Source organism: Homo sapiens, chromosome 2 (assembly GCF_000001405.40).
Source record: "Homo sapiens chromosome 2, GRCh38.p14 Primary Assembly".
Taxonomy (NCBI): domain Eukaryota; kingdom Metazoa; phylum Chordata; class Mammalia; order Primates; family Hominidae; genus Homo; species Homo sapiens.
In genome coordinates, this window is record NC_000002.12 from 174,707,077 (window position 1) to 175,283,792 (window position 576,716).

Consider the following 576,716-nt stretch of genomic DNA (forward strand, 5'->3'; position numbering starts at 1 on the left):
CAAGGTGGGGTGTACAGTCCCTGTGACATTAGGAGTAATGTCATCCTGTACCCCACTGGATATTAGGAACGATATCATGGGGGGGGTGTCCACCCCCTCCTATATTGGATGTAACAAAATCTTTTCCCCCTCTGCATATTAGGAACAATATTTCAGGAAGGTGTACACCCCCTGCGATATTGGGAGTAATATCCTCTTGCGTTCTGGATATTAGGAACAATATAACAGAGGGGGTGTACATACTTAGCGATACTGGGAGTAACATCATCCTCTCCCTCCTTGGATATTAAAAAAAATTAAAGGGGATGTACACCTGCTGCAATATTGGGAGTAATATCAACCTTTTGCCCCCTGGATATAGCAACAATATCATAGGGTGAGTACACGCCCCTTGCAATATTGGGAGTAATATCCTTTTCTCCCCCCTGAATACTAGGAACAATATTACAGAGGAAGTATACACTGCCAGCGATATTGGAAGTAATATAGTCTTTGCTCCTTCTTGATATTACGAAAAATATCACAGGGAGAATGTACACCAACTGCGATATTGGTAGCAATATTATCCTCTTTCCCTCTGGATATTATGAACAATATCACATGGGGTGTGTACACACCCTTCAATATTGGGAGTAGCATCAGCCTCTCCCTTTTTTGGATATTAGGAACAATATCACATGGGGGTGTACACCCCCTGCCATATTGGGAGTAATATAAGCCTCTCCCTTTTTGGTTATAAGGAAAAATATCACAGCGGTAGTGTACAGCCCCTGCAATAGTGCAAGTAATATCATGCTTTTTGCCCCTGGATATTAGGAAGAATAACATGGGCGGGGGCGGGGGGGCGGACATCCCATCCAATATTGAAAGTAATATAGTCCTTTCACCTTCTGGATATTAGAAACAATATCACGGGGGGGGTTGTACACCCCCTGCAATATTGGGAGCAAGATGATCCTCTTCCCCCTGGATATTAGGGACAATACCTCAGTGGATGTGCATGCCTTGTGCGATATTGGGAGTAATATCATCATTTCCCTCCCTAAATACTAGGAACGATATCAGAGGGAGGGGTGTACACCCTGCACGATATTGGGAGTAATATCTTCTCACTCCCTGGATTTAGAAGCAATATTATATGGGGGGGTGTACACCTGCAGCGGTATTGGGAGTAATATCATCCTTTCCCCACCTTGAAATTAGGAACAATAAAAAAAAGAAGAAATTAAGAACATCATCACAGTGGGGGTGTAAACACCCCATGATATTGGGAGTAATATCCTATTTACCTGTTTATTAGAAATTGTATCACAGTAGGAGTTACACCCCCTGCGATATTGGGAATATCATATCCTCCCCCCCAGATATTAGGAACAATATCACAGTGACGGTGTACACCCCCTGTGATATTGGGAGTAACATCATCTTCTCATCCCCTGGATTTTGAAACAATATCACAGGGGGTTGTACAACTCCTACATATTGGGAGTAATGTTGTCTCCAGAATTGGCGGGTTCTTGGTCTCACTGATTTCAAGAATGAAGCCGTGGACCCTCGCGGTGAGCGTCACAGTTCGTAAAAGCAGTGTGTTCAGAGTTTGTTGCTTCTGATGTTCGGATGTGTTCGGAGTTTCTTCCTTCTGGTGGGTTCGTGGTCTCGGTGGCTCAGGAGTGAAGCTGCAGACCTTCCCAGTGAGTGTTACAGCTCTTAATGGGGCTCGTCTGGAGTTGTTCCTTCCTCCCGGCGGGTTCGTGGTCTCGCTGACTTCAAGAGTGAAACTGCAGACTTTTCAGTTAGTGTTACAGCTCATACAGACAGTGTGGACCCAAAGAGTGACCAGCAGCAAGATTTACTGCAAACACCAAAACAGCAGTGTGCAAAGGAACCTGAGCAGTTTGCCACTGCTAGCTGGGGCAGCCTGCTTTTATTCCCTTATCTGGACCCACCCACATCCTGCTGATTGGTCTATTTTACAGAGAGCCGATCGGTCTGTTTTACAGAGAGCTGATTGGTCCATTTTACAGAGAGCTGATTGGTCCGTTTACAATCCCTGAGCTAGACACAAAAGTTCTCCATGTCCCCACTAGATTAGTTAGATACAGAGTGTCGATTGGTGTATTTACAAACCTTGAGCTAGATACAGAGTGCTGTTTGGTGCATTTACAAACCTTGAGCTAGATACAGAGTGCCAATTGGTATATGCATAATCCCTTAGCTAGACATAAAGGTTCTCCAAGTCCCCACCAGATCAGCTAGACACAGAGTGCCCATTGGTGCATCCACAAACCCTGAGCTAGATACAGAGTACTGATTGGTGTGTTTACAAACCTTGAGCTAGATACAGAGTGCTGATTGGTGTATTTACAATCCCTTAGCTAGACATAAAAGTTCTCCAAGTTCCCACTAGACTGAGGAGCCCAGCTGGCTTCACCCAGTGAATCTCGCACCGGGGCCGCAGGTGGAGCTGCCTGCCAGTCCCGCGCCCTGCGCCCGCACTCCTCAGCCCTTGGGCAGTTGATGGGACCGGGCAGAGCAGGGGGCGGCGCTTGTCGGGGAGGCTCAGGCCACATAGGAGCCCATGGTGGGCGGGGAGGGGGGACACTCAAGCATGGCGGGCTGCAGGTCCCGAGCCCTGCCCTGCAGGGAGGCAGCTAAGGCCCTGCGAGAAATCGAAATCGAGCGCAGCGCTGGTGGGCCAGGGCTGCTGGGGGACCCAGGGCACCCTCCGCAGGGGCTGGCCCAGGTGCTAAGCCCCTCACTGCCCGGGGCTGGCTGGCTGCTCCAACTGCGGGTCCCGTCAAGCCCACGCCCGCCCAGAACTCCAGCTGGCCCGCAAGCGCGGGGTGCAGCCCCGGTTCCCACTCGTGCCTCTCCCTCCACACCTCCCTGCAAGCCGAGGGAGCCGGCTCTGGCCTCAGCCAGCCCAGAGAAGGGCTCCCAGGGTGCAGCGGCAGGCTGAAGGGCTCCTCAAGCTCGGCCAGAATGGGCCCCAAGGCCGAGGAGGCACCGAGAGCAAGCGAGGGCTGCCAGCACGCTGTCATCTCTCAATATCATCCTCTTCCCCTCTGGATATTAGGAACAATGTCACGGGGGAGGTGTACACCTTCAGCGATATTGAGAGTACTATCATCCTCTCCCTCCCTTGATATTAGGAACAATATCACAGCGGGGGTGTACATCCCCTGCACTATTGGGAGTAATATCATCCTCTCTCCCCTTGGATATTAGGAACAATTTCACAGGAGGGGTATACAGCCTCTACGATATTGGGAGTAATATCATCCCATCATTCCTGGATATTAGGAACAATATCATAGGGTGGGTGAACCCCCACTGCGATATTAGGAGTAAGATCATCCTCTCACCCCCTGGATATTAGGAATAATATCCCAGGAATGTTATACACCCCCTGTGATATTGGGAGTAATGTCACTTCCCCCTGCTTAGATATTTGAAACAATATCACAGAAGAGGTGTACACCCGCTGCGATATTGGGGGTGATATCATCCTCTCCCCCCCGGATATTAGGAACAATATCATAAGGGGGATGTACACCTTCTGCAATATTAAAAATAATGTTATCTTCCCCCCTCCTTGTGGGGACAGTTTTTCTTCCATGCCCCCAGGCTTGGGCTCCTCCTTCATGCCACTGGGGCAGCGTGTGCCATTTTCCTGGAAGAACGCTTTTCGTATTAGTAGAAACAGGCCTTGTTTGTGGAGGAGGAGGTTGCATGGGGCATGGGATTCCAAGTAGTATTTCAGGGCCCGGGTTTAAGTCTCAGTTCTGCCATGTCCTAGGGCTATGACCTTAGGCAAAGACTTCTGCGACTCAGTTACTCATCCATAAAGTGAAGATAACAAGACTACCTTCTGCATGGGGCAGTAAAGGTTAAAGGAGGTATTGCCTTAGATGCTTGGCCTTATCCCTGGCTAAACTTTGTTGGATTCAGAAGAGTGAAATATAAGACTTTGAAGAAATTGGGGCCAGGTGAGGTGGCTCACACCTGTAATCCTAGCGTTTTGGGAAGCCAAGGCGGGTGGATCACTTGAGGCTAGGAGTTGGAGACCAGCCTGGCCAACATGGCCAAACCCCATCTTTACTAAAAATACAAAAATTAGCCAGGCGTGGTGGCTCGTGCCTGTAATCCCGACTACTCAGGAGGCTGAGTCAGGAGAATTGCTTGAACTCGGGAGGCAGAGGTGGCAGTGAGGTGAGATCAGCCTGGGTGACAGAGCAAGACTGTGCCAAAAAATAAAAAAGAGGGCGCTCATCACAGGCCTGGGCCTCTGTGAGAACTGGTTCTCAGGCATTTTTCAGCCATTAGAGGTCTGGTTTTCCCAGCCCTGTGAGTAATCTCTGTTTATCAGCCCCTCAGCTGCTGGTTTGGAGTTGGCGAGCTCTGGGGGTGGAAGAGCAGCCAGGCTCATAAGCCTCCGTTCCCTACTAGAAGTGGGTCTTGGCTATTTACTTCTCCCTACCTTAGGAGTGCCCTGATCCCCTTACACAGATTTAAATGTACAGCAGGTACTTGAATAATGTCATCTTGCTATAACGTTGATGAGAAAAAACTAATTGATTTCTGATGGGGGCCACTGTCTGTGTGGAGTTTGCATGTTCCCCTTGTCTATGTGGGTTTTCTCTGTATACATCAGCTTCCTCCCACATCCCAAAGATGGACATGTCCACATGGTCACCGCCTGAGTGTGTGTGTGGGTGTGTGCGAGTGTGCCCTGTGATGGGTTGGCATCTGGTCCAGGGCTGGTTCTCATCTTGCGACCTGAGCTGCTGGGATGGTGTCTTAGTCTGTGTTGCTATAAAGAAATGCCTGAGGCTGGGTAATTTATAAAGAAAGGGTTAATTGGCTCATGGTTCTGCAGACTGTACAAGAAGTGTGGTGGTGCCAGCTTCTGCTTCTGGTGAGGGCCTCAGGTGGCTTTCACTTATGGCGGAAGGGGAGCTGGTGTGTGCAGATCATGTGGAGAGAAAGCAAGTTGGGGAGGCATCAGGCTCTTTTTAAAAACCAGCCTTTGGTGGTGGGGGGTGGAATTATCGTGGGAACTAATAGAGTGAGAATTCACTCATTACCATGCGGACAGCACCAAGCCATTCATGAGGGATCTACCACCATGACCAGACACCTCCCACCAGGCCCCACCTCCAGCACTGGGGATCAAATTCTAACATGAGATTTGGTGGGGACAAACCATAGCCAACCATACCTGCTGGGCTCTGCTGCCTGAGGCCCTTAACTGAAACAAGTGGTCAATAGTCCTCTTGTTTGTTTTTATTAATCTTTCTTAAATGGATGTGCAGCTCCCATTTATCTCAGTGTTTAATATTAGAAGTGTTTTGGTCTTTATTTAGAAGTTTGGTGATGTTTTTGTGACCAGAAATAGGCCATAGGAACTTAACTGTTGTTTACATCAATTAGCCTGTAGCAAAATTGGTTTTGTTATACAGTGGACAGTTGCAGTTTCCAAGAACCTATTGACAATGTTAAGTGCAGATTTACTATATATGTATTTATTAATTTATTTTGTAATTGTTTTCAGCAGCAGCCTTTATCTAAAGCTCACTGGCCTACCATTGCCAGACACGGCATTGCTAGCCATATTTTTTCCACTTTATTCTTTTATCCACTTGGAATATGTTTATGTGATGAATCTTTGCTCTACTTCAAATCCTCTCCAGACATGACCTTTTTTGCACAGTCCAGCCATATCTTATTGCTTCATAATAGCACTGTGGACTCTTCCTTAAAGTGGGGGCTGTGTTGGAGCTTGTCACTGAGAAGGGCTGGGCTGGCAGGTCACCCAGCGTCTCTCTACCCTACAATTTAGTAATTTGAAACAACATTTATCACCTCAGATTCTGTCAGTTAGGAGGCTGGGTCCCCAGCCAGGAGCCTGTCACAGGCTGCAGGGAGGGTGTCAGCTGGGATGTGTTCACCTCAGATACCACCAGGCAGGGCCCCTTTTTCTCACTGGCCTGGTTCCTGGGGGTATTTGGTCTCTCATGGGCTGTTGGCTGGAGCTGCCCCAGGTCCTCGCTGCAAGGGCCTTTCCATAGGGCAGCTTGTGAGACATAGGGCAGCTTGTGAGAACCAGGGGTTGGGGGTAGGGGCGAGAGACAGAGAGAGAGAGAAAATTTCTATTTTCACAGTCTCTCACGACCTAATCTCACCTTTAGCAGACTCTGGGGGTTAGTCGCAAGTCAGTAAGACACAAGGAGGGGTCAGGCAAGGCCATGAGCTCATGAAGGCAGGATGCTTGGGGCCATCTTGGAGGTCGGCCCACCTTACCTCTCGGGGCTGGCCTTGTTTTCAAGCATGCTCTCCTGAGGTGCCAAGAGGGCTACTGGCAACTCCAGGCTGGGGCACCACAGCCCAGCACCCACAGCAACTCTGTCCCAAGGTGCCTCTCACTGGGCCTGCTTGAGTTCAGTGCTCATCCTGTGGTCAGGTGGAAGGAAGGTGCCAGTAGCCTGTGGTCCTCATTCATCCTGGAGTCTGAGGGAGGGCTATCCAGAAGCCGAGAGGATGGAACAAGTAAGGAGAGTTCTCAGAAGGAGAATCTCATTGCCAGGAGGGCCATGGGTTCCAGACAGGCAGAAACAACCTAGCCATCTCCACCAGGTTCCTGTCGGTCGGGCTGTTGTTTAGGACTGGCCTCTTTCTTACCCAGGCCTCTTCAAAATGCTCTTATTTTTCAGCTCCTAAATATCATGACCAAAACTTGTGACTGATTAAAATTGCATTTATGATGCAGTTTAATTTGCAATGTTAATTGTTTCTGCCCCATAACATGGCATGCATTTATTCCAGTCATCATATGTATCCCTCAGTGAAGTTAGGTCACTTTCTTCTTGGCTGTACATACTTTTTAGGTTAGGATTGTTCCTGGGTATTTTATGTTTTTATGGCTCCTGTGAAAGGGACTTAATTTTTATCTTTTCTGCCCAGTTATTGATATAAAGGGAAGCTATTTGATATCATAATAGTTTTTCTAATAATTTTCATGAAGGCAAATAAGGATGAATTTATGTCTTTTTGTTTCCTTGTCTAATGCAGGTCCCATCCGGTAACATTAACACTCTTCAGCACCCCTGTCTGGTCCACAGAGCGCATCCAGCCTTTAACTCATAGTCACGATGCTGGTTATAGAGCTGAGATGTATGTGTGTGTGTCTCTTGTTCAGTTGGAGTGGATGTTGACTTTATTAAGTGTGGTCCTGAGGCACTGAGGTCAGTCGTACATGCAGATTTCTAAGGTTTACACTGTGGCCTTGTCTCCACTTGGCCATTGTAACTGTTCCCGCGTGCCTGGTAAATATCCACACGGGAGATGGATTGTAGTTTTCTTATTCTGTGGCATCATTCTCAGGTTTCTGTGCATACTTTAAAAAGTCTGTACTCCTCCGTCCTTTTATTCGGCCCCCTCTCCTGGTGTTTTCTAACTTTTCTACTTGAATGTCACCTGCATTTCAGTGGGCAAACAATTGCCTGTGGGCCAAATCCCATCCACTGCCTGCTTTTGTAATAAAGTTGTGCTGGGACATAGGCCTGATCATTTGGTTACAGATCATCTGTGGCTGCTTTCTTGCTACAGTGGCAGAGTTGAGTAGCTGTGACAGACTGGGTGACCCTCAACCCTGAATTATGTATGGGGTGGACCCCTGCATTCTTCTCTTTGACTGCCCCCCGCCTCACCTCTTCTGGGCCTGGCCTATGAGCCTCTTCAATCTCAACGGCAGGACCCTTGCTTCAGCAGTTTTCTTACCAGGCAAAATTCCTGCCCTTACAGGGTGTGCACTCTAATGGGGAGAGAAAGGCAGTGGAAAACAAGTTAGTAAATTGTACAGTAAATGAGAAGTGGGGAGAGAAGAGTCCAGCAAGGAGGGCTGAGAGGAGGCAGGAGGGTGCACAGGCCTCACTGAGTTTCCTCTGGGTTTGTGCCCAGCCTGGCAGCTCCTCCTCCTGTGTGCTGGCCCCTATCCCTTCCTCACGGGGACTGGACTCTCTGCACCCCTCCTTCCTTTGTCTCCCTAGCTAGAACTGGTGCCTGACTTGGTCTCCATGACCCTGGGGGCTCCAGGGGAAGAGTCAACCTGGACTGAGTCTTAGGAGGTGCAACTGGAGGTGGGACAGGGCTGTGTGGCTGGGGGTGTTGAGGGGCTGGGACGGGAAGCTGGAAGGAAAGTGGTGTGAGGTGGGCCAGGGGGTGATGTCTCCTTCCTGAGCCATCTCTGTCTAGTCTAGGAGTTTGCACTTGATCTGTGGGTGATGCAGACAACTGCAGAATCCTGAGAATCGTGGTCACTTGTGCATTTTAAAAAATGATGGGGTGGGTGTGGTGACTCACGCCTGTAATCCCAGCACTTTGGGAGGCTAAGCTGGGAGGATCACTTGAGCCCAGGAGTCCAAGATCAGCCTGAGCAACATAGTGAGACCCCATCTCTAAAAAAAAAAAAAAAAAATAGCCAAGCGTGGTGGCATGCACCTGTAGTCCTAGCTGCTTGGGAGGATCACTTGAGTCCAGGAGATTGAGGCTGCAGTGAGCTATGATCCTGCCACTGCACTCCAGCCTGGCTGACACAGCAAGAGCTTGTCTAAAAAAAAAAAAAAGAAAGAAAGGAAAAAAAGATGGCAGTAATAGGACCCCTCTTAGAGCTGCTAAGGAACTTATATCAGTTGCGTTTGTAAAACCTGGTACATGGTGAGCACTAGTAAGGATTGCTAAATGTAGTAATATCATTCTATTCAATTTTATAGTCCTCATTTTTAATTAGTTCAGCTTTGTCTAGCAGCACGATGTGTTTTGGAAACTTGTTTTACTGTTATTGCTGCTACTAATAGTACAGTTTTATCTAATATAAGACGGAAAAGAATAATCAATTTTTATTTCCATTAACTACAGAGCCAAATGGTTGGATATAGTTTTTCTAAGAAAAATTAAGTTTAGCTGTAGCAAGGAGTATGTTTGCTATTGGTTTATATGTCAATGTACTTAGCAATTTGACATTTCCTTACTGGGAGATAAGTTTGTATCTTGAGTATAAAGACTTCACAGGTAAATAAGTCCAGTGCACTCATTTTAAAATTAATAGTAACTTCAGTAATTAATACATTTGAAAAAATAAAAGTTTGCATTTTAATGCCTGTCATCAGGTTCCTCTAGGTTATACTCTACATGCTATGAAATATAAAAAAGAAAGACTCGTGAATGGCGTGTTTCAGATGGTATAACTGTAATAATGTTTTCAAGTCAATATTTGTGTTGGTATGATTGAGGTTTTTTGTTTGTTTGTTTTTGAGACAGGGTCTTGCTCTGTTACCCAGGCTGGAGTGCAGTGGCATGACCATGGCTCATTGCAGCCTTGACCTCCCAGGCCCAAGAGATCTGCTTACCTCAGCCTTCCAAGTAGCTGGGACCAAGCGTGTGCCACCATGCCCGGCTAATTTTTTTTTTTAATTCTTTTAGTATAGACAAGGTCTCACTAGGTTGCCAAGGCTGGTCTTGAACTCTTGGCCTCAAGCAATTCTCCCAGCCTCAGCCTCTCAAGGTGCTGGGGTTACAGGTGTGAGCCACTGTGCCTGGCTGAGGTTTTATAGCATTCACTAAATATTAACCTTTAAGAATGTCTTTATATTTAAAAACACAAGATTTTTAGGGGTTATAACTGAATCTGTGTTTGTATATTATTGTACAGATAATTGTGTTTGATGATGTAATTTGTTGCATGAACTTGGACTGCCTTAACATCTTAAGTGTTAGAGGAGACCCAAACTTACACAGGGCAGGATGTGGGGGAAGTTACAGACAGGGGTGGTTCTTGAGATGAGAACTAGCAAGGTCCCTCGAGTGAAGACTGGCATGTTGGCCTTTTGCCTGGGAGAGCAGGGACTTGGATCCTGAGGCTTTGCTGCAGGAAGCTTGAACACACAGGGAGGAGGCAGTTCCCAGTGGGCCGATATGCACCCCTTGTACACAGTGTTGACACTGACGCTTGCATTAGCAGACAGATCCTGGATGGTGTTACTATTAACAGCTTCCATTGACCAACCTGCACTTTACAGGTAGCCTGGGACTTGCCTGATTTGAGCCCTGGAATTTCAGCAACCTAGGAGCCCTTCTTTGTCCCCAGAAGTCCCGACCCAGATGGTTGGTCACCCCATGTACAGGGTTTTAAATGTTTAAACATTGCACCTTAATTTTCACGGGGCGGGGGCTAGTGTGCTATCCCATTCTTCAGGCGGAAATGGAAGCCTAGGGTCCCCACGTTACTGCCCTGCTTGGGCTCCACCTTGGGAAGGAGGTGGAGCAGTTAATGGTTCTTTTCAAAGGTGGACAGCAGCGAGCATGGAATGACAAGCAAGTGCTACGTTTTAGATTGGGGCAAGGCTGACTAAACTGCACTGTGGTTGTACAGAACTTCAGTGGAGTGTTGTGGTTGACCACAAATTGAAATTAAATCAGCAACATAGTGATTTTCTTTTTCAAGGAAGACTAAAATAACTTCCTGCTAACTTAGTTGGTTCTTGCTGTACTTCACCATTGTAAGCCAGTGAGGTCTTTATATTAAAGTATTTCATTGTCCTTTGGGATTAGCTTCCAGGAGGTGGGGAGAAGTTTAGGAAAGCGAGCACAATTACGAGGAGGCTGGAGGGGCACTGCTTTAGGGGTGGAGGGTAGGATTATAGGTGACAATGCCAATGATCTTTCCATATGGAACTAAATTAATTTATGTAGGATTCATGATCCCTTCAAAAACATATTCATGACTAACCTGGTTCATGAAAAGAGGCAATTTTTTTAATGTTCTAGAAAAAATTCTAACTACTGTATTAGCTATCTATTGCTATGAATTAAACAACCTCAAAACTTAGTGGCTTACAATGACGATAAATATGTATTATCCCACACAGTTTCCATGGGTCAGGAATTTGGAAGTGGCTTGGTTTGGGTACATCTGTCCCAGGATGGCTCATGTGGTTGCAGTCAGGATGTTGCCCAGATCTGCAGTCATCAGAAAGCTTGATAGGGGCTGGAGGGTCTGCTTCCAAGATGAGTCACCCACGTGGCCGCAGGCAGGAGGCCTCCATTTCTCACCATCAGGGCCTCTCCACAGGGCTGTTTGAGTGTCCTCACATCATGGCTGCCAGCTTTCCATGGAATGAGTGATCCAAGAGAACAGGAACTATCCTAGCTTCAAAAGCCACACTCCATCACTTCCAGTTTCCTAAGGGCTACAGATGTCAGTTCAGTGAGGAGAGGATGACACAGGTGCAAATATCAAGTAGGCCTTACCCACCTGGCCTCACTCATCTGGCATTAAACTTCTGTTTTTAATATCCTGGCATTACCAACCTGGCTTACCCACCTGGCCTTAATTCCTTGGTTTTACTTACCTGGACTCATTAAACTCTTGGCCTGAACCTCTTGGGTTCACCCACCCAATGTTATCTACGTGGCTTTATTCACCAGGCCTTAACACACTGTGTAACCTCCTGGCCTTACTCATTTGTCCTTACCCAATTGGCTTATCCAGCTGGTCTTACACACCTAGCCTTAACCTTTTGACCTTACTCACCTGATGTTGACTACCTAGCTTTATTCAGCTGGCCTTAATCTCCTGACCTTAGTCTTAACTTCATGTTTTTCTCCACCTGGCCACATTCACCTGGTTTTACTCATCTGGAATTAACCTCCTGGACTTAACTTTTGGTATGTTACCCCCTAACCACCACCATAACCCTCCTGGCCATATCCCCCCTGCAAGCTGTATCACCACCTTTCCCCCGTCGTGGCCTCTCTGGGGGGTTCAGTGCATGAGTAACCAGCATGACCGGCATGTTGCTGCCTCTGTCGGAGACAATGCTCTGCATTGCTCCTGAGACTAAGCCAGGCCCAGGATTGGGTTCCCGCCTCATCCCTCCTCTAGTGTTCCTGTGAAACTCGGTCTTCCTGTGCTCCTGCCATGAGCCTGGGCTGCTGTTGCCCCATCAGGGTCCTGGTCCTGATTCTCCTAATTCTATTCCACCTCACGCCTCCTAGCACTGCAGGTGGCTCTGGGCCACTTGTTTCACCTCCTCCTCCTCCTCCTGCTACTGTGGATTTCCAGATTTCCCCCATATCTATCAGAGTTCTCCAGAGAAGCAGAGCCAGTGGGCGATATGTAATGCATGTCAAAGAGATTCATCTCTAGGAATTGGCCTACATGATTGTGAAAGCTGGCAAGTCTGAAATCTGTAAGGCAGGCTGGAAACAGGTAGGAATTGATGCTGAGGTCTTGAAGCAGAATTCCTCTATCAGGAAACGTCAGTTTTTGCTCTTAGAGCCTTCAGCTGGTTAGATGAGTCTCACTCACACCATCAAGAGTAATCTCCTTTACTTACTTAAAGTCAACTAACTATAGGTATTAACCTCATCTACAAAAGAGCTCCATAGCCACTCTGAGACTAATGTTTAGTTGAATAATTAGGCAATAGAGCCTCATCAAATTGACACATAAAACTGACCACCATACTCTTTGAGACTCAAAAAGCTCCTTGTTCCCCAGAAAAATGCACCAAACTTAATATTTTGCATCCACAGACGCCACAGGGACAAGAGCCCGTGATGTAGAGTTTCAGACAATACATTTCCACATGGGTCATTTTACTTGTGGTAGCCATTTGGGTTGCTTCTGATTTTTTTTTTTACTAGTAGAAAATGTTGGTATAGGTTCGCAGCCGCCGCCGCGCCGCCGTCGCTCTCCAACGCCAGCGCCGCCTCTCGCTCGCCGAGCTCCAGCCGAAGGAGAAGGGGGGTAAGTAAGGAGGTCTCTGTACCATGGCTCGTACAAAGCAGACTGCCCGCAAATCGACCGGTGGTAAAGCACCCAGGAAGCAACTGGCTACAAAAGCCGCTCGCAAGAGTGCGCCCTCTACTGGAGGGGTGAAGAAACCTCATCGTTACAGGCCTGGTACTGTGGCGCTCCGTGAAATTAGACGTTATCAGAAGTCCACTGAACTTCTGATTCGCAAACTTCCCTTCCAGCGTCTGGTGCGAGAAATTGCTCAGGACTTTAAAACAGATCTGCGCTTCCAGAGCGCAGCTATCGGTGCTTTGCAGGAGGCAAGTGAGGCCTATCTGGTTGGCCTTTTTGAAGACACCAACCTGTGTGCTATCCATGCCAAACGTGTAACAATTATGCCAAAAGACATCCAGCTAGCACGCCGCATACGTGGAGAACGTGCTTAAGAATCCACTATGATGGGAAACATTTCATTCTCAAAAAAAAAAAAAAAATTTCTCTTCTTCCTGTTATTGGTAGTTCTGAACGTTAGATATTTTTTTTCCATGGGGTCAAAAGGTACCTAAGTATATGATTGCGAGTGGAAAAATAGGGGACAGAAATCAGGTATTGGCAGTTTTTCCATTTTCATTTGTGTGTGAATTTTTAATATAAATGCGGAGACGTAAAGCATTAATGCAAGTTAAAATGTTTCAGTGAACAAGTTTCAGCGGTTCAACTTTATAATAATTATAAATAAACCTGTTAAATTTTTCTGGACAATGCCAGCATTTGGATTTTTTTAAAACAAGTAAATTTCTTATTGATGGCAACTAAATGGTGTTTGTAGCATTTTTATCATACAGTAGATTCCATCCATTCACTATACTTTTCTAACTGAGTTGTCCTACATGCAAGTACATGTTTTTAATGTTGTCTGTCTTCTGTGCTGTTCCTGTAAGTTTGCTATTAAAATACATTAAACTATAAAAAAAAAAAAAAGAAAATGTTGGTATAAATATATGCATACACATTTGTGTGTGGGCATGTGTGTTTGTTGCTTTGGGGCAGATACTTAGGTTTGGAATTGCCGGGTCATACAGCCAACATCAGTGGCTGTACAATTTCACATTCTTATCCAGCAACATATGAATGAGAGTTCCAGTTGCTCCACATTTTCACCAATGCTTGGTATCGTCAGTTTTTTAGATTTTCTTTCTTTCTGTTCCTCAATTGGTCCCTTTCTCTTACTCGTATCACTTCTGTGGCCCTGCAGTATTGATAGGATTCTGTGCAGATTGCTTTGCCTGTCCTTGAAGTTCCTGCCTGGCCCTCTCCCACACCCCCACTCCAGGGTGAGTTCCTTGTCCCATGCTGCTTTCTCCGACCTGCTCAGAGTGCTCTACCATCTTTCCTGATAGGTCTAATCCTTCCTATCCCTTGGCCCCATGTCCCCAAGGACACCAATCTTGGAGACTACAGCTGGAAGTATGCTCATCTTTCTCTGATCTCAGTGCTATCTCTCTGCCAGCACTTAATGATACTTAAAAATAATACATGCTCACTGAAAAACAACCTGAACTGTATCTAAGAATACAAATAGAAGTATGGACACATACTGTAATGTGAATTCAGTATTTTGGTGAATCTTTTTCTAACACAAGTGCATGTACGTGTAATGTTTTTGTGACATGCAATAACCATTTCTATACTGTATGGTGACTTCAGTTTTCCAGTCGTTGAGGTCCTTCCTGTCCTAGTTTTTAATGGCTATATGATGTTATTTGCTACCTTTTGTTATTTGACATGTGTCTGTAGATCTCTAATTTCTCTTGGTTGATTATTAATATAAATCCGTCTTTTTCCTGGAAAGCTCTAAGGCACCAAGGCCAGGGGTTGTGAGTTGTGTAGTGTGGGTTGCCCAGTCTGCAAGAGGGAAGAGCTTGGGTCCGTCCTGTGGTTCCCCGCTAATTCTAGGAGTGTCCTGCACATGTGGTCACTTGATTTTCTTTTCTCCATGCACTATTGATTTAACCCAGAATCATTGTTTCCTATGTTGTCCTCATCTAACTTATGAAAGAGCATCCTCCTTTGTTATGTTTTTATTTTCCTTCTGCTTCAGTATTGTGTCTTTCACCTTTAGAATAGGATTCTAAGAAAAAGAGAGGAAAATTTAGCAATGATGTGTCATAGAAAACTTAGTGTTGTTTACATAATTCTTGACATGTGGTAACTGCTGCTTGTGAACTGCACCCTCCCAAACACACATATACACACACAGCCTGGGCAACATAGTGAGACACCATCACTACACAAAATTTTTCAAAATATTAGCCAGGCATGGTGGCATGCACCTGAATTTGATTGAGAATTACCTGTGAAGTCCATTTCTCCTAAGTTTCCTAATGGCTGTATGATGCTATTTGCTACCTTTTGTTATTGGACATCTTTTTCCTGAGCAGCTGAAATCACCTTTGCAAAAACTATCATAGCAAGGGAAATCTGACATTCCCAGCTACTCAGGAGGCTGAGGATTGCTTTAGCCACGAGTTTGAGCCTGCAGTGAGCTGTGATTGCACCACTGCACTCCAGCCTGGGTGACAGAGCAAGACCCTGTCATAAAAAAATGAAAAAAAACAAAACACATACACGTCACATGGATTGTGGGTGAATTCAGTCTGGTCTTTCTGCAACAGTTAGGCAGAGGCACCCCTGTTGCAGGAGGAAGGGGCATAACTTTCAGTTGACCCCTTCAAATGGCTAACCACCTAGGGAACTTTCAGGAGTGGCCATCAACTTTTTCTCTCTTCCTATCCTTTTATTTTTAACCTAAAATCATTTAAAAATTCAGTGTAGTTTTTAGCTCAGTAATGACATTTATGTAGCTGTAAACCTTGTTCCTAGGCATGACATGATGACTCTTTGATGAAATGCTGTTCCAAGGAGGTAAAGGGCTGCAAACAGAGCTCTGCAGAGTTCACCTGGAGAGGTTTGTGGAAGTGGTCCGAGATGTGCTGTGAACTTGGATAAGCATATGCAGGTTCTCAGGAGGATATCCTACCAGTGGGGCCCAGCCGTACCTGGGCACAGTGGAGATATGGTTTATGCAGTTGATGAGTTCTGACGCTGCCAGAGGACAGCTATTGGATCATGGTTGCCTCAGCTTGAATTCAATTGAGAATTGTCTGTGAAGCCCATTTTTCCTAAGTCTAAGCAGCTGAAATCACCTTTGCAAAAACTATAGTAGCAAGGGAAATCTGACATAACTGACTCCATCTTGCTCCTAGCATGCTAAATTGCTTTTGCTCATTCATGCACAGAGGCTATACTAGTACTTTCCTTGAATGGATCCCTTCCTTGTTCAAAAATTGAAACCATGTTTGTAAAGACTAACAGAAGGTCACAAGGTTAGCATTATGGGAGGGGCTTGAAATTTGCTAAAATATAGGCATAGTTAAACAACCTGCCATGGCTTCACTTGCTTTTCCATAATTTGCTTACTGCCCTGAGTCAAGTAAGCAGTCACAAGATTTATAACTTCCTCAATTACTCCTGTAGACAGCATTGCTATTGTGAAACCTAAAGAACTAGGGCCAGGCACAGTGGCTCATGCCTGTGATCCCAGCACTTTGGGAGGCTGAGGTGAGAGGATCACTTGAGGCCAAGAGTTTGAGACCAGCCTGGGCAACATGGCAAAACCCCATTGATATGGCTGATATTTGTCCCCACTCAAATCTCATCTTGAATTGTAGCTCCCATGTGTCATGGGAGGGACCCAGTGACAGGTAATTGAATCATGAGGGTGGGTTTTTCCTGTGTTTTTCTCATGATAGTGAATAAGTCTCCTGAGATCTAATGGTTTTATAAAGGAGAGCTCCCCTGTACATGCTCGCTTGCCTGCTGTCATGTAAGATATGCCTTTGCTTCTCCTTTGCTTTCCACTGTAATTGTGAGGCCTCCCCAGCCATGTGGAACTGTGAGTCAATGCATTAGTCTGTTTTCACGCTGATAAAGACATACACGAGACTGGGTAATTTACAAAAGAAAGAAGTTTATGGGACTTACAGTTCCATGTGGCTGGGGAGGCCTCACAATCATGGTGGAAGGCAAAGAGGCGGAAGTCACATCTTACATGGATGGAAGCAGGCAAAGAGAGAGCTTGTGCAGAGAAACTCCCATTTTTAAAAGCATCAGATCTCATGAGACTTATTCACTATCACAAGAACAGCACAGGAAAGACCCACCCCCATGATTCAATTACCTCCCACTAGGTTCCTCCCATGACATGTGGGAATTGTGGGAGTTACAATTCAAGATGAGATTTGGGTGGGGACACAGCCAAACCATATCATTCTGCCCCTGGGCCCTCCCAAATCTCATGTCTTCACATTTCAAAACCAATAATGCCCTCCCAACAGTCCCCCAAAGTCTCAACTCATTTTGGCATTAACTCAAAAGTTCACAGTCCAAAGACTCATCGGAGACAAGGCAAGTCCCTTCCGCCTATGAGCATGTAAAATCAAAAGCAAGTTAGTTACTTTCTAGATACAGTGGGGGTATAGGCATTGGGTAAATACAGCCATTCCAAATGGGAGAAATTGGTCAAAACAAAGGGCCTACAGGCCCCATGCAAGTCCAAAATCCAGTGGGGCAGTCAAATCTTAAAACTCCAAAATGATGTCCTTTGACTCCATGTCTCACATCCAGGTCACACTGATGCAAGAGGTGGGTTCCCATAGTCTTGGGCAGCTCCACCCCTGTGGCTTTGCAGGGTACAGCCCCTTCTGGCTGCTTTCATGGGCTGGCGTTGAGTGTCTGTGGCTTTTCCAGGTGCACGGTGCAAGCTGTTAATGGATCTACCATTCTGGGGTCTGGAGGACAGTGGCCCCCTCTTCTAACAGCTCTACTAGGCAGTGTCCCAGTAGGGACTCTGTGTGGGGGCTCCCACTCCACATTTCCCTTCTGCACTGCCCTAGCAGAGGTTCTCCATGAGAGCCCTGCTCCTGCAGCAAACTTCTACCTGGGCATCCAGGTGTTTCCATATATCCTCTGAAATTTAGACGGAGGTTCCCAAACCTCAATTCTTGACTTCTGTGCACCTGCAGGCTCAACACCACATGGAAGCTGCCAAGGCACAAGCCTGTAGTCCCAGCTACTCGGGAGACTGAGGCAGAAGGATCACTTGAGCCCAGGAGGTGGAGGCTGCAGTGAACCGTGATTGTGCCACTCTCTCTCTCTTACTGTGTTGCTCTCTGGGCAACAGAGTAAGACCTTGTCTCAAAAAAAAATAAAAATAAAAAAATTGTAGAACATATAAAATGTATATATTTTTTCTAAATTTTAAAGGCACAAAAACAATCCTTATATTGTTCTTGGGTTCATTTTCATGCCTAGAAAAATATTTAAAATGGACTAAGCATGTCCATCAAGGCCCTGATCATTGCAAGGGATGCAGAGTGGAAGACAGGGGTGGGGCTGGGCCTGAGGATGTTTGGGACTGTACTTTTAGCTCTAGTCCTTGTTGTTTTTTTTTTCTTTAGTAAAATTGAAGCAAATATGATATAATGATAATAATTAATTTTAGGTGTACTGGAATAAGACTCTTTGTAATATTATTCTTTGTATTTCTTCTTACTCAGTAGAAACAAAAGGCTCACCAAGCACCCAGTATCTAGAAGTCAGCAGCCCAACCTAGCCTGCACTCCTGGGGTGTGGCCTGAGGTGTCCTGTGTCCAAAGGAGAAAGGGGCATTGTTATAACCTGGTGGGTGGGCTGGTGTGCCCTGGGAGCTTCCCATCTGAAATGCTGGTGAGGGGTTTGCACCCTGAAAGAGACTAGTTTCTTTTTCCTCTTTGTCACTAATGCATGTACCCTCTGTCCTGTGCAAATGCCCCACCCTGTGTCTTGTGCAGAGTTTGTATGGTCACACAGTGACATTTCTGGATTGTGCTGGATTGGATTTTGGCATGTGCTCAGAGGTCTTAGTTCTCATCTAGACTTAGAGGGCCACTCTGTGCTTGGCAAGTCCTCAGTGGTTGAAAAACTCCTTACCTACAGCTAATTTGGGGCTTGTCTAGGTGGCTGGTGGAGACAGGTGGGGAAGCTTAGGGAACCTTGGAGTTTCTGTGGGGATTGACTCATTCTGCCCTGAGTACCATGGATAGACCTTTTCCTTCTGCTTTTTTTCTCTCTCTTTTCTAGCTGGGAAAACCCTTGGAAATACATTCTTGAGCCTTATTGTGTTGGGCTCAGAGGCTAAGAGGGAGACCCTGGATGGAGTGACAGGTGACTTAGAGGCCAACTGGCCAGCCTGTGGGCAGAGCAGATGGGAAGACAGGGGCAGAGATTCAGCCAGCCCTCTCTGGGGGTCTCAACTCCACTTCTGCCTCACAGATCTGCTGGTCACCTGACACCTCCAGTTCTCCTCACTCCTGCTGCTGGGGCAGAAAATGAGAACCCCAGATTGGGATTCCAGGTGCATTGTTTTGTACCCGTGGCTCTGGGGTGCTGCTGCTGTTGTCCTGTGTGGTGGGTGGCTGTTGTGGCTGCCCTACAGGTCTAGCCATACAGGATGTTGCCTGGTTCCTGTGGAACAAGATGTTCTGACTTCCAAGTACTTGACATAGAAAATAAGCTTTAAAGCCTGGGCAACATGGAGAAACCTCATCTCTGAACCAAAAAAATACAAAAATTAGCTAGGCGTGGTGGCACATATCTGTAGTCCCAGCTACTCGGGAGGCTGTAGTGGGAGGATCGCTTGAGCCTGGGAAGTTGAAGCTGCAATGAGATGAGATCATGCCACTGCACTCCAGCCTGTGTGACAGAGCCAGACTCTGTCTCAAAACAACAACAACAACAACAACAACAACAAAAATAAGCTTTGAAATATGACAGTGTCATGGTGAGAACTGCCTGAGCTGCTGATGTTGACAGTGATGATTCCCTCCACAAGCTTCTGTGAACTCAGAGGGTTCTGTTTCCTTCTTCAAATTCATTGAAATGAAGAAGTCATTTGCAAATTGAAAAAAAAGGTTATATTTCTTTTTTATTAATCAATTTAGTATTGTTGGAAACTTACTATTTACTCATCTGTACATGAATCTGAATGTGAAGTCTATTTGACTAACTGTATTTTAAATTGCTCACTGCAAAGTAACTTTACGTTTGTTTTTAAAAATGGCTTTCACTAGTAATCATTATGTCAGGGGCTTTCGAACCAGAGCGACTCCATTTTGAGTGAGGGCTAGGAAAATGAGGCTGAGATTGGCTGGGCTGCATTCCCAGAAAATCAGGCATTCCTGGCCTCTGGATGTTTACAGTAAAGGGAACAGATTAATAATGTTTACTAAAACAGACCCAGACTTGGGAGTGTCCAGATATCCCGATATCTGGAGAACAAAGGCATTCTTAATTTTGCCTTAAAGATAATAATATTGATTCTTACAAAAGGTAGTAATTACGAAAATTAATCCTTTATCACAAACCCTCGTAGCAGAGCACATCTCCCCAAGATCTATTTTTATCCTATATATATAGCAGCACTGTACATAGGGTGCATGCGTTCCTCCTCTTACTTTCGGGAAGGCCCTACTCTGTCTAAGGAGTAGCTGTCCTTTCACCATTTTACTTTCTTAATAAACTTGCTTTTACTTTGCACTGCGGACTTGCTCTGAATTCTTTGTTGCTCGAGATCCAAGAACTCTCTCTTGAGGTCTGGATCCGGACCTCTGTGCTGTAACAATTACACAATATATGTGTTTAAATGTATATCATCATGTTGTATACCTTAAATATATACAATCGTTGTCAATTAAATGTTCTAAAATCAAAAAGTCTTCACATATATGAAACAATTAAAAAGTAAATACTTATTTTTCTTAAGATACAGATCTTTATTTTTTTGGAAGAAAATAAAAATCCCAAAGCAGATAATCTTATTTTAGTTATAGAAAATAATCTTATTTTAGTTATAGAAAATAATTTAAATATATTTTGGTATTCGATGGTAAAAATATTGATATTTACTTAGTTGAATTAAAAAGTGAATATCTTTCTAGTAACTTCTTATCTTTCTTGGTCAACTGAGGTTATTATTATTTTTTTTCTGAAAATATGTCAGGTTCATACAACTGAGGTTATTAAGAAAAATTATTCAGTGTTCCTGTGTAGCAGCTAAATTCATTATTTAATGCATTTTAAAGAAGCCTATTGCTTAAAAAATGCATAAAAAGCAATAGACTTCTTTAAAATGCATGGGTTGCAAAGGGCCCCAATATGAAAGTTCAGATTGAGCTAAATTGAAGATAATGTATTTGAATGTCTTATTATTTGGAAGTTATTATGATGGAATTGGTGGAAATGAAGGAAAATGTTGTCCTGGTGTTAACCTTTGTGGGAGGAAGCCTTGAGAACCATCCTCCCCCGCAGCAACAGGTGGGTGTTCCTGGAAAAGGCTGGTTTGTTGGTGGTGGTGGTGGTGTGTGTGTGCGTGCGTGTGTGTGTTTTGAGATGGAGTTTCGCTCTTGTTACCCAGGCTGGAATGCAATGGCGCCATCTCGGCTCACTGCAACCTCCACCTCTTGGGTTCAAGCGATTCTCCTGCCTCAGCCTCCGAAAGTAGCTGGAATTACAGGCGCCTGCCACCACACCCGGCTAATTTTTGTATTTTTAGTAGAGACAGGGTTTCACCATGTTAGCCAGGCCGGTCTCGAACTCCTGACCTCAGGTTATCCACCTGCCTTGGCCTCCCAAAGTGCTAGGATTACAGGTGTGAGGCACCGCGCCCGGCCAGGGCTGGTCTTGTGTAGAGAGATCAGAGTGGTTCGGAAGCTTGACAGGAACAGGGATTTCTCCTTTCCTGGTGTTGTAATGACCTGAAAATCTGTCTTGTTCTTCAGTCTACCTTGTTCTCCACCCAAGGGTGTCGGGCATTTCCCAGCTTCACTGGCCTCCCGGTCTGTGCCTGCTGCTAGACTCCATCCGGGTTCCACTCACAGTTCTCCTCCCAGGGCTTTTCCCAACCACCCTGCCTCCTGCCTCATTATCCAAGGTGCCACAACCTATTTTACAGATTTCCTTGTTTATTTCCTCTCTGCCCTCTAATGCCATTTAAAAAATTTTATCATTTCTACTTCAGTTTATTATCTATTATGTAAAATAAAATATTTCCTGATTTTGATTTATCGTTATATCCCAAGGACCAAGAATGGCGCCGGGTACGGAGAACACTCAGCATCCTTCCATTTGTGGAAGGAATAAATATTTGTGTATCTATGTAGATCTGTTTTCCCACTTGCTTTGTGATCTGTGTATTTAAAGAGGGGGCAGCTTCTTCACAAGGCATTCTTTCTGGAAACAGAAATGCAATTCTTCTTAAGGAAAAGTGGATCATTAAGATTTCTGAACTAGTTTTGCAACTATATAGAGAAATGTTGGAGTAAAAGTTAATTCCAATGTTAAAATTCTATTCTGTAATTATCATAAAAACATAGACTTTTAAGAGCGTTATTTCTGGATCACACAGTTCCACCAGCACTCTCCCTAGTAGACAGCCTCAGAGGGGCTCAGAGCAGTCGGTGATATGCCGGGGACACCCGAGTCCCAGCCAGGAAGTGCCCAGGGAGGAATGAACCAGACCTATGGGAAGGAACAAGTGAGTCCTGCCAATGCAACCCCTGTCCTCCCTTTAAAAAAAAATGACAATTAAGCTTAATGAAGGTATTTGCAATTGAACCATGGATCTAAAAAGGTAAAAGTGGGGGAAAGTTAAGAGTTTCTAATTATAAGCATCATCTTCCTGAAACTCTCACTTTTACCCTTAATTCAGAAAAGACACGTGGCTCTTAACCTCCTATGTACTTGTGTTGCAGGTGGTGTCTTTGGTGGCTGTTCACCCTTCCACAGTAAACATGCTTGGGAAGCAACTTTGCCAAAAGCCTTCGGACAGTCCAGCGTCAACACCGCAAGCCAAGTGGTAAGGCCCGCGGGGACAGAACCGTCGGACCCTGGTGGCGAATCTGGGATGGATGAATTCGTTGCTGTTGCGGCGGGCGGTGTTGGCAGGAGCGCTAGATTTGCTCGGGTTGGAGTGTGAGATGTTCCCTTCCGCCGAAGGAGCCCATGCAGACAGGGCTAGATGTACCTTCTGCAGCTTCTGCAGCGACTTGAGGCGCGTCGCTGCTAGAGGGTCCTGGTGCCCTCGGCGTGCGTGAGGTGCTGTGTGTCCCTCCCCACCCCCCGTACAATCCTCCCCGTAACTGGGCAGTGGAATCGGTGGGCACTGGAAGGACCCGACGCAGGTGATGGGATGCAGCGCTTCCAGGTGGTGACCCCGGCTGGACGTGCGTGGGTGCGAACTGCCACCCGGGCTGGGGCCAGCTTGCTGCGCCGCTGCCTCCGCAAGCCCTCCCAGCCCGGAGCTGAGTCTGACGAGGATTTCTTACGCGTTCAAGCGAGTGTGGAGCGGCGAGGCAGTGCACTTGCCCCATAGCTCCCGCGCTGGGAAACCCGGAGGGGAGGGGCTGTGGAGGGCGGGAGCCCCGGGCAGTAGGTCTGTGCTTCTTCCTTGGTCCCATTACACGGGAAGGGCAAGGTGACGCCACTCAGCCACGCAGGCCTCGCATTGGTGCCTTCCCTTCCCTAGCCAGGACGCGGCTATTAAACGCTGCTTTTAGCCGATTGTATTTCCTGTCTTTGAATCCGTTTTCTTTCTCCTCTCTGGTTGGTTGGTTCTAGCTCTAAGCCCATCAAAGACTTTAAGGATCCTACACAGAGTGCTGCAGGCTCCCTTTGTCAGAATTGGGGCCCCTAGGAGCTGAGTGCGGCAGGTTTCGCCTGTTCCTGGAGCTCGTAGTCAGGGTCGCTAGTGCACTGCCACTCTGAGGACTGGACGGAGTTCCAGACCTGCCTCCGGGGACCTCCTGCGTGAGGGCGGAGGCCCTTTCATGACCGTGAGATGCTCCGGGCCTTCCTGGTCAGCATGAGCTGCAGCCTCCACGCTGGGGCCTCCTGCCAAGTCCCGGGCTTTGGTGACTTAAGTGCCTTTTGCAGTCTCACCACCCAGGGAAAATTTATAGCGGTGTGGATTGAATTTTTGTTTTAAGTCTGATTGTGTTCTTTAATCTTGCTAAGGGAATCGCTAAGGGTAGCCATTAAATTATTTTGTGTCGTTTAATTTGATTTTCCCATAGGTACCCAATAGGACAGCTTAGGATGAGAGCACTCTTTAAAAACAAACAACTGGCTGGGCGCGGTGGCTCACGCCTGTAGTCCCAGCACTTTGGGAGGCCAAGGCGGGTGGATCGCCCGAGATCAGGAGTTCCAGACCAGCCTGGAACAACATATAGTGAAACCCCGTCTCTACTAAAAAATACAAAAATTAGCTGGGCTTGGTGGCGCATGCCTGTAGTCCCAGCTACTTGGGACACTGAGGCAGGAGAATCGCTTGAACCCGGGAGGTGGAGGTTGCAGTAAGCCAAGATAGTGCCACTCTACTCCAGCCTGGGCAACAGAGCGAGATTCCGTCTCTCAAAAAAAAAAAAAAAAAAAAAAAAAACAACAACAACAATAAAACCCTTTTAGATACAAAAGTCCAAATTTTTAGAAGTATACCTATTTCAATTGTGACTCAAAACCAACAAGCCTTTTCATGGCTTAAAACCAAGAAGCCTTTTATCACTTAACCATGGGCTCAAGAAGTGCCTCCAAGAGAGGGTGCAAAAGCACACTGTCCGCCTTGGCATCCAAATTGCTCCGAATATCCTAAGAACGGCCAGACCTTTTTAAAAACAAGGCAATGAAGTTGAGACAATTAAGACAAACTCCCCTAAGAGCTGGCACAGTGGGACAAAGAGATACTTTGGTTCTGGACTCCTAGCCAGTTGGCTAGCCGCCTGAAGCAAGCCTGACAACGTGCGACTTCTGCTGGCAAAGACCACAGAGAATATCCTCACTGGTTCCCGAGCTAAGCTCTCAAGACATAAAACAAGATGAAGGCCAAATCTTATGATTTTCCTCCTTATGACAAACTACACAAAAGACAGAGACAAGGAAAACAAGGACCATTCCTGGGAGGCTGTGATCTATAACCAATGGGTACTCAGAACCAAATTCACAAGAGTCACAATTTGAAAAATTAATTCTTATAAATGTTTTCTCCTACCAATCTGAATTGGAAAGGAAAAGACGACGAACAATGTTTACCTCCCTTTCTCGAATGGCCACTACAGACAGAGATCTAAGAGCTGACTGGGTGAGATTTCCTACTTTCTACCATCTTTTGTCAGTCTTCCCAGTCCCATCTCCAAGCTGCAGAGCTAGTGGGCATCCCTGCCTTTTAGGGTCCCTCCCTTGTCACCAGAAACTGTAGGGGAGGCAGAACTGCACCTCCATCCCCTTGGGGTCCTGGCTGGACTCAAGAATTAAATTGATATAAGATAGATCAACAGAAGAAAAACATACAAATTCACTTAATACAAGTTTTATGTGGCACAGGAGCCCTCATACGGAAATGAAATCCCAAAGAAGCCGTTAGAATCTGTTACTTATGTACTGAATTGGACAAAGCATAGTAAGTTGTGAAAATGAGGAAAGACAAAGGGACTTGGGCGAGGGAGCTAATTGGGTAGACATGTGTTCGGGAAGATGGTATAACAAGGTTTGTTTGTAAAGAATTTCTCCAGCCTCAGTTTTCCGTCCTTGATGATAGGAAGGTTGCGTCTGGCAGCAGAATCTTTGTCTGGGGGGAGCTGCTGTGCAAACCACCCCCTACCGAATTTCTCCTCTCCCGCTTTCTTATTGCAGGTAGTACTCCGTTCACGCCCAGCTGTCCTGTAGAATGGCAGCCTAAATGTGAACAAAAGCTATACCCCCTTCCTTTGATGCCTTTAGTCCAACTAAAAGAGGCTACAAGTTTCCAAATGAACTTTGCATTACAAACATGAAGATGTGAAAGTGAACAGAGGGAAGATGAGGGCAGGCCAACCCCAAGGGCCAAGGCTGCTGCTTATCTTCTCCTGAAGCCCCTTCCTCTCCTGACCTCTATGGAGAAGCCCCCCTAAAGTTCCTTTCTCTACCCCCAGGGCTAGGTTACAGCCACCTCCTAGGTAGACAGTGGGAGACTACAGAACCACAGGCCCCTCCAAATACCCTTGGCCTTGACAGGACTGCGACTGCCTGCCCACTGTCACTCCACCTGAAGTCGGGGATCACCCCCGTCTTCCCTCTGGGTTCCATGCCCTGCCCTGTTCCCGTTCTTGCCGCATCAGCACTGTTCCTTAGTTGACAAAAACCTCCCTATGCTTCTGGACACCTCCTGCCCCCAGTTAAGCCAGGATAAGCTCTGCCCAACTCTGGCCTGAAGTGTCTCTCCCCATCCTGCAGCCTCTCGTGAAAATGTCTATTACTCCCCAGACCGCACTCAGCACAAGCACGAACCTTCCCGTTTATTCCCACAAGTGCTGTGCCTGCTGGTGGAAGCATTTCTCTCCCTTTCTCAGACAGTTTAGGGCAGAACCATCCTTGCACAATCTCCTTCTAGTCTCCATTTTGGTTGTATCTTACAAAATCATAGCTCAGCTTCTTTTTTATTTAACATTAAAGCGGAAGAGTAAGTCTGGTGTCACTTTACACATCCTCGGGGCAGGGAGAGTTGTTGGGTCCCCTTCTGTCACTAGGAGCATGGAATCCCCAGAAAGGTGACCTGCTATCAAACCTGGACAAAATTACCTTGAGGAAAAAGATAAAATAGACTTAATTTTCCAGACAGATAAGGATAAAAATTTTTCCAACTGGCAACAAGATTACCAATGAACCCTTCTCTCAGAAACTATGTAAGGAAGACAAATTAGAGAAACAAATTTGCTACTCGTCTGTCCAAATATATGTTGCACTCTGTACAAACCTCACCATGGAAGAAATCAAGTGTGTGAAAGCCTGCAGCGCCAGCCAATCTGAGACAGGAGGGCCCTGGGGCCTGGACATATCTCAGCTCTAATTTTTAAAGAAAACATGTAGGTTTTTTTTTTTCTGATCAATAAGCTCTGGAAGTTTTTTCTGATATAACTTTTCCCCCTTTAACAGTTTTATTGAGATATAATTCACGTACCATACATTTTAAAATATACAACTCAATGGTTTTTAGCATCCATCACAAAATCAACTTCAGAACATTTTCACCCCCACCCTTCACATTTCTGTATCCTTTAGCTATCACCAACAACATTCCCAAGCCTAGATAACCAATAGTCTCCTTGCCACTTTGATATATTTGCCTATTCTGGACATCCTACATAAAGGGAATTACACAATATGTGGCCTTTCGTGTCTGCCTTTTTTCACTTAGGATAATATTTTCAGAGTTCAGCCATGTTGTAGCATGGATCAACACTTCATTCGTTTTCATGGCTGAATAATATTTCACTGTACAGTGTTATGAGTTGAATTTTGTCCCCAAGAAATTCATATGTTGATGTCCTAAACTCCAGCACCTCAAAATGTGGCCTTATGTGATGACCGGATCTTTCAAGATAATCATGCTAAAATGAGGTAAGTAGGGCAGGTCCTAATCCAGTAACTGGTGTCCTTATAGAGAGGGAAAATTTCAACACAGTGGTGCATACAGGGAGACAGCTGTTCGAACACAAAGACAGAGATTTATAAGCCAAAGAAAGAGGGCTGGAACAGAGGAACCAACCACCGTGACGCCTTGACCTCACCTCAGACTTCCAGCCTCCAGGGCTGTGAGACAACACATTTCTGTTGTTTAGGTTGTTGTACACTTTGTTACAGCAGCCCTAGCAAACTAGTACATATGGGTACACCACATTTTGTTTCTCTGTCTGTCACTTAGACTTTTGGCTCATTTCCATTTTTTTGGCTATTACGAGTAATGCTGCTCTGAGCATCCACACACAGGTGTTTGTTTTCATTTCTCCTGGGTATGTACATAGGAGTGGAATGGCCAGGTCAAATGGTAACTCTGTTGAACTGTTTGTGGACTGCCAAACTCTTTTCCAGTGTGGCACTGCCCTTTCACATTCCCTGCAGGAACATATGAGGGTTCTCATTTCTCCACATTCTTGTTGACACTTGTTACGATCCTTCTTTTTTACTGTAGCCATCTTAGTGGGCGACGGTGGTGTCTCACTGTGGTTTTGATTTGTATTTCCCTGAAATGATATTGAGCATCTTTTCATGTGCTTATTGGCTGTTTGTACATTCTTTGGAGATTAAATTTTTTAATCCAAAGGTTCTGGGTAATCCAGGCCCTGTGCATCTCTGCAGACACATGTTGGCTATGCCACCCTTCCCCTCACTCTGATTCCAGTTATCTGACTTTCTTTGGTCTTTGGAGGCAAGTTCTGTACATTTTACTATATCAGGACCCTTATACTCTCAAGTCACTTGAACAAAGACAATTCTCTTCCTCATCTTTGCCCTGTTAACCTCAACTCATTTTTCAGAGTTCAGTTCAAGCATCACTGCCTCAGGTAAGCCTCCTTCGGCTACCCCAGCCAAGGGTCCATCAACTGGCTGAGCTCACAGAGAGCCCCATATCAGGTAAATGTGTTCAGTCTAGAAAATGGCCTAATCGCCCCACCCAAATAAGTCCTCAGTTCCACTAGGTACAGCTTTATCACCAAATTTTAATCTTTTCACTAGGCTAGGTAATCATACAACTTTAGAACTGAGTTAACTCTTTCAAGTAGGAAGATGAATATCCCTACCTTTCACTTAGATTTTCTGAACTAAAATAAAAATTACACTATAATTTATCTTGGTATGAATTGGTTATTTTCTGAAGTTTCATTTGGGCATTTAACAATCAAACCCATATCTGAGCTAGAATCCTTTGAAGTATCCAGATTAGGGTTGGGGCACTTTAAAGTTTGAGAAAGAAATAACGTTTAAGAGTGACCAGGCACAGTGGCTTATGCCTGTAATCCCGGCACTTTGGGAGGCTGAGGCGGGTAGATCACCTGAGGTCGGGAGTTCAATACCAGCCTGACCAGCATGGGGAAACCCCGTCTCTACTAAAAATACAAAGTTAGCCGGGTGTGGTGGCACATGCCTGTAACCCCTGCTACTTGGGAGGCTGAGGCAGGAGAATCGTTTGAACCCAGGAGGTGGAGGTTGCAGTGAGCTGAGATCATGCTGTTGCACTCTAGCCTGAGCAACAAGAGCGAAACTCCGTCTCAAAAAAAAAGAAAGAAAAGAAAAAGAAATAAAGTTTAAGAATATCAAGAATAAAGTAAGGCATTATGTTCATTTTCTTAGAAAGCCACTAAGCCAATATAAGAGAAGCACCATCTGCTGTGAATTGAATCACCTCTCTAGACCCAAGGCAGCCTTCCATGTCAAACACATGCCCAGCTACAAATGACAAAGGGTGCCATGTCTTCAGGGAAAAAAAGATTTAGACCAAGACCAAGAAAGCTTTTTTTTTGAGACGGATTCTCACTCTGTCACCAGGCTGGAGTGCAGTGGCGTGATCTTGGCTCACTGCAACCTTCACCTCCCAGGTTCAAGTGATTCTCCTGCCCCAGCCTCCCAAGTAGCTGGGACTACAGGTGCGCACCGTCATGCCCAGCTAATTTTTGTATTTTTAGTAGAGCGGGGTTTCATCATGTTGGCCAGGATGGTCTTGATCTGTTGACCTCGTGACCCGTCTGCCTCAGCCTCCCAAAGTGCTAGGATTACAGGCATGAGCCACTGTCCCCGGCCTAGACCAAGAAACCTTAAGTGTTTCCCACTAAAGGGAGAACAGAAGCCCAACCAATTTTATGATTACATTTGGTTTGCTTTCCTTGTCATCCCTCCATTTTGTGCCAGGGGAGCTGTATGGTTTCTTTGCTCCATCAGCTTGGCAACACCCTAAAAACTTCTGGGACAAATAAGTCACTTGACACTGGAAAAGAAAAGGGCACCTGGTTTTAGATTTGTTTTGTAATGAAAAGGCAGATAATGGTGCCTTATTATCCTGGGGAAGGAATTACTGTCCTTCCCCAGTTAATAGTCATGCAGGCAAACAATTGTCAGCTGATTTATTTAATAAAATGACACAAATGATTTGAACATAAGGAGCTGAAGTTGGCCAGAAAATGTGGGATCAGAGCAGAGAAGACCTTGAATGCAACCAGGAAGAACTGGTATCAGGCAGTGATTCTCTCCCACAAGGAATGATGTGGAGTCACACGATTACCTAAGAGCTTCAAACTGGAATGGGCTTTGCTGTTTCCCCAGATGTTGGGGGATTTTGGTGAATGTCAATGTTCAGGATAGGAGAGATTGACACTGACACTACTGCAGGGGTTCAGATATGAAGCAGTGACAATGTAGGCCAGTACAGGTAGCCATGGGAATGACGAGGAGAAGGCAGATTTGAAAAATAGGAAGTAGGCTCAGAAAAAAGGCGGACTAGCATAAATAAAGGAGATGAAGGGGGCTTCCAGAAGTTAATGACAATGTTAAATCAAGCAAAAGCATTCCTATCTAAGGAGGATTGCCTCTCAGTGTAGCATGTCCCTTGTCTATGTTTACGCCACCCCAATTAGATCGCAGCAGAGAACAGAGCCTAGCACTCTTCTATTTTCTTTATATCTGGAACATCTACCCATAGAATGGGCTGGTGAACAACAGGGGCTCAATTACTGGTTGACCAATTCCCTTGTGCTTGGGCAGAGACTGTTGTCTCTTCAATTTAATGAACATTGACTTTGCGTCCACTGAGTGATGGGTGCTCTGCAGAAATTAGGAGAAAATCCATGCCATAGAAAACAGCTTATGGGTTAATGCAACTGTGAGGACAGGGAGTTTTTGTGTATTAGACAAATAAGTCACTAAAATACAAGACAAAATAAGACCAGTGCTTTGCTGGCCCAAGAGAGAAACTTAGACCTGTGAAGGTGAGGGATTCAGCATGAGTTTATGAATTTGGATGAGCTGAAACAAGTCTTGGAGGTTAAAGGTGGGAGTAGGGAGAGGCATCTCAGAAACAGAAGCAAAAGCAATGAAAGGGATGTGCTGACTGCAGCTGAGAGGTTCGCATTAGCACTGTGAGTAGAGAAGCCTACCCAACGTAGCCACACTCTTGACAGGTATGCTATAGCCAAGCATTTAGAACCTTTATTAGATTTTAATCATGATGCTTTTATTGGATATGCTATCACCATTAAAATTATTTTGTGTTGGAAAAATGAACTACAAATGGGATCAGAGACTTGCAAAAGTAAGACAGTGGCCCAACCATGAGCTCAGTCTGCAGTCAAGTGACACAGGTGAATGCCTAATGTGGCCTTGGAACCATCCTCCAGGACTCTCAGGCATGTAGAGTGGGATAAAGAGCAGCGGGCCAAAACAAATGCACACAGACACATGCTTTCTGTACTTGAATAACAAGTCACACAGGCCAAAAGAGGACCCTACCCTCAGCAATCACCACACCAGACCCACACCTAGTTTGTGCCTGTAAAAAAAGAAAGAGTTTTTATTTATCCCAGCTTCAGGGATAGAAGGATGTGTTGCTATTTTCATTAGATATATAAAATTGACAATAACACTCCAGTGTTAAAGAAAACACCTAGTTATTGTGTGCTCAAAATTTATACAAGTCAGTTGATGCTTCTGTAATCTTACTTTATTGAATTTAAAATAAGGCTAAAACAACATTAGTCCTAGAGCTGAATTAGATATAAGAACATTTATCTTCTGTTCTCAAGGTTTAAAAAGTTGCAAAGACCCAGATTCTTCACATTTCACTTTTATAGATATTTGTTGACAATAGTCTTATAGAAAATTCTGAAAAAATGTCATTATCCCATCATTCTAACCTAATGATTATTTCAATACTTTTTTTAAGTCTATGAATGCATGAATGTGACAATCAATTCTAGCCATTAAGGTAAATAAGTAAATAATTTTCTAAAAATGCAAATATTTTATAAGTATAGTTTAAATTTTGATAATTCAGCTTTCCTTAGATCATCATACCTTTTTATTCTAAGAGGCACCATGTGACCATTACTAGAACACGGACAGCAAAACTGGATTATAAACTGATACTAATTTTGTACAAAAGGATTATGAAAATCTTCAAAAAGATCATTGTATTATGATAATTTCCCCAAATGTTGCAGATTTGAGAGCTTTCTCCCTCCTCAATAGTAGAGAGAAATAGGAAGTAGGAAAAATAGGAAGTAGGCTCTGCCCCGCATCATGTCCTGACTTCAAACTGCACAGACAAATAGCGTTATTGAGTGTGAACCTGAGCTCCTCTTGCACACACCTGACATGCCCCAGGACCCCTCATAGGCCCATGGCACCATCCTCTCCCTGGCCAGCCAGACAGCCTCCCTCTACCAGGTCTCCCGTGTATGCAATCCTAATGCCCTTTTTGTTTTGTTCCCCGCCCCCCTCCATCTTTCTTGAAGTGTGATTGACAAACAATTTTACATATTTAAGATGTGCAACGTGATGATTTGGTACACTGCAATCACAGTAATTAATATATCCATCTCCTCATGCAGTCACTCTTTGTGTGCATGTGAGGACACTTAAGATCTACACTCTTCCCAAATTTCAAGTATCTGATTCAGTATGATTAACTATAGTCATCATGCTGTACATTAGATCCCAGCATGTATTCATCTAGTAACTGAAGGTTTGTACCCTTTGACCAATATCTTTGATTTCCCCTGTGCTTCCCAATCCCTGGTAACTACTATTCTATTCTCTGTTTCTGTGAGGTCTACATTTTTAGATGCCACAGATAAGTGAGATCATGCAGATTTTTCTTTCTCTGTCTGGCTTATTTTACTAAGAGTAATATCCTCCAGGTTCATCCATGTTGTCACAAATGACAGGATTCCTTTTTTTTTTTTTTGAGACTGAGTCTTGCTCTGTCACTCAGGCTGGAGTGCAGGGGCTCCATCTTGGCTCACTGCAACTTCCATCTCCCGAGTTCAAGTGATTCTCCTGCCTCAGCCTCCCAAGTAGCTGAGATTACAGGCATGCACCACCACACCTGGCTAATTTTTGTATTTTTAGTGGAGATGAGGTTTGGCCAGGCTTGGACTTCAGGTGATCCGCCCACCTCAGCCACCTGAAGTGCTGGGATTACAGGTGTGAGCCACCGCATCCAGCCAGGATTCCTTCTTAAGGCTAAATAATATTCGTGTGTGTGTGTGTGTGTGTGTGTGTGTGTGCGCGCGCATACGCATCACATTTTCTTTACCCATTTACCCACAATAGGCACTAGGTTGACTCCATATCTTGGTTATTGGGAATAATGCTGCAATGAATATGAGTGCAGACAGCTCTTTGAAATGCTGATTCATTTACTTTGGTGCTTATTTTACTGAGCATAATGTCCTTCAGGTTCATCCATGTTGTCACAAATGACAGGATTACAGGCTTGCGCCACCATGCCCAGCTAGTTACAGGCTTGCACCACCACAGCCAGATAATTTTTTGTATTTTTAGTAGAGATGGGATTTCAGTATGTTGGCTAGGCTGATCTCGGACAGCTGACCTCAGGTGATCCACCCGTCTCAGCCTCCCAAAGTGCTGGGATTACAGGCATGAGCCATTGTGCCCGGCCAGGATTCCTTCTTAAGGCTAAATAATATTCCTGTGTGTGTGTGTGTGTGTGTGTGTGTGTGTGCACCCGCACAGTGTGAGGCAGTGTGAGGAGTGGGAAGAGGAGGATGTGCTAATGTGATTCCAGATCACATCAATCCCAGGAGCCAGGAGATGGAGCAGGCCAAGGGAGGCGAGGTGGGAGGTGGAGAGAGGATGTGGAAACCATGGAGGACCTTCCCATCTACAGTGTACAGGGATTCCGCTTCTCCACATCCTCGCCAACCCTTGCTAGAAGTTGACTGTTTGAGAACAGCCATTCTAACAGGTGGGCCTACATCCCATTCTGCATTGGCCTCTAGCCCTTCCATCCAGTCCCCTCGGAATCACTCCCTTTCTCCAGTTCTTTTCACTATACTTTTCTGGCTTCTTGCCTCAGCTAGAACACACCTGAGAAATGAACAGCTTGAAGAGCTCCCATTCAATTAAAAGGCCCTTCCTGTAACCTTATACTCCATGCTCACTCTTGCCTGAACTCTCACTGCCTGTCTCACTCAAGAACTCCTGACTGGGCACAGTTGCTCATTCCTGTAATTCCCTCATTTTGGGAGGCCGAGGCGGGAGGATTGCTTGAGCCCAGGAGGTTGAGGTTGCAGTTAGCTGTGATCCACTATGGCACTCCAACCTAGGCAACAAGACCCTGTCTCAAGAAAAAATAAAGAGCTCCTGGTCTTCATTTTCTCACTCCCCATTTCCTCTTTAACACAGAGCCACCTGGCTTCTGCCCTGCATGTTACCAAACCCCTTTAGCTGAAGCTGATGACTTTGGCCAGTGACTCCTGTGCAACAGACCCTGAGCCCCCCTTTCAGTGCTTAGTGACAGCGCTCTCAGATGATACAGTTGACAGGGTCCTCCATGGTTTCCACATCCCCTCTTTCCCCCTCCCACTCCTCCTCCCTCGGCCTGCTCCATCTCCTGGCTCCTGGGATTGATGTGATCAGGAATCACATTAGCACATCCTCCTCTTCCCACTCCTCACACTACCTTAGCAGTCACCTCAAGCCAAGACTGTAGATCAAAATATTTACCTCCTTCCCAGGCCTGTCCTCTGAGTTCTAGATGCCTGGGGACCAGAACCTGGATGTCACATGAGAATTTTACATTAAATATGATCAGCCCTTAACTAATCACTGATTTCCCATTCCACAAACACCTGCTCTTCCCGACCTGCCTTCGCAAAGAATCACATGCTGGGTCCCCTGACTGGACCCTCCTGGTCATCTCAGCACCTGCCTCCTCTTCCCCATCCAGCAACCAATCCACACCCTCCTCCTGGACATCTCTCAAGTCTGTGCTCTGCTCAACACATACTCTGCTTTGGGCTCAGTTCAGCTCTCTCACTGGCTCTCACCTGGCTTGTTTAGAACCCTCAATGACTGTCCCTGCCTGCAGACCTACCCTCTCAGCTCACCTCTCATGTGGCCATCCATGCATCTGGTCCCATCTTTGCTAATATCCTTCTGTGGATTCTCACTGCTTCCAGGTAAAGCAGGGCTTCCGGGACATGACACCCAAGGACCTCCCGACCTGCTCCCTTGTCTCCTACCCTATGTGCTCCCCAAAAATCTTCAGTGTCCCCAACATACCCTGCATCACACTATGCAGACACACATCACACAGACATGCCCCACCCCTCCCCACGGCACTCTCTGCCTGAAACATCCTCCCTCTGCCTCCTTCCCCAGGGCCACTGCCTATGGTCTTGCAGGTCATGCACCCCACCTCTGGGTGGACCATGGGCATGTAGTATGATGTAGTATGATGTTGTGGTACCCCTTGCATGTGCATGACCTCAAGAACTCTGTGACAGCCCACACTCCCCTTGGTGCCCAAACTCCTGGTCATCCTTCAAGAATAATACTTCTCAAGGGTGGTCTGAGGACCCCAGCAAGAGAACTATTTAAGGTGCCTTCTAAAAACAGTGCTTCCTGCCAGGCACATTGGCTCACACCTGTAATCTCAGCACTTTGGGAGGCCAAGATGGGAGGGTTGCTTGAGCCCAGGAGTTCAAGACCAGCCTGGGCAACATAGTGAGACCCAGTCTCTCCAAAAAAAAAAAAAAAAAAAAAAAAGAAACAAAACAAACCCGTGTTTCTGGACCCACAGAATCAGAATAGTTGATGAATGAATGAAAAGGCAGGAAGAAAACAGCAATGGTGTTGTTTGTGATTATGGGTGCTGAAAATCTCCATGTCCTCATGTAATCATTACAAGAAGTCAATGAAAGTCCTTTAACAAATGCAGAGACTGAGGCTCAGAAAGGTTAATTAACTTTCTTCAAGGTCAAACAGGTAGCAAATAGAAAATGTAGCATTTGATTCTAGGCCATTAAAACTTTAAAGTCCAGCTACCTGCCTACACCCTGCTGTGATGGTTAATTTTAGGTGTCAACTTGACTGGATAAGGAATACCTAGAGGCCTGGTGAAGCACCACTTCTGGGTGTGGCTATGAGGGGGTTTCCAGAGGAGATTGGTGTCTGAGTTTGGTTTGATCTACTCCACCTTAGGAGTAGATCCATTATGTTTATGGCATTATGCTGCTTGGACCTAATGAGCGTGAAGTAGCAACTACTATGGACTTGTTGGTAAGTAATTTGCATGTCAGAGGGTGGAAAATAAATCCAATCAAAATTTAAGGGCCTTCTACCTCTGAAATTTCTAGGAATCCAGTGATATGGAGCCTGTTGATGTATCCCTTGTAAGGTGAAGGTTAAGTTGTTGCACCTGGCCCCTTCCACAGCCAAGAAAAAGGCACACCGCCTAGTGGGCCTACTTGGATTTTGGAGTCAACATATTCCTCATTTGGGTGTGTTACTCAGGCTCATCCACCAAGTGACTAAAAAAGCTGCTAGTTTTGAATAGAACCTAGAACAGGAGAAGGCTCTGCAACAGGTCCAGGCTGCTGTGAAAGCTGCTCTGACACTTGGGGCCATACGATCCAGCAGATCCAATGGTGCTTGAGGAGTCAGTGGCAGATAGGGAGGGTACAGAAGAATCACAGCAGAGGCCCTTAGGATTTTGGAGCAAGGCCCTGCCATCATCTGCAGATAAGTACTCTCCTTTTGACAGATAGCTCTTAGCCTTAGTAGAAACTGAATGCTTGACCATGGGCCACCAAGTTACCACGCAACCTGATCTGGCTATCATGAACTGGGTATTATCTGATCTACCAACCCATAAAGTTGGGTGTGCACAGCAGTGTTCCATCATTAAATAGAAGTAGTATACACATGATCAGGCCCAAGCAGGCCCTGCAGACACAAGTAAGTTACATGAAGTGGCCCAAATGTCCATGGTTTCTCTCTCCCCACCTGCACCCATGGCCTCATGGGAAGTACCCTATGATCAACTGAAGAGGAAGAGGAGACCAGGTCCTGATTCACAGATGGTTCTGCACAATATGCAGGCAACATCTGAAAGTGGGCAGCTGCAGCACTTTGGCCCCTTTCTGGGATATCCCTGAAGGACACTGGTGAAGGGAAATCTTCTCAGTGGGCAGAACTTCAGGCAGTGCACCTGGCCATGCACTTTGCATAGAAGGAGAATGGTCAGACGTGTGATTATATACTGATCCATGGGCTGTATCCCATGGTTTGGCTAGACAGTCAGAGATTTGGAAGGCACATGATTGGAAAATTGGTGACCAAGAAATCCTGGAAGAGGTATGTGGATAGACCTCTCGTGTGGACAAAGGATGTGAAGATATTTTTGTCCCATGTAAATGCTCACCAAAATGATCTCAGCAGAGGAAGGCTTCAATAATCAGGTGGATAGGATGACTTGTTCTGTGGGTATTAGTCAGCCTCTTTCCCCAGACACCCCTGACATGGTCCAATGCACTCATGAGCAATGTGGCCATGGTGGCAGGGATGGAGGTTATGCATGGGCTCAGCAACATGGACTTCCACTCACCGAGGTCAACCTGATTACAGTCACCCACTGAACACCCAATCTACCAGCATCAGAGACCAACAATGAGCCCCAGTATGGCACTATTTTCTGGGTGATCAGCCAGCTACCTGGGGACAACTTGACTACATTGGGCCTCTTCCATCATAGAAAGGGTAGCATTTTGTCTTTACTGGAATAGACACTTACTGAGTACTACAATACTGACACTTACTGGAATAGACATAAGTATATGGATTTGCCTTTCCTGCATGCAATGCTTCTGCCAAAACTACCATCTGTGGACTTATAGATGCCTTATCCATCATCATGATATTCCATACAGCATTGACTCTGACCAGGGAACTCACTTCGTAGCCAAAGACATGTGGCCATGGGCTCATGCTCATTGAAATCACTGGTCTTACCATCTTCTCCATTATCCTGAATCAGCTGGCTTTATAGAACAATGGAATGGCCTTTTGACATTGCAGTTACAGCACCAGCTAAGTGACAGCATTTTGCAGGGCTGAGGCAAGATTCTCCAGAAGGCTGTATATGCTCTGAATCAGTGTCTAGTATATGGTCCTGTTTCTCCCATAACCAGGATTCATGGGCTCAGGAATCAAGGGGTGAAAATGGGAGTGACACCACTCATCATTATCCCTGCTGATCCACTAGTAAAATTTTTGCTTCCCGTTTGCACAACTTTATGCTCTGCTGGCCTAAAGTTCTCAGTTTCAGAGGGAGGAATGCTTCCACCAGGAGACGCAACAACGATTCCATTGAACTGGGAGTTAAGACTGCCACCTGGCCACTTCGAGCTCCTCATGCCCTGAGTTGACAGGCTAAGAAGGCAGTTATGGTATAGGCTGGGATGATTAACCAGACTTCCAAAAGGAAATCGGGCTACTACTCCACAATGCAGGTAAGGAAAAGTATGTCTGGAATACAGGAGATCCCTTGGGGCATCTTTCAGCATTAGCATACCCTGTGATTAAGGTCAATGGGAAATTGCAACCCAATTCAGGCAGGACTGACTGCAAATGGCCCAGACCCTTCAGGAATGAAAGCGTGGGTTACCCCACAAGGTGCCATGACCAGCTGAGGTGCTTGCTGGAGGCAAAGGAAATACAGAATAGGTAGTGGAAGGAGGTAGTTACAAATACCAGCTATGACCACATAACCAGTTACAGAAATGAGGACCGTAATTGTCATGAGTGTTTCCTCCCATTTGTTAAAAATACATTTGTATGTATATATACATATATTAAGCAAATATCTTTGTTTTCATTCCTCTCTCTTATGTAACATAAGATACTGACTTTATATCCGTATTGACGTATTGTTAATTTTACATCATAGTATTTAAATTACGGGATCTCATGGGAAGAGTAAACATCAGTCAAGGACTTGACCTCCTTTCTGGGGCAGGGGTTAATGCATTTTTGGTTGAATGCAGGATAGCTGCATCACGCTGGGTGAACTATTACCTTGTTATTGTCTTTAATTGGAGACCAAGTATGGTTTAAGGAGATGGGTATGGGTGCCAAGTTGACAAGGGGTGGGTTTGTGATGGTTAATTTTAGGTGTTGACTTGACAGGATTAAGGCATAGCTAGAGAACTGGTAAAACATCATCTCTGGGTGTATTTGTTTCCACAGGAGTCTGATGTGTCAGTCAGACTGAGTGGGGGAGATCTGTCCTCAGTGTGGGTGGGCACCATCCATTTGGCTGGGGGCCCAGATAGAACACAAAAAGGCAGGGGAAAGGCAAACTCATATCTCTCTTCTTGGAGATGGGACACCCTCCTCCTCTTGCCCTTGGACATCAGAACTCCAGGCTCTCTGGCTTTTGGACTCCAGGACTTAGACTGATGTTCCCTCTGGGTTCTTGGGCCTTCAGCCTTGGACTGAGAATTATACCATGGGCTTTTTTGGTTCTGAAGCCTTCAGATTTGGACTGAGCCATGCTACTGGAATCCCAGCTTGCAGACAACCTGTTGTGGGACTTCTCAGCCTCATAGATATATTTATGATTTCTCATATATATTATTTCTTTTCATCTTGTAAATTGTAATCCATAATATAGTTTACCCAACAACTAGAAACTGTGATACACACACATATCTTATTGGTTGTGTGTTTCTGGAGAACCCTGACAAATACAGTTGGGTTATGGTGATTTGGAGGCCATCAACTAAGCCTGGCCCGTAGCTGCACAGTTTCTAGTTCTTGGGCAAACTATACTGTGGATTAAAGTTTACAATGTGAAAAGAAATCAATTTCTCTTCTACTTACTTCTTCAGAATTTTAGAAATGGTGATGATGCGTAATACATTTCTGGTTTCATTTATAGGACTTGAACCTCAAACATGATTGGAATAAGGGCTGGTGGTGGGTGGAAGGCACAAATTTTAATTGGGAAGACAGAAAGATGGTTTTTTGCTAAGACTGAAATTCTTGACAACACTGAGCAGAGTTACAGGATGGCCTAGATGGAGCCAGGGGTGGCTGGGAGAGCCAGTGAACAGATGAACTGACCCAGCCTGGAGTTGCTTTGGAATCTCAAAGTCTGGATTCAAATCCCAGTTCTTCTAGTTTGAGCAAAGAACTTAACCTCCCTGAAATTCAATTTTCTCATTTGGAAAATAGGGACATTACAGGATTTCCCTGAAATTTAATTTTCTCATTTGTAAAATAGGGACATTCTAGGATTTTATGAAGGGGATGATGATGAAGTAAACCCATACAGGCAAGACAATTTCCGTAGTGCCTAGGCCCTATTGTTTGGACTTGTTTCCTTTCAGACCCTTATCAAGCCCAGGTGCCATATGAGACTGGTAAACCTTCTCTGACTTCTCAGGTCTAGAAAGCTGCTTTAAAACATGGATTTTTTTTGTCAAGGGCAGTGGCTCACAGCTGTAATCCCAGCACTTCGGGAGGCCAAGATGGGTGGATCACTTGAGCCCAGGAGTTCAAGACCAGCCTGGGCAACGTGGCAAAACCCTGTCTCTGCAAAAAATACAAAAGTTAGTTGGGTGTGGTGACATGCACCTGTAGTCTCAGCTACCCCGGGAGGCTGAGGTAGAAGAATCACCTGAGTCTGGCAAGTGGAGGCTGCAGTGAGACGAGATCGGGCCACTGCACTCTAGCCTGGGTGATAAGAGTAAGACCCTGTCTCAAAAAACAATCAAACAAACAAAAAAACCCATGGATTTTTGATGCAGTTTGCATTTTAGTTTATTTCATTTCTACTGCTTCCTCTCTCTCCAAATCAAATGCCTTATCTCTTTAGGACTGGTAGATGGGGTTTTCTTAGTAGGTACAAAACTGACTCTTAAGCAAAGAATACACTTCATTTAGAACATCAGCAACTCCCTAGTGGTCTCGTGGTTAGACAAAATAAGTAAATATATAAATATAACAGCAATGACAATGCAACAGAAAACCTCGGTTATCCTGGCAAAAACTCTTCCAGACACTGGAAATGAACACTTTTTTTAGTGATTAGTTTCATTTACTAAAGAGGGTTCACTCTTCAGGGAGACAGCAGAACTAAAGGGAGAAGCAATATGAAAACACTTCAAGGCCATAAACTTACATAAAGGTAAATCTTATCATCAATAATAAGTATGGAATATAACACGTTTGATAAGTGCGAGTGGAGCAAGTAGACAAATCTTCCTCTCCTGCCCTTCTCTGCTCTGGTAGGTTCCAGGGCAGAGCTAAGCTCAGCTCATTTTCTGCTCATCCTTGCTGATTTAATTCAATGAGTCGACCTGCAAACACGGCTAGGGTTCCGATGATGCAAACAAGCATGAAGACTCCGAGGAGTATGTGGTCCATCACCATTGCAACGTACTTCCACTCTGCCGCCGCCTGGGAGAGAGGAAAATGTTAGACAGAGTCTCCCTAAGGTGGTTTCTGGACTCACAACGTTTGTGCTTTGCATCAACTATGGGCCCTTCAATTTGTAGATCTCAAAGTCCTCCCATCCCTTGGCTGGCATCGTCTTTATTTTTTGAATAGATTATTTACAAAGTGATAACTTACTAAGGTGGTCTAGAGGCGGTCACCAGGGTTCATCTTAGGTCAGTAGCTGCCTGTTGTATGCCACCTACTTGTTAAGTCAGACTCACCACCTGTGCTCATACATTTGACCATTTAAACCCAGAGGCATGAATTTCAAGCCACGAAGCTTACATTGTTAGACTCCTGGTCTGACTTCATGGTCTCTGCGATGTACTTGATGCCCTCGATGGCACTTTTCACCTCGGGGTGTTTGATCAGGGGAGAGTGGAAGCCCATGGGTGGAGGCCCTGGCTTTCCAGAAATGTCAGAGATATCAATGTCTTCTGTAAAAATCTTTTTGTCTTGCTTTTCTCTGGATGGTCTTTTCATTGTGGAGAAAAACATGATATTTGGGATAGTGTCGATAAAAACCTAACATAAAAAAGAAATCCATGCATGAGAATTATTGTCCAGGAGGCAAGCATAAAACTCTGTCTTTGAATTATCAATGTGATTTGGGGTAAGTCATTCAGTTTTTCTGGGCTTCAGCCTCCTTGTCCTTAAAACAAAAGAACTATACTAGATTTTTTCAAAGATCCCTCTGTATCCCGGGTCCTGTGAAATGACTATGGTTAACAGTGATGATTCTGTAATGTGAGAAGTTCGCCACTGGAGGGAGCCCATGTGCAGTCATCGACCTGGGGCCACCAATGAGCTTAAAAGCGTCAGGATCCCCTACAGGTATGGAAAATGCCTTAGCAATGTGTCACCAGGATCAAATGGTTAAAGAAGGGGCCCCTCCACTTCAAATATATCCCACAAAACAGCTAGATTGTTTTCTTCTGTTTCCTGTTCCTGAAGAAACTGCAGTACAGGTATTGCCAGCAGTCATCTATCAGCCTTTACAGAAACAGGGACTCTTACTCTCCTCTTAAAAGAGTACATTGTGAGCAGTAGCTTCTTTTGTCAATTCCTGACAAATATTTTACATTCTGGACAAAAGATCCTGGACTTCAGTGTCTCTGTAAAGTTTTGTCAAAGAAAGACATATTTGAAATGTTAAATTTTTAAATTCAATAACGTAACTATTTCAGACCTAGTCCTTCACTAAAACTCACTTTTTGACCCTCTCTCATCAGGAACCCTCCCATCTCTAGCCCTCATTCTATTCATTCTATTCTCAACAGATGATTTCACCAGCAAAAAATAAGCCAGTCTGTTCACAGATTGGAAAACATACAAAAGAAATCGCGAGAATTTCACGGCATTTCAATAAAAAGCAGCCGTTTGTTCATCTTCTCTGATCAAAGAGATTCTTTAAACTTGAATTTGGAATGAGCTTTGTTAATTCTGTTTTTCTTTTCTCTCTGGGAAGGCTACAGGAGTTATTTATTCCTAAAAAGAGGCCAAAGAAAGTTCCTTCCAAAAATTCCCTAAAGCCCAAAGAGAACTTAGTTCCTAAATAGCCCCAAGTATTAGCTAGAAACCCACTGGCTCCTCGAAGGGGAGGCCTGTAGATGTGCCTCCGTGTGAAGTCTGCAGGGGCCTCCCCACTCACCTTCCGCACCCAGTTGGGCATGACATGGGTGCTGGGTGAGCGGTGGTGTGTGTTGATGACGATGACAGTGATGATGATGGAGGCAATGACGAACACCATGGTGAACAGCATGTATTTTCCAATCAAGGGCACAGCACTGGACGTGGAGGGGATCAGCTCCACGATGACCAGAAGGAACACAGTCAAAGACAGTAAGACAGAGATGCTCAGAGTCATCTTCTCCCCTGAAAAGACCAAAAAAAAAAAAAAAAATCCCACAACTACCCATCTGGGTTGGGCTGCAGTGTTCCTCCCACCCCACCATTTATATGTGGAAGTCCTGAGTCCTGGGACCTAAGAATGTGACTGTATTTGAAGACAGGGACTTTAAGGAGGTAATTAAATGAAAACGAGGTGATATGGGGTAGTGAGTAATCAAGTATGACTAGTGTCCTTATAAGGAGAGGAATTAGGACACAGATGCATAGACGGAAGGCCATGGGACACAGGAAGAAGATGGCCATTACAAACCGAGAGAGGCCTCACAAGAAACCAACTCTACTGGCACCTTGATCTTGGAATTCCAGTCTCCAGAACTGTGAGAAATTACATTTCTGTTATCTAAGCCTCACAGCCTATGGTGTTTTGTGTGGCAGCCCAAGCAAACTAATTCACCACTGAAACCCAAGGGTAAGAGGAATGTGACTGACATGTTCTCAAAGCATTATTCTGGGAAATCTCAAAGCATTTTTTTCTGCAGAATTTCCTATGTAACCACCATACCTTAACTTTTCTGACAGCAGCCAGTGGCAAGCATTTCCATTAGAGGCTGCCAAGCAGAAAACGGAACAATATTTCATCTCATGCTCCAGATTTCTGATTCTTGGTGGAACCCAGGGAACTGAAAGGAGTTCTGGGTGGACAAGCTGGACTCGGTGTGGCATTTCCCTTCTGCAGCAGGATGCATTAAACCTCATAAAACGGAACCACCCCTGGCCTATTTCTTACCCAGCAGATGAATGGGCAGCCCAGAAGTACACATATCTTTCTGTTATTGAGGGAGCAAGCTGTAAGACCAAAACCCAAGAAAAGGACAAAATCCGGAAGGCTAAGGAGTTCTCCTTGACGTCCTGAGTGATCTTCTGATACAGTGGTTTCACACCACTCGCTGTCTCATTTTCATATAAGAGGAAGTTTGTCTTCTCACTTATTTCTTGTTTTGTTTTTTTTGCATACTAAGGGAGCAGGGATTTCCCCAGCCCCCACCTCTTTTCTGCAGGCCCTTTGATCTCAGGAGAGTTTTGGCTGGGCAAACTTGGCAGCAGGAAGGTCAGGGGCCGAATGGCACTGAGGTAGTTTTGTGAGGCTTGACCACCTTAGGTGCAGCAGAGAAGCTCTGGGAGGGACTTTCCCTGGGCTGGCCTTGCTGTTGGTGCTGCTGGAAACCCTTGTGTTACCCTGCTTTCAATGATGAAGCTGTCCCCTACTGGCTGCTTCCGGATGCTAGAATATATATAGAATATGTATGTATGTATACGATAAAGAGTGGAAACAAACAAGAAATTGTCAATTCTACCTGGTGGGTAGGAAAACCTTTCAAAGTGAAAAAGAATACAATTACAAATACAAAATATTTGTCCACTTATATAAAATTTGTTGATTAATAATAATGATAATAATAATAGCCAACATTTATCAAGCATAATTTTTGTGCTAAGTGCTTTTCTTTTTTCTTTCTTTCTTTTCTTTCTTTTTTTCTTCTTTTTTTTTTTGTGAGGGAGTCTCACTCTGTTGCCCAGGCTGGAGTTCAGTGGTGCCATCTCAGCTCACTGCAACCTCCGCCTCCAGGGTTCAAGCGATTCTCCTGCCTCAGCCTCCCAAGTAATTGGGATTACAGGCACGTGCCACCACACCTGGCTAATTTTTTGTATTTTTAATAGAGATGGGGTTTCACCATGTTGGCCAGGCTGGTCTCAAACTCCTGACCTCAAGTGATCCATCCGCCTTGGCCTCCGAAAGTGCTGGGATTACAGGTGTGAGCCACTGCATCTGGCCCCTAAGCACTTTTCAAGCACAAATCATTTAACGTTTATAGAGACTCTTGTTAGTTCCCATAATGCCCCGACAGTGTTTTTATTTTAAAAAGTTTCATTTGAGGGCCTGGTGCGGTGGATCATGCCTGTAATCCTAACACCCCGGGAGGCCAAGGCAGGGGGATCACTTGAGGCCAGGAGTCTGAGACTAGCCTGGGCAACATAGCAAGACTCCATCTCTATTTATTTATTTTTTTAATGTAAAAAAGTTTCATTTGATTAGAAAGTTGAAAGAATTGTGTTTGTGATTATTTGTTTAAAAACAAGTGCAGGGCAGGCACAGTGGCTCACACCTGTAATCCCAGCACTTTGGGAGGCCGAGGTAGGCAGATCTTTGAGCCCAGGAGTTCGAGACTGGCCTCGGCAACATGGTGCAACCCCGTTTCTACAAAAAATACAAAAATTAGCCGAGTGTGGTGGCACATGCCTGTAGTCCCAGCTACTCAGGAGGCTGAGGTGAAAGGGTCACTTGAGCTCAGGAGGTTGAGGCTGCAGTGAGCCGTGATCATGCCACTGTACTGCAGCCTGGGCAACAGAGTGAGACCCGGTCTCAAAACAAAAACAAAAATGAAACCCCAAATGCAGTCACTGGAACATGCACTCTGAGGGGTGAGGCACTTTCTGTCTTATTCTCTGCGGTCTATCTACCACATCATATTTGTTCAACAAATATTCACTGAATGAGTAAATGAATAATCTTTTTTCCTAGTTGGCAAGTTGGATTTAAGATTTTGTGGTTTTTTTTTTTTTAAAGTCATTTTGATAAAAATTGCTACCTGTCATAAGCTTGAGGTCTGTCTGTAGCATCTTTCTTTTTTTCAAACTTGTCTGCCATAAGTTGTTTATGAATAGTGACTTGCTGGCAGGCAGATGGGTACCCTTTCCTCCTTTCTGGTGGATTGTTATTGTTTGATAAAATTATGTCACAGATAGGATTACTCAGTAGGAGGTAAGTAAGTTGTCTAGGCTGATATGTGAGAAAGAACAGCCACTTGGGAAGTAGGGTCTTGTGTGTGAAGATGCCACCATCTGGAAAAAAAGATATGCAAAATCTATTTTCAAGTGGTGAGCAGTGGGTAAAGGGGCAAGACCAGGATTAGTCAGTACATAGAAAGTGACTTCATCGTGGAAGTGGCATGAGAAGTGTCTGGGATCACATGCCTTACCCAGTACACTTCTGGGCACACAGTTGGTATTCAGCAAATAGGTATTGGTGGTTAATGTACTTTAACCAGCCTAAGCTACACTGTGCATCTCTAGGGTCATGTTCAACTCCCTGCCGCTCGGGGTGTCTGCCCCAGCTGTGAGCTCCACTCACAGTGACTCTCACCACTGCGCACGCCCACTCAGCAAATGCACCCTCCTAATGATGATGGTTCGGGTCGATCTGCCTGTTTGTTAGCACATGATTATTTCTGGCTTCCCCAAAATAGCAGCACGAGACCCATCAGCGTCAGCAGCAGCAGTCATGGCAACCACACCCACCTGAGTCTGTGGGCAGGTAGAATACCAGGCCAGTTAAGAAGGAGAAGAGCAGGCAGGGGATGATGACGTTGACGATGAAGTAGAGGGGCAGGCGCTGCATGACGAAGTGGTAGGTGATGTCCAGGTAGGGGGTGTCGGGGCAGCAGGAATAGGTCACGGAGTGCTTCCAGCCCCGGGACTCCTTGATCACCCACTCCCCGCTCTCCATGAAGTTGCTCAGGTCTGGCTGGTCGCTTTCCTGAGAAAGGAAGTGAGGTTTGGAAATCCCAGGCAGGTCACCCTGATGAGGGGCAGCGTTTTGTAATCAGCAGTGACAAGGCCACAGATTCCAGCTCTGTGGGTCACACACCCAGGAGGGACTGTGGGACACTACTGCTTTGGGGTCTTAGATGCCTTTCCTATGACATAAGGGGGTTTGGACTAGTAGCATTCTCCATTTTGGCTACACATTCAAGTCACCTGGGAGCTTTAAAACATATTGATGCCCTACCGCCACCCCAGGCCCATTACATCAGAATTCTTGAGACTGAGCCTGGGTGTAGCAAATTAATTTAAGCTCCCATTTAGTTCTCCCTTCCCAATCAACTTGAACCATCAAACTAGATGATTCCTAAGTTCTAACTGGTACTGAGAGCCTATGATTGTCCAAGGAAAAGTTGGAGACCCGAATCACAATTTTCCTGAAACCACCCTTATCATATGTGGCCACCACCTACCGGGTTGATGGCCACGACAGAGCCGTCGTAGGTCCAGGTGCCCAGCTTCATGCTGCAGTTCTGTTCATCAAAGGGAAAGTGGGTGACGATGATCTCACAGTAGCTTTTAAAGATGGCTGGAGGTGTCCACGTGATGTGGCCAGTGTACTGCAGGAGCACTTTGGTGAACTTGACAATAGCAAAGTCACCATCTGCACTACAATTGGGATAAAAGAGGAAAATGGCTCCAAGTGACAGATGAGCCTTCCATTCTGCTTGGGGACGTTAACAGGAGACAGCTGTTAATTATTCAGGTGCTAATTATAGAAGCTCTGTTTCGGGCAGCGTCACTTTTTATCTATTGCAATGTTCCCCATATTTGATAATAAGAATCACTGGGGTGCTTGTTAAAAATACAGAGTTCTGCACACCCTCTAAGTAAACCCTGAATCTGAGTATCTGGGAAAGAATGTGGGAACCCACAGTTTTAAAGAAATAACAGGTAACATGGGTCCACTGCATCCCAGATTATTTTTCCAGCCCTCACAAGTATTTGTAATGTTAATCTTCATCTATCACCTCCCTGATGTACTATGTTGGGGAAAAAAAACACAGGAATTTTACATAAAACACCTCCAGCGACTCATTACTGCGACAAGCAGGTTAGGGAAGGGGCCTACTACTCTTTTTTTTTTTTTTTTTTTTTGAGATGGAATCTCGCTTTGTCACCCAGGCTGGAGTGCAATGGTGCAATCTTGGCTCACAGCAACCTCCACCTCCCGGGCTCAAGCAATTCTCCTGCCTCAGCCTCCCAGGTAGCTGAGATTACAGGCACCCACCAAACACCCAGCTAATTTTTGTATTTTTAATAGAAACTAGGTTTCACCATGTTGACCAGGCTGGCCCTGAATTCCTGACCTCAAGTGATCCGCCTGCCTTGGCCTCTCAAAGTGCTAGGATTACAGGAGTGAGCCACCGTGCCTGACTGGCCTACTACTTTTTAAAGAACGATTTAGAACTCATTGGGGTGGACTCACAAACTCAGATATCTCCAGGGCCAGGCAGGTGAGGAATGAGTGCAGGCTGACACTGCTGAACAGAGCGCCCCTCTCTCCTGTCAGGAAGGTGCCACCTTGCAGTGTCCCCTGAGGCGCCCATGTGGGAATGAAGGCCCAATCTTGCCAGATTTGGATTCTTCCTCGGAAGCTGGAAACTTAGATTTTTTTTCTTTTTTTTTTTTGAGATGGAGTCTCCCTCTGTTGCCCAGGCTGGAGTGCAGTGGCGTGATATCGGCTCACTGCAAGCTCTGTCTCCTGGGTTCCCACCATTCTCCTGCCTCAGCTCCCGAGTAGCTGGGACTACAGGCGCCCACCACCACGCCCAGCTAATTTTTTGTATTTTTAGTAGAGACGGGGTTTCACCATGTTAGCCAGGATGGTCTTGATCTCCTGACCTTGTGATCTGCCCGCCTCAGCCTCCCAAAGTGCTGGGATTACAGGCGTGAGCATTGCGCCCAGTGAAACGTAGATTTTTTTAAATCAAAAATTGCCAGACTTTGCCAGGTACAGTGGCTCATGCCTGTAATCCCAGCACTTTGGAAGACTAAGGCAGGAAGATCGCTTGAGTCCATGAGTTTGAGACCAGCCTGGCCAACAGCGAGACCTCATCTCTACTAAATTTTCTTTAAAAATTAGCGAGGCATGGTGGTACACACCAGTAGTACCAGCTACCTGGGAGGTTGAGGCAGAGGATTGCTCAAGCCCCAGAGTTCAAGGTTGCAATGAGCTATGATCACACCACAACACTCCAGCCTGAGCAATGGAGCAGAGACCTTGTCTCAAAAAAAAAAAAAAAAATCTGGAAGTTTAAATGTTGGATTTTTCTAGAGAGGCTAAAAAATAGATTTTAATGTGATGTTTCTTGGTTTTCAAATGTTGGCAATGATTTATTATTTTTAAAAAGACAGAAACCATGGGAGGTTCTAAAAAAACAAAATAAGCCATTTCTGCCGGCCTTATTCAGTGGACTACTTACTCTTCCCGTAAACAGCAGTCTGTTCAAGGGATTTAGCAGAGGGCAGGGTGTTAGAATAAGTGTTGAATGGGCAGGATGAGGTCTGTCTCAGTGGGATTTCAGGGACATCATGGCATATGTTGGTCCCTCATGTCATAAATCAAGAGGTTTTCTTCCCATTGATTTTTCCTTGGGCCTGAAGTGGGCTCTTTACCTGGAAAACTATGTGGCATTGGACCCACCCAAAGCAGCCCCAAAGGGCAGAGAGTCATAGGGTTGTCTTAGTCTCTCCCAATAAGCAACAAAACAGTGTTCTCTCCTCACCAGGGTGATCCTGAGTGAGTTTGGCAAAAGAACCAAAGGATTTTAATTGCTCTTCTCAGATTCCTACTGGAAGAGAAACTGAAAGATACTTCATCAGCCCATTTGTCCAAAAAGATTACACAAATGATCGGATAATTTGGCTCAAGCTTGAACCCCAGGTATAATTGGATGACGTGTGGCAGAAAATCAAAGCTTGAAAAGGCCCGCCTTAAAAGGTATCGTTTTCATCCACTAGCCCTGTCACCTTCCCTAAGTCTGCTAGGACACACAGCTTGTGGACCCCCGACACATGTTGTATAATGTCAGACCATAAATCCTCCCGGCCGGTGTTGCATGCTCCTGCCTGGGAAGGATGCTTTTTGAAACGAGCATTTCCTGACAAATGAAGGGCGTATGCTAATGAACGTGTCATTAGACCAGAACGTCTTGAATAATATTATAATTTCACAACATGCAGTCTGTCGTGGGGCCCAGTGGATGGGCAGTGAAGGCATCCCAGGCCAACAGCAGCAGTGGATGTCGAGAAGGTGTTCAGGATGTGATGAGTGACAACCCTAGGAGGCTCAGAAATATTTGGTAGGGAAGACACTAGATTGCAAGGAATTCAGCGATAGGACGTTTGGGTGCCTTGGAAAGTTGCCACACATGCTTCAGGGGCTCTCAGGGATCAAATGTCCCCCACCCTCAGCCTGGATTCAATTTGGCCGCAGTAATCCCTTCTCTTTAAGTCATGAGACACCATATGGCACCCCTAGCCCGTCAACTTGGCTCTTGGTTTAGAGTGATTTTTTTTTTTAATTTTGTAGAGATGTTGTCTTGCTATGTTGCCCAGGCTGATCTCAAACTCCTGGCCTCAAGCAATCCTCCCACCTTGGCCTCCCAAAGTGCTGAGTTTACAGGTGTGAGCCACCATCCTGGGTGATTTAACATTAGCAGTGGTGAGAAGCATTCCGAGCGCGCAGCCCTTCTATTAGGGCACTTTATTCCACCTGCCCCAGGAGCACCCTCCGCCACCCATGCAGTTTGCTCACTTGTTATAGAGAACAAGGTCTGGGCGCCAGATCTTTTCTGAAGGAATGTGAATTTTTTTCACACCGCCATAGTCATCTGGATTCCATTTTAGGTTGTAATCCACCCATTGCTAGAAACAAAGACATACAGCTAATTAAAAAGCCAAAAACACTTTCTAAAATCTAAGGTTATCAAGAGCCCTGATGTGCATGGGAATTCAGTATTGACAGAAATTGTGCTTCCATAAGAAAAGTTGGATTCAGAATTTAGCTTTCACTTCAGTAAATAAGAACAGCAAATATATAGCACTGACGACGTGCTCACACTGTTTCAAACAACTTACCTATATTAACTCATTTAGTCCTCACAACAATCCCGTGAGGGGAGGGTGATTACTGACCTCATTCTGCAGATGAGAAAACAAAGGAACTCCCAAAGTCACGCAGCTGGGGCGTGGCAGATCTACCATGTCACCCTGTCCACCCACAGAAAAGGAGAAAGACCTAGTGTGAACGTTTTTCTCAAGCAGGCAACATCATTTTTAAAAAGTACCATATATTTTTCTACATTATAAAAGTAAAGTCTGGGCATGGTGGCTCATGCCTGTAATCCCAGCACTTTGGGAGGCTGAGGTGGGTGGATCACCTGAGGTCAGGAGTTCGAGACCAGCCTGGCTAACATAGTGAAACCTCGTCTCTATTAAAAACACAAAAATTAGCCGGGCGTGGTGGTAGGCGCCTGTAGTCCCAGCTACTTGGGAGGCTGAGGCAGGAGAATCGCTTGAACCTGGGAGGCAGAGGTTGCAGTGAGCCGAGATCGCGCCATTGCACTCCAGCCTGGGCGACAGAGTGAGACTCTGTCTCAAAAGAAAAGTAATACAGGTTGAGGATCCCAAATCTGAAATCCAAAATGCTCCGAAATCCAAAATGCTCCAAAATCCAAAACTTTTTGAGCACCAACATGACACTCAGGAAATGTTCACTGGAGAATTTTGAATTTCAGATTTTCAGATTTGGGAAGTTTAACTGGTAAGTATATGCAAATATTTCAAAATAAAAACCAAAATCTGAAACACTTCTGGTCCCAAGCATTTTGGGAAAGGAGTACTCCACCTGTATGTGCCCATTGCAGTAAAGCTGGAAAGCACAATGCTATGGGTTCAATTGTGTCCCCCTAAAATTCATGCTGAAGCGCTAACTCCCAGTATTTCAGAACGTGACCTAATTTGGAGATAGGTTCTTTACAGAGGTAATTATGTTAAAATGAAGTCATTAAAATAGACTGTCATTCAATATGACTGGTGTCTTCATAAAAAGGGGGAATTTAAAGATATATATGTATTTAAATATACATATATATTCATATATATCATATGTATATGTATCACATACACAAGAAGAACGCCATCTGAACATAAAGACAGTCATCTACAAGCTGAAGAGAGAGTCCTAGGACAGATTCTTCCTCACAGCCCTCAGAAGGAACCAACCCTACCAATACCTAGACTTTGGACTTCTATCTTCCAGAGCTATGAGATGATAAATTTCTGTTGTTTAAGCCACACAGTTATGGCAGCCCTAGCAAACTAACACACACAGAAAAAGCCCTAAAGTTTAAAAAAAAGCAAAACCAAAACCAAACAGGATCCATGCTTTCACCATCTCAAAATATCTACTTTCAACATTTTGGTATATATCCCTGTTACCCATATTGATTTCCTCTGGGCCCAGGTTTAATTTCAGTGTGAATGAAAACGACACACATGCAATTATCTGGCTAAGTTACCTGTTTCAGACGCACATTGGTTGTCACGATCTGATTTACTTCATCCTGGAAAAAAAAATAAGGATCATTTTTATGGGGGAGAGAGGGGACCCAGGGGAGGAAACCCAGGGGTGAGAGGTGTGGGTGTGTGGGCAGGCCCCCAGTGCTCTTGTCTCACCACATTGATGAGCTGTATCAGCTGCAGGCCCACGGTGACCTCCACGACCTGGCGGTGGTCTTCCACTGGCCGCACCACGCTGCTGTAGTCTTTAAATAGCTTTGCCACCAGACGGGTCTCATGTTCGGAGCCCAGGACGAGGCCAGCTGAGACAGCAGATGACACCAACACTGTCAGATTCTTCTCCCCACCCTCCAAACACATGAACATGAGGAACTGAGGAACTGAGGCATAAGCCTCAGTTCCTTCTAACAGAAGGCACACAGGCCTCCTTGTTGAAAGGCTCCCAAATGCAGCAGTTATTGCCTTGTGTTTTTCCAATTACAGTTGCTGGTGTGGTCCCTTACCCGGTGACAGTGGGGTGTGCCAGGTAATCACAACGCTTGTACTTTGGACAGGTGACATTCCTTCATACAGCCTGGCTGAATCAAGTTTGCCAGGTACACACACACACACACACACACACACACACGAAAAAAAAGCCCACAAAAAAGCCAATCTCAGTGTTTCAGAGCAGTGTAATGAAATCTTGGACTGGCTGCATCAGATCTCAAGATGCCATGAACAGCCAAAATTGATGCTGGTTCAAACCCACTAGAGTGGCCATAACTAACAAGTGGAAAATAACAAGGGTTGGGGAGGTTGCAGAGAAACTGGAACCTCATATGTTGCTGGTGGGAATGTAAAATGGCAGTTCCTCAACAAGTTAAACACAGGTACCATACGATCCAGCAATTCCACTCCTAGGTCCACACCCAAAAGAAGAGCAGCATTATTTACCATAGCCAAAGGGTGGAAACAACTCAAGTGTCCATCAACAGGTAAATGGATGGACAAATTATGGTATACCCCTACGATGAACTATTATTCAGACATGAAAAAGGAATAAAGGAATGATGTACTGACACATGGTACAACATGGATGGAGCTTGGAAACATTTTACTAAGTGAAAGAAGCCAGACACAATGGGGCAAATATTGTATGATTTCATCTACATGAAGCATCCAGAATAGGTAAATCTATACAGACAGAAAGCAGAGCAGGAGTTACCAGGGACTGGGGGGGAGAGAGGGATCGGGTGGGACTCCTTAATGTGCTTGATGTTTCCCTTTGGGATGATGAAAACGTTCTGGAAATAGATAGTGGTGATGGTCTTATAACATGTGAATGTACTTAATGCCACTGAATTGTATACTTTAAAGTGGTTAAAATGGTAAATTTTATGAAATGGGTATTTTACCACGATTTTTTAAAATATCACTGCTGGCAGGTCCATGTCCCAGTTAAGTTGTTAAAATAGAGTGAAAACTGTGCTTTGTTGACCTGGGTTTGGGGCTCCTAGTTGGAACATAAGCGATTCCAAGGAATCTTTACTACATTTTCCTTCAGTATAGAGAGCAATATCATCTAATACTCTCAGAACCCACGGCCCCCTTTTCTATCTACACCCCTTTTCAATCTTCATCAGCCACAGATGAAGCAGGAGGGCAGACATTCTTACCTGAGATTCAGGGAGGTTGGACCACTTGTCCAAGGTCATGTGACCAGTAAGGGCAAAGCTCAGATTGGAATCCTGTCATTTTGTGCTGAGCTTCTGGGCTAATTCTTGGTACTAACAGTGTGTTGTGAGCTGTCCTGGAAACTCAGAACTGCAAGTGCCACTATTCCTATGAGAAAATGTGTTCCAAATCCCAAGTGTCTTATGAAGGATCTTTGTAATTCAAGCCTTCCGTGGGTTGGGGACTGTGTGTTCAGAGCTGGGAGAGGAAGTAGACACATGATACATTTGCCTTCATTCACGTAACCAGATCTCCCCTTTCCGCAGGTTATTGCTGAGGCTGCAGTGCAGTAGCTCAATTACAGCTCACTGCAGCCTTGACCTCCCAGGCTCAAGCAATCCTCCCACCTTAGCCTCCCCCAACCAAGCAGCTGGGACCACATCTCTATAAAAAATACAAAAATTACCTGGGTGCGCACCACCACACCCAGCTAATTTTTGTATTTTTTGTACAGATGGGGTTTTGCCACATTGTTCAGGCTGGTCTCAAACTCCTGAGCTCAAGCCATCCACCCACCTCATCCTCCCAAAGTGCTGGGATTACAGGCAAGAGCCACCTCACCCGGCTAGTTTCACACGTTTTCTGAACCCAAAATGTTCCAAGGGCACTCAGTGCCCAACCACGCAGAGATTTCACATGACATTTCCCTAAAGCCACCTGCATTTGAGGACTCTTGAAGGGAATATGTTGTTTGAATATTCCGTTTTTGCAACCACCCCATTGAGCCCCTGGGACTTGATAATCCTTCTGTCCTCTATGCATTTTCTATCCTGGGCCTCATCCATCCCATGGTGGAGTTGCAGACTGGAATGGATTACTGAGCACCTTGGCCATTGAATTTGAAGCTGTTGCTTTGGCCTTGCCTTGGGCTGCTTATTTTTAAATGACTGTTCACTCCAGTTTGACAGGAAGAACATATTAGAAAGCAGAGGGCAGAGCAGATGGTCAGCATTATGTAGCAGGAGAACTATGCAGACCAACCCTATGGCCCACTAAGAGGAAGGGGAGGATGACAGAAGCAGACATAATCAGCATTTCAGAGACAGTCACCTCCTCCTTTCCCACCCTAGCCAATAACAAGGTGCCTGTTCCTTCCATAAGGAATTTCTAAGGAAGGAGGGCTTCATTTCTTAGATTGGTTCACTGGTATTCTTTTCTTTTTTCCTCCCCAGCACAGGGTAGAGTGATAGAAAACTCACAGGGCTCAAAGTCAGAACTCTATGATTCTCTTCCCAACTCCCATATGGCCTGGAGAGTTGGATTAGTTCTTCATGGATTCAACGAATCACAGTAAATACTTTTGTAAAAAGGTAGGGTGTAAATAAACAAATATGCAAATAAAAAATTAAATAATGTCAAATTCCCCTTTTTAGCAAGATTATATTTGTAATCTTTATTCAGATGATGGTAACATTAATTTATTCATGAAATATTTGTTGAGCATTTACTGTAAGCAAAGCATTGTTTTGGGAGCTTCGAGATATTCAAAACTGAATCCTTCTTCCTACCCTCATGGAGATTGACATTTGTCATTTACGTAAATAACTGTGAACAAGTTGGAAAGTGATATGCCGTAAGAAAGACGGCAATGAAGTGCTTGAGATTCCAGAGGCAAAGAAAAGAAAAAGTTGAAATGAAAAGTGCTGTATAAATAGAACAGAGATCACGCTGTGTTAAGCTAACACAGGAAAAGAGTCCCTGATATAAATGACAATTTTGTCTACAAAGGACTGATTCTAAGAAGGGAAACTCAACCACAGTTTCAAAGTGTTCCTTTTGTACCACACTGGTTCCATTTGTATTTGTATGTAGGAAATAGCTCCCTGGGCTGGGCAAAAGAAATTTTGAACTGTTACTAGTCCCATGGATCATTATTATCTTAACCTGATTCTGTATCTCTTGCTACCTTTGGCTAGTTCAGGCTGTGTTTTCTGACTGTGCATGTAATAAACCAAGTCTCCAACTGACCACATTCCAAAATGTATAAATTAAGTGACCTTGGGCAGGTCAGCTTTAGTTTCCTTGTAATAAAAAATTGAGGATGTTGGACTGCCTGATCTAGCTCTAAATTTCTATAAAACACCCATGGAAATCAATGCCAGCAAACTCGAGATTTGACCTAAATACATATCACATACTTCTTTAATAGCTAATCATGCATTTTTGGTTAGCAATAACCAAAATCCTAAGAGATCTCTTAAGGATGTTTACATTAAAGCATATCATTTAAGAATTTTCCTGTGACTGTGGTTTTGCGTGCACGCATGTGTGTGCACGCGCGCGCACACACACACACACACACACACACACATCAGGCCAGCTTTGGCTGGACAGAGTCCAAATCCCACATGATATAATTTATCTGAGTTTAGGCTCTTTCACTCAACTCTGATATTGAAAAAAATTAATAATAAAGCTTTTTGCCTCTTGACCAGAAGGCCTGTGTTTTTCAGAGCAATATTGGAAATGAAAAATCACAGGATGTCAGCCACCTTGTTTCTCAGTTGGGATGATATCACCAGTAAACTTTTATGTGAAGCAATCAGCAAACATCTCCTGTTTCCCTCTAGCGGAAGTCTGGGATTCAGGATGGTGTTTCAGCTGCTGTGTTAGGACACATTCCAGAGTAGAATGCAGGTCAAATGCTGTGCAAGGTTTTATAGTTTCAATTCAAACCCAAACCTATATATAGTAACATCTTAAAAAAAAAAAGTAGGTAGGAATGTATTCATATGGAATTTTTTTTAACTTCAGAAATTTTGAAAAAATTAAAAAATATTTGTCTCTGTGGAGAGAGTTTAGTTATGATTATTAACTGGTTTCTATCTCCAGCACATGTAGCTGTCAATCAGTCCTCTTTATTATTAGAATTCTCCTGGAGCAGTAAAGGGACTTGTTAACTCCATTGTATGTGATTATAAGGCACTGTTCTAAGTATCCATAGTTGTTTAAATATGAACCCCCGGACACTACCATGATCCACAAGTGGTCCAGGTCCTACAAATGGTGCCGAGTGTTCAGAGGGATGAGTCGGCTGCCAGGCATGATGGAGGGAGAGACATGCGTGTCTATCTTGAAGTCTTTGACCAGGCAGTTTCTATTTTAATTAGATAAGGCAAACTAAAAATCTTTATCCAAAAACTCAATCAAGCTAACATCAGGAAGAAACTGACAGAGCAGCCCCTGGTTGGGGAGGCTCTGCCATTCTGTGGTCTCATCAAAGAAGCAAGACTTTGATTTGGGGGCCTCCAGCACTTTAGCCTCAAAGGAGAGCCCTCTCCCCACCCCTGACCCCAGCACTTACCTGAGCAAAGGCTAAAGAGCAGGAGGAGAGGCCAGGGCTCCATGGGCTACCGGAGCTTGTGTGGACCAGGGCAGAGTGGTGGCCTGTGCTTCTCACTGGCACTCTGGCTGGGTGCTTGTCTGCTGGAGGGTTTGGAAAGCGAGTCGGCTCACTAGAGCTATTGTTTTACACCACCTGTTTGTGGGAGCGACAGCTGGGCTGCCCTCAGCCCTGGAGCCCAGGGAGTTACTGGGACTGTACACCATTACAGATATGCCTCACTTTACACAATTGCTTACCCTTGACAAGCTGAGTATGAACTGCATTATATTTTAAATGCACCAGTAGTCAGATCTTAATGAAAAAAAAATGTATAGGAAGGAAGGAATTATTTTAAATGGTGAGCAAACTGCCTCTCTTTTGTGTAAACCAGAACCTCATCTCTGTGGGTTGACTTGATTAGGGTCATTTGGTCTGAGTAGATAGTCAGCTGTTTGTCCTAAACCACAAAAATCCACATTCTGCAAACATGGCTTCAGTTTCATTTCCTCTGCTTCAGTGTTAGGCTGAGGGTGCCGGGGGCTTTTCTGACTGCCTGGATTTCAGAAAAGTGTAGCTGGTGTTGAGTCTGCTGCTGGGAAGCCCCCACGTTGATTGGGTTTGGTTTTTAACAAAGACAGCTTCTTCCATAAAACTGGCTTTACTGGCCCCCAGAGTGGCTGTTCCAACCCCTGCCTCTGTATCAGGCAATACCTATCCCACACGAACCATTAGCTGGAGCAAATTGCCCACGTCCTATGCACTGTGATTCAAGCGAAGAGTAATTATTGGGAAAAAGTGTCCCACCGCATCAGCAGTCGTTCCGGGTTCCTGCCTCCTTCCATCCGTCCCTCTGCCTACTCTCACTCAGGGAAGCAAAGAGCAGAGTGGTTCAGCTTTTCAATTATCTTGCTTGAAAAACATCCTAAAAACCAGCAGTTAGTAATTTCTCAGTCTGAGAAGTATTGTTACCCTAGCTGTGCTTCTTTGCAGGGTGTGAGGTGAGTTCCCAGAAGGAGACAGTTACTTAAAGGTACCCTGCCTGTTCCTTCCAGGCCTCCTTCCCACATGGAACTAGGTGAGAAAGGTCCTCTCACCTCAAGCCCACAACAACATCCTGACAGATCCTCTCATTCCAGTGGATCCAAACAAATCATTAGAGAAGGGGCTTGGAGGGTAGAGGAGAGAGCTGCAAGCTCATACTATTTATATTTTTTGTTTAAACTGTGGGAGATCAGTTAACTGTTTGCTAAAAAAAAATTTGGTTCTCTCCCTTCCATGGAATAGCCCCGTGGCAGAAATACAACCCCCACCCTCTGACCAGCCCCTTCCATCTAAATGGAGCCATGGGACTGACCTCTGGCCAGTGGCATGAGTGGAAAAATGTTCTCAGACTCACAAACCTACCAGAGCTCAGCCCCGCCCTTCTAGTCTTCTGACCGGCTAGAATGGACATGGTCCCAAAGTTAACCTTAGAAACCATGTTCTGAAGGTGGTGTTGCTTTTGACATTCTGAATCCTTGAATGACTGCATGGAGGGGGACCCCCTATCCACCTGCTCACCACCCAGCACTATTTCAATGAAAACAAAACATGCATCGTGCTGAGCCATCAAAATCCTTGGGTTTATTTGTACAGCAGCTAGTGTTCCGTAATTAATAAAATATGTAATCCTTTGCACTAGTATCCTGAGGTTAAAAATAAATTCTAAAATATGTAGCACTGCAGCAGAAGGCAAGAAAATTGATACTGGAGGCTGAAAATATGAAGACCCATGTTATATGGTATCAAATCATTTCATAAACTGTTGTCCTCAATTACTTGGTGAACAATGTGTCTACTGAGCCTGTAGCTCCCAGAATAGAGGCTGGTAAACCCAAAGTTAGTGCACCATGGCTCTTTCTGGCTTTGTTTAGCAAGTCAGTACAAGGAAGAGCTGAGCTCAGGCAAAAATGTGCTGGTTCAAGAGCAGAAATGAAAAGAAATAGAATGAGTCCAGAAATGTGGAGTCTTCTGTTTTGAACTTCAAAAGAGTAAGTGAAAACATGGAATAAAGGCTTTGAGCAACCAAAGCCCGTTAAGACTTCTCTTTAAACAGGCAGTTTCATCACCACAGCAAAGATCACTTTAAGGGTGCTTTCTTCACAGCCAAATCTATTTTTTTTTTCAGATGGCTTCAAGATGGCTGCTATTAAGTTGAAGGAGAGAGGTATAGTGGTTAGGATGCAAAGAAATTAATCAGATTAAAGAATTGTGACCATGTGTGTATATAGGCACATGGGAATGATGGAAACAAATATTGCAGAAGCTTACTCAGTATTTGAAGGAATTATATTGCCAAAGAGTTCATTAACCCAGGCTACAAAAGTTTTGGTTGTTCAAGGCTTAAAGCAGTCCTTGAGTTCCCAAACACACACGGCCAGAAAGCAGGCTCCAAGATCTGCACAGTCTTCCAAAAAGGGTGCTTTCTCCATCCCCTCCTTCAATTGTGGCCGTGAGGGAAAGTGGGCAAGGAAGAACCTCCCCGGGGCATAGCCAGGAACCTCAAACAGCAACGGACAAGGGAGTTCCACCCACAGAGCAGAATCGGGTCGAATCGAGGAATCTGTTGAGACCTTCTCTGTGCCTACCCTGGCTTTCTGCTTACTGCCAATGCCTGCAACCCTGTAACCGAGGGATTTTTTTTTCTTTTTTTTTGGCCATGGGAACACATGAAACAAGCCTGAGATGCTAAAGTGTTACTGCCTCCAGAAACAGGCCTCAACCAATGTTGGAGGATAAATATCCCCGCCCCATCTCCCCTTGGACTGGGTAACCCCCAAGCGTGCCCTACACTCTATGTCTGTGGGAGTGAGTTCCTGTTGCCCATGATGGAAATGGCTCAATAACCCTCCCTTTATTGGCTTCCTCTCCTTCTCTGTCTCTTCTCCCCAATCTGCCACCTCTCAAGTCAACTCAATACAGGGTCAGGGGGACCTCAACTCAAGACAGAATTTCTCCCACTGCCTGGCATGGGGTCTTCACAGTGATATCATTGGAGGCTTTCCCCCTTTATTGCCACAGTTTAAACAAACTGTGATCTCCCACAATTTAAACAAAAAAATCTCTTCTAAAGGTGAACAGTTGAAACCATAGACTAAAAAAAATTACTAAAACTACTATTAATATTATCCTCAGGAGTAAACTGTTTTTTTCATTTAAAAGTTTATTATTCAAGTAATTTGAATTTATTTTAGAGAAATTAGAGAACAGATGAATGAAAAGACCTGCTATCCTTCTACCCAGAATATTTATTTTGATGTTTTAGTTTGTGTCTGTTCAGACCCTGTTTCCATGCATTCCATTCATTCATTCACTAAAAATTTTTTCACTGGGTTTTGCTATGTGCCAAGCAGTGTTCTAGGCATTTGGAATACATCAATAAACACAGCAGACAAAGATTCCTGGTTCTCAGGAAAAATGCATTCTAATTGGAGGAGATGGATGATTAAAAAAATATATATTTTTTACAATTTATTTTTATATATATTACATATGTTATATATTACATAAATAAGATATATATCCTTTTAACAATTTATTTTTATATCATATGTTATATAATATATGGTTATATATTATATATATACATATATGTTTGACTGTATATGTTTACATATATGTTTACATGTATTATATGTTTACATATATTATATATAAACATATATTATATATACATATACATATATTATAAATAAAATATATATAAATGTATATATAAATATATTTATATATTTATATATGAAATACATATATTATATATAAACATACATAATATATAAACATTATATATTATATATAATATACAAACATATACAATAAATTATATATGTAAACATATACAATAAATTATATATGTAAACATATACAATAAATTATACATGTAAACATATATAATATATAAATTGTAAAAAGATGTATATTTTTTATTTATATAAAATATATATTTTTATATATTTTTTCTTATATGTTATATAAATAAGATATATATAATTTATATAAGTAAATTGTTATAACTAATAAGTAAATTGTTTAATGTGTCATCAGGTAAAAATTGCTATAGGAAAAAGAAAAAGCAGAGCAGGATAAAAGGGGACCAGGACAGCTGGAAGGGGATTGCAATTTTAAACACAGCAGGTAGGGTGGGTTTCACTGAGGAGGTGGCGTTTGAAGGAGATGCAGACAGATATCTGTGCAGGAGCATTGCAGGCAGAGTGAGCAGCAACGCAGTCCCTGAGGGGAATGGGACTGGTGATCTCGGGCATAGCCAGGAAGCTGGCAGGCTGGAGCAGGGCGAGAGATGGGGAAACTGCTAGGAGATGAGGTCAGGGAGCAGCCCAGGGAAGGGGGACGCAACACGCATCCTCGACTTTCATTCTCTGTGAGATGAGGAGCCTCTGCAGCATTTTGAGCCGAAGGGTGACACCATCTGACATATGCTGTCAAAGGTCGACTCTGGCTGCTTTGGGGACACCAGGCTGTGGGGGTGTAAATTAGGAGCTACTACTGCAGTAATCCCTGAGGTAGATGGTGATGAATTGGACCAGAGTGGTTGCAGTGAAGGTGGTAAGAAGTCGTTAGATTTGGGAAATGTATTTTGACGTGAGGGTTAATGGGATTTCCTGAAGGATTTGATCTAGAATGCAAGAAAAAGGGAGGCATTTAAGATGATTTGCAGGGTTTTGGCTTGAGCATAAGGAAGGATTTAAATGCCAACAAGTGGATTAAGGAAGACCGTGGATGAGCAGGTTTAAAGGGGGGAAAATTCAAGGGTTCTGCCTGGGGTGTGATCAACTGGAGGTGTCCATTAGAAATGTGAGCAGGCAGTTGGATTTTTGAGTCAGTAGTTTGGGAAATCTAGAGTAGATGTTGTTTAAAGCCACAACAGGATAAGGTCAAAGGAATCAGTATGGGCAGAAAAGAGAAGAGAACTAACATTAAGTTGGAGGCTGGGCGTGGTGGCTCACGCCTGTAATCCCAGCACTTTGGGAGGCCAAGGTGGGTGGATCACCTGATGTCAGGAGTTCAAGACCAGCCTGGCCAGCATGGTAAAACCCCATCTCTACAAAAATACAGAAGTTAGCCAGGCATGATGGCGGGTACATATAATCCCAGCTACTTGGGAGGCTGAGGCGGGAGAATCACTTGAACCCGGGAGGTGGAGGTTGCAGTGAGCCAAGATCACACCATTTCACTCCAGCCTGGGCAACAGAGTGAGACACCATCTCAAAAACAAAAAGAAAAAAAAAAAAAACAGTTGGGAAATAACTTGGGAGGCTGAGGCAGGAGGATCACTTGAGGCCAGGAGTTTGAGCCCAACCTGGGCAACATAGTGAGACTCCATCTCTATGAAAAATAAAAAAAAAAATTAGCCAAGAATTGTGGTGTGTGCCATGGTCCCAGCTACTTGAGAGGCTGAGGTGGGAGGATCCCTTGAGCTCAAGAGGTTTAGGCTACGGTGAGCCATGATCATGCCACTGCACTCCAGGCTGAGCAACAGAGTGAGACTCTGTGTCATTAAAAAAAAAAAAAGTTGAGAAGAAGAGGAGGGTGCAGCGAAGAAGACTGAGAAGGAGGACACAGTGAGGCAGGAGGAGATCCACAAGAGGGTAGAGTTCTGGAAGCCTGGTAAAGGCCAGTGCAGGAGGTGGGGTGGGGGTGAGCCCATGAGATGAGGACAGAAATGGCTACGGGGCTTAGCACTATGGAGGCAGGCCACTGGCAACCTCACATGTGTGAAACCTGACTGAAATAGGTTTAAGGGGGCAGAATTGGAGGTTTTACTGAAAAAGGTAACAAAGAAATTAGGTGGGAGCTGGTGGGAGCAGAGTGAAAAGAATTTTGTTGTTGTTGTTTTGTGCCTTTTTCTGAATAGAAAAAAATAACAGCATACAGCATATTTGCATGATAATATTCAACAATAATAGAGATATAATGTTTTGATCCAATCAACAACATTACAAATGTTCCAGAGGGGGCTGGGCCCAGTGGCTCATGCCTATAATCCCAGTGCTTTGGGAGGCCAAGGGAGAAGGATCGCTTAAGGCCAGGAGTTGGAAGTTACAGTGAACTGTGATAGCTTAACCAGTGCATTCCAGCCTGAGCAACAGAGTGAGACTCGGTCTCAGAAAAACAATTTCAAATGGGATTTACTATATATGCTTTTCTTTTCTTTTTCTTTTTTTCTTAATTGAGGCAGGGTCTTGCTCTGTCGCCCAGGCTGGAGTGCAGTGGCATGATCTCAGCTCACTGCACCTCTGCCTCCCAGGCTCAAGCGATTCTCCTGCCTCACCCTCCTGAGTAGCTGGGATTACAAGTGTATGCCGTTATGCCTGGCTAAATTTTTGTATTTTCAGTAGAGACGAGGTTTCACCATGTTGGCCAGACTGGTCTCGAACTCCTAACCTCAGGTGATCCGCCCACCTTGGCCTCCCAAAGTGCCGAGATTACAGGCGCGAGCCACCGCGCCCGGTCCATTTTCATTTTCAATGCCTGAGAATGTTCTCTTTTTTGAATGTATCATAATTCATTTAACCAATTTCTTACCATTGGATGTTTTCATTTTTTATTTTTAATTTTTGCTTTTATAAATAATCATGCAGTGGACATCCTTATACATATAAATCAGCCCAATTTTCTAACTATTGCCTTAGGATGAGTTTCTAAGAGTAGAAGTGCTGGGTCAGAAAATGAAAACATGTTAAATAATTTTAACGCATATCAAATAGCTAAATCTCCATTTTAGAATCAACCAAAGTCACTTAGACCTGCTCTTCTCACGGTTATATTTTTCTATTATACCTGTCAGGGTGCATATGTTACATTTATTTGTGTGATTATCTGATTAACGTCTGTTTCTCCCACTAGACTGCAACCCAGTGAGTGCAGAGATGGCACCTGTTTCTGCTCACCGCTGTATCCTTAGCTTTTGGCTGACAGCTTGTCATCCAGTAGGCAGTCAGTAAATAACTGCTGATGAGGGAATGAATGGATGTAAAGCTTAATTCAATGAATAGGGTAGAAGATCATACTAGATAATGTCATTTGGGGATAAAATAAAATGTGACTATCAGTCACCCCCAGTGCCATGCAGGGTACCTGCATGTAGCTCCAAAAGTGTTTGCAGTTGACTAATTAATGCATGAATGAAGTATATCTCTTTTATAAAATCCACCTTCTTGTGTGGCTTAATGAATGGAATAATTGTGGATCCTCCCAAGGTCACTTCTTTGGAGAAAACACAGGCTGTCTGCATTTGGGTGCAGCTCCCTGGGGCCTGGCTAACTCTTAGCCAAACTCCTGTTTCCAGCATGGAGTGCCTTGGTCCAGTGGCCAGCAGGTGGCAACAAATGGTTATTAAAGCGGTGGCCGAGCGCTAGAGGCTCTCTCCGGATGAGGTGTCTCTCCTGCTGTGCCCCCAGGGCCTGTGTTTTGGAAACTCCAGCAAGCCAGCCCAGCAGGCCCTTTCGGGTGAGGAAGGCACCCCAGGAACTACAGGTGCTCCTCAGAAGAGTCAAGAAAGAGGGGTCAACTCTAAGCCCCTGAAAGAGCCCGACTTTGCATTTCTATTTCACAAGCTTACAGTTCTGAGTAATTGTACTGGAGGGCTGTAGAGCCAAAGGCAATTCATGTGCAAATCTAGGCTTCTTCAGGCGTGAGATTTCATCCGGTTTACACCAGATGACCTGCCTCTGTCATGTCTCACTCTGTCTGCAATGGTCAGTTTCTTCTGTTTTTTTTTTCAGCCAGGCTCAGTGCTATGCAATCACGCTGACAGTCTGTAGTAATGATTGGGTTTGTTACCACTGGATTACACAAAGGCTTCTAACTACATACAAAGAGGTTGCTGACCACTCATCATGGGTTCCCCCGACCTTGGTGTTGTTTCTTCCAGGGGCAGGGATGGATTTGCCCCCGTCCTGCTTCACAATCTCCCTTTTTCTCTGGGTCTAACGGTAGAGGGGAAATCACCCTGTACTGCAATCCTGTTAGCTACCACCTCATTCTTGCAGCAGCTCAGCTGTGCACGTGACATACGTCATGTGTCTGAGCTCACTTAGATCCAAGTACCAGGAGGGGAATCTGATATTTCTGACCCCAAACACGGTGCTCTGTCCACTACACTCATGGTTCAAACTGTGCTCCAGGAAGCTCTCCTGAGGTGGCCATGAGAGAAGGAAAGGAGGAGAGATCGTGGACAGGGAGGAGTGGCCAAAAGGGTGGTGCTCCCTGCTTCCCACCCTTCCTTCATCTAGAACAGCTGTGCTTTGATTTTTAAAATATACGTGTGCGTACATTAAATTATAAATGTAATCTTTCTCTTAACTTTCCTTTCAGAAGGAGGAGAAAAATCTGCGCCTCTTTCTCTCAAGGGATACTTTGTCTCTGGGGTACTTTCTGACCCAGTGGACCCCTGGCAGAAGTAAGCGTGGACTGTGGCTGCAGGACCACGCAGAGTCAACACGAACCGAAGCCAGGCCTTGGCCACGGCAGCTCTGGGGTCCAACCACTTGATCAATGCAGGAAATGCTTTGATGGCAGAATTCTTCCATGGCCAGCTTCTCATATTCTCTGGGACAGACACAAACCAAGAAAAATGAGTGTGGCGCAGAATCTGATGTGTCCTTCCTTACCCCGTGCTGGTAGCAAAAAGTATGTCTTGAACTTTTCTTTGTTACACACAGTCTGGGTAATAACAGACTGAAGGAAAACTAAAGAAGCTTGGGAGGCTAAGTTCAATGACAAATGAAGAACTAAGGCAGAGAAAAAAGAGAATTGAGAAAGTGTCTGGGTGTCTGGAGAGGTTGGGGGAATAGAGAGGGAGGAGATATAATTGGCCAGATAACTTGAGAGTGGGAGAGGAGTGCAAACATTATTTTTGAGGCGCTTTGTTGGATATTTAAAATGCACTCCTACCTTTGGCATTTTCTCAAAAGGCAAGAAAGATTTGTTTTCAATTCTATTTTTCTGCTGGACTGAACCAGTGCCAAGACTGGACCATGTAGGATCCTGGGTTTATTTCAGTTACATAAGCAAACGTTGCTGTGATTTGGAATAGTCAAAGTCATGAATGTTTCTCAACTTCCATTTTGTCAGCTGCTTGAGTTTCTATTCTGAGAGGTGCTAACTGTGAACATTGTTATTCACTTGTGTTCCCTAAATCACTTTTAATTAGTTTTAATTTGAACCAAGAATGTTCTACTGTTGAAACTATGTCAAGAATGATCAAAAATGAAATTAATAAAGAATTCGCGTCAAAAAAAATTTGCACTAATATTACAGTATTTTATAATGTCTATCTCAGCAGAGTCACAGATAATTTAGAATTTTTAATTTTGTTTTTAAGTGATTTTCCTCAAAGCTATAATAGCCTTGGTAAAGAGTTTAGTTAAACATTATTTTTCACCTCTCACGCATTTTGTGTAATGAAATTTTTCTATCATCTTCCAGTGGAATTAATTGCATTGGTGCAAAAAATGCAATCAAATCGATGACTGAATTTAGCCTTTGAAACCTCACGTCTAGCTGGGATAGTTACTATATTCATTACATACTGAAAAATGATAAGCAGTAAGCTTTTCTGCTAAAAAACTGCCAAAGATAAGTTTTTCAAGGCTCTCAAAATATCCTAAAGCTGACAATACAAGAAATGTTAAAATATTGTTGGAATTTTTAACGGAATCTTCCTTCTCTTCTTTTCCTGTTTAAGACAATAGTAGTTAGTTGTCCACTAATCGTTAATACACGATTTTCTAACAAAGACTTGCATATCCTTTTGGCTAAAAAGTGGCCAAATATCAGAGAGCTAGAAGTTTGGGAGACAGCCTTTAGTCTTTTCCAAAGCATGTAAGCCCTTTTGAATCATTTTGGGTAAATGGCGAAGATTAAACAGAATTCATAAAGGGTTTCTGATACATAAGTGGAATGTGCCTGTGAGGACACTACACATGACAATAATCTAAGCATGCTCTCTTTTAGTCCCAAAACGTGTAGAGTAATGTCACATGAAATTTACAGGAGGCCATTGACTTGGACTGAGCTCCTGCACCAGGCCTAACAGACCAAACCAAAATGGAGTCACTCATGCTGAAGTTCACACCACCAAGCCAAAACTGAGTTGTTTATCCGATCTTCCAAGAAATCAAGAAAGACAGGGAGATAACAGCCCAATCCCCAAACAGGCCAGTTTTTGCTGGCATGATAGGAAGGCCCCTCTGCTTCAAACTTTCCAAAGAAAGTAACTTGGAAACAACCAATCTGCTTTTTGTTCTCCGTTTCTGCTTTCCTCAACCATTTTCTGACCATAAAACCAACATCCTTTGCTCGGCTCATGGGAACATTCATTCTATTTTGTAGAATGAGGTGTTGCCCGATATTCTAGATTTGCAAATAAAAGCCAATTAAGATCTTTAAATTAAATCTGTTGTAACTTTGTCTTTTGACACTAATAAATGCACGAACAGGTTTCTTTAGAGAAAGCCCGTGATATGCAGGGTATGTTTGACAAGTGCTGTGGTCAAATGTGATACTGTTTACATTCTCATTTTCATAATTTTCTTAAGTACTATGTAATTTGGTCTTGGGAATGCTTCGCTAATTACGGGTGAGGAGGATGGGCCTTGTATGTGACAGAATGATTTAGTGTTCTGTAGTTCAGTGGAAAGAGTGTAGATGTGTTGAATATTTATGACGTTTTACCTTCTCTCTTTGTTACAGAGGCCTTACAACAAATTAAAACATGTGTGTCAGCTCCCTAATTATCTAGCTAGACTTTTAAAGATTGGCTAGTTAAGGCTGAATTTTATTCAAGCACTACTTCATCTGTCATACTATTTTAAGTACATTAGCCTTGTTAGCCTATTATATGGCCATGATCAGTACTGTTTAAATTGCCAACTTCTACAAGTCCCTTCTGTGTGCTCTGGCTCAATCAATGCATTAGTGGTACTAGCTTAGTTTTGTCACAGTTCTGGGCACATTGGCAGTCCCCGGGTGGGAGGCCTGGAGCTCCTGAGTAAACATAGTGCATCTGCCTGGAGCTTCAATTTTACTTGAGGATTTGGAAAAATATAAATTAATCGATTTAACCATTTATTTAATGTGCTCCAATTCTTTATTTAATTGGCTGCAAAGCAAACAAAATTATGCATTAGCTATGTTATGACTAAAACCCAAATGTTGTTGAATACTTTCAGTGATAGAATAACAGCGTGTAAACCCAGAAGTATGACTGCTTAGCTGTCAGATTTCCAGCCAGAAACCGGCTGAGAAAAAAATGTGATGACACTCATCCTGAGAAGTGTTGGGACGGAGCCTCACCTGGCTTCTGGGTGAGGCAGTCCAAAGCCTACTCCCATCTCATGTCAAAGTCCCCTGTCATTGCATAGGAACTCCAGGGACTGTTCAAGAAGGAACAGGAAGCCTCCAACCCAAGGGAAGGGGACTCATCCTGTTGTCAGGTGAGATCCTGAGAAGCATGGGTGAGCTCAGCATGGGCGGGGCCATTGAGGAAGTTCCTCTTTCCTCAGCTAAGCCGCACTGGCCAGGAGGTCCCTGAGTCCTGAGAGCATCCTCCCAGAGCTGTCCAGGTTACTCTCCAGACCTGGTCGTGGCACCTCTCAGCTCCTGGTGCCTGAGTCCCTGCCTTTGACTAGGATCACCATTTATCACCCCCCACTGCACCCATTGCCCCTCACCTGCCCAGTGTGGTGACACAGTCTTGCTCAGGTCCAGTCCTAGTCCTGTGAGAGAGTTTCTGCCCTTGACTTTGGTCCACATTTCCAGTTCCTGTCTTTATGTGGTCCACTGCCAGGACTATAGACGAGTTCAACCAATGAACAATATAAAGTTTGATCTTTCTGTGAAAATAAATATGAATGCAAAATTCACATGAATGCTTAAAATATCAGACCTCAAAGATGAGTGCTGTCTATCTGTGGCCCCTTTGAGCAATCCCTGTGCCCCTGGAGGATGCATTCATCCGCTGCTGTTACAGCGCCACCAGCAGTCACTTTTGAGGAGTGCAGCTCCAAGGGATGACGGTATAAGGGGAAGAATTCAGCCAAAGTGAGATGTCCTCCAGCAAAATCAGAGACAGTGCCCTTCAGAGGGCTCGTGTCCTGCTGGAATTGGGAAATTCCATAAGGCTGCAGATATTCAGCCTCCTAACTGAACTCTATGCAATGCCTTTATCCCCTCCTCCCGATCTGTGCAAAATATCAAAGGAATAAAACCTGTTTTCTTTCTTAGTGGTTGCACCAATTTTGTGCAGTCTGGTTCTTTTCTGTTTTTCTGTAAAATTGTTTTCAGAAGTACTTAAAGTTGTTGTGGTGAAAGTTAACTTTATGATGCTTGTTTTTCGTTTCAAAAACAATAAAGGCAGCTTTGGCTCATGCTGAGAACCTGAGCCAAGATAGCAGGAGATAGGATTCCAGGGCCCTTTCAGCTTCCTTGTGATGACTTGTAAAACAGCACACACAGCCTTGGCTCTATCCTCTTCCCACCCCGCACCCCCTTTCTTAGAAACATGAGGAGCCCAGGCAGTCATGAGAAACCTTTCTGAGCATGAGAGTCTCACTGAACTGAAGGGTCAGAGGATGACTAGGCCCCCCCTTGTCCTGGACAAACGGCTGCTGTCCCAGTGTTTTCCTCCTTGCTCCTAGGATGGGGGCTTTCAGGATACGTTTTGGGTGGGAAGAGATGCACCAGAAGGCATCCCTAATTTGAGGTGGGGCTGTGATAGTCTTTGCTTTAGCCAGGCCAGTTCCAGACCTGATGCAATTAATCCTGCATTAAGGTCGAAGCTGCTGACCCCTCTCAGAGGGCCCCTCAAGTTCTACCTCTTCAAAATATAAATATCAGTCCCAGAGCCTGATCTTTGGCTCATATTTCCTAGAGAAAAATACTTGAAAAATTTGCAGGCATGTACTTCTGTGCTCATTTCAATTCTGAAGGTGAATTGGCATGGTGTTGGTTAAGGAGGACCCTGTCGTTGATTAGAATGGTCACCTTAAGTAAGGACTTGTTCCTAGTGCCTGGCTCTGTGACAAGCATCCCCAGCCTGCCAGTGACACAGCATTTGTGTATCCCTTTTTGTCCTAAACCAGAGCTCATTCTTGTACCATATGTATAAAGACTGATACTTTGCAGATGGAAATTCCTCCCTGAGACAGAGACAGATCATCTGCCCCCCTCCCATATGGCTTAGGAAGGGCAAAGAAAGAGCCAGAGGAAGCAAGCTTAGAAAGTGAGAGCAAGGGAATCGGGAGAGAACAATTCAAAGACAGAACTGGGAAGCAGGTTTTAGAAATAGGAGGTTGTTGTCAGAGACCCAAGGGAGACATATGAGGGAGCTTCCTGGGTGTTGATGTGGCCTGAATCTTTACACTGGGCCTGGTGTCTGGGAGAAAGAGCCGTCCGTGCCTTCAGGGATGAGAGGCTGAAGGAAAAGCCTGGCTGCCTGCTGTGCGGATGCAGTGAAGATGTGGGGTAGGGTGGGGGCTAGAGAGAGAAAGCAAACTGGGATTAAGGAGAACATTCAGCAAGCCAGGCAATGCTGGGCTCTGCAAAGATCTGGGACCATCTCTGTATTTGGTGTCTGAATGTTCTCACAGTTTAATAAGGCAGTTCTTCCACCTGGATTGGAATAGGGTAAGTGCACACCCTTTCCTTCTTCCCTGCCATCCCCAAGGAGATGCCACAAGGATACCCCACTTTGGGACATAAATTCTAACATACTTGATTTTTTAAAGATCAGTGTCATCACCCAAAAGTTATGCTTGCTGTGTTCATGGTCTGCATTTATGCTCTCTGAATTTGCCTTGTCAAAGCCCGGCTTTTCTCCAGAATCCCACTATGGCAGGAGATCAAGGGAGGGCCTCATGCTCTCCAGCAAATGATAAAATTCCACAGCGAAGCTTTCCCAGCATCATCCAGAAAGAACCCAGAATTAGCTGGGTTCTGACAACCATAGCACATGTCCCCACACAGGCTGTGCACCTTGACTGAGCAACACCCCTGTCCTCGGCCAGCAGAAGACTCGCTTGGCCTGGTGTGGGCAGAAAACATGCCCCAGGCTTTTCTCTTGGCACAGCTTGCTTGGAGCCCTCTCTGCTCCCCCAGAGCCACAGCCCTGCCCCTCGCCCCAGTGATGGTGCTGTGGTTTGCTTATTTTGACATATTCGTTCCTAACACGCTGAAGATGAAAGGCAGGAAATGTGCAGTTCCAGTTCCCATAGCAGCAGTGGTTGGACCACGTTGCGTCACATTTACAGAAGGGTCATGGGATCCTGAAGGCAAACACAGCATAGGCTGACCTCAGGCCCAGGGGCTGGCCTGGCACAGCACATGCTGGGCGCTGCCCGCCCCTAGATGGAATCCCTCCTCACCACGGACTGACCACAGCCTGGCTCACTCCCACCACTGTCTGTGACTGAAGCCACCTCCTCACAAGGTCACTCCTCTTGGGGCTCCCCACTGTCCCAGAGAGAGCCCACTTCCTCCCAGACCACTCCCAGTCCTGGCAGTGTGACTGCTGCTGAGTGACGAATATGGAACTCTCCCTGCCTTTCCAGTTCTCTTCGAGCAGGAAGTGCCTCCAGATCTTTGGGGCAGAGATTGGAAACCCCCAGTATTCTAAAAAAGTGGCAGAACTTGACCCATCAAGACCCAAAGGGAAAAAAAAGCCAAGGCCTTGCTGTTTTCCCTCAGTGACCATCGGCCCTTCCTGCAGTCCCCAGCCAGCTAGATGATTCTTCTCTAAAACACGCCATCTTTCCCATAAGATATAACTAAGCATCACTTCCACCCACACTCAGGATGTTAAGACATTTGAAGAATAATTTGTTCTAGACCCGAAAAAAACCTTGCAGGAAGAATTCCACTTCCCTTCCTCCAGGTGTGTGCCATGTGGCTTGGTTATGGGGGCAGTGGGGGCTGTAACTGGCTTCGTATGTGGCCATTTCCTGCCTTTGGTGCAGTTAAACCAAGCCCTGGGTCATTAGGCTGCAGGAATACCATTTGTGCATTTCATTTCCTTGGGGATGATTTTTTAAAGTGGCTCTAATGCACCTGATCACACTCAGATGTGTTCCCAGGGAAGTAGGCGATTTGAGAGTGCAGTAAAGCCAGCTCGCATGTGCCCAGATCCAGCTCAGTTTCCTGTTCAACAGAAGCCACTAAAGACAGGTACTCAGGGTTGATAATGTCCTTTTGTGCCTTTGTCTGGGGCAGCTCATTAAGGTAGAGACACCTCAGCGCTGACAGGACAACCCCTTCCTGTGTGTTCCAGGGAAACCTAATTGACTACAAAACCTTTTTTTTTTTTTTTGATGTTACCACTGCCAGATACAAATCCAATTAGCAGCAGAGTTAACTCAGATGAATCCTGGAAACACGGAAATACCACATTCTACAGCTAATCAGACCCGTGGAATGATGACACATCTGGATGTCATCAGGAAGGTGGGATTCTGAGGACAATAGGAGACTGGATGCTCTCAGAGCCCACATGTTCCACTGATTTCAGAGCCCCCTTCTGTGGGTGAATTACAAGGACTTCGAGGATTAACAGTCGGAGGCCAGCTTCTGTCTGCTCAAGGCCTCTGGGTCTAGGAACATCATCGCTTTATTCTGAGGCCAAGAGATATTCAAAAGAAGTCACTAAGGTCTTATTTCCAGTAGAGCCCCTTGGTCCCTCCACAAATCCCTCCCTACAAATCTGGATGGATTTAAGAAACCCTTTGTTTCTTGTTATGTGACCCTTCTCCCAGAGACTTGGGAATCCTGTATTCTGACTCTCCTGAGAGTAGAAGCAAACTAGTAATTTCAAGGCACAGAGGGATGCTCTGGCCCTCCCTGACCTCCCTTTAAATAATTAATGTTGCCAGGCAGGTGCTAAAAGACTAGGCAGAGAGAAAAATGCCAATGCAAAAGGGCAAGTGCAAAAGGAAATACCTGCCTGGCCTTTGAGTGATCATGATGGTGACTATTCACCATTGCAATGTGGATTGTAATGTTGGAAGACACTCCAGGCTCTGGGAACCTTGCTTTTAGTAATAAAAGCCCCATTTAGAAGTAACCAGGTAGCTAGAACAGCAGGGCTAGAATCAAACCGATCAGAAGCCACGCAGGAGGCTTGTGTGGGGGCTTCTCAGGACATCAAGTTTCATCCTGATTGGTGGCCTTGTTGTTTCAGAAGTCCTCACTTGCCCACAGAACAGGTTTCTCCTCAACCTACTCGCCTGATTGGTGGGAAAACCCCCACTGGTAGAAGTGGCGGCTGTCAGGGTAGGAGGGCAGAGGCTGGTGCAAGATTTGGAGGCTTTTATCCTTCTTATGTGATGTGTGATATGCTTGGTTCATCTAAGTGTAGTGGGTCTACTCTGGCCTCAGACAGGCGGAAAGCATATGGAGATAAGCAGGGTGGAAGTCTCTGGAATCAAAGCCCAGGGGTCTGGGAAATCAGCTGGAGCTCTCAGATGTAAGCAGCAGAAACGAACAAGGGCTGTTTTCAGCAGGCAGTATCCATCACAATTACCTTAGGTATTTACTTTACCCTTCTACAAGCCTCAGAATATTTCAAGGCCCCCTTTACTATCTCTGGTGGATTCAATGGCTCAGCATTCTTCATAGCCACAGGCTTTCATGGACTTCATGTTATTATTGGATCAACGTTTCTCACTATCTGCCTTTTCAGTGGAAAAGGAGTGTATTGAATGGCTATGGGGTGGCTCAGAGTCAGCGAGGGCTGCAGCGTGAGCTTGGAAAACAGCAGGAGGGCTCTGGCGCAGCCAGGCTCATGGGCAGAACCACACCAGAAGCCTAGGGCCGGGAGGGCTCTGGGACGCCTGCTGTGGGTTCCTGGACATCACAGTCCCCTATGGGTACCGCTGGTGCTGGGCCTGGCCACCGTAGGGGAACAGCTACCTCCAAGGCCACTGAGGACACAGGGTTCCACCCCCTGCAGCCCCCTGCCATGGTGGTCCCTCGTTGTTCCTGCCACTCTCAGCTCTGGCATCTCACTTAAGTCTGTGTGTCTCTAATTGGCCCAGCTCAACCATGTGCCTGTGCCCCACGGCAAGGTGTAAATATCCACGATGCCTGAATTCCGATGCAGAGCCCACACTCTCCAGGAGGAAAGCTACTGATTGCTCTCTTTATCACCAGCGGACTACAATGAAGACTAAACGAGACAACAGCCTGGCCCTCATGAGGCTGTCCTTTCCTGCCCCTACCGCCCAGCTCCTTTGGTCCAAGCACCAAATTCCGCTTGGTGGATATCCAGGCCCTTCACTTCACTTCTCTTTCTTCCTCAGGCTGTTGTTCCTTCTGTATCTCTCCTTAGGGCCTCCATAGGGAGGGAAGGGGGCATGAGGTAAAGTCCTGTGCCATTGCTCTCCAGTTTACAGCGAGGCAGGTGCAGCTAGTGGCCAACTGATGGCCACAGCAAGGGTGTTAACTGGTTAGAAAATGCCAAGCACCTGCCTCGGAGCTCAGTCCCCACCTGTGAAATAAAGCTGCAGCCAGGGTCTGGGGCTCACACGGAGGAGGAGGGTCTCCAGCAAGGAGGTCACCCTTCAGATGCAGGACAGAGCAGCAGAAGCCAGGCGGAGTTCCACCCTAAGCAAGGTAGGAAGAAAACGGAGTGGGCTGCAGAGCACTGGGAGTTTTTTGAAAAATTATAACAAGACTTCTTTGTTTATCTTCTCCCTGGCTTCCGCAGCCGGTCTGAGTCGGGATAAATTCAGCACAGGAGGAAAATGCAGCATTTCCTCCCCCTCTCCTCCCATTTTAGGTGAGAGGAGGAGGTGGCATGGGGGATAGAGAAAGATCTGGCAAGCTCGCCAGCTGGCACTGCGGCTGGGCTGAACACAGCGAGCTTGCTCTGCGCCCCCACAGAGCGGGGCCCAGAGCAGAAATGCGGAGGTATCCTCTCTCTTTGCTCCCCTTCCACCATCTCCTTAGAAGTCAGGTTGGTCTCAGGCATAGAGGGGGTAGGTAGCCCCTTGCTCAGTATGATCCAAGCGTCCACACACCTGCAGGCCCCTGCAGAGCCCCAACAATCAGGCTCATGGCACGCAGCTTCTGGGGGGAGCCATGTTTTTAAGAGTACACCGTTGCTTTCAGAAAGACCCATTTAAAATGCAAACCGGTAGCTTGGGAACAGCAATATATGACAAGCTCAATCCCCTCACGGAGTTGACCATCATATTACTAAGGGATGGCTCACGCGACAGTTCTAAGGATGGGAGCTGGAGATATTTTGATGCAAGTGAGGACATGCAGTGGTGGGTGCCCTGGGTGTAGGGATCACATGAGGGGCTTGGATAAGAAGGGGCACCAGGAAGATTAGTAGGAATAAGGAATGAGGTTGGAGACAGGGATTGTGAGCACGAGGCCTCTTCACCCCCTTAGGCTTACACTTACAGAGCCTCGCCTCTCCCTAGCATAGGGAAGAAGTTGGAAAGCTTTGGATACTGCTGTCCAAAACCCAAAGACCTTTCACAAGAGCCTGGGTCTGGACAACATGTCTGGTCTCCTCCCGATCCCTGTGTTGATGGCGGAGAAGGTGGTGTGATGACAGAGGCCAATGCATTCTGTAGGGGAGAAGGGACTCCCCTAGGAGCTGGATCTAGGGACAGACTTAAGCAGCATTTTATTTTTTGTATCAATTTCATGCATGGTTTGTTTGTTTTAAAATCTGGTTCAAGGCATTGTAGCTATGAAGACTCAGTTATTACTGAGCCTACACTGGGTGGGAGGATGGGGAGGCCTGCGGGGCTGCTGTTGCCCTTTTGAGTAGTTCCATTCTGGTGCCCAGAGGCTGGCATCACAGGGAGTCCTTGGCCCTTGGCCACTGAACAGAATAAAGACTGAAAAAGGGACCATGGAGGTAGGTGACAGAGGTGCATTGCTAAATATTACATTGTATTTTGTTTGAGTCTGTTTGGGCTGCCATAAAGTAATACAGGCTGGATGGATCACACAACAGATACTTATTTTCTCACAGTTTTGGAGGCTGGAAGTCTAAGATCAGAGTGCCAACAGGGTTGGTTTCTGGTGAGGGCTCTCTTCCTTACTTGCAGACGGCCACCTTCTCACTGTGTCCTCACATGACCTTTTCTCTGTACACACATGGAGAGAGAGAGAGAGAGATCTCTGGTGTCTCTTCCTCCTCTTATAAGGATATCAGCCCTACTGGATTAGGGGCCTTATGACCTCATTTAACCTTAATTACTTCTTTAAAGGCCTTGTCTCCAAATACAGTCACATTGAAGATTAGGGCTTTGACACGTGAATTATGGGGTGATATCATTCAGTCCATAACATACCTATATACATACGTATGCATATATGTTAACAGTAATCTTCTGGTGGTGGAATATGAGTGCATTTTTTAGTTTGTGTTCTATGATCTCCAGGTTTCTGCATTAAGAATATCTTACTCCTGTACTTACAGGAAGAAAGCAACAGGTAATAGTTTCTAAAGAGAAGGAACACATTTTCAGTTCAAAATAACATGTACTGTAGGATTATTTCTAGAATTACATCTATAACTTGTGTGCCCATCTACGGACTCACCTGCCTACCCATCTATCTGTCCATCTGTCCATCCTTCCACCCATCCATCCATTCTTCAGTTCTTCCTTCCATTCTTTTTTCCATCTGTGTATTTGCATTGAGAGATATATGGAATGAAAATGAACAAAATGTTTGTGATGGTTGTTTCCGTATGGTGGAGTTTTAAGTGATTTTGTATTCTTCGTACTTATCTCTTCTGCTTGAAATTTGTAATAAGGAGGTACGTAAATTTTTTCTCAATTCACAACATTGAACTTTTTATTTGCTTACACACATGATCCGAATCACTTGATTCTGGAACAGTAGTTGGTCTAACACAGCATCTCTGCTCTATTCATAGGGTGGGTTCTAATCACCAAGCCTAACTGAGCGTTCCTAGCTGGCAAGACTGAGAGCAACTCTGACCCCACAGCCTTGGTCGTGCTGAGGTTGCCAAGCTCAGCGTGTAAAGTGGAGGTGTAGCTCAGTGGGGGAGAAGAGAGGGAGTTTGCAGGCTACACCTGGGCTCCATTTAAACCCACAGCCGGGCATCTCGAGCCTTTGATGTATGCTGTGCAACTGGCTGGCGGGTCTGTAGCTGGCGAGGCTCTGCCATTTACAACTCCAGGGTGACTGCTAAGTGCCCTCAGGGCCTTCCTGCCCAGCTGCAATTGTCATCTCTGTTCCAGTCTCCCCTGACTCCCACTATTCTGAAACTGGGGCAGGAGATCCTGTGGAAAGATCTCCAAGGGCCTCTGAGCTTAGAGATCTCCAAGGTCAAGGATGTGGCTGTTGAACATTTTTAGCTCCAGTGAAATAGATAAGCAGCCTTCTGTGTTCATGGATTTGCAGAGCATTTTCTGAGTGTTGGAGAGCAAAGGAGTAGTAGGCACTTTCTCACCTAGGGTGGGAGTGAGAATGACACAACAGTTTAGGAAAACAGGCTAGCATTCGTTATTTAGGAGAGGCGAAGATACATTGGCACCATGACCTAGCAACCCTGCTCCTAGGCACATGCTTTGCATCTGGAGATGTATACGGATGATCATGAGAGTGTTTTTTCTAATAGCCCCATGCTGGAAGCAACCCAATGCCCATCAACAGTTATAGATGGCCTGCATAAATTGAGCTATATTTGTACAGTGGAATGCTATCCATCTGTAAAGATGAACTGATTACAGCTAGGGCAACAACATGGTCATAACCCACAAACATAAAGTCGAGTGAACAAAGAAAATCGAAAAAGAATATATACAGCATTATATTGTTCATGTGAAGTTCAGAAACAAAGCCATATTTTTTTTAGGGATGCATACAAAAGTAGCAAAAATATGGAAAAAAATTTATAAAACACAAGATACGGATACCCAGGGGAAGGAAAGGAATCAGAATCAGCCAGACTTTCTTTCCCAGGGTGGACAGGGACTTCTGGGGTGCCTGGCAATGTTTTTCTTCTTAACCTGGGTGGTGGTGACAAAGATGTTTGCTTTATAAATTATTCATTAAACTCTTCAGTTACATGTCTTTCTTTGAATATTTTATATTCACTATGAGAATATGCAAAAGAGAAAAGCAAAATCCAGTCTCCATGTCTAGAAATGGCTGCTTCCTTTACCCCAGGCTTCCTTACTTCTGGGACCTCCAAGCAGCATTTGTCCAAGTCTATGACCAGGGTCGTGAGTCAGTGTGCTCTTACTTTCCAAGTTCTATGATGAGCTTAGCCTTATATCTGGGACTGTTGTATGTGTGGAAGTGGGAGGGGTGGGAATATGCTGCCCCAAGAAGACAAAACATTAGGAATAACAGTGAAAACACGAGACAACGCTGTAGAGACTTCCAGTGTGGTGGAAGTTTGGAGAATGAGTCCAGGGAAGGAACACTCCATTGGTCCTGAGGATGGACTGGGGGAGACAGAAGCTGGGAGTGGGGAGGGTGAGAGAGGATGTTGTGATGAAGGTCCCTGTGAATGACCGGTGGAAGCCAAGTATTGCTGGATCCACAGGAGGGTTTGGAAAAGCAGGAGAATGTTTGCTTCACCCCACCTTGTTGCCAGTTTTTGTCCACCAATCAATCAATTATCAATTCAGTGATGCCCCCAGATATGTTATATCTAACAGTCAATAGGAGAATCTTGAACAAAGAAGACATACAGAAACCTTCAGAGAAAAATAGAAAGTGAATAAGAGAATTAAAAAATAGATGCCATTGTTCTCATTGCCAAACTCTATTGGAAAACAATCCTCAGCTGCTCCAGGAAACGCATTAATCAGAAGTCTCCCGGGCTTGCTGTGGAAAATAGTTTGGTAGTTCCTTACAAAGTGAATCATAGAATTACCTTACAATCCAGCGATTCTACTTCGGTTATATATCCAAGAGAATTGAAAGCAGGGACTCAAACAGACCCTTGTGCACCATAGCCTTATTCACCATAGCCAGAGGTGGAAAAACCCAAGTGCCCATCCACAGATGAATGGATAAACAAAATGCAGCACATCTATATAATGGAATATGATTCAGCCTTAAAAAGAATGAAGCATTGAGACTGCTACAACATGGATGCACCTTGAACCCGTGCCAAGGGAAATAAGCCAGTCGCCAAGGGACAATATTATAGAATTATTCCATTTCTATCAGGTACCTAGAATAAGCAAATTCACAGAGACTGAAAATAGAACAGTAGTTAGCGGGGGCTAGGAAAAGAAGGGCATAGTTATTGTGTGTGTGTCGTTGGTTTGCTTCTTTGAGACAGAATCTCACTCTATTACCCAGACTGCAGTGCAGTGGCACAATCTCTGCTCACTGCGGTCTTGACCTCCTGGGCTAGGGTGATTCTCCCACTTCAGCCTCCCGAATAGCTGGGACTACAGGCATGCACCACCATACCTGGCTAATCTTTGTAATTTTTGTAAAGACTGGGTTTTGCCAAGCTTCCCAGGCTGGTCTTGAACTCCTGAGCTCAAGCGGTGATCTGCCTGGCTCAGCCTCCCAAAGTGCTGGGTCTGCAGGTAGCTATCATGCCCCTTGAGAGTTTTTTTTTTTTTTTTTGAGACAGAGTCTTGCTCTGTCACTTATCCTGGAGGGCAGTGGCACGATCTCAGCTCACTGCGACCTCCGCCCCCCGGGTTCAAGCAATTCTCCTGCCTCAGCCTGAGTAGCTGGGATTACAGGCGTGTGTGGCCACCCCCAGCTAATTTTTGTATTTTTAGTAGAGACGGGTTTTACCATGTTGGCCATGGCTGGTCTTGAACTCCTGACTTCAAGTAATCCACCCGCCTCATCCTCCCAAACTGCTGGGATTAGGGGCATGAGCCACCACGCCCAGCTGAGAGTTATTGTTTCACAGGTACAGTTTCTATTTGTCATGATGATAAAGTTCTGTAGATGGATGGCACAACACTGTAAATATAATTAATACCACTGAATTGTACATTTAAAAATGGCTACAATGGTAATTTTATGTATATTTTACCATATTCCAAAAAGAAGTCCACAGAAGCTCAAAAAATTGTTCCTGTGTGTTGAGATAGAGGAGAGAGGCCTGGGCTGTGGAATCATTTACTGAATACCAAGAAAGAAAACAAGGTAAACTTTCCTTGTTGAAGGTTGAAGAAGAAAAAAATGCTTTCTTTGGCCTATCCCTGGAGCTTCTGCTACTGTTGGGCCAGCCTCTGGCAGCAGCACAGAGATAGATGTTAAACAGCGCGGGTAGACCTGGGTGCTTTCAGAAAAGTGGCCCCTGCCCCTTCTTCCTATCCTCATCCCTCAACAAAGGCTGAACCCTGGTTACCCTCCAAAAGCCTGTTTTCTGGGAAATTGCCTTTTAGAATTTTTCTTTAAATGTATGAATCCACCCTGAATGCTATTTGAAAAAGAAAAGGAATTTAAAGATGTTGAAGTATGCTTACATATACACAATGGAAAAATTTGCTTCTCAAACAGCCTGAGTAGAAAACCTCGCATCCCCATGGCAACCAGATTCCACTGTGACCACACATCAAATGGGTGGGTGACCTGGCAATGTAGGCCTGGGCTCTTCAGCCCCTCCCTGCGAACATATGGGGCCCAGATGTACCACCCACTGCAGTAGGGTGCTTGAAGCTCCAGGATGGCTGGCTGAGGGCTCTGTTCTAGTCACTAAGGGATATTCCTGGAGACCCATCTAACCTGGGACAGGGAATCAGTTCTTCCTGAAAATCATAGAGGGGCAGGAGACTCTCCCTCAAGCCATTGCCCCGGGGAAATGCAAGACCCCTGTGGCTACTCAGGGGCTTGGATTACTAGGATGAGTGGTTGGGATTTAAAACAATTGTGTGCTGCTGACCAGAAAACCAGGCCCTTGGTAACACAAGAACTGCAAGTCCTGATCAGTTAAAAACCTAAAGAATAATCAGATCCTTAATGCTTCATTTCCTTGAACAGACATCTGACCCTTTTATAGAGTTTGTGTCATCTTCCCCTTTGATCATCTTCCCCTTTGATCATTCAGAACAAGTACTTCTTTCCAAACTACGGTCTCAGTCCCATTTTCAAATAGTATTTTGGAATGGCTAGCCTATGATAACCCCACCTCCCTTCCTGTTGAGCTTCCTAATGATACCGAAGGGAAGAGCGTGGTCCCTTTAAGTGATACGGAAGCGGGGGCGGGGGGGGGGGGGGAGGGAAGGGCGTGGCCCCTGGCTAGGGCTCCACCCCTACGAGCCTAGATGAGGACAGGCATTTTTGTTTTCCTGCTCAAATGCTGCATTTCCCAAGACCACCCTGGCCTGCCACGCCCCCATCCTGTGCCTATAAAAATCCTGAGGCCCTAGCAGGCAGACACACAGATGGCAGGACGTGGAGAGGAGCACAATGGCGGAGGAACTAGGCCACTGACCGGCAGAAGCAGAATGATGCTGTGGCAGTCGGATGAGAGCCCAGGCCGCTGAGCTGTCGACTCCAGGGGGGAAGCCTTCCCACTCCATCACCTTCTGACTTCCCCCATCTGCTGAGAGCTGCCTTTACTCAAAATCTTGCACTCATTCTCCAAGCCCAGGTGTGATCCGATTCTTCAGTTACAGCAAAGCAAGCACCCAGGATACAGAAAGCCCCCTGTTGTTGCAACAAGGCAGAGGGTCTAATTGAGCTGGTTAATACAAGCTGCCTATAGACGACAAAACTAAAAGAGCGCAGGGTAGCACACGCCCACTGGGGCTTCAGGAGCTGTAAACATCCACCCCTCGACACTGCCGTGGGGTTGGAGCCCGGTAGCCTTCGCGTCTGTATGCTCCCTAGAGGCCTGAGTAATGGGGCACTGAAGAAGCAAGCCGGTCCCCGTGTCGCACGCCCTGCAAGGGCGACAAGTGAACTTTTCCCATTTCACTAAGGTCTTTCTTTTACGAAATTGATGTATAATAGTTGTACATGTATATGGGGGTACGTATAATATCTTGATACCTGTATACAATTTGTAATTATCAAGTCAGCTGATTGGGAAATCTATCACTTCAAACATTTTTGAGTTGGGAGAGTCACAATTCTTCTAGCTATTTTGACATAGACAATAAATGATTAACTATAACTTCCCTGCTATACTATCGAATACTACAACTTACTCCTTCTATCTAACAGTATTTTTGTCCCCATTAACCAACGTCTCGTCATCCTCCATCCCTTCCCAGCCTCTGGTAACCACCATTCTCTCTCTATTTCTATGAGATTCACGGTTTTTTTTAGCTCCCACACATGAGTAACATGTTATTTTACTTAACATAATGTCCTCCAGTTTCATCCATGTTGCTGCAAATGACAGGAGTTTTTTATTTTTATTTTTATTTTTTTTTTTTTGAGACAGAGTCTCGCTCTGTCGCCCAGGCTGGAGTGCAGTGACGCGATCTCGGCTCACTGCAAGCTCCGCCTCCCGGGTTCACGCCATTCTCCTGCCTCAGCCTCCCGAGTGGCTGGGACTACAGGCGCCCACCACCACGCCCGGCTAATTTTTTGTATTTTTAGTAGAGACCGGGTTTCACTGTGTTAGCCAGGATGCCCTCGATCTCCTGACATCTTGATCCGCCCGCCTCCGCCTCCCAAAGTGCTGGGATTACAGGCGTGAGCCACCACGCCTGGCCCGGATTTCATTCTTATGGCTGAATAATATTCTATTTTGGATACACCACATTTTATTTATCCATTCATCTGTTGATGGACACTTAGGTTGATTCGCTGTCTTAGCTATTGTGAGTAGTGCTGTGATAAACATGCAAGTGTCTTTGGCATACTAATTTCATTTCCTTTGGATGTATATCCAGCGGTGGGATTGCTGGATCATACTGTAGTTCTAGTTTAGGTTCTTGAGGAATCTCCGTACTGGTTTCCATAATGGTAATACTACTTTACATTTTCACCAACAGTGTGCGAGTGTTCCCCTCTCTATCCTTGCCAGCATTTGTTATTTTTTGTCCTTTTGTCTACCACCATACCATGCTGAACACGGGGATCCCATCTGAGGTCTTTCCTGTGGGAGTGGCCGGAAGGCCATCATCCTTGTAGTCACCCTCCCCTGCTGACCCCAAGGAAAGCTTTGCAGGGCTTGTAGATATCAAAGCAAGCCCTCGATTTTGATATTTCGGGGGCCCCAGCCCCAGACTGGCCAGCTTTCTCATTTCTCCCACAATGCAGTTTTTATAATTGGCAAGCCTTGTTTTTACGTTCCAAGCCTGGAGTCTTTTTCCACAACATTATAGAAGACCTTGGGCATTCTGAGAACTAAGTAGCTTGCTCTTGGCATTGTCTTTGATTGGGCCAGGCTTTCAATGAAGGAAAACACATCAGGAAGAAAGTTGCTCCCAGGGTTGCTGACTGATCGCAGAGATTTTTTTTTTTCTTTACCACTTTTCTTTGTGTTTGGCCAGGTATAGAGTGAGGGTGGGGGGTGGGGAGGCCTCTCCTAGCAGACTGAGCTTTTCTGCACCTTAGGCTAAGGCTGAGTGGGGCCAGTCCTCTCCTGGCCATCTCTGAGACTTGACTCCCCACTACAGAGGAGTACAGGGGCACTGGGCATTTCTTCCTTGTGAGAAATTTTCAGCTCCCGTCAGAATGACCTTCCACCAAACCCTTTGCTTCTTCCCGTCATAAAGTTGGAAGAAGAAAAAAGAAAAGCGGTTCGTGGTATGTGGGCAGGTAAAATGTTAACAACTTTGCTATAATCCATGTTCAGTTCAGTAGACTTGGAACAGCATGAATTTCGCAAAGTGAAAAACTCTGGCTTCCTCTGTAGACGCATTGCTCTGCAATCTGAAAACTAGCAGCAAGCCAGAGTAATAAGAGCAAGGAAGGGGGAGAGGGAGGAAAAAGGGAGAGGGCAGACAAAATCAGTGTCCTAGGGCCTAGCCTGAACGGTTTAAGTTAATGCCTATCTATTAATATCTTTTCTTTCTCCTTCCTTTTTTTCGCCTTTCTCCCTCCCTCCTTCTTGCTGCCTCCCTTCCTAGAGACATGATGATGATGCTTCCCTCTGGCAGCTCTGTCTTATTTGGCTATACCCAGCCAGAGCTATAAGAATTCAAGCCTGTCTTCACAGATGTTTCCTTTTAATCACTATAATTAATATTAGTGATTGTTAATGGGGACATACTAAGAAACACACTTGCAAAATGCTCACTGGCAATTGGAATAACCTTGATTTTGTGAGCCACGCATCCTCTTTGCTTGGCCACCGGTTCCACAGACAATGCATCAGATCCTAGAATTATCTGATCATTTATTAATTTCTTCTCCCAGACCTGGGACAAAACCAGGGGGTTTCCAGAGTGGAAACAACAGGGAAGTTAGCTGTCCTGACTGAGAGACTGTGAAGGTTCTCAGTGTGGATTTCCTCTGATCTCCTGGCATCACCATCTGGAGTGGGAATGGGTATCGGGTGGGTGTTCACTGAATGCTGGTTCTGGGCTGGGCCTGTGTTAGTGGGCAGGCTGCTCAAGTGGCTTTGGGACTCTGGGGCAAGAAGGCATCCTGGCTCCTCCTACTCTGAAAAAGTGGATGGGTGCCTTGCTGGGGGTGCCTCAGCGAAAGGCTGTATGTTGACAGATCCGGGGATTCCAGTCTACTCAAACTCATTAAGCACATGGGAACTCCCGGCATAGGGCAGGCCCAGCAGAGGCTATGCTGGTGGACTGGGGACATTCTCAGCGTGGGGAGCCTGGGCGTCTTGTCACTTCCCATTAGCTGCAGGATGCCAGGATCCTTCATTTCTGATAAATCATTCATCCATCGACCTAAAGTAATGTTTTTAAAACTGATGTTAAGAAAAAAAAATGTTTTTAGATAAGTTAGTAAGTTTGCAGGAACAACAAGGCTTCCCATACACAAGTTGCCAGTTTGTATAATCTCCTCAACTTTTTAAAATGCAGAACTTCTCAGAAGCTTTATTATGCTAACATGATTCTAATTTCCACACAGGTGGAATTGGTATACAGTATTTCCCAAGCTCGTTTAACTGTCGTTCTCTTTGCTCTTGGGATACCTGTTGAACTATCTAATGCATCACCAAACCTGCTGATAAAGCAAAACTAAGCTAGCAGAACTCAAGGCGGAAAGGGAGAGAGCCACAGCATATAAGTCGTGTCTCGGGATGAGGAAGACAGGAGGATTTTGTAGGGTTCTGGGGGGACTCGGCTCAAGTTGGTTAAGGTGGTTTTTTAAGGCAGGGCATATAGTAGTTAAGACTAGCCAACCCAGCAGGGTCTGGCAGGGACTTTTGATAGATAAGCTATTGTTTGGTAAGCAAGCTGTTTGCTCAGGTGAGCAGTGTGCTGTCTCAAGTAGATTGCTCTATAGGGAGTTTCTGAAGCAAAAGTGAAATTATTGCTTCATAGTCTTATCTGCCTTGGGCAAAGATTTCCTGGACAAAACAACTAAGTCATGTTGACACAGGTGGTCTCAGTTCTTAGGACCTATAGCTGTGTTCGGTTGATGGAGGTTGTCATAGTTCTCATAACAATTCATATTTCTCACATGTACAAGAGACTAGTACATGGGATGCTAGTCTTTTCAAATGCACTCTGAGAAATACAGAATCTTTGAAGTTAACATTTCCAACAGAAAGTCCTTGAGTTTAGTGCCTATTGCATAAAAATGACTTCCTGTGTTTCTCGGGAACCTCCCTGGTCTTCCTAATTAAGGATTTTAGTTAATAAGTGTTCATCTGATTCATTCTCCTTGTGATTTGTGATTTTTATAAAATTTGATAAAGTCCCATTTCCTTTCTCTAAGAACATCTAATTTAGGTTAAGTTATGCAATTTAGAATAAAATTTGAATAAGAAAAGAAAGTATTGAGGACAGTCAGATTTGAGTCAGAAACTGGGAGGTGACTTTGAAGGGAAGTAGGAGCAATCAACTGTATGGAATATAGTTTCCGATTTTTGTTTTCTTGATGCTCTGGCATTTGATGCATTGATGGTAGAGAGCCTGCTCCTCCCAGGGCTAGCTAAGTCCTACAGAGCAAAGAATTCCCCTTTGAGGACACCTTTGACATATAAACCAACCCATCCAGAGCTCACATCCCCAATCATCTCCTTTGTCAAACTCACATACCAGACAACATTCTCCCTGCTCTAAATCACCCCAGGACCAGGTACCCAACAAATGGAGACCACTCCTATAGCCCAGAGCCTGCTGAAATTATTCAAACTAGCCAATCCTAGCTCACTCAGCTACCTACCCTGCCTCATGCATCCTTCCCTGGAGATCCCAATAAAGGTTCTGGGCCATGTTCTGCCTCCTTCTTCTGCCTCCTGAGTGACTGTGGTTCTTGCCATGTAATCCTGCATAGTCTACCGTGCCTCCTGTTTCTGGGGTCTCTATGAACTTCTTCCTTCATGACAGTCATTTCTGTGTCTGCTCTCTTACTATCCCTGAATAAAACAAATCCCAGGAACATTTTAACACACTAACAGGAAATGAAGCATAATTTAGTCGGTACAATGGCGACCCATCAGAATCACCTGGAGTGCCGTCTGCCCGGGCCTTGCCCAAAGAGCATTTGATTTAATTGGCCTGCAGTAGGGACTCAGGTGGTCCTAATGGACAGCCAGGGGCAAGAAACACGTAGCCAGTGGTCCCCAAAGTGTGATCCTGGGACTAGCAGTGTCAGCATCACCTGGGAGCTCGTTAGAAATGCAAATGTTTGGCCCCAGCCCAGACCTCCCAATTCAGAAATTCTGGAGGCAGGGCCTGGCAAGCCGCTTTATCAAGTTCTTCAGGTGATTCTGAAAGATCTAAAGTTTGAAAACCATGGCACTGACCTAAAGCAGAGTAGAGTCAGAGAAGCAGAAGCAGGCCACTAATGGATTGAGGGCCTGGAGCTTCATGGCTACAGTTTCTGCTCTCTCCTAGTGCTGATCAATGGCTTCTTCCGGTTCTAGAGTCTTAGGACAGAAATGCTGCTGATGTAGCTAAACTTAACATTATTATTGTTATTTTTGAGACAGGATCTCTGTGGCCCAGGCTGGAGTGTAGTAGTGTGATCTTGGCTTACTGCAGCTCTGCCCCCCAGGCTCAAGCGATCCTCCCACCTCAGTCTCCTGAGTAGCTGGGATTACAGGTGTGCATCACCATACTTGGCTAATTTTTGTATTTTTTGTAGAGATGGGGTCTCGCCATATTGCCCAGGCTGGTCTTGAGCTCCTGAGCTCAAGAGATTTGCCTGCCTTGGCCTCCCAGAGTGTTGGGAGGCATGAGCCACCACACCTGACCTGAACTTAATCTTTTTTATATGCCCACGTCATCACCTTCTCACAGTTTGGATACCGTTTTTAAAGAACTTGAACAAAATATTCCTGCCTACTATGTATATTCATTGGTAAGAAAAAAAAACTGTCTTAGGAAAATGTTCACTCATATAGAGAGGCTTCCAACATCAGGCTGGATATTTTTTGCATGGACAAGCCTAGGACTGTGCTCCAGTTACACCTATACACACATCAGAGGAAACCAACTGGTCGAAGCTTGAGGTAATGGCAAGCAAAGACTGGTGTGTTTTAAGAACATTCCAAATTTATGGTATTTTACCTCTAGAAGGCCCTTTTTGCTCATTTCCTTTCCTGAGTCATTTTAATCACTAAAACATGACCTCCTCTGCTTTTTGTGTCTTACCACAGTGGCATGGGCAGCTAGGTGGTTATGCTTCAGAATTAGAAAAAACAATCCTAAGATTTCTAGCTTCACATGCTCATGTTTCCTGCTACAATGTAATTGAGTGGATCTGAAAAACTGTAAAACCCCCAAAACTTCCAAGGGTTCACTAGAGCTCCAAAAACTAGGTCAGCCACGTGGCGCTTATACTTAACTCTTGGTGGTGTTTTGTGCTATTGAGTTGAATAAGCAATAGAGGAAAACATTTACATTGTGAAATATGCTATGACTGTATGAAAATATAATCTCTTCAGTAGAGAACAATGAAACTCATAAACCAGGATTTTCCTTGCAATATGTAGTGATGAATTATAATTTTTTAGCTTAGCTCTCTCTTGATTTGGTTTCAATATGTATAAATATCAATTGAGTCGTATCCTTGTATGAGATACAAAACTAGTGAAATATACTTTAAAAATTATTTAAGCATTTGCTGAGAGACCTAATGACTTTAATAAGGCAGAACAGTGATGAAACCAACAAATGTTTGAATTTGTAATGAAAGTATTAATACAACCTTCATTAAAATTGCTAAAGGATTAATTCCCTGATTATATAAAACCAAGAGAAAACAGCAACTTAAGTTTTTTTCCTTCATTACTATTTGGGAAATGTGAAGATGATCACAGCCTGTTTTAGATAAATGGTGAGTGGGATATTTTTACTCAGAACTTCTGAAACCAGATGTGTGGGTTTTTTCCACACCAAATTCTCTAACTCTCCAGACGCCAGCTAGGTGTCCTACAATTCAATTCAGTTCTGACACTCTCTACCTCAAGTTAGTGTCAGATCCTACAAGTTAAAAAACTCAGTTCCACAAAACTGCCCCAATTCAGATGCCAGTTGCAAGTCCCAGGGAACCACCCATACTTGTGCTGAGCTATGAATGAGGGGTTCCTATAACCTCCTCCCCTGGTTTGTTAATTGGCTAGAACAGTTCACAGAACTCAGGAAAATACTTTGCTTATGTTTACCAGTTGATTATGAAAGATACTACAGAACAGCCCAATAGAAGAGACGCACAGGACAAGGTATGGAAAGAGGGGTTGGGGGCTTCTATGCCCTCTGGGTGTGCCCCCTCCTGACACTTCCATGTGTTCACCCACCAGAAAGCTCACCAAATCTAGTTGTTTGTTACAGAGCTTAATCTCTGGGCCTCTCCCTCCCCTTTCTGGTGGTCAATGGAGAGAAAGTTCCAAGCCCCTAATCACTTGGTCTTTCCTATGGCCAGCCCAGAGATAACCTTTGTGAGGCTATCAAAGGGCCCCAGCCTAAGCCACCTCATTAGCATATAGTCTGGTGTACTTACAAAGGATCATTATAAATAACAAAAGACTCTCCTATCACCCTGGAAATTCCAGGGGTTTTAGGAGCTCTAGGCCAGGAGCCAGGACAGAGACCAAATATATATATGCCACAGGGAGATTTTGAGCTGTCAGGTTGAGACCATCCCTTGTTTCAGAATGAGCATCAACTGCATGGGATTGGTTAAAATGAGGTAAGTATGCCAGAATGCAATGGAACTGATAGCATCATCATCTATCCTCATCTGATGCCAGGAAGTTAGGAACTAGTGAGTCCATGGCAGAGGATACTGTAGCTCTTTCATGTGGTGGTGTCCCATTCCAGATGACACTCGCCCAAAGGCACAGGCAGCTAAACATTAGGCTTTTGATTTTTCCAAACAGACTTACACCGGCTCTGTGTGATGTCATTTTATTTGTGTTTTCCTTATCGGTTAAATGAATGTTTAAGGTCAACTTCAAAGTATCAAATGGAATTGTAAGGGTATGACTTGTGAACTCATATTTTTCCCAAAGAAACGCAAAACCATCCACGCTGTCTGGTAGCTTTCTATTGACATCTAGCACTGAGGCATACAGTACTTTAAACTGTGACTAGTCCAAATGGATCCCATGAGTTCCTCAAGAATCAGAACCAATCTTGTTCCAAGTTCTAGCACAGTGCTTGGCACACAGGATCTGTGTACGGAATGAGTAGCAGAGATGCTACAAGGGATGCAGATTTTTTTTTTTTTTTTTAAGATATAATGCAAGTGAGAACTAGATCTCTAAAAATTAGGCTGACAGATCCTTGCTGATGCCAGACTTCTTTGCATTCCCCTCTACCACAATGCATGCTAGCTAAGGGGCAGAACCAACCTGGATGTTCAGTGGGCATGTGATGCATGGTGATGAGATACACGAAGGGCACTACCAGTTCGGCTCAGCTCTAATGGACAAATGTGAGTGTCTTGCAGTTGTTATGGGCAAATCAAGCTATAAAAACACTTTGTGATCTTTTAGTGGACTTGACCATAATCTATAATCAGCTTTGGGGCAGTGCCTGTGAGTTATTTTATTTAAAATGATCAGAACTCAAAACAAAAGATATAAAAGACAAAAAACTAACAAAAAGAAATTAAAAAAAAAAAGAATGATCGGAACCCTGAACCTAATTTATTCAGCAGGCCTCTATTTGAGCTCATCAAGTAACCAGAAACATCTTGATAAATATCCATTCTTCCAATTACAGAAACGTTTTAAATCTCAATTCAGCGAAGGACTACTTCTTCTGGTCAGCTGGTATAACTGGCATTTAAAGACAAAATAATGTAAAAGGGAAGTCTTTGGTTTTGCAATAATTAAATGACATATAGAAAACTGAGAAGATGTAGACACTTAGCATTCAGGGCAGAGTATCTGTAGTGCTGCCAAATCCGTGGGTGATGGTGGAGAGGTTTATTGGTTCCCTCTCTCACTCCTGATTGTGTTAGAAATAGAAACATCTGCCTCATCATAAAAAGTCATGATTTAAGAAATCTCCCACTGGTCATAGAAAGATATGTGTAGAAGATTCTGGTTAATTATTGAGCAAAACCCTCCTTGGGCAACTGGGAATTGTTTCTTCAAGGAAGTGTCACCCAACAGTCCAAGCATGTTCACAGATGAAGTGGCTGTTATTTCTATCTATACATCCTGAGGGTATGAACCACACATCCTTCTGTGTAAAAACATGCCAAGCACATTCTTCAGAGCCAGTAAGCAATAACTTTGTCTGAAGACTTGCTCAGAACTTTCTCTGAACATCTGCTTCCTATTTACTATGACCTTCTGCTCCAAATATACCTCTAATTCTAGTAAGTGCCTGCTCTAAAGTTGAATATCTCTCTTCTCAGGAAAAAATAGTGAATCCATTCTAATAAAGCATACTCCTTTATAACTGAATTTCTCTTTTAAAAAAGTAAAACTCTGTAGAAAACTGACTTCAGCAATGAGCACATAGTAGTCCAATTGGTTTACTTAACCCAGGGACAGATTTCTTTGATCAGATTTCTCAGAAATACGAACTGTGTTTGATGTGTCCAAAGCACTGCCTTGGTGTTTAGTGCCTTTTGGTGGCCTCCATTAAAAAAAAAAACATTCTATGCTATATAAATCTCTGTGCATTATCAATCTATGTACCTGATGTTGCTCAGTGCAGTGGTGTTCTTCACAGGAGACTGGTTGACAGGAGAGCTGAGATGGAATATCTACTGAATAAACCATACTTTTCTCAATATCAAGACTGATGAAAGCATACTATGAATTTCCTACTATAGCCTAGGGGCAAAAATATGAAAACACTCCATATTTTCATTGGTTCCCATTATTTTTGGAATAATCTTCAAAGTTTGAACATGTGTCTTTTATTGTTAAAAATTTGAAAACAGGATGGAACTTTCGTTCTAGAAAGGTGTTCATCTGATAGGCACAGAAACAGACTCTGGAGGGTTGTTGGCTCCAAGCCACACAGGTGGCCAGTGGTAGTACCAGGCCCAGAATCTGGGCTCCTGGCCCCTAGCTGCAGACCCCTTCTCCAGCCACCAGGTTGGCCTCTGGGGCTCATCTCTCAGGCAGCATTGTCAGCTCAATGCATGTTGATGTCATATATTTTTGACAAATCAAATGTTTAGAAGAAGTTACTCTTTTTAGTTAGCCTCTTTCTTCTTCTGAGAGCTCTGGTAGGAACTCCTGCCCAACCTCTCATTAAAAAGTATGTCAAGAAAATATTTTCTAGATTTCTGCCAGAGTAATATAAGAAGAAAAATAAATGGAATTAATGGTTGTTCTAACTGTAAGCAGTTTTAAATGATTATTTTAGAAGCTTATCACTTTTAACAGTAAACAAAAGAGGTCAGAAGAAGTACTCAGTATTTAATAAATGGCCAAACACATTTTCCCGAATATTCTTATGAGAAAAAAGTAAGCTATCAATATTTTTTATTTCTAAAAGCCAATTTAATAAATTAATAAACGCATGCCAGAAAAAATACCAAATTACAACTGAAAACCAATAATAATTTAACAGAAAATGCTGTGTTGTACACTTTTTATTGGTATGGATAACCTTTATTAAAGTAACAAATCTGAAAACACATTTTGCTTTTGCTGGAAAGAAAGTACTATGTTAGAGAAGAACTAAGAGAAACCAGAAATCATTTGTAAAATGTAGGCATGTGATATGGTTTATGGTAATGTAACAGCCAGAGGTGCTGTTTTATCCATTTGTGTGTGCGTGTTTGTACAAGCATCAGAAACCAATGACATAGACCCCAAAAGCAAAGTCACAACAGGCTTACTCTGTGAAACATGCTGGATTACAAGCACAGACTACCCAGGACGCAGAGGCGGTGCAGGCGCAGGTTTGTTGTTTCTTCTGTATGGGGTTTCCTTGCCAGATAGGGGGCTAATCATGCAATAGCTTGAGTTTCTCTGAACGTGATAAACACCCAGGATTACTAGAACCAGAAAGCGTGTGTTCACTGTTTTACAAGACAGCTGAGCGGTGCTACAAAAACAACAGAAAGTTCCTTCACTTTAATCTGGTTATATGCCCAAACCTCTAATCAAGAAATAATGCAGCTACAGGAGCAAATTAAATTACTATAAAACATTCCTTCATCTGTAAAACATTTCTTTTCCCCTCAAATTAAAAATTTAAAATAAAATGTCTTCGTTTTTGATAAGCAGCTCCACCACCAGTCTCTGATACCGTATATCATTCAATGCAGCCATGGCGTCTAGTTCTGGAGATCTCATAAGGGTGGGTCCAAAGACGATTCCAAGGTTCTCTGCATTCATAAGATTCTCCTTTTCGTGGAGGGTCACTCTGAAAAATGCAAGTACAGGAATAAATGACTTTGTGTAAGCCATATGTTCTTCATTGTGCTTGAACACTAAAACAACAAGATTCACAATAAAAGTTTGCGTCCGCTTATCAACTCTTCCACTAGGTTATTTCTCTGTAATTTCAAAGTACTGACTTTCCTTAAAGTAAATTATGTCAAGAGATAATTTAAACTTGTGGTAATCACTGAGGCTCAAGCCTGAGTTAATGTGCTGCACTGTATGGATTCAGTTCTATCTATGGATCCTCCTGCCACAGCCCACCTACAGCCTATAGTTCTAAACCTACATTTGCAAATAGCTGAGAAGGAACTGGGTCACCTTGATTTAATCCACCCACCCTCCCTTCACTCTGGCTGTCTTTGCTATGGAGTAGTTTTGCAAGTAGACAGTTGAGTAAGTGTCTAGGAAGAGAACAGCAGCGACAGTAATAAGCAATGGGTAGGCACCATCGTCAGGGAGGGTATGTGTTTATATGCTTTTTACCACTGCACAGTAACACAGAAAATATGATTTGAGAGTTAGTCCTCTGTTTTAGTGTGGAACACTTAAATACATCCCAACAGGAAGCAATCCTGAGTTTATAAGCGAAGTTGTAAGCACATTAAACAAAGGTTTTAACTCATGGTGCTCTTAAAGAGGAAAAATGTAAACATTCATGAGTGACTAAAATATCATTTTTATATAACTCATGCCTTTGGCCACATACGTATTTTTGTTTCTGATTGGTTTTATACTTTGAAAACCTAAAACCACTAAAACTTGGTCGTGTAATTTGGAAATCTTTGCTTCAACTGATAGAGATCGAGGGTGACCAAGTAGGGAGTAAAGCTGCATGACTATCGCCTGAAAACATCAAACCACAATTAACTGAAATACTTCGTTTTCCATTCCTCCCTTTATCCCTTACTTCTTTACTCCACCACTTTTTACATCAGTTTGCAGTGTTGGCAACAATAATTCAATAATCGAAAATCCTGTCACCAAGTTTGAAGTGCTTTTTTTGGAGCAAGAAGATAGGAAAAGTGAGCTGCCTTGCAAGTTGCAAGTTGCAAGTTGCTTTCTTCTTGCTTTATTATGCAAGTGTCTTTACAGCCACAACTCTATCTTTCCACAAAAATTAGTGCATGTCCTTGGCAGAATATTGGTATTTCTAGCATATCTGAAAACATATACTGGAACTGCAAATCCATTTATAACACAATCAAGTCTGCACTCAGTATTATAGTGTAAAATATTTTTAGCATTCCTTCTCAACTAGTGCAATTTCACAAAAGACAATATAGCTATGCATTTATTTATTCATTCAATAGATTATTTGTCCTTTCTTTCACCCTTCATTTCATTTTGTCCTTAAAATTTGGATGCAATACAAGTGTAAGACTCAAAGTCTATAGCTTGCCTCTTTAGATGTGCCATGAGGTACCGGAGGGTTTCGCAGTGAGCAGGTGGCAGTAGTTTCAGTGCTTCATGAAGGGTTTCCAATTGCTCATCCGGATCCATAATTTCTAAAATAGCAAGTCGAATACCAAGAAGAAAAGAAATAACACAAAACTGATACAAATGGTTCACTGAATTCTATTCTTGTGATAATGCTCTGAAACTGGTAAGAAATGCTTTCTCGTAATTCCTTGTCCACAGCTTTGGAAATTATTTTTAAGGTTCAAGTCCAGATTTCCAAAGGCTCTTAGTTTCAATGTGGCAACACTATTTACTTGGACTTTTGGGGATGGAGGGAACATCCAGTTTTGTCACTTGAGTATCTTGGAGTCTGACAACTTTCGAAATTGGACATGGAATACAGGATGTAACTACAAAAAATTCAGACGTGTCGACACAGATAAAAACTTATACATTCAAATGAAGTGACCTTAGAATAATACTTATAGAATGGTACATTGCTTAAAATATTTTGAAAATCCCTTTTCAGCAATGGTATACTAACCATGTCACTCCATTACCCACTATGACCCCAAGAAAGTCTTATTAATTGATATTCATACTTTTTTCTTTTTAAACCAAAACATGTACCATCCAACATTTACTTGCTTGATTCATTACACTGTTTTAAATTACTTTGTTTTATATAAAAAAATCAAATCTACCTTCAAAATGCACACATTTTCTATGACTCAGACATTCAGAAGAATGCACGGCAGACTTTGAAGGCACTTCCAAATGTTTTGCCTGATGGCGAGAGCCCTGAAATAAATGTGACTCTTCCAAGGGTGTAAATTTTGAAGGGAACCATCTTAATTTGAATGTTTTAGTTCCAAATGAACAAAAACCCAGCACATTCCTTTGAGATCAGACTGCATTCAATTCATTAGTCATTTGTATAACTGAAAACAATTAACATATTTGGAATTCTGCGATCTCAAAAAAGAGCACCACAGTACATTCCTGCTTCTACTCAAAGGTCAAAAGATGGGGTGCTTTTAAAAGTTGGGTTAGGCCAGATGCAGTGGCTCACACCCGTAATCCCAGCACTTTGGGAGGCCGAGGGGGGTGGGTCATGAGGTCAGGAGTTTGAGACCAGCCTGGCCAACATGGTGAAACCCCGTCTCTACTAAAAATACAAAAATTAGCCAGGTGTGGTGGCGGGTGCCTGTAATCCCAGCTACTTGGGAAGCTGAGGCAGGAGAATTACTTGAACCCAGGAGGTGGAGGTTGCAGTGAGCCAGGATTGCATCACTGTGCTCTAAGCCTGGGTGACAGAGCAAGAATCCATCTTGGGGGGGAATTAAAAAAAGGTGGGTTTCAAGGTAATTTCAATGAGACTCCATGCTGCTGAGTCCTAATCAGGGTGGTGGCCTTGAAATGCTAGGAAGACTACATCTGACCAGAATGCACAAGATAAAAAATCCTAGTGTTTCTAACTTATAAAACAAACCAACTCAATAGTAATGAATTGAAGTCAGGTAAAAATTGGCGTGAGATGAATGTAAAAATTTCCTAGCACTGGTAAAGCAGATTTGATAAATTTCAGAAACTGAACAATGACTGAAGCTTTTTAATTCAAACAAATTTTGACCATTTTACAATCTCTACCCCAAATTTCTTCACAGTTCCTGGCTCATTTCTTTGAATGAAGAATGTATTTGCTTTTTGCCATGATAAAAAATGTATGGTCTCTGAACTTTGGGGCCTTTAAAAAGTGCCAATTTATAACAGTAGTGCCAGCTCAGATACTGAAATTTAATCATTGAATTTCTAGAATAAAAGACGAATACTCCACTTACTATAAAAACCACTAGTTAGGGTTTTTGTTCTTTGAGACAGCTCTGTCACCCAGGCTGAAGTGCAGGGGCATGATGATGGCTCACTGCAGCCTCGACTTCCTGGGCTCAGGTGATCCTCCTGCCTCAGCCTTCCAAGTAGCTGGGACTGTGGGTGTGTACCACCATGTCCAGCTAAATGTTAATTTTTTATGGAGACAAGGTCTCACTATGTTGCCCAGGCTGGTCTCAAACTCCTGGGCTCAAGCGATCCTCCTGCCTCAGCTTCTCAAAGTGCTGGGATTACAGGTGTAAACCACTGCACGCAGCTCTAGTTTTTACTACAGGATAAATTAATTTGAAGCTACACAAATCTGGAAATTAAAAAAAGAACCCAGTTTCCTTTTAATTTCCACAGTTAATCTCTGTAGGGAGAACTGTGAGATAGTGTTGTCGGGTGAGCAAAAAACATCTCCTGCACATGGGGAGCTTACTTGCTACTGAGGGTGACTGACAATAAACCATGAATATGATATATTATAGTTACACTCTATTAGAATGAGGCAAGTGCAATGGGAAAAACAGCAGCATAAGCATTGGAAGTGTTGGGGGCGTTGCAATTTTAAGTGGGGTGGTCAGGATAGACCTCAATGGGAATGAGCCATGTGGAGATCTGGAGAAAGACAGTGCTGGTGGAGGAGGAGCCATGCAGAGATCCTGAGGGGAGAGTACGCCTATAATGTTTGAGGAAAAGTGGGGAGCCAATTGTGGCTGCAGTAGAGTGAGTGAAGAGGGGGATATTAGCAGGTGTGGTCAGAAGGGCAACAGGGCACTCAATCATGTCAAGGGATGTAGGCTATTTTAAGGATTTAGTGTTTACTAAGAGAAATGGGAAGGTTATCAACAAGGAAAGGTCATGATGTGACATGTATTTTTCAGTTATCTGTACTCTGGCTGCCTAGTGGAAAACAGACTGTGGAAGGCAAAGAATAAAAGCAGAGAGACCATTCCAGTAATTATTAAAAACATCCAGGTGAAGAATGACAGTAGCTTGGACCAGGGGGTAGCAATGAAGGTAATAAGAATTTGTTGGATTCTGGGTATATTTTGAAGGTTGAGTTCATTGGATTCCTGATGAAGGATGCATGAGAAACAGAAGAATCATGAATGATCCAGGTTTTTGGCTTCAGCAGCAGCGAGGACGAGGCCTCTATTAACTGAGATTGGAAAGACTGTGGGTGGAGGAGGTTTGGTGGAGAAAAGTTCCATTTGAGATGCCTGTCAGGCATTCAAATGAACATGCTGACTGTGGATTAATCTGGTGTTCAGGTAGAGGACATTTACATCTCCAGGCTGGAGATATACATTTGGAAACAAATGACAAAATGCACTGAATATACTGAGATCAAATTGGCAGACATTCTTCTCCAGAACTCATTTCTCCTTTTCTTCCACTTACAAAAGTATTACCCATTACCATTTTTTATAGAACACAACTCTTTAGCTATAAGAAGCATAATTTAAGAGAGAAATAGACAAAATGGAATGTATTCAGAGATGAATGACCATCATCAGTTGTCAAATATACAAAATACACATGGAATAAGGGTGATGTCAAGAACACTGCCAATGGGAGAGAGTTATGAAATAAAAACAGGCAGATTTCTATTGTACACAGAAGGGCTTCATAACTGTTACATCTGTCCACCAGTGGACTGGCTGCCTCTGGAAGCAGTGAGTGAGCCTTGCAGCAACTAAATATTTCAAAAAGAATGTTTTATAGAAGACAGTCTAGCTGCATGACCCCTTAGAATATGTGCAAACTCTAACATCCTACCGTTCTCAATATAAAATTATAAGTTGACTTATTCAACAAATATTTATTATACCTATTACGTAAGTAAGGGACTATCACAGGTACTGTGGGAAAAGGAACATGAGCAAGAACTCCTCCCTTTAAAAGGGATTCCGGTGAAGTAGGAAGACAAAACGTAATTACAACCTTCCAGCATGAAGGAAGGAGGCAGTAAAGATGTCCAAGTAGAGGTGATGGGAATCAGAGGAGAAAGATGGTCTGCAGCTGAGAGGTCCAGGGAAGAGCAGATGGCATTAGAGGAGGGCCTGGAAGGATCTGGAAAATGTGAACATTGTCCGAGAAGGAAATAAAGACTCTAAGCCCATAAAGATCTAATTAAAAGCTCTTCTACAGTATGTCTAGTTAATTTTACACAGAGAAACTTGAATACAAGAAGATTAAAACTTAGCAAAAGGGGCAGCTCAGTGGCAGAGCTGAGGAAATACTAACAAGTTCTCCTTCCCAGGCTTCTCTTCCAGAGATTTCAAGTTGCTTGGGACCAAGAACCCTGGGCTTTGAGTTGATCTCAAGGTTACACACTGAGACATGTAGCTTTTTGAAGCTGCTCTGGGAACAGAGTTCTCAGAATCCTTGGCCAGAGGAAGATTTCTCCCCTCATTACCACAGGGAGCTCAACTTTGGCAGTGCTGTTTCCATCGTGACCAGGAAGCATCCATAATGTTGGGTTACTGGAGGCTCTGTGACAAGCACCTGTCCTTTTATTCTAGGGCAGCAATGTCTTAACTGCAGGGGGAGGGAGTAAGGAAGGTGGGGGTGAGTGAACACAGACTTCAGGTGGGTTCATCAGGGAGTTTCCAGGGGCTTTGGAAGAACTTCCAGCTGTAGCATGGGATGACCTGGCCTTCTCCACCCTTGCTTTCCTTTTTCATTTCTTGCAGTCACCCCCTTCCAGCTTTTAAGCTACAGGTTCCTCCAAGAAAGCTGCAAAAGCAGAGCTCAAACAGCTTTTGTAGAAGAAAGGTTTAATGTAAATTCTGATATTTTGTTGGCAAAGGATGCTAATAAATGCCAGAGACATTTTTAGGAGCTGAGAGAGAAAAAAAATTTTGGAGAATATATCCGCATTAGGAAGGATCATTTAACCCTGTCCCTCGTTTGAAAGGGGTTCTTCCTTCTTCCCTTGTGTAAGTCTCATTCCCTGTTCTATCAAGTGAGCCAGGCAGTGTGACAGAGTGGGTAAAGCAAGGGCTCTGACCTTAGAGGTGTGTGTGAATGCCATTGCCGCCGCCCCTAGTGAGCAATGTGATCTTACACAATTTACTGATACTCCATCACATCTCCTTTCTAAAATTACATCATGGATGTAAAGTGCTCGGCAGGATTCATGGCACCTCGTCTATGCTCTATAAATGTTAATTTCTCTCATCTTCCTTGTCTGCCTTTTAAGAGAATGGCCGTATCTGCACATCTAAAGAATGAAACAGACTCTACTGCCAGAAGAGAGTGTACAAGGACACAATATTCCACAAACAAGATATCGCTATTAAACATGTACAACAAACGTTTATATTATATATTGGTATTATGCCAGGGTTTTTGGTGTCATTCATAAATCAGACATCCAAATAACTGAAATTATAAGGAGAAATTTCTACCTTGATTTCCGAAAGTTTCTTTCTTATGATGTGGTTTCCAGAGTTCTCTGAGGGGTGAGATAAGGGGGCTTGCTAATTTTGGACAGGAAGGCTGTTTCAGAAACTCCATAACGATGACAAATGATTTGGAAGGATAATAAAAAGGAGAGATTTTCTTCAGCAGCTAAGGTGGGTGTGGGGAAGGAAGGAGAGGTCATTTGGAATTGTGGGGACAAAGGCCTCGAAGTCCAAGAGGAGGCTTGGCTTTTACTTCTTCCTAGATATGGCGGTGTGTGGAGTTCAGAACCTGGGTTTGCATCACTGCTTTGTCCTCTGCTGATTGTGTGCCCCAGAGTTAGGCATAGAGCCAAGCTTCAGTTTTACTTCCAGAGTGGAAGCTTACCCACTTTCAGTGGGATCGGAGTCCTCGGGATCAGAGCATACTGTGGACTAGGCAGCTTTTCACGGGCTATCTGTGTGTGTGTGTGTGTGTGTGTGTGTGTGTGTGTGTGTGTGTGTGTGTGTGTGTGTGTGTGTGTGTTGCTTTCTAGATGAGTGGCAATCAGACTTAACTGGAGAGGAAATGTCTGCCCCATGAGACAAGGACATGTGAGATCCCTCATACAAATTTTCATGATCAGCACTGCGTCCATAAGAGACCTAGAATTTTTCATGCTTTCTAACCTAATGCTTTGAAAGAAATCAGTGTAATTCTCACAGCTGTTCTCTACATGGGAGCTTGAGCTGACCCACAAGAAATCAGACCTCCATGGAACTAACCACAAAAATCCTCTACAAAAGCCCTGAGAGGGAAACTAAAATTTAGAACAAAGAAAGATTGTACTTCATGAAATTCCCAAGTCAAAAAGCAAATTAGTGTTACTAAGGAAGTGATGTTATCATCTAAAGATGAAGACAACATATGGTTTTAAAGAGAGAAAAGCAAAATGACAGAAATAGCCTATCTTTTCCAAAAAAACCAGTAATGCTAATACTTAAAACCAATAAGAATTCCCTTCTTTAAAAAATGAAGTGTGAATTACAAGTATGATTTTTACAGCATAAATGAACTTTGACAAATAAACCTTTGCTTTTTCTCATTTTCATTTCAACTAGAATTTACAAAAACTTCTTGATATAAAATAGTGCTTTTTAAAGTACAATGTGTGGGCCAGTGCCAGTTTGCTGTTAATAGTCTGAGTGAACTTATACAAGCACAGAAACTGAGAATAAGAATTTAGAAACATATAGTAATCTGATAGAAATTTTATGTTTGCTGAATTTAATAAAAGATAGTTGGTTTTTTGTTTGTTTTTGTTTTATTTCTTGAGACGTAGTTTTGCTCTTGTTGCCCAGGCTGGAATGCAATGGCACAATCTCAGCTCACTGCAACCTCTGCCTCCCGGGTTCAAGCAATTCTCCTGCCTCAGCCTCCTGAGTAGCTGGGACTACAGGCGCGTGCCACCACGCCCAGCTAATTTTTTGTATTTTTAGTAGAGATGGGGTTTCACCATGTTGGCCAGGCTGGTCTTGCACTCCTGACTTCAGGTGATCTGCCCACCTCAGCCTCCCAAAGTGCTGGGATTACAGGCGTGAGCCACTGCCAGCCTGGTTTTGTTTTTTTAATTTACTTTTCCAGTTATTCATTTTTATTTTATTTTACAAAAGCATTGGCTTACATCTAAAGAGCACTGGTATAAGCCTTATTTTGGAAAATGAGGTTTAGCACATTACAAAGAAGCTTCTGATGGTATTAAGTCATAAAATAATCTACGTTAGAGAACAATGCAAAATTCTTGTAAGTACATTAACCATAGAGAGAGGCAAAGGGGAAACATTTCATAAAATGCATTCAAGTTAGCCAGAAAACCAGGAAGGTGATTACCAAGAGGACGTTGTCAGGTTATTTGAAATACATGCATTCATACTTACTGGCAGATTCTATAAACTTAGGGTAGGCATCATATGTAATGAGTGGAATTGGCAAATCCCTGAAGTACAGTTTAAGTGCACCAGTGATAATGTTGATATCTTCATACATGTTCACAGAAATATCTGCCTTCTCACCATCTTTTAAGGATGTTGAAAGAAATAAAAGTAAATATCTGGATTCACAGCACTGTTTTAATGAATGACATATCTGTATACAAATCAGATTTTAAAGATTAGCAATTCTTCAGTTTTTAACGTAAAATTTAGTGTGCTACGTTACATATTAATGATTAATTTTCTGTGAAAGAGCCTCTTCTGATCTCCAGCATGCCTTACCTGCCCTACTAGACAGGTTAAACTCCCCAGTTATTAATATTTTCCTTTATAGCCCTTATTAAAATAAAATCAATAGCCACTGTGTGATTATTATTTAATGTGAGCCCTCCATGAGTGCAAGGACCAAGCGTACATGGTTAACCATCATATCTAAAGTGCTCGGCAGGATTCATGGCACCTCGTCTATGCTCTATAAATGTTCTAAAGAACATGGTGCCTGGCATATAGTAGCTGCTTAATATTTTTGAGTTAACCAATCAATGGAAAATAGATTTAAACAAGCTAGGGGCCTAAAAGAGTAACATGCCGGGGCTTACTATGTACGTTGTTATTAAACTGGTTCTTTTAAAACCTGCTTTTTAGTAAGTATACACAAATACACAAATATATTCTTCCATCTGTATTATCTATTTACTTATTTTCTGTTTTAAAATAATGTAAACAAATCCTGGAATCTGATATCCACATACTACATTCTAAGTAGGGCTATACCATATCAGCAAGACGTCTATAACATCTCTGTTTCCTGATTGTTTCTTTACTTTCTGCTCTTGCCTCCAGCAGACTAGGATTCTTCTGGGGTAAAGCTGATGAGATTTTATTTGTTTTGACCATGGATCTCTCACTGTACCTGTCACATAAATATCTGTGATTCCACCAAAGGACAAAATGTAGCAGAGGTATAATGGCAACTGCTGACCTCAGAATAGTCAGCTTTCCATTCAGTCACTATTTCCTAAGCTGGGGAAGATTTCCCCAAACTTGCCTTTTCACCTTGGCTCTTAAATGAGTTCATTCCAGCATCCTATGGATATTGTCTTCTTTCTTGGATCTCATTACTTGAGGTTTATGCCTCTCAGAAGTGATCATCCTTAATTACTCCAAATTATTTTGCTCTGTTTATTCAAAGGTATAGGATTATTCCTTTGAACATGCATGGAATTGGGCAGCATTTATATATAGAACTGATTTTAATGATCCGAGTCACTGGTTTCCTGTAATCCATGTTAAAATCCTTTGCATCATTACTATAGATCTTGCAGATGAGTGCTGGTACACATCCTTGGGAGGCCAAAGACTGGCCCCCAGCAGTGTGGCTACAGGGAGCCAAGGTGAGCTCTTCATGAATTTTAAAATCTGTTACTGGTGTTTTCAGGTCACAAAATGGTTGTCTCATATTTTCTATACAGGAAACTGTGTCATTTCTTTGCTCTCTGGGGTCCATAGGAACATTCAGTTTCTTTGTCAGTGTGAATTTATTTTTGAGACTCATAGCCAGAGGCTGGGAATGGACATGCTCAGTTGCAGAGCTTCCAGAGTAAAGAGATGCTTCTTCCCATTCAATCTGGCAGGGATTCAGGACTGCTCTTCCTGATGCTTATTTGGAGTGAATACACCATTAATTCACCTCCCTTTCTTTGCTCTTATCACATACATGGGCTGGCCTAGTTTCCCTCAGGTTGGTAATGAATATTTAATTACTTTTGCTTTCTGCCTCTGTTGCCTACAAGAGGTCTGTGAATGGGAGAGGTTTGTGTGATAGAACTAGAATACGTACTTGCAAAGGAAAGTGGTTCTTTAAAAGATCACTAACTCTTACTCCTTTACTTCCTGTATTCAAGGCTACAGGTCTTCTTTGGAACCACCTTGTTCTAGTCCTTGAAGCAAAGACAAATTGGAGAGCCATGGAAGCAAATCTTAATTTAAATGTTAGCTAAGAAAATTAAGCTCCACTGAGCTTTTCTTTGACTGGGCCCCTTCTCCTACAGTGGCTGATGGGTCCCCCACAGAAGGCCCCTAAAGCTTCTTTCAGCTTTCTGGCCCCAAAACTTGAGTCCGGGCTTGGGTCTCACTCAGCTAATCGAAGATGGTGATGAGGATGCCAGCGGGGCATGGATGACAGGCAGGGTAAGGTGGGTTAACTCAAGCCTGAGAAGCCTGAAATCTGTAATGGTATAGATCCTACTCTTTTCTCTATCATTTTTGGTGAATGTAATTGCTCTGTATGTATTTTGGTGAACATGGACCAGCCTTGGATACTCAAATATTGGTAACATAGTTTAATTTTATACTTCTTTCATATTCTGAAATTTGACTGTTTAATACTTACAACTCAGAAAAAAGAAGAAATTATAAGCTAAGTTTTTTAATTTGGTATAATAATCATCAATGATTTAGAAAAATAATGCAAAAAATACCTCACAAGAAATTGTGCCTTTTTAGAAAAGAGTATTATTGTCCTAAGTTATGGAACATTGTGAAAAACATACCTCTGTCGAAAGCCATCTTGACATCTTCAATTAGGTCACTAAATCCTGATACTCGGTATAGTCCTTCAGAATTAAGACCTGAAAAATAAAACTAGTTAGTTTCTTTGAATTATGCCTTTTCTTCAGATTTTAACTCCTCACACTTTAAGCTGGGAGGTAATGTGTCAGAAGAAATAAAATATACATGTTTAGAAATCTTTTCACACTCTTCTCCTAGAATAAAACGATTTCACACACAGTTCTTTAACTCTTACCTATTGTCACCTGAATATCATCTGGCTCATCATTTGGTCTAATTAAGTGAAATATGTTAAGTCTTAAGGGAAATAATTCATCACCCCAATTACATCATAAATTCTTTTACATAACAGAAGACTAAGATAAAATATAGGCCTGTTTTTCTCAAGTGGGAAAGAATAATTAGGATGCAGCTCTGTTTTTGGCTTTATAGATAGTTTTAGTAGAGCATTTATACTTTTGCTTTTTGAACCAAAGAAAAATTTAAAAACTGAAAAATGAATTTGTCTTTACCTGTCAACTTTTGCAGACTGGAAGCATCATCTATAAATATATTTTTATACAAGCACATTGGCTACACTTAGTTAAATGTACCTTGAAATCAAGCTATTTAATTGTTAAATTAATTCATTTCAGTCTTTGAGATCATTTGACATATGAAACCATTCCCCTCCAAATTACAGAAGACAACCGTATTGTGCAATGAGGTACCCAAAAGGCATCAGGATTGGTACTGGTAGTGAACGGAGACCACTGCAACCCGCACTGCAAATGGCTCACCTCTAGACTCAATCTCCCTGATGCACATGTCTACCACCATTGGCCGCTTAGTGGTATGTGCTTTCACGAGCGTCGTAAGGTCACAGCTGTACACCTTTTTGACATGCTTCAAGTCTGGCTTACAGTCATTTGGGACCATCTTGGAACACTGCTTATGAACATTCAAACCACAATCTAAGAAAAGAATAAAGAAAGGAAACATTCAATATTATTTTCAGAGTTTTGAGCATTCTGGAGTGTTAATTTTAGCAAAAGGCACTCCAGCTTGAATTAGGTTTTAAAGTGGACTAGACTCCAGCAGTTCTTTCTTGGTGGAAAAACAATAATTTTCATCTTTTCTCTTGGAACAATTTGATTATAAGCCAGGAGACCAGAATTCTAGCTCACGCTTCATCGTTTAATTGCTGTATGATCTCAGGAGAATACAACAAAAAAATCAAAATTAATGTTTTTAATTCAATGTCCACAAAATATGTCAAATAGCCAAAAAAAAAACCCATTTCTTTAAAGTTACATAAAATGTTTATTTAATGTGGGGTATAATTGCATTTTAAGTATATTTGATATAAAGCGGAATTGGACCTCCAAAAGTAGGAATATCCAGGGCCCTCTTAAAATGGTGCTGCTCATGTTTATATCTATCTGTAATCCTTTCTATATATATGATAACTAATATATAATTCCTCTAGTAGCTGGAAATAGCTGTAACTATTATTTATTGCTATACTATTACCGGCTAACATTTATTGAGGGCTTACTAGTGCCAGGCACTATTCTAAGTGCTTTACATTTATTATTTCACTTAAACTCACAAAGCTCTATGAAACGGGTACTTTTTTCCCTCATATTATATCTGAGAAAACCAAACACAGAAGTAATAAGTAATTTACCCAAGGCCATGCATTTAGTACACAGTGGAACAGAACTCAAGCCTATGGATGATTCTAGAGTCCACATTTTAAAAATGTTTACTGTTTAATTACAAAGGATATAGCTGAAGAGACGTATAGGATGAGGTATGGGGAAAGGGGTGTGGAGGTTCCAGCCCTCCCTGGGTGTATCACCCTCTAGGAACCGCCACATGTTCAGTTATCTGGAAGCCCCTAGAGTCAGTCCCCAATTTTAACACCTAGACACATACTGCCTCTACTGAAGTTACTCATTTGCTTTGTAATTTTACTTGGTTATAACTTCTAAGATGCCAGAAATGAAACATTTTCTGGTTAATATTGTGAGACACTTTATTTTCAACAAGAAAAGTACAAAGAAATTTTAGATGGGGTAGAGAGGAATACAAATATTTTGTTAAATTAGACTGCAGAGTAAACCATACCTAAATAATTCAACTAAAATAAATGTCATCTTTTTAAAAAAAATAACCCATTTGTTTTTAAGTTCATAAAAACTTTATGTTGACCTCTTGTAAATCTAGTCCAAGTGGTGCATATATGATTTATAGCCAGGTCTTAGTGAAGCCAATTTGAAAATCATACAACGCCATTCAGTTTTGCTTGCTGTTTCTGGCAGAAAGACGATCCTAATATTCACCTCACAAAATTGTTTTGAGAATTAATGAGCCAATGCATTCAGGTGCTTTGAATGTTGTAAAATGCTAGACAAATGCTGGTGATCATTATCATGACTTTTGGTAAAAGTTATTAGCTGTGATCTAGTTATATATAGTGGTAACAGTTAACAGAGACAAGGAAAATTAGCCAAAACTTACAAACAACATCATTGTTTCATTAAATGTGTAGACACTGCCAACTTGAAATAAGAACTTAAGGCCTGTGGCAACTCTCGGGAAAGAATTCATATGAACTGAGCACCTCCATGTACAAAGACAGGCTAGGTGTCAAGGGAAGCTGGGTCTCTGCATACATGTGGAAGATGGGATCACCAGTGCTAATAGTGCCAAAAGTTATCACCCCTAAGGAATGTCAGCTTGTGAATACAGAATGGCTTCCAGGACAAAGAGCTCAATCTACACTATCTGAACAAATGACCCAACACTATTCTGTATCATTAATGTCCAAATGACTTCAGAACCAAATCCCAAATTCTTCTTTATCTCTGTATTAGAGAATACATAAGAGATCTGACTCAATCATAAGGCAACCAACTGTCCACTTAAAAGATCTCCTGTCTCCTGAATATTTTAATGTTTTGGGTAACTTTTATATCTTAGAGTTCAGTCTAGAATTTATTAGCTGTGTGATTTTGAGTGAGTTGCTCAAATTTCCTGTACCTCAGTTGTGTAAAATGGGAACAATAATAGTGTTTATTAGTGTTCATGTGAGGCTTCAATGTTAATATAGGTAAAATGCATACATGTAGTAAACTGTGTTCACCATGACTATGTTGTTGTTATTTAGAAAAATGAAATAACACTTTGAAAGGCCTTTTCTATGTCGTACCTCAAGGTTGTCAATCAGCTTAAGGTCAGAAGCTAAGTTGAACTCAAGGCTAAAAATTTCATATTTGTCAGATGTGGAGGCCAGGTCCCGAAAAGGAATTGGATAACTGGGGATACAGATGCTTCCATATCTACACTGTTCTTAATGTATTTCATTTAAATAAAAGGACCCGAAGTAAGTAATGCATCATTTCTCTCTTGACTGCTTTCACCATATTTGGGGAGTTTTCAGCTATTTTTTTTTTCAAATATTTTTTCAGCCTCTCATTCTTTATCTTCTTTTGGGATTCCAACAACACAAATGCTAAAACCTTTGTTATGGTCCCACTGGTCTCTGAGGCTCAGTTCACTTTTTAAAATCTATTTTCTAAGCCAAGCATAGTGGCTCACACCTATAATCCCAGCACTTTGAAAGGCTAAAGTGGGAGAATTGCTTAAGGCCAGGAGTTTGAGACAAGCCTAGGCAACATAGTGAGACCCTGCCTCTACAAAAATTTTTAAAAATTGGTGGTTGTGGTGGTGTGCGCCTGTAGTTCCAGCTACTCAGCGGGCTTGTGGTGGGAGGATTGCCTGAGCCCAGGTGGTCAAGGCTGCAGTGAGCTATGATCACACCACTGCACCCCAGCCTGAATGACACAGCGAGACCCTGTCTCTAAAAAAAAATAAATTAAAAAATACATATTTTCTCTTTGTTGTTTAACTTGGATAATTTCTACTTATCTTCACTTCAAGTTCATCTTCACTCTGTCATGTCTATTCTGCTATTAAGCCCATAATCCGGTGAGTTCCTTTTAGTTATTATATTTTTCAGTTCTAAAATTTCCATTTGGTTCTTCCTAATATCTATTTCTTTTCGGATATTTCCTTTTTTTTTTTTTTTCATTTGTTTCAAGAGTGTTCATAATTGCTTGTTGGGGGCATTTTTATGATAGCTGCTTTTCTTGTCTGATAATTACAACATCTGTGTCATCTTGACGTTGCTGTTGGTGTCTGCCAATTGTCCTTTTTTATTTTTTTCCTGGTTATTTCCAGAGTAACTTTTGATGAGTAATTCTGAATGGTATCTTTGATATTTGAGTATTATTTGACTCTGGTTCCTACTAAATCTTTAAAATTGTAACCTGTAGTCAATTTGTTTAGATTTAGAATGCTCTTTTGTAGACTGTGATCCAAATGTCAACCTAGTTTACAAAGTTTTTTTTAAATGCTACTGCAGTGCTATTGTGCCTGCCCCACTTGTATATTACCCAAATGGCAGGACTCTGCTCCACATTCTCTGTGGCACTGGGTGGGAGGGAGAGGTATTGCAGGTAGGGTGGAAGTCAAAGCTGTGCCCACAAACTGGGTTGGGGAATAGTACTATTTTACATGTAGCTGTAGGATGGGCATAGATGATAGAGTTCTCACCAGTCTCAGCTGCCTCATTACTGCAGGTCAGGGATGAAGATACAGCTCTCCCCATAGACTTGGGCTGAGAGGTTGCTGCTTCTACTATAGGGTGGAGAAGAAAGTCAGGATCCCACTCACAAGCTCAGCAAAGGAGGGATACCAGTTTCTGCAAGGCAGGAATGGAAGGAAGCTAGAGTTCCACTCACAGGTTTGCAGCAGAGTGCACCACTGCTATTGCAAGGTGGTGGTGGAAAACTGGCTTGTACCTAGACTCTGCTGCTGCAGCATCCACTGAGAAGGTGTAGCAGAAGGGTCTCTGTTTACCTAGAGAATGGAAGGTATGACTGAAAGGTTTCTGTGCTGCTGGGCTGCCCTTTTCCCACTGCGTTAGCTAGAAAGAGCAGCCTTTTTTGGGGATTATTTTTAATCTCTGCCAGGTGGCATTTATGGTTCGTGGGCTTCTCTGGTGCCCAGGCTGGGATAATATTGGAGGTTAAAACAGACAAAATTAGCCACCAGGGAACTCGCTGCTAGGTTGTTTCTGGAATCCTGAGGTGCTTAGTCTGCCTTCCAACTTTTCAGAGTCTTCTGATAGTTGATGTATATGTTTTGTCCAGGGCCTTTTGTTATAATTATTGGGAGTAATAAAAGCATATTTATCCATCTTGTCCAGAACTGGAAGAACTCTTATAACAACGTTTTAGAAGCATGAAATTCAACAACCTTCATAATCTAATAATAGTGTTGATATACCTCATACTTTAAGTGTAATACACACAGGTCACAGATTGAGTCAGAAAGGGCTCTTGGTAAAAAGCTATCCCAATATCTTCATTTCAAGCTGAAGACAATGAGGTTGAGAGAGGCTAAATGACTTGTTCAGGTTACTCAGCCAGAAAGTGCTAGAACTGACTTTGAAATCTTAGATTGCTGATTCCCAGCCTGTCCTCTTCCCACTGGGTCACACATACCACTTTTCCCCATGTATACCATACACTACATCATGTACTCAAAGTTATATTTTCCATTATTGAAGATGTATTTGCTATTTTCAACCTCTTATTCAAAAATGTATATTGTACCCATTATTCATTGTATAGACTTGAGTTTAAAAAACATTGCTATATTTTACCCAAATGAGTCCCCTTATAGATATCTATATATATAATTGATCTGGCAGGGTTTTTAAAATGCAGTGATAAAACTTGTTTTGTCATATTCTTTCCCTATGTATAAAAATCCAGTAGAAAGCAAAAAAGTAAAATTGTGATGCATGCACATAAAACATCTGAATGGCAGTAATGGTTTGGTATTGACTTTTTTCCTTTGAATGTTTGGAGTCATCCCCCAATTTTTTTTTTTTTTTTTTAAAACAGGGTCTCGCTCTGTCACCCAGGCTGGAGTCAATGGCGCAATCTTGGCTCACTGCAACCTCTGCCTCCCAGTTCAAGTAATTCTCATGCCTCAGCCTCCAAGTAGCTGGGACTACAGACACGCGTCGCTACGCCCAGCTGATTTTTTTTTCTTTTTTTTTTTTTTTTTGAGACGGAGTCTCGCTCTGTCGCCCAGGCTGGAGTGCAGTGGCGCGATCTCGGCTCACTGCAAGCTCCGCCTCCCAGGTTCATGCCATTCTTCTGCCTCAGTCTCCCGAGTTGCTGGGACTACAGGCGCCCGCCACCACGCCTGGCTAATTTTTTATATTTTTAGTAGAGACGGAGTTTCACCGTGTTAGCCAGGATGGTCTCGATCTCCTGACCTCGTGATCCTCCCGCCTTGGCCTCCCAAAGTGCTGGGATTACAGGCATGAGCCATCGCGCCCGGCCAATTTTTTGTATTTTTAGTAGAGATGGGGTTTCACCATATTGGCCAGGCTGGTATTGAACTCCTGACCTCAGATGGTCCACCTGTCTTGGCCTCCCAAAGTGCTGGGATTATAGGCGTGAGTTACCACATCCAGTATTCATCTCCCATTTTAAACATCAGCAGGTTCCTAAGCTTATTTGGGACTCAGTGAAGACTGGATAAAGTGATGAGTGAGCTCAGATTTAGGTATTTAAGGAAGAGGGAAATGTTTTCTAAACTGATGTTCTCTCTTTTATTTAAATAAGATAAAACTATGGGAAAACATTAATATGTTATACTCAATTTTAAAAATGTATCTGATAAGGCTAAATTCTTGGCAGGACTGGATATGAAGTCTTTGCCAAAGACAGGGCAAAGTCATTAAAATAAAGCTGATTTTTATACACTTACATTCACAGTGCAATTCACTAGCCCTGAGCTTGCTCTGAAAACTGCTGCCTCAGGGACTAACGGTATATCAATATTTCAGTTTGCTATTAAGGCTTTATTTGGTTTTCATACTTATTTATTAAAGTCATATAACTCTTATATAGTTCCATTTCTCTCAGGGAAGCGCTATACTACAAATAATAATAATAATAAAAGGTCCATAAATGATTTCATTTGTTGAATCTCTTGGTTTGGTAGGTTATTTTTATGTTACTATTAAACCACATTTTTTTTTATGTTACTATTAAACCACATTTCTCCCTTCCAATTTCTCAAGTTAATAAGCATAGAATAAACATATGAAAGGAGGAATAAAAAATTCAAGTCACATTTTATTCTATACTTTCTTAATAAAATATTTCTATTACTTAGACTACCAACTTTAAATTACTTTCAGACTTTCTGGGGCTTGATTTTGCTAAAACACAGGTTTTATATCTAGAAAGCACAGAAATCAATTTTTTGAAAGGAATAGCTGATACTGACATTCTATTGACAGGATTAAAGGATAACTTTATGTTAATAAGATTTGAAATTATAATCATTATTCTCTCTGAATGTTCATATTTTAAATAATGGCAAATAAAAACTTGTTTTGAAACATATCTCGTTTTTTTTCCCCCAGGAAAGTGGAATAGCTTGAATTTTAATATGCATCAGAAGTAATTATTTTTATAAGCAAAATTAAGAAGAATGCTTTGTTCTTTGGAATATTGATGAAAATATTGTTTCCAACTAAAAGGGGCTCCATGAAACTTTTAAGCAAGTCTTACCAATTTCTCACTGGCTTACAAGGACAAACGCAACTCTTTAGGTACGATCAATCAAAACAGTAGTTAAAATAAAAAACATTACTTCCACTTATTTTCTGCAACCTAAAAGGGCTTGTATACCTGAAGTAATAAATACTTACAGTTTATTATTAGGAGAACTGCTGCCATTTCCTTTTGGAGGCAGCAATGATAATGATACACTGAAAACATGAAGTCACTTTCATAAATAACCAACATTAAACTGATATGTCTGATTTGAAATAATTATCCTTCTTAATTTCTTAGATTATTCTGGTAAGGCTAAGATGAAAACAATTCAGGAATGCTGCTGGAATAATGGTCTTTTTTTAAAGACGAATGTTTGACAGTCTCCATGATTACATAATAATAGATTACTTTAACCTATAAGCTTACTTTTCATAAAGAAAAATACTATTCAAGGGAACTATTCTAAATGAACAACGACCATCCTTTGAACTTGATTTTTTTATTATTATTATTATACTTTAAGTTTTAGGGTACATGTGCACAATGTGCAGGTTAGTTACATATGTATACATGTGCCATGCTGGTGTGCTGCACCTATTAACTCGTCATTTAGCATTAGGTATATCTCCTAATGCTATCCCTCCCCCCTCCCCCCACCCCACAACAGTCCCCAGAGTGTGATGTTCCCCTTCCTGTGTCCATGTGTTCTCATTGTTCAATTCCCATCTATGAGTGAGAACATGCAGTGTTTGGTTTTTTGTCCTTGCGATAGTTTACTGAGAATGATGATTTCCAATTTCATCCATGTCCCTACAAAGGACATGAACTCATTATTTTTTATGGCTGCATAGTATTCCATGGTGTATATGTGCCACATTTTCTTAATCCAGTCTATCAATCATTGTTGGACATTTGGGTTGGTTCCAACTCTTTGCTATTGTGAATAGTGCCACAATAAACATACGTGTGCATGTGTCTTTATAGCAGCATGATTTATAATCCTTTGGGTATATACCCAGTAATGGGATGGCTGGGTCAAATGGTATTTCTAGTTCTAGATCCCTAAGGAATCACCACACTGACTTCTACAATGGTTGAACTAGTTTACAGTCCCACCAACAGTGTAAAAGTGTTCCTATTTCTCCACATCCTCTCCAGCACCTGTTGTTTCCTGACTTTTTACTGATTGCCATTCTAACTGGTATGAGATGGTATCTCATTGTGGTTTTGATTTGCATTTCTCTGATGGCCAGTGATGATGAGCATTTTTTCATGTGATTTTTAAAGGTTACCTACTTGGGTCATAAATATTCTAGCCGGAGGAGCACCATTCCCAATCTGCAGTTAGCTATGCCCTTGCAACATCACTTTCTTCACTTCAAAGGAGGCTAGAGGAAGGGTGACTTTGGTGGGTGAGACTTTGCAATGCCTGCAATGTCACCTTGCACTGCGTGGTTTTGAATAGCCCGTGTAATGTAATGATTAGCATTCTCAGGATGGTCCCTGCTGCTCCCTCAGTTGTCCTCATCGCTGCGGTGTGCTTAGCAGCAAGCCAGCACTTTCAGTCCTGAAGGGACGGCTTGCCTGGTATTAGCTGGATTTAGTCCGACTCCTACAGCAACTTTGCCAGCCTGGTGGTTGGAACATCACCCAATACCTTTACATGATGTTTAAAAAAGGGCTGTGGCGAGGGACACAAAATTGCTGCTTTTGGCATTTAAAGCAGCTTTAAACATTTAAACATTCCTGACAAGCTCTCTTTTGCCTCGGTGGATTTTGAAAAAAGAAGGCAGAACAAAGCAAGCTGTCTCAGGAATCAAAGGCAGATAAATACATTTCTTTTCTGACAGCCCACCATTTTTCTTTGGAAAGAATACCTTTAGTGTTTAGTGGTTAGTGCATTAGTTTACAATTGCTGCTATAACAAATTATTAATACCACAAACTCCTGGCTTGAAACATCAAGCATATATTATCTTAAATTCTGGAGGTCAGAAGTTCAAAATCACTTTCACTGGGCTAAAATCAGGTGTTAGCGGGTCTGCATTTCTTCTGGAGGCTTAGGGGAGAATCCACTTCTTTCCTTGCCTTTTCCAGTTTCCAAAGACCACCTGCATTCCTTGGCTTCTGGCTCCTTCCTCTGTCTTCAAAGCCAGCAGCATAGCATCTTCTCTTCCCTCTGACCTCTGCTTCTGTCCTTATATCATCTTTCTCTATCAACCTCTCGCCTCCCTTTTATAAGGGCCATTATGATTGTGATTATACTAGGCCTCCCTTGACAATCTAGGGTACTTTCCCTGCTGTGGTTTGAAAGTGTCCCCTCAAAAATTCAGGTGTTGCTAATGTGAGAGTATTAAGAGAAGGGACCTTTCAGAGATGATTAGCTTATGAGGGCGCCTCCCCTGTGAATGGGATTAGGCGCTCTTATAAAGGGGCTTGACAGAGGGAGTTGGCCCCTTTTATACTCTTCTGCCAAATCATGAGGACACTGCATTGTAGGCACCTCCCCTCTGGAGGACATAGCTTTCCAGGCGCCATCTTGGAAGCAGAGTTGGACCCTTACCAGACACTGAACCTGCTGCCAGCTTGATCTTGGACTTCCTGGCCTCCAGAACTGTGAGAAATAAATTTCTGTTATTTACAAATTACCCAGTCTGTGGTATTTTGTCATAGCAACCCAAAACTCCCCATCTCAATATCCTTAATTTAAATGACATCTGCAACATTCTTCGTGCCATGAAAGGAACAAGGAATGTTGTTCTGGGAATTAGAAGCGGACATCTCTGGGGAGCTATTTTTCAGCTTATCACAGCTAGTGTGCACTCTCTCTTTAAATTCTCAATTCTTTGCGTTTGGATTTAGATAGTCAAAGGCCAGATGAGCCTCAAAGCCACTTCAGACCTAAGAATCTCACTGTCAATCCAAATATAATTAGTTGTCATAGAAAACAGAATGAATTCAAATTCCAACCCTCCGTGTTTTCAAAATGAGTTGACTTGTGCTTGTATTACACATTAATATGGTTCAAATCACACTGAATATAATGCTTTTAAGGACAAGATATAACATAAAATGAAAAATCTCCTCAAGGCTTTTCTTTCAATTCCTGACCTTTACTCACAATAAGAGGTAGAGGCTATTAATGTGGGTGGCTGTGGAGATGGGGATGAATTCTTTCTCCTTTCCCCCATATTATTGACATGATAAATGTTCCAAAACATTTCTTTCCAACATGATTGGGGTTGTAGCGTATTCCCAAAGATTATTCATAGGTGCTGTACCTATTCTCTATTAATAGTTAAGAATTCTTATGTAGATGGGCTTCACTTTTTCAAAATGGAAACAATATACACCCTTACTCATGAAAGAAAAGCTTTTAAGTTTGTGACAGTCATAAAACATTTAAAAAACTATTGCAGAGTATCAGCTGGACAAGACTGTCTCATAAAGGCAAACTGGGCTCATTGAGACCATTGTTCTCGAGCAGGCAATTTGTGCTTTGGAAAGAGTATTCCATCTGCCTTTGTGAAACTGCAATGCACACTGCCTCAATACCTCCACTTTATCAACACTTTCCATTCTACTGTTTCCCTCCAGTGCAAAGGCACAACCATGGCCTTCTTCATCCCAACTCTGGATAACCACCAGCCACAGCAAGGCTTTCCTCATTCACTCTGAGCTTCGACTCTGAGCTGAGGCGCTCCCTGACGAACACCTTTGCACAGCTCCAAGTCCACACGTGTAGGATTCTTATCCCACTTCCTGTGGCAGGAAGGTCCTTGAATGGTGATATATGCCTGGAACCTTATTACATTTTAGTGATACTAAGGGAATAATAACTGAAAGAAGAGCGACTTGGAACATTTCCATGCAATACATACTATATCTTGCTATTCAAAGGAAATGCAATTTAGAAATAAGAATCAGACCCCAGAAATTTCTGCACATAATGGACAACAAAAATATTCCATTTAAAAATCATGCCACAAAAGAAATGATGTTTATAGCGATAAATCTGACAGTTACTATAGTTACCATTTTGAAATACTTTACTTAGTATATTTTTTAGTGTAAAGCTTCATGCTAAAAGACATGTAAGAAGATATTTTTTAGTTTTACAAATTAAATGGCAGAAGGAAACTTTTATGACCAAATAATAGACATTTAAAATTTACATGATTATTTTTAAGCCTATGTCAGAATTTAGAGTAGTTTGGGCTGGGTGCGGTGGCTCACGCCTGTAATCCCAGCACTTTGGGAGGCTGAGGCGGGTGGATCACGAGGTCAGGAGATCGAGACCATCCTGGCTAACATGGTGAAACCCCGTCTCTACTAAAAATACAAAAAATTAGCTGGGTGTGGTGGCGGGCACCTGTAGTCCCAGCTACTCGGGAGGCTGAGGCAGGAGAATGGCCTGAACCTGGGAGGCGGAGCTTGCAGTGAGCCGAGATCGCGCTACTGCACTCCAGCCTGGGAGACAGAGTGAGACTCTGTCTCAGAAAAAAAAAAAAAGAATTTAAAGTAGTTTGGATAAATGGCCAGTATTCAGTATAGTTGCTCTATACAAATGGATTTCACGTGATATACATAAGTACTTTATTTCACAAAGTATCTCAAATACATCCTTGTGTTGGCTATTTCTGTATGTGTAAATCTTTTGGTTTCTAAATTTGTATCTAAATATTCATGGTCATATTTTACAAAAAGTATTTGATGTATTTGATTTCAAAACATCACACAGAAAATATTAGTGACTAAGTGGTTTTTCAGAATTTGGTAACCATCTTTGAAGATGAATTCACAGATTTTTAAAGCTTCAATTTGATTTCACAAAAATTTAGTAAGGACAATCCAGCTTAACAAGTTATCTTTAAAATTCAGTTTCCAAGGCAACAATCATAGGTCCCTGTACATTGCTTTAAAAAAATCATTTTTATAAATTTAGTTACTGCAACATCAAAGGCAAGTATTAAATATAACTGCCTTACTTTTATCTCCTTTTATCAGACTTTTTGAACAAGCTGACTTCTCTCTTTTCAGTGGACTAATGCCAGATCCCTAGTGTGCTGTCCATCAAGTGCCAGAAGGTTAAGAGCAGATAAAATATCAAATTTCCAAAGTGGCTGCCTGAGAATCTGGCCTACTGCATGTGCATAAGACCAAACCAGGATCCAGCCTACTGGATATGCATAACAACAAGTCTCCTTCTACCTCACCTCTTATAACTTCACAACTGACTCAATCCAGAGACAAGACAAGAGCTCTTACCTGCACATTTCACTCCCTGAGCAATGAGACCCCACATAAAGTTGGCACAGTATTCACACCAGTGTGGCCCTCTGAATGTATGCACCTGAAAAAAAAAAAGAGGGGCAAAGTCAGGAAAGGGGAAACACACGGATGAGAAGACTGCTTCATATCAAAGCACTAATATACAAGCCACATATTCTATATATATATATATATGAGAGAAAGAGAAATGGGGTCTCACTGTTGCCCAGGCTGGAGTGCAGTGGTGTATCACAGCTCACTGAGGCCTCCCTCAAGTGATCCTCCCACCTCAGCCTCCTGAGTAGCTGGGACTACAGGCACACACGACCACACCCAGATAATTTTTGTATTTTTTGTAGAGACAGGGTTTTACCATGTTGCTCAGGCTAGTCTTGAACTTCTGAGCTCAAGCATCTGCCTGCCTTGGCCTCCCAAAGTGCTGGGATTACAGGTGTGAGCCACTGCACCCAGCCCATGGTTAGTAATGAAGCGCCAACATGGCTGCATTTAAAAGAACCTTGGTTGAGTGAAACTGACAAGCAGTTAACATTTTTTTCAGAGCTTGATTTCTTCTTTGTTTTAGGAATGATAAATCAGACCAATATTCTGTAACTTACTTTCGAAAACTATATAATGGAGTTTTCCAATGTCCCCTCAGGTGCAGGCACCCTAATCTATACAAATACTGGCATTTCTATGTACTATGCTATTTCTACAGTACTATGACATGAAAAGGCATGAGTGCCCATATAGAGTATGTCTTGGGTCCTGTTAGGAATTTTGCAGATAATTTACCTTCTGTGACTATGAGTAGGATCACAGACATTAAAGGAGATACTTATTGATGGGTCACATCAGAATCATCAAAAAGGCCCAATTTCTGTTTAAAACATTTGATATTTATTATGTTAGCAAGGAGAATAAATGTATTTTAGAAACTGCAGAAACTACAGTTTATCAGGAACCTCGTTTGAGTACAGTAATTATTCACTAACCATTCCAGCTCATAAAGGTTCTTTCTACTGTATTTGATTTCTTTTCCTTAAAAAGAAAGGAATCCCCAAAGAAGAAAGGATTCAAATGTTAAGATACCTATCCCTTTTACAAACAGGAAAGAGAAGGCATTCTAGGTTAACTCAGACAAAAAAATATTGGTAGAATATTTTGCAGAAGCAATGAATCCAAACTCTGAACATTAAAAAATAATAAAAATTTCAATATTATCAGTACATTACAATTGATTCCAACATATCTGCCAAAACCACTACCATACATAATAAAATTCACAGCTAAGATTGTCATTTTTACAATTGCTGTACTAACGTATTGACTAAGTCTTAGAAACCAAGTAAGTGATTTTTAAGATATGAAACTTATTTCTTCAAATGAAAATACCATAAATGTAAGACATACCATTATGTGTTCAATTTAGAAAAACCATGCCAATTAAATCATGACAAGCCATTGGTTGTCTGACAAATCCCAAATTCAGAGACATTAAAATGGAAAATAAAATATGCATATAAGAATCAATGAAACAGAATATCAGAATTCAAAATACTACATTGGCCCAAATATCCATATAAAGCTGCAAGGGATAACCCTGGGTTCATTCAAAGCAGGTATGTGCTTGTAACTCTTTGCTGTTGCCAACTGAGTCTGAGTACAAAATTTTATGTTGATTTTGAAAAGGAGGCCATAATCCCTTCTATGTGTTTTATGGAGGAGGGTCAGGAATGCAGGCACGGTAGCCTCTGGATTGTTAATGATGTTCAGAGCCTGTAAACTCAAAGTATTTCCTGGAGTTGCTGAAGTAGAGCCCAAGATCAACATCCAGATACTCTGTAATGTCCCTGTGTTCTTCAGAGTGAATAAAACTGGATAAAGCATGCAATCGTGCTTTATTCTTATGGGAATGAGTGAAGTAGGCAGTGCTGATTCAGAAAGAGAGTTATATAATCATGAAACAGCAACAGAATTGTGAAGCTACTTTTAGAGAAAGTCTTTGGGATGCAAACTCACTTATAGGTTGCCAAACCTCAGGATAATCAGTATCATTTACTTGGTAAGGTGACTAAAGATGCAATGAAAGTATGAAGGAAGTCTCAGGAATTATTTTGTGCCGATCAGTTATCTCATGGTAAAGCATCTGAAAGTTAAACAGGGAGAGCAAAAAGAGTAGAAGGTGTTTTGTTTGCTGTTAAACAAATAGGCATTTGGGAAACAGCACTGGCTACTGAGCTGTTTTAATAGAACCAATCCTTTCCCCACCTTCCTGAAAGTAGCAGTGAATGTGGCATTTCAAAAAGCCTGGGATATTTCTTTATATTAGATATGCTGAAGAGAGGATTTTAACTGTCCGAGCAGACCCCATGTTCTCCAATTAAAGGGTTACACATGTATCTCAGAAAGCAATCTTTAGGATATTGTTATTTATTTACAGTTCATTCTTGGGCAGCTTTTTTAATGAAGGCATCCTGAGCCATTTGAGGCTGGGTTGTTTTTTTTTGTTTTTTAAATCGTTTAGAAGGTAGCTTATGTAGCTCTCCATGAAAATGTTCTAGAAATAGGCCTTGCAGAACCAGCAGCTTACAAAACTATTTGTCTAACAGGGTTTAACTGGATTCCCTTTTGAATTTTTATATCTAAAACTCACTTGAATTTTTATATCTAAAATCCATATATCTCAAGTTTCCTTTGTTCTGTAACCTCTATGACTCTATGACACTTTATTATATTTGTAAAAGGTTGATTACTGTAGCCTTTGAGTCTTTTATTCCTCTAAAGGTCATCAAAACAAATACTGATTTTCATTAATTAGTCATTTTTATTCATTCATAAACATTTATTAAATGATGATCTATACAAAAATAAAAAGGGGTTTCTCCTACTAAACACAGTGTGAAAATATTCTAATCAAAATATTTGCAAAGTGTGAGAGAAGCTGGGAAGAGACGCAACCCATGAGCTAAGTCCTGAGTTGAAAATCAAAGACACGAGGCATGAGAGAAACAATGTGGTGTTTAGAGAACTGCAAGGAAGTTCAGTCTGGGTGGAGTGGAAACGACTGGCCTGGCAGGAGATAGGAGAGGCAGACAGGGCCTTTTCAATGCCTACAAATTTGTATTCTGTCCAGTGAACAATGCAGAGCCACTGAGGATTGTTAAGGGGAGTGACACGGTCAAGGGGGCAAGGCTGAAGGAAGACAGACTAGGTAGGGTGGTGCTATGGCAGTCACCCAGACAACAGACGATATGGAGCTGAACTCGGGCAGTGGTGACTGAGAAAAAGGGACAAACTGGAGTTATTTAGGAGGCAGAATCAACAGCGCTTGGTAACTAATTGAAACAGAGGCAACGGAGAGGGAAAGAAACTGGTCTGTTAAGGGTTTAAGGTCTGGTGACTGGGGAAGAATGACATTAACAGAGGTACAAAAGTAGAGAAACTGGTTTAGAAGTGAGGTGGGGAGGACTGTGGAAGGGAAGGGGAAGGCTGACTCATAAGAAAGAGAGGGTCACTGATGGAGCAAGGCTCTGGAGAAGTCAAATGTTGGAGACAGAATCCAGGGCAGAGCAATTAGCTCTGAATACAAGGAAAATCACTTTCCCCTTCCCTGAGTTGGGAGGGAAGAGGGTAAGAGGAGAGAGGCTGGCTGTGCAGGACTGGTGGTGGGACCTAGGGTCAGAAAGTTACAGGAATTCATGCCTGGCAGTCTATAGTCTCTGAGCATCAGGAAGGAAGTTCAGTTATGGAGCAAATGAGGAGTTTTGGCAAAGTGGGGAATAGGAACTGGAGCTAAAACTGGCCAGGAATTCAGAGAAGGGCCACTGGACTTGAAAGCAAGTTTCCTTTTTGGGTGACACATTATAAAATCGTACTATACCAGCCAGTGTCAAGCACATTAAACAAAAAGTGATGAATATTTTCTTTTTACGTGCGTCGTTATGCTTTATCTAAATGTTTCACTTTATATGCAGTTTTACATTATCGGTGATGTTTACGTCACATACTTTGCCAACTCAGAAAAAGGTATCTTTAAAAAATCAATTGCACAAATTGTACAACTTAGAATAGCTTTTCAGTTGTGCTGCTCCATCTAGCACAATACTAATAGGTGCTGTTTCCTATAGATAATTCTACAGGCACTGACATCTGCAGACAATTTTGTTTACTAGACGTTGTTGTATTTTAATTACCTGTTTTAAAAATGATGAAATCTGAATACAATGAACATTCAAAATATAATTAAAAAGCCATAAGTTGCATCTTGAAGACTATTTGTGTGTTGCAGGATGCTAAGGAAGAACTAGGTGGGATATGCGGGAAAGGAGGCCTGGAAGGGTTCACAAGGGGTGCAAGGGCTTGGGCCTGAAGCTCTAGATCACAACAGAGAGTGACTTTTGCCTAGAATTGCCACACCCCCTAGAAATCTGCAACCCATTCCTCTGGGTATGGTTCCTGATAAGACATAATTCAAAAGAACAATCAGCTTCACCCTATTACATTATTAGCGAAGTCAAAAATGGTCCCAAGAAAAGCAACCTTGTAAGTGGGCCACAGATATTTTTTCTAGGCCACCTCCAAAGCTTTTGGTCCATCTCGACAAATGAAAGTGACAGAGTATAAGGCATGAATTACACTTTAATGAATAAAGGGCAAAACGAACTAGTTTCAAAGCCCTCTTGTGCAACTGGAAAAAAAAGACCATTTTATTACCATGACATTTGTGATTGCTTTTAACCTGTGAACAACTCCTTTCACATTAACTTCTCTGTTAAAACAGAGATGAAAGACTGGATTAATTAACGGATCCCCAGTACAGTCTTATCAGTGAAGGCATTGGTCAGAAGCAGGCTGCAAAGGACAGGGTGGGAAAGGGTGGGCTATTGAGGGGCCCATATGGCACAGGCCAAGTGTCATGTGTCTCCTGGGCAATGACTTAGATAAAAACTGAAGTCATTCTCAGTTGGGCCTGCCATTATTCAGACTAAAATCCTGGCTTATAAAAGGAAACAAACACCCTGCTTCTCATCATGTTTACAGCATTCATATCTCCAGTTTGAAAGCCAGTAACAGAAACTGAAAAAGAAATCCATGATATAGGAAGATAAAGAAAAATTCACCATTAATCTTCATTGTTCCTTTCAAGTCAAAACATTCCCTTTAGAAATAAGCATGAATGCAAATAGCCAAGGAGCATGCCTGCAAAGCTTGCTGCAAATGTAAGCCACGTTGGAGATGATATGAACATTACGGGAAATAAAATTTTGCTTGGGAAGGTGGCAATGACATTTCAGCTGCAGCTTCTCATTTGGGACTGTGATGAGTCAGTTCTCCAGCACAGTGTTGGGTGATGAGGGGAGAGAACAGATGAACAAAATCAAAACGAAAGGAATGTAGGTAGGCAGGCAGCTGGTCAGGAAAGTTTTTTCTTCCCTCATTTTTATGTTTAGGGTAACTAGAATGCACTCTTTTAGGTGACCAATGTTTGTCTCACCAAGATGGTCTTAAACTTTTTGGTCCATATGATATGGAATTTAGAAATCAAACCCTAATTTGGCCGGGCGCGGTGGCTCACGAGGTCAAGAGATCGAGACTATCTTGGCTAACAACGGTGAAACCCCATCTCTACTAAAAATACAAAAGAATAGCCAGGTGTGGTGGCGGGCACCTGTAGTCCCAGCTACTCGGGAGGCTGAGGCAGGAGAATGGCATGAACCCAGGAGGCGGAGCTTGCAGTGAGCCGAGATCGTGCCACTGCACTCCAGCCTGGGCTACAGAGCAAGACTCTGTCTCAAAAAAAAATAAAAAATAAAAAAATCATACCCTAATTTTACCACTTCAGTTTAAAGTACTTTGATTTATATTATTATGCCGTGAAAAGAGAATACATAACACTGGCTATGATCATTAGCAAGAAATACATACAAGAGTACTTAAATTAGGAGGAATACTTACTATAGGAGTATCTTTAGTATCAAGGCAATACCTTCTTGCCTTGTTGTTAAGTTACGTCTAGTCAAAACTACTAACCACCCTATAACTCTGGAGTAATAATGTATTAACAAAGAGCGAGGTTTTGGTTCAGTTAAGCACCACGATAATGTCAGTTAAGCACTGACACTATGCTGGCCATTCCTAGTCTTCTTGTCCTGATCAAATGGATGTGTAATTGATGACCATGGCAGGAAAGGCAGAAGAAATGCACCAGGCACTTGCTGAAACATAGCTTTAAGCACTGGCCAAGGCTAAGTACCTGGAATAGAAAGGCATGCCCACTGGCCAGCAGCAGACAGGAGTGAGGGAGGCACTAGGCGGCTGGGGAAGGGGCGCAGGTGCTAATGGCCTGTATAACCAGCTGCTATAGAGGTGGCCACACGGGAGAATTTGCAGGGTCTTTCTGCGCCACATACTTAACCACACAAGTAGTTAACACGGAAGCACCGCTTCAAAGAGAATGACAAATGACAGAAAATTGGTGACCTAATTTTAAGAGTAAGAAAACTGTTCAAAATTGAGAGAAATACCATAAAAGCCTACTAGACATACATTGACCATACCACAAATAAATGATGTAACTTTAACTGTGAGCAATAACTACAGGGAAAAGCTGGTAAAATATGATCATACTATAACAATATGACTATTAGGACAGTCACCAGGGCAATACAGTAATTTAGTTCTGCTCCCATATGAATATTATAAAAATGGTTTATGTTAATTGGTATACAAAACAATATTTTAAATATGTGCAGAAAAAATAAATTATTCTCATAAAAATACATTTACCACAATTCAATATTGGCCTTATTAACAGAGCTTAAATTCTTTTATGGTTTCCTTTATGATCCATACATTCCCAATCACCGCTATGTTTTTGAGGGAGAAGTATATCTAAAATTACAAAATGAATGCAAAGGTTGCACAGAACTTGCTTAGAATCATAAACAACCATATTAATGCTAGAACACAAACACAATTTCTGGTGTTGATGTTCTGTGCTGAGCTGAAATAGTGGCCCCTTACACAGAACCATCAATCTGAAACCCAAGAATCTGGATGTGGAAATATCAAAGTTCTCAAAGCAATCCTTTGATTATTATATGCTACAAGGTACAGATTGTATAATAATGATGAAACAATAAATATAACCATTAATTCAAAGACATTTTCCATTTCAAAATATGAGTATTTAGAGTATTATAAAATATATAATTTTAATGTTTAGGCTTCTTTTAAGTTTCAGAAGACAATTTCTTTTTGATTTCTTTTCCCCTGATAGTTTTGCCTCCAAACTGAATCATGCTCAAGGTTCAAAAATGTTAAATGCCATCACCTAAAACACTTCTACTTAGAAAGTAAGCTTCATTACTGAGATGAATGAGTTCGTATTCAAATATTAGTAAAAATCAACACTTTGAAATACCAGTCCCCTAAGGTTATATTATGTAGGTACAATAGGAAAATAAATAAGTAAATGGTTGTGCAATAAAAACCACTTACATTCCATAGCTGAGTGACAGAAAATCTCTATACCTACATTATAGATAGGTAACTGAACACTGACATACGGAAAACCCTCAGACCAGTCTACAATGTCTTGTGATCCACAATTCTTTGAAGCTAAGTCTGCATTAATATATTATTTCCACACAACCAGGTTTCAATTTCTTTTTGACTTGGTTATAAAAGTGTCATCTGAAGAAGTACTGTTAACATATATTACAATATGAATGCAAGTATTCCTATACTAAGAAAAAGATCTGACTAAAATGCACAGGAAGTTATTAAAAGTATGTAGTTAAAACCCTTTTTAAAATCCCAGTAAATTCTGGGATTTAAAAAATTCTGTTTTTCTTCTTTTTCACTGATTGCTGCTCTTACCTTTAATACTGCCTTTCCTTAAGTACTTGGTTTAATTGATTCTTCTTTTTCTAGTTTCTTAAGATGGAAGCTTAGCTCTTTGACTTAAGACCTTTTTTCTCCCTTTCTAAATATAAGCATTTAATGATATAAATTTCCTGATAAGTACTACTTTAGCCACATTCTATGAATTTTGATATGTTTTATTTTTCTTTTCAATCAGTTCAAAATATTTTCTAATGTATCTTGTGATTTCTTCTTCAACCCATGAGTTATTTAGCAGTATGTTATTTAATTTATAAGTATGTGGGAAATTTTTCAGATATCTGTTAGTGATTTCAAATTTAATTCTGTTGTGGTTGGAGGATATGCTTTGTATGACTTTAACCCTTCTACATTTATTGATACAGTCATGTGTCACTTAATGATAGGGACACTCTCTGAGAAATGCTTCATTAGGTGAACATTATAGAGTGTACTTACACAAAATCTACATGGTAAAACCTATTATGTACTAGACCTAATGGTCTAGCCTATAGATCCTAGGCTACAAACCTGTACAGCATGTTACTGTACTGAATATGTAACATTAACACCATGGTATTTGTGTATCTAAATGTATCTAAACATAGAAAAGACAGGGTAAAAATAAGGTATTATACTCTTATGGGACCACTGTCATAACTGTGGTCAGTTGTTGACTGAAACAGTTATATGACACATGGTTATATTTGTCTTATGGTCCAGAATATTATGTATCTTGGTGAATCTTCCAGTTCACTTGAAAAGTATGTGTATCCTGCTGTTGTTGAGTGGAGTACTCTATAAATATCAGTTAGGTCAAATTGGTTGATACTGTTCTTCAAGTCTTCTATACTCTTACTAATTTTCTGTATATTCTGTCTATTTCACCCTCACCTCAGTTGCTGCTTTATGTATTTTGCACCTGTTATTAGGTACATATAAATTTTAAACTGTTATATCTTCTTGATTAATTTTACATTCTTCATTCCCAATAATATTCCTTGTTCAAAAATTGTGTTTAAAAAAGTACAGTCACTCCAATTTTCTTTGAATTATTGTCTACATATACATATTATTTGCTAGATATAGAATTCTAGGTTAATGTTTCTTTTCCTTCAGTTCTTTGAAGATGTCGCTCCACTGTCTTGCATAATTTCTGATGAGAATTTTGCTTTTTCTTTCACTTCTCTCTGTGCCCTTTATATTTAATGTGGGTTTCCTGTACACAGCATATCACTGGATCTTGCTTTTTTGTCCAACCTGACAATCTCTGCCTTTTAATGGTGTGTTTGAGTCATTTTCATTTAATGTAACTATCAACCTGTTTTCTATGCATTCCATTTGTCCTTTATTCCTTTTTTTATGTTTTATACTCTGAATTAACTGCATATTTCTTATGACTCCATTTATCTCCACTGTTAGTTTAACTATGTCAATTTTAGTTTTATTCTAAGGTCTAGAACATACACATCTTTTTTTTTTTTTTTTGACAGGGTCTCACTCTGTCACCCAGGTTGGAGTGCAGTGGCACAATCATAGCTCACTGCAGCCTCACACTCCTGGACTCAAGTGATCCTCTCACCTCAGCCTCTTACGCAGTGGGAACCACAGGCATGTGCCACCACACCCAGCTAATTTTGTCTCTTTCTCTTTTCTTTTCTAAATAGAGATGGAGTCTTGCCACGTGCCTCAGGCTAGTCTCAAACCCCAGGGCTCAAACTGTCCTCCTGCCTCAGCCTTCCAGAGTGCTGGAATTACAGGCGTGAGCCACCATGCCCAGTCTACAATATACACCTTTAACTTACAGTCTACCTCCAAATAGTATACCACTTTATGTAATGCCCAAGAATCCTATACATGAATATACTTCCACTTCCCCCATCCTCTACTCTACATTACTGTTGTCATACATTTTGCTTGTATAAACTACATAATATATTACCATTTTTGCCTTAAAGAGTCAACTATCTTTTAAAGATACTAAGTCAGGAAAAATATCTTTTAAAGTTACCCATGCTTACTATTACTTCTAGTGTTCTTTATTCCTTTGTGTAGTTCTAAATTTCCACCTGGTATCATTTTCTTTCTTAAAAAGTTACTGTAATATTCTTGTAGTACCAGTCTCCTAGGGATGAATTCACTCAGCTTTTGTTTGTTTAAAAAAATAAATATTTTCTCTTCATCTCTGAAAGATATATTTGCTAAATATAGGATTCAAGGTTAATAGATTTCTTTTCCTTCAGTCCTTTGAAGATGTCACTCCATTGTCTTGCATAGTTTTTGATGAGAATTTTGCTGCCATTCTTTATTCATTTTTATGTAATGTGCATCCCCCCAACTGCTTTTAAAAAAAACTTTGTAAGATGTGTGAGTACCAGTGAAAAAGGAAAATAATTTGTTTCCTCAAAGTTGACATATCTGTCCTAACTAAAATAATCCTCGAAGATATTAACAGAGAAGATAGTAGTATAAAAATAATTTATATTCTTTTAAACAAATGTGCATTGTATTCTTGAGTGTGAGTATGCACATTTAAGATTCTATAAAACCACAAAACTATAAACACATTATGAAGCTGAAATGTGAAAATAAAACTTAAGAGAAACCAAACGTATGTATAATTTCTAGATCTGAGAGACATCCTCTGTACATTACGTGTGGGATGAACAACCTCAATTCTTAGGCTGAGGCAAAGTATGGATTCTCCTTGACTTATGATGGGGTTACATGTCAATAAACCCACCATAAGTTGAAAATATCATAAGTTGAGAGTGGGGTTTCTACTTTTGATATTTTCAATTTATGATGAATTTATCCAGATGTAATCCAATCCTAAATCCAGGACTGTACTGAATGAATATTGCTTTCAGACCATCATAAGGTCAAAAATCATAAGCTGAGCCATTGTAAGCCAGGGGCCTTCGGTATCACTTTACAGTGAAAACTGTTCTTTCCCCAAATTTTCTCACTCTCTCTGGCTGCTTTTACAATTTTCTCCTTAACACTGGTTTTCAGCAATTTATGATATGCCTTGATGTTGCTTTCACCATATTTTTTTCTGTTTAGTGTTTAGTGTTCACTGCATTTTTGGATCTGTGACTTTTCATCAAATTTATACAATTTTTGGTCACTATAGCTTTAAATAATTGCTCTGTCTCCTGGTTTCCCATCACTGTTCCTTCTGTGACCCAAATTACACTTATGTTAAGACTGCTTGCTATTGTCCCACTGGTCACTGATGTTGTGTTCATTTTTTTTTTTTTTTTAATTCTCTGTTCTTCATCTTGGATATTTTGTATTGTATTTTCTGGTTTACCAATCTTTTCTTCTGTGGTATCTAATATGCTGTTAATATAATCCAGTGTATTTTTCATTTCAGATATACTTTTCACCTCTAGAGATTCAATTTGGATTTTTAAAGACAGCTTCCATTTCTTTCCTCACTACAACCTTTAGTCTACTGTTAATTTTGGTCACAGTACTAAGATGATACCCTCTTGAAGAGTCTTAACCAATGCTCCATGTGTTGTGACTTCTTTCTGTTTCTACTAGTGGGCAGAATGAGTCTTCAGTGAGTTTCAGCCATTGTTTAGCCTATTGCTTTCTGGTGGTTTCCCAATAGTTTCTTCCCACATATATGCAGATAAGTCATCAGTAAAAGACTCAAGAAGGCTCCTCGGCAGATCTCCAGAATGCCTTTTGTGTGCAGCTCTGTCTCCTCAGGCAGTCTCTGCCCCATACATTTGAGCTGCTTTGCACCTCCCCCACGACCCCACCCTAATCTCTTTGTCCTTCACTGGGGTAGACCACAAGACTCTGCTTGGACTCCCCCTCCATGTGCTGTGGCCTGGAAACTGCCTCCAAGCAGTAAGAGTGATCTTAAGAATCATTTTGTTTGTGTTCCTTCTTTCAGTTGTCACAGTTCTATACTACCTATTGATCAATGTCTGGCTGTGGTTTTTATATACTTTTTCTGGTTTGCTAGTTGTTTAAGATGGGAAGGTAAATGTAGTTCTTCCATCATGACCAAAAGTAGAAATTTAGTTTATATTATTGGTTCTACTGATTCGTTCATGTGAACGCCAACCAGTGACTTTAATAGGCTTCAGTTTCTACACATGTAAAATAAGATTAACTTAATCAGTAATTTTCAACCCCCTTTATACAGACTGAACTGCTTCAGGATTCTTTTGTCATCCATGTTTCATGAGCACATCTCACCCAGCAAAGTGTTACATTAACACTGTCATATTCAGTAGGCTGTTCACTAAGATCTTGCAATAGGTGATTTCATTTGACATTTAATCTTGTAGAGGGCACTGCTTATTTTTCAGTACACAGAACAAGTTCTTATTTTTCATAAAAGCTCCCAATCCATGTGAATCGTATAGAGCTGACCTCTTCCCCAGCTCCAGGGGAAGACCTGGATCTAAGCCAGTACATTCCCTTCTCCTGACTGGAGCTACTGGTGCAGAGATGAGCATATGATATAATTGGTCAATGACTGCCATGCCCAGAACCTTTTTTCAAACAGTCTGTCTTTGAGGCTGACTAGAATCTGGGAGGATACAGAGCTGAAGACTTTGACAGTCATCTTGTCACCAGAGGGAGCCTAAAAATGAAGAAAGAGTTGGGAAACAGGGTTCTGGTGGCATTTTAAGCCCCTAAGTCAAAGGATACCTTCAATTAATGCTGGACTTTTTCTACTATGTGACACAACAAATTCCCTTTTTTCTTAGTCCAGTGTGGGCTGGGTTTTCTGACACTTGCAGTAAAAGTCTCTCAACTGTTCCATCAAATAGTAAATATATTCATGGTAACAGATTAAGAAAAACACACTGAAGTAATACAATTGCGGAGTAATGAGCTGTAACAGCAACCATCAAAGCAAATTAGCACACCCCCTAGAGATGGACTTCTCTTTAAGAACAAGGGCATGTGTACCAGGCAGAGCACAAGCAGAGATCAGGGTTGTGTCACATGCAAGAGGTGAAGCTCCAAACAAAGGTAGTTCTAAAAAGAGAAACAGAGAATATGATATTTTAGGCCTGATTTGGGCAAATCCATTCACATGGATAGCCAAAACGTCACCTCTAATACAAAAGACTGGAGGATATCACCTAATGTGACAACAAGCCTCTGACTACCATGACCTAAAAATAGATGTGTTCTTTTAATTTTTAAGTCTGGATAATACCTTACAAAACACGCCAGTTCTATTTTTGCTCCCCAAAGAACATAAAAATATAGAAAATAAGCAGCTGATGATATGGTGGTTCTTCAACTGTTGGGCTACTGGCCTTTTCCTTTATAGTTTTCCTATTTTGTAACCAGAAGAATCTCAAGATAATTTAAGAAGAGGGATTAGAAAACTGGAAAAAAAAATCTATTAGTATGTTGCTTGTCAAAAAAATAATTTACAGTGGTTTTCAGCTACCAGAAGTTTTTGTGTAGTAAAAATATTTAAAAAGAAAAACCATTGCTTGTCACGTTTTCATTTATTTTTTAACCTATATTCCACTTCCTTTGGTGTATATACACATCTCTTTTTCTACTTTCTATCCTTTGGGCTATTTGATGGAGGCAACAATATTTTTGTGTCATGCACTATTACATAACAAATGATGAACACCAACTAATGATACTAAGTTTACTGAGATATGGAGTACTTGACAACATAGACAATAATTGAAGCAAGATGATAAGACATGTACGTATTCTTTAGGTACATGCTTTAACCGTCCTACTAACAGTCATGGTAAACCTCACTCTTTTTTTTTTCTTTTTTGAGATGGAGTTTGCTCTTGTTGCCCAGGCTGGAGTGCAATGGCACGATCTTGGCTCATTGCAACCTCCGCCTCCCAGGTTTAAGCAATTCTTCTGCCTCAGCCTCCCAAGTAGCTGGGATTACAGGCATGCACCATCACGCCCGGCTAATTTTGTATTTTTAGTAGAGACAAGGTTTCTCCATGTTGGTCAGGCTGGTCTTGAACTCCTGACCTCAGGTGATCCACCCACCTCGGCCTCCCAAAGTGCTGGGATTACAGGAATGAGCCACTGCGCCCAGCCAAACCTCACTCTTAATAAGACTTTGTCCTATAGGGAATGTTGACACAGTGGGTCACAAAAAAGATGAAGTATGATAGCACATTTTGTCAGTTAAACAAGGCTTGAAACACAGAGACATGAAATATTACATATGGTATTTCTCCTATTAACTTACAAAATAAGCAAAAGAGAATTAAGACCCAATCCTCAGTTAAATCTGGAAGGGGTGAGTGAATATAAGATAGAAGAGATTACGAGAAGGGGCTTTAGAGTACCAACATGTCTCAAACGGGGGAAAAACCAACTCCTGAAGGTTGGACTGTTGTATGAACATGTAAACTGAAATATTAAGAATTTTACAGGCCAGGTGCAGTGGTTCATGCCTGTAATCCCAGCACTTTGGGAGGCTGAGGTGGGCAGATCACCTGAGGTCAGGAGTTCAAGACCAGCCTGACCAACATGGCGAAACCCCATCTCTATTAAAAACACAAAAATGTGGTGTGTGTTTGGTGGTGGGCACCTGTAATCCCAGCTACTAGGGAGGCTGAGACAGGAGAATAGCTTGAACCCAGGAGGCGGAAGTTGCAGTGAGCTGAGATTGTGCCACTGCACTCCAGCCTCGGCGACAGAGTGAGACTCTGTCTTAAAAAAAAAAAAAAATTTAGAAGAAGTGACAATTATTTCATTTTTAATTGATAAATAAAAATTATATTTACTGTGTACAACATGTTTTGAAATGCAAATACATTGTGAAATGGCTAAATTGAGCTAATTAATGTAAGCATTACCTCACATATTTTTTGTAGTGAGAACACTTAAAATCTACTCTCAGAGAGATTTTATTCTCAATGTATTCTTATACATTGTTATTAACTGTAAGAGGTGACTTTTAAAAATTGCGTGTTTTTCCTATGCGTTTATATCCTTAAAGAAAGTATGGTATATATATACAATAGAATATTTATTCAGCCTTAATAAAGGAAATCCTGCCGTATATGACACCATGAGATGAACCTGGAGGACATGATGTTAAGTGAAATAAGTCAGTCACAGAAGGACAAATATTGCATGATTCCACTTATATGAGGTATCTATAATAATCAAACTCAGAATAGAAGAGTGGCTGCTGTTCAATGCATATAAAGTTTCAGTTATAATAGATTGAGTATCTTCTAGAAACTTGTGAGCAACACGATGCCTTTACTTAACAATACTGTGTTGTGCACTTAAAGATTTTTTTTTTTTTTTTTGACATAGGGTCTTGCTCTATCGTCCAGGCCATATTGCAGTGGCACAATCACAGCTCACAGCAGCCTCGATTTCCTGGGCCCCAGTGATCCTCTCACCTCAGCCTTTTGAGTAGCTAGGACTACAGGCATGTGCCACCACGCCCAGCTAAGTTTTGTATTTTTGATAGAAACAGAGTTTTGCCATGTTGCCTAAGCTGGTCTCAAACTCCTAGGCTCAAGTGATCTGCCTATCTCAGCCTCTCAAAGTGCTGGGATTATAGGCATAAGCCACTGCACCTGGCCTTACTTAAATATTTAAGAGGGTAGATCTCATGTGACATGTTCTTATCACACACAAAAAAAAATCTCTCTCCAAAGTTTAAACTACCCTCTGTCGAATTTTACTCTGCATACTCACTTCTGACTGTCATTCTGTTTCAGGCAGAGATGTCATTTGTATTTGTATATGAAATATTGAACCATGAGGAATATGGCATTATTATACATATGTGGCACATAAAATTAAAGGTATTTTGCCAGTGTTTATGCATAAAACCATTCTTTTTTTTTTTTTTTTTTTTTTTTTGAGATGGGGTCCTGCTCTGTCTCCCAGGCTGGAGTGCAGTGGTGTGTTCACAGCTCACTGCAACCTCTATCTCCTGGCTCAAGTGATCTCACCTCAGCCTCCTAAGTAGCTGAAACCACAGGTGCACAATATCATACCCAGCTAATGTTTTAAATTTTTTGTAAAGACAAGGTCTCTCTATGTTGCCCAGGCTGGTCTTAAACTCCTGGGCTCAAGCAATCCTCCTGACTTGGCCTCCCAAAGTGTAGGGATTACAGGCATGAGCCACTGTGCCTGGCCCCAAACCCTTCCTATGACCTTCTCATCATTCTCATTATATTGACATTTGCTTTCTTTTCAGTCAGTTTGCATATATCCAGCAGTCAAGGACCGTACATTACATATTACTGTGTCTCCTCCCATGTCTAACAGAGTGGTCTGCACACAACAGCTGCTTGATAAATACTTGAGGGATGAGCAAGGAGGAAACGGAGCTAGGAAAGCCTGGAGAGTTTTATTTTAGGTTAGAGAATACTGTGGGCAAGATGTTTCGACACTGTTAAGGGATTTTTCTTTGAAAAGATTGAGTTAGTATGTTCAACAGCAATTTTTCATACATATATTGAAAGAGCCAATCTTTTCAGGGGCCCACATGGACATGGAACAAGAGGCTAGAAAGGAATGAGGAAGACAAAACATGTCTTCCTCATTTAAAACATTTAAAAAAGATATAGTAGAAAGCTTGAATGGAAGAGACAAAAAACATACTGATAAGTAATTTGTGTCAGCGAGGCAGTATAATACAGAGATGCCAAATTTGGAACTTGGGGAATAAAGACAGATTATAAAACATCTCCAGAATAAAGGGCCATGGTCTGTGAGAATAATATGGGTTTCTCTGAAGTATAGCAATTTAAATTCTCTAGTCCCATAAGATAGCTACAAAGAAGTATATGCAACTATGTGCAAACCAACAAGAACTTTGTGAAATGTTTCTTTTCGGATTATTAGTGGCAGGTAGTAACCTTTCTGATAACCTTAAGGATCTGAATGACTTGTACTCGGGGTGTCATACCAGTTCCCCAGCCAGCATGACAAACCATAAGGCCAGGCAGGGTGAGGTTGAGAGGGCCACCGTGCTGAGGGGCAGTGCACAGGTTCTGTGGTCCTCCTCACCAGCAGCATTGGCAGAAGTGGAAAGCAGAGCAGTGGCTGTCATTTTTGGCTTCTGCAGCATCAGATATGTACTATAATAGGCAGCAACAGAAATACAATGTTTACAGGGACTTTAAAGATGATTCTGACCAATTTCCTAGTTTCTCTTCATCAGTCCTCTACATGTCCGATTGCCTTAGGCAGACAGAACCTATGCTACATACTGATCTGCGCTATTTTTGTCTTCTCTTGCAAGTGGCCCACATTGAGAACTGGGGAAAGAGTGTGTGTGTGTGCATGTGTACAACAGAAATACATATAATTCCACTTAATTTCTTTCTTGGAGAAATTCCAAGTAAGAAATTATTTAAAATTATTTAAATTTCCAAGTAAAATTATTTAAAGGAATAATTCACATTATTCCTTTAAAATGTTTATGTTGGACACTCCTTGTTCATATCCACAGAAGAGGCAATGATGAGAGACATTATTGCAGAAGCATAATGAAGCATTCTAGATTGTCATTTCCCTTTTGTAATATTGCATTTACCTTCATTTACAATACCATTAATTCAAAACACTATTCAAATTCCTGAGCATTTAAAATATGTACACAGATTCTCTAGTCAATATCAGATAACATGATGGTATCTTGGGTTTTATTTCATTTTGAAAACTCACATAAATCTAATTAAAAGAAAACATTGTAACAATACAGATCTTAAGACCAATAGAAGACTCTATTTTTGTGTTAATTTCCTGCTGTCATGAGAAGAGGTTTTCAAGTAACAACAACCAAAGGTCCCCCGCATGTCACACTGTGTACTCATTTAGTCATTTATCAAATGCTTCTTGAGCATCTGCTAGTTACAGGCATTTTACTAGACATCGGGAAAGGGCAAGGAAGAATGGAGGGAGGCAAGGTGGTGGTGTGAGGGTTGGTGGGGATAATATGAAAGAGGTGATAGACACTGTTTCTGAATACGACATTTCACTGCTGTTAATATAAAGTTTTAAATATTCTTTCATATATAGTTAATTTTAGTTCCTTTTCAAATCAACGTATTGAAAATTTGTCTCCATAGGAACTTCAATAAAATTTTAATGAAAAATGGAATACTTGTAATAAATCTAATGGTTCACAATACACTATAATTAAGTCCGAGAATTTTAGAGCTGTAAGAGAACCCTTAGACCATGTGGTTTAAAACTTCACAGTTTATATTAAAATTATTATTTGTTCATTCATTTTGTATTAATTTTATTATAAATGTGAACCAAATGAAGACCAAAGGGGGCTTGGATTTGCCCACGTCCTCGGGAGGAAAGGAAAGACTACCCTCAGCAAGAGTGTCGGCCACTGCCGCCCTTCAGTTCACCAGACAGCACAGTGTCCAGTCTGTTGGCTAGGATTGCTGGGTTCAGTATGATCTCTTTTTCCTAGTAGGTCTTGAATCAGTAATTTTATTAACTATTATAAGGTTCATGTTACAGTGTTATTTTAATTGCAATATCAATTCACATTTCAGGATTCACTGTTTGCCTGTTATCTTGGCAACACTAAATCTATTAATACAATATCTTATATCTTTCATTTACATGCAGACTGCAAGTACCTGAAATGAAAATCAACAACTAATTCAAGACTACCTTAAAAAATTAAACTCATATTTTTAGTATCTACTCCCTATAATTCTTAATGTTGTTTTCTTTTAATTACTTAATTTGCCTAAGTAGCCTAGCTTCTGTCGTTATTATAATATTGTATCTGCTCTTGATTTTATTTTATAGAGCTATCTGAATTAAGCAACAAACCAGATGAAACATTTAACAGTTTAATTTGAAAAGAGTAAAATAAATATAGAGGATTTCACTGCATTCTGTAGTGCATGAAAAATGTAGCTTTTATTATTTATTTATTTATTTATTTATTTTTGAGACGGAGTTTTGCTGTTGTTGCCCAGGCTGGAGTTCAGTGATGTGATCTCGGCTCACTGCAACCTCTGCCTCCTGGGTTCAAGCGATTGTCCTGCCTCAGCCTCCAGAGGAGCTGGGACTACAGTCACGTGCCACCACACCCGGCTAATTTTGTATTTTTAGTAGAGACAGGGTTTCCCCATATTGGCTAAGATGTTCTCAATCTCCTGACCTTTCGATCTGCCCACCTCGGCCTCCCAAAGTGCTGGGATTACAGGCATGAGCCACTGTGCCTGGCCAAATGTAGCTATTCTTATGCAACATCTAACTCTGCCTGACAACTAGGCACAGTCCCCACGATCATGCTAAGGTTTTCAATCACATCATAATCTCTGCAACTGGACAGGAATAAGAGGATTCAGATGAACCCTTAAGTATAAATAAATGTCAGTATAGATTCAGAAAAAAAAAAAAACCCACTTAGGGGTATTTGTAGTAACAAAAATAGTGGCTACCATGTATCTACATGTACTGGGAACTCAATTTTTCCGATGTAGAGAGAGATTAAGCAATTGACCCAAGGTGGTGCATATAATAAGCAAGCTCCTGAGGGCAAAGGCTGGATCTTATTTATCATTTTACCCAGAAAGCCTCAGAATGCATGGCACAATCATTGCTGGAAGGGTGCCTGAGTTTTATTTTTAATGTTAGAGTTTGTTTTGTTCTCTCTCTTTCTCTGTGTGTGTGTGTGTGTGTTGTATGTTGTATTAGGATGAGGTAGCTCTTAAAATAAGAGGTTGATCCAGGGGACAATTACAATTATTTTCTAATTGATTTAGATAACTTATAGTGTAATAGTTTTTAGAGGATTTGGTGCATTTATCTGTAAAATAACCTCCCTAAGGGATATAACTATCCTTCTTGTGATAGATGCTTTCTCAAATCCTTATAAGTAACAATAGAAAAAAAAAAAAAGAGACCATGTTACATAACATAGCAAAAGGGAAGCCTTCCTGTTTTATTCTACTAAAAAAACCCCAAACCCCAAAAACAAACGCCTGTCTGTAGGCTGAAGTTAGGTCCAGTTGGTTTATTTGGCTTTCACCTCAGTGAGTGCTTTCACCAAAGGTAGAAGGCATTCTTGGCTTCACTCCCTGAAATAAGGTTTGACAGCTGTTCGATTCCACAGAGCAGTATTACATAACAAGGCAGTTCAAGAAGCAAAAAAGAAAACCACCTTGAAATGAGGCTTTGGTGAGTGGGCCCGTGGTTATACAGAATACACTTTTACCACCATAATGACAAGGATACATGAATGATTATCGTCATGGAAATGCTACGGTTTTTCCCCACACAAATTTCTGAACTGTACATACATAGATGTGTATATCACAATCAGTGACCTTCTAAGCGAGCGTCTGTGTGGGAGAGAACTGCACCTGCCACAGAGTCTGGGATGTTCTTGGAAGTCAAGTATGACTTTCCTCCTTTCTTATTTTTTATAGTGCCACCCCACAGAAACATTTTTAAATAACAGAGAGTAACTTCAATGGAAAGAGTCAATTCCGAGATTTCTGACCTTATTAGCAACTCTAAATAATATGTAATGCAACTCATTGTCTAAAATGAACTCTTTCTTGAGCATAAATACTCTAAGAACAAGTCCAAGCTGGTTTTCATTATTTTTCAGCTCCAGAGAAGGAAGAAGCTTTCCATTTTTTAAGGCTTAAAAAAAACACCCAAGTATCTTTAAAGCAGTTTAGATACCAAGGTAAGAGTTACAGTTGATGGCAGAGTCAGAACTTTCCAGCTGTGTAGAATTTATTCATTAAAGCCATGTGTTAAAATTGAGAAACAACTGGAAGATACAAACACAAAAAGAGTTTGTTTATGCAAATTCTTGAATAGACCTCCTAGTTGCTCTTAATCAATATTGATAAAAAGCATGTATAATGAACTTGACCTAGCACTCAAATGGCATTCTTAGTAGGTTTTTGCTGTTTTTGCTGAACAAATCAGAGTACATCTTTGGAGATATATTTAAGATCTCAGCTATTTCTAAACAGTGTACATACAATTTCCTCTTTATTAGTAACCCAAAGACTTCTTTTTTGACATAACTTCATATTGGCAAAAGGATTTATTTGGGGTCATTTTCCTGATAAAAATCCTGTTAGATCAGGTTGTATATCATGCAAAAAGAAACTGAGGCCTAGAAGCCTGAATGTATTGCTTAGGTTCCTAAATGAAAGATGTAGTGAATGCTAGATACACATATGATACCTCTTTTCTATCCGGTATTTAATCTACTAAGTTGCCTCTATTTCATTTTAAATCAAGATATTGGTTGAAAGGTAAGGTCCTTAATATGTTTAAAGAGGAAGAAGAAAACGTTATTTAGTTTATTTTAAAATATTAGCAATTTTTACATAGCCCACATATTTAAGAAACATAATTTTATTAGGTAATTTCTCCTTCATCCCAAAATGATCTGAAGATCACAAAAACCTATTCCTCACTATGGAAAATGCAGAGCATATGGGTGGGGGGGGGGGTGTTGGTATTTAGTGTTTGAGTAAAATAAATACTGGTGTTAAAAATCAGAATAAATTGCAAATGTGGAATGAAATTATCTATTTCAGAGCCTGGTGCATTATAGGTGCTGAATAAATGTTGAATAAATAAATAAATGAAAGATCATGATTTCCAGCTTTATCACATTTTGAAACCAAATTATTCCCTTTCTAAAATAAAACCTAATGATACTTTGTCTAAACTAAGAACATTCATGTCTCAAGAACCGCATCACAAAGTTGTCTAACTATTGGGAAGTTACTATAGAAATGCCAGTGCATCTACCTATTAAATGTAACTGGGTCTACTTATGCACCACCTCACGTTGTTTAATCTCTGAATTAGATTGCAAAGGACAGAAATTCAAGGCCTTATATCATGCTATAAATACAGACTAGATCTACATACAGCTTGAATCAACACACATATCACCTTGAAAGAAAATTCAAGTACAGTTGATAAACCACATTAACACAATAATTAAAAACTACACATACGCATACATGGTGAAAGCAAATACTCAAAAAGTGAGGAGAAGCTGCTAGTGTCAGCAGCATCAACAGTCCCATGGTAGCCATCCTCCTTTCATCATGGTCAATTCATTAACAGGGGAGAAAAGACAGAAACTATGAGAAATGCAAACCATCTGCTCAATCCAGATGCAACAGCACATGCCTCTTATATCCAAAGCTTTTTACCAGAAACACAGATCTAATCCTCTCATAAAATCTCCAACAGAGGTATTCAGACACATTTGTATCACAAATAAAAACAATGCCAAAATCATCATTAACTGAGACCTTTTAAATATCAGTCAAGACTTTTACCAGTGAGTACACATTGATAAAACAATATTAGAACAGCATTAGAGAAAAACAGGGTTGGATTTCTATTAGCCTTATTCAGCTATTCCTCAAGTAAAATCAGGCTGAAAACATCTCACTCCTTAAATAGCAAGAACATTTTAGTCAAGTCATCCTAGTTTTAAAAAGACATAAGATATTCCTTTAATATTATATATTTCAAGTAATATGCATTTCTTAAAAGACTAAAAGCAAATATTCTTACCTTGAAATTGTGAATCTTTTCATATTTTGGAATTTGCTCGTTTTCTTTCAGAGTTGCTCTTCTAACAAGTGATGTCAACTGCGAATAAGCAAAGAGTTTCAGAGGTTGCCAGATTGTCACAGACGACTTTGGAGAACCCAGTTTCATTCCCAAGGCTGCTATCAATAAATCTTGCTGACGGCCCTCTTGTTTTGATTTGTGAACTGCAGCCCTATTAGTTTTCCTCCCTGACCAAGACTCTTTGGATGGCATTTTGGAATTCACAAGGAAAGAAAACCTATAGTGGTCTATGTCTGTCGATGATATCTATTCAGCTAACACATGAGCATTCTGCCAGGCAGCACAGAACCCTAACCTACAGAGAGCTGCAGAGAAACACCACGGAGAGGTGGAGGAGGAGGATGAAGCACTTCTTAAACAGAGGTCGACTAACCAGCAAATTCTTCTTTCTTCCTTTTTTTTTCTTAAAGGGATCTATATTCTAGCTTCTAAAAACTTGAGTCTGAACAGAAATAAAAAGAAAGAGTCGATGCTAACATACAAAACACTCAGCATCTCTCTTTATCATTTTTTAAAAGGCATGCAATTTTGACAAATGATACATTTCTAAAAGCTTTCTTCTCTATTCAAGATATTAATGTCCATTCTGAATGAAAGATGCCTACATACTGCCTGCAATCAGTTTCTAGCAACAGACACCCTATGAAGCCCCTAGCAGGGAAGGTGGGGGGAAGGGAGGGATTTCACAAGGAAGGCTGCATTAGATTGGCCACCGTAAGAAAGGAGATAACCAATGAAAATCAAGCAACAGTATTTAAGTACTGTATTCCTAAACTCACTCTGTCTCTGTTTCTCCCTCCTCTCATGTAAGTAAGTTTCTTGCTGGCTCAAGGCAAAAAAAAAAAAAAAAAAAAAAAAAAAATCAGTGGGAAGGTAATGAGAAATGAATGAGTCATGCATTATTGCAAAATGGAATTTTTTTAACCTATTAAAAGCAGAGGAAAATTAACATACATACAGCACTAGGTTTTAAAAATAATGCAGCACCACTGCCAGGTAAATTATGAAAGGCTAATCTGTATCCTTTGCTCATTATGGACTGAGGTTAGCTAACCAAAACCCAATTTTATTAAAGACAAGGAAAAACTGGTGAGTATTTTGATGAAAGATAAAAGAAGTTTAACTAGGTATCATACTATTTTCATGCAGAACAAGGAGCATGCACATCACATTGCTAACAGCTTGCAGTGGTCAGTTTTGTCTTTGTATTATGAGTAGTTTTGTTGTGGGCTACACTTACATAGAAGAAACCATTATTTTAATTCTCTAGTCTCAACATTTTTTTTATTCAGAGAGCTTGAGGCCAGGTCATAGTGGAAGCCAGTTGGGAATAATTCCTTATTTGCACAGATCTCAATTATAGTGTAACTACTTATAGGACCCATATACTTTTTGTTTGCTGGTGTAGAAACGGGGTGGCTAGGTGAGAGACTTAGCACAACTTGACTTAGGAGCAATACCTACATTTTTTCACTAAGGTGCTACAGGATGCTTACATTTCCCATTTTGGTTCCCTAAGTACGTCCTATCATCTGTTTCTCATGCTATAATAATTAAGTTAAACCAATTATGCCAATGTTACACTGTATTTAAAGCATCTAAAATTCTATGTATTTAAATGGATTCAGTATATTTGTAGTGTAAATACTTTAATCTCAGATTTCATAATCTACAGGAGGTATGTGCCCAGTGCATATTCTACTTTAATTAGGGCATGAAGTGGTTCTTAAGCTATGCTAGACATTAAAAATAACAAATGACTGATTTTCTAAACATCCCTAAATTATTTTTGTTTACTTCAGTCTTTAGTCCCTTTTATTTTTCTAAAATTATGTCTAAGTAAATAAAAGGCAAAATTTATTTACATAGGAGTTTCAATTTCATGAGTTTATATACTTAGATAATTAATATGAGACATAAAATGCTCCCACTGCAAGAAGAAATGCAATGGAAAAAGTCTCCTTGCCTAGCCTAAATTGCTTTTCAGATTGGACCTATTTTGTCACATGATGACTAAAAATATAACGGCCAACCGACTCTTTAGACATGTACAGCCTAAAGTGAAGTTTAACCAATTCTCAGTAGGAACCAGAAAAAAACAGCTCCAAACACAAGTTGAACAGTAAAATTTTTTCTTCAACAATATTTGATATCAAGTTACTAAGTTAAAACAATCACACATGTAACCAAAGTAGCATCTTTTTCTTGAGTATTTTTGATCAACATCCTATTTTATAGATCATTCCTGGTTCTACAGCTATAGTTACTAAAATTCAAGCATAAAAATATTCATGATAGTTACCCAGAAAATTTATAGCTAGGTAAAAGTAAACATTTTGTCATTCAGAGGTAAGGTCTACTGTAGACTCTGCAGATTGTACTGTATTTCCTGAGTAATGTTCTATTTAGTCAAGAAATTCTGGATTAACTGCAATCTGAGCAGCTACCTAGGGCAGTAAGGAGATAGAAAACAACAGCTTAGGATGAAAACAGCGTTGGCTACTCTCAAATGGCTAAGGGTTTGGTCACTATTATGCCTTCAACATGGCAGTAACTGCACTTCTGCATTAATTTTGGTGAAGAACTTGTAAATAACAAAAATTGATAACTCTAAAATTCAGAACCAATATAATCAATAGTCTGACATTCTAGACAAATGTGTATCACTCATGCTTACAATATCTAGTAGATAGCCATCTACTCATATATAGAATCTATTAATTACGGTTATCACTTATTAGTTATTGAGTACATATATTCCAGACACCCAACTAAGCACTTTATACATAGAATCCCACTGAATCCACAGATAAACCCTATGAGGCATAAATTATCTTAATTTTATAGTTGAGAGGGCTGAGGCCTACAGTTTACTTCCCAAAGTTGCACAGCTAGTAGGTGGGGGGGCTGGGCTCATAAACACTACACTATATCCACCCAGGTGAGAAAATGAGAGGAAACCATGGAGTCTTCTCTCTGATTCTATTCAAGGTGGTTTCTCTAGTTACCTTCTTTCAATTTTGAGGAGTAGGAATAGATGGTAAGACAGACTAGCAGTAATTATCAATGGATGGTAAGAAAAATGTAGTAACCAAGATCTTATGATCTCAAGTTTAGCATGTAGTAGGAAATGCAGACTTCAAGGCTCAATTCAAACACCCCCTCCTACGTGATGGCTTTGATAATCTGCACCAATTAGAAGTGATATCATCCACTTGTGAACCTCACAGTCTTTCACTGGTTCATTAGTTATGGGACTGCCACATGCTACCTCATATCAGTTATCTGTGTAGCTGTTTAAATAGAATTAGGCTTTATGTGTATTTCTACACACCTTGAATCTAGCATAGCAGCTTACACAAAAAAAGGTTCAATATATATTTGGTTAAAAAATAAAACCAAATGAAGGCAGCTATTTTTATTGGGGGGCAGTGTGGTATAATGAAGAAAATATGATTTAAAATCAGAGAAACTGAAGTTTGAATACTGACCTTGGGAGTTCTGCTTTGTTTCTTGGTTACCTCATCTACATAATATGAATAATAATACCTGTCTCACAGGTTACTGGGAAGTTTAAAGAAATGACATACAAAAAAGATTATCTGCAGGGAGTAACCAATAAATGACAGGATTACAGGGGTGCTGAGCCCAATATTAGCTGTAGGTATATAGTGTAAGTATAAGACACAGGTCCCTGCCCTCAAGGAGTCTGTAATCTGCTTTAGGTCTATACCACATAAGCATGCCTGGAAACACTGCCCTTCCCATTGTGTTTTGTCTCTACCCAATTACCCATACTCTGGATCTAATCCTAATTTTTAAAAGGCATATAATGGCATATAATGACATGTATGCCAGCTGAGGAAGCAGATTAGGAGAGAAGTGGAAAGTGGCAAGAAAAGGAGATACTCAGTATTGTTAAGGATCCAGGAACACTGCTTGATGCTTCCCAAGGCTGTCTTATCTATTGTACCCACAGCCATCCTGGGAAGCATGTTGCATAATGGTCACTTTATAGATGAGGAAACTGGGGCTCACAGAGTGAGTTGCTCAAGGTCACACAGTCAGGATGTGGAGGTCTGAGCTCAGAATCCCCATCTTTTGTCTTCAAAGCCTGACAGCTCTTTCTGCTACCTTATGAGAGTAGTATATAAACATAAGGTGTTAAGCATATAGCACCTCTCATATTCTGGCTCTATAAAACAGAAGAAATAGTTTAACTGGGTGGGAGCCTAAACTGGTTGGGCACATATCTTACAAGGTCATTCTTGATAGAAACATTAACAGTATCTACCTTGTTATTTTGACTGGGAATCCTTGACCTGTTGTGGGACCTGATCCTGCCCATCCTTTTTTTTGAGACAAGGTCTCACTCTATTGCCCAGACTGGAGTGCAGTGGTGTGACCAGAGCTCACTGCAGCCTCAACCTCCTGGGCTCCATTGATCCTCCCACCTCAGCCTCCTGAGTAGCAGGGACTAGAGGCACATGCCACTACACCCAGATAATTCTTGTATTTTTTTTCTAGAGATGGAGTTTCTCCATGTTGCCCAGGCTGGTCTGGAACTCCTGGGCTCAAGTGATTCACTGGCCTCAGCCTCCCAAAGTGCTGGGATTATAGGCGTGAGCCATCGCACCCAGTGATCCTGCCCATCTTGACACAGATATCAATTCTGTAGGTTCATCTGAATGAGGCCTGGAAAATGGGATGGGGAACGGGCAGATTCCACAATCCTCTGTTTCTACCTTTGTCCATACTATCTGCAATATAGAGAGGAGGACTATAAAAACGGTAAGGAGGAAGTCCTAGCCAGAACAATCAGACAAGAGAAATAAAAGGAATCCAAATAGGAAAAGAAGAAGTCAAACTATTTCTCTTCATTGACAATATGATTCTATACTTAGGAAACCTTAAATTAGACTCTGGCAAAAGGCTACCAGAACTGATAAATGATTTTACGAAGGTTTCAGTTTACAAAATCAATGTACAAAAATCAGTAGCATTTCTATACACCAATAATGTCCATGCTGAGAGTCAAATCAAGAACATAATCCCATCTGGGCACAGTGGCTCACACCTGTAATCCCAGCACTTTGGAAGGCTGAGGTGGGAGGATCACTTGAGGTCAGGAGTTTGAGACCAGCCTGGCCAACATGATGAAACCCCTTTTTTTCCTCTATTAAAAAAAAAAATACAAAAATTAGCCGGGTGTGGTGGCAGGCACCTGTAACCTCAGCTACTTAGGAGGCTGAGGCAGGAGAATCACGTGAACCTGGGAGGCAGTGGTTGCAGTGAGCCGAGATTGCACCACAGGACTCCAGCTTGGGTGACAGAGATTCTGTCTCAAAAAAACAAACAAAACCGGTAACGAAAACATAATCCCATTTAAAGTAGCCACAAAGAAAATAAAATACCTGGGGATATGGCTAACCAAGGAGGTGAAAGATCTCTACAAGGAGAACTACAAAACATTGCTGAAAGAAATCAAAGATGACACAAATAAATGGAAAAATATCACATGCTCATAGATTGGAAGAATCAATTCATAAAAATGGCCATAATGCCCAAAGCAATTTATAGATTCAACACTATTCCTGTCAGATTACCAACATCATTCTTTACAGAATTAGAAAAACCTATTCTAAAATTCATATGAAACCAAAAAAAGAGCCTGGCTAGACAAAGCAATCCTAAGCAAAAAGAACAAAGCTGGAGGTATCACACTACCTGACTTCAAACTAAGTTATAACGTTATAGTAACCAAGACAGCAAGGTACTGGTACAAAAACAGACACACAGACCAATGGAAGAGAGCAGAATACCAAGAAATAAAGCCTCACACTTAAAACAATCTGATCTTCGACAAGGCTGACAAAAATAAGTAATGGAGAAAGGACTCCCTAAGAAACAAGTAATGGGAAAAGGATTCAATAAATAGTGCTGGGATAACTGGCTAGTCATATGCAGAAGAATGAAAATTGGATCCTTACCTTTCACCATATACAAAACTTAACATGGATTAAAGATTTAAAGATCTCAAACTATAAAAATCCTAGAGGAGAACCTAGGAAATACCCTTTTTCGTATCAACTTTGGGAAAGAATTTTTGTGTAATCCCTAAAAGCAACTGCAACAAAAACAAAAATGGACAAGTGGGCCTAATTCAACCGAAGAGCTTGTGCACAGCAAAAGAAACTATCAATAGAGTAAGCAGACAATTTACAGAATGGGAAAAATATTTGCAAACTATGCACCCGGCAAAGGTCGAATAACTGAAGTCTATAACAATCTATAACAAACTTAAATCAACAAGCAAAAAACAACCCCAATAAAAAATGGGCAAAGGACATGAACAAACACTTCTCAAAGGAAGACATATAAATGGCTGACAAACATATGAAAAAATGCTTATCATCACTAATCATCAGAGAAATGCAAATCAGAACCAAAATGAGATACCATCTCACACCAGTCAGAAATGCTATTATTTAAAAAGTCAGAAAACAACAGATGCTGATGAGGCTGTGGAGAAAAGAGAACACTTATACAATGTTGGTGGGAATATAAATTAGCTCAGCCACTGTGGAAAGCAGTTTGGGGATTTCCCAAATAATTTAAAACAGAACTACCATTCGACCCAGCAATCCCACTACTAGGTATATACCCAAAGGAAAACAGATCATTATACCAAAAAGACACATGCACTTCCATGTTCATCACAACACTATTCACAATAGAAAAGAGACGGAATCAACCCAGGTGCCCATCAATGGTGGACTGGATAAAGAAAATGTGGTACATACACACTATGGTATACTATGCAGCCATTAAAAAACATCATGTCCTTTGCAGCAACATGGACAGAGCTGGAGGCCATAATCCTAAACAGATGAATGCAGGAACAGAAACCCAAATAATGCATGTTCTCACTTACATGCAGAAGTTAAATGCTGAGCATGCACGAACATAAACTTGGGAACAATAGATACTGTGAGCTACTAGAAGGGAGAGGGTGGGATGCATCTAAAAACTACCTATTGGGTACTATGTTCGCTACCTGAGTGCAATATACCCATGTCACAAACCTGCACATGTACGCCCTGTATCCACAATTAAAGTTGAGTGAAAAAATAAATAAAAATGTAAAGTACTATGTTAATACTTCAAAAAATATGATCAAATTTTCATAGCAGATCTTTGCATTTTACAATAAAGTGTTTAAAATACTATATTCTATTTTTCTCATTTTAATACTGTTTTGTTATTATAATTACTATGATCAATTTTACTCAGTGCCAAACTGAGAACCACTTTTCACCTGTTTGTGAAGAGACATGGATTTTAAGCCACAATGTACATTGCCTATGTCACTGAAAAGAAAAAAAAAAGGTAAGGGGTGGGGTAGAGGAGCAGTGTGAGGAATAAGAAATAGAAGGTGAAATAGGTGACCTTGAATAGGAACACATTCACTGTTTTTCAAATAAATTCCCACTGATCTTACTACCCTGTCATTTTTCCAATAAGCAAAAATCCACAAATACTGGATTTGCATTGAGCTAGCGTCTCATTTTCACCAAGTGTGGTAAAATAGGAAACTCAAGGGCTCTGGGGCCAGACAAAAGTGCTAACCTTAACTCTGTCATTTATTGGCTATGGCACCTCCTTGGTCAAGTAACTGATTTATTTCTGTCTTTGTTTCTTTATATGTAAAATGAATTGAAAATACTTATGGTATAGAATTATTAGGAATCAAATGAGATACTATGTGGGAAGCATTTTTGCATTACTTCTGGCACAGAAAGGAAATCAATAAATGGAAGTTTGCCTCTCTTTCCTTGTGTCAAAGGACCTACATTTCCAAGATCAGAGTTAGCATAATTTGTGACTATGATATGGATTAAAGACCTACGGCCATTGTTCTATGCAATGTGAGCTCAGGTCAAATTATAACCAATAATTTAGGGACACATTATAAGCATCACTGTTATGCAATTTTTACTTTACCTTATTTCTGGCAATTTTATAATTAAAAGAACATCCATGCTCATACTCAGTAATCCCATCAAATCCTGCTTATAGGAAAGGGTCTTATCAATTCACACTAAAGTACAAATGACCAATTATACTCTTTTCCACAAATACCTAGTTTTTAATGTGGGATTGAGACTTAAGCCAAAGAAATAATTCTCTAACTAATAAATGTCAGGACTTATTTATAGTCAGAATGTTCTCTAGGACACTGGAAGGACCTCATGTAACATAAAAAGCCACCTCCTTTGTAACATCAAGGTGATACCATAGAATCATTAGCACAATGCTCCAGTTATCAAAGCTAAGTCAACAATCCATCCAAAAAGCACCACAGAGGAATGTTCTAGCTGGCAGGACCCTTACGATTGGGAAGGTGCTGAGTAACTGGATTAACTCTTGGGTAATATGAGTTTCTCATTCAGGTTTAGTGAAATCCTGCAATTTCTATAAAATGTTAAAATTGAGGCACAAACAACACAGCTTTCCTGAAACCTCCAAAATCAAGTTATAACATAAACATTTATGGATTCAAGCAAATTCAACTCAACTTAGATACACAGATTATTCTTACTTGCATACCCTGAATTATAATATGTAACCTATTTTTTCTCCATTAGAGCCAAGAGTGGAATATATTCCAAGGTACTTAACAATAATATGTCAGCTTCCATTAATTAACTGACAATTGCATAACACGGTACTAGTAAATGCTTTACATGTATGATAAAGTTTAGTTGTCAAACAACCAGTAAGGTAGTTATTACAATTCTCATTTTATAGATGAGAATTGTATACTTAGACTTAAAGACTTTTAAGAATTGTATACTTTAAAGACTTAAAGAAACACTATTATAGATGAAGAAACAAAAGCTCTGATAAATTAAGTATCTTGCTGAAGGTCACCTAACTAGTACATGATGAAAGTAAGACTTGAATCCATGTCTATTTGACTTCAAATTGTCTCTCCTCTAGACTATCCTGCCTCTCATATTATCTGTTATTAACATGCCATTTTGAAAGGTTGCCATTTGAATAAATTTCTGGAGCATTTATATTCCAGTGCCGCTCAGATCACTAGGCCTTTTACTACTGCTGTATTTGAATTTGAATACTGCTGTATTTGAATCTGGTGACTACCAGATTCAACAATCAAGCAAAATTTTCAAATGTATTTTAAGTCTAACATTAGAGACTTCTGTATCAGAACTCTATAAATTCCTTAAATTATGTTGGGATAAATAAATTTTTATATTACACAGAAAACTCAACATTATGCTAGGACTCAATTTTTATGCTACTGGCAGCAATCACATCATAATTCCTAACTCAGTCTTCATTACATAGCTCCTCTAGCATTAACATAATATCCATCTAAACAGATAACAATAAGGCACATCAGTGCATCCATCTCCGTATATAATAAATTTAAATCACACTATACTAACACTGCCACTACCAAATGTTGTATACTCTGACCAATTCACCTGCTCCCTGATCGATTCACATGCAATAATATTTAAACATAAGACATCTGAAAACAATGCAAACAAAAAAGGATAGCCCTTGCATTCCTCTTTCAAGAAACAATAGAAATATGAGAAATTCTCCAAGCACCAGCTGTGAAGGGAGCTTTTTCACACTACGTGAAGAACACTATGCCCAAGGAGGAGGGGGTGGAATGGCACACAGCCTGGCTTCCAAGCCTTGTTCTTACTGCTATTCGACAAGCCACTTAGCTTTTCTAAGTCTCAGGCCTGGGGACTAAATGAGCTCTATGGTCTTCTCTATATTTTTAATAGAAATGCAAAAGGAAAGAAAAGGTTCATACTCATTTAGCACACAAGTATGTGCTGAAAGATTTGGGGATGTTTATGAGGGAAAGGCCTGCTGGCTGTATCAAGTGGGTCTTCAGAAGGTAGCTCTGGCAAATTTACAATGGGCTTTTGGCTGGTACCCAATCAAGTAGGCTCAGAAATGGAGTTTGTCAGCACTATTCCTTAAGCGGAGACAAAAAATACCAAGCTCATGAAACTCATAGGTAAATCAGAATGGCACTTGTCTAGTTTATAACAAAATATAATGAGATACAGTTATTAATATCATAAAGTAGTGACCAACATGCTCTTTTTGGTAGCACACCTACACTGCAAACAAAAAATAATTAGGAAGTTGGTGGGAATGGAATTGGAGCAAGTAGAGTGAGATAAATTGAATACTTAATGTGTAGAGTTAGAACAACCTTTACAATTAGGATGGCCTTGCTGATGGACTAGAATACTCAGCGTCCATTTCGTGGGTCTCCCCTCACTTTAGGTCTGTGCTTGAATTGGCATAATCAACTTCTACCTATTTCAGTCCCCTCTTTAAGTTATTTCTTTATGATTTTACATATCATTGCTCAGATATCTTAGGTGATCTTAAAGTTAATTCATAAGATACAGTCTTATTTTTTCACTTATAAATTCTTGGAGGGTGGCAGATTGTGGTCCTGATGTATTGGTAACAACCTATACTATAAACGGAACATGTCCTTATTCTGAATTATGCAACAATATATAAATATAAACGAAATTATATAAGAATAAAATGTTCTAATCTAACACTATCTAATGTTTGGTTACCAGGAATGATGGTTGTATAACAACATTCTTCCTAGGCTCTTCCTAATCAAAAGCTGAAACTGGGCTTCATGAGAAGGTCCTCTTGATCTTCCCCCCAACCCCCATGAATCTGAGGGGATACTTGGGGAAATGTGCCATTACATTTTTATTTTTGTCAATTTTTACCCAATTTTTGACACCTATTACCTGCAAGACTTAAAGAAACACTATTATTGTTCTGTGGCAATAGAGAAGGTGAAATCAGAGAAGGTCTAACACTTTGTCAACAATAAGGAACTTTAAATCTAGTGCAAAATTCTTGAATCATAAACATTTTCACTTTTTCAAAAAGCTTTTGGATATAATATACATATAAAAAATACAACTAAAAGGCAGACTCAGATTGATATTATTAGGAGTGTTTTCAGATTTTAAACTGCTATATGAGGTTATTTCAAGTTATTGCATCTCAGCAAACACTCTATACTCACTAATTTAATGGAGGCAATCTAGTATATCAAAACAAAAGCTAAAGGTTGTATTTTTAGTTTTCTCATTCCTTTAGTGACTTCTGTTGATTAGGCTGGGATGAAGCCTAAGTGATTTGGTTATTTTAAAAAGGGCCTGTTACAGACTTCTTTAAACTTCAGTTAGAAAAGCTAATTTCCTTTCTATGGCAAAAATAAACCACAGTTTGATTAGAATATATCAATTGTAATTTATTTAAAATATTCATTTTAAGCCTCAATAGAGATATATATTGATTCATGGTATAAAGCAGATTTGTGATCTTCAAACATACTTTTGAAAATTTGCTTTTATTTTGAAAATGGCAACAGTGGCCTGAAGACAAAAGATTTAACGTTTATAAACAATTACCCTGGGAAGAAGTACAAGCATGGGCATAAATCACAGATGTGTTAATTGTCCACTGTCCTGCCATACATTTAATTTTCTTTGTAATGACTCTGCTATACTTATTGCACGTTTTATAAGATAATGATGTTTGAAAAGTAAAAGTAGCTTGCTTTTGGGCATTTTCTAAAACAAACTTTTTATATCATGTCCATAGCATTTCATTTATGAAATTCCTGTTAGTTCAAAGGATCCTAATAAAACTAATAGAAAACTTAACAACCCCTAACTTATATGCTCTTCATATAAGAGATAGTCATTAGGTTCTTATTTTTATACAGACTGTGTCCCATATGGAACTCAGTATCTTAAGAGTGATTTGAGGCATCTGTACAAGGTCCACATGTGGTCAGTATGTTAGAAAGGAAGACACAGAAAGTCAGACTGCAACAAGTGGCACTTGTGAGGAAGAAGAAAAGATTAAAGGATGATTAATATCTTTCAGTGACATTTTAATGGACTGAGAAAAATCTACCATGCTGATTTCCTCCTCTACACACACACACACACACACACACACACACACACAAAACCAAACAAACAAAAACAAAGGTTAAAGTAAGATAGCAATTGAAGATTTTAGGTTGATAAGCTCAAATGTTATTTGAGGCTATCTGGCCAGCTGAGACTGGTACATTACTACCTTGTCCACTAAAATGCCCCTAATAGCAACCAACAGTGACTAGGGATGTGCATAGATCCAGGAGTGGCTCTCCAAGCTCCTCAGAATGTACCTAAGCTTATTTAATACAAAAATATTTTCAGTCCATTACTACTGAGTAAAACTAACGCTCTAGGAAGATATGTCATATTCACCTTTAGGTTTAGCATATCCTTGACAACTAGCAGGGAAAACATAGTTTCAGGAGAACAGGCTTGGGTGCCCAAGGGAGGACTCAGAAACCTCTTCCAGGCCTAGGCCTGATTCTATAACCAGGTGGCATATCAAGAAGTAATCTGTGAGGTAACTGGTTTAATAATCCGGTACTAATTCTACTTCACAATAATTTTAATTACTGTAGTCTTCTGCCAACCCGGCTAAAAAGAAATCCAGGCACACTTTTACACTGTCCCCAAATCAGTAGCACTTAGAGCTTTACATTCCACAAAGTGATATGTCATATATACTATTTCATTGTAACTTCCTATTCTTGTTTTTCAAAAGGCAAATTCACTGATGTTAAGGTGTTTGTTCAGGGCAGATAGTAAGCAAAGCAGCCAAGATGGAAACCAGGCCTTCTGACTTCCCTATCCTCTCTCTACTCTACTGTGCTTGCCTGAGACCTAGGGATATAACAGGCTGACTCTTAACCCTAAGTAAGGCTCAGCTGTCACAAAGACCCAGAATCATCAGCAAACAGAAACACTCACAACTGAAAATGACCACTCTTAATTCAGTTCTAAGCCTGACAATTGGTTTACAACATACAGAGAAGTAAGGTCAGCCTTGGTGATTAACCTCGGCATTAAAAAAAAACTTTTCCATTATTTTGATGGTGGGGGATAGGAGGTAAAGTGATATGTTGATCTCATTTAGATACATGCAGTTTTTTGTCAGATAATATATCAGGGCTTCAAACAGAGTTACTGAGTAGCATGCCTTTTTGTTTTTGTTAATTTTGCACTGGCTTTTCCTGATCTTTAAATAAAAACAAATCAATAAAACTACCTCCAAACCAATGAAATGAGAGCGTAGTCTCTTGAGCAACTAATTAAACTGTTTTTAGAAATAGCTAATTAAGCTTTCCATTAAAATCCACCAAATAGACATACATAATTTACAAGGTGGAAAGCCATTTCAATCTCATGGGTAAAACAATTAAACAAGTCTTAAATTTATAACAGAGACTGCAGATTGGTAATTCAGTGAGTAATTATATAATTAGGATGTATTTTATCTTTAAAAGAATATAATGTAAAAAAATAAATTTTTGGGTGCTAGACATATGGCCAAAGTGTAAAAACTTCATAAAACCCACAAATTCATTTAATGAAACTACTGAAATGCTCAAAGTATATATGTACAATACTAAGTGCTCATAAATAGTTTTCACTCAGCATACATTTTATTGAGTATCTATTATATGCTAGGCACTAATGAAACTGTAGCTTCATACCAGAGACTAGGGTGGTATACTATTTTACAAGGACCAAATATTAAATACATATTTAATAAATAAATTGTAATTGAGATAAGTGCTGCATGAATAATGTATTTTTGCACCGTATTTTTGTCCCATAATCACATTTTCTAACAAAAGTTGAATTTGTCCGTGAAATCTATGACCATGCCCTCCTTCCAAACTGCTCCCTCCCCTCATGGGCTTTCTGACACTCTCACAGATGACTTCTACACCTCTCTCCATCCCAGATTTCTCGCTCTTTCCAATATGGATGTGCTTTTAAAGCCCTCTGAAGTCCAAACCACAGGGTAGTTTGTGACCATCTCATACGGTCCTTTTATCAGAAATAATACAGACAGGGAGCTGCAGTTTATAAACTCTCCTCCTCAATCTGCCTAATCCCTCCTTCCATAAAGCATTTAAAAAATTAAATTGTTTTAAATTTAAAAATTTAAAATTTTTAAAATTCAGTGTTAAGTGGTTAAAAGCTTGGCTCTTGAGTAAAAACTAGCTGTAAAAGAATCTTAGCTCCATTTACTAGTTATGGGATCTTAGATAAGTCTCAGTTTATTTGTAAAACTGGAATGAAGATAGTACCTATACTTCATGGGGACTGGAAGGATGAGATAATATAGGTAGAATGTATGGAATATACATAAGGCATATATTTTTAGTACCCAGCATGCAGAGAGCTCTCAAAACTCTCAAAGACTATGTGGTGATGCTGATATTGATACTGTTATCATCATTAGCATCAGTCTTATAGCTTAACACAAGGCTTGGGACAAAGTAGATGCTAAATAAATGTTAAAAGAATGAGCAAAATTCATGGCACATTCGTAAGCCTCTCTGAATTCTTCAGACTCATAGACGAGTGCCTGTCTGAATGATTTCAGTCTCCTGCCCTTATACTGTCAGAATAGATTTAATACAAAGAAATGTATAAATGTTTTGTCTTTTATCTAGGTTATTCAAAAAGTAATGGCAGGTCAGAGGTGCTAACAAGAATAGCATTTTAAATATTGTTTCTTCATTTGGCAGTCAAAATGTATGCAGAATATGAACTAAAAACATGTTAGAGAGAAAATTTTGATAACATAGGTATCTTAGCAACATAGCTGACTAAAGGAGACATTGAATTGAAAACAATTGTTGTGCTGAGAGAACATGTGCCACCTGAAATAAGAAGGATGTTTAGGATTCATGAACTGTAGTTTTCTATTCCACAGGTTGTTGAATCACTGTGGTTTAAACTAATCTGCAGGACCAAAACAACTATTACTGGAGGAATAATGTAAAGTGCCATGAACATTTTTGGATAAATAAAAACCCTCTGCAATAAATTCCAAGAAAATATTAGAAGGAAAAGGGAATTTAGGCAGTATCTATCATTAGTAAGCCTAAAGTCTGATCACTTTTCCTCCTATGAACTCAAACCCATAACTTGCTATAAAATTACAAAATTATTTTCATTATTTTAAAATGCATGTCTTACTAATAGAGACATGAAAATAAGAAGTATATTGTTTTAAAAAAAACTTGCCTAAAATATCTCCTCCTGCAGGATCAGCTGTAGAAAGGTTCTTAAAGGGTATGCCTTTGTTGTTTTCACTGCCAAAATATCAAACCATGTCCTCAGTTGAATAATGTTTCTTTGTTGGTTTCATTTTTCAGGGTTTTTGAGATACTAGGTATAGAATTTAATACATTACGTTATACCAACGATACTTTTTTTTTTTTTTTGAGACGGAGTCTTGCTCTGTCGCCAGGCTGGAGTACAGTGGCGCAATCTTGGCTCACTGCAACCTCCGCCTCCCGGGTTCAAGCAATTCTCCTGCCTCAGCTTCCCGAGTAGCTGGGACTGCAGGCACACGCCACCACACCCAGCTAATTTTTGTATTTTTAGTAGAGATGGGGTTTTACCATGTTGGTCAGGATGGTCTCAATCTCCTAACCTCGTGATCCACCTGCCTCGGCCTCCCAAAGTGCTGGGATTACTGGCGTGAGCCACTGCGCCTGGCCATGATACTGTTTTTAATGAACAATAGCATATTAAATTAGTTACTGTAGGCTTTTTGTTTGTTTTCATTGTCTCTTCTCCTGTAGCTTACATTAAATTTAGAGTTTTACACTTCCACATTTGAAAACCTCTCCAAAAGAGAAAGTTAGGTTCACATCACAAGATATGAAAGGTATTTCTGGGTTCCCTTTAGAGATGGTTGTCTTGAGGAAAAGTATTCTTTGTTTTAGTAGTAAGCTGAGCTAGCACTCTTCCCCACAGAAGTACCATTTTTTTACATGAAAGAATGAGTAAAACAAATTTTGGTTGTTCAGCCTTGGGTGTTTGGCATTTTCTATAAAATGAATGAAGTGCTCTGGCTACCTCAAGGAAACAACTGACAGTCAATGATAAAATTAAAACTTTCAGGTAAAATTAGAATTTTGGAAAATTTGTATCTGCCACCCTAAACTTGACAGCTTCCTACTACTTCAATGAGTTATCTGGTAAGATCAATGATGATACTAACAAATGTGACTTTTTGATATTGTATAAAATATGTCAACATTTGGAAGACCTACGTAACTCAGTGAACCAATATTTTACAAGTGATCAATGCATGATGTTTCAAAATCATGCACAGTTGAAAGATCCATTTGAAGTTCAATAGACCAATGGGTTTCAGTGTAACAGAGTAAAAAATGGCTATTAATAAGGTTTCAGACTCCACATTGCAAGTAACCTTTAAGAAATTACTACTTGTCCAGTTTGGTATCACCACAGACTGAACACAGAAGCATTTATGAGAACCCAGTTTCATTTCCTTAAAATTAAGCCATACATTTAAGAGATTCACAGAAATGTAAAACACTGCTACTCTTCTAAATTTTTTTGTTTCAAAAATTGGTTATTTAATAATATTGTTAACATGTAATTTTTATTGTTTCTTAAAGATATTTTATAAAATATATTTTAATTTCCAATATAGTAAATATCAACAGATATAACCCACATAAACAAAAGCTCTTCAAAGTCTGCAGTAATTTTTAAAGTGTAAAGGGGTCCTGACTCCAAAAAGCTTCAGAACCGCATATCTAATCTATCAGTTGTAACTTTTACTGAGCAACAGAATCACACATGTGATATAGATGTGTAGATAGAAAGATAAATACATTAATACAGATGTTTAGGCTCCATGTTGATTATACTGAATCAAAATTTCTGCAGATATCTCAATTTTATAGAAAGCTTCATTGGTGAGAACACTGATCGTCAGCACTTTAATAAAAAATTATTTATCACTGCATGTTTCAGAACTTCCCCCAAATTTAAAGTTTTATTCTACTTATTTTATTTCTCATAAGTACTAGCATTAGTAAGACCATCTTTAATTTTTTTCTTATAGTTATGAAATGCTAATCTTTCAGTGTTACTGATTTCTCTTCTTCTGAGAGATAACATAGAAAATGATAAACTGACAAACTGTGTTAAAGACCTGAGAGGGTTTCTGTTTGTTTGCTTCTGTTTTCTTTTTCTTTTTTTTAACTTCTAAATAATAATAAACTCTCTACAGTAAGTGTTACATATAGACTCTAGAGTATTGATTTGGAAAGCACTTCAACTATCTTAAAAATCTTGTTTATTTGGGAGGTGACTGTCAACTCAGAGGTCTTTTGTCAGTTTCAAAGAGCTAGGGATGCTTCAACTTTGACAATGAAATGCTAATAAGCACTTTGAAGACTGAAATGATGAAAACCTAAAACTGTCAAACTGAGTTTAAGTCAACTGTTGAAGACGTAAATGTATGCTGATTTATCTAAAATATAATAAATGCAATATGCCTTATATTATAAATCTTAGTTATCAGATTTCATTAATATGCAAATAAATTAGGTTAATCATTTAATATGGCTCAATTATTTAAAAATTTACCTGTATCTCATTCTACTAAGTATACTGCTATTTAAAATTCACATGTTCTGGCTGGGCACAGTGGCTCATGCTTGTAATCCCAGCACTTTGGGAGGCTGAGGCGGGCAGACTGCTTGAGCCCAGAAGTTCGAGACCAGCCTGGGCACTATGGCAAAACCCCATCGCTACAAAAAAATTAGCTAGGCATGGTGGTGCATGCCTGTAGTACCAGTACTTCAGAGGCTCAGGTAGGAGGATTGCTTTAGTCCAGGAGTTATTGAGGCTACAGTGAGCCAAGGTCGCACTACTGTAGTCCAGCCTGGGTTGACAGATGGAGACCCTGTCTCTAAATAAATAAATAAAAATAAAATAAAATGCACTTGTTGAATTAGTGCAATCTTATGTGTAATTTACACAACCACTAAGTCTAAATCCTTTATTTATTTATTGTTGTTGTTCCTATGAAAGGAACAAGATTATTTGAATTTGTACATCTGTGTGATACTTCATGAAGAGAGGACAGCATTTGACATAAGCAACTAAGAGAGAACTAAGCTACACTTTAAGAAAGGATATTTTATTTTTCTACATTAAAAATTCGATATCATAGGTTTTCTTATTCAATGAATTGGAATCTTCGTTCCTTCAGCATTTGGTAAGAGTTTATTTAAAAAACGGAACATAAGAGTTGCAATTCTAGAGTGACATTCTTTAATGGCCCATCTGAACCATGCTTCAACTTCCTTTGGGCAGCTCTAGAGGTACTACTCCCTTTTGGTAAACTAACTACTTAAAAGATAGTGATCTACTTAGTCTTTATTCAGTCCAACATTAAGTCTCTACAATGATACTAAGGGGCATTGTGTGGAAGGGTCTGGCTGTCCTCTATGATGTCACTCCCAAAAATAGAGGATGCACTATTAAGACAGCCCCCTAGAATATCTTGATAATTCACCATAAACCTATCACCCCCAAAGATCTCCATGTTAATACCTATCCCTAAAAGACTGCATTAAAGATTAAAGGAGATAACCTGGTGAAGTACTTCGCACAGCTTCTGAAACACCATGCTCAATAAATGTTAGTTATTTCTGTTATAATTCTAAGCTTTACAATCCTTAGAAATGTATAGTAGGGAGCTAGAACAGACTTTCAATGTTCTAAGGCCAAAGGGAATGGTTTGATTGGCTCAAAGATTTATAATCCTAGTCAGTAGCAGATTTAAGTATTCACGTCTATACTTAAACCTGTATGTGTTCAGCCTATTCTACCTCTTGGAATAAGTTGTCAGAAGTACAGAATCTTTAATCGGAAAAACCTCTTAAAGGTTAACAAAAAGAACATATGGGTAGAAAATTATGGCAGCTAGAAGGGACCTTGTGGTCATCTATGAAGCTGAGTCCTTCATTTTACTATTGAGGCCCAGAGAGGTTATTAAGACATGCTCAAAGCAAAAATCATTAGCTAAAGTGACAGACTAGGATCCAGATCTCTTCTTCAAAGTAGATGCCCCATTAAAAAGTTGGTTATTTTTCTGTGTGTGAGGGAATTGCTGGATAAACAGGACATAACATGTGATAAAGCTGCTTTTGAAGTGTTTCTATTTAAAGAGTAAATGTGGATCTTTATGTAAAACAAATCTCAAAAAGTTAAGAAATTAAGGGAGGAAAAGAATAGCAGAAAAAGAACCAGATACTGTGGATCACTCCAAGCTATGACCAAACACTTAGCATATAGGACTATAGAAATTCTTTTAGGAATCTTAACACCAGATAAAACATTAAAGATCCATTACTGTTTAAGTACCTTTTTCTAAAGAAAAATAAATGAGCTTAAAAGTTTAAAATATTTTTGTATAAAATCAAAAGTGATGTAATATTAAAAACATTTATAATCAATGTCTGTATGATTTTTAAAAATAAAACACAGAAAAAACCCATCCCCTTGCAGTAACACTGCTTCCAAAAAAAAGCATTTTCATATTCATTAGTTAGGGAAAGGCATTTTGTGGGGGTTTTTTCTGTAAGGTGACAAAGGGAATTCACTATTCACATTGAAATACTTGGTAATTAGAATGCTATAGCCACAAGATAGCAAAATAGTTCTGGTTTAAATAACAATTTCAGCTAAGCCCTTCTATGCACACTGCAGATGGAAATTATGGAAATCCTTTCCTCTCAAAATACTTTGTGAATTTAGAACTGGGCAACTCTAAAGTGTAGACAAGCTTGACTATGATTACATATGAAGCTAAAGTACAAACTTTCTATATTCAGCAAATTCAGAAAAATGTTTCTCTCATATAGTTTTATAATTTTAAAGATACAGACTATTCCAAGAAAAACAATTTGCACGTTTTTAATTATCTCCGAAAGAAATTAATTTATAAATTTAAATTTTTATTAGTTATCCTTATTTATAAATAAATGCTGCTTTTTAGCGCATTAAATATTCTGGAAACAAATGAAAAAGCCATTTTGCAAGACTAAACAAAATTCTAAACTTACAAAGACTGTTAAAATGACAACTTTTTTTTACTTAATTTTTTTTTTTTTTTTTAAAGATTACTTAAGGGCCAGGAGCAGTGGCTCATGCCTGTAATCCTAGCACTTTGGGAGGCCAAGGCAGGCGGATCAGTTGAACTCAGGAGTTGGAGACCAGCCTGGGCAACGTGGTGAAACTCTATCTTTACTAAAAATACAAAAAAATTAGCTGAGCGTGGTGGTGCACGCCTATAGTCCCAGCTATTCGGGAGGCTTGAGGCATGAGAATCACCTGAACTCGGGAGATGGAGGTTGCAGTGAGCCGAGATTGTGTCAAACTGCACTCCCGCACAGGTGACAGAGCGAGACTCTGTCTCAAAAAAAAAAAAAGATTACTTCAGGAAGATTTATTGTTAAACATAGACAGTATAGGGAAAAAGAGTACTGGTTACCAATCACTAAATAACAAAATGTCCTGGCAAGAAGAGTTTCTCTCTTTCTACTCCAATTTCCTCATCTTTAAAAATGATGCAAATAATATTTAAGTTTCTTTTTTTGTATTCTGGGTGTGAATGACAAAAATTAACTTTATGAACAGAGCCATGATGGTCTTGTTCATTACATAATGAATATTGAAAGAATGAATGAATAAAAAAATTAAAGGACTAGCTAAATTCCCTGCTTATAAAGTAATATAATATAGACATTTAAAACATAAAGCAGATATATATATACATTCACATGGAAAGATTGTTCATAGCCTAATGGTCGATAAAGCAAATTACAAAGTAGTTTATATAGAAGAAACATTCCTTGCCCCCAACTCTGGAAGGACAAACAGCAGAATATTATTAGTTATATTATCTGTCAATAGTGTGACCTGGGTTAATTTTTATATTCTTATTGTTTCTCATAGTTTTATTATTTGTGTAAGCAATGAACATGGGTTACTTAAAATAAAAATATAAAAGTGTACATTAATCTATGCGTAGGAAGACAGACTAAAAGGAAACTCATCAAAATGTTAACATAAAGTTGGCTTTGAATGGTGGAGCTATAAGTAAGCCCCTTCCTTCTTTCTTTGTTTTTCATATCTTTCTAATTTTTTATGAAGAGCTTGTATTTCTTTAATACTTGGAAAAATATCTTAAATTTATTAATTAGATATATCAACATGATTTGTTTTGAAAGTTAAGAACAGTTTTAGATAATATAATTGGACTTGCTCACAAATATCACCTACACATGTTGGCATAACATGATGAGTTAGTCAGTGCAAATGAAATATTTCTACAATTTTCTACTACTTTGGTACTCTGGTACCCTCCTCTCTGCAATAGATTCCCGGTGCTCCCAGCCTTAAGAAACACTACACCTCTAGAATATGGCCAATAAACCATGCAGAGTTCTAAAGATAGGTCACAAGAAGAGACTGCTGAGCCCCTAATGGCTGCTTCCTTAGAGAGCAAGTCCAGATCACTGGAGGGCCCACTCCAGTCAACGTGCATTGAAATCAGTTACTAAACTAATATGCAAATAATTTAATCTTTTTAAAAGAAATTAGAATGAAGTCAAGGTTCTGCCTATAGTAACATTCCTCAAACAATTACATTCCAATAGGTTTTCCTAAAGGCAACAGGAGAAAAGTTATAATCATTTCTCCAGGAATTTTACACAACCCGCAATCCACCCATGGGAGGCTGCTACACAAGAGAATGTCATTCTTCACCTGGGAATGGGTAAAGGAGAACTCCATTCTACAGGACAGTTGAGTGGGCTGCACCTACATAGTTTCAAGGAGCATAAGGAGAGAAATCTAAATGTTGTAGTGGTGTTCCATAGGAAACTCTGAAATCATACAACTGCCATAATTTTCCCATTTGAGTTAGACTGTGAGAGGGAAATGCAGAAATGATAGTTTTTCTCACTGTGGTACCTGGTACCATGAGGTAGAGTTCACACTCAGAGAGCAGGGGATGCTCTACTTTCCCATCAACTGTGATCATGAGTATCACCTGCTGGGGGACCTGTTCAGGCCAGAGAGGAAGAGCAAAGGTATAGTCAATGATTAAAGGAGGGCTGGCTGAGTGAATCTGGCTCAGGTCCAAGATCCCAACAGAGCAGAGGCTCTTCTCCCTGCACCCAGGAATCCTCCCTTGTTGTGTACTCAAATTTACTGAAGCATTTATTACTGATTAAAAGGTGAAGACTCCCTAATGATACGACTGAACTTCAACAAGTTACACTGCCTTGTAATCACTACTATACACCTCTAATTCCTTTGCTGCTCATATTTCCCTAAGAAAAATGACCTGAGAAAGTTTACATTCCAAAATTGGAGTTAAGGAAGGTAGATATTAAAGATAATTAGATGATATGCTTATAATAAATAAAAAGAGGAAAAACAAAGAAAGGAGTACTTCAAATATAAGAAACTAAAAATAAGATGTCACCTGTTAGGTCAACAATTTAAAATTTTTCTTGTCCTAATAGAAATCCTGGGGTCTGGGTGGGGGTAAGATTTTCTACAAGAGGGCATGAGAGAATTTTCTGGAGTTTCTATATATTGATTGTAGGGTTGGTTATACAGGTGCATACAGTTGTCAAAACTCATCAAACTGTACATGGAACTGTGCACATTTTACTGTATGTAAATTATACCTTAAAAAGTTATCTTTTTAAAAATTCTTGGAAACATGGAGACATGGGCTCATTTGTAGAGTTTCCACATTATAAATAAAAACAGAACTTTCTCAAGGGATGAGGACTACAGCTTTTTTCTCACTATGAACTTAGGCAGCAGCCCAAAGCCATTCTAAAGTTAATAAGCAAACTATACCCAGAACAGAGATCCCTTCCTGTTTAGTGGGTGAAAGGAACAGGGGTGTAAAATCTCTTAAGAAGGTGCTAAACAATCTGCAGCTTGCATAAAAGCCCCTGTTTTTGGAGGGAAATTTTACAGTAAAGATGACCTTTCACTAAACACTGTTAGTAAATAAGTATAAGATGAAGTAATGTAGATATTATTAACTAAAATGTTTACACTGGATAAGATGTAAAATTTAAGAATGTAAACGAAGCCATCAGCAAACCTACAGCATTTAGTGAATGTTCACTGAATGGTGTTAGAAGCTAACGAAATGAAGGATAATAAGGCTGATTCCTTCAAGTTACTGACAAACCACAGTGAAAATAATGCAGCATACTTTAAAAGGGACATAAAGACAAGGATAAGATTAGTAGCCATTATAGCTGCCTATAATTTCCTGTTGAAAGAATCCCGTTACTGCAATATAATGTCTACGTTTAAGCATTTTTGACCAGTTGTAGTAATTTGAAAGAGGCCCCCAAAGAGTTAGGGACTAATTTATGAGGCCATATTAAAAACATGTGTTTTCATAACTTAAGTAAAGGCTCAGAGGCATGGCTATTGTTTTCCAATCTCTGAGAGGTGCAAATACTAGGAGAAAGGAGAAATGATTCCAAATAAAAAAGGAAAATACGATGGAGCAAAACGCATAAGATGAAAATTACAGATCCAGAGTATGTGGTCTAAAGTGAGGATTTACAACTGGAAAGCAGATTCTTTTAGAACTGCCCGCAAAGTTAGGGTGTGAGCAACATGGCCAAGACCAGATTAACTGCTTGATAGTCTCATCTTGCTTTGTACCCCAAATGGTGTTACTCTTCTATAAGCTACCAGAGTTGATTCCTTTTGAAAAGTTTGATGAATAAAGATTTTGACATCAATGATTATTTCCTCACCAAAATAAAGACTTTGAAGTAGCAATCGTGAAAGAATTTCTAATAGCTTTCTTTTCTAACCCTTAAATCAGTAATTTAAGTGATTTTATTTGTTTAGTTGGCCCAGATACAGAAACCTTCCAAAACTGCAGCTGGCTTGGAAAATTACAATTTGGTCTTCTGTTGGCCTGGTTCTTTGGAACTGGGGAACTGATGTTTATCTTCCATCTTCCTCTTTCCATCTGGTTTTCCCTAATGGCCTTCAATTACTGATCTTTTCTGTGGGTGATAAGATGGAAGGATGGATGAGATTCACACAAATAATTTCCTGGGCCCCATTTGAGTTTTCTTTAATCATTACAGCATGGGATTCTCTGGTAAGGTGTAGATGGTCCCAACACAAAATTGATGGCCATGAGCTTGGTCACTTACCATCTTGGCTGCTTTGAACATAGCCCTAAAGAGGAGCATCTAGCCACCACCCTCACGAACTATTTCATGTCACAAAAGACAATTGTTTTCTACCTCTGATGCTTTAACCATAGAATGAAGAATGACCCTCTCCACCTCCCAAGGATATTCTAAGGATTCTGAATTCTTTAAGGGAAAAATACGTAGTAGCAAATCAAACTGAATGACTGTTTTTCTTTCTCAGTCTCAGGAGTGATTTCCATTAGGACCTTGGATTTGGCTGAACTCATTTTTAAAAAGTCATTTATGTAGTCAGTCAACAACTGTTCATATAAAACTCAAGGTGTCGAGTCACAAATGAAACAATACTGGGGGAAAAAAGCCTTGAAACTGCGGTGGAATGCCAGAATCTCATATTAATTTCTTATTCGTGATTCTGAAAAATCAGTTTTCTCATCTACAAAGGTGTTTTCTGTGGTCTGCTGGGCTATGATAAAGGCAAACTCAAATCAAAGTGAGTCCAACTTAGTATTTATTTAATGCCTGTGATAATATACAGATGATAAAGGAAGCTTGTCTCCTGCTTTCAAGATGCCTAAGTGTTATTAAATAGGGAGAAATAATGAAACATTAAAATGTAAGTTCTTTGAGACAGGGCTTAAATCTTCAACATCTTTTATTTCCTCCAGACCCTAGCCTGTTTCCTTGCAAATGGGAGGCATACAATAAATGCTGAATTAAGTGCAATTAATTTTGATAGGAGATAAGTTAGTTCAGGAGACTGAAGAAGAAATGGAGATAATATTCCTGCCTTGCTCTTAACTTGTTTAAATTCCAACATAAGGCCAGGCACTGTGGCTCACGTCTGTAATCCCAGCACTTCAGGAGGCGGAGGTGGGTAGATCACTTGAGCTCAAGAGTTTGAGACCAGCTTGGGCAACATGGAGAAACCTCATCTCTACAAAAAAATACAAAAATTAGCCAGGTATGGTAATGCACAGCTTGTAGTCCCAGCTATTTGGGAGGCTAAGGCAGGAGGATCGCTTGAGCCCAGGAGGTCAAGGCTGCAGTGAGCCATGTTTGCATCAATGCACTCCTGTCTGGGTGATGAAGTGAGACCCCACCTCAAACAAAAAAGGATCCAACATAACTTCTGAATATCAAGAAGAAATTGTGTAGATGGCTCATGAAAGACTATTTAGAAAATGAAATGTAAAGATATTAAACAGACTTACAGAAAATCTGAAAGATCTTAATGGGCTCAAGATGGAGTGCAGGTTTAATAAAAGTTCACTGAGAGGCATAGAAGCAGAAAGCTTGACTTGTCTTACATTCAGGCAAAGGAGAGTTAAAATACTGTTCGATACTAAAATGCAAATACCACAGGAAAATAATATATTTTGGCCTTAAAAGTCATTAGAGAATTATTGGACAAAGGCATACGTTTCCTGATTAGAGATAGAGCTATCACCATATTATTAAAAGAGAAACTGCTTTCTTCATAAAGCAATTAGGAGCCCTTTGCTCCTAACACAAGATAACAATCTTGTGAACTTAAAGAGCAGTTCAAGCACTCAAAAGATGGATCTTAAAGAGAAATCTGAACATGCTATTCCTAGCAAAAGCTAGGGGGACAGTACTAAGACCCAGGAATGGGCACCTGGTTGGGGACTACTCTGATCCCAGAAAGCAATAATTCTTCATGCAATGCTTCACATTTACTAGGAAGGCCACATTACAAAATCTTTGCAATACTCCTGTTCACCAGAGTAATGGTATCCATAATCCCCATTTTAGAGACTGGGGCAACTTGAGACTTAAGGAGGTTAAGGACTTGTTCAAGACCACACAGACTAATATATACTTTTTTTTTTTTTGACTTTACTTGATTTCTTAAGGAGGCTGTTTATACAGGATAAACACACTATGAGAAGTTCTGTGCAGAAATTGTAGTCTTCCTCATAAATTACTAAACTGGCTTTTTAATGCAAATCAGTAACCCTGGGCATAACTGGCAATCTCTAAGAGCCTGTTCATCCCAGAACAACTGATCTTAACCTTGAACAAGCCACATTGGAGACTTAGGCATGTAAACTTGGGGGAGAGCGAGAAGTGGATTTTAAAAGGCAGGGTTAAGAGGGAGAAGAACAAAAACAGAAGCATAGCTTGAGCATGAACAAGGAATGACAAAAAAGGCCCAAAAGACTGGGAAGGCACAAAATTAAGAAATCAACAGTTTTCTGCAAACTTCTTTGTGCCATGCACTCCTCTGGTACTGTTACCTTTATTCGTGATTAAGTATCACCTTACTGCTGATTTCTACACTGAGATTACATGGATACAGGTAATGGCCTATATTTGAAGCAAAGTAAAAACATTTAGAAGACTTGCCTTGTGAGAGACTAAGCCAATTAACAAAGCAGACTGACCATGCCCCTTTTGCTATTCCAGGGAACAAAGACTCCTATCATTCTGTGGAGGTATCCAAAGAATTCAAGTAGTTATGGCAGTTTTGGGCAAGGACCCAATTACATTTCAACTTAAAATTTCACAAGGCTTTTCAATACAACACACAGTCTGGAGATCCCAAAAGAATTCTTCAAAAATGGAACTTAAATGTTAAAGAAATTCCTTAAAAATAAATTAATATGACAATGTGCCAAGCACTGCATTCATTCCAAGCTTAGAGGGGAAGAAAAAAAATACACACACAGACACACATAGGTTATTTAGTGTGTCAAAGTTCCATAAAATAAAAAAATTCATTTTGTACACCCTTGATGTCTCAGGCATCCTTACATGTGGGACAGATTTAGATCTTAGATAACAAAATCCCAAAGTAAAGACATCCTGCCTAGATTCAGAGATCTGGCTCACAGTATGGCTTCAGAAATGCAAATTATATCATTTGTTTGATAGCTTATATTATTAACAATTATGTGAGACATTTCGAAAGTATGGTTTGGGGAAATTGAAATTATATTATTAAGTGTAAAATTATCATTAAAACTATTGCATTCAGCCATTGGTCCAGTATCTGTTGACATAAACATATTGTATTCACTACTTGGAATACCAAACTATTCAAATACAGTTCCAAGATAAATAGAAAGAAGTAACTAATAAAAGTTGGGCTCTTGGCCAGTCTGGACTGCTAACTTAAGCCATTTTAGAAGGGAAGAAAGTCTGGCTTCTCAAGATGCTGCAATTTCATGATTAAATATTTTTATCTATTTCAGTGTTTTCCAATTGATATTTCAGGCTGAGGAAGCAACTGAAATAGTTAATGAGAAAAATGACATAGCTATCACTTGGAAAAAAAATATTTTTCACACCAGATCCTAGGGACAAGTAAGAATCTTCAGGATTCACTCCTCATGGTAAAAACCTTCATGGCCATGAAACCATCCTGCCAAGCCTTTCCCGAAAGCTCAGATGCACAACTTACACCTTTAGGACTGCAACAAAAAAATAAAAACACTTGGAATTCTCATCTTTCTATTTTAAAACAAAGAAAGACCTTAGGAAATTATCTGGTTCAAAATTTCCCGAAGTGGGTTTCATGAAACATTATTTTTCAAAAATGTTCTTAATAATGGCAGGGTGATCAAATAAGTATGAGAGCACTCTTATAGAGTCATAATCATATTAAGTCATGAATAACGCAGAGAAGGCCTATAGAAAGGATCAGACTTTTATTTATTTTTTATTTATTCTTTTTTTTTTTTTTTTTTGAGACGAAGTTTCACTCTTGTTGCCCAGGCTGGTGTGCAGTGGCACGACTTCTGCTCATTGCAACCTCCGCCTCCTGGGTTCAGGTGATTCTCCTGCCTCAGCCTTCCTAGTAGCTGGGATTTCAAGCAAGTGCCACCACGCCCGGCTAATTTTTGTATTTTTAGTAGAGACGAGGTTTCACCATGTTGGCCAGGCAGGTCTTGAATGCCTGACCTCAGGTGATCCGCCCCACCTTGGCCTCCCAATGTGCTGGGATTACAGGCGTGAGCCACCATGCCCGGCCAGGATCAAACTTTTAAAAAAACTTAAATTTTCATCAAACCTATTTGAGCATAGAACCCTTTCTGCAGTATTTATTAAAATCCTGTATAATTATTGTTTTGTAGAAAATGCCTTATCTCATATGAAGAAACTGAAGTCCAGACAGGTGAGATGACTGTCCCAAGGTCATACAATTAGTTGGTGAATAAACTAAAAGCAGACCTCACTTCTCAGGACCATATCAGGTATTCCTTTTGGTACTATTGTTGTCCTTCTTCTACAATACCTACACTCCTTAAAGGATCACAGACTAGAAGAACCACATCTTGGAGACCACCTAGTCCAAAGCCTTCCCAGAAAGCTAGGGAAATACAGTTTCAGAAAAGTAAAGCAGTTTGCCCAAAGTGACATATAAAATTCATTCTTGTAGAACTAGAACATAGCTCTTAATTCCAACACTAGTATCTTTCCACAACAGCATGCTAATTCCTGCAAAGCCAACACTTTTGGCCTCTGAGGTAAAGAATTCACAGACAAGAGGGGTTTTAGCTATTAAGGGCCCATTAAATATTTATTAAACCATACTAGTGTCAATAGATACCTTAAATCAATTAAACATGATTGTCTTTACTTACAAATGTCATCCATTGTGACAGGGAATCAACGTTTCAAGCTGTTGAACAGGTCATCAACCCTGTCCTGTTGGATGACACCTGTAAATAAAATAAATCTATTTTTGAGTGAGTAGATTTTAAGCCAGCTAGATTTAAGATGCATGCGGTTTAAAGCAAAGAGTAATTTTAAAAATGATTCTTAATTATGTACTGCCGCAGAGAGATACTTCCCAGTGCCAGCAATTTCACTCTCAGTAGCTATCGCTGTCCACCAGCACAAAACAAGACCAGGGAATTCAGTACAGAAAGTTGCTAGAATACACAGGGAATCATGACTCCTGGAGCTACAAGGGTGTTCTAGGTATCTACCTCAGCTTACTATCTCTGTGAATATCAGTTCCACTTTGACTGGGGGACAACCAAGGCCTGGTGAAGTCAAATGACTTGCCTAATGTTAAACAGCTAAGTGTCTTTAGCTAAAGTCCCTTGGTGTTGGAAAGCACGTTCAGAATGCATTAACAAAGGTTTTCACTAGGCTGATCAATTTTGAAAGACTCACATGTACACATTTTTAAACATTTCACAAATGCTGACTTAGAATGTTCTAGCAAATCTGCAAAGAATATAATGTCAGTATTATTCAAATACAAGCATTACTAAAAAATGCCATAAATGGAAAATCAACCAATAGTCAGAAAATGGGAACTAGACCATGAAAAGAATATTAAATACAGCAGGTATTAAGGATTTTAAGTTCTGGCTACTTCCAAACAAGATTTGTGGTTCCTAACAATATGAATATATAAAAAAACAATTTTTATACATTTTCTACAGCTTATCCTTTTAAATGTTGTTTTCTCCGTAGCAACAAAATGCCAATGTAAGATCTGCCAAAAACTAAAATTTGAGCTGGACACAAACTTTCTTATTTCCATTCTGTACCCAAATACTCTAAGGTAATGGGAAGTTATTTGAGGATGCTGCCTTGAGGTCAGATGGCTGCTATATAATAACATTACCACCAAACTACATTGAGTGTCTACATGTGCCAAGTGCTGATGGAGCATTTTACGCTTGCTATCTCACTCACTCCTCACAGCAATTTGACCATTATTACAATTTTACAAATAAGACAATCAAAAGCACAGACAAATTAGGTATTACAACTTGCACACAAATCTTGCATAGAATCCGAGCTCAAGACCTATTGCATTTCTTTGGTTTAGCAATTGAAGATTCTTAAAAACATAAAAATGAATTGACACAGTTCCAATTACAATACCTAAAATGCCCCCAACTAAATGTCACACACTATAAAACATCAGGAAAATCTCTTACTTTTTTCTTGGGGGTGAGGAGGAGGCTGGTGGCAATTTTCAAAAGTAAAATAATCTTAATGCCAAGAAATTAAAACTTTTATGTTAACCTGAAATATATCACAACTAAAATATGACAGCTAAAAAACTTAAATTGTCTTTTAGAATTAATTGTCTTTTATAATTAAGGAAAAGTAAAAGTGAATCTTACTCATTCAATTACTTCTTAACAGATTATAAAGAGATAAATCCTCCTCCTATTCAAGAATGACTGACTCCCAAAATGTGTGTGTATACATACACACACACATAATATACACACACACATAAAATCTTGCTAAGAACACAACTATTTATAAAGTAAATTATCTTTAAGGAAAACAAAAAAGTAATTTTGAGAGATAATGCAACCCCCTCAATTACTTACGTAATAGTAGCTATCTTTTCTTGACCAGGAGTTATGCTTCTGACCAATCCCCTGAACTATTTTTTATTAGGGGCCATTTTTCCAACATAGTTTTAAAATTGTGAAACTGATAAAACAGAAAACAACCAGGAATATAAAAATTTACCTAACATATTTTAATAGAACAAGAATTAGTTATATGCAAAGCTCAGCATCACAGAAACTAGACATTAAGAAAAATGAATATACTTTCCAAAGCACTGTGGATAAATCAATCTCTTCTGGCAATAATGGCTTTCTTAAAAGAACCCCAAACAGAAAAAGATAAAGTGTGGTTTCATAGTAGCTTACCCTTTTCTCTGACACCCCATCCTGGCCTGTAGAATCTCTCTCATCATGTGTCTCTTTCAGGACTGGCATATGTTTTTTGTATGCTGGCTCTCTGTTTAAGGTTGTGTATCCTACGTGCTCATAAATTGGGTTTATCGTCATCTTGGCAATGTATTCTGCTGCCTTGGTTTCAATATAGAGAGTAATCAAGCCATCAGTCACCAGATCGTGGATGGACTCAAAGCGTTTCTCCCCAACAAAGTGCTTGCCATCGTAGTAGAGCCTGAAGTTTCTGGTTTGACTTCCAAATCTGCCTCAATGAAATGGGAAAGATGTTTTTAAGAAAAGTAAGCAACTGAATTCTTTCTGAAAAAAAAACAAAAACAAAAAAAAACTATCGCTTTGTTTTGTGTGTGTCTTCTTTGTTTAAATAAGCTGTGGCTAATCTCTCTGAATCGTCTGGAATATATAAAATTAAACCTTTGAACACAAAGAATGAGCTTGCAATAATTAGGGACAACTAGTCAAAAGCATGCCTACCATAGAAATAATTTTTTTTATTTATCTTTTTAAACCACTTTATTATACCTGTGGAAAAAATGGGAGAAAATAAACCTCACACCACATTAAAACATAGTCAATATTCAATTGGCCAACTCCATAATAGATGACATTTCTATACTAACATTTTTTCTTCAAGTTGATCAATAAGAATATTCAATGTACTTTAGACCTCAGCAGTCATGTATTTTAATAGGAAAGCTCCATTTAGGGCTAACCAGAATATGATGCCAGCAATCACTTAAAGTAGAGCTGACTCCAGAAACCTGAGCCATGCAGGGCAGGATGGCACAGAAACACACTTTCGCTACTTCTGGCCACAGGCCAAGGACTTATTCTTTCGTTTTTAAAGAGTCATTATTCTGTCTGCTGGTTAGGTCTGTGCAAGAAATGTTTGAAATACATACGGCACAAAAGTCATAAGCTATTGGACTATAGAAATTCTGTTTTCAATTTTATGTTCTGATGATGTGCTCTAACAACTGAAGAATAATGGTTTACTTTTATGATAATTTCAGTATTTTGCTTCCTGCAGCAGACCTCAGAAATGGATCCAATTTGGCATGATTAACATCAGTGTCCTTGCAGGAAGACACAGGCAAGAAAATGCACTGACTTTAATGAAAGCAGATGTCAAAAGGCAACAAGGCAACAAGAGCTGCCAGTGTAATGGTCTCCTGAAGGTAACCCCGAGTGAGACTAATTAAAAACTAAACAAGTCACAAAGGATATATTTAATTTCATTGTTAAAAGTACAACAGAACAGGGATGAACTAAAATACTAAAATAAACGCTGTTTAAGTAAAGCGTTAAATGGGACTATAAACTTGTTATATAACAAAATTGTTCTGGTATAGGTTATATTCCAAATGAATAGGAGTTAGGAACATCTTAATGTGGAAATAAAGTATGGAAAGGAAATAAAATATTTTTTAAAATAATAGCCAGACGATGTCTGTTTCTGTAGTTCAAATTAGACTTTAATAACAATTTAATCTAGAATCCAACGTACTATCCATGTTGGCCCTTCTAAAGCATAATTTATCCATCCTTTAGTAACAATCAAATTTTGATTTACACTTAAGTGAACTATCCATATAATTACACTTTCTTGTTCTCCATTTTCCTCTAATGTTAAAGACACATTTCTCCCAAGTATATTTTCATTATAAAGCCTAAAAAATTAGACAGGTGAAATTTCTACACCAAAGTTAAATATAAAAGTTTTTCAGTTTAATATACTGCTTTCATCATTTCCTTTTTTTCTAATATACATTATCTGCAACATGGAAAGCAACTCCATAGCTTTTATAAGACTCCTACAATAATAAACACACATAGCATTGAGTCCCTTTATATTTCGGTTGTATCAGACACATTTCAATGAGGGCTCAGACCATTTTACTCCTGCTGGGACTTACGATTTTACAGTGGGCATTTCTACAGTGGATACAGAACTTAAAAACAATCCAAGCAATGGTGTCAGTCATTTAGTACTCAATTGCCTTTTGAAATCTGAGAAGTATGGGGGGCACAGGGCATGAAGGGAAGATGGCTGCACTGGGAATGGTTTGATTGACTAGGAACTAGGAAGTCTAGAGTTAACTTCCTAGTTCTTTCCAATGGACGATGCCTAATTCATCCAAGAAGAGGCCTGGCTACCTGTAAGGAGCTGTGCAAAAAACCCTATTTATCCTTTTCTCTTTCTCAACTCAGTGATTTCAGGAGACCCTGCCCACAATTTCCAATTCCTGCTCCGCCTGTACTTCAGCTCCAGGCTTCCAATCCAATAAAACTTTCAGTCTAAAGGGAGATGATCACATAACCAAAAAACTTATAACATGGTTTGATTAAAACTTTGCTTCAAAGGGTAAAAATAAAAAATTTCCATTTTGGAATTATGATTGATCTTTTTAAAGAAAAACTGCATTATATTTTACTAAGAGAACTGCCAAGCTTTCCTGGCCTACTCTGAACTACTCTCTTTTACTTGGGAAGTTACCTAGGAACAGCACCACAGCACAGACTGTCAAAGATTTCTCCACTTTCTTTATCTGAAAGGCATATTGTGCTTTGTGGGATTAGAAGAAGAGAAAGAAGACAGAAAATCTTTGAGAAAGGTGGGAATGGATGTGCCCATTCTACATAAGAAGAGCCATAAAGGGGGAGATTCCAAATCTAAGGTCAAAGAAAGACTCTTTCCTTGAAGTTCACTGCTTGCAGACTGTCATTTATTCAACAAATAGTTAACAAAACATCCAGGTACTTTACTGTCAAGTATTAGGTGGTTCACAATAGAGTTCCTATCGCTTGGTAACCCCAGTGGTAAAAAGATAAAACAGGTCAATACAAATACACAAAGTGCTAAATTTAAAAAAGTCTATCTTGCCGGGTGCGGTGGCTCACGCCTGTAATAACAGCACTTTGGGAGGCTGAGGCGGGCGGATCACCTGAGGTCGGGAGTTTGAGACCAGCCTAACCAACATGGAGAAACCTGTCTCTACTAAAAATACAAAATTAGCTGGGCGTGGTAGCGCATGCCTGTAATCCTAGCTACTCCGGAGGCTGAGGCAGGAGAATTGCTTGAATCTGGGAGGTGGAGGTTGTGGTGAGCCAAGATTGCACCATTGCACTCCAGCCTGGGCAACAAGAGTGAAACTCCATCTCAAAAAAAAAAAAAAAAGTCCGTCTTCAGATTGATCTATTTTAATAACTATATACATATAGAATCTTGCTCTTATGTAGAAAGATTCTGTAAAGTGATTCACAAAACCAAGTGAATCCAGTATCTCCCTCATACCATAAAACCAAGAAACTCACTGCCTAGTAAAACAGAGCACAACAATTAGGCTTACATAAGATCTCAGAGCTACTGCTTATGTCCAAGTACAAAAGCATCCTTGCAGTCTTCTCCTGTAGTCTTGAAATATGGTTTGGCCAAGGGAAGGCAAATGTGGGTCCTATATGTTTAAGAGAAAACCTTAGGCTTTGGCATCAGACAGTTGTAAGTTTAAATCCTGGATCTGCCACTTCCTAGCTGGGTGACTTTGGGGAAATCATTCGTCAGATTCTGCATCTAAAAAATAGGAATAACATCACCCTACCCCAGATGGCTGTGAGGATTACATGAAGATATTTAAGTCAAAGCTAAATATATATAGTAGGCTCGAGTGGTAGTTCCCTTTCTCCTTCTCTGTTAGCTTAGGCCCCTGCAGAGAATGACAGAATGAGTTACCAACACTAAAGTAAAACAGCAAAAATATTCAATAGATATGCATGGAAGATGGCTAAATAAATAACTGGCAACACTGGCTGTACAGGAACATCTCTGCACTGATTTACTTTACAGTTAACAAAAGGCAAGGAGGAGCTCTTTGTGAAATTTTCTCCTGGATGTCTCTGAATAAGTTTGTATTTGCCACTTGGTTAAATAGAGTGGGAAGACAACAGAGTGCAAATCGGGTAGGAGGAGCAAGCAAAGAAGGTCTTTCCACTGTGTCCTGGGAATGAGGCCTCTGAATTCAAAGGAGAAAGCTGAGAGATTTACATATATTGAAAGCGGGACATATTAAGTGGACCTAGTGACAGCTACTGAACCCTAGACTACAGAGCATTGATTTGTAAAAACTGTTGAGGCTAAATCATTTCCCTTTGACTTTTATAAGATAATTTTCTTTTCATCTTTTCCTTTTATTATCTGACTCTGCCCTTGCTTAATAGCTGTTTATTCCTTGGTGAACATACTTGAAGCTGCATAGGCCCAACTCTCACCTAGGTAGAGTTCAGCAAGATGAAAATTCATTTTCTCCAGAGTGTTACTATAGTAAACAAATAGAAAAGAAAGGCTTTTAACTGCTACTGTTGTACATAATGCCACTTTCTAGAAAGAATATCTTTCTCCAGTGATTCCAGGTTTCGGGTTTCCTATTTTAAAAAGCTGTTTAATGCTGTGCCCAGATGCATTCAGATGCATTTCAAGATATACAATTCTAACATCTTTTTAAAAATAAACAAAATCCTTAATATACCATCTTTTCTATTTTTCAGCAAATAAATCATATCGACAAAAAATTCAGTCTAGAAGAAAAAATGATGACAAAATATATACAGAATAGCTTTCGGAATTTTACTTTACTTTATGCAAAACCAAGAATTAATTCTAATTTGAGGCCAAAGTGATTTGAAAGGATCTCTTCAAAGGAAAGCTCCAAGCTAACAGATGTTTTGTGTTAACAAACAGAAAACAAAACATATACAACACACTCGTCTAAGCTTACAATAAAATGTTAGAAGTATTTCCAGCAACCAACATACAAAAACAGTTTTATTTATCATAAATATATATTTGTCTGTTGTTTACCAGAGTCAAAAAAGCTAATCTAATGGTGAAATATAAATATACATTCATTCAATCATAAGATACTCTTGGAAGAAAATTTAAAACAGAAATAAAATATGATGATGCATTCGATTAAGTACTACAAAATAAATTTAGATGAATTCTATGAACTAAGGAAGGCTATGGAAGAGAGAGCATAGTTATATACAACATTAAAATGATATCCCATCCAAAACTTTGTCAGGCTATGACTTTTGTCTATCTTGCTATACAATTTTGGATTATGGAGAAAAGTATTAAATTATGTCAACACATAATGATATTTCCTTGGCCAAATAAATCATTTTCAGTGAAGAAGAAATCCAATTTGCCTAACTAAACTTCCAAAGAAGCCATCTTCTGAACAGTGGAACTCACATAGCTCTGGAAGGTAGAACTGATATAGAAGGATTAACTCGAAGTCCGTTTAAAAAGCAGTTAGATATTCCTCCTGCCCTCCCTAATCCTGTCCCTATTGTTATCCCTTCACCACCATGGCAGAAGACTTAAGTTCTGTTTTCTAGGCAGGATAAAACAGGGAGATAGTGAACTGAGGGAATACAAGCAGAGGTATCATCTTGAAAACTAAGTGAAAGTTTTAAATACCCAAAATTTAAATACTAAAGAAACTGATACCTCCATTTCTCTTCACCATGAGGCTATCGGAAGGCTTGTACCTTTCCTGATAGGAGACTGAAAGATTCTACTCTTGGAAATCTGATCAACTCAACAAAAAAAGACTTAAGAGTAGAGACCATCATCCTATAATTGTCAGGCTTCCTCCAAGCTCTCAGAACTACTAGCCAGCCTTTTAGGGTCCCATATGCTTCAATATGAGCAGTCAGCCAAGGGCCACCTGACATCTGAGGAAAACTCCCCTCATGAAAGACAAAGACTATGATAAACAAACAGAATCAAAGCAAGTTAGAGGAAACAAAATCATGCATGGGAATGAAAATATGCTCAAAAAACCCAAAATAAGATGTTTCCTGTTCCTATTCTTGAATAGAATTTAACCAAAAAACATTAGAATCCTGTAAAAAAAAGGAATATAGAATATATAGAAAAATAAGTAGAAAAAGGAATATAGCATAAATGAAAGTTTTTTTAAAAAAGTTGAGAAAATTTTAAAGAACAAAAAGACAAAAAGATAAAAAAAAGGAGAGAAAATAATTAAGATAGAGAATCAATCCAGAAAGTCTAACTTCTTTTTTTTTTTTTTTTTTTTTAGACGTAGTCTCGCTCTGTCGCCCAGGCTGGGGTGCAGTGGTGCAATCTCAGCTCACTGCAAGCTCCGCCTCCCAGGTTCACGCCATTCTCCTGCCTCAGCCTCCCGAGTAGCTGGGAGCTACAGGCACCCGCCACCATGCCTGCCTAATTTTTTTGTATTTTTTTAGTAGAGACGGGGTTTCACCATGTTAACCAGGATGGTCTCGATCTCCTGACCTCGTGATCCACCCACCTCGGTCTCCCAAAGTGCTGGGATTACAGGCGTGAGCCACCGAGCCCGGCCTGAAAGTCTAACATTTATAGAAAGAGAGAAGAGACAAAATGGAAGGGAAAGGAATCAAAGCGATAACTCAAAAAATTTTATTATAATGGAAGAACACACATTTACACAATGGATGAAAACAGACCTACACCAAGAACTGGTGCTCACAAAATAGTCCAGTAATTGCAAATAAATCCTCAGACTGGCAAAATTTAACAAGCCTAACAATACTAAGTACCAGCAAGGATACAGAGCAGTTAATATAACCAGTACCTGCAATATTGTTTAACAAAGGGGTTTTGTATTATTTACTAAAGTTGAATATATACATACCCTACAACATATAAATCCTACTCCTAGGTAATATCCTAGACAATGTGTGTGATTATATGTACCAGCATATATATACATCTGGCAGCAACATCCATAAATGGCCAAACCCACATTAAGTATCCAGTAAAACAGAAAAAATTACGGGACACATACTGTGATAATTAATATTATGCATTTGAGGGATCCTATCACATGATTTTTCCCTCTTGAAAATTGTTAATGGTTCACTATTGCCTATGAGTCCTTAAGAATCGGTTATTAGTTTTACTTACTTTAAAGCACCAGAGACTGGCATAGTACTTGGCATATATCATGCCTCCTAAGTAAGTGGAATAGAATTAGTAAAGACTTCATAAATAGTTTCCCCTAAGTTAGCTAGCTATATGTAACAATAAAAAGAATTTTTGAAAATACACAGAAATTAGCCGGGCGCGGTGGCTCATGCCTGTAATCCCAGCACTTTGGGAGGCCAAGGTGGGCGGATCACGAGGTCAGGAGATCAAGACCATCCTGGCTAACATGGTGAAACCCCATCTCTACTAAAAAAAAAAAAAATCAGCCAGGCGCCCGTAGTCCCAGCTACTCAGGAGGACGAGACAGGAGAATCGCTTGAACCCGGGAGGCAGAGGTTGCAGTGAGTCAAGATCACGCCACTGCACTCCAGCTTGGGCGACAGAGCGAGACTCGGTCTCAAAAAAAAGAAAAAAAAATATATATATATAGAGAGAGAGAAATTACATATAACTGCCAAAATATAATCAGGTTACCGTAGTTTTGCTGGACATAATTTAAAAAGTGATAATTACCATGATAGAGTGTTTGCCATTTACAGAGCCATAATGGTCTTAGTGTGATGACCTATATAATATGAAGCTGCTTTTTCTATTGACATTTGGGAGTAAATAAGTGATATACAATTTTTCTTTTTTTTCTGAGACAGAGTCTCCCTGACCTCAGGCTGGAGTGCAGTGGCATAATCTTGGCTCACTGCAACCTCCACCTCCCTGATTCAAGTAATCCCGAGTAGCTGGGATTACAGACGTGCACCACCAAGCCCAGCTAATATTTAGTAGAGTTGGGGTTTTGCCATGTTGGCCAGGCTGGTCTTGAACTCCTGGCTTCGTGTGACCTGCCTGCCTCAGCCTCCAAAAGTGCTGGGATTACATTCGTGAGCCTGGCCTACAAACAACTTTTCTAATTTAGTGAGCCAATTATAGTAACTTGTGCTACCTACTATGTTTCATTTTACTACTAAACCACAGGACCAATACTAAATACTGTGTCCCACTACTACATAAATTTATATTTGTACTTACAGAAAAGTATTTTACATGCATTCCAATCATTTAAAAACTAGAGTAGGCCTAGAAATAATCAACATGTTTGAATAATAGACTTGGCATATTCAAGAGTTGGTGATCAGTCCCATTAAAAGCTAATTGAAATCTTATTATAAATGAGGTTACTACTATGTCAGGATAAAAAGTCACACCATGACAGAAGTCTACAAAAGCACAGAGTAAAACATGAGTGTGAGTGCTTATAGAGTTCTATACATGTATAAGTGTGAGTGTGTGTATAAACACAAACCCACAAATTCATATGCAGGTTTTTCAGATCCCTATTTAATTCTGTTAAACAATACAATGCTTTTATTTAATCATTTCCATATAAATTACACCATCCTAAGTATCATATGTGGAATACAATTTAACATTTTTCTTGGTGACTCAAGTTTATTAACATATTAGTGTTTGAATACAGAAATATCCCAAAGACTATTGTAGTGTATTGAGTTGCCTTTCTCTTACCTAAATTGACCCCAATTATTAAACTTCTAGTTCTTAGATCTAGTTTTATATTTCTAAATCCTCCTTGCAGGTTATTAACTGTGTTCTCCTTCCAATTCGCTTTTTATCCACTGTAAGCTTGGAAACAAGACAAAAGGATTTATTAAGTTTTATATAAAACTGTCTTAAATAGACTCTGATTGGGATTATTGAGCACTCTTTTGCAATAAAGGCATGGGTTTTGTGATGGGTATTTAGGCATTTCCCATTTATTTCCAGCTTCAGGACCATGTTTTGGAGGTCTGATGCTGCCAACAGTCTGGTTTCCATATGGGCAGGATGCTACTATAAATGAGCAGACACAGGCCTAAATTTGGTCAAGTACATGCCTTAGGTTTAGGACTTAGTGTTCATTAACAATCAGCAAAGTATCACATTTTTCTCAGAAAAAAATGTCTTACTAAAAAAATCAGTTTATTAATGTATAATTTACATAGAATAAACTGCTTCCATTGCAAGTGCACAATTCAATGAGTTTTGGCATATATTATTATCATGGTCAAGATGCAGAACATTTCCAATACCTCCAATGGCTTCCTCATGCCCTTTTGCAGTTTGGCGTTGTCCTATTTAACCACTTAATCTGTTTTCTGTTACTTCTGTTACTATAATTTTCTATTTTATATAAATGGAATTACATAACATGTATTCTTTTGTGCTTGGATAGCTAAGTTTTTAAGATAAAAAATTACATTAAGCTGATGGCGATTCTTCTTATCAGACTTTAAATACAACTAGACTAGGATTTCTGACTATGGAAAAGCAATAAACCATATTTGTATTTGCTACTTAGTTTCTGGGGTTAATTAGCTTTTTCTCTCTAATGAAGATATTAGGCATCAGATATAATCAACCTATTAGATGAAAAAAAGAATTATCAACATAACAATAGTTACCACTTGTTGATTTGTAATGGCTAATAAGCAAAAGGCTTAAAATGTAATACAGAATGTATTTCTGTGTTTATTTTAATAATACTATCTAATACTTTTTGAGTGTTATATCCTAGGCACTATGTATGTATTAACTCAAATAATCCCTCCAGTGTCTCTAGGAGGTATTACTATTATTACATCCTCATCTTATAGATAAGGAAACTGAAACTTAGGGAGATAAAGTAACTTGCCTAAAGTCATATAGAAAATGTAAAAAAGAATTTGCATCCAGGACTGTCTGACTGCAAGGCATTTTCTGAATAATCAACCACCTATATTTATTTAAAATCACAGGGCCAAAAAGATTATCAAAAGCCCCATAATTAGGCTATGTATCTTTTAGAGCAACATAACAAAGAAATCATGAATATCTGTCTACTTAAGAGATCCTAAGACAAGAGTCGTAAACGGAATGAAAAATAGATTTCTGCAGTTTCCTATTTATGCAAAGAACTGTATCACAGAAAAGCGTTCTAAGTCTGACAATTTATTATTCAATGCAATTCTACTAAATAAGCCCAGTATATGCCAACCACTGCAAAAGGTTTAAGGAAACCAAGATGTACAAGACTTCATTTCTGCCCTGGAGGACCTTAGTTCATTTTTAAAGACAGATAGACTTATAAATATTTACTATAGGTAGTGCCTGCACTTAGGTATATTTATAGAATATGTGAAGATATTTTCAGAAAATAAATTAATAACTATATGATCAAAAGCACCAGGAAAAAAACATGTTCAATAGAGACTCAAATATATAACCTTGTACATTAGGTACCATCTCTAAAAATCAAAACACTTGAGTCATAAATACATTTTTTCTTTTTCTAGTGAACCTAAAAACCTGGCAGCAAACAGTTATTGGAACCCTTGGCAAAATTTTGAAAGTCCTAGCAGGAAAGGTCAATCTGCATCTTGGAGAATGACCACAATTGAGAGCAGAAGCTGAGCCAAAACCTACACAATTGTCTGAAATAAGAGCAGATGGGGAACAAGAGGAGGGAGAAACACTCACTCGGAAGGATGACAAGAACCATAAGGCGGCGATTGTAGCCTGGGGATAACATGAAGCATTCATAGATCTGTTCTACTATACTCAAGGAAGAAAGGGCAATATGGGGTTTTGAGGGGAGACAAATCAAAACAAACATTCAGTGCATTTAATAAGATAAGGGTAATATATCAACAAATCAAAATACCTTTAAGAGAACTTCAGAAACCAGTTAAGAAGTTGCAGTACTCCAGGTAAATGCAAAGCCCAGAAGGAGGTGCATTGAAAGGTAAGAAGAGCCATTTCACTTTATCCACAATAACCTCTTCCCCAAGCTGCACAGCTAAGCTCTTCTTGCAGCTTCTGGGTGATGGGGGAGAGCAGTGGGGAGAAGAGTGGAACATGCATGCAATGTTGGCTTTTTAGAGGGTTTCTTGAAGGATTGTTTTTCCTCTTGCCTCAGGGCACTCACTCAAAGCACTAATGGAACTGGTAATGTAAGGATGGTTTGCAGCAGCAAAAGAGGTCTTATGGTGCCACAGAGAAGCCAGTGCAGCCCGGTGTGAATCCACAAAAGGTGGGAGGGAGAAGAGTGGAGTATGAATATGGTGTTCCAACTTTTCAGGAAGCTATTCAAGGGACTAACGTCTCACTTGATTCAGGGGAGAGTGGGACAGCTTGCTGCTGTAGACCAAGAACCTGCAAAACTACTCACAGATACCAGAGGGAGCAAGAGATTAAAAGCTCCTGAAAAAGAAACCAGCAAATCTCTCTAACTGGGAAATTACACACACAAGCCCAGAGAAAACACATCTCCCCTAAAAGGTTTTAGAGGCCCCTAGAATCTCTACACAGGTTAATTCATAAAGGTTTTCTCCTGTATGAAACCAGTCCATAAAGGCTGGAAAAGGTGGTTTTTTTTTCAAACACACTCAGCTAAAAACAAGAATGAACTTATAAGCATATGAAGAAACAAGGAAATAGCACAATCAATGGAACAAAATTAATCTCCTGAAACTAAACCCAAATAAATGGATATCTATGAAATATCTGAAAAAGAATTCAAAATAAGTGTCTAAAAGAAATTCAATGATCTACAAGACAGCACAGATAAGCAACTGAACAATATCAAGGAAAAAAATGCATGACAAAATAAAATCAACAAAGACACAGAAACTATAAAAAAGAAACCAATAAATTCTATAGCTGAAGAATACAATAAATGGATTAAAAAGGGATTCAACAGCAGACTTTATAAAGCAGAAGAAAGAATCAGCAAACTTAAAGACAGGTCATTTGAAATTATTGACCTCAAAGAATAAAGAGAAAAATGAACCAAAAAAAGTGAAGAAATCCTAAGGGACTTATGGGATACTACAAAGTGTATCAATATATGCATTATGGGAATTCCAGAAAGAGAAAAAGCAGCAGAGCTAATTTGAAGAAATATCCCAAGTTTGAGGAAATGAAATAGAAATCCAAATTTAAGAAGCTTGAAGAATTCTAACCAGAATAAATAAATATGTGTGTGTGTGTGTGTGTGCACGCGTGTGTGTATGTATATATATGAAATACACAAAAGAAAATGAGAAGGGAATCAAACCATATCAATAAAAAAACAATGAAACAAAAATGAAAGCAACCAGAGAAGAGAGACAATAGCTATAAGATAAGCAAAAAACAATTAACAAAATGGCAATAGTAAGTCCTCCATTATCCATAATTAGTTTAAATGTAAATGGATTAAACTCTCCAGTTGAAAGATAGAGAGTGGCTGAATAAATATACAAGCAAAATGCAACTATACACTGTCTACAAAAGACTCACCTTAGATGTAAAAACACACAAGCCAAGAGTGAAAGGGTGGACAAAGATACACCATGCAAATGGTAACCAAAGGAAGGCAGGTGACCATACTTGTATCATGGAAAATAGACTTTTACTAAGTAAAAAGCTGTTACAAGAGGCAAAGAAGGACATTACATGATAATAAAAGGGTCAATTCACCAGGAAGATATAGTAAGTATAAATATAAGGCTATAGGCACTTAGCCAGCTACAGTAGCATGTACCTGCCCTAGTCCCAGCTACTCAAGAGGCTGAGGCAGAAGCATCATTTAAGCCCAGAAGTTCGGGACCAGCATGGGCAATACAGCAAGACCATCTTTAAAAAGAAGAAGAAGAAGAAAAAATATATACGCACCTATTAGAGCACCCAAATATACAAAGCTAACACTGACAGAATTGAAAGGAGAAATTCATAGTAACATAATAGCAGGAAATTTCAATACCCTACTTTAATAATGAGTAGAAAAACCAGATAGACAATCAACAAGGAATAGGAGGACTTAAACAGCATTATACCCCAACTGAACCTAATAGGCACATACAGAACACTCCACCAAACAGCAGAAGAATGCACATTCTTCTCACATATACATGGAATATTCTCCAGGTTAGATCATGTGTTAGGCCTCAAAACAAGTCTTAAAAAATTTAAGAAGGCTTAAATCATACCAAGTATCTTTTCTGATCACAATGAAGTGAAACCAGATATCAATAGCAGTAGAAAAACTAACACGGTAGGGCTAACACGGTGAAACCCTGTCTCTACTAAAAATACAAAAAAAAAAATTAGCCGGGTGTGGTAGTGGGCGCCTGTGGTCCCAGCTACTTGGGAGGCTGAGGCAGGAGAATGGTGCGAACCTGGGAGGCAGAGCTTGCAGTGAGCCGAGATAGTGCCACTGCACTCCAGCTTGGGCGACAGAGCAAGACTCCATCTCAAAAAAAAAAAAAAAAAAAAAAAAAGAAAAAAGAAAAACTAAAAAATTCACAAATATGTGGAAATCAAATAATATACTCTTGGAAAAACTATGGGTCAAAGAAGAAATCACAAGGAAAACTAGAAAATATCTTGAGACAAATGAAAATAGGCCGGGAGCGGTGGCTCATGCCTGTAATCCCAGCACTTTGGGAGGCTGAGATGGGTGGATCATGAGGTCCGGAGTTCAAGACCAGCCTGGCCAAGATGGTGAAACCCTGTCTCTACTAAAAATACAAAAATTAGCTGGGCTTGGTGGTGGGCACTTGTAATCCCAGCTACTCAGGAGGCTGAGGTACAGAATTGCTCAAACCCGGGAGGTGGAAGTTGCAGTGAGCCGAGATCATGCCATTGCATTCCAGCCTGGGTGACAGAGCGAGACTCCATCTCAAAAAAAAAAAAAGAAAAAAAAGAAAAGAAAAACACAACGTACTTTTGGGATGCAGCAAGAGCAGAACTAAGAGGCAGTTTATAGTGGTAAATACCTACATGAAAAAAGAAAGATCTCAATCAAATAATTTTGCACCTCAAGGAACTAGGGGAAAAAAAGGACCAATAAAACTCAAAGTTAGCAAAAGGAAGGTAATAGCAGTGATTAGAGCTGAAATAAACAAAATAGACACTAGAAAAACAACAGAGGAAAAAAAACCAACTATGAGTTAGTTTTTTAAAAAGATCAACAAAATTGACAAGCCATTAAGAAAAATATAGCAAAGACTAAAATCAGAAGTGAAACAAGAAATATTACAACTGATGCCACAAAAATAAAAAGTAAAAGAAATTACTATGAATAATTATATGTCAACAAACTGGATAACCTAAAAATGAATTAATTCACATAAACATATAACCTACCAAGACTGAATTATAAAGAAACAGAAAATCTGAACAGACCTGTAACTAGCAAGGACATCGAATCAGCAGTCAACAGCTTCCCAATAAAGAAAAGGACAGGACCAGATGGCTTCAGTGAAAAACTCTACCAAACATTTAAAAAAGAATAATTGCCATTCCTTCTCAAACTCTTCTAAAAATTTGAAGAGGAAGTGTTATTATTTGAATGTTTGTGTCCCCTGCAAAATTAATGTTGAAACTTAATCTCCAATGCAGTGGTATTAAGAGGTGGGGCCTTTATGAAACAATCACTTTGTAAATGGAATTAAAGCCTTTATAAAAGAGGCTTCACCCAGGGTTTGGCCCTTTTTCCCTTCTGTTCCTTTCACAATGTGAGAACACAGTGTTCAGACTGCCATCTTGGAAGCACAGTCTGGGCCCTCACCAGACACTAAATGTGCTAACACCGTGGTCTTGGATTTACCAGATGCCAGTAGTATGAGAAATAAACATCAATTGTCTATATATTACCCAGTCTGCTGTATTTTGTTACAGCAGCACAAACAGACTAAGACAGGAAGGAATATTTCCAAACTCATTTTATGATGCTAGCATTACTGTGATACCAAAGCCAGACAAAGATTACTACAAGAAAACTATAGACCAATATCCTTGATGAATATTGAAACAGAAATCCTCACCAACCTAGTGAACCAAATTAAACAGCACATTAAAAGAATTACATACATAACATGACCACGTGAAATTTACCCCGGGGATGCAAGAATGAGTCACTATACAAAATATAAATGTAATACACTACATTGACAAAATGAAGGGCAAAAACCACATGATCACCTCAATTGATGCAGGAAAAGTATCTAACTAAATTCAGCACCCTTGCATTTAAAAAACAAAAAACACCACTCAACAAACTGGGAATAGAAGGAAATTACCTCAGTATAAAAGGGTTATAGATAAAAAGCCCTCACCTTATATCAAATTTAATGCTGAAAAACTGAAAGCTCTTCCTCTAAGATCAGGAACAAGGCAAGGATGGCCACTCTCACCACTTCTGTTCAACCTAGTACTGGAAGTTCTTGGCAGAGCAATTAGGCAAGAAAAAGAAATTAAAAGCATCCAAATTGCAAAGGAACAAGTAAAATTACCTCTGTTCACAGATGACATCATCTCTTATGTAGAAAACCTTAAAGACTCCACAAGAAAACTATCAGAACCAATAAATGAATTTAGTAAAACTGCAGGATACAAACATCAACATGGAAAAATCAGCTATATTTCTATGTAGTAACAATGAACAATCCGAAAGGGTAACTAAGAAGACAACTCCATTTACAAGAGTATCAAAAAGAATAAAATACTTAGAAATAAACTTAAAAGGCAAAAGACTTGTATACTAAAAACTACAAAACATTACTGAAAGAAATTGAAGAAGACACAAATAAATGCGAAGATACTCATGTTTACAGGTTAGAAAACTTAATACTGTTAAAAATGTCCATACTATCCAAAGCAATCTAGACACTAAAGCAATCTAGACACTAAAGCAATCCCTACTAAAACCTCCATAGAATTTTTGCAGAAGTAGAAAAAAGATTCTGAAATTCATATGAAATCTCAAAAGACCACAAATGGCCAAAACGATCTTGGGAAAGACAAACAAGGCTGGATGCCTCAAATATCCTCATTTCAAAGCATATAACAAAGCTACAAAGCTACAGTAATCAAAGTTGTATGGTTTTGGACATAGACCAATGAAAGAGAACAGAGAGCTCAGATATAAACTGTCATGTGTATGGTCAAATGATCTTTAACAAGAGTACCAAGACTACACAACAGGAAAAGGATAGTCTCTTCAACAAACAGTGTTGGGAAATCTAGATATCTATATGCAAAGGAATCATCTGTATACACCATGTACAAACATCAACTCAAAATGGATTAAAGACCTAAATAGAAGACCTGAAACAACACAACTCCTAGAAGAAAACATAGGGGAAAAACATCATGACATTGGAATGGGCAGTAATTTCTTGGATATGACACCAAAAGCACAAGTAACAAGAGCAAAAACAGACAAATGGCACGACAGCACAAAAAACTTCTGCACAATGAAGGCAACAATCAACAGAGTGAAAAGGTAACCTAGGGAATGGGAGGAAATATTTATAAGCCATATTATCAGATATGGGGCTAATATCCAGAATATATAAAATATATAAAGAACCCCTATAACTCAATAACCAAAAAGTAGTAATAACCCAATTAAAAACTGGCCAAAGGAACAGACATTTCTCCAAAGAAGATATACAAATGACAAACAAGCATATGAAAAGATGTCCAACATCACTAATCATCAGGGAAATGCAAATCAAAACCATAATGAGATATCACTCCATGCCCATTAAAATGACCACTACCAAAAAAACCAGAAAATAACAAATGGTGAGGATGTGGAACAAATGGAATGCTTGTGTACAGTTGGTGAGACTGGAAAACGGTGAAAAACACTATGAAAAACAGTATGGAGGTTCCTCACAAAATTAAAAATAGAACTATTATTATGACCCAGCAATCCGACTTCCGCATATCTATTCAAAAGGATAGAAAACAGGATCTTGAAGATACTTGCACACCCATATTCGCTGCAGCATTGTTCACAATAGCCAAGATGTGAAAGCAACCAAGACGTCTATTGATGGATGAGTGGATAAAGAAAATGTGGTACAGTAGTCCACCTCATACATGGTTTCGTTTTCTGTGGTTTCAGTTACCTATGGTCAACCACGGTCTGAAAATATTAAATGGAAAATTTAGAAATAAATAATACACGTCTTACATTGCGTGCCATTCTGAATAGCGTGATGAAATCTTGCCCCTTCACTCTCTGTCTCTCCCAGGACATGAACTGTCCCTTTATCCAGCATATCCATTTTGTATAAGCTACCCACCTGTTAGTCACTTAGTAGCTCATTATCAGCTGGAAAAACATAGTATATACACACACACACGCGCGCACACACACACACACACACACAAAGGGTTTAGTACTATCCACAGTTTCAGGTATCCACTGGGGTCTTGAATGTATACACTGCAGATAAGAGAGGACTACTGTGTATACATATGTGGTTATATATAGGAGTATATATATGTGTGTGTGTGTATATATATATATATACACACACACACACACACACACACACAATGGAGTATTATTCAGCTTTTAAAATGAAGGAAATCCTTTCATATGCTACAACACGGATGAACCGTGAGGACATTATGTTAAGCAAAATAAGCCAATCATAAAAAGGATCCACTTATACGGATATCTAGAGCAGTCAAAATCATGCAAACAAAAAGTAGAATGGTGGCTGCTATGGGGTAGGAGGAAGGGAAATGGGGAGTTGTTCAATGGGTACAGATTTTCAGTCACACAAGAGGAAAAAGTTCTGGAGAGCTGTTGTACAACAATGTGCATAGAGTTAACAATACTGTAATTGCACTTAAAAATTATTAAGTTAAAAAAGATAAATAAGCAAGTTCAGAAAAACAGGGGTACAGAACCAAAAAGATAATCCATTGAGACAAGTTAATAACTGCCCTTCCCTCTGTAAATCCAAACATATCTCTTCATGCAAGACAACAGAAGTAATTATTACCCTTAATCTAAAAACTGAATGGGCCATCCGAAAAATTATGCTATTCATAGCAAAGTAGGTTTCTGAAATCTCAATCCCTTCAGATTCTACTATAAGTATTAATTATACATGGAAAGTTTCCATTTTCTCCTCAGCTCAACTCACAAAAAACTGTTCACAGAGAGTTGAAGGTTCATCAGCAGTTTCAGTGAGCAGAGGAGAGAAATGAATGTGATTAAAATCAAGACATTGAAACATTTCTGATAAAAGAGGAAAGTGACTTTGGACCAATTAATTAAGAACACCCAAAACACCTATACTGACTCTAAATCCACATCTATGTTTGCTTATATGACATTTATAAAGTTCTTAATAATTTTGGGCTTCAATTTTTTTAAATTATAGGAGTTGGAAAATGAGAAGTCACAAAGGCCAAATCTAAAATTAAAAAAAAAACTCCTTTATATATAAGATCTACATATGTTCATTATAAGCCCCAGTATAGTATAAAGAGCCTGGTTTGTATTCCTGAGGTAGAACTGAATACTGCTACATAACGCATTAACTTCTCTATGTATTAGATATGCTAAAGATTACACTTATAAAAGAGAAAACACAAACCTCTTTGCTTCACATCTTTATCTGTATTCTCCTCCCTCTTCTTAATCAAGTTCCTATTTTATCTCATACTGTTTTCAAGGCATGTTACCAGCCTGTCACTGCTTCCTGAGCTTTGCTAATTTCTTAAAATCTAAACACAATTAAATCACGGTTTTCTAAAAAGCATATGGTGACATTTGGCTGGGATAGAGAGGACAGTTTAATTGGGTAGATAACTATATGAACTTAATATATATCTTTCAATGAAAGTATTTTAGTAACCAATACATGTATTTGTGCTGAAAATCATGATGTCAGTCCAACTCAGTTTGTCACATCATGCTTTTACACAATTTTTAGAAAGACACACAGACAGCACTACACAGAAGCCCACATTTTGTATATATCATATTCATCCTCTTAATCTGCAAAGTAAATGAGTAAATTCAGTTAATGACTACATTTAACATTTAACCTTCAATGGTTATGGGTGTTGGTGCTTCTAGTTTTCCTGTTTCCAACACCACTGTACTTAATTCTGTTTATCAACAAATCCTCAAAATTTGTATTTGTTGGTTAATGAATATCACCACCATATGTATATAATATACATCTATTATCTAATGATATAAATTACCTTTTTACCTATACTGTAAATATATCAACACTCAAATCATATATATAAATTTAGTGAAATAGCTTATAATTAAATGTGAAAGAGCACAGAGAGGAGGGAAGCAAAGGAAGAAAGGGATTTCCCCTCCCACCTTCTATTGATAGATTCTGGCAAATTCTAAAATTGGTGTATTCTCTGTGTGTTCTGGCAAAATTTGGGTATAAAATGCTGGATAACCATTTGCAACCTTATGCTCTTTCTTATTCAAAATGGATGTTCCAGTTTCTGAAATGTACTGATTTTAAAGACTGAAAAGATGATTATTCCTGAATTAAGCAATATCTTATTGTGTACACTTACTGAATTTTTATTGTTTGGCACATTATAATGTAAGAGAAATGCATTTATTCTTTTGTATTTTGGCAGAGCAGAAGCCTGTCCTTGAACGGCTGTCAGCATAAACGACAAAAGATCAACATTTGCCTTAAGATCACAACAGAATTATCAACAGATAAAATAAATCTCTGTGTGCTTGTGTGTGTGTGTGTGTGTGTATATACGTATATATAAACATATATATTTTCAGATAGGTCTTAGACGTGTTTGTTCTATTGGCAGGATAGTTAAAAAAAAAAAAAATCAAAATACCCCAAAGTTTAGCTCCATGTAATAAAGTATTCCCCCCGCCTCCTGTAGTAGATCAAAAAAACAGTGTAGAGTTTCATCAGCCCGTCTAGTAGCTAGTTAAGCTACCCATATATGTATGTACTTTTATTTTGAAAACAAGCAAACTCATAACTTGATAGAAAACACAAAAATAAACACAATGAAAATGAAAGCTGGCTAAGCAAGACAGTTCAGACAACACAGAAAGAATAGGTTCCTTAGAACTGATTTACAATCTATTCTCTTCTGGGACTATTAATAAAAAAAGGCCTGTGGTGAAAAAAAGAGGCAGGGAGAAGGAAAGAACCCACTTAAAGTATTTCTCCAACTGAGTGACTTGCTCCTAAATCTGACAGAAATCTTTTATTTCTGCCGCAGAGACTGCTGACAGCCTCCCAATATCCATTTCTCTCTTTTTCCTCAGTGATAGCATCCTGATTTTCAGGTATGAACATGGCTCCCTAGACTAACTACTACATTTCTCAGCTTCTTTTACCTTACTGGTAGGAGTGACAAATGAGAATAAATCCAAATGGTATCTTCACCCCTCTGCCGTCTCATTAGCTGGAATGTGCATATAAAGTCTGGTGCCTTGCAGCTACCACGAGATAAATTTGGGTGCCACACACAGGAAAAGCAACAAAATGGAACTAGTCAGGGCCTCTCACCTTGTGGAGAGCCACACCAGCCTTGAAGTCACTCCCAATACTTTGAACATGGGAGAAAAACAAACAACTATTTTGGGTAAGAAATTGTCACTTCTGGCCAGGCGCAGTGGCTCACGCCTGTAATCCCAGAACTTTGGGAAGCCAAGGCGGGCGGATCACGAGGTCAGGAGATTGAGACCATCCTGGCCAACATGGTGAAATCCCGTCTCTACTGAAAAAAAAAAAAAAAAATAGCTGGGCTTGGTGGCGCACACCTGTAGTCCCAGCTACTTAGGAGGCTGAGGCAGGAGAATCACTTGAACCCGGGAAGCAGAGGTTCCAGTGACCCAAGATCGCGCCACTGCACTCCAGCCTGGGCGACAGAGCGAGACTCCGTCTCAAAAAAACAAAGAAATTGTCGCTTCTTATCCGGTTACTTGTAGTCAAACCTAATTCCAGTTCTCATTCCCTACTGCAAAGATAGAATAATTTCATTATTTTAAGATTTTTTTTCTACAAGATCATGTCTATCTGGGCACAATACTATAAATTTTTTAAAAGGTGATCCTATGTTAACTTTCTCCCCAACAGTGGCAGAAAATTCTTGTCTAAGAATTCTACCATAATAACAAAATTAATAAACTAAAAAAATGTATAAACAGGAAGTCCCTAAAATATTCCCGATTACCTAGTATTGCCACCCCAAAATATGCTTTTGTTTGTCTGTTACAATGATATAGGAAAAATAAAGAGTACAATTTTAGTTATTTTTATGGAGATTGGGCTTGCTTAGAAAATTCCAAGAAAATCCTGAGGGAGTCACAGAGCTTTAAAACTCCTTGGCTGTCAGTAGGACGGGCTCCTTTGGTTCCTAGACCCCCACACAGCCTTGTTACCTTCTCAGTTCCTTTTTTATATACATTTATACCAGTAGATTCTTTTTGAATGAAAAAGTGCTGTAAGAAGCCTAGTCTAAGAAAAACTTTGGTAACTGAAAAGGAGGGCACTCAGGAGAAGACAGACACGATACATATGAATTAGAAAGAGTCACAGTATAGGTAAGTTTAAAAATCAGCAATAAAAATAGTAGCAATTACATGTGAACAACAAAAGCAAAGTGAAAATAAAAACACTTACATCCTGTGAATATCTTCTTGTCCCTGTGTCTGTGACTCAGTATATATGTCAACTCTAGATTGTGTAAAGAGGTCAAAGATTTGCCAAAGATGGTAGCAGTAACAGACAGGGGTTGCCAAACTTTAGCTCTAGAGCCAAATCTAGGCCACTGCCTATTATTGTATCACCAACAAGCTAAACATTGGTTTTAAATTTTTCAGTGGTTACCTTTTAAATGGCTACACAAGCATCTATATAACATAATATTCTCAATTGGCCTGCAATGCCTAAAATATTTACTATAGGATCCTTTACAGAAAAAGTTTGCCAACACCTGATCTATGTGCTTAGCCATGTCTTTTTGACTAAAATTAAGGACAGGAAAAATAAATGTAACCTCAATTTTGAGGAGCTTGTCAAATTCCAAAGTAGAGTTGACATCAATAAGATGTTAAGAATAATTCCCCAAAATTGGGAAGAGGGGTGGAAAGGTCACCCAGATTGAATTGGAACCACTGCTTAGCCATTAGCAAACAAATCTTAAGAATTATACCATATGGTATTCTGTGAGGCATTAGTGTTATCTGTTTTCAAAAAAGTTAGGGAAATAACAAACTGTCAGTTTTTATGTGTATATGTATGTTCATTTTGTTTCACTGCAGAACTTCTCAGAGTCTTTAGAAATATCACCAGGACAGGGATACAGTATGCAACAATCCCCAAATATATTCTACTTTACTTCTGTGTACCTATTAATATTTTGAAGAAAGTATTAAATACAATACAGTTGGGAAAATATTTATCGAATATCAAAATAAATTATTGGTGGATAAACAAGTTACATGTTAACACACCATGAAATCTAGAAGAAAGTAAATGTAACTACCAAGGCCAGGGGCAGTGACTCACAACTACAATCACAGCACTCTGGGACCCGGAGAAGGGAGGATTGCTTCTCGGGCCAGGAGTTCAGGAGAAGGCTAGGAGTTCAAGACCAGCCTGGTGGCACCCTGTCTCTACATAAAAATGAAAAAATTAGCCAGGTGCGGTGATATGTGCCTGTAGGCCTAGCTACTTGGGAGGCTGAGGCAGGAGGATCACTTCAGCTGAGGAGTTCCAGGCTACAGTGAGCTATGATCATACTCCAGGCTAGACAACAGAGCAAGACCCTGTCTCATAAAAATTTTTAAAACGTAACCATCAAGGCCAGGCGCAGTGGCTCACGCCTGTAATCCCAGTACTTTGGGAGGCCAAGGCGGGTGGATCACCTGAGGTCAGGAGTTCGAGACCAACCTGGCCAACATGGTGAAACTGCGTCTCTACTAAAAATACAAAATTAGCCGGGCGTGGTGACAGGTGCCTGTATGCCCAGCTACACGGGAGGGTGAGGCAGGAGAATCGCTTGAACCCAGGAAGCAGAGGTTGCAGTGAGCTGAGATTGCGCCATTGCACCCCAGCCTGGGCAAAAAGAGCGAAACTCCATCTCAAAAAAAAAAAAAGTAACTATCAAATATCTTGTGGAGGTGTGCTATCTAGGGCAAAGAAAAATGGAATAAATTTTATAAAATAAAATTTTCACTTAGAAAAAGATTCACTGAAGTGTAACCAGGAAAAATTAAATTATGTCAAAGACCAACAAAAATAGAGAAAGCTTGCATGGTAAATATAATAAATGGTTGCATAAATACTATACACAAAATATATAGGGCAATGGACATGAAGAGGTTACTAAGAGAAAAGGTAACAAGTAACTTTCTTGTGTGCATCCACTATTGATCTACTTCAGCTGTTTATTCTTCAGAAACCAAAAGGAAATTCAAGCTTGGGTTATGTCACAGCCCAGCTCTTAGAATAAAGAGCAAAATTCTTAACCGGGCCTACAAGAAGCAGATGTGCAGCCTCACTTCTTCCCTCTCCAACTCACTGTGCTCCCGGCCACCCTCTTCTTTCAGTTCAGAGATGTGCACTGCAGCCCTTGCATGGACATGCTGGTCGGGCTTCTAGGTTCTTTCTCTTTGCCCTCTCACTCACTCTCTTTCCTTAGATCACTCTCACAACGCTTCAGTTCTCAAATCAGACTTTCCTTTCTCAGAAAAGCCTTCCCTGATTGCAATTTAGATTTAGAGTGAGACTCTGGGTTTAGATCAGATCCTCCTTTATGCACTCGTATCTCCCTTGCTTTCCTTCCACAGCATTTGCCTCAGTTTTTAGCTTGGCATTTGTGGGACAATTCATTAAAGTCTAATCCTCTCTCTACCTAATAAACTGTTAAGCTCCATAAGGCCAGGGATCTTGACTGTTTTGTTTTTCCTTGTATCTCCAGCACCTAGAAGGATATTGCAATTTTCTAAAAACAAAGCAACAGGGAGAACAACAAAAATACATTTAATAAATGCCAAAAAATAATGTTTGTCTTTGAGGGCCATGAGATTATAGGTAATATTTTCCTTTTCCTACTTTTCTGCATTTTATATATAGTACACGTGGTAATAAAAACAAAGTTACTGATAGACCTACATTTAAATAAGTAAATGTAAGTGAAAATCAGAATTTTTAAAAAGGGGAGGTGAAACTTAACCTTACGAAGAATTAATTCAAATAGCAAACTTCTCATATATTTATCAACATGGAAAATATTCATAATACACAGCTAACTGAAAAAAAGCATACCATAATATAGTGTACCTTGTATAAAGTCATTTCTGTATAACTCGGGAAAATGCTAGAATTTCATACAACACAGTTTTAACAGTGATTATTTCTGGATAGTAGAATTGGGGTGCTTTTTGCCTTTGTGTTTTCCTACATTTTAAAATATTTTTTGTATTGTATATTTGTCAGGGAAAAAATGCTAATCTTTTTGAACAGCTATCTCCTCTTGTGCTTTTACAATACAGTTCAATTTGCAACACATTTTCAGGAACACATCAATTTTTTCAAGTAAGGGATGCCTTATGTTAAACTAGCCATTTCCTACTGTGTCACATCAATTACTTTCTATGGTTTGTTTTATTAAAGAACACCTGAGCAAGGGTACCTCACATAAACTGGAATTATTATATCAATGTTTTTAAAAAGCTTTTTAGCACTGATAATATATTATATTTTAAATAAATTGTGCTATCCCCTTCATCAATATTAATTTTCTAATACTGCAGAACTAAATGTTACTGTCATCATGTGTTATCACTTACTCTTATATCTTAAAATTTTCCCATAAAATGATTCATAATCTAAACTAAGAGGAGAAAAACAGTTTTGAAAAATGTTCTACAGAACATTATTTTTCACTTATTCCAAATAGCACAACAAGAAGGTTTGCAGGAAATGGAATGAAACCATGGTAACCAACTGAACCTATCATGAGCTATCAGATCAAAAGAACACACAGTACATTACACGTCAACGCCTACTAGCAGCATAATCCTTCCCCAGTTCCTTTTGATCCTTCTTCTTTAACATGAAAAATGCTTTCAACCAATTTTCATATTTTAAAACTGCAAAAGCCCCTTTATCAGTATCTACTATGATTCTCTGGCTTTACTCAGGAACTCTTTGGCCAAGCTCACTTTATAAGTCAACCTAATGTTTTGAGATTCAATTAGGAATTGTTGGGTGTTTTCAATCATTAGCAAAATTACATTTTTTACTTCAGTGCATTTTATCATTTTCTAAGATAGCAGCAATAGTTTCTTCACACAAAATCTTCAGAACTGTAAAGATTGTATTACCCTCTCACAGAAATCCCTTGCTTAATAGAATTTTATCAGTATTCTAAACTCAAAGCCACAATAAATTAAATAACAACTACATTTACAGAACACAGATGAGTCCTTTTTGACTATCTCGTTGTCCATTCTATCACTGATCATCAACCTCCTCATAGGCACTGAAGCTAAACTCACAGAATCTGGCTCAACATGATCTTAAACTACCAATTAGCTAAAACTAAATACACAAGGTAATGATGGCTTTTGTCAGGCATTAGCTGTTTATTGCACAACTATATAGTCAGGCAGACAATAGGGCAAACCTCTGCAAAGACTAGAGATCATCTTTGCTGTTACAGTTAGCCACTCCTTAATGATTTTCATTTAAAATAAAACACAATATGCACATATGCCATAAAAACAGAAGTATATTTTATGCATGACCAGTTTCTGGAAGGATAGAAAGTAATTGTGAATGGTGTTATCTCTAGGGAGTGGAACTAGAAGTATGTCACGGTGGGAAAGTACTATAATTTATCATTCTAAACACTTTTATTTCAAAATTTTTTAACCATATCTATGTGCTGCTTTTATAACAGAAATATAATAAATTACACAGATGCAAATACGCTTATTTTTATAAAGAATTATTGCTGTTTTACTTTGATAAGTTATACAAGGTTACTATAAAATTATTTTTATAAGTACAAATAATTACCAAGTGATCGTATAATGGGATTTTTGTTTAAATTATTAAACTTCAAATGCACTTAATTTGGCTTTTTTCTTTTGAGACTACGGGGGTGGAAAGTTAACCCTTGAGAATAAGTTGGAATAAACCTTATCTTTAAAGGCTTTAAACAAAGGTATATCTGTTTATAAAAATAGTAATGTGTTGATAACTTTAAAATCTTAATTACTAAAATGGCATTGATTTAAAAACTAAGAGTAGGCTGGGCACGGTGGCTCATGCCTGTAATCCCGGCACTTTTGGAGGCTGAGGCAGGTGGATCACCTGTGGTTGGGAGTTCGAGACCAGCCTGACCAACATGGAGAAACCCCGTCTCTACTAAAAAATACAAAATTAGCTGGGCATGGTGGTGCATGCCTGTAGTCCCAGCTACTCGGGAGGCTGAGGCAGGAGAATCGCTTGAACCCGGGAGGTGGAGGTTGTGGCACGAGATTGTGCCATTGCACTCCAGCCTGAGCAACAAGAGCAAAACTCCGTCTCAAAAAATAAATAAATAAATAATAAAAAATAAATTAAAAAAATAAAAACTAAGAGTTTACTCCTGTGTCATACCTCTTGTCAACTTAGATAAAGTGCTGCATGTTTTATGACTGTTTTTGAATTTTTTGTTTGTTTGTTTGTTTGTTTGAGATGGAGTTTCACTCATTGCCCAGGCTTGAGTGCAATGGTGCGATCTCGGCTCACCACAACCTCCACCTCCCAGGTTCAAGTGATTCTCCTGCCTCAGCCTCCCAAGTAGCTGGGATTACAGGCATGCACCACCACACCTGGCTAATTTTGTACTTTTAGTAGAGACGGGGTTTCTCCATGTCAGTCGGGCTGGTCTCAAACTCCCAACCTCAGGTGATCTGCCCACCTTGGCCTCCTAAAGTGCTGCGATTACAGGCATGAGCCACCGTGCCCAGCCAGATATTGTTTTTAAACAAGTTATATTTCTCAGTTTTATTGCTGTTTGTTCTTGAGCAAGTTAAGCCTTGGTTTTCTCTTCTGTAAAATGGGGGAAAAATAGTATCTACCACATGGTCTTATTTTATAGATAAAACTTAATTTTCCAACCTGTTGCCAAGAACAGAGGTTACGGGTTACAAGACAGCAAACCTGCCCAGCCCTTTCAGAGGCCAAAGAGTGTCTGATACATTGAAGTCCTTGAGCCAGTCACACTGGGCCATGATCAATCTCATGCATTTACCTTAACGTACCACACATTATCACCTTGTATGGGTGCCAGAAAAAGTTTGGGTTATCTAAAAGATAATTCACATATTTACCATAATGCCTGGAAGAGTAAAGATTTGGAAATGTTAGCTAATATTATATTTATAAAACTGTTAAGTCCATTAAAAAAAATTTGGTGACTCCAAATCATTCACAGAAAAGGAATCACATTATCAACATAGGCTAGGACTGTATCTAGTTACTAAAAAACAGATCTTAAAGAGAATCTAGCATGTCTTCCACTGTACCTTAAAGCAGATACACACCTGAGATTCTAGTTCTTCTTTGCAAAGTAGATAACTAGAGAGACAGTCATCCTCTTTATGTACAAGTTTCTATTAGCCCCAAAATGTACTTGAAACTCAACTCTACCCTTAAATGAAATAATAAAATTTGCTTTATACAATGCCTTAAAAATACAAAAGCCAAAAATATCTTGAAATCAGCTTTTTGGCTTTCTCTACCTTCTACTTTAAATCCACTGTTATGTATGCATACTTTTGAGAGAGAATTGAAGTTTGAATAGACAGAATACTAGTGAATAAAAACCATGCTGAGGATAAAAAAAAATTTTTTTTTTTTTCTCTGAGACGGAGTCTCGCTCTGTTGCCCAGGCTGGAGTGCAGTGGCGAAATCTAGGCTCACTGCAAACTCCACCTCCCGGGTTCATGCCATTCTCCTGCCTCAGCCTCCTGAGAAGCTGGGACTACAGCTACCATGCCCGGCTAATTTTTGTATTTTTTTAGTAGAGACAGGGTTTCACCGTGTTAGCCAGGATGGTCTCGATCTCCTGACCTCGTGATCTACCCGCTTCGGCCTCCCAAAGTGCTGGGATTACAGGTGTGAGCCACCGCGCCCAGCCAGATAAAAATGTTTTTAAATGAAATACCATTCAAGAGTAAGGTGCAAATCAATCTTTAATGAGATAGCACTTCACATATACTAGGATGTCTATATTCAAAGAGATATAACAAGTGTTGAAAAGGATGTGAAGAAACTGGAAACTTCATACACTGCTGGTGGGACTATAATGATATAACCACTTTGGAAAACCATTCCATGATTCCTCAAAAGGTTACTTTTGAGTTACAATACGACCCAGCAACTTCACTCCTAGGTATATACCCAAAAGAAATAAAAACATATGTTTATACAAAAACTTGCACACAATTTTATTCATAATAACATTATTTACAGCAGTATTATTCATAATAGCCAAAAAGTAGAAACAACTCAAATGTCCATCAACTACTGGAATATTTTTCTAATATTATTCATTAGTAAAAAGGAACAAAGTACTTATACATGCCACAACATGGATAAACCTTGAAAACATTATGCTAAGGGAAAAATGTCAGTCACGAACATATATAATGTCATTTATATGAAATGTCTAGGTTGTTTACATCAATAGAGACAAAAGTAGATTAGTGGTTGCCTAGGGCTGGGAGAGCTGAGAAACAGAAAGTGAGGGCAAATAGATGTAGAGGTTCTTTTCAGGGGCATTAAATGTTCTAAAATTGATTATGTCATAATTTTGTGAATGTACCAAAAACCACTGAACTGTACACTTGAAACAGGTGAATTGCTATGCTATATAACTGAAGAAACAGTTTTAAAAAAGTAAGATATGAGAACATGCAAAAGCCATGCTTGCAAACAGAGTAAGAAAAAAAAGATGCAATTTTATAATACATAGAAACAGTGCTTGGTTGCCTTCAGTAGATGTTTCATAACACTGTTTGAATAGAAGGCAGTCTTTTTTGGTCCAGGAAAAAAATGAGAAAACAGGAAGAAAAAGAATCGGTGAGGCAATTAACCCTTAACATTTTTTTCTCTATCAAGTTAACACTTTAGCAAGCAGTCATTTTAGGTTCATTGATCAAAAACGGGTGTCTTTTTAAAAGGGGGGAAAAAATGAGGACTGGGGAGTGCATGTTTATCTGAATTTACCAAACAGAAGAAACCTTGTAGATTTTCTTCCGTCTTTTCCTCCTGGTAGTCCCAGCATTTAATCTTAATTTGTTAATTGAAAATGAGAAATAATAACTCAAAGGCTCTGAACACTCAGCCTATATATTTTAAGTTTTCTCACTCTGTAGACAGACAACACGGGAAGACATTAATCAGAAGGCTGCTTGGTGAGCATGAGGTCCAGAGCAAGAGGAAATGAGGGATCAATTGTTGAATGGAACATTTCTCAAAGTGTGTTCCACTGAGAAAGTCCATGAAAAGGGGGTCTCATGATCAAATGAGTTTGTTATTAACAATACTCATAGGCTCTGGGAACTACTGCTGGAAAAAAAATTCAATTGATTATGTTTAATGGCAGACAGACCCATGTGGCTCCTTTCTCCTCTCCATGCCAGAGACAGCACTGCCAATGCTGGTCAAGACTCCCCTCCCGTATAGACCTTGGATGGAACAGAGGCCTCTATGACTTTTCTTTCTATTGCCCCAGGGCTGACCAATCCTTCTTCCAAGGAATTATTTAAATAAATTGTTACATTCTGTTTAGTGTCAAATCTTTGGAGATTTAGGAGGTATTATCTTTTGTTTTGACCCAACATTGCAACTAATGTCTTCATTTCTTCTCAAAATAAAAATAGCTCTTTTGGTTTTTTTTTTTTTTTTCTGTTTGTAAAATGATACATGTGCACTGTAAAAAAAAAATCAGGTAACTCAAAAAATACAAAGAAGTAACAATCATGTTTAAGTTAGTCACTAAGAGATAAACACCAAACATTTTGGTGATCATTCTTTTAGACACCTTTCTATTTAAGTACCCATAGGTACGAAATTTTATATAAGTAGTATGATACTATACATACTATTCTGTATAATAAATTTTATTTTTCAGATTGATAAAAGTTTTATGTTTCTGAATTTATGAAATGTGACATATTTTTAAAAGAAAATATAATTTTCCCAAACATCATGTTTTTTCAGTGTTTATCATTTGTTCTCAATTACTAAAATTTTTCCAAATAGTTCTTACGTTATTGTCAGCATAAAATCAACAGGAAAGTGCCAAGTATTGTAGGTATAAGGCATTCTCTGGAATATGTCCAAATATGCCCTGAAATATCCAGATACAGGGTTTGGGGATTATCAAGACTCTTGCACATGTCACTTTGTTCTTCTCCCAATTTAGAGAAGCTAAAATGAGTCAGATTAACAGAAATGTCTCTGGAGTTGCCAAATTTGGAGTTAACAAGTTCTCTTCAAAGTGAACCCTTTAAAATCTGTAAGGATACAGAAGCCCTTTTAAATATCAGTTCTCCATAGTCAAAGAAAAACTGCTTACTAAATTAATTATCCAAATAATTCTGGTAAAACATAGTTCCTACCACCCTTTCCACTCAGCATTCTAATTCCTCCAGCAATGATCTTTCTAAATCATAAATGTAACCCTATTGTCTTCTACTAAAAGCCTTCAATGACTCCCATTTCCTACAGATAAAGCCCAAATTCTTAAGCATGAAATTCTAGGCTCTCCTGGCACACTAAGTGCTAAAATTTCCCATACTCCCAGTCCCTCAGCAGACTGCCATACACGAAATGCTCCATGCTGTTCTACATTCCGGCACCATTTCTTCTTCGCAAAATACTTGTTTTTCATCATATTCTACCCTTTTACTTGGTAAGCCAGTCTACCTTTAAGAGCTAGCTTCAATGTCTTCTTTCTTGACCCACTTGAATAGTATCTGGCACGATATAGAAGCTCAATAAATGCTGCTCTTTTTAATAATTCAGAATCTGGAGAATTATTTCAATTGTCCAATTTAACAGTGAAGAGCAAGCCCCTCCAATTTCCATGAAAATGCCTTGACACATATTAGTGACATACCAGGGATAAATATTTTTGGATATTAATAAAAAATCTATGGGTTTCATTATGCTAAAATTATTAATATAATTAGGTTTTCCATATCACCTTTAAAATGCTGACCTAAAGTCAGTTTGGAAAACATTTCAAATCAAATTTCTACAATATTATAGGCAAAAGAACATTATCAAAACATATTTTACAAAACTCTTTGACACCTGCCCTCACACAAAACTGTCTTTGGAACTCACACCTGGTTTTCTTACTACAGTATTTACTAAAGCTAAAATTAGACATACAACTTTAGTAAGAGATTGACCAGAGCTAAAATATTTGAAAAATTACACCATGGGTTGATCTGCCTAATAAAGAAACTGCTTTCTAAGTACAGCCTGTACTTAGCTATAGTTAACTATCTAACTGGTATACACGTTCCCTCCCTTCCTCCAACCTTCTTCCTTCACTTAAAACAAGAAAAGAAAACCAGATTTTGTTTGGTCATTCATTCTTCCTTCCAAAGCCTTACCTTCCAGAACAAGCTGACCCATTTCCCTGTTCTAGGAGCAGATGCTAGGTTAGACAAGCAATCAGTACATGCATTTCCCCGAGATGTTACTGGTCCAAGAATGGGAAAGGCAGACTCATGTTAGCCCTATCAACCTGAAGGAAAGGATGCATACTGCAAGAGAGAAGAGAGGTTCCCTTACACTCTCCTGCTGGGCATAAACAAGAAATCTTACAATTCTGATTGCACTGGCAGCCATCTTTTGACACAAGGAAAACCAACCTTAGACTGAAGCTGATGCTGTGACTAGCCATGAATACAAATAGAAAGATCACAAGTCCTTCATAACATCACTAGAATACTGACCATCCATGCTATTATTACATTTCTGAACTTAGTATGTGAGATATTACCTTAAATAACTTATGTCTAAGTGAGTAGAGTTTGCTTATTTTGAATGTCAGGTAATACTTGTGGCTGAAAGCATCTCAATGGATAAAGAATATGATTCTTGAAAGTGGGATGCTGCTAATAACAGAATTTTAAAGGGTCCCTTTTGCGATATACTGGGATTATTATCCCTGTTTTATAAATAGGAAACTAAAGCTTGAAAAGGTTAAATATACAAAATAAGGCAGGAAACTAGAACTCAGGTTTGTCTAATTCTAAAGTCTATACTACAACTTCATTTCCAAAGTTCTAACAGTGAGAATGGGTAACTGCAATTATTTTCTGAGAGTTTTCTTTTTAAATCTTAATTCCTTATTCTCTCTGATTTTCCTCTATTCTTTCAATCTATACATTACATAGAAAGTGTTCCTGTTTAAGTTGTTAACATTTTAAATGTTTCTTTTTCCAGTTTTCTTCTATAGTTTTAGTGAAATACATACAATGTTTATTTTTCTTAGTAAAAGTGAACAAATTTAGCAGGTTAAGTCATTGTGAAAAAGAAGTATTTTATGTCAAAGGGAACCAACATTGACAGACAGCCCACTAATAAGTCAAAGTTAATGCATAACTTTAGTCTTATGCCATATTAAATGTCCAACGTTGATAAAGAATTTTTTTTTTTTAATTTCCAAGAAAACTCTTGGACAGAGTCTAAACAAATGTACTCTGCAATACATGGATGACTTAGGAGAAATAATAGTAAGATCCTAATTTTAGGCTATAGTTCACCTATTTGCATTATTTTTGTTAAGGCAGGAAAAGTAAACAGCCATTAGGATAAAAATGATACAAATTTGTTGAGTTAGTAAAGGCCTTTTGGCATTTATGGCAATCCCCCCAAAAATAAAATGTTTAGATAAAAATAGCAAGAAAAAAATTAGTTCTGAATGGGTTATGATTGCATTTATACCCATAAATTGTTTGGGTTTTTATCCAGGACAGTGGTGACAATGAGAAAGTAGATATCAAAATTAGCCGGGCGCAGTGGCGGGCGCCTGTAGTCCCAGCTACTCGGGAGGCTGAGGCAGGAGAATGGTGTGAACCCAGGAGGCGGAGCTTGCAGTGAGCGGAGATCGCGCCACAGCACTCCCGCCTGGGCGACAGAACGAGACTCCGTCTCAAAAAAAAAAAAAAAAAAAAAAAAAGAGAAAGTAGATATCAAATATTTAAAAGATCATTTCATATATTCACTCATATTAGCTCTCCACAAGGTTTTTCACCTTCTTAAATTTCACTATTTCCAAAAATCAAATGAAAATTTTGGAACTAAATAACATAGTATTTGACATTAAAAACTCAACGAATGGGTCTAACAGCAGATCACAAACAGCAGAAGTCAGGAATAGTAAACCAGAAAAATGGCCCATAGAAAATGTCCAAACTCAACCTAGTATTTTTTTCTTTTAGTGAGAAAAACTAGAGTGTCTTATAAAACATATCTTTTAAATAATTAGTTCTAAAATGATGAAAGCCATGTGTTTTCAATCAAACCTCTTAAATTATTTTAGGTTACTTGTAACTGATATTCGCCATATCTCATTAAACTACAACGAATACAAATGTTGTCAAAATCAGCATACAGAAAATCCGAGAATCACTTTGAAACACTTCATGAGTCATAACCAAGTGCCTGGCTAGCATCTTCTTTTCAACTACACACTCTGAACACGCAAATGTCTGTCTATATGCTTCCCTTGTGTGACAAACTTTCACTGAGTAAAAATCATTTTTCCTAAGTCAAGAGATGGAGCATAGGTAGAAAAGCCAGACAAGGCTCAGCCTAAAATTTAGGCTGAGATGGGGCATGGAAGAAGATGCAAATGAAGAGCAAAAAATATCTCACCCATAGAAAACCTGTCATGCCACATGGTGAAAACTTCTTTTCTGACTGCAGAAAGTTGGTAGTGTGACAGCACACATACAATACACACTCCCCTAAACAGCACCTCATAGCATTCATTAGGATCCTCAGTGGAGGGCTAGTCTCCTTTAAGTGCAGGAGAGATGCCAATGCATGAGGGAGGCGTGTTCTTTGAAACTCTGTGCCCTACTTAAACCTTACAACCTTGCTGATCACACCATCAGATTTTCAGGCAGATCATTTATAGTACTGGGAAGGATAAGGCTGGACCCACAGACATTTCTTAGGCAGTTACTTAACTAGTCCAGAAAGTGGCTTAGAGTTGAAAAGGAGAGGTAATTTTGAGAAATACTTAAGAAATAAGATCGTTGGTTTCGGCTGTGTGAGATGAGCAACAAAGAAAAAGTCCTCTTAATCATTATCATACAGGTACAGCACCCAGGGCTTGCCAGGGTCCAAGAAAAGTGAAAAATACGGAAATATAAAAAATACGAAATATGAAAAGAAAGGTATGGCTCCAAAACACAAAAAAAGAAAATTATAAAACTAAAGTTAATTTCAAAAGCAATTTACATAAAATCCTTACACAATTTTCACAGCAGAAAATATGTATTTGATACGAAGTATAGTGTGTAGTATAATGTAAGGTAGGGGCCTCTGGATGAATAGTGCCAGGCCTTACAAATACAATAAAATACACCTAAAAGAAAAACTGAAAATAATTTCTTAGTTTCTGTCTTATGGAATTGACTGAATAATAATGTGACCAGCTAATAAAGGAAATATAGATATCACAGCACATTTGGGAGAAAAGTGTTGAGTTCAGTTTGAGATATACTGAGATTGAGGTGCCTATGAGGAATCAAGTTCAAGGACTTATTCCTAATTTTAGAGCCCCTAGTTGACACAGTAAATGCATAAATAACACTGATGGGTATAAAATAGACAAACTGGCTACCCCTTAATGGATTACGTGTATGTTAAAAACAAATTGATGTGAACTGGGAGAATCACCAGTTGAAATGGGAGTATCAGATAAGAATAATACATATATCGGTGCAACTTCTATTTCAGACTTTGCTTAACACTTCCTAGCCATACATCAAGTTTAAAACAAGGAAAATGTCAATCATATTTGGGCACATAAATTACTCAATGTATATTGTGAGTAAAATTCCTCTATCTATGACCATTACAGCCCCTTTTTACTCACTATTTTTTCTTTTCCAAGTAATGATTTTATGGCAATTTTCAGTAACAAAAGAAAGACTGTAAGTTACCCCAGAGATATTAATTTGAAACATTTCCATCAAGATTTACTGGGCCAAAGTGGATGGGAAGTGATTATAAATGTAAAGCCATGAGTAGAATGGGAGAGTGCAAGAAGGCAGGAATGAGAAAGAGATATGAAGGTCTGGGTGCTACTTTTCTCCAAACTAAATCCTTAGCCTTCAAGTATTTGCTGGTATCAGCTGGTGAAAACTGTGTGACAGATATAAGATGACAGGCAATGTGGTAATGTGGTGAAAGTACTTGAATTTTGTAGTTAGGAAAAACTGAGTTCAAATTAAAGTTTTATAACTTCCAAGTGATCCTGGAGAAATGCAGGGGAAATGGCAACCAAAAGGAAAGAAAGAGAGGCTTCTGTTTCTCATTTTACCTCACCTTCTTCCTTCCTTATTCTGGACCATTTACATCAAGGCTGTTTACCATAGATAATCAGATGACCAGACTATTTGGAAATAAGGTGGTGAAGAATTCTAGAATTATAATATGTTAGGAGTAGAAAGATGAAGAAACCAACTTCAAGAAATTCTGTGATTTGCCCCAAATCAGTCTTCTAATTCAATTAATGGTAAATTGAATAGGTATTTGAATTGCCATACCAGAATTTTTTTCCTGTATACCACAATTTAAACCTGAAAAAAACAGTATAATTAAGTAATTGAAGTGGAATTTACACTTTATAATTTACCATAAAAAGCAAATTTCCATGAACTCCTGTGACAAGCTCTATTCTCCAAGTATTCAATTATTTCAGCATTCAGTATGAAATAATACTGAATTGTATTCATTCTATTTAATAGAAAGATTAATATCAAATCTTGTGGACAGGAATCAGAGCAGGCCCTGCTCGCTCACACAGGTATAAGTGATTGGAGAAGGAATTAGACATGTTAGTCCTAAACATTAACATCAACTTTCTATCCTCTATTTGTGACTACCAAAAGAAATTTCATATATTTGACCTCTGTCTTCAGAAGTCTCTGCTTTTAAGTCTTTTCCAAATAGATGAATGTATATATGAATGAACAAATAAAGGGATGAACAAAGACAACGGATAAATATTCCAAGCCTTTGGTGAGGCAGCAATGTAGAATGATTAAGAGCAAAGACTCCGAAGTCAGACAATCTGGGTTCAAATAGCAGCAGCACAAGTTATTAAATGTGTGACCTTCATCAAGTTACTCAATCTCCATCCAGGTCTTCTGTTTCCTCATCTGTAAAATGGGGGTAATAACAATACATAGAGTTGTTGCGAGGATTAAATGAGGTTAGAGGCCTGGCATAAGGTAAGTCCAGTGGATAAGTATGCTCTTGTATTATTGTTCTTACAAGTTGGGTTATTATTGCAGGGTTAGCAGGAGTATTTGTTTCTGGGCACTGTACTGTAAGCCAAAACACTAAGTGAAGCTCAGCTGATAGGGAAGAGCCAAGAGCTCCCAAGAAAAACTGTTCCAACCAAAAGCCAACCTAAGAGAAATGGCACTGACTTTAGCTTTATGAGTTATGAATATCTTTTCTCTTGATCTCTTTCCTTATTCAAGAAATTGACGGAAGCCGACAAGCTAGACAAACAGGAAAGAAGGGGTAAGATGGAATGGAAGGAAGCAGCTACCGCAAAATGCTTTAAAAGCTTTTCAGGCCGGGTGTGGTGGTTCACGCCTATAATCCCAGCACTTTGGGAGGCCAAAGTGGGTGACACGAAGTCAAGAGATCGAGACCATCCTGGCCAACATGGTGAAACCCCGTCTCTACTAAAAATGCAAAAATTAGCTGGGCGTAGTGGCACACGTCTATAATCCCAGCTACTCGGGAGGCTGAGGCAGGAGAATAGCTTGAACCCGGAAGCAGAGGGGGTTGCAGTGAGCCGAGATCGTGCCACTGCACTCCAGCCTGGCAACACAGTGAGATTCCATTCAAAAAAAAAAAAAAAAAAAGTTTTTCTATTCTTAATTACTGAGTGTTACCATTCACGAGGAATTTTTAAAGGGTCTCAAAGCTATTAAAATGGTAATTAGATCCCAAGAAAACAAGAACCAATTCAATTACATGCTGAATGCTTTTAAAATTTAAAGCCCTATATTAAGAGAGTTTTAAATAAAGCACAGTAGTAATTGCAGGCCCATGACCAACCTTAAAGCCAAAGTGTAGGTCCCTGGCTGCCGCTGGCTCTCCCGGATGAGGTAGCTCCCCTCAGCCACAATCAAGAGCTGGTCGGCTGCTTCTCTGGAGATCATGCCATGAAACCTAAGAAACAAAGTCTATTCAGAAACTGTGCTTTCTACATTTTTCAATAAAACAAGATAAAACAACGTCCCACCACCACCACCTTCTCTTGTTGTTTTCAAGACAAAGTACTGCCACATAATGGAAGGGAAGCACTTGGGTTTAACTATGCTTGTGTTTCTCTGGACCTGGCCCCCAGCCAGCTTCTCTGTGGTGATAAGAACAGCACCAAAGTACTACCCAATCCAGTTAACAACCATGGAATCAAAATTCACATCCATCTAAGGGAAGATCAACCACCTCTCTCAAGAGGACAATTCCTTTCTTACGTATCCATTTAACCATATGGCTTGCTAAAGAAAAGAAAAAAAAAAAAACGCAGAAAATGTATCCTATTTTCCTTTCTTCCCATTAGTAGCACTGCTCCAAAATTTTGGCTGAGTCTATGTTGGCAATTTTCCAGGACCCTGGGTTGTCCTTAATTGGCATGATTGCCCAATAATGTGCATAATCTGCATTACTGAACACTCAAGTCCAAAGCAAACAACTATAATACTTGTTTTCATTCCCTGCTAAAACCTTATCTTTGATTAACATAGAAAAATAGAGAAAAAATAAACACAAATAACATGCTCTTTACACAAACACAGATGAACCTATAACAATCTGGCATAAAACACTGAAAAAAATGTCAGTTGTGACACATATTAAAAATAAAAAGCCACCTTACACATTTTTATAGCGATTTACAATTTACAAAGAACCTATATGTCCTTCTATAACTCAAAGATAATGAAGGAATTCAGGACATGTCACCCCAAAATATGCCACTTTGCTGTATCGAGTATTTTGAGCTAAAGGCACTTCAAAAACATCAAATGCAGACACAGGCTTTCTCTGACTCTCCCTATCTACCTAAAGATAGATCATCCAAAAGGAACTCAACTGTTACCAATGTCCTCCCATGAGTTTCAGCAACCGGGGAAGACTGACTCTTACGGAGGAGAGAAGACTAAAAGTCGACAACACATTCATACAAACTCTTTCACAAACTATCATTTACCTTCCCGTAAATGGCCAGAAACTTCCCTCCCATTCCCCTGTTATGATGGTATACAAACTCTCAAATCTCACTTTTTGGAGTGGGATTCACTTTATTTTTTTCTGTGATGCCCCTGTGCAAGTAGTATTAAAAATTAACAAATTTGTATACCTTCTCTCCTGTTAATCTGCCTATTGTTTATTTCATAGACCCAGCTCTCAAACATAGGAGGGTAGAGGGAAAGTCTTTCCTCCCCTACAATAACTGCAATGACTCATTGCTCAAAAGAAATTTTGCAGCTTTTACTGGTACTAAAGAAACAATAGTCACTTGAATTTGGAATGATACATTTAAAAGGCGTTGAAATGGCACCTTAATAATTCAGGAACATTACTAGGGGCAAGAGGAAATTTTCTGGAGTTTTTCCTGATAGGGATGGTTCAGTCTCTCAATTTAACTCTTCAAACAGTTCACAGTAGGCATGTTCAAATCATGACAGCTAGGTTTACAATGGGCTCCTGAATTTCTTATCTCCATAAATTTCCCAGTCTTTGAGAACTAGGTCCAAAGGCTAATGCTTTGAATCTGCTGCAGGCAAGGAGATGGTAACCTATCCCTTGCTATTTAGCACGTTGGTATATATTTTAACTTTACATAATATCAAATAATACAGTTGGTAAAATATAGTTATCTATCTGTTTAAAAATTCAATTAACTGGCTGGGCGCAGTAGCTCACGCCTGTAATGCCAGCACTTTGGAAAGCCGAGGTGGGTGGATCAACTGAGGTCAGGAGTTAGAGACTAGCCTGGCCAACATGGTGAAACCCCATCTCCACTAAAAACACAAAGAATTAGCTGGATGTGGTGGCAGTTGCCTGTAGTCCCAGCTACTCGGGAGGCTGAGGTGGGAGAACTGCCTGAACCCAGGAGGTTTTGTAATTTTTAAAACCTCATTGCAGTCCAGGTGCGGTGGCTCACGCCTATAATCCCAACACTTTGGGAAGCTGAGACGGGTGGATCACCTGAGGTCAAGAGTTCAAGACCAGCCTGACCAACATGGTGAAACCCCGTCTGTCCTAAAAATACAAAAAATTAACGAGGCATAGTGGCGGGCACCTGTAATCCCAGTTACCTGGGAGGCTGAGGCAGGAGAATCGCTTGAACCCGGGAGGTGGAGGTTATAGTGAACCGAGATCGCACCATTGCACTCCAGCCTGGGCGACAAAAGCGAAACTCCATCTTAAAAAAAAAAAATTCAATTAACTTAAAAGAAAATCAAACTAAAGAAAACAAATTCTGAAACAAAACTTGACAATATATTTAAAGAATTTTAAAATTATTTGCACAAGTTGATCAAAAATTTCTAACCCCCAAGACCGCACGTACTGAGATGTTTCATATGATATGGTGTTACTTCCAATAGTATGGTTTAAAAGCAATCTATTATACCAAAAGCAGAATGACTATATAAATTACAATACAACCTTAACTTTGAAATCACCCTTTCCTCAACTCATAGGTGTGCATCTGTAATCCATTTCTAAGTCTTGAAAACATAAAGAATTTTAAATAATTTAAAAATATTTATAATGTATACTTTTATCTGATATGATCTCCAGTCAGAAAAAACAAACAATTTTGAGGAATGATGAGATTATGAGTGATTTTTATTCTTTTCCCCAAAGTGCTACATTTCTGTTTTTCAATAACCTGAAAAATTAAGGACTTTAAAAATCATTGCATTTTTCACAAAACAGAAAAATGCTCATTGTCAATTTTAAATGGAACAATCAGGCTATAAAATGATATGTATAATATCTCAATTTGGTTCAAATCCATTAGGAAAACATTTCTTCAGATATTAATACTTCAAATTGTTAACATTAGTTGTTTCTGAGTAGCATGAATTATTATATTTTTCTCATAATAAAGATAATACATACTATTTAAGAAAATCTGAAAAATAAAAATATATAGAATAAATCACCCACATCCCACTGTACATACATGTGTGTGTATATACGTATCTATATACCTAATATATATGTACACAAAAACACAAATATGTACATTTTCCTCATATACATCTAAGATTACTTACTTGTACGGTTTGCATCCTTAACATTATTGCATGTACATTTTCCCATGCTATTTTCTTATTTATACTTGTCTTTATTGTCTATATTGTTCACCAATTAGATCACATTTGAAATTTTTAAGAAATAAATGCAACTCCACCAAACTTGAATACTTCATCTTGCTTTCATTTAAAAGCATCCATTTACCCTGTCTGTCTTACATATGCCAATCTATAAAACGTTTTCTAATAATCCATACTTACTCTCTTCCATAATACTTTGGTCTGTTTTCCACCTATTGGGAAAGCAAAAAAACAGGCATATTTGTAAAAATGCAAATGTGCAGAACATAACTCAACATTTTGTGCATGTGACAAAGTAAAGCATATATTAAAAAAAGAATTCAAATAACAGAGTATGGAGTCCCAGTTCTACCAGCAGGTTACCTGTGCCATTTGGACTGGTCACTTCATCTCTCCAGACCTATTTCTTATTTATAAAATGCTATGTATGTAGTTGGACTAAACTATCTTTAGTTTCTAGAATTTAACGAGCTGAAAAAAATTTCACTTTATTCAAGAGTAAAATACAACACCCCAAAACATATAGCCACAATTGTGACACACTCAATTGCAGCTTTCTCCCCCATCCTCCCCTGCTATTCCTCTCCTTCTTGCTCCAGACTCTCCATTCAGTTAGCATTTCCATATACTCTTACCCTTCTGTTGTCCCATCATCTCTTCCCTCACCACAGCTTATCAGGGCATGTGTGTTGGCTATAGCTAAGAAAAGTCCCAGCAAGATAAATGCCCAGGAATTTTCACAGGAAGATAGACAGCATTCAAAATACACTCACTGAACAGCAAATATGTGACAGGCATTGTTCTACCTGCAGGGACACATTACTGTATAAGACCAAAATTCTTTTGGAACTTACATTCTAATAGTGACAGACAGACAATAAAGAAGCTTTAAAAAGAAAATAGAAAGTAAGAGTAAGTACTATAATGAAAATAGGAGTGGGTAACAAAAGGGAAGACTAGTGAGGTACTTATTAAGCTGAGGTACTTATTAAGCTGGGTGGTTAGCAAAGCTCTCTCTGAGATGACATTTAAAGTGAGTCCTGAATGACAAGATGCCAACTCCGACTGTTCATAGGAACAGCAAAAAAGCTTTTCCCTAGTAGGTACTTTGATGACACCATGTACTATGTTATTGAGCTCTTGCTATTTACTATGTGTTTTAGTTACATTTAAAGATCACTGAATCCTCAAAATAAAATAGGAATTATTCTACTTTGTCTTTATGAAACAGTATTATCATCCTCACTTTATTTTTCTGGGCAAAATTCACCTTTTCTTTCAAATGTACTTATAACTAACAAATAAAAGGGGTGTGTGAATGTATTATGGTATATGGCATGATGTTTTGATATTTGTATATATTGTGGAATGGCTAAAATAAGCTAATTAACACACACATTACTTCACATACTTTTTTTTTTTTGTGGTTAGAACACATAAAATTTACCCTCAGCAATTTTCAAGTATATAATACATTGTTATTAACTATAGTCACTAAGTTGTACAACAGCTCTTTTGAACATATTCCTCCAACCTAATGAAATTTTGTATCCTTTAACCAATATCTCCTGAATTCCCACCCCAACCACGTTCTTTCCTTCTCCTTCCCTCTGCCCCGATAACCACTATTCTACTTCTTGCTACTACGAATTCAACATGTTTAGATTCCACAAGTGAGATCATGCAGTATTTGTCTTTCTGGGCCTGCTTTGTTTCACTTAACATAAGGTCCTCTAAGTTCATCCGTGTTGTTGCAAATGACAGGACTTCCTTTGGTATTCAATTTGAAATAAACAGTATTCCATTGTATACTGAAATGGAATATACAGTATTCCATTATGTATATATACACCACATTTTTTTTATCCATTCATTCACTGATGAACACTTAGGTTGGTTCCATATCTTGAATACTATGAATAATGCTGCAAGGAACATGGGAGTGCAGATATTTCATCAACATATTAATTTCATTTCCTTTGGGTATACACCAACTAGTGAGATTGCAGAATCATGGTAGTGGAGAAACTGAGCGTCGGAGAGATTACGTAACTTATTCAAGGTTACTTGTTCAAGTGGTGGGGCTCAAGGCACAATTAGGATTCTTACTCAAAAATGGCAAAAAGGGAAAAAGCCCTCTGTCTATTTGACACTGACTCATTTGAATTTGGTTAAATATGGCAGTTCCCAAAGCAACTCAAAGCCTATCTTTTCAGTGATCTTCTCCCTTAGTTCTGCATACAGCTTGAGTGCCAATATCAAGTCTGATACTGTTTTCAGCAAACTTGATATAGTTACTCACAGCATAGAAAAACTTTTGTGCTTCAATAAAAAATTATGCATCATCTATAGCGGTGATCCCCAACATTTTTGGCACCAGGGACTGGTTTTGTGGAAGACAATTTTTCCATGGACCAGGGCAGGAGCGGGGGTATGGTTTCAGGATGATTCAAGCACATTGCACTTACTGTGTACTTTATTTCTATTATTATTATATACTCACCATAATGTAGAATCAGTAGGAGCCCTGAGCTTGTTTTCCTGCAACTAGACGGCCCCATCTGGGGGTGATGGGAGACAGTGACAGATCATCAAGCATTGGATTCTCATAAGGGGCATGCAACCTAGGTCCCTCGCATGTGCAGTTCACAATAGGGTTCGCGTTCCCATGAGTCTAATATGGCCGCTGATCTGAGAGGAGGCAGAGCTCAGGCAATAATGTGGGCAATGGGGAGCGGCTGTAGTTGAAGCTTCGCTGGCTCACCTACCATTCACCTCCTGCTGTGCAGCCTGGTTCCTAACAGGCCACAGAGTGGTACTGGTCCATGGCCTGGGGATTGGGGACACCTAATCTATAGCATACCCTACTGGCTTATCAGATTCTAGGCCAGTGCCTTTTGTCTGAGCTATTTTGGTACTGCCTAAGTTGTAGGTAACTAATAGATACATTTTTTCCTGCATATTGGCGGTTGAACTGACTTTTTCCCTACCCTCTCTCCGAGTGGAAAAACTAGTTTTGTCTCCATGTGCAATTCATCTCAATATTCCTTGACTCCATGTAAGAGTTTTTGGAGTTTTCCTTTCAACCGATTATAACATCTGCCTAGTTCTCTCATATTTTATGAGTAAAATAAATTTTTAATATGTGTTCATTTTCATGTCTATAGGAGAGTCATGATTTTAACTTTTCATTAAAATTATATGGTATTAGTCCATCCTCACACTGTTAATAAAGGCATACGTGATGAAACTGGGTAATTTATAAAGGAAAGAGGTTTAATTAACTCACAGTTCCGCATGGCTGGGGAGGTTTCAGGAAACTTACAATTATGGCAGAAGGGGAAGCAAACAGGTCCTTCTTCACATGGCAGTAGCAAGGAGAAGTGCCAAGCAAAAGAGGGAAAAGCCCCTTATAAAACCATCAGATCTCGTGAGAACTCACTCACTATCACGAGAACTCCATGAAGGTAACTGCTCCCATGATTCAATTACCTCCCACTGGGTCCCTCGCCCAACAAATGGGAATTATGGGAACCACAATTCAAGATAAGATTTGGGTGAGGACACAGCCAAACCATATCATATACTTAAATAATACTTTATCCCTCATGAATCTTCTGTTATCTGTGAGGTTGTAGTCAGGTTATTTATTATCTTCCCGAGGTAAGTTCCACCTGATTTGGCCTTGTTCCATAATAATTTCTCTGCTTATAAAACTCAGTGTACTAAGAATATGTCAGCTGGCTCCTACAGCTACAGATGATGGCTATTCTAGTTTTAGTACAGAGCTTAGAGTGGGGTCAGGCAACTGCTTGAGAATAAACCTTTGCTTACGAAGATGAAATTTCAATGTTTAAGTCTTAGATAATTAATTTTCTATAGCATTATATGATAAAATGTTACTCAAAAGAACCATTTAGTAGTGTCCTTTCCAACTAAAAATGTGAAATGCTCAGTATTTACTCTAAATGAAGATATACATGCACATGTACACATGAAAACATGAATAAGAATGTTCTCATATGCACTGTTCATAGTCATTTTTAAAATGGGTTAGTCAGGCATGGTGGCTCATACCTGTAATCCCAGCACTTTGAGAGACCAAGGTAGGAGAACTGCTTGAGGCCATAAGCTCAAGTCTAGCCTGGCAACACAGCAAGACCCCTATCTCTACAAAATATTTTTAAATATTTTTTTGGTGGTGGCACATGCCTGTAGTCCTAGCTACTCAGGAGGCTGAGATGAGAGGACTGCCTGAGCCCAGGAGGTTGAGGCTGCAGTGAGCCATGATCACATCACTGCACTCTCAGCCTGAGTGACAGAGTAAGACCCTGTCATTCATTTATTCATTCATTCACTCATACATACATAAAAAAAAAGAAATATTTTAAATATACACCAATAGGGCAATAACTAACCTGATTTATAATGTAAATAATATACACAGTTTGAAGGAATAATGTAGATCTATTGAGACTAACATGGCAAAATCATTAAGACAAACGATTGAATACAAATATAAATTATGAAATAACAATACAGAATGACACCGTTTAGGAAAAAGCACATACACACGTAATATGTATTTATGGCATAAATAGAGATCTGGAAGTATGCATACCAAATTCAAATTGTTACCTCAAGGAAAGTGGGTGGAGAACAGACCTGAGGGGGCCAAGGAAAAGGCATAAAAGGAACTTCAATCTTGACCATAATATCATAACTCTTAAAGAAAAATGTATTCGTACATTAATTATATACCTAATATCGCCTTTAACAATATAATTTTTTTTTTTTTTCTTTTTGAGACGGAGTCTCGCTCTGTCACCCAAGCTAGAGTGCAGTGGCTTGATCTCGGCTCACTGCAAGCTCCGCCTCCTGGGTTCACGCCATTCTCCTGCCTCAGCCTCCTGAGTAGCTGGGACTACAGGCGCCCGCCACCATGCCTGGCTAATTTTTTGTATTTTTAGTAGAGACGGGGTTTCACCGTGTTAGCCAGGATGGTCTCCATCTCCTGGCCTTGTGATCCACCCACCTCGGCCTCCCAAAGTGCTGGGATTACAGGCGTGAGCCACTGCACCCAGCCAACAATATAAATTAAGATTAGCTTTTGTGTAACCTAATATCAAAGCTTGAGACACATTAGAATGGGGTCCCCCAACATTTTGAGAAGAGATCACGACCTTTCCTTCAAATCATGAGATCTTTGCAGGTAGTTGAAGGTATATGGCACTGAGGTTAAAGGAGAGTTTTTTAAAATACTCTACTTATCAAGGAAAATCCTGGACAAGTATAAAGAAGTGTGACAGTAGTGAGATTGGTGGCTGCAAATGGTGTGGCAATCCATTACATTTCCCAATCCAAGACAAATACTGATTATTTATTCAATAGTCTTACAGTAAGTCCATAATCTGCTTCCATTAACTGCCTAAGTAATCATCTTCAGAAAACAATTGATTATGGTCTTACATTACTAAATAATTATTTGCTTTACCCAAAATAATTTTGAATTAAAGGAAATTAGGTAAGCACTGATAATTAAGAGTATTTTTATATATAATGAGCACTATATCGAAAATAAAATTCACACACCAATTTCATCTTTCCTGTATTTTTATAATTGAAATGTCAATCAAAACTTGAGATTTTTTTTCTCTCATGTCTAGATAGTAAAGGGGATCACAATATACTACCCTAAAACATGCTACATTGGCATAAGAATTATTTTAAACTGAAGGCAATTTAGAAACATCAAACATAGACACTTTCTGTACTCCTCCTTTCTGTCTAAAAACATAGCATAAATTCCCTTTTGTAAAAGAAATTTACATTTGTAAAGAAAATTTCCATATGTAAAGATGTACTCTTCTACCATACTAGGAAGAGGAAACCAACTGCAGAGACAATTCTTATCTCCTGAGATGACCTGAGTCTGCATAACAAATCTTACTAAAAATTCTTATTTATCACATATTTCCTTCCCACAACTTACCACCCTGCCAAGCCCAAATCCCTTTTTCTTTGTGTAGTCTCTTATCTCTATCACCCTTTGTTAAAATGGTATATAACCCCCAAGTCTAACTGCCTCCTTGGTGTTTTCACTTCTTTTCTGTGAGATCCCCCTCTCCATGTGCATGTGAAATAAACCCTTTCTCCTGTTAATCTGCCTTTTGTCAGTATAGTCCAAAAATCCCAGCTACTGAATCTAATAGGGTAGAGAAGTTTTTCTTCCTCTACAATAGCATTTAGATGTTTTGCTGAGATCTAAGGTATGATTACTTCAGTGGTGATTTGGAATCATCTTTTCAAACTCAGAGACAATATAACAGTACTTGGATAATTAAGGAATTTGTAATATAAAAATGATTATTAATAACCCCAAATTAGTTTACTTGCAAATACATCAAATGAGGAACTTCAAGTGTTACATGCTATAGGAAAAACATCTTTATGCTTACACAAACATTTATATGCTTCTTTCTAAGTTTTATAAATTAATAATAATAGGAAACTGTTTACAGATTAAAACTGGTTGAACTCAATGTGACTAAGATATGTTTTAAAATGAGTACTTGTATTGAATTACATGCTTTGCTTTCTCCAATTTTCTGTATTTAGTAGTTAACATTTTTTCATTGATACCATAAAATGGGTAGGAAAAATGAGAAGTGAAGAGAAGAAAAATGATTTCTAACTGAAAATAAAAGGTGCCTATAAAATGTTTTACCACATAAACAAACAAACAAAAATCCTAAGGTCTCCCACCAACTAAATGGACTCCCTCTTGGCCAACAGGGCCCCAAAGAAACCTGAAAAACTGAATTCCTAGCCATGATGGGAAGAGAGGTTGGACAAGCCTCCTCATACCCCCGCCTTTTGGTGTTTAGGCACAACTGACCAGCATTAACATTGAAATAGAGATTATAAGGCTGACAACACAGACTGTGGCAATAAGATACCAAATTCCAATCCAACTCTGGTATAGTATCATATGACAGATAGCAGATTCTAAAGGAGATACAAATATTTTATCCCAAAATATATTTCTTTGACATATTTTGAAAAGGCCCCGCAAAGCCATCCCTTGTGGGGGAATTTGCAACTGTGGAGAATTTCCATTCATATAGCCAGGCCTTCCCTTTCTAGGTCTTTCCTGGACCTAGGAGTGATTAAACAAGAATGTGACACCTTTAAGGTCTAAAAGAGACATTTACCATCTTTTCTCTCCAAAGGCTGCTACCCAGAGGCTTCATCTACATAACAAGAACAAGAACCTTGGTCTCCACAACTCCCTCTACCTTAACTCAAGCATTTCTTTCTACCGACTTCAAGTCTTTAAGCAAAGTTTAAGTCTTTCAACCAATTGCCAATCAAAAAATATCTGAATCCACCTATGACTGTAACACTTCAAGATATAACACCTCTTTAGGCTGAACCAATGTTCTTCCATGTATGGATTTATGATTTTACCCATAATTTCTGTCTCCTTAAAATGTATAAAACTGAACTAACCCAACTGCCTCAGGCACATTTTCTCACAAGCTCTTGAGAATGTTCTCTGGGCCTTGTTACTCATATTGGCTCAGAATGAATTTTTAAATATTTTACAGTGTTTGGTTTTTCTGTTAACAATAGCATGGTTTGCATAAATGTTATATGCTATTTCACTGGAGAAAAAAACTTTAAGTTAATCTACCATTATTGAATGTGGCATAAAATACATAGTACAATATAGGAATTCAATAAATAACTGAACAGCAGATCAATCATTTTGCAATGTTTAAAATATCAATGAAATTCATTAAATTAACATTTACTGTGCAGTTTTATAAACAATGAACTACTTTCATTTTTTTTTTTTTTCTTTTGAGACAAGGTCTTGCTCTGTCACCCAGGCTGGAGTGCAGTGGTGATCACAGCTCATTGCAACCTTAAATTCTGGGGCTCAAGCAATCCTCCTACCTCAGGCCCCTGAGTAGCTGGGACTACAGGCACATGCCACCACATCAAGCTGATGATTTTTTAAATTTTGTAGAGATGGGTGTGAAAGAAAAATAAATTATCAGGACCCCCAAATCACTAAGCCAAAGGGAAAAGTCAAGCTGAGAACTGCATCAAGCAAACCTGCCTCCCATTTTATTCTGTTGACTTTCACCCTGGCATTGTAAATTGATAGCTCACTTTCACAAGTACTGGACAAAGGACAGAACTCCAAGTCAACCCTGTGCCAACCTGAGACAAATGCATATCTGACTGCTTCCTCTGATGGAAAAATGCAGATTCACTGAGCTAGACAAAGGCCTAAGTGACTATTTCCCTATCTCCCCTCACAAGGTAAATTGTGTATTTGGTGAAAGTCTGATCAAAGACTCAAGAATGCAACCATTTGTCTCTTATCTACCCACACCATTTTTTTTTTTTTTAGACGGAGTCTTGCTCTGTTGCCCAGGGTGGAGTGCAGTGGCATGATCTCGGCTCACTGCAAGCTCCGCCTCCCAGGTTCACGCCATTCTCCTGCCTCAGCCTCCCGAGTAGCTGGGACTAAAGGCGCCCGCCACCACGCCCAGCTAATTTTTTTGTATTTTTAGTAGAGACGGGGTTTCACCGTGTTAGCCAGGATAGTCTCGATCTCCTGACCTCGTGATCTGCCCGCCTCAGCCTTCCAAAGTCCTGAGATTACAGGCGTGAGCCACTGCGCCCGGCCTACCCACACCTTTTTCAAATTCCTTCCTCCTTCCCCAATATCTGCCCTTTACCCTTTAAATAATGATGCCCTCACAATCATCTTTAGAGAAAGGCACAGACTCCTGCCTCCCGAGCACGCATCCTTAACTCTGTCAAAATAAACTTTCTAAATTAATTAAGACCTGTCTCAGATACTTTTGGTTTACACAGGATTTTGCCACATTGCCTAGACTGGTCTTGAACTCCTGGGCTCAGGCAATCCTCTTGCCTTGGCCTCCCAAAGCGTTATGATTACAGGCATGAGCCACCATGCTGGGCCTATTTTCCTCATACATAAACATTTTAATCTAATTCACTACATTATATTTTTTCAAATTAAAGTCTACTTCTTGTATCTTATTTTCAACAAAGACAATAAAAGCTTTTTTAATGTAGAAGTATTTTGCTCTCCACAGGAAATTTGAAAACACTAGAAATAAGCAAGAAAAGTATTATAAATGTTAATTCCCTTCTCTTCTCCCCAACAATGTTATTTCTTTTTTTTATTCCTGATTATTTCTTTTAGTAAGGAAACTTTTCCATGGCTACAGTTCAAGACAGTAGTCCAAAAAAAACCACAACAATAAAATTCTGCAGGTAATGCCACTAAAACATTTATAAAATTTCAAAAATGTTTAACGTTGTTCTTGCCTACAGTGGTAGTCATTGGGTCAGAAGTCAAAGGAATCATTATCTCCTTTGTTCACCCTGTGAAAAATGATACACATAGGCAGGCAATTTAGCATTTTAAACCTAGTCTGGAAGTCTATATGATGCTTCTTAAAAGCTAGCACATTACATACATGAAAATAATATGACTACACTGGCAAAATAGTACTTTTTTTTCAGGTAACAGTCTAGAGAATATGTATATAAAGATTATACGTTAAAAAATAAGTATTCTCAACTGAAGATTTGGTTCTGCATTGTACTTCAAAATGGCTCAGTTGTCTGGAGAAGTAGAAGGGGAAAAGGAGAACAATATGCATTTGATATTTGCTATCTACAGAGGTATATTCCGAATTAAAGGCTAGTAAGTCGGTCAGCATTCAACTCTAGCTTTGGATCTATTCTAATTTCTTATACTATAAAGTAAGGAAGGAGGAAGGGCAGGGAGGAAGAGAAACAGAAGCCACTGCCACTGCCTCGTGGCTTAGGAAAATAATCATAGTAATTCTATATATACACTGCTATCATATTTTAAGTCAAAATTAGAATTGAATAACAAACTTTACAAGTTTCTTATAAATTATTCATCATATTAAGATACAGTTACATTTAAGTGAAAAAATCAAAGTAAGGGATCTAACCGTTGTTTAAAGATAATTCACAAATGAAAATCATGACTCATACAGATATAAAAATAAACACGTTAAAAGTTTAATTGTAAGCATTAATCAATGAGGGGATCAGGCAGATGATATAACCACTTCAAAAGATAATCTGAAGAACAGACACATTTATAGATTAGAAATTTTGAAATGTATGTGCAAATAAGGGCAAAATGAGTTTTTCCACAATGGTATGCATGGGAGAGGTATATGACTGAACCTTCGCTGGACAAGGCAAAATATACATGTCTATAAATGCATTACTACCAGTTATCTACAAGTTACAGAGTTTAAAATAGGCCAAAGCCAAGGAAAGGCTAGAATCAGATAACCTGAGAAAATGTGCTGCATGTAGACAAGGCAGTTTTCCATTGAAACACATATTTTCACTATGTTTTCTAAATTATTTTTCTCACTGCACTTTAAGCCATAGAAAATATCAATATGGTAATAGCTAAGCTTCAACAAATCAATAAAGTTTAAACTTACAAAATCTTCAAGAAAAAAACTGAGTACCAGCAAAGTGGAGGAATACTTATAAAAGACCTACATAGAGTTGGAAGTGACTTACAGGGAAAAAAATCAGGAAAATGAGAATCAGATATGTTATGAAACTTACACAGATTGTTTTACTTCTATTACTCCATTTGTAGTAAGATAAACTTTCAGATACCTGCCTTCCTACCCAGTGCTACAGCATTCTAGTTACCAGTACTAGAAATGCAGCTTGTTTTCCATTGTTTTACATTTTCCCAAAGAAAACCATTAACCTTCAGCATGCCAAATAAGTTAGCTCACTATCTACGATCAAATTTTACTAATTCAATAAAGAATATTTACAAAGTTGTTTTTTAATACCCTATAAATACTACTTAATAACTTGCGAAGGCCAGACATGGTGGCTGATGCCTGTAGTCCCAGCCCTTTGGGAGGCCAAGGTGGGCGGATCACCTGAAGTCAGAAGTTCAAGACCAGCCTAGCCAACATGGTGAAACCCTGCCTCTACTAAAAATACAAAAATTAGCCATGCATGGTGGCAAGTGCCTGTAGTCTCAGCTACTCGGGAGGCTGAGGCATAAGAATCACTTGAACTCGGGAGTTGGAGGTTGCAGTGAGCTGAGATCATGCCACTGCACTCCAGCCTGGGTGACAGAGTGAGACTCTATTTCAAAAAAAAAAAGGAAAAATATTTGAGAAAACCCTTTGCGAAAAACTCAGCTTCTTAAGATTAGTTTTTTGGTTTTCAGTTTTCAAAAAATCAGACTGCATTGGAAAAGGATAATACATAAGTTTCATAATTCAAACTTCTTTGTATTCACTATTTTCCTACCTTAGATTCAAGTAACCAGTAGTGGTTAAGGTGTGGAAACTACCAATCTGTTTATTTAATAATTAACTGGTAAAGAAGTTCCTTTTGGAATTGTCATCGTGATCTTCAGTTTTACAAATGTGCATCTACATTAGGATATTACAGATTTTTACTCCAGTGCATATCTTACTACTTGTTTGTGAACTCTGATGGTGTGTTTTCCTCTTAGTGTTGGAGTCTCTCTCTGGAGAGTGGCTATAAATTCAAGCCCTGCCCTAACAGGGTTCCAGGGGAAGTGGTCATGGATGCGTATAGTTTATCTTTAACAGGATACTTTTTTATCCAGTCGATGGCCTAATGCCTAAGTGTCTGACCCATGACGAGGTGTCACAGGAAACTTTTTTATACCAGCAGATATACTTGTGGCTCTTGTCTGACCTGTGTCCAATTTATTTCTCCCAAGATAGCCACTTTCTAGGAGAGCCCTGACCAGGAGGAGAGTCAGGTATGGATATGTCAGGTGAGACACAGAGAAGGAAACAAAAAAGCAAAGTGCATGACATAACAGAAGCAGTGTATTACTTGGTGATTATTGCAGAGAAGAGGACAGCACACCTCAAAATGCCAGAAAAGTGAGGCCACTTGCACATGCAACCAGCAGGTGGGATCACAAGAGAGAAAGGAAGAGATCAAAGCACTTTATTACGGCTCAGGGTGTTACCGGTGGGCTTACAAAAAGCAGGCATGAGCTCCGTGGAGTCATGCTGTCACTCAGAGGTGGTCAATGAGACATATCTGGGCAGCCCATGCAGGGTATGGGGGTTGGGGGGCAAGTCAAGTAGGTTGTACCTAGCTGGCCCAAAGGGAGGTCAACAAAGGAGTCTGCATAAGGCAAATATCTGGATTGGCAACATTAAGAAACTGGCAGGAGGTAGGAATTAGAAACTGTGTCAAGGGTGACTAAGCCCTGTTTCTGGTATGAAAAAGTCCAACTTAATATTCAAGACGGATGCCTAGGTAACAAACAATTATAGGAATTTACTATAGCTGATTTTTTTTTTTTTTGAGACGGAGTCTCGCTCTGCCTCCCAGGCTGGAGTGCAGTGGCGCGATCTCAGCTCACCGCAAGCTCTGCCTCTTGGGTTTTATGCCATTCTCCTGCCTCAGCCTCCCAAGTAGCTGGGACTACAGGCATGCACCACCTACGCCAGGCTAATTTTTTCTGTATTTTCAGTAGAGACAGGGTTTCACTACGTTAGCCAGGATGGTCTCGTACTCCTGACCTCGTGATCTGCCCGCCTCGGCCTCCCAAAGTGCTGGGATTATAGGCATGAGCCACTGCGCCAGGCCTATAGCTGAATTTTAAACAGGAGCAAAAGATAGCACTAAAAGACCACTTCAAAAGAAATATATGGCAAAAAAAAAAAAATAGCCTTTGAGTGATAGGATGATTTTTAAATAAATGGTTGGTTTCAATAATTCGCAGCTATCACTCAGCATTCATATAAAATGCTTCTATCTGCAAAGCATATTATAAGTGTTAAATAACAGATTATCACAACACCAAGATATATGAGCATGTGAATCTTTATTTTTTTGGAACCAAAAGTTGCACTATAGGCTGTGTGAGCACATAGTGCAAGCAGTGGCCAAACTCTAATTTCAATTAGAGTGTTTTCCTCCCACTCCTGTGCCAAACTCAATGCTCCCACCTAATAGAATATGTCCTCTAAAAAGGACTAAGAATAAAACAAGAACATTGTACCTCCCATCCATTCAATTAACAAGTCTTTATTAAGCACCTACTAAGTGTCAAGCACTGTTCCAGGAACCTGGGAAATACTGATAAACAAAACAGACCAAAATTGCTACCTGCATAGAGCTTCTATTCTAGTAAGGGAAAACAGCAGTAAACAATAATAAATAAGTGAACTATATAGTATGTAACAAAATGAAAAGTGTTGTGAAGACAAGACAAAGTAGAACAGGAAAAGACTGGGAATGCTGGGGGGATGATAAAGTATAATTCCTAATATAGTGGTCACAATGGGCCTCGCTGGGAAGATTTGAAGCATATGAACGAATGAGCCAAGAGTGTATCAGAGAGAACATTCCAGAAAGAGAAGTCAGCGGGAGGGCTGAGAAAGGATCACACCTGCTGTATCTGAGAAGCATGAAGACTGGTCAGGCTGAAGCAGAATGGGGGCAGGGAAGAGGAGGCAAGGAAGCAGTAAGAGATGAGTTAGAGAGGACCTTATAAGGCACTGTGAAGGTTTGGCTTTTACTCTGAGTGACAGGGAAAGCCAATGGAGAGTTCTGAGCAGAACAGTGACATGAGCTGACTGTGGTTTCAAAAAGATTACTCTGTGCTGGGAATAGACCATAAGGGGAAAGATCAGTTAAGAACTAGCTCAGTTACCCTCCTGAGGGATTACTGTGTGTTAAGGTAGGATAAGTCACTATGACAAATCAACCTTAATATATAATAACTAGACACAACAGAAGTTTATTTCTCGTTTATATAACATTCCTGTATATGTACTCAAGTTGGCAAGACAACTGTCCTACATCCATATCCCCTCCATTTTGTAGATATACCATCTCCTTGTGGAGATGTTTTTATCTGAATGCAAGCAGGATTTAAGTTGGCAAAAAGTTTTAATGGGTCTAGCATTGAAGTTAACGTCTGTTCCCCTAGAGAAAACTGTCAAATTGACGTAAGTATCTACAAGAGGCTGCGAAAATTTAGGCTACCCAGGTTTTCAAAGAAAGGAAGACTGGATTTTGCCGAGTATCTCACAGTTTCCACAGTTCATCCTTGCTTGGTAGCCATGAAACAGGTTACCACTAAAAGTTAGTGATATGGTTTAGATCTGTGTCTCCACCCAAATGTCATGTTGAATTGAAATCCCCAATGTTGGAGGTGGGGACTGGTGGGAGGTGACTGGATTATGGGGGTGGATTTCCCTCTTTGGTGCTGTTTTTGTAATAGAGTTCTCACGAGATTTGGTTGTTTAAGTGTGTGGCACCTGCCCTCTGTCTTCCTCCTGCTATGGCCATGTGAAGATGCCTGCTCTGGCTTTGCCTTCCACCATGAATAAAAGTTTCCTGAGGCCTCCCGAGCCATACTTCCTGTACAGCCTGTGGAACTATGAGCCAATTAAACACCTCTTTTCTCTATGTATTACCCAGTCTCAGGCATTTCTTTATAGCAATGTGAGAACAGACTAATACAGTTAGGATTCTGGACATATTCCAAAGATAGACCCAATATGACTTCCTGATTTTGGTCTGGGAAACTGGAATTAAGTAACTGCCATCAATTGAGATCTGGAAGGCTGTGGTAATAGAAGGTTGGGGAGGAAGGTGAAGCTCAGTTCTGTTTTGAACAGGCTATTTCTGTTGGAGATGTCTATTAGACATATGAGAGGGGATGTAGAGTAGGAAACTGGATATATATGTGTGTATATATATAGGTATATAGGAGTTTGGGAGAAAGGACTGGACATATAAAGAAATGTAAGTTACATTAAAACCTGAAACTGGTAAGATCATAATAAAGTAAATATAGGTAGAGAAGAGAAGAGGAGAGGATTTGGGGGCACCCCAAAATCAAGAGATCAGGTTGAAGCAGCACCAGAGAAATAGACTGTGGGGGCAAAAGAAAAAATAAAAGAATGTAGTATCCTGGAAACAAAGTGAGAAAAATGTATCAAGGAGGAGAAAGTCATCACTTGTATCAGATGCTCCTAATGGGATGATGAGAGGAAAAAAAAAACTACTAGATTTGTATGTATAGGGAAGTCAGTACTGACCTTACCAAAGCAGTTCTGCTTGGAGTGGCAGTGGGTAAAGTTCTGAGTGCAGACAGCAAGTACAGACAACACTTTGAAATATTTTCTACAAAAGAAAGCAAAGAAATTGAGCGAGGCAAATGGAGAAAGCAGGGTCAAGAGAACTTTTTAAGATAGGAGAAATAATAGGATATTTGTGGGCTGACGAAAATGATCTTGCAGAAAGGGAAAAGCTGTTGATGGTGGAGGAAAGGAGAAAATTGCTAGGATTATGTCCTTAAGCAGATAGAGAGGAAGTGAGGTTTAGTGTAGTGAAGAGCTAGCTATCACCTATGAGGTTAAGCAAGAATGCAGAACATACAGACACAAATACTGATGGTTGGGTGGATGTGACAGTGGAAGTTTGTGGAAGTTCTCTTCTGATGGCTTTAAGCAGGAGTAAAGTAGGATACAAAATTATGAGCTGAAAATTAGGAGAGGGAGTAAGGTATCAGAACAGTGGTCCCCAACCTTTTTGGCACCAGGGACCAGTTTCGTGGGAGACAATTTTACAATTTTTCTACAGACAGGGGTCAGAGGTGAGGGGATGGTTTTGGAATGATTCACGCACATTACATTTAGTGTGTACTTTATTTCTATTATTATTACATTGTAATATATAATGAAATAATTATACAACTCACCATAATGTAGAATCAGTGGGAGCCCTGAGCTTGTTTTCTTGCAACTAGACAGTCTCATCTGGGGGTAATGGGAGACAGTGACAGATCATCAGGCATTAGATTTTCATAAGAAGTGCACAACCTAGATCCCTTGCATGGGCAGTTCACAATAGGGGTCACACTCCTATGAGAATCTAATGCCACTACTGATCTGACAGGAGGCAGAGCTCAGGCAGTAATGTGAGCAATGGGGAGTAGCTATAAACACAGATGAAGCTTCACTTGCTCACCTGCCTGCTGCTCACCTCCTGCTGTGCGGCCCAGTTCCTAACAGGCCACAAGACGGTACCAGTCTGTGGCACAGGGGCCGGGGACCCCTGTATTAGAGGTTTGAGAAGAGAGAAAGGGCATGACATGAATAAAGGCAGTACAGGGAGCATTAAGTACCAACTTGAAGTTCAGAAATTCCGAAATATTTCATTTTCCTCCAGCCATACTGTTACTTGGCAGAATGTGCAGAATAGGCAGAGATAGCAATAGGGTTGCAGTTTTGCCAAGCAAGTATGACATGAAAGAAGATTAGGAGAGTTGACTGGTTCCTGAAAATCTACTAGACTCCCTCTCATGCAACCCATGACCATCTTGTCAGCAAGTCCTGAGAATTCTACTGCTTTAAATATTCCCCTTTCCTAATCCCTCTTGACTATTCTCAGAACCAGTGTCTTGTAGGTTCTTTTCACTTATCACAAGGACTACTGTAATAGCCTCCTAAACCAGTCTTTTTGTCTCTAAAATATCCATCCTCTTCCCTGCAGCCAGTTGTTCTTCCTAAGCCTAATCAATCACGTTTTTCTCCTGCTTAAAATACTTTCACTTCTATAGTCTAAACTCTAAGCTTAGGACATAGAACCCTTTATTACTAATGCCTGGTTAGCTTTCCGGGCTTATCTTTTACCACTCTCCCACAAGTACTCTGCCCTTGGCCAGAGGAGCTGCATACATATGTATCAAGGTAAGTACTACCAACTCTGCGCTTCTGCACTAAGTAAAGGTTGAGCTACCGCTCCATTCCCCACCTAGACTGGAAGCTCCTTCAGGAGAGGGATTTTGCTTTATTTGACTTGAAACCTGAGGGCCTGGCAGATGGTAGCCCCTCCAAGAATGCTGACTGAATGAACAAATACATACATGTGACAGAAAGAACCAGAGCATCTCTAACAGATATAGGTATTAATGCACACATTTTGTAAGCCATATTATAAGAACATTGTATTGAAAAATAAATTACACAAAGATATCTCATTCATTCATTCCACCCTATAAGCATTTAACAACCTATACTACACACCAGTCAGCATACCTAGGTGCTGAACATAATCTGCTTGGGGGAGACAGGTGAGTAAAATGATTACAGTCAATTTCCTACTTCTATAAGTAGGTCTTTAGAAAAACATTTTTAAAACATGTGTTGGCCTGGCACGGTGGCTCACGCCTGTAATCCCAGCACTTTGGGAGGCTGAGGCAGGAGGATCGCTTGAGCCCAGGAGTTCAAGACAAGCCTGGGGAACATAGTAAGACCTTATCTCTACAAGAAAACAAAACAAAACAAAAAAGCCAGGCACGGCGGTGCACACATGCAGTCCCAGCTACTCAGGAGGCTGAGGTAGAAGGATCACTTGAGCCTGGCAATGCAAAGCCACAGTGAGCTAAAATTGGGCCACTGCACTCCAGCCCAGGCAACACAGCAAGATTCTGTCTCTAAAAAATATATTAAAAGTAAATAAAAATAAAACATGTGCTACCAAAATACATACTCAGTATTACTCTAATTGGTATTGTAGTTAGAATTTGAAAACAGTGTAAATTGTGTAATTTTATCTACATTTCTCATTACACTAATAGCACTGACTTGTGTTTCAGTACATTTTGTCCAGCCTCAGTCTACTTTACCCATTTAGCCTAGAGAAAGACAACCTCATTGTTACTATAATGTGCACCTGTACTCAAAAATGCTATCCAACTCCCTGCAACACTAACTTGAAAAATGTGTCACAGGGAATAGAAATTTGGCTTTATATGTTTAAAAAAAATCATCACTACATTTCCCACTGTGTGGATAGCAGGGGGAAAAGTGCGTCCACTTTGAGGGTCCATGTTTAATAATGGTCCAGTGCCAAATACACTGTATTAATATCAGTGAACAAAAGATATGGAGCTTCTCTCATATCTCTATCTGAATTAGATAGATTTTATACCTATGTAATAAATAGATATAGCTTATACCTATGTAATTTATACTTGTGTCTACTCAGTCACTCTATATACATACATGCACACACACACATATATAGATACACATTTACTTGAATTCAACCAAGTGCTTAACATGAAATAACAAACAAAACCATTTTTACACAATAGAAAATAATAGTATATATTTTACATTTTTTATATACTGCATTTCACTGAATAAATCATATATTTATATATACCTATAAATGACAGAGTTGTATACACAAAAATATGTACCATTACTTTATGGGTGATAAGGAATTTCCAGGGGTAATTCTGACTATATAAGACTTTCACTTTACTTGCTAACTTCAGAATTAACTCTCCCATAAGATACAACTGTATCATGTAGCAACATTATTAAGAATAATTTTCAAGCTTTTAAGTATGTGCTTGGTTTTTAAAGCCTGCCTAAAATAATTAGTTGTGGCCTGGTCATCTTCTTCCTTTAAGAAGGATTATTTATATCTGAATTTCAAAATTGATCTCAACAATAACCTTTAATAAAAAAATCATTTATATTTTAGTGTCCACAATAGCAACTGGCAAGATTTTCTGGAATTAGGAAAAAAGCATTAGTTATAATTTGATTTTCTGTCAAATTATTTATTATTGCTAGATATTTTGCATTTTAGAGTTCTGCCACTAATAGTTTATGATTGTTTTAATAGTTGATAATTCAGGTTTTGAAATAAGGTGATACACATTTGGTTTCAAAATGCTAACAGAAATTCACCTAAGAGCAGAACACAGAATTCATCACCAAAACAAGGGGTAGACCACAAAAGAAAGGTCACACACACATGGCTAGTCACTAAATGTATGTTCCCTTTGAGCCTGGCATAGTTACTGAATTTGTAAGCTGTGATACAATACTATCATTAGAAGAAAATGGAATGGAAATGTGCACATGCAAACAAATAGGGCCAGTGCTCCCTTTCCTATCATTGTAAGTAAGCATAATTCCGAAAGACAAAGTCACTGGATCCATTTTAAAAATTACAATTAGCACCCATAAATAATAATTATTACTTTTTAAAAACTATCACCTTATCAATTGTATTAACTTTTCTCTTTTTCTCTCAACATTTCAGTGGAGAAACAACATACAGTGTCTGATGTGGTTTGGGTGTTTGTTCCCTCCAAATCTCATGTTGAAATATGATCCCCAATGTTGGGGACAGAGCCTGGTGGGAGGTGTTTCAGTCACAGGAGCGGATCCTTCATGAATATCTCGGTGCCCTTCCCACAGTAATGAGTGAGTTCTTACTCTCTTAGTTACCATGAAATCTGATTGCTAAAAAGCCTGGCACCTCATCCTATTAATATTTCTTGCTCCCTCAGTTACCATGTGATATGCCAGCTCCCCCTCTGCCTTCCACCATGACTGTGAGCTTCGTGAAGCCTCAGTAGAAGCAAATGCTGGCACTGTGTTTCTTCTTGTACATTCTGCAGAACAATGGGCCAAAAATAAACCTCTTTTTAAAATACATTGCCCAGCCTCAGGTATTCCTTTATAACAGCACAAAATGAACTAACACAGTAGCCCAAATCTAATTCCTCAGTTAAAAAAAAATTTTTTTAAGAGACAGGCTCAAGAACTCCTAGGCTCAAGTGATCCTCCCGCCTCAACCTCCCAAGTAGCTGGAATTACAGGTGCACACCACCACACTACCACACCTGGCTCACAGTTAAATACTTAAGGGTGAACATCAAATGGTACTTGAGTACATCTTTATCCTTACAGCTCATGATTCTCAATAATCTTTAGTTCTTCCAAACCAATCACTAATCATTTCATCAAGCCTAACTCTGAAACTTTCTTCCTTCGAAAAGTATTTTTAGATCAACTCTATCCCACTATTTAATCCTTTACTTTCATTTCTAATGGACATTCAAGTTACTTAGTTGTTATACAGATATTTAACTTAATAGAATAAGCAAACCATTAGCATTAGTGGCTTATAAATACTTCCCATGTCTCTATTTGTAAATCTAATCATTATAATAATATTATGTATGAATTTCATTTCTTTAAAGGAAGACCACTTATGCCTGTTTAGTAACTGTCATTTAGTTATCACCTGGGAAAAACAGAAAAACATTGAACAACCTAGAGAACGGTCAAATATAGAAACAAATTATCACCACTAATTTCCAAAGTAAAGACATTTATTGTATGCACACATATTTAATCCTTATTAAACAGTCAAACTTAAGGAACTGACTATAAGCTGTTAATAAGTAACAGACTATAAGTTGTGAATAATATGTAAGGATAGTTTCAATGTACAAGGAGAGCCAGTCACAGTAAATCCTTTCATTCTGAACAGCATTCCTTGCCCACCAATTTAGTCATTAGAACATGACTATTTTTTTGGAGAAAAAAATATAAATATTTTTAAATATAAACAAACATAAAATATTTACAAAAAATCTATATTTTTGTGAAACATAAATATTTCACAAAATATTGTGAAAAGTTAATACAATAAATATTTTTTATATTGCAAAGTGGAAATGATGAATACATTGCTCAATTTAAGTAGGAAAATGTCAATTGTACAATTTGCTTTTCTGGTTTTTCAATGCTTTCATGCCTGCTTTTAACCAAAGGAGAGAATACAAATAATTGGTCTAGTTCCTCAGGGGATGGCAGCATTCAATCACAGAGCAAAGGTAAATAAAAGGAAATTATTTTCAGAGACTCTAACATCCATCTATTCATCCAGTATATTATTCTATCTTGTGTCTTTGCATCAAGGTGAATCATCAGAAAGCTATCTACTGTGACCACATCAGCTTAGCTCTTCAAAAGTGAGTTCCATTGATTTATCGTACCTTAATGTCACACCAAATGAATTTTTTTAAAACAATTTAATTCAGGAAAAAACTGGATCATACTGGCCTTCAGAGTTTCATATACTTTATAACTGTGAAACACTTTTCACACAACTACATTGAGCCTCAATCAGCACTGCAATCTACTGGCATTTTGCTGTTTTTATTCCTTCAACTTTTCTTTATTCTTTTTATTATGTCTTCATTTGTGAGGTCTCAAATTATTTTAAGAAAGGAATAATATAGCTATTTTTCAACAAAGATAATAGTCTTACTAATAAATACTTCAGGACTTTCCAAAGTACTGCCAATTTCTCACTTTCAGTTTCTCACATACTTAAAAAATTAAAAAGTATGTGTGAACAGAACATGAAACAAAATGAAACATTTTATTAAATAGCATTTTTAAAATTCCCATTACATGCAAATTATTTAATCATCCTTGATCACAGCGAGCAGCAATGAAAGGCAATAATCAAGTACCTCATACTTAATTCTATGCTTACATATACACAGACTGGAAATCTACATATATCTAAACTGCAACTGGACATTCAAAAGACAATCCCATGAAACTCCTGCCTAATTCTGTAAATTGGTTCTCTTTGTTAACTAATTATATACTTTCAAAGCTATATTGTGTTTTAAACCAGAAGTCACAATAACAAAATCTATTTTAACATTTTTATCAATAGAGAAATAATTATTACTTTTATTTTATTTTATTTATTTATTTATTTTTAGACAGAGTCTTCCTCTGTTGCCCAAGCTGGAGTGCAGTGGTGTGATCTTGGCTCACTGCAACCTCCGCCTCCTGGGTTTAAGCAATTTTCCTGCCTCAGCCTCCTGAGTAGCTGGGACTAAAGGCGCATGCCACCATGGCTGGCTAATTTTTTGTTTTTAGTAGAGATGGTGTTTCACCACGTTGGCCAGGCTAGTCTTGATCTCCTGATCTCGTGATCCACCCGCCTTAGCCTCCCAAAGTGCCGAGATTATAGGCGTGAGCCGCCACGCCCAGCCGAGAGTAATTATTTTTCAATAATGTATCATCTAGGAAAGTTATTATGATTCCACATTACCTAATACAGTCCATACTCAAATTTATCCAATTGTACTCAAAATTTATAGCTTTACAATATATATATAAGTTGAGGACCCGATCAAGGTCCTTGAATCTGATGGCCATGTCTCTTTAGTCTCCTTTAATTTTATATCATCCCACCACTGTTTTTTTTTTATGATAATGACATTATTTATAAACCCAGGGCAGATGTCTTATGGAAGGTACACATTCTGAATTTGTCTGATTCGTACTTTATAACTAGATTTAAGTTAAACAGTTTTGGCAAAAATATTATACAGGTGATACCGTGTGTTTCACTGTATCACTTCAGGAGACACATGACAGTTTGTCCCATTACAGGTAATGCTAAGTTTGACCACCAGATCTCTCCACTTTAAAGGCATATTTTTCTCTATGCAATTAACAAATAATTGGTGGTGTCATACCTTGAGACCATGTAAATATCCTGTTCACCTACAGCCTTTCTTCCAATGGTTTTAACATCCAATGACTGATGATCCTTGCCTGGAGTCAATCATTAGTGCAAATTAGTGATTTTGTAATTTTATATTTTTTCTACATTTTAAGTGTCATTTCTTCTGTAAAGAACAACTGTATATTTCCCCATTTTTTCTCTTTGTAACAAAGTGAGTTTTTTTTAATTTTAAAGTATAATTACGGACTTACAAATTCTCTCTCACATAATGTGTTATAATCCATACCTACCATTATTCTTTTAGATGTTCAAATTGTTTCAAGTTTTGATGGTAGGAAACTTTCAAATAGGCTCCTGTGCCTTTTTGACATGTTTCCATCAGTTTTTGAGCACGTTCTTGCTTTCCAACACAATATGTTCCAGGACTTCTTTGCCCCACATTAAGAAATCAGGAACTTCTCTAAAAAACATTGCCTCCTTTTGGTGGGAAACCATATTTGGAACCCAAAATCTAGTCCCTGGAAATATTCATTCTTACTGGGGCTTCTAGGCCCTTTCCTTGGACTGAGATAGAAAAAAAATTTTTTTAATCTATAAGTTAATATTAATGCCACCAATTCAAAACTAATACCACAGTATACTTTCTAATTGTGTCCCATTCTCCTAATTCATTAATATCTCCTAAGAACCCTGGTTCCCCCTAATCCAGTAAAATTATTTCTTTGCTCTATCCTATATTACAAACAAAATAATTTCAAGATTACTACACATGTAGTTAAGACTTCTCTAAGTCTGTTTTTATATAGTTGTGACTTTTGAACTTTGTAAATGTTCACATGTTGAACGTTTGATCATCTACTCCTTATGATAATTGTTTTACTGGTCTCTGGTTTAATCCTTCTGTGCTTCTCTTTTGCAAAAATAAACTATTTTTTTTTCTTTTTTATGGAGAACAGGATCTCACCATGTTGCCAGGCAGGTCTTGAACCTCTGGGCTCAAGCTGTCTTTTCACCTCTGCCTTTTGCAATTTTTGTCCTTAGAATATTTCTGAGTTTGTACAGTCAGAATAATATGTTTAAAAGTTACTTAAGCCAAGAAGTATATGAAAAAACGCTCAGTATCACTAAAGATCAGGGAAATGCAAATCAAAACCACTGTTAGTATGTCACCCCAGTTAGTACAGCTACTATCAAAAAGACAAAACAAATGCTGGCAAAGATGCAGAGAAAAGGGAATTCATACACTGATGGTGGGAATGCAAATTAATACAGCCATTATGGAAAATGGTATGGAGGTTCCACTAAAAAACTAAAAATAGAACTACTGTATAATCCACCAATCTCATTACTGGGGTTATATCCAAAGAAAAGGAAATCAGTATGTCAAAGAGGTGTCTGTGTTCTCATGTTAATTACAGCATTTTTCACAATAGCCAAAATATGGAATCAACCTAAGTGTCCATCAACAGACAAATGGATAAAGAAAATGTGGTTTATTTACACAATGGAATACCATTCAGCCATTAAAAAGAATGAAATCCTGTCATTTTGCAGCAACATGGATGAACCTGGAAGACATTATGTTAAATGAAATAAGAAAGGCACAAAAGATGAATACTGCACATTCTCATTCATATGTGGGAGCTAAATAAATTGATCTCACAGAAGATGAGCAAGACAGTGGTATCTAGAGGCTGGGAGGGGTAGAGGAAAAAAAGGATAGGGAGAGGTTGGTTAATAGATATAAAATTATCCTAGATAAGAGTTACAAATAATTTATATTTTCAATTAGCTAGAAGAGAGAATTGTGAATGTCTCAACACAAAGATTTGAGGTAATGGATATGCTAATTACCCTCAATCATTACAGTGTATACATGTATCAAAATATCACTCTGTACTACACAAATATGCACAATTATTATGTGTCAATTTAAAATATTTTTTAAAAAGCAACTTAAAAGGCCAGGTGCCCTGGCTCACAACTGTAATCCCAACACTTTAGGAGGCCACGGTGGGTGGATCCCTTGAGCTTAGGCGTTTGAGACCAGCTTGGGCAACATGGCGAAACCCCATCTCTACAAAAAAGTACAAAAATTAGCCAGACATGGTGGCACATGCCTGTAGTCCCAGCTACTTGGGAGGCAGAGGTAGGAGTATCACTTGAGCTCAGGAGGTTGAGGCTGCAGTGAGCCAGATCACACCACTGGACTCTAGCCTGGGAGATAAAGCAAGACTCTATCTAAAAAAAAAAATAAAAAGTTAAGTAAATAAGTAAATAAATAAATAAAAGCTATTTAAGTTATCTTTTTTGGTGATTATGCTGTGAATTTGTAAGGTTCATTTGTTCTTATTTGTATTCAATTTTAGGGTTTGCTTGTGTGTGTGTGTGTGTGTGTGTGTGTATGTGTGTACATGTTTTTGTTTTTGTTTTTGTTTTGAGATGGAGTCTTGTTCTGTTGCCCAGGCTGGAGTGCAGTGGTCCCATCTCAGCTCACTGCAACCTCTGCCTCCCGGGTTCAAGCGATTCTCCTGCCTCAGCCTCCTGAGTAGCTGGGATTACAGGCACCTGCCACCACAACCAGCTAATTTTTGTATTTTTAGTAGAGACTGGGTTTCACCATGTTGGCCAGGCTGGTCTCAAACTCTTGACCTCGTGATCTGCCTGCCTCAGCCTCCCAAAGTGCTTGGATTACAGGCATGAGCCATCATGCCCAGCTGGGTTTGCTTTTTAAAAATCATTTTTCTTTACCTTTTTTGTTTCAATACGTGACCATTTACATGGTTCAAAAGTCACAACTCAGACTAAAAATCAGACTCAGAAAAATCTCACTCCCATCTCTATTTCCTCCACAGTGCTCTTCATCCACTCCTTATCATATTATTATGATAATAATTATGTAAATAAGGTGCTCTTCATCCACTCCTTATCATAATTATTATCATAATTATTTTACCAGTCTCTGGTTTAATCCTTTCTGTGTTTCTCTTTTGCAAAAATAAACTATATCTACAAATATACTTTTCCTTTTTGTGGAGAACAAGGTCTCACTATGTTGCCCAGGCTGGTCTTGAACTCCTGGATCAAGCTGTCTTCTCACCTGTGCCTAGCTAAGTGTTGAGATTACTGGCATGAGCTGCTTTGCCTGACCAGACTATATATTTTTTATTTTCTATTCTTTCATATGAAAGAGGGACCATACTTACTATATCTATATACATTTTATATCTGGAAATCTTTCCGTATCAGTACATAGAAATCTTCCTTATTTTAGTATTCTATTCTATTCAATCAGTCTCCTCTGGACAGACATTTAGGTTTTTTTCTGCTATTACTAACAATCCTACAATAAAAAACTTTGAGCATATGTTATTCTATATTTGTGCAGGTGGTTCATCAGGATAAATTCCTAGAATTTGGACTGGTAAGTCAAAGGCAGGTGAAGGTATAATTTGGTAGATACTACAAAATTCTCATAAAGTTATAGTATGTCACATTCCAATCTGCAATGTAAGTGCCTGTTTCCTCACAGGCTTGCCAAGTAAGTATATTCTGAGCTTTTAACTTTTGCCAATCTGCAAAGTAAAAATGATCTCTCTGTATTTTAATTGGCATTTCTCTTATTATCAATGAAATTTGAACATCTTTACATATATTGTCATACATCATATCTTTTTTTGGTGAACTATCCACATCTTTTGTTCATTTTTAAAATCATAAGCTAAATACTTATTTCAATGTAAAAAAGAATTCAATAATCCTACAATGATGGCTCCAAACTTTGTTCTAAAAAAAGAATATTAAACAATGAAAACACAATGTATGAATTAACTGAAAAGAATACGAACAACCCTTAAAACTATATGGTCATATTCTATACTGTGTTCCAAACAGTCCACTAAAAAGTGGAAGTTAAATCAAATGAGAAGGATATTAAGAAAAATGTATTCAAGTTATAATTTTATCATATCGATTAGTGTTAAGTGGTTAATCTCACAAACAACCAAGCCACTGAAGAAGGTGAAAGTTTGGGAAACAGATGGTTGAGAGACATTTTTTGGTAGCAGTTTCATTACACCCACCTCGCAAGTACAGGTAATTCTTCGAGGATGAGGGGCTTCCTGTTGTAGCTGATATACTGTGAGAAGGTAGAAACAAAAAGTGTCAATGTCCCTTACATAGAACTTATCAATATATTAGAAATAAAAACCTGGCTGCTTTTTATGTTCACAAGAAAACTGGTATAACCTTATTTACTAAATTGTGTTATGAACAAAACAAAAAAAGTAAACAAAACTACATATAGTGAAAGCCCAGGAGCAATTCAAACAGAAAAATCATAATCCAAACAAGTGTCTTTTTACCTTATAACAAGTCAGTGCTGGATATTTGGCTCTGTTCTCCATAATCTGGTCATTTATTTTCCCCAGTTCTTTGTGGGGATATTAAAGGATGTCTATGATATAAACCAATAATGGTTATATATACATATATTTAAAGCATGTTATTAAGTGTCAACCTTGAAACTAAAATCAAGATTTATAGGCTAAATGTAACGAACACACTATTTATATTGCAAACATCTATCTTCAAAGATAATTTTCCTCTTCCCCTAAAAACAAAAGGTCTGAGCCAAAGTTACCACTGCTTATTCAACTAGGGCAAATATAGCAAAAGAAAGAATTCAGATATTCAAATAACTTGCCAAAAGAGGGAATCATTTTTAGGGCATCTGAAAATGCATCAGTGAAAATTATACTGATACCATGACTTCCTTCTAGCCTCACTTCAGGCTTTTTTATTTAAAATGAAAAAAGAATGAATAGGATGTGTGGCTATATATGTCTAAGTTTATCTCTTAGAGATTTTTTTTTCTATTTCTACATATATAATCACATATAATTTAATACTCTAAATACTTAAGATATTTTGTCAACATAACATCAAACTACCCAGTAATCTGGGACTGTCAGATAACGGATGACTCAGATTTCAAATGGATATGATTACACGGACTCTACTTCTGACCACATTCATTCATATACATCATAGGGACATATATAGAATAAATACAATTAGACTATACACACATACATAATTAGCCTGTGTGTGTGTGTGTGTGTGTGTATATATATATAAATGTGTGTGTATATATATACTATCTCTCTCTACACACACACACAGTGAACACACACACATACACGTAACTGTGAGTACTTCTATGCAAAGGGGATACAGCACTGGGGTTAAGAATTTGAACTCTTGAACCAAACCATCTGGAGTCTGAACACTGGGGCTCTGTCACTAGCACTGCATTCTATGCCTTCATTTTCCTTATTTGCAAAATGGGATTAATAATAGTTTGTACTTCACAGATTACTTAAGGATATAAATAATTTATGTGAAAGATGTAAAATAGTCCCTAGCACACAGTAAATGCTCAATGAAGACTACTTATTATTATACATAGGTGATTGATATTAATACATAAAATTCTTTATAATAATACTTGATTACTAGGATGCATCTTGAGTTCATCACTAAAACATAGTATCAGGGCAATGCTATAATTTAAAAGGAACTGAGAAAATACAGCTTTATTGTTTAAAAATCAAACACAAAGCCACTTCATCAGGAATGTTTAAATTCTACTGGTAGAAATGTATTCCTTTACCTTTTTCTCCTGATGGCAAAAATCCCTAAGAGAGGTAATACATTGAAACAGTTTTAGATACCCATATTTCATTGTGAGAGTTAATAAGAAATATTCCTGTGAATATAGTTTTATATATTGTTACAGAGATGACAAAAAGGGAGTTAATTCTGAGGTAGAAAAGGGAAGAAAAAGCACTAAAGTCAAATTTGTCTGGCCCTGATAATGAAAAGTACATGTGTATCACCCCATGATATGTGTAAATCTCCATCCTCCTTAAAAATGGCCAAACCATGATTTGTAAGAAAGAAGGATTCTTCAAGGGCCAGGCACAGTGGCTCACACTTGTAATCCCAGCACTTTGGGAGGCCAAGGTGGGAGGATCATTTGAGCTCAAGAGACCAGCCTGGCAACATAGCGAGACCCTGTCTCTAAAAAATGTAAAAAAAAAAAAAAAAAAAAAAAAAATTCTTCAAGTCCATTCCTCCATATTGGTACCTATAAGGTAAAAATTTAGTTCACGTTTCTACTTTGATCAGTAATTCTCAAAATATTGGTATTTTCCTTTGTCAAGAAAATGCTCTGGAAAGTGCTGCCATCTATGAAAACCCAATTCTGAGAACTGAATGATAGTCAAGAAGAACATTAAAAGTTAATACAGAAAGTAAAATGTCGATTTTGACTCAAAGCACAAATACTGTAGTATCTGGTTATCAGCAGTAAGCATTTGCCTGTTCAGTAAGCATACATTAAGATGAGCCACTATGAAAAAAAGGGAGACAATATTGTCATATGAGAATTGATGTGGGTTTCAAATTTGCTTTCATCAGAGTTTCAAAGGGTATATAGTATTTTCTTAACATTAAGTCACATAAGGTTATTTACTTTTCAATTTCTTTCAAATCCTTCTAATCGTCTCAAAGGATAAAGCTCTGTTTCATAACGAGGAACTTTTAGACAAATGCCTCCTGATTGGCTACCAGTGGTTACTAACAGTTAATCTATCTTTAAGACTCTTTTTTTTTTTAATTTTTTTTTTTTTTTGAGACAGTGTCTCACTTGGTCACCCAGGCTGGAGTGCAGTGGCACACACATGACTCACTGCAGCCTCAACCTCCCGAGTTCAAGCAAGCCTTATGCCGCAGAACCCAAGTAGCTGGGACTACAGGCACACACCACCACGTCAAGCTAATTTTTGTATTTTTTATAGAGACCGGGTTTCACCATCTTGCCCAGGCTGGTCTCAAACTCCTGAGCTCAAGTGATACTCCCACCTTGGCTTCTTAAAATGCTGGGATTACAGGTGTGAGCCACTGTGCCTAGTCAAGTCTTGGATATTTTATAACAAATATAACAAATTTGGATTCAAAAAACACCTATCAAAAAGATCATTAAAAAGTTATACAAAGTAATGAGGTCTAATTCAGGTCCTTCTCTCTCAGTTTGGAATTTCTGATAATTTGAATTGGAACTCAGCTGAATTTAAATAAGCACAATCATTAAATGATTCACCAAAAATTAATAGCTAAATTCAAGATGAGGGAATATATGATTAAAGTACTTAATATTTTCAGTCACCTTAGAAGTGTCAATGAGTATATACTTATTAATGAAATTCTCAATCCCTACAGACAATAAATTGTTCATCAAGTCCAAAGATCACAAATTGGTATCTTGAAGTCAAAATTGGTCCACATGTGTTTTGTTTGCTGTCTTTTACATTTGAGTAGGTTTTTAACATTAAAAAATTAAGAAACTTAAGGACAACAAAAGCAAAAGAGAATTCCAGCCTCTTTTGAAAACTCAGATCTGGCAATAATGAACCCAGAGTCTAACATGACAATAAAAGGAGCTAATTTTGAGCTACTCTCTACAGACAAGGTCTCCACGGTCAACTTACTCATAGTCCTAATCTGGCTTGCTTGCCTCATTTATTACATGTAAGGTTCCTGGTTTAATTCACACAATAAGTACTGAAAAGCGACAAAACCGTATTTGTTTAAAAAGAGTCCACAACTTAGACTTCTTGCTAATTTTACTTCCCTATTGGTTTATATTTGTAAGACTTCAGAGTTACATTTTTACAAGATCAATGGAACTAACAGTAGGAAGTACAAGATAGGCATGGGTAAAATAAGTTTCTTCTAGAATCAAATTGTGAAATGCTGTTCAGATTCCACCATGCCAAAGATAGAAAAACAAAACACACTAACATGTAGCAACTTTTGACATTAAATTAAATCATCTTGTTTACTTTTATAGATCTATTACAGAAGTGAACAATTAGAACTCCTTGAATAGCTTTCAATGGGTGTGCCACCTTACATGAATTGACATACCTAATTATTTTTAAAATTTCAGCCCATTTCTATTTTATTACCATTTTAAGAATTTTTAATAACTAAATTTAAGTCACATCACAGAGATGCTGAAGCATTACAGTTTGTCGGTCCCAAAGACTATTAGTAGAAAATATTGTCAATTATCAATTCTAAACTATATATATATCTGGCCTAAGATTGTCATGGCTCACATATTAAGGATACTGAACAATGCCTACTACCTCAGTTATTTAAAATTCCAGTCTCTATTGATGAAGTCAGGGTATAACAGGTCGGTCAGTCTTTAAAATTTTTCCTACTAAAATATAAAGATTCCTAAGAGATGAAGTCCTTAAGGTACAATTAATAAACATCTTACTGAAGATTATTTAGAGCTGGTTGTAAAAACTGTAAAACTGTCTTGAGTGGTAAAAGATAATATAAACAAAAAGTTCAACTTAATCACATTTTTTTCTAAGATCAGAATTTGACAAACACATTAACCATCTATATGATCATAAAAAGTCATCGTTAGAATGCATTTATTTATTTAACATGAATGAATAAATGAATGAGACAGGGTCTGGAGTTCAGAGTACTGATCACAACTCACTGCAGCCTCCATACCCCTTGGGCCCAAGTAATCCTCCCACCTCCACCTCCCAAGTAGCTGGGAAGCAGTTCCTCCCACCTCCACCTCCCAAGTAGCTGGGACCACAGGAGTACAACACCATGCCCAGCTAATGTTTTTATTTCTTATTTTTTGGTAGAGATGGGATCCGCCTAAATTGGCCAGGCTGGCCTCAAACTCCTGGGCTCAAGTGATCCTCCCACCTCAGTCTCCCCAGACTACTAGGATTACAGGCCTGAGTCACCAAGCCTGGCTGCAATTTTTATGTTTCCTCATTTGTTAAAATTTGCACATACTCAAATCTTGGAAGATTAATATCATAATCTTATAAGAAAATTTCTAAAAAGGATTTTTCCACTTGCTTTTAACATAGTTTAATTATAAAATTTCCTTGACTCAGAAGTTTTTTTCATGTGACAAATGAAAAAGTCAAAAGATAAAATATCTATTTTAATAATTTCCTACACATTTCTACTGTTAAAATGATTACGGGGAGTTCAGACATTGAAGTCATTAAGAGAAATGATAAAACTCCGTAACAGAACTGTAGTCTTATTAAAGAAAGATTCAGCTGGGCACAGTGGCTCACACCTATAATCCCAACACTTGGGAGGCCAAGGAGGCAGGATCACTTGAGGTCGGGAGTTGGAGACCTTCCTGGGCAACACAGTGAGACCTCGTAGTCTACAAAATAAAATTTTTAAAAATCAACCTGTGGTCACAGCTACTCAGGAGGTTGAAGTGGGAGGATCACTTGAGCCCAGGGGGTCAAGGCTGTAGCGTGCCAAGATTGCGCCACTGCACACCAGCCTGGGCGACAAAGCAATAGCCTATCTCTCTCTTTTTTTTTTTAATGTCTTTTTTTTTTGACATAGTTTTGCTCTTCACTGTTGTTGTCCAGGCTGGAGTGCAAAGGTGCGATCTCAGCTCACTGTAGTCTCTGCCTCTCAGGTACAAGTGATTCTCCTGTCTCAGCCTCCCAAGTAGCTGGGATTACAGGCATGCACCACTACACCCAGCTAATTTTTTGGTATTTAGTAGAGACGGGTTTCACCATGTTAGGCTGGTCACAAATTCCTGACCTCAGGTGATCCACCCACCTCAGCCTCCCAAAGTGTTGGGATTACATAAATGCCATATTTTAAAACAAATGATAGCTACTGCAAGACATGCGAGATATGTGAAGCTACAAAAAATACCAGTTGCATATACTACATTTACTAATTGATATTTTTCATGGAGGAAAAGATCACTACAAACTCAATAATAGTCTGAGGCTTCATAAATGTTCTTACATTAAAAATGTGCAGGGTGCAAGTCAGAGTCAGGGAATAAAGATAAACTGAAAACCAGAAAATGCAGAGAAGTTTTTTTTTTTTTTTTTTTTGAGATGGAGTCTCGCTCTGTTGCCCAGGCTGGAGTGCAGTGGTGCGATCTTGGCTCACTGCAACCTCTGCCTCCCTGGTTCAAGCGATTCTCCTGCCTCAGCCTCCCAAGTAGGTGGGACTACAGGTGTGTGCCATCACGCCTAGCTAATTTTTGTATTTTCAGTAGAGATGGGTTTCACCATGTTGGCCAGGCTAGTCTCAAACTCCTGACCTCAGGCAATCCGCCTGCCTCTGCCTCCCAAAGTGCTGGGATTACAGGCATGAGCCACAGTGCCCGGCCAGAGAAGAATTTTAAATAGGCTTCCAGCCAATGAGATTATGAGACAAAATCTTTAGGAGGTAAAGAATATTAGTCATTTTTACACATTCGTATAACTATACTCCCAAGGGAAAAAGAAAAAGGCACTAGCAGCGTTGAGGGGAAGCATCTATGGCAATATTTTTAGAGACTGTTCATATTTTACTTATAATTAGCCCAAAGTGGCAACCTATTAAAAAAAAAATTATCTGTTCTGAGAACATAAGACCAATGAGAATCTGAATTGCTGTTCCTTCAGTCAGCAAATTTCAGCAACCTACAATCATCAGATTTATAATAAACCTCAGCATTTACAAAGATGTTAATCTATAATTAAAGAACAGGTTTCTTAGGCTGCTTATTCAACTACAGAAACAACGAACAAGAACTTATAGTGCTTTTCCATAATAATGCATTCATAAATTTTAAAAAACCATTTTGATTATATTAGCCCTATTTGAACTTTTAAAATCTGAAATATCCTTTACTTGGTGAAATAATATTCTCTAGAAAACAAGGAAAGGAAAATAAAGAACTAAAACCCTAGATGTTTAAAAAGAAATATCCTAACGCAGTTTAAAGAGCAGCATGGAATCAAGTATCTCCCTTATGTTTTGGGAAAGTAATTATTTAAAAGTTAGATCACCTTTTTTTGCCTCTTTTCACTTATTCTTTCTATCAACATAGCCTCCTGAATTATTGTCATTTAAATATTCCTTTCTTCACATAAAGAATCAGGACCTGAAAATAATTAGACTGTTTGAATTCTCAGTGTCTCCTTGTATTAGCTTCATTAGCCACTCTGAACAAGTGGTCTCAAGTTTCACTACATGGAATTCATATAAGCTCAGAGGGATGAAATGCATTCCAGACGGAAAACCATATACTGTACAGACTTTGTGTAAACACTTACTTAACCACAATTATTTCTATGCTACTCCCAAACCTTGTTTAAATTAATTTTTCAACAATGGGTACAAAATGGAATGAGTATTTCTATCTAATAATCCCATATTTTTATATTACTTATAAAGCACTATAACCCACACAATTATTTGTAGACTTACAGTAAGATTTCCAAACAGGAGGTCTATATTCATCTGTATCTGAAAGAAAAAACATCAAATTAACATTACTGAATATTTAAATTTTAAATGAGACATTTTAATCATTAACTCATTTAATATATATCTGTTGAGATCTATTTGTTCTAGGTATTGTGCTAGGCACTAAGGGGCATTCAAGGGTTTTTTTTTAGTCTTGGTCCTTACTTAGTTGGAGTAATTTTACAAAGATGTTTAAATAAAGTTACTGTATTTATTCAATTGCTAATTACATAAAAACATCAAGGTTAACTTTTACTGCTGGTACTCATTTCTTACTATCACTGAAGTAATAGTCAATAAAGGCTTTGTTTCTTTGGGCTTAATGATTATTTCACTGAAAGATCCCTAAAATTATTGAATTTTTCTTTTTCAGTCAAATTCACCAGATTAATCATTTTAATCACCGCAAAAGTTAAGTATTTCTATTATTTTCCCCCGTTACATTTGGGGGATTCCAATGTACATGGTTTTACTAACATGAAGAAAGAAGGAACAGCAAGGTTCAGATCTCAGTCCTCACACATCCTGGACAATCAAAACCAGGAAATGAGAAACACTTCAATGGAAGAGAGTGTATCTAGGGAACCACAACGAACATGAGGTGAACATCTGCTCTTCAAGTCCATTTCCCCTCATGTTGCCTGAGTGCAGATGTAGGAGACAGTATAAATAGGAAGTGGAAAGAGATGGAAATACAAACACATGACGGACGTGGAGTTATCAGAGAAAGAAGAAGGGGCCAGTGTAGCTTCTGGCTACGCTGTGTGGCTTCTCATCAGTAAAGCATAGCTGGGGACTAATTTTTGCCAGTCAAAAGCTCTGCCTGCAAGACTATATAGCCACGACTGCAGAAACATTTTTTGGTATAGAAAGGTATGGCCAGCCACATCACCTGGCTCTGCTGGAAACCAACATGAACCCATTAGGCAATCTGATCCAAAAATTTTGATCTCCAAGGAAGCAAAAAAAAAAAAAAAATCCCTGGAAAGTTTATTGAGAAGACTAAACAAGTAGCTCAGGTAAAATGGTCATAGACATAAGACATTCAGCCTCCAATCTGCAACCTTTAAACTGCAATATCACACTTCATTTATAATGTGTTATCATAAACCACACAAATACTTTGAGAAAAAGGGTTACAGCAAGACTGCTAATAGTGGGCATAAGAACATAACATGGAAATTTTAAATCATGTGGAAATTGCTTGGCACCCCATAGAGTGTTCAAATATGTCTGCTTCAAGAGAAAGAAATAATGGGCATCCAAATTGGTAAGTCAAACTGTTGTTGTTTGCTGATGACATGATCGCACACCTAGAAAACCCTAAATACTCATCCAAAAAGCTCCTAGAACTGGTAAATGAATTCAGCAAAGTTTCCAAAGTTAATGTACACAAATCAGTAGCTCTGCTATACACCAACTGTGACCAAGCTGAGAATCAAGTCAAGAACTCAATCTCTTATACAAAAGCTGCAAAAAACAAACAAAAAACAAAAACAAAAACCAAAAAAACTTAGGAATACACATAACCAAGGAGGTGAAAGACCTCTGCAAGGAAAACTGCAAAACACTACTGAAAGAAATCATAGATGAAACAAACAAATGGAAACACATCCCATGCTCACGGATGCATAGCATCAATATTGTGAAAATGACCATACTACCAAAAGTAATCTGCAAATTCAATGCAACTCCCATCAAAATACCACCATTATTCTTCACAGAACTAGAAAACACAATCCTAAAATTCATATGGAACCAAAAGAGAGCCTGCACAGCCATAGCAAGACTATGCAAAAAGAACAAATCTGAAGGCATTACATTACCCAGTTTCAAACTATACTATAAGGCCATAGTTACCAAAACAGCATAGTACTGGTATCAAAATAAGGATATGGACCAGTGAAACAGAATAGAGAATCCAGAAATAAAGCCAAATACTTACAGCCAACTGACCTTCAACAAAGCAAACAAAAACATTAAGTGGGGAAAGGATACCCTAATTCAACAAATGGTGCTGGGAAAATTGGCAAGCCACATGTAGAAGAACAAAAGTGGATCCTCGTTTCTCACCCTATACAAAAATCAACTCAAGATGGATCAAAGACTTAAATTTAAGACCTGAAATCATAAAAATTCTAGAAGATAACATTGGAAAACCCCTTCTAGATACTGGCTTAGGCAAAGACTTCATGACCAAGAACCCAAAAGCAAACGGAACAAAAGCAAAGATAAATAGATGGAACTTAATTAAATGAAAAAGTTTCTTCATAGCAAAAGAAATAATCAGCAAAGCAAACAGACAACCCACAGAATAGGAGAAATCTTCACAATCTATACATCCGACAAAGGACTAATATCCAGAATCTACAAGGAACTCAAACAAATCAGCAAGAACAAAACAAGCAATCCCATCAAAAAGTGGGCTAAGGACATGAATAAACAATTTTTAAAAGATGATATACAAATAGTCAACAAACATGAAAAAATGTTCAACATCACTAATTATCAGGGAAATGCAAATCAAAACCCCAATATGTTAACACCTCACTCCTACAAGAGTGGCCATAATTAAAAAATCAAAAAATAATAAATGGTGTGGATGTGGTGAAAGGGAATACTTTTACACTGTTGGTGGGAATGTAAACTAGTACAATCACTATGGAAAACCGTGTGGAGATTCCTTAAAGAACTAAAAGTAGATCTACCATTTGATCCAGTAATTCCACTCCTGGGTATCTACCCAGAAGAAAAGAAGTCATTATATGAAAAAGACACTTGCACACGCATGTTTATAGCAGCACAATTCACAAATGCAAAGATATGGAACCAGCCCAAATGCCCATCAATCAACAAGTGGATAAAGAAAATGCGGTATATACATCTATATATCTATATATATAGATCTATAGATCTATAGATCTAATATAGATCTATATATCTCTATATATCTATGTCTATATATCTCTATATATCTATATCTATATATATATATATAATTGATATATATATATATCTATATAGATATAGATATATAGAGATAAATAGATAGACATATATATATACACACCATGGAATACAACTCAGCCATAAAACAGAATGAAATAATGGCATTTGCAGCAGTTCAGGTGAACTTACCCAGATGGAATTGGAGACCATTATTTTAAGTGAAGTAACTCAGGAATGGAAAACCAAACGTCATATGTTCTCACTTACAGGAGGGAGTTAAGCTATGAGGACACAAAGGCATAAGAATGATACAATGGACTTTGGGGAGTGAGGGGAAAGGATGGACGGGGAGAGGAATAAAAGACTACCCACTGGGTACAGTGTACAATGCTCGGGTGATAGGTGCACCAAATTCTCAGAAATCACCACTAAAGAACTTATTCATGTAACCAAACACCACCTAAAAATCTATAGAAATAAATAAATAAATTGAAAAACAAACAAATGAAAAATAAAATAAAATAAAATGTGGTATGTACACACCATGTAATACTAAACAGCCATAAAAAAGAATGAAATTATGTCCTTTGCAAAAATATGGAGGCAGCTGGAGGCCATTATCCTCAACAAACTAACACAGGAACAGAAAACCAAATACCGTTATCTTCTCACTTATAAGTGGAGCTAAGTATTGAGCACACAAGGATATAAATATGACACAATGTCTATTGTGGACTACTAGAAGGTGAGGAGAGGGGTGAGTTAAACTACCTATTAAGCACTATGCTCACTGCCAGGGTGACAGGACCTGTACTCCAAACCTCAGCATCATGCAATATTCTCATGTAACAAATCTGCACATGTATCCCCATATCTAAAATAAAAGTTGAAAATTAAAAAACAATTGTGGAAAACTTAAAGACATAGAGGAAATCTTGGAAGAAGAAGAAAAATAACTTTTCCATTGGAGAATAATGATAAGAATTACAAGTAGACTTCTCACTAGAAACCATAAAAGCATTGAGAGAGGAGTAAAATATCCAAAATGTTGAAGAAAGAAAAAATAACAACCCCAAATTTTATATCCACTAGAATTATCCTTCAAATCAGAAGGAAAGATAAAGACTTTCTCAGAAAAACAACAAATGAGAGAACTCAACACAACAAACCTGGCCAAAAATAAATGTTAGAAGAAATTCTTCAAAAACAGAGGGAAAAGGATGTAAGTCAGAAACTCAAATCTACATAAAGAAAGAGCATCAGAGAAGGAATATATGATGGTAAAATGAAAAAACAAAACACACACACAAATATGTCTGCTCAAAGAATGAATAACAGGCCGGGCGTGGTGGCTCACACCTGTAATCCCAGAACTTTGGGAGGCCAAGAGGGGCGGGTCACCTGAGGTGAGGAACTCGAGACCAGCCTTGGCCAACATGATGAAACCCCATCTCTACTAAAAATACAATCATTAGCTGGGCGTGGTGGCAGGTACCTGTACCCCAGCTACTCAGGAGGCTGAGGCAGGGAGAACTGCTTGAACCCAGTGGGCAGAGGCTGCAGTGAGCTGAGATCACACCACTGCTCTCCAGCCTGGGTGACAGAGCAAGACTCCATCTCAAAAAAAAAAAAAAAAGAATGAATAACAGATTACATGAATAAATGAATAATGAATGAAATAATGCAGCAAATAGAGTCATTTCTTATTATTCACAGTAATTATATGCTATGAAGTTACCTCGAACACTGAATTTAGCAGCAAATACTGAACCACTGCTCCTGGGGGCAACACAGGGTTAGGTTCCTGTGTGCCTCTGGTCACAACATTTTCATCAACCATTAAATACATAACCTTGTGTTATATGTGTATCTCTTTAAAGACACCTTATTTCGTATATACCGTTGATTCATTAACACTGAACTCACAGCAACAACACTGGAACTCATGCCTGTATGAAGCTTATCTAACACATGCATACTCTCCAAAAGATGTATCACAGCCTTCTTGCTCTTAGGAACACTGTCTAGACAGCACTTTAGCACGAGGCTTGGGGACCATTTTAAATGGCAAAATCACTAAGAACAACAACAATAAAATCCCACAAAAATGTAAAAAAGTGTGGCCCTGAAAAGACCATGAAAAGAGGACTTGTTTACAGCGTGAGAGCTGAAACAAGGCGGAGAACTGCCTTGCTTGGCCACAGCCGGGAACAGGCAGGTCATATGACTCAAATTTTTTACTTCTCTGTGATTATTTGCAAGTGACCACAATGCCTCTGCTAGGGTGTGTGTGTTGGGGGGGGGGGCAGTTAATTATATTGAAGTTTGTCTTAATAAGTAAACCATAATTAACTCAATTGTATTTTTAATACTAGAAAAAATTTGCCTGTAAGCATTCAAGTCATGTTATTATTTCCTTGATATTCTGCTGTTATTATAATTCAATCCTAAGGAGTATGACGTGGAGCGAGTTTCCAGTTTATAACAGGACACCCATATTCTATGTGTGTCTCCACTTCCTTGTGGGGCTCCAAACCATAAGAGGTGGTGACCAGGTACCTCCTGATCCACTGTGAGGGGCTAGGAAGGGAGGGAGCACTCAATGAGACTGGGACCCTATCTAGTAAATAATTTAATCTTGTCTCAGAAGAGGTCTAGACCTTGCCTTCAAAGATAATTTTTGTTTGCCTGGGGCCAGCCAGAGAGTAACTTGGGGCTTTGGGTCACTGGTATCAGTTAAGGAACCACATGGACAGTCAATCAACCATGCTTATGCAATAAAGCCCCAATGAAAGCTCTGAACACCGAGGCCGGGAGAGCTTCTCTGGTTGGAAATATCCCACGTGGATCATCACACATAAATGCAAGAAGAAGCCAGCGACATAACTGTAATCCCAGCTACTCTGGAGGCTGAGGCAGGAGGACTGCTTGAGCCCAGGAGTTCAAGATCAGCCTGGGCACCAAGGAAGGAAGGAAAGGGAGGGAAGGGAGGAAGTAAGGAAGGAAGGACAGGAGGAGAGAAGGAAGGGAGGGAGGGAGGGTGGGCATGTGTCCTGACTCCAAGGAGAGAGGACAATGGAAACTCTGTGTTTTGCATTTCTCCTGGACGCTGTCCTGTGCCTGTCTTCCCCTGGCTGATTTTAATATGTATCCTTTCCCGGCAATAACCATGAATGTAAGTAATGTTTAGTGAGTTCTGTTGAGTCCTTCTAGTGAATTTTAGTCCATGAAGGTGGTTGGGGAACTCCCCCACTCAATTTGCAGTTGGTGTCAAAAGTGAGGGAAGTCTTGGAGATTTTGTAGTTGGCCCTAACGCCTCACAGACCCTGTGCAAAGCTGCACCTATGAGCCGTGAGGGCCTCCCGGAGATCATTCTGACTTTGGAGAAGGTGAGAAAGAAAGGCTAATTCTCAAAGTCCTTACTCTAAGAACTGTGTACTTAGTGCTAGGTGGCGCTTTCTTAGGGAACATCAACCTTTACTTGCTCTGTGACTTTAGAAAATTTACTACCTCTCTGCATCTTAATCTATTTATTTATAAAATGGAATAACAATATCATCTAAAATGGGAATAGTAACAACATAGGTTTGTTGTTGAGAATTAAATTAGGTATCATCTATAAAGCACCTTGTACTTAGGAGACCTTCAGTAAATAAGAACCCTCTCCTGCCTTCACCAAAAGTTATTCTGAAAACACAATATTACCATATTAGCCTCAAGCCGCTGTTAATGATTTCAGCCATGTATTCCCTTCTTACTATCTTGGTCTTCCATGTACACCTGCTCTGTTATAAAAGACATTATTCAAGATGCTACAGATCACAATCATGGCCAAATAAATTTAGTATTTGGCAAAAAAATAAGAAATATTAGGGGAAAAGTTTGAATTTCTTTTAATATTCTTTTAATATTTCTTTTAATATTAAAACAATTCTAATTAATGACATTTAAGAGCACTGTTTAGGTTTTAAATATATTTTCCTAGCAATCTATTTTTTGCTGGTAGAAGTCTAAACTGGCATAACCTCTCTGGAGAGCAATTAGCTATATATACCATAAGCTTAACTGTGTAACAGGTATCTATTAAGGCAGAGATTAGATGAGATGTTCTTTGAAGGAGAACACTTAAAAATTATTTTGGCCTTTCTTATGTTTATGGGTAGAGACCTTAGATCACTGGTGTGGATCCTTTTGCTGAGAGAAAAGCGGCTTGAATGTTCCTTTAGTTGACCAGTGGGTAGGTGCCACTGTCCTTAGGACTCAGGGGAGGAGGGGACACTGGGAGGGGAAAGTTGAATGGCTTAGGAAAAAGTGCCTCAATCTCTTGATATGCAGAATTAGTTGCTGAAGGCAGGAGGACCAATTTTCCAGGACGCTAAATCTTCCTGAAAAGGAAGAAACATTACCCCAATCTTTAATTCCTGAGATTCAAAATTAAAGAGTTCTGTCACAGAAGACACTCATAGCTCAAGCCAAGTCCCACTGGCAAGAAGAGGCAGAGACATTCCTGAAATAAAATGGCCTTGAAGAAGGAATAACTGAAACTGGTGATCTAAGGTCACACAAAAAGCTTCTGCGTTTATCAGGTAGGACAGATTCTGGCACAGCCTAAGGTGGATGCTGGAAGTGTCTCTGACCTCAGCCTCCCTGGTACACTAAATCCTTCAGTAAAAGAAAATGAACTTTTAAAAAACTGCAATCTTGACCTTCAACTGCGGTGACTGCTGTGACCTGGGCCATGGTCTGACCAGAAACAGGATCCTAGTGGCAGTTCAAGCAACTATTGCCAAACAGTGCAGGGCTGGTCTTAAATGCTGAGAAAAAATGATGATGGGAAGGAAGAGCAATAGTGTAGTTGGTTCTTTTTCTGGCATTTGGAGGCAGATGGGATGACTCTGGGACTGGGAAAGCCTCCTGGGGCTCAAACTTGGAGGCGGAGACTGTCTAAAAAGGAACATAATAAATTTCCTGCTGATTAATAGAAAAAAACATGAGAGTGTAACAGGTCATGCCAGTTCCTTCTGCATACCTTTAGACCCAGCAGTTCTATTTTTAGAAATTCATTGTAAACAATTAATTAAGGATGTTAGAAAAATATTAATACAGAAGAATATCACAATATTACTTTTAAAGACTAAAATACTGTACTCAACCTAAATGTCCAACAACTGAAAACCAGCTTAATCCATTATGATTAAGTATGATTAAGTATTCCAGTTTGAAGATACCTGGACTACATGAAAAGGACTTTACCTTTTAATCTCTTAGAAAGTGTGTTCTCTGTTATCTTAAATATTTTAAATCTTATAAACCAGTGGCTGTCAATCTTTTGGGTCTCAGAAATCTGGATTCTAAAGAGCTTTTAATATTTATTGATATTAGCCACACTGGAAATTAAAACACAGCTGGGGCCGGGCACGGTGGCTCATGCCTGTAATCCCAGCACTCTGGGAGGCCAAGGCGGGTGGATCACAAGGTCAGGGGTTCGAGACCAACCTGGTCTCTACTAAAAATACAAAAATCAGCCAGGCGTGGTGGTGCACACCTGTAGTCCCAGCTACTCGGGAGGCTGAGGTAGGAGAATCGTTTGAACCCAGGAGGCAGAGGTTGCAGTGAGCCGAGATCATGCCACTGTACTCTGACCTGGGCGACAGAGCGTGACTCCGTCTCAAAAAAAATGAAAATAAAAACACAGCTGGGCACAGTGGCTCATGCCTGTAATGTCAGCACTTTGGGAGGCTGAGGCAGGAGGATCACTTGAGTACAGGAGTTCAAGACCAGCCTGGGCAACAAGTGAGACCTTGTCTCTAGAAAAAAGACAAAAAGAAAAAAAAAATCAGGTGGCGCGTGACTGTAGTCCCAGCTACACAGGAAACTGGGGTGGAAGGATCACTTGAGCCCAGGAAGTGGAGGCTGCAGTAAGCTGTGTTTGTGCCACTGCACACTAGTCTGGGTGACACTGACGGAGGGAAGGAAGGAAGGGAGGAAGGGAAGGGAGGGAGGGAGGCAGGGAGGGAAGGAATGGAAGGAACAGAGGGAAGGGAGGGAAGGGAGGGAGGGAAGAAGGGAGGGAGGGAGGGAGGGAGGAAGGCAGGCAGGCAGGCAGAAACTTGAATCATATTTTTTTGTTAATTCATTTAAAAATAATTAGCCAGCTGGGTGTGGTGGCTCACACCTGTAATCCCAGCACTTTGGGAGGCCGATCACCTGAGGGTGGATCACCTGAGGTCGGGAGTTCAAAACCAGCCTGACCAACATGGAGAAACCCCGTCTCTACTAAAAATACAAAATTAGCCGGGCATGGTTGCAGGTGCCTGTAATCCCAGCTACTCGGGAGGCTGAGGCAGGAGAATCGCTTGAACCCGGGAGGCGGAGGTTGCAGTGAGGTGAGATTGCGCCATTGCACTCCAGCCTGGGCAAAAAGAGTGAAACTCCGTCTCAAAAATAAATAAATAAATAAAAATAAAAATAAAATTAAAAAAATAAAAATAATAAGCCTATTATATCTTAACATTTTTATGAAAAATAACCATATTTTTCAGAACAAAAAAATTGTTTTACATTCTGCAAATCTCTTTAATGTCTAGCCTAATACAAGACAGCTGGATTCTCATATCTACATCTGTTGTTATACCACATGCCATGTAGCTTCTAGAAGATTCAATTAGATACTAGCAAGAGAATGAGAGTGATGAAAATAATGTCTCAGTATTATTACAAAAATAGTCTTAACTTTGTAAAATCTCCCTCAGGAGTCCCTGGACCATGCTTTGAGAATGAGTATTTTAAACCGTAATTTCCTTGGCATATCTAGGATATGGGATAGAGTGGGGTTAATAAACATTTCATCGAGGGCCAGGCGCGGTGGCTCACGCCTGTAATCACAGCACTTTGTTAGGCCGAGGCAGACAGATCACGAGGTCAGGAGTTCAAGACCAGCCTGACCAACATGGTGAAACCCCGTCTCTACTAAAAATACGAAAATTAGCCGGGCGGGGTGGCGCGCGCCTATAATCCCAGCTACTCAGGAGGCTGAGGCAGGAGAATCGCTTGAACCTGGGAGGCGGAGGTTGCAGTGAGCCGAGATCACGCCACTGCATTCCAGCCTGGGCAACAGACCAAGACTCTGTCTCAAAAACAAACAAACAAACAAAGAAGAAATATTTCATCTAATAGAAGAAATACAAAAATTAGGAAGAGAAAAGAGAGAAAATTGTGTGTTCTTTTGGCAGAGAACAGCAGCTTGTTCAAAGTTATCCAGGGCTAATACTCCGAAAATGTTTGTGATTGCCTTCAGCTGAAGGTCTCAAGCGCTCACAACACCTCTTTTTGATTCTGTCAGAAAATCCGCCCAGACCCAGCTTATGAACCTGTCAAACTCCATCAGCAGAATATGACTGAGAATGAGAAGCAGATAACCTATGACTTAAGAATAGCTGCTTAAAATATCTTTATCATGGTATGGCTGGGCACGGTGGCTCACGCCTGCAATCCCAGCACTTTGGAAGGCCCGGGGGGGGGGGGGGGGGGGGCAGATCACCTGAGGTCAGGAGTTCGACACCAGCCTAGCCAACAGGGTGAAACCCGGCCTCTACTAAAAATACAAAAATTAGCCGGGCATGATGGCATGCATCTGTAATCCCTGCTACTCAGGAGGCTGAGGCAGGAGAATTGCTTGAACCAGGGAGGCAGAGGTTGCAGCGAGCCAAGATCGTGCCACTGCACTCCAGCCTGGGCAACAGAGCGAGACCCTGTCTCAAAAAATAATTATTATTATTATATACATATATCCTTATCATGATATGTACGACTATTTAAATTAAGTATATACCCATAAAATCTATTAAAAGGTTTTCTCCATTGCCATGAAGTGTCAGTAATACTTTTCATACCTAATATAAAAGATAATTTTATAAAAATATCAGTTATGCTGGCACACAGAAATGTTAAAATAATCAGAAAGTTTCATTCATTCAGTAATTACACATGAAACACCTTCTATGGGTGAGGGTGTCAGTTACGAGGCGGGTCCAGATATAGTTTGTGCCTTCAATGGCAGTAACAAAAATATGATGGATATTATTCACAAACAAGGCAATAAAGTAAGAGTAATAGAAGTTTTACAAACATTGTCTTGTCTAAATGCCTGGCAAGAATAGGTCTATAGTAAGTATTTGCTGAACTGATGAACGAATGGAAGGAAAGAAGGAATCACTTTTGGCCAGAGAGTCAAGAAACACATACCAGAAGAGGTATTATCCGACAAGACTCTTAAAGGATAGATGGTTTTTAAAATAAAGGGGCTGCGAATAACAGGCAGAAGGACACTAAACAGAGGAGAGAACACAGTGAAAAAGAGGGCAGAAACAAGAAAGTTCAGTACATGTTTGAGGAACTGCAAACAATGCAGAGTGGCTGAAATAAAGATATACTGAGGAAAGTTTGTGACTCAGGCCCTGGAGGGAACCTGGGCTGAGTTGTCAGGAGCCATCCACAAATAACGCACTATGAGTTCTTCTCTGGTTTGTATGTTCTTTCAATTAAATACTCAGCTATTTGAGGACAGAAGAATGCTGTAGTCAGGTCCAGCTCACTTCTCAAGAGTCGGAGAAAGCAAACCAGGCAACAGGAAAGCCAAAGACAGAAGACAACAAGCACAACTCATGGAGCCGACTCACAAGAGCACAAAGTAAGGAACTGAAAATTGCAGGTGGCAGCAAGGCCTGGGAAAGGGGAGAGAAGCTTCATGTCTAAGCTAGGTTCTGTGTGAGACATTCTCCTCGAGACTTGATGTAAAAACATAAACAAATCCATGAAAATGAAAGAAAAAGATGAGATCAAAATAAGCCTAAGTTAATTCGTATGTACAGTACAACCTTGTCAGAGAATTTTTTCATTTTTTTATAAATGAAAGAAAAGATATTCCTGTGTATATGTATGTGCATGTGTACACAGCAGGGAGAGAGAGGATGAAAGAACTAGAAAGACACACACTAGAAGGGTTAACAGTAGTGATCTCCAGATCAGCCTTTCTCCTCCTCTAAAGCAAGCCTGGATAATGTTTCAAGTGACTGTTTTCTTAGTTCTCCCAAGTATGGGAGATAACAAACTCTTTCTGGAAGCACAGGAGAGAAGTTACCTTATTACATGTAATGGATGTCCTATGGTCTTGGAGTATTATTCTCTCCTAGAACCAGGAGGAGAAAGGCCTCTCTATTATACAACGAATACATTACATTTGTGCTAACAGAGAACTATTAAAAACAAAAAAGTGTAAGTAAACTATCTGTAAGATGAAGAAAACATGGAAACTGAATCAGACAGAGAAAAGTCCTCTTTAACAAACTCCACAGGAGGCTCTAATTGTTTTAGGTGGGCTCTTGAACTGCATGTACTACCAGAGAAATCCCAGTCCAAGAGGCTTAAAAATCAGCTATAGCTTTGTGGCAAACTTACGCATAATAAAGCACCACATTCTTCTAAAGTCTTTGAATTCCCCCTCAGAATCCCTGTGGAGGTCTTCATTTACCTCTTCTGCCGGTTCTAATTGAATTTGCTGAATGTCAAGCATTTGTTATAGGAAATGAAAAACAGTTTCTTAATTAAATTTTCTTTCATTCTTGGTTAACTGCTAGAATTGCAAGTCAAGAAAACCTTATCTAAACATATTTTTATATATTCTATCATGTTTATGAAAAGCGATTCCAATTTTTCTTGCTTTTTTAAACTCAAAGGTATAGATTTTAAACAAGATTTAGTGTTAAACTCATTGTTGCCATAATCTTTTGTGCTGCTTTTTCTCTAAATATTAGTATTGTCAGGACATTCACTTTTCTTTAAATAACAAAAATTTCAAGATATCTGAGCCTTTAGGCAATGATTTTTAAAATCCCTAGTTAAATCCATCTTTGATATAATTTATAACATTATAGTTACTTAGGAGATACTCAAAAGTATTCATTTACTGACTGATAGGATTAAATTTACTTACAAATACCTTAATGTCCTGATTTTTTGGATTAATTTATAACATTTTATGACTAAATACATCTTCATGTTCTCTCCAATTAGATCCTATTTACATCCGCTATATCTATAGAAGTTGTTAAAAATGACCTCTGAAAACAAAAATTATTTCTTTCTTTTTATTATATATTCTTTTTGTATCATTATATAATCTATATCTTATGCATTCTTTGGTTTAGAATAATATTCCTCTGGTGAAGTTTAAACCTGCTTAACGTTTTACAAGTTAAACAGTTCATTCTAGAACAGACTAGAATGTTAAATTTAAGCTGTTTATTTTTTTAGGGCCAAACCAAAGGCTGTTACAACTTTTAAACAATATAATGAATTCTCAAAAAGGACTATATTGCATTTTAAATGTTTAGACAAATGACCTATGAACACTCAAAAATTGTGATTTAGGTTTTAAAGCATATTAGTTTCAGATTGCCTTTGGTTTGAAAATTAACAATTTTGAATTGTATAAACAGAATGACATTTATTAGCAAGAAAAAAGACCATTTCTTCCCTTCAAATGAAGAGTCGCCTTTCAACCAACTGGTGAGATTTCCTGTACTGCTTTAATCCAAAAATGTACGGCAATAATAATTAATCCCCACCTGTTGCTGTTCTGTTTCGGTTCAATATTTAGACACACCAAAATAATGACATGCTTAAACTCTTATTTGACTATAAAGTGATTTTTGAAACAAGGGCATAAACAGTAAACACCAAACAAACAACTACTATAGTTAATATGTGAAAGAGTCACAAAGAAAACATCCAAGCTCTTTAATGAAGTTTCTTGGAAAACAAAAATTCACAGTGAAAATGGCTCCTAATAACATACACGATTCTAAACTAATGAGAAACAAAAATGAGCCTTGCTAGGTTTCTAGGTATCTCACATCCTGACTAAACTTCTTTCCTAGAAGATGCTTCAAAATGTGGAAAGAAGGCATTACAACTAAGATAATTAAAATTCACTCTGCAAAGTCATGGCCAAATCAGGTCAGTTAAATTCACCCTTAGAAGCAACGAAGTCATTTAAAATTGTTCCAAGTTGAAAACTGATGTGTCATGATTCAACTCTGATGGAAATAAACTATTTTTAAAACAAAAGACAATTATTTTTAATTCTTCAGAGAATAGTGACCCAGAACCGTTAATACTCAGGAAGAAAAAAAAAAACAAACACTTCTGAAACTGTGCAACTACAGTGCTCACATTAACTTCATCAAAGATCACAGAAAAAAATATTTTGTAAATGCAGTGCTCAATTCCTGACCACGGACCCACAGCCTGGGCAAACAAAGCCTCTTAAATGAAACGTGAAGCAAATTTGGAAACCTCTCCTATTTAAAACTAAAGCTTGGTCTTTAATAAAAGACCTAAGCAGTTTCCTGTAACCAGCTTGGCAGACCTAGCAAACAGATTACACAAAGTCCTTCTGCTTACTCAAATCTTTCACTATACTCCTGAAAACAAAAAGCTATACACAGGAAATGGGTCATTTAACTCAATCCAAAGGTAAAAGAGTGTCATTCTCCAACCTACTAATTCTTCTAGACAAGTCAAATCTGAGGTGAGAAGAAGAGAACTTCTGATAATGTTTCTCCTGACATGTCGGCATATTTACAGAAAGTCCTCAGACAGGCCTGTTTACCTACAGGATTTCCAAAAGGGAACTTCAAGATGATGTTTAATTCCTGTCAGTCCTCTCAATGATATCTCAGCATTCCCAACTGGTTCCCATTTGGATTTTGTTGGGTACATTTCAAAAACTCATCATTAATAATATAATACATTCCCTGAAACCATCTGCCCCAGAAAATAGAATGCGCAAAACTCGATAACGACAATAAAGTAGATCCTTCTACTTCTCTGCATCTCACGTCTAAAATGCGGCTGGGTGCGGGGACTCACACCTGTAATCCCAGCACTTTGGGAGGCTGAGGCAGCGGATCACTTGAGCTCAGGAGTTCAAGACCAGCCTGGGCAATGTGGAGAAACCCCGTCTCTACAAAAAATACAAAAATTAATCAGGTGTAGTGGCATGCATCTGTAGTCCCAGCTACTGGGGTAGGAGGCAGGAGTGGCATGCAGGGAGGATTGCTCGAGCCAGGAAGGTCGAGACTGCAGGGAGCCCAGACGACATCATTGCACTCTAGCCTGGGCAACAGAGTGAGATCCTGTCTCAAAAATTAAATTAAATTAAATTAAAATGCAATATGTTTATGAAGTCTTTATAATTCATCCTTAAAAGAATATACTACGTTATATATGTTTTACTACAACAAAATAATATGCTTGATGAACATTTTTTCCAATGTTCGTGTTCCAATGTTCATGTTCCAATGTTTCCATTTTTTCCAATTCAACAACTTAGACTTTTAACCATTCATAGCACTTGAAATTCCAGATATTAAAAAAATGTAACCATACGAACACTCTTTGGAGAATTTTTACTTTTTATAAGTACAAGTTCTGGAAAATAATCAACTATACTTTTAGTGGAGATTTTCCTTGTCAGTTATCTTTCCAACTGTAATTCAGTGGTCTCAGATAACCCTCACCTCCTTCAGCAGACCCACTATATAACCTCCTTAACCTTTTCTTAAAAGAAAAATTGCAAATGATGTTTTTCTTCTTGCTATTATTCATTCTTTGGCAGAAATTATTCCTAACCCATGCTTTCCCCATACTCCAACATAGTTTTGTAGCACTGACCTACTTGGATTCTTGCCCTTGGAACAGGAATCGATCATATTCCCTGGCCTGGGAGTATTTAAAGTAGTGTGTTTATTAGAATGTGCATTATTCTGCAATGCGGATTCACAGGATTTTCCAATGAGAGTCAATATATCATTTTGCCAGCAGGCATTAAAATAGCAACCCTTCAAAGTCTTCCTTACATCCATGTTTTCAAGCTTTATCAAAAGGACAGTTGCTCAGAAAGTAAGATAAACTAACGCTTACATGAAACTATTGGGAAAAGAGAGATAAGGCTCCTATTACTAATACTCACATCACAGGTAACTGAGATGGGAAAAGACCACAACATTTTTCATCTTATTTTGATCATTTCCAAATGCATTTCTTTTAAACTGGATATCTCTGGGAAAACCACTCAGTCACTAAGGAAAAAAAAAGTGGATTCTAAGGAACACAGAGAGGTTTGCCTTAGATTATAAACTGTAGAGCCAAATGTGGAATAAGGCAGCTCACAGCTGTAAGGAAGAAAGCAAAGTCAGACATGGAAGTAATACTGTGGCAACCACAAATGAGCGGAGTTGGATAATTCTAAAGCACGTTAACTATCCTAAAGTATAGTAAAATGCTTGGCATCTTTTAATTAACTATGCTTTTATGGCATACACAACAGAATAAGTTGCCAAGGGGCAAAAACTCTTTATAAATGAGAAACTGTGTTTCAAATTGATAGGTACTTGTTTTTCTTCCTGAGAGCAGAACCAGAATATGAAAGATCTGGGGCTGTAACGTTTCTTGCTGACACTTGCATGCAACAAGGCCTAAAATGAACATGTAATGGACTGGTTGTCTTGAAGAAGTTCCAGCAGTGTAGGGATATGAAAAACTAACAAGTATAATACCAACAAAGGTCCGTATTTTCTCAATTATAAAATCCAAATGCCTTCAAAAGTGGAAGTATTTTTATAACGCATTTGGCAGCAAAGCCTGGTCTGACCTGAACGTCAAAGTAATTTAATAACTCTTTATAACTCATTTGGTACCAAAAACCTCACCTGATCAATGTAAGAATATTTAGTCTTTATCCCATTGAATGTGACCATTTATTTCATTGCAGAAATACTAATGTGTGATTATAGAGTAATGCCTCAGACACTGTTTTGAATGTTATAAAATATACTATATATATGTGAAATGTACTACCTTTCTAAAGTCTGAAAAATCCTGCATTCCAGCACAAATCTGTCCCAAGGGTTTTGGATAAGGGATTACAGACCTGCTACTGTTATTAATATTTACAGCTGATCGTGTTAAAACATAAATCAGAATATGCCACTCTTCTGCTGCGTTCTCTCCAATGACTTCCTGTGTCTCTCAGAATAAAAGCCAAACTCTTTACAACTGCCTACAAAGACTGCTATTTAAAGAAGACCACAACAGTGGCATCATCTGGTAACTTGGAAATGCAGAAGTGCAGAACCCAACTCCCAACTACAAATCAGAATCTGCATTTTCACAAGACCAAGTCATGTGCACGCACACCAATTTTTCAGAAACACTGACCTACAAGACCTTGGGTGACCTGTCCCCACTAAGCCCCCGAGTTCATCTACTTCACTTCCTCTCACTCACTCTTCTCCAGCCTCTTTGTTCCTCTGCCATTCATCAGACATATAAGACACACTTCCACCTAGCTGTTTCTTCGGTCTAGAATCTTCCTGCCCAGGTGTCTCTATAGTTTGCTCCGTCACCTACTTCAGTTCTTGACTTAGTGAAGCCTTCCTTGTCATTTAAAAAGTTCAAAACCCCCTGACACTTCATACTCTTTTTTTTTTCTACTTAGTACTTCTTGCTATCTAAAATACTACATATTTTATCAATTTTATATTGTTGTTTGTCTCTCTACACCAGAAGGTAAGCTCGATGAGGGCAGGATTTTTTTGTCATCTGTTGTCACACTGCTGTGTTCTTACTGCCTAGAACAGTAATTGTCAGTGTGGTCTGTAAACACTTGTGGGTCACTAAGACCCTTTCAGGAGAGGTCCACAAAACCCAAACTATTTTAATAGTAATCTTAAGAAGGATTTTGCCTTTTTCACTACACTGACATTTGTACTGGTGGTACAAAAGCTATGCTGGGTAAAACAAAGCAGTGGCAATTAGGCTGTCACTGTACTTCACCAGTACACACTCACAGTAAAAAGAAAAATCGTTTAACCTAAGAAAGCCCTTGATGAAGCAGTTTTAAAGTATTGGTTTTGTTAAATTTTGATCCTTGAGTACACTTCTTTTGGTCATTCTGTTAAAAAAAAGTGAGAAGTGTGCATAAAGCACCATCTGTTGTTGTATACCAAGTATGATGGTTGTCTTGAAGAAAAGCACATCTGAGGTCATTGGGGTTGTGAGCTGAACTAGCTCCATTTTCATAATAGTCATTTCACTTGAAAGAAGGACTCACAAACTATGACTAATCAGACTTGGGTATTTAACAGGTATTTACTCCAGAATAAGCAAAGTAAGCTTGCGACTCCAACAAAAATAACTAACTGTATTTACTGCCAGTCACAAAAATTCAAGCTTTCAAGTGGAAATAAGAATTCAAGGAAACTTGTATCCACCACCATGAGCTTGACAGTTTGTTAATATTTAAAGATTTTTCCCATGAGATCGATGGTGATATTAAAGAACATGATTCTAAGATATATTGCATAATGAAATGTGTTAACATTCACAAGATTTACATAAATCAATGAATATTTTTGAAATGACAAACGTAGGATAATACAGTATCATGTGTGGGCAAAAGATCCAGTCAAATACAAGATAGAACAGGAGATCATAATGTACGAGAGTAAAAATGTCATTGATATGGTTTCAAAGTCTACATTGCAATTGACCTTTAAAAAACTACCACTTGTCAAGTGTTAGTGTAGTATCAAAGAAAGATATCTATAACTATTTGAAAAGATTATTAAAACACTGCCCTTTTTTCCAACTATATATCTGTATAAGGCCAGATTTTCTTCATATATCCCAAACAAAACAATATATTTCAAAAGCTGACTGCAAATAGAGAATCTAGCTCTCTCCTAAGCCAGACATTAAAGAGTTTATAAAAATGTAAAAGAATGACTCTTCTTACTACATTTAAAAATATAGTCATTTTTCGACTGGGCGTGGTGGCTCAAGCCTGTAATCCCAGCACTTTGGGAGGCTGAGGTGGGTGGATCACAAGGTCAGGAGATTGAGACCATCCTGGCTAACACGGTGAAACCCCGTCTCTACTAAAAATACAAAAAATAAGCCGAGCATGGTGGTGGGTGCCTGTAGTCCCAGCTACTCGGGAGGCTGAGGCAGGAGAATGGCATGAACCCGGGAGGCGGAGCTTGCAGTGAGCCGAGATCGTGCCACTGCACTCCAGCCTGGGTGACAGAGCGTGACTCCGTCTCTTAAAAAAAAAGTCATTTTTCATAAAATGTGTTATTTATGTTAACATGTAAGGAGTTTATTTTTTAATTGATAATTTTTAAAAACTTCTCAATTTTAATTTCAAATTCAGTAAATAGCAACACATATAACCCACATAACAAATGCACCTTAGGATTCTCAATGTTGTAGAATATAAATGGATCCTGAGATTTAAAAGTTTGAAAACCACTGGCCTAAAACAATAACTAGAACACAATAGTAAATTATGTTGCACTGAACACTTACAATGTGCCAGTCTTTTGTTAAATGTTTTTATACTTATTTATGTCTCAAAACAATGTTATAAGGTATTATTACTAGTACCATTTTATGCATGAGAAAACAAGTAATTGAGAGGGATCAAGGCACCTATTTAAAGTCACAAGGAGCAGAGCCAGTCCTTGAACCAAGATCATGTGCCTCCAGATCTCATACTCCTGACCAAAATTGATAGTATAATAAAGGAATGCTAAGTTAGAAACAAGGCAAACAGTGTCATCCTAGGTGACTACATCTAAAATTATCAAGGCAATAAGAAGAAGCCAAAATACAAAGCCAAATGAATTGGGGATTGAAGGGAGATAACCTAAGCAAGCTCATATGAGCAGGAGAAAGACCAGGTCACCTTCTCAGAGGCAGATGCAGATGCCTGAGGAAATACTTCAAGTGCAGTCCACAAGGGCCCGACAACTATCACTAGGCTAAACAATGAACAATAATAACCCTGAGGTATCTGGCTTCAAGCCCAGCTTCCAGGACAACAAGCTGGTATCCCTTATGGTCAGGTTCATTCACGATGCTATTAAAGTCTTCTCCTTGCTGCTACTGGTTTCCTTGTAGCTCAAGCTTGAGTATAACCTTCAATGAAATGTTTAGGATGTTCTCTGGTTCCCGTGTCCAAAAAGAGTTGTCATCTCACTCAAACCATCAAGTCCAAGAAATATCTTCTCTCTGACCCACGGCAGGGTGATATCCTGATGCTTCATCACTCCAATAAGCTTAGTGACAAGACAGGCACTTACTGTCTGCATCTCAAGAAGGAGTCCTGTAAGGTCAAGAACAGTAATCCCTAACCCAATTTCAAATTCCCCTAAGCTAAACATTCCTGCTAGAATATGCAGACAGACTTTCTAAAATCTTGGAATTTACACTTCCTGTAATATTTAGTCTATGAATCACTTTGTTGGGGATGATTAATAAATGAGTGATCTAGGATTGGGAAGAAAAAAAGAAGGTGAAGTGGGTGGCAGAGCAGTAGTCGTAGTTTGAGCTATGCAGCATTCAGACAATGGAAGTTGGAGCAAAGAAAGTAAAGTGAGATCTTGGAACTGTCCTCCTCACTCACTCTATTAGGAGGGAGGGAGGGTGGCCATAAAGTCAGGTTGATTCAGTGCCAAGGCTAAGCGTTATCACGTAAGGAATTATACTACATAACCTTATCAGAGAGAATGTTTAACAAATTCTGACTCAGCTATGCATAAGGAAGATCAGAAATAGAAAATATAACCCCTTAGTATGCATAATATCTGCATCCACAGAAAAAGTGAACTAATAAACATATTCTCCAAATTTTAAATGAGGGAGATCCTGAAAAGTTCCTAATATAATCACTGATATTCTCTTTTTCTAGTGTTCTATCCTCATTTTATATCAAATATAAAAAGAAAATTAAAGCTTTCATAGCTTTACTAGTGACCCAGGATCACCCTAACACTATTTTTGCCTTGAACTCTTCAGTTGTTCAACCACAAATTCTTCCACACTGGGTCATCACAGTAAAAGTCTAAGAGTTAGAAAGAGAATGCTGGATAACAATGATTATGCTCTCTGGTATCTTCCACAGTTGAATGGGCTACTGTGCAATCTGCATGCCTCCTTCCTACTATAACCCATGCTTCAACATATGATATGCAGAACTATCATGACAACATTTTGCCAGATCATGAAACAGAAAACATACATAATAAGCACAGTTATTCAGTGTTTTAGATGCCACAGAGCACTGTAAATCTTCCTGATGATATCAGTAGACCAACTCAGGCTGCTGGAAGCCCATTCACAAAACACGGTTTTTTCAGGAAGGGCAGAAACCTAGGCAGGAGGTGACAAAATATACTTCAAGGCCAGGGAAGCTAATGACTGAAAGTAAGTTCTGGGATATTTTCTATGCACAAGCAAAACAAGAGAAGACAAAGTGATGAAGAAGCAGCAGCAAAAGCAAGCAAAAGATGAAGGATGCCTGGGCACTTCACTTCTGGGTGCTCAGGAGGAAGAGAAGTTACACATTTTCAGCCAGGTTGATGTGAGTTTCAGGACTGACGATGTGGACCCACCCCACTTTGTGCTGCCAGCTTTGGCAGTGCAGGACAGCGGTGAGAAGTGTGGGCCCTGGAAGTCTGGAAACCTGTCTCTACCAGCACTTACTAATTGTGAGTCTGACCCAGGGCACGTCAATTGGACAAATGAATATTAGCTATTGTTATTGTTATTATTATTACCATCAAAAAACCTTTTACCTTTATTCCTGAAGTATCTGACATTAAGGAAATTTCCAGGGAAAGAAATATAGATGTAACTAGAAAGCTATATGAAGAAATATGTGAATTAAAGTACTACAAGGTATCTCTTATATGAACATATGTAAACAGAATACCTAGAGGTCTCAAGATATCATACTTTAAAGAATTTTCCAAAATGCCCTTATTTAGAAAATATTACTTCTTTTTTTCCCATTTCCACTTCAGGACTCAAAATACCGTGACAATGCCAAACATACTTCACATATGAAATGTTACAGTCCAATAGGTTTACTAAAATGGAAAGGTGGATAATCGGTTTGTTTTAAAATATTCAAATAGAGTCTTCTTTTAACTCCAGACTTGATGTGGATTTCTAATAAGCAATATTATTTGTTATTCAAAAAGCAGACTGAGTGATTTATGTCACGCAGCTGTGAACAAGCATTTTGTTGAAAATATCGTCTGCATGCTTTACTGCACTAACACTGTTGGAATGCCCGCAAGGATGCTGAATACTAGGAATTGAAAAGCAAAAGGTCATTGTCACTGGAAAATGAAAAAGTTATCTGATTCAAACCCACATCAAGCACAGACAAATGACAGCAATGAAAAAACATTTTCATGTGCTTTTACCAGTCTGCAAGAGAGAATTATTTATCTCTAATAAGACTTTTCAAATTCCCATAATATAACAAAAAAATGAATTTTTACTGTTCACAAGTGACAATTAGATCAAATTGTTTTCTCATAAATTTTTAAATATTGGCCTACTCTTCAAAGTCAAGGCAAATATGCTAGTAGTAAATGTTTTCCCAGCACCAATAAAATGTTCAAAAATAAGGGTAATAATAAAGGTAAATAAAATAAAGGTAAGAGTCATATACTTTTGTTCATATCATTAATAAACACACAACCATGAGATTGGTTTCCTTCATGCACATATAACATATATGAAATAATTTCAGAAAACTTGAGTTCTCAGTATATATGCCTGTAACTTTAAGTTCTGATTTTCTGCAAACAGGCCATAAGAAATAATTAATACACACACACACACACACACACACACACACACACACACAGAACAAATCGACACAAGCTACACTGACCACTGGAGTTAACTGTTGTAGCAATCTTGCCTAACAGACAAGGAAAATAATGTATGTATTTTACTGCTAAATGTAACATTTTCTGAAAGCATAAGAATTTCTAAGAAAACCCCTGGTGGCAAACAACTGCATATTATTAACTTCACTATTTTATTCCTCTACTGCTCAGTAGCAAAAAGCTGACACAATCATAATTAAGCTAAACTAACAATTTAAAAATATGTATTTATAGTATAAATGCAAGTACTTCCTCTAAAAGGGACATCTACTGGGGGGAAATGGTTCTTTGCATGTGTGTTTGAGAGCCAAATTTTCATTTCTTAGATTTTTTTAATTTTTAAAATATCCAAGCCTACTAAAACATTGAAAGAATAGTACAAGAAATCAGTATTCTTTCATCTAAATTCACTAATTGTTAGTACTTTGTCCTATTTGTTCTCCCTTCTCTATATTATGCCCTCCCCAAGCACTTCAAAGTAAGTTGCAGGCATGCAACACTTCACCTTTAAATCATTCAGCACTTACCTACTAAAAAAACAAGAACCTTCTTCAATACAACCACGAAAACATTATCACACCCAAGAAATTAACCCTCTGTACCTGGAAGAGCAGTCATTACCATTTACCACCCAGGTCCATAAGCTCTTTTAATTTATATAAATTTTAGCCAGGCAAAAAAAACAAAACAAACAAAAAAAAAAAAAACAGAAGCAATGATAAGCTAGAATCTATTTGATATAAACTAGATGTATTTGAAGCCTGGAATCAGTATTTACATAAATGGATATATCCCAGGTTCATACATGACAGAATTAATGAGCAGTTAGTTGATGAGACTTCAAAGAATGCTGCCCTTTTGGGATATATATCTTTAAAACAAACAAAAGTGGCTCACACCTGTAATCCCAGCACTTTGGGAGGCCGAGGTGGGCGGATCACGAGGTCAAGAGATCGAGATCATCCTGGCTAACATGGTGAAACCCCGTCTCTGCTAAAATACAAAAAAAAAAAATTAGCCGGGCATGGTGGCGGGTGTCTGTAGTCCCAGCTACTTGGGAGGCTGAGGCAGGTGAATGGTGTGAACCCGGGAGGCGGAGCTTGCAGTGAGCAGAGATCGCGCCACTGCTCTGTAGCCTGGGCCAACAGGGCAAGACTCCGTCTCAAAAAAAAAAAAAAAAAAAAAAAAAAAAGGACTAAGATTTTGGCTTTCCTGTTTAAATTTTTATTAAAATTTCTGCCATGTTATGTTTCACTATCCTTTTATTACATCTGTAAATTATTCATAAAATGACTTCAAATTTATATAAATTTCACCCAGGCTGGAGTGCAGTGGCACGATCTCGGCTCACTGCAACCTCCGCCTCCCGGGTTCAAGCAATTCTCCTGCCTCAGCCTCCCGAGTAGCTGGGATCACAGACGCCCACCACCATGCCGGGCTAATTTTTTCTATTTTTAGTACAGACGGGGTTTCACCATGTTGGCCAGCCTGATCTTGAACTCCTGACCTCAGGTAATCTGCCCACCTCTGCCTCCCAAAGTGCTGGATTACAGGCATGAGCCACCGCACCCAGCTGCTTCTGGTTTTGCTTGCACTTGCCCTGTCAAAATGCAATCAAGATTCCAGACTTCAAAAGTATCTTCATTAAATTCTAGTTTATCATTACTTCTGGTTTTTCCTCTTGCACTTGCATCTTCAAAACAGAATACCTTAAAGAACTCAGATGGCTCATAATTTTGTTGAAGAAAAGAGAGCCATCTTCTTTGCTCCATAATTGCAAAATATTTTTATTTTTAGATTTATAAAAACCAATTAAACTGATCAATCCAATAAAATCGTTCATTTCTATATCACTCATTTCCTTCCAGTCATTGTTATACACACACCTGTCTTTGGCATCTGTCCACTAAATAACCGCATCAAGTAAATTCTGGTGCACAAACATCATAAAAGATGAAAAAATACTGTCAATGGTCCTATTAGCAAACGGGATGGTCCAGCATCTTGCTGCAATAAAATCCTTCCTGTTGAATGACTATGTGAGTTTGAATACTATTTCTCCTTCTGTCCTTAGACACATTGTTCACTGTCAATTCTTGAGTTTGATGAAATTCACCTTAGACAACTAGGTTGGCAAACTTCTGTGAAGTTTCAGAAAGTAGATATTTTAGGCTGCAAAACAAACCCGCCTGTCTCAACGACTGAACTCTGCTTTTGTAGCAGAAAAGCAGCCATAGACAATATGTAAATTAGTGGACATGGCTTTCCTAATAAAACTCTGACCAGCTTGTCAACCTTAGACCTAGGATATCATCATCTGATAATCTATATTGACATTTCTTCTATATAATCAATTTAACCATTATCATTAGAGTCCAGAGTGCCATTACCTGTTCACCTGATTTGTCTAATAATTAGAAAAATCTTCCTCTGTCAAAGAATTGCTGTTTGCCAATATGGGCTGAAAATAAACAATTAAAAGTTTTCAACTGTGTTTAACAAAGTGTGTTCAATGAAAATTTAACAGACAACAAAGACAGTGTCTTCAGGCTGCCTTTATACCTTGTTGAAGATGATGCAACACCTTGGGCAACGCAATAAGAAAACTGAAGGATGACACAATCGGATCATGTATTTCACAAATACAGAATTCTTTTGTTTGATTTTTATGTTAGTCTTTTTACTTGTAGTATAATTGGGAGTAATTCATAAGCAATGAGCAAATAATTCCTAGGATGATGGAGTGGCAAAATGTTTCAGGATAAGATCACTAAAATCCCTTCATGAGGCTTACATTTCTAAAGGGACCTGTGTGGTAATTGCAAGATATAATGACTTTTGGCTGCTCCAATGGTAGTGGGTTATCAAAATTTATTAACATTAGTTCACTAAAGTTGATATATAACCCCCCATTGCTAAATCTGACTGGCTTTAAAATGAAAAAATAAATAAAATGTTTAAAAGATATAATGACTTTCATTCTATTAAAAACAGGTAAATTGTTTTCTTTGTTCTGTGGAAGACCTCTAAGAAAAAATAAAAGTAATGAAATGTCAAAGTATATAAAGATTTAGAACTGTTCAAAAAAGAAACTCAAAAATTAATATTGGGCAAAAAGGACCCTGATGGTATATTACAGTTTAAACATATCATCAAGTATTTCCAATTACGTGAAAAATGTTATTTTATTTTGTTCTTTGATCCAGGATCCAATCAAGGTTCATGCATTGCTTTTGGTTACCATGTCTCCTTAGTTAGCGTTCTTCAACCTAGAACATTTCCCACTCCTCTAGGTTTTAAAAACATCTTTCATGACAATGACATCTTTTTAAAAATCTAGACCAGCTGTCTTGTAGAATGTCCACAATCCGTATTTCTGTGATTATTTCCCCATGATTCAGATCAGGATCTGCTAGATAATTTGCAAGCCCCTTGTTCAAAAATTATTAAAAATTTCAAAATGGCAGCACAGGGCATTAAACAAAGAATGAGGTCTCTCTGCGTGTGGGCCCTGAGTGACTGCGTAGGTCACATGCCAATGAAGCCAGCCCTGATTCAGGTTAAACATTTCTACAAACCTACTTACTACACAGGTAATGGCTCATACTTTGCCCTGCACCACATTGAGAGACTAATCCATTTTGTAAATACTAATTCCAGGCTCCAAATGCATCTCTAATCAATTCTAGTTTATTGTTATTTCTGGTTCTTTTTTCACTTACATTTGTCAAAATGCAATAAAGATTCTGGATTTTAAATATATCTTTAATAACTTTTGATAGTGTGAAATGTAGCTAACGATACACAATCATTTTAAACTGTTCCCATCATGTTATCCTTTGTCCTTCCAGACTGACCAAACCAGTAATAAAATGTTTTCAAAATACTCTGGAAATTAGAATGATAGCCAGACCTTTAGTGACTGAAGAGAAAACAAATCTAGATCACCATCAATCAGATAAAATCTCATCCATTCACTCCTTCATTCATCCATTCATCAAACATGTATTAAGTACCAACTAGGGCTAAATTGCACAGAGAAAAACATGAGTAAAGTACAGTCTCTGTATTTGAGAATTCCATAGTTTAGGGTTGAAGAAAGACATTAAATAATCACAATGCAGCATGAGAAAAGCTAGACTAGGGTTGTTAATGGATACCAGAAGGATAGCCAATTTCAAGTCGAGGCATCATCATTTACTAAATTTTATGAACAGTCAAGATATTTTACAGTGGAATTACAATGAAAGAAAGCACTTTGAAAATAAAATTATTAAGTAATATAGGAAAATGAGAGGTGTTAGCCTTATCAACCATAATAACTTGTTATTGGAATTTTTACATAGAATAATTATTCCACTTGATAAAATACTCAGCAATGGAAGGTTTTCTGGATTGCACACTTATCTATTTTTAAAAAAAGAAAGATCAATTTACTAATATATGACTTAAGCCAGAATCTCAGTCCTCTATTTTCTTTCTCTACAGTCAACTCAGGAAACCTGCTTATTGGCAGGCTCTGGTTATGTGCAACCCAAGGGGTACAAGGCAATATTTAAGATGTACATAGGGCTGGGCGCGGTGGCTCATGCCTGTAATCCCAACACTTTGGGAGGCCGAGGTGGGCAGATCACGAGGTCAAGAGATTGAGACCATCCTGGCCAACACGGTGAAACCCCATCTCTACTGGCGGGTGGATCATGAGGTCAAGAGATCGAGACCATCCTGGCCAACACAGTGAAACCCCATCTCTACTAAAAACACAAAAATTAGCCAGGCATGGTGGTGGGCGCCTGTAGTCCCAGCTACTCGGGAAGCTGAGGCAGGAGAATTGCTTGAACCCGGGAGGTAGAGGTTGCAGTGAGGTGAGATCACACCACTGCACTCCAGCCTGGCGAAAGAACAAAACTCCATCTCAAAAACAAAACAAAACAAAACAAAACAAAAAGATGTACACAGTATTAACATGGCATACCTTTTTAGAACAATTTCATTCCAAGATTTAAAATTTAAGAATTTTTATATGTACCATCTGACTCTCACTTCTCTATAGGGGAAGGAGAAGTTGTTAAAGTCCTAAGAGTAGAAATGCTTCTGTAAAATAAATAACTACAACTGTTGGCATTTTTATGTTATTAGGGTATTCTTTTTCTCAAGTCTAAGTGAACAATAAAAGCTAATGCTTTGAGAATAAGAGAGGCTATTAATACTGACCAACACACCCTCTGCTATCTCTAATTCACCCAGGGAATTACTCAACAGCAAGACTTACGTAAAAAAAAGTTTTCACTCTAGAAACCAATGTTTGGTTTCCTTGCTTGTTTACTTGAAAACAAAATACAAAAAAACTCCACAAACCCCCACATAGCAGTTTAATTTCCTGCTATAATTGCATTTGATCAAGTATTTGGTATATAAACACTGTATTTAGTTCCACTTCTTTGCCGCTGTGAGCTCCTCAGAACATAAAAATACCCAGAGTCCTGTTTATACATGTGAAAATTTTTAGTCTTTTTTCCCGTTTTTAAAATTATGATTTTAAAATTGTTTTCAAATAGGAACATGCATTATTGGTTAAAAACAATTCTTCAATTCCTAATTGAAGAATTAAGCTTAAAGTAAAATTGGAAGCACAAATGATTTAAAATTCAGGTGAGATATGCCTGGTTTCCTAAGAGTGATGAAGATGCTCTGTTTTTCCTTGACTACAACCAACCAATCAGTAATAATTAGCAGTAGACATCTAAAAAGCATGAGATACATTTTTTTAAATGTGTAGATTGTTGCAAACTTGCAAATGAATCTAAACTATGATATTCTGTATGTTAGAAATACCTGAGGAAAAACTACATTGAAATTATCACTCTTCCAGTGACTTGTAATCATGTAATTTTGAAGGAAAAACTCCAAAGATAGTTTGCAACTAAACAGAAAATATGACTTAGCTAGAAACAATAAAGTAAGACACTCAAGCTAATTTGCAAATTTAAAAACTGCTTAAAGCTTCCATAAAGAGATCAGGTTGAGAATTAACCTTAGATGTAAAATTTCACCAAATTTTGCACTGTGGATATAGTATAATCCACATTTAGCAAAAAGAAGGAAACCAAATTAAAGAAAGGTGCCATGATCAAATGATATTTTTCAATGTGCTCAAAGATCTATTTATTGAGAAAGCTAACCTGGATCTTTCACTTCGAGTTGGATAAACGAATCCTAAAAATTGGGTCTTTGTATATTTATAAAAATAATATTGATGTAGACATGTCATTTTGCAAAATGCTTGCCAATAAACAAAGAGATGTGAGATCAGCTAAAAAAAAATTCATGGGTGTGGGCTATAAGCAGGTAAAATTATTGTCAAGTTGTCAGCATTAAGGCCACTGAGCACCCCAGAAGCTACTGTATCATCACAGAACCATTATCTTTTGTTACTGAAAACATTCCTTTAACAAATTTTTGAGACAGTAAAAGATGCTAACTTTTGAGTAAGCAACTCTATTTTTCATATGACAAAGCAATTTAACTTCTCAGCAGATGAAACATCTATTGCATTCCTACTAAAGATGAAAACACCGTCTGAGCTATTCAGCATCCCTCATGACGAATGCCTGAACATGTATCACAAAGCAATAAAATAAATTCTTCTAATTTCTGTTAACAGACTTATACATGTCTGAATACTTAATTCAATGAAGTTTTCCATAAGTAACAGTTCATCAGCATTTTGCCCATTAACTTAGGAAGCAATTGTAAATATTTTTTTCCTGATGATATGAAATACTCTATTAAAAGTAGACAAACTGTGAAGTACAGTATCAAATACACACGAATTTTTTTTTTATTATTATACTTTAAGTTTTAGGGTACATGTGCACAACGTGCAGGTTTGTTACATATGTATACATGTGCCATGTTGGTGTGCTGCACCCATTAACTCGTCATTAAACATTAGGTATATCTCCTAATGCTATCCCTCCCTGCTCCCCCCACCCCACGACAGGCCCCGGTGTGTGATGTTCCCCTTCCTGTGTCCATGTGTTCTCATTGTTCAATTCCCACCTATGAGTGAGAACACGCGGTGTTTGGTTTTTTTGTCCTTGCGATAGTTTGCTGAGAATGATGGTTTCTAGCTTCACCCATGTCCCTACAAAGGACATGAACTCATCATTTTTTATGACTGCATAGTATTCCATGGTGTATATGTGCCACATTTTCTTAATCCAGTCTATCATTGTTGGGCATTTGGGTTGGTTCCAGGTCTTTGCTATTGTGAATAGTGCCACAATAAACATACATGTGCATGTGTCTTTATAGCAGCATGATTTATAATCCTTTGGGTATATACCCAGTAACAGGATGGCTGGGTCAAATGGTATTTCTAGTTCTAGATCCCTGAGGAATTGCCACACTGACTTCCACAGTGGTTGAACTAGTTTACAGTCCCACCAACAGTGTAAAAGTGTTCCTATTTCTCCACATCCTCTCCAGCGCCTGTTGTTTCCTGACTTTTTAATGATCGCCATTCTAACTGGTGTGAGATGGTATCTCATAGTGGTTTTGATTTGCATTTCTCTGATGGCCAGCAAATTCACACTAATTTTTAACATAAAACATTTAATTTAGAGAAATTCCAGAGTTCTGGCTATATCACTTTGTGACCCAGAAATGTCCCCCAGTAATCCTTAACCCCACCCATTCACTCTCTTCCTCCTTTGCTGGCGAGTATCAAAACAAGTGTAAGGTTAGGATGCTGTGGGTCACTTTTTCTGTAAGCAAGAGCACACACATACCTTTAGCTGCTATTGATATATTTCAGCAGTTTAAAATAAACAGTTATATATCAAGAAATATTGTGTTCTTTTTTTAATTTAAAATTTAAAACATATTTTAAAATACAGTTTTCCCTCACATGTACAGCCTCCTCCCTTTCCCCCACCAATGAGATTCAGAAGCATTTTACTTGGCTAAACTGGATTCTAATGAAGACTCTAGTATTACAAAAACATTTTATAACCACTACCAAAGAGAAAAAAGAAGACATTAAAAAAACACAAGGGCAAAACTAACTTATAGTGTTAGATGTCAGGATAGTGATAAACTCTGGGGAGGCAGAAGAGGGCAGTGACTAAGAGAGGTTTTGAGGGGGACTATGCTAGTAATGTTATATCTTTTGACTTGAGTAGTACTTACATAGATGTGATCAGTTTGAAATTAATCATGGAGCTTATGATTGCTGTATTTTACTTTTTTAGTTCTTTTTATGTTTTACTTAAATACACTTATGCATTGTATATTTTATATGTGTTACACTTTTGTTTTAAAAAAAGTTGTAATCTTTTAGGAATAAATGAGCATGACTCCTTACAGTTCCACTGTTCTTAGGTTAACATCAGTAGTTTTACTAGACTAAGTGTGAGGGGGATGTGATAATTATCTTAAAAAGTGCTTGCCATGGGCCAAAAAAACCCAGGGAGGTCCCACATACATGAAAACAGGGATCAGAAAAGAAATGAGCAAAATGTATCTGAGCATAGAATCAAACTTCAGAACTCATACATTCATTAAAAAAAAATAAGCTAGACGGCCGGGCACGGTGGCTCATGCTTGTAATCCCAGCACTTTGGGAGGCCGAGGCGGGTGGATCATAAGGTCAGGAGTTTGAGACCAGCCTGGCCAATATGGTGAAACCCCGTCTCTATGAAAAATACAAAAATTAGCTGGGCTTGGTGGCATGCGCCTGTAGTCCCAGCTGCTCGGGAGGCTGAAGCAGGAGAATTAGTTGAACCCAGGAGGCTGAGGTTGCAGTGAGCTGAGGTGGTGCCACTGCACTCCAGCCTGGGCAACAGAGCAAGACTCCGTCTTAAAAATAAATAAATAAATAAATAAATAAGCTAGCCAATCAGTCAGCCAACTGAAAAGACAAATCCTTTCATTGACAACTGCATACATGTCTACATTTTCACAAGAGATGATGGGAAAGACTCAGAAAGAACAAAAGTCAGTTTGAGCTATTTAATTTTCACTTGGTCTCAAATGTGGACTATAAATCTAAACAGAGAAAAAAAGGGAGCATCTACTGCTCCACGCAAGTTTTTTTTTTTTTCATTTTCAGAAATTTCTTAGAATTTAATTCTGGAAAAAAATAACTAGAAATAGGCACGTTTGAAAGCTCAATCTTCATTTTATCCATGGGGAAAATAAACACTTTTAAAATAAGATCTTTCAAAGATGTCAGTGGATGAATCTGCTCTGTGTGCTATGTGTATATCCCTTACATCTGCTCCTACATATAATACTCTCTGATCCATGTTTCTCAAGAAGTTCCTTAGTTCTAAAATTAATTTACCTTAAATTAACGTTTCTATAAATTCAATGAAAATTACAGAATGTGTTTTATAAGCTTTTTTTTTTTTTTTTTTTTTTAGATGGAGTCTCGCTCTGTCACCAGGCTAGAGTGCAGTGGCGCGATCCTGGCTCATTGCAACCTCTGCCTCTCCGGTTGAAGCGATTCTCCTGCCTCAGCCTCCCAAGTAGCTGGGACTACAGGTGTGTACCACCACACCCAGCTAATTTTTGTATTTTTAGTAGAGATGGGGTTTCACCATATTGGCCAGGATGGTCTCGATCCCTTGACCTTGTGATCTGCCTGCCTTGGCCTCCCAAAGTCCTGGGATTACAGGCGTGAGCCACTGTGCCTGGCTGTGTTTTATTAGCTTCTAAAAAGAGATCTTGTGCAAAATAGTATCACATAAATGATGGTAACCTGAAACTGAACACTAAACCCTTGACAGAAGAAAGGGCAAGCTAACAAAGGAATAGTTTTCAACGTGCAGCCTCCTCACAGAACATATTCATTATGCAAGCTTAGCAGCCAGTACATACAAAATCGTTTTTAAAAAGAAACCTGTATTGATTCTTTCTTCATATGTAATAGATTCTTTCTTCAACAAACCTTCACAAGAATGAAGAAAAAAAATGAGTGCTTTCACAACTCTCTAAAATACATGGTTATAAGCTTATATTTAGATTTTTGCAAGTCTTAGGTTTCAAGAGAAAGTTCCTTGGGCTTTTCTTATTCTATGATATGTCTTTGATACTATTTGCTTGATGATTTTTATGATGAGGCTGAGAAAAATCAGAATGCTATAGACCTAAACCTAATTTGCTCTAGATTTTAGTTGATACACTTTAATGTTTTAGTCTTCTATGAACATGTAGCTCTTTCCATTGAAATTATTGACAAGATTTCAGAAAGCAATAAACAATATAAAACTTCCCTACCAACCTCAACATAATTTCAACATCATTCCCTTCCCTAATGACAATGTTAATGTAAACAGTAAACATCTAAAGCAGTATTAATTGTCAAATATACAAGAGTAAAAAAGAAGCCTAATTTAATTAACACTGTGATTGGGTAGATTCCTGTCGTCCTTCATTACCATTCCACTTATTAAATTTCATTCATAATTAAAAATTACATAATATATTCCAACTACATCATCTTGTTTTTAAATAAAAAATAACAGTTACTTTAGAGCAATTACTAATACCCATTGTTCTAATAAATGTCCATATTTTAAGATGTCTAGAAATGAGACATATAGACTACAAGCCTCATAAATCATATTATTACTTTAAAAGTAAAGGCAAACATAGTGAATGCAGGCAGCCCTTTGTATTCTACAGATCCCAGTGTGTTTTACGGATCTTCAACAAAGGATTTTGGCTCCTATACCGGAAATGAACACTGTTTAAAATGTTAAATTGAAGCTCATCAATTTCAAGGAGTCTTGACTAAAGCTTCTAGAAATCTAAACTTTAGCATTTTAAGGGCATAAATATTTAGATGTTCCTTCTTAAATTTTGCTGCATTTCCATAAGTTAAGGAAAAACAGAGGAAACAAGTTGGCAAGTGCCATCTTGTGGACTCTCTGGAAAATGTTTTCACTCTATTCATCAGTATAATTCCAAAAGCAAATCATTATAAATGTTCAATACAATATTCCCAATAATCAAACTGTTACTTTAATTTAAATTAAAAGGTTAATTTTCCAGGGTCCAAACATCCATAACTATAATAAACTGCAATTGTGGATTTGAGATTAGATTATTCTAAATCATGTGAAATATTTATAGCCAAACCGTCACACTGGATCCCTATATTATCTTCAGGAGTTATGCCACAGAGATATATTATGTAATGAAGCTTGAGAATCTGATATACCAAAGAAATTTAAAAAGCACCTACTCAGCAGAGAAGTTAGAATTACTCTCCTAATTTTATAATATAGCGAACACAGCTATAGAATACACCTTGCAAAAGAAAAGGGGGCCCTTTGTTTTTCATAAAATATAAACCAAAAAAGTTACCAAGAATTCTAAAATATAGTGGAACTAATGAATAGACACATCCATAGATCCACCATATGTGTATGCCTAATAACCAAAAGTTTACAGATTAAGAGTTAAGATACATAGTATGTAAAGACGAAAACAAACACAAGACTAATACGAAAGAAAACACCCCAGAGTCACAATGTCCATGATTCTCTTTAGACTTTAGAAATACAGCCGACCCTTAAACAACATGGGTTTGAACCACGTGGTTCTACTTATAAACAGATTTTCTTGTGCTTCTGTTACCCTTAAGACAGTAAGACCAACCAACCCCTCCTCTTCTTCAGTCTACTCAACATGAAGACAACAAAGATGAAGACATTTACAACGATCCACATATTTTCAATAAATATCTTTTCCTTATGATTTTTTGTTTGTTTGCTTGTTTTGAGACGGAGTCTCACTCTGTTGCCCAGGCTGGAGTGCAATGGCGCGATCTGGGCTCAGTGCAACCTCTGCCTCCTGGGTTCAAGCGATCCTCCTGCCTCAGCCTCCCGAGTAGCTGGGACTACAGGCGCCCACCACCACGCCCAGCTAATTTTTTGTATTTTTAGTAGAGACAGGGTTTCACTGTGTTAGCCAGGATGGCCTCCATCTCCTGACCTCATGGTCTGCCTGCCTTGGCCTCCCAAAGTGCTGGGATTACAGGCATGAGCCACCACGCCCAGCCGATTTTATTATTTTGTTAATAACATTTTTTCTCCAGCTTACTTTATTGTAAGAATACAGTATACAATACATATAACACAAAATATGCGTTAATCAATTGTTTATGTTATTGGTAAGGTTTCCAGTAACCAGTGGGTTATTAGTAAAGTTTTGGGGAAGTCAAATACGTGGATTTTTGACAGACTAGGCGGGGCAGGGGGCAGGGGATATCTGCCCTCCTAAGCATCATGTTCAAGGGTCAACTCTAGTATGGTTTTATTATTTCACATAGCAAGAAAGAGGAAATATTAACATTCTAGATTTACATGGCACTGCCATATACATAGAAACTCAAATTATATTACGGCCTCTTGGTCATAATACTCTTTTTTCTTTTTTTTTTTTTTTATTTGAGACAGAGTATAGCTCTGTCACCCAGGCTGGAGTACAGTGGCGCAATCTCGGCTCACTGCAACCTCCACCTCCCAGGTTCAAGTGATTCTCCTGCCTCAGCCTCCCGAGTAGCTGGGATAACAAGCGCCTACCACCACTAATTTTTGTATTTTTGTATTAGCCCGCCACCAGCTAATTTTTGTATTTGTAGTACAGATGGGGTTTCACTGTATTGGCCAGGATGATCTCGAACTCCTGATCTCATGATCCACCTGCCTCGGCTTCCTAAAGTGCTGGGATTATAAGCATGAGCCACCGTGCTTGGCAGGTTATAATATTCTTTTACAGAGGTAAGTAAGGAGAAACTGCTTTTATTTCACTTTTTAGGTTGAAGGGAGACAGATTTTAATAACTGTTGAGACTACATATTTAGATGATGGCAATTTTATATAGATGTGTTGTCTTCTTAGACCTGGTTATTGACAGTCAGTTTTACCTTATCCAGGATGAGGGAGAGGGAGATGTGAGTTTTAACTATGGTGAGGATGGTCTAAACTGAGAAAGACCAAAAAAAACCCTCCAAAATTTTCACATGCTAAAGAACACTAACATGCTAGTACATAATGAGACTTTCCAAGTATGAGTAAAATTGGGCCATAAAAAGTGACAACAGCCAGGCGCGGTGGCTCACGCCTGTAATCCCAGCACTTTGGGAGCCAAGGCGGGCGGATCACGAGGTCAGGAGATCGAGACCATCCTGGCTAACACGGTGAAACCCCGTCTCTACTAAAAATACAAAAATTAGCCGGGCATGGTGGTGCGCGCCTGTAGTCCCAGCTACACGGGAGGCTGAGGCAGGAGAATGGCGTGAACCCGGGAGGCGGAGCTTGCAGTGAGTCGAGATCGCGCCACTGCACTCCAGCCTGGGCAACAGAGTGAAACTCCGTCTCAAAAAAAAAAAAAAAAAGACCAAATACTTGGGGAAAAATAGGTGAACATTTTGGCCAAGTCTAAGTTGGCGTAAGATTTGATGGCATTTTTAATTGTCTACAACTTCCCAACTCTGTTTCAATAAAATTAGCACAGAGTGTACCGTTTTGCAAATATTGCTAATATTTTTTTCTTAGTGCTTTATTAGTGATTACTTATAACAATATATTTAGTTGCCTTGAGACAATATGACAGATAATATTCTATGGCAGCTTTCTCAGCAGCTATGAATCTTCTTATAATATGGCAGTGGAAAATAAAATGAGCCTATAAAACTCATCACTGGTTTGAGCTCTTTAGAAAACAGACAGCATGTAAAGTGTTAATAAATACAGTATGAAATATACCAGTTCATCTCAGCTTAATATCTCAGCATTAACAATAAATTATTTTTATAATTTGAAAGAAGGTGTATATTGCTGTAATTTAGGGAAACAGATTTGAAAGAACACAAGGGTTTAAAGTATTAGACTTTATTTCAGTTCACATTACCATTTCTGTCTGCATTCAAATCGTAAGTCAGAAAAAGTACTGTTCAATGGTATTTATTATTAAAAGCTGCTGCATTTTTTCAAAAATAGTAGTGAAATTAATCTATTATAAAGTCTTCATCTCTCAATCTGCTAAAAGTCCTATGAACTATGTAGTTTAACTGTATTACCATAAACCTGTTTAAATTTTAAAATAAAAGATAAACAAGGCCAGGCATGGTGGCTCACACCTGTAATCCCAGCATTTAGGGAGGCTGAGGTGGGCAGATCACAAGGTCAGGAGTTCGAGACCAGCCTGGCCAACATGGTGAAACCCCGTCTCCACTAAAAATACAAAAATTAGCCAGGTGTGGTGGCGGGCGCCTGTAATCCCAGCTACTCGGGAGGCTAAGACAGGAGAATGGCTTGAAACCAGAAGGCGGAGGTTGCAGTGAGCTGAGATGGCACCACCACATTCCAGCCTGGGCAACAAGAGGAAACTCCAACTCAAAAAAAAGAAAAAAAAGATAAATACGTCAACTTTTAAAAACTGTGCCTTGCCACCTAATAATTATGACAGCTGAAAACACACAGTAAGCAACATATTAAAGTTGCATATTAGGCCTGGCATGGTGGATCACACCTGTAATCCTGGAGCTTTGAAGAATTACACTTTGAAGGTTCCTCCTAAGGTGGGAGGAGTGCTTGAGCCCAGAACTTCGAGACCAGCCTGGGCAACACAGGGAGACCCTGTCTCTACAGATTATTTAAAAATTAGCTGGGCATGGTGGCTCGCACCTGTGGTCTCAGCTACTTGGGAGGCTGAGGTGGGAGGATCGCCTGAGCCCAGGAGGTCAAGGCTGCAGTGAGCAGTGATCACACCACCACACTGCAGCCTGGGAAACACAGTGAAACCCTGTCTCAAAAAAAAAAAAAAGTTGCATGTTTATCTTAAATGTACTCTTACCAATGAAAAAAACTATTTTGGGACAGATCTTTTACAAATTATCTAATATTAATGTAAATAACATACATCAATTTTCCTTCTTCCCCTGGTACAAACAGATAAGACCTGAAAACACTGGACTTTTTCTATTAAGATTTTGATCAACCTTTAACTAAAAATTATTTCAAAAAAAAGTTTAAAAATTGTCATATGCCTCTGAAGATCAATTATTATACTTGAATAAAGGTAAAAGAAGAAGTTTTGATTAGAAGAGTGACATGAGAAGGCATCTTGAGCTGAATAAGGTCTCATCCAAATGAGTAAGTTCTGGGATCTGTGTGTTCAATCACTGCTCTTTCCTTCCCATTGCTCCTGACATTGGCAGACTTGGTGTGTGCGGGGTGTGTGTGTGTGGTGTGTCTGTGTGTGTGTGTGTGTGTGTGTGTGTGTGAGAGAGAGAGAGAGAGAGAGAGAGCGCGAGCGCAAGAGCAAGAGTGCGAGGTCGTGGGGGGGTGCGGGGGGGCGGGCAAGATGGAGAGGGAGGGAGAAGAGAGGAAGAAATAAACACTAAAAGAGAAAGCAAGAGCTCCTCTGTCTGGAGAGACCTAGGAACAGCAGATCTTCCCCTACCCACTCCAATCCCCACCAACCTGTCCCGCCCCTGCAAGAAAGGGGCTTGTGGCTCTCCAGAGAACTGCAGAGCCATGTGTCTGGAAAATTCAGGATGACAAGCCTTTAAGTATTCTGCAAGTGTCCCTACTGTATAGCGATGTCTGTTGCCCCCTTTCTTTTTACCACTGTATTATTAATCCATCTTGTTCCTTTTCTTGTTCTTTTGAAATAATCTATCCTTTTAACTTCAACTAAAAAAAATGAACCGACACGCCCAGAGAAGCATTTCTCTTCCCAGGAATATACAATAACTTTAAAATATCTAGTCAACTTTTAAACATTATGATAAAAGAAACATGAATTGCATTTTCATGGCTCTCATCTTTAATTACATATGCTGTACACATATATAATGACATCTTTATAACATCCAAATTTGAGATACAAATCTCAGAATAGTAATAAATACCATCCAAAGACTTAAGAGGCAAAATCATCTTATAGGAACAACTTACAGGAGTAGTAAAGTCAATTTCATCAAAACATTTTTTTCAGAATTAAATATTATAATAAGCAATAAGTGAAATGTCATATAAACCACTGACTGCATCTTTTAAAAGGGTCATGGTTTAATATATTCCATTCTGTAAAACAATCATTAGGGTGAGCTTTTTGGTCTACTACTTAGTGACATCTATTCAGCAACCTTCAAAACACAAGCTAGTTTTTAAGTGGAGGACTAATATGTAAACGTCCTATGAACTTGGCTAACCCACCAGGGTCTGAAAGGGAGACCTGAACAAAGAAAGGCTTCCCTTCACCAATTCCTTGCTAACAGCCTAGAAAAGTCTAAAAGAAGAGAGAACAGCTCTCAGAGCAGAAGAACCCATCATTTTTCCTACCTTTAGCATGGTCCCCCCAGAAGGTTTCTGTTTCCAGTTGACTACTGGACACATGACAACATTAAAGGGGCCAGAAAATCAACCTGGATTATAACAAGCCCTGTGTTTATAGATACTGTTTAGTGTCCCTTCTCCTCTGGTTTGAAAGTTAAAAGAAGGATAAAGAGGTTTTTATAAAATATAACAGTATAAATGTAACTGTAATTTCACAGGAAACTTTTGGGAAAAGATAAGCTAGCAAAAGGAACCAATTCCAGAGTAAGTGATATACCTGCCCTTGACATGAAACAATACTGCAGGAATACATGTATTTTTTCTGTTAAAGCCTGAAAATGAGATAATTAGTTAACAAAAACAATATATAAGAGATCTGGAAATGTTAACTGTTGATAACTTGATTAAAGTATTATAAAGCAATAGAATAACTTTAAAAATGCTTTATATTTCTACCCTGGAAATTGTTAAGCTACAGGAATACCATGGTTTAGGGGAGCTATTTTATTCATTTAACAAATATTTTCAAGTACCTGCTATGTGTGAAGCACTGTGCTAAGTTTAAGCACTGCGAGGAATACAGAAATGAAAAAGAAATGAATCTTACTTTAGAGAAACTGTCAGTCTAGAAAAGATGACAAAAATAAGATACATAACTATTACGAAAGAAATGCATTCACAAATGTCATGAGAGATTCACAGAAAAAATGATACAGAATTCAGAACATGAAGGGACTCCTTCTGATGGGTGACAGAGGGCAGAGGAAGAGGTTGCAGAACTCAAAGGAAAGGCAGAGCCACAGAAAGAAAGAAGTATGAAAGCCATGCAAAGACCAGTCTGCAAGTTAGCAGCTGGTTGGGTATCAGAGGCAAAGAAAGAGAGGATGGAAGAATAAACACAAAGAATGTGGGGCTGGAACATGTGGCGTCTGAAGTGTCTATAGGAAATCCAGATAGAGCTGTGGAGTGTATGGAAGGGCAGGCTGGAGATAGATAAAAGACTTGGGAATCATTCACACGGTGTTCACTGTTGAAACCTACATGCTTCCAAAAGAGAAAAGAAGGTCAGTTCTTGAAAAGCACTGACATAGAGGGGATCAAACAGAACAAACTGAAGCATAGGAAAGGGAGGAAAAGGAATAGCGGCAGAAAACAATGTCTCAAAAGACGAGAGAAAAAAGTTTTAAGAAGAAAGATGTAATCAAAAACATCAAATAGTGCAGAAAGAACAAATATTCAAACAAGCCACTGGATACTGGCTCCTAATGGATAAAGCACTTCCAGTTGATCAGAAGCAAATATAAGATGACACTTGTGACAAGATGCTCTCCTTGACCAAACTTTAGTCAGGCTTCTCCTAGGCCCTCTTCTCAACCAGGCCTCCACCTTGGCCCACGCCCCACCAGGCCTGCATAGCCCAGTTTTACCAAGAAGCCTGCTAAGTCAGTTGAGAGAGAATCCCTCTACTTTTGATATCTAATCACTTTTTTTTTTTTTAAGAGACAGAGTCTGACTCTGTCACCCAGGCTGGAGTGCTCACCGAAGCCTGGGCTCTAACACCTGGGCTCAAGCAATCCTCCAGGCTCAGCCTCCCCAAATAGCTGGAACTACAAGTGTGTGCCACCATGCCAGCTATTTTTTTATTTTTTGTAAAGATGAGAGTCTCACTACATTGCTCAGGCTGCTCTTGAATTCCTGGCCTCAAGCAATCCTTCAGCTTCAGCCTCCCAAACTGCTGCGATTACAGGCATGAGCCACCACACCTGGCTCCAATCACTTGCTAGCTAATGGAATTCCTCAACCCCCTACCCTTGTTATATGATCACACTGACATGCCCTCAGTAAGAATCCTGTTATGTCAGTTTAGCAATAATTCCCCCACCCTTGATGTCTCCTCTTAGTAACTGTCCATCCACCACCCCCACAACCTGCTTCATGGTTATAAATTCCTGCTTGTTCATGTTATATTCGGAATTGAGTCCAATCTCTCTCCCCTATCACAATAGTCTGGACAACCTATCATGATTATCTTAAATACAATCTTCTTTGCTGCTTTAACAAGCGTTAGAATAAGTTTTTCTTTAACAGTTGTCAATCTCTCCTTTTTCACTAGAGATGAATGACATTCACAAACACCTAAAAACTAATTATTATCTGTGGCACCGTGGCTGGGAAGAGATGAAAACAGACATGTAGAAAGTGGAAGGGGAGCATACAGAGACTTCTCTTTCAATAAGTCCTTGGTAATGGGAGGAGCACCAAAAAAACACATGACAGTGCTTGAGAGGGTACCAAAACTAAAAAAAAAAAAAAGAAAGAAAAAGGCTTTACCATATGGAATGGCAAATCACAGCTACAATCAGAGGGAAACAACCCAAAGGAGAGGAAGAACCTAATGACACAAGACAGAGAAAAACAAATTCCCATGATTATTGTTTCAATCTTCTTGCACTGAATCTTTTTGTAAATTGCCTCAAATTCTTCCTAGAAAAACAAGAGGCATTAATAAATAACAGAAATAAAAGGTTTTTTAATCCATTTAAAAATGTTAATGTTTAAACTGCTGTTTATATCTGCTCTTCTCACAACCATCTAAAAACTAATAGGAAGGTTCCTGTAGCAGACAAATTAATGAAAGATTATGTTGTTTTTATTTTCAGACCTCGAAAAGGTTAAATTAGCCATTTTCATACTGAATTCCTATTCAGTTTGATTATGTTCCCTACTGTGAGGGTAAAACATGAACAAACCAAGCTAATTTATGTACAATCCCTTTGTACCACTGAAATGAAAATGAACAATAGTTTAATGAAGTGGAATTTGTTATCTAATTATGCCAAATAATTTAGAAACATCTGCTGGTGGTTAGTAATATTAGAGTTAAACCTCACAGAATTTGATCCAGAGAGATTTCTATTTTATTCGAGCTTTTGTGAGCTTACAGTTGGGGAATCCATATTAGAATATAGAACCAAGGGATGACAGAATGACACATTTACTAAATTTTTAAAAATGCACAGAAAATGACGAAAGGAAAACAGGGAGTCCATGTCATATGGATCTGGGCCTTACAGTCAACTCCCAAATTTAATAAATACAGTAGACTCCATAACATCCAACATTTATTGAGTAGCTGGTATGCAGCAGACACTGTGGCGGTTGTTAAATATACAAAGAAAAAAACCTATAGCTTTCCCATTAGGGAACTTCATCCAATGGGGGGACACGAGACTATAAACTATTACGTCACCACACAATAAGTGCTAGGGCAGAGATGGGTAGTATAGGGCACTCTGGATGCAGAAAAGGGGTAACGCACAAAGGAAGGCCAGGTAGAAGAGACGATTATTCAAGCTGAGTTTTGCAAGATGTGTAGAGGTGAGGGCAAAGAAGGGATAGGGACATGATGGTGCCAAAGGCTCATTAAGTAAAATTTTTTCTGGAAAGTAGCCCAGCATGGCTGAAGCACAGTCTCTAAGTGGGAGACAGTGAGAGATGAAGTCAGACAGGTCAAGGGTCCTATCTTGATAGTCTTATATACAAGCTAGGGAATTTGGACTTAATGGTGACAAGGAACCACTGGACGATTTTAAGGAGGGAAGTAAATTGTAAACTAACCAATTTCTAAGAGGCAGGTTTAAGTTTCCGATTACAGACTCTCATATAATAAGCAAGGAAAATGTGAAATAATAAAGGAAGAAAAAACATAAAAGTAAATGTTTAGATTGATTGAAGGTTATTCACAAGGTACATGTATACAGTGACAGTATTGTTATATGTTTATTCTTTCTTTCTTCATTTATTTGCTTAGATTGAGTACCTATTATGTGCCAAACATTGAGTTTACAGTCCTTGATAAATTTTAAGCGTTATGAGGGCAGGGATGTAACTGATTACAGAAATCCTTATCCAAGGTTTCACTTTTCATGGTTTCAATTACGCACAGTCAACTGCAATCTGAAAAAATTAAATGAACAACTCCAGAAAATAAGCAATTCACAAGTTTTTAAGTTGCATGCTATTCTGAGCAGCATGATGAAATCTTACACTACACAGCTCCATCCCACCAAGCAGTGGTCCCCAACCTTTTTGGCACCAGTGACCGGTTCTGGTTTCATGGAAGACAATTTTTCCATGGACGGTGGGGGGATGGGGGCATGCAAAGGGAATGTTTTGGGATGCAACTGCTCCACCTCAGATCAACAGGCATTAGATTGTCATAAGGAGTGTGCAACCCAGATCCCTCACATGAGCAGTTCACAATACGGTTCACGCTCCTATGAGAATCTAATGCCATTGCTGATCTGACAGGGGGTGGAGCGCAGGTGTTAATGCTCTCTTGTCTGCTGCTCACCTGCTGTGTGGCCCAGTTCCTAAAAGGCCACCAACCAGCACAAGTCCATGGCTTGGGGGTTGGGGACACCTGCTGCCAAGAATGTAATTCCTTTGTCCAGCATATCCATGCTGTAGACACTACCTAGTAAGTCACTTAGTAGCCACTTAAAGTGCTTGTAAGTCACTTAGTAGCCATTTTAGCAGTATCACAGTGCTTATGTTCAAATAACCCTTATTTTACTTAACAGTGGCCCCAAAGTACAAGAGTAGCAATGCTGGCATACTATTATAATTGTTCTATTTTATTATTAGTTACTGTTAATCTCTTACTGTACCTAATTTATAAATTAAAATTTTGCCATCGCTATGTTTGTATAGGAAAAAACATAGTAGATAATAGGGTTCTGTACTATCCAGTTTCAGGCATCCACTGAGGCTCTTGGAATGTATCCGCTGAGGATAAGGGGAGACTACTGTATAGTCTGGGTTACCTCCCAAAGGAGAAGCAAACATTGCCTGTTGAACAGGGTATTGTTTACATTTTCAGAGAGTAACAGAAAGTGTCATAGTGGCCAGCACTATCACAGAAACCTACTTGATCTTCACTGTAAGCCCCCTGAACCAGGTCTGCAATGGCACATGGCACTTATTCAGCCACACACACAAAGTAGAAATATTACAAAACCACTTTTTCAAGTGGGTCAACAGACTTGTTAAATGGAGAAATTGTTCTGGTATCTTCAATCTTTGTTAATATTTACAATAACGATATAGGTGACAATATTAGCTACTATGTATCTTCAACCACTATACTAAGAACCTTATAAAATAATCTCATTTATTCCTGCACAGATGGGATAAGGGAACAGCCCCTGATTACCTGTAAAGAAATTGACACTAGAACATATAGCTGATCCTTGGCAGAGAAAGGAGTAAACATAGCTCCCTTACCACCAAATCCAAGCTCTTTCCACTACACTACATGCTACGAAAGTACCATCCTCCATGACATCCCATCTCACTCAGTAAAATCTCAAGTCCTTACCAGGCCATGGGAGATACACCCCAGTACTCTCTATCCCCCAGCTGCCCTCTCTCCTCTCTCTCCTCAACTCCTCCAGCTTTCCCCTTGCTGACTCCACTCCAGCCATGCTGGCCCTTCTGTTCCTCAAAACTGCCCAGCACATCCTTGCTTCAAAGCCTGCTCCATGAGGCAATTTCCCCATTTCATATGATGGGTTTCTCACTTCCTTCAAGTCTGCTCAAAATTCACCTGTCTGTGAGGCCTACCCCCTCTCCCCCGACATTGTGAGACAGGTAACCCCTTACCCCTCACTCTCCTCTATTTTTCTTCAAAGCATTTGCCACCTGGCACATTATACATGTTTTATTGTCTGTCTCCCTCCACTGCAAATATAAATTCCTTGATGGCAGGAACAAATACATACTTCGCACATATTAGGCACTCACTAAATATTCATCAGATAGATGGGTAAACAAATCACAAAATAGGAAAAGCCTCAAAGCTACTCCTTGGCAAAATTATAGAACAGTACTCATCTAGTTTCTACACCCTTCTCTCACTTAACGGTATCATCCATTCCTTCCCCAGACCTCGAACGTCCTCTGCTTTTTCACACACTTTTGCTTATGACATCACCTCTTACAAGCCTTCTTAGTAAAGCCCCACCCTCTAAAACTTCTACTTTCTTTTCTCTTACAGTATAATTGCCTCAATCAAAATGCCTGCCCTATGTTTTTACTACTTTAAGACTGTTCATCCATAAGCTGAAATAATCTTTTCATGCTAAAAGAATGTACTTATCTATGCTCAGCATGTAATTCCTCATAGGTAACATGCTAAAAATCATGTTTAATAGTGTAAATTTCACTTACATGGGAGGTCTGCAGGAAAAAATATTTCAGTCAAACAGATGTTTCCATTTTCCTCAAATGGACATCCACACCACTCACCTGCTGCCTGTCAAACCTAGCACCAACTACTTCAAAACCTAAAATCATCTTTACCAGAGTAACTTCACAGCCATTAAAGAACAGAAAACAATGGCAAAGTTCTATATAAAAGATACAAAAGGCCGGGTGTGGTGGCTCACGTCTGTAATCCCAGCACTTTGGGAGACCGAGGCGGGAGGATCACGAGGTCAGGAGTTCGAGACCAGCCTGGCCAACAAAAATTAGCTGGGTGTGGTAGTCCCAGCTACTTGGGAGGCTGATGCAGGAGAATCGCTCAAATCCGGGAGGCAGAGGTTGCAGTGAGCTGAGACGATGCCATTGCACTCCAGCCTGGGTGACACAGTAAGACTCTGTCTCGGGGGCGCAAAAAAAAAAAAAAGATACAAGATAGGGCCGGGCACAGTGGTCCATGTCTATAATCCCAGCACTTTGGGGGGCCGAGATGGGTGGATCACATGAGGTCAGGAGTTCAAGACCAGCCTGGCCAACATGGCAAAACCCCGTCTCTACTAAATACGCAAAAATTAGCCAGGCATTGTGGCACATGCCTATGGTCCCAGCTACTCAGAAGGCTGAGGCAGGAGAATTGCTTGAACCTGGGAGGTGGAGGTTGCAGTGATCTGAGATTGCGCCACTGCACTGCAGCCTGGGTGACAGAGTGAGACTCTGTCTCAAAAAAAAAAAAAAAAAAAAGATACGAGATTAAAAAAAAAAACATACTTTAAGAGCTGAAGATTATGACAGAAATGGGAAAAATCAGGAAGAATTTGCAGTTTAAAAAGCCTCAGACTCATTCAGTTTTGAAATGTCAAGTCTGTGGTCACAAAAATCTATTCAAGGAGAGATATGTCTGACATATCCTTGTGCTTGCCTTACTCCACGGAACATATGCAATCCAAAGGAATCGAAAGGTCAGAGTCAGAGTGGAAAGAGAAAGGAAACACTTTCAGCGCTGCTGGATAAAAAACAATGAGGTGGCTCTATGCCAGGCCACTGAGCAGCTGGTGACATGCTGGCCTGACTCATCTTCCCTTCTCCCACATTCTCTCAACTGTGGGTATTGGCTCTTTCCAAGAAGTGCTTACTTTTCTAAATTTAAAACAGGTAGGAACATTTTTACCTATCAATTTTTAATTTTATTTTTTGTTCTTTGAGGAAGAAAAGTAAAAAAAAATCTAAAAATGTAAAAAGCTCTTAAAGGTTCTTGGATATAAAACCATTCTTTTCTTCTATCTAATCTTTGTTTTTAAAGCTCAGGTGGTTTTTTAAATTAATATATCTCAGCTTTACTGACATAAATTCCCATACCATAAAACTCACCCTTTCAAAGTGTACAATGTAGTGGTTTTTAGTGTATTCACAAAGTATCTATTCTTTTAAAAATAAGCAGCCAAATTAGGAATGTATATTTATAACTTTATTTTGTCAGGCTTTTTTTTCTATTCAATATGACTTTTCAATGTAAATATGGTCATACTGTACCCTGTTTCCTTAGTTTTGTCCTATCCTATTTTTAAGGATAGTAGGATTATATTAATTAAAAAAAATCAAAGTTCATAGAAATTATTTTCTATGTAAGAATAACTAATGGCTGGTAATTTGGTTACAAGGCCAGGCTCAAGGACTTGCCTTGAATTGAGTTTGCACAGAAAGTTCTGTGATTTCATTTAGTTTACATATTTCAGATAAATAAAGTCTTCTAAAGATGCTGTAATTGATGCTTTCTATAAGACTGAGAAAACATCAATTGCCCATAGCAAAGGACCTCATCTTTATCAGAGGGACTTGGAGAAACGCTACACCCTCACCAGCCCCAGCAAGGTACTCTTTGTCATGGCTGCTCTCAAGATAGTAAATTCCTAGGTTAAAACAATCTTATGAAAAACCTATAACTTATTATACTAATGTCATTCCTTTAAAACTATTATTATAACATATAAAGCATGACCAAACAGTATTTTTCTGCCTCACTATTTTATGATTGCTTTAAATTAGTATAAAACATGTATTCTCAATGAGTTGAGGAGATGGAGAGTTGGGGTAAAAAAAAGTACTGTATTTACGTTATGCAGAAAGCAGATATATCTACAGTACATAAACAGATACATAGTATATCTCTGGTATTAAATTTTCATGGGGAGAACAATTAGAAAACAGGCCTAAAAGGCCGGGAGAGGGAGGATTTTTTAAAAGGTTGAGAAAAAGTAATCTAAAAGAAACTAAAATCTTTATTGACAAATATGTCAAATTTGTATAATTATACATATCACTGTCTTCTATGTTCAAAAATTAGGCTGCTTATAGGATGGTTACCTGCAGAGACAGATGTGACTCAAAAGACTGCAGTGCCAACATTCCTCTACAGTGTACACAGATGGTGACTATCAGAGTTATAACAACTATAATTATTTTATTGTTCTTACATAGTACCAGCTCTCCACACATTAAAAGACAAACTTTAAAGCTAAAATATTAGAACCACAGGCATGCATCACCACACCTGGCTAATTTTTTTTTTTTTTTTTTTTTGAGATGGAGTCTCACTCTGTTGCCCAGGCTAGAGTGCAGTGGTGTGATCTCAGCTCACTGCAACCTCTACCTCCTGGGGTTCAAGCGATTCTCCTGCTTCAGCCTCCAGAGTAGCTGGGACTACAAGCATGTGCCACCATGCCAGGCTAATTTTTGTATTTTTAGTAGAGACATGGTTTTGCTATGTTAACCATGGTCTTGAACTCCCGACCTCAAGTGATCATCCACCTTAGCCTCTCAAAGTACTGAGATTACAGGCATGATCCACCACACCTGGCCTGATTTTTTTTGTTTGTTTGTTTTGAGACAAAATCTCGCTCTGTCTCCCAGGCTGGAGTGCAGTGACACAATCTCAGCTCACTGTAACCTCTACCTCCTGGGTTCATGGGATTCTCCTGTGTCACCCTCCCAAGTAGCTGGGACTACAGACACCTGCCACCACACTTGGCTAATATTTGTATTTTTAGTAAAGGTGGGGATTCACCATGTTGGCCAGGCTGGTCTCGAACTCCTGACCTCAAATGATCCACCCACCTCGGCCTCCCAAAATGCTGGTATTACAGGCATGAACCACTGCACCCAGGCTTTATTATTATTATTATTTTCTGTAGAGATGGTATCTCCCTGTGTTGTTCAGGCTGGTCTCAAACTCCTGAGCTCAAGTGATCCTCCAGCCTAGGCCCCCCAAAGTGCCAGGAGGCATGGGCCACCCATTACAGATGTGAGCCACCATGCCCAGCTGGGTTTTCTTATTTTTACTCTTTTAGAGACAGGGTCTTGCTGTGTTGTCCAGACTGGAGTGCAGTGGCTATTCACAGGCACAATCATAGTGCAACTACAGTCTTGAACTTCTGAACTCAAGCAGTTCTCTTGCCTCAACCTCCTGAGTAGCAGGGACTACAGGCACATTGCCACCATGTCTGACTAAAATATTAAGTTTTGACACCAGTACAAGAAGGAACATGGACAAAAATTTAAATAAGGATGATGATTTAAATGACAGCTGAAAAGAATATATTCTGAAAAAGGCAGATGAGCTCACACCACTGGGCCAGCCTCTTGTATTCTTTGGACAACTGAAAAATAAAAATGTCAGCAGAGAGTATAGTCAAGTGGGAACTTCCTATAAAATTAGCTTTCAGTCAAATATGAAAATCTTCAATTGACTTGTCTTTTAAAAAATACATTTTAATTTCAGGACATTCCTATGGGAAATCAGAAAATTTCCTAACTACATCACAAAGAATATGCCATTGCTATTTAATTGCTCCAAAAGATGTCCATAGGTAGGTGTGTCAGGTTAGTGACAGATGCTGAATAAAGTGAGATAATGAAAAGGTTTCCATGGCAGAAGGGTCTGAGGAAAGATGGTACAAAATTATAGCAAAATCATAAGCATTATTAGAAGTGATCTATGGTAGTAAGATGGTGACTAAATGGTAACAAGAATAAGGGGCAAGGAGGGTGAGCAGCAACGCCAGAGGTGACTCTACCCAGATAGAGGACCATTATTCAAGGTTCAGCCAGCCCAGCCGACGGTAACTGAGTTCCCAATCGCATCAGTTGGTCTGGGCTATAAACCACAGCCCCATTAAGCTATAAATGACAGAGATTCCTGCCAAGGCAAGAGCTGGCAGAATGCTTATTCACCCAGCTCTGCCAACTAAGGCTCTATTGGTGTGGCCAATCAGGACATTTTGTCAGGTACACCAGCCACAAATTCCCATATTCAAGGATCTGAGACTTTCCTTTTATCCCAGTAATTACTAGAAAACATGTGCTCTCTACTAAGGAAGTTCTCACAAAGCCTATACGGAATTAGTTAATAGTTAAGTGCCACTCACTATACGGAATTAGGTAATTAGTGAATTAGGTGCATTCGCTATAGTTCTAGAAAAGACTCTGAAGTGCCACTAGAGGACCATGTCTCTTGTACGCTGTGACAGATGTTTGCTGAAAAAATGAGCAAGGTGAGCGAGCAGAGTCTGTAATACATTTGGATAATTTTTGAAATTGGGGGATTTAAAAACTATATCGAAGCTGATAATGAGATGTGAGTTCATTTGAAAGGAGAAGAAAAACGGGTGCAAATTCTTAAGCTTTCAAAAATGCACATTTTCAATTCCCAAATGAGACTGTAAAATCTTTCAAGATTGGGGTCTGGTTCTTCTATCCCAAAATAAAACTAATATGCATTAAAAATATGTTAAGCAGCAAAGGTGATTAACAGTGAGGATGAGAGATAAAACAGTCTTAACTATTCAGCTTAATTTAACAAGTATTCGAGTTCCTATAATATACTTAACAGGTGAAAAAAATTAAATGTATGCAAATACAAAATCAGGTAATGTTAGAGGCTCCACTTTTTAAAACTAAGTCACCAACTCCCTATAAAAAGAACATTTCTTAAATTTATAAAAAGCCTGAATGGAAAGAAAATGTAAAACACAAAGCAAATAACTAGTCTAGACTCTACTGCTGGACTGCACTAACTAATCAACCAAGATACAAAAGATAGGGCCCTGGCAGTCGTTACTCTGGGGAGCCTCAGGTATAAACTCTGCTGAGCTCTGACAAATCCTGTTGATCTGGTTAGGTCCCTGCCTCTAACTCTTTTCACTACCATCTCACAGAACTTTATTGCTCCATTGCTCTTCTGTTCTAAGTTGGTCATTAAGAGTAAATATGAAGGGACATGAGGCACTTCTGACTAAGACCAACTAGTTAAAGGTAGTAAAATCTAAAATAAAATCCATTTCTTCTAACCCTTAGGTACATCTCTCAACATACACAAAAAGCTATTTTGTATTGGGCGAGTTTGACCCAATCTCCTAGCATTTATCTTGAATACAACAGTTCTCAAACTTGAGTGAGCATAAGAATCACAAAGGGAGTCACTTTAAAATCCCCTTCCCCCATGTCTTTGGGCAAAAGAATCTACATTTTTAATAGACATCCCAGATGACTGATGAGTGGTGTACAACCACTTTTAAAAACAGCTGCTGCTCTATCACTACTTAACAAATAGCCTCTGCACTCAAGAGTGCTTTGTTTTATAACACAGAAACGTTCACACTGTAACAAACTGGATTTTGGGAAGTGAATTCTATTTTCCCATAAGTAGACTTTAAAATTTTAAAGATACATTATTCATTTTGAAGGCTGGGAGTGATTTCTTATACTTTCTTCTATAGGCCACATTCCATGCTTTTCCCTTCCTCATCTTCACCACAGTGGTTAAAGATTTAGAATTTAGAAATCCTTTTAAAAGAGCATTTTTCACCCCAATTTATCTTTTTTATTCGTCAGGAATGCGAGTATTTGAAAAGTTGACTTGTAAACCTTACTTCTGAAACCACACCTTGAAAATGCCAAATATCTCTTTAGGAAAGAAAATGTTTGTACCAAAAAGGTCCACATTTAAGGAAAATGCTGCTATTAAATAATGCTTAGATACAAGGTACTGAGAAACAGCGAGAATTTTATTATTTTTCAGAAAAAGAAGACACTTTTTTAAAGTACCTATGGAGGATCATCACCAAGTAAGAAATGGCACTTCTAGTAATGCACTTGGGCACAGTAAACACAGTCCCAGACTGAAGCCTGGTGAAGTGAATTCTAGGCTCAGTTTTGCCACAAAAGAGCCATGTGACTTTGGGAAACAACCTCTCTGGGTCTAAGTTTAATTTATAAAATAAGATAGTTAAATAAAAGTAACACTTTGATTCTAGCAGCTTAATTCACTGGGAAGTATTTACCTCAAAAAGCATTTGAGGTATGTAACACCTCTAACGTGTTTGATCAAATGACATAATTAAAACTGAACTGGAAACTTGATATTGTGAATAACTTACTTAGGCTGTTCTCGTAGCTATCAATTACATATCATTGTACTTTGCTTCTTCAAAAAAGCTGAATACTTTGAACGTCTAATGTTCACATATTGAGTTTTCTTAAAGTCAGGTACGTATGTACCATAGTCGTTTTGTAAAAGGAAAGAATGTATCTTTTCAGTCCTTTTTCCCAACCCATTGTCATTGCAGACTGAGAAAAAAACAGCTTGAAGTCTTAACCACCAAAAGCAACAGTGCTGCAGTAATTACACCACAAAAATAACATTTCATTCTTAATGAATACTCAGTCTCCTGAGATTACAGTTATCTTCTGGTAACCAACTTTATTCTGTCTGCTCTCATTCGTTAGTGCAAACATTTTCAATTTTAACCCATATTCAGTTCACAAATCATACTTATTTCCAACGGAATATACTGAGTCCAAAAAAAAAATTCCCCAATAGTCCAACAGGAAGCAACACATGCATTTGGCAATTCCAAGGAGGCTGGGGACTCACAGATACCTCGTTCAAAATAAATAAACTTTCCAAGGATTTATTTACCGACGGGAAAGGCAGGTTTGAAAACAACCAGTTAACTTCACTCCCAAGTTGGCATCTTAGAGAATCTTTGTGCGTTTGCAAAACACCCAGGACCTCTGAGCCTCCCAGCCGAGAATTGGCCAGGGGAGCACACGCCCATCGGCCCTGCCGGGAGAGGAAACAATGGGAGAGGCGCGAGGGAGCAAGCCGGCGCCCCGGGCGCCCCAACTCTGCGGCCCCGGCCCGCCCCGACCCCACGCGCCGCGCCCCCTCCCCGGGCGCCCAGGCCCCCCAGGCCCCCGCCCCCGAGCCCCGGGACGCGGCCCACCTGCGGCGGCGCGGGGAGACGGCTGCACTTACCAAACAGGGTCAGGGCCATTGTAAAGGCGCTCGCCGCCGCCCGCGAGTCCAGGCGCTCCTCCCAGGCGGGCTAGGGATCACCTCATCAGCCCGCCGCACCCACACCTCGGAGAGAGTGGGGTGCCCGATGGGGCGTGCTGGGGGCGCCGGCGCCCGGGGAGGCTGCAGGCCGGGACGCGGGGGACCGCTGCAAGAAAAAGTTATTCACGCGTTATTGTCGGGCGCACCGGGCCCAGGGAGCCCCGCTAGCTCTCCGCGAGCCGGCACTTGTCGCTGCCATCAGGCGCGGAGCGTGCGCGCGGGAGGAGGTACCTGCGAGGCAGGAGGCTTGGCCGCGGCGCAGTGGCTGGCGGAGAGGCGGCGCCGCACTGGCGGCGGCGGCGGCGGCGACGGGGAGAGCAGCAGCAGCCTCGCACAGCCCCCGGCGGGGCGCGCTCACTCCGCATCCCGCGGCCTCGCAGACGCCATCTTGCGATAGCGTCTCCCACGAGCTCGGCCGCGCCGCTGCCTCCCGCCTCTCCCTCGGGCTTCCCGGTCGAGTGCGTTCCCATGGCAACGGGCGCGCGCGGGGGTAAGAGGGTGCGCCCTCATTCCCGCGGCTGCGAGGAGCCACCAGCGCCCCCCTGGAGGCGGCCGCCCGGAGCGGGATGGAGCGGGGCCGGTGTGCGTTTTAGCTGAAAGCCCAGGTTTTTTCTTGAATGGAATTTGAGGAGGCGCAGAGAGGAGAAAAACGCTGTTACTCGAAAGAGGAAGAGTCACAGGAGGATGCTGAGTGAACGCAGCGCCCAGGCAGGGTCATCTGGGGACCTGGTGCGTGTGAGAACATATTTCTTCTCCTGGCGCCCTCCAGGCTCACTGTGGCTGGAGCCGGTGACCTGAAGCTGCAGGGCTCTGGTAGGAACAGAGGCACTGAAAGCTGCATTCCTCTCCGTTTGGACTTAGGAGCTGCTAGTAGTTCTGATGAAATTGACACACATTAGGAAAAGGAGTCGCTTAAAAAGCATCTGAGATTACCTAAGATAATTTGTTAAAAGACCAATGCTTACACCTGATTTTCTTCCCTTTACATTATACCTCTTTGATATTGTCTCAAGGAAAAAAAAATCAGCATGTGTCACTGACTGGCACTTATTTGCCACAAAAGATTGTTCCCCTGAGCTTCTTGTATTTATCTGATAATCACTGGCAACGTCCTCCTTTCTGTGATGTTGTCTCCTCACCTCTGTCTCTGCCATGAGGAGCCATACAACGCCTTGAGATTGTCAGCCAAAAGATGTTCTTGAAAAGCTGGGTTATATGTTTTTCGTCGTTGTCGTTTAATGTATTCAAAAAGTCATTCTTCTCTAGTTGCTATATGTGTTCCCTGTTTAAGAAATTCCTTCTTTTTTCTTGTTTCTCTGCTTAGGGATTTGATACTATTTTGGTATCTGATCATGTAGATCTTCTCTTTGGTTCTCCTTTCTTTCTACAGGCGTCTTTCCTCTTAGTTCCTCAGGTTCCCTAGTGTCTTCTCTCCCATTTTCAAATAATTCTTTAAGAATATTATAGAAATATCTTGTATTTAATGTATCTTAGAGATCGAATCCTGATAAAGTGGGAGATTACTACAGTACTTCCAATGGAACCACAGTTAATTCACCATCATTATTTCAAAGCAGACTTAAGCATCAGAAGAAAAGCAGGTTGGAAGGAGGAGCCAAGCCTTTTGTTTCAAGTCAGTTAACTCAGGAAGAAAGAAATATTAAAATGATTCAACATGAATGGGCAAGTGTTTAAGATGCTATATGTTTGGAATTTTGTGATGTAAAATGGCTCTCTTTAGCCACTAATCAAAATACATCTTTAAAATCCCCAGAATTTAAAATCTTTCATGAAAATGGACTCTTGATTTTGAACAACCTTTCTGCTCATAAAAAATTACAAACACACAGCTCATGAAAATAAATGAGAAACTCAAGAAAGCTTTGTGGGATAGATTTTATAACCATATAAAGATTGCTGCTAATCTGCTCTGCAGCCAAATAAATCAGAAACCGAAGACTCCATTTACTGTTTCAACTAGTGGTCTTCAACATTTTTGGACCAAATTTCCTTTTGAGGCTCTAATGAAAATACTGTCCCTCCTCTTAGAAAAGTGCTTGCATACATACACACATTCACCGGAAATTTTTCACATAATTTCAAGGGGATTATGGGCTATTCAGGGACCTTAGGTGAGCCCCTGGAAGTGTTTTTTGTAATCTCAGAAAGTTTTTGCCTTTATAATTTAAAGGAAAATATTTTCCTTCAGAATAGAACCATTGAATTTTGAATAGGAAAAGACCAAAACTCCCATGATTTATAGGTAAAAAAATTGAGTTCCCCGTAAAAAGATTTTCCCAAATGTGTTCACCTATTTAGTAGCAGAACCAATGGGAAAATCTTAGATTTCTGGTGTTCTCACCGACCACCTTCCCTACCCACATCCCGCATCAATTTAGAGGTTGCATGGTTTGAATTTCAAAAGAAAAATCTGTTTAGTATTAGAAGCAAAATAACGAGAGTATTTTGTCCTTAGCCATTCTGCATAGAGTTTGGGAAGTTGCATTTTGTCTCAAAGAGTTTTTATTAACATGCCCTTCTACTCAGAACTATGTGTCCCATCATGCTAAAAGAGAAACAATGCCTTTCTCTCCTCTTTGTTAAGCTCTGTTAGAGCATCAAGGTTTTGGTGCTGCAGCTCAGCTTGCTAGTAGCTCTCTCCATCCCTTGAGGGGTTGTCCTGGGAGTGAGACAGAGAGAAAGGAGCTGCCCTGCACTCAGATTTACCCTCCCATCATACAGCCGGCCTTTGGTTACTAGACCAGCTTTCCACTCACTAGTTTGGCCAAATACAACTGAATCCTAGTGAAATACCCTGCTTAAACTCAAGTGAAGATCCTTTTCCTCTCCCCTTTCTACTCGCACACCCACGTACACACACACACACACAGCTGTTTTTAAGGTACAATTTGGAACAAAACAGTGTGAATGTTGCTATGTTTCCCTTTAAAGCATCCTGCTTTCCACGAGCCATTCCTTTCAACTGACTTCCAAATGGTTTGATGCTCTAACAAAATGCTCTCTATACTTGATCAAAGTGCCTGTCTTGGAAATAGTATTGGCTTTTAAAATAGCGTATTTTTTTCAATGAGCTATTCCTATTCTATTGCATGTGCTTCTTTTCTCACTTAGCTGAAAATAAAGCCACAGCCTTTCAGCTACAGAGTCAATGCAAGGAAGGGCGTTAACTGCTTGGAGGTGATTATTACGGGTGGTGACTTAGATTGTTTATAAAAGAAGGGCAAAGAATGAATTGACTTCTCAAAATATTTATGTTTTCATTCAATGATTTCATTTTGTGCTTAACATGCAAGTGCTTAGAAGAGCCAGATTTGTTTATTCGTTACTAACTAGCTGTCAGATTTTTAGACAAATGTTTTACTGTTTCTAGTTCTTATCTTCCTCCTTTGTAAAATGAAAGGATGGTACTAAGGTATCTCTAATGTCCCTTTTAGGTTTATCTGTCATTGTGTGATATTTTAAAATCTTTAAATTAACTGGTTTATGGATAAAACAGAGGACATTTTTATTTGAATCTTCAATATATTTAAAGTGCTGTTATATCTAAAGTTCATAAATACCTAATGTAATAAAGAAGTCATATTTTGTCAAACCAGTGGTACTGCTATTTCTTCTGCAATGTGTTGTACTAATAATGTTATATTAATCATGTAGAAAGCAACCTTTTTCTGGTTTAACAGGATTAAAATTAAAAGTGTGCACTGAACAACCCATTTCAAATTTACTAAAACAATTTCTCATTTTTATTTAAGTTTTGTTGACTAAACAGAACCTAGACAACCCTTTAAAATGGTTTTCCTACATTTTAAACTAATGACTTATCACAAGTGTTTTGAATTTCTTTTTGTTACCCATTTAGCTTCATTCCCATTGGTAAACATTGATTTGTTCCTCAGTTTTCAATGAAGCAGAAATTAATGAGGCGGTTTCTGCCTCACAATAACAAGTTAAAATTATAGTACTTTGTCATGTCAACACAGCTTTAAACACTAGGAATACCAGTGCTATTAGCACAGTTCCCAAAATAGTGCAGAAGTTTGCTAGTGAAGAGAAAAATGTTACACAGTATACTTCTGCTAAAGTTAAAATTAAGAAAGTTAAAATTATTTAAATATTCACAATATGTGACATTCTCTCTATCCCATATTTATGTTACTAGTTACAGTGTTTGTTTCCACTGTGTGAATTTGTTTAAAGTGGATTTGTTTTTGTTTTGAGACAGGGTCTCACTCTGTCACCCAGGCTGGAATGCAGTGGCACAATCTCAGCTCCCTGCAGCCTTGAGTTCGTGGGCTCTAGCAATCCTCCTACCCCAGCCTCTGGAGTAGCTGGAACCACAGGTGCATGCCACCACACTCGGCTAATTTTTGTATTTTTAGTAGAGACAGGGTTTGCCATGTTGCCCAGGCTGGTCTGGAACTCCTGAGCTCAAGCAATCCACTCCTCTCAGCCTCCCCAAAGTGCTGTGATTGCAGGCATGAGCCACTGTATCCAGCTATTTGGTCTGTTTGGTTTTTTGTTTTTTTTTTTTTAGACGGAGTTTCACTGTGTCACCCAGGCTGGAGTGCAGTAATCTCAGAGCTGACTGCAATCTCTGCCTCCCAGGTTCAAGTGATTCTCCTGCCTCAGCCTCCTGAGTAGCTGGGATTACAGGCATGAGCCACCACACCTGGTTAACTTTTTGTATTTTTTAGTAGAAATTGGTTTCACCATGTTGACCAGGCTGGTCTTGAACTCCTGACCTCAAGTGATCCACCTGCCTTGGCCTCCCAAAGTGCTGGGATTACAGGCATGAGCCACCGCGCCTAGACTATTTGGTTTGTTTTTAACAACGTTTTCCTTAAACACTTAATTCCGATTATTTTTTACCCCCCTTCTTGTTTTTTATCTCAGACTTTCTGAATTAATAACTTACCTGATATTTGTGTGGCATTCCATGATTTACAAATAGCACTTTCACAGGACAAAGACATATGCACACAAGTAACTAAGGCAGCACTTGCCTCAAACATAAGGATTTAGACCATAACACTATTTATGACAAAAATAATATTTATGTCATAAACTGTAAAATTGCCCGTTAAGCTTAAATAACTCAATGTTTAGGAGAATTATTTGTGTTCTGTTCACCACCAGAGGGTGCCTAAATTATAATAGTAATATTGGGCCTTAGAAATGAAGTAAAACTCAATTTGAGAAATACATAAGAAACCTTAAGAATTTAAAACTTTCTCAGTTCCCCTACACAGTGCTTGCTATAGTAGCAGAAGATAGTCACCAAAAATATGCTAAAATGAGAGGTGGCTATCATCTGGCTAGGCGCAGATTAGGAATTGGATTATTACTGAGGAAACACTGCTCAGCTCTTATTATATCACTTCCGAAGTAAAAAGAAAATGTGTTTGTAGAAGCTGTGTGTGTGTGTGTGTGTGTGTGTGTGTGTGGGTGTGAAGGGAGGGGAAATTGGAATTGAAAATCAGAACCAGGAGAATGGAGTTCTTGTTCATTGCTCAGCACCAAGAGGAACTCTTAGTTCAATAGGCAATAAAACCACAGATATTACTGTAAACCCTAGGTTAGAATATTCTAAAAGACACAGGTTCTAGTTTTTTAAATTTTGTGATACAATTTCTTTTGATATACTGTCAAAATGGCTACTGGTTTGGAGTGGCACATAAAAGGAAGGGAGTGTGTAAAGAAAAGGTCTGTTTTTAATGTGTTTTGAATAGATGTTTTAGAAGAATACTTATTTCCTGGTTAATAGTACAGCAGATCTTTTGGAATTTTTTTATAGGCTTAAAGTCAAATACATTTTCAAATACACATTAGATAAAAGAAGAATGATGATGGCTGCTCTTAAGTAAAAGTTTTTGTTCTGAACTACTATCATATTATAGTACTTTAAGCCAGCATTTCTATTCAAGTGTATTTTTCTCAGGTCACCAGGCATATCTAATGCACAGTGTGGCTAAATGTCTATTTGACTGGAGCAGTTGGATTTCTGCCAGATTTAGTTTTCAAGAGGGTATAAGTGGATTTGGCTACAAATCAAATCTCCCTAACATGGCCATGGTTTTTCTGGTTAACGTGGGTGTCCACAATAAGAATGACTTATTCAAGTTGATTACATTGTGAGTGGTAAATCAGGAAAATAGCTATGAACTCTGGATTAGACTTACACAATCTCCAATTAGAAAACAGAACTGAAAAACAGACAAGTGAAATTCCATGATTAAAATCACAATCTGGACTGGAAACTCGTCTACTGCTGTGATGGAGTTTTCATAAAGCTCTTTTGTATTCTGTTGTAAAATAGGACCTGTGTCAGATATTTGAGACAATGCACATATTTAAAATCATCCATCCATCCTTTATCCATTCAACAAGTATTTGCTGAGTACCTACGATATTCCAGGCATCATGCTAGCTTCTGGCAAAGAAGCAAAAGATGAATCAAACATGTATCCAGATCTAAAAAAAAAAAAAAAAAAGTAGTCTCTTGGGAAAATGGGACAATGACAGAGGCCATAACAGGAGTACAGATTAAATTTTGTGGGAGTTCAGAAAAGAGAAAGATTATTTCTAGCTGATGAAATAGGTAAAAAGTTCATGATAGGTGAAGCTGTGCTTTGAGGTCTGAACAGGAATTAGGCAAACAGAAAAGAGAAAAAGGGAAATGGAGTTTAGGAAAGAGGGGAGAGCATGAGGAAAGTCTGAGACTTTCTAGTGAAAGCCAGAACATGAGGAAAATCGTGAGAGAAGATTTGCTGGCAGGACAATTTGTTGCAAAGGACTCATGAGAGGAAGAAGTGGGGGAAGAGGCTACACAGGCAAGTTTGAGGACAGATGTAGAAGGCCAACCTGTTGAGATGATGCTTATTATGTTGTCTGAAGCCTGCTTTCTACAAGTACTTAAGGCAACTAGGAATTTGGATTCATTATGTAAAACTCTGGCCTCGGATTATTTGTAGTGCCCTATTTTCCAGTAACACATTTTTGAGTTACAGTAAAACTGTCGAATACACACACACACACACACACACACACACTTGCCATTGTTGTAAGCTAATAAGGCACAGTATACCCTTGAGATTAAGCTCATCATTTCATCTGCTACCTCCCTGGAACTTCTAGAATGCCACAGTCATCTTGAAAAAACACTGGTCAGAAACACTTGGATCTGAATCTTGGCTTCACCTCTCACTACCTATGTGATTTGGAGAATGTTTAAACCTTTCTGGATTTCAGTTTCTTCTTCTGTAAAATGAAGGTACCTTCTGTATCAGTTTGCAACATTTTGGTTGCAACTGATGGAAAATTTAACTCAAATTGGCTTTGAGTTAAATGAACAAAGAGAATTTATTTGCTCTGTAATGGGAAAGACCAGAGTCAAGGTGAGTTTCAGGGAAGGCTGATCCAGCTGTGCAAAGAATGTCCCCAAGGACTTAGTTTCTTCATTTCTCTAGTCACTGTATCATATACCACAGGGCACCCCAACTCATGGCATCTCCAGACTCTCCCCTTTTGGTAGCAGGATGGCTTCAGAGCTTCTAGACATCACATAGTCCCACCTCTCCATCCAAGGGAAGAGAGTTGTGCATACATCTTGGAATCTCTCTCTCTCTTTTTCCTCTCTCTCTCTCTCATTGGCCTGAATTGGGTTGTGTGCCCATCCATGACTCATCACTGTGGCCAGGGGGAAGAGGCAAGTGCAAGCCAATCAAGAGTTACCCTGAACCTGAGGGGAATAATCTTCTCAAACCTCATGGCTGAGGTGAATTTCCTGTAGAAATACCAGTCAACAACTAGAGGAAGGGAAAAGTAACTAGGCAGGCAACTAGCACATGTCTGCTTCTACGGTCAGTCTGAGAGTAAAAGCACAGAGTGGACAGTCAACAAATATTTTTCTTCCTCGCTCCATGTGGATTATCTTCCTCAGTATTCAGTAAAATCTAGTTTCTTATAAAGCCTTAAATATTTTCATTTATCTTTTGTTTACTTATTTTTTCAGAGACAGAGTCTCACTCTGTCACCCAGGCTGGAGTGCAGTGGCACAATCATAGCTCACTGCAGCCTCAAACTCCTAGGCTCAAGTGATCTTCCCGCTTCAGTCTCCTGAGTAGCTGGACACCACACTCAGCTTCAGGTCCTCTTCTTATGAAACAATCTCTTTTGAAATGCCAAAGCAGTGCCTTTCTCCTTTAACCTCATAAGTATTTGCTTCCCAGACTATATACAGTCATGGCAGCATCACCAACACAACCTTTTGGAAATAAAAATTGTAATCAATTATTTTACGAAGTGTGTTTTCTACTATGCAATACCATCCAAACAGTTGGATTTTTTTTCATTAAATCAACCATTTGTTTTGTCATATTTTTCAATTTCAAAATAAGTTAAACCTCTTAAAATATAATTTATTCAACATCAGGAACATTATTTTGTATATGTTTTAGGATTTCCAGTTGAGCCTCAAATGGGATTCCACATCTACCTGTATGTGATGAACCAGTAAGCTTTATAGGAGCATACTTACATAAATTGTTATACAGGGATGGGTAAGTATTAATTATGTTCATAATTGGCTACCAGCTATAGAGTTTATAACAAGATAATAGATTCCAGGATCCCAAATGGCCTAGTCTCTTGCATTCTAAGCAAGAATCCATCTGGCAAAAGGAATTTAAAGGGAATTGTAGCCTTTACTTGCATTTCACAAGGAATATTATAGTGTATACTATTCTTCTTAAAATTTCCATCCTCCTTTTCTGCCACACCCCACAGAACACTCCAGAGTGTTCTGGAGCAGAGCACTCTCAACCCCCACAAATTCTCTCCTATACCTCAGCCTATATGACTTTCCTGCCCCTCTCTCCAGCCCCTATTTCTTATTATGTAGATTGGTACCCCTGGTTTCTGTTTACTTTCCTTAACCTTCAAGTATTACCGAAATTCTCCTATGTAAAGGGGATTCAGGAACTGGCACAGCAACCAAGAATCTTCCTCCTGGTCTTCCTGCCTCCAGTTCTAGTCTCTCTCTGGCCACCATATGGATTCAACACTACTAAAAAAGCTTAGAAATTTGATGTGGGAGGGTGAAATAGTACGAAATGTGGCCCAGATACAATTCCAATAAATTTTGTCCCCAGCTTAAAGTGAATGTTAGGAATGTGTGGAATGCTTTCCATACATTTTTTTTATTTGAATCTCTCAGCAACCTTATAAGGTAGATCCTGGAATCCAGGACTTTCAACTCAGAACTCCATTGCACGTCACCTTTCTATAGGAAAGGATCTAGCCACAGATTTTTATCATTGTCATATTCATATACATTCATATAGTTTGCTCATTCAGTATCCTTTATTGTAAAAGTTAGCCTAATACCATAAAAAAAATTTTGTTATAAAAAATTGAGTTTAGAGTTGATGCTCCAATTAGAATCCAGTTTAGAAATTCCGCCTTTATTTTCATTTGACAAAACATTCATTGATGATAATAATGTACCTGTATTAGTCTGTTCTCATGCTGTTATGAAGAAATACCCAAAACTGGGTAATTTATAAAGAAAAGAGGTTTAATTAACTCAGTTCCGCAGGGCTGGGGAGACCTCAGGAAACTTACAATCATGGTGGAAAGGGAAGCAAACATGTCCTTCTTCACATGGCGGCAGGAAAGAGAAATGAGTGCCAAGTGAAGGCGGATGCCCCTTACAAAATGATCAGCTCTCATGAGAACTCACTCACTATCATGAGAACAGCATGGGGGAAACCGCCCCCATGATACAATTATCTCCACTTGGTCCTGCCCTTGACATGTGGGGATTATTACTATTCAAGGTGAGATTTGGGTGGGGACACAGTCAAACCATGTCACTACCAGAAGTTTAGATATAAAAAAGATAAACTTCAAGTAATAAAGCAAATAACAGGTATTTATAAAATATCACTTATGAACTTAGTATTCTGCAAAGAGCTTTGACAGAAAATTTTTACATAGAATTTGAATAGACCAACTGAAAAAAACATTATATAATTGGAGTAGATCTAAATTGAAAAACTGCTGGGAGAGAGTTAACCTGCAACTCTTGCCCTTAAATCTCTCTGGATAATGGTAGTTGGTGAGACGGCTGGCTGAGAGTAGAGAGGGAAAGGAAGAAGGGAAGGGGGTCCTGAGAACCTGCCTGTCATTGGACCATCAGTGTCACTGGAATGCCCAGATATTGCTGGCCCAGGAATTACAAGATAATAGGTTCTTCAGCAGTTGAGTGACAGGATGAAATTTATTTTACTGAAAAGTAAAATTTTAAAATTCCACTCTAAAGTAGAACCAAGAGTTTCCTGTAGAGTTTCTATTGTACCCATAAGTGATTTCATTAATACCCCTTTCTTTCTGAGCTTGGGTCAGAAAGAAGTCTGGTTCTTTGGCTTTAAAAGTGTTTTAAGTGCCTGGTACCTCTTAGCTGTGAGGGGAAGCCAGCTGTCTTAGGGAATGTCTTCCTGTGTTTCCTGTGTTTCTTCTGAGGAACAATGCAAATTGGAGAAAGATAACCTCTAGAGACGGGTGAAGTAAATTACTGGTTTCAACCCAAAGAAGAAAACATCCAGAATGAGAAAAAGCTTCTCATGTCTGGTCTTCAATCAGCGTGGCCACACTTCTGTGTTCTCCACCCCTTTTCTGTGCTCAGTGCATTAGGTTAAGTTTTTCCCTCCACATTGAAGCTCGGCCTCCTTTCCAACTATAATGGGAAACATTAGGCTTTCTACCATCCAACATACATTTATATCCCATTACTTAATGGAGCAGCTAATTCATTTCTCCAGCTTATATTTTTTTAATACAGGACAGTCTCCTTAGGGAAGAGCTGGTGTTTGCTTGTCTTAGGGTAATCAGTCTCAGACCCAGGCATTTCTTAGCATAAGGGAATCAGCCTTGACAGCCTCCACGTTCCACAGTCCTTCCCACTCTCCCAGACCCTCAGGGCCTTAAAACTCCACCCTTCTTTTCCCTCCCTGAAACTTGTGAGAGTTTTATTTAATCAAAAACATTTAATACTAGTTCTTTAGGGTCCCCCCTTTTTTTAAAGCCTGTGCATCCCACTGGTAAGGGGGATATGTTAATCCAGATGCTTGGTTAAAACAAAATGAATAACAACAACAACAACTATATATATACATAGATAGATGATAGATAGATAGATAGATAGATAGATAGATAGATAGATAGATAATGATATTGTTCAGCTGAAATCTCAAAACAATCATTTAAACTGAAGTTCTCCATGAAGCCAACCCACCCAGAAGTAACTCATCCCTTTTTTAACACTCAGAGAACTATTCAAGTATGGATCTTAATGCATTTAATATTTCATACATTTTATTATAACTATTTGAGTATATATGCAAATGCAAATATATATTTTGTACACACGCACTCACACACATATTCTACCATTCTATCTACTGGATCCTTAGCTCATTCAGAGTAGGGTTCTGTTGTTTTTCTTTACATTTCCCAGCATATAGGTACTCACCAACATCAGTTAAATGAATGGATGAATATGTTAATATAAATATAAAAGCTAACAGAGCGATTTCAAATAGGCCACTGCTTTGCTGGACCTCCCAGCGGGTAGCGTGCTAGGATATTGAAGACATCCTTGTCAATGGTTTACACTGCCTGGTTTCAGCCTACATTTTGGCAAATGCAATGGATGGTTTTGTTTCAAGTTTGTATTTATTGCATGGTCACACTATAGAGGATTAAGGAGCAACAGGATGTAAGAAGGTGATACAGTTTGGATGTTTTGTCCCCTCCAAATCTCAGGTTGAAATGTGATCTCCAGTGTTGGAAGTGGGCCTGGTGAAAGGTGAATGGATCATGAGGGCAGATCCTTTATGAATGGTTTGGCACCATCCCCTTAGTGATAAGTGAGTTCTCACTCAGTTAGTTTACCTGAGATCTGGTTGTCTAAAAGAGTCTGGGACCTCACCCTTTTCTCTCTTGCTCCTGCTCTCACCATGCTTGCTCCCCCTTTGCCTTCTACCATGATTGGAAACTTCCTGAGGCCCTCACCAGGAGCAGATGCTGAAGCCATGCTTGTATAGCTTGCAGAACTGTAAACCAGTTAAACCTGTTTTCTTTACAAACTACCCAGCTCCAGGTATTTCTTTATAGCAATGCAACAATGGGCTAATAAAATTGATAAGTAGTGGGGCTTTGCTGAAAAGATATCTGATGATGTGGAAGCAGCTTTGGAACTGGGTAACAGAGTCTGGAAGAGTTCGGAGGGCTCAGAAAAAGATAGGAAGATGAGGGGAAGTCTGGAACTTCTTGCAGACTAGCTAAATGGTTGTGATCAAAATGCAGATGGAAATATGGATGATGAAGGCCAGCTTGATAAGGTCTCAGATGGCAATGAGAAACTTATTGGGAACTGGAGGAAAGATCACCCTTGTTACTCCCTAGTAAAGAACTTGACTTCATTGTGTCCATGTCCTAGGGCTTTGTGGAAGTTCAAACTCAAGAGTGATTACCTACAGTATCTGGCAGAAGAAATTTCTAGGCAGCAAAGCATTCAAAAAGTGACATGCCTGCTTCTAACACCCTAAATCAGATGCAGGAGCAAAGGAACGACTTAAAGTTGGAATTCATATTTAAAAGGGAAGCAGAGCATAAAAGTTTGGAAAATTTGCAGCCTGGTACTGAGGTAGAGAAAGAATCCAAGTGGTCTGGATAGCAACCACTTGCTAGAGAGATTAGCATGACTAAAAGGGAGCATGACTAGATGCGAAGTCATTTCAGAAAACTTTGATGCAGCCTCTCCCATCACAGGCCCAGAGACCTACAGGGAAAGAATGGTTTTGGGACCAGGCCTGGGTGCTGCTGCCCTGTGCAGCCTCATGACACTGCTTCCTGCATCCAGGCTGCTCCAGCTACACCCAAGGCTGAAAGGGCACAAGATACTGCTTGGGCTGCCACTCTGGAGAGCATAAGTCATAAGCCCTTGGTGGCTTCCATGTGTTAAGCCTGCAGGCACATAGAATGCAAGCAAGAAGGCTTGGCAACTTCTGCCTAGATTTCAGAGGTGGTACGGGAAAACCCTAGGTGCCCAGGCAGAAGCCTGCTGCAGGACAGATTACCCATAGATAAACTCTATTACGGCACTGCTGAAAGAAATGTAGGGTTAGAACTGCCACACAGAGTCCTCACCAAGGCACTGCCTAGTGGAGCTGTGGGAAAGGGACAGCTGCCTTCCAGACCCAAGAATGGTAGAGGCACCAGCAGTTTGCAGCCTCAGTGTGGAAAGGCCATAGGCACCAAGCTCCGACCCATGAGAGCATACACAGGAGCTGTACCCTGCAATGCCACAGGGGTGGAGCTGCCCAAGGCCTTGAGAGTCCACCCCTCACAGTAAGATGTGGGACATGGAGTTAAAAGAGATTGTTTTGGAGCTTTAAGATTTAATGTTTGCCCTGCTGGGTTTCAGACGTGTGGGGCCTATTGCTCCTTTCTTTTGGTCAATTTCTCCCTTTTAGAATGGGAATATTTACCCATCGCCTGTACTACCATTGTATCTTGGGAGTAAGTAACTTGTTTATCTTACAGGCTTATACGTGGAAGAAACTCATCTCCAGATAAGACTTTGGACTTTGGACCTGAGGCTTTTGAGTCAATAATGGACAAGTTAAGACTTTGGGGGACTACTGGGAAGGCATGGTTGTATTAAAATGTGAGAAGTACATGAGATTTGGGGAGTTAGGGGCAGAATAATATGGTTTGGATGTTTGTCTCCTCCAAATCTCATGCTGAAATGTGATTCCCAATGTTGGAGATGGTGGGAGCTGGTGGGAGATGACTAGATCATGGAGGTGGGTCCCTCATTAATGGTTTAGTACCATCCATTGGTGATAACCAAGTTCTTGCTCAGTTCATGTAAGATCTGGTTGTTTAGAAGAGTCTGGGACCTCCCCCTCCTCTCTCTCTTGCTCTCGTTCTCACCATGTGACGTGCTTGCTCCCTTTTCACCTTCTGCCATGATTGCGAGCTTCCTGAGGCCCTCACCAGGAGCAGATGCTGGAGGCATGCTTGTACAGCCTGCAGAACCATGAGCCAATTAAATATTTTCTTTACAAATCATCCCTGTTTAGTTTGTTTGCAATTTGATGAAATAAGCTTTGCAAAGTTAAGCCAGATTTTTTTTTTACACCAGTTTCCAGAACATCATACTTGATATGAATATTCTTCCTACAGCCTATAACTAGTGGATCTTTTATGCAGAAGACAGAAACAGGTATCTACTTTTTCTTTTTTAAAACTATATGCAATTACTAAAATATTATTAGACATATAACAATGACAAAAAAGGTATACAAAATGAAAAAGAGGAAAAAGAAACCATTGTCAATTCTACTACCAAAAAGTAACTACTGTTAACACTTTAATTTATATTCTTTGAGATTTTTTTTCCTGACTCTATAGATGTGGCACATGCAAGTATGGGTTTGCCCCCTTTCTCTACTTCTTTGAATACAAATGGTTACAGCAGGTGCCACCATATTAGTACTAAGTAACAACATTACCCTCTACTATAGTTGTTTGGTTAGGTCCATGGATTGACAGTGACCCAAACTGGACCATTCAGAGTTACCCTCTCTCTGAGGATGAAGCTGCTGGAAATAATTTTTGACCTTGTGAAATAAGAAACTGGGAAAACAGTCCAGAGTGAGAGAGATGCATAGAAAGAAAGAGACAAGAGAGAGCCCTGGCAGCATCCAAGTGTCTGGTTCCAATTATCCTAAGGCCTGGAGAAAACTAAACTTCCTTTAGTTTCCCTGGTAGAGCAGATGCTACAGTATGCTGCTTCACAGATCCTCCCCATCAGGACCAAGGTATCCACTGCCCCAGATGCCAGGAGAGTCGGTTACTGATGGCTCAAAGCTGAGTCAGTTCCCAGGATTTGCCCTTGTACTAAGGCAGTTGTTTGGACCAAGGCTGCACACCTTTCCAGGATTATCCTACAAGTAATTATTGGTTAATATGTCGATATAAAGGTCTGAGTCCCTTGCCTCAAAAGGGAACAATGCCAGAGCTCACCATGGAATTAACTGTAGCATGGGTTGCACTGGCATCTCAGTTAAACTTTGCCCTTTGCTCAGTCCTGCTTCCTTCACTCTGTTACAGGTATTGATTCAAAGAGCACTGCCCAGAAAACTTTCTGTCTCCATCTGTTTCCTGGGAAGACTAACTTAAGCCAGTGGGTTTGGCAGAGCTGTCTAAATGTCCCACATAATGCATTCTTTCTTTCTTCCTCTGTAATATGGCATATAATGTATCATAATAAATCACTCTGGTTGGGTGTGGTGGCTCACACCTGTGATCCCAGCACTTTGGGAGGCTGAGGCAGGCAGATCACCTGAGGTCGGGAGTTTGAGACCAGCCTGACCAACATGGAGAAACCCCATCTCTGCTAAAAATACAAAATTATCCAGGTGTGGTGGTGCATGCCTGTAATCCCAGAAACTCAGGAGGCTGAGGCAAAAGAATAGCTTGAACCCGGGAGGTGGAGGTTACAGTGAGTCGAGATCACTCCATTGCACTCCAGCCTGGGCAACAAGAGCTAAACTCCATCCCAAAAAATAAATAAATACATAAATAACACTCCATCATTAGTACTTAAGTTAGCACAAGTGGCTTCCTGTTATTTGCAACCAAAAGGGCTCTAACTAACATATTATTTGGTTATGATAAATTTCTCAAAGTAACTGATGTTACACAAGGACGATACATTTTTAAGATTTTAATCCCCATTGCCACATTATTCTTCAGAAATATTGCACCAACTTACATTCTCATTAATAGTATGCCAAAGTAACCATTTCTTAGACTCTGTCCAACTCTGATATTATCCTTTTTTCACTTTTTCATTCAATAAATGTTTATTGAGTGTCCACTATGTGCCTGGCTATGTACTAGGAGCTGGGGATAAATCCTTACCACAATGGAGCTTCCATTCTAGGTGTGAAGAGATAGACAATAAACAAGATAAGTAAGTGGTATTGTACACTAGAAGGTGGCAAATGTCATGGAGACACATGACACAGGAGGCAACGGCAGTGCAGGAGGTGAGGGGCATCCATGTTAAGTGCTGGGGTCAGGGATGCCCTCTCTGAGAAGATGGCTTTCAGCTAAGATTGGAAGAAGGTAAAGGAAAAAGGCGTAGACATACTGGTAGGGGTGGAGGGGGGTTCGAGGGGAAGAGCATCTGGGGCAGAGAAAACAGCCAGGACCAAGTTTTGGAGACTGGAGTACGCCTGTTATGTTCAAGCAATAGCAACAAGGCAGTATGCAAGAGGCAGGGGCAAAGGGAGCAAGTGGGAGAGTGGGGGATGAGGTTAGTGAGGTAATGAGGGCTGCCACATCGTCCTGAGGATGGTGGCTTTCTCTTGGTGAGATGGAGAGCCACTGGAGAGATTTCAGCAGAAGAGTAAATTGTTCCCATTTATGATTTGAAGGGCGCATCCTGGCATTAAGAGAAGATTACAGGCAGGCGCAATGGTTCACACCTGTAATCCTAGCACTTTGGGAGGCCGAGGTGGGTGGATCACTTGAGGTCAGGAGTTCGACACCAGCCTGGCCAACATGGCGAAAACCTGTCTCTACTAAAAATACAAAAATTAGCTGGGCATGGTGGTGCGTGCCTGTAGTCCCAGATACTCTGGAGGCTGAAGCATGAGAATCGCTTGAACCTGAGAGGCAGAGGTTGCAATGACCGAGATGGCGGCACTGCACTCTAGCCTGGGCAACAGAGGGATACTCTGTCTCAAAAACAAAGAAAGAAAAAGAAAAGAAAAGACTACAGCCTTGCATCACTTAATGATCGGGTACTATTCTGAGAAATGCATCATTAGGTGATTTCATCATTGTGTGACCACCATAGAGTGAACTTAGACAAACTTAGATGGTGTGACCTACTACACACCTAGACTATATGATATGGCCTATTGCTCCTAGGCTACAAACCTGTACAGCATGTTATTGGACTGAATACTGTAGGCAATTGTAAGACAATGGTGTTTGTGTATTTAAACACAGAAAAGGTACAGTAAAAATACAGTATTATAATCTTACGGGACCACTGTATTGTATGTGGCCTGTCATTGATTGAAACATTGTTTTGCAGCACATGGCTGTATAGTGAAAGTAAAATTGGAAGTAGGATGTGCTGGCTCTGCCAGTGCATACACTAAAATTGGAGCTATATAGAGAAAATTAGCACGATCCTGTGCAAGAATGACATGCAAATTCCTGAAGCATTTGATATTTTAAAAATACATTTTTAAAAATATTAGAAGTAGGAGAGCAGGTAGAAGACTTTGCCTATCTGCTTGACCAAAACTAATATTTCTTTATTGTTTATTTTGCATCCAAACATTTTACATATAAATTGGTTGTTTGTATTTCTTCTATTGGGAATGGCCTATTTAAGACATTGGGTGATTTTTCTATTAGAATATTTACCTTTTTGTATGAATTTTCAATGATATTAAAAATGTAGCTCTTTTTCATATATGTATAGTTCTCTGTCCCCAGTTGTTATTTCAGTTTAATGCTGTTTATGATTCTTTTTAGATAAAGACATGTTTCATTTTTATGAGAACAGATTTTTAAAAAACATTTTTTTAGGGGTTCTATATGTAATATCATACTTGGTATTTTGCCAAGATTACTGCTGCAGTCTAGGCTTTTTTGTTTGCAAGAAATAGAAGCAGGGTTAATTAAAGGGAAATTAATTATAATACAGGGGATTTGAACTGGAACCCAGACGCAGAAAATTTAGCCAGGCTTCATGAGATATTGGGAACCAGGAACTGAAACCTTGTCCAGAATCAAAACATCTTTATCCATTTCTCTAAGCTTGCCTTCTCTCTCCTCTCTGCTTCTCTCTAAGCAACTGCTTCATTCTCCTTTCCTCCTCTTTGATAAGTTGTTTATCCATACACATCGCTCTGATGTAGCCACCTCAGTTCCAAAACCACTGACAAGTGGACTAGTATCTCTGTGCCCCAATTTCAATTTGTGGAAAACAGAAGCTGATTCACACAGTTCATCTAGTAGATTGGCTCGTCCAGAGGTCAAGTTCCTGTCTCCGCCCATCTCCCAACAAATGAGCTGTGGCCAGGGAGTATGGAAGTCACAAGATACAAGGGGCTTATCTTGAGGGGGGCATGTACAGAAAGAGCTTTTCTCACAGGGAATATGGGATATGTGTTGAGTCTTTGCCATAAAAGAATATAATCCACATTCATATATTTTATTCTAGTACTTTTACGGTTTTTAAACTTTCCATATATCTAAAATAAATTTTTGTGTTAGGTATGCTTTAGAACTCTCACATTATTTTATATTGTATTTTATTGCAAAAGGTTAGCCAGTTGTCCCAAAAAGTGATAGAAAAAATAAATTGAACATGTGCCCAAATTGCTATTGAAATGAACCAGATGTCTTAATTTTTAGATTGTTTAAAATGCTTTTGACAAGTACGGCTATTTAAATAAGGTTTATCTGATTGTTGGAAATTTATCATGGTTATATGTTTGTTGTTGTTCCTTACCAATTAGAAAACAGACCAAAGGCTAGGATCATACCAACATGATTACTCTACATAATGGCTCATCAATACAAAAAGGATATGGGAGCCTCCCCGAGGCCACCATGTTTACAAAATCCTTGTCCAGAACTTGGTGAAGAAATAGCTGTTGGTCAAAGGGTACAAATGTTCAGTTATAAGATGAAAAAGTTTTGGTTATCTAAGGTACAGCATGGGTGGTCGTGGATATGTTAATTAATTTGATTTTGGCAATCCTTACACAATGCATATGTATAACAAGTCATCACATTGTACACCTTGAATATATACAATCTTTGTCAATTAAATATTTTTTAAAATCACTCAGAAAGTTTTAAACGTAAAGTTTCCCATGTTGAAAAGAAAATAAGTTAAAGAGAGAAAGAAAGAAAAGAAAAGGAAAACCCAGCTGACTTCAGAAAGGCACCATCAGGCAAGTGACAACCATATCTTTCCCATCCTTTTTTACCTGTGAAAAAGGAGGGTCTGTGCACTGAATAAATCAGAGATTGTAGAAGCAGAAACCATCCAAACAAATTTTACGATCTGACAAGATTGTTATCATTATTTATTTCTAGGGGGTGTGTCATTGCCCAACAATATCGTTTTAAAGTTCATTATATCATAAATTTAAAAAAAAAACCTAGTCAAATAACTGTAGCCTAAATGTCACAGTTGAAGTAGATGATTTCTAATGTTTCCTAATGATTTTTAATGTTCCTACAAATGTAAAAATCCTTTACAAACGTAAAAGTTCTAGTGAATTTACTGATTTACCAGTTTCCCATGTAAAAATGCATTGGGCTATATGAAACCATTAATCAGATATTGTATTCCCCAAAGGCATTTAAAATCCACCAAAGTCAACACCTTCAAAGACTAATTTACCAAAGGCTCACTAAGAAATTAGCACACATTTAATAATTATTTCAATAGAAAAGCAAACTATTTCTGTATAATGTAAACCATGAAGTGGACACTGCACATGAGCACACGATAATATGATTTCCAAGAAAGTATTATCTTAAGACTGGGCAGTGACTGAAAGAGGAGAGGGATAGTCATCTCTTTTCCAATTCTGTAATGGAGACTGTAGAAAACATTTTAAACAGCGTATTAAAAACCTTTTTAGCAGCTTTTTTGAGATATAATTGACACCTGGTTGACTATGCATATTTTAAGTGTAGAATTTGATATATTTAGACATATGTGTATACCTGTGAAACCATCACCACAATCAAGGTAATAAACATATTCATCACCCCAAAAAGGTTTCTTCTTTTTTTTTTTTTTTGAGATGGAGTCTCGCTCTGTTGCCCAGGCTGGAGTGCAATGGCACGATCTCAGCTCACTGCAACCTCTGCCTCCTGGGTTCCAGTGATTCTCATGCCTCAGCCTCCCAAGTAGCTGGGACTACAGGCACATGCCAGCATGCTTGGCTAATTTTTGTACTTTTAGTAGAGACGGGGTTTCACCATGTTGGCCAGGCTGGTCTTGAACTCCTGACCTTAAGTGATCCACCCACCTTGGCCTCCCAAACTGCTGGGATTACAGGCGTGAGCCACCGCGCCCGGCCCCAGAAAGTACTCTTTGTGTTCATTTGTAATTTTTTCCTCCAGCACTCCCCAACCCCAGAAAACCACTGATCTCCTTTCTGTCACTACAGATTAGTTTGCATTTTTTAGAATTTGATATACATGAAATCATACAGTATGCAATCTTTTTGGTCTGGCTTCTTTCATTCAGCATAATTATTTTGACATTCATCCACGTCATTGTGTACGTCAGTACTTCACGCCTTTTTATTGCTGAGTAGTAATTTATTGCATAGATATACTAGTTTATCCATTCACTTTCTGATGGGTATTTGGATTGTTTCCAGTTTGGGGCTATCATGAACAAAGTACTATGAACATTCATATTCAAGTCTTACTATGCACATATGTTTCCATTTCTCTTACATAAATACCTAGTAGTAGAATGGTTGGGTCAGACAATAAATGCATGTCTAACTTCTTAAGAAACAACTAAACTGTTTTGCAAAAAGGTTGTGCTATTTTACATTTCTACCAATGGTGTATGAGAGTTCCTGTTCCTCCACATGCTCATCAACACTTGGTATGGTCAGTCATTTTAATTTTAGCCATTCTACTAGTGTGCAGAGGTACCTCATTAATCTTGAGTGAAAGAACACAAGGAGAGAAAAAAAATTATTACTGTTGTTTCAGTCTAGCAAAGATGCCTTGAGTGAATCTCATGCTCCTTGGATCCCTAAAGCTGCCCTGGTTCTTGCTCGTGGTGAGCCTGGCTGTTTAGCTGATTTTATGAAAAACAGGCTTTTCCTCATCTTGTACTGGTAACAAATTTCACCCATCCCCCTTACTGCAGCATCTTTATCTCTAGATTCCATTGCCTCTAAACCAAAATCTATTCCTCTTAAAATTTGGACATATGAGCCAATAACTCCACTTTTTGGCTTACTCTAGTTTGAGTCATGTTTCTCTCAGTCACAACTGAAATCACCCTGTGCCCAGTCTTCCCCACATCTGTTCTGTGTGTCATGTACCCAGTGCCAAGCATAAGGCCTGGGAATCAGCAAGTACTGAATAAATAAACTAGTATCCTCTTAAAAATAAAAGACATTTTAGGCTGGGCATAATGGCTCACACCTTTAATCCCAGCACTTTGGGATGCTGAGGCAGGCAGATCGCTTAAGCCCAGGAGTTTGAAACCAGCCTGGGCAACACAGTGAAGCCCCATCTCTACAAAAACTTTAAACATTTGCTGGGGGCATGGTGGCGTGCATCTCTGGTCCCAGCTACTCAGGAAGCTGAGGTGGGAGGATTGCTTGAGCCCAGAAGGTTGAGAGTGCAGTGAGTAGAGATCATGCCACTGCACTGCAGCCTGGGCTACAGAGTGAGGCCCTGTCTCAAATAAATAAATAAATAAATAAATAAATAAATAAATAAATAAATAAATAAAATAAAAGACACTTTAACCGAATCTATAGATGACAAAAAACTGGAAGGGTTGCTTTGAGAGGCATAGTGCTTAAGCACACCTCTTCTGGAGTCAGACTGCTGGGTTTGAATCCTAGCTCATCATTTATTATATTACCTGTGTGACTCTGGGCATGTAATTAACTTCTGTGTGTCTCAGCTTCTTCAATCTTAAAATATTGATGATAATAAGACCTGTCTCATAAAGTTGTTAAGAGGATTACATGAGTTAATTTACAAAAAGCACTTAATGCCTGACACATGCAAGTATTTTTTGATTTTTGTTTTATGTTCATGCTAATAATTTTTTTTTTTTTTTTTTTGAGACAGAGTTTCACTCTTGCTGCCCAGGCTGGAGTGCAATGGCACAATCTCGGCTCACCACAACCTCTGCCTCCCGGGTTCAAGCGATTCTCCTGCCTCAGCCTCCAGAGTAGCTGGGATTATAGGCATGTGCCACCACGCCAGGCTAATTTTGTACTTTTAGTGGAGACGGGGTTTCTCCATGTTGGTCAGGCTGGTCTTGAACTCCAGACCTTAGGTGATCTGCCTGTCTCGGCCTCCCAAAGTGCTGGGATTACAGACATGAGCCACCGTGCCTGGCCCATGCTAATAATTTTTGAATGATAGAGTTGAGATGGAAAATGTGTTGATATGCTATCAATGAATGATATGCTAAAACCTCAGTTACTCAGTTACTACATGAAATGCCTAACTTCCCTGAGAAGCAGTTTTTTTCTTCACCATTTAACCAGGCAAATATAAAGTCTACATTCAGGCTCAAATACCTGGACATTAGACAGTTTAACAGAAGTTCATGGATTAAGGACTCCAAGTCTTCCCACTCCATATCTTGCTTTGAAAAAAGAAAATATGAAAAAATAAAAAAAATTTTAAAAGACTCTGAGTTAGGAAGTTGACATGAGATTAGCTGATGTCAAGTTCATTTTGAGCTGGTAAAATGGCAAGGCTATCATAAAACTTTCAAAGATGAGACTCCATTGCTAGAAGTAGTGTGTCTTAATTATGGAAGATTATAATTTTTGAGTTCTCTCCTCAGCACCCATCAAAATAGAGTATGTACTCAGCACTTTGATGGGCTGGAAAGCCCTGGAGGAGGATGAGAAGAGAGACAACCATGTAATCTGAAGAACAGTTGAGAGCCTTTAAAAGGCTTGTTCTGAAATAACACAAGATGCAAAGCAGATGAAATAACAGTCTTCGGATACCAGAAGTACCGTCCTGTAGAAGAGGGATGGGACTTCACCTGACTTGCTCCTGAAGCCCTGGGAGGAAAGGCCTGGTGCAGACTCCAGCCCAGTGGGAGACATGCTCTTTCCCAGCGGCAGCTGCCTGGAGGGCCACAGTCCACTGGCCCCAAGAGGAGCCAGGTAAATGTCATTTCAGGGACACATGAACAAGGAATTCTAAATGGGAGATAGGTGGATCATTCAGGAATGCTCTGTTTCATTTCCTATTCTAAAAACACATGACTCTTTTGAGATTTTTGTTTAGGTTTAAAGGAGGATAACCAAACACTAGACCGATGAATTGCAGTTTTTAAAAAGTAGAAGCAGCTGCCTGTTGGCTTTTGCCCTAAAGTCCCGTGGGAGTGGAAAGAGGCATGACTGTTTCCCAGGACAGATTGTTCCCAACTGGTCTCACTTTCAGGATTGTGCCCACGTGGTCAAAGTTGAGTCTACTTTCCGTATTGCTGATGCCTGTGGCCATAGCCATGGAAGGACGTGGAAGAAGCCGTGGTCCTGCCCCTGTGTAAGATGAAGACTTGTGAAACCACTGGGTCATCGTTTTTCATTTTGGTCACTTGCTGTCAGCCTTGGAGGCACAGGAAACAGAGTAGATGGTGCAAATCCGCCTGCAAGCGCATTTTCTTTCTAAAGAAAGTGTTGCCAGACTATTTGCTCACAGAACAACCACTGGCTAGATGAGCCCACACTAAGTAAACACAAAGGAATTAAATCAGGTGGATCCGAATTCCTCTGTTTATTTACTCCACAGTGAAAATGGCTTACTTTTTCTTTAAAAAAAGAACTTTGTTCTCAAAAGCTGCCCCACCTCTAATGCTACTTTTTTAAAAAGAAAAAATATACATATAAGAAGATACATTAAAAGGCTATTGTTCAAAAAATCTATTTCTTGTACGTTGTAGATTTAAATAGTGGTGAAAAACAGCCCATGAAATCTTTGATATACATGTGTGTTTGTAGGGAAAAAAAAGTAAATATCAGGCTGTGCTCAGTGGCTTATGCCCATAATCCCAACATTTTGAGAGGCCGAGGTGCAGAGATCACCTGAGGTCAGGAGTTCAAGACCAGCCTGGCCAACATGGTGAAACCCCGTCTCTAAAAACACAAAAATTAGCCGGGTGTGGTGGCAGGCACCTATAATCTCAGCTACTCGGGAGGCTGAGGCAGGAGAATCGCTTGAACCTGGGAGAAGGAGGTTGCAGTGAGCTGAGATCATGCCATTGCACTCCAGCCTGGGTGGCAGAGCGAGACTCCATCTCAAAAAAAAAAGAGTAAATATCTTGTAATATAGAAAATCTTAATTAAATACACCTTGTTTAACTAAATAGAGGCAGCAAGAGGGGGGAGTTGCCCTGGATTATTTTTGTTTGTTTGTTTTGGGGTTTGTTTTTTCTGATTATAAGAGCAATATATGATCATGGTAGGAAAATCTGGAAAATTATGAAGCTTTCTATGTTCACAGAATGAATATAAAACAAAAAAGTACATGTTTTAGGTGGCTAGTTTTACATTTATTAAATGTATTACTTAAAATAAAATGCTTTAAATGCCCTAACAATAAGTGCTGGCTGGTTAATCTCCCTCTGAGGATCTCAGAGCAATTTACCAATACCCCTGCTCTGACTGTAAAAAGGGTATGATGAGTCTTCCGGACTTTAAAAGCATATTGATCCTTTCAAGCTCTTCAAGTACTCAGCACTGATTAATTCATTGGAAAGTAGTCTCAAAAGGGCATTGTTCTGATGCAGTCTATGCTTATAACTTTGTGGACTCCTTTGCTGGCAACCAAGACCCACTCAGAAAATTCTGGGTCAGAAAATAGAAGGCTAGCATTTAAAGATCCTCAGTTAAGTATATGGCCAATTCATTTTTACTAAAATTGTGTTCTCTTGGGCAGCACATATACTAAAAAATTGGAACAATACAAAGAAGATTAGCATGGCCCCTATGGAAGGATGACACACAAATTCATGACACATTGCATATTTTAAAAAGAAAAATTAATAAATAAAATTATTTTGCTAATGGGGTTTCCTTCTTTGCATGTCTATGAATTGGAGACAGTTTAGCGCTTCCTAGCAGTCCTGAGCCCTGGGATTCCCTAAATGTGGTCCCTGAACAAGAAGCATTAATATTACCTGGGAATAGCAATCTGTGTTTCAATAAGCCCTCTAGGTGATCCGGAAGCACATGAAAGTTTGAGAATCACTGTCTTAGCTGTTTTCCCCCTGAATGCAGAAATTAGCTCCAATTGACTCATGCTGTCAGACTTCATTTACGTGTGTATACCTGGATCTGGGGGATGATTATATGGGGACACATGTCCATAAAAATTCTCTGAGCTTTACACTTAAGATACATACATTTTACTGAATTTAATTAAACCTAATGAAAAAAACAACACTGCTAAATTATATTTCTAAGAAAGTTGGTCGGGTTCAGCTTGTCTCTTGAATAAAGGTGGTGAGATCCAAGGGCCTTGCCCATAGCATCACTGCCATGATGAGAGATTCCATGATACTGACAGCCAAGGACATCTGTGTGTAGCAACCCCAAAGACATATATTGACATTGTTTAGCAGTAAGTCAATCTCCAAGCAATAACCTCAACTTGTTTGACATCATCCTGGGTACATCTCTGAGTTGTGGGGCACAGCCACAGGAAACCCTAACATGAAACCAAAAGGGGCAGGTAGAAAAAAGTGCTGGACTTTTAAACTAGAGAAGGAAAGCATGAGAAACCTAGGAAGCAGTGATTAAATGCAGCCAATCAGGTGGTACGTACAAGTGTTGGGCAAGAGAGAAGCTGTGGTCAAAGGCCGTAAGAGACACAGCAAGGACAGCAGAGCTGCCCAGGCAGCCTCTCTGCTGACATAGTCCATAGAAGACGGTTGTGGGAAAGAGGGAGGAAGAGTGACCCACAGGCCAAGAAGAGCTTCACAGGGCCACAGCTTTAGCAGCTGTCTGTCTGCTGTCTTGGCCCTAAGGATGAGGTGGAGACCCCTAAGAGCCCTGGTGTCAATTGTGCATCCAGTCTCAGAATCACAGAAATTCTGTTCCTCAGTGCTGAAGTGTTTTGTGTGTCCCTAAAGGAAAAGCACTCCCGGAGCTGCCAGGTTCCCATCCCGACCCATGAAGAACTGTCTTCTTGATTAATCACCCCCTCTTCCACTGTCATGCAGGGAACTCACATTAGGCTTTGTATCTGGGCCCATTTTTGCTCATTGCCACACTGCTGGGAAATGGGGGCCATCCACAGTGAACTGCAGTGAAAGAAAAGTTGAAGAAAAACTGCACCACCAGGTGGACCCAGAGTCCTGACTATACTGTGCCCATGTGCACAGCTGCCTGGATGCTCTCCCAGCCAGCTCCTGAGTCCTCAGAGTTGCTTCTGCTTTTCCTAGGCTCCTTATGTGAAATGTGACTTTTTTTCATGGAAGTACCCCCCATGAAGTATTTCCCAGTCCTGCCCTGCTCAGTTGAAATGTAAATAAATTTGAAATTGTTCCTATCTAAATCAGTGAAGTATCCCTAAATTTCCTAGACCATTTCAACCTGAAAAGCAGTTCTAGGCATTTTTGGTTTTAGCTTCTGATGTTTCAATTTCATATTTCACTATGGTGGATGTTTGTTAGTTCCCTTGGCTACTGAGCATCCAAACTTTATTTCTCTGTTGGGTGAGTCTTCCATTGCATAAATCTTTGTGAGAAAAGGCCTCGCTCTCACTACAGAATTTCAAGGGGAGGGTACCCATTTCTCCATCCCTGAGGAGTCAGCATGAGGAGCTTGGGGGCTGAGCTCAGCCAATCAGATGCTGCCACTTGCAGCTTTAACTCCTGAGCAATAATGCAAAGATCAAGACATCATTAAGAAATTATTCACTGGCCCAGCGCGGTGGGTCACGCCTGTAATCCCAGCACTTTGGGAGCCTGAGGTGGGTGGATCACAAGGTCAGGAGTTCAAAACCAGCCTGGCCAAGATGGTGAAACCCCATCTCTACTAAAAATGCAAAAATTAGCCAGGCGTGGTGGCGGTTGCCTGTAATCCCAGCTATTTGGGAGGCTGAGGCAGAGAATTGCTTGAACCCAGGAGGCAGAGTTTGCAGTGAGCCGAGACCGCACCACTGTACTCCAGCATGGGTGACAGAGCAAGACTCCATCTCAAAGTAAAAAAAGAAAAGAAAAGAAAAGAAATTATTCACAGGGCTAACAGTGCAGAGTCTAGTGGGTAGTGGGTAGGGCCAGTGTCCACCGGCAGGTGAACTAGTAGCAGCTTCCTAGCTGCAAACTCTTTGGATTACAGCTCTTGGAACGTCCTAAAAATTCCTGCATGGCATGTCTTCTTAGTTCTTTGTCCCAAATTCTAGCTTTTCTTCTCAACTGTAGGCTAAATCAGACTCTAAGCCCATGTTTCTCTGTTTTTGGTCTCTGTCTGAGATACACAAAAGCAGGCATAGCAGCTGGATCAGAAGCACTTGAATTAGATGGCAATAAGTTTCCTTTTGTTTTCAGTAATGCTTTTACTGTCAATCATTAGAATAGTTCAGATTAGTTTGTGTTTTAGTGTTAAGCCATTAATTATTTTTAAAATTTATACTTTAATTTTAGATTCAGGGGTACATGTGCAGATTTGTTACAAGGGTATATTGCATAATGCTGAGGTTTTGGCTTCTACTGATCCCATCACCCAGATTGTGAACATAAGTATCCAATAGGAAGTTTTTTCAGACCTTGTCCCCATCCATCCATGCCTCTTCCTGGAGTCCCCAGTGTTTATTATTCCCATCTGTGTGTCCATGTCTACCCAAGGTTTAGCTCCCACTTATCAGTAAGAACACGCAATATTTGGCTGTTTCTGCATTAATTTGCTTAGGTTAATAGCCTCCAGCTGCATCCAAGTGACTGCAAAAGATATAATTTTATTCCTTTTATGGCTGCATAGTATTCCATAATGTATATGTACCACATTTTCTTTATGCAATCCACCATTCATAGGCACCTGAGTTGATTCCATGTCTTTGCTATGGTGAATAGGGCTGTGATGTCCTTTTGGTAGAATGATTTACTGTCCTTTGTGTATATACCCAATCATGGGATTGCTGGGTTGAATTGTAGTTACATTTTCAGTTCTTTGCAAAATCTCCAAACTGCTTGCAGTAGTGGCTGAGCTAATTTACATTCCCACCAACAGTGTATAAGCATCCCCTTTTCTCTTTATCCTTGCCATCTGGTTGTTTTTTTTTAACTTTTTAATAATAGCCATTCTGACCAGTGTGAGAGGGTATCTCATTATGATTTTGATTTGCATTTCTCCAATGACTAGCGATGTTGAGCATTTTTTCATGTGTTTCTTGGCCCCTTGTATATCTTCTTTTCAGAAGTGTTTGTTCATGTCCCTTGCTCACTTTTTAATGCAGTTACTTGTTTTACTCTTGTTGCATTAAATTCCTTATAGAATCTGGATATTAGCCCTTTGTTGGATGCATAGTTTGCAAATATTTTATCTCCCATTCTGTAGGTTGTCTGTTTACTCTATTAGTAGTTTCTTTTGCTGGGCGGAAGCTCTTAAATTTAATTAGGTCCCACTTGTCAATTTTTGCTTTTGTTGCAATTGCTTTTGAGGACTTAGTTATAAATTGTTTGTCTAGGAGGGTATTTCCTAGGTTTTCTTCTAGGATTTTTATAGTTTGAGGTCTTAACATTTAACTCTTTAATCCATCTTTTTCTAAAACAAAATTATCATTTTTAATTTTTGTGGGTACATAGTAGATATTAATACTTATGGGTTATATAAGGTATTTCAATACAGGCATGCAATATGAAATAATCACATCAAGATAAATGGGGTGTCCATCACCTCAAGCATTTATTCTTTGTGTGTCAAACACTTCTCATTAGAAGTGTGCTTCTCTGGGTGAAGCAGGTTGGCACTTCAATTGAACCAAGTACCTTTCTCTTTGGCTTCCTTCTTTATCTGATCATTTTCCTTCATACGTTTCAGGAAGCGATCTCCTCTCTTAGAGTGCTTAATGTGCTCCACACACACATTCTCTTGGCAAGAATCTTGCCCTAAATTGTTTGTTTACAACAATGCCAACAGCATGTTGGGTAACATCATAGACTCTTCCAGTTTTGCCATAATAACACTTGTGGGGCATTCCTTTTTGAACAGTACTCATTTCCTTGACGTCTACAATATCATGTTCCTTACAGATTTGCATATACATGGCCAAAAGAACAACTCCATGTTTTCTAAAAGACCAACATATATTGGGTGCCTCTCTTCTTTCCCTTTGTTTTTGTCATTTTGGTGAATTACTGGAACATGGCAGCTCCAGCCAAAATGAAGCAGGAGTTTGACTATTAAATGCCTTGAGGTAGTCTTCTTTGGGTTAAATCTGCTTGGTGTTCTATAACCTTTTTGTACTTCGATATTGATATCTTTCTTAGGATATTCCTTAGGATATTCGTAATCCTAAGGGGATGCTACTCGTAATGTCACAGGGGGTGTACATCATGTGTGTATACCCCCTGCGATTTTATTTGTAATATCCTAGTGGGATGTTACTTCTATAAGTTTGGGAAGTTCTCTGTTATTATTCCACTGAATAAGCTTTCTACCCCTATCTCTATGTACACCCACTGTGATATTATTCCTAATATCTTAAGTAGTAATTACTTCTAATATCACAGTGGGTGTACACCCTGTGACATTTTTCATGATATTTTAGGGAGATACTACTTCTAACACCATGTGTGTACGCCCACTGTGATATTATTTGTAATATTCTAGGAAGATATTACTCCTAATATTAAAGTGAGTGTACACACTGTGATGTTATTTGTAATATCCAAGGGGGATGTTACTTCTAATGTCACAGTGGATGTACATCCTGTGATATTTTTGGTAATATGCTAGGGGGATGTTACTCCTAATGTCACTGGGATTGTACACCCTGTGATACTATTTGAAATATCCTAGGGGGATGTTACTCCTAATATTACAGAAGTATATGTGTGAGCAGGCCCACACATATACTCATTTCCCCAAATTTCTCCAAGCTCTTCTCCCAACCAGGAAGCGCGACTTGGTTGTCACATTCTGCAATTTCCCTTCTCAGTGTTTCATGGTACCATCTGTGATTAATTTTCCAAGCTTAGTTCTCAAGTGTTTGAAAGTACAGCAAAATCTCTTATCGCATTCAAGGGCTTAGTTCTTATAACAGAAAGCCTTCCTTGATACTATTTTTTCTACCATGGGCTTTAAAATGCCCATGTTGAAAGTCAAAATTGGGCAATAACTTCTTTGTTCTAGACTGTTTCCAGCATTCCTCTGTTGGTCGTGCATCTAGAAAACTATTACTGCTTGATGGCTGGAGTGGGAGGGGTAGAGTAAAGGAATACAAATTGTATAATTTAATTTAGGACATTAACCATCACAGAATCCTAGCGCTGTGTGACCTTGGGAAAATTATTTATTTGCCCAGTTCTACAGTGTTATCATTTACAAAGTAGAAGAAATAAACAGAACCTGCTTCTTGAGTGTGCTTTGAGGATTAAGTGAGATAATTAATGTAAAGTTTTCAGCACCATATGTACCACATAGTTCTTGATTTTGAAGGCACACAGTTACACCCCAATTCCATCTTGCAACAAGGTGGAGTTGAGCCTAAATGAACACTCAAAAGAATGTACTAAACATTTTGAACAGTATTGAGGTGGTTGTAACGTGGCAAGCACTAAGAGGTTGTAGGCTCCTCTAGGAAATCAAGCCACGTGAGTGGATTAAATATCCAGGGAGAATGTAGGAGAGTCAAAGCCATCTCCAACAGACACCAACATTTAAAGTGCAGGTGGAAGAGGAAACTTCGAAGAAGCCGCAAGTGGTAGGGGAAACCAGGAGCATGTGATGTCATAAAAGTCAAGGGACAAAATCACTTCAGTAAGGAATAAAAGACTACTTGAAGCAAATGTTGCAGAGATGCCTTGAGAGTCCAGATACCATTTGGTTAAGGCATGAATAACAGATGAAGAATTGGGGACGGCAAGTGTAGACAGTCTTTTTAAAGAAGCCTGGCTGTAAAGGACAATAGAGCTAAAGCTAGAGGGTCACTGAATAAATTTGAGGTTAGTCTATTTTTAGAACGGGAGCTATCTCTCATTTTAACAAAGCAGGGAATGAGTCAGTGGGGAGAAAAGAAGGAAGGCACAGGACAGCAGAGATGGGTAGATGGCCAAAGATCATCGGGGGCTTAGGAGAGATACCCAGGTCCTGGTGGAAGCATTAGGCTTGAGATCAGACAGGAAGAGGAAAACTATTCTCTCCTAAGAGGAGGGAAGGAGAGAAGATGGGTCTAGATGTCAGCGTACAGATCCAAGGCAGGAAGTTGAGCAAGGTCCCATCTGAAGATTCCCCTTTTCTCTGTGAAGCAAAAGCAAAGCCATCTCTTTCAGAGAGACGGGGACATGGATAAAGCCCAGAGAAGAGTGGAGGTGACTACTAGGGCTTCGCAGAGAAGGGAACACAATAGGACTCATTGATAGGCCTAATAAAGCAAATTATCATCATGTTCTGGTTCTGAAAATAAAAAATCTGAAATTTGGGAAAGATATTTTTCTGGTCTTCAAAGTAGAGACTCTATCCCCTTGGCTATCTACACTGTACTGGAACACATGCATAAAGAAGATTATTGAATGATGTTTAGTGCAAGAGGATCGTACCTGCCCGGCTATTTAGTTAGAGCCCCAAACCCCACATTTTTACAAAAAATGAATGTTCTCTTCACTTCCAAAGTATTTATTTTTCACTACCACTAGGTGGTGTTTTGTTCAATTAAATCAAGAGTGAAACTTAACCTTTGACTCCTGTTTCAGTACACGCACTGAAAAGTACACATGCTACCTGCTGCACTTTGGTTTTAATCTTTACTTTCTAATTCTAATTTTCTAGACCAGCTATGGTATAAATGAAAACTTTGCTTTTCTCAAGTGTTACACCCTGTTTTATTTGTCTTTAAATACAATGAAAATGGAATGTGCATTTTTTCTTCCCTTTAAAAAGACCAGGGGAATGGAATGATGCGGAAGGCGGCCTTCTATAAGAAGTATGAATCTATGCCTGCTTGAGAAACCATTGTGTATTTATAATTCTTGTACTCTTCTTTTCAATAAACATTTCATGTTTTTAAAAAATCAACTTTTTTTTTACATTAAAGATACATACTAACCTTTTAGTCTTCTTAATTAATAGTTTCTGCAACTCCTGTGCTGGATACACTAAATCTTCTGTAAGTTTATTACTAAAAACCCCTTGTTAAAAACCAAAGTTGCCTAATTATGGATCATGTAAGAAAGTAGTCTCAATTAATGAAAAAACTATTTAAATAAAATAAATATGTTTTCTCTCACACTGATGCAAAAGAGGACTTTATGTATTAACCCAAAGCCTTCCTTTTTCTCTATGTTGCACCGAGGTTTGCAGCCTAACTCTGCTGCTCACCTGCTCTCTGGCCTTGGGCAAGTCTCTACCTCTCTGAACCTTGGCTTTTTCATCTGTAAATGAGCATGTTTTAAAGTGTTGACATGGGGCCGGGTGTGGTGGCTCATGCTTATAATCCCTGCACACTGGGAGACTGAGGCAGGTGGATCACTGGAGGTCAGCAGTTTGAGACCAGCCTGGCCAACATGGGGAAACCCCATCTCTACCAAAAATACAAAAATTAGCCAGGCGTGGTGGTGGGTACCTGTAATCCTAGCTACTCAGGAGGCTGAGGCAGGAGAATCGCTTGAACCCAGGAGGAGGTTGCAGTGAGCTGAGATCACGCCACTGCACTCCAGCCTGAGGGTCAGAGCGAGTTTCTGTCTCAAAAAAATAAAAAATAAAGTGTTGATATGGAACACTTGATAGATAGTAGGTGTGAAGTACAAGGGCATCTTAAATTCACTGATATTTCTGCTTGAAAACATTAAATAACGTACGGGAGTTGTGCAGCTTATCTTCTCTTTGCTCTCCTTCCTCCACCCCAGGTCCAGTGTCCACCTGTTTCTATCTTGTTTTGTGTTCTGAGGGGTTGACTTGTATAGAATGCACAAACAGGTTTCTTTGCCCTCTGGCTTTTGACTGAGTTTGGCCAGGGGACAGGAGATGGGAGGGAAGGAGAAAAAAGAGCTTGGGATATTTGTTTGTCCAGCTCCCTTCCCGGGGGTGGGCGGGGGGTCATTGTTTGCTGGCTGCAACTATCAACTGAACTTCTCCAGATCTGCCATGCAGCTCTCTACACAGTTTTCTCTCTTCCTCTGCCCTCACCACCACTGGGTCCAATTACTAAACTTATAGAATCCCTATGCCTTGCCCACCCCTCTGTATATAGTTCCTTTATTAAACTCCTGTCACATTACCTAAGTGTGCCATCTTTTACCTGCTGGTCCCAATGATCCAGGCAGTAAGCTAATTTGAGGGCCACCACTAGAAAGATCCTTAGGCTATTCATTGCTTGGGGCCTCTGTGCTTCTCCAGAAATCTTAGTGAAACCTGGCCTGAACACCAATTCCGGGTTCTGGATGAGTTCAAAAGCCTCCCCACCCCATTACTTCCACTACTACGTTCTCTCTCTTTCTTCAGCTCCTCAGCTCCTGAGCCTACATCTTTTTTTTCTTTCCTTTTTTTTTTTTTTTTTTTTTTTTGAGATGGAGTCTCCCTCTGTTGCCCAGGCTCAAGCACAGTGGCATGATTTCAGCTCACTGCAACCTCTGCCTCCCGGGTTCAAGGGATTCTCCTGCCTCAGCCTCCCGAGTAGCTGGGACTACAGGCACGTGCCACCGTGCCCAGCTAATTTTTGTATTTTTAGTAGAGATGGGTTTTCACCATGTTGGCCAGGCTGGTCTTGAATGCCTGACCTCAAGTGATCCACCGGCCTTGGCCTCCTAAAGTGCTGGGATTACAGCCATGAGACACCACGCCCGGCCCAAGCCTAGATCTTCTAGATTCAGTTGTGGATCAGGCCCAGAAGTGAAGTTCCTTCCCTTCTCCTTTGTCCCAAGAATTCCAAACACGTTTCATACTGTATGATGCTCTGTGACTTTGCTGAAGAGTGAGCGGGGCACAGGGCAGAGACCTCATAGCATCCCACCCAGCTACAGCCATCTTCACTGTCTCCAAAAGCCTGTTCTCCTCCCAAATGAGCCTCTGGTATCTATCATCTCATGTCATCCAGCTGCCACTGTTTCTCTGAATAGAGCACTGGTGACTGCTTAGTCTACCTTCCCCAGACCCTTCTTCTGGAATTCCATGAAATAAAACGGTCTTATCTTGTGACCTTTGGGGAAAACAAACAGGCTCCGCAAAGTCGTAATTTACATAAGGCCCTCCACATTCATGCTAACTCCTCAGCTAATTCCACTGATAATTATACCCCTAAGATCCCACCAGCAGAATCCGCAGGAGTGGACTGTTGGAAGCAGTTGGCAAGAAACATTCCAAAGGACTCTGAGCACCAACTGTTTACCCCCAGGGCTTCCTTGATGAGACTGCAAACTTCGTGGACTTGGGGCTTTTCCTTCTGTGACCACACTGCCACTTAGCACAGTTTCAATAACTCCTCTGGACCAATGATTAAATACCAACGTCAACAGCACCCCTAGGAAAATGAGCAAGGAACAGAATCTGCTTATAAAAGGAGTCCCAGCCCAGGGGCTATGGGGGCTTTGCCTTGGGCCTCTTCCTCTTGAGCAGAAGGTACACAGGTGGCAAGGTCTGGGCCCAGAGCCTCTTTGGCCAGGGTGACCACAGGTGACTGCAGACCCAGAGCACAAGGCCCAGCCAACTCTCAGTGGCAACCACATCTGGTTACTGAGTCCGAAGAGTGCCTGAGGAGGTGTGGGAGCTAAGAAGCCAGGAGGGCTCTCTGCTTGTCACAGCCACCTCAGCCTGCTGATGCCAGACTATGTTCGCCAGCTGTGACTGTTCTCCCCACACCAACTTGGCCTCAGTTACCCACAGCAAGAGCTGAGACTAGGTGGGCACATTTAAGAATACTTAATGAAACATTCCTGTAAGTCCTGGGATGATGGGGGGGAAAGTATCTTACAGGGGAAAAAAAAAAAGGCAAAAAAAATAAAACAAAACAAACAAACCCAGAAACGTATTACTTCCACACCAGCTCAGACCTTCCCAGGGCGCCTAACCTGGTGGTCCCTTCCTCACTCTCAGCCCTCCTGAGTTAGAAGTAGCTCACTGTCCACATGCCCCAAATCCCAGCCAATCAGTGTCCTGGGACACTTGTCACATTCACTCCAGTCAAAAGCTTTTCATGTGCCCTGAGCTATTCCCAGGATGACTGGGAGTGGGAATATTCATCACTTTCAAGAAAAAAAAAAATCCATTCTCCTCACAAAGGCTTGATAGACTCAAATGGATAATCGCTGATAGGGTTTGGCTCTGTGTCCCCACCCAAATCTCATGTTGAATTGTAATTCCCAGTGTTGGGGGAGGAACCTGGTGGGAAGTGACTGGATCATGGAGCAGATTTCCCCCTTGTTGTTCTCATGATAGTGAGTGAGTTCTCACAAGATCTGATGATTTAAAAGTGTGTGGCACTTCCTTTTTCACTCTCTCTCTTTCTCCTGCTCTGCCATGGTAAGATGTGCTTGATTCCCCTTTGCTTTCCGCCATGTTTCCTAAGTTTCCCGAGGCTTCCCAGCCATGCCTCCTGTATAGCCTGTGGAACTGTGACTCAATTAAACCTTTTTTCTTCATAAATTATCCAGCTTTGGGTAGTTTTTTACAGCCGTGTGACAGCGGACTAATACACTCACCCAATAATTGTTTTTTCTTTTAGTGTTTTTAGATCCCAACTTGTGTTACCATCATCCAGTAATTATTAATACATTTCTCAAAATTTAGGTTCTTCTGTCTAATATAAGAGTATGTTTGAAAGGCCAGGGCCACAGTGGCTTATGCCTGTAATCTCAAAACTTTGGGAGGCCGAGGTGGGTGGATCATTTGAGGTCAAGAGTTCAAGACCATCCCGGGCAACATGGAGAAACCCATTCTCTACTAAAAATACAAAAATTAGCCGGGCGTGGTGGCTGGTGCTTATAATCCCATCTACTCGGGAGACTGAGGAAGGAGAATCGCTTGAACCTGGGAGGCAGAGTTTCAGTGAGCCAAGATCGCACCATTGCACTTTAGCCTGGGCGACAGAGTGAGACGCCATCTCAAAACAGAAGAAAACAAAAAAGTATGTTTGAAACATCAAAAGCTGAATTGAAATTGTATTGTGTGACAAGTTAAGTTTAACTCTTTATCAGTTTCTCTTCAAGAACTCAAAAATCTTGGGCTCCAGTTTATCCATGTTTCACTTTGTTATAAGATATTTTCATGATATTCTGAATAAGAAAGCTTACTTATATGTTTGATAGATTTTTACCATTGTAATATAAATTTAAAAAATTGTTTTTCACGTATAATACTTTAGGTTTTGAATGCTACTTTGCCTGATATTAATGTTGCTTGAGCACCCCAATTTTATTAATTTGCATTTTCCTAAGATATCTTCGTTTGTTTCTCTATTTTCAACCTCTTTTTGTTTTATACATATCTCTTGTACAGAGAACATAGTTTGAAGTTGCTTTTGTCACCCAACTATATGTTTATTGTGCTCTATTGTTGTTTCCCTATTTTATTCTATTTTATGATTTCTTCTATACAGTTTTTTTTTCTTTTTTCCTTTTAAAGTGCCTTAAAGTTTCAACAAACCTATTCTTTCTTTTGCAGAGAGAGTATTTTTTCAAACAATAATGTATTTATTTCACTCATTGTAATTGTACATATTTATTGGGTACAGTTTCTTTTTTTTAAGTTTAAGATGTTTATTAAGATGTCTATTAGACACCCGAATGCAGTTAAGTTCATAAAAGGTTTTTAAAAGAGAGGTCAAAGCTAGAGAAATAAGCTTGCATTTAAGCTTAAAGTGGCACATGAAGTGACATAATTATATAACTTGGGGAAGTGAGTATGGATAGAGAAGTCTAGGTATCAACTTTGAGAAAGTCCAACATCTTGAGATCAGTAAAGAATCCAAGCCAGATGCAGTGGCTTATGACAGTAATCCCAACACTTTGGAAGGCTGAGGTGGGAGGATTGCTTCAGGCCAGAAGTTTGAGACCAGCCTGGGCAGCAAAAGAAAACCGTGTCCGTAAAAAAAAAAAAAATATATATACATATATATATATATATATTTCTTCTAAGAAAAAAAAAAGAGATACCTGTGCAGAATGTGCAGGTGTGTTAGACAGGTATACGTGTGCCATGGTGGTTTGCTGCACCTATTGACCCGTCCTCCAAGTTCCCTCCCCTCACTCCACACCCACACTGGTGTGTATTGTTTCCCTCTCTGTGTCCATGTATTCTCAATGTTCAACACCGACTTATGAGTGAGAACATGCAGTGTTTGGTTTACTGTTCCTGTGTTAGTTTGCTGAGGATGATGGCTTCTGGCTTCATCCATGTCCCTGCAAAGGATGTGATCTCATTCCTTTTTATGGCTGTATAGTATTTCATGGTGTATATGTACCACATTTTTTTTATCCAGTCTATCATTGACGGGCATTTGGGTTGGTTCCATATCTTTGCTATTGTAAATGGTGTTGCAATAAACATATGTGTGCATGTGTTTTTATAGTAGAATGATTTATATTCCTTTGGGTATATACCCAGTAATGGGATTGCTGGTTCAAATGGTAATTCTGGTTCTAGATCCTTGAGGAATTATCATACTGTCTTCCACAATGGTTGAACTAACTTACATTCCCACCAACAGTGCAAAAGTGTTCCTATTTCTCTACATCCTCTCCAGCATCTGTTGTTTCCTGACTTTTTAATAATCACCATTCTGACTGCCATAAGATGATATCTCACTGTTTGATATGTTTGTTGGCTGTGTAAATGTCTTCTTTTAAGAAGTCTCTATTCATATCCTTTGCCCACTTTCTGATGGGGTTGTTTTTTTCTTGTGAATATGTTTAAGTTCCTTGTAAATTCTGGATATTAGACCTTTGTCAGATTGGTAGATTGCAAAAATTTTCTCCCATTCTGTAGGTTGCCTGTTCACTCTGATGATAGCTTTTTTTGCTGTGCAGAAGCTCTTTAGTTTAATTGGATCCCATTTGTCAATTTTGGCTTTTGTTGCAGTTGCTTTTGGCGTTTTTGTCATGAAGGCTTTGCCCATGCCTATGTCCTGAATGGTATTGCCTAGGATTTTTTTCTAGGATTTTTACGGTTTTGGGTTTTACATTTAAACCTTTAATCCATCTTGAGTTAATTTTTGCATAAGGTGTAAGGAAGGGGTCCAGTTTCAGTTTTCTGCATATGGTTAGCCAGTTTTCCCAGTATCATATACTGAATAGGAGATCCTTTCCCCATTGCTTGTTTTTGTAAGGTTTGTTGAAGATCAGATGGTTGTAGATGTGTGGTGTTACTTCTGAAGTCTCTGTTCTGCTCTGTTGGTCTACATATCTGTTTTGGTACCAGTACCATCCTGGTTTGGTTACTGTTGTCCTGTAGTATAGTTTGAAGTCAGATAGTGTGATGCCCCCAGCTTTGTTCTTTTTGCTTAGGATTGTCTTGGCTATATGGGGTCTTCTTTGATTCCATATAAAATTTAAAATAGTTTTTTTTTAATTCTGCGAAGAATGTCAATGGTTTGATGGAAATGGCATTGAATCCATAAATTACCTTGGGCAATATGGTCGTTTTCATGATATTGATTCTTCCTATCCATGAGGATGGAATCTTTTTCCATTTGTTTGTGTTCTCTCTTATTTCCTTGATCAGTGGTTTGTAGTTCTCCTTGAAGAGGTCCTTCACATCCCTTGTTAGCTGTATTCCTAGGTATTTTATTCTCTTTGTAGCGATTGTGAATGGAAGTTCATTCATGATTTGGCTCTCTGCTTGCCTATTGTTGGTGTAAAGGAATGCTTGTGATTTTTGCACATTGATTTTGTATCCTGAGACTTTGCTGAAGTTGCTTGTCAGTTCAAGGAGTTTTGGGGCTGAGATGATGGGGTTTTCTAAATATAAAATCATGTCATCTGCAAACAGAGACAACTTAACTTCCTCTTTTCCTATTTGAATACTCTTTATGTTGTTCTCTTGCCTGATTGCCCAGGCCAGCGCTTCCAATACTACGTTGAATAGGAGTGGTAAGAGAGGGCATCCTTGTCTTGTACCAGTTTTCAAAGGGAATGCTTCCAGCTTTTACCCATTCAATATGATATTGGCTGTGGGTTTGTCATAAATATCTTATTATTTTGAGATATGTTCCATCTAGTTTATTGAGCGTTTTTAACATGAAGCGATGTTGAATTTTATCAAAGACCTTTTCTGCATCTATTGAGATAATCAAGTGGTTTGTATCTTTGGTTCTGTTTATGTGATAATTACATTTATTGATTTGCATATGTTGAACCAGCCTTGCATCCCAGGGATGAAGCCAACCTGACTGTGGCGGATACATTTTTTGATATGCTACTGGATTCAGTTTGCCAGTATGTTATTAAGGATTTCTGAATCGCTGTTCATCAGCTATTTTGGCCTGAAGTTTTCCTTTTTTTTGTTGTGCCTCTGCCAGGTTTTGTATCAGGATGATGCTGGCTTTATAAAATGAGTTACAGAGGAGTCCCTCCTTTTCAGTTGTTTGGAATGGTTTCAGAAGGAATGGTACCAGCTCCTCTTTGTATTTATGGTAGAATTCAACCATGAATCAGTCTGGTCCTGGACTTTTTTTTGGTTGGTAGGTTATTAATTACTGCCTCAATTTCAGAACTTGTTATTGGTCTATTCAGCATTCAACTTCTTCCTGGTTTAGTCTTGGGAGTGTGTATGTGTCCAGAAATTTATCCATATCTTCTAGATTTTCTAATTTATTTGCACAGAGGTGTTTATAGTATTCTCTGATGGTAGTTTATATTTCTGTGGGGTCAGTGGTTATATCTCCTTTATCATTTTTCATTGTGTCTATTTGATTCTTCTTTTTTTATTAGTCTAGCTAGTGGTTCATCAATTTTGTTGATTTTTTCAAAAAACCAGCTCCTGGATTCATTAACCTTTTGGAAAGTATTTCATGTCTCTATCTCCTTCAGTTCTTCTCGGATCTTAGTTATTTCTTGTCTTCTGCTAGCTTTTGGATTAGTTCGTTCTTGCCTCTCTAGCTCTTTTAATTGTGACATTAGGGTGGTATTTTGAGATTTTTCTAGGTTTCTGATGTAGGCATTTAGTGCTACAAATTTCCCTCTTCTTCTTCCTCCCCTCCCCTCCTCCTTTCTCTCCTCCCATCTCTGGTAACCACTGTTCTACTCTCTGTTTCTATAATATCAATTTTTTTGTTTTAGATTCCACGTGAGTGAGATCACACAGTATTTATCTTTCTATGTCTGGTTTATTTCATTTAACATTGTGTCCTGGTTCATTCATGTTGTCATAAATAACAGTATTTCACTCTTTTTTATGACTGACTAGTATTGTCATATCACATTTTCTTTATCCATTCATCAATGGACAGTTAGGTTGATTCTATGTCTTGACTATTGTGAATAGTGCTGCAACAAGCATGGCAGTGGAGCTATCTCTTCGACATACTGGTTTCATTTCCTTTGGATATATACCCAGTAGTGGGATTGCTGAATCACATGGTCATTCTATTTCTAAATTTTTGAGGAACCCCCATACTGTTTTTTATAATGGCTATACTAGTTTACAATCCCATAAATAATGTGTATGTGTTCCCTTTTTTCCATATCTTTGCCAATACTTGTTTTGTCTTTTTGATAATAGCCATTCTAACTGGGGTGAGGTGGTATCTAATTGTGGATTTTATTTATTAATACATTTCCCTGATTATTAGTGCAGTTGTGCGAACACAGTTCACTCAACCTCATGGGCTCAGGTGATCCTCCCACTTCAGCCTCCTGAGTAGCTGAAACTACAGGTGCATGCCACCACACCCAGCTAGTTTTTGTATTTTTAGTAGAGATGGGGTTTTGCCTTGTGCCCAAGCTGGTCTTGAACAATTGAGCTCAAGCAATCTGCCCACTGTGGCCTCCCAAAGTGCTGGGATTACAGGCATGAGCCACCACACTTGGCCTGTCCCTTCACTGTGTTAATATCTCCCTTTGCTGTGCAAAATCTTTATAGTTTGATGTAATCCCATTTGTCTTTTTTTTGTTTTTTGTTTTTTGTTTTTTTTTGAGATGGAGTCTCACTCTTTCACCCAGGCTGGAGTGCAGTGGTGCAATCTCGGCTCACCACAACCTTCCCTTCGTGGGTTCAAGTGATTCTCCCGCCTCGGCCTCCCGAATAGCTGGGACTACAGGTGCATGTCACCATGCTCGGCTAATGTTGGTATTTTTACTAGAGATGGGGTTTTGCCATGTTGGCCAGGCTTGTCTCAAACTACTGGCCTCAAGTGATATGCCTGCCTCGGCCTCCCAAAGTGCTGGGATTACAGGCATGAGCCACTGCGCCTGGCTGTGAATAATCTTTTTAATGTGCTGTGGATTTGGTTTGCTAATAACTTGTTGAAAATTTTTATGTCAGTGTTCATCAGGGATATTGGTCCATAGTTTTTTATTTTGTTATGTCCTGGTCTAGTTTTGGAAACAGGGTAATTAGAGTAATGTTGGCCTTGTAAAATGAGTTCTCCTCCTCTCCCATTTTCTGGAATAGTTTGAAGAAATGGTATTAGTTCTTCTTTAAATGTTTGGTAGAATTCAGCAGTGAAGCCACTAGGTCCTGGGCTTTTCTTTGATGGGAGGCTTTTTATTACTGATTCAATCTCCTTACTCATTATTGGTGTATTTAGATTGTCTATTTCTCCGTAATTTAATATTGGTTGGTTTTATGTGTCCAGGAATTTATCCATTTCTTCTGTATTATCAAATGTGTTGGTATATAGTTGTTTATAATAGTGTCTTATGATCCTTTTATTTCTAAGATTTTATTTGTTTGAGTCATCTCTTTTTTCTTAGTCTAGTTAAAGATTTGTTGGTTTTATTTGTCTTTTCAAAATACCAACTCCTAGTTTTGTTGATGTTTTTTGTTTTCTTAGGCTCTATTTCACTTATTTCTGCTCTCAGCCTTATTATTTGCTTCTTTCTACCAATTTTGAATTCAGTTTATTCTTCCTTTTCTAATTATTTGAGCTGCATAATGAGGTTATTTATTAGACATCTTTCTCCTTTTTTGATGTAGGTGTTTATTGCTATAAACTTCCTTCTTAGAAGTGCTATTGCTGGCCGGGTGCAGTGGGATTACGTCTGTAATCCCAGCACTTTGGGAGACCGAGATGGGTGGATCAGTTGAGCCCAGGAGTTCGAGACCAGCCTGGCCAACATGGTGAAACCCTGTCTCTACTAAAAATACAAAAATTAGCCCAGCATGGTGGCAGGCACCTGTAATCCCAGCTACTCAGGAGACTGAGGCAGGAGAATTGTGAACCCCGGGGGCAGAGGTTGCAGTGAGCTGAGATTGCACCACTGCCCTCCAGCCTGGGCAACAGAGTAAGACTCTGTTTTTAAAAAAAAAAAAGTGCTGTTGCTGTGTCCCATAGAATTTGGTATGATGTGTTTTCATTCTCATTTGTTTCAAGGAAATTTTAAACTTCTCTTTAAATTTCCTCACTGACCCACTGAGTGAGCATGTTATTTAGGAGCATGTTGTTTAATTTCCATTTATTTGTAGAGTTTCCAAAATTTTTCTTATTGATTTCTGGTTTTATACCATTGTGGTCAGAAAAGATACCTTATGTGGTCTCTATCTTCCTAAAGTTGTTAAGACTTGTTCTGTGACCTAACATGTGATCTATATTGGAGAATTCCCCATATGCAGTTGAGAAGAATGTGTGTCTTGCAGCAGCTGGATGAAGGTTCTGTAAATGTATGCTACGTCTGTTGAGTCCATGGTGTAGTTTAAGTCTGATAATTTTTGTTGATTTTTTTTGTCTAGGGAAAGTGGGATATTGAAGTTCTCTACTATTGTATTGCAATCTATCTCTCCCTTCAGGTCTAACAATATTTGTTTTATATATAAAGGTGCTCCAGTGTTGGATATATATATTCATAATTGTTATATCCTCTTTTTGACTTGATCCCTTTATAGTTATATAATAACTTATTTGTGTCTTAAATAGTTTTTGACTTAAAGTCTATTTTATTGGATATACATGTGGCTACTCCTACTTGCTTTTGGTTTCCATTTGCATGGAATATCTTTTTCCATCCCTTCACTTTTAGTTTATGTTTGTCTTTAACAGTGAGGTTAATTTCTTGTAGGCAGTACATAGTTGGGTCTTGTTTTTTAATTTATTCAGGTATTCTCTATCTTTTATTTAGTTGGAGGACTTAATCAATTTTCACTCAAGGTTATTATTGACAGATAAGGACTAACCCCTGCTATTTTGTTCATTGTTTTCTGTTTAAAAAAAAAATAAAACTCTTGTTTCTTTCTTCCTCGCATTGTCTACCCGCATGGTTTAATGTTTCTCTGTGGTGCTAAGCTTTGTTTCCTTTTTCTTTCTCATTTTTGTATCTGCTGAAATTTCTCTTTTTGTGGTTACCATGGAGCTAACATTATAGAGTGTTGTAATTATAGCAGACTATTTTTAGCTGACAGAAACTTAACTTTGTTTTTTTTTCTATGCAGATGTAGCAGCAACAACTTAACTTTGGTCACATAAAGACACTGCAGATTTTTTCCCTTCCTCCCAAAATTTATATATTTGTTGTCTTAATTTACTTCTTTATCTATTATGTGTTCCCTAGCCGCTAATTGTAGCTGTTATTAGTTTTGATCATTTTGACTTTAAATCTTCATATGAAAGGATTGAGAGATTTACATAGCACCATTGTATCACTGTGGTATTCTGAGTTTGATTTATAAATTTACCTCTACTGGTGAGTTTTCTACCTCCATGTACTCTCATGATAGTAATTATCATCCTTTAGTTTCCAATTATAACTCTCCCATAAGCATTTCTTGTAAGGCCAGTCTAGTGGTGATAAGTTCCCTCAGTTTTGTTTGTCTGAGGTCTTTGTTTGTCCGTCTTTTCTTAAGAATAGCTTTACTAAATATAACATTCTTGGGTCATAGTTTTTTTTTCAGCACTTTAAATATATCATTTCATTCTCTCCTAGCCTGCAACATTTCTGCTGAGAAATCTGCTGATAGTGCAGTGATAGTGCAGTGAGGCAGGAGAATCGCTTGAACCCGGGAGGCGGAGGTTGCAGTGAGCCAAGATTTCACCACTGCGCTCCAGCCTGGGTGACAGAGCAAGACTCTGTCTCAAAACAAAACAAAACAAAAATGGTGCTGAATTGTGGCAGCTTAGGTCATGGGGTTGGGGGATGCTTAAGATGAGCTTCTACTCTGAGGCATTCCAGCTGGTTGAACTCTCAGCTACTCTCTAAACTGGACTCAGATCCTGTGAGGACTGAGGGACTCTCCTGTAGCAAGGATTGCTGGAGATCTCCAGCTTACCTTTTCCCATAAGAAGAAATCCCCCTGATTCTGAGCTGATCTTGGCAAGGCACACAGCATGGCAGAGGCAGAATGTCTCACTCCCCTCACTACAGGGCTGTCTGGAGCTTCCATGCTCCACAGGGATTTTGCTATTCCCCGGATGCTCTCCAGTGTACTTCCTCAGTTACTCTAGTCAAAATATAGTTGTTTCTTCATTGTTTAGGTCCCTTTTTGAGGAGAGGATAAGTGCCAGGTAACTCTAGTCAGCCATCTTGCTGATGTCACTCCCAATAAGCCTATTTAAATCTAAGTTTCTCCATCAATGTATGACAGCTTTGTGGTTTCAGAGACCCAGCCTGCTTTAATCTTTTATCCCACCATCCATATGGTGTTAACCTTATTTGTGTGATCACCATGGCTCACCACCACATTAACATTCCAGCAAGATGAAGGGGAGAAGGGATAGGAGAGGGAACACTCTTTCCTTAAGAGCATGACCTAAGAATTACATATGTGATTTATACACATTCAATGAGCCAGAGTTTAGTCACCTGCCTGTACCAGTGATGGGGAGGCTCAGAAATGCTAGGAAATGTAGTTGGGCCAGTTATTAAGCTATTGTCTTCCAGATCCATTTCCAGCTTTCTACACTCTGGTTTTTGATGCTGAGATTGGGGCTCTGCAAACTACGGTTGACCCTTGAACAATGTAGGCATTGGGAGTGCCTCAGTAAAAAATCTCAGTATGACTTTTAACTCCGCCAAAACTTTACTAATAGCCTCCTGTTGATGAGAAGCCCTATTGATAACATAAACAGTTGATTGTTCCAAAGTTTGAATGTTCTATGTATTATATACTATATTTTTATAATAAAGTAAGCTAGAGAAAAGAAAATGTTATTAAGTAAGCCATAGGAAGAGAATATATTTACATTCATTAAGTGGAAGTGGACCATAATAAAGTTCTTTTTTTTTTTTTTGAGACAGAGTTTTGCTCTGTCGCCCAGGCTGGAGTGCAATGGCGTGATCTTGGCTCACCGCAACCTCCGCCTCCCGAGTTCAAGCAATTCTCCTGCCTCAGACTCTCAAGTAGCTGGGATTACAGGCATGCGCCACCACCCCAGCTAATTTTGTATTTTTGGCAGAGACGGGTTTTCACCATGTTGGTCAGGCTGGTCTCGAACTCCTGATCTCAGGTGATCCACCTGCCTCGGCCTCCCAAAGTGCTGGGATTACAGGCATGAGCCACCACGCCCGGCCCATAATAAGGTTCTTTATCCTCATTGTCTTCATGTTCAGTAGGCTGAGGAGGAGGAAGAGGAGGGTGGGTCTTGCTATGTCAGGGGTAGCAGAGGCAGAAGAAAATCTGTTTATAAATGGACTTGTGCAGTTCAAACTCATGTTCAAGGATCAGCTATACCTTCTCTTTTATCAGCTGACTTCATGGTAAGTTCCACCAACACAGGGTACGAGAGGGAAACTGGAAGGTAAGAGAAGTGGAGAAGGGAATTGCTTCTTCCATATTTGCTGGCTATACATTTCATGTTGCCCAACAATGGTTCTGCACCCCAGTAGTATCAGTTGGTTCGTTTCCAGTCTCCGACTTTTTTTCTTTTTGAAACAGGGTCTTGCTTTGTCACCCAGGCTGGAATACAGTGGCGCAATCATGGCTCACTGCTGTCTTGACATCCTGGGCTCAAGTGATCCTCCCACTTCAGCCTCCCAAGTAGCTGGGACCACAGGCATGTGCCACCCATGCCTGGCTAATTTTATGTATTTTTGTTGCCCAGGCTGGTTTCAAACTCCTGGACTCAAGCGATCCACCCACCTTGGCCTCCCAAAGTGCTGGAATTACAAGCATGAGCCACTCTGCCTGGCCCTCCAACTTCTTTTGGCAGTCCCAGAACCAGCCTTATTGTCCTCTCCTCAGCGGTCTGAGTCCCTGCTCTGTGAGACCCTCCCTCTGAATTTCTGAGTTCTGTAATTTCAATCTTTTCTCTTTGTCTCCCAGCCGCAGAGGTTGTGGCTGCTTCTTGCAGTTATTACTTCTGTTTTACTTCAGTGTTCTCTTATTTTTTAGTCTTCAATATGTTTGTTTTCTGTTTTCTTGTATGGACACTACCTGAATGATACATTAGTCTATGGCTGGGTGGTTAGTTAAATCTTATTAACATTTTGTAATTCTTATTGCAATTCCAGTGTTTAATGTCCATATAGTTGCCAATACAAAGGGAATCGGTCACTTCACACATGCATTTAGAGCCGATATACTACACATTTAAGAGTAATATGAATTGTTAGTACTGCAAAATGTTTCTCAGGCAGCGTGTGCATCTTTTGACAATATACAAACTGGACCAGGAAAAGAAGAAAATAAGCATTTGAGATAACTGGGAAATGAAACTTCTTTGTGCAGGAATACATTGCATTCACATTGAGAGAAAATATTTGACAACTTAATTTTTCTTTTTTCTTACCTAAGTACTTCCACCACTCAGATCTTCCCTGAACTATAAACTAGTGTTCATCTCTGACACTGGCAATGACACATCCCACAAAAAACTTCACAACTCTTTGATGCAGTCACTTTTTTGGTGGCATATGAAAGATGTAGAGCGGTGTTTCTCTGAGGTCTGAATGGTGTGAGTTATGTGAGCAGATGTTTGAGGTTATGGGTTGTGCTGTGCTAGTGCTGAGTACCAGATCTTGAGTGACAGAAGAACCCTCTAAAGTGTGGGATTCAGGGAGCCACCTCTCTTGTCCGGGTCTGAGAGGACTAGAGTGGCAGGGTTGGAGAAGCCACCTGCTCCTAAACGCTAAAGAATAAGAGACATTGAGAAAAAAGTTGAATGCCAAAGGCCCATCAAGACTGAACCCTGAAGCAAAAAATCGAGTCTTCTCACAAGATAATGGCTTCAAGCTGCCACTAACTGGAAAAAGAGAAAGAGAAAGAGGCCTGGGAGTGAGAAAGAGGCTAATGTCGTGAACCTTACTTGATGTGTTTGGAAAGATATATCTAGGAACAAATGGTGCGTGTGCCTACTGGCTCATGAAACTGACCTGAAGCAAATAAATTTTAAGCCAATTGAGCTTTTGAGAAAGTTATATTGCAGAAGAAACCATGAGCCTGTGCTAAAAAGCCTTTAAGAGATTGAAACAATCCCTGCCTCCCAAATTTGCAGAGGCAGGAAGTAGGCTGTGAAATCTTGAGGCTCCCAAGTAAGGCATAATCTCCAATGCCCACCACAGATGTGACCGAGGAGGATAATGAACATGGAAGAACCACCAGAGGGGTGACCCAGGGGACACAAACGAAAAGGAATTCCACTAACGAGTGGAAACAGGTCTAATCAAGGAAATTCTCCAGCTGCCTCACAATGCCTGTCCTATCAGATTTCATAATTGCTACTGACCAATGATTGCTGTGTGTCCTCCACCCGTCCTTTTTACGAAGGAAAGTTTCTGTTGTAGTTATCTTGACCTTGATATGTAGTGATATAGCAGGGAGTGCTGAGGAATCCCAGGGAAGAAACCATGTTCACTCAAGACTGCTCTCCCTCCACAGTGTGGAGATACTGCTGGGGAGCCCTGCAGTCCCCATGCCAGTGAGTAGAGTCTTACCGGGATCATTCTTTCCGGGCTCTGGCTTTATAATGGAAGCCCAGTATCAGCCTCTCACTTGCAACCCTGACTCCTCTCCTCACCTGACTGTAAGGTATATTAAAAGTCTGGTATATAAGGACAGGTGAGCTCCAGAAGACATCTAACTGCAAATCCAACATTCTGCTGTGGCATCCTCTTTATTTATAACACCCTTCTTGCTCTGTAACACAGATGCATATGAAATATTTTAAATATTCTCTATGCCATTTTTACATATTGGAGGAGATAGAGTTGTATTCCACATTTGCTCTGTCTGCCATCCCGAAGCTCTAAACAATAGCAAACTTGCAAAATGAGAATTCCAAAGTTCCAAAAAATAGATGTTGAATTAAATTATTGGGAAAGAAGAGACATTAGTTTTATTTATTTTTCTTTTAAATTATATTTATTTCATCTTATCCTATGTACCTTTTGCCATAGTTGTAATTAGAACATAAATCATAATTTTAATGCTTGCATAATATTCATTGAGTTCCCATGCAATATTTTTGTAGTGAATTTCTTAGTGGCTAGGATAATATAATGCTTATTATTCATCAACTAGAACATAAATATAATCTACTAATTTATCATTATATAGCTCTGACCTTAAGTTCTTAAAAAATGTTTCTTAATCTTATTTCTTTTCTTCTAAATATAATTTCTCTAATAGGTTTTCCATTTAGAAGATACAACTTTTATTCTTCCACTTTTAGAAAGAAGTTCTGCTATATTTTGAAGGTGAGATGCTTAAATTGGGTCCATTTTGGTTATTTTGGTTTGATCTGCAGGAGTATGATGTGGTACCAGATTGATAATCTTTTCTTTGTTCAAAGGAGTGTTTCTATTTCACTCAAATGAAGAACACAGAATCTCAGAAGCTTATTGAGTATGAGAAAAACTGGCCAGCAATAGCATTTTAGGATACAAAAGCACTAGCCACTTGTTTCAGACATTAGTCAATGAAATCTACTCTTGGTATAAAGATTTGCTGATCTTTAAGTTTTTGAACAGCCTCAAGAGAAGTAACACACAGAAATTTGGTCATGGTATTTTTTAAAGCAGGCTGCTATGAGAAAAACTGGCAATAGGCTACATTCAGTATAGTTTTAGTAAAAATTATTTGTTTTTTAAATCTAGCATTGCTGAATATTTTTTTAAAATTTTATTTTATTTTCTTTTTTTTTGAGACAGAGTCTCACTCTGTCGCCCAGGCTGGAGTGCAGTGGCGCGATCTCGGCTCACTGCAACCTCTGCCTCTCAGGTTCAAGTGATTTTCCGGCCTCAGCCTCCTGAGGAGCTGGGACTACAGGCGCATGCCACCATGCCCGGCTATTTTTTTTTTTGTATTTTTAGTAGAGGCAGGGTTTCACCGTGTTAGCCAAGATGGAAAACTTGATTTTAAATTATGAAACATATATAGAGAAAATTAGGTGAAGCGAAAGTACTGAGTGGGAGGATGTGTATGCAATCAGCTTTACAAGGTGTTGCAAAGTCACTCTTCAAAGTCACTGCACAAGTTTATGCTGCCCCCAGCAATGCATGGGAGTTCCAGTTTTCTCACATCCTCCTCACATCCTACTTGGTCACATCTGATTTATTTATTTTTCTAATGTGGTAAGTCATTTTTAACTCATTTTGCTTTAATGTACATTTCTCCAGTTATTAGTGAGGTTGAACATTTGAAAACATACTCTATTTATCAGCTGTTTGGGTTTCCTTTTCCATTTGTCTTTTTGGTCCTTTATCTATTTTGTTTTATTGGAGTATTTGCCATTTCATGTTAATTTATAGGAGCTCTTTAAAGAGAATATTATTTATATCTCTTTAAATTTTAAAAATGTCTTTTATATTGACCTTCATTTTTAACCATTCCTGGAAATTTTTATTTCTTTTTGTCAATCCAAGTTCATTTCTGCTATCATATTTCTTCTTCCTGAAGAACTTCCTTGACATTCTTGTAGTGCAACTCTGCTGGTAACAAATTCTTTCAGTATTTCCTTGCCTAATAGAGTATTTATTTTCCTTTCATTTTGAAAGGTTTTTTTTTTGATATAGAAATCTGGGTTGATCATTTCCCTGCAGTACTTTATTTATTTATTTATTTATTTATTTATTTAAGAAAGACAGAGTCTCACTCTGTCGCCAGGCTGGAGTGCAGTGGCGCGATCTTGGCTCACTGCAACCTCCGCCTCCTGGGTTCAAGCCATTCTCCTGCCTCAGCCTCCTAAGTAGCTGGGACTATAGGTGCGCACCACCACGCCCAGATAATTTTTGTATTTTTAGTAGAGACGGGGTTTCGCCACGTTGGCAAGAATGGACTCTATCTCTTGACCTCGCGATCCGCCCACCTCAGCCTCCCAAAGTGCTGGGATTACAGGTGTGAGCCACCGCTCCCGGCCCCAGCAGTACTTTTGTCTTCTTCTTCTTCTTCTTTTTTTTTTTTTTTTTTTTTTTTGAGACAGGGTCTTGCTCCGTCACTTATGCTGGAGTGCAGTGGCATGATCTTGGCTCACTGCAACATCTGCCTCCCAGGTTCAAGTGATTCTCCTGCTTCAGCCTCCCGAGTAGCTAGGATTACAGGCGACTGCCACCACGCCTGGCTAAGTTTTGTATTTTTAGTAGAGATGGGGTTTCGCCATGTTGGCTAGACTGGTCTCAAACTCCTGACCTCAAGTATTCCACCTGCCTTAGCCTCCCAAAGTGCTAGGATTACAGGCGTGAGCCACCCTGCCTGGCCTCCATTGCCTTCTGGCTTGCTTCAGTTTTGGACAAGAAATCTGCTGTTATATCATCATTTTCCTTTGTACGTAATTTTTTTCTGGTTGTTTTCAAAATTTATATTTAATTTTCAACAGTTTATGTATGATGTGTCTAGGCATGGCTTTTAAAAATTTATCTTCTTGGATTTCCCTAAGCTTCTTAGATTTTGTCGTTCAATGTTGTTCATATTTTAAAAAAATTCTTAGCCATTATCTCTTCAAATAACATGTTTGCCAAGTTCTCAATATGATATTGTTCCATAGATCTTGGATGCTGTGTTCCATTTTTTTTCTTTCTTTTTTCACTTTGTATTTCACTTTGGGTAATTTCCATGTACTTATCTTCAAGTTTATTGATTTTTTCCTTGGCTGTATTGAGTCTACTGATAAGCATGTTGAAGGCATTCTTGATTTATGTTACTGTGTTATTTCTAGCATTTCCCATGGACTTGTTCTTATCCTTTCACTTTTCTGCTAAAATTCCCCCATCAGTTCCTATATATTGCCCAATTTTTCCACTAGAGCCTTTAACATGTTAATTGTAGTTATTTTAAATTCTCTGTCTGTTTGGGTCATCTTTGAGTCTGATTGTTGTTAGCTTTGTATTTTGACGGTGGATTTTTTTGGGTATATATTTCATACTTTTTATTGAAATTGTGATTCCATGAACAGATAACCCAGCTATGCCAGACTTGTGTAGGACAACTGTATTGTGAATACTTTTTTTTTCCTTGAGAAGGAGTCTTGCTCTGTCGCCCAGGCTGGAGTGCAGTGGCATGACCTCGGCTCACTGCAACCTCTGCCTCCCAGGTTCAAGTGATTCTCCCGCCTCAGCCTCCTGAGTAGCTGGGATTACAGGTGCGCGCCACCATGTCTGGCTAATTTTGTATTTTTAGTAGAGATGGGGTTTCACCATGTTGGCCAGGCTGGTCTCGAACTCTTGACCTAGTGATCCACCTGCCTCGGCCTCCCAAAGTGCTGGGATTATAGGTGTGAGCCACCATGGCCGGCCTACTTTTTTTTTTTTTTTTTTGAGACAGGGTCTCAGTCTGTTGCCCAGGATGGAGTGCAATGGCGTGATCTTGGCCACCACAACCTCCACCTCCCAGGCTCAAGCAATCCTCCCACCTCAGCCTTCCAAGTAGCTGGGACTATAGGCACACACCACCATGGCTGGCTAATTTTTGCAGAGATGGAGTTGAACTCCTGGGCTCAAGGCATCAGCCTGCCCTGGCTTCCCAAAGTGCTGGAATTATAGATGTGAGCCACCACACCCAGCTAGCTGTGAGTGTTCTTTTTAATGTTCGGTATATTATGATGTTTTGACATCTTAAAAACAAAACTAAATGAAAAAGAACCTTTCTAGCTGGGGAATGACTGCCCCTCCTGGGGTTAGCCAAGTCTTATGCATAGCAAGGGCTCAGCCAGGAGTATGCCTTTGATCTGCAAACTGACCAATCCAGAGACTCCATGCCGCCTCTAGCAGGCCTGTACACCACAGGAGACAATATTCCTCTGCCTTAGTCATCCCAGGGCCAGGTACCAGGCAACTAGGCGCCGCTCCTATAGTTTAAGTCTCTCTGAAATTATTCAAACAAGCCAGTTCTAAGCTGTTCACCCTGCCCTGCCTTGCCTTTCCCATGGAAACCCCAATAAAGGCTCTGGCCTAGTGTGTTCCTCTTGCTCCTGTCTTTTGCCTCCTGACCACCTGGTGTCTTTACTGTGACCCTGCATGGAATGATGTGCCTCCTGTCTCTAGGTCCTGTGAATATAATTCACTTTGGTCTTGTCCCACCCACCCCCATCCTTTCTGTGTGTCTCCTCTTGTGGCTACACTTGACGGGCCATATTATAAAAGAATACAAAACAATAGTACAGACAGGTAAATGTTTATGCCTAGAAATGGGCATAGCTCTTATTCTGCTAGACCATCAGTGTGGGGGTTTGAGTTAACCCAGCCAGGAGTTGAGCTGGTTTTGCTGCTGCTGTGGTTAACCTTCAGTGTACTACCAGGTTCAAATTCCCCTGGCATAATCTGCTGTGGGCTAAGTGGACTGGGGTTTTTGTTTATGTTCCTAATCTACCTTCAACTTCAAGCTGCTGTGCTTTTGTGTCTCTGAAAGGGTCTCTTTCTAGGCTCATGCCTTCACCCACACGTAGATCAGTTTTCGTAACTGGGTGATTGCTAGCCTGGCAGTGGAGGTTGGGTGGGTTTGATTCTTGTCCTAGTCTAGCCTCAGTTTTGGGCAGGCACTGCGTTGGGGTGGGGCTTTCTCAAATATCCTGCCCCTTTTCCAGTAGCAGGAAAGTGTGGATGATCTGGACTCAGGATCATTTCTTGCTACTCCTCTAGGCATAGAGGATTTTTCCTGTTTTCTTCCACTTCCCCTGTGCCCTGGGATAACATGGCTTGTTGCCCTTTTCCAGAGGAGCTTAAGATGTTTTGTTTCTTTCCTATAGGGGAGAAGGTCTGGGTGGAGCTTGGAGCTTCCCCTAACAGTTTTCCCTCAGGGCCTGCACCACTGACGGTGGTTTCCTCAAGTCTCCCACTTGCCCCCAGACTTCGTTGTGAGGGGCTGATGGAGGCTTGTGCAGAACAGCCTGCAAGTGGGTGTAAATCTCTTTATAAAGTCAGTGGCTTCCAGGGGTTGCAGGATCCCATCCTTGGCCTTAGCAATTTGCTTAAAGTGTTAGCCGAGTTCTTTCTACCCATTTGTGTGGCTACCCCGTCTCCCCACACCCCACAGCTCCCATACCCTCCTCTTGGTAGGCCAGTGCTGCTGGTTTACCTGTCTTCCTTAGATTTCATGCTACTTATTTGCTTTGCAATTGCAGCTCTCTGATGGTTCAGGGAGATTTTTGACTTTGCAGATTATCTGGCTTTTTCTTCTTAGGGTGAAGGTAACACTTTCTAGCTTTCGCCACCCTGCCTGAAGGCCCTGTATTCTGGGTATTAGTGCATTTTTAATTAATGGGTTGAAAGTGTCTCTTAGTCTGTGATTTTCCCTTTTCTCTTTGTTTATGGTATCTTTAATTGGTCAGAAGTTTAAATTTTTAATACAGTAAAATTAATAAAACTTGTCCTTTACTGTTTTTACTTTTTGCATCTTATTTTTTAAATGGGTTCCCACCCCAATTTATAGTTACTCTCTCTTAAATATTTTTCTAAAAGTAAATTCTAAAAGAATTAATTTTTGTGATTGATGCAAAGATGGGAGTTAATTTTACCTTTTTCAATATAGCTAGGCAATCACGTTCTGTGATGAACAAAACGCTAAGATGGCCCCCAAGAGTTCTGTCCCCTGGTGTCCAGACGCTGGAATCTCCTCTTCTTGAGTGTGAGACTTGAGAATATGATGGGATATTACTTTGTGATTATGTTACCTAATTGGCAGAGGGGATTTTTGCATACATAAGTATGGTTCCTAATTAGTTTACCTGTAGTTTCTCAAAAATCTAGATTAACCTGGGTAAGCTTGACCTAATCAGATGAGCCCTTAAATGATGTTAGATTCAAAGTCAATGAGATTCTCTTACTGGCTTTGTGGGAGCAAACCACCATGTTATGAAGAGGAACACATGCTGGATACTGATGGGTGCTGAAAACAATCTCCAGTTGACAGCCAGCAAGAAAGCAGTGATCTTTGTTCTACAACTGTAAGGAACAGAATTCTGCCAACACCCAGTGAACTTGGAAGAGAATCTGGAGCCTGAAGTGAGACTGCAGGCCCAGCCAACACCTTAATTTTGGCCTTGTGAGACACTGAACGAAGAAGCCAGCTATGCCATGCCCAGCCTTCTGACCTAAAAAAAACTGTAACATAATGAATGAGTGTTGTTTTAAGCTAGTAAGTTTGTGGTGACTTGCTATACAAATAGAAAACTAATATATATATAGATAACTGATAAACACAGATAGAACACTAATACATCTTTTCCTCAGTGATTTTTAATGCCAGTCTTCTCTTACATCCAGCATCCAGTTATCGTGTGTGTGTGTGTCTATTTCTGGGATCTCTATTCTCTGTTTTGTTTGCCCTTCCAATGCTCTAACTTTAACTATCTGGATATATGGTGGGGTAAGTTGGTTTGACCTTGCTGTTCTTCAAAATTGTCTTGGATGTTTTTCATAATTTCTTTTTTTTTTTTTTCTTTTGAGACGGAGTCTCGCTCTGTCGCCCAGGCTGGAGTGCAGTGGCACAATCTCGGCTCACTGCAAGCTCCGCCTCCTGGGTTCAAGCTCTTCTCCTGCCTCAGCCTCCCAAGAAGCTGGGACTACACATGCACACCACCAGGCCTGGCTAATTTTTGTATTTTTAGTAGAGACGGGGTTTTGCCATGTTGGCCAGGCTGGTCTCAAACTCCTGACCTTACATGATCTGCATGCCTTGGCCTCCCAAAGCGCTGGGATTACAGGTGTGAGCCACTGCGCCCGGCTAGTTTTAGTCATTTCTTTTCCATGTCAATTTTAGGATGAACATGCCAAGTTCCACATAAAATTCTACTAATATTTTGGTAGAAATTATTAATATAAAGAATTTATACATTAATTTGGGAAAAACTGGTATCTGAACAATACTTAACTCTTCTAATCCATAGACATGTTATATCTCTTTATTTTAAGGTATTTTATAATTTTCTCATACAAATTCTGTTAATTTTATTTTTAGATCCCTTATAGTTTTAGATTCTATTATAAATATTATATTTTAAATTAGAATTCATTTTTAGAATTTAAAACAGGAAAAACAATAAATTATATACTCATAATTCAACTCTCCATATTTAGCTATAACATTTTATTTATCCCTAGTCTTTTTTTTAAAACTTTTTATCTTGAAAAATTTCAAACATACAGAAAAGCTGAGAAAATAGCACCATGGACATATATACATTCCTTCAACATTCAATAATTATTAATACTTTCTAATATTTACTTTCTTTTTTCTGAAATATTAGAAAGTAATTTAGGGACATAATAATACTTTAACCCAAACATTTCATCATGAATATCCTAAGAATAAGGAGATTCTCTTATACAACCCAATACATGGTATGTTGACTTCCACTTTGGGAAAATATGGAGTAAGAGGAACATGATTGATACTCCCACCTTAAACAACTAGCAAATTGGACAAAACATATAAAATAATGTCTTTTAGATGTTGGACAACAGGCACTGCTGGGCTGTGGCTCCTGACAGAAGGGAAACATAAAGCGAGCCTCAAGGTCAGTGTTTCCAGGGTGCAGCAACTGGGCCGGGAAACACAGAGCCATGTTTCCTGAGCTAGGGAAACACAGCAGAGCATGGGGAAGTAAAGTAGATAGAATAATGGCCCTCAAAGATGTTCATATACGAATCCCCCAAATCTGTAAATATGATATTATCTGGCAACGTGAAAAATAAGGTTGAAAGTAGAATGAAGTCTGCTTATCAGCTGTCCTAAATTTGCTACTGGACAGGGAAGAGTATCCTGGATTATCCATGTGAGCCAATGTAGCCACCACTGTCTTTATACATGGAAGAGAGAGGCAGAGGGGCAGGGAGATTTGAAGATGCTACACTGCTGGCTTTGAAGAAGGAGAAATGGGACCATGAGCAAAGGGAGTGGGCAGCCTCTAGAAACTGGAGAAACCAAGGAAATGGATTCTTCCCCAGAGCCTCCAGAAGGAACACAGACTTGCTGCCACCTTGCTTTTAGTCCAGTGAGGCCCATTTTGGATCTGACCCCCAGGGCTGTAAGATAATAAATTTGTGTTGTTTTAATCCACTAAATTGTGGTGATTTGCTACAGCAGAAATAGAAAACTAAAACAGAAAGTGATGTATATTAGCACTAGAGATGAGGGATCTCCAGAGATCTGCAGGAGAGACTCCTTGACTCTTTGGCTGAGTACTGATTTGTGAATGTAAGTCAATTAGAAAGTAAATTAGAGACACTATAGCACTCTACCCAAGGCTGGAGAAAGAAGTACACAGAACAATTTTCTGAGATCTCATTTAAGGAAGAAATACTTCCTGAATCTCATTTAAGGAAGAAATAATGCAAAATCTTCATAAACTTTCTCAAAAACCAAAGAGGAGGAAACACTTCCTGACTGATTTTATGAAGCCAGAATTACCCTGATACCCCTACCTTATAAGAAAACTACATAGCAATAACCCTCATGAGCTGATGTATGCAAAAATCCTTAGTCAAATTTTAACAACTAGAATTTTCACACACTGCTGGTGGGCATGTAAAATGGTACACACACTTTGGAAAACAGTTTGGCAGTTTCTTATGAATATACACTTGCCATAGGATCTAAGATTCCCAATCCTAGGTATTTACCCAAAAGACAGAAAAACATGGTCATGCAATAACTTTTACTCAAATGCTCATAGCAGCTTTATTCATTGCCATCAAAAACCTAGTTACCATCTAAATACTCATCAAGGGTGAATGGATATACATATTGTGATATAACCATACAGTGGAATACCACTGAACAATAAAAATAACCAAACTGTCATAGTCTGGTTTGGGTGTTAATGTTTCAGTCTGATTTAGGTGTTAAGCTCATAAAATGAGTTGGTGAGATTTTTTTCTGCCCATCCTCTGTAAAGTTATATATTATTTTTAAGTGATTTTGTAATAACTTCCCTATAAAGCCTCTAGAAGTAGATGCTTGTCTCTCTCATTTTGTTTTTTGATATTTAATCACCAATTACATTTCTTGATTGTTTACAGATCTATTTGGTTTTCTAACTTTTACAGAGTCATCTTGGATAAATGACATTTTCTAAGAAATTATCTTTTTATCAAATATTAAATTATTCCTATAGAGTTGTCTTTTAAGTCTGTGCTGAATTAATCCCCTTTTTATACCTAACTTTTTTTTAACCTGTTTTGGTTATAATTTTATATTTTAATTTTTTGTAGAGAAAGGGTGTTAGGTTCAAGTCCAGGTTCCAGCCCATGCTGAGGTCCAAAGGGAGTGGGTGGATGAATGGGAGATAGCTGAGAGAACACTCAGCAGCAGGAAGTGGGGGGAGCCACAGGTAGGTGAAATACAGCTTTATTCAGCAGCTCTCTTACACTGTCTGTCTCTGTTGCTTGCTCTAACTCTGCAGTTCTTGTCGCTCCCACACACAGCTGCACTCTCCTGCTCGCTCTGCCTTCAGGGTCACCAGCTTAACTCTTTCCCTCTGGGTGTAAGCAAGCCGAGCTGTGTCCTGGCTCCCTCTTGCCAGTCTGCAAGACAGACATCTCTGGCTTTCTCTCTCTTTCTCTGGGCACGAGCGCCTGAACAGTGTCAGCAGGGCAATTATACCTTTTACAGACAATAGTAGCGTAAAGCCCAGTGATGACCTTCCCGTGTTATGTACATAGCTGTGTTTACATTATACATGGAATTGTGCGCCTGCGTTCCAATCCTGCTAAGTCATACAGGATGTTTACCTCAGCCTATCCTTGACCTAAGCACATCCATTACCTTACATAGGGTCTCACTCTGTCACCCAGACTGGAGTGCAGTGGTATGATCATAGCTTGCCGTAGCCTTGAACTCCCAGGGTCAAGCAATCCTCCTATCTCAGCCTCCTGAGTTGCTGGCACAATAGGCATGTGCCACTATGCCCAGCTATTTTTTTTATTTTTTATAGAGAGAGGTTCTATGTTGCCCAGGCTAGTCTTGAACTCCTAGGCTCAAGTCATCCTTCCACCTTAGCCTACCATAGTGCTGGGATTACATATGTGAGTCATCACACCTGGCAAGAGGAAAATCTTAAAAAAGAGGCTAAAACTTTTAAATTGTAAGTGATTTTAAATTATACATGCCTATGCACTTATAACAGGCATACCAATATATTTTGTGCAAGTGTTTAAATTATTGATCAAACTCATTTTCAAAAATAGCTACTTTTGGGGCACGTATAAAAGCTTCTACAGATAGTAATAAAAATAACAATGGTAGCATACATTCTTTTTAAAATGTTATCTGATGTTTCTTTGTCACAGATATACTCCAGTCCATAAAGAATTGAAGTTTTATTTGAATTGGACTTAAATGCCATAAAAAAGATCTGAAGAGTCTTGTTTGCAGTATGTTAATGTAGGCGGCTGACGTGGTTGTTTATGATTCAGCATATTACCTCATGGTGTTGAAAGTGCTCTCAGAAACCACCACCTGAGCTGAATAATTTAAGATGTAATGTAGAAGGTATTTCCCTAATAATTTAGCCATGGGAGGAAGTCAATGTTTATCTGTTGAATTATTTTTTAAATGTCCTAATTAATTACAATAGAATAGTTATATTATCTAACTCACTTTATTCAAATTGATGTTATTTAATTAGACACTATGAAAATGAATTTTAATAAGCATACCTCCTAAAAATGGACCTAGGAACTAGCCACATGTTTAAATTACATAGAGATAAAAAACTAGTAGAAAAAAATCATTCAGTAAAATAGGTAATACAGTATTAACGATAATGCAAAGTTGGTTTAAGATAATGGCATTGGCCGGGAGTGGTGGTTCAAGCCTGTAATCCCAGCATTTTATCACTTGAGGTCAGGAGTTCGAGACCAGCCTGGCCAACATAGTGAAACCCCATCTCTACTAAAAATACAAAAATTAGCCAGGTATGGTGGTGCACGCCTGTAATCCCAGCTACTCAGGAGGCTAAGGCAGGAGTATTGCTTGAACCCGGGAGGTGGAGGTTGCAGTGAGCTGAGATCATGTCCAGCCTGGGTAAAGGAGTGAGACTCTGTCACAAAAGAAAAAAGATAATGGCATTCACAAATTTTCTCATTTCCTCATAAACATCATATAATGTATTTGCTTCATGAGAAACTCCTAATAGACAATGCTACCATCTTAAATTCTGCTAAATAAATAACATTAAAAATTTGGGGAGTAGGGGCAGGGCAAGATGGCAGACTAGAAATCTCCACTGATTATCCCCACAGCAAGGGCACCAATTTAACAACTGTCTACACACACACAAAATAAAACACCTTCATAAAAACCAAAAATTAGAAAACAAAACTGACCCAAACTCAGCTGATGCCCGCCCACGAAGGGAGCATTGAAAGCAGCCCTAGCCAGAGGAATCGCCGATCCCAGTGGCCTGAACTTAAGTTCCCAAAAGCCTCACCACCGCAGAGTGAAGTGCTCTGGGGCTCCAGATAACACTTGAAAGGCAGTCTAGGCCACAAGGAATGCAACTCCTAGGCCAATCTTAGTGCTGAACTGGGCCCAGAGACAATGAACAGCAGGGAACACAACCTACTGAGACACAGCCAGGGTGACTGTGTGAGTGCTGGCATCATCCCTTCCCTAACCCCAGGTTGCTCAAAGCTCCAAAACAACCCCATTTCCTCCACTTAAGGAGAGGAGAGGGAAGAGTGGGTAAGACTTTGCCTTGCGTCTTGGATCCCAGCTCAGCTACAGCTAGATAGGGTATTGGTCAGAATCATGAGGCCCCGTTTCCAGGCCCTAGCCCCCAGATACATTTCTAGACATACTCTGGACCAGAAGGGAACATGCTTCCATGAAAGGAAGGACCCAGTCCTGGCAGAATCCTACTAACTGAAGAGCCTTTGGGCCCTGAATAACCAGCAGCGATACTCAGGTACTATGTTGAGGGCCTTCAGTGAGCCTCTTGAAACTTGCTGGCTTCAGGCAAGTACAGCACATTCCCAGCTGTGGTGGCTATGGGGTTATGGGGTGAGATTCCTTCCACTTGAGAAAGTGGATGGAAAAGCAAAGGGGGGGTTTGTCTTCCACCTTAGATACCAGCTCAGCCATAGTGGGGTAGAGCACCAAGTAGGGTCTTGGGGTCCCCAATTCCAGGACGTGGCTCTTGGATGGCATTTCTGGACCTGCCTCAGCCAGAGGGGAGCCCACTGCCCTGAAGGGTGAGTCCCAGGGAAGGCAGCATTCATCACAATCTCACCTAAGAGCCCTTGGCCCTTAAGGGAACATTGGTGGCAGTCTTGAGGTACTCCCTGTGGGCCTGTGGTGGCAATGGCCACTTGGTGAGGCTCTTTTGCCTTTGGAATGGGTAGGGAAGAGTGTGAAGGACTGTGTCTTATGGTTTGAGTGCCAGTTGAGCCACAATACAATAGAACACCAGTCTTGGCAGGTAGACTTCTAACAGTTTTGACTCCAGTCCCTGGCTCCTGGATGGCACCTCTGGACAAGCCCAGGGCCTGGGTGAACTAACTTGCTACCCTGAAGAGAAGGACAGAGGCCTGAATAGCTTTGCCACCTGCTGATTTTAGAGCTCCAGGGCCTTGAGCAAACATAGGTCATAGCCAATGAGAGGTTATAGAAAGGTTGGGTGAGACCTGGTGCTGTGCTAGATTCAGATCTGACCCAGTGCAGTCCTAGTGTTTGTGGCCACAGGAGTGCTTGTGTCACACCACCCCCAGTTCCATATGGCTCAGAACAGAGAGAATGACTCCGTTCACGTAGGAAAAATTAAGAAAACAACAGTCTCCACCTGGTAATCCAGAGAGGTCTTCTGGATCTCATCCAAGAGCATTAAGGCAGTACCTCTACAAGTCTGCAAGAACCACAGCATTACTGGGCTTGGGGTGCCCCCTAAAACAGGTACAGCTTAGATCACAACACTCGAGTCCTTTCAAATATCTTGAAAGTGTTCCCAAAAAGGACAAACAAGCCCAGACTGAGTGTCTACAATAAATACCTAACTCTAAAATGCCCAGACGCTGAAGAACATCTACATGCATCAACGCCATCCAGGAAAACATGACCTCACCAAATGAACTAAAAAAGGCAATAGGGAGCAATCCTGGAGAAACAAAGATATTCTCTGACCTTTCAGAGAATTCAAAATAGCCATGCTTGAGGAAATGCAAAGAAATTCAAGATAACACAGAAAAGGAATTCAGAATTCTATCAGATACATTTAACAAAGAGATTAAAATGATTAAACAGAAACAAGCAGAAATGCTGGAGCTGAAAAATGCAATTGGCATACTGAAGAACACGAGTCTTTTAATAGCAGAAATGATCAAGCAGAAGAAAGAATTAGTGAGCTTAATTTGAAAATACAGAGAGGAGAAAAAAGAAGAAAGATAAAAAACCAATGAGGAATGCCTACAGGATCTAGAAAACAGCCTCAATAGGGCAAATCTAAGAGTTATTGTCCTTATAGAGGAGGTAGAGACAGAGATAGGGGTAGAAAGTTTATTCAGCAGGATAACAGAGAATTTCCTAAACCTGAATAAAAATATCAATATACAAGTAAAAAGATTGAAGCTGTAATAAAGTCTCCCAGTAAAGAAATGCCCAGGGCCTGATGGCTTCACTGTTGAATTCTACCAAATGTTCAAAGAAGAACTAATACCAATCCTACTCAAACTATTCCAAAAAATAGAGAAGGAAATACTTCTAAACTCATTCTATGAGGCCAGTATTACCCTGATACCAAAACTAGACACACATACAACATAAAAAGAAAACTACCAGCCAATATGTCTGATGAATATTGATGCAAAAATCCTCAACAAAATAATAGCAAACCAAATTCAGTAATGTATTAAAAGATCATTCAACATGACCAAGTGGGATTTATTCCTGGGGTGCAAGCATGGTTTAACATATGCAAATCAATCAATGTGATGCATCACATGGACAGAATGAAGGATAAAAACCATATGATCATTTCAATTGATGATGAAAAAGCATTTGATAAAATTCAACATCCCTTCATGATAATAACCCTCAAACAACTGGGTATAGAAGGAACATACTTCAACATAATAAAAGCCATATATGAAAGACCCACAGCCAGTATCATACAGAATGGGGGAAAGCTGAAAGCCTTTTCTCTGAGATCTGGAACATGACAAGGATGCCCACTGTCAACACTGTTATTTAACATAGGACTGGAAGTCCTAGCTAGAGTAATCAGACAAGAAATAAAGAGCATCCAAATTTGAAAGGCAGAAGTCAAATTATCTTTGTCTGCAGATGCTATGATCTTATATTTAATAAAACCTAAAGACTACACCAGAAAATTATTAGGACTGATAAATTTAGTAAAATTGCAGGACACAACATCAACATATAAGAATCAGTAGCATTTCTATATGCCAGCAGTGATGAACAATCTGAAAAGGAAATAAAAAATGTAATACCACTTACAATAACCACAAATAAATACCTAGGAATTAATTTAAGATGTGAAAGATTGCGATATTGAAAACTATCACATGCTGATGCAAGAAATTGAAAAGGACACCAACAAATGGAAAGATATTCTATATTCATAGACTGGAAGAACCAATATTGTTAAAATGTTCATACTACCCAAAGTGATCTACAGATTCAACGCAATCCCTATCAAAATACCAATCACATTCTTCACAGAAATAGAAAAACAATCCTTAAACGTACATGGAAGCACAAAAGACCCAAAATAGCCAAAGCTTTCCTAAGCAAAAAGAACAAAACTTGAGGAATCATATTACCTGACTTCAAATTATACCATAGAGCTATAGTAGTCCAAATAGCATGGTACTGGCATAAAAAGGCACATAGACCAATGGAATATAATAGTGAACCCAGAAATAAATCCAGACATCTATAGTGAACTCATTTGCAACAAAGGTGACAAAAACACACTGGAGAAAAGACAGTCTCTTCAACAAACGGTGCTGGGAGACATGGATATCCATATGCAGAAGTATGAAACTACACCCCTCTCTCATCATATAAAAAAATCAAATAAAAATGAATTAAAGACTGAAATCTAAGACCTCTTAACTATGAAACTACTACAAAAAAAATTGGGGAAATTCTCTAGGACATTGGTCTGGGCAAAAATTTATTGAGTAACATCCCACAAGCACAGGCAACCAATGAAAAAATGGACAAATGGAATCACATTGACTTAAAAAGCTTGCACAGCAAAAAACAAAAACAAAAAACCCAAAAAACAAAAAGCAAACAAAAAAACAATCAACAAAGTGAAGAGACAACCCACAGAATGGGAGAAAATATTTGCAAACTACCTGTCTGAAAGAGATTTATAACCAGAATATATAAAAACCTCAACTAGATCTACAGGAAAAAAATCTAAAAATCTGATTTTAAAATGGGCCAAAGATTCGAATAGACATTTCTCAAAAGAAGACATACAAATGGCAAACAGGCATATATGAAAAGGTGTTCAACATCACTATCAACAGAGAAATGCAAATCAAAACAATCAGATATCCTCTCACCCCAGGCAAAATGGCTTTTATCCAAAAGACTGCAGTAACAAATGCTGGCAAGGACATAGAGAAAAGGGAATCCTCATACAATGTTGGTGGGAGTGTAAAAGTATAGCCACTGTGGAGAACAGTTTGGAGGTTCCTCAAAAACCTAAAAATAAAGCTACCATATGATCCAGTAATCTCACTGCTAGGTGTATACCTAAAAGAAAGGAAGTCAGTATATTGAAGAGCTATCCGCATTCCCATGTTTGTTGCAGTTCTGTTTGCAATAGCCAAAATTTAGAAGCAACCAATGTGTCCATCAACAGATCAATGGAAAAAGAAAATGTGGTAACTACATAATGGAGTCATAAAAAAGAATGAGATCTTGCTATTTCCAACAACATGGATGGAACTGGGGGTCATTATGCTAAGTGAAATAAGCCAGGCACAGAAAGATATATATCACATCCCCTCACTTTGTGGGTTCTAAAAATAAAAACAATTTAACTTATGGGGCAGAGAACAGAAGAATGGTTACCAGAGGCTGGGAAGGGCAGTGGGAGGGTGAGTAGGAAGTGGGGATGGTTAACGGGTACAAAAAAATATAACGAATGAAGACCCAGTATTTGATAATACAACAGGGGGACGATAGTCAATACTTTAATTGTACATTTAAAAATAACTGAAATAATTGATTTGACACACAAAAGATAAATACTTGAGGGGACGAACATCCCATTTTTACATGATGTGATTATGCATTGCATGCCTGTATCAAACATCTCATGTGCCCCATAAATATATATGCCTACTATAAATGCATAAAAAATGGAAAATTTATAAAAATTTGCCTAATTTTTGGGTCAGCCTATGAAAAATAGCATCTCTTCTTAATTTACATGCTTTTAAAAATTATTAAGGAAAAATAACTTTAAAAGAAGCTGTTTTGGGGGAATATTCTGTTTTTTTCTATTAATACTTTCCTAGAAAGCAAAATATACTGCAAAATGACTAAAGCCAATTCTTGACATAACTGCCATAGTTAAAATTTGAGATTCAGAGTAAGAAATATTTTCCCAAATAACTGAGATAAAGCCTGATAACACCAATACAATTGTTTTGTTCAAAAATTTATGTCTCAAGAAATGATGTCTCACATGTAAAATCTAATGCAACACAGAGACAAGGGAAGGCACTGTGACCATGACAAGGGTGTACTAGCAACACTAATGAAAATGAGGTGTCTTCTCTTCTTGGAAAGCCACTAGAAGAACTTGCATGTACATTTGAAGAAAAATGATGCAAGCCACTTGCCCATTAACAGAGCCCTTCTGGTTTGATTGCTGTGACATATTTGATATTTTTACAATTAACCTTTGATTTGGACTACAATAGAAAACTATGCATGCTTTTTCTTCCATTGTAGGTTCCAATGCCACATGGCCTTTGCTATTTCAGATTAAGTCTTTTAATTTTGGAAACATTTTCACTGATGGCACCTATTCTACGGCAATGTATGTAACTTGCAACTCATCATTTATATTTAAATGGTAGAACCATTTATTTCTTCAGAAAGGACTTTAGAAATATTCTAAACTTTGAGATTTTTTTTCCACACAGAAGGATGCTAGCTGTCTAGGATCTTAATACCAAACTATTAACTCTATGAACACCCACATTTCAATATATAGTTACTGATAATCTGGAAAGACTTGCTGTTGTTTTAAGCCATGTGAGACAATTACAGGAAAAGTTCATTTGCTTTGATAACTGTGTTCTCTAGGTATTTTGGGTGTCTGTGTTTGTTCATGTCTATCTAAGATGAGGGCCTTGGAATAAATAGGATTCTCTCATGATAATCTCAAATATGGTCATCCATCATATCCTATAGTCTCATAGATGTAGAATTAGCAAAACTACATTTAATAGTAAGCACACACCATAGACGAGATTATCTTTCCTGTCCTCTGAAGTCAAGACTAACATGAGTTTGACCTTTTGTTAACCTGTTTGATCATTTGTTAACCTGTTATAGAAATACATCAGCTTGCCTTCATGAAACTTTTTATCTATATCACATAATCTACCTTAAGCACATTGGTAGAATGTTTGTTAAAAAATAGCCATGCATCTCCTCAGATTGGTCATATCTAACAGATATGACTAAAACGGTCACTCTACACACTCTCCAGCAAAACTGGTGTAAGTCTGCTTCTTCACTTAGCTTGCACCACTTCTAATATAACACATAACTGACTTGTTGATTGCATTTCCCAACATCCTCCCACCATCTTTAGAACGTGGCCTCCACAAAGGCAGAGATTTTTGCTTTTGGCCATTGTGTTACTTCAAGTGCTTAGAGCAACCTCTGGCACCTAGTAGCACTCAAATGTTCACTGACAAAACAATGTGGCAGATGAGGTCAGAGACACAATGGGATGGGATATGGAATAAATCATCTCTGGGCTTTGTGGGCCGTCTTCAAGTTCTGAGTGAAACAGGGGAGCCACTCCAGGATTCTAGGCAGAGCAGTGCTGTAACCTGACAAAAGTTTTAAAAGCATCGCTCTGGCTGCTGTATTGAGGATGGGCTGTGGTGGGCAGGGGTGAAAGTGAAAAGACATTTATGAAGCAAGTACAGTAACTGGATGAGGAATCATAAAGGCACAGATTAGGATGAAAGTGGTATAAATGGTGATATGTGGTTGAATTCTGGATTGTTTTGAGGGGAAAGCAAATAGTATTTCTTGACGGACTGGATGTGGGCTGAGAGAAAGAAAATCAAGGGTGACAACAAGGTTGTTCTAGCTTAAGCAACTTGAAGAATTGTATTGTCATCAATTGACTTGTGAAAGTTTGTGGGAGAAATGTTTGAGGGTAGGGTGAGCTGTTTAGCAGTTCAGTGTTGGACATGTTATGTTTCAGATGTTTTGTCAGGCCATCACCAAGGGATGCCAAAGGCAGGTGGATCTGTGACTAAAGTTCAGGGGTGTGGGGAATTACATATGAATTATATAATTATATAATTCATTATATATAAATGGGATGCAAAGTGAGTGCAGAGAGGAATAAGGCCCAAGTACCCTGCAGTTAAAAGGAATGAATGAATTTTATCACAGAACTAGAAAGAATCTCAGGTTCTTCTCAGTTAATAAATGTCCTGAAGGAAAAAAAAAATCATTATCTGGTGATGTTACTTTATGAAGGAAAGGTAAGAGAACAAGCAAATTATGAACATAATTTAAAGATAGAATTTATTCTCTGATGGTTTACTCATGCAAACTGCACATAAAAGAAAATAGTACAGTTTGTGTAACATTGCAAATATAAGGACTGAAAATGCTAGGTACAGAAGTAGTATGACATCCTGAAAGTCAAAATGGAATTTGTGTTTATACAACTAATAATGATTTTTATTTGCTCAGTACAGACTGATTTACAATGAAAGTTTTGCTAACCTTGGTAAGCTTGTTAACCGTTTACATGACTTCTTACATCTATGTAGTTTTATTTTACAGTTGCAAGAATTCTGTTACCAAAGAACCTTAACTTGCATAAGTAATAAGATGAAAGAAAAATGTACTGAAGGACTTAAGAGTGAAAAATTGAGGCTTTTCCTAACCCATTCAAACTACAATAAAAAATAGCCTTCTTGCAGAATTCATATTTTGTGCCTTTGAGATAACTCCTTAGAATAATGATATCAAAATCATGATTTGAAAAACTGATTACTTTAAAATAATGAAATTAGTTAAAAATTAAAAATTTAAAAAAAATTATCAAATAAAAATGCTCTCATTTTAAAAAGCAAAACAATAAAATTCCCATTATCTTCATACTTAAAGTCCTGAAATGTCATTTATATAATTTGAATGTTTCCCAGTTTGGAACTTAGGCAGGAGGGATATTTCCTTGAATTATCAAGGATATTCCATACAGACTTTTAAAATGTCAGTCTCATTAGGAGATGGCACTGAGACTTTAGCAAATAGTGTAGTATGGATGCAGGACAAACTACACAACTTATTATAAATGCATTACAGATATTTACATAGTGGAATCCTGCTTGAATGCCAGAAGTTGCTACTGGGTAGGACTCATAACTATTTTACAAAGTTTTCTTACGCACATCTACTACTTTTAAAATTTTATGTTTAACAATTTATTCTATTTTAAAATATGTACTGTATTTTGAACATAACTGCAGAATAAAAATAGATAATGGCACATTAGAAAACTAAGTATCCCACAGATGATTGGATAATGAGAAAAATGTACCTACAATCATCTCATCAGAAACAAGCTACATCATGGAATGTTAGTTATCCAAGCCTGCACAATAATGACATTTTAAACTGCAATCATCTATTGGCCAGCATCACACTGAAGGCATCGTTAAACATTCAAGCAAAGATTGCTGGCATAAACTATTAAAAGACACACACACACGCGCACACACACACAGATACACACACACTCTCTCTCATTCATGCACACTTCCCACATTATAATTACATTGTTCTAAAGATAGATACTGATTTTTTTTTCCACGAGAAACATTATCAAAATTTGCTACTAAAAGATGACAGTGCTTTCACAAGAATAGTACAAGTTAGCTCGCAAGTACAAGACAATGGGGGTAAACAGTCTTAAATTTTCTAAGTAGTAATTTTAGGCTTTTCTGGCAACCATACCATACTTAATTATGCATAAACTTTGCAGTTTGTAACCTGAAATCTGTAAAAACAACAACAAAAAAACCAAAAACAAGAGCTAATTTCAAAAATTATTAGATATTTGATAACCCTGTATCATACATTATATAATTTCATATTTTTAGCCTCAAAACATAGGTGTAAAATATTGAATTTAAGACTTGAAAAATAAAATCATTTTTGAAATGCTGAAAATTCTAAAATTTGTTTACTTAAAATCTTAAATAAAAAAGGAAAATGATTATAAATGACCTTGATTTAGCTTAACAATGTGCATAAAAGCACTGTATGTCTTTACCATGTTTTCACTCACTTAAAAAAAAGTGTTCTTTAATGTTTTTCCTTTTGCATAATGTGCAAAATAAAAGGCAAAAAGATTAAAAGCAAATTTCTATCTTTCTCTTGCCTAGTGCTTTTATGACTCCGTTAACATTACAAAGTCAACAGGGACTATGCAAAACTTTGGTATAAATGATAATACTACTACCGTCACAGTTGAGGGTTAAGGGGTGGTCAAAAGAAATGGAAGTGGGAAGAAAGATTCAGTAACACCCCCATTTATTAAAACACCAGCAAATTAAAAGTGAAATAAATCACAATGAATTATAATACAATTTACACATTGAGCACAGAAAAATTAATAAATCTAATAATATTTATAAAAAAAGCAAAATCAGTCTTTTTCCAGAGACTAAAAACCGTTTTTCAGTCTGATCAACTGCTGCTACACCAACTTTAGAGCCAAATTTAATTTCAAGTAAAAAAAAAAAATTTACAACCACAGATTTCGCATAAATGGAAACTGGTCTTTCCTTGATTTCCCTTTGAAGTCACTAATGAGTATCTAAAACTGTTGTACTGCAGGTTTTTAATCAACTTCCTGAGGGCTGTGACTGGGAGGAAGGAGCCATAACGATCTGTGAAAGAGCAGGCTCTGTACTCTGGTCCGCCATCTGGGTGAGGACTGAAGTGGCTACAGCTTCTGCCTTGGAGGTTGAACTGACTCCATTGGATGTGCTGACCGAACTATGCTGTATAGCTTCTGTATGTGGACTACTCGGCACTGAAATGTCTTCTGAACTATCATCTTTATCAGCAGCTGGGTGGAAAAAAGAAAAATTATTCATTTTCCTAAAATCGGTAAGAATGCACCAGTATGCTGAGGCAATACACAGAGTAAAAAGTTAGAAAGTATCTTACAAAACTGATTAGACAAGTTGGTATTACAGCAATTGATATAGGTCATGAAGTAGGCAATTTTACCTGCAATAGGTCAAAAGAAGGCACAACCATGCATATGGAAACATCTGGGTGCCCACTGCCTTATGGAATAGAGCTGAAGAAATATTTGCTAAATAGTGTTAAAGAAAGAAAATGAGGGAGAGTTTGGAAGATAGTCTCTTACAGATACAATCAAACATTAAGTATCACATTTAACAAACTCAGTCTGGTTGGCCTACATGTCATTCTTATTACAAGATAAAAATGTATAACCACATGCATAAACAAAATGAATTCTTACATACAAATTATATCTTCAAATTATTCCCTCTGCATTCTCCAGAACTGTATTTATTCTGACTGATTTTCCATCTATTGCAGCCATGGATGATTATAACACCTGATTCTAATGATGCATACATAGGAGAACAAGCAGTATTTAGAATCTAAATGCCACCAGCTGTTATAGTTGCATGAATAAATTGGGATTCAAGTAAAAATCCATATAAAACTCTAAACATTGCATCTGAAAAGATATTAAGGAAAGGGCATTCTAAATATTTACGAAAATAAATCTGCAAATATTTAGACCTGAACAAGTCTCTTACATCCTTATTTTAATAGAACAGAATCCAGTAATTTCATTTAGTAAAAATTTGATATAGATAACACACAAATATTTATAGTATATGTAAGTTATGAGGAACAATGATAACATGAACACCTGGGAACCGAGCCGCCAACTTAAGAGAGAACATTGCCATTAACACTTCTGCTTCCTGGAGGTTCCTGTCCTCACCAAAGGTAATCACCACTCTGACATTTCTTTAACCATTCTCGTTTTTTCTCTGCAGTTTTACCACATAGGCATGTATCCCTAAACAATATAGTTCAGCTTTGTTTATTTTGAAACATTTTAAAAACAGTATCACACTGGATGTATTCTTTTGCACCTTGCTTTTTTCACTTGGCATTAAAACTTTTTTTATTCAGTGTTTAGGAGTGACAGTAAATAGGCTTCTAAAATCAAATCTAAGAATGTGTATTGGCCTGCTTACTAATGGCCAGATGCCCATTCTGAAAGTCAATTAGTGAAAAAAATTGTGGACATCTTATGAAGCAGGACTTAGCCTATGATTTGCAATGTAGAAGATGGAGAGGGGGATACCTGGTAGTGTCAACTTTAGCTAAAATAAAATTATTAATTTTGTGCATTTTCTGAAATATAGTTTTTACAGAATTTTTCAACATCTGCCTCAAATCCATGCATTTTTGAAAAGCAGGTTTTAAAATACATTAATGAGATGGAACCCCATCTTCTCTATAACATGCTATAAATCAAAACCATACCCCTAGATACTTGACCTCAAGGTACAATAAAACAACACCACCACCACCACCAACCACCAGAAGTAGTAATCCTTTAAAAATTATATAAAACAGAATGAATACTTAAAAAAAATTATAGATTCAGATGGTACATATGCAGGTATGTTACATGGGTATATTGTGCAATCCTGGGGTTTGGGCTTCTATTGAACCTATCACCAAAATAGTGAACATAGCACCCAACAGGTCGTTTCTCAACTAGTGCCCCTCTCCTTCACCCCCCTACTTTTCTGATCAAGCAGTAATGAATGTTATAAAATATTTATAATTCAGTTATTAAAATAGCCAATATAATCATTACATAATCATTACATGTATATAGAAAACAAAATACTGGCAATGACAGTTTAACTGGAGGGAATACTAAAAAGCTCTATTTGTTTTGTTTCACCACTATTCTTTTTTTTTTTTAAGTATTTATATGTGATTTTTAAAATTTTTTTATTTTTATCACTTTTTAAAAATTATACTTTAAGTTTTAGGGTACATGTGCACAACGTGCAGGTTAGTTACATACGTATACATATGCCATGTTGGTGTGCTGCACCCATTAACTCGTCATCCAACATTAGGTATATCTCCCAATGCTATCCCTCCCCCCTCCCCCCACCCCACAACAGGCCCCGGTGTGTGATGTTCCCCTTCCTATGTCCATGTGTTCTTATTGTTCAATTCCTACCTATGAGTGAGAACATGCAGTGTTTGGTTTTTTGTCCTTGCAATAGTTTGCTGAGAATGATGGTTTCCAGCTTCATCCATGTCCCTACAAAGGACATGAACTCATCATTTTTTATGGCTGCATAGTATTCCATGATGTATATGTGCCACATTTTCTTAATCCAGTCTATCATTGTTGGACATTTGGGTTGGTTCCAAGTGTTTGCTATTGTGAATAGTGCTGCAATAAACATACATTTGCATGTGCCTTTATAGCAGCATGATTTATAATCCTTTGGGTATATACCCAGTAATGGGATGGCTGGGTCAAATCGTATTTCTAGTTCAAGATCTCTGAGGAATCGCCACACTGACTTCCACAATGGTTGAACTAGTTTACAGTCCCACCAACAGTGTAAAAGTGTTCCTATTTCTCCACATCCTCTTCAGCACCTGTTGTTTCCTGACTTTTTAATGATCACCATTCTAACTTCACCACTATTCTTTAAAAGAACAACAGGCTGACGTTTCCCTGAATGTTGAGTTCAAGGGACACACCAGCTTTTAAAAATAAAGAGGCTGATCTGTGATGAGTGGTATAAGGAAACGTAAATACATACTGGAGTCAACAACTTAAAATGAAACAGTAAATTATAAGGGATGAATGCTTACCTACAGACTTTCAGAATTAGGTAAAGCAAATCTTTAAGCAGTACAAAGAATCAGGTACTCACAATTATGTAATTATAAACCTTACATACACATCAAATACCTTTACAATGTGATATATTTGCACCTATGTCCAGTTCTAGGTGAGGGGAGAAAATGACTGGTGTAATCACAAGCACTAGAGAGATACAGAAAACCATGCTGTACTCAAAGAGCCACTTCCAGCTCTACCTAAGCTAAAAGAAACCAGCTGTTTGGCAATTCAGTAATCTTGAAAGTTCTCTACCTATGTCCACAAGTTTCTTTTCCTTATTTGAGATAGGGTCTCCCTGTCGCCCAGGCTGGAGTGCTATGGCACGATCACAGCTCACTGCAGCCTTGAACTCTTGGGCTCAAGTGATCCTCTTGCCTCAGCCTCCCAAGTAGCTGGGACTATAGGTGTGTGCCAAAATGCCTGGCTTTTTTAAACTTTATTTTTTGTAGAGATGGGGTCCCGCTATTTCACCCAGACTGGTCTTGAACTCATGGGTTCAAACAATCTTCCCGCCTTGGCCTCCCAAAGTGTTGGGCTTACAAGGGATGAGCCACAGTGCCTGGCCTATACATATTTTCAGTAATAAAAGTATTTGTGGTTGATTAGTCCCCAAGAAGCTTTTCTTCCCATTTATAATTATAGAGACAATTATAATACAACTTTAATTATGCCCAGATCTAAAGAATGTGAATTCATGGCAATAAGATCACTTTTGTGCTTTATTTTTCATGGAACCCAAATATTTAAAATGTACTCTTAGTATTTTCATTCAGGTTTTATATTACTTAACTGTTGGGGTGACTAACTGTCATGGTTTTCCCACGACTGAGGGGTCTTCTTAGGAAGTAGGACTTTCAGTGCTAAAACTGGGCGGGACAGACCCTATGGCTGTGACTTAGTACTTCCACCTTTACTTGAAAGATTTTGTAACATTCCTTAATTTCTACTAAATCTTAGTTTTGATTCCCAAATGTTTTTAAAGATTTAGCTAGTATTACAACTCACCACTGTTAGCAAGAGCTGTGTGCTACAACATAATGAAGAGTGTAAATTTTTCAAAGGTATTCACTTAGTCAATTTCTGTATCTATTTTTACTACTACACAACAGAGAAGTCAGACTTATTTCAAAGATTTCAAACTTGAAAATATAAATTACCTGAAAATTTCTACAAAATCCAATTATCTCCCAAGATCTGAAGAGAATTAATTTTATGGTAGAACTATATTTCAGTTAATTTGATTATCTACATGACTAGACAGGAATAAAGATAGGATTATTTCCAAACAACAAACATATCCTATTCATTTCTTATATTCTCATAACTTAGTACTCTATGTACTAAAAATGTATTAATCTAGATTTTCAGTCATTTAAGTATACAGTATATAAACCTACGCATCTATACACTTAAGATATCTTGTAAATCAATTGTCAAATGAATAACTGGTTTGCATCTGCTGAGCATACATTGCCTGGATAATAGAGTCAAAACTGTTGGGATTATCTAATAAATTATCAAAGATTTAAAAATTACAGGTAATTCTGAATTGGATACAATTTAAGAGAACAGTTAATTTCCTTTTAATTTTATAAAACAATTTATTTCCTTTTAAACTATGAAAATCCAAGAGAGATTTCTTGTTAAGAAAATCACGTATGCATAAATGCTGAACTAGTAGCTTCTATAGGAAATTATGTTGTTAAGTCAGATGGGAACCATAATGGCCTCATCCCTGAAGCAATCATTGTTAATATAAATCCCAAACATATTTCTATATGGTTCCAATTTACTCCAATGTGTTTCACCATCCTGTCAAAATTACTAGATATCAAATAAGCAAGATTTATATGCTCAAAACTGACAAAAATCAGCGTTCTAAATATATATGGCAATTGAGAGTAGCTAAATCTACGGAATCTTTTAAATTAAAAAATATTGCCCATTCTGATGAAACTGCTTATAATGACTACAAGTAAAGATGGTGGCCATTAAGTTTTATCGTGAGCACCTGAGGAACTGTTTGCATCCAATACAAAATGTTTCTTTCTTTTGAATTACTGACACTGGCAAATTAAAATGAAGTGGATACATATGGTTGAAACAATCTTCACATTTACTAATATCCTGAAATATCACTAAATCATAAAGACTAAAACTGTGGGTTATATATTATAAATGTTGCCTAATGCATTCCCAACTCTGTTGTTTGTTACAAATTTGTATACTATGGACAAAATTGGCCATTTATTCAAGAGTAACAGCTGGTTCCAACACTGTGCATCTTATCAAAAAAGAAGGACATTACAAAAAGGAAAAGGCACAATTAACCTTTAAAATGCTGAAAACAAAAGAATCTCATTCTTTGGGAAAACATTTAGCAGGAAATTTACAAGCAGATAATTTAACTACTGTTCCCGTTTTAACATTTTTATAAACTAACTAGATATCTCAATATAAAGGTTTACAACAATAAAAACGTTACACAATGCTGACATTATCTAAGAAAGAACAATAGGATCTGATACCTTAAAGGGATATCATATATTGTTAAAGGCAGTCAGCTGATTTTAAAAAGAAAAATATCATCATTAATGAACGGAGGCTGGGAAAAAAGTAGTGTTTCACCCTGTCAATCTAAGACAAAGTGTTATCCTGAGAAGATGAACAAAATATCATCAAGTACTTACAGTATATTTTAAATTATTAGCTAATCCATTTTGTTGATCTATAGTAACGCTTAGGAAAAAAGCTAGAAACAGGAAAACTCAAACTCTCTAGATTCTAAAAAATTATACCTCTCTACTGCATTCTATAATAACCTTACAGAAATTCTGATATTTAATCTTGAATATTAGAAGCACAGTCTCCATTTTTAAAGTAGCAGCTCAGTTCACTCTGACGGTATTTCACTGACGTAGCCTAAGGCTATAGGTAATGGAACATTACTCACTATGATAGCCAGATTTCTTCTGCATGGCGGTTACAGGGCAATCTTTATGAGCCAGAAGAAGCTGTTTCAGCTGTGCCACTTCATTTCTCAGCAGGGTGACTTCACTCTGGAGAAGAAACAACTTATGTACCTTACCACAGACTAAACATATTTTTTACTATTTAAAACAAGCAAGGATTAAAGTATAAAATTGGACATCACTGGCAGAACATTAAAAACAAAGAAAATATGCTGATTAAATATGTCTAATCAGCACAGGGCAGCTTTTATATTTTAGCATTTATTAAAAAGCTGTAACTTGAATAAAAATTTAAGATAATGCCACAGCTGGATAGCATATTTCAAAATTGTTTCCATTTCCCTGGGACTTCTTATATATTATTGGTGACCTGTTGAAAGTATTTTTATTTTATATATGTTGCATGCTCTTCTGATTATTTAAAAAGAAACATCAAGGGAGTCAGGATGAATTTTCACTGATTCCATTCACCTAAAAATGAAAAAAATCATCCTAGAAATTCAAATAAGCAAGTTTCCAGTTTCCTAGAAACCAAGAAAAGCTCCACAGGGGAAACCAAAATAACCAAAGAATCATGGATACCTAAAATTCACTGCAAGGCACTCTTGCTGGACACTGAAACCAATGAAACTAGATATAACATTTAAATGGCTTAGCTGCCTTTGACCCAGGCAATTTGTACACATCTAAATTTAAATCTGCTAAGTCAATGGAGATTTGTCCTAATCTTCAGAATGAGTACTTCAGCCATTGTTTGGGATACATTAATCTGGTAAAAAGTTCCAAATTGAGCAAGTCCGACTAATTCCTTTGAGTCACCCCGAATATTAAAAACACGTAAGTCAGTGATCATTACCAATACTCAAGAGTTAGAAATAATATGAATTTAATAAACTGGTAATATAAAAAATTCTTAGCTTACAAATACTTCTACTTACTTGGACTCACACAGTAACTATAACCATTCAGATTTCATCCATGAACCAAAAAGTAAATTAGAAAATATAGCAAACAGGTGTACATAAAAGCTGAGGCATGACATTTTCTACCTTGTTTCTTAAGCAGAAAGCTGAATGTAAAATAATTTAGCAGGCTGACACGGTGGCTCACGCCTGTGATCCCAGCACTTTGGGAGGCCGAGGCAGTTGTATCACTTGAGGTCAGGAGTTCAAGACCAGCCTGGCCAACATGGTGAAACCCTGTCTCTACAAAAAATACAAAAATTAGTTGGGCGTGGTGGAGGGTACTTCTAATCCCAGCTACTCACTACTCTGGAGGCTGAGGCAGGAGAACTGCTTGAACCCAGGAAGCAGAGGCTGCAGTGAGGTGAGATTGTGCCACTGTACTCCAGCCTTGGTGACAGAGTGAGACTCCGTCTCAAAAAAAATAAATGAAATAATTTAGCAGACTTGGGCCTCCTTAAGTGATAAGTGACAGAAACATAAAAATTAAATAATAAAAGTTAAGCAATCTAAAGGCAAGTCTATTGGGTCAAACAGTTCCTCACACCCCAATAACAATGAACTACATCACTGTATTTAAGTACAGAACAAAAATTGATGCTCATAATAACTCTAAACCGTTAATTAAAAGATTAAATGATTTAGAATATTGTATTTGAGGCAAGAATGGGTAGATAGTAATCAAAGTACAAAAGGTAAAATTTAAAACAGTTTGGCTTGAAAAGATAAGCTGTCATTTAGGAAACACCTTCTCCAACTGGTGTCAATACTGCTAATTATAGTTCAGTATAAATGACACTATTGATGAAACCATGTTATGAATAATCCAATGTATATTACCCAATGTATATTACCCATCCTGTCAGCTTGATTTTGAGACTGATGTCTACAAGTTTCTCTCATTAAATCCTGTAACAGGAAATGGGCTGGATATTTATTTTTACTCAAGAATATACAATCTTTTACAATCTGGTGATGGTGAACATAATGATTTTCAACTCTCACTGCTCTTCCAACATACTCTATCCTTTAACACCAAACACTAGTGATGCTTCAAGCCTCTCATACCCTTGCTACCTTCACATTAGTTTGAACCATATGAAATAACCAGTATTTGTCTTGACTTACAAAAGTAAGTTTGAAATTGCTAGCTAAATACATACCGTTGTCTTTATCCCCTCTTCTTTGTCTTGCTAAATATTTTATTTAAGTGTCAACTCAGAACAGTTTAGAATGCATAGGAAAGCATTTCACAATTGCTTCAAAGAGAATAAAATACATAAGAATCCAACTTACAAGGGACGTGAAGGACCTCTTCAAGGAGAACTACAAACCACTGCTCAATGAAATAAAAGAGGATACAAACAAATGGAAGAACATTCCATGCTCATGGGTAGGAAGAATCAATATTGTGAAAATGGCCATACTGCCCAAGGTAATTTATAGATTCAATGCCATCCCCATCAAGCTACCAATGACTTTCTTCACAGAATTGGAAAAAACTACTTTAAAGTTCATATGGAACCAAAAAAGAGCCTGCATCGCCAAGTCAATCCTAAGCCAAAAGAACAAAGCTGGAGGCATCACGCTACCTGACTTCAAACTATACTACAAGGCTACAGTAACCAAAACAGCATGGTACTGGTACCAAAACAGAGATATAGATCAATGGAACAGAATAGAGCCCTCAGAAATAACGCCGCATATGTACAACTATCTGATCGTTGACAAACCTGAGAAAAACAAGCAATGGGGAAAGGATTCCCTATTTAATAAATGGTGCTGGGAAAACTGGCTAGCCATATGTAGAAAGCTGAAACTGGATCCCTTCCTTACTTATACAAAAATTAACTCAAGATGGATTAAAGACTTTAAGGTTAGACCTAAAACCATAAAAACCCTAGAAGAAAACCTAGGCATTACCATTCAGGACATAGGCATGGGCAAAGACTTCATGTCTAAAACACCAAAAGCAATGGCAACAAAAGCCAAAATTGACAAATGGGATCTAATTAAACTAAAGAGCTTCTGCACAGCAAAAGAAACTACCATCAGAGTGAACAGGCAACCTACAAAATGGAAGAAAATTTTCGCAACCTACTTATCTGACAAAGGGCTAATATCGAGAATCTACAATGAACTCAAACAAATTTACAAGAAAAAAACAAAGAACCCCATCCAAAACTGGGCAAAGGATATGAACAGACACTTCTCAAAAGAAGACATTTATGCAGCCAAAAGACACATGAAAAAAATGCTCATCACTGGCCATCGGAGAAATGCAAATCAAAACCACAATGAGATACCATCTCACACCAATTAGAATGGCAATCATTAAAAAGGCAGGAAACAACAGGTGCTGGAGAGGATATGGAGAAATAGGAACACTTTTACACTGTTGGTGGGACTGTAAACTAGTTCAACCATTGTGGAAGTCAGTGTGGCGATTCCTCAGGGATCTAGAACTAGAAATACCAATTGACCCAGCCATCCCATTACTGGGTATATACCCAAAGGACTATAAATCATGCTGCTATAAAGACACATGCACATGTATGTTTATTGCAGCACTATTCACAATAGCAAAGACTTGGAACCAACCAAAATGTCCAACGATGATAGACTGGATTAAGAAAATGTGGCACATATACACCATGGAATACTATGCAGCCATAAAAAATGATGTGTTCATGTCCTTTGTAGGGACAAGGATGAAAATGCAAATCATCATTCTCCGTAAACTATCGCAAGGACAAAAAAACCAAACACCACATGTTCTCACTCATAGATGGGAACCGAACAATGAGAACACATGGACACAGGAAGGGGAACATCACACTCTGGGGACTGTTGTGGGGTGGGGGGAGGGGGGAGGGATAGCATTAGGAGATATACCTAATGCTAAATGACGAGTTAATGGGTACAGCACACCAGCATGGCACATGTATACATATGTAACTAACCGGCACATTGTGCACATGTACGCTAAAACTTAAAGTATAAAAAAAAAAAAAAAGTTAAAAAAAAAAAGAATGCATAGGAAAATAAGTTAGGTGCCTATTTCTGGGTTCCCACAGCCACATACTTTTGTGTGTATACATATAGATCTCTTCCATAGTACTTATCACACTGGATTGTAACTTTTGGTGTACTTGCTTGCTACCTCTACCAGACTGGGAATTTCTTGAAGGCAGAACATATCTTTTCCTTGGTATCCCCAGAGCACAGCACATTGCCTGATATGGACTGAGTAGACAGACATATTTTAGAGAGGACCACGTAATTCTATGTCTAGGAGGTAAAAAATATCAAAGAAGGTGAAATGAAAAAGCTTAAATAATATGAATCTGGTCAGAGGTCCTAACTTCATCATTTATAGCAATAATCTCACCAATACAGCTACACTGTTAATTTTCTCAGTTATGTAAATTGGCATATTATGTAGTATCACCTCAATTACGGAACTCTAAAAATCACAAATGTCTTCTCTCTGAAACACTCTATACATTCATAATAAACCGTATTATGTAACAAAATGCTATATGTGACAAAAGTACTGAAAGTGTTATGTGTTGGCTAGCTAAGTGATATAAAATAAGTGATTTAAATATAGACTGGGTGTGGTGGCTCATGCCTGTAATCCCAGAACTTTGGGAGACTGAGGCGGGCAGATAACTTGAGGTCAGGAGTTTAAGACCAGCCTGGCCAACGTGGTGAAACCCTGTCTCTACTAAAAATATAAGAATTAGCTGGGTCTGGTGGCGCATGCCTGTAATCCCAGCGACTTGGAAGGCTGAGGCAGGAGAACTGCTTGAATTCAAGAGGTGGAGGTTGCACCACTGCATTCCAGCCTGGGCTACAGAGTGAGACTCAAGTCTCAAAAAAATAAAATAAATAAATAAATACATAACATACACACACACACACACACACACACACACACACACACACACACACAAATTCTCTCTTTAAATAGACAGGTCTGAAACTGATGAACAGGACATCAATTTCTACATTTCAAACTTAACGGTTGGTGGTATTCAGACTGTTGATCTAATTAGACTACCTGGTTTACTAACATATAGTTGTAACATGAAGATGCCAGTAGCTAGGAAAGGTTAATGAACATCAAGGACTGAAGAGGTACAGTACTTGATTCTTGCTACAACGTATATTTGTGCTAACTGAATTTTAATTGGCATTAACTTGGGGAAACAATGGAAAAGGCCAAGAAGAAGAAATTAAAAATAAAAACTTTTGCACATTCTTTTATTTTTTAATTTGTTACTCTTTGTTTTAAAAACTCTGCACATTCTTATATATAAATTTGCATGTATCTAAAAGGTATAATATACAAGCATGCTGTAAATTATATTTATCCAAAATTCAAATAACCAATTTTTTCCACTACACCTTTTAAATGGCAGAAATGGTTAAGAAATAAACCAACAAATTCAAGGTCTGCACAATACAAATTCAGTCCAATTTTTTACATTGTCCTGATCTAAAATGTTTTACAGTAACATTTTCCTAATGATGATTCTGAAGCTCAAAAGTGACTTTTGGATGACAGGTTACAAATTAAATATAACTTGTATTATTACTGTACTCTAATAGTCGATTTCATTAAAAGATGGTATCACCACTAGATTAAAAGCAGCAAATGAGACACAATTACTGGCTAGGAATTGGGACTGAGAGAAATACTGCAAAGCAAACATAGCTGGAGTGCAGTTTAGGCATGAGGGTGGGCCAAACCTTTAAGAAGTGGATTAGTTGAGCTGTACAGCCCTAGTAAGTATAAGCATATGCTAGTGGTCAAGACCAGGTCAAGCGTGGGTTGGAAATAGGATGCTCATGCTGGTAAAGGTTTTATAACTGAATTAGTTAGAAGAGACAAAAGCTGAGTGGTTCCTAAGTCATATATATATACACATTTATTTATTTTAGTAGAGATGGGGTTTCACCATGTTGGCCACGCTGGTCTTGAACTCCCAGCCTCAAGTGATCTACCTGCCTCAGCCTCCCAAAGTGCTGGAATTACAGGAGTGAGCCACTGCTCCTGGCCTCATTTATGATAAATATAGTAAATTCAACAAACTACTCCAAGCATTCAAGAATTTTAATCTCATAAAGAAAATACTGTATTTCTAAAAATAAAGATAGGCATGATTTATTACTATTCAGATAAGATGGCTGCATAAGTCCTGATTTTAATTCTGAAATCTTTCTATTAAGAAAGATCAGAAGACAGGTAGACAGAGAGAAGGGGCTGCTACACAAATATAATGGGAAGACTCCTTAAGTTTCTATACACAGAGACCTCAGAATATAAAAACAGAGGTTACACACACACACAAAACCAGTCTGCTTAAGCCAAAATAAATATCAAGGGGATGTTCAGCCACAAAAAGACTTAATATTAAATGAAAAAAAAATGTATACCTCTTACTATTTTGTGGATTATTTTAGACTAGATTTTAGTTGGATTCAGCCTCCAAAGTCCTTCTGGTTGTACTATCTACTATTTGTGAGTTAGTATACTTGCAGGATATGTTAGTTATCTTCCTGGGTCATTCTGAAGATGAAGTAAAATAAGGGATATAAAAGCATTTTGAAAATGTGAAAGTCCCATTCAAATGTGAGAAATCATCACTTTGTCAAAGTAAAACATATTTGGCAAGATGGAACAGATGCTAAAAGAAATTATTATTCTGGTCTAAAATCTAATGTAAATTATTTTGTCATTATCTCTACCACCGCTCCACTCTAATAATGTGGCTACTCAAAGGTTAATTACATAGCAGCAGACAAATTTTTCTTACATTGTCTATGTAATGTAAATCAGCCTGCTGAAATCATCACACGATAGCCAACTGACTAATCAATCGAAACTTTTATTGATATTTGGCCATGAATATCAGGTATTCCCTAAATTTATGATCTTTGACTTTCTACTTCAGCCATTACCCCCAAAAATAAAGAAACAGTATGAATAGTTTCTTATTTTGCGGAATTTCTCATTGCTATGAATTTTTAAAATGTTTAAGCCTCACAAAAGGCAGTTAAGTATCAAGTTTCCCTCCACACAGTTCCAAGGGTTATCGTGGAATGTAAAACCTTACATATGAAAACAAACTAGTTTTTAAAAAATTTATATTTTTAACAGAAAAAAAGACAAGAGTTCTCACTAGAGCTACAAAATATTTTGGAAACACTTTGCAAAATGAATGGGAATGACTCCTTTCCTATTCTCACACTTTAATTACTTGTTTCATGTCTGTCTCCTCTGCCACAAATTCTGTAAGTGCAAAGACAATGTCTTTTTCGCTGTTATCCACATCTAATAATATGCCTTGCACATAATAGATGCATAATGACAGAATGAAAAATAACTAGCATTTGCACAGTGTAGTTACAACACTGTTCTATACCTTATTTCAGTTGCTTTTCATAATAGTACTTATTCTATCAGTTTGACGGAAAAACAAAGGCTTAGGAAGATTCTTAGTAAAAGCTTCAAATGTAAGTATTAGATCTCAAACTCAGAATAAAATGCATGAGATGATGGCAGCTACACTAATACCCCTTTCTTTCATCTAGAATATAGTTAAAAACTCAGTGGAAAAACGTGGAAGATAGATCATAGAATTCAGAAATTAAATCAAAAAGGTATTATAATGTATCTTCCAATTATTGCTATTTTTTCCTATTTCAAGTGATAAATACTGAAATAAAATATTGTCTGGTACCAGAAATAAAAGATTTAATCTCATTTTCTATAAGTCAACGGACCAATAAAACCTTTTCCACATCATTAACTTATGAGTAAATAATTCTCTAGCTATAAAAGTGTGCTTTCATTAATTTATTGTGCTTCCACTCCACACACATTTTGCAGTATCTAAGTTATTAGGTTGGTGCAAACGGAATCACAGTTTTTGCCATTAAAAGTATGTTTTGCCGTTACCTTTAATGGCAAAAGCTGCGATTCTGTTTGCACCAACCTAATATAACAGCCAAATCCACACAAAAATAATTATCAAGTTGTACCCACAGAGTAACTGTTAAGCAGCTACTGTTAGTAAAGAAAAGGAATCTGCTTTTTGTTCATAAGGAAACATGCTACATTTATAAACTGAAAATTAACCCCCATAATGAGCATAACTGCAAGACAAAGCTATAAACAGGTAAAAACCATTTCAAGTAAAAGATAACAAAATTAACAAAATAGATATTACTTTAAAAATACAGTAATTGGCTGGGTGCAGTTGCTCATGCCTGTAATCCCAGCACTTTGGGAAGCTGAGGCGGGCAGATCACTTGAGGTCGGGAGTTCGAGACCAGCCTGACCAACGTGGAGAAACCCATCTCTACTAAAAATACAAAATTAGCCAGGTGTGGTGGCGCATGCCTGTAATCCCAGCTACTCAGGAGGCTGAGGCAGGAGAATTGCTTGAACCCGGGAGGTGGAGGTTGCAGTGAGCTGAGATTGCGCCATTGCACTCTAGCCTGGGGAATAAGAGCAAAACTCTGTCTCCAAAAAAAAAAACAATAATTTATAACCAACAGTATTCAATTTTTGGTCTAGATTACCATAAATGTCTCTAATATAATTTGATGAAATTGCTCTTTTAGCAATGATTTGGGAAAACTAAAACATGATTAAATTTAGTGAATGCGGCAATAAGGTTGAATATATTTTAAGGCCTAATATGTATTTGGTAAAAATATGAACAATCATACCTCAACACTTGTTAAACCTTGTATTACATATAAAATATATAAGTAAACTATGGGTCATTACAGCCCACTACACTGATCAGCTAAGCCTACATGTCACATGAAGGATCATCAAGGAAATACAGAATTGATTAATGTTTTCACATAAAGTAGGGTTTAATTATTTCTCTGACATTCAATTTTCTTTACAAGTCATTCTGTTCTTCACAGTTAACGGTTTTGCTGTTGGCAGACTGAAAGAAATTTTTCTCCCTGAATCTATTATAGGCATGTTAACTCTTCACATTCTGAAAGCTACAATCTGTCACTTTTAAAAAACTTATTTTACTTGACAAATAAGTAGAAAACAACAAAAAGTCAAAATAATATATTGACTTGAAGCAATAACAGAAAGTCATCATTGAAGTACCCTTTCTTCCCAAACCATCCATGCTCTCAATTCCCTCCTCACCATCGTTTGCACCTTGGTACATGTCATTTCTAAAATGCTACCTATACTTACGGAGTCATTTCTATACCAGTTCCTATACCTATACATTTACCCATCTAACTGTAAACCTTTTTATTAATAAGAAAGCATTATGCTTTATTAAGCATAATAATAATGCTTAATTTAGATGTAACTGACCTTTTTTCGTAATTTACCAAGGTGAGATTCATATAACATAAAGGTAATCAGTTTAAACTGGCATTTAGTGCATTCACAATGTTGTGCAACTACCACCCTCTGTCTAGTAACAAAATATTTCCATCGCTCCAAAGTAAAACCCTTACCCACTAAGCAGTTTCTCCTTATTCTCCCTCCCCCATTAATATGCCATCTCTCTCTATGGATTTATTTATTCTGGGTATTTCACATAAATGGAATGATACAACATCTGATGTTTGTTCTATATTCTTTCACTTAACATAATGTTTTGAGGTTCATCTACACTGTAGCATATACTTCATTCCTTTTTATGGTGGAATAATATTCCATTGTACATATAAACCACAACTTGTCTATCCATTCATCTTGGATGGACATTTGGGCTGTTTCCAACAACTTTCTTTTTGCCCATACAAATATATATATTATAGATATTTTCCCAGGTTAATATAAATAGATGGATATAATGCTTTTTCTTTTTTGGAGAAGTATTGTAAGTAAAATCCTTGATAATATATCATTTTGGATCCTATTTTAAAATGCATTTCTAAATCTAAGATGATGCCATCATCACCCAGCTTTTAATGGTCAAAAATACTGGTTTTACTTCTTCTGTACATAATTTGAGGTATTAACTAAACTCAAGTTCAAATGTAGAGCTTAATTTAGTGATTTCCTAAATTTAGCTTTCATTTAATAGTCTCATGCTTCAAAAAATGATGTCAGCAAACTTCTACCTAATGATAAATCTTATCTTTATTTCTCCAATCAAAAAACTTCTACCCAAATTAGGAAGTATATACAAAGCACTGCTACAATAATGACATTTTAATCATAGACTGTGTGACAGAAAAAACATGAAATAAATGGAGTCAAGATTATATTTATTTTGAATACTTAATTTTCCATGGTTTTCTGCAATAATAAAGGGCTAATAGTGGTAACCAGTGCTGCAGTGTAACTATGGAAACAGCAATATCTCATTAAAAGGTATTAAGATTGCTCTAAAATGGGTCAAAGCAGAAAACTTGCCCAGCTTAAAATCCCTGTAAATAATAACATATATGTATGTACTACTTCATAGTTTTCAGGTACTTTTACTTCTTAAATAAGGCATAATAAGCCAAATTACAAAGGAAAATAATGGTAAATTTGTCTTACTAGTTAAAATTTTCTGTACGAAGAAACCCTTGAATTGACTGATTTATGTAACAATACAGAGAAGTGGTATTACCACATCTATTCTACAGGTAAGACAACTGAAGACAACAGTGATTGTGTTTTATGTCATACAACTATAAAATAGCAGGTCATTCAGAAGATTTTGTTAGTTAAGAACAGAAAAAAAATACACATACCTAAATCACTTTGTTCATGTAATATTTGAAAATTTAAATAATAATAAATATTCTAACAGACTTGATATAAAATAGCCATTTTTGCAGCATAAATTAGTACCTACAGTCTGTACTATTAAAAAAAAAGAAAATTTAGAAATGTTTTCTAAAAATTTCTGAAACATTCTGGATTAAAAATTTATCAGATGATGGGCTGGGCACAGTGGCTCACGCCTGTAATCTAGCAATTTGGGAGGCTGAGGCGGGTGGATCACCTGAGGTCAGGAGTTCGAGACCAGCCTGGCCAACATGGTGAAACCCCATCTCTACTAAAAATACAAAAATTAGCCGGGTGTGGTGGTGCACACCTGTAATCCCAGCTACCTGGGAGGCTGAGGCAGGAGAATCACTGGCACCCGGGAGCTGGAGGTTGCAGTGAGCCGAGATTGCACCACTGTACTTCAGCCCAGGTGATAGAGTGAGACTCCGTCTCAAAAACAAAAAAACAATTTATCAGATGATAAATGATAAAATATATTTCTTAATAAACCCTAGAAGATAAGCACATATTTTAAGTCTATGTGATGTGGTAAGTTGTATTAAAATTTTCTTCTAAATCATTAAAATAAAATCGTTAAAAATAAGTTCTGCAAGACAATCTATTTGTTCTATCATGTCAATATTCAAAGCAAAATAAAGACTTAAAGATGTCTGCTTCACATTAAAAAAATTTAAATTATAAAACTTACATTTGGTTAAATGCTATGTCTGATGCTAAAAACTGTTTCCTAACCATTTAAACAGACAACTATATTGGTGATATCTTAAAGACAGATTTAAGAAGACAGCAGGTCTCTTACCATCAATTATGATTATACAGAAAGATTCACTTTTAACTGGGTATGGATAATTCAGAAGATTGAGCTAGACTAATAACTGCAATTCATTAACATCAATTTTCTGGTTGATACTTATCAGTTGGCAGTTTAAGATTATATAGGAGAATATTTACGTTAAAAAACACAACAAAAACAAAAGGAAGGAAGAAAAACAAAGGAAACAGATTCGGTGCTGCCTTAAAACTTTATACTCCATGAGGTTTTAAGAAATGTATCTGAGGCACATTGGCAGGGCAGTATGAAATGATCTGTACTGCCACTGGCCATATTGTACCTGGTCTGTGGATAATTAGAGTCCTTCAGTTTCCAAAGCTGTCAATCTGGCACCTTTCACGAGCAATATATTCACTTTAAATAAAACAAAACAGAACAAAATTTATAATTCAAAGAATGAAATAATTTAAAAATAAAAACTGCTACTGAAGAAACTTATAGTTGTGCTATAAACCAAAAAAATAGACAAGAAAAGTGAAATAACAGTGATATTTTTAAATTTTAAAATTCTCTGCACTTTATATCACAACTTTATAAAGTTCAAACCGGATAGTTTAGCTACTTTTGTACACAGGTAAACACATTTTAAATTTCTTCACTGTATCAGTGTTGAAAGTTTTATATTATTTCATCTCAGCATCCAAACAAACAGGTTTACAAAACTATGATTTACTATAGATTCCATACACACCCAATATCATGTCCTAAAATGTTTGGAGGCCCAACTAGGAAAAAAAAAATCTATGTTCACAATTATTAAAAAAGAAATAAAACAAAATTCACATATATGCACCATACCTGCAGCTGACCATTTAATGAACTCAAGTCTTCAGCTTTCTTCTCTAAAGACTGAACCCAGACTTTCCTTTTTTGTCGGCATCTTGAAGCTGCTGCTCTATTTCGCTCTAAAAACTTTCTCCTTTTTTCATCAGGATCTTCGTTAGCTGCTCTTCTCCGACGACCACTTGTACTTTGGGTCTGTGGAGTTGTGTGAGCTGGAGAAGCCTATTATAAACAGAGATGAAAGCCTGTTATATTTGTATCTAGTGAGTGAATTAACATAGGCAGTAAAGGGTGTCAAAGGGGGAGAGCAACTGTATTTTCTAAGTCTTGTTGAATACATCAGTATGTTGGGGCAATATGAAAATCACCCTGTGGTTTAACTTCCTTCTTGAATATACTTATGTTATGAGCTATGCTATAACACAATTCTCACTAATGCAATGTCACAGCAAATGTATTCTTTATGTATAATATTTTCATTTACATACAAATATGAAAAAATTTAAAATACAATACAAATGATATATAGAAATATTTTTCCAAGTATATTTTAACAGATTTTATTATATTATTAAATCCCTGGAAAACTAATTATAAATTTCTCAAAACGTTTAATAACTTCCTATTTAAATTCATGATAGAAAACCATGATTTCTATGCTATTTTTAAATTAAATATCTCACATTAAATGCCAATTTTCTTAAAATTTGTTTCTCTAAAGTTATGGAGTGAAAATATATATATTCTTTGGTATATTCAGCTTTTCTTCAGTTTGTGAAATTTAGGGTCAGTCTTTTTCTAAGGGTCAAGTTCTTATATTTATTAATACTCATTTTTCTGGTAGGGAGAATCCCACAGGAGCCTTAATTTTCATTTTAATTGTTCCCTCTGCTCCCCAATGAATCAGCTTGGTTATCTCAGATTAGTAAGAGAAAGAAATCTTCAGTCACTAGTAATATTGTCTAGTGTATAAGACTATAAAACAATAGGTATCTTCAAGTCTTTCACAAACCCCAAAACTGTGCCACAGAACAAATGAATATGGGTGTCAAAAAATGAACTCTTGGCCGGGCGTGGTGGCTCATGCCTGTAATCCCAGCACTCTGGGAGGCCAAGGCGGGTGGATCACTTGAGGTCAGGAGTTCGAGACCAGCCTGGCCAACATGGTGAAAACCAGTCTCTATTAAAATACAAAAAAATTAGCTGAGCGTGGTGGTGCATGCCTATAATCCTAGATAATTGGGAGGCTGAGGCACGAGAATCACTTGAACCCGGGAGGCAGAGGTTGCAGTGAGTCAAGATAACACCACTGCACGCCAGCCTGGGCAATACAGCGAGACTCAGTCTCAAAAAATACGAAAAAAAAAAAAAAAAAAAAAAAAAAGAAAGAAGAAAATGAGCTCTTGGAAATGGTGCAGAGAAAAGAACACTTTATGGCTACAGGCACACAATCCAAAGGAGAAGCCTGAAAACAATCTTTTACCTATAATTTATTATATTTAAAAATGGTATGCACAAATAAAATTTGTTTTCTCCTAATCTATGTAATACAAGTCTTATATAAAGCTCAAGATAAATTCTGCAGGTAAATTACCAAACTATTTTTCACTCTAACAAATTCCAAAAAATAAAGTTATCATTTCTTTGTCCAAATAACTAGCATTACAAAGAGAGTTATTTCATGTATAAAGTATTTCACGCCTGGGCAACATAGCAAAACCTCATCTCTACAAATAATTTAAAAAATTAGCCAAGTGCGGTGGCATGTGCTTGTGGTCCTAGTTACTCAAGAGGCTGAGGTGGGAGAGGATTGCTTGAGCCTGGGAAGTCGAGGCTGCAGTGAGCCATGATCGCACCACTGTACTCCGCATGGGCAACAGAGGAAGATCCCGTCTCAAAAAAGAAATATTTTAATTGTAATAAAGATTAAGCATTTAAATTAGAGCGTTTATTTTACTTACATAATTGCAACTTAATGTTTTAGAAAAATATTTCTATGGCTGGCTTCAAGATTTGCAATCTTGAAATTTTTTTCTTCATCCTCCTATTTTTCTTTTTCTTTTTTTTTTTGAGATGGAGTCTCGCTCTGTGGCCCAGGCTGGAGTGCAATGACGTGATCTTGGCTCACTACAACTTCCGCCTCCTGGGTTCCAAGTGATTCTCCTACTCAGCCTCCCGAGTAGCTCGGATTACAGGTGCCCACCACCACACCCAGCTTAATTTTTGTATTTTTAGTAGAGACGGGGTTTCACCAGGTTGTGGTCTCGAACTCCTGACCTCAGGTGATCCACCCGCCTCAGGCTCCCAAAGTGCTGGGATTATAGGCGTGAGCCACAACCTCCTATTTTTCTTATTGAGAATGGCAGGTTTTTTCTTTTACTCATCTGGCTGAATAAGAGAGAACAGTTTATTTTTGTTTTTAATTGATTTAACTCATTATAGCAAAGACTAATCATAAGTACTAGCAGAATAACAGAAGCTTAATTTCTGCTACTCAGAGTTACATTTGTATATTTTTATGCCTATCAAGGATTGGAGGCTTCTTAGAAGTGTATACTGCTCCTTCTCTCCCCATGTCTATTAATTCATTCTATTTCATTCAGAAAATCCTTATAGGAACTATTCTAGAAACTAAGTATAGCAGTGAACAAACAGATAAAGTCCTACCCTCATGGGGCTTCCATCCAATACAATAACATATAAGGATATAAATAAAAATTAGATCCAGGGAAACTATAGTTAGTGCAAGAAAGTAAGGACAATAAATTATATTCATTTTTTAGAAATAACCCTTTAAAAATGTAAAAAATCATACTTAACTTGCAGACCACACAAAAACACCCATGGGTTGCATATGGCCTGTGAATCATTGTTAAACCCTGAGGTATAACATTAACACATATACACAATCACTCAGCCCCTCATTTTCCCTTTTGGTCCCTAAGTAAAGTTGGTTAGTGGATGACAACCACAACTACATTTCATTATATATTAAGTTTTTAAAAGACAAGATACAGTTATGTAAATACCTATGCTTAGGTGGCAATCTAAAACTTATTTATATGTGTTTCTTTGATTGAAAACTTTTGCTTTTTAATGCCAATGCTAATATTCTTCAAGTAAAGATAAAAGGTCTAAATAGAATTCTGAAACATTTAACAGGAGTACAATAATCCTTTACTAGAAAGAATTAGAAAAGCACTGCAGGCATATAACAATATCAATCATCTCATAGGCAGTCACAAACTAGAGATAAGTGAAAGGGGTCTCTAGTATAAATAGCTGCCATAAAGCATATTTGCTCCTTTGGTGATGTTTCACAAGTTTTAATTCAGGAATCATTTGATTTATGTTAGTAATGTAATACCTACATATGTGTGTATATGTGTGAATATTTATCTACCTATTTCTCTAAAAGACTTCTGATTACCTACAAGTGAGATAAGGTTACTTATACAAATAAATAACAAAGAGTAATGTTTTACAATGAGTGAGCAAATATTAAAAGCAGAAACAAGAATTATTTGTTCTGCTAGTAACGGAAACAGAAAAAACATCTGCCTCTTTGGGACATACACACTTTAATGGTTGTAGATGGCAACACAATACTGAAATATGATATGCATTGTAATCATAAACATATGGCATTTTAGGAAAAAGGAAAATCAATAATTTTTTAAGAAGAGATCCAAAAAGATTCTTTAGAAATCTTAGTTTTGCTACTTGAAAAAGAACGTAAGATTTAGTTACATACATTTCTGAAGAACACAGCATCTCTTAACAAAGAAGTTGTTATTGTCTATAAAATTTACAGAACTTAACCTATTAAATTTTCCTATAACATCAATACTTTGGTTACATAGGAGAACAGTTCAAATCAAACCTGTTTATGCCACAGCAAGAAAAAATATCTAGTGTTAATAGTTACAGTTTATGTCAAATTTGTAGTTTTGGACAATAAGAAAACAAGATACAATTTCATTCTTCTCACTATAAGGTTCTAATATTATTTTTCTGGTTATATAACTATTTTCCAAAGTCATAACTCTATAAACTTCTTCAATCAGGAAATAGAGAGTAAAGGAAATTTCTCAAAGCAGTATTCAGTTTCACTGTCCTAAAATCAACAGAAAAAGATGTTTTCTTTAAAAAGAATTGTGACCAACATATATGGACACCCACAGAAATATTTGCAGGTGTCCTGAACAGAAACACTGCTCTATTATGTTTATTTTTGTATCAATACTTGTATACTGAGCTACCTTTTCCTGAGGCTTTTGATACATCTTTGGAATAACAACATGACCAGAGTAATATTTTTTAAATAAGCCGTAAGTTACACTGTACTTTTCTGTTTAAAGATGACAGAGTGCTGAATAATAAAAACAACACACATACCGGAGTTTCTGTAGTGGATGTGGCTGGCTGTTGTAATGACTGCGGTCGAGATTCCTCTGACTGAGTCCTAACCAATCCGCTACCATGACCTTTGACAGTATCACCATTGGTAACTGGAGGATGTTGCTGGGTCAAAGCAGCTTTTAATCTCTGCAATGCAAACACCATTAAAAATTTTTTTTAAGTCCTTAAAGATCATCATGAATATCAACAAGACAAACAATAGCACCTTGGGTAGTTTCCCTGAGTCCTTTTGCCTAGTACTACTAGAGGATTCTGTATTTTGCTGTTCCTAGTGAATTTTGAGAAAATAATAATAAAGGCCTTAAAAATGTAACATCATGTCATTGTCCAAGTAAGCACTGGCACCAAACCTGCAAACAGAGATCAAATGGGCCCAAACTGAGCCTCCTCCAAGAACCTACAGCTGGGTTTGTCTCTCTTAGGTTTTCCCTGTCCCCAGTAAGCAGATCTAGTTCTCTTTTGCTGTTGCAGGTTTGCCAGTTAATTATTGGATTGTACTGGACTCACATTCAGAGCATGACAGACCTAGTATTAGAATGAGGCCCTAGATATTTATGTCTACCACTTTATCAAGCAACAATTTGAATGAAGCTTATTATGCTATCAATAAAAATTTGTCATATGCAACTATTTTATCTCCCAACCAGTTAGTAAGCTCTCTAAGAGCAGAGATTATCTTATACTTTTGGGTATTCCTTTTAGCAACTGATATAATGATTTGCTACATAGGTACAAAACAAACATATCTGTTAACTGATAGAAATTGGTTTCTTTAGTGAAAATGGTCATATGTGATCTTTAAGGTGGTTTTGTTATGATCTGTAAATATGAAATAATTTGCACAGATAATCAGACCACAGTATCTCAGCAATGAAAGGGACTTCAGGGATCCAACAGACCTGAGACTATTATTGCTGATACTGTTCTTAATAACTGAGATGTAGTTCTTGGGCCCCAAATACATATTATTACAGGAATTGGAGTCAGAGTTATGTATATTACACTTTCCTAAGATTCTTATAGAGGTGCATCTTTGAGGGGATGGAGGCTAATAAGAGAGTGAGAGCGAGTGCAACTGAGAGACAAAAGAGAGATAGAGATGTGAGAACCATGTTGCAGCCTACCCAGTGCTTCCCAAACTTCTTAGAAATACATAACTGTCTGGGGTGTTAAGTGTTAAGAACACATATTCTTGGCAATCTTTTCCTTTCTTCCTTCCCTGAGTACAGCAGAAAGGGGTGAGTGAGAGAAGAGCTTTTAAAAAAGACCCCCAAATAATACCAGTACAAGTATTTCCATTCACTTCAACTAAGAACAATTCAGAAATTTTTATAACTATTTCAAAACTTGTAATTTCTTCCTTTTCATCTAGGCCTATCTTCTTACTGTCTATCATATGTGATCCAGATCCCATAAAAACTGAAGCATATATGAAAAGATCACCGGAATTTCAACTGAGGCAGTAATTATGCGTGAACAAATGTTAGTGGACATTTTCTCTCTCTTGTGAATCACCGTATATTCTGGGTGTGATTTTTAAAATAAAGTCAATTTGTAAAAAGAAAAGTTTTTTCTTGAGATATAAGTTACACATAGCAAGTTAACTCTGTTTAGTGTACAATCCTATTAAATTTCTTTTTTTTTTTTTTTTTTTCAAGAGGGAGTCTCGCCTGTCGCCCAGGCTGGAGGGCAGTGGCATGATCTTAGCTCACTGCAACCTTCACCTTCACGGTTCAAGCAATTCTCCTGCCTTAGCCTCCTGAGGAGCTGGGATTACAGGTGCATGCCACCACGACCGGCTCATTTTTGTATTTTTAATAGAGACAGGGTTTTGCCATGTTGGCCAGGCTGGTCTTGAACTCCTGACCTCAAGTGATCCACCCTCCTCGGCTCCTAAAGTTCTGGGATTACAGGTGTGAGCCATCGTGCCTGGCCTCTATTGAATTTTAACAAACAAATACACTCATGCAACCTACCCTACAATCAGGATACACAGCAGTTTTACCACAATAAAATCCTCATGCCCTTTCCTGTCATACTCTCCTTCTACTCCCTGGCCCTGGAAACGACTGATCTGTTTTCTGATCCCAAGAGTTTTGTCTCTTCCAGAAGATCACATACTTGGAAACATACATTGTATAGCCTTTTGAATCTGGCTTCTTTCTCTTAGCACAATGCAGTTGAGATTCACCTGTGTTGTTGTATTATCTGTAGTTTTTTAATGAGTTTTTAATTGTATAGTATCCCCATTTTACACTTTAGGAAACCAGATATCATTTGCTCAAGGATGCAGAGCTGTTAAGCTAGTTCAAATCCTGGATATAAACCCAGATCTCTTTAATTTCAAGTGCAAAATATTTCCACAGCACCATGCTGCATACTTTATCCTTGGTGCTACCAGAAAACACAGGGAAAACTCAAGACAGAGAGTCTGAAACTTTGTGGCTTAATGATTCAAAAAACAATCATAAGGATTTAGAGTGCCAAACCTGTTACTGCAACTGCTAAGCCAGGATCTGGCATGTTTTCTCCCTCTTTTCTGACAGACTACTTCTTTATGAATTATAAAAAGTACCACTTATGTAATATCCTAGTGCTTTCACTGATTAGAACATGCAATGTACTATGGTCTTATAAAGCTGAGAATACACTTTAGGTTCAGAACCTAACTCTACCTCAAACTATCTGTGACTTTGAACAAATCATTGATCTTTGAGTCTCAATTTCTTTACCTATAAAACTGGGAATAATAACTTCCTTGCAGAGTTGAATTGAAAAATAAATATAACATGTAAAACTATCTGACTCGTAAAAGAATTTTTCAGATGTCAGTTTCCTTATTTCTTTTAAGAATACTACTGAGGCCTCTATTTTCTTAGCACGGAGGTCCAAAGAATCAGGATAGTTCCTATGTTTCTGAATTTTCAAAATATCCCTAAGGGTCATCTTAAGCATTGGTTTGATCCCAGACATATTTTATATATGAGATGTAAAAAGTAAAGTAGAGGTTCCTCTTCAAAGACTCTCCTCCCCATCTAATTAGGAATAAATAGTAACTTCTCTTAGAAGCAAAATTTATTCAAAGACCTGTGCTAACATTCAAATATCTGCTAGCCGTAATAAAGAAATCAATGTACTTTATGTTCTTAGCTCCCACAATTTACCTACATATTTGCCCTGGCATGCGTATACTGGTCCAAGTAAGCATTAGGTCATAGCCTGTTCCTCTTCCTTATTTGAAGGTGTTTTTACCTTTCTTAGCATTCCACAAGTTACTTCCTCCTTCCTTTGTTCTCCTCTGCCTTTGCCTCTTTTAAAACTTCTAAGTTGCTAGCCAATCAGGACAAATACAGAATGTGAGGTCCCATTCCAGCCAATGGAAACTGGACACAGCAGTAGGGTGGATGCGTCAGGTTATAAATGACCCTGTCTCCTTTGTTCAGTGTACTCTCATGGGAAAACTGCTGGCGAGTGTACCCTTTCTGCAGAAAGTAAAAAAATTGGCCTTGCTGAGGAAATTAAATTTATGTTCAAGTGCTATTTCTTTACAGCACCGGGGAACAAGTAAGCATTCCTAACAGAGACATGCTCAAGACCATAAGAAAAACTGAATTTTTTAGAATCAAGATAAGATTCCTAGTTCCTTTTCTAAACAATCAGAAACAACTATATTAGTAGCTAAAACATAGGAAATTAGGACCCTAATTGATGGGATAATGTGGAAGTGGATGGATTAAAACTGAAATTAAATGCGGGACTAAAGTAGTAGCTGGCTAGAACCAGATAGGAATACTTAGAAAAACGATCAAGAAGTATTTAAAGTAGAAAGACCTGAGTTGGAAAAGTGTGGGTCAGAACAAAGGGAGAGAGTCTTGGGAGGTCGCCAGTCTGCATATTTATATATTTTATAAATAGAATGTTAGACATCAAAATACAATGACTAGTACCCAGTCTATAGTGATAAATTGGGGCTTTCATTTCTAGTTTTAAAATGTGCACAAATATAACTAGAAGTAGAAATGTGAGGCTTAGTAAATTATGTGTTTGGAAAAGATTTTTAAGTCCTTAGGTAGAAATTATCATAGAATTGAAGAGCATTTAAAGTTTTACAGTGAAGAGCTTAACTCTCAGAATTAATGAAATACAGTAACTGCACATAGGGGAGCCTGAAGTACATAAACATCACTCTCTTGAATAATCTTTAGTAGGGCAAGTTACTACCTTATAAAGCACTTAAAAGCAGCATCAGTATTCATTCATTATCCTTCCTTGACTGCCCTAGGGTATACAGTACTCATCCAGTGAGGAAGCTCTAATGTTTGCTCCATGCTGTTACATTGATTACAATGGGTCTGACTTGAAAAGTATGCCAGTGGGTATACAACAGAAGAAAAAGATTTTAAGGGTTAATTAACACTGTTCTAAACTGTCCATTAATTTTTCTAAAACTACAACAAAAATGCACACACGCTAAAAAAATTAGACTTAGGTCAAAAAAGCAGTCACTAAATATCATTCATATAAATTTTACAATTAATGTAAGGATATCTACAATCCAGCCATACATATTTGTTAGGAGCATTTGAAGAAGGCCAAATACTTTGGTTTAAAAAAAAAATCAATGAAAACAAATGTAATGAACATTTATTTTACAATAGAATTTTGGAGCTAGCAGAGATAATGAAAGTCAATTAGTCCAATCACCATCTTACAGATACAGAAACTCCAAAAAACTGAAGTTACTTCCCAGAATCAAAGTTAGCAGAGATAAAACCAGAAACTCTATTTGTTGACTCCCAGTTCACCAAACATATTCTAAACAAAAGCTTTGCCAAACTGGAGCTCTAGTCTAATGTTAAATTTTCTAAATCTATTAGTAATCAATTAAGTTAAGCATCTGATATTGGTCAGTCCATTACTAAGATCAAAAATCTCTCTCAATAGACAAATTTAATATATGTAAATAAGGATTAAGTACTCTAAGAAGTAAAGATTGAGCACTCATAAAAATTAAAGATTTAAGGTGGGGTGTGATGGCTTATGCCTGTAATCTCAGCACTTTGGGAGGCCAAGGCAGGACTCCTTGAGCCCAGGAGTTCCACACCAGCCTGGGCAATATGGTAAAACTCCATTTCTACAAAAAACTTAAAAATTAGCCAGGTGTGGTGGTGCATGCCTGTAGTCCCAACTACTCAGGAGGCTGAGGCAGGAGGTTTGCTTGAGCCCAGAAGTTTGAGGCTGCAGTGAGCTCTGGCCTGGGTAACAGAGCAAGACCCTGACTCAAAAAAAAGAGGAAAAAAAAAAAAGGAGGACTTTATAAGGTCTATATTATCCAACATGTACAAGAAAACTTAGGCATAATTTTAATTTAAAGTAAAGGTAGACTTTGTTTGATAAACAAAAATGTCTTCATTATGTTTCTATGAAACAGACCAGTATTTTAATGTTTAATTTTCAGTGATGTAAAGTTCAACTACTATACTGAAAACTCTTTTTCTTAGAGAGATATAGATTGTTTCAATTAATTAAAGGATGAATAATTTGTTGTGCTGACCAATCTGACACATTCGCTTTAAGAGGTGATCTCCTAGAAATAATTGTCATTCAAGTTCTATGTTGCACCCTTGAAAATAAATTTTATCACATCTGTCAGAACTTAGTAGTAGGAACAAAGTACTCCATCACAGTTCAAAGAAAAAAGATAATGTTCTCTAGAAACAATTTATGAAAAAGTCAGATCCATATTTCATATGTGCCACAAAAGCTCATCAGAGTAATAACCCTCCTTCTCCTGGGTGTTATCCTACCATCTGCTGCTCTATTACTTATCTTTATTTTGCAACTAATTAACAGCATAATCTTCTAAATTCAGCAAGTTAATTATCATTATTGTGGTCTTTGCAGCATCATCAGTCCTCATGAAATCTTGTCACCCCACCCCCAGAGAACATATGAAAATCAAGTAGGTTGAGAGAGGGTCTGTTTCTTTGGAGTGGGCTCATTAGGTATTTGCTGATTAGCTCGGCATGCAGAGGCAGGTCAGAAGAATTCTGCTGAACATGAGGTTCCATGCAGGGCCCAACCAAGTTAATGTAGGTTTCTGAACATTTGCCAAGATGCCCTCTGTCAGCTTTCAGTAGAAACCCCCTGCAGAAAACCTACTGGCTACCCACTGTGTGCAAAGATATTTCTCAGTTTGTCACACATCTTAAAAAAAAAAAAAAAAAAGATTCTGGAGGATACTATTTAAATACTTTACTAAATCTTAAAATTCCCAGATGATTAACATTTTCTTATTCAGAAGAGCTGCTTTTTGATTACAAATATTACAAAAGAAAATTGTTTTATTAGAAGAGTAATATGATTTACGGGCTTAACGACAAACAAAACCCTGAAACCAAAATTTAGTGACAACTAGTCTAATTCTGTAGAAAATTATATCCTGGGAATTTTTCTGTTGTATTAAAAAGTACTATATAGTCTTTCATTTTTCGGTCCCTATCGACATTTAACACATGCTTACTTTTCCAAAGGCTTAAAGTTCTTAAAAATTAAAAAATACAAGCTTACTCTGAAGACTTTTTTTTTTTTTTAGCAGAAAAGAAAGATCTTATTTCAGTATTCACAGCACACACAAACACAATGCATACATAATATCTTCCTGGAAAGGCACTGAACATCTGAAAATCAGAGAATTACAAAAACATCCTATGTTAGCATACAAAGTAAACTTCTCTTTAGCTGTAGTGTGCTACTCATTCTTCCATGTTCCAATCCCATTATTTTTAACCACAGGTCATTTTAGCAGAATCACTACTGCTACAATATACAGCATGTTATTAACAGATTGTGATCATAAAGGTCTAATAAATTCTTGAGAGAGATGCAGAACCCCAAAAGGATGATGTTTAAAATACTTTCAAAGATCTGAAAACAACAAAGTAAAATCCAACAAAAGCAGTAAAAGAAGAAATTACAAGTTTTAAGGTGGTGGCAGGGTGGGGGGGGCGGTGCGCAAACAGGTGAAGAGTCAGAAAAATCACTTAATGTGTAACATGAATCTAGGGAATGTGAGCTGGGAACCACTTATTTGGAGAATGTGGACTTGGAGTTCTATCTTTAAGGCATGAAAGAATCAAGTTCTGTGACCATTTATCTGGTCATTAAGAAAGCTCTGTGCACTGGGATACGAACCCATCTTCAATGTTCTTCAGTTGGGATGACAGAATTGTTTATATGGTGAGTCTTCTTAAGCCCACTGAAGCTTAAAAAAGTAAACCAATACCACTGACATTTTAATTTCAAACTTAAATTTCAAATAAACTATACCTATTTGGTATTTTACGTTCTACAAGTATAATCTAATCTAACTTGCCAAGCGGAATAACACGTTACCCTTGGACTTTAAGTGAAAATGTTTAATTAAGAGATTGACTTGGGCCTGTGATTTTAGTTGTTAAGTGCTGAGATAATGGGCCTGTGATTTTAGTTGTAAGTGCTGAGATAATCTTAAGTAAGCTTCTAAATAATTAATGAATATTTAAGAAAACTATGTATCACTAAGTTTAGTTAAATTTAAGAATTATTTAAGTACTTAAGAAAGACAATTGAGAGAATTATTGAGTACATAGCTTTACATGTATATAGCTTAGCGTGTTTAAGATTATATTTTAAGCTCTTTAAAAGCAATCATTACATAACTGTACATGTAAATTGCCTTGAGAACTTAGGAAAGCACTAGGTTTTTAAACTTGTAATCTTAATAAATCTTATATTATTTTTTAAAAGTAGTCCCTGAATAATCATTATGTGTACAAGTCACCATCAAGGGCATTAAAATCTGCCCCCCCCCCAAAAAAATATGAAATCAAAACCCAAAACAAAATAGCTCATTGATAAAATACAATCCTAATTGCTACACATGCTGGAAAAGAAAACCATAATGGTCTTCTTAGAAGAACATTCTTTTTTGACTCTCCTGATGGCTACTGAACACATTTGCAAGAAAAATCTCAAAATTTAAGATCATGTCTATTGAATTTCTTAGAACCCAAGAAATGTTTGCCATGTAACAATTGATAGAAATAGCTGTTAAATGATGTTGTTAATATAAAAAGAATATTGAAGTGTGAAATAATTTCTATGCAACAAAAAAATTCAAGTAACCAGAATTCCCTTATCCAGTACACTGACATTTTAAGTTACCAGTTCAGGTTACTGTACCAGCATAGCAATATCTACTGTTTCACAAATGAGCTGAAATAAATAGCTATGATCTATTAGAAAATGGAAATAAAGGAAAATCAAATATACCAAAGATGGTAAGTTCCCAAACCACAATGTAATTAAAATATAAATCAATATGAAAAAGATAAATAGAAAAGCCTTGAAATATTTGGAAATTATACAGTGCACTTCTAAATAACTCACAGGTCAAAGAAGAAATCACAGGAGAAATTAAAAAAGTAATGACAATAAAAGTATAGCATATCAAAATTTGTGCACAGAGGAAATTTTATAGCTTTAAATGTCTATATTAGAAAAAAGATTTAAATAGATAATCTAAGCTTCTACTTTAAGAAACCCAAAAAAGATAAGCAAATTAAGCTTAATTAAGTAGGAGAAAACAAATATTAAAGACAAAAGTAAGTCAATGGGAGTATAAACATACCATTAAGAAAAATAAAGGCAAGCTACACACTAAAAGAAAATAGACAGTAGAAATATACGTACCTCTCTCTCTAACAAAAACCTTATATCCAGTGTAAATAAAGAATTCCAGGCTGAGTGCAGTAGCTCACGCCTGTAATCACAGCACTTTGGGAAGCCGAGGCAGGTGGATCACCTTAGGTCAGGAGTTTGAGACCAGCCTGGCCAACATGGTGATACCCATCTCTAAAAATACAAAAATTAGCTGGGTGTGGTGGCAGGTGACTGTAATCCCAGCTACTAGGAGGCTGAGGCGGGAAAATCGCTTGAACCTGGGAAGGGGAGGCTGCAGTGAGCCAAGATCTCACCACTGCACTCCAGCCTGAGTGACAAAGAGAAAGACTGTCCAAAAACAACAACAAAAAAAAAAGAATTACAGTCAGGTGCAGTGACTCACGCCTGTAATCCCAACACTTTGGGAAGCTGGGGTAGGCAGATCACTTAAGGTCAGGAGTTCGAGACCAGCCTGGCCAACATGGTGAAACCCCATCTCTACTAAAAATACAAAAATTAGCTGCATGTGGTGGCGGAAGCCTGTAATCCCAGCTACTCGGGAGGCTGAGGCAGGAAAACTGCGTGAACCCTGGAGGCAGAGGTTGCAGTGAACTGAGACTGTGCCACTGCACTCCAGCCTGGGCGACAGAGCAAGACTCTGTCTCAAAAATAAATAAATAAAAATAATTATGCAATAATAAAAACAATTGGCCCGGTGCGGTGACTCTCATGCCCGTAATCCCAGTACTTTGGGAGGCCGAGGAGGGTGGATTGCCTGAGCTCAGGAGTTCAAGACAAGCCTGGCAGAGCAATCTTTACAAAAAAATACAAGTAGTCCCAGCTACTTGAGGGGCTAAGGCAGGAGGATCACTTGAGGCTGGGAGATCCAGGCTGCAGTGAGCCAAGATCATGCCACAACACTCCAGCCTGAGTAACAGAGCCAAACCCCGTCTCAATCAATCAATCAATAAAAGAAAAACAACACAATTTTTTAAATGGGCAAAAGACCTCACAACTAATGCCTGGCCAAAAAGGAAATGGAAATTAAAATTATGAGACACTGCTAAACAGCTCTAGAATGTCTATGATTAAAAAGACAGGGAGAACCAAATGTTGACAAGAATGTGGGAACAACTGGAATTCCCACACGCTGCTGGTAGGAATGTAAACCTTTGGGTAAAGGTTTAGCAATTTCTTATAAAGTTAAATGTATACCTACCCTCTGACTCGGCGATTCTACTTTTAGCTGTTTAGTCAATAAAATGAAAATATATGGCCATGAAAGTTACATAAGAATGTGTATGAGACAGACAATTGCTGAGCAGATATCCTCATAGAAGTACGTTTTGTGGCTCCCTCTCCCTCTCCCTCTCCCCACGGTCTCCCTCTCCCTCTCCCCATGGTCTCCCTCTCCCTCTCTTTCCACGGTCTCCCTCTGATGCCGAGCCAAAGCTGGACTGTGCTGCCGCCATCTCTGCTCACTGCAACCTCCCTGCCTGATTCTCCTGCCACAGCAGGCCGAGTGCCTGCGATTGCAGGCGCGCGCCGCCACGCCTGACTGGTTTTCGTATTTTTTTTGGTGGAGACGGGGTTTCGCTGTGTTGGCCGGGCTGGTCTCCAGCTCCTAACCGCGAGTGATCTGCCAGCCTCGGCCCCCCGAGGTGCCAGGATTGCAGACGGAGTCTCGTTCACTCAGTGCTCAAAGGTGCTCAGGCTGGAGTGCAGTGGCGTGATCTCGGCTCGCTACAACCTCCACCTCCCAGCCGCCTGCCTTGGCCTCCCAAAGTGCCGAGATTGCACCCTCTGCCCAGCCGCCACCCCGTCTGGGAAGTGAGGAGCGTCTCTGCCTGGCCGCCCATCGTCTGGGATGTGAGGAGCCCCTCTGCCCGGCTGCCCAGTCTGGGAAGTGAGGAGCGCCTCTTCCCGGCCGCCATCCCATCTAGGAAGTGAGGAGCGTCTCTGCCCAGCCGCCCATCGTCTCAGATGTGGGGAGCGCCTCTGCCCGGCCGCGACCCCGTCTGGGATGTGAGGAGCCCCGCCGCCCGGCAGCCGCCCCATCTGAGAAGTGAGGAGCCCCTCCGCCCAGCAGCCGCCCCGTCTGGGAAGCCAGGAGCGTCTCCGTCCGGCAGCCACCCCGTCCGGGAGGGAGGTGGGGGGTCAACCCCCGCCCGGCCAGCCGCCTCGTCCGGGAGGGAGGTGGGGGGTCAGCGTCCACCCGGCCAGCCGCCCCGTCCGGGAGGGAGGTGGGGGGTCAGCCCCCGCCCGGCCAGCAGCCCCGTCCGGGAGGGAGGTGGGGGGTCAGCCCCCGCCCGGCCAGCCGCCCCTTCCGGGAGGGAGGTGGGGGGTCAGCCCCCGCCCGGCCAGCCGCCCCATCCGGGAGGGAGGTGGGGGGCGCCTCCGCCCGGCCAGCCGACCCGTCCGGGAGGTGGGGGGCGCCTCTGCCCGGCCGCCCCTTCTGGGAAGTGAGGAGCCCCTTTGCCTGGCCACCACCCCATCTGGGAGGTGTACCCAACAGCTCATTGAGAACGGGCCATGATGACGATGGCGGTTTTGCGGAATAGAAAAGGGGGAAAGGTGGGGAAAAGATAGAGAAATCAGATTGTTGCTGTATCTGTGTAGAAAGTAGACATGGGAGACTTCACTTAGTTCTGTACTAAGAAAAATTCCTCTGCCTTGGGATGCTGTTGATCTATGACCTTACCCCCAATCATGTGCTCTCTGAAACTTGTGCTGTGTCCACTCAGGGTTAAATGGATTAAGGGCGGTGCAAGATGTGCTTTGTTAAACAGATGCATGAAGGCAGCATGCTCGTTAAGAGTCATCACCACTCCCTAATCTCAAGTACCCAGGGACACAAACACTGCGGAAGGCCGCAGGGTCCTCTGCATAGGAAAACCAGAGACCTTTGTTCACTTGTTTATGTGCTGACCTTCCCTCCACTATTGTCCTATGACCCTGCCAAATTCCCCTCTGTGAGAAACACCCAAGAATGATCAATAAAAAAAAAAAAAAAAAAAAAAAAAGACTGTGTATGGTAGCTTTATTCACAATAGCTAAACACTAGAAACCATTAAAGTGTCCATGAGCAGGAGAATGGACAAAGAAATTGTGGTATATTCACACAATGGAATACCACTCAGCAATAAAAAGAAGCAAACTGTGATCACTCAACAACATGGATAAATCTGAGACATGCTGAGCTGGACATAAGAGTATAAAGTGGCTATTTATATGAAATTCTATAACTAATCTATGGTTACAAACATCAGAATAGATGGAGTGGACTGATCGGAAAGAGAGAAACTTTTATTCTTTTTAATTTAATTTCCTGATGACCTAAAAGAAACAGTTATTCAGGTTAAGTGTAAAGTTTAACAGTTTCTAAAAATATGGCCTACTCTTGTAAATAAAGGTATTTCTTAAAACTGGATTTGTTCCTTTTGAATTAATTTATAGAAAAAAGTCCAATGAATATGTAAAAATACTTTTAGATGCAGTACACAATAACAGGATCTCCTTTTAATATCTATATCTGCTCTATTCAGTTCCCACTGCATGGTAAATTAAATTGAATTTTTCATCAATCAGTATACTAAAATAGGAAGTGCAAAAAATGCCCCTGGTGAAGCTCTTCTGCTATCAAGTGAAGAAGATTCATCTTAGTATTTCCAAAGCTCTGACCTGAACATACTATGATGTGAAAAATTTCCTCCTTGGGTTTTTAGGGTCTTCTCTAACAATCAATAACCACCTAATTTTTATACTCTTCAACCAACTGCTGTTCATTCAGATAATATGTAAGTTTTATTGCTAAAACAGGGTGTCCTGTGCAAATTTCTGACTGATTGTCTGCACTAATGGAGAATAGCAGTAAAAATTTTTCAGGCCGGGTGTGGTGGCTCACGCCTGTAATCCCAACACTTTGGGAGGCTGGGGAGGGGGGATCACGAGGTCAGGAGTTCGAGACCAGTCTGACCAACATGGTGAAAACCCGTCTCTACTAAAAATACAAAAATTAGCCAGGCATGGTGGTGCACACCTGTAATCCCAGCTACTCAGGAGGCTGAGGCAGGAGAATTGCTTGAACCCAGGAGGCGGAGGTTGCAGTGAGCTGAGATTGTGCCACTGTACTCCAGCCTGGGTGAGAGAGCGAGACTCCATCTCAAAAAATAAATAAATAAATAAATTCAGCTCTGCAATATGTTTTAGCATGTAAAAATTTGTATTTAGTATAGTGCCTAGCAAATAACTGAAGCAAATAGAAGGTGTCTAATAACTACTAATCTATTGATTTCCTAAGGATACATTAATTAATTGCTGTTGTTAGCCCTATTATGATATAGAACGTTAACATCTACCCAATTAATCGATGTTATTAATTAACTGACATTATTGTATTATAACACAGCAAGGAGAATTACACTGATTTTTATTTTATTTTATTTTATTTTTGAGATGGAGTTTCACTCTGTCACCCAGGCTGGAGTGCAATAGTGCGATGCTGGCTCACTGCAACCTCGGCCTCCCGGGTTCAAGCAAATTCTTGTGCCTCAGCCACCCGAGTAGCTAGGATTACAGGCATGCACCACCACGCTCGGCTAATTTTTGTATTTTTAGTAGAGATGGGGTTTCACCATGTTGGCCAGGTTGCTCTCGAACTCCTGACCTTAGGTGATCTGCTCACCTCAGCCTCCCAAAGTGCTTGGGATTACAGGTGTGAGCCACTGCGCCCGGCCCTGATTTTCTTTAAAAATAGAATCGTCAGATCTTCTACTAAGAAAATTAGAACGTTTATAGGATTTAGGGTTAAGAAGTACCCCAGAAACCAAAGCTTAATCTTTTTATTTTACAGATGAGGAAATGCAATCTCAGGAAAGTTACAGTTGCTTAATTAAAGGTAGTGAATAGTGGAGTTAGGATTAAAATTAAAATTAAAATACACATCTAAACATTAATTTAATAGCATCCAAACAGCACAACAGAAAAAAATGGTTTTATCATGTTTGCTAACTTGTACACTATTTCAGAATTCTTTTTAATACTGTTAAAACCACTCATCATTATTAGCAGCACTGCCTTCAGATGATCACATCTAGTTTCAGATGTAATACTCCTATTTTCCACTAGGAGGAGAAAAAGCCACAAGAAAAAGCCAGACAAACAACAAGTGACAAGAAACAGAACTTCTAATCTGCCACTAATTTTAAAGTATCACTAACTACTCACTATGCTAAAGGAAGATTTCTTTTTTCAAATTTTGTGGTTTATCTATAGTATAAAACAGTCCGTAACTTTATAAAAATGTGATCTAAATTGTGCATTTGAAGCAGGCTTTAGTGAAAACATTAATTCAAAACAGCCTCAAGCAATGTACAGAACAAATAAAATCTGGCTTACCATTTTTGCTTCTGACTGTACTGGTTGGGGAGAGGAAGGACCTGGGATTCCTGGAACACTAGGCACCATGGTGACTGGTCGAACGAGCTATGCATGACATAAGGAAAAATAATTGCTAGAGAATATATTCAAAATGAGATTTGTACTTTACTGCTGTTGTAATAATTTGAGACTTTAAGAATCAGAACATTGTAAATTTATCACCAGCTGATTTTATCTCTATACCAAATCCTTATTTGGTCTTATATCCTGACTTATCCTTCAAAAGTTGTCAATTTCTGAGACGTGTGCTTTCCTAATTTTCAGTTTCTACAATTTCTTTCTTAATGGTCCCTGTTAGAAATTCATAATATTCAAAGTGATTAATGCAAAAATTCTCAAAGATCTGTCAAACTTCCATTTTGAATATGAAAGGAAGAATGTCAAAACTTGTGACACTTAGGCATAAAAAATAATTTCAACAATGAATTTTGCTTTTCTAAAAATATATACAATGAATTTTCTTATACATACCACATAATAACAAATAACACACTGTAATAATTTCTGAAATAATCTGTAACAGGTTTTACCATTTTGGTTTTTTCCTTTTTTTTCTTAAACCTAACACTGAGTGAACACAGTTACTGTATAAATAAAGCATATCTTTTCTTTCATTTCCGGTTGCTTTCATCACTAGGTACATGTAACAGGATAATCAGAATCTCAAAAACAAGGCAAGAATGTTTCCCTCCTCAAAAAAATATTCTCAGTAAAGAGGAAGCAGATACCTTATATCTGAGTCCTTACAAAGTCTCTCAAATAATGCATTTTGAACAAAGTTCTTTTTAAAGAAGGCACATTATCTTGAAATTACGTCAATCAATGCTAATTTTGGATAGTTTGAAAGATCACGTGGAAGAATTAGTTAATTAAAAAAAGATATAAATATCAAACATTAATCCTAGTAATATTCTTGGGGGTAATCTCACCGAAAGTGTTGGAATGTTACTATAAGTAAGCTTTTAAAAATAAGTTTTATTTTTTATTATTTTTGAGACAAGGTCTTACTTTGTTGCCCAGCCTGGAATGCAGTGGTGCAATCTCGGCTAACTACAGTCTCAACCTCCAGGCTCAAGTGATCCTCCCACCTCAGCCTTCTGAGTAGCTGAGACTACAGGTGCTTCCATCACAACTGGCTAATTTGTGTTTATTTTTTGTAGAGATGGGGTTTTGCCATGTTGCCCAGCCTGGTCTTGAACTCCTGGACTTAGGCAAGCCACCCACCCTGGTCTCCCAAAGTGCTGGGATTACAGGCATGAGCCACTGCACTTGGCCTAAAAATAATTTTTAAAAGCTACACTGTAAATGATTACACTGTACTGATCAGTAACAAGCATCTTAGAAGGTAAAAGAAAAAACTATCTTTTTATTACATAAATAAGTACCTAATGCTTGGTGTAAGATTTCCAGGGAGAGAATAATAGAGAGATTCATAAAGTAATATCGTAAATGATTTAGATGAAAAAGAAAATACTGTGTTCTGGAAACTGTGCTAGATGTCTCAAAAAGTGGTTCTCAGGATGAAAATTTGAATGTCAAAGACATAACTGAAGAGTTTGTTTGAATAAAACTGTTTTATGTAATGTAAGTAAGAAAAAAGCAATTTTCTAACACACATTATTCCAAACAATGTGTTTTTAAATGTTCATTAAACTATTACTTTTTTTTTTTTTTTGACTTGGGGTCTTGCCCTGTCATCCAGGCAGGATCCATAGCTCACTGCAGTCTCAAACGCCTGGGCTCACACAATCCTCCTACCTCAGCCGCCCAATACGCTGGGATTACAACAGGCATGAGTTGCCATGCCTGGCCAAACTATTAAATATCATAAGTAGATAGTTAACTATTTTGTCTACGTCTTTCAAAATTTATATATTTAACACACCCCTCAAAAAACTTTTTTGCGGGGTCTTTTCACAGGGAAAGTGAAAGATTATTTTTCTAGAACATTTACATTTTAACATGCTGGGCTATCAAAGATTCTACAAACCCTACTTGACCACAAAAATTCAGAGTGTGTCTTTATAAACAATTTCCATACTAATAGAAATACCACAGAGTTACCTGACAAGTATTCTAGTACAAATATCTTTCTAAAATTTGAAATCTGTGTTAATATTTGAATGCTACAAGTCCAGTCAAATTGATATGGGTTGAATAAGAAGATCTCAGTATAAAAAAAAAATTAAGGTTTTGGGGAGAAGAGAAAAAATAGCTATACCTTGAATGGTATATGCTATTACAATGATAACAAATAAATACTATCAACTGCTAATCAATATTATGTTAAATTCAATTTCATAAGCCAGTCAAGCAGCCAACTTTATTTTCTGACTACAAAGATCAGTTTTGCGATAGAGATTTAAATAGTCTAACTTTCTTACTGGGACTGCAGCTGGAACATGCACATTAGAACTTGTAATTGATGCAGGAATAGCAACAGGCATGGTTTGTCCATTAGGAAGATGTAACAGAAGAGGAAATGGGCCTGGTACAGGGCTAAGAAAAACAAAAGAAGAGAAATTTTAAAAAAGAGATTCATACCAACTGTCTCTTAAAAATACAATAGTATTTTTACTCCTATAATCATATCATTTAAAAATACATTTTCTAACCACAGCAAAGCAAATAGCAAAATTTAATTATTTTTAATTGCATCTTAAATGCATAACCTGTGTAGCAGTATTGAAAAGAAGAGAAAAGTTATGGATTTACTTAGGACAATCTCCAATTTGTAAAATGAGAAAAACTGTCATCAGAGAGCTCTTGGGAGCTACCAGTAAGAACTGAAAGAAATGGAATCTGGTGATGCAGTAATTTTATATTTTGTGTGAAATAGCATGAAAATAAGACTATCTTAAATTCACATTCTATATTTGTTTTTAGTTGTATTTATCTCCCACTCTGTTAGTTAATATTTATATTAAAGAAGACTACGCAAGTACTTTTTCCAAAATTCGAAGCATGCACACACATACAAAACTAAGATCTTAGTTTGAATAATCAAATGTCTTAGGAAAAATCATTACAAAACAAACTTAATTCATGTATATGTTCAATGATTGGCCTGAATCACTTACACAATTGGCCTGTTAGAGGATGGTGCCTGGGTGATTACAGTACTTGAGGTTGGTGAAGGTACTGCCTGCTGAATAATTACACTTGAGTCAGAACTTGTAAGCAGCACATTGGGAACCTGTAATGATGCTGGACGAACAATAGCTGATGTGGGCTGTGCAGTTTGTGCCAATGGTACTTCCTATTTAACAATGAGATAAAAAAGGGTGGCATTTAAAAATACAAATCATGTACCTTAGTGAACAGAATGTAACACACTTCTAAAAGCATCTACAGAATAATAACTGCTAAAAGCAAATTAATATCTCAAATTAATTAAAAGAACATTTTAGAAGAGCTGTAAAGATTCAAATGCAATGTTCAATTAATATTTTAATTTTAAAAAGACTCGTTTTTTTTTTTTCCAGTACAACTTGTTCTCCTATCAATCCAGAAATAAGTTAGACTGGGCAACTTGGCTATGATACCAAGAGAATTTTAATAAAAAATAAAAATATAATCCATTCTCAGAGAATCACAGAACTTAAAATCCAGAAGGGACTGTTTAGTCCCCCTCCCTCATTATACTGTATGAAGAGGAAACAGGTCCAGTGAGACTGTGTTATGGCTGATACAATTAAGTAACAGAAATAAGAACTTTTAGAGCAATACAAATAATTGTTAATTCCAGTTAGCTACCTCTTCTATATCAATAATTTCTTCATATCAAAAGGCCACGTAATACTGATATCTTGAATGTAAAATAAATAATTACCGGAGTGAACTCTTTCAAGTCAGGAAAACAGAATTTGTCAGCCAAGACCTTAAAGATGGTATTTCCTCTGGTTTTACAAATTATAGAACAAAAAGTTTTAAAAGATTTTACCCAGAACTCCTTAAATAGTCAGTGTAAAAATTGGGTCTATGGTGTTTTATGAATTGGCCTGTATGCTGCCACTTATCATCAAAATCTTATTAAGCTACATAGGAAGAAGGATAAAGTAGTAGTATTGTAACTTCATTTATTCAGTAAGTTGAGAACTTATGCTCCCAAGGACTAGCTCTCAAGGAAGAGACAATAAACAAGTAAAACAAGTAAGAAAATTTCAGATTGTAGTAAATGTTAAGTGTTACAGAATAATACGTGCAATGTAACAAAGGATGAAAGATTAGCTGAAGGTAAGGAAGAGTCAGTTAATTTAGACAGCATAGTAAGAATAGGTGAGCTTCTTTGCAAAAACAGCATTCGAACTGATGATAAAAGGATGAGGAGGAGAGCATTTCATTGTAGGGAGAAGGAAGCAATACCATATATGTCATGTCCTGAGGTAGGAAAAAGCTTTGAATATTTGATGAACACAATAGAGAGGCATGAGGTAAGGATAGATGCGTAGACAGGCCCAGATCAAAGAGGGCTTATGCCAAGGAGTGTGAATTATTTTAAATACAATGGTAGACCATTGAAAGATTTTAAGCAGGTGACATATTTAATGTATTAAAAGTCATCTTACAGAAAATGGATTGGAGGTAGAAGCAGGAAGACAAGTTAGAAGGTAACTGTTAATAATCCAAACAAAAGATGATGATGGTTTGGGCTTACGTGGTGTCACTGAACACAGACATAGAGGATGAGATTCAGGTCTGATAAAATATGCTGTTAGTTTCAGTGTAAAAGAAAGAAGAAATTAAGGATGACCCCTAAATTCTCAGCTAGAACAACTAAATGGATGGAGAAAATTTACTGAGATGGGGAAAACTGGGGGAAGAATCAAGGACTCTGATTTTGACCTATTAAGTTTAAGATGTCTATTAGACATAGAAAAGGTAATGTCAAGATGGAGTTGGATATAAATCTGGCAATCTGGTGAGATACCTATGCCCATAGAAATTTGGGAGTCATCAGTATGTAGATGTTTATTAAAGTTATGGGCCTGGATGAGATCACCTAGGAAGAAAATCAAGAAAGAAGAAGAGGTCCAGATTTTTTTTTTTTTAAATCAATTTCATATGGTATACCTTGCTCAAGGAGGGCCTAATGATTGGGGAATGCAGAAAGAAGGAATACTCCTAAAAGATGCTGAAGCAGCCACGAACAATGAAAAACTGTTAAGTGTGAAAAGAATGAAATGCTCTCTAGGAAAAAAGATTTGTATCAGAGATTTAAAAAGCATTTCCAATAACTGTAATAATGTGGAAACAACCTTTATGTCCAAAAAGAACAGGATAACATAATACATATACATATCATATAATAAAATAAAGTACAATCATTAAAAAGTATGATTTGGGGAACTCTCTAATGACATGGGAAAATATTCATCAATACTGAGGGTCTAAAGCACAATATAAAATAAAGCTAGGATCTTTATATCCATCTATCCTTCTATTTAACTATTCACTTATGTATTTGTACCTATAAATGTATATATCTAGAAAAAAATGTTTCAAGATAGTAATTCTTATTCAATTATGTGCTAATAGGTGATTTTGGTTTTCTTTTCATGTTTCTGTATTCTTAGAGAAGAAGAATGAGAATGTACTTTTAAAATGAGAAAAAGAAAATGAAGAAAAAAAAACAGAAAACAAAGCATTTATTCTTAGCCAAAAAGTTATTTTTTCTGTATTTCCTTATTTCTAGCTCCTCTGCCATGACAGAAGTCCATTAATAAGTATGGTTTTAGAATAACAATCTAAAAAAGAATATTGCCACTGCCTCTTTATGTGTCCCATTGCCCTTCGCTGTGTCCTGCATGGTACTCCCAAATAAATATGTGCTTATTCTATGTGCTTGTGAACAAAAGAGTGATCAAGAAGTTCCCATAATAATGTTACTCAACACACAACTGTAGCCCAGGTGGTCCCAGATTATCTGGGTATTCAAGCTAGTATCATCATCGTCCTAATTGCCGCTAACAAAGATCCACTGCTGAGAATGAGTAACTAGTCCCTTAATCCTGTAAAAGTCTAAAAAACCACTGTTCAAATAATTTTTTGAATAGATTCTTAATTAAGCTGTTACTGTATAAAAGTAGCTAAATATAAAATAGCAAAACACAGAAAAATTAAGTTAAATTTATAAATTTATATATCTTTTAAAAATAAGTTTTATGTAACATGACTGTTCTCCCCTATAATTTTTCTATGTACAATAAAAGCTGCAGTCTTCTTACCCTGAAATATCTGAGTATTGACAGGCTTTCACATATAAAACTATTGCAAGCTGACACTGAATTTAATACATTAACATTTTATGGAGATTAAATAGTAAACTTTATTTGGGTACTGTTCCTCCCCCTTACTTTGTATTTCTAAAAATTTCTAACCTTCTCATCACTGGTAGTAGACTCTGGGTGAGGTAAAGGACTATCCTGGTGAGTTGTTTCTACAACAGAAGGCTCCTCAATTTTGCTTCTTATGATAGGTGTTGCAAGAGGGGATAAATCTAGAGGCATCTATAATTCAAATAATAAGGAAAAGGTTATAAGTTCAAAAACAGTGTGTCTAAATTTAAAAAGCAGGAAGTATAAACTATGATTACTTTTCTGTCAGAAGTACTCTTTTTAAATTTCATGGTTACAACATACTTTTTTAATGTCATCTTCTGAAGCTTTCTTGAATTCATTCTCAAATGGACTCGCCAACTCATTAAACAAACCCACTTCTTCACAGTTTTTCAAGAATCTTGTTGGTGTTGGGGTCTGATCTGAAATAAATGTCAAGAAGTAATCATGCATATTTAAATATGTTAAGACTCTAAAATATAGCTACTAAGTTAACAAATTAGCAGGACTGGTTCAGTCAGTTGTTAATTCTCTCTTTGGAAAGACCTCTTCCTTTAAAACAAACAAAATTTGGTTAAATTTTTGTTGTACTTCGTATTTCCTCCAACTTTAAGAACTATGAAATATGAAAGTAGGAAAGAAGTCCTTTTTGCTCCTTAGTCCACTGCTTCTTTCTGAGTAGAATGGCATAAACATCCTCTACTCAAGAGATAAACTATTATTATCTAACACAGTATAAAGAATTTTTTAAATTTACATTATTAAAAACTACAATTATTTAAATAAATGAAATTTGGGGAAAACTAGGATAAGAGCATGTATATCTGCTTTAACTTGGTTCTTCCACTAGCTGTTCATACTCTATTATGAAAGCAAACTAAGATAAAACAATCTTTAATAGGTAGATAAAAATATTGTAAGAAAGAAAAAAAAAGTTAAAACAGCCCTAAAACAACAAACCCTCTTTTTACCACTATCTACTGAAACTAATTTTCTAATTTAATGCATTTTACAAGCTAGGTACAAGGAATATGTGTGAGTCACATGCCTCCAGAATGTTCTAGCTTAATTCCTAAGGAGTAAAGAAAGAGTCTACTCTATTTTCTTACAACATGAAACATTTCAACTTTACTCGAATATGTACTCCTACTATGTACATTAACATAGGTACTCAGTGTCCATGTATAGGCTACAAAAAATGCCAGGTAAGATTTACACTGAATGAAAAGCAAGAAACTTATAAATTCTGCCTATTTAGTGTTACTATTTTCAAGGGTGTCTATTCATATTGATTAGAGTTGGTAGCACATTCAAATTCTATTCACATTTAATATATTTTAGAGCACCAATTTTACAGGCTATAGCAGGGATCTAGCCTAAGTGAAGTAAAAGTACTCTACTAAGGAAGACTCTTGGTTTAAGAGAAAATACTCCTAATTCCTTTTGTAAGATTAAAATTTACATATTTGTTAACCATTATGTCCCCACAGAGGGCATTACTTCCTATTTTACCTTTGCCCCCCACATGTATACCTAGAGGACTAGTATTTTTACTATGTACAAATATATTTCACACTAAAATGACCCACTTGTAATACAAAACTAGACATAATGCAGGCCTGTTTCAGGCACTGTTAGTAATATCAGAATTACTAAAAGGACTCTATTATATCATAATTTTACTAGTTTCTAGCCTATCCCTTAATTCCCACCTCCCAAAAGATCTCAAAAATCACATTACAGTAAGTAAAGTACATGTATTAGCTTAAGTCCATCATGACTAAATTAGTAGGTCAAATCTAAATGTGACTCTTCTGTTCACACCCAAAGGGTTTGTCTATCTAAGTTCATCAGAAGGCTCTTAACTTACATTAAAGGGAGGGGAAAATCTTAAAAAAATAAAATACATAAGCATAAGTCACTTTTATCAATGATTACTGGAACCATCAGACTTCAGAAAAGTCAACATAGGCACAATCATTTAACATGCACATTGCATATGGCTACTGATCACCAAAAATATACCACACACATCATGCATTTTATTTGCATAGTAATGTTAACCTATTCATCTCAACATGTTAGTGAAAAAAAAGGTCAAGTACTGTGTTTGAATGTGCTCTATTTTTCTACTGCATTAAATGTGATCAGACAGGAAAGTAATTTCTAGAAACCAATTTCAAAACATATTTGAGTTAAAGAGTTACACACAGACAGAGATTGTGCTAAGGCAGAAAGTTTCAGAGAAACAAAGAGCTTCATGCCTAGGAGAGTGAACTTTCGAGGTTGTTACTATTTTGCTTGTTTGGTTCCTTTGGTTCTAGCTCTTAATGTCTAATGTAAAATACTCCAAAAAAAAAAAAGCATTATCTCACTCTTCTGTATAAGTAACATATCTCTAAGTTACTTATGGAACTTAGTTAGGATATGTTGGAAGTTCCCCTACATTTTTCCTACGTATATTGTTTTCGATAAATTAACTTTGTTACCTTCAATTTCTTCATTACAAAAATTTCAATACTGTAAGTAGAGGGAAAACCACCGAATATTTGCTTTATTATCTATCCAAAACACTGCATAGAACAATTTGGTCTCTATACTGATTAATAATTTAAAAGTATTACAGTATTTGGGTGTAATTCCAGACTTATATGACATATAACAAGCTTTACAAGAGAAAAGAAAAATCTGGAGTTAATCTGAATATTTATGATATGTAAATCTGTGATGACACAAAGGATCTGAAATTTATATAGTTTTGTTTTATCATAATACTTATAAAATATACAAAAAAGTAGCAAAATTATACATGACATATATGTATATATACATAGATGTGTGTGTGTATATATTTAAATACCAAAAAAAGGCAGCTAATACAGCATGGAATGACAATCAACCAATGTATGAACTGGGTTTTTCTTTTCACATACAGTGAAAAATAATCATCTGCTTAGGTGATACTGTACGTTCATAGTGTCAACACACAAAAACTGCATTGACTGAATTTAGAGCCTCCTTACTGAGAATATTTTACTAATACAAATGTTTAGTCTGAAAAGAAATATAAACAACTCTAATGAACAAGTCTGCTCACTGTTCTTTCTCCAATGGGAGAAGCTTGATCATTTTCTATCTTCACACAGCCTTGTAAGTCAGTTGTACAAGACAGCTAAAAGAAATGCTGACTAAATACCATGTTAGTTCAATTATTAGTTAAATGTAAAATTTGTAGATGGTATGAATGTTCCCAGAGTTCTAATGAACTTCCACAAAATCGACATTGGAATATAAATTTGAAAACCACACAAAAAAATGAAATGAATAGTCAGAAGGAAACATGAAAATGTAATGGGTAAAATACATGTTGCCAACATTTACTATAATGAAGTCATTGGAATATCACCAGACTATATTATTTACAGAGAATACACAAAAATTGTGCACATTCCAGGTGAAATATGTATACAAGCTATTAATAAAAGCATATACTAACCAGCCACAATGACACTGTCATTACGTGCTGGACCAAATTTCAGTGTCATCTCATGTTTATGTTTATGGACAGCCAAATGATCCTCGTTGGTAAAACGCTGTGGCAAAAAGTTTTAAAATATAGTTAAGATTTTCAATTTGATCAAATAAGTAAAATGATTAGGAAATTAATTTCCACAACATGTAAAACCACCATTAACAGTGAAATAGCAGTTTTTAAACTATAAAAGAATCCGTTATTGTTAGTAGATAGCACACTAGATTGCAAACAATCACAGAGAAACCTATTACTCAAGAATAAGCAATACTGATATATTGCTAGGTCACATAACTCATTTGAGAGCATTTAAAAATAAAATTGGAGGCAAAGAAACTTTATATAAATTTCTTATGGATACTAAAAATAGACCACCATTAATTTGTCTTATCATAGTAGAAACTATACTCCATGGTTCAATGACTTTTCAAGAAAGTACTGTAGTATTAATATTTACCTAGACTTAAGGTTACTTACCACTTTTTAAAAGAGAATTTTCTTATAAAAGTATTACGCCTGGACAAAATTTAGAAATAAATCTGATTTTTATGTTACCACATAAAAAAGAATGCCTTTGTTTTAATCCAGCAAAGAAATAGCAACCGATACAATAACAAAACAGCTCATTTTAAAATAAAAAAATTTAAAGTAGCCAAAATAATTTTTTCATGAGAGTTCTTACATAAAAATGGAGCAAAGTTGTTTTTAGAACATTTTATTTTTAAAGTTATCCATCATATTTTTTCCTACCTCTAACTTGGATAAGTTTTGCATGCCAAAGGTAACATTTATGATTACAACATAATAAATGCATTATCTCCAATGTCTGAACATCAACATTTTTGAAGATGCTCATTAAGCAACATTTATAACTGAAAACAGGGAGCTGTTATTTCAGAGCAATAATTTTAAAATGCTAAGTTAACAGATCTCAATTCACTCTTTATAACCTTACAAGTGAGGATGTTAAAATATATATACTTGAACTTGGTTTGCCCAAACCATCAAAATGAATTCCATTTCTTGTGGTCTCCTTCCCCTACCCAATTCACTACATCCTTTCATGCAACTAATAATAGTAGCTTTAGGGTTACCTTAAACACAATGTAAAAGAATGAAACATTTTTAACATTTTAACATCTTTGGCCCAGTCCACTATCCGTCTGCCTGTAGAGGTGAAAATCATCTCATGTGTGCGGCACAATGCCTTGGTTATAGCACCTATCATATTTTCATATGTCTGTCCTTTTAAGTAGGCTGAGCTCCTACCGTGGTCCCCCAAACTTAGCATATAGTTAAGTACTCAATAAATGCTAACTGAAAGAATGAATTCATTACAATAAAATAGATGAATCTTAAAGATCAATCTGAGGGGGCTAAAAAAGACCCTAAACCATTGTTCATTAAGATGAATTCAACTTCAATTTAATCTTGCTACATTTTATCACTTAGTCTTTGGATTACTTCACATGCCAACAGAAAACTATTATTTTATAACCTCTCTTCAGAACCTGCCTGTATTACCACTGAAGGAGAGTGTTCAGATGCAACAACACTTCCACTACTTGACATATTCATTCACTCTTCAGACATTTACTGGGCAGCAACTATAGGCAGTAGGACCACAATCAAACTTTTCCCCACCCAGGTACTGTCTTCCTATTACTTTATCATTATAAGAATCTCCCCCAATTTTGGAGAAATAAGAAACAGTGGTACTTTTGACAGATTGCTGAATAACAAAGTTCTCAGAAAACGAACATATCTGCAGAGCATACTGACATTAATATTTTATGCTTTTTCTTTGTATTGCTGTTTTAAATATATGTGTCTTACATCCTACACTAAAAGCATCTGAAAGTAATATTTAGTTTATGTTTCAAAGAACCTCATAATGTGGCTTTTCCACTGAAGGCAATCATTAAACATTTGTGAATGAATGCATTTTGGTGCAGGTCCCAGATTTTAAAACTGCAAACTCAACAAATTAATAGATAAGAAGTTGGAATGTTGTCGCCTAGGAATTTTATTCTATCAATTTTCTTTGCTTGGATTAGTTTGACCCCAAATATTCAAATCAAAGAACTGCATGTAGAATAAATAACATTGTGTTCGTACAAAACATACGAAATGGCACCAAGTTCAATCCTAAGTGTAAAGAAGTGGCCAGAAGCAACCTAACAAATATTTAGGATCATATGAATATTAAAAGGGAGAATGCAAGGAATATGTATTTATAAACTCTCATATAAGATCCACAGATCAAATTTCCCTAAATGCAATTTACAAAGGGATTACTGATCCTGTAACAGTATTAATTATATACAGGGACAGCAACACTGCAAAGGACAAAATACACTCAAAATACAAAAACACTGCAAAAGACAAAATACACTGGCACTTGATACAGGTGAATTTGACCTTGGTTATCTGAGAAAATTTATTATTTTTAACAAGAAACTTAAGACCGTGTGAAAAGGCAATCTTGTGAAAAGGCAGTCACCAGAAGTTTAATATGAAAGAAATGCATTCTTTATTTATTTATAAAATAGCTGCAAGCTAAATTTTTTTACAGAATCTATATGAAATGTCTTCCCAGTCAAATTATATTCCAAGAATAAGTTTTGTAAAAATATCTATATTACTAGCAACACCAACATACTGAATTCATAAACTGTATTCTTCCAGGCATTTCAAAGCACAACCCCAAAGAAAATACTGTAGATATACAAAGAAACACAAGTATTTTGTTAAACAAGACTAAGACCTTGAGTATATAGCTCAATAAACAATGGAAAAAGTGAAAAAAAAAAAGATTTTTTTTTTTGATAGGTGCCTAGCAGGTAGCAATCTCTCTTAAAAGGTTAAAAAGAAAGGGTAACCTGTCAGATGGGAAGAAGGTAGATCAGTTGCTTCTATAATAATTTAAGTTCTGATATCTGGGAAATCTGTGTTACTAAGGCTTGACCACTCTCACCAGAATTAACTTCCTAAAAAATCAGTCATTCTATAGTTAATACATACACTCATATCCATGATATATTATTATTCCTTTTAAACATATTAGATAGACACAAATAAGTTTTCAAGCCATTGGGCCAATAGCTCATTTCACTACTTTTTTCACTAGTTTAAGGACTATTGAACAACAGCAGGAAGTTACACTGATATATTCACTGTCTCTCTCATGCACACACACGCACACACTCCCACACATACATCTCCATTGTCACTTTAGACTAAATATAAAATGAATCTTTATCTCCTTTATAAAACAGCTTATAATGTGTAAACATTCTACCAAAGAAACATTTTTCAATGACGGGGCACCAAAAGCAAAGATACTACCAAGTATATGGAAGACTAACAAAGATAAATGAATCTTTCACCAAATTATCTCAGTGTCTCTTTTACTAAATTCCAAGGAGCATCACTTTAAAACAAGTGAAATTAACAGGCATGTGGAAAACCTAAGAGTAACTGAGGCATACAAGAAAAGATTTAATAGCACAAGTCTAGTATTAAAAACTCTTTGTAATCATTTCTATAGGACTCTCTCTGAAGTTGTATTGTCACCAAAATAGATTTTAAATTGTAAAAATCTATTTGAAACCTTAAATTTAACTAAGACCATTGTGTTAAAGCTGAAACTCAAATTCAGAATAATGTCATTGCTTACTGGTGACAAAAAATAACAAGAAACTTAAAAAGACTGTGTGAAAAAGCAATCTTGTGAAAAAGCAGTCACCATCAAAATGATGCTTCTAAAACCAATTCTTACTAAGTAGTTCCTAGGAAATATTATATAAATCTAAAAACAGACCATACCATTTCTGTTCTCAGCAAGATTTAACAAATGGATGAGTAGCCAGGTTATATTTTGATCAGTAATACTTGCAAAGAGATTATTTTAAGTATCTTAGGGTACGAACACAGGCCCCCCTAAAATAATACTCAGGATCAAATGTTTAATGTTTAAAAGCATCACTATTAGTGAGAATTCAATTATGAGTGAGTATAAAAAATTGATTTAGCTTTTAAAAAACAATTTGGCAAAATACACGAAGAAACTTAGAAACGTGTAAACATTTAAATCCAGTTATTCTAGTTCCAAAATGTATTTTAAGAAACTAAGTAGACATATACAAAGGGTTATGTAGAAAGATATTCATCACAATGTTGCTTATAATACCAAAATTAAAAGTTTATAATAGTGGAATCAGACATGCTCAAGCAATAGTGACTTAAAGCCATGCTTTCGATTAATACACAAAATGCTGATATGTGTAATGTCATCCAAATACTAACAGAATACAAAACTGTGCAGTATGGTCCCAATTTTGTTTTAAAAATAAAACTAAATCCCATCCTCTCCTAGCTATTTAAGGACCCCACTCCTGCAATGGTCCCATTTTCTGCATTGCCAAATATGCTGTGATATTCCCACCTTAAAATGCAAAACAAAAAAGTTCCACCATCTTCAATCCTACATTGAAGCTATGTATCTCACTTTCCCTTTAGCTACACCTCCAAGAAAGAACTGTCCTATAATGTCTCCATTTCTGGTTCTTCCCATTCTCTCTTCAACCTACTCCAATTACACTGTTGTTACTGCCCCTTCATTGAAAGCTACTCTTATCATAGTCTCTAAATTCAATAGTAAATACTGAATTATCATCTTATCCTATTTAGGATATGACTATATTGTTTCTCTTACTTTGAAATATTTTTTCTAACTTTCAAGATTCAATTTTCCTCACTGGTTGCTACTTCTTAATCTTCTGTGCTACATTCTCCTCCTCTTTCTGACTTTTAAACACCAGAGGTGCCCTAAAGCTTAGCTTTCACCCTTCCATCTATACTATTGTGATACAGAAGTAAAACTAAGCAAATATGGGAATTATGGATAAGACAAAATGTAAGTATTACAAACCTCGACAATGGAAAAAATAAGAGTAATTATCAGACATTAGGGGATAGGGAAGTGGAGGTAGAAAGTATGCATGTTAACTCCTTTAATAGTAGGAAACCTAAAAAAATAATTCCCTAACTTCTTAATGTTTTTCACATATATAGTTAATGTTACAGAGGTCTTTTAACAATTCCTTATGATACACATACACACACAAATTCTAATGTTCAGCAATCAGTTTTTCTTCTGTTTAATTGTAATGCTTTTATTTAAAATGGCATGTGTATTAGTAAGAATTCAATCACAAAACCCATTCTAACTATTTTAAGCAGAAGAGAATCAGGAAAGGGCTTTTTTGAGTCTCCAAGAATGATATCTAGAACATGTCAAAACTAGTCTTTGTCCAAAGGCTGGCCCTAGAAACACATATTGCATTAGCTGTACTTCAGGGATTACAGAATCAAGTTGTTTGTTCACTCCAAGCCAGCAAAATGGATGATTTGAGTAATACTATCTCTCATTCCATTTAACTCAGTACCAAATCCAAAAAGTAAAGTGGGTCAGGCGAAGTGGCTCATGTCTACAATCTCAGCACACTGGGAGGCCAAGGTAGGCAGATGGCTTGAGCCCAGGAGTTTGAGAACAGCCTGGACAACATTGAGAGATCCTGTATCCAAAAAAAAAAACCAAGCAAAAAATTAGTCAGGTGTGGTGGTGAGCACCTGTGGTCCCAGCTACTCTGGAGGCTGAGGTGGGAGGATCACCTGAGCCCAGGAGGTTGAGGCTTCAGTGTGTCATGATCATGCTACTGCACTCCAGCCCGGGTGACAGAGTGAGACCCTGTCTCGAGAAAAAAAAAAAAAAAAGTTAAAGTAAATCTGATTTACCAGAAAGAGTAAATTTGGTTGGTGAAACCTAAAATCATATGCAGAATTCTAGGTGCAAAGAGAACTGTAGTTTTTAGCTCTCTTAACTTTACAGAAAAATATATATGTCAAATATATCTCCAAAACATATGTCAAATTAGCCTATTTCTCTCTCTGTGTCCACTGTTAACACCTAATTCAAACCACCATCATCTCTCACCTGGACTGCTGTCAGCCTCTTGTCTCCCTGTGACCACTCAGCAGTGGCTTTTCACTGCTCAGTGAATAAAACCCAAACACCTTATCATAGGATATGTCTTTTTTTCTGTCTCCTCTGACCTCCTCTCTTAACCTTCTCTCTGTTGGTCATTATATGCTCCAGCCACAGTAGTTGCGTTTCTGTTCTTAAACACACCATACACATTCCCTCCCTAGAGCTTTTACATTTGCTGCTCCTTTAGTCTAGAAACATACAAGGTTTGCTCCTGCATTTTCTTCAGGTCTTTGTTCAAATGTCACCTTAGCAGAGGCACATTCCCTGGTTAACCTATCTAAAATTGCATTAACCCTGATAACTCCTATGTTTACCTCGCTCTACATCATTAAATATCACATAAATCAAAATTACAATGAGATACCATTAAACCCTCACCAGAATGACTAAAACTTAAGAGACTAACCAAAAATATCTTGAAAAATGAGGACTAAATTGGAGAATTTACCCTAACTGACTGGAACACTAACTGTAAAGCTAGAGTAATCAAAATGGTGTGGTACTAGCATAAAAGTTGACAGAGTGATGAATGGAACAGAATATAATGCCCAGAAACAGACCCACACTTACACAATCATTTGATTTTCATTAAAGGAGCCAAAGCAGTTTAATGAGGAAAGAAAAATCTTTTCAGGAAATTATGCTGGGATATCTAAACCCGTATTTTTTAAAAACTTAGCTTCAACTGGCTGGGCGCGGTGGCTCACGCCTATCATCTCAGCACTTTGGGAGGCCGAGGCAGGCGGATCACCTGAGATCAGGAGTTCAAGACCAGCCTGACCAACATGAAGAAACCCCATCTCTACTAAAAATACAAAATTAGCCAGGTGTGGTGGCGCATGCCTGTAATCCAAGCTACTTGGGAGGCTAAGGCAGGAGAATCACTTTAACCTGGGAGGCGGAGATTGTGGTGAGCCGAGATTGTGCCATTGCACTCCTGCCTAGGCAACAAGAGCGAAATTCCGTCTCAAAAAAAAAAAAAAAGTTAGCTTCAACCCCTATCTCACACCATACACAAAAATTAATTCAAGATTAAAGAGAAATCTAAATGAAACAGTAAGTTTTAGAGGAAAACAAAGGAGAATACCTTCATAATCTAAAGGCAAGCAAAAATTTCTGACAAGTCACAGAAAGCAACAACCATAAGAGGAAAAAAATTAATACATTAGGATTCATTAAAATTAGAAACATCTGCTCATCAAAAGATATTATTACGAAAATTAAGATGCAAACCACAGAAAAAGAAGCCTCTGACAAGGACTGGTATCCAGGATATATAAAGAACTCCTACAACTCAATAATAAAAAGACAACCCAATTTTTTAAAATGAGCAAAAGATTTAAAAAGATACTTCACAAAATGTAAGGGATACAAATGGCCAACAAACACATGAAAAAAGCAGCCTGGTAATTTCCTAAAAAGTCAAACATATATCTATCAGATAATCCCATCATTATACTCCCATGTATTCCTCCAAGAGAAATGAAAGCATGTGTCCATAAAAAGACTTGTACACAAGTATTCACATCAGCTTTATTAACAACTAAAAAATAGAAGTAAACCAATATCCATCAGATGAACAGATAAATTGTGAGATAATGAAATATTATATCTCAATGAAAAGGAATTAACTATTGGTAACATAACATGGAGAAATATTGAATTATGTGGAGTGAAAAAACATACATACTATATGATTCCATTTATACAAAATTCTGGAAAATGCAAACAAATCTACAGTAACAGAAGGCAGACCAGTAATTGATGAAGGTAGGTGGGATAAGAGGAATTATAAATAGGCATGAGGAAACTTTTGGGTGATTGTATGTTTACTATCCTGATTGTGCTGATGGTTTTGAGTATACGTGTGTTAAAACTTATCAAATGGTACATTTTAAGTATATACAGTTTATTGTAAGTCAATTATATTTCAATTTAAAATATCAACTAAAGAAAATAAATGAGAAAGAATAATGCTTACTTACATTTATGGTCCGTATATTTAAGTACTTTGTAACTTTGCTATACATTACATTTATTCTTTAATTCTTCCTGTCTATAGTTATTTTAAGATAAGTATAATAGGAATAGATTAATAATTTAGTGGGTTGTTAAAAAAAAACTAAAATATTACTTTCTGAAACTGCTGCCACATGCCCAATATTAAAGACGTTAGGCTTAACAACATTAATACATTAGTGATACTCTAAGAAGTAAATACCAGTTAATTTCATAAAAGTTCAGTAAGCAAAATAATTCTCATATAATATCGATCTGATTTCTAATTAGGCAGTTTATCAATAATTTTCAACCAATAACAGTCAAATTATACTTTTATATCTTGGACTTTTGTGTAGGATTTCCACCTTTCCATTACAAGATATAATGCTCCCCCCCTCCGTATTGGATTATACTTTCTAAAGCTCAGTTGCACTATTGAAGAAAAAGCAGAATTTCTTGCCAAAAGTTTCCTGGGTTTTTTTTCATCCTAACTCTAAAATTTTACAGAATACTGTAAGAAAATACTTTTAGTGATAACATATTATATCATCAATGTTTTAATAAGTGGAAATATACAAAATAATTTAAAGTAATTTATATATTACCTGGCCACATCCAGGCGCAGTACATAGAAAGGGTTTGTCATCACTCATATTCCACAGGTCCTTGTATTGCCTATAATCAAACAGAAGACACTTTAGAGTACATATTTTAAAATAAAGAATAATTTAAAATATAAATCTCAAGATTTTTCATTAAGCTTATTAACTTTTCTATTTTAATACAAAATAAAACACTTTTCTGACATTTTAATTCTATCTTTCTTATTATGAGAGTAGATAAAATACATGTAACATGCAGATTTTGCACTATAGGAAAAAGGTTAGGAACACTGCTCTGTCAGGCAAACTTTTTCCTGCTCAACAGTGTAAAAGTACTTATGGTGAAATGAACACATTTCATTTATTCAAGAAAATTAAATGAGCAAATACTATGCAGTCTTCCAAGGATCCTACTGTACTGTTATGAAAATAATGTGGCAAAATCTCCATCTCCAGTCCTATATTCTAGTGGAATATTTGTATCTATTGGCTTAAACATTTCTACCTAAATATGCTACCAAAACATCAACATGTCTAAAAACAAACTCTTAAATCCCTTCTTAAATTTACACCTTTTCCTATATTGGAAGCACTATAGAAGACTCAGAGAAATTCAAAAATAAAAGAGAAATGGATCCCAGCCTCAGGGAATCTCTCCTCCCAGTAAAGGAGATAAGGTAGTATTAACATAACAAAATCTGTATCTCTAACTCTGATCTCTTTCTAAATCCTTAATTTCCAACTTTTTGTTAGTGGTATACTGAGGATCATAAGTTAATCTTCTGAGTCCAAGTTTAAAAGTCTTGTCAATATTTTATGCTGTTTCCTTGTAATGTATCAAAACTTTTGCCAAAGATTTGATATATCTCATTTTTAGGAAACCCATGCTGGTTCACAGTAGTCACTGCTTCATGTTTAAAGCATGTACGCAATGATCACTGAGAATACAAATGGTTTCCAGGAAGTCACCATTATTAATCTCATATACAAAATTTGTGAAATGTGTTAACAAAAGTTTTATTGCTTTATCCAAAATATTTATTGCTATAATTGTCAAATAGCCTATGGACAACTTGATATTGCACTGGTAGGTGCAAGGATGACACTTGGGGAAACACTGGTCTAGACTTCTGGTTTCTAGTCCAACACATAAAGAACTTGAAAGTCATCATTCCTGTCCTCATAAAGAGAAATAAGTTAAACAAACGGAAAATCATCAACTCTTCTTACATCCATCAGAGAAATGAGGTCAAAGGGCAGTGCCCTGAAAAGTTAAGACTGAGGCAGACACTGAGAATCACAGTTTATTAATAGCAAATGCCTGCTGCTGGTGCCAGTACTAGGCAGAGACAAAAAGCAGAGACAAGCCATTTTCTTGTACCCTGTACAAATTTTTGACCTACACAATCTGTGAGCATTATAAGCTATTTTATAACTAAATTTGGAACACCTCCTCATGATATCTGCGATTTATCTAAATAACATATTATCCTTCTAGTGCTTCTTAAATGTTTACAAACTAAGGAATACTGATATATAAATTTTTAAGTAAGAGCAAAGTATTCTAACAAGATTGGCTGTAACTGACCACTAGTAAAACTTACTAAATAATGAGTGAGAACAGTATGGCACCGCAGTTCTCAAACAGGATCCTCTACACTCTTAAAAATTTAGGCTCCCAAAGAACGTTTTTGTTTATGTACTATCAATACTGACCACATCAGAAATTAAAACTGAGAAATTCTAAAAATATTAATTTATGATTTAAAAATAACAATGAACTCACTGCATGTTAACACATATTTTTTAAAACAATATATTTTCAAAACAAAAAATTTAGTGAGAAAGGCATTATTTCCCACTTTTTGCAAATCCTTAACATCTGGCTTAACAGAGTATAACACAGCTGAATTCTCCTATGTGCTTCTGGTATTCAACCTGTTGTGATATCATCATGTATCCTCTAGAAAATGGCATCAAATCCTTGTGAGATAATGAGAATTTTAAAAAGGTAAATATTTTAGTATTATTATAAAAATGTTTTTGACTTCACAGACCGCTCTCACATTATGAGAATTCCTGGTACAGGCATATCTCATTTTATTGTGCTTAGCTTTATTGCACTGTGCAGATGCTAGTCTTAAAAATACACGTAAATCTCAGGGAGAAAGCAGATGCTGCAGATTTTTTTCGGATACTCTTTATCAGATTAAGAAAGCTTCCTCCAATTTCTAGTTTCCTGCGAGTTTTAATGATGAGTAGACATTGAGCTTTATCAAATGCTTTTTCTGCATCTATTCAGATACTATTTTTTTCTCTTATTGTTTTAATGTGGTATATCACACTGAATGTTGAACAAACAAACCAGAATTTCTTAAATAAATCCTCCCTTTTGCTCGTATTTTAAGATGTTTACAATCTATGTCATAAGAAATAACCTTGCCAGGTATCTAAGTTCAGTGGCTTTATAAGAATTGGGTCATGTTAATTCTTTTCCATTCTCTAGAAAAATCTGCATAAGATAGGTACTAATTCTTCCTTAAATGTTGGAAGAATTCACCAGTGAAGCTATCTGAGCCTGGAGGTTTCTCTTCTGGGTGGTTTTAAGTAATGAATTCAGTATCTTTAAATAGATACAAACCAAAATTATTATATCAGTTTTGTTCTTCAGCCAGGTGTGGTGGCTCATGCCTGCAATCCCAGCACTCTGGGAGGCTGAGGCAGGTGGATCACTTAAGGTCAGAAGTTCGAGACAAGCCTGGCCAACATGGTGAAACCCTGTCTCTACTAAAAATTAAAAAATAAGCTGGGCATGGTGGCACACACCTGTAGTCCCAGCTACTTGAGAGAGGCTGAGGCATGAGAATCACTTGAACCTGGGGAGGTAGAGGTTGCAGTGAGCTGAGACTGTACCACTGCACTCCAGCCTGGGCAACAGAGTGAGACTCTGTCTCAAAAAAAAAAAAAATAAATAAATAAAATAAATCCCAGTGCTTTTATGTATGTGTAGAAACTGAAAAATCTGTAACAAAATGCAAAAGACAATGAATAAACAAGGCAGTCATGAAGAATTGTAATTAAGCTAGAGGACTTTTATTACCAGATATCATGACCCATTATAAAATTACAATAATTAAGACACTGTGGTATCAGTCCAATGATAAACATACAAAGAAATGGAAAAGAAGGAGTACAGAAATGGAACCACACATAAGGCTACCTGATTTGTACAAATGCTCAACTGCAGTTAAGTGGGAAAAGGATGGTCTTTTCAATAATTGGTTCTAGAAATTTTATATAGCAAGAGTACTTGACTCAACTAATAATAATTATGTAATATTCCCTTGACAACAGTAGTTTATCAGTGCTTTAGATCAATGTTTCCCAAAGCATGGTAGCTATCATGGAAAAAAGATTTTTAGCCAAATAAATTTGGGAAATGTTGAATGTGTAGGCTTCATTTCACAGGACTTTTCGTGACCTTAATGTTATGTCAATTAAGGATTCATAACTTTAAAAAATGCCCCATGAATTCTATCTCACATTATACTAAAAATTAAGTCACAGTAGATCATAGACCTAAAAGTGAAAGGCAAAGCATAAGTTTCTAGAAGAAAAATAGGAAAGAATCTTCATGATTTTGGAGTAGGCAAAGGTTAAACAGGACACAAAAGGTCCATAAAAGAAAAGATTGATAAAACAGATTTTACTCTACATAGTGCATTTTATTCTGTTTAAATTATACCTCAATAAAAAGCAAAAAAGGAGCAAACAGTTATTTAACCTAATACTAGGAAAAAGACAAAAATTATACAGGTAACTACATCCAGAGACAGTGTGTTCCAGGAAACCTTACAGAAGCTTTGAGAAGGACACAAACTATAAAAAATAATTAAAAATAAAAGAATATGTACAGTCAGCCCTCTGTATCTATGAGTTTTGCATCCATGGATTCAATCAATCTTGGATCAAAAATATGTGAGAAAAAACTGCATCTGTACTAAACATGTACAGACTTTTTTTCTTGTCATTATTACCTAAACAATATAGTGTAACAACTATTCACACAGCATATGCATTGTAGTAGGTATTAAAAGTAATCTAGAGATGATTTAAAGTATACGGGAGGATGTGCATAGGTGATACACAAATATTACACGATTTTATATAAGTAACTGGAGCATCCTCAAATTTTGGTATCTTCAGGAGATCCTGGATCCAATCACCCACAGATATTGAGGAACAACTGTATATCTAAAAAAAACGACTGATTTTCACAGGACTCTAAGTAGAAGTGGAGTAAGAGATTGAAAGAAAAGCCTGGCATACAGCAAACCAGTAAGGGCTTGACAGACAAGTCATACAACCCAACAACTAAGAAAATGCACTCATCTGAAAACTGGTTTAAAAAAAAAAAAAAAAGAAAGAAAGAAAAAAGATCAGTGTGTTTAATCTGCCTTTTGTGCATAAAATGTATTTCCAGTAACCAAAGAGTTGATGAAGGAAAAGTCTTTTATAGAATTTCAACAAGTGCAGAAGAATAAAATAATTAGAAAATTGCCACTTTAGCTGGGTGCAGTGGCTCATGACTATAATCCCAGCACTTTGGGAGGCTGAGGTGGGAGGATGGCTTGAGCCCAGGAGTTCAAGACTAGCCTGGGAAAGACGGCGTGACCCCATCTCTACAAATAATTTAAAACAGCCACTTGTGGTAGTGTCGTGGTAGCGTCATGGTGGTGTACACCTGTAGTCCCAGCTACTCTGGAGGCTGAGGCAGGAGGATCTCTTGAGCCCAGGAGGTCCAGGCTGCAGTAACCTGTGATTGTGCCACTGCAATCCAGCCTGGGTGACAAAATAAGACCCCATCTCTTTAAAAAAAAAAAAAAAAAAAAAAAAAAGACCATCCTGGCTAACACTTTCGAAACCCCACCTCTACTAAAAATACAAAAAATTAACCAGGCATGGAGAAGGGGGAGGAGGAGGAACAAGTGGAAGAGGAAGAATACCACCACTTTAATCCCTAATGAAATAATGGATCTGGGCAACTATCATCAATGTCTGATTTTTAAAACCATTAGGAGAAAAGTTGATAGGAACTTCATAATGGTTGGACCAGGCTGACAGCATCTGAATTCACAGATTAGTCTTAAATTAACACCAAAGGTTGTTAAGGGTGGGGACAGGGAATGTCAAAAGTCGAAAGTGAATCTAATCAAGCCTCCCTAGCTCCAACTACAAGGAAATTCAGGAGACAGAAAAAGAAGTTAAACAACACCACCAGGAGGCAATCATCCAAATCCAATACAGATATTTTCAATTTACGATGGGTTTATTGGGACATAACCCCACCATGAATTGAGCAGTATACTGACTGTATTACTTTCCCACCATCGTAAAGTCAAAAAACACTAAGATGAATCACTGTAAGTTAGAACAAATGACCTGGTCTCCTCAACAAGTAAATGTCATGGAGATGAAAAGAAGAGCAAAGGAAGAGGGTTGCTGTTTTCCATTAGAAGAAATTTAATAAACATACAACCAAATTAAGGACCTTTTTGGATCCTGATTTGAACAAAACAAATGCAAAAAGACATCTCTGAGTCAGGATTACTTTCCTACTTTTAAATTTCGATTTAAAAGTTCTCAATTAATTATCCCATCCATCAACTTGTTTTCTTTCTAGAAATTCTATATAGCAAATATATTTGACTCAACTAATAATTCTGTAACACTGTTTCTTTTTCAAATAGTAGCTTGTTAACCCTTCAATAGCAATGCTCCCCAAAACATTTCAACGGGGATGTCAGTAGACACTAAAGAAAAAAAGGTGTGGCCAAACAAATCCGGGAAATGCTAAAATATACTTTTCTTTCTTTCTTTGTTTTTTTTTTTTTTTTTTGGCAGGACTCTTCACAGTCTTTAATATGCTAATGTAAAATGACTAGGGGAGCACCCAGAGTATGGCATTTTTGCCAAAGCTATTTGCTATTTGAATACTTTTTCACAGAACATCCCATGGGACTGATAGAACTCATTTTAGAGGAAATCAAAACCTTAAAACATGTTTATGTCTGTCATAGCTAAGTGTACTTAGATGCTTTTAATTTGATTATTTAAAAACAAAATAGGAGTATCAGCTAAACTACATACTAAGTAAGTGACTTGTTTTGTATGGAAAAAAACACCACAAATACTTACCTAATAGAAACAAGCTATAAAGATTTTTACAACCCAAAATGTAAAAAATGGCTAAAAATACCAAATATTGCACACATACCTGGCAGAATTCACATGTAACTTGAATTTCATAAGTTGAATAACTTATCACATTCTTTTTCTCATGGCAAGAATACTGAAAAACAAAGTGGTTTCACACTGTTAAAAATAGTTCTGAAACACTTCTTGAAACAGTAGAAAATAAAGTGCTCAAATTACTCTCTGTAACACTACTGTCACCCCAAAACTAGTCACTATTAACAATTTTTATAATAGAGTACTGCTCTTGAAATATCAACACACCTACACAAATATCCTAAACATAGGTATTAACATATCTAACTCCACCAAAGGGATTAAAAGTGGAAGAAACATTTAATTCAGCCCTTAGGGCTGTGATTGAAGGGCAGCCATTAAAAGAGTAAAAAAATCCTTACTTTGAACACTGATGAGAATGATGCAACCTAGTAATTCCATATTTCTCTTCAGAAAGCTTTTAATTTTAAAAAATGTACTTACTGATATTCAGCTTCTCAGCCTAATTCATCAAAATTTATTTGTCCCACAATGTAGTTGATCTATATAAACAGCTCCAATTGTATCAGCTTAAGGACAAGTACAGTATACTGAAACTACTCAGATTGATGACCCATTTTTAAAACTCCACCAATGGCTTCACCTTATGGTCACTGAAACCTCATCCAGTGGTAAATAAGAGTAACTATGTGGTTATCCAAATAAGCTAATGGTGCATAGAGGAAAATTGCATTTTTCATAATTTTGTTCATAAATGAAGTTTCAAGAATGTCATGCTCAGAAAAATTTGGTAATTCTTGTGGGGAAATGTGTAACTAGCCAAAGTTCAGAGTCCTGGAGTAAAGGTGGATCTGGTATAGGAAATAAGAAGAGAGAAAGTTTCTTCCCTTGTCCCATGCAAAATTTTTATCTGAGAGGGTTCCATTTCTTCACTCACATTCAACTTTACCATGCTGTCTGCGAGGAGAGGAAAAAGAACACTAGAAAAATCCAAGGAAATCTGTAATAGCCATGCTTCTGTCATTACAAGTAGAATATGAGCTCCATGAGGGCAAGGAACTTATCTTTGGGTTAACACCTACAACAGCGCCTAGCTCAGTTTAGTACAAGGAATATTTAAACATCAACTATACACAGACACAAAGATGAAGAAAACTCTCCTTGCATTTGAGAAACTTTCAGTCTAGAGGAAAGAGGAATATGGAAGTACAATTTTCAATTAATTTGGTAGGAATAAGAGTTAAAATATTATGAGAGTAGAGAGGTAGTGGAGGGATCAATCTGATAGCTCTAGAAAAACTTTCAGAGGGAGTTAGCCCTTGGTACCCTTCTCCTTAATCTTTTCTACTCTCCACTATACTATCCCCCTCCTCTACAAAACAAGTTTCTTACCTACACAGCAGCCCATTTCTTAGCCAACAAATAAAAACTCCATTCCCTTATTACCATTTTCTAATACCTAGCTAAGAGAGTTATAAATATTAACAGTTCAAGCACCCTGAGACAGAAACGATAACAATTCTGGGAGGCTTAAATGCTATCTCTTTGTTAATCTAACTGAATCTAAAGCCTATAAATCCAGGCTTATCTCCTTTTTATTGCAGTGTTGCAAATATGCTCATAACAGAAGCCTGGAAGGGAGGTTTTGCTGAGCTATAGATTGTTGGAGAAGTCAATGACTGCACATAGACAATTGTTAATATATCACATTACTCTCTGGCAAGTAACTACAATCTATACTGGTAGGAAAATCAACTGTCATGAAAAGCACCAGGAGAGTTCTAGGTAAAATTTTTTAGAAGTCGGCTTCTTTGATTTCTCTTAACTCTTCTTCTAACATTTCTTTATCTTCCTTGCTCTTGAGTTTCCATTTTGTACTTGGCATGAGTACTTCTTGCTAGATGCTGGGGATGTACTGGCAAATCAAGATAGATACCTGCCTTCATGGAGTTTCCAAGATAGTGATGGGGCTTACATTAACTAATCAAGCATCCAACTCAGAGCTCCTTTTCTTACAACCTCAAATTAAGAATCAAAACTATCACTGAATACCATAAATACAAATCTGATTATCCACTTAGTAAATCCTACAGACTCAACCTTTTAGGTATACTTTGAGAGATACAAATTTAGCTATCATTTATATCTAATCTGACCTTCTAAATGCTACTTCCAATACACCATGGCCCATTTAACAGTATCAGACTGCCTGCCATCCTCTGAAAATCACCCTCAGTTTGCATATTATTTTAGCTCTCCCTAAAATATACCCTCCCAAATGAATGTTTGCCTCCTTTGATATTACACTGTCAAGGCCCACTTCAAATAACACTTCCTTTGTGATACCTTCCCCATAATCCAGATTGAAAATTTCTTCCACAAGCTATGTTGTTTATGCTTTGCTTACAGCAACCACATTGTGTTCTGTAATGTCATCTATTATATAATCTGTGTGCTTCTCCCACCCCATTCTACTGCCTACTACTTCTTGAAGAAACATAACACAGCCAAAGGAATATGAGCTTTTGAGTCAGAACTGGCTCCAAAACCTGGTTTTGTCACTCGTAAGTTATACAATATTGTGCAAGGTTCTAAGCAACTTTGCACTTCAGTTTCACCAACTATAATACAAGGGTAGTATCACCTACCTCACAGTTGTTGTAAGCATTTTAAAATAGTATATGTAAAGTATATAGCACAATGCTCGGCACATGAGTACTGGATAAAATGGCAGCTGCAGTTCTATTATTTCTACTGTTATTAAAATTATAAGGCTGTCTCTATTCATCGTTGTATCTGCACAGTATCTTACTTGCTAACAGCAGGCACAGAGTAATTGTTAAATTGTTAAAAGAAATTATATCAGTTGGATACATTTTAAAAAATTAAAAAAACTGTAATTTGTAAAATGGGTAAGTCCATATTTACTTCACATGGAAATAATAACTCTGCATCTTGGAGAAGCTACCAACCTCTACGCTCCAAGGTTTTAAAGAAATAGATAGCCAGGCGCAGTGGCTCACGCCTGTAATGCCAGCACTTTGGGAGGCCGAGGCGGGCAAATCACCTGAGGTCAGGAGTTCAAGACCAGCCTGGCCAACATGGTGAAACCCCGTCTCTACTAACAATACAAAAATTAGTCGGGTGTGGTGGTTCATGCCTGTAAATCCCAGCTACTCGGGAGGCTGAGGCAGGAGAATTGCTTAAACCCGGGAGGCCGAGGTTGCAGTGAGCTGAGATCGTGCCACTGTGCTGCAACAGAGTGAGACTCCATCTCAAAAAAAAAAAAAAAAGAAAAGAAAGAAAGAAATAGATTACATTAAATACCACCACTCCTTTAATCAGGAAAAGTGTAAACAGATGATTTTTATTAAAGAGACAGACCAGTAAATTTGGGTAACCTAAAGTTCAAATATTATGAAAAATCTAAAACATGACTTTCCCACTTCTCAGCAAATTGTAAATACTTCCATTCCAATTCTTCAATACTGGTGAAGGCATCTTAAGTAAATTGCTGAAATATACTCACTCATGAACATAAAGTAAAATGAAGGTTAAAGCAAAATGCCCAAAAAGTTAAGCTAAAATTAAAGTGCCATACCAATGTGTGTAAAAAGCAGAATAATATAACTCCTTCTTTGAGAAAAAAATAACAAAATACATCAGGAAATCAGGAATAAATTTAAGTAACAAATAATCTTTAATTTCATAGAGGTAACTATGAAGCAGTCACTGCACAGATACACATAAGAAAAAGTGTCCTCATTCTGGAATGTTTACAATGCCTTGTGGGTTTAAAAAAAAAATCAGCTAGGCGAAAATGCCAAAGATTAAAAGTCCCAAATCAGACTGCATCTTGGATTTGCTCTTCTTTTACTAATAACTTGGTTCAAAGTGACAATGGCATTCTTAAGCGAATAAAGAGATTTTCTTGAAAACTACTGACACTACAACAATGGATGAATCTCAAAATAATTATGCCAAGTGAAAGCAGACAGTCAAAGAAATTATATTGTATGATTCCATTTATATAAAATTCTAGAAAATGAAAACCACAGCGACAGAAAGCAGATCACTGGTTGCTGAGGGACAGGAGTAGAAGGAGTGGGAGGGAAGGATTACAAAGGGGCATGAGAAAACTTTTGAGGGTGACAAATTTATCATCTTGATTGTGGTGATGGTTTTATGGGTGTATACATATAAGTCAAAACGTATCAAGCTGTATACTTTGAATATGTATAATTTATTATAAGTCAATTATACCTTAAAAAGCTGTTTTTAAAAGGATACCTTGAACTGTTTGAAAAATAATAAATCCTGCCCAAGGTGCAATGGCTCACACCTGTAATGATAGCACTTTGGGGTGCCGAGGCAGAAGGATCAGAGGCCAGGAGTTCAAGACCACCCTGGGGAACATAAGGTTCTGTCTCTATACAAAAAAAAAAAAAAGCAACTTAAAAATTAGCCAGGCATGGTGGTATGTGCGTGTAGTCCTAGCTGCTCAGGAGGCTGAGGCAGGAGAATCCCTTGAGCCTAGGATTTTGAGACTGCAGTGAACTATGCTCTTGCCAATACACTCCAGCCTGGGGGATAGAGCAAGACCCTATCTCAGGAAAAAAAAAAAAAAAAAAAAAAAAAAAAAAAATATATATATATATATATATATGTATATATATATGTGTGTGTATATATATGTATACACACACACACACACAAATATCCTTAAAATATCAACTTCAAGGTTTGTGAAATAACCTTCCTGCCATAGCTGCATGAAGTCAAAGACCAGGGCTAATGACCATTTGACCATTCATAAATGGTATCTGTCAATTACTTAAGTCAGTGAAACTCACCCTAGTTTTTTTCCCTCCTCCTATCCCACCATGGGCTGGATTCTTCATTTCACATCCTACAAAAACTCAGCATAATTTCCAGGTTTGAAATGGCAACTTTCTCTCTGTCTCCTACTGGCAGGGGCTTAATAAAGTGCCCCCGGCACTTTATCCAAATTAAATACAACATGAAGCTTTATCTTCAACACTTAAAAATTTCACCTAGGTATGTGGTTCTGGTAGAATCAACATAAAACTATAAACATATTTTTCTTTTCTTTTTTTTCTTTTCGGGACGGAGTCTCGCTCTGTCGTCCAGGCTGGAGTGCAGTGGCGCAATCTCGGTTCACTGTAAGCTCCATCTCCCGGGTTCACGCCATTCTCCTGCCTCAGCCTCCTAAGTAGCTGGGACTACAGGAGCCCGCCACCATGCCCGGCTAATTTTTTTGTATTTTTAGTAGAGACGGGGTTTCACCATGTCAGCTAGGAAGGTCTCCATCTCCTGACCTCGTGATCCGCCCGCCTTGGCCTCCCGAAGTGCTGGGATTACAGGTGTGAGCCACCGTGCCTGGTCCCTATAAATATATTTTTCAAATGTGAATCTACAAAAATCTTAACATGTATGCTATCTACATGTGTTACTTCAGAAAAAAATAAATATTCCTCCATACAAACTGTTGTCAAACTTCAAATGAGAAATATGACCAAAAACAGCTCTGGGGTAAAAGAGCACTAACAATTGCTCCCAAGATTAGAGGAAGAGATGGAACAGAAAAATAGGGAAGAGCAAATCCCTGAAAATTCTAAAAAAGAAAAGAAAAAAACCTACAAAATATATTGAGGTAATAGGCAGTTATTTTAATATAGACATAAGAGGATCCTATGAACTGAGAACACTTGCTTGATGTTCTGCTGCAGAACTTAGATCAGTACAAAAGTGAAGGCTTCCTCTTTCCAGTTTTCTTTTCTTTTTTTTTTTTTTTTTGAGACAGACTCTCGCTCTTGTCGCCCAGGCTGGAGTGCAATGTTGCGTCTCGGCTCACTGCAACCTCCGCCTGCCAGGTTCAAGCCTCCAGAGTAGCCGGGATTACAGGCACGCACCACCACTCCCGGCTAATTTTTGTATTTTTAGTAGAGATGGGGTTTCACCATGTTGGCCAGGCTGGTCTTGAACTACTGAACTCAGGTGATCCACGCCTTGGCCTCCCAAAGTGCTGGGATTACAGGCCTGAGCCATTGTGCCTGGCCCTCTTTCCAGTTTTCTAAGATAGTTCCACATACAAACATGTATATGTTCCTCGTATTTCCTCTATTTTATTGCTATAAAGCATGTTATTTTAGAACTCCATACTTGTTTAAATTCTACTTTCAATTTTGTTTGTGACAACATATAGCAATTTCTGCTATTAGGTATCCTGTATAAATGATCAATCTTACATAATTCTAAAAAACCCTAACGCTGCCGAAAGAGAGAGAGAGAGAGAGAGAGAGAGAGAGAGAGAGTGTGTGTGTGTGTGTGTGTGTGTGTGTGTGATCAATCTTACATAATTCTAAAAAACCCTAAAGCTGCAGAGAGAAACAGAAAGAGAGAGCAACAGCGAGCGAGCAAGAGAGAGAGTGTGTGTGTGTGTCTGTGTGTGTTTTAAGAGACAGAGTTTTGCTCTGTCACACAGGCTGGAGTGCAGTGGCATGATCATAGCTCACTGCAGCCTTGAAATCCTGAGCTCAAGTGATCTTCCCGCCTCAGCTTCCTAAGTAAGTAGCTGGGATTACAGGCAATGCTACCATGCCTGACTAAAAGCTGAAGTTTTCATTGGCGTTCAGAAGGAGATCACTTGTTATATCCTAATAATGTAAACTAAACTACACCTAATGAACTAAGGCATTATAAGGAACTTTAAATCTGCTCCAAGAATAATACAGAAGGGCAAAAAGAAAATAAAAGTTACCTTGAATACTACCATTCAGAGATAACTACTGTTAACATTTCAGAGTACATAGTCTAGTCTTGTCAATGTATGGTGATACATAACTTTATAAATTATAAAAACATGACTCTATGACAATGAAAAAAAGAAGAAAAATATATAAATAGTATTACAACTTCCTCTAAAATGCAATTATCTAAATTCTGCCATATAATTAAATAGTAATGTCATTAAATAGATGTCATTTTTAACGGCTATATAGTACTCCATCATATAATTATTAATGGGCTTTTATCATCAATGAATATCTTTGGGACAAATCTTTGTGCAATATCTGTAATAAATTCCACAAGATGAACTTCTAGAAGTGAAACTGCTATATCAAAGTAAAGGCATATTTTAAGGCTTTCAATTTATATTGCTAAACTGCCCTCCAAATATACAGTATTGATTTCTACTTTACCAGCAGAGAAAGACCTCATTTCTTAATACCAACACAAACAGTGGATATCATTTTTTAACATTTTTGTCATATTAGTAAAAAAAACTAATTTTTAAGTTGCATATCTTGACACACTAATGAGGCTGAACTTTTTCATATATATAATGGTTATTTGTAGTTCTATGTAAAATGCCTCCTCTGCCCAGCCCCCGCCTTTTTTTCAAGATGAGGTCTTGCTCTGTCACCCAGGCTGGAGTGCAGTGGCATGATCATGGTTCACTACAGGCTCCACCTTCTCAGACTTGAGCAATCCTCCCACTTCAGCCTCGCAAATAGCTGGAACCACAGGTGTATACCACCATCTCCAGCTAATTTTTACATTTTTTGTAGAGACAGGATCTCCCTATGTTTCCCAGGCTGATCTTGAACTCCTAGGCTCAAGCCATCCTCCTGCCTCAGCCTCTCAAAGTGCTAGGATTACAGGCATGAGGCACTGCACCTGATTCTTTGCCCATTTTTTTTAAAAAAAAATGTTAGTTAAAATTCTCTCACTTGAATATAGAATATAGGCTTTTTCTTATGACATGGATTTCTGATCGGGCACCTCGTCGTTAGGTTCCTAATATAGTCCTAACTATTCATTTTGCAAATGAGGAGACTGAGGTCTGAAAGGGTAAAATGACTTATTCGAGGTCAAAAATGGGACAAAAATATTTCTCCTGCTATTTTACGACTAACAACTATACAGAAATTTTATGTAAACCACTTTTAATAGTACAGAGAGACTTTTAGAATTTCTAGAGTTATTAGACAGGCTCATTACCAAATGGAATCATGTATTATAAAATGCCAATAAGAAAAGAGAATAATAAAGAAAAACATTTTAAGAAAAGATGAATAGAAGAAAATGGAAGAAATTAACCGGCAAAACACATCTTCCAACTTAAAATTCACATAAAAGTTAAGCCACCAGAGAAAACAAATATAGAGTGTCTGCACGGGAGGTAGCTCAGACAGGCTACCTGAGGGCAGCCCACTGCAGTGTCTGAGTCTAAGCAGAGTGAGAAAGATGTCCACTGGGAGATAGATGAGTTGAGGGTTGGGCTGGGAAAGGGGTGGTCAGCCCTGCATTTAATGTTGGAGTCTCAGAAGGATAAGAAAAGAAGGGAAGGCAGCCTGATGTGAGCTGTCAATGCCCAAGTGGGCTAAGGCGGCATCCACATGAAGTAAAGGATAGGAGTGGCACTAGTCCAGCACAGGGTGTCAGGACCCAAACAGGAAGACATCTACTTGATGGAGAGGAAAGGTGAGTGCCTAATGGCACCAGGCAATTCATTATGTAAATACGTGGATATTGATCAAATAAGTAAACATATCAAGGATGTGCTAGGTAAGAGTGAATTCATACTACAGTTGAAGGGAATTATAAATATAGAATGAACCTTGGTATTAGATGACATTTGAAGATACTAATGGTAACTTATGGCTCTCAACATAAAGATACAGAAATATAGATGTTAATGTGTATATGCACGCATATGTGGTCATGTAGGTCCCTAGCTGTGTCCACTGAGAGGGCCTGGGAACACTGAAACCCCAATAAGCACACTTAGCATCCAGACTCTGGAGTGTGATATAGGTTGAATATATGTCCCTGCCAAATCTCATGGTGAATTGTAATCTTCAATGTTGGAGGTAGGGCCTGGTGAGAGGTGTTGGGGCAGATCCCTCATGGCTCAGTGCTGTCCTCTCAACAGTGAATGAATACTCAGGAGATCTGATTTTTTAAAATTGTGTGCCCCCTGCAACTCTCTTCCTGCTCCTGCTCTCACCATGTTATGTGCCTGCTCCTGCTTTGCCTTCTGCCATGAGTAAATGCTCCTTGAGGCTTCCTGAGAAGCTGAGCAGATGCCAGTGCCATGCTTGTATAGCCTGTGGAACCAGGAGCCAATTAAACCTCTTTTCTTTATAAATTACCCAGTCTCAGGTATTTCTTTATAGCAATGCAAGAATGGCCTAATACGGTGCGTAAATACCATTCTCCACCAAAAGGGACCTCAGCTCCTTGAAGAATTGGCTGATTCTAATTCAGCAGTACAGGATGGGTCTTGTAGTGGAAATAAAGAAGTCCTTCCTTACTTTCTGGCACAAGATATTCAAGACGCATCCTGTACTGCTGCCAGATTTGGCCAGAAAGTAAGAAAGGACTTAAATCTGGGATAATATGATGATCAAAATAAATAATGATAGTAATGGATCACATCGTAAATAAAGAGGGTTCTATGAACCCATACTGATATAAAGGAATAAACTGAACATTTGATAAGAAATAGGATATTTATATCATCTCAAAGTATTATATCTCCCTATACAGCTTAATTACTAAGGGCAAAAGTAATTTACAGCACAAAAGCCTGGCAAACATCACCTTAATCAAGTGATGTGACTTAACCCCACGAGAAATAAGAAAGATAAAATCATGTGCCACTGATAGAATGTAATAAGAATGTAACAGCATCACTTCTATAATAGTCATGCCAAAGATATAGAACCTGTATCTAATAATGAAGAGTATTATATAACCCCAAATTGAGGTAAACTCTATAAATTCACTGGCATAATAATCTCCAAAAGCACCAAAATCATTATAGTCAAGGAAACATTAAGGAACTGTTTCCGATTTTAAAAGACCAATGCGACATAACAAATAATTGCAACCTGAGATTCTAGACGGAATCCTTTTTCTATGAAGTACATTATCAGAACAACTGGAAAAACTTAAATGTGACCTGCAGATTAGATAGTAGCAATATATCAATGTTAACTTCCTGACTTTCATGGACATATTGTGATTTTGTAACAGAATGTCTTATTGTAGAACCCTTAAAGAGTTTTGAAGTAAAAAATAAAAACTTATAGAAGGAGTTTAAGTTGTATGTAAATAATATGCACTGTAATAATTCATTACACAGCAGTCCTCCACTTATCTGCAGCTTCACTTTCCATGGTTTCAGTTACCCACAGTCAACAGCTGTCTAAAAATATTAAATGGACAACTCCAGAAACAAACAATTCATAGGCTTTAAACTGTGTACTGTTTTAAATAGAGTGATGAAATCGCATCTTCTTGCTCCATCCCACCTGAGATGTGAATTGTCGCTTCGTCAAGCACATCCAGGCTATATATGCTACCTGCTCATTACTACATAGGAAAAAAAATAGCATGTATAGGGCTCAGTACTATCTACAGTCTCAGGCATCCACTGGGGCTCCTGAAACTTATCCTCCACAGATAACGGGGGAGTACTGTATAACCATTATATAATTAGCATCGATGTAGTTTGTAGCAGTAGTCATGAAAAAAACACTACAAGATATATTTATTCTCTAAGAACTCTGCTTGTTTTTTGTTTATAATTTTCATGCTATGATATATATCAAAGAATAGAAAAACTACATTCTGCACTGCAAGGTTAAGAGCAAATAAAATTATACTACAGTAGAATAATTTACAAATCAGAAGACTCAAAGGGTGATATCATATAATCATTTATTCTATTAGCTCCTTGTTCCCTTTTTAAAATATGACATGTAGGTTAAGTCTGTTGAGGAAAAGGAAGATGCTTTAGGCTGTAGTATCAATATTCCCATGTCATTTTTAATTCTATCACTGAAGTGATTCACACGATAAAATATTTTATTTTCCTACATCCCTATCAAAAACAAATGAGGAAAGCAATTCACTTCATAGAAAATAGTGCTGTTAAATCAGTCTACAAAAATGGGAGGGAGCAAACACATTTCTGGTGACTAACGTTAGAAATATCCGGATTCTAAAATATGAATTTGATCTTCTATTTAGTTGGTTATAGAACTATAAACATTGCAAACTCTTAACCTTTTAAGCACGTACTCAAGTTTCCAAACAAGTTTCTAAAATATAGGTAATACTAAATGTTATAGATAATACATAGCACTCTGAGCATTTCCAATACAAATCATTTACTTTATAAAAGTTATTTGGAAAACATTTCACTACCTATTTTGTATCTAATACCATATTAAGAATAAAAGTTGCTTGATGTTACCATGGTTTTTATGAAAATACATAAACATTTTTTTAAAAAGAATAAGACATAGTCCCTGCCCTTAAAATCAGACTAGTAAGGAAGAGAAAAAGTGAAAATAGTAATTCAGTGATACATATAATAATAAAGACAGGCTATGGGAACATAAATCAAAAGCATTCATATTCCCCTCTTAAAGAGCTTGATCTGCCAACATTGGAGAAAAGGGCAATCCTACATATCCATGATCCTGACATACCTGCCTCAGGTAAACTAGGGGAGATACTGACCGAGTTAAGCCAATCAGACTACCTCTTCAGGAAATCTGTAGAAAGAAAAAATCAGTCACACAGAAGTGAGCATCAGAGATTCAAAATCATATTTTAGGACCGGTAGACATTTTCTGTCATGTTCTTACTGATAAAAAAAAAAACTAATAAAAGCCAGAATGGAGTAGGCACAGAAAAACAGAGGTGAGAAATCATGAAGGAAAATAGTTTCTGTGATGCCCAACTATGTCTTGTGATTGGATCCGAGAGTCTCCAGTACCATTAGTATGAGTCCCACCCCCTCTTTTTACTTGAATTTATCTGATTGAGTTTCCATTCCCTAAATACCTAGCCAATCCTGGAGAGGGCCCTGAAATGCTACTAAAGGAAGTAATGCCTGAGTTGAGTTTTCTCAAAGCAAGAGGCATCAGCCATTCTGGGATATTTCATAAAGAGGAGACAGCATGTTGAGGCACAATAAAGCACAGTCCACTGAGACTCTGAGAACCTCTGATAGCTGAAGTGTGGGACTGTAAACCAAAAATAAAATTCTAAGCCCCCCAACCAACAGACCCTTCCCTTGGCCCAGGGCATTCCAAAGTTAACCCGAAAAACTAGTTAAGGCCATGATGGGAAGTGGAGGTCCCACAGGCCTCATTTATACCCTCCTCCCGTTGAAATTCAGGCACAGCTGACCAACATTAATATCAACACAGAGACCGTAAGATTGATAGAACAGACTCTTTAAGTCTGGTAAGAAACATTTACAGTCTATTCTCTTGCATGATAAAACCTTATTCTCTACAACCTCTTATCTTAACCCAGACATTCCTTTCTATTGATTCCAGGTCTTTAGATAGTAACTCTTTCAACCAACTGCCAATCAGAAAATCTTTGAATCCTATGAACTGGAACACAGCACCCCACCCCCCAAACTTCCAGTTGTCCTACCTTTCTGGACCCAATCAATGCACATTTTAAATGTATTGATTGATGTCTTATGTCTCCCTAAAATGTATAAAACCAAGCTGTAGCCCAACCACCTTGGGCACATGTTCTCAGGGTCTCCTAGGTTGTGTCATTAGCCACTGGCTACTCATATTTGGCTCCAAATAAATCTCTTCAAATATTTTATAGAGTTTCACTCTTCTCATCAACAGGATAGAAGATTAAGACAGTAAGACCAGAGAGATATCCAAATCTTGAAAGGCCTTTAATAACATGGTAAAATGTTTGGATTCCACCATTACCTGCCCTTCCACCATCCTTCCTTCCCTTCCCACTGCCCCAAGGTTATATAAGCTATGGCCCTGGGTCAAAGTGCTGAGTTCTTCACACTTTAAAATTGTTAAAGGTGGGGGCGGGGACACAAAGAAGACTATGCAACAGAGATCACATGTGGTTCCCACAAGGTCTAAAATATGTATGATCAGTCTCCCAGTCTCCCACTCCCCCATTAAAGAAAAAGTTTGTCTAACTCTGTAGTAAGAAATTGAAACATTTTAAGTACGTGAACTAAATCAAGAGGAGGATTTTTGCAAGATCACTAATAAAAGTATAGAAGATGGGCAGCACACTATGCATAAGAAAACTGGCAAAAAATGACAAAAATAAGAGGTAAATCTAAACAACAACAACAACAAAACAAAGAAAACTGGCACAAGCTACTGCTAAGTTGAAGGGAGAATAATGGTCTGAACTAAAGCAGTACTATCAAAATGAGAGTCAAGGATCAGTTATGAAAAAAACAAGCAGCTCACAGGATAGTCTCAAATGCTTAACATTGTTTCTAGACCCTTGCATGGACTGACCACTACCTCCTAACCAGTCTTAGGCTTCCCCTTAATCTCTGGCTCTAGCTATGCAGGCTTTTAATCAGTTTCCTCCCTTATATCATCCATTTCCCATTCATCCATTCCTTTCTTAGTCAACACCACTAACTTCCGAGCTTCTTCCATCTACTACTCCCCTACCCTCAAATTTGGATCTCTCATTTACCCCATCATTCAGTCAATAAACATTATTGAGCACATGCAATAGGGTAGGAATGTGCTAGACTTCAGGGTATGATGACACAGACACAGTTCCTGACCTAATGGAGCTTATATTTTATGATGACTGCTTCTAGTAAACTTGATCATTTAAGTTAGTCAAGCAGCTTAAAATTATTTAATGCAGGTATCACAGAGTAAGAAAAAATTATCAAGTGTTATCACCCATTCTGCTTTATACTTGCTTTAAAATTTTTTGCTTTTTAAATATATAAATGTATTGACAGATTTAAATTATTTTCCGAATTTTTGTCAAAATTAGAATAACTATACTTTTATGCATAGTTCCTCTTTTGATGTGAACCTCCAGATCCAGGTGTGACAAAAAACCCAATCTGCTTGTATATTTTGATATATCTAACAAAGTCTATCACTATGTTTTGAAAGATTTTGTACGCCAGACTACATTTATTAAATTGGTATTTTCCTTCCATATTTAGAAGCTACATCCCCAAACTGTAAATGGCTTGAGATTAGAAAAAAAAATTTTTTTTTACTTTATACTCTAATATCACCATTCTGTGGCTGGCACACAGTATTCAATAAAGGTATGTATAAGGGACTGTATAACTTCCAATTAACGTTTCTGATCAGCATGAGACAACTGTGGTAATAAACTTAGTTGATATCATTCAATTAGAAAGCAAATAAATTTGACATTTTCATTAGCTTGTACGGCCCTAGAGTGGGTAAACTTTTTGCCCAAAATATTTTTGAAAGACAGAAAATACCTCAGATTAGTTTATATTATTATTCTTAGAAGAACTGAGACCTTTATATCGGAACCCTTTGCTAAAGAGGGGTCCCTAGTCAGATAAATTTAGGAAACTCTATGTTAAACAAAATTAAATATTTAACCTAAGTCCTCATTGTGCTTTTATATGCTCACATTCATTCTATCTCCAAAAGACATTTCCAAATTTGCTGAATCTCAGCATCTTTTTTTACTAAACACTATCAATACGGTAGGACTTCAGCATTCTGAAGACAACTGTCTGGAAACATCTACTAAATTCGGTAGTATTTGAAAGATAATCACAAAATGAAAAGAATACTTTTATGTTAAAAGCTTAAAATCTCTTACCTTTCTAGCTGGTGGGCCATGAGCTTTATTTACTCTGCTTCCAGGAATACCTTAGCTGTTATCAATAAGCAGTCCTTTCTCAAGTTTCCATCTAGTACCCTTAGGGAAAAAGAGAGGCAGAAAAGAGTGAACTTATTACCATGTGGGATCTAAATTAATAGCCTCTTGTATTTCAATTCCATAGAATTTTTAAAAATGTTTTCTTAATATTTCAAAAATGTATGTAAATTTTGCCTCCCATTCCATGTTTTTCAATATAAAACTTAAGGTTCTCCCTCCAAATTGTCAATGCTCCAGGAAGATGTTTATCCTGTAGCCTCCCGTAACTCCTGGCATATTACCACCTATTAGAGGTATTAACAATTTCAAGGATGGAAGTAAGGCAATGAAACCTTGGTGAAAGTAGAAAAATGAAAGAGGAGGAGTCATAGATAACAGGTGAAATGTCAGTGCTGAATTTGAGCATCAAAATTTTTAGAGTGGAGATTAACAGTTTTTCTTATGTCATTGCTGCACAATAAAACCCATGGGACCCAGTCTATGTGCTTATTTGGAAAAAGCTTGACTTTTAAATATATGTGTATCAGTTAGGATTAGGTTCAGCTGTTAATGATAGAAAACTCAAAATAACAACGGAATGACAGAACACTCAAAATAACTGGCTTAAATGATTCAGAAGTTTATTTCTTTCACAAAAAAACATAGGCAATCCAGAACCATGATCGCCTGGAACCAAGGGTCCTTATATTTTGTTGGTCTGCCATCCTCAACATGTGGCTTCTCCTTCATGGTTTTAAAAATAACTGTTCAAGTAAGTTCTAGCCATCACATCTGCTGATCAGACAGCAAGATGAGAAAAAGGAGATAAGCAATAGCCTCCCTTTAAGGAAATTTTTCAGAAATTTCACAGGAAACTTTTATTTACATTTCATGGCTTAGAACTTAATCATATGACCATAGCTATCGGGGGGATAGGAAATATGTCCTTTATTTCACCATATGCTTAAGAACTGGAGCATCTACCAATAAGAAAAAATAATAGGAGGAATATTGGCAGACAATTAGTTGTTTCTGTCCTCATACTTATTTCATTCTAAAATGTAAGATGTCCAGATACCTCATGGAGATGGCTTGGCAAACTACTAAAGAGAGTTTTCGAAAGCAGAAGGTCCTGTCAGGAGCCAAGACTAACATTCATAAGGACTTCTTTAATATGTAAGGCTAATCTATAGGTGACAAAAGAAAGGAAAAATATGAAGACCAGAATGACAACATAAGAGCAAAGAAACAACCTAAATTGTTGTAGTTTGGAAAGGTAAACTCACATACTCAGTCTACAAAACTCAGAAATGACTGCTCAGAATCATTATGTAAATAAATGGTGTGGTCAAGGTGAGAATGAGTAAGAACCTGGCAGAAAGCTCAGTTACCAACCGCATTAAGAAAAGGCACAATATTCAAAGAGAAAGACACTTTTCTCTACGTTTTCTCAGTGCTGAGCTTCCATTACCAGGTCATATAGGTATTGGGAGATTTCCCTATTGTGCAGAATGTTGGAAAGAAGGGTTGCACTTAACTTTGATTTCCTGACACTTTCAAGATTGCTTGAAACATGTTTAAATATTTAATATGTTTAAAACACTGTTGTATCAGAAACTAAAAACTCATTTCAAAGCTGGCAACAAAATTATGCTTTATATACAGGCTGTTCCTTAAGGGAAAAAGGACCCAAATAGTATATTCAGCCATACAAATGTAAAATAGGGACTACAAAAATGGAGCAGCAATTCAAAGGACAAATGGCTCTGTGGGATAATGTAAAGGACCACATCTTCTTGATAGAGATAAATTTCTGCAAATTGTTTCTTTCAGAGAAATGTTTATTTTTAAAGTATGGCTTCGGGTTTTCCTATTTGTATAGAGATATTTGGGTTCTTATTTCAGCAGTTACTCACAAAAGACCAGGTACAAAAGTAATTGCGGTTTTTTCCATTAAATACAATACCCTAAAAAACTGGAAGACAAACTGGTATTGTCATTTCAAGCAAAAAGAAATAAGATAGCCAGTTGTAACTGGCCTGTATAGCTTATGTCTTAACACATGCAATGTTAAGATAATCACCCAGACTTTGAACAACATTAAAAATAACATCCTTTTTTTGTAACTTGAAAGGCACAGATGTAAGGAGCCTCTGCTTTGCCCCCACTACCTGACTTATTGTAGACGTCTTTCTTACATAATCATGCATCACTTAACAACAGGGATACATTCTTTGAGAAATGTGAAGTTAGGCCAAAACATCATTGTGCAAACTTCAGACTATACTCACACAAACCTTGATGATATAGCCTATTGCTCCTAGGCTACAAACCTGTACAGGATGTTACTGTACTGAATACTGTTACCATTTGTAAGAAAATGGTATTTGTGTATCTAAACACAGAAAGAGTACAGTAAAAACACAGTACAAAAGATTTTAGGCTGGGTGCTGTGGCTCACACCCTCACGCCCGTAATCACAGCACTTTAGGAGGCCTAGGAGGGTGGATCACAAGGTCAGGAGTTCGAGACCAGCCTGGCCAATATGGTGAAACCCCCGTCTCTACTAAAAATACAAAAAATTAGCCGGGCATGGTGGCGGATGCCTGTAGTCCCAGCTACTTGGGAGGCTGAGGCAGAGGAGAATCGCTTGAACCCAGGAGGCAGAGGTTGCAGTGAGTCGAGATCACACCATTGCACTCCAGCCTGGGCGACAGAGCGAGACTCTGCCTCAAAGAAAAAAAAAAAAAAAAGCCACCACCACAAACACACTGTTCAGCTATACAAAAATATTTTCATCCTTATTCTAATAAGCTTTTTTCTATCTTAAAAATTTTTAGGCTGGGCATGGTGGCTCACGCCTGTAATCCCAGCACTTTGGGAAACCGAGGTGGGCGGATCACCTGAGGTCAGGAGTTCAAGACCAGCGTGACCAACATGGACCTCATCTCTACTAAAAATACAAAATTAGCCGGTGTGGTGGCACACACCTGTAATCCCAGCTACTCAGGAGGCTGAGGCAGGAGAATCGCTTGAACCTGGGAGGCGGCGGTTGCAGTGAGCCAAGATTGCACCACTGCACTCCAGCCTAGGCAAGAAGAGCGAAACTCCATCTCAAAAAGAAAAGAAAAAAAAAATATATATATATATATATTTTTTACTTTAAAATTATTTTGTTAAGAACTAACACACAGATACACACATTAGCCTAGGCCTACACAGGGTGACGATCATCAGTGTCACTGTCTTCCACCTCCACATCTTGTCCCACTAGGTCTTCAGGGGCAATAACATGGAGCCGTGATCACCTATGATAACAACGCCTTCTTGAAGAATACCTCCTGAAGGACCTGCCTGAGGTTGTTTTAAAATAAACTTTTTTTTAAAAAAAAGTAAAAGTACACTCCAAAATAATGATTAAAAAGTATATTTAAATACATAAACCAGTAACATCATTGTTTATCAAATATTACATACTGTACGTAATTGTGCTATTTTTTCCTTGTCTTAATGAAAGACAAATGCTATACTTTTATACAACTGGTAGCACAGTAGGTTTGTTTACACCAACATCACTACAAATGTGAGTAATGTGTTATACTATATCATGATGGCTACCACATCTTATATGTGGTCTGCTGACTCAAAATGTTGTTATGCAGCAAATGGCTATATTTGGATATCACTAACCTGTGGGTAGAATCTCTGCTGAAATGTGCAAACACTGCTAATGGCAAATTTCCTGGTAAGAGCCAAATACTGTGACAAGAAACAGGGCCCAAAAAGTAGGCATCAGTATGAGAAAGGAATTAATCCTCTCTTGGGCATGGCCTCAAAAGTGTGTAACAGATGCAAGGGCAATCCTGGGTGGTGGAGAGAAGTTAGCTTCTGTCCCTGTGGGAGGACAGGAGGTAGGCAGGAGGTGGACAGTCTTTCAAGGAGGCAGTATGGGATACAGACAAAGTGGGGTATGTATTACTAAAGGTACACACTAAGGCTTTCCAAGGGATACTTGAGCAAGACAAGTTTTAAGAAAATCAGCTTCTGTATCTTCATCTTCCCTTTGTTTGCTTTCCCAAAGATGATCTGCCTACTTTCCCAGAGCCCTCATTCTCCCACTTTTCACAAGAAATCCATACCTATCCCCATCCCAAATCTTATTAGAATGAGTTGCCCTAGGTTGTAGAAGCTTCCATGGAACAAAACAAATGGATAATTTAAAATAAGAGTGCCTTAAAACCTCCATTAATCAAGACACCATTAACCCTCAAGCTTCTGGCTTTCCCTGTCTTACAAATATTTCTATTAAAGGCAAAGCATAGCTTTAAGAATTGGTGTTCTGCTTTGTGTTTAGGAATTCAGATATACTTTATTGTATAGTGTGATGACAGAAAGAATAACAATTTTCATTTAATGATTACCTCTTCCATTGTGGAAATACCATACAAAAATGCATTGTCCAGAGAGGGAGTTCCGCAAGAATGAAGAAATCAGTAAAAAATTTTGAAAAATTAAATGTATATTTGCTACAAACAAGTATGACAGAGTCATTAATAAAGAATTTTAAAACATTAAAATACATTGGATTCAAATAAAATTATGTTGGAGAAGTCGAAAGAAAATAAAGTTTAATAAGAAAAAGGGACGCTGAAAACTTCCAACTGTGAAATGAATTAATTCAAGCTTGTTTTTTAAAACCAATGACAGCATCAAATCACTATGATATTTAGGTACTTATAAAAGTGGTGTATCTGGAAAAAACAGAAATTATATTTTTTTCAACAATTTCAATCTATGATGAAAATTGTAGGAATCAACTTTAAAATGTACAAGGGTAGAGAATTTATCAAGTTTCTTTTCAGGAGTATATGAGTGTATTAGGCAGAATGGCCTTCCAAAGATGTCCATACCCTAATCCCTGGAACCTGTTAATAGGTTACCTTCCACCACAAAAGGAACAGTGCAGATGTAAAAAGACTACACAGATCTTTGCTAGCCATGGTGGCTCACACCTGTAATCCCAGCACTTTGGGAGGCCAAGGCAGGCGGATCACCTGAGGTCAGGAGTTCGAGACCAGCCTGGCCAACATGGTGAAACCCCATCTCTACTAAAAATACAAAAATTAGCCAGGCGTGGTGGCGGGTGCCTGTAATCCCAGCTACTCGGGAGGCTGAGGCAGGAAAATTGCTTTAACCTGGGAGGCGGAGGTTGCAGTGAGCCGAGATTGCACCATTACACTCCAGCCTGGGTGACAGAGCAAGACTCTGTCTCAAAAAACAAAAAAAAAAAAAAAAAAAAAAAAAAGGACTACAGATCCAAAAATAAGATAGATTCCTGGGTTATCCAGGAATCTAATCAAGAGACCTCAAGAGCTGAGAACTTTCTCCATCTGGAGTCAGAGATTCAGCCAGAAAAAGAAGTCAGACAGGTTAGAAGCACGAGAGGGATTTGACCTGCCATTACTGGAGGGGGCCACATGGAAAGCACTTCAGCTCCTGGGAGAAAAGACCAGCCCTTGGCTCATAGCCAGTAAGGAAAGAGGGACACAAAGAAAGGAAAGACCTACTGAATTCAGCCAACCACCTGAATTAACTTAGAAGTGGATTCTTCCCTAGAGACTCCAAAAAGGAATGCAGCTCTGCCAACGCACTCATCTTGGCTTTGTAAGTCCCTAAGCTGAGGACTCGGCTGGGCCCGCCTGGACTTCTGGCCTACTAAAACTGTGAGACAATAAATCTTTATTGTTTTAAGATGTTAAGTAGGTGGTAATGTATGAGTCAGAAACAGAAAATTAATACGGTAAGAAGAGTTGTAAGGTACCAGGAAGATGGACTTGTGCCCCACGACTTCAACAGCAGCACCACCTTATAGACACAGGGTATTTTTTTTCTATTTTTGTAACATTTTACATAACTCATAAAACAGCATTTGTATAAAAATTCACATAAAGTTTCTAAAGGGCATACAATTTCCAGCAATGTCCTGGGTTTTCGTGAAATTCAGTTTTCTAAAGATGCACTCAAATCAATGGCAAAATGCAGACATTATGCAATATTTCATTGTCTTTGGTAAAACTATTCTCATTATTTTGTCTCCTCACAGTATTAACTCTGAAATCCACTTTGTGCAGGATCTGCCATTACTAGGATGTCAGAAAAACAATAAGGCTGGATCTGTAAGAGGCAAGTTATTTCCAAACAGCAGTAATAGGACCTTGGCCCCCATCCCCACTTCATGTATCTATGCAGTCTATCTACACAGCCACGCAGGGTGAGAGCTCACAATGACCAATCAGGAGTCTTGAGATCCCCTCTCGATTGGGCAAGAAGCAAACGTCTGGGAGGAACATTGGAAACTGAGGCCATCTCTACAGGAACCCAAGTGGCCATGCTGTGGTGTGGTCAGGCCAGCGACTCTTACCAATTAAACAGCCAATATGTTCACCACTAAGTAGATCCTATTGATTGGTTGATGATTGCTGCTGATGTGGCCCCTTTCCCACAAACATAAAAAAATAAAGGGAAGATCTGGGGCCAACACTGAAGGGGGAGGGGCACGCTAGCACAATGACACTAGACACGACTTTATTCCCTTTCAAACATCTGTTATCATGGGCTGGGCACAGTGGCTCATGCCTGTAATCCCAGCACTTTGGGAGGCCAAGGTGGGTGGATCACGAGATCAGGAGTTTAAGACCAGCCTGGCCAAGATGGTGAAACCCTTTCTCTACTAAAAATACAAAAATTAGCTGAGCGTAGTGGCAGGTGCCTGTAATCCCAGCTACTCAGAAGGCTAACGCAGAGAACTGCTTGAACCCGGGAGGCAGAGGTTGCAGTGAGCCGAGATCGCGCTACTGCACTCCAGGCTGGGTGACAGAGTGAGACTCTGTCTCAAAAAAAAAAAAACACCAATATCTGTCATCATGTAGGCACAGCCAAGGTGAACTGAAGCAGGATACGAACACTCAGTACATTCATGACTATCTTCATACATTCCTGAAATGATCCTAGAGATCACCTTGGGAATAGCAAAGTGGTCATAATAACAAACCTAAATCAAGGAGTTTGAAAACCTGCAGCCACGACCTAGTAGGACTTCACTTGCCTCTCAAGACTAAAGTATTTTGAATTCAGGATTTTTTTTTTTTTTTTTTTTGAGACAGGGTCTTGCTCTGTAAGTACAGTGGCCCAACCATGGCTCACTGCAACCTGGATCTCCTGGGCTCAAGTGATCCTCCCACCTCAACCTCCTCAGTAGGCGGAACCACAGGTACACATGCCACCACACCCAGCTAAATTTTTTTTGGAGTGACCGGTCTCACGATGTTGCCCAGGCTGGTCTTGAATTCCTTGAGCTCAAACTCTTATTTTAAATTATCCAGGGATAATTTTAAAATGGATAACTTAAAATGGATATTTTAAATGGATAATTTAAAATAAGAGTGCCTTAAAGCTTCCTGATCCTACGGCAAGAAGCAAACGTCTGGGGGGAACACTGGAAACTGAGGTCATCTCTACAGGAACCCAAGTGGATATTTTAAATGGATAATTTAAAATAAGAGTGACTTAAAGCCTCCATTAATCAAGGCAATGATCCTCCTGTATTAGCCTCCCAAAGTGCTGGGATTGTAGGTGTGAGCCACTGCCCCTGGCCAGGAAAATTTTAAATTGTATGATTACACTATGATCCTCTACAGTAAAAAAAAAAATACATTTCAGGGCTATCAAAATATATAAAAGTAACATATGTAAAATACACAGAATAGTGCATGACACTAAAATAGTATTTATTAAGTTCATAAATTTTACTGCATTTTACTTTGACTTTAAATGTACATTTTTCTAATGCCTAATAAATACCTAATCTTACTATCTTCTTTATTTTTAAGGCCAGAAACTGAACTACATACTCAGTTTGACTTTTAGATAAGAGTTTTGGCCAGGCATGATAGCTCAACCCTGTAATCCCAGCACTTTGGGAGGCCAAGGTAGGCAGACTGCTTGAGGTCAGGAGTTCAAGACCAGCCTGGTCATCATGGAGAAACCCCGTCTCTACTAAAAATACAAAAAAATCAGCGGGGCGTGGTGGCGGAGACTATAGTTCCAGCTGCTCAAAAGGCTGAGGCATGAGAACTGCTTGAGCCTGGGAGGTGGAGGGTTCAGTGAGCTGAGAACCTACCACTGTACTCCAGCCTGCGCGACAGAGCAAGACTCCGTCTCAAAAAAAAAAAAAAGTTTTATATTAATCTTTAACCCATGATTCTGATGCTATCTGTAAGTTTATTTGATATATAATGTTTAGTTCATCAATTTAGGTAACTCAAATTCATCAGCTGAGAGAAAAATATTAAGCCCAATGTTAACAAGGAAAGCAGCAGTATTTTTTCCCCCACTCACAGCAGACATGAGAGAGGTCCTTCACACAATTCCCAAGAGTATACTAAAATTTTGATGAAATTTCTCAAAGTTGATGGTACACGTAAAAAGTATCACAAACTTCTCCAGACTGTATTATGAGTATGTGAAGAGTGAAATCAGTTCAATATCTCAAAAATATTCAATTAAAATATCAGTAGTCCAATTTTTAAATTAAATATTTTTTAAGTGAGTCTTGATTATTCCTAGGCAATGTAAAGAAAGCAAGTAGTTTTATAGTTTAAAATTATAATAGAATAACAAATACATAAATACAAAAAATTTACAGAGTAATAATTATGAATATAAACAACAGTAGCACAAGTTGTGCTAATAACATCACCTTAGATTTGGTAACAGAATTATGTGGTCTAAGGTCCATAGCATTATTTTTGCCCAAGGTAGGTGATAAAATACCTTTCATTGCTTTTTTTCTCCTGAGAAACTTATTTTTTGTAAAAGCAAAAAGAAAATAGAAATAGAAATTCAGTTCTCCAAGAATTACAGTAATTCATAGTCATCACCATTATGAAAAATACATCAATAAAAATTTCTCATTATGAAGAGGGCACAAATAAAATACACTACCGGCTTGGTGTGGTGGCTCACGCCTGTAACCCCAGCGCTTTGTGAAGCTGAGATGGGAGGATTACTTGAGGCCAAGAATTCAAGACCAACCTGGGTAACATAGTGAGACTCCATCTCTACAAAAAATTAAAAAATTAGCTGGGTATAGTAGCACATGCCTGTAGTCCCAGCTACTCGGGAGGCTGAGGTGGGAGGATTGCTGAAGCCCAGGTGTTTGAGGCAGCAGTGAACTACGACTGCACCACCACACTCCAGCCTGGGTGATAGAGACCCTGTCTCTAAAAATGAAATAAAGTAAGACTATGGATTATGTACTATGCCCATTAAAACAATGATAAGCTCACCTCTTTCTTCCGTTTTCAAAGTATGTCAAAATTCAAGTAAGTAAAGTGTATTACTACAAAAAATATCCCTCGACCCAACATCCATATATCAACAATCATTAAAACCTACCTTACAAATGATAAAATATTTCACTGATTCTCAACTTTGTGGCCAAAAATTGATAGTGTAGTTATAATTGTATAATTAGCAGAGACTTCAAAACAACTTTAGAACTGTGGTATTTTAATCATAATCTCAATCCCACTATGGGGAAGGAGAAATGAAAGGTTTCCCTAGAATGTTTATAATAGGATTGGTGGAGTAGAAGAAAAGAATAGTTGGGGTGGGGAGCAGCCTGTAATCCCAGCACTTTGTGATACTGAGGTGGGAGGATCGCTTGAGCCTGGGAGTTTGAGACCAGCCTGGGCAACGGCAAGACCCCATCTCTACAAAAATTTAAAAACTAGCTGAGTGTGGTGGCATGTGAGTGTGGTCCCAGCTATTTGGGAGGCTTAGGTGGGAAGATCTCTCGAGCCCCAGAGGTGGAAGCCGCAGTGAGACTTAGTCGCATCACTGCACTCCAACCTGCATGACAGAGTAAGACTTTGTCTCAAAAATACAAAGATAATTGGATTTTATGAAAATCACAGTATCATAATTTTATCATCTTAAAATAAGGATATGCTATACTGAAGGAATTTGATACAGAAAATGTCTGAGAAGGGGTACATATGGAACAAAAAAATATGAGACATTCTCTCAAATGAATTTACGAAAATTCTAAGGTGGCATGTTCCTCCACAAATTATAAATTCTTAGGGAAAAATAACTTTGTTGCCAAAGCTACCAAGTAGATGGTTGCTGTACTGCTTTCAAGCTACAGCACAAGCATGCCTGGAGGGCTAGGCTAGATTATTTCTGAATGAACTTCAATAATAATTCCCACAACACAAACTGAGTACTCATTAAGTTCTTGACACTGTATTAAGTATTGTATATATATCACATGAATGCTCACAGCAAGACTATGAGTTAAATTATTCTCCTTAAAGAGAAGGAAACTGAGGCAGAGAGGTTATATAATTTACTCAAGATAACACAGTAAGTGGTAGACCCCTGATAATCTGGCTTCTAATAACTATCCTAAAATATTGATTACACACTTAACTATGTGCCAGGGACAAAACTCAGTCAATTTGGCTATCATATACTCATATACACTTTCTTTATTCCAAGTGTTTCCTACATGGAAATGAATTTGTCATTATAAATCTTAATAAATCATAATGACACATTCATAAGACAGAACTATGAAATGTATAGTTCAGAAAGTAACTCTTTTTTTTTTTTTTTGAGACACCGTCTCGCTCTGTTGCCCAGGATAGAGTGCACTGGCGTGATCTTGGCTCACTGCAACCTCTGCCTCCCAGGTTCGAGCAATTCTCCTGCCTCAGTCTCCCGAGTAGCTGAGATTACAGGCACCCGCCATCATGCCCAGCTAATTTTTGTATTTTTAGTAGAGATGGTGTTTTCTCACATTGGCCAGGCTGGTCTCGAACTCCTGACCTCAGGTGATCCACCTGCCTAGGCCTCCCAAAATGGTGGGATTACAGGCATGAGCCACCATGCCCAGCCCAGAAATTAACTCTTAAACTAGCATTAAAATACTCAGTGTACAAACCACATAAAACTGCATGAAATCTAAGAATTATTGTTACCAGTCTGTCAAAAGTTTTGGTAAACTTTAAAAGAAACAAAGACAGTAAAATGTCAGAAAATATGAAATACACAATATTTGTCACATCACATAGATCACTGGTAGATAAATAACTATAGTATGATATGGCCAACTAAATAATTTTAAAACTGCTAAATAATACAACTTATTCCCAGAAATAATTCCCAATTAGGTAATCACGCTTCATTAATCATAACTCCCAAGTTCACAAAAGTATGGCAAAGCTAACGCATTCATGCTCTGCTGACAGTGTAAACTCGCTCAAGTCTTTGGGGAGGCAAAAATCTGGCAACTGTAGAAACATTTATATCCTTTGACTAGTAATTCATTTGAGATTAGTATCCTATAGAAACAATTCATAAAAGAAAAAATGCACAGAGATGTTCAATTCAATGTCAAAATAGGCATAAACTGAAAACTATTATTTTCCTGTCAGGCATTTAGAACAAATTTAATACTTATTTTTCAACTATCAAGTAACAATCAAATATCATAAAGGTTATACAACATGGAAAAATACAATGCTATAAAAGTAAAATAAAACTTATTTGATATAATTCTGTAAAAACTGCAATATATATGCACAAACTAGAAGAAAACAAAAATAATGAACACAATTATTTGTTAGTATGGCAAAACAAGTTGATATATAAAAAAATTGTTCCGACACGTTTAATAAATAAAAGCAGGCTGGGTGCAGTGGCTCATGCCTGTAATCCCAGCACTTTGGGAGGCCGAGGTGGGCGGATCACAAGGTCAGAAGATCGAGACCATCCTAGCTAACACGGTGAAACCCCGTCTCTACTAAAAATATTAAAAAATTTGCCGGGCGTGGTGGTGGGTGCCTGTAGTCCCAGCTACTTGGGAGGCTGAGGCAGGAGAATGGCATGAACCTGGGAGGCGGAGCTTGCAGTGAGCCAAGATCGTGCCACTGCACTCCAGCCTGGGCAACAGAGCGAGACTCTGTCTCAAAAAATAAATAAATAAATAAATAAATAAATAAATAAATAAATAAATAAATGCAAGCAAACATACTAGCCCGAACAGTAAAATTAGAAAAACCAAAGCTATAACATTGGAGCAAAGCTAAAAAAATTAGAATGACAAAGGTTTCGGTTCTGCTAGCAAACTAAAGAATATTTAGGGAATATATTTATAAACTTATGGTCAATATTATAGATAAAAATACTATATATTACAAAAATAACCAAAGTCCATATGGTATTTTGCCAATTACAATTATTTCTCCCTGTCTTTCCCTACCAGTCTTGTTGAGAATCTCTGTGGTAATAAGCCACTACTACTGTTGGAAGTATTTTGTATTCCTTGGGTAGAAAGGCAAAAAAGTGGCTGAGAACCACTATCTTTGTTAAGATACAGAATGCAAATATGGGTGAATAGGCAAAGCCCCCAAAACATTGTTTACATCTCTTCTTTACTGTCAATGTCAAAATGCCAAGGAAAAAAAATCAATAAACATACTTAAAAAATGAAAAATGATGCTGGGTGGTGGCTCATGCCTGTAATTCCAACACTTTGGGAGGCCGAGGCAGGTTCGAGACCAGCCTGGCCAACATGGTGAAACCCCGTTTCTATTAAAAATACAAAAATTAGCCAGGTGTGGTGGCGGGCACCTGTAATCCCAGCTACTCAGGAGGCTGAGGCAGGAGAATCACTTGAACCTGGGAGGCAGAGGTTACAATGAGCTGAGAGCGGCACTGCACTCCAGCCTGGGTGACATAGCAACTCCGTCTCAAAAAAAAAAAAAAGAAAAGTGAAAATGAATACACTAGTTTCAAGGTTGCCAACAAGAATAAATTGAAAAGATATATATAATGAATACATATTTATTTATAATTATATAATATGTAACATTAAATACACCTGTAACACAATGTGTAAAAATAGGCCCGGGTGCAGTGGCTCATGCCTGTAATGCCTTAAAAGTGAAAATGAATACACCAGTTTCAAGGTTGTCAAAAAGTCTCAACAAATTGAAAAGACACATATAATGAATACATATTTATTTATATTTATATAATATGTAACATTAAATATATTTATATTATAAAATAATGTGTAAAAATAGGCCTAGTGTAGTGGCTCACGCCTGTAATCCCAACACTTTGAGAGGCCAAGGCGAGTGGATCACTCGAGGCCAGGAAGTCGAGATCAGCCTGGCCAACATGGTGAAACCCCATCTCTACTAAAAATACAAAAATCAGCAGGGAATGGTGGTGCACCCCTGTAATCCTAGTTATTCGGGAGGCTCAGACAGGAGAACCGCTTGAATCCGGGAGGTGGAGATTGCAGTGAGCCAAGACTGCACCACTGCACTCCAGCGTGGAAGCCAGAGGGAGACTCTGTCTCAAAAATAAAATAAGATAAAATACAATTACTGATGGCCTTAAAGATCCACAAATTTCCTTGATTTTCTATGAAACTATCTTATACCTTACTATATAACCTTTTAACCTTGAGAAACATAACAAAGGAAATAAAATGTTCTCTGGGGTTTTCCTTCAAATAGAAATAGGTGAATACTATCCTACTACTTCAACATTAAAACTTACATAAAGAGAACATGCAGCATTTTAGACAAGTTCTTAGCCTTGAGGAACAGGTGTGAGTATGAGATAAACACAGAAATACTAAATTAAACTCCAGATTATAACAATACTAAGTGAATTTTTTGGTTTTTGTTTTGTTTTGAGATGCAGTCTCATTCTGTTGCCCAGGCTAGAGTGCAGTGGCACGATCGGCTCTCACTGCAGCCTCCTGCTCCTAGGTGCTAGCGATTCTCCTGCCTCAGCCTCCCCAGTAGCTGGGATTGCAGGCGCCTACCAACGTGGTTTCACCATGTTGGCCAGGCTGGTCTTGAACTCCTGACCTCAGCTGATCCGCCTGCCTCAGCCTCCCAAAGTGCTGGGATTACAGGCGTGAGCTACCACACCTGGCTAAGGTGGGATTTTTTTTAGGGTACATTTTAATTATACAAAATAACCCAACAGGTGCTATATGCATTGACTTTTATAAAAATCAGTTGAATATTAATTATTGCTATTCACTGAATTTTTAACGAGAGGTTCTGATGAAAATCTGGTTTTCATAAGGGAGACTTCAACTACTTTATATTCTCCAATGACATTTTAGTAAGAATAAAAAAGAGAAAGAAATGCCTACTTATAGGTATATTTCATATTGGAAGGAAGAGCCTTTAGACAAAATTAGTAGAAAAAGCACACATTGGTGAGATTGTTTACCTGATCTAACACGATCTAACAATTTACCAGACAAGAACGTATGTATCATTAAAACCGAAGTTTTCCAAAATACAAAAATTTGGGTAGAAAAAATGTACATTATTTTTTGAAGAGTTAATGCTACTTACAGATAGATGTTTGATGTATGGCATATTTTTCTACCATAGTCATAGAGCTTTCAGATCCTGAATACCAATAAAGACCACCCCAACCCCACTATTTGTTAAAATGCTGACAACCATTTCTACTATTTATTTATTTGAGACGGAGTCTCGCTGTGTCGCCCAGGTTGGAGTGCAGTGGCGCCATCTCGGCTCACTGCAACCTCCGCCTCCCAGGTTCAACAGATTCTCCGCCTCAGCCTCTCGAGTAGGTGGGACTACAGGAGCCAACACACCCAGCTAATTTTTGGTATTTTTAGTAGAGACGGGGTTTCACCGTGTTAGCTAGGATGGTCTCGATCTCCTCACCTCATGATCCGCCCCACTCGGCCTCACGAAGTGCTGGCATTACAGGCATGAGCCACCGCGCACGCCCAGCCTCTACTATTATCTTAGCTTAAAAACAAAAAACGCCAAAGAAAAAAGTGCAGGAATTCCTGGGTTACATATTTAACTAATAAAAATACAGTGCCCCAAATACGAAATAAACATTCGGATAAGATATTTTAAAAAGGATTTTCAGGAAATGCACCCGGAGCTATAGAAGGTATTATGTACACTACACATACAAAAAAAAGTCCCTGAAAGCTCCTTCCTGACAATTAAAATACATAACAACTAAGTTCTAAATTTCCACGATATTACATTTTAAATCAGTTCTTAAAACTTAATGGCAGTAGCATTCTCTCAAAGCAAGATTAAACGTCTTAGGAAGGCAACATACACATCATGGTAAATTTGGAAGATTCTCAGAAACTCTTTTACACATCACGGTAAATTTGGAAGATTCCTAGAAATTATTTTACAAAGACGAGGATTCTTAACTATTACGCAACTACTGATGGCCTTAAAGATCCATGAACTTTCTTAATCTGCAGAGGGGAATCTGTATATTTAAAACGTATTTTACAAGGATGTTCCTAACATTTTTGAAACAAAGTTTTTACGGTGGATTCCTCAAGTAAGGAAAAAAAAATTAATACATGATAAAACTGCTTCTGTGTTTGTACTTTAAGACACTTAAACCTGTAGGTTTGACTTTTTAACAAGCTTTTATAAATAAAGCTTTACCTTCATAATTTTGATTCAAGAGACCAAAGCTATATGGCTATTTAAAGATCAGAACGGCTGTTACTCACAATGATAACGCCAGTGGTCATGTTTCTTCAAATAGGACAAAAAGTGTGCTCAAAGAAAGTCAGTTTTTGTTCTGATTTTAAATGTATATCTTAAATGCATGCATTGTGACCGTCTCCATAATTTAAAACCTCTAAGAAATTTAAACTTTCACATTATAATTTAGGGATTAGTCAATCCCTTAGTACCAGTTAAATAATAGCCAGGAAAGCATTAGAAAACCTGAAGGTACATGTAAAGAAATGCTTTACATCACTATTTAAAATAGGTGTTGAATTTTAAGAGAAACATTTCTTTCACTAAAATTTCTGATGCCTAAGGTCCATCAGGAGTAATCTCTTTTACTCCATGATATTCACAGTAGTTTTGCTCTTGGCCTCACCAGTTTTAAGACTCTCCATTAAAGAAAGCCAATTTTATACTACCTAGGGGCACAAAAATAGTTCCCAGCTCCTCCTCTCTTTTTCCTCCTAGGTTCGGTTAAACGAGCGAACATAGAAAACACGTACACACACTCCCTTTCGGCCCTGGTCCCTAGGGCATTGATGAAAAGCAAATTATTTCTTTACATACGCTCTGCTGTCCACCCAGAGATTTAAAAAAAAAAAAATAAGGGAAAATACCAGAATCAGTCTGCACCCACACCTAAGCCCCGCCCCACCGGGAAAAAGCTGGGGGTAGCGGGATTGTGAGGGTGGCGGAAAGGACGGAAAAGGCCGAGACTTCCAGCTCCTAGGTTCTCCACACCATTCTTTCCTTCAAGCTGCACCGCAGCCAGGGACCCTGATTCTATTTTCAGCCGCGCCTCCCGATCCTCCTCCCCGCCACCATCACCAATACACGGTCCTCAATCGCTTGAATACTGGGTGGGGAGACCAGAGTGGGCCCTCTCCCCGCCCAACCCAAGGACTGTGGGTGGGAGAGGTCTCCCTGCGCACACGGCTGACTCGACGCGCGCCCCGAGGACCTCTGAACTGACCCAAGTAGGGTGAAGATAATTCGGAGGGAGGGGTCTAAGAGGGAGCCGTTATTCCTTTTTCCTCTGCCTTAGGAAAGCGCGCGAGAGGGAGGGGCCGGAACAACGAACGCTGGTTACCTAACGGTCCGGCCCAGCCAGTCAGGTTCCCAAAGCCCACACCGCGCGGGCCGCCGAGGTGGCAGCACAGCCACAATCGCCCCAAGGGCTAAGGAGCACGTCAGGAGCACCCGAGGTGATGGGAAACGGGGGGTGGGGACTGTGCTGAGCGACGTCGCCATGTTAGCGCCTTCTTTCTCCGTATCCCTACAGTCTCCAGCCCTGCTGACCTCTGCCCATCGTTACTCACCTTTCCAGGTCACTAGTTCATGATCCTTTCGGTCACCCGCGAGCCCTGAGCACAGCCGTGTTTACAAAGCACCCCTGGAGGAAAAGGCTGAACGGCACTTTAAAGGCCACGGGCTCCCACAGGCTTCCGTCCTCTCTCGCGAGATCGGACTGACAACCCCCGCCCGCTCGCCCCGCTCCCGGCATCCCCACCTTCCTTCTGGCGCCCCTCCCCTTCACCCACACGCCCCTTCTTGCCTTCCTTCTGAGGGAGCGCCTCCGAGTCAGGTGATTCCGTCAGGCTTAAGGAGAAGAAGGCGGGTCTTCGGCAGGGCGGGTAGAGGGGACGGGCATCAAAGAGCACTCGGGCGCTCATGATTGGACAAGGAGCCCGAAGGGCGGGAAGCAGTTCTGGAGGGGGCGGGACCAGAGGGCCCAAGGAGCGTTACTTCTGTAAACCCGGAGCTGTGGAAGACTGTGATTGGCTGTCGGCTGGAGGAGGGCGCGGGTGCAGGCGGCGGTGAAGGGCTAGGCAGGGCTTTGGCGGTGTGAGGGGAGGAAAGGTGGTGAGCTCCGGAAAGGCTGCTAGAGGGAAAGCAGGATGGGTCCTCCGAGCCCAGCCCCAGGAGCCGGGTGTCTCCGTTTCCGTCACTTCCCAGCACTAGGTAGGGAGGTGGGTAAAAGTAGGCTGCGTTCCTCAGCCCACCCCTTGGCTCCCCGGGAGCCTGAGGCGGGGAGCTTCGGGTTAGGTGAGGTTTGGGGGAGGCGGAGTTTGCTGGTAATTGCCCATCCCTCCCCTCCAAAAAACCCCACACAACTTAAAGATTTTAATATTAACTGTAAGGATGTTGGTTATTCAATAAATAGGCACAAGTTGAAAAGTATGATCAGAGGCCTCTGTGAGAATTTACATTATTCAATAAAAGATTTTCAGTGTCTTATTTTTTCCATTTATTAAATACTGATTTCTAGTCTGGAACAAAATTATGAACTAGTTTATATATTAACATAAAATACACTCTCAAAATTGTTGAAAGGTTTTGGGGGATAGTATGAGAGTTAATGAGCCTGAAGTTCAAGAATGATATCTGGCATAAAAGTGAAATTGTAATGGCATTGACATTTTAACAGGTAGGTCTCTGGACCGCATACATGTGTATAAGCCAACTCAGTCCTCTTTTAAAACTAATTTTAGTTAAGAAACATTAAGCCAAATTATTAACACTTTCCTACTTAAAATGAAAGTACCGTCCCCATATAGTAACAGTAATGTAGTAGTGCCATTGTAGTGTAACACTAATTATGTCAGCAAAACCTCACAGTTCAGATTACTCATGATGGAAATGGTGGACAAAATGTTTGATTGACATCACAATTGTTAGGTCTAGAACGCATTGATTAAATAGATGCTTCTCTCTCCATCTCCCAAAACAACTAATGTGAGAAAAAGAACTGCAAATGTTACGACATTTCAAAAGAAGTTTGGGTCAATTAGAATAGATTTTTTTAAAAAAATTGTTTTTCCATTTGAAATTTTTTCCAGTGTTGATTCAATTGGGCAGTAGCTTTGGTTTTAAATTTCTCATTGCTACTTCTCCAGTCTGTTGTCAAGCAGTTAGTTATCTACATGATGCATTCGAGAAACACATTATTTTAAAGAAAGTCTTTCAGTTCTTTTTAGACAAGAGAAGAACTGTTTAGTGATATGAACAGTACTCTGATCTGTTTTGATAATTCAGTTTTAGCTAATTTTCTAAAGAGAGGGTATACCTAAAGTGAGAAAAAAAAATAAGATAGGCGCAGGAAACAGGTGGAAACTATGCCGATCTGTTATATATGCATTTTGGCAGCCCGGCATTTAACAAAGGGTCTCACTTTATCCACATATTTCTAGTTCCACAGCAGTTTGTTTACTATAGTTTTTCTACAAGTGGGGAAAACATTCAGCATTGTCAAAATGAATGTAGTTACCATATTCAGGTCTGATTCCATGAACTTGTCTCACTACTTATTCATATCCTCATAAAATGCCACCCTTTTCCATCTTTGTTCTCACTTTTGCATTCCTCAATATCCCCAAGAGTCCTAAAATTCTTTACAGTCTTCTCTTTACAAACGCAGGAAACTTCTTGTAGACCTCTTCTTTGCCTGTCTTGTTCCATGATGCATCTACCCAACTTAGTTCTAAGAGAATTAGTGAGGGTCTAGTGAATCTCCTTTAAGAACCCAGCATAACTGCTAAATAAAACTAATATTCCTTAGATACAAAATGAGGCTATTTGAAGAAAATGCATTTCTGTCATGAAAATGTTAATAAATATCACAAGAAACAATGATGGTCTCTAAGTGCCCTCAAAATCTTACAAATGCCACACAATGTGGTATTTCCACCTTAGTATGATAGGGCTGCTAATCCATAATCTGTTAAAACTGCTCACAAAAATTCTAAAACGTGTGTGTGTGTGTGTGTGTATGTATGTATGTATATATATGTGTATATATGTGTGTGTGTGTGTGTGTGTGTGTATATATATATCTGTTCTCACGCTGCTAATAAAGATATACCCGAGACTGGGTAATTTATAAAGGAAAGAGGTTTAATTGATTCACAGTTCAGCATGGCTGGGGAGGCTTCAGGAAACTCACAATCATGGCGGAAGGGGAAGCAAACATGTCCTTCTTCACATGAATGAGTGCCCAGCAAAAGGAGAAGCCCATTATAAAACCATCAGATCTCTGAGAACTAACTCACTATCATGAGAACAGGATGGGGAAACCACCCCAATGATTCAATTATCTCCACCTGGTCCCTCCCATGACATGTGGGGATTATGGGAACTACACTTCAAGATGAGATTTGGGGTGGGGACACAGCCAAACCATATCTCTCTCCATCTTCCCTTTCAACTTCCTCTCCTTCTCTCTCTCACTAATAATTGATTTTCAGAACATAGTTTCTGTTTGTCTGCAGCTAACCAAAACATAGAAGACTACAGGGCACCCCTTATGTCTACTTGGTACAACTAATCCTAGGCTTAGGGAAAGAGCCTCTACATTTTCATGATATTCTCAGGATGCAGCCCAGTACAGTGGATTAGCTGGGATTTTATCAGTGGGATCAAGGTAGGGGTGTGTGTGGTGTGTGTGTGTGTGTGTGAGATGTGAAAGGGGTGGGAGACGCAGGACATGATTACCCCACTGATATCTGAGAAATGAAATAGGATAATGTGGCCCTAGACGTTGTACAGACATTTTGGTAGCTTCTATCTCATGGCAGATCTTTTCCTCTCTCTGCCAGCTCAGGGTCTTCCTGCACATTGCTGAAATGGCCTATGTTAAAGTTACCTCTCAGCACTTGTCCTCATCATGGACATTTTAAGTGCAGGGATGTCTACCCTCCAACCCAAATCTTGGGTTTCCCAAAAGAATTTATAATTAATGGGGTGTGGCATTATGGGGAAAAAGGGCTATGTTTATCTTCACATCATACCAGTTAGCTTATACTACCTTCAACAAAACCAGCCCAGAGAGAGGGAGAATGGAATTTAAGGGCCTTGTTTTCATTCTTGATGCTAATGCCACCTCTCTCTCTCATCTGACTCACCAGAAAGAGGGATTGCCATCATTATATTCTTTTTATACAATATTATTAATAAAAATAGGATCACTCCTACCTTTCATAGCTTCCCATAACTAGTCTATTTGTCAACCTGAGGCCCACGTAACACCAAAGCCATGTGATCTGTATCCTAGAAATCAAGGGAGGTCTGTCAGCATATGGATCCTCCTGGGTCCTTAGACTACCATCCTGCTCGTTTCAGTTACCTTCTTACCTTGGATACAGCCTCATAGGTCAACTATGGCCAATGAGGTCAAGCATCAACCTAATGCTCTCCTTACTCATAAAGCATCTATATTAATTGAGCATGAACATTCCAGGCACTGTTTCTGGCTCTGAGGTGACAACTATAAATAAGACAAAGTTTTTTCAGGAGACTCTTGTGGTTGGGTGCAGGGGCAGGGGGAGACATGCTACATATATAAACAAGATAATTTAAATTGTGGTAAGTACTATGGAGAAAATAAAGCCGGGGTGTAATAACATACAATATTAGAACTTGCTTTTTAAATACAACTTTAGAGAACTTGAAAGTAACAGACACTTTAGATAGCACTAGAGTGGTCGGAGAATTCTGTGAGTTGTCCTTAAGATACAACTCTTGAGGGAAAAATACTGCGATGTCTGGCAGCTGAGAGACTCAGCCAACCTGTGTAGCTATTTGAGGAAGCAAAGCCTGGGATGCAATTATAAGAGGAGATCCTGGAGTCTCCATGGCTGGGAAGTGCTGACTAAAAGCTGTTGTTGAAGCGCCACTGACAACAATCATGGGTCCTCAGGAGTCTCTGCCATAATAAGTTGTAGGATGCTAGCTCATGCTAATGGGAGGAACAACCAAAAGCTCTTGGATTTATGAGTCTCTATTGGTCTTAGGTACTCTCTTTACTTCCTCTCTCCAATATTTAAGCTCCCTTGAGAAAGAAGATCGAAGTCACTAAATGTCTCAGAGGAGACACATTACTTTTGTCAATTCAGGAGAAAGAAGTGCAAATTCTTGCCAGGAACCTGAACCAGTTTTTAGGGAAATAATATTTTTTTGCCCTTAATAATGTAAAGAATTGGGCAAGTAACTGATGGACCATGTATTTGGGTGTTAAGTCCATAACACTGTCAGTAGAATTATAATATGAAATAACTACGTTGATATGCTCAGCATGTAGAGGAATCAACAACTCATTTATAATTTCCTATGTAGAAATCACAAAATATTTTAAAAGGCTTTGCACGTAGGACCATAACAATACAATTTTTTCCTCTTCCAAGTACCCAACACCCAAACCAAACCATATTCACTAAATTTGTCTAACAGAACTTAAAATTTACAGCAGAAGCACAAGTAGTTTATTTGGTTCTCAAATGTTATTTCCCATTTATCTACAATCCTGCCTTAAAATTAACAGCATTTACATTTATTTCTACCCAACTTCAATCACTCAGCAACTTGACCTCAAATTTTGATCATTCCTCGAGCCTACCTTATTTCCAAGATCTTGAACTCTGAAATTCTTTAAATTTCTTGTGTATTTTTTGGTTCTTATTGAAATGGCTTTTCAACATTAGTGAAACCTCTGAGCTCTTGACCCCTCTGTTATTTCAATTTATCACCTTTATTGTGTCTTCCCTTGTTCCTTACCCAGTTTGAAATGCATAGGTCATTTTGTTGAACAGTGCGCTTGTTTGCTGTCTGCCTAGAGCCACTTTGACCTTCCATCATCTCTTCTTCCCAGTGCACAACCCTGATAACCCTCACTGCTCTTTACATCAGTTTGTATTAGCAAGCTTCCCAACATTGCTGGAGAGTCACAAAACTAGGTGAATGATGTTCACTACCAATTTGTTACCTGTGTGGAGCTGGGTCCCTACTGCTGCTCTGCACTTCTCTTATGCACATCTAGTCTGTGCTGTACATACCTTTCTTCTCTTTTCAAGCCCAGATCTGTAAAATTATACCTCTTGTATTTAAAATTATATAAAAAACAAAGTTCATCATTTCCCCAAATCAGGTTTTTCCTTGTCATTGCTAACAGTCATATTAAAAAAAAAAAATCAGAGCATGGGCTTTAAGGAAGATCTGAATTTGGATCCTGACTTTGCCACTTAATAGCTATGTAATTTTGGGAACTGTTTAACCTCTGAGCCTATTTTCCTTTGCATCTTGGAAATTATTCCCAAGTTTACAGAGTTGTTATGAGGGTTAAATAACAGTATAGCTAGCACTTACTAGATGCACACACCCTCTCTTCTCCTAACTGGTTCCTGAGATCTAGGCATTAAATCCTACTGATACTACCTTTGCACTCTTTTTAAAATATAGTGGATCCTTGAATAAGGTTAGGGGTTCAGGGCATTGATTCCCCCCACCAGCCTCCCATGCAATAAAAAAATTTGCATATAGCTTTTGACTTCCTCCAAACTTAACTACTAACAGCCTACTGTTGACCAGAAGCCTTACTGATTACATAGTTGATAAACAAATTTTGTACTCTATATACATTACATACTGTATTCTTACAATAAAGGTGGAGAAAAGAAAATGTTAAGAAAATCCTAAGAGAAAATACATTTCTAGTACTATATCAATATCATTAAGTTTACAAGTTTACACCATCTGTTTACAAGATGAACTGTCTGTCTGAAATGGTGACAACTGCAGCTGCGGACGTCTTCTACCTATGGTGCATATCAAGCCATTCAACTTCTTGCAATGTCATGACTTCGCATCGTGGGACCGCTTCTAGCATCACTACTAGTACTTTGTATAGGTTCCATGGTGTTATTCAAGGTTTATAATATTGCACTAACTCAGTGAAAAATATGCAAGAAATGGCCGGGCACGGTGGCTCACGCCTGTAGTCCTAGCACTTTGGGAGGCTGCGGCAGGGTCACCTGAGGTAAGGAGTTCGAGATCAGCCTGGCCAACATGGTGAAACCCCATCTCTACTAAAAATACAAAAATTAGCTGGGTGTGGTGGCAGGTGCCTGTAATCCCAACTACTCAGGAGGCTGAGGCAGGAGAATCGCTTGAACCCGGGAGGTGGAAGTTGGCAGTGAGCCGCCATTGCATTCCAGCCTGGGAGACGAGAGAGACTTCATCTCAAAAAAAAAAAAAAAAAAAAAAAAAAAGGCAAGAACTGCGAAAGATCACTTTTTTTGTGATACACAATTTACTGGAGATGAACTGCCCCATGAAGATGATGAGCATCACAGCATTTTAAGTGGATACTCATAACACTTAAGCTCACTACAATAGCAACAGGAGGTGGCCACTAAATTATTACAGTAGTACAGTATGTTCTTCAGTTAATTTTATGCAGCTATGATTTACTCCATCTCTACGTTTATATTTCTCAACTGTAAATGGTACCATGTAGTCTATGTGCATGTTTTGATAAATTTGTTTTTGTAATAGATTTATGTATATTTTATGGCAGTAAAGTAGACCAGTATCTACATATTTTATGCATTCATACCATTTTCTTAATTTTCTCAATTATTTTTAGGCTACATGGTTTGTCTGAGAGTTTTTTCAATTTGTTACAAACCTCAAAAAACTTTCCAACATATTGAAAAAAATCTGTGTATAAGTGGACCTGCACAGTTCAAACCCATGTTGTTCAGGGGGTCAACTGTCTTCACTGCCACCATCCTAGACTAGACCTTCATTACATTTCAGCAAAGCTACTATAGTATGAACTGCTGTTCATTGCTGGCTCCAGTCCATCTCACATACTGGTCTCCTATCAACCTTTCTAAAATACAGCTCTAAACTTTGAATGACTGACAGTATCACATGAATAAAAGTCACAATCTTATACCTGCCTGTTTACATAAAATGGCCCCAGTCTTCCTTTACAGCCTTATCTCACACCATTTCTGTTTCATACTCAGGGAACTCCTTGTTTCTCATGTACCAATGCTGTGCTCATTTACTTTTCCTCATGCCGTTCACTAGCCAAAATGCCCTCTTCTGGTCTGTCCTTGTGACACGGTTCTTTAAGGTTTGTCTTAAGTTACAAATAGTACTTTTTCATGTAATTCTTCAACTATAAAATTATTTCTACTCCCTCTGAACACCTGAACACTTACTGCCACTCATTTAATTCACCATTTTACCAACACCATCTTATCAACATGGAAAATCCATTTCATGTTTGACAGAAAAATAGTACCTTTATCAGCTTCTGTTCAGAAACGAAGATGTCAGTAAAAAGCATTTAGCACTAATATTTGTTTGCAAAGCTCGTAAGCTGAGGCAGTACTTCCTATAAAAATGGTGTACAATAAACATTTCTGCTAGTAGATGCATTCCAGTGATGTACTTGCAATGTCATAACTTTGTTACTAGAAACAAAAGTTAAGTAAAAGGATGTATACTCAAGGATGTTAAACTTGTGATGCACTATTACCTTTCCCCTCTATAAAGTTTGAGTCATTGTGTGTGGTTTTTTGTTGTATTGTTTTCTCAGTAGCCTGAAGACTATGCAGCCACAGTTCAGTTAGTCCATTTTCATTCTGGGAGATTCCCTCAGCTGGGACATCTCTTACAAGAAACCTGTTCCCAAATCAACGTTTCAAGCCTTTTCAACCACCAAAACCAGCACCAAGAACAGGTCTTTACCAAGACTGTTTTTATTTAAAATATACTTGGAATAGGTGAATATTAATCTAAGCATTTTCCTATCACTTTTAAAATTTTATACTATGTACTTTGTATTAAATAGTAGTTTCAGTAAGACATGTAAAATTTGCCATTTTAACCACCTTAAAGTGTACAATTCAGTGACATTTATTATATTTACAATGTTGTGCAACCATCACCACTAATTCATCAAATTTTAATAATCTTTTAATTTTTGAGCCAGATTTAGCAGTGAGGGGCTATATACCAACTTTAATGACACTAATGTTAATAAGTTCTGATAACCCACTACCATCAGACCAGCTGTAATTCATCCAATTTTCATCATCCTAAAAGGAATCCCCATACGCATTACGCAGTCACTCCCTTTTCACCCCCTCCCTAGTTCCTGATAACTACTAATTGGCTTTGTCACCGTGGATTTGCCTATTTTGGATATTTCATATAAATGGAATCATGTGGCTGGCTTCTTCCACTTAGCATGCTTTCTTAGGGTTCACTCACATCTATTCATTATGTATCAGTGCCTCATTCCTTTTCATGGCTGAATATTCCATTATATGGATGTATTTTACTTATCCATTCATCAGCTGATAGACATTTGGTTGTTTCTACCTTTCGGCTATTGTAAGTAGTGCTTCTATGAATACTTGTATACAGGTTTTTGTTTGAATACCTATTTCCAATTCTTTTGGGTGATATAGACTAGATGATGAATCAACTAAAAACGAGGTAGCAGCTCTACCTCTTTAGCTTTTTGGGGCCTCATTTCACTTTACAGAAGGTAGGATATATATATAACTTAGTGACTCTCAAACAGTATGCACAAAAACCACCTGGGAAGCCTTTTTAAAGATGTAGATTGCTGAGTCTCATGTCCAAAGAGTCCAATTCAGTAGGTCTGGAACCTAGGGATTTTTATTTTTTAAACAAGCACTGATTCTGATGGAGGTGGTCTTCCGACACTTGAGGAACTTTGGTGACTGCTCTTTCTCAATGGAAATCAAACAGGCAAAGGGCACTAAGAAAAGTAAAATGTCACTTTCCTAATTATCAACTTTCAAAAAACCCTGAAACTTGGATGATAGATATTATGGTACAATATATTTGCTAGGGGAAAAACTGTCTATAGTAGCACCATCTTCTTCCTTTGAATGGGAAAAGTTTGACCAAGAAGCAACATAAAGTATTAGCAGCAAAATACTGTTGAACCAGCTATCATCCCCAAGACTCCCACTATAAACATGTTAGCAACAGTGATACACACTGCCTTACAGCAATTTTTGGCTGTAAAAATCTAGCCAATTCAGTTTTTTGATATTTGGTTTTTAATAGTCTTGTTCAAGTAAGAAACTAGCTGCTAGTTGGACTGAGCCTGTTCTGAAAAGACATGGAAGATTCATTAGAGGCACACAATTGCTTAATGTGAGACTTACTGAAAAACAAAAGTCACATTACCCCCTAGCTTAAGGCTTCATTTCCTAAAAAGCTGACGTGATTTATTTTTAGAACCACCTGTCAAGTCAGTCTTGGAAGGTGATTCTGATTTGAAGTATTCTAACTGATGTTAGACCTTAAAAACTCAAGACCATCTTGAGTATTAACTACCTTTAATTAATCATATTTTATAGAAGCTCAAAACACCCAAATATTTATCCTTTATATGAATAAACAAAAGCCCTATGAATTACAATATGCAGAACACTATATAAAAGAATTCCCATAAAAATTACATTGGAATATTTTTCATCAGTGGAGCAACTGCTGTAGCTTCCTCTGAATGGGACAGCATCTGCCTGAATGCACGTTCTTCTTTGTGATAATCTAAACTTAGTGTAAGTACAAATCACAGAAGAAATTAAAGTTTTCATCTTTAATGAAATGACTTTGGAAATAACGTACATTCCCATGACACCAATACTACAGTTTTCGGAGTCACAGTAAGATACACAGAATTACATCCGTAATTAATATGAATGCCAACATGTCAAGCAGTAATTTGTTACATGGCAAACAAAATCAAGAAAGCAACCATCAAACAAAAGAGACCCATAGCTTCAGACAAGGCAAATCCCAGGATAGCATATGAGAACAGCTGCTGCTTCAGCGAAGGGTTTCTAAAAGAGACCACATATGACTGTTACTTTGAAATATTAATTTCAACATGTTTGGTAAATGTTAAAGAATCAGATTACTAGTGTGGGGATTTTTGTAAACTGAAAAGTCTGCTGGAAGAGTATTTGCCTAGATCTCTCTTACACTATTCTCCTTCAATCCTGATAATATGGTGTAAAGGTAGGGAGCTGTCTGTCAATATAAATGGTTAGTTTTCATTCATTTTGATGGGTTCTGACATTCTTATCCATCTGAAAATATGATCTATACCTTTTAAGATCTGACAGTTTAGGTCTTAAATAAAATAAATTGATCCTTTTAAGGAATGTGCTCTAATAATTTTATTCCCAAAATAGCTTAACAATTAGGAATGCAGACTCTGAAGTCAGACTTAGTTAAAATTCATTTTCTGACATTTACTAGCTATGACCTGGGCAAGTAATGTGGCCTCTGTGTCTCTAGTCCTTCATAGATGTTATTCTCATAACACCCCAAATGGTGTTATGAGAATTAAGTGAGATAATGCATACAAAGCCCTTTAAATATAATGCAAGACACAGAGTAAGCACTTAATGCAAAGTAGCTATTATTTCAGTAGCTAAGTTTCCAACTACTGCAAGCATGCTCTTAACTTATTTAGGGATAGAAATGATTACCTGGCATAACCAATGATAAGGCTGCCAAAGACTGTTCCAATACCAGCACCAGAACCAGCCACTCCTACTGTTGCAGCACCTGCACCAATAAATTTGGCAGCAGTATCAATGTCTCTGCTGATTGCACTGGTCTGAAACTCCCTTTGGATTAGCTGAGACACACCATTCTGGGCCCCATTAAATACCGTAGAGCCCTGGAAAACAGAAAATAAAGGTAAAGGTCGTATCAGTAACCACAGGTAGCTATTTTAATTAAATACCATATTGTCAAAATGATAACTACTTTTTTATTTTGTAGCTGAGTGTAAAGAGACAAATCAAGAGCTTAGAATAATCTCACTCTTGTGTAACAGGGATAACAATATCTACATCTTAAAAGGGTGTTGAAAATTAAGAAACAACATATATAAATATGCTTTTAAATAAAGTAGGGTTTTTTGTTTTGTTTTTTCTTAAAAGAGACAAGGTCTCACCTGGTCTGTCACCCAGGCTGGAGTGCAGTACAGTGTGGTGTGATCATAGCTCACTATAGCCTTGAACTCCTGGGCTCAAGCCAGCTCCCCACCTCAGCCTCCTGAGTAGCTAACACTACAGGTGACCACCAGGCTGGGCTAATTTTTAAATGTTTTGTAGAAACAGGATCTTACTATGTGGCCCAGGCTGATCTTGAACTCCTGGGGTCAAGCAATCCTCCCTCCTTGGCCTCCCACAGTGCTAGGAACACAGGTGTGAGCCACCGCATCCAGTCCAATAGAGTACATTTTTCAATAACTGTAGCTATTATAATTTTAAATATAGGCAACTTAAATCAATAGACTTGAATATAAATACTTGGCCAAGTTTTGGATAGAGAAATTTCTCTATTCGTCTCATCTAGTTTTTTGGCTATTTTTGGCTATTTGGCTCATCTAGTTTTTTGGATAAAAGGGTGGGAAAGACTTGCCCTCAAACTCTTATTAATAAAGTTTTTTTCCTTCACTCTAATCAAAACCCTACCCTTATTTGGTAGTGTTACCTAATTTCAATTATTGCTACTATTACCTCTCCAGTCCTACTAGCCTCTGGTCGAGATAACACTGATGCAGAAATTGGTCTGTATGCAACTCTGGATCCAGCTCGGATCTATTAATGAAAAAAAAATAAAGATTTCAATATTAAGAAAGAATACAGGTAAGACTTCAATGACTTTTCTGGTACCATGAATTCTAAAAAAGCAAGCAGTAAAAATGAATCAGAAACTTCTGAATTGACTCTTTGCTGTTTGGTCATTTTTAATACATAAGCAATTTTAATAAAGTTTCATGCTAATGAAATTGTAACGCTTGCTACCTTGAATAAAATTTCTAATAACAGTTACAAAGAGAGTAAGAACTGCTTTTGACATTTCCATTATTGTAGTGCCGTAAGTCAAGTCAGAAAAAAGCAATAAATACCACACGTTCTTTGGCAATTTTAAGTGGACCAACAAGTATATTAGGAGCGTCACAATAAACATTTATCATTCAAAATAGCCCAGCAGTTAATAGCCCTGACCATTTCAAAGCTATTTCTATATGACCATTAATCATAAAAAAAAATTTCTAAAAAAGGAACTTAAGCAATTCTACATCAGTTTAAGAATAATCTGTGAAATATCTGACCATAAGGACATATTCCAGTCCAACTTCTCTGCCCTTGAGTGTCCACTAAATTAAGGTCACAGAAAAACCCTTCCGAACCAAAACCTGATTCTCTAAGACAAATCCTCCAGATCTAGACCTCACTTTAAGCCTGCAAAATTGTTATGAAAATAATACTCCAGAGGCAGGAAGAAAGACTTTGGGCTCGTTCCCCCACCACCTTCCTCCGCCCCCACACGGAAAGGCAAAGTCCCTCCCTCTGCAGCAACGAGTTTGACCTACAGACAGGCACTGGAAAGCGCTGCTGAGGTGAACTAGGCCTCAACGGCCCCCTACATCCTCTGCAGTACTCCAACCTTCGCGTCGACCCCAATCCAACAGAGAGGCTGAGAGAAGGTGGGGGAAAGGGCCACTCCTGGTCTAGGGACCAGAGAGTTTGACCTACACCGAGTGAGGCCTGACAGCTAGGCCTCGGCTGCTCTGCCTCGCCCTAGTGGCAAGGAGAGGGCTGAGATGCCCTAAGATTAGGAAGAAAACGGCAATGGGTTAATAGGTAAGGAGAAAGCCGTTCCCGAGAGGGCGGTGTGCCCCGCCCGAAGGTTGCCCCATTCAACAACGTGGACGCTCTAGGCCAAAACGCCCACCCCTCAATCCCCCCGACCCTGCCTGGGCTACGCACCAGAGAGGGGGTGCAGGCGAGCTTGGCGCAGGCGAACATCTTACACTCTTCGGGACTGCGCGGCTGGAGATATTGGGTGACAGGCGACGTGGGCTCCTCTCCCGCTTCCTCTCTGCGGAGGAAAAGAGGCTTAAGGTCAAGTGCCCTCCAGGGGCCTGTTCTTCCCACCCAGGCCCCGCAGGCTCCCGTGCACGCCGTCAGCTTGGGCCCCGTGCCCAGTGAGGCGCCGGCACAATGAATGGGTCCCTACTGGGCGCCGCTCCGCCCTGGCCAGGCCGGGCTCCCTGTGCCCTCCACTTACCTTCCCAGGAGGCGGCGGCGGCACGGGCTGCGGCAGAGGTCGAAGGAGTGGGACTCAATGCGCAAGCGCGGTCCGGCTCTTATTCGCGCCGCAGCACCCGGATGAAGAAGGCGGGGTTTCGGGTGCACCAAGGAAGACACTCAAGGTCACTTTGTAACAACTTTATTGGCAACTAGCCGGGAAGGACAACGACAACCACCTGGTGATGGGGCAAGAGGGAGACAAAAAGAAAAACTGTAGATTCACCCCGGCAGAGAGGACTAAACAGATTAACTTTTGATATGAGTTGGCTGCAGGATAGTGGGCCTTTTTCTTCACGTTGGCACCTTGTAAGATTTGGCCTTTTATCAGTTGCTGCTTCTCTGTAGTAGAAGTTGACTTGCTGGTCATTCTCTTCCTCTGTGAAATAGGACTGTGGCTGGCGGGAGGAAAGAAGGGTCATTCACTACTTAACAGGAAACTAGGGTCCCCAGCAAAGCGAAGATATTTATTTCAAGGAACCTGGAAAATGGTTCCAGAAGTATGGCTAATCCTTCAGGTGAAAGAGGGCCTGACCTAGAAGTACTGGTGGAGCCATAAGCAAATGAGTAGATCTAAGAGCTTTGTCATCTGGGGCACAAAATTGCCTCTGGGTAAAGTGAGGGTGCTCGACTTTTCTTCTAGCTCTAAGATTGGAAGATTTAAGGGATTGTATTTCATGTAGGGTTTGAGACTAAAAAAAGTCTTAAAAAAAGTCTGAGTATTCTCAGAACGTACTCAATTTTAACACCTGTTTTTGTTAAGTTTGGACAAATTATCTTCTTCAGAGGGATGCAGAAATATCTCAGAAAAATGGCTCTGACTGAACTTCTGGTCTTTTTAGATCCTTGAATTATGTAAATTTAATTTAGTAATTCTAACAAATGGCTAATGGAAGTGATATCAACACGTCAACATAAAAGATTAAACATCTAGAATGCCCTGCTAAGAAGATGGCTGGGGACTGAACTCCAGCCCACTCTGCCTAGAGCCCTAGCATGAGACAACATCAACCCAGAGGATCAGCTTTTTACTTGTTAGCTTAAAGGTGCAATATTATCTAGCAGCAACGCTGGTTGCTGCTAGTTCTGGGAGAAGCCCTCAGAACTAACACTTGAAAAATGAATAAGACTTTGTCACTAATCCAACTTCAAATGGATCAAATGATTCAAAATTACAAAAATACTAATCATTTTAGGCTCAATCTTTAGCTGGAAAATAGAGATAATTCACGTGTACTGTTCAACAAGCAATTATTCATATAGTTTCTCAAGTACTCAATTCTAACCAAGAACATGGTGTCCTGTGGTGTCTACAGTAGAATAAACAGTAAAGCCTTGTACTTCAATAATAGATCCTCCAGGGGAAAAAATTATTCTAAGTGGATTTATGTGTAGAGATGGTTTTAAGTGATGTTCCTATCTCTTTAGCACTAAATCAGTGGCAGTAACTATTGAGGAGGAAGCAAGAAAGAAGCCAAGATCCACAGTGGCTGCTTCCAAGTTGCATATGGACTAGTTGCTTGTGGCAGGGAGAGACATGGGTTCCGAAATCCAGTCTGTTCTTTGGAGGGGCCTGACCATGGCTGTGACTCCACGGTGCTATTCTAGATAGATTAATTCAGACTTTGCTTGGTTTTGCATCCTAAGATTGCGTTATAGAAAGAGGAGAATGAAGGCCAGGCACGGTGGTTCACGCCTGTAATCCCGGCACTTGGGAGGCCAAGGCGGGCGGATCACAAGGCCAGGAGATGGAGACCATCCTGGCTAACACGGTGAAACCCCGTCTTTTTACTAAAAATACAAAAAATTAGCCAAGCGTTGTGGCAGGTGCCTGTAGTCCCAGCTACTCAGGAGGCTAAGTCAGGAGAATGGCGTGAACCTGGGAGTCAGAGGTTGCCGTGAGCCAAGATCACGCCACTGCACTCCAGCCTGGGTGACAGAGCGAGACTCCATCTCAAAAAAACAAAAACAAAAAAAAAAAGAAAAGAAAAAGAGGAGTGAATTGGAGTAACACCAACCCATGTTGATGTTGATTGAGGGTGGATATTTGCACTGAGGAAGATTGAAGAAAAAGAGTACCTTCTGAGAGGACTAAAGTGAGGCCATAAAGATGAACAGGGACCTCCCTGAGAAGTATCTAATCTTTTCTGTGTTTTTTCATGGACAGTGGGGACAGTCATAGTAAGTTATGACATCATAATTTGGCAATATCTGATAAGACCGGGTGATGATGATAGCCTGAGTGATGATGGCATGATGAAGATAGAAATCCGATAGCAAAGAGAAGTATGACAGATCACTCCCAAATATAGCCCTCTCCAGAAACCACTTGGATAGAAAAAAGTCCAAAGAGAACTGAGGTGTCCAACACATGAGTGAGGCCTTCTTGGATCTCTAGCTCTCGTCAAGCCTTCCCAACACCACGAGGAACAAAAATGAGCCATCCAAATGAGCTTTACCCAAATTCCTGACCCACGGTGTCAAGAGCAATGAAAGGGTTGTCGTTTGGCTCTTTCCGCCATCTTTTCGTGCCGCCACAATGGTGCACATGAATGTCCTGCCTGATGCTCTCAAGAGCATCAACAATGCCGAAAGAAGAGGCAAACCCCAGGTTCTTATTAGGCTGTGCTCCAAAATCATCATCTGGTTTCTCACTGTAATGGTGAAGTATGGTTACATTGGCAAATTTGAATCACTGATGATTACAGAGCTGGGAAAAATTGTTGTGAACCTCACAGGTAGGCTAAACAAGCGTTGAGTAATCAGCCCCAGATTTGATGTGCAACTCAAACATCTGGAAAAATGGCAGAATAATCTGCTTCTATCCGGCCGGTTTGGTTTTATTGTACTAACAACCTCAGCTGGTATCATGGACCATGAAGAAGCAAGAAGAAAACACACAGGAGGTAAAATCCTGGGATTCTTTTTTTAGAGATGTAATACATATTTACAAATAAAATGCCTCATGGACTCTGGTGCTAAAAGAAAAAAAAGAAACTTTGTCATTTGAAGCTATTAAGTTTTAGGGTTGTTTATTATGAAGTGCTAATATCTATTTAGTAATACATAACTAAAACAGGAAACATTGTCTGCTAAATATTCACTACTTCTTTGAGATCTACGTGGAGGTAGCAGCATCTCTTTTTTTTGAGACAAGGTCTTGCTCTGTCATCCAGACTGGAGTGCAGTGTTGCGACTATAGCTCACTGCAGCTTTGACCTCCTGGGCTTAAGCAATCCTCCCATCTCAGCCTTCTGAGTAGCTGGGACTACAGGCATGCACCACCACACCTGCTAATTTTTAAATTTTTTATAGAGCCACAGTCTCCCTGTGTTGCCCAGGCTGGTCTCCAACTCCTAGGCTTAAACGATCCATCTCAGCCTCCCAAAGAGCTGGGATTACAGGAACGAGCCACCACATCCATCTGGTAGCAGCATCTTAAAATGGGGAATTTCAGTTTAAAATTCCAAGTGTAGCTCATAGCAAACCAGATAGAAAGAAGCCCAGGTCTTGGTTACTAACTCCCTTTCCTTGAAGTATTGAGGTGGAGTAGGATTGTCATCATTAACTTTAGTAAGGTAATTCTAACTGACCACATGGAAAGATATTTAAATTATCTACTTTTGAACATTTTAGGCCAGGCATGCTCACTCAGGCCTGTAATACCCGCACTTTGGGAGGTCAAGGTGGGTGGATCACTTGAGTTTAGGAGTTTGAGACCAGCCTGGCAACATAGCAAAACCCCATCTCTACAAAAAATACAAAAATTAGCTGGGCATGATGGTGTACACCTGTAGTCCCAGCTACTTGGCAGGCTGGGGCAGGAGGATCCCTTGAGCCTGGGAGGTGGAGGTTGCAGTGAGACAAGATTATACCACTGTACTCCAGACTGGGTGATGTAAATGAAACCCTGTCTTAAAAATTTTTTTTTTAAATGTTAATAGCCTGCAAAAGTTTCACCAGCCTTCTCATGCTGGTGTGAGAAAAAAAAATTGTTGAAATGAAAATCAGAAATATAAGTTTAAAATATTCTGGGGTCTGTTATTATATTTAGTTTTTCTTATAAAAGCTTTTGTGTCTTATTATTGGCTTTAATTTGTTATCAATTTCTCTTTGAAAAAAAAACCTCTGAACCTGCACTAGTTTTACAGGACATTCAATTGAGGTTAGCTCAAATAAATACTATGCCCTTTCTTTGAACATTGTGAGGACACAGGGAAAAGGTAAGAGTTTGCAATATAATTGGGGCATATGAGAAATTGGACTGACTTATATAAAAAATTAGAGAAAAATACAAATTAGTACACATTTCAGGACAAAGTTGTGTGATGCACTAAGGGAAATCGCATTAGAAAAGAGATTGTCCTGGTCAGAAAGTAGCTTACTGAAGAGAAACTTGAGCTAGGACTTGAAAGATGGCATGATTTGGATAGAAAAAATTTCTAGGTATCTCTTAAATAGATCCTAACACTCCCAGATCTATCAACTGCCTACACTGCTAATCAATTTCTAGTGTAGAAAATTTTGTGCTTAAATTTCATTTTTGACTGTTCTACAAATTATTTAACCACTTTAATGACATCTAGTATACTGGACTAGAATATTTACTAAATGGGCCACAAATAATTTAGTAAGAAACAAAAAGTAAATGTATGTCTCCATGTCCTCTTTAGGTCTAGGCTAAACTTTATAAAAGAGTTACATGAAAACAATGTCATAATAAAATAAATGTTATTCTGTCCTTCTTTTCTGGTAAGATATGCTAGTTATTGAGGATAAAACAATTGTATGTCATAGTGTATAATTAATATAAAAGACTACTTACATGAAAAGAAAATGAACAAGTATGTGGAAATGAAATCAAATCCCTCTGCTAATTCTTGCCCATCTCAAATGTAAGTAATTTCCTAATTTTTCAATTTGTGGCAGACACAGCTACTTGCCTATCCAATATCCATTCTCTCCTTTTTTTCTTACTTACAGAGATCTGTCCCCAGTTAAAAAAATGCTGAGCTTCTCAGATTCTCTTATGATTAGGAATGGTCAATGACATGTGAGTTGAAGTTACTCCATGAAGCCCCTAAGAATGTGCAGAAAAGGGATTGATTCAAATGGATCATTCTTTCTTTTCCATTACCTTTTTTTTTTCCTTCCTGGAATACAGATCTAATGTCTAGATGGGAGGCAGCAATATTGCAACTACAAGAACAAAAGTCACACGTTAAGGATAGAGAATCTGGAAAGTAGGAACCTGAATTTTTCACTTTTTTTTTTGGAGTATCAGCCCTTAATTGCCTATTTATGGAGTTCATGTCACATGAAAAAAATAAATCTCTGTTTGGTTAAGTCACTGAGGTCAGTTTCTGTTATATTCAGCTAAACACAACCCTAACTAGCAGATAATTTTATAGACTTACGTCTCTGAAGATCTTTGGCCTTTGGGCTGTGTTTACAGCTGAAGTGACCATTCTCCCCCCAAATTTACATTAACTTACATCTGTCTTTTCTTCCTTATTTGATGGTATGTCTGCTAGGGACCAATCAGGAGACAAAAAACATACCTGTAATTTGAATAGGGAAAATTTAACATAAAAAAAACATTAACCAGTGAAAGATGCCTAAAAGGAGTAGAGTGGACTCTAAGGGGTCTAGTAGTAGTCCTGTAGGCACAGCTACTAACCTTGGCTGAAAAAGAATGTACAACAAGAAAGAAGCTGAGAAATTTAGAGGGGAGTGTGTGGCTGCCACAGGAATGTGCAGTCCACCTATGCTGAAGAAACTTGCTGGAGGCATAGGCTGTAACTGAACTGTGAGGACTGTAGAGGTGAATACTACCAGGCCCCGCCTGCAAACCAATCCACTGGCTCCACACAAAAAAGTCTACCAGAAGAAGAATGTCAAGTTCTTTCCTCCTGCTTTGGCCTCCTAGTGTCTCCCCATCACCCTCTATTGGCAGAACCTATAATTTTACCATTGCCAAAGCAGAAATGCTTACAGGGTCCAGCTCCAGAATAACAAAGCAAGGGAAAAAAGGGTGGATTTCTAGCTGAGAAGTCATAAGTTAATAACTAGCACAGATAGTAAGATTCTCAAGGGCAGGGATTATGTCTAAGGCATGCTGTGTCCTTCACAGCACCTAACAGAGTGTTAAACATAGTAGTCACTCAATAAATGTTTGCTCAATAATAAATAGTATGTATGAAATAATTGGCAATAATTTTATTATTTTTTATTTTTAATTTATGTGGGTACACAGTAGGTGTATATATTTACGGGGTACATGAGATATTTTGGAACAGGCATGCAATGTGTAATAATCACATCATGGGGTATTGGCTACCCATCCCCTCAAGCATTTATCTTTTGTTTTACAAAGAATCCTATTATACCCATTTACTGATTTTATTTTATTTTTATTTTATTTATTTATTTATTTTTGAGATGGAGTCTCGCTCTGTCACCAGGCTGGAGTGCAGTGGCACAATTTCGGCTCACTGCACCCTCTGCCTCCCAGGTGCAAGCGATTCTCCTGCCTCAGCCTCCTGAGTAGGTGGGACTACAGGCGCGTGCCACCACGCCTGGCTAATTTTTTATATTTTTAGTACAGATGGGGTTTCACTGTGTTAACCAAGATGGTCTTGATCTCCTGACCTCAGGGGATCAGCCTGCTTCAGCCTCCCAAAGTGCTGGGATTACAGGCATGAGCCACCACGCCCGGCCCGTTTACCTATTTAAAAATGTACAATTAAATTATTATTGACTGTAGTCACCATGTTGTACTATTAAATACTAGGTCTTATTCATTCTTTTTAGTTTTTATTTTTTGTACCCATTAACCATCCCCCCTTCTCTCCTACCCCCACCCGACACTACCCTTCCTGTCCTCTGGTAACCATCCTTCCATTCTCTATCTCCATGAGTTCAATTGTTTTGATTTTTTTATTCCACAGGTAAGTGAGAACAAGTGATGTTTATCCTTTTGTTCCTGGCTTATTTCATTTGACATAATGTCCTCCAGTTCCATCCATGTTGTTGCAAATATCAGAATCTCATTTTTTGTTATGGCTGAATAGTACTTCATTGTGTGTAAGTACCACATTTTCTTCATCTATTCATCTATTGATGGTCACTTAGAGGCCACTTCCAAATTTTGGCTGTTGTGTGAACAGTGCTGCAGTAAACATGGGAGTGTATATATATCTTTGACATGCTGAGTTCCTTTCTTGTGGGTATATATCCAGCAGTTTGCTGGATCGTATGGTGGCTCTATTTTTAGTTTTTTGAGGAACCTTTAAACAGTTCTCCATAATGGTTGTACTAATTTACATTCCCACCAGCAGTGTACAAGGGTTCCCTTTTCTTCACATCCTTGCCAGCATTTTTTATTGCTCTTTTTTTGGATAAAAGCCATTTTAACTGGGGTGAGATGATATCTCATTGCAGTTTTGATTTGCATGTCTCTGATGACCAGTGATGTTTAGCACTTTTTTATATACCTGTTTGTCATTTGTATATCTTCTTTTGAGAAATGTCTATTCAAATCTTTGGCCCATTTTAAAATCAGATTATTATATATTTTTTCCTATAAAGTTGTCTGACTTCCTTATATATTCTGGTTATTAATCTCTTGTCAGATGGGTAGTTTGCAAATATTTTCTCCCATTCTGTGGGTTGTCTCTCCATTTTGATTGTTTCCTTTGCTGTGCAGAAGCTTTTTAACTTGATGTGATTCTGTTTGTCCACTTTTGCTTTGGTTGCCTGTGCTTGTGGGGTATTACTCAAGAAATTTTTGCCTGGACTAATGCCCTGGAGAGTTTTCCCAGTATTTTCTTGTAGTAGTTTCATAGTTTGACATCTTAGATTTAAGTCTTTAATCCATTTTGATTTGATTTTTATGTAAGGCAAGAGATAGGGCTCAATTTCAGTCTTCTTCATATGGATATCCAGGTTTCCCAGCACCATAATTATTCTTCTCTTTTAGCTAAGGTATGTGTCTCTTGAGAAAAATTAGGATGACCTCTAGTATTTCTTCTGAATATTGCAAAAATTTAAAGCAGTGTGTAGAGGGAAATTTATAGCACTAAATGCCCACAAGAGAAAGCAGGAAACATCTAAAATTGACACCCTAACATCACATTAAAATAACTAGAGAAGCAAGAGCAAACACATTCAAAAGCTAGCAGAAGGCAAGAAATAACTAAGATCAGAGCAGAACTGAAAGAGACAGAGACACAAAAAAACCCTTCAAAAAAATCAGTGAATCCAGGAGCTGGTTTTTTGAAAAGATCAACAAAATTAATAGACCACTAACAAGACTAATAAAGAAGAAAAGAGAAGAATCAAATAGACGCAATAAAAAATGATAAAGGGGATATCACCACCAATCCCACAGAAATACAAACTACCAGAGAATACTATAAACACCTCTAGGCAAATAAACTAGAAAATCTAGAAGAAATGGATAAATTCCTCGACACATACACCCTCCCCAGACTAAACCAGGAAGAAGTTGAATCTCTGAATAGACCAATAACAGGAGCTGAAATTGAGGCAATAATTAATAGCCTACTAACCAAAAAAAGTCCAAGGCCAGATGGATTCACAGCCAAATTCCACCAGAGGTACAAAGAGGAGCTGGTACCATTCCTTCTGAAACTATTTCAATCAATAGAAAAAGAGGGAATCCTCCCTAACTCATTTTATGAGGCCAGCATCATCCTGATACCAAAGCCTGGCAGAGACACAACAAAAAAGGAGAATTTTAGACCAATATCCCTGATGAACATCAATGCAAAAGCCCTCAATAAAATACTGGCAAACCGAATCCAGCAGCACATCAAAAAGCTTATCCACCATGATCAAGTTGGCTTCATACCTGGGATGCAAAGCTGGTTCAACATACGCAAATCAATAAACGTAATCCATCATATAAATAGAACCAAAGACAAAAAACACATGATTATCTCAATAGATGCAGAAAAGGCCTTTGAGAAAATTCAACAGCCCTTCATGCTAAAAAGTCTGAATAAACTAGGTATTGATGGGATGCATTTCAAAATAATAAGAGCTATTTATGACAAACCCACAGCCAATATCATACTGAATGAGCAAAAACTAGAAGCATTCCCTCTGAAAACTGGCACAAGACAGGGATGCCCTCTCTGACCACTCCTATTCAACATAGTGTTGGAAGTTCTGGCCAGGGCAATCAGGCAGGAGAAAGAAATAAAGAGTATTCAATTAGGAAAAGAGGAAGTCAAATTGTCCCTGTTTGCAGATGATATGATTGTGTATTTAGAAAACCCCATCATCTCAGCCCAAAATCTCCTTAAGCTGATAAGCAACTTCAGCAAAGTCTCAGGATACAAAATCAGTGTGCAAAAATCATAAGTCTTCCTATACACCAATAACAGACAAACAGAGAGCCAAATCATGAATGAGCTCCCATTCACAATTGCTTCAAAGAGAATAAAATACCTAGGAATCCAACTTACAAGGGATGTGAAGGACCTCTTCAAGGAGAACTACAAACCACTGCTCAATGAAATAAAAGAGGACACAAACAAATGGAAGAACATTCCATGCTCATGGATAGGAAGAATCAATATCATGAAAATGGCCATACTGCCCAAGGTAAGTTATAGATTCAATGCCATCCCTATCAAGCTACCAATGAGTTTCTTCACAGAACTGGAAAAAACTACTTTAAATTTCATATGGAACCAAAAAAGAGCCCATATTGCCAAGACAATCCTAAGCCAAAAGAACAAAGCTGGAGGCATCACAATACCTGATGTCAAACTATACTACAAGGCTACAGTAACCAAAACAGCATGGCACTGTTACCACAACAGAGATATAGACCAATGAAACAGAAGGGAGCCCTCAGAAATAATACCATACATCTACAACCATCTGATCTTTGACAAACCTGACAAAATAAGAAATGGGGAAAGGATTCCCTATTTAATAAATGGTGCTGGGAAAACTGGCTAGCCATATGTAGAAAGCTGAAACTGGATCCCTTCCTTATGCCTTATACAAAACTTAATTCAAGATGGATTAAAGACTTAAATGTTAGTCCTAAAACCATAAAAACCCTAGAAGAAAACCTAGGCAGTACCATTCAGGACATAGGGATGGGCAAGGACTTCATGTCTAAAACACCAAAATCAATGGCAACAAAAGCCAAAAAGGACAAATGGGATCTAATTAAACTAAAGAGTTTCTGCACAGCAAAAGAAACCACCATCAGAGTGAACAGGCAACCTACAGAATGGGAGAAAATTTTTACAATCTACCCATCTGACAAAGGGCTAATATCCAGAATCTAAAAAGAACTTAAATTTACAATAAAAAAATCAAACAACCCCATCAAAAAGTGGGCAAAGGATGTGAACAGACACTTCTCAAAAGAAGACATTTATGCAGCCAACAGACACATGAAAAAATGCTCATCATCACTGGCCATCAGAGAAATGCAAATCAAAACCACAATGAGATACCATCTCACACCAGTTAGAATGGTGATCATTAAAAAGTCAGGAAACAACAGGTGCTGGAGAGGATGTGGAGAAATAGAAACAGTTTTACACTGTTGGTGGGACTGTAAACTAGTTCAACCATTGTGGAAGTCAGTGTGGCGATTCCTCAAGGATCTAGAACTAGAAATACCATTTGACCCAGCCATCTCATTACTGGGTGTATCCTCAAAGGATTATAAATCATGCTGCTATAAAGACGCATGCACACATATGTTTATTGCGGCACTATTCACAATAGCAAAGACTTGGAACCAACCCGAATGTCTATCAATGATAGACTAGATTAAGAAAATATGGCACATATACACCATGGAATACTATGCATGCATAAAAAAGGATGAGTTCATGTCCTTTGTAGGGACATGGATGAAGCTGGAAACCATCATTCTCAGCAACCAATCACAAGGACAGAAAACCAAACACTGCATGTTCTCACTTATAGGTGGGAATTGAACAATGAGAACACTTGGACACAGGGTGGGGAACATCACACACCGGGGCCTGTCGTGGGCTGGCGGGAGGGAGGAGGGATAGCATTAGGAGATATATCTAATGTAAATGATGAGTTAATGGGTGCAGCACACCAACATGACACATGTATACATATGTAACAAACCTGCACACTGATCACATGTACCCTAGAACTTAAAGTATAATTAAAAAAAATAGTTCCTTCATGATCCTAAATATAAAATAAATTATGTAAAAAAAAAGGAATAGAAGCTGGACTTCTTTGAGTGTACTTTGCTTTGTGGATTTGAATTTGGAACCATGCAAACCATATGAGAAGTAAAATTTTTAAAAATTTCTAAAAATTAAAAATTAACGGAACAAATGAATTTAACTCTGCATAGCTGGTAGCATGATTACACAGAGTAAATAGAAAGAGTTTCTATTAAGGGATAAAAAGGCAAGTCCTTGCTCATTCTGCTTCACACATACTGGCCTCCTTGCTGTTCCTGAATCATGTGAACTACACTCCACCTCACAATGCTGTATGTTTTGTTCTTTCAGCTCGTAATACGTTTCCCCTGGATATTCACCTGTCTCTCACTTTCACTTTCTTCAGGTCTTTGCTCAAATGTCACCTCTTAAGAGAGGGCTTCCCAAATCCTTTACCTATCTTTATATTTCTTCAGAGCTCTTCTTGCTACCTAGTGTCATGTATTGATCATTAGTTTGTTTGGCTCTTGTATTAGACTATAAATCTATGAGGACAGGGACTTTGTTTTTTTCTTTTTCTTCTTTTTTTTTGAGATGGAATCTTGCTCTGTCACCCAGGCTGGAGTGCTGTGGCATGATCTCAGCTCACTGCAACCTCTGCCTCCTGGATTCAAGTGATTCTCGTGTCTCAGCCTCCTGAGTAGCTGGGATTACAGATGTGTGCCACCACGTCCAGCTACTTTTTTTTTTTTTTTTTAGTAGAGATGGGGTTTCACCATGTTGGCTAGGCTGTCTCAGGTGATCCACTCACCTCGGCCCCCCAAAGTGCTGGGATTACAGGTGTGAGCCACCGCATCCAGCCAACTTTGTTTTTTTCATTGCTGTATTCACATAGTCTAGAACATGCTTAGCTGATTAAGAGGCACTCAATGAATTTTTGAGAAATGGGGTTGGAGAAGGAAAGGATAAACTGTTAACTTTTTCTTTGTACATCTCTGTATTATTTGATATGTTACAATAAACATGAATTACTTTAAAAATTAAAAAAATGTGTTAGGAATGTTTTAATAATTCACAATAATTAATAAAATATATTATTCCTTCTGTGTGTTTGCATTAATTAAACCAAAGGGAAGCGTGGCTAAATGTTGAATTTCAGTTCTTGGTGATAGACTTGGGTGTACTTTTAGTCTATAGCCCTACCCAATACTCTTCAAATTATATTCTAGCTCTAATCTATCTATGGCTAGGCTATCCTTGTTTTAAAGCATTGTGTGTGTGTAGTGTGTGAGTGTGTGTGTACCTTTCTATCTATATATTGGCTATAGTTTCTTATATGTGATAGGAAGATGTTATGTGAATTTTGGCTATTTTTAAATAAAATCAATTGCAAGTATAAGTCCTCATTCTCCTTCAAGAAGTCAAATTCATCTATATTTAATGAACCCAGATATTCAAATTTTGGTTAAGAGATAGGAAATTTCACAACAATAACAAAATGTTTCAAAGCACTTCTACGTATCAAAATTTTCTGCTACTGTATTCCCAGTGAGGTCTGTAAGGGTTGTATTCCTAGTCAATTCCTTGTATCAATTACAGAATTCTAGGGTTTGCATGTGGTACAAGTGCATCATGCTGAGTATACTTCATTTTCTCTCCATTTTTGGATTATCATGGTCCTATGGAGGAATAACAGGGTTACACAGAACTAGTCATACTTTTCTCAGCCACCTTTTCCCATTACTGATTCCAATCATTTATTCCATTAGATGATTAGTTTCAGACTTTTCCTTACCCATCTTGCCCTTCTAAAAATTTCTGATCTCTGGACTTTGAAAATTAGGTTAGTTTCCTATGCCAGGTCCCCAAGCCAGGGAACTTGGCTTAAAGTAGTGATCGCTATATAATAATTTTAAGCGGAGTATGATGTTCAGAGGCAAAACATCAAGGAGACACATTCTACAAAATGGGGTCTGTAAGTGGTAGCATCAGGATTTGTTCATGGATTGAATTACAGTGCTTGTTAAAATTGCTTTCATTGATTTGAACTAGAGGATAGCTAAACAAAAGATGCACGTTTTAAATTAAAAACTTGTATTTGAACTTGAAGTAGAAAACATGGTCTGACAAACACCCATGATCAATAACTACAGAAAAACAAAGCAGAGAACACAGTAGTTAAAAGCTTTAATTTTTAATTTAGAGGGTCCTATCCCCCATGTTGCCCAGTCTGGTCTGGAACTCCTAAGCTCAAGTGATCTGCCTGCCTTGGCCTTCCAAAGTGCAGGGATTACAGGCATGAGCCACTGCACCTGGCCTCCATCTGCCCTTCTTGACCATTTAAGGGAATCCTCTGAACTTGTTCTACCATCAGTGGAGATAAACAGATCCCCTATGAGAGTATAGCCTTAAAGAACCAGTAAAACTTTTTTAAGGCTTCTGTTCTATTTTAGCTTAGAAAAAACTTCAAATCTTTAAAAAAATTATGCAATGTTTATATTACATTCTATTGTGTATCTGATTGAGATAATTTAAAATACTTTAAATTACCAATTAAATTACTGAATTCTCTGCCTTATTCTCCAGTAAAACTGATGTGCTAGGAGATAGGTCCTGCTTTCTTATGGTTTTGCTCACATCCTATCCCACCATTGCATACCTCAAGAGTGCAAGAATCTCAGATTTAGGTGGAGGGATTTGTTGTCAGACTTTCCTCTTTCTATCTGCTCATCCCATGGTCTCTGGCTAATAGAGGGTACATAATCTACAACAATACAGACAGCAGGTAAATTGTCCATCTTTCTGGAAACTTTACTAGACTATAGCAAACTGTGTACAAATTCTTATCTTAAGATCCTAGCAATTTTAACTTCTCAAGAGTTAACCTTAGTCAAATTTTTCCCCACCCTATTTCCTCACTATTTTTTTAACCTCTTGGCTCAGAACATCCAATTCATGCTTTTTTGTACCACACTCTTATTTTTGGTCAGTATCAGCTAACATCCGATCACACAGCATGCTGAGAGCTCTGGGGAATGAACTGGGAAAAGAAACGAGGTATAAGGAGTTCAGGGTAAATTCAGGGACTAAAGTGATAACTGCTTCCCCCATAGAAAGACTGTGACTTCTTTAGATAAATACTTTGGAGCGCGCTTTTGGTAGGCAGAATGGTTCCCCACTACCACAAAAAATATCCATGTCCTAATCCCCAGAACCTTGGAATGTGTTACCTCACATGGCCAAAGAGACTGTGCAGATGTGATTAAACTAAGGATTTTGAGGCAAGGCGATTTGCCTGGATTATCTGGATGGGCATGATGTAATCACAAGGGCCCTTATAAAGTTAAAGAGGGAGGCTGGAGGTCCAGAATCAGAGAAGGAGCTGTGATGATGGCAGAATTAGAGTGGTGCCGCATGAGGAAGACTCCACTAGCTGTCACTGGCTTTGAAGATATGGAAGGAGGCCACCCACCAAGGAATGCGGGCAGCCTCCAGAATCTGGAAAGGAAGGGCAGTGAGTTCTGTGGAGCCTCTAGAAGGAATGCAGTGCTGGCAACACCTTGATTTTAGCCTGCTGGGACCCATTTTAGACTTCTGACCTCCAGAACTGTAAGGTAATAAATTTATGTTGTTTTAAGCCAACAAGTCTGTAGTAATTTGTTACAGCAGTAGAAGGAAACTAATACAGTAGTCAAACTTTTGTCTGATTCTAGACATGGGTCATTAATCTGGGAGGACAAACGAAGGAGAGTGGATGCAGCCTTGATTTTGGAATTCAGGCAGCTGAGGTGGACTTTGTTATAAGGGATAGGTCATTTTAGTGCAAGGTCAGGGATATGAGCAGCAGGGCTGTGCCCTGACAAAATGTTGATAGGATCTACAAAAGCATAGTAGGTATACTAGCCAGTGGGTTGGGTCATAGGACCAAGCTTATTCTGGGCACCCAAAATTTGGGAAAATAGGAAAAAAAAAACACATACCCAAGAAACGGACAGAAGTGTACAAGAAGAGAAGGCTGATACCTCTAGGCAGGTAGAAACAGGAAGCTGGTACGTAATAGTGCTGCTGAAATGCTCTTGAGCATAAAGCTACACAACACTTTATGAACTACATTGGCTGTTAAAAGACAGCTGGTGGGTGTGGTGGTGCATGCTTGTAGTCCCAGCTACTCGGGAGGCTGAGACAGGAGAATCACTTGAACCCGGGAGGTAGAGGTTGCAGTGAGCCAAGAACATGCCACTACACTCCAGCCTGGTGATAGAGCGAGACTCCGTGTCAAAAAAAAAAAAAATGAAGAGCTGGAAATACATTTCCAGGTTGGGCTCCGGTGGTTTCAAGTTGCTGTTAGGTTAGAAAACCCTGCAGGAACAGGGCAGCTAGAGAAGAATCATCAATGACAGAGTTTTGGCCAGAAAGGTAATAGAAAGAAGGCCAAGAAATGTGAGACAGTGTCAGTTCAATGATGGGTCAGTTTCACTGATAGCTTACTGGAGGGTAAAAGTCATGGGTTTCTGGATTCACACTTTTTTGTCGTTGTTGTTGTTTGTGTTTTTTGAGATGGAGTCTCGCTCTGTCACCCAGGCTGGAGTGCAATGGCGTGATCTCAGCTCACTGCAACCTCCACCTCCTGGGTTCAAGCGATTCTCCCATCTCAGCCTCCCGAGTAGCTGGGATTATAGGCACCTGCCATCATGCCTGGCTAATTTTTATATTTTGAGTAGAGATGGGGTTTCACCATGTTGTCCAGGCTGGTCTTAAACTCCTGACCTCAGGTGATCTGCCCACCTTGGCTTCCCAAAGTGCTGGGATTACAGGCGAGAGCCACCGCGCCCGGCCAGGATTCACAATTTTGATCTTATAGGGGTCCTGTCCAGTGTTACTGGGGAACAAGTCTAGACACATTCCTTTATTTTCTTCCCCCACTGAAACCATTCTATTTACACTAATATCTTACTGGTGTTAATCTACTCTTATTTAATCCACTTGTCTTCATCTCCTCTCTTTAGATTCTTGTGTCTCATTCATTCATTCAACAAGCATTTTATTTATTTATTACATGCAATTGTTAGACTGCTTTCTTAAGATATTTATTTGGGCCGGGCATGGTGGCTCACGCCTGTAATCCCAGCACTTTGGGAGGCCGAGGCGGGCGGATCACAAGGTCAGGAGATCGAGACCATCCTGGCTAACACAGTGAAACCCCGTCTCTACTAAAAAATACAAAAAAATTAGCCGGACATAGTGGCGGACGCCCGTAATCCCAGCTACTGAGGAGGCTGAGGCAGGAGAATGGCGTGAACCCAGGAGGCGGAGCTTGCAGTGAGCCGAGATTGCGCCACTGCACTCCAGCCTGGGCGACAGAGCAAGACTCCGTCTCAAAAAAAAAAAAAAAAAAAAAAAAAAGATATTCGTTTGATGAAAAACCTAGAATAAAATGTATACTAATTAATGTAAGCTTAAAAGCCTTCTTTGTTTTCCTGTCCTTCCCCCACCTTGCCCATTATTGAAACCCTCTGATTTGGCCAAAATGGCCCAGTTCCCATCCTCTAGACACCCATTGCATAAGAACTTCTTTGTAACTCTGACTGCTTTGCTGTAGTAAAGTTCAGAGACCTCTGAGTCTTCAGTTATCTCTTTCATATATTAGCAAAATATAACCTACCCAAACACAGCTGAAGATTAAAAATATAATAAATTGTGGGGAATGGTAGGGGAAGGTTGAGAATTAAGACCAAGTCTTCTTTACTGTCCCTATTTGCTATTGCTGCTGCCAAATTATCTGGACAAACAGCATTACCCTTGAGATCTGCTAATTCCTTCTCACGCTCAACTCTTCTGCCTCAGAGTTTTTATTTAATTTGGATCTCTATCCTGCCGAAATATTGACTCTTGGCCTACTTGTCCTGTGCTTTCACATCTGACCAACTTTCTCTTAAAACCAAGAGCAAAACAATCCTTTTATAATTATATAAGAAATGCAGGAATATGAGCTCGTAAGTAATCTAAACAATATGAATTACGTAGAGCAAAAACCATAGCTCTTGCACAGCCTACTCCCCAGTGTTGTTTTCCTTCCCAGAAGTAATCATTATTAACAGTTTAATGTGTATCTTTCCAGATATTTTACTATGTTTTTATGTGGAAATATATGAATATGGTTTTAATTTTCTTAAATAAAAACTGATACCTTCTTTTCAATAAATGATGCTAGGAAAACTGAATATCTACATGCAAAATTATGAAGTTGGACCCTTACCTTATACCACATGCAAAAATAACTCAAAATGCATCAAAGATCTAAATGTAAGGTCTAAAACTACAAAACTCTCAGAAGAACACATAGGAGAAAATTTTCATGACATTAAATTCGGTGATAATTTCTTGGATATGACACCAAAATCACAGACAACAACAACAAATAGATAGATTGGACTTTAGCAGTATTAAAATTTCTATACATCAAAGGTTACTCTTAAGAGAGTGAAAAGACAACACACAGAATGGTGAAAAATATTTATATATCTGATAAAGTTAAAACACCCAGAATATGTAAAGCATTCTGACAACTCAACAACAAGAACCAAAACAACCCAATTTAAAAATGGACAGGCCAGGCTCGGTGGCTCATGCCTGTAATCCCAGCACTTTGGGAGGCTGAGGTGGGTGGATCGCTTGAGGTCAGGAGTTTGAGACCAGCCTGACCAATATGGTGAACCCTATCTCTACTACAAATACAAAAATTAGCTGGGCATGGTAGCATGTGTTATGTGCATTCATGTGAAGAGACCACCAGATAGGCTTTGTGTGAGCAATAAAACTTTTTATTCATCTGGGTGCAGGCAGACTGAGTCCAAAAAAGGGGTCAGCAAAGGGAGCTGGGCGGTGGGGGGGGGGGCAGGGCAGTTTTATAGGATTTGGGTAGTAGTGGAAAATTACAGTTAAAGGGGGTTTTCTCTTGCGGGCAGCGGTGGGGGACACAAGGTGCTCAGTGGGGAGCTCATTGTCCAGGAGAAGAAATGTCACAAGGTCAATTGATCAGTTAGGGTGGGGCAGGAAAAAATCACAATGGTGGAATGTCATCAGTTAAGGCAGGAATTGGCTATTTCACTTCTTTTGTGGTTCTTCAGTTGCTTCAGGCCATCTGGATGTACACGTGCAGGTCACAGGTGTTATGATGGCTTAGCTTGGGCTCAGAGGCCTGACAGTGTGTGCCTGTAGTCCCAGCTACTTGAGAGGCTAAGGTAGGAGAATTGCTTGAACCCAGAAGGTGGAGGTTGCAGTGAGCTGAGATAGCACCACTGCACTTCAGCCTGGGTGACAGAGTGACACTCCATCTCAAAAAAATAAATAAATAAATAAATAAAAATGGACAAAGGTCTTGAATAGATGCCTCTCCAAACAAGATATACAAATGGGCATTAAGCACATGAAAAAACCCACATCACTAGTCATTAGGAAAATGCAAATCAAAGTCACAATGAAATACCACTTCACACACATTAGGATGGCTGGTATTAAAAAAAAAGAAAAATAACAAGGGTTGGTGGGGACGTGGAGAAACTGGTACCCTTGTTTGTTGCTGTTGGGAATATAAAATGGCAGTCATTGTTGAAAACAGTATAGTAGTCCCTCAGAAAGTTAAACGCAGAATTACCATATGATTCAGCAATTCCACTTCTAGGCATATACTCAAAAGAATTGAAAGCAGTGACCCAAACAGATACTTGTACGTCAATGTTCATGTAACATTATTTACAGTAACCAAAAGGTGGAAAGAACCCACATGTCCATCAACAAATAAATGAATAAACAAAATATGGTATGCGCATGCAATAGAATATTATTCAGCCTTAAAAAGGAGTAAAGTTCTGATGTGTGTTACAACATGGATGAACTTTGGAAACATGCTAAGTGAAGTAAGCCAGATTCAAAAGGATAAATAGTATATGATTCTACTCATGTGGCATGCTTAGGTTTAGCAAATTCATAAGGACAGAAAGTAAAATAGAGGTTCCCAGGGCCGGGGCCAGGGGAAATTGGGAGTTATTGCTTAATGGGCACAGAGCTTCTGCTTGGGAAGATGAAAAGTTCATCTTTCATGAAATGGATAGTGGTGATGTTTGCACAACATGTGAATGCATTTAATGCAACTGAACTGTACACTTAAAAATGGTTGAAATGGTAACTTTTATGTTATGTATATTTTACCATAATAAAAATTATTTTAAAACTAATATGTATAAGTATTTTAATTTCAGTAAACACAGCACAGAGCTACCTTAATCGACCTTGACTTTTCAACTCATACGTATTAGTATTTCAATTTCAGTAAACAAAGTTACCTCAATCTTTTAAAAATAATGTTTACAATTTTATAATGGAAATTTAAAACATATTAAGAAAGGAAATAGTATAATAAATTCCCACCTGTCTTCCAGGTTTAGCACTTATCAACACGTGGTCAATCTTGTGTCTTCTATTCTTCTCATCCACGTCGTTTCCTCACTACCTCATTTTTTTTGAAACCCATTCCAGACATCATAATATTTAAATTATAAATGTTTAAGTATGATTTCCATAGGACTCTTTTCTGAAAAACATAACCACAAACCACTATCACATCTAAAATATTTAACACTTTGTTAATATTATCAAAGATCCAGCTAGTGTTGATCTGATTGCCTGATTCAAAAGGATCAGGCAATATATAAAAAATATATAATATTTTTTAATAGTTGGTTTGTTGAAATTAAAGATCTGAACAAGTCTATAAATTATAATGAGTCATATGTCGTTTAAGTCTCTTTTAATCTATAGATTCTCCCTTCCTCTTCTTTCAAATTGATTAGTTGAACAAACTAGATTTTTTGTCATGCAGTTTCCCACATTTTGGATTTTGCTAATTTTATCCTCATGGTATTACTAAACATGTTCATCTGAACCCTATATACCCTCTAAACTGGGAGTTAGAGCTACAGGCTTGGTCTGATTTGGATTTTTGCTTTCTTCAAATAGCATTCACAGGTGATGTTGTGTACTTCCTATGTGCACCATTTAGGAGACACATAACATCTGATTGTCTTTTTTGTGATGTTGTAATTAATCAGTGAGGTCAGCCTGATTTATTATAATTCCCTGTCAGCTTTTCACTTAGTGATTTTAGTGGCCATTAATGATTACTACCTAGATCCATTATTTCATCAGAATTGAAAAACGACAATATTCTTTTCCTATCATTTCTTCTTCGTCTATTAGCTGGAATTATCTTGCAAAGAAGAGCTTTCCTTTATCAACGATTTTTGTTACCCGATAATACAATTAGAACCAAAAAGCCAGAATTAAATTGTTGAGTTTTTCCTTTTATTTACTAGTTTTCAGAATAATGAGCCATATATAATTTTAAACCATCAAGTAATTAGTGTAGGGTGATTATCTCATAGAGTAAGAGTGGATGACGTGTCCCTAAGGGAATTTGGATGATTTTCTGTCTTTGAAAGAAACCTGGACTAGGTAATCTCTATGGTTCCTTTGAGCTCTTGAAGTTCATAATTTTTCTTGCTCATGAAAACCATTTATGTTTTAATTCTCAATTTTCAAAAAGAATTAGTTGATATATTTCAATGTTATTTAGAGAGCAGACATTCATTTAACATTTAACAGATATTATTTGCTAAAGAATTTGCAAAAATTTTGTGTGTTTTCTCAAAGTTCTGGATAGTTAGCTAATTTTTTTCAGGGGCTACTTCACTACCTTTTACATTTCTTTATGTACATTTTAAACGTAGGTTTTTAAACTTAAAATTTTAAACCATGAAAAGTTGCAAGTATGCTGAGAATTCCTATTTATTTTTTATGCAGATTCAATAAATTTTGCCATTTTCCATAATTTTTAATACTCTCTCTGACTGTGTGCATGCATGCACACACACACGTATGGTATTAACTGTATACATAAACATCTATGTGTCTATCATCTATACACATTTGCACAAAGACATTTTATAGATATTTTAATTACTTTTCTAAGCCATTGGAAAGTAGGTTGCCTGCATTATGCCCCTTAATATTTCTGTGCATATTTTCTCAAAACAAGAAGGTTCTCTTACATAGCCACAGTATAGTTATCAAATTCAGGAAATTTAACATTGATATAAAACTTTTACCTAGTCTGCAGTTCATAGTCCAATTTCATCAATTGTTCCAGTAAGGTTCTTTATAGAATTTTTCCCCTCTAATGTGGGCCCAGCCACATTGACATTTTTGAAGAATACAGGTCAACTGCATACTTTTTCCTGGCTATGATCATATATATTTCCCAGTTATTAGTTGTAAATAATAGAAATTGCCTGTGGCTGATTTAAGTAGGAAAGGGATTTATTGAAAAGGTATTGAGGACCTCCTAGAATTTTAATATATCAGTATATCTCAATAAATATTTTTTACAAACAATAATAAATTATATTTATTGAGCACTTACAATGTGCTGCACACTGATCATATTACGTTATTGCCTTATCCAGTAAATAACCCTACGAGGTAAATTTCCTTTCCAATACTCCTGAATTTATTTTAGAAATGAGACAACTATAGATTAGGAAAGTAAAATGAATTTCCCAAGGCCACACAGCTAGTAAGGTGCTGAGCCAGTGTTCAAAGTCAAGTTTTGTCTGACACTAAACTCCATTCTTTTTCTACTCCATATTTTAATGGCAGCATAACTTGAAAACATTTCTGAAAGACATTTGCTAGAAAATAAATGATCTGTGGTAGACTGAAACATTAAATATTGCTTCAGTTGATATTATGAGAGATGTATATTGTAAAACATACACGCGTTTTAGCTTTTCTCCATCTTTAAAATCACTTCACAGACATGACCGAATGCTAGAGGAGCTGGCGAGAAAATCCTCAGCGTGCACATCAAATTGTACCCACTTGGGGGCACCCACAATGCAGCTTTTCTGCCTGTTCTGCCTAGAAGCTTCGAGCCCTGCAGAGGTGGATTGAGCCAGCTGCTCTACAGGACTCGGACAGCCCGATCTGATATCTCAAGAAATAGTGCCCTATATCTCCAAGTTTAGGGGATATTTTACTTAGTTTGTTGCCCACATGATAAACTATTTTCTGCAGTTTAAAACATCAATAATTAATACAATTGCTACAGGCCAAACGTGCTAGATATATGTTAGGATTTAATGACCAAGAACTAAAAATAATTTGCTGACTTAAAATGATACGTTTGTCCAGAGGATTTTTTTTGGATTTACGCTATGCCAAAATTAGGAACATAATGATTAACCAATAGGGGTAAAAAATGTGCTGTAAAATCAAGCTAAGTGTTTTAAAATAGTTTTGCATTGTGGTCTCACCTGAAACATGCTCTTTGGTAGGGACATGTGTTGGCGATCTCCAGTGCTGCTGCTGATGTAATCTCCAGGCCAGCCATTTGGTCTTTAGCTCTATTTGATAGTAGAGATCCTCCTGATATATACAAATGTCTAAGATGCCACTGAACCCAGATGTAGTTGCTGTGGCTTTGCCTAGAGAGGGGTTATTATTCCAGAGCATAAGGAGAGAAGATACAGCAAACAAGATTGTACTGGATGGGGCTATCACAGTCTTTCATATCCACCACTGCTGCTAAAGAGGCAGTTGAAGGTGGCCATATTTTAAACCATATAAATCCACCTTTAATATGGCTGCTTAGACCAGAGGGAGCCAAAGTATGATGGGAGAGCAGCTCATGGGGTGATTTAGCTTAAAAAACTGTTCAAAGAGGAACAAGTTGGACCAATTATATGCTTACCTATGAGAATCTGATTCGGGATACAGAATATGAGGGGACTCATAGTAGAAACTGATATGAAATAATGTATAGTGGGGGTATAATGTAGAATAGAGGCCAAGAGCACAGCCAGATTATGAGGAAACTAAGCCTTGCAGAAGGTGAGACAATAACTAAGCTTAAGCTACTAGAAAAAGAAAAGATGAAGAGGAATTCAGTCTTTTTTTTTTCTTTTTCTTTTTATTATACTTTAAGTTTTAGGGTACATGTGCACATTGTGCAGGTTAGTTACATACGGTTTAGCTAGAAGATATGTGAAGAGAAGCAGGGACAAGAGGAGGCTGAGCAGTGTTTCTGGTGGAGCTCTTGAGGGAAGGCTCACAGTTCTTGCTCCTGAGGGTTCTTGGTACAGTCCCAGTTTCTGTTCCATTTCTGGTCCCTGCTCATTGATCACCATGAGATCCTGGCTTCCATCTTAAGTCTTGCAATAAACAGCCATTACTTGTGGAAACTTGAGTGAATATCTGTCCCTTACCAACAAAAGTAACTAACTAGAGTAGGAGAATATGAGAGAATAATATTCCTGTTTCCTGTTTTCGAAGTCCTTTTAAACAATTGTGGTAAAATATGTATGACATAAAATTTTCCATTTTTACCATTTTTAAGTATACAGTTCAGTGGCATTAAGTATAATCACATTGTTGTGCCACCATCACCACCATCCATCTCCATAACTTTTTCATCATCCCAAACTGAAATTCTGTATCCATTAGACAGTAAGTCTTCACTCCTTACAGTACCTGCTTACCATTATTCTACTTTTGATCTTTATGAAATTGCTCAGAGTCCTTTTTGAATGAATAATATAGATATTGAATAGCTAAGATTTATTTATGCAGCAAGCCTGTAAGTGACAAAGCCACTGTCCAGAGTTTTTGGGGAGCTGGAGTTATCACAAATAGCCTGGAAAGTGTAGGCTATTTATCATGTGTAGTCAGGCAACTGCAGAAGCATGCCTCACAACTTCCTTGGACTTCGCCGGTACCCTGTTCTGTTCATCTGTTAGAATGGCTGAATGACTCATCTTACAACAATAATGAAAAAAAAAAAGAGTGGTTGAATGTCCATTCCTTCAGTAGATCCATCATCACAGAGTCAGGGGAGATGGAGATAAGGGAAATGAAGTTATGGGCTAGCAGTAGGTCCACCAATGCAATAATTAAATGTAGTCAGTGTTAATAAGAACAGCGACCATTTAATCATGACTTACCACGTGCTTTTTTATATTAACTTATTTAATTTTCATAACATCCTCAAACAACTGAAAATAGAACTACCATATGATCCATCAATCTCACTGCTGGGTATATATACAAAAGAAAGGAAATCAGTATATCTAAAAGATATCTGCACTCCTATGTTTATTGCAGCACTATTCATAGTAGCCAAGATATGGAGTCAACCCAAGTGTCCATCAATGGATTAATGAAGAAAATATGGTATATATGATGGAATATTATGAAGCCATAAAAAGAATAAAGTCCTGTCATTTGCAACAACACAGATGGAACTGGAAGGAATAAGTTTTAGTGTTCGCTAGCACAGTAGGGCAACTATAGTTAAGAATTTATTGTATATTTCAAAACAGCTGGAAGAGAAGATTTGAAATGTTCCCAACACAAATAAATGATAAATGATGGGGTGATGGATATCACAATTGCTCTGATTTGATCATTACATGCTGTATATATGTATCAAAATATCACATGTACCCCATATGTATAACTATTACATATCAATAAAAGATAAATTACAAAAATTTTCCTTTTTAAAAAATATTACTTTTTTTTTGTATTTTTTGTAGAGACAGGGTTTTGCCATGTTGCCCAGGCTGGTCTTGAACTCCTGAGCTCAAGCAATTCACCCACCTCAGCCTCCCAAAGTGCTGGGATTACAAGCATGAGCCACTATACCTGGCCAACAAAACATTTCTTAATCTTATGAGACAGGTACTATTATTTCTGCATTTTGTAGTTAGGTAAATTAAAGTACAACATGATTAAATTACTTGCTCAAGGTCACATAGCTGGTAAGTGACATAACTGAGTGACTTCTACTGTAGGAAGCTAATTCCAGTCACTTAACTTCTCACCTCATTGTTTCTTATCAGCATCAAGCTGAACCTTAGCAGTGTCAAAAGTACAATAAAGGACCATCATTGTCATGTTAAAATAGATTTGTTGATGAAAACCTGAAAGGAAACAGGTATTTATTTGTTCCATTTCATTTTTCATAAAACTATGTTAACATTTCATTTGTGTATCTGCATTTTCATCGTTTCAGACCTTCCCAACAGTGAATTTGGTGTGTGAGTTTTTGATCTCTTGCCCTCAAAGCAGACAGGTGGTCAGCCACCTGTCCCATTCACTCCAGTGGATTGTGCGAATATTATCATTTCTATATGTGTTTTGATGTGAAATCAGTTGGGAAAACCTAGCAAATTAGTTGATATATCAAGTTTTCCTCCTCTTGTCTTCTTATTAAAATACTTATGAATACCAAATATGCAGGGTAACCTTGCGGCTTAAAGAGCCTTTTTTTTTTTTTTCTCAACTGAGATTGTTCGAAGTTTAAATATTTTGATATCAGGTCTCTCCCTCACTGGGAAGAAGATACAAGGAGCAGGATACCAGTAGAATAGGGGTTTAGGATATTACATCAGAAGGTGTCCAGTTCAATGAGATAAAAAAAGCACACTGAAATCAGAAGCAAAGTTAAATATAGTACTGTGAGAAAAGGTAAGCTTGAAGGTAAGTGACCCACAGAGGAGCTTTGCTGAAAGCCAGATTTTACATAAACTTTATTATATCTCAGGGCTCAAAATAAAATGATCCATCAATCAAAGAATTATTTAAGCAAAGATCTATACATATTCTCTTTCAATATAGACTTATCTGCATTTAGGAAGGTCTGAAGCATTTCTCCTCAAAGCTTGTGCTAGGTATTCTGATGAGCTAGAATGGTGCTTCTCAAACACTGCTGCACATTAGAGTCAACTGTGGACATGTAACAATTCTTGATGTCTAGGCTGCACCATATACCAATTAAATTGAAATCTCTGGACTTGACGCATAAGCATCAGTATTTTAAAAAAATTCTCAAATAATGCAAATGTTTGGGAACCAGTCGTTTAGTGCAGTGGTTCTCAAACTTTAGCTGCATTAGAATCAGCAGCTGGGCTTGTTAAACCACGTGTTGCTGGGCCCCACCCCAAGAGTTTCTGATTCAGTAGGTTAAAGGTAGGGCCTGAGAATTTGTGTTTCTAGTGATTTCCTACATGGTGCTGGTGCTGCTGGTCCAGGGAACCACAGTTTGAGAACCACTGATTTCGAGAACTATTTACTTATTCATTAATGCCATTTGAAGACATGAAAGTCAGAAATTTTTGCTGGGCAGCCTAAGTAGATGCAACATCTTTGGAAAGGAGTCTAACCACAGTTGTGAACTCATTGCACACACTGATTCTCTGGCAGGGTTACATTCAGGCCCATCTGTTAGGCTGGCAGCATGCCCACAGAGAATGTGCTATGCCAATTTCAGCAGGGCATAGGTGCTAACCAAACACGGTTTTAGAAGGGTGGCTTTCATCACACACCAAGCGCCATTTCTTGGGCCAGGCAATCCTGCTGTTTGCAAACAGCTCCAGTCTGAGGCCACATGCTTTCTTACATCTGTACATGCTTGAGGACATGATTAAAAAATAAATAATCAACAAATGGTTGATTATATTTCTCCCTCAATCTGCCTTAGTGTTGTAATTTGGCCTGTAGAGAGGCAGTCTCTCTTCAGTAAGCTGGAAGCCATTCTAAAGGACCATAGAGTACAAATGTAATGCTTTAAAACTGCAAGGTTTGGATCAGCTACATTTGTTCCTTTGAAAATATCATTATCATTTTTTGCTGTATTTTTATTTAGGCTTTTACTCTGTTCATGAGCTAGATTTATTCCCCATTTATCATCAGTATTCTGAGGTCTTCACTAATTTATTATTATCATTATTTTGAGACAGGGTTGCTCTCTGTTGCCCAGGCTGGATTGCAGTGGCCTAATCGTGGCTCACTGCAGCCTTGACCTCCCAGGCCCAAGCAATCCTCCCACTTCAGCCACCCGAATAGCTAGGACCAAATCAGTCACCATGCCTAGCTAATTAAAAAAATTTTTTTTTGTTTTTGGTAGAAACAGAGTCTTCCTGGGTTGCCCAGGCTGGTCTTGAACTCCTAGACTCAAGTGATCCTCCTGCCTCAGCCTCCTAAAGTGCTGGGCTTGTAGGCTTGAGCCACTGTGCTCAGCCTAATTTGATTTTTAAAAAACTTATATATATATACATATTTTAAAGTAGATTTAATTTTTTAGGGTAGTTTTAGGTTCATAGAAAAATTGAGTGAAAGGTACAGAGATTTCCCATGTACCCCCTGCCCTTCCCACATGTATAACTTCCTGTATTTTTATACTCCCTGCCCCTTATAGTACTACGTTTGTTACAACTGATGGACTTGCATTGACCCACCATTATCACCCAAAGTCCATAGTTTACATGAGGGTTCACTCTTGGTTAGGTTTGGACAATTGTGTAATGGCATGTATCCACCATTATAGTATCATACAGAATAGTTTCACTGTCCTAAAAATTCTCTGTGTTTTGCCTTCTCATCCCTCTTTCCTCCTTAACTCCTGGCAACCACTGATTTTTCTACTGCCTACATGGTTTTGCCTTTTCCAGAATATCATACAGTTGGAATCATATAGTAGGTAGCCTTTTCAGATGGTTTGCATTTAGTAATGTACATTTAATGTTTCTGCATGTCTTTTTATGCTTTGATAGCTCATTTTTTTTTTTAGAATTGAATAATATCCCATGTCTAGATGTATCACATTTTATTGTCCATTCACCTACTGAAGGACTTCTTGGTTGCTTCCAACTTTTAGCAATTATTAATAAAGCTGCTATAAATATCCATATGCACATTTTTGTGTGGCCCTAAGTTTTCAACTCTGTTGGGTAAACATCAAGGAATGAAATTGCTGGATCTTGTGGTAAGAGTATGTTTAGTTTTGTAAGAACTCTCAAACTGTCTTTCAATGTGGCAGTACTATTTTGCATTCCTGCCAGCAGTGGATAAGAGTTCCTGTTGCTCCACATTGTCACCACGATTTGATATTTTCAGTGTTCTGGATTTATATATATATATATATTATATATAATATATACTTTTGCATATGTTATATATACTTTTACTATATATACAAAATAATTTTAAAAGTCATCTATATGTATAAATCATATACATATAGATGACTTTTAAAACTATTTTTTATTTGTTGCTCTTGTTCTTTGTTCCTATTTTTGCTTTCTACTCTTTATGTGCCTTTTGTAGTTTTAAGTAAGCACTACATATAATTCAATTTCTTAGCATATCAGTTGTACTTTTCTTTTTAATTTTTAAAGTGGTTGCCATAGAGTTAGCGATATACGTTTACAAGTAATCCAAGTCCACTTTCAAGTCACATTCTACCATTTCACAGGTAGCATAGGTACCTTACAATAACAAAATAATCCTAATTCATCTCCCCTGTATCATTGCTGTCCATTTATTTTACTTATATATAAGTATATATAAGCATATGTGTACATAAGCATATTTAACCATATGTATACGCATACATAATTGAAAATATCGTTGGTGTTATTTGGAACCAATGAAAGGCATAACATATGTATGATGAAAATACCAGAGTATAAATAGAGTAAGAAACAAAATATTTAAAATAATAATGACTGAGAATTTTCCTAAATTAATGTTAGACAACAAACTACATATGTTTGTTATTTGAAACAAACTGTTATCTGAAAACCAACTAAGAAGAAGAAAAATAACAGTTTCTATTTAATCTTCACCTATTCCTTCTCTGATACTCTTCCTTTCTTTATGTAGATTCACATTTCTGACTTATATCATTTTCTTTCTCTCTAAAGAACTTCTTTTAACATTTCTTGCAACGCAGGTCTACTGACAACAAATTCTCTCAATTTTTGTTTGTCTGAGAAAATTTTCATTTCTCCTTCACTTTTGAAGGATAATTTCACATGGTATTCTGGGTTGGTAAGTTTTTTTCTCAACAGTTTAAATATTTCACTCCACTCTTTTCTTGCTTGTATGGTTTCTGAGGAGAAGTCAGGTGTAATTCTTATCTTTGCTCCTCTAAAGATAAGGTGTTTTCTTCCCTCTGTTTTTTTTCAGGACTTCAACTTTGATTTTCTGTAGCTTTTAAATGACAGCCCAGGTGTGGTTTTTTCAGCATTTATTCTGGTTGGCATTTTCTGAGCTTCTTTAATCTGTAGTTTGTTGTCTAACATTAATTTAGGAAAATTCTCAGTCATTATTATTTTAAATATTTTGTTTCTTACTGTCTTTATTTATACTCTGGTATTTTCATCATATATATGTTATGCCTTTTCTAGTTGTCCACAGTTCTTAGAGATATCCTGTTCTGTTTTTTAAATTTCCAGTCTCTTTTTGCTTGCTTCTCAGTTTTAGATGTTCCTATTAAGATAGCCTCAGGCTCAGAGATTCTTTCCTCAGTGGTGTCCAGTCTACTAATAAACCCATTTAAGGTATTTTTAATTTCTGTTACAATGTTTTTATTTCTAGCATTTCTTTTTGGTTCTTTCTTAGAATTTCCACCTCTCTACTTACATTGCCCAACTATTCTTGCACACTGCCTACCTCTTCCATAAGAACCTTTAGCATATTAATCATAATTGTTTTAAATTTCTGGTCGAATAATTTCAACATTCCTGTCATATTGGAGTCTGGTTGTGATGCTTGCTTTGTTTCTTCGAACTGTGTTTTTTCCTTTTAGTATACGTTATAAGTTTTTGTTGTTAGCTGCACTTGATGTGCTGAGTGACAGTAGCCTAGTACTAGTCCCTACAGAGGTTGCTACTCAGAAGTTTCTGCCTCTGGTAAGTTATGATTCTCTGTATTTGCCTGTTGCTCTCTCCAATTTTGGAGGCAGTGGTTTGTCCTGTGGCCTTACTTCTCTTACAGATCTAGAACAGTTGTTGATTTTTCAGTTTGTTCAGATTTTTACTTGTTCTTAGGACACAGTGGCAACTTTCAAGCTTTTTACATGCTGGACTGAAAACCAGGAGTCTGATCTGACTTTTAAAATCCAGAAGAGTCCTGTTATAAATTTAGACTGGGGGTAAGAGGGGTTCTGCTACAGAATTCCGATTACATTATAAATCAATGTGTATATTATTTTGTCTTATAATAAAATTTGGAATATGAGAAAATCTTTGAATTTTTAAAGATTAAAATATTAATATTTAGATTCAAAATTATTTGAGCTCCTTAAAATAAATAAATAAATATAAAACATACAAAACAAGAAATCCATTGATTTATAATAAAAAGTTCATTGATTTATAAGAGTTGCAAAAAATTACTTTCTTTTAAGAAAGCATACTGATTACTCTGGGATTGTGCATGGTAAGCTAGGGCTGGAACAATAGATGAGCAAGGAGAAACTGGAAGAAGAGCCAGCCTTCTTCCTTAACTATGGCTTTATTTTATATTGGTATAAGTGGCATTCAAAGGGGCAATGGAGGTCTGAAGCATTATGTACCCCAAATTCCAGGAAATGAGCCCTGGCTGTTAAAACCTAAAGCAAAACTGAACATAAATTGTGACTATAGAAAAGAAATCATTTTTATTAATTTTCCTCACTTGGCTGGATGAGAAAAGGAATACTTAAAGTGGATTTAGAAATGATAGAGAATCATTGGGATTCTTTATTATCCTATAAAGCCCTTGAAAGTCTAGAAGTCTCCTTCAGAATTTCCATAGGTATCTCCATTGACCATCTCTCCAACTTCTGTACATAAGTACTTTATTGAAGGCAAGTTTTGAAGTTAAATTTTAAAAACTCACTTTTTAGAATTTATTTTTTAAAATAAATTCTAAATTTAGTGATATAGTTTGGATGTTTTTTTTCCCTCCATATCTCATGTTGAAATGTGATCCCCAACATTGGAGGTGGGGCCTGGTGGGAGGCATTTGGGCCATGGGGACAGATCCCTTATGAACAGCTTTGTGCCCTCCCTATGGTAAAGAGTTTCCATGAAATCTGATTGTTAAAAAGAGTCTGGGACCTCCCCTCTCTCTTATTGCCTCTCTCATCATGTGACATGCTTGTTTCCCCATGCCTTTCAACATGAATAAAAGCTTCCTGAGGCCTCATCAGAAGCCAGGCAGATGCTAATGCCATGCTTGTACAGCCTGCAGAACTGTGAGCCAAATAAACCTTTCTTTGTAAATTACCCAGCCTGAGATATTATGAACTATCACAATTAGTAATAATTATTTTTCAAGAAAGATTTTTCATTCCTTTTTAATTTCAAGGTTGGATTTGTAACTATGCCAAAACAAAATTTGGGGAATTAGTCTATGGGATTATCTGGCATGTACAACATCATTCCTTTGAGAAAATATTATCCAGGAGCAGAGCACACAGTTTAGAAATAGGCAAAGAGCTTGAGAAGACAATCTTTCCAAAAGTTGAGAACAATCCCACTGAAACTCCTCTGATTAAAATGAATAGTTATGAATAATAATACTAACATAACTGAAGGCTAATCAGGTATTTATTTTCCTTTGCAATTTAGAAATGCAAGTCTAAATTTTTTAAGAATTAGGATTTAACAAGTAGCAAAACATGTACCTTACATATTATGTTATTTTATTTATGTGTGTATGTGTACATGATCGAACCCAGTATTTGTATGATTCTACTTGAGAAATATTGTTTTATTATGAAGTTGAGTAAAAAAGATTTTAGTGCTGCTCACTAATGCTCATTCATGTTTCTTTTATACAATTTTGATTCACTAATGAAGGAAACAAAAGGGATATCTTTTTATTGCCATTATCATTTTATGGGAGAGGTTATTATTTTAAAAGTATCATATTTAAAGTATATTGCCAAAATTTAATTTTCTGGAATGAACTATTGCAGAAGAACTTTAAGACTCATGCTGTAATTTGTTCTCTACATGAGTATCTTTGTTAGTTTTATGTAACATTTTTTACTCAGTACTTTTCTCATATCAATAAGACGAACAATTTAATCATAAGAAAGAAGAGTTTCATGAGTAGAAAACTAGATGAAAAGAAGAACACTTTAGGTACACTTCTCCTTTTTTTAAAAAATTTTTTTCCTTATCTTTGTTTCTCAGTGTGAATAGGTACACTTTTCATACACTTCTCAGTTGGGATATTATGCAGTTGATAGATTAAATTACTATTCCATTGCAATTTAGGGAAATAGTCCCTTAAAACAATTTCTAATTATATGAATAAATCCACCTCCATATAGGGACAGGAGGAAATGGAAAAAGCCAAATACAACAAATATCCAAAACATAAATTAAAAACATTTTATGTAGCATTCAAATAAATCTTTTCAAAAGGTGGAAATTACTTGATAGTAAAAATGCAAAGTCTAAAAGCCAATTAGTGACTTTTCAAAAATGGTTTTACTGAGGTACAATTGAAAAACAATAAATTACACATATGTAAGGGTATAATCTGATAGGTTTTGACATATGTATACACTTGAATTCATCACCACCATCGAGAGTAAACATAGCCATCAGCACCAAAAGTTTTCTTATTACCCTTGGCAATCCCCTCTACTCCCACTGCCCCCAAGCAACTACTGACTTGCTTTCTGTCACTATAGATTAGTTTGTATTTTCTGAAGCTTTATATAAATGAAGTCACACAGCGTGTATCCATTTTTGTCTGAATTCTCTCACTTGGCATAATTATTTTGAGTTCATCCCTAATTGGTAGCTTTTTATCTCTGATTTCAGATAGTCTCCAGGTAAAGGGAATTTTTAGTTTTTTTTGAGGACAACATAAAATCTCTCTCACTAGAAGTCCAATCGATTAGAATTGTGAGTTGGAATCTGTAGCAGCCAAGGAACTACCAGAAACTTGCCTTTACTTATAATGTCAGACTCCATATCAGTTGGGTTTTGGGTTGTAAACAAAGAAAACATTTTCTGGAACTTATGGAAAGGAGGAATTTACTGGGAGGATGGGAATTGACTTGTGGGAACAAGAGAAAATGTGAATAACCAGGGCTCTGTAGTCCAATTTTAAACCATATTTGAACCTGAGGCAAAAGAAAAAATCAGGAACACTGATCCTGTCTTTAAAGTAATGACATTTTGTTCATCATAGATTTTTGCATTAATTTTTATTTTTTAAAATATTGCCTTCAAATATTATTAACTTGATTATTGAGTTTTTTGGAGCCCTTTTAAATTTTCCATTCCAGGTGAATGCCTCACCTGTCTCATCCCCTCACCCTAATCCTGGCGCTAGCTCTGCTTGCAGGTTAGTTACATATGTATACATGTGCCATGTTGGTGTGCTGCACCCATTAACTCTTCATTTAACATTAGGTGTATCTCCTAATGCTATCCCTCCCCCCTCCTTCTACCCCACAACAGGCCCCGGTGTGTGATGTTCCCCTTCCTGTGTCCAAGTGTTCTCATTGTTCAATTCCCACCTATGAGTGAGAACATGCGGTGTTTGGTTTTTTGTCCTTGCAATAAAACTTAAAGTATAATAAAAAATAAAATTAAAAAATAAGGGTCAACTCTGGATTCTAAGTAGTGGCAAACAATGTATATTCTCTTCAGGATAGCAGAACCTCAGATCAGTTCCCACTGCATTGAATTTCACTGCTCAAGATTCAAATTCCAGGAGGCAAGATGCTGATGCCCCTTTCTCATTGGCAGATGAGGGTGGGTCACCTTGCTTGACAGTTTCCCCAGAACTGATGTTTTCTTTTTTATATATATATATATATATATTTTTTTTTTTATTATACTTTAAGTTCTAGGGTACATATGCACAACGTGCAGGTTTGTTACCTATGTATACATGTGCCATGTTGGTGTGCTGCATCCATTAACTCATCATTTACATTAGGTATATCTCCTAATGCTATCCCTCCGCCTCTCCCCCAAACCCACAACAAGCCCCAGTGTGTAATGTTCCCCTTCCTGGGTCCAAGTGTTCTCATTGTTCAATTCCCAGCCTAGGCAACATAGGGAAACCCCCATTTCCACAAATTAGCCAGGCATGGTGGCATGTGCCTATAGTCCCAGCTACTTGGAATGATGAGGCAAGAGGATCCCTTGAGCCTAGGAGGTTGAGGCTGCAGTGAACTGTGATTGTGCCATTATACTCCAAGCTAGGCAACAGAGTGAAACCCTGTCTCAAACAAACAACGCAAACACAAACACAAGCAAAACCAACAAAAGGAAACTTGGAAAATTCACAAATATATGGAAATAAGATTACATACTCCTTCTAAATAACCAACAGGTTAAAAAAATTATAAGAGAAATTAGAAAATACTTTGAGATGAATGAAAATGAAAGCATGAATACCAAAATGCATGAGGTGCAGAGTGTTTGGTGGGAAATTTACAGTTGTAAATGTCTATAATAAAAAACAAAAAAGATCTTTATGGCACTGAAGAGGAAACTAAACCCAAAGCAAGTAGAAAAAAAGATTAGAGTAGAAATAAATAAAATAGAAAATTGAAAAACAATTGAAAAAATCAGTGAACGAAAAATTTGTTATTTGAAATGAACAAAATCGACAATTCTTTAGCTAAATTAGCCAAGAAAAAAGAGAGAGATAAGACTCAGATTATTAAAATCAGAAATGAAAGAGGGAGCATCACTATTGATTTTAAAAAACTGAAAGGATTATAAATAAATGCTATGAATGATTATAAGCCAACAAATTATAACAGATGAAATTGACAAATTCCTAGAAAAATACAAACTATCAAAATGTACCCAAAAAGAAGTAGAAATCTGAACAAGCCTATAACGAGTAATGAGGCTAAATTAGTAATCAAAGAAACTTCCAGCAAAGAATAGCTCAGGACCAGATGGCTTCACTGGTGAATTCTATCAAACATTTAAAGGAGAGTCGCCAAACATTCACAAACCTTCAAAAAAACAGAAGAGGAGGAAACATTTCCCAACTCATTCTATGAGGCCAGCATTATTCACATACCAAAACCAGACAAAGACATCACAAGAAAACTACTGACCAAGATACTTTATGGATATGGATATGAAAATCTTCAACAAAATACTAGTAAACTGAATCCATTAACATATACAAACAATTGTACTCCATGACCACATGAGAATCATTCCAGGAAGGCAAGGCTGAACATATGAAAATCAATAAATAATATACTATATTAATAGATTAAAGGACAAAAACCACATAATCATCTCAATAGACAGGAAAAAACATTTGATAAAATCCAACAGCCTGTCATGACAAAAACACTCAACAAACTAGGAATAGATGGAAAGTTTTTCTAACCAAAAAGGCATCTATGAAAAACCTAAAACTCATGCCATACTTAGTGAAAGACTGAAAGCTTTCTCCTCACAATCAAGAACAAGGCAAAAATGTCTACTCTCATCATTTCTATTTAACATTGTACCAGAGGCTCTAGCTAAGGCAATTGGCAAGACAAAGAAATGAAGGCCATCCTGATTGGAAAGGAAAAAAGTAGATGTATTTCAATTGGCAGGTAACATGATTTTGTGTATAGAAAATACTAGGGGATTCACTAAAAAGCTATTAGAACTAATAAATGAATTTAGAAAGTTGCAGGATACAAGATCATATATAAAAATTTCTTTATTTTTATACACTAGCAATGAACAATCTGAAATGAAATTAAAGATACAATTTCCTCTATAATACTATAACATACTTAAATTTAATAAAAGAAATATCAGACTTATGAATTGAAACCATGAAACATTGTTGAAAGTAATTAAAGAAGTTTAAATAAATAGAAAGACATCATCCATGCACATAGATTGGAACACTTTCTATTGTTGAGATGGCAGTACTCCCCAAATTCATCTACAGATGCAACACAATTCCTATAAAAATCCCAGCTGGCTTTTTGCAGAAATTGACAATCTGATCCTAAAATTCATATGAAAATTGAAGGGACATAGAATAGCCATAGTAATTTTAAGAAAAAGGAATAAAGTTGGATTTTTCACATTTCCTGATTTCCAAGCTACGGTAATCAAGACATTGTAGTACCAACATCAGGATAGACATAGAGATCAATGAAATAGAATTGAGAGTCTAGAAACAAATCCTTACATTTCTGGTAATTTTTGTTTTTGCAAGAGTGACAAGACAATTCAACGGGAGATGGGTATTAATTTCAACAAATGGTGCTAGGACAACTGAATATTCACTTGCAAAATAATGAATTTGGATCCATACCTCACATTATACCCAAAACTTAACTAAAAAAGGATCAAAGACCCAAATATAAGAGATAAAACTATGCAATTCTTAGAGGAAAACATAGGCATAAATCTTCATGGCCTTGAATTAGTCAACAGTTTCTTAGACTTATCAACAAAAGCATAAGTAACAAAAGAAAAAATAGATAAATTGAACTTCATCGAGATGAAAAACTGTTGTGTTTCAAAGGGCACTATAAAAAAGTGAAGACAGCCCACAGAATGGAAGAACATATTTGCAAGTCATATATCTGATAAGAGCCCAGAATATGTAAAGAACTCACAGCTGAAGAATAAAAAGACAATAGCTTAATCACAAAACGAACAAAAATTTGAATAAACATTTCTCCAAAGGAGACATACAAATGAGCACATGAAAAGATGCTCAACATCATTAACCATTAGGGAAATATAAATCAAAACTACAAAGAGACACCAGCTCTTACTGTGAGTTGAATTGTGTCCCCCAAATAGGTATGTTGACCTTCTCACCCCTGGTACTTGTGAATATGACCTTATTTAGAAATAGGGTCTTTGCAGAGGTAATCAAGGCAGGATGAGGTAATACTGGATTGGGGTGGGCCCTAATTCAATATGACTGGAGAAGAGACACAGGGGAGAATGCCATGTGATGAGTCAGAGATTGGAGTGACATGCATCAGTAACCCAAGATATGGTTAGGATTACTAGGAACACAAGAAATAAGGGAAAGTCATGGAACAGCTTTTTCCCCTAGAGCCTCCAGAGAAAGCATAACCCTGATGGTGCCTTGATTTTAGGCTTCTAGCCCCAGAACTGTGAGAGAATAGATTTCTGTTGCTTTAAGCCACCTAGTTTGTGGTAATTTGTTACAGCAGCCCTAGCAAACGAATGCACCACTTCATACCCACTATGGTGGCTATAGTATTAAAAAGCTAGACAATAACAAGCGTTTGTGGTGATGTTAAATGGTACAGCCACTTTGGGAAACAGTTTGACAGTTCCTCAAAAAGTAAATATAGCCAGGCGATGTGGTGTATGCCTGTAGTCCCAGTTACTCAGAAGGCTGAGGAGGGAGGATCGCTTTAGCCCAGAAGTTAGAGTCCAGCCTGGACAACATGATATCCCATCTCTCTCTCTCTCTCTCTCTCTTTTTTTTTTTTTTTTTTTTTGAGACAGAGTTTCATTCTATTACCCAGGCAGGAGTGCGGTTGTGCCATCTCGGCTCACTGCAACCTTCACCTCCTGGTTCAAGCTATTCTCCTGCCTCAGCCTCCTGAGTAGCTGGAATTACAGGCACCCACCACCACAACCAGCTAATTTTTGTATTTTTATTAGAGATGGGGTCTCTCCATGTTGGCCAGGCTGGTCTCTAACTCCTGGCCTCAGGTGATCCGCTTTTCTTAGTCTCCCAAAGTGCTAGGACTACAGGCATGAGCCACTGCGCCCAGCCTGATACCCCATCTCTTAAAAACAAAACAAAACAAAACATAGAATTACCTTATGACCCAGTAATTCTAAGTATATATCCAAGAGAGAGGAAAATGTATGTCTACATAAAAAATTGTAGCTGTCTGTTTATAACAGTGTTAATAGGCAAAATGTGAGAACAACCCAAATGTTCATCAGTCTATGCGTTGTAGACAAACAAAATGTGGTTTAGCCATACAATGGAATATAATTTAGCAATAAAAAGAAATGAAGTACTAACTCACGCGACTACATGGATGAGCCTTGAAAATATTATACTAAGTGAAAGAATGGAGTCACAAAATATCATAGACTGTATGATTCCTTCAATATGAAACGTCCAGAATAGGCAAATCTGTGAAGGCAGAAAGTAGATTTGTGGTTGCCTAAGGCTGGGGTTGGGGGATGGAGAGTGACTGCTAATGAGTATGGGATTTCACTGGGAGAGGGGTGATGAAACTGTTATAAAATTAGATAGGGATGATGGTGGTATAACTCTGTGAATATACTAAAACCCACTGACGTGTACATTCCAAATGCGTGAATTTTATGATAGGTAAATTATATCCCAGTAAAGCTACTACAAATAAGAGTCCATTTTTTTCTGTGGGTACTTATTATTTTAGCTGTGTTGATCTCACTCTGCTGTTTCCCAACTCAGATCTTTACACATGGTGTGCTGGGAATGCTCCTCCCAATTTTGTCTACCTGGCAAATTCTCACTTATTCAACACTCAGCTTCCACATTAACCCTCCTGTGAAGCTTTTGTGCTCCCAGGAGAGCAGCACTTTTCTGCATTGCCTCTTTATTTGGTACCTGTGTAAAAACAGTTGCACATTTTTTACTCTATGGACAGTCTTTGTTTTCTTTTTGCTCGGCTCTTTTCTGTGGATGGTGTTCCTCCCTGCGGACAAGTAACGTGTCTTACCACATTTGCATCTATCCTGGGTGCTCATCATTCTGCCTGACACATATCAGGCACTCAATAAGTACTTGTTAAAATTAAACAGAATAATTTGAAAGCATTGGAACAAAGCTCAAGAGTAAACAGCAAAGAAAGGGTTACCCAAGGTTCTGTTCATGAACAGCATTTCCTAATTAGACTGCTAAGAATGTGGTAATAATATGGCATTCAAGGCACTTGCAGTTATAAAAGCTCTCAGATCTACCCTTCTATCACCCTAGCTATACTTCCAAAACCAGCTAGCTTTTTGATTTCATTCCTTCTTCCCTCCTACCTTGCTTCCCCTCCTCCTCTCTCTCTTTCTTTTTATTTATAAGCCAACATATGCATATTTGTTCCTATTTAAAATTTTTCTGACTTTCCATTTTGAAGTAATTTTAGGCTCATAAAAATATCACAAAAATCAAATAATTCTCATATGCCCTTCACCAACTCCCCAAATGTTAACATCTTATAAAACTACAGTACAATGAGCAACACTAGGAAATTAACATTTATGAATTACTATTAACTAACTTACTGACCTAATTCAAATCTTGCCAATTGTTCCATTAATGTTCTTTTTCTGGTCCAGGATCCTATACAAGATCAGAGTCATGCCTTCTTGATCTCCTCCAATCCTCCAATCTGAGGCAGTTTTTCAGTCATTCATAACCCTGACACATCTATGGAGTACTGGGCAATTATTTGAAAAATGTCCCACAATTTAACAAAGGCCTGTGGGACACTTTTGTAGGCATTATGCTAGGCTCTGAAGTGCTTTAGTTTAGGTTCAGTCTTTGCCCCCAGGAAGTTGATCTTATTGTGGAGAGGAGCTGAGATGCACAAATTAACAGATAATTACAATGCAGTATAGTAAATGCTATAATAACGGTAAACACTGAGTATGGGGAGGACCTCAGAAGGGGCAACCGGTTATGCCTTGAGGGACCTGGAAAGACTTCTTGAAAGAGATGACATCTAAACCAAGAACAGAAGCATGAGGAATGCTGACCCAGACAGAAGGTGGGGGCCCTAGAGAGAAAGGTGGTCCAGGCAAAATTTAATCCATCAAGTATAGCAGAATACTGCAGTCGTTTTAAGGAATAACCTAAATACTCCTTGTAAAAATCTTTATAATCAGGACCACATTTGAACACGTTGAGGAAATCTGCTTTGACCTTTTCTGTCTTGTCAGAGTTCATTTAAAAACCCTTGACATTCTGACATTCATCCTTGTGCTTTGGCAATTTTAGAAGTTCAGTTGATAAAATTGACTTTAAGAAGCACAATAAATGTGAAGCTAAAGAAGAAAAAACAATTTTTTAATTGAAGTGAATTAAGGCAGGTAAATTCCTAAGTACATGAGCCTCTGAAGAGTGTGATTAGGGATGATATAAAAGGAAATTAATTTATCAGAGGAACTCTGGCCTTGATCACTGCCAAGAAGCAATCACATAAATGTCATCATAAAATTAGATAAAATCATGCAATTGTGTAACCTTTTTGTATCTTATAGTACCCCATAGGAATAGTCCCCCTTTGGATACAACGGTTATAATAGGTTTGTGCAAGAGATAGCTGGCCAGACTCATTTAAAGCTGGGCATCAGCAGATTGACTGATGAACTGAAAGCCGCCATCACTCGGGTTCAAGAATTTTTGCATAGGAAACTTTGAATAAGATTCTTTTTTTTTTTTTTTGAGATGGAGTCTTGCTCCATCACCCAGGGTGGAGTGCAGTGGCACGATCTCCACTCACTGCAACCTCCGCGTCCCGGGTTCAAGAGATTCTCCTGCCTCAGCCTCCCTAGTAGCTGGGATTACAGGCACACAACACCATGCCCAACTATTTTTTGTATTTTTAGTAGAGATAGGGTTTCGACATGTTGGCCAGGCTAGTGAATAAGTTTCTTGGCTGTGATTTAGAAACAAATTATTATTTAAGGATGGGTCTATAGGTAAACTGTATACCTAAAGTGGAAAACTTCCCTCTCAGCCCCTTCCTCCTCTTTTTCTTCTCCATTTTCTCTTCTGGTAACAGCCTTTCTCTGTCTTACTCTGACTGTCAAAACTTGACCAAACCTAATTATTCGTGTCTTTGGCCACTGTGATTGGCTTGAAGGTAGGAACAATACTTTGGCAGGACCAATCAGAGCTTTTTGCTGGGATATTTCAAACTGATTCTGGAAAGAGAAGCCACCTTGCTCTCTAGCTGTGGAGTTAGATGAATAGGAATCTGGAAGCCATGACTAGCTGTATATCACTTATATGTTGGGAAAGATCTGCATCCAATGTGTGAGAAAAATAGAGAAAAGAGGCTGAGAGAGAGGTCTGATAGCATTGGCTCCGACCATTCTTTGATAGTATTACTTTTTTATTTTGTTTATTTTTTAACAGCTTTATTGGGATATCATTTGCATACCATACAATTCACTGATTCAAAGTGTACAGTTCAATGATTTTTACTACATTAACAAAGTCATTAACCACAGTCGACCTTAGAATATTTTCACCCCCCAACCCTGCCAAAAAACTGCTGTACCCATTAGTAGTCACTCCTCATTTCTCCCCAACCACCTCAGCCCTAGGAAGCCACTAATTTACTTTTATTTATGCTTTTTTTCTTTTTTCCCCTTTCTTCCCTCCCTTTCTTCCTTCCTCCCTTCCTTCCTTCCATCCTTCCTCTTTCTCTCTTTCCTTTCTTTCCTTCCTTCCTTTCTTTCTTTCTCTCTTTCCCTTCCTTCCCTTCCTTCCTTCCCTCCCTCCCTCTTTCTTTCTCTTTCTTTCTTTCTTTCTTTCTTTCTTTCTTTTCTTTCTTTCTTTCTTGTCTCACTCTCTTTCTTGTCTCACTCTCTTTCTCTCTTTCTCTTTCTTTCTTTTTTTCTTGTCTCACTCTCTCTCTTCCTCTTTCTTTCTTTCTTTCCTTCTTTCTTGTCTCTCTTTCTTGTCTCATTCTCTTTCTCTCTTTCTTTCTTTCTTTCCTCACTCTTTCTCTTTCTTTCTCTCTCTCTCTCTCTCTCTCTCTCTGTCTCTCTCTCTCTCTCTTTCTTGTCTCACTCTGTTGCCCAGGCTGCAGTGCAGTGGTACAATGATGGCTGACTGCAGCCTCGACCTCCCAAGATCAAGTGATCCTCCCACCTCAGCCTCCCAAGTAGCTCAGACTATATGGGTACCACCATGCCCAGCTAATTTTTGTAGTTTTTTGTAGAGATGGGGCTCCACCACATTGCCCAGGCTGATCTCAAACCCCTGGGCTGAAGTGATGCACCTGCCTCAGCATCCCAAAGTGCTGGGATTACAGGAGTGAGCCACTGTGCTCCAGTGATTTTCTTATCTTTGACATGGCATATAAATATAGTGGTCTACCATGTGGTCTACCATGACTGGCATCTTTCACTTAGCATGCTGTTTTCAGAATTCATCTCTCTTGAATCCTGTAGCTGTACCACATTCCTTTTTATGGCTGAATATTTCACTGTATGAAAGACAATTGGATTTGTATCACTTTCTGGCTATTCTGAATATGCTGCTGTGAACATTTGTGTACAAGTTTTTACATAGACATATGTTTTCATTTATTGTGGATATATACCTAGCAGTGGAATTGCAGGCTCATACAGCAAGCCAGTTTAGTTTTTAAGGAACTGCCAAGCTGTTTCCAAAGTGGCTGCACCAGTTTGCATTTCTATCAGCAATGTATGAGTCTTCCAGTTTCTACACAACTCTGCAAACACTTATTATTGTCTATCTTTTTTATTATAGTCATCCTAGTGGGTGTACAGGGCTATCTTACTAGAGTTTTGATTTGCAGTTCTCTAATGGCTAATGATGTTGAACATCCTTTCAGCTGCTTATTGGCGATTTGTATATTTTCTTTGGAAAGGTTTCTACGCAGATCATTTGTCTATTTTAAAATTTAGTTATTTGTCTTTTAAAAATGAATAGACTTTATTTTTTGAACAGTTTTAGATATACAGAAAAATTGAGTGGGCTTTTCATTTTTTTATTACTGGTTGTAAGAGTTTTTTAAAATAGAATTTAAATACAAGTCACACATCAGATATATGATTTGTAAATACTTTTTTGCATTTTGTAGGTTGTCTTTTCACTTTCTTGATATTCTCCCTTGGAGCATTACAGTGGTAAATTTTGAGAAAGTTTATCTATTTTTGTCCTTTGTTATTTGTGCCTTTGTATAGCCCCAGGTCACAAAGACTGAATCCTATATTTTCTTCTAGGAGTCTTATAGTTTTACCTCTTACATTTAGCTCTATGATCCATTTGGAGTTAATTTTTGTATATGGTATAAGAGAAGGAAGATTCTTTTGCCTGTGGCTATCCAGTTGTCCCAGAACTATTTTTTGAAAAGACTGTTCTTCCCCATTGAATTGTCTAGGCACCTTTGTCAAAAATTGACTGAACTTGAATGTAATAGTGTATCTCTGGACTCTCGATTCTATTCTCTTTAATTCGTATGTCTATCCTTACGTATATTTCTTTTTTTATTCACTGTTTTCCCCTGTGCTGTTTTGGAATGATACCATTTATTATATTGGTTATTATAGAAGTTTAATTATATATATTTAACTGAACAAAATCTAAAGTTACATAATAACTTAATCTCGTGTTGAATAATACAAGTCTTTCTAATGATTTAATTTGGATCATACTGCCCCCTTTCCTGAGTTGTTTGTTATCCCATATCTTAATTTTGTCCTTTTCTTTTTCTAAATTCATAAATTAGACATTATTGCTGTTGTCGTTATTATTTAAACAGATAGTAATTGGATACATCATTACCATTTTATTTTCTCACTATTCCTTCTCCTCTCTCAGAATAGCATTTTATAGAGTCATTTTTATTGTTCCCAAAGTACCTTCTTTTATTATTCCACTTTCATTCTTGAAAGATAATTTTGAAAGGTACACAATTCTAGATTAAGAGTTTTTTTCCTTCTCTCAGTATTTGAGATAAATACTAGCTCCTGGCTTTTATTATTGATATTAGGAAATCTACCATCAGTTTAATTGCCACTCCTTTTTAATCTCTCTTTTTTCTCTGACTGGTTTAAAGATCATTGTCTTTGCTGTTTTGCATTTTTACATGATGTGTCCAAGCATGAATTTCTTTTTATTTACACTTTAATTCCAGAAAAATTCCAGCCACTCTTTCTAAAAATTTATTATTTGATTCTCTCTAATCTTTCTTTCTGGGACTACAATTAAACACTTAGAACTACCTTACATAAGATACAAAAATAGTTTGAATTAAGTCTTAAATATGAAAGGCAATTTAAAAACTTTTTTAGGAAAATATTTTTATGACTTCAGGGTAAGGGAGAATTTCTTGAACAAGACATAAAGCACAGACTTAAAGGAAAATATTAGTGAATCTCACTATATTAAGGTTAAAAAAATATCTGGACACAGAAGAACACACCATTTGAAATATAAAACATTTTTTGTTTGGTGTCATTATGAACTTGTGAATTTAAACACATAAATTATATTTTAATCCTTTAATTATTATTCTTCTGAATGTTCAAACTACCTTCTTTGGTCAGTGGAAAACTCAGGTTGACTCCTGAGCACTGTTGATGCAACACTAGCAGTTTTTATAGCTTTGTCACTTTCAGTTATGATGTTGTAGACTTATTCCATATATTTATTGTTCCAGATTAGGAGATAGCCATTTATTTAAGTATCCTTAGTTTGTTCAGTAGTAAACAATATTTAGAGCTCACAACCTGTTCTTCCTTGTAGGACTATAGGAAATCAATTTATGATGTTGAAAATGGTTAAAAGAAAAATAGCATTTGTTTTGTCTTTCTTATTCATATATTGGTGCTTGTGCTTGTACTTGTACCAATATATGAGGTACTTGCACATCAGGGTACCAATAGCTCATTAGAAGAAGTTTTTCTGTTTTTTAATAGAAGTGTTCCAGCTAACAAATGAAGATGGATTGATAGCATTAGAATATCACCATTTTGCAAGCCTTAATGAATGAATGGAACTGGGCAATGATCATCAAGAGCTGCTAACATCTCACAAGGAGAGCCAGGTAGAAGTTATGTATCTCTTGATAGACTTACACTATATAATCAATGAAATACTTTATTTTATTTATTTTTTATAGAGATGGGAGTCTCACTGTGTTGCCTAAGCTGGTCTTGAACTCCTGGGGCCAATGACCCTCATGCCTCGGCCTCTTGAAATGCTGAGCTTACAGGTGTAAGCCCACCATGCCCAGCTCAAAACCATCAATGAAGTAATTTTGCCAAAAGAGTTGAAGTTCAATCTATTTAGGGATCTCAATTTAACTACCAATTTATAGAAAATACAGGGGACAGAGGAACATGCTACACTACAACCACATAGACTCAAACAACAAAATTCCAATCTTAGAAACTGTGCAGGACAAAAACCTGGCTTTATCAACAATAACAAAACATTTCAAAAAATAAAAAATAAAGACTGGGCGCGGTGGCTCATACCTGTAATCCCAGCACTTTGGGAGGCTGAGGCAGGCGGATCACGAGGTCAGTAATTTGAGACCAGCCTGACCAACATGGTGAAACCCCGTCTCTACTAAAGATACAAAAATTAGCCGTGCATGGTGGTGTGCACCTGTAATCCCAGTTACTCAGGAGGCTGAGGCAGGAGAACCACTTGAACCTGGGAGGCAGAGGTTGCAGTGAGCTGAGATCATGCCACTGCACTCCAGCCTGGGCAATAGAGCGAGACTGCGTCTCAAAGAAATAAAAATAACAATAAAAATAAAGAGGAGAGAGAGATATAAAGAGGTAACCTATAGATGAAAATGTACTTAAAAGACATATCAACCATTTATAGTGGTTATTGGATATTGATTGTTGAACATTGATGGTAATTAGTTGTTTGGATATGGACTCAAATTGTAAAAACATTTATAAAGCAATTGTGAAAATTTGAACATGGAATAATTTGATTACACTAAGGCGCTGTCTTTTTACATATTACTAGGTTGATGATGGTATTATGGTTTCAGTTTTACAGAGTTCTTAACCTCAGAGATTCATAGGAAGTGACATGATGTCAGAGAATTTTCCTCTAAATAACCTAGTGTGGGGGGATGTGGGTGGTGATATAGATGAAGCAAGATTGACTATGAGCTGGGTGATGGTATGTTGGGATTCATTATATTATTCTATTTTGTATATGATTGAAGATTTGCATAATAAGATTTTTTAAAAGTGAAGAGACAATCTACCACCTGGGAAGAGATACATTTAATGCCTAGAATTAAAAAAATTAATATCAAGTATATATTTTAAAAGTTTTTTATATCAATAAGAAAAAGGCCAAAACCCCAATTTAAAAATTGGGCAAAGAATATGAATAGGTAGTTCACAGAATAAGAAGCTCTAACAATTATAAAAATATTAAAAGATGATAAGCCTTAGGTTAATCAGGAGAATGCAAATTAAAACCACATTGAGGCATCTTTACACAACTATTAGTTTGGCAAGCATTAAAATGCTAGATGGCACTACATGTTGGAAACTGTAGAAAAGTGGGAACTGTCCCTTGTTGTGGTAGAAATTAAAATGTTTATATCTACTTTAGAGACCAACTGGGTAATAGGTAGTAAGTCTGAAAATTTGCATATTTCCCAGCAATGAAAAATTGCAAGACATATGTCTTCCTAAGCCTTCTGTAAAGATGGGATGCAGGTGTTTTACTCAGTCTGCCAAACAGATACAGCAGCTCCAAATTGTATGAAGTGTGAAGATAGTATTAAAAAGTAGGAACCCAGCAGAACCCCTGTAGTGAATGTGGCAGCAGTGATGGCACCTAGGTACAGTTTCTGGAGGCAGCAATGATGACAGTGCAGGAAACAATACCACCACCCAGCATATGTCATTTCAGAAATATAAGTTGCAGGAACTGTACCCATAAGCAGTGCAGCATCCACATTAGTCAATTCCATTCATATTTGGGTGGTTCTCAAGCACTTCCTGAGATTCTGTAAGCTATCCAACATCCTTTAAAAAAGAATTTTTCTTGTTTGAATGATCCATAATGGTGTTCTCTTGCTTATAATTAAGAATTTTGATGATGTGAAAAGCAATTTGGCGATATCCATTAAACTTGAGGATATGCATACCCTGCAACTCAGCATTTCCACAGTTACATGTACACTTTATGGCAGCATTGTCCAATAGAAGTTTCTATAATAATGGCTGTGCCATCCATTGTGCTAGCCACTAGCCACATGTGGCTACTGAACACTTGAAATGTGGCTAGTGGGCTGACCACGGTGGCTCACACCTATAATACCAGCACTTTGGGAGGCTGAGGCGGGTGGATCACCTGAGATCAGGAGGTTGAGACCAGCCTGACCAACATGGTGAAACCCTGTCTCTACAAAAACACAAAAAATTAGCTGGGCATGGTGGCGGGTGCCTGTAACCCCAGCTACTTGGGAGGCTGAGGCAGGAGAATCACTTGAACCTGGGAGGCAGAGTTTGCAGTGAGCCGAGATTGTGCCATTGCCCTCCAGCCTGGGCGACAAGAGTGAAACTCTGTCTCAAAAAAAAAAAAAAAAAGAGAGAGAGAGAGAGAGAGAGAAGGGCTATCATGTTGCCCAGGCTGGACTCTAACTTCTGGGCTAAAGCGATCCTCATACCTCAGTCTTCTGAGTAACTGGGACTACAGGCATGCACCACATCGCCTGGCAACAAGAGTGAAACATTGTCTCAAAAAAGAAAGAAAAAGAAAGAAAGAAAAGAAATGCAGCTGGTGTAATTGAGGAATTGAAATTTTAATTTTATTAAGTTAATTAATTTCAATTAGTTGTATTTAGTTGATTTTAATTAATTTAAATTTAAGTAGCCTCATGTGGTTAGTGGCTACTTTACTGAACAACACAACCCTCGCAAAATGCTTGCCCACATTCACTAAGATGCTCATTGTAGCAATATCTGTAGTCATAAAAAAATCAGGCCGGGCGCAGTGGCTTACGCCTGCGATCCCAGCACTTTGGGAGGCCGAGGCAGGCGAATCACGAGGCCAGAAGATCGAGACCATCCTGGCTAACACGGTGAAACCCCATCTCTACTAAAACAAAAATTAGCCGGGCGTGGTGGCGGGCCCCTGTAGTCCCAGCTACTCGGGAGGCTGAGGCAGGAGAATGGCGTGAACCTGGGAGGCGGAGCTTGCAGTGAGCAGAAATCGTGCCACTGCAGTCCAGCCGCAACAGAGCGAGACTCCCATCTCAAAAAAAAAAAAAAAAAAAACCAAATCAGAAAAAGCCATATTCACACACAAATATGAGAAAGCAGTCAAAATGAATAAATTGAGTTTGTATTATTGACATAGGTAAATCTAAAGAATACAATTTGGAGGGAAAAAGAAGCTGCTTTTATGGAGGGAAAATTTTGGGTCGGGGGACAAAGCAAGCTATGTTATGATATGATGTGACATCACTTTACATAAAGTCGAAGTAAACACATTGTTATTCATTATGTTGTTTATTGATTTTAAAATGTAGTAACATTTTAAATGACATAGAATTGAAAGACTCACACTAAAGGAAAATTTCCCTCTGTTAAGGGAGGGGAGAGAATTGGAGGTCTCCAACTGTATAAAGTCTAAGATTTGTTACAGCTGGGGTGAGTACACACTAATTTCTTTTATTATTATTGAAATTTATGTATATATAATATATGAAAATTTATATGAAATATTAAAAAATGTATACATATGTATATATCCTCTTGTACACTGAGAAACAGACTAGGCTGCCTCTTCAGCCTCCTTTCATTTTATTGATTATAAGGATCATCTGTCCACCCAAATCTATCTTCTTTCATAATAACATCCCATTTCCCAGCCCTCATTGCAGCTAGATGTGTGTGTGTGGCTAAACTTTTGTCAATGGAAGGTAGGTGGAGGTGATGTGAGCAACTTGCCTCTCACAAGTTCCTGGCCCTGGACTTCCAGGCTTCTGCTGTCTTGAGGCTGGAATGGCAACAACCAAAGTAATTTTGGCAATCACACGTGGAAGCAGGAGGGCTGTCACCAGCCTCAGTCCCCGAATGGCTACGTGGAACAGAGGCTGCCTCCCTACCTGTGACTGCTATCTGAGAGAGAAATCAACTCCCATGTTTCTTAAGCCTTATTATTGTTCAGTCTTATGGCCGCTTCTTTGGATATGTAATCATCTCTCTTTTTTTGTTTTCACTTACTGTGTTCAAAATTAGTTTCTGATACTTTCCTTGTTCACAGTGTTTATTATTCTACTAAGAGATAAGAAATAGGTATAAAATAATAGTATTTTTCACCCCGTTATAGAACGTAAGGTATGATACGTTTTTACAACTGCCAGACATACAGTGGAGGGAGAGTGAGTAGAAAAGATAGTACTAGTAACATTTTCATAGTAGTAAATAGGATAGTGAGGATAATCATAGGATAGTGAGTAGAAGACAATACTGGTAACATTTTCATAGTAGTTATAATTTATAAGAATTTCACACATGACACATGTGGGCCTGCCTCTAGTTCAAACCTCTCATCCATAGATAAATAAACCATGGCCCAAAGTTGTTGTACTTGACTAAGTTCACACTGTGAGTTAGTGGCAGAACCTCCTGGTTTATTTCCTGTCCCATCTCTCAGCTCCTTATACTGCCTCCCTTGCTTGGAAAGGAACTTAGAGATAATTTGGTTGATATATGATGCTTACATTCTAACCACAGTAATTTATTGAAACATAAGGAGAAGATACACACATTCCTGATAATTCATAAATTTGAGTCATTCTGAATGTTCACTTACACACATGTTAGAGGGATAAACTCAGAACTAGTAAGAAGTTTTGGGACACAGTAATAAGTCTGACTATAAATTCTAGTGTACTGACTTGAAGCTGAAGTGATATTTTTTGTAGTAGAATTTGAGAATTCACTCAAATTCTAAGGCAATAACTCTCCAACTTTTCCCTTGAAGTTTGCTAGTGACCAGCCCTTTGCATAGAGGCCAAGGTGAGAGAGGGATTCCAGGTGTAAACTCTAAACTTCCTTGCTCATGAACAAAATTGATTTGAAGGATTGTATTTTACTTTAAAAATTCATGCTGATTTCTGTGTGCTCCTCCACAATATGGCTGTAATTGCTTTAATATAAAAAGATAATTTAAATCATCAGTTAAATTTCTTAATTACTCCTTCAAAATCTTTGTGGAAACTTGATACCTCATTTGTCCTGGGTCCAAATACACTTCCTCATGTTCTCAAAGGCACAAGTTTCCAATTTTTATAGTCATTAAACTGAGATATTTGGCATGAGACTGCTTGATGATCTTCATTCCAGAGTATTATCTCTCCCTCACCCACCTGAGATTCAGGTCAAAGTTGTCCAGAATTAAAAACTTTCTGCAGGGGTTGTTTAAAAATTGGGACTAACTATACGCCCATAAGAGTCTAGAAACTTTTTTTTTTGGTAGAGGAGGAGGCCAGCGGGTTGCATTTTGACCGGGTAGAAGAATATGGACCATTGAACATTAGTACTAGAAGCGCTGGGAGAGATTATTTAATGCATAGTATTGATTTATAGATGAAGAAACTAAAGCCCTGATAGATCATAGTTCTTGTCCCAAACTACGAAATTGGCTAAGTATTAATATTTATTCCTTGATTAATAGTTAGTTAGGATATCTCTTGCCCACATTCTGTATTATTATGAGTTATAGAATGTAAAGTGGCCATCAGCTGTTTCCAAAGTTATCAAGAAGTTGTTGAACATTTATAGTTTCTTCACTCTTCAAGATGGTCATTACAATTGGGATGGCATTTTTGTAGATGAGTTTATTATCCTTTTGTACTTGAAATGCTATTTCAAATCAATGTCATTTTTTTTTTTTTTTTTTTTTTTTTTTTTTTTTTTTTTTTTTTGAGATGGAGTCTCGCTCTTTCGCCCAGGCTGGAGTGCAGTGGCACTATCTTGGCTCACTGCAAGCTCCGCCTCCTGGATTCACACCATTCTCCTGCCTCAGCCTCCTGAGTAGCTGAGACTACAGGTGCCCGCCACCACGCCCAGCTAATTTTTTGTATTTTTAGTAGAGACGGGGTTTCACCATGTTAGCCAGGATGGTGTCGATCCCCTGACCTTGTGATCTGCCCACCTTGGCCTCCCAAAGTGCTGGGATTACAGGTGTGAGCCACCACGCCTGGCCAAATCAATGTCATTTAAAGCAATATCCAACACCATCTAATTAGCATTCCTGAATTATAAAATAAATTGGCCAGGTACAGTGGCTCACACCAGTAATCCCAGCACTTTGGGATGCTGAGGCGGGCAGATAACCTGAGTTCAGGAGTTTGAGACCAGCCTGGCCAACATGTTGAAACTCCATCCCTACTAAAAATACAAAAATTAGCCAGGCATGGTGGCGGGTGCCTGTAGTACCAGCTATTTGGGAGGCTCAGGCAGGAGAATTGCTTGAAGCCGGGAGGCGGAGGTTGCAGTGAGCAGAGATTGTGTCATTGCACTCCAGCCTGGGCGACAAGAGCAAGACTTCATCTCAAGAAAAAAAAAAAAAAGAAAAAGTAATTATTTAAGTAGAAATAACATGTGATGCCATATTTCAAAGGCCTAGAGCAGAGGTTGGCAAACGCTTTCTGTAAAACATTTACAGATAGTAAATATTTTAGGTTTTGTAGATCATACAGTCTTTGTTGAAATTACTCAACGATGCCATTATAAAGTGAAGGCAGCCATAAATTATACGCAAAAGAATGAGCATGAATATGTTCCAATAGAACTTTATTTACAAAACAAGGCAGTGGGCTGAATTTGGCCTTCAGGCTGTGGTTCTCTGACCCTGGCTAAGGGTCCTGTATTTTATAGATTTTAAGTAATGTTTGTATATATAAAGTGATGCTTGCTTTAAAAATGCTTACTTTAAAAATGCAGATAATCTTTTGTTTGGTTAGTTTTATTTTTCTTTTAAATAGCCCTTACATATTTAACTAAAGTGAATGTAAATATAAGTGACAGGGTAGTTCTAGAGATATGTATGTGGTCTGGCAAGAGTTCATATAATATGACTCATCTCAGTTACCTCATCTGTAAAATGGCATACGACATAATCCTTATTTAATTGCTATTTCCAAACTAGTGAACTTGGGGATGATAGTAGGATGCACTAAAGACATGCCAGGCATACTATTTATTTAGTGATGAGTTTGTTATATGTATCTGCTTCTTTATTTTGTACCTTGAGAATGCCAAGTTTCTATGCCAGCCTCTTGTGTGGCCTTCTGTGAGTTATTTCTGCTCCTTTATCTGAATGATAAAGAATGATGCTTACCTGCATCTTATGGGTGTGGCATGGAAATCTCTAGGGATTTGCCAAATGTCATCTAGCACTTAAATGCCGTTGGAAATTGGACATGTCCGCACACTTTAATTGTTGCGTACTGATGACTACCAGGCCTCAGTCTTGTGGCTTTCCATCAGACAACCTGAGAAGGGAGATAAAAACAAAAGAAAACTAACAAAGCAGAAAAAGAAAGATGATAAAAGGTAAGGATAATGGCTGAGTGGATAATGGCAGGAGACATCTTTAGCTACCATGAAAAGTATTAAGCCAATGTGTTTGTTGAATTCATTTTGCTGGTGGTCACTTTGTGTTCATTCTGAACATCCAGCAGTTAGCTAAGTAAAGACACATGACTGATGAAAGAAGAAAGGGAACTATTTTTACAGGGGCCATTAAACTTTAACTACCATCTGGCAGGGAATGATTAGAGAAGATCAAAATTAAGGCAGTCAACACAAATGCTGTGTGAATACCTCAGGGAATTAACATGGATAAAGACAGTGAACTTGTGGTTAAATAAAGAGACAGACATAAGAGGGAAGTGGTGAACACATCCTTTATAGCTTTGGACCTCATGGTCACATTCATTGCCAAAGGAGCTTAAAGGGGGAAAATAACAAGGAGGCCATGAGAAAATCTGAAACACCTGGAAATAATCAGATGCTCTGCACCAATCATAAAAAAGAAAGTTAAAGAACTACACAGGACCACATCGTTTGGGCTTCCTCCCTACCCAGGAAGGAAATGTTTATAGGAGAGGTGTGTTGAAATTGGCAGGTAGTTAATATTCAGATTAGCCTACTATTTAAAAGTAGGAAGTGGTTGTATATACTGCTGAGAAAAACATTAGGAACTATATCCTTGTGAACACTAAAGACTCCATAATTTCTAGGAATCACTGCTTGCCCACTAATTAAACAGTCACCCAGCAGGTAGTTTGAGAGAGGATATGAAAAAGGGAAGTGCGGCCTTACTCTTGCAGGGGTGCGTCTCTGTCTTCCATCAGTTGATAGCACAATGCTTAACCCTAGGGCAGCTTCATCCTGCTAAAAGCACACATGAAAGATTCTTGGAGAAAGCTATTTTTTTAAAAAATGTAGCTTATTTCTGTATTCAGGTGGACTCAGAGGCCAACCTTCAGAACTTCTAAAGAGGAACCATGACAGGATAGCTGTGTTGGGTGGGCCATTTAGCCTGCTCTGGGTTCTGAAATAAGGATTCCCACCCTGAAAAAGTCCAGGGCTTTAAACTTTAATTACTAACGTGATCAAGACAAGTTTGGAACAATCAAACTGAAGCTAGTCCATTCCAGGTATCAAAATGGAAATGTCAGGAAGGAAGGAAGTATATGTTACCTGAATTCATTCACATGGGATTAACAATGTGTGGTTTCTCTATCACTGTGGTTTCTTCTTATTTAAGGATTTATTCTCAACCAGACGCAAAGTATCTTTCTATGTATTATCTCATTTAATCATCAACACTATCTTATGAGGTATGTATTATAATCCCCACTGTACAGAGAAGAAAACTAAGAACTAAGATATAGAGAGGTTAGGTAACTTGTCTAAGGGTAACGGCACATGGTTTACTAATGCTGGTGTCAAGATTCAAATCTAGGTCTTAGTTATAACTCTCACTCACCATTGAAAAACTTCCCTCCTGTGGCTGTACAGGGACCACAGTCCTAATGCAGTTTCCCCAGCATCATGGCCTCCACACTTTTCCCTTTTTGAAGGAGACTGGGCCTAATTTCCCTTTAGGGTAAGAGGGTTAAAGATAATATATATCTGGAATACTATGCAGCCATGAAAAGAATGAGTTCATGTCCTTTACAGGGACATGGATGAAGCTGCAAACCATCATTCTCAGCAAACTAACACAGGAACAGAAAACCAAACACCACATGTTCTCACTCATAAGTGGGAGTTGAACAGTGAAAACACATGGACACGGGGAGGGGAACATCACATACCCGGGCCTGTCAGCGGGTTGGGGGCAAGGAGAGGGATAGCATTAAGACAAACACATAATGCATGCGGGGCTTAAAACCTAGATGATGGGTTGATGGGTGCAGGTGATCACTATGGCACGTGTATACCTATGTAACAAACCTGCATGTTCTGCACATGAATCCCAGAACTTAAAGTATAATAATAAAACAAAATAATATATACCACCTAGGAAAGTGCTGGAGCAAACTTGCTGTGATCCCTCTGCAGCAGAAGGCAAAGGCTCCCCTGCACAACCAGGGAGACAGAGCCACACAGGACCTGGCAAGTCATCCCTACAAAGGCAAGAATACCTTACCCAGACTACTTCAAGGGCTTTTGCAGATGAAAATCAATGGAAAATAAAACAACAAATGTTTTCAAGCTTTGAATAATATTTAGTATAGTTTGATGATGGCAGATAAAAATATTTCCCTTATTTCTTATTTTTAGAATAAAACATTCTAGGGCAAAATTCTATTTTAATTAAAATTCAAGGAATGGCACAATTCATGCACATATACCCAATGTGCAAGAAAATGCAGTGTTTAAAAGGAAGATAATTCAAAGGTATGCCAGAAACCTCATCATTAACGCATTTCCTTCTGCCTTTGTACTTCTGGAATCTCTGAACATCTGGTAATTTTACCATCAGGAAACAGTGCAGTGTCCATCTGTTAAATCAGGCTTTGGCTTGATTCACCTGGGAGGATCAACCAGATGCGGGCGTCCTTTACATTATTAATGATTTCAGCCTTCCCTTTGTACGTGCCCTGTGAGGCCACAGTGTGGGGTACAACCTATAAATCACTAGAAAGTGAAGAAGTCATATTTTACTTCATTTTAGGCATAATGAAGAACACTTTAAAAAAAAAAGAAGTCAGAGCATAAACCATTAGAATCTATTTAAATTTTTGCCACCAAATGACTTTTAACTGTTTTTTTTTCTTTGACAGGAAAAGCATGATAAACATTACCTCAACACAAAAAATGATTCCCGGATGCTCTGACAGTGGATGCTAAGTGAGTCAATCGGGCAAAGGTATTCCCTAGATGTCTCATTTGGTGGCAGTCTATGTGATCTTACAACTTATTTACAAACAGCTTCATACAAAATTTCAGTCCAAGTCTTTCCTATCCCATCATAGTTACTAGTCATGCCCATAAGTTACAACGTCCCTGTGACAAAGCACTGACTTCAGTTGGGTTGGTGGCCTGAGAGAGCATGGCATAACGATGACATCCTGGGATCTGTCCATTATGACAGTGACCTTTGGTAAGTTACTCAATCTCTTCAAACCTCATTTCCTCCTCTGTGAAACAGAGATGCTGGTAATGATAGTACCTACTTTATAGGATTGTGTTCAGGATTAAATGTGACAAGGTGTATAACTACTTGACATATAGTAAGAAGGCAGCAAAGTTAGCTATTATTAAACCGTCACTCGGAGCAAACTGCTTATGAAAAGTTTTCTCAGCAAAATTGAGAGGAAGATGCAGATATTTTCCATATATCCCCACCCCAACACATGCAGTTTTCCTCTTTATTAAAATCCCCCCTCTGCCCAGAGTGGTGCATTTGATACAATCAACGGACCTACACTGACACATCATTATCACTCAAAGTCCATAGTTTACATGAAGGTTCACACTGTTGGTGGGATATACTCTATAGGTTTGGACAAATGTATAATGACATGTATCCACTTTTACAGCATCATACAGAATAGTTTCACTGTCCTAAAAATCCTCTGTGCTCTGCCTTTTCATCCCTCCTATCCCTCTTACCCCTGGCAACCACTGATCTTTTTACTGTCTCCATGGTTTTGCATTTTCCAGAATGTCACATGGTTGGAATCACATGGTATGTAGCCTTTCAGATTGGTTTTTTTCACTTAGTAATATGCATTTAATATTACTGCCTGTTTTTTCATGGCTTGATAGTTCATTTCTTTTTAGCATTGACTAATATTCCATTGTCTGGGCATATCACAGTTTATTATCTATACACCTACAGAAGGATGTCTTGGTTGCTTCCACGTTTTGGCAATTATGAATAAATCTGCTGTAAACATCCATGTACAGGTTTTCATGTGGATACAAGTTTTCACTTCATTTGGGTAAACATCCATGTACAGGTTTTCATGTGGATACAAGTTTTCACTTCATTTGGGTAAATACCAAGGATTGTATGGCAAGAGTATGTTTAGTTTTGTAATAAACTGCCAAGCTGTCTTCCAAAGTGGCTGTACCATTTTGCCTTCCCACCAGCAATGACTGAGAGTTCTGCTCAATTTTGCTATGCACCTGTATTAGTCCATTTTCACACTGCTGATAAAGACTAGGCAATTTACAAAAGAAAGAGGTTTAATTGGACTTACAGTTCCATGTGGCTGGGGAAGGCTCACAATCATGGTGGAAGGCAAGGAGGAGCAAGTCACATCTTACATGGATGGTAGCAAACAAAGAGAGAGCTTGTGCAGGAAAACTCCCCCTTACAGTAACTATCAGATCTTGTGAGACTTACTCACTATCACAAGAACAGCATGGGAAAGATCTGACCCTATGACTCAATTACCTCCCACTCGGTCCCTCCCACAACATGTGGGAATTCAAGATGAGATTCTAGTGGGGACACAGCCAAACTATATCATTCCACCCCTGGCCCCTCCAAATCACAAGTCCTCACATTTCAAAACCAATCATGCCTGCCCAGCAGTCCCCCAAAGTCTTAACTCATTTCAGCATTAACTCAAAAGTCCACAGTCAAAAGTCTCATCCAAGACAAGGCAAGTCCTTTCCAGCTATAAGCCTGTAAAATCTAAAGCAAGATAGTTACTTCCTAGATACAATGGGGGTATGGGAGTTGGATAAGTATAGCCATTCCAAATGGGAGCCATTGGCCAAAACAAAGGGGCTACAGGCCCCATGCAAGTCCAAAATCTAGCAGGGCAGTCAAATCTTAAAACTCCAAAATGATCTCTTTTGACTCCATGTCTCACATTCAGGTTATGCTGATGCAAGAGGTAGGTTCCCAAGGTCTTGGGCAGCTCTGCCCCCATGGCTTTGCAGGGTATAGCCCCCCTCCAGCCTGCTTTCATGTGCTGAAGTTGAGTGTCTTTGTCTTTTCCAGGCAAACAGTGCAAGCTGTAGGTGGATCTACCACTGCGGGGTCTGGAGGATGATGGCCCTCTTCTCACAGCTCCACTAGGCGGTGCCTCAGTAGGGACTCTGTGTGGGGGCTCCAACCCCACATTTCCCTTCTGCACTGCCCTAGCAGAGGCTCTCTGTGAGGGCCCCGCTCCTATAGCAAACTTCTGCCTGGGCATTTAGGCGTTTCCATCCACATTCTGAAATGTAGGCAGAGGTTTCCAAATCTCAATTCTTGACTTCTGTGTACCCGCAGGCTCCACACCATGTGGAAGCTGCAAAGCCTTGAGGATTGCACCCTCTGAAGCCATGGCTTGAGCTCTACATTGGCTCCTTTCAGCCATGGCTGGAGTGGCTGGGATGCAGGGCATCAAGTCCCTAGGCTGCACACAGCATGGGGAAACTGGGCCTGGCCCATGAAACCACTTTTTCCTCCTAGGCCTCTGGGCCTGTGATGGGAGGGACTGCCATGAAGACCTCTGACGTGCCCTTCCATTGTCTTGGGGATTAACATTCAGCTCCTCATTACTTATGCAAATTTATGCAGCCAGCTTGAATTTCTCCTCAGAAAATGGGATTTTCTTTTCTATCATATTGTCAGGCTGTAAATTTTCCAAACTTTTAGCTCTGATTCCCTTATAAAACTGAATGCCTTTAACAGCACCCAATTCACTTATTGAATTCTTTGCTGCTTAGGAATTTCTTCTGCCAGATACCCTAAATCATCTCTCTCAAGTTCAAAGTTCCAAAAATCCCTAGGGCAGGGCCAAAATGCCACCAGTGTCTTTGCTAAAACATAACAAGGGTCACCTTTGCTCCAGTTCCCAATAAGTTCCTTATCTCCATCTGAGATGACCTCAGACTGCATTTCATTGTCCATATCATTATCAGCATTTTGGACAAAGACATTCAACAAGTCTCTAGGGAGTTCCAAACTTTCCTACATTTTCCTATCTTCTTCTGAGCCTTCCAAACTGTTCCAACCTCTGCCTGTTACCCAGTTCCAAAGTTGCTTCCACATTTTTGGGTACCTTTTCAGCAGCACCCCACTCTATTGGTACCAATTTACTGTACTAGCCCATTTTCATACTGCTGATAAAGATATACCCAAGACTGGGCAATTTGCAAAAGAAAGAGGTTTAACTGGACTCACAGTTCCACATGGCTGAGGAAGCCTCACATGGCGGAAGGCAAGGAGGAGCAAGTCATGTCCTACATGGATGGCAGCAAGCAAAGAGAGAACCATCAGATCTTGGGAGACTTACTCACTGTCACAAGAACAGCATGGGAAAGACCTGCCCCCATGATTCAATTACCTCCCACCAGGTCCCTCCCACAACCCGTGGGAATTCCAGATGAGATTTGGGTGGGGACACAGCCAAACCATATCAGAACCTAAAGCTGTTCTAAATAAAAGGTACATTAAAAACTTTAAAAAAGAAGGTTTTCCCCTTGCAAAATGGTTTTCTTTCATGATATACTTGCTTTCATGGTTTGGATCAGTGGCCCCATGGTCATGGGCATGGCTAGCTTAATCATTCAAAGTTTCTAGTTCTTTGAATGTGTTGGTGACAATTATAGCATGATTATTACACTTGTGAACTCTTCTAGAGGTATTAATTTTAAGAACTATCACTGTCTTCTCAATGGCTGTTTATTGAGAGCTTCCCACACAACAGATCTTTACCAGAGGCTAAGACACATAGTGCAGGTCAAGATAGGAAAGTGGCATAGGATAATTCCCAACCTTCAGTATTGGATACTCTGTCATATACTTTGCATCCTAAATGTGTAAAAAGAAAAAGAACTTAAACACATATAAAATAATTTATATAACTCTGGCAGAAATGTAAACTTTTCCTCATTTTCTTCATGAGCATACTTTAATCTAGACAATCACATTTAACAGTGATAACCAATTCATGTCACTTCCAACCTCTGAGAGATATAAAAACTGGTCATTGAACATCTCTTTAAAAGTCAATATGAATAATGCGATAAGCCACCAGTTTTTCTGTTTGTGTTGTGTTGATTATTGTATTATATATGTTCTCAGCTCTTCACCCTCTCCCATGACCTGCAGACACATCTCACTGGGTTGTTGGCTTTAAGTATTTACTCTTTTCTCTTTCCCCCTCCCCTTTCTCTGATTTGTGATCAATTCCACTCCTGCCCTCATTCTGTTCTTGCCTCTGCCTGGGACACAACTGGGACATTCATCATCATTCTCCAGCTTCTCCAGGGCTGTACTGAATATCCAAGAGTTCATGTGGGGACCTCTCTACATTCCCCCCTTTCCAGAACTCCTCCCCTGCTTCTCAGCTCCCTTCCCCCACTTCTACTTCTTTTTTTGTTTGTTTGTTTTTAGACAGGGTCTCACACTGTTGCCCAGGCTGGAGTGCAGTGTCATGATCATGGCTCACTGCAGCCTTGACCTCCAAGATTCAAGCTATCCTCCTACCCCAGCCTCCCAAGTAGCTGGGACTACAGATGTGTGTAGCCACACATGGCTGATTTTTAAATTTTTTGTAGAGATTGGGTCTTGCCATGTTGCCCAGGCTGGTCTTGAACCCCTGGGCTCAAGTGTTCCTCCTGCCTCGGCCTCCCAAAGTGCTGGGATTACAGGAGTGAGCTACTGCTCCCAGACTCCACCCTTACTTCTTAGACCTCTGTTCCTTGTAGTTCACAGAGTCCCATCGCTGCTCATGAAGGTGGTACCTATGACTTGTATTTTAGAGCTTGGAAACCCCAACTCCCTCTATATGACAACGGAGAAGGGAAAAGATAGAGTCTCTGTGTTCTTCCAGGGTGGCAGCCAGAAGACTTACATCACTAGTACTTTTGCCCAATTTTCTGAACTCATTTTCCAAGAAAGATTGAGCCAAGCTATGTTTATTTTCTGCAGTGTTTGTAGATTCCATACTTTGTTTGGTTCATTTTTAATGGAAAATCTGTGGCTGATCTGATACACACTAATTCACAAGACAACATTAGAAACACAGCTTTTTACTAAAAAGGTATGCTGGTCACTAACAATATTTTATCCAGATTTTTCTGGATATAGCTATATTTGTGGGACCTTTATTTGATCTGAGTTGCATTCTATCAATCTAGTAACATATAGCTTTAGAGAGTGTTCTATAATTGGCCCTAGATTCAAATATATCTGCCCAATCATGAATTGGCCTTTGTCTTTTCATGTGGGTCAGTGGAGGGGAAGAGATGCAGAGAAAACTCTAAAGGTTGGATGCTGTCAGATTTGGGTCCTGTGTGGCCGCGGTCTCCTCAAACTCTTTTATGATTGGGCCATAGGTACTTTTGGGAGCACTTTCCAGATGCCCTGCAAACTATTACTAATCCAGTATTCCCAAATCCAGAATTTTACTTTCCCCCCAACCCCGAAGTCAGGCCAAACTCCTTTTTGTTTATGTAGCTAAAAACTAAATATGAGATTACGAAAAATAAGTGGACAATATTAGTCAGAATATTGTTTATATTTCTTCACTGAAAAAATACTCATTTACTGATACTGGCACACCAATATCTTAGTTATAAACATTAGCAAGTAAAAATATTAATTGAACTTGATCCCTAATATTTGGTTTATGATTTCATGATATAAAATATAAAATGTACTATTATTAAATGATAAATACTGACTCATAAAATGTAATTCAGATTTAGTGAACTATGGATTAAAACTGGAAACAATTTAAATATGATAATAATTCATATTTGAAATATTTTTCTCTATTTGTATATAAACAGAAATGGGTACGTAAAATGTGTCCTACACGTTAACCAGAAATAAAGCAAACTACTATAGAATGATACTGAACATACTTTGAATTTTTAAGGTTTTGATTGATTTTCATACATTTGGTAGTCTATTCATTATTTTGAAAAATCAGCCTCTACTTCAAGATATAAAAGAAAAAGCAAGCAAGAAGATAGGAACTCATTTAAATGAGGTAATTTCTGTTTTAACAAGTTTCTAAATAGAGATTGACCACTAAAAAATGGAGATTTCTAAGGCCATGAGAAGTACCTTTTCCATAAAGTAGTACCTTTATGGAAAATAATAACAATATTATTTATTGAGCACCTATTATGTGCCAGCCATGGTGTTAGATGTTTCATGTTAATTAATTTTGTCATATAATCCTCAATATAATTTTTTAAGATTGGCAAGTTTATCCAGAGAAACTGATGCTCAAAGAAATGAAGTAGTAGGATATAGCTTATAAACACCACAAAAATTTTGGTTAGCAGCATAGCACTTCCTTGCCTTGGAATTTACCTTCCCACTGCATTTACAGCTTTTCTTGAAGTCAGTTGAAGAGAACTACTTCCATAGCACAGCCAAGTGCAAATGCCTCCTTATTCACCTTCCCTGTTTCAGTATTACCAACCTCAGTCCATTTAGTACACAGCAGTTAGAGAAAGGTCTTTTAAAGCCATGCCACTTTCCTGCTTAAAACCTTTCAAAGGCTCCTCATTGCACTTTAGAAAACTCAAGTTAATGAGATCTTACAAGGGCCTGTGTGATCTGGCCCCAGCCCATCTCTAATGCCGTTGTAGTCACACTGCCCCTCACCTGCTCTGCCTCAGTCACACTGGGTTCCCTGGGTCCTGGGAATACCCAGGAATTCCAGAGCACTTTCTTTCTGTTCCCCCTTCTTGGAAAGCTCTGTATGTTTCTCATTTTGCAGACTGTGGCTTAAATGTCACCCCAGAGAGGCCTTCTCTATTTGACCATCAGTGTTCGCTACTCATTCCCTTCAGAGCATGTATAATCACTTGTAGTTGCATATTTATTTGTTTATCATTGGTATCACCCACAGATTGTAACCTACACATGGGGAGGGAGTACATACTTATGTATATTTAGTGCCTTGCACACAGTAGGAGCTCAAAAACACATGTGGAATGGATGAATGGGCTTATGAATGATCGGAGACTGAACAAGAAACTGAGAATTTGAAAGAAGAAAGCCCAGACCTTATATGACTTCAGGACAGTATAACAAAAGAGAGAGATTAGGATATTTGGGCCAAACTTGATGGATGACTCGGGATGAGTTCTTACACCTTATATTGAAAACAAACTAACCAAACAAACCCGATAAAGATGGCCACAGTATTTGCATCCCTCATAGGATTGTTATCTGGTTTAACCAACTATTAAATACTTGTTGTGTTATACTTCTTGATATTTTTATTCATCATAAGTTTCATGATTAAAACCTCAACACTTTGAAAAGTTAGGAAACTGGATCCTGAATGTCTTATGCTAACTTTCTTTTAGCCCTGTCTGTGCCCCAGGGGCCCAAAGGCTGTGACAAAAAAGCATTCTGCATAGAACATTTACACGCTTGATATAGTACACGGCACTTGCTAAGGCAGAAAGCCAGAGGTAATGAGCACTGTGAGAATTATGTGCAGATCTTCTTTGCAGCACTTCCCGACTGTAATTGAACTATCCTTCCTGATCCTTCAGGTGCTATCAGCATGATTTTCTGCAGACTTCAAAAAAATCCCTGAAGGGCCAAAGACACTTTCTTGGTGTTACAATCCTTATTTCAAGTGAAGCTAAATGTTTGGCTCCTGAGTATTAATACGTTTCAAGAAAAAGGAAATTCTGAGTTGCAATTCCTTCTTCCCCACCCCATACAAAAATGGAGAAATAGATCTTTACACCTGTTTATCTTCAAGGTAAAAGAAATGCATAATATTCAGCATTATACAAGAGTGAGAAGTGGAAATTTGGTTTTCCAACTTAAAAGCACAATATATTTTTGATTTGTGTTTTTATTCAACTGTTCTTTTTAAGGGGAGGTAGAAGGGAATTAATGTTCTACTAAAGAAAAAGTGCAATGTCAGCATATGAGTTCATATATGATCCTTTTTGACAATACACAATCTCTAAACCTAGTAGTGGAATACATAGTGCCTATTTAAAAGCAGAAATAGGGTTTTCTTTCACAAATGAAGACTATACGTTTCACTAAAACAATAGGAAGGTCCCCAGACTATGTCTTTGTCATAATCCATGCTTGTCTCAGACACTCTGTTAAGTTTATAGGCATTTTTTGACTTACATTAGCTTCTGTAAGTGTCTTGTATATTACCGGGAGTACAGAGACCATTTGGTACTTATGGCCTCAGCAAAGAGTCTGAGCATAAAATAAATAATGACAAAAATTCTGTCTTTTCATCTTCTGGAGTTGACTTAAACAGGATGAGGATATCTACCTATCTACACTTTGCACTTTGAAGATCTAGCATTTAGGTTTGTTTGCAATTTGTTCTTTCTCTATGTGTACTAAAAAATATTAGCTTTCTAAACATAAACCTCATTAGAGTATCCATTTACATACAAAATTCCCTAACAATAATGATGATCACTTTTTGAGCTCTTATTATACATCAATTTACAATTTACAATTACTTTACTCAGTGCTTATCACTATTCTCTGAAGTAGATGGTTATATCACCATTCTCTGAAGTAGTCTCTGAGTGAAGTAATTGTAAATTATTTCACTATTTCAAGTGTATATATGGGAATATAAATATTCCTATTAGTAAATATATAAAATAGGTGATATGGTTTGGCTGTGTCCGCACCCAAATCTCATATTGAATTGTAGCTCCCACAATTCCCATGTGTTGTGGGAGGGACCCAGTGGAAGGTAATTGAATCATGGGGGTGAGTCTTTCCTGTGCTGTTCTCATGAAAGTGAATAAGTCTCATGATATCTGATGGTTTTATAGAGAGGAGTTCCCCTGAACAAGTTCTTCTTGCTTGCTGCCATGTAAGATGTCCCTTGCTCTTCTACCATGTTTGTGAGGCCTCCCCAGCCGTGTGGAACTGTGAGTCAATTAAACCTAGTTTCTTTATAAATTACCCAGTCTCTGGTAGGTGTTTATCAGCAGCATGAGAACAAAATAATACAATAGGTATTTTTGTATATAGATATTTTTATTTTACTTTTGAAAAAGACTCAGAAGTGTGAAGAAACTTGTCAAGATCCTTCCTATATATTGGTTTAGTTGAGGCCTGGTTTTAAACCCAACCCAACTTTGTCCGGCTCTGAAAACTGGGCTCTTAGCCACCACATGATTCTGCTACCTTATCATCTATATGTTCCTATCTTTTCCTTTTCTTCCAGAATAAAAGAGAAAAGGGGAGGAAAAAAAACCCATTTTTTTCAGGCAAGGATTAATTTTTAATGACATCCTTTCCTGTGTTAAATGTGAAGTCTCTTTTGTCTCAATGCCAGTCAAGTATTTAGTTTTCAGTTTCTTTATACTATTTGTATTCAAAATATACTTGATCTTAAAAAAGTAGGGGAACACTTAATTTCATCTGTTTTCAGATTCCTGCCATTAATTTGGCACACATTCAAAATGGTTAGATGATTTAATTACTTATTATTTTTATGAGTTTAGTTATTCTAAAGTAGTTTCCAACCTGTGGATCTTAGTTTCTAGGAGTCTTTGAAGTTACTATGGTTAATCTGTGAGTAGATTTAAAATAGATTTTAAATACTGTCTCCCACATACATATATTGCTACTTTCCAAATAAATGTAGATGTTGTGATTAATTAATTGAAAGTTAATCTAAAATTAAATTAATCATTAACTTGGTAGTAGCTTTTCATCATTATATTGCTCCCTAATCAGCAGACACTAAAAGTTTAAAGACTTCCAGCAAGGAGTCCTCATACAAGGTGACTTCAAAAAGTTCATAGAAAATGCATATTATGAAAAAAAATACATGAATTTCAAAAAATTTTTGTGCCAAAATAAACTCGTAGTGACTTGTTATAACATGCCTGAACAGGATTTGGTTTGAGGCATTAAGAAGGATAAGATACCAGTTTGAAAAGAGCCCCTATTAGAGCAACATGACTTCTGCTAAAATTGAAGCAAGAACTAACATCAAATTTATTGTGAACCTTTAGTGGAAGAATGGTGAAATCATGGCGCCTTTATGAAAAGTGTATGAGGACAATTCCCCAAATAAATCAGCAATTTACAAATGAAAAACTAGCTCTAAGAAGGGAACATGATGATGTTGAAGGTGAGTCCCACAGTGGCAGACCATCCACATCAATTTTTGAGGAAAAAAATAAACTTGTTCATGCCCTAATTTAAGAGTACTGATGATTAACAGCAGGAACAATAGCCAACATCATAGACATCTTAATTGGTTCAGCTTACACAATTCTGAATGAAAAATTGAGTTGAGCAAACTTTCCACTTGATGGGTGCCAAAACCATTGCACCCAGATAAGAGCTGCAGATAAGAGCAAGAGCAGAGATGGAACATGGCTTTACCAGTACAATTCTGAAGACAAAGCACAATCAAAGGAATGGCTGCCAAGAGGTGGAAGTGGTTCAATCAAAGCAAAAGCAAATTGGTCAAGAGCAAAGGTCATGGCAACAGTTTTTTGGGGCATTTTGCTTGTTGACTCTCTAGAGGGCCAAAGAACAATAAGATCTGTTTATTAAAGAGTGTTTTGAGAAAAGGAGCTAGAGCTTTAGCAGAAAAATGCCCAGAAAAATCTTCACCAAAGAGTCCTTCTCCAGCATGACAATGCTCCTGCTAATTCCTCTCATCAAACAAGAGTTTTCAGGGGGAAATCATTAGATATTCATGTTCCAGTCATGATTTGGCTATTTCTGATTACTTTTTGTTTTCTAATCTTAAAAAGTCTCTAAAGGACACTTATTTTCCTTCACTTAATAGTGTAAAGAAAGACTTCATTGATGTGGTTAAATTCTCAGAAATGTCAGTTCTTTAGGTATGGACTAAAATGGCTGATATCATCACTTACAAAAGTGTCTTGACCTTGATGGAGTTTTTTTGAGAAACAAAGTTTATATTTTTAAATTTTATATCTTAATTCCATTTTCTACAAACTTTTTAAAAGTCCCCTTGTGATTAAGAAGGTTGAGAACCCTGTTACAAATGATCACTCTGAGATTCTTTAAATAATTTCTAGAGATTTTCAAGTGTTTTCTTAAATGTTCTCAAAGACATCCACTCAAAATTAGAAGTTTCTCTCATGATACTGTCTTTGTAAAATATTTCCATTTTTGCTGGGTTCAACATTTTGGAAGAGAATCAAAGAAACACAGGAAGTATGAAAGGCACTCTGACTTTATCAAACGAAGATATTTATGGAGAGAAAAATGGGACTTTAATTCAGTATTGAAAGGTCAATCAGCAGGATGTGTTTTATTTGGCTTTCTGTTTAAACCATGATTTATATCTTTGGGAGGATATAAAGTGCGTATCCCCTGAGTATCCATTTCTTGCTCTTGTTTGACTCTACTTTAACACCGAAAGGAGAATGCTTCCTTTACTCCCACCCTTGCTGAATGCTGCTCAAGAAGAGTGGGGAACACGGCTTTCTTGTGCCTCTGTACAAGTAGAGCAGAAGAACCTGCCATGGAGATCCTGTAGAGGTGGCCCTCTGTGGATAAGTGAATACAGGTTACATTGGCTGCCAACTCTGGCTTCTCTCTTTCTCTGCTGAGCCCCATCTGGGCCTCTGAAGCTAGATTTGCATTCAGGCAAGGAGGAAGAGACGTGTTCTCCCCTTCCTAGTGTAAACCTCGGTGGTCTCTCTCTGGATCTGTGACAGCCTGGTCTGAGCCAAGTGGTTGAGTAAATATTCCTTAGTGGAGTTAGTAGGCAATATGGACTCTTCAGTTTATTCAGCATTAAAGATTATAAGGCATACATTTTAATCTTGCTTTCTGATATTGTGACTAGACAAGAGTAGATTTTTATGTGTGTTTTACAATTTTACAATTCTCCCTTTCTCTGGACCTGAGTGGTAATTTGATTTGCATCTGGTATACATAAAATGCTGTTCTTAATGCCAGTATGCTCACTTCTAAGAATACCTTTCTTCCAGTTAACCAAGCTTGTTGGAATGTATATAAAAATAAGAGTAAATAGACTATAAATGAGGTACCAAGGAACTTTCTCACAAATACAGTGGTTGAGCTTTGACCCGATTTATTCTTATTTTTTAGATGCCTTTTTAGTTTTCTTCTGGTTCCTTGGTTGTTGCAGTCTGTAGAATGAAGTAATCAGATATGTGAGACATAGTTAAATAAAATATTACTGTGCTTTTGAAAACATAGTTAAGTCTATTTTCTCAATTGTTGACAAAATCAAGAAAATAACACAGTTTATTAATGTGAAGTCTAAAGGTCAGGTGGCCCAGATTCCATTCCAATTAAGAGTTATTGGAATAGAATTTGTGGAGTTGAACATGACAATTTCATCCACCTGTATTACCCAACATTGAAATGCAGTTGAAATTGAGTAGATCTCATGGAAGGTTTTATAGAGGCAAAATGTTTGCCAAAGCTTCTATTCAGAAAAATAATTTTTTGTCATTGAATGGGTTTTATAGTTGTAAAAACATAATAATTTCATATTTCTGATCTTTATTCTTTAAGATGTAGGTAGCACATATTCTATAATAAAATAAATTGACTTTTTAACTATGGAAACAGTAATTTCATATATATATTAAAATATAGGTAGTATCTTTTCCATAATAAAATAAATTGATGCATTTCTACATTTTTATTCAATGTTAAAAACAAATATAAATCTTTAGAACTAATTTCTGTACCAAAACATTTTTTAATGAAAAGTTGTCAATTGTAATAGTTAACAAAGACAAAATTGCAGGTGTCTTTATGTTCTAGCATATAAGCTTAGGTTGAACATTCTTACTGTCATGTCACTGCTCTTCCCTGTAACCTTGATAGATCGCCCCTATAAATATCTCTTGGGGTGAAAAGTAATTTAATCTGCGGATCTGTATATTACCTCCTCATGAACATCCTATCAATTGTGCCAGAGTGCTTTCATGATATGCACTGAACTGAAACCATCAAACTGATTTCACTGAGGATTGTTAGTTAGACCAGAATCTTTGGTCTCAACTCTGTCATTAAATTTTGCTAAAAGGTTGTGCACTTATGCATGGAAAAAAGCTAAGTTTGTGATTTGGTTTCAAAAGATTATCTGCTTATGGTCTGGGTGACTCTTGGGAACTGTATTATTCATTTGTTTTTATCTTGAGGCTGACCTAATTAGAACCCAGGTTATAGTTCTATACAATAACAGAACTCTCATCACTTCCTGAATGATCTTGAAACTTGGAGTTTTGAGAAAATAGCCCATCTTTTAAGCACCAACCTACTGGATAATGATAGAGTGGTCCCTTTTGGATCAAAAAAGTCTCTGAAGAGGACAATGCCTACATTTGCACAATTTTAGCTGAATACTAGATGGAGGTCTCTCAAGATCCTGACTAGAACTCTACCTGGCCAGTTCCCTCATGCCTTCTCTCATTCATTGACAGAACCCTTTGTTGAAATTTGTCTACAGCTCTCAGAAGATTTTGATTCATTGGGAGCTGGTCAGAATAGGGTATTGTGAAGTATAAATATGAAGAAGCCATCCAAGACAACATCATTAATAAAAAACTAGATTATTTAAATAATTTTCTTGATGCCTTTTTATTAAATAGTTCTCAAGAGACAGAGGCTTTTGAGCCTTGCTGGAAGAAACACTCTTTTCCACTAACTAGTGTATAACTTGGGGACAGTCACTTAAAATCTCTGACCTCTGTTTCTGTATTTGTCGAATTAGGTTGATAGTCTCTGCTCTATTTCTAGGGTTGTTAGGATACAATATGATAATAAATACGAAAGTATGCTTCAAAGTTAAAAGAGCACTCATATATATGAGTACTCTGTCTCAGAGATTCCACTTTGAATATTTTTTCCAATTTTTTTCTTTTCTTTCTTTCTTTTTTTTTTTTTTTTGAGGTGGAGTCTTGCTTTGTTGCCCAGGCTGGAATGCAGTGGCACTGCAGCCTCCACCTCCCAGTTTCAAGCGATTCTCCTGCCTCAGCCTCCTGAGTAGCTGGGATTACAGGTGCCCACCACCACGCCCAGCTAATTTTTGTGTTTTTAGTAGAGACGGGGTTTTGCTACATTGGTCAGGCTGGCCTCGAACTCCTGACCTCAAGTGATCCACCCACCTTGGCCTCCCAAATCCTGCTAGGATTACAGTCGTGAGCCACCTCGCCCAGCCCCAATTTTTCATGTAATATATATATTACATTGAGATGGGAATTATGTCTCAGAAAGTAATTTTTATCAGATGGTATGTGGGGTATTTGTTGTATAGGAATTATAGGGGAGAATGAAGTAGTTTGGGTAGCTACTAAATCTTCACTATGTCTCTATTAAGTGTTCCATTTTTATTTATGTAAGCTGTTGGTAATAATTTGTATAAGTGATGTTATAAATTACTGTGTATAACTCTGGCAAATATTTATTTTAAATACAAAATAGCTCAATTTTCCATGATGAAAAGACTAATTAATTCAACCACAAAATATCACTTAATCTTTAAGGGGAAAACTGGCTAGCTGTAAACCAAAACATTGGTTTTATTGCATAAGTGTCCAACAATAAATTTAGATCTAATATAAATGGCAAAATTGTGGTAATAATTGTATTGCCCTCATTCTTAAGCTCTCTGTAAATTTGTCATCTTTCACTACCAGCAGAGGGAGCCCTGAGAATTAAATCGTGCCAAAATGGCTTTGCTAATTCTTATGCGTTTACACATTTAGCTCATAATAAAGAAATAAAACCCCATCACAGATTAATGGAAAGTCATCATGCTTGGATTAGGCTGTAGATAATTTCATTCCAGCCTACCGATTATAATCAGCTTCAATAGAGGAGGAGTAGCCTGCCTCCACTCTGCCATTAAAGCCTCAGCTGCAAACTTCCACAGCCAACGAAGTTCAGTAATATAACAACGCACAATCTACCTCATAGAACATCAGAAAGAATACACTCCTCAAACCATAATTTTATCAAATAAACTATAACAGTATTATGAATTGTCTATTAAGCCACATGAGAATTGGAAAACATACACATTGTGTAATCAGTTTTTCCTAATTTAAACATAATTGTCCATATTTTATAATGTATTTTAATAGACAAATAAACTAAAATAATATGAATTAAAAATAAATCATGAAGTTCCAGCATTTATGACTCAACGTAAAGCTTCTTTATAGTATCTTATCAAAAAATGGGTTTTCCAAACCTCAAGGAAAGAGCCTGTTTACAGAGAGCATATTTTCATTGCTTTATTTCCTTTAAGTAGATACCACAGTGCAATACAATGCATATTTTATGCACCTGTGACTAAAAAGGCCTATTGAAAATGGAGACTGCAATAAGTGCACTTTGATATTGCATAGCAACTCTCATTTTAACAACGATGCAGTTTTTATATATATATATACTTCAAGTTCTAGGGTACCTGCACACAACGTGAAGGTTTCATACATAGATATACACGTGCCATGTTGGTTTGCTGCACCCATCAACTCATCATTTACATTAGGTATTTCTCCTAATGCTATCCCTCCCCCAGCCCCCCACCCCCTGACAGGCCCTGGTGTATGATGTTCCCTGCCCTGTGTCCAAGTGATCTCATTGTTCAATTCCCACCTATGAGTGAGAACAAATGATGCAGTATTTTAATATTGGCATAACTGCTAATCTAATATCAAAAACACCTTTCTCTTGGCATCAAGAAATTTACAAGTACATGTCTTTGCCTTCTAAGAGCTTACATAGTATAGTTAGAAATCCAACAATGATTGATTCTCTCCTTCATGATAAGAATTTACTTCCACAAACATTTATTGCGTACTTATTAGGAGCAAGGTATTGTGCTAAGTGCAGAGGAACAAATGTGAATGACAGCATACCTTCTCATAATCAATAGACTAAGGCTGGTAAGTCAGTGACTACGAGGCAAGGTAGTACAGATATAATGAAGGCAACCACTCTGCTGGGCTTTACGATTATTGAAGGCAGGTAACATGTCTGATCTTTGTAACTCCAGAACACTCTGACACCTAGCACAGTGTTTTGCATATAGTTAGTGTGCAATAAGTATATACTGAATTAATTAACAACATGTGAGATACATTAGTAAAACATCTTCTTGGTAATTAAGTGACTTTCATGTTTCCTACTGCTTCCTCTTCCCATCACTCCAGTTCTCTTTTCCCTAGTTCTCACAACTTGTGGGATAGCCGTGCTTTCCTTTTCTACAACATAGCAGCTGAGCAACGTAATAATTGATGCTTGATGATTTTCTATTCCCTGGATAGAACAGCTATTCTCTATGCTGTTAAGGCTTGAAATTCATGAGATGGATGTAATAAAACAACAAAAAGTACACAACAAAATAGTAGTGACAGGCATTCTGCTAGGCACCATACATTCATTATCTAATTTGATTCTTAAAATAACTCTCGTTATTTCTATTTTCAGTACAGAGATCTTGCACAGAAAAGTAGCTTGCTTCAGGTCACAGGGCTGGTAAGTAGTAGAGCTCAAATTTGAATCCAGAACTCTTTGACATCCGACTTCCTGTTCTGAATGACTGCACTATATGGTCTCTTTATTTAGGTTGCTTAGGGGCAATTTGAATTAGTAATGGAAACATTTTCCTGGAAGAGATGGTCTACTTCATCTGAAAATACTATGAATAAAAAATTTTAATGCATAAGATACACTTAAGGTTTTAGAATTATTTTATGAATACAGAAAAATAGTTTACAGAAGTACAAAAGAATCAACAACAGATAATGCTTTTTAGCAACGTATTTCTTTTAAAAATAAGAAACTAAGAAGTTTGATTTCTTTAATAACCAGAACACCTTAAAATGTATTTTCAGATGCTCAGCAGACCCCAAAAGACTCCCCCAGTCCTGGACTGCAGTGCAGTCTGCTGTGGAATGCTTAGCAGCTTTGTTTTCCCGACTAGACTCATTAGCAGCGCCAGGTGGTAATAACTATCCAACTGATTTGTAGTAGTAAAAAAATCTGCCTGAGGTCACCATGGACTCTTTCCCCCATTCTTTGCTTCATCTCTGACCTGATACGCTTTTGCAAAATAATTATGCATGGCAGGAAGTTGCCATACAACAGAGAAGGATTGTTGTGTCCTGGGATTATATGGGATCTCAGATCAAATAGGTTTTGTTGTGTGAAGAATAAATTGGAAAACATGGTTTTCCCAAGCATAGCACAGTAAAATTTATTTCTTGCCTTTTCTTCTTTCCTGTTTATTTCACCATTAAAGACCCAGTAAAGAAAATTATTCACCAATTTGGGGAATGTTATCATTAGTGTTTAGCATCAGCACAATTATGTAGATTCAAGAAACAAAAATAGCTCCAGGGTCTGTCCAAGTTAACTCAAATAAAAGAGTGGATATTTTAAAATTGACTTTTTTTTTTGACACGTTATACATTGTTGTTCATCAGGTAAAAATATAAAGTAGTGCACGAAAGCAATAAGCACTTAACCATTCTTTATCTAGGAGGAATCTTCAGTTAGCTAAATTTTGTTCATGCTTTTTTTTTCATTAAATAGAGAAACATAAGGGTAAATAATTGTGAGGCTATGTTTTAAAAAGTAACTTTCCACTATCTTCCAAAGAAAATATAGTCAAACTCCTAAATCTGCATTCTCCAGTATAGTAGCCATCAGCCACATGTGGCTATAAAGCATCTGAAATGTGATTAGTTCAAATTGAGATATGCTTATGTGTAAAATACATAGTAGATTTCAGAAATGGAATGTGAATAAAATAGAATATAAAATAGTTCATTAAAAAGTATTATATTGGCTGGGCATGGTGGCTCACTCCTCTAATCCCAGCACTTTGGGAGGCCAAGGCCGGTGGATTACCTGAGGTCAGGAATTCAAGACCAGCCTGGCCAACATGGTGAAACCCCATATCTACTAAAAATACAAAAATTAGCTGGACGTGGTAGCACACGCCTGTAATCCCAGCCACTTGGGAGGCTGAGGCAGGAGAATCGCTTGAACCGGGAGGCAGAGGTTGCAGTGAGCCAAGATCGCGCCACTGCACTCTAGCCTGGGCAACAAAAGCGAATATCTGTCTCAAAACAAACAAACAAAGTATTATATTAATTGCAGGTTGTAAAGATAACATTTTGGATACGTTGGGTTCAATAAGACATATTATTAAAATTAATTTACCTGTTTCTTGTTACTTTTAAAAACGAGGCTATTAGAAAATTTCAAATTACATGTATGACTCATATTTTGTTTCCCTTGTACAGCAATATCCTAGGGTTTTACTTTGTGACATCATTGCTTCTCGAGAACCAACTGACCACGAACAGCAACAAGGTCTTCAATCAGAATTAAAACTCAATTCAAAACACTTTCGAAGAGCATTTGGAGATACATATTAAGAGACTGCAGTGTCTAAACTTTTAGAAGTAAAAATGCCATTTCTAGTCCTATGTCCTACAAATTCCATTTCTAGGTATATACCCAAGAAAAATGAAAATGTATGTCCACATAGAAACTTCTGCAAAAATGTTTCTACTAGCATTATTCATAATAGTAATGTGTGGAAACAACCCAAATGTCCATCAACAGACAAATGGATAAACAAAATGTAGTATATATCCCTACAGTGAAATATTATTTGCCTATAAAAGGGAATGAAGTATTGAAGGCTACAATGTGGATGAGCCTTGGAAACATTATACTAAGTGAAAGAAGTTAGTTACATAAGACCACATATTACATGATTCTATTAATATAAAACATCCACAACAGGGAAATCTATGGAGACAGAATGCAGACTATTGGTAGGGGTGGTGGGAAGGGGAGAAAAGGGTAGGGAAGTGATAGCTAAAGAGTACTGGGTTTCTTTTGGAGATAATAAAAATGTTTCAAAATTGACTTTGGTGATGGTTTCATGTATCTGTGAATACACAAAAAACACATATAATTATACTGTAAAAATGGGTGAATTATGTGGTGAGTGAATAATACTCAACAAATCTCTTCAAAAATAATTATATTTATGGGAAATCAAAGTTGAGAAAATGATCCAAAATAAACCAGAAAACTCCTTTCGTGCACAGTGTTGCACAATGCTGCCTTATGTATAATAGTGAAAAATTAAAAACAACCCAAACGACCAAATAGGTGTGTGGCTAAATAATGTATGGTATAGCCTCATCATGGAATGCAGATATTAAAATGCTTCATGTAGGCAAAGTCTTATAAAAAGTTGTAGTAATGTGTATGGAATTGGTGGGTTCTTGGTCTCACTGACTTAAAGAATGAAGCTACGGACCCTTGCGGTGAGTGTTACAGTTCTTAAAGATAGTGTGTCCGGAGTTTCTTCCTTCTGGTGGGTTCGTGGTCTTGGTGGCTTCAGGAGTGAAGGTGCAGACCTTCGTGGTATTACAGCTCATAAAGCCAGTGCAGATACAAAGAGTGAGCAGCAGCAAGATTTATTGCAAAGAGCAAAAGAACCAAGCTTCCACAGTGTGGAAAGGGACCCCACCAGGTCGTTGCTGGAGCTCTGACAGCCTGCTTTTATTGCCTTATCTGACCCCACCCACATCCTGCTGATTGGTCCATTTTACAGAGAGCTGATTGGTCCGTTTTGACAGGGTGCTGATTGGCGCATTTACAAACCTTTAGCTAGACACAAAAGTTCTCCAAGTCCCCACTAGATGAGCTAGACACAGAGCACTGATTGGTGCATTTACAAATCTTGAGCTAGACAGAGTGCTGACTGGTGCATATACAATCCTCTGGCTAGACAGAAAAGTTCTCCAAGTCCCCACCAGATTAGCTAGATACAGAGTGCTGATTGGCGAATCCACAAACCCGGAGCTAGACACAGAGTGCTGATTGGCTCATACACAACCCTCCAGCTAGACACAAAAGTTCTCCAAGTCCCCACCCGACTCAGGAGCTCAGCTGGCTTCGCCTAGTGGATCCCGCGCTGGGGCGGCAGGCGAGCTGCCCGCCAGTCCCGCTCCGCGCACCCGCACTCCTCAGCCCTTGGGCGGTCGATGGGACCGGGTGCTGCAGAGCAGGGGGCGGCGCCCGTAGGGGAGGATCGGGCTCGGGCGGCGCGGGAGCCCATGGGGGGCGGGGCTTGGGCATGGCGGGCTGCAGGTCCCCAGCCCTGCCCCGCGGGGAGGCGGCTGAGGCCCCGCGAGAATTCGAGCGCAGCGCGGGCGGGCCGGTAGTGCTGGGTATCCCAGCCCACCCTCCGCAGCTGCTAGCCCGAGTGCTAAGACTCTCACAGCCCGGGGCTGGCGGCGCCAGCCCGCCGCTTCGAGTGCGGATCCTGCCCAGCCCGCACCCACCCGGAACTCGCGCTGGCGCGCGAGCGCGGCGCGCAGCTTGGGTTCCTGCCGGCGCCTCTCCCTCCACACCTCACCTCAAACAGAGGGAGCCGGCTCCGGTCTCGGCCAGCCCAGAGAGGGCCTCCCATAGTGCAGCGGCGGGCTGAAGGTCTCCTCAAGCGCTGCCAGAGTGGGCGTCGAGGCTGAGGAGACACCGAGAGCGAGTGAGGGCTGCAAGCATGCTGTCACCTCTCAGTAATTTGAGAAAATTTCTGTTTTCTATGGGTAAGTGAAACAAAAAAGCTGTGATATTTATTATTTGCATACTACCATAACTGTAAAAAAAGTCTAGAAAAAAAACTAGAAGGAAATACTGACCCCAAAATAATAGTGTTTGTGTTGTGTGCTATGTGAGAAATTTTCATCTTTACATGTCTTTATTTTCCATGTCTTCTATAATTAAGCTTTTTTTCATAAAATACATTTTGTTTAAAAATCCATATATAGGCTATTTTTTTAAAAGTCAATGTTTACAGTTATATTGCCAAGAAGGGAGAGTAGACTAATATATTTTTTATAAAATTCAAAATCAGAGTTGGAACAAGGCTAGAATTTGTTTGAAATCTTCAACAAAGCTTGACTTAACCAAAACATTGTTAGTATTCCATCCATTAATTTAGCACCACTGTCCTTAGTACAAGAACATGAAGACAATTCAACAAACTGAGGTGATAATGAAATTACCTGAAAGAAGGCATTGCATGTTATTTTACTCTGTTGAGACCAAGTCCAAATTCCAGCATTTTCAGCTTCTCTGAAATTTTCTTTTCTTCCTGTACCTAAAGTCTAGAAAGAAGAAAGTTCCTTACTCCCGTATGTGCACCTTTCTAACTCTGCTCTCTTTCTGCTGCTGATTTTTGATATATTTACAAACATGTTCAAATCTCTCCTCTTTACTATGGAAAACTTTCCTTGCCCCTGCTACTCTGTTGCCACTTCAGGTTCTCATCTCTTTTCTTCTCCTCATTTTCCAAGACCTCCATGTTCTTACCCCCTTGGAAATCCCGATGATATTGCTACGGACCCTCGTAAAATGGCGTTCCAGAATATTTCTTCTTATCTGCTTTCACCAAACCCAGTGCAGTAGGATTCTAGATGACTAGCGTTCTCCCTCCTTCAGGCAGTTGCCTCTGCCCTCAGTTACTCAGTTGCCTACTAACTTTTTACCCAACTTTCAGGCCCAACTGGTAACCACTTGTTGCTAGAGCTTTTTCAGATTCTGGCTGGCAAAAATGCTCTGACTCTGTGATACGTGAGTGAAGGGCATGGATGGGTCTTCTTCACCTTGTTCCTACTTAGTGGAATGTTTTTCAAAGACTAGCTAATGTTCCAGTGCCCACAGTATTGGAGGGGCTGACAAGACAAAGGGATGTTGACCTTTTTCATCTGCTTCTGGGGGTGTTGAAGAATTTCTCACGTCATTTGAGAATCTTATTCTTGAAATCGAATTTTAGAGTCGGAAAGAGCAGGTCTAAACTTCTCATTTATCCGTGATGAAACCAAGGGCCAGTGGCACAGAGGCCAGTGAGAGAGTTGGTTATTCTGGTTCAAGAGAACCAGAACTAAAATTTAGGCCATCTGGCTCCAAAGACAAGTTACTTTTCCCTGCTTATCTTGTGCTTCCGTTGCCTAAAAGTTGCAGATTTTTTTGTGTCCTTTTGTATCTTTCACCCTAATAGCAATAAAAGCAATTTACTGTGGACACTACTGCCCTCCCTGGTCTGTGCACTCAGAATTTCCCTTTGAAAATCACTTCATTGGATATTCCATTGAATATTTCATGTGTACAGATACATTGACTAGCTGTTTTGGTTTGTCTGGAACTGAGAGTTTTCCTAGGACTTATGTTGCTAAATGAAACTTAAGAGTCTCAGACAAACCAGGACTTTTGGTCACCCTGGTATCGGGGATGCTACTAAGGACTTTAATATATTTTATATGATTCACATGACAGCCCTGTGAAGAAGTATTCCCATTCCCATTTTACAGGTAAGGAAAACTGAGGCTCAAAGAGGTTAAATTATTTGTCCAAGGACATGTGCCTTCTAAGTGGCAGAGTCAAGATTAAGCCCTAGATGTGTTTAAGCTCATAATCTTTCCACTACAATGTAGAAATGTGGGTGCTTTACACTGTTAAAATCTGCACAGGGAAAGATAACCCTGTGAAATACTTAGTTTAAAAATTGGTTTGTTATAGGCTAGTTTCTTTGAGGTCTTGCTAATTTGCGTGAGTGACACATAAGGAGAAGAAAAGCAGCTGCTTAAAATGCATAAATTATTTGAAACTGATAATGAACCAGGTAAAACTTAAATTACTCAATCCATTTAGTTTTCCTTTCTTGGAGTGGAGGTGGAGCTGGTGAAAGACAACATGACAGTTGTTTATATATCTGGGAAGAAATAAATCCTGTTAATGTTATTAAGCTAAGTTTGAATTAATGGCAATACATTGCAGTCAAATGAGCGGAGTAAAAATAAAACATATTAGCAGCTGCAGTTGGAGTAGTAGTTTGATGAATTAGATAGTTTGATAAATTAGATCTCATTCAAGGGTTGACTTACATAGCTTAAACTTCAGGAGGGCTTGGTTTTCCTCCTTTCTCTAATTCTGAGTTTGATTTATTGATTAATTCTTTTCTTTCCCTAGAAAAAAAACCCAGTAATTATAATTAAATACTGTTTTAAAAATGATCTAAAAGTGCTTGAGTTTTATTTTTAATGAAAAGATAATACGTTGAAGTGGGTAAGAATAAAGCAGAAAAGGCAGTGAAAAGTCTCCCTTCCGCTCCCAAGCCAGACCACAAAGCGGCTCCCCTCTACACAACCAACCACCCTTTGGAGATAGTTGTATGTAAGCAAACACACAGTGATGGTCCTCTTCCTTCCACTAAGATGGTAGCACATTAAGGACGCTATTCTGATTTTCTTTTAAACACAATAACACATCTGAGAGATCTTTCTGTATCCATACATAAAGAGCTTCCTTATTGTTATTGTTTAATGGCCACGTAGTATTCCGCTCTATTAATTTACCGTATTTATTTCACTAGTTCCTGTTGATAATAGGTACATTACTTAAACAACTTTTAATTTAATTCATTAAATAAGTAATACACTAATATGTTTCAACAATTATATATGTTTTATATATGTATATATATTTATATATATACATATATACACATATATATGTGTATGTATATATGTGTATATATACACATATATATACACACATATATATGTGTATGTATATATGTGTATATATATACACATATATATGTGTGTATATATGTGTATATATACACACATATATACAAACATCTTGTGCTCATTCATGTCATCAACCACTCCAGTGCCCTCACCACCACACATACACTCAGGTAAAAACTTTATAGTTATATATATTTATTATTATTATTTTAAATTTTAATTTTTTTGGATACATAGTAAGTATATATATTTGTAGGGTACATGAAATGTTTTTATACAGGCATACAGTGTGAAATTAGCATGTCATGGAGAATGGGATATTCATCCCCTCATTTTAGATATAGTCTCCAAAGTTTCCTTATGCATATAGAAGTAAATACAAATGTAGATTTGTAATTTTCCTCTCTTATTACAGAAAAGGTAGCCTCCTAGACACAGTATTCTGTGTTTTGCTTTGTTTACTCAACAAAATACCTTGGAATTTTTTATATCACAGAGAGCTTCTTCAATTTTTGTTCATTTTAACAATTGCATAATCTTCAACTGTGTGGATATAGCATATTTTATTCAGTTGGTTCTGTATTAATTAATAGTCATCAAAAACTATTTTGCCTATTCAAATGCCCTGTGGCTTAACCTGCTGTGACTATTGTCTGGCACAGAGAATATTTGATGACTTCAGTTTAAGCTTAACTGCTTCTTTACTTTCACTAAAGGTTTTTCACACTAAGGGTTAAATATCTGCTGAATTTTGTTATTCTGCACATGGTAGAAACCTCTTACCTTAAGCATCATAAATAGTCTCTCTGAATATTATTGAAATGCTGTTGCCACCACAACGAGGAATTACAAAATATGTTGTAGCAATTATTACATTACTCTTCTCTATTGATTGAGCTGTTACAGATGGTACCAGATGTGAGTGTGCTGAGAATGCCTGACAATACCCAAGGAATTTGTTTTTAATCTTTTTTTTTTCCTTTTGGGTGTGAAGAAAGTGAAGTCTCCAATATTCATTGATTTTTAAAATGTTCCCTGATCAGGGTCCAAAATGATAATTCCCAATGATCCCTAATTAATTACTTCAAGAGCTAGAGTCCTGTATCACTAAATAATACAGAATATGTACAAACCTTTTAGATTTGTTTTAGTGGAAACAATTTACATATCACATACAATACTATAAAATCCTTCTTATGCAAGAGCCATTATTAGAAGACATTTATTAAAAAAGCTTAACATAAATTATGGTAAAGTGGCTTTGGCTCTAAGATGGTTAAAATTGACACAATCAGGGGAGGGAAGGGATTCATCTACTTTTCTAAAATAGAGACATATTTTGCAATCAAGATAGGGCAGATTTTGCTATTTTAGAGAGGATCTTCAATTCCAACGTATAGTTACAATGGTGGGAATAGTCTCTACCAAACATAGCTGGGCAGCATAAAGTAAAAGAAATAGAATTGAAATATAACAGTAGTTATTTAGTTTTCACTTAAGGATGGGTTTCTGAGGGTGTAAACTTTGTTACTAAACAGGCACGCCATAGATTTTAAGCTTCATGTTTTAAAGAATAAGGATTTAGGCTTCAGAGATAGCATGACCTGTTGGCATCTGAGAGGCAAAGTGGTGCAGTGGTTAAGAGGGTAGGCTTTGTGAAACCCCGTCTCCGCTAAAAATACAAAAAAAATAGCTGGATGCGGTGGCGGGCGCCTGTAGTCCCAGCTACTCGGGAGGCTGAGGCAGGAGAATGGCGTGGACCCGGGAGGAGGAGCTTGCAGTGAGTCGAGATCACACCACTGCACTCTAGCCTGGGCGACAGAGCGAAACTCTGTCTCAAAAAAAAAAAAAAGAAGGTAGGCTTTGGAGCTGGCCAACATGGGTTTGAATTCCAGTTCCAAAGTTTTGTAACTCTGGGAAAACCCCTGATATTCAGCTTTCTCATCCATCACATGGGGTTTTTGTGACGAACTCAGTGCCTGCAGATTTCAAGCTCTTAATAAGTGATATCTTCATACAGCTCAGCCACTTATACGCAGGCACTTCTCTAAAGCTTTTGATTCTCACTTCTGATTTGCCCCATCTTTAAGGCATGTTCTGCTGTCACATTGAGGTGAGATGTCAGATGAGATCTTGGGAAATAATTATGAAAGCCTGAGTGTTGGGAGGCCACCTCTCTCTACCCATTTGGCAAGGTGCTCTGGTTGTTTTTGTGAGAGTTACACAGAGAACAGAGATGGGGAAGGCCTAGTAGCCCCTCAAAGGCCTCTCTAATTTCTGTGCTGTGGCAGGGCACTGATTCCTTTTGTCCTGGAAGTCACAAGACTGCCATCAGAGTATTCCTTCCACTGGTTGAACAGCACAATGTGGGATAAAGAACATAAACTCAGTATCGTCTGCTGAAACTCTACTCCTTCAGCCGGTCATATTTTTCTGAGCACCCAGAGGAAATGGTGGGAAACTGATGACCAGTTTATAGGAATTTAAAAGGGTGCTTTTCATTTCTAATTCCTACATCCTAAAGTAGCTATATAGTAACCTGTCAAGCGTTTTCTTATTTCTTTAATACATGTAATAAAGAATGGAGAAAAATAGGGTTATGCAAATAAAAGCTGTATTTTGACTAGTTTGTGTATGTATTATAAAGAATTCATAAGCTATCATAAGGCTGTGTGATACATACAGAAGAATCAAAACAGCATTCAAAGAGTATGCCCTTCAGAAAAGGTCAAAGAAAGCCAAGCCTATGGTTTAGAAATGGTAACAATGTACAGATTTAATAAAAAGTTTTAGTTTATGGCTGATTTTTAAAACTATATAAAGTCTAAATAGAGGTGTGAAGTAAGCAATATATAAATATAGGTCTGAAATTTTTCTTGTGTTTATAATCTTTGATCTTCAGGAGAGGGACTACATTTTTATTCACTATTTATCCCTGGCAGATATTAGACACTTAATATGCTTGATGAATAAATGAATGAATTAATGAATTAGCTAATGTTAGGGTCTAAAAACTCTTGACAAATTATAACATTTACAATATTTTCAATGTGAAAATAGCAAGACTCATATCTACAACTTGAATGTCAAATGTCTTATGGTTGGGTGATAAATCTGAAAGCAAGACAAAAAGAATTCTTCAGTATTTTAGGAAAAAACTGTAAATGCCATCCATAAATTTGCTGCCTATATAAAATGCAGACTTTTGATTAAATATGTAACAAAAGATATGTCTTATGACCATATTACTTACAATTAGTTAATAATTGTAAATAATATGCTACAAGCAACAATGAGTTAATAATGTGTCATTAATAACATGCAAACAAAACCTAAGCTAGACTCCTAGAGTAAGTACAGTGAGGCAAACACCTATACTACTCTTTCCTCTTAGTTTTTTCTTTTTGTAGATGTTAGGAGCCAAGATAGAAACAAAAATAAAAATACATTTTCAAGTAGTACATTTAGCTCATTTACATTATTATCTGGAGATCTTATAAAGTAATATTTTATTTTGAGTGATTTTTGCAAGCAATTTGAAATTAAACCTTTTCCTTGCACCTGTAAAAATGTGTAAATGATGGAACTGGCAGCATGATGATCACTTTACAGAGAAGCATTTCCTTCATCATCTTCAAGGTCATGCAGATTTATGATCTAATCACCCATGGCTCTTTAACAGGATGCATTTGAATTTGATTAAAAAGAAAAACAAGGAGCTGTATGGATTTATTAATAAAATGTGCCTGACCTTTTCACTTATCTACCTCTTTCAACATATTGTGAGTTTAAACCAGAAGGGAGTTTCTGGGATTTTAATCTTGAATGTTTCAGCTTCAGAGTTGCTTCAGAGTTGCTTCAGGAGTCCTTGCCTACCTATCGGTGTATGTGGATCATGGAGGGCTATCTATTTTCCCCCTCTTTCTCTTTGGGGTTTAATTACTTCACCTACGTCCTAATTCAGGTAACTCATAAAGCTTAGCCTTTGTTGTAGGTCCAACAGCTGTCTTATGTCAGTAGCAAGTAAAATGTTCACAACATATCGGAATGCTGCAAGACGGTTTATAGCGCTGCAATAAAAGGTAAATTGAATTTACAAAGATGCATTTGTCACTGATTAAAAACTTACAAAGTTAATTGGAAACACTGTGGAGGTGTTACCACACAACTCGAGGTGTAATGGGTGGTTCTAATTCAGCCTGGAGGAGAGTTGCCGGTCCCATTATAGTCTCACACAGTAAGATGCCCAGCGACGCCATCCAATTTAAGTAGCAAAGCAACACAGTAAAGATTTAACGTAGTTTTAATATGAGGTGAGTGTAAATTTACTCACAATTATTCTTGAAAATAGCTAGAGGAGACAGCTTTCTGTGTTACAGAAACACTGAATGTGTTAATCGCATGACTTCCCCTTGCAAAACACATTGAAGGGATTTTATTTTCCCTATCTGCAACTTTTCTTATTTTCCTGCCGTTTGCATTGGCAGCACCATGACAAGAAGCATATCAGTTGAGAAGAAAAAAATAAGAGTGAAACAACCAGCAATGTGAAGTTAGCAGGACCCTCCCTTGGGACTTTGGTGAATTATCTCCACATAATTCACTTAACCTTTGCCATTTGGAGACTTGGGAAACTGAATGTATTTCTAAACTTGAGGCTTTTAATTGCTGGTTTTAGTGTCACTAGTCCAGCTCAGTTGGAGAGATGATGATTGAAAAACAGTTCTAGGAGGCTTTTCACCTCTGGTGCGCATCCTGGATATAATTAAGTTGGTGGCCTGGGTGGCTTTTAGATTTCTGCAGACAGGAGTGAACAGTTAAGGCCCAAGTGATGGGCCTTATGTAAACATTGTGTGTGTGTCTTGAGTTGAATACCTTTAATTTTAATTTTGGACTAGATTTTTGTTAAGAGATTAAAAGGCAATATAATGAAACTGAGTAATTGCCTTTGGTAAACTCATTATACCAATAACCAGTACCAAGTTATCATGGAGTCATCACATTTTTGGACTGGAGTCTTAGAGATCATGTTTAAATTCAATCTCTTGCACTGAATTTGATATATATTTTAATTTTAATTTTTATATAATCTATACTGTATACTTTTAAATAGTTTAATACTGTTTACCAATAGTGTTTTTGGTATCAGAGGTGGTAGTGACTATGGAATTTTCATATGTATCTAATTGGTTACCTAAGCTGGATGGACAGAGTTTTAAGTCTGATTGATTCTCCTAGTCAAGTATAGGCTATATAGTCTAAAGGAGACCATATAGCCACATAAATCTATGTATTTTTAAAACTAATATTTATTGAATGCTTGCTATGTGCTAAGTGCTTGTTGTGTTTAGCCCCATTTAATCCTCACAACAATGCTATAAGGCAAGTGCTATCATTATTCCTGTTGTACAGATGAGAAATCCGAGATTCTAAGATGTTAGGTGACTTGTCCAAGTAAGCATTGCAGCCAGGATTTGCACCTTGCATTGTCCAGTTACAGAGGAATGGCTCTTTGGTATACGGCCTTATTACCATTGCATTTGTATGTCACAGGCCTATTGCAAATATGTAGAGGCAACTATTTCCCTGACCTTTGCTGGTTCCTCAGGATTGGGGGACTAGCTGGCATCAGTAATTAGTTGAGTATTAGGAGCAAAAGTCAAGTTCATTTCTAAGAGTTAATGCAGTATGGAAGGTGCACAGAATTTGATATTTGAATCTCAAAGTTTTCCCTGACAGTCTTCTATTGATTTAAATAAGTCAACTTCTTAAAACTTCAGCTTTTTAATCCATAAAATTGGGATAGTACACCCTATGGGCATTATTGTGAGGATCAAGTGAGATAACATGGGGAAAACATTGGCTAAACAGTAAAGTCCTATTTAAATATTAGTTACAATTTTCTTCTTTTTCATATAACACCATTTTCAGGATTTTTAGCAAAATCTCTCTTATAAAGTAGTTGCACTCACAAGCTGCTTGATGAACTGACTTTAGTAGACTTGGATGGAGCAATGAATAAGGATCACTGGTTCCAATCCTAGGAGCACTAATTTGACCTGTAGTTACCTGTTTGTTTAGAATTTTCCAGCAGAGCTTAGGATACCTATGAGGAAATTGTCTTCTTGAATGATGCATATGCATTGTCAAAGGAACCAATCACTTTGTAACCACAGAGAAACTTGGAGGTAGAGGTAGATTTCAAGTTAAAAAACCGAAAGTTTGCAGAATTTCATTAGAATGTCTGAAAAAATCAGATAGGCATCATTACAGAATGAATGTTAGTTATTGTATACCTGAGATGGAAAGTGTGGTTCAGCCCAGGAAAGTGCCCCAGCCAAGCAGGGAGCTCCATTTATCTTAATTCTTTCTACTTTTCTTAAGCTTCTTTCTTTCTTTTCATCTTGTATCTGTGGCCTATTGAGTTTGTAAGGTCCTTATTTTTAAAACTGTCCTTTTGTTGATGCTGCTCATTAAATAATTATAGTGGCAAGACAAGTCTGTTATTATACTTACAATATACTGACTATCCACTGTTGCTTACTCTTGGCTTCCATTCTTTTTTTTTTTTTTTGAGACGGAGTCTCGCTCTGTCGCCCAGGCTGGAGTGCAGTGGCGCGATCTCGGCTCACTGCAAGCTCCGCCTCCCGGGTTCACGCCATTCTCCTGCCTCAGCCTCCCTAGTAGCTGGGACTACAGGCGCCTGCCACCACGCCCGGCTAATTTTTTGTATTTTTAGTAGAGACGGGGTTTCACCGTGTTAGCCAGGATGGTCTCGATCTCCTGACCTCGTGATCCGCCCGCCTCGGCCTCCCAAAGTGCTGGGATTACAGGCGTGAGCCACCGCGCCCGGCTCTTGGCTTCCATTCTTAACAAGAAGCCAGGAGCATCTGAATGATTTCAATCTAGAGATAATTTAAAGAAAACAAATTTTAATCTTCACTCTTTTTCCCACCAAGCTCTTGGTGAAACAGTCAACATGTTGTAAAATGGCCAGAAGCTAGGGTGAAATTCACAAACTTAATGATCAATTCTCAAAATCTATGTATTTGAGACCAACTTCCCCATGAAATATAGATTACTATTATTCTATTCTTTTTTATGAATAAGAAAATCAAGGTTATAAGAGATTAAAGGACTTGTCTGAGATTAGTAAAATCCAGCAGGGAAGTGCCTGGGATTTATATGACAAATCCTTTTAGAGAAGTGCTCATAGACAGTTTTCTGCCACAAAGGATAACAATAAACACATTCATATTATCATCTTTGAACCTAAGGAAGTAGCATCACATTGAACAAACAAAAATAAATTTATTGATATATATGTATTGATTCACATAAAAACAATTCTGTTTTAAAAGCATGTATCTCAACAAATCCTTATCTTTTGAAAATACGATTTAAAAGCATGTATCTCAACAAATCCTTATCTTTTGAAAATATGATAAGGCAAGTAAAAAATACAAGATAAATTATGGGCTAGAAGGAAAAGTCTGAACAAAAAAATAGTAAAATAAGTAAGAGTAAACTTTCCTTTTTTTCTAAGTAAGGTGTGTTCTCTAATCTTAGAGAGTTACCTCTGGGTGAGACAAAGATCCAAGAGATCTTAAGACTTGAATGACTTTATAATAATATTTTAAATTCTTCTGCAACCTTTTTTGATTAAGGATTTGAAAATATTTATGAACAAATGGGCTCAAATTTCTTACTACTTTTAGAAGATATTGGTAATACATACATATTATCCAAGTTATGCTAACTCCAGGCAGAGGAGCTGATCAGCTAAAAGACATCAATATGCATTTTATATTTATGAGGTAAGGGCCTTCCTTATCACTGACTCTACAGTACTATACTTCTTTTTCATATAGCTGAATTTTTACTTTAGATAGTATGGGATCATCTTTTAATTTAGAAATTAGTTTAGATACCAGTAAAGATGAGTAGCTGTGTAGTTTGAACAGTCACATAACCTCTTTGGGTCTTAGTTTTTTTCCTCTTTGAAGCACATATGTATACAGGAGTGAGGACTGAGAAAAAGGGTAAGATACACAAGCTCAACATTTCTAAAACTCTCTTCCAAGGAACACTGGCAGTGGTGGGCTAGAGCCAGAAGCTTGGGAGCCAGTGATGTCATATTGGCAGTTTGTTACTGGCCATGGTTGGGATTATTTACACCATGGAAATGGACACGTGCTACAAACCAGGCCCTCTCCCTTTCCCAAGAGCTGGTTGTTAAGCATTTGCCAGCATATCTCTAGTGTTTACAAATATTCTTTGAAAAAAAAGCGTTCTACTGTCAAATAAATTTTGGAAGCACAGGGTTAGACAAACTTAGTTCCTTTCTCCCTTCATCCCTCCTTTCCTTCTTCTTTCCTTTCTTCTTTCTCTTGCCCTGACAAGAAATGTGATTCTTAAGGACATCAAAGAAGAGATATATAGCACCTTACATTATAAAACTTGGTAGAAATGCTCGTAAGACATATCTCTTAATTTTTAAATTTACATTCCTCATTGGGACTGATCACATCTTTCCCCAAGTCTCTTCTCTTTCTTCACTTTCTCTGAGATCTATTTCATCATTTATTATACAAGTAGCATGCAATATTTTTGTACAAAACAATATTTTTATATAAAATAATAAAAAGTACAAATATATTTAGAGAGTAAAATGTAAACTCCCCCCTTGTTTTTTTTTTCAACAGCAGATCTTCTCAGCCTTATTACTGCTAAAATGTGCACCACAAGCTCCCAGAAAAAATTTTCAAATTTTATCTGAACACAGACATTGTTCCCTTAAACACCTATTAACATGTTTAAGTACATGAATATTTTTTGGAAGGCAGTTGCAGAAATAATGGATGAGTGGATTTCTAAGAAACCCCTGTGTTGCAAAATTATACCAAGTGTATGATGCTAAAGATGGCAATTACTTTAGATACAGGATGAACCACGTGATACATAGAGGTTCCGTTTTTGGATATGTTTGTGAAATAAGAACAAATGATTCTGTTGATTTACTTTTAGGATGGGAATGATTTTTACTGTTTTCAAGTGTTGAAGTGCTCAGCTCTCTTTTGGTGGTTATCTAGAGATATCATAGGTATGGAAGATTTTGTGAAATTTCAAGGAGATGCTGTTGCTCTAACCCAAAACATCCTAGAAATGGAGTCTGTATGTAGTGATTCTTGAAGTGGAAAATTAAATACATTAAGAACTAACTGTGTTTAAGAATATATCTACAGACATTTACAGATAGATATGAGATAGGCAGACAGGTCAATTGATTGATTGATCAATCAATAAATATAAATATAGTTTTAAAGTTTCCAGAAGAAACTTTGGATCCACGAATTCTATTTAAAGCCTGGCTTTTACTTCTTTTGATCCTGTTCACTAAATTTAAATTATTTCTGCGGTACATTTGCAAGTTTTTATGTCCACTGCTTCAACTAGTGTTAAGGGAGGTTATAAGACTATACTTTCCTCTTAAGAAAAATTTATCCAATTAACCCTTTTGATTTGTTGTCAGATCTTTTAAAGATAAATTGTAGATAAAGTATGGTTATGAAAACAGTTTACTTGCCTGTGAAATATGGTATAATTACTAAGTATAATATGAGTACCTGGTTCAGTACCTTACTCATACTGGGCTCATACTAGAGTTCTTGTTAGTTTGAATTAGTATATGGATTCTGATAACTGCTATTAAAATAAGGTGTAATGTTAAAAGAGTAAAGTAAAGCAAAAGGCCAAGGGAGATGACAACATGGATTAAAGGAATTATTGAACTCTTATTGTAGAGTACACACATAAATCTTAAGGATCGCCTTTTTTAAACTCACCCTGTATCTTATTGAAGTAAGCAATAAAAAACTCAGTCTGGTCTCAGTGTTCTAAATGCTACTGCTGAAAGGGTGTTAGACTGAAGGAATCCAGTGGTAAGCTGTAAGTGACACATGCACAGAACTGTTAGCAATTAACCTTTTTCTCCCTCTTGGAATTCACAAGGGACAGGGCCCACAGGAAGTTAGAGTTAGCTTTCTTCTCCTTTTAGTTAGGAGTAAATGCCTTTTGCAGAAAATACTGCCTGCTGACTATATTAAAGATAAAATTGAGAATAATTTAATGCAACCTCACTATCCACAGGTTCGTTAAGTGTTGAAAGAAATTGGCATGAATAGAGAGTGGGAAGAGTTACTCTTAAGAGTGTAGGTACTGAATTTTGAAATCCGAGGCCAACTGAACAGGGCAAATGAGGATATTACTAACAAACTCTTGTCAAAAGCAAAGATAAGTGAGGGTGATTTTCCAATTATTTCTGAATATTCCTAAGGAACAGATTATAAATTCCTGCCTACTTTGAGGATAAATGTACACAAAATGCCAGTTTTACTGCAATGGAGAGACTTTTTATTTACTCTCCTTCTCCCAAAAAGAGATAGTCTCAGCTTAACAGAACTGAGTTCTATGAAAACATAATTGTTTTTAGGAAAAGAAAGAATAAAAGATGAAATTAGCTGAATATCTGTTATAGGAAATTAAAATTATTCTTTGAAAGCTCAATACAATTTTGTGAGCTATTGTATACCTAGTGTCCAACACATATTAGGCACACAATACATATTTACTGAGTAAATCGTAAACAAATGAATGCATGATTTTTTTTTTCAATGTAGGTAGGTAGAGAGGCCAGTGAGAAAATAGAAAAAAAATATTGAAAAATAACTAGAAGTCCTTATACATACCCAATACAAGTTGACGGGTTTAATTTTCTTTTGGCAAATTAATGTTACTCTTCTTTATAATAAAACATAGTTCCATCTTGCTTAGCTAATACTTGTGATCTTATTGTATTTTTCCCTTTATTTAAAAACTCTTATTTCCACCAGTGATAACAATCAACCGTAATGCCATGAATGTTGGAGAAACCTCTCTTCCGGGGAAGTGGATAGCCCTAATTCACAGCAGGGCCATGTTGCTGTGGAGAGAACTCCTAACCCCAACGGTCTGTAAGAACCGTCCCCACGATGACACACCTCCGCTGATTGTCCAGTCACCTTCTGTCACTTCTTCAGATCCCACTTCCTGTCTGCAATCCTGTTTGCTCTTGTATCTGTGGTTCTCAAGTCCCTCCGCCCTGTGCTCTCTTCACAAGTGCACATTCTACAGCAGGAGGGCATACCCACTCTCAGCCTCACTTTCCAGCCGCAGACCCTAAAACACCAACCTCAGTTAAAAACCTAGCCCTTCTTCTATCTTTGGAGGGAAGGTCAGATTTTGTTCCCAGTTCCCTCAAGGGGATTTAACTAGCTCATCTCTAAGGTCATATTTAGCTCTAACAGAATATGAATCTTGATTTTTATGGTTCTAGGATTCTACGACATTAAGTAATAACCACAGAATATACTTTTATATTTCTGTTTCAAAGCTCTGGCCCGTATGTGATTGACCAGGTGGGTGGAAGGAGTGGAAAAGCAGCAGGATACCCCTGAGGAGGTTGCTGTGGCCAGCAGCAGACGTGGGCAGGTGACTGCTCCCCAGGGATCCTGCAGAAAGGATGCATGCAAATGTTGTCTCTTCCAGGGGTCGGGATGTCAGGGCTTGTCTGCTACCTGGTCCAGTCCCTGAAAAGATTATGATGCCCCCCATACCTGGTGTGTAGTTTGAAATTAAAATATCTCTTTGTTATAAAACTCAAAGTTTATACAGATGTTAAAATGAAAATCATGAGGGCTTATGTTTTGTTTTGTCTTATTATTAAGGTTTCCTGGTTGTAAAATTCTGTACAAGTTCATAGAAGCGAAAATTTTCTGACTGCTACTGTATGCATACATTTGGGTCTTTCTGCTTAAAACTTTCACATTGACTTTGAGCTTGGGTTTGAAATTTTGCCCCTTATTTTTGTCAAATGCCAACTTCATGGTTCTTTCAGTCATTCAGATGTGGAGAACCATGAGTCTAAGGTTCTTATCAAGGCCATGCAGCTGGTGTCTGAACTGGAATTTGAATCCACTGCGCTCTGAATCACTGGGCATTCATGCTAGATATCTCCGTGAACTAGGATGGTTAATTTATTACATTTATCATATTTAGAACAACACCTTCATAAAAAGGTGTATAAACCAGTCATCATGAGCCACACACTATATTCAACCCATTTTCAATACCTAGGTTTAACTTGCTGACTGAGATTTCCACAGCATGAAAATCAAAAGATCTGGGTTTTTATCCTGCTTCTAACTAACTGTATGATCTAACACAAGTCATTGGGCTTCTACTGACTTTCTTTTCTTGACTGAAACATCCCTCTTGGATTGGGCCGTGAGCTATTTATTCACCTACAATCTATCGAACACATTCGAAAAGACAAGTTAGACCCTGGGATAACAAAAAAAATAAGTTATAATCCCTCTCCTTAAGGAGCTCCCCTTGTAGTAGAATAAAGACCACTGGGCTTCAGGGTGCTGTGTGCTTTGACAGAGGTGTGAGCCTGGTGCTGATGAAGCTCTGAGGAAGGAGAGATGCCTCCTCCCAGCACCTCCAGCTCTGAAACGCATGACTCTAAAAATGACCGGCCTTTACACAGATATATCTCTTCTCCATCCTTTGGAATGTAATTCATTTGAAGGTGAAAAATATGTGTTTACTGAGGGCTTTAACATAAAGCCACATGAATAGTAGCTTAGCTCACTTAAACACTTCATAAGAGAAAATTGTGATGACAACATAATGTTAGCCATTTAGCTTCTTTTTAAAGGTAGAATAAAAGCTTCGATTATGTTTTTGAGTTAGTGTGTTATAAATTAAGAAATGATTTGGGCTTTACAGAATTTAGAAATTTATCATTTCTTTTTATTCCATTGAAAAATAAAGGCAAAGTACCATATAACGGTTGGACTCACCACATACAAAAGATGGATATTTGTGTTTTTTCTTTGTAAGCAGTGTTGAAAAGTATTTAGATAAATTATGTGAAATAGAAAGCTTAAATTTCATATTTCTTAGTAAAGTATCTGTAAAGGGAAAAAATTCAAATCTTATTTTGTTATAGTAAATTAAAATGCATTTTCTAAGGAGAATATTCATATTCAATTATTTTACTTACATGCTACTTCCTTCTATAAAGAGATCATACATAACTTTGCTTTTTAGTGAAATTAAATTGTAAACTCTTCTCATTGGTGTTGGAAATGATTTGCACATTGAGTTACTAAATATTGCTAAACATTCATAACCTATTGACTTTGAGACATTTTATATCCTAAGACTTTCCAAGTGTAAGCTTGAGAATACTTTGATAAATAAGATGACCAAATTATCATTCATTTGTTTAAGATACAATGAAGTAATAATATAGTTATCATAAAGACTGAGTAATTGACAATGTTTGCCTTCAATGTGAATTTAAGGAGGGATGTCTATGTGGGGAAGGAGAAGAGAAAAATGAGGGCAATATGCTTAATTCATGTTGCCTTGTGGATGACTTTGTTCACAGGGTACCCAAAGTCCCCAATCCAAGATGTCTCCTCTCTCATCCACTAATGAAATAGCATCCAAAGGTACCAGAACCCTGATCTCTTAGGTCTTGCTCTAGTGCTCTTTCTATTATACCACCTTATAAGGGCTAGTGATTTTTTTGGGGTGGGCTGGGGAACAGGCCCAAATGAACTCTACTTAGATCTTTAGTTCAAAAAGGAATAGTGAAGGTAATGGTTTTATTATTTACTCAAAATGTTTGCTAGGAACTCAAGCACCAGGTATATTTAGCCAGAAAGCCTAAAGAACAAAGTCGACGTTAAGTGATTTTAAAAGTAAATGACACGATCAGGCACAGTGGCTCACACCTGAAATCCCAGCACTTTGGGAGGCCGAGGTGGGTGGATCTCCTGAGGCCAGGAGTTTGAGACCAGCCTGCCCAACATGGTGAAACCCCGTCTCTACTAAAAATACAAAAAATAGCTGGGTGTGGTGGCAGGCACCTGTAATCCCAGCTACTCAGGAGGCTGAGGCAGGAGAATAGCTTGAACCCGGAAAATGGAGGTTGCAGTGAGCAGAGATTGTGTCATTGTACTGCAGCCTGGGTGACAAGCGCGAAACTCCATCTCAAAATAAATAAATAAATAAATTTATAAAATGCAGGAGAAAAATACAAAATTATGAACTTGGATTTCTAATTTAGTAGTCCTAAACTTCACAGCTGCCCTTTGAAAACTGAATTTGCACAGGTCGCATCTCATTGATTAGATTTCACCCTGAGCTGCAAAGTCCTTCAATGAACTTTATGCATAATATCTTTCTGGTTCTATCCTGAAGAATATTCACACTACTTTGTGATTATGCAGAGATGACAAACATTAACTTATTATTATTTGAGTGCCTTTTCTTCCAGGTGGCTGCATGTGTTTTTGGTTCTGATTTGTAGATGAAGGGGAATGTGGGCCACAGAAAGCTCCACAGTAAGAGATGGTACATGTAGAGATTAGAGAAGCCCATCATCTCCTTTTTTGATAAAAATGTTATTTGAGAAAACCATTAATTTTCTAGGTGTTTTAAAAGAATGAATAACCCTTTTCAATCTGAGGTCTCTGCTTTTGGAGACTTATCTCAGGGTTAGGCAAAGAAGATGATCACCCCTCAGCTGGGCTGTGCAACTGCTTAGCTTCCTGATTTCATTGTGGAATTGGCCTCTTAATTTTCCCCAACTGGGTCCTCTTGGCTCAGGGGAGACTTTCTTGGTTAATGCCAATCAGGATGCTGTTGTTTCTGAACAATTAAAACACAATCCACACCTCCTTTAATTGACAAACCTCAATGATTATAATGAAAGACCTTCTGATATTTTAAATCCAGAATGGCCGTGAGCTGCTGGGTACCAGGAAGCCAGGGAGAGATGGGTGGATGGGTCACCTGACACAGGGCCTGGCAATAAAAGAAGAGCTAAAGGGGGTGAGATAGGTGGAGATAAAGGTGAAAGTGTTTTATTACTTGGCAACCCATCATTTTAAGGAGGAGAGAGCCCCAAAGAATAATGGAACTATGCAGATAAGGTGAATTTGGCTGCTGAAGAAACAAACGTTACTCTACAATGGTGTTGTCAGTTGACAACATCTATTTATTGAACACAGCACAGAGCACTGTACTAGGCATTATGCCAGGGCTTAAATTACACAGACACTCTCAGACTCACACCCCCTTTCTTCCTGTAACCTGGAGAGAAGGGAAACAGGGAAGAGATGTTTGCTTCCTCCCTTTCCTTAGGGTTTGTACTATAGTGAATTACATATTCCAATGAGATGATTTTCCATAATGACAGTCTTTGTCAACACTAATATCCTGTTAAGGAAAGATGACTCTTTGCCGAAGAGAACATAATACAGTTTCATAAATGACAATTATAACACAGGATGAAACATGGATAAAATAACACTTTTGTTTATGCTGAGACAAGTTTTCCAAGTCTCTTTAGGTCTCTTTAAATATAGAGCATTGTCTGCCCTCCCCTTGACCCTTTCTCTTCCTCACCCCTCCTCCATTTCCCCCATTCTTATTTGGAATAGTCACCCCCACCTCACTCCATGACTTGGTTTCGCTTCACTCTGCAAGAGCACAGAGCCACTAACAAAAGGAAGAGGGTGTGGAAGATAAAAGCAGTTACTCAGTGAGGGGTCCTGAGTGGGCAGTTTAAGCTATGACTGAGAAATGTCTCTACCTACCTGCTACACCTCTCCCTGCCCATTTCATTAAGCACAGGTTCTTTTTGGATAACTAGGTTCTCTGGGGGGATGTGGAACACCTCTTTGGCGTGCTAAGCTTTTTACTCACTTTCATCTAATAATTAATTCAAACAAATCAACACCTGACTCAGGGCGAAGATGCTTTGATGCTGGTACAAAAAAAAATTGCAAAGATGTGAAGATGCTGGTGCAGAAGAGAAGGCCAGCAGGACCAGGACAGGAAGAAAGCATGAGAGAGGGTGCTGGGACTCCACCCACATCAGGTTTTCTACTCCAGACTGGCTGTAACTCCCACTTCTGCACACTTGGGTTCCCAACATCCTCCTTAAATGTTGGGAGGTGTCCACATATGATCTTATGTTAGGGGCTAAATTGTTTGTTTTCTACAAATTCCAGTGTTGAAGCTCTAACCCTCACCACCTCAGAATGTGACTGTATTTGGAGATAGTCTTTAAAGAGGTGATTAAGTTAAAATGAGACCATTAGGGTGGGTCCTAATCCAGTATGACTGGTGTCCTTTTATGGAGGAGAGAGACACTAGACATCAGTGCACACAGAGGAATGACCACGTGAGGACACAGCATAATAGTAGCCACCTGCAAGCAAAGGAGAGAGGCCCAGGAGAAACAAGCCCTGCCAGCACCTTACTTAATCTTAGACTTCCAGCCTCCAGAATTGTGAGAAAATAAATTTCTGTTGTTTAAGCTATCCAGCCTGTGATATTTTGTTATGGCAGCCCCAATAAACTAGTATGTGTATAATGAAGCCCTAGACAACAAGGGACTCTCATTTCTCCGCATATTTGTAGAACTCATCCCAATTATATAGAGCTCCTACTCTGAGTGCTAGACACAGTGTTAAACACTTTCCCTGTGTTATCTCGTTTAACCATTAAGCTGAATCCTCCAAAACCCTTTGGAAATCAGACTTATCTAAGAAACTCACTATTGTAGTGAAGCTGTTTTAAAGAAGAATTGAAGGTATTTTTCTTTATCTTATAATCTGTTACATTGTGTTACATTTTAAGATAATACTAATCTAAGGACTGATAACAATTTAATTTGCCAGAATCATTAAACCAAATAACATCTTTAACAGTGGCTGCTAGACAGGGGCAGCTGTATATTTTAATGCCATATTTGGGGGAAAAAAAACAGGGTAGCAAACATATCTATAAATAAGAATTAATTGCTACAAATTACCTGGGAAGGGAAAAATGTCAAGTTCATATAAAGAATATTATTGACCCATGGATTTACAGCTATATAATAATTTGGTACCTGGTTTATTTCTTAAAGACCTAGCACGTTTCTTGTTTTCTCCTGCTATATTACGTGTACATGGCGTTTCAATAATCAAGCAAAAAAGATGTATGCACTATCTTAGTCTTTGTTGTCTAATTAAAACTTTTTATGCATAGCAATTGCTTACCATTTTGCATTATCACCAGAGCTCATTTCTCATGGAAAAAAAATTAGCATCAGTTTAAAAGAATATTTCTTTAATCAACAGTTCTGATTGTCAGTAGTACCATTTTGTAGATAGTTTTTAGCTGACTAACAAATCTTTTATTTTATTGGCTGTCTCATTTTGCTCTCTTGCATATTTCACATTTATGGTCTATTCAGACATTCTCCTGTTTTGTTAAGTGGAAATCTGTGTGGTCTTTGATGTAAGACATAATTTATTTGACAAGGAAATATGAGTCTGTGCCCTGAATCCACATTTAACTGATGGATTGAGAAATTTTAAAATTGCAACAAGATAGACTCTCCTCCAGATTGCCGTACTACTTGCATTTTGCTTATCTATTTGGGAGTGAATTTACATATGTGTGTCTATATACGAATATATAGAGAGTCATACAACCATGCAGCTGTACTTGTGCAATTTTTCTACTTTGTTAATAGAAAATGCAGTCTCATTTTGTTAGTCATTAATGGTTCCTATAGAAAATTTTTAAAGAATTTTTTTCTGAAATTAAATTCAAGATACTTATTATGTTTTATCTTCATATAGATAGCTTTATAAAGAGAGTGATGTCTTCAAGTCTGTACTGCTCGCTTCTCAGCCTAGTAAATGGAAGTTTTGTTAGCATTTCAAGATTTATATATTTCATATGTTCTCCCAAGTCTATGGCCCAGTTCTGGTAATTGGAAACTTACTTTCAGCTCATTCCCTCTGCTCAGACTACTTGTCAATTAACCTTTGCAAAATGATAGTTTTAAAAAATATGACTTTCATATTTCAATCATGTTCATTTTCAATCATCTCAAAATGTAGAAATTGAATAACACCCGGGGTTCTACAGTGCTTTTTACATATCATTTAAGGTTTAAAACATCTCTTTGATGTTCAAATATGACTGCCATTTATATTCAATGGATGAGATTAAGTGGTTAAAATTACTTGTACTGGGCATGCCCCTGCTTTGTTTATAGGTATGAACAAAACACTAAGGATTTTTCATAAATATGCACCATTTCCATTGATGTTTTTGACTGCTGTCTGTGACACACTAGGTAGGCCATATTAAGTAATGGGGAAGAAATCATAGGTCCTACTGTGATATTAAAAATTTACATTTTGATGAATTAAATAGAGTTGTTGACCATTCTACACTGTTGATTATATGAAGGGAAAAAGCTAACAACTTCTAAGAATAAAAGGGGTGAAAAACAGGAAAAAAACAAATGTTAAATGCCAAAGATTGGCAAGTGCAATCATTGGTAGGTTGACAGTGGCTACTGAGTCTTGTTTTTTGAGAGGTTGGAGGTTACCGTCTCCTAGGATAGTAGCTAAATAAAGGGGAAAGAGGTCCACCATTTAGTCCAGACATGTCGACTAGAGCCTGTGAACTATTTTGCATGGTATTGTGGTTTTACAAAGATAAATTAGACCTCAATTTTCCCCACTGTAGCAGCCCCCCTCTACTTACCCTGCTGAATTATTTCCCATCCTGGACTGCTTAATCATTTATTTGCACACCTGTGTCTTCCTTGGAGTATATTTTGTTTTCCTAACCTGGCAGGTGGAGAATGTTTCACCAAGAATGTCACAACTCTTAATATTCATGCCTGAGAAGGAGAATAAGAACACAACCATCTCTCAGAGTTCTTGGGAACATCTCCACGTAAAATTTTTTGTTATTTTCCTGCCTTCTGCCCTCTTAGATCTTAGATCCTCTTTGAAACAAAAGCTCTCATTCTTAGAGTATCTTCTCCTTCTCTTAGAAAACCCACCCTATAATATTTAAACTCCGTTTAATAACCACCCTTACCGTTTGGGAAATTTTTCAAACTTTGCCTAATCTTTCCTTTGTCTTGGACCCAATTTACTCTTCAACCTGCCAGGAGAGAAATTATGTAGCACATAGACATGGTCTCTTCCTCTCTTGCCTTTTTCATCTTTTGTTTTTCCTTTTTCATTCATCATTGAATGCTAGTGGAATCAAAATCCAGTGATAATTTCTGGCCAGGCATGGTGGCTGACACCTGTAATCCCAGCACTTTGGGAGGCTGAGGCAAGTGGATCATTTGAGCCCAGGAGTTCACCACCAGCTTGGGCAACATGGCTAAACCCTGTCTCTACCAAAAAAAAAAAAAAAAAAAGGAGATAGAAAAAAAATCCAACAATAATGTCTTACACTGATGATACGTAAAGTAATAGGGGATTGTAGGGTCTGATACACATAGATTTGACTCTGGGTACTACATTACTGTGTGACTTTGGGGAGGTTCATATCCCTTCATTGCGTCTCAATTTCCCCCTCTGTCGAACCTACCTTTCAGAGTTATGCAAATAGAAATAAAACATTTAGCACAAGCCTGACACAAAATAGCATGTTCAGTAAATGCTGTCTTCTCAAAAGCAGTATAGAAGAGGTTAGTGGCATCCACCAGTTGTGTGATGTGGGCAAGCTATCCAACTTCTTGGTTTGGTAACAATTTATTTCCTGGGGTTTTTGTGAGGATTAAATTAGTTAATATCTGTAAAACAGTTAGAATAGGGCCTGGCATCTGGAAAGCATTATTTTGGTACGACGTACCATTATTTTCCTCTTCTTTCTTCAAGATATGACCCTGATCTCATGAACAAGGTTAAGTGTAACCATTGTTTCCCAATGACTTGAAGCAAAGTTGAGCTGCGAACTTGTTGGTGAAATAGAGCCTTCTTTAGCTGATTTCCAAGCAATGCTCTGATGAGAGCATGTTAACTTTTCTTGAAAGAAAGAAAGTGGCCGGGTGCAGTGGCTCACGCCTATAATCTCAGCACTTTGGGAGGCGGGTGGATCACGAGGTCAGGAGATCGAGACCATCCAGGCTAACACAGTGAAGCCCCGTCTCTACTAAAAATACAAAAAATTAGCCGGGCGTTGTGGCAGGCGCCTGTAGTCCCAGCTACTCGGGAGGCTGAGGCAGGAGAATGGCGTGAACCCGGGAGGCGAAGCTTGTAGTGAGCCAAGATCGCACCACTGCACACCAGCCTGGGTGACAGAAAAAGACTCCGTCTAAAAAAAAAAAAAGCATAGAGGGCACATTCTGTCTGTTATGAGCTATGAATTATAGTGTAGGGGAGAAAAAGGGCTATCTTTCCCTCACTTATCATAAGGCTCATGGCTGAGGCCTCTATAACAAAAGACAGATTAACAAGAGAGAAGCACATAAACATAATTAATATAAGTTTCATGTGACATGAAGGCCTTCAGAAATGAAGACCCAAAGAAACAGGGAAACCTGTGTATTTTTATGCTAAATTTGATGAAGAAGTGGATAGTCGTGCAGAAGTATGATTAGATAAAGGGTGTATGATCTAATGGTAATAAACCGGGGAACTTAGTAAGGCCTGATTGCTCAGATTCTTTTCTGTTTCCCTGTGTCTTCAAAGTCCTTCATAGAGACATTCTTTTCCTCCCTAAGGTATAGGGAGGGTGTCTCTGAAATGACTGTCTTATGACCTACTTTGGAAGATGAGATAATTTGTTGAGGGCCTACTTTAGGGAAGAAGATGAGAGTGACCATCCTGCTTCTACTGTTTTCTCAAATGCCAAGGTGCCATATTTTGAGATTGTGTGTTCTGCACCCCATCAGTGGCCTTTGCTAGGACACTGGATAGGTTGGTTGGCTATAGTTCTCAATTGTTCTTATGCATATGGGAATCCAGGAAACCAAGCTGAGATTAAGGAAAGAAAAGCCCTTAAGAGTGAATCTTTGAGTATTAAATTCTACATGTATCAGCATTCAAAAATGTGAAAGGAGAGCTTGCTAATTATTTCAGCAGTGAAATAAGCAACAGTCAACCTGGTTTATTCATGTAGGTTGGAGTTGACAGTCAAATGAAATCCCAGTGAAAACTCAGGAAAGAAATTCAAGATCAACTTTGTTTTTCTACAAATCAAAAAGACATTAAAAAATGTAACAGTGGTCAGGCATGGTGGCTCACGCCTGTAATCCCTGCACTTTGGGAGACTGAGGCGGGCGGATCACCTGAGATCAGGAGTTCGAGACCAGCCTGGCCAACATGGCAAAACCCCTTCTCTACTAAAAAAGAAAAATTAGCCAGGCGTGGTGGCGTGCGTCTGTAATCCCAGCTACTCGGGAGGCTGAGGCAGGAGAATCGCTTAAACCTGGGAGGTGGAGATTGCAGTGAGCCGAGATGACACCATTGCACTCCAGCCCGGGCAACAGAGTGAGAGTCTGTCTTTAAAAAAAAAAAAGTAACAGTGATACATGTATTCAGCTTGAAGAGACTGATATGAAGGTATGAAAACTTACCAGTCAACTCCTGGGGCTGGTGATGCATAAATTACACAGACCCTTATGAACACAAATTAAAGATAATGTATACAGCATTGAGCTTTTGGAATTCTAAGTAGTTGTTCTCATTATATCTTGTCTGAGCATCAGTGTGATTAAAGCAATTGATTTTTCCTTTATCATTTCATCTTTTTATCCTTCATCAGTAACCTCTTATAATCTTTATTCACTGCTATAAACAAAGACAATGTCTTGACTTCATAAAACCGATACCTTTTTTCCTTGGTTTTATTTTAGAGCTAGTTTTGGCCCATGATGAATTGCTGAATGGTTGATTTCCTGACACTCCTTTTTGCTAACCTTTCTTGACAGCTTCTGGATTGCTCTACCTAGTAATTTGTTCCACAATAATGGCTACTGTGAGATGTCTCCTATTTCCTTTATTTTTAACAAGGATTCTTAACACCCTCTGTAGGTAACAATATGCAATTACAGATATAAAGTGTTCCCCAGGGGATGGCTGCTCACAGATGCCACTAAGAATTTTGTAATGCAACTGTTAAAGATAATGAAAACAAAGAATCAGATTATCCAAACATCCAGTTCAAATCAAATTTTAATTAAAAGTTATGAAGGCATTTTATTGATTAACAATTTTAGTAATTAAAGAGTGTGGTTGACATTTTTTTTTCCAGTTAGATTTGTTCTTCCTTTGAGATTTCTAATTGTTGTATGGTTTTACATTTATTGATAACTCTGTTTGATGAATGCAGATGCCACCTTTTACGGCCATCGTTGACAGAGTAATCATATTGTGAGAAACACCAGGCTTATGTAGTAACAGCTGTTGCAGTTATCCATGCTGACATCCATCGGGGAAATGTGTTTGCTGCTATCATGGGTACACGATAAATGGAAGGTGCAATAAAAGCACAAGCTAACATTTTGAATATCCTTACAACTCTGGGAACTTTATTGCATATTACAAGCACTTTGATCTCTGTCCAGTACTTAAGTCTTAATTATCAGACTAATTGCACAGACTATGTTCATTTTCAGTGGTAATCCTTTTGTGATTAGCTTCTGTGTTCAATAACTGACTTATCTTTTAATTAAAAGGACTGTTAACCTTAAGGCTGCTGCTGTGTCTTGGGATTAACCCATACAGAGTTAATGTTTAATATCATTGTAAAAGCTTTTGCTGAAAGGTGTAGCATAAAAATGTGTAGAGGGAAAGCCATGAAATGTATCTCACTTTTCTGATGTGCAGAAAAGCCCTGCTAAAGATGAGAGTTTTAACAAATCCTCCTTGTAGATTAAATTTCCGAAGGGCCTACCTAACTGTGCGTGGCCACTGGATTAACCCTTTGAACCCTATTCTCATTTACAGAAAGGGAGCACTTAACTTCAGGATAAGGCACAGTTTTTTCTCAATTTTTGAAATCATTATATGTGTACGTGATCAGGGTGCTTAGCTGCTGGGAGTCCAGAATAGAGAATTTCTTTTTCTTTCTTTCTTTCTTTTTATCCCTACAGCTGAAAGTTTTTTGATATTGATTTCTTTGGAAAGGTTCACAGCAGCTTGAAAATAGACATAACAGTGGCACCTTTTTCCATGTTCCAAGCAATGTGTGATCAAAGTGAGTAAAACAGTTCACAGGTAACTAGTGAAACGATTAAGGAGCAGATGCAGGGATAATCAGTACCAAAGTGTGGAGAGCTTGCC

The 576,716-nt window shown here is 38.7% G+C and overlaps 4 protein-coding genes, 1 long non-coding RNA gene, 1 other non-coding gene and 5 pseudogenes across 29 annotated transcripts, besides 36 other annotated features; 4 read left to right on the top strand and 7 right to left on the bottom strand.

Moving 5' to 3' along the window:
* Nucleotides 6,352–6,564: a silencer, noted in NCBI's record as "fragment chr2:175578156-175578368 (GRCh37/hg19 assembly coordinates)". NCBI's record gives its function as "represses an EF-1alpha promoter that drives an FKBP-Casp9 reporter gene in an ReSE screen in phorbol 12-myristate 13-acetate-treated (for megakaryocytic differentiation) K562 erythroleukemia cells {active_cell/tissue: K562(+PMA)}" and the evidence as "EXISTENCE:reporter gene assay evidence [ECO:0000049][PMID:32094911]".
* H3P6 (H3 histone pseudogene 6) lies at nucleotides 12,724–13,782 on the top strand (annotated as a pseudogene). The gene has a single exon (NR_002315.1). The product of NR_002315.1 is annotated as a H3 histone pseudogene 6 (transcript).
* Nucleotides 22,747–23,486: an enhancer, noted in NCBI's record as "H3K4me1 hESC enhancer chr2:175594551-175595290 (GRCh37/hg19 assembly coordinates)". NCBI's record gives its function as "activates a minimal SCP1, AML or CMV promoter by ChIP-STARR-seq in primed H9 embryonic stem cells {active_cell/tissue: H9 hESC(primed)}" and the evidence as "EXISTENCE:reporter gene assay evidence [ECO:0000049][PMID:30033119]".
* Nucleotides 23,085–23,379: a silencer, noted in NCBI's record as "tiled region #13988; HepG2 Repressive non-DNase unmatched - State 20:ReprD, and K562 Repressive non-DNase unmatched - State 21:Repr". NCBI's record gives its function as "represses a minimal TATA promoter and a strong SV40 promoter by Sharpr-MPRA in HepG2 and K562 cells {active_cell/tissue: HepG2 | K562}" and the evidence as "EXISTENCE:reporter gene assay evidence [ECO:0000049][PMID:27701403]".
* Nucleotides 40,516–57,396, bottom strand: CHRNA1 (cholinergic receptor nicotinic alpha 1 subunit). 4 transcript variants are annotated; one of them, NM_001039523.3, is made up of 10 exons: nucleotides 57,276–57,396; nucleotides 52,412–52,557; nucleotides 52,255–52,299; nucleotides 50,870–50,944; nucleotides 50,490–50,599; nucleotides 47,143–47,338; nucleotides 46,427–46,664; nucleotides 42,870–43,093; nucleotides 41,504–41,743; nucleotides 40,516–41,179 (listed from the first exon to the last, which is right to left on the bottom strand). In NM_001039523.3, the coding sequence occupies exons 1-10, from the start codon at nucleotides 57,316–57,318 to the stop codon at nucleotides 41,048–41,050; spliced, it is 1,449 nt and encodes a 482-aa protein (NP_001034612.1). In that variant the 5' UTR covers nucleotides 57,319–57,396; the 3' UTR covers nucleotides 40,516–41,047. The 4 variants fall into 4 exon arrangements, with proteins under 4 accessions (NP_001034612.1, NP_000070.1, XP_016858745.1 ...); NM_000079.4 differs by lacking the exon at nucleotides 50,870–50,944; XM_017003256.2 differs by lacking the exon at nucleotides 57,276–57,396 and having other exon boundaries at nucleotides 52,412–52,829.
* Nucleotides 44,042–44,221: an enhancer, noted in NCBI's record as "active region_16786". NCBI's record gives its function as "activates an Ori minimal core promoter by ATAC-STARR-seq in GM12878 lymphoblastoid cells {active_cell/tissue: GM12878}" and the evidence as "EXISTENCE:reporter gene assay evidence [ECO:0000049][PMID:35858748]".
* Nucleotides 45,569–45,638: a silencer, noted in NCBI's record as "silent region_12130". NCBI's record gives its function as "represses an Ori minimal core promoter by ATAC-STARR-seq in GM12878 lymphoblastoid cells {active_cell/tissue: GM12878}" and the evidence as "EXISTENCE:reporter gene assay evidence [ECO:0000049][PMID:35858748]".
* Nucleotides 54,805–55,099: a silencer, noted in NCBI's record as "tiled region #14969; HepG2 Repressive non-DNase unmatched - State 21:Repr". NCBI's record gives its function as "represses a minimal TATA promoter and a strong SV40 promoter by Sharpr-MPRA in HepG2 cells {active_cell/tissue: HepG2}" and the evidence as "EXISTENCE:reporter gene assay evidence [ECO:0000049][PMID:27701403]".
* Nucleotides 57,397–57,896: an enhancer, noted in NCBI's record as "H3K4me1 hESC enhancer chr2:175629201-175629700 (GRCh37/hg19 assembly coordinates)". NCBI's record gives its function as "activates a minimal SCP1, AML or CMV promoter by ChIP-STARR-seq in naive H9 embryonic stem cells {active_cell/tissue: H9 hESC(naive)}" and the evidence as "EXISTENCE:reporter gene assay evidence [ECO:0000049][PMID:30033119]".
* Nucleotides 74,971–75,578: an enhancer, noted in NCBI's record as "H3K4me1 hESC enhancer chr2:175646775-175647382 (GRCh37/hg19 assembly coordinates)". NCBI's record gives its function as "activates a minimal SCP1, AML or CMV promoter by ChIP-STARR-seq in primed H9 embryonic stem cells {active_cell/tissue: H9 hESC(primed)}" and the evidence as "EXISTENCE:reporter gene assay evidence [ECO:0000049][PMID:30033119]".
* Nucleotides 77,143–80,874, bottom strand: LOC124907908 (uncharacterized). Its single transcript, XR_007087311.1, has 2 exons — nucleotides 80,798–80,874; nucleotides 77,143–77,793 (listed from the first exon to the last, which is right to left on the bottom strand). It is a non-coding gene; the product is annotated as an uncharacterized LOC124907908 (long non-coding RNA).
* Nucleotides 80,237–81,052: an enhancer, noted in NCBI's record as "OCT4-NANOG-H3K27ac hESC enhancer chr2:175652041-175652856 (GRCh37/hg19 assembly coordinates)". NCBI's record gives its function as "activates a minimal SCP1, AML or CMV promoter by ChIP-STARR-seq in primed H9 embryonic stem cells {active_cell/tissue: H9 hESC(primed)}" and the evidence as "EXISTENCE:reporter gene assay evidence [ECO:0000049][PMID:30033119]".
* Nucleotides 81,465–81,759: an enhancer, noted in NCBI's record as "tiled region #431; HepG2 Activating non-DNase unmatched - State 10:DNaseD, and K562 Activating DNase unmatched - State 4:PromP". NCBI's record gives its function as "activates a minimal TATA promoter and a strong SV40 promoter by Sharpr-MPRA in HepG2 and K562 cells {active_cell/tissue: HepG2 | K562}" and the evidence as "EXISTENCE:reporter gene assay evidence [ECO:0000049][PMID:27701403]".
* Nucleotides 88,518–89,380: an enhancer, noted in NCBI's record as "OCT4-NANOG-H3K27ac hESC enhancer chr2:175660322-175661184 (GRCh37/hg19 assembly coordinates)". NCBI's record gives its function as "activates a minimal SCP1, AML or CMV promoter by ChIP-STARR-seq in naive H9 embryonic stem cells {active_cell/tissue: H9 hESC(naive)}" and the evidence as "EXISTENCE:reporter gene assay evidence [ECO:0000049][PMID:30033119]".
* Nucleotides 89,381–90,242: an enhancer, noted in NCBI's record as "OCT4-NANOG-H3K27ac hESC enhancer chr2:175661185-175662046 (GRCh37/hg19 assembly coordinates)". NCBI's record gives its function as "activates a minimal SCP1, AML or CMV promoter by ChIP-STARR-seq in naive H9 embryonic stem cells {active_cell/tissue: H9 hESC(naive)}" and the evidence as "EXISTENCE:reporter gene assay evidence [ECO:0000049][PMID:30033119]".
* Nucleotides 91,733–298,305, bottom strand: CHN1 (chimerin 1). 6 transcript variants are annotated; one of them, NM_001371513.1, is made up of 14 exons: nucleotides 298,130–298,305; nucleotides 297,818–298,004; nucleotides 245,088–245,126; nucleotides 237,812–237,867; nucleotides 211,458–211,489; nucleotides 207,982–208,095; nucleotides 170,764–171,052; nucleotides 139,804–139,881; nucleotides 117,358–117,442; nucleotides 105,233–105,406; nucleotides 104,435–104,512; nucleotides 101,829–101,966; nucleotides 94,631–94,736; nucleotides 92,237–93,211 (listed from the first exon to the last, which is right to left on the bottom strand). In NM_001371513.1, the coding sequence occupies exons 2-14, from the start codon at nucleotides 297,834–297,836 to the stop codon at nucleotides 93,040–93,042; spliced, it is 1,380 nt and encodes a 459-aa protein (NP_001358442.1). In that variant the 5' UTR covers nucleotides 297,837–298,004; nucleotides 298,130–298,305; the 3' UTR covers nucleotides 92,237–93,039. The 6 variants fall into 6 exon arrangements, 5 of the variants coding, with proteins under 5 accessions (NP_001813.1, NP_001358442.1, NP_001020372.2 ...); NM_001822.7 differs by having other exon boundaries at nucleotides 91,733–93,211; nucleotides 297,818–298,305; NM_001025201.4 differs by lacking the exon at nucleotides 139,804–139,881.
* Nucleotides 108,124–108,282: a silencer, noted in NCBI's record as "fragment chr2:175679928-175680086 (GRCh37/hg19 assembly coordinates)". NCBI's record gives its function as "represses an EF-1alpha promoter that drives an FKBP-Casp9 reporter gene in an ReSE screen in HepG2 liver carcinoma cells {active_cell/tissue: HepG2}" and the evidence as "EXISTENCE:reporter gene assay evidence [ECO:0000049][PMID:32094911]".
* Nucleotides 171,485–171,779: a silencer, noted in NCBI's record as "tiled region #13906; K562 Repressive non-DNase unmatched - State 23:Low". NCBI's record gives its function as "represses a minimal TATA promoter and a strong SV40 promoter by Sharpr-MPRA in K562 cells {active_cell/tissue: K562}" and the evidence as "EXISTENCE:reporter gene assay evidence [ECO:0000049][PMID:27701403]".
* Nucleotides 206,924–208,123: an enhancer, noted in NCBI's record as "MED14-independent group 3 enhancer chr2:175778728-175779927 (GRCh37/hg19 assembly coordinates)". NCBI's record gives its function as "activates an origin of replication core promoter dependent on BRD2, BRD4, P300/CBP and CDK7 cofactors, and independent of MED14, by STARR-seq in HCT116 cells {active_cell/tissue: HCT116}" and the evidence as "EXISTENCE:reporter gene assay evidence [ECO:0000049][PMID:35650434]".
* Nucleotides 216,839–217,585: an enhancer, noted in NCBI's record as "OCT4-NANOG hESC enhancer chr2:175788643-175789389 (GRCh37/hg19 assembly coordinates)". NCBI's record gives its function as "activates a minimal SCP1, AML or CMV promoter by ChIP-STARR-seq in naive H9 embryonic stem cells {active_cell/tissue: H9 hESC(naive)}" and the evidence as "EXISTENCE:reporter gene assay evidence [ECO:0000049][PMID:30033119]".
* Nucleotides 217,661–218,275: an enhancer, noted in NCBI's record as "NANOG-H3K27ac hESC enhancer chr2:175789465-175790079 (GRCh37/hg19 assembly coordinates)". NCBI's record gives its function as "activates a minimal SCP1, AML or CMV promoter by ChIP-STARR-seq in naive H9 embryonic stem cells {active_cell/tissue: H9 hESC(naive)}" and the evidence as "EXISTENCE:reporter gene assay evidence [ECO:0000049][PMID:30033119]".
* Nucleotides 218,276–218,889: an enhancer, noted in NCBI's record as "OCT4-NANOG-H3K27ac hESC enhancer chr2:175790080-175790693 (GRCh37/hg19 assembly coordinates)". NCBI's record gives its function as "activates a minimal SCP1, AML or CMV promoter by ChIP-STARR-seq in naive and primed H9 embryonic stem cells {active_cell/tissue: H9 hESC(naive and primed)}" and the evidence as "EXISTENCE:reporter gene assay evidence [ECO:0000049][PMID:30033119]".
* Nucleotides 256,978–257,813: an enhancer, noted in NCBI's record as "OCT4-NANOG-H3K27ac hESC enhancer chr2:175828782-175829617 (GRCh37/hg19 assembly coordinates)". NCBI's record gives its function as "activates a minimal SCP1, AML or CMV promoter by ChIP-STARR-seq in primed H9 embryonic stem cells {active_cell/tissue: H9 hESC(primed)}" and the evidence as "EXISTENCE:reporter gene assay evidence [ECO:0000049][PMID:30033119]".
* Nucleotides 259,591–259,791: a silencer, noted in NCBI's record as "peak3936 fragment used in MPRA reporter construct". NCBI's record gives its function as "represses an SCP1 promoter by STARR-seq MPRAs in K562 erythroleukemia cells {active_cell/tissue: K562}" and the evidence as "EXISTENCE:reporter gene assay evidence [ECO:0000049][PMID:32103011]".
* Nucleotides 259,752–260,588: an enhancer, noted in NCBI's record as "NANOG-H3K27ac hESC enhancer chr2:175831556-175832392 (GRCh37/hg19 assembly coordinates)". NCBI's record gives its function as "activates a minimal SCP1, AML or CMV promoter by ChIP-STARR-seq in naive H9 embryonic stem cells {active_cell/tissue: H9 hESC(naive)}" and the evidence as "EXISTENCE:reporter gene assay evidence [ECO:0000049][PMID:30033119]".
* Nucleotides 297,475–298,021: an enhancer, noted in NCBI's record as "H3K27ac hESC enhancer chr2:175869279-175869825 (GRCh37/hg19 assembly coordinates)". NCBI's record gives its function as "activates a minimal SCP1, AML or CMV promoter by ChIP-STARR-seq in naive H9 embryonic stem cells {active_cell/tissue: H9 hESC(naive)}" and the evidence as "EXISTENCE:reporter gene assay evidence [ECO:0000049][PMID:30033119]".
* Nucleotides 298,006–298,065: a silencer, noted in NCBI's record as "silent region_12131". NCBI's record gives its function as "represses an Ori minimal core promoter by ATAC-STARR-seq in GM12878 lymphoblastoid cells {active_cell/tissue: GM12878}" and the evidence as "EXISTENCE:reporter gene assay evidence [ECO:0000049][PMID:35858748]".
* Nucleotides 315,138–315,243, top strand: RNU6-763P (RNA, U6 small nuclear 763, pseudogene; annotated as a pseudogene).
* RNU6-1290P (RNA, U6 small nuclear 1290, pseudogene) lies at nucleotides 322,693–322,801 on the top strand (annotated as a pseudogene).
* Nucleotides 324,035–324,104: a silencer, noted in NCBI's record as "silent region_12132". NCBI's record gives its function as "represses an Ori minimal core promoter by ATAC-STARR-seq in GM12878 lymphoblastoid cells {active_cell/tissue: GM12878}" and the evidence as "EXISTENCE:reporter gene assay evidence [ECO:0000049][PMID:35858748]".
* Nucleotides 326,709–327,158, bottom strand: RPL21P31 (ribosomal protein L21 pseudogene 31; annotated as a pseudogene).
* Nucleotides 347,391–347,591: a silencer, noted in NCBI's record as "peak3937 fragment used in MPRA reporter construct". NCBI's record gives its function as "represses an SCP1 promoter by STARR-seq MPRAs in K562 erythroleukemia cells {active_cell/tissue: K562}" and the evidence as "EXISTENCE:reporter gene assay evidence [ECO:0000049][PMID:32103011]".
* Nucleotides 349,307–349,854: an enhancer, noted in NCBI's record as "H3K27ac-H3K4me1 hESC enhancer chr2:175921111-175921658 (GRCh37/hg19 assembly coordinates)". NCBI's record gives its function as "activates a minimal SCP1, AML or CMV promoter by ChIP-STARR-seq in naive H9 embryonic stem cells {active_cell/tissue: H9 hESC(naive)}" and the evidence as "EXISTENCE:reporter gene assay evidence [ECO:0000049][PMID:30033119]".
* Nucleotides 349,340–349,541: a silencer, noted in NCBI's record as "fragment chr2:175921144-175921345 (GRCh37/hg19 assembly coordinates)". NCBI's record gives its function as "represses an EF-1alpha promoter that drives an FKBP-Casp9 reporter gene in an ReSE screen in phorbol 12-myristate 13-acetate-treated (for megakaryocytic differentiation) K562 erythroleukemia cells {active_cell/tissue: K562(+PMA)}" and the evidence as "EXISTENCE:reporter gene assay evidence [ECO:0000049][PMID:32094911]".
* Nucleotides 349,855–350,400: an enhancer, noted in NCBI's record as "OCT4-H3K27ac-H3K4me1 hESC enhancer chr2:175921659-175922204 (GRCh37/hg19 assembly coordinates)". NCBI's record gives its function as "activates a minimal SCP1, AML or CMV promoter by ChIP-STARR-seq in naive and primed H9 embryonic stem cells {active_cell/tissue: H9 hESC(naive and primed)}" and the evidence as "EXISTENCE:reporter gene assay evidence [ECO:0000049][PMID:30033119]".
* Nucleotides 358,381–358,613: a silencer, noted in NCBI's record as "fragment chr2:175930185-175930417 (GRCh37/hg19 assembly coordinates)". NCBI's record gives its function as "represses an EF-1alpha promoter that drives an FKBP-Casp9 reporter gene in an ReSE screen in HepG2 liver carcinoma cells {active_cell/tissue: HepG2}" and the evidence as "EXISTENCE:reporter gene assay evidence [ECO:0000049][PMID:32094911]".
* Nucleotides 364,071–364,271: a silencer, noted in NCBI's record as "peak3938 fragment used in MPRA reporter construct". NCBI's record gives its function as "represses an SCP1 promoter by STARR-seq MPRAs in K562 erythroleukemia cells {active_cell/tissue: K562}" and the evidence as "EXISTENCE:reporter gene assay evidence [ECO:0000049][PMID:32103011]".
* ATF2 (activating transcription factor 2) lies at nucleotides 365,183–461,127 on the bottom strand. Of its 13 annotated transcripts, none has more exons than NR_045768.2 (17): nucleotides 460,974–461,127; nucleotides 443,984–444,082; nucleotides 440,870–440,904; nucleotides 429,336–429,410; nucleotides 423,062–423,131; nucleotides 414,368–414,464; nucleotides 411,175–411,293; nucleotides 410,914–411,042; nucleotides 407,614–407,792; nucleotides 406,918–407,032; nucleotides 404,492–404,578; nucleotides 390,368–390,517; nucleotides 385,985–386,191; nucleotides 385,467–385,540; nucleotides 373,584–373,689; nucleotides 367,924–368,011; nucleotides 365,183–367,759 (listed from the first exon to the last, which is right to left on the bottom strand). NR_045768.2 is itself a non-coding variant. In NM_001256090.2 (15 exons), the coding sequence occupies exons 4-15, from the start codon at nucleotides 429,365–429,367 to the stop codon at nucleotides 367,533–367,535; spliced, it is 1,518 nt and encodes a 505-aa protein (NP_001243019.1). In that variant the 5' UTR covers nucleotides 429,368–429,410; nucleotides 440,870–440,904; nucleotides 443,984–444,082; nucleotides 460,974–461,127; the 3' UTR covers nucleotides 365,183–367,532. The 13 variants fall into 13 exon arrangements, 6 of the variants coding, with proteins under 6 accessions (NP_001243019.1, NP_001871.2, NP_001243020.1 ...); NR_045769.2 differs by having other exon boundaries at nucleotides 365,183–367,791; NR_045770.2 differs by lacking the exon at nucleotides 406,918–407,032.
* Nucleotides 400,303–401,243: an enhancer, noted in NCBI's record as "H3K27ac hESC enhancer chr2:175972107-175973047 (GRCh37/hg19 assembly coordinates)". NCBI's record gives its function as "activates a minimal SCP1, AML or CMV promoter by ChIP-STARR-seq in primed H9 embryonic stem cells {active_cell/tissue: H9 hESC(primed)}" and the evidence as "EXISTENCE:reporter gene assay evidence [ECO:0000049][PMID:30033119]".
* Nucleotides 400,685–400,979: a silencer, noted in NCBI's record as "tiled region #9658; HepG2 Repressive non-DNase unmatched - State 16:ElonW, and K562 Repressive non-DNase unmatched - State 18:Pol2". NCBI's record gives its function as "represses a minimal TATA promoter and a strong SV40 promoter by Sharpr-MPRA in HepG2 and K562 cells {active_cell/tissue: HepG2 | K562}" and the evidence as "EXISTENCE:reporter gene assay evidence [ECO:0000049][PMID:27701403]".
* Nucleotides 460,557–460,633, bottom strand: MIR933 (microRNA 933). Its single transcript, NR_030630.1, has one exon. It is a non-coding gene; the product is annotated as a microRNA 933 (primary transcript).
* Nucleotides 461,076–461,145: a silencer, noted in NCBI's record as "silent region_12133". NCBI's record gives its function as "represses an Ori minimal core promoter by ATAC-STARR-seq in GM12878 lymphoblastoid cells {active_cell/tissue: GM12878}" and the evidence as "EXISTENCE:reporter gene assay evidence [ECO:0000049][PMID:35858748]".
* Nucleotides 469,182–474,634, bottom strand: ATP5MC3 (ATP synthase membrane subunit c locus 3). 3 transcript variants are annotated; one of them, NM_001689.5, is made up of 5 exons: nucleotides 474,580–474,634; nucleotides 474,279–474,390; nucleotides 473,022–473,102; nucleotides 471,981–472,174; nucleotides 469,182–471,326 (listed from the first exon to the last, which is right to left on the bottom strand). In NM_001689.5, the coding sequence occupies exons 2-5, from the start codon at nucleotides 474,315–474,317 to the stop codon at nucleotides 471,212–471,214; spliced, it is 429 nt and encodes a 142-aa protein (NP_001680.1). In that variant the 5' UTR covers nucleotides 474,318–474,390; nucleotides 474,580–474,634; the 3' UTR covers nucleotides 469,182–471,211. The 3 variants fall into 3 exon arrangements, with proteins under 3 accessions (NP_001680.1, NP_001177258.1, NP_001002258.1); NM_001190329.2 differs by having other exon boundaries at nucleotides 469,182–472,174; NM_001002258.5 differs by having other exon boundaries at nucleotides 474,279–474,634.
* Nucleotides 474,718–474,837: an enhancer, noted in NCBI's record as "active region_16787". NCBI's record gives its function as "activates an Ori minimal core promoter by ATAC-STARR-seq in GM12878 lymphoblastoid cells {active_cell/tissue: GM12878}" and the evidence as "EXISTENCE:reporter gene assay evidence [ECO:0000049][PMID:35858748]".
* On the top strand, nucleotides 477,109–477,579 carry RPS15AP14 (ribosomal protein S15a pseudogene 14; annotated as a pseudogene).
* Nucleotides 496,692–496,831: a silencer, noted in NCBI's record as "silent region_12134". NCBI's record gives its function as "represses an Ori minimal core promoter by ATAC-STARR-seq in GM12878 lymphoblastoid cells {active_cell/tissue: GM12878}" and the evidence as "EXISTENCE:reporter gene assay evidence [ECO:0000049][PMID:35858748]".
* Nucleotides 551,976–552,176: a silencer, noted in NCBI's record as "peak3940 fragment used in MPRA reporter construct". NCBI's record gives its function as "represses an SCP1 promoter by STARR-seq MPRAs in K562 erythroleukemia cells {active_cell/tissue: K562}" and the evidence as "EXISTENCE:reporter gene assay evidence [ECO:0000049][PMID:32103011]".

Excerpts from the sequence above, each read along its gene's own strand:
- CHN1 (NM_001371514.1), bottom strand. Across the intron at positions 208,096-210,248 it reads CTCCTGCCTCAGCCTCCCAG|GTTTCATGGCATGATCTCCA; the intron begins GTAACTGGGATT and ends TTTGTTTCTTAG. Across the intron at positions 171,053-207,981 it reads ACCTACACTTTGGCTTTAAG|ATTTGGAAGTCAAACCAGAA; the intron begins GTTGGTCATGGG and ends TCATTGAGGCAG.
- ATF2 (NM_001880.4), bottom strand. The coding sequence starts at position 429,367 with ATGAAATTCAAGTTACATGTGAATTCTGCCAG. Across the intron at positions 407,033-407,613 it reads TCCTCTAACAGGCCAATTGT|CCCTGTACCAGGCCCATTTC; the intron begins GTAAGTGATTCA and ends TGTTTTTCTTAG. Across the intron at positions 390,518-404,491 it reads TACAGTCAGAAGCAAAAATG|AGATTAAAAGCTGCTTTGAC; the intron begins GTAAGCCAGATT and ends TTTGCATTGCAG.
- CHRNA1 (XM_017003256.2), bottom strand. The coding sequence starts at position 52,621 with ATGTTCATGTGTTTGGAGGGTGGGGAGAAGAATCTGACAGTGTTGGTG. Across the intron at positions 52,300-52,411 it reads TGATACAGCTCATCAATGTG|GATGAAGTAAATCAGATCGT; the intron begins GTGAGACAAGAG and ends TTTTTTTTCCAG. Across the intron at positions 50,600-50,869 it reads TTTCTCATCTGCAGAATGAG|CAATGGGTGGATTACAACCT; the intron begins GTCAGTAATCAC and ends CTTTGTTTCTAG.
- ATP5MC3 (NM_001689.5), bottom strand. The coding sequence starts at position 474,317 with ATGTTCGCCTGCGCCAAGCTCGCCTGCACCCCCTCTCTG. Across the intron at positions 473,103-474,278 it reads TCGCCTGCACCCCCTCTCTG|ATCCGAGCTGGATCCAGAGT; the intron begins GTGCGTAGCCCA and ends TTTCATTAATAG. Across the intron at positions 471,327-471,980 it reads CTTATCATTGGTTATGCCAG|AAACCCTTCGCTGAAGCAGC; the intron begins GTAATCATTTCT and ends GGTCTCTTTTAG.